The sequence below is a fragment of the Hirundo rustica genome, chromosome 6, assembly GCF_015227805.2.
Source record: "Hirundo rustica isolate bHirRus1 chromosome 6, bHirRus1.pri.v3, whole genome shotgun sequence".
Lineage (NCBI taxonomy): Eukaryota > Metazoa > Chordata > Aves > Passeriformes > Hirundinidae > Hirundo > Hirundo rustica.
The window spans coordinates 28,278,260-28,696,077 of record NC_053455.1 but is presented as its reverse complement, the minus strand read 5'-3'; the positions used below and the strand labels follow the sequence as shown (position 1 = coordinate 28,696,077).

Below are 417,818 nucleotides of genomic sequence, written 5' to 3'. Positions count from 1 at the left end.
CAAGCTCCAACTGCTACCCAGAAGGACCAGGTAGATTGCATTTGCTAATCTACCTGTAATGTCATGGTTGCATGAAATAGCTTCTTTGTCCATGAAAACAAAATACAGAAAACCCTGCTCAAGAGAACCCATCTGTACTGATGGGGGAGAAATAATGCTTCCAACAGGTTAATCTGGAAAGCTTTTAACAACATAGACTCAAAAATCTGTTCTAGGATTAATTCTTTCCCATTCTTAAACTCAGCAATTTCTTGATATTTGTCATCCATACCGTCTTCTTTTGTTAAGGTAAACCTGGAAAAAGAGAACTTTCTCTTCTTCAAGGCATTAATCCCAATTAACATTGTGCTGTACATGCATACATTATATTTTTTGTGAGATATTTGCATATTTTACTCTATCTGTGATACTGAAAGGACTACTTGCTAACAACTGATTACTCTGTATTCACATTTTAGTAGGCAGCAGTGGCTGGTTTTTGAAGTGCAGGTGAGTTAATTCAGTACACCTAAATGGTGTTAGGGCACAAATGAAGTACATTTTCATACAGGGGTGTTCAGGCAAAGCTGATTGCTAAAGTGGCATACCTTATGCCATGATTACATATTCTTATGCTTCTAGGAGAGGGGTGATTTGATTGTGATTCTCTATGTTATTTGTATTTGCTAAATTCCTGCAGCAGGAGTGCTTATGCAAACTGACTGTAACACTAGAGGCAGCTAGTCACTGTTATAGGCCAGATTTTATCTGTAGAACTTTTTTTAAATATTGGTGATAAATGCTTAAGAAGAGAATTTGTATGATTTTTCAAGTCATTGGACAAAATTTCAGGTGTGTTTTGGTTTGCCTTCCAGTACAGATGCCAGATATAAGAACATTGTACCTCTGCTACTTCTGAACTGTGCAAAGTAGAGTGGCTCTAATACATAAGCCTGAAATACAAAATAGTGCCTATGACAATAGTTTTTCCCTATCTAAATGCAAAATGGTGATTTTTCTTTTTGGCAGGAAGATAAAATGGTTTTTGCTTGTTTCAGAGTTGACACCAGATTACATTTTGCTCCAGCTCTTCCTCATCTCTCTTTTCCCTTGGCTATATAGTTATGAAAAAGGAAATGATACTGAAAGCTTCCTAAACTATGCAGGAGCGTTTGTCTGGAATGAAGTGAGCCCCTGCCTCCTGTAATTTAATGGCAAATCTGACTTCCATTTCATGTAAAACAATACAAAGAGTTTTGTTCTCTGTATTTCAAATACTGTAGTATCAATTCCGTAAGGCTTACAAAAATCAGATTAAGATGCAGCCTGCATATAACCTATATGTCAGAAACAGGCATTACTCATTTCTCTGTATTTCTCCACTTTAACCATGTGACAAAAAAAGAGACTACCCTGCTAGTGCAGTAAAACACAATGTCTCTGAAGAGAAGATGCATTTGACAAGCCGGGGATGAGCAGCAAGTGGAACAATGCTGTATGAGTTCTGAGAAGGACACTCGTGAATGCCTCAGTCCTAAACCATTCCTAGAATACACAAGTATCTCAAACTCCTCCTGTGATGCCTTGCACAGCTCAGACTTTAAAAAAACAACAAAAACCTAGAAAACACCCCCCAACATCATAACTATTAGAAAAGGGAAGTACTTAAAAAAACCAGCTACTTCTGAGGTTTGTTTAATCCAAGAACCAAGACACTTGTGTAAAGATAGCTCCAGGTGGTAGTAACCATAATGTTACTCATAATGCTACTTTTTTACCCCACTCTCATGCCTTTTATTTTTCACAAGGTGACATTAAACAAAGGATGATACAGACAAAAGTCTTAGTCAAAATAAATGTTTCTTTTTTCAAGAGAATAAGAGGATAAAGAAAAGAGAAGAAACTTATTAGCCAACTGCAACAGAGTTAACTGGAGACTGGTAATTAGTGTTTAATGCCACCTATAGCAAAACGTTTCCCACTGGGAACAACATGGGAGGCAAGTCCAGCTTCGCTCAGTCGAAGTTACAGGCTGGAGCAGAACAGACATCAGCACCCAACAATACAGTCATTTTACATATATTCAAGTTTTTACACATCTGCAAAGCAGAAGTAGTAGCAGCCATTTGGATGTTCTTTCTTAATGGTTCTCAGGGGGCGCCTAGGAAACTCGGAAGGACCTGGTTCTTGTGACATGGAGCTGGAGCTGCAGCTGCTGCTTCTGCTGCTGCTTCCAGCCACCTGTGCTCTAGCTCTGTCCTTAGCAGGGGAGAGCTGGGGGGATCCTGGGCTCAGGTACCCAGCTGTGGTCTGAGTGGATGCAGCAGCATGGGTGGTTGGGCCAGTGTTGTTTTTCACATAGACGTTCTTGATAGCAACAAGCGTGTGTGCCATGATGCTGATGCTGTTACTCAGATCTTGCATGCCTTGCTGCAGCAGCCGAAGATTGTGGTTTACACTGTCAAAGCCAGACTGGATCACCTGTATTTGGGTCTGCTGAATCTGCAGGAGGTCCTCTTCAGTCATTTCATTTTGGTCTGCCTGGGACCTGCCTTTTGTTTTGGCTTTTACTTTCCCAGAGGAACCACCACCTGATGTCCCCAGAAAAGGCAGTTGTTCTCGACTAGGTGGAACCACTACCATGTCCTCAGAGCTTTCTTCTGGCTCTACTACCTTCACTACTATTTCTTCTTTGAGGTTCATCTGCTCAAGACTGGATTGATGAGATGGGCCAGGACTGCCATTAAACCCTAAAAGAGGTGTGGGAAGAAAAGCAAAGTAAAGCCCATGAGAAACTTCATCATCTCAGTGGTGACATTTTCTCATCCACTAAGCACTAATATTAGTCCTTGAAACAAGACTCTCAAATTCACACTATGTTATCTTTGATGGTTTTAGAATACAAATTACCTTGATAGGTGGTAAGAAAACCATAAATACACATTCACCAGCTAACCATGTATCTGCATACTACACCTCCCTTACCACCACAGAAGCCAAGCTTTAGGATTCCCAGAGACAAAGTTCACCGCGAGTTCATTTCATGCTCTATCGTGCACGCAGTAAACAGTAAGAGCATTGCTGCAACACCGTGATTGCAAGAATCCCTTGGTATTCCAGGGTGCTAGGACAATATCTCCGGCACGTACGAAGTTATGTGCTCGCAGCACTTTGTACTGGCCGGACCCGCCTGCTGCCATGGCCTTTTGTATTTGCAAAAATAATTACTGCAATAGTGAAAATCGGTGGCCGGGTCTAAAGCCTCGTGGATGGGCAGCATCTGCTACGAGACGCGTTTTTTACTCTTGGGCGCTGTTCTCAGGCGCTTCTATGACCTAGAGCACGAAGCCTCACGGTTCTGCGTGCGTGCACATACGTTTCGCCTTTCCGAGGATGCGAACCGGAGCCTTCCTGCGGGGCCGGTCCCCGCGGCGGCCCCTGCGCGCACGCAGCGGACGGGCAGCGCCGCTGCCCCGCAGACCGGGGCTCCCGCGGCTGCGGCGGGGGACGCCGGGCGGAGGCTCCCGCACTCACCCATGTCCCCCACGACGGCGCCGGGCAGCTCCAGCGTGTCGATGCCGCCCACGATGGGCACGGCCTCGGCGGGCAGCAGGGAGCCGTAGGCGCGGCGCTGGCGGCGGGCGGGCGGCGCGGCGGCGGGCGGCAGCTCCTCGGGGGGCAGGAGGAGGCCGAGGGCGGGGGGCGCCGGCGGCCCGCAGCCCTGCGAGAGGCGGCACAGCTTGCTGCGGTCGCGGCGCTTCAAGTCCCGCCAGCGCTTCTTCAGGTCCTCCACGTCGCGGGGGCAGGCGGCCACCGGGTTCACCTTGTGCCGGATCAGCTCCCACACCTTCCGCTTCTGGCCCGCGGAGGCGCGGCCGGGTCCCGCCGCGAACAGCAGCTGCTCGTGCTTCAGCACCTGCTCGATCAGCACCTCCGTCTCCGCCTCGTTGAAATTCGCCTTGCGCCGTTTTGGCGAGTCCTCGGCCATCCTCCGGCGCGGGTGTCGGCGGGCGGGCAGGGAGGAGCCGCGGGCAGGGACGGGGTCGGGGGGGGAACGCCGCTGCCCTTCCCTGCGCCCCGGCCGGCGGGCGCCGCCGCCGCTAGGCCGGGCCCCGAGCCCTGCTGGGGAAGGAAATACCGCGCATGAGAGGAAAAGACGCGCACGGACCGGCGCAGGCGCCCCGTGCCCCGCGTGTTGACATGGGGAGGGGGCGCGGCCCCCGCCCGCCTCCCCGGCGGGAATCCCCGCTCGGCGCCGCCCCCGCGGGAAGGGGGGACACGGCGGGCCCGCCCCCGGCGCGGGTTGTGCGCGTGCTCGGCGGGAGCGGGGCCGGGAATGGCGGCGGTTTTGGAGCTGCTGCTGCGGGAGGAGGTGCCGGTCGGCGCCGTGGTGCGGTGGCTCCGGCACGGCCCCGGCCAGCGCCCGCCTGAGGTAACGCGCGCCGGGTTGTCCGCACGCAGCGCCCCGGCTCCGGCGGGGCCGGGCCCGCAGCCGCGCCGCTTCCCCAGCGCCCTCCGCCGCCGCGGGCCGGGGCCGTGCGGGAAAGTTTGTCCGGCCCGCGCCGCTGTGAGGGGCGAAACGCGCGTGGCTCAGCCCGGGGCCCCGTCGGGTGCCGTTCGCGGCCGCGGCCGAGCTTCCATCGAGCGGCCGCCGGCACCGCCCCCGGCGCGGGCGGGCTCCGGGCGCGGCGGCGGGAAGGCGAGGCCGCCGGAGGGGAGCCGCGCCGGGAGCCGCCCGGCGGGCGTGCGAAACGCGCTGGAATGCGCGCGGCTGAGCCCGCCGGAGCTCAGCGCCGCCGGCGCCGGGCGGTCTCTGGCGGGCCGCGGCGCCGGGCGGGAGCGGGAGGGCCCCGAGGGCGCGGGAAGCGCCGGGAGGAGCGCCGGGAGCCCGGGCTGCCGTGTGCCAACGCAGAGCCCAGCGAGGCGAGGGGCGGGCAGCGCAGCACAGCACTGCACTGGTGTCCTGAGGGAACGCGGTGACACCAGGGGTGACGCTTCCCGCGTCTTTGTAGGGGAAGATAGCGGTGCGGGAAGCACGGGGCTGTCAGCGCCCGGGGCTTTGGTGGCGGCTCTGTGCAGGCACCAGCGCGCCTCCTGGCTGGATGCTCGTCCCTCCTGGACCTTTAAGAGGATCTTTGCGGGCTGAGAGAGGGTGTTTGTTAGCTGAGTTTTGTAACGAACGATTTGGGTTCCTGTGGAAATAAAAACATTAGTAACTGTAGATAGATTAGGAGTGCTTAGATTTCACATAGAGAATAACACAGAGGAACAACTGATATTTAAAGCATCCTCTACCTGAGCCCCCTGCATAGTGTTACCTAGTATTAAAATCAAAACTCGCTGGTGTCACCCACATGTCGGGTATTGCCATCATCCTAAACGTGTGGGAAGAATGGACCAGCACTTTTATGTTGTGTGGTATTTCTTCGGCTGTGACTTGTAGAAGCTGACCTGTGGACGTTATGAAGTTTGAGATCCTGGCAGCTCAGCTGGCACTGTGTGAGTGAGGGGTGTGGAGGTAAAATGGTTTGCCCTTGCAAGGGAATTTCTTGTTGCCTTTTGCCTGTTGGGAGCAGCGCAGTTGCTTCAGCACGAGAAAGCAAGCGGGAGGTTTGCAGCTGGCGGCTCCTGACAGGTTGTGGTTACCCAGTTGTATAGGAAACAAACATCAGTTAACTCGGACAGAGAAAGATGAGTGAGAACAGGCTGGGCTCTGAAAAGCTACTCAAACCTTATGCATCGCACAGACTGTAATCATCTTTGTGCCCCATGCTAATTCCAGGGGAAGGAAATGCTAGGCTATATCTTGCTCTAGCTCTCGTGGCAGTTTTGGCCTGGAGATGGTCTTCTGACACCTCATGGGGGTTGTATTCTGACCTGTGCTTTTTTGCTGATGGTTGCTGCTTGGCTTGTTATGCGGGCTGTGTCAGAATCTCACACTTCTCCAAGGAGCTGAATTGGTCTCACTCTTTCAAATATGAATTTTAGTATAGGTGTTGAGGATTGTGTGAGTCCAGTTACTGGCATGCTTCTGCTGCTTTCTTTCATGCAGAAACCACCTTCAGACAGAGTGTTTGCTTTCTTGACTTTTCAGCTAGTAGGGTTGTGAATATAACTTTACCCGAGTATGTATGCAATGCTTTCATTATTAGTAAGGAAAAAGTTGCTGCCTTTGAGAACTTCTTCTGTTGTTGCAAATGTTGCTGAATCCCATTGGGAGGAAACAGAAACCTGGCGCAGTGTGAGGAACAGAAGAAATTTACCCAGGGTACAAAGCTTCAAACTGTACACATAACATGAAGTAGTTTTGTCCTTGTAAGATCACCACTGCCTGTTTCGATTTCAAATGTGTTGAGTCAGTGGTGGGTTTTTGTTTGAGTTTCTCAAGTATAAACTTCATGTACCTTAAAGTTGCACTGTCTCTGTTTAGACCTCTGTGAGGTCTTGAGCAAAACTGATTGAAATGGAAGAGCAGCTTTGGTCTTGTATTTGGCGCTGCGGGACTCCAAGTGCTTCAATGGTTGTTGTTATAGCACCCCTCTATGGGAGCAGGTGGCATTCACAGAAAAACAGGGCACAGATTTTGGATTTTTCTATTAGAACGGGATGCTTTCAGTATTGATGTTTTCAAAATGTTGAACTTAGGGGCATCGGTTGCTTCAAGTCCTCCCTGGCCATAGCTTCAGTTCTACTGATGTTTCCATGGAACAGTTCCACTATTTTCCAGTTAGAGACCTAAGTGAATGACTCCATATGAAAACTTGTGCCAAAATGGCTTGTGTGCAGGCTGATTTTCAGGTCCGTGACCAGCACTAGGGTTGCTTGAATTTCAGTGACCTACTTTGACAAGTCATGTTGGGTTTTGTTGTGTATTGAAATCCCATAGTTACTCCTTAAATATGTCTGGGTACTTGGATAGAAAGAATCAGGTAGCATCTTTATATTAATTTTTTTGTCTACTTCTCTCGTAGGAGAACCACATCCATGACAAGCTGGTATCTCTTAGCTTGCTTCAGAAAGATTTTGTGCCTTTTCTGCTAAATTTTTTAAGAGAGCAGACCAGCCAGATCCTGACTAATGGACCCCCTACTCCTGCTAAAACTCCCAATTCCAAGGCCCATGGGAGCCAAAGGACGGGATCAGAAAGGAGGGCAGGCCACGCAACCAGCAGCCGAGTGCAGCTCTTTTCTCAAAGGACTTCAGTCGCCGCCTGCACCACAGACACCAGCTTTTCTCCCGCTGCGGCGTCCAGCGGTTCCTCTTCCTTTTCTGGGTCGAACCTGTCTAGCCCGTGTGGCGATTTCCCCAGCGTGGTCTCCAGCAGCAGCCCGAGCTTTGGGCACAGCCCTGTGCTCCACCACGGAGAGAAGCGCTCCTCTCAGAAGGCCAGCCTGGGGAGCTTCCTCACGGCCACGCCCGAAGCGCTGCCCGTGAGACGGGGCCGGAGGAAAGGCGGCGGCTCGCTCGGAGCCTCCGGCCGGCAGGTAGCTCGCGATCTGGGGCGTTCCCTTGCTGAAGAGGAGGATGGAAAGAGTGACAGCGGATCGTGGAGCGCAGGGAGAAGGAAGCGGAGTGAAGTGCCTCTTGTTTCTGCCGCATCCCCGCCCAGCCAGCTAAACCTTAACAACTTGGAGGAGTTTCCGCCCATGGGTGCTGCTTCTGGCTGGACAAAGTAAGAGCGAGTCTGCATCGCTGTCTCACTGGGTTTGTGTTGCATGTTGCAGCTCCTTGACCAGCTGTTGTGCGTGTCCAGATGCAGAAGAGGCTGTAATGCACAACACCTGGCTTCTGGGCAACGTGGTCAGAACCGCTTTGTTCTGGTCACCATGTCGGGAGGGGGATGTTGCCCTGACAGGGAATCGGGTTTCCCCTCCGTGGATTCACCCAAGATACCTTTTTAGCCTCTCGCTTGTGATGCTGCCTGCAGCTTGCCAGTGCTCAGCCCGAAGCTGAGCACCTTTGTCCTTGCATGTTCTAACAAGTCAGCGTTATCTTGGCTCTTCACGTTTCTCATTTAGCAGAATAGCAGTTGGTAAAGAAGAGCTGTCCTGGAAGGATCTTCAGCTTCACTGGTGCTAGCAAAAGAGCTTTTGGATTGACCTTCTGTGGCTTCTGGTAGCAGCCTCTAGAGTGCGGCTTTGTTTGTGCTGTGTAATTGTGGACAAAATAGCAGGCTGTGTTCTTCTTGGTCTCAGCAAGCCCTGGTCTCCTTGGTGACTTTGGCTAAGCTTCTGGGCAGCTCTTTGTGCTGTGGTCCTCAGTCCTTCAATCTTTCTTTTACTCCTTAAAATCCTCATTACCAAACAGAAAGCCTTTCTGTCAGCCTGTTTGCTTGGTATGTCAGTCATTGGTCTCTGAAGTAATTTCTCTCCTAGTTGGACATGGAAAATTCCAGCTGAAAATTATTAGATGTGTGAGTTTCTACAGCAAATCCAAATGCTGGGTCTAGATGATGCTTTGGCCAAGGGAGATAAGGTGTGTTTCCAGCACAGACAGCAAGTCTCTTTTCCTCAATTGAATTAATGCTCTAGTAGGAAAAAGAAGGAGGAAAGAGGTCACAAGTCTTTGGAAATCAATGTTACAGTGACTTTGAGAACACCTTAGCAGTTAATATGTAGCAACCAGCATTTCCTTCATGTTTTGTTTCTGTATCCATTTCCATTTTTTAGTGTTTTTTGCTGCTTTACTGAACCTGTTCCTGAGGGATTAATCCAAGTATTTTATACGAGGAGGATGGGTTTCCTTGAACTTAAAGGGCCTAATGTAACTTGGAAACCTGGACTCTCATTGATAGAACAGTGGCAACTTGATTGATTTTGGTTTTGTTTTTTTTTTCACCTGGTCATGAATTCATCAGCAGTTTCTTACTAAAATGTGGCATGTCCTGTCCTTTCAAATTAGTAACATTTGGATGGGTTGTGTGACACTGTGCTATCTGTTAGATGGCTTGATATTTGATAATTAATTTTGCTGCAGGTTCAGCAGGCTGTTTTTAGCAGGCCATATAGCTCCATGATTTTTTTTTTTCAGTAGAATAAAATTGATAACTGTAGGTACAGTTTAGAAATTCAATATCCCAACTCGATATCCATTTTTGTTTTAATATTAGGTTCCTCTTGAAGAGTTGAATGCACACCTGTCTTGAGACCTAATTTTTTTGTTGTTGTTTAGCTTGATTTTAGTGGAATTGCTTCTCTTTTTTTCAGCAAAAGCAAACCATCGAGGCGAATCAACCCAACTCCTGTGAGTGCTGAGCGGCCCCTCTCAAAACCAAAGACCTGTTTCACTTCCACACCTGTCAGCCGGTCTCCAGCTGCTCACTGGGCAGCTGGCTCAAGCCTTGAGGCCTTTACTGCTGTCCAGGAAGGAAACCTCTCATCTGTGATAAGCACCAGCCTTCAAGAGGAGAGGGAGATGCTGAAGAAAGAACGGTACAGTCTGAGCAGGGGGTTGGTTCTTAATCACCTTGAGTCCCGGTTCCAGCCAGGACGGGGTTAATTTTTGCAGTGGCCAGGAGGGGGCGTGGCCAGGACAAAGTGAAAATGACAGAAGAATATCCAAAACAGATACTGGTGACCTAAAACTATAATTTGCCTAAAGCCAAGCGTGTCTGTGGTATCAGACTAGGATATTGAGCACCTAGCACACCCTTGTCATTTTAGAGGTGTGCTGACTCTGGAACAATGACCCTCACTTCAAGAGTGTAGTCAGTCCTCGCTGCTTTTATGAGATTTCCTCTTCATGGACTTGTATGTGTGGCTGTCTCCTGTGCATCTTTCCTTAGATTGCACAGGTGAAGCCATTGGGTGTAATTAGGCTGTGTTTGAAGATTGCACCAAGACGCATTGGTTTGGAGAAAATGAGGTAGTGATGCAAATGTGTGGAAATGTTAATGGTTTTGCAATATAGGTAGACTAACAGAAGTTTACAGTCAGGGAAAATGGGACATGGGAGCTTGAGATTCTGTTTCAAAGATTACTACTGCAGTTATCTATTTTCTAAATCTGTCTCTGCCGTTCGGTTAGTGTGTGACTTTCACTGCTTATAAAATGGTATCACTGTTCATCTGTGAAGATTGATACTTAGGAAAAACCAAAGTGCAGTAGTTTGCACTATTGTTTATTGCTTATAATTGCTGACAGAACTGTTCTTTGTAGGTTTTGTTCTTGGAGAAACTCCTCAGGACACATAGGTGTAATTCTTTTCCTGCTAAGTTTTGCAGTTCATTTCAATGGGACCAGAACTGGCTGAAACATATCCAGTAGAGTCTAATGAGTTACTGCTTGTACTGAACCTGCAGCAGAACTGCTCAGGGTTCAAACCTGCCACTCTGCACTGAAGTCTAGCACCTATTCCAGTCTGAGTTTTGCTTGAAATGTCCCAATAATGTGTATCAGCTGAAGTTAGTGAAATAGCAGTATGTGGCGGGCTGGATCTTGCCCATGAAGGGATATTCTCATCTGACCTATCACACGTGAAAGGTGGGAGTTGCTGCTGTTCAGTAGTGGTGGTGAAGTACAGAAGTAAGGCAGCCTTCAGCCAGCTGGGTCCCTTTGAGCAAGCGCAAAAGGTGAATTTCATCCTGAGGTAGGTGACAACACTGAGGCAGAAGTGAAGCAGAGTCTAACTGCATTGTTGGAGCCATACCTTGGGTAAGGTCACAAAGTACTTAAGAGTGGGCTCATCCCTTGGGTGGGATCACAAAGTACTTAATGAATAATTTTCTTCAGTTCTATCTGTTAGTTAATGAATAATTTTCTTCAGTTGGTTGATTATATTCATTATTATATTTAAGGAAGCTCTTGGTAATTTTTCTACTTCTGTTTTGGGACCAATTGTTCTTCATCACAACAGTTCCACTAGAAACAGGCCAGTAGAAAAGGTGAAAAAGTTTCTGACTTCCCCAGAGCCCTTAAAGTGACTTAAAGGTTTCACTTTTGAGATGGTGTGTTAAGATGTAGTGTGATGTTACAAGTGTAAATGTTCCACTGGAGTCTTTGACAATCATTTGATATTGCTGTTACTGCCTTGTGTCCTTTTTCTCATGTGTCTTACGTATGCCCTTCTGGTGTTGTATTTTGGATGATCTCTCTGGGTATAGTTTTGTATAATGTCTGTGTATTTAACTGGGTGATCACTGTTGATTTAGAATCCAGCAGTCAAAGTAGTTTGTTGCTTTTGTTGTTGACCCTGCCAGAATGGGATTTCATTAGCCATTACATTGCCTTTCCACTTAGTGGTATTGGGTCTTCTCAGAGTGTCATTACCTTACATCTATATCCAAAAGTATGGATGTGAGCTTTACTTTCATAGGCTTTTTAAAATTTTGAGCTGTCAGAAATTGTATGTGCAAAGAAGATTTTTAGGACCTGGTCTCTAACAGATTCCCCATCCTTAACAAATACCAGTTCAGATGAGGGAAGCAATAACAGAGGGTAGTCGGTTAATTTGGTTGAAGTGCTACACTATTTTAACAAGGTTGGAATTTGAATGAGATTCTTTAGAGTCTTTTGGTTTCTATCCCCAAGATCTATTTTCCGTAGGAGAAAGATGACTTAAATTACTGTCATGCTGAAAGCTGCTTTAGACAGAGTGAACGACATGGTTTAGTTATTGCAGGATTTCCTTCACGGTACACTGGAAGAGAAAGACCTCTCCTGGCTGCATGGCTGCTGTAGATCATCCTCAGTCACATGGTTATGTCGCTGCTCTTGAATTTCAGATGCAAATTGCTGCACCAAGCGTCTTCTCCTGCAGGGATATCTTTCGATCCTGGTACTCCAACTAAGCCTAGCTACACGCGCAGCGCCAGCCTTCCTGCTGAAAGCCATCTGGTGACCTGTGCAAATCCTGCTAAGGTTTCCTGCAAGAAACAGCTGGAGTGTCTGGCACAGCTCTATTCATCGTGTATAGCAGGTGAGGACTCAGAAGATGTGAGGCTGACCTCTCTTTGAGCTTTGAACTTGCATGGGTGTTGTGATAGGGAGATGGATGGGAAGTGAAAGCTGTGGGGTAGTTACAGTGTACAGACAAATGACATCTGGAAAAATAAACTAAACCAACACAATTATTAAAATAAATGAATACTTGGTGAAAGTTTACGAAAGGACCTGAGCCTGATGCAGTACTCTGAGCTGCAGCAGACTGAAGTTGTATGTCCCACCTGCAACTAGGCTAATCCCTAACACATCTTTCCCATGCTGAGCTACACTTTGACTGTGTTATGGGGAGAGAGTTCTTTGCTGGCTGCCACAGAACGGAAATTTATCTTTTTACCGTCGTGTATTAAAAGTATTGATTAATCCACTTTAACATCTCAATTACTCTCTCCCAGAAAACCTGGTACCAAATATTTTTCTGGAACTGTTTTTTGTTCTGCAACTGTTGACATCTAAAGGCACTTCTACTGCAGAAGATGGGGATAGTGACCCTGAAATCAGTGAAAGAAATAGAGGTAAGCAGTAGTAAATGAAGGGAAAGAATGTTGCTTCCATAGAATTAGAAGGTGATGTAGAGTAGCTTGGACAGTTATTCTTAAATTACATAAAAATGCCTTATTACCACTGTGGGACTCATCTGAGATGCTGACAAAAGTCATGCATGTGTGGGAAGTGCTTCCACAGTATGATAGAGTGGGGCTGTTAGATACGTTTGAATCTAGTTTTCTGCTATCATGTGAGATTTGCTGTAGCTACTTCCTAACACTGACTTTAGAGAAAAGGACAGATGTGCTCGAGTTGCTTCTCCATTGATCCTGCAACTCGAATGTGCTGTTGACCTGCTGTGTGTTTATTGAGCTTCAGGTTTGAATCTGAGTGCACAGGATCCAGCCATATTGTTCCATTTGGTTTTTGGCAAACTCAGCCTTAAGTTTGATGCTATTAGTACTTTGATATGGATATTACAACTGAAAGAGTGGCTTTAGGATGAGACCCACCACACCTTCCTCCACCCCACATGCCTCAATTTGATTGACCTTTGGTTTGCTGTTCACTGATTCTTAGGGCTGAGATTAGGAACATGTTCTCTGGGAACACCATTTTGTGATTGTTTGTAGTTGGTTTACTTTTCTTGTCCTGTATCTGCTTACTGTTGTTCTGAGCACTGAGAAAGAATCTTTTCTTTCCCATACAGCATTAAACAATTCAATTGCTTTTAGTACAGGAAGGATAGGGAATGGGAACTTCTGAAAATTGAATAGGGGTCTGGAAGATTATTTTTGGATATGTCAGTTCCTACTTTCCTTAAAAGCTAATTGTTGGTCCTTTAGTTTATAAATGGTAAAAGGTTCTGTTGTCTCATGTTTCTTTTTTTCCCCTTAGATGTATCAGGAAGACAGCATTTTGAAAGTGTGCACAACTGTGTTTATTTTGCTGTTCGAGTCTTGGATTATCAATACGAGTGAGCTGAATTCTTTTTTCATCTGCTTGTGTCTGCCCTTGTGTGTGGGATTAAGCAAGTGTGAGGGTTGGGTTTTAGAACTGCACCAGTTACAGGCCCTGAGTTGTTAATTTTTCTTCAAAACATACAACTTGACATGGGTATGGATGTCTGTTGGTTTCCTTGCCCTGATCTGTCCACTGAGCTTTGTTGTAATTGTGCAAGAACGAGAAAGTCGTGAGATGAGGATGATATAACAAATACAGATAGCGGTAGGATTTCCTGCTGGGCACATGTGGTTTAGCGCTCTTTACTTGGCAGCATCATAAAACGTAAGCATAAGCGTTTCTTTAGAACTGGTCATGTGTTGTTTATGTCTGTCTGTCTGTCTCTCTGAGTTTTATCCCCATTATCTTGGCAGAATTATTTCGCATTTAGAAAAGGGGATGCTGAAGCTTTTGGCTGAAAACGAACGGATTGCGTCGTTTTCTCCCACCTTGCACAAGAGGCTCAGACAGGCTTATGAGAGCAGCACAGCCAAGGTAAAAGCTGGCAGACCCCAAATGACATTGCTTCAAGCCTTTGTGTTGTTCTTTTATTTGCAATGGCTTTGATGTTAAATCTCATTCCTTCTACTTCATCTTCTTGTATTGTCTTTAGAAACTGTCTTTAGTAGCTTTTGGCTACTTTTTTTCCTTGTCAGTGGGTGAGTGAGCTGCTGGGTCCATTGATTGTCAGCTGTGTATCTGCTGTGAATGCTGGCTAGCCTTGCCTTAATGCTCCAGGCCCTGACCTCAGCCAGAGACCTTGATAGGGTCAAGTTTTGCTTTTGAAATTCTCACCTAATAAACATGGATCCCAGGAGAATGATTAGTTAGGTGCAATATCAGAAGGTAGTTTCCAGGATGTGTATTTCTTTCATAGATATGGACTCCTTTTAGGCAAACAACATTTCACAGGAGGCAATCCAGACAGGGAAAATGGTTCCCTGTGATCAACTGGGTTGGGGAACCAATTTGGTTGGTAGAAATGTATTTTGTATCTCATTTCATCCATCTTTTAAAAGTGGAAATTACTCTTGGCAAAGAAAGGACAGTGTAGTGAGGCTGGGACCTGTCAGTAGCTGAGCTTTAAAGTTGTAAATAAAGGTTTTGTTACTTGAAGAACAGGCTTTTTAATTGGAGAAAGAGTAAGGTAACAGAAGTTGCCAGCCAGGATCCTGAATTTTCTCAAGCCCTGTATTGAAGGTATACCCCAACTGTTTGTGGGTCTTTCCACACTGTATCAATACTGGTTGCAATCTGCTTAGCAGAGATTTAAGGAGACCAACTGCTTTTTCTCCTAATGTTGAGTGACTCTGCCTCTGTCCCCTAATGTAGATTGTAAAACTGTTGGTAGTAGTTAGCAATTGGGAAGCAGGGTGTCTGAACAACTTGGCTAGTGATACTTGTTTCCTCATCATGCCTTTTCCCTGCTTTTTTCTGGGTCTCAGATTGTTTAGAGACTTCCATTAGCTTACTGGCTGCCTTTGTATTTTTAACAGGTGTCTCTCCTGCTGCCATGCTCTGTACAGTCTGTTTCTTTTCAGCCAGAAACTGATAATCGCTCTAACTTTCCCAGTGACAGAGCATTTCACATATTTAAGAAACAAAGGTAAGTTTCTTCTACTTTTCCTGGGGTATAACTTTTGCATGATTGTGAAAAAAGGATATTAAGAATGTCTCATGTATGCTACATGCTGTGGAAAAAAATCTTGCAATTTTTTTCTCTAATTAAACAAAAAAAGGTCTTTGTCCATATTGACTGCAGGAGCTAAATGTTTAATGTCTTTAGAGAAGAGCAGCATAATTCTTCAGGAGTTATTGAGACTTCTGATAATGCCAGTACAGTGTGTCACCCTACTGGATTGCTTCTGCATATAAATCTGGTATGCTTTTATTCTTCCTGCCACCTCCCTCCATGCTTGCAGCAACAGGGTGAGGGAGCAGAATGATGAGTTGTCTTGGTCCTTCTCTTTTTCTCATAGGTATTACTTCATGTGGCTTATTCTTTCCTGCCTCTCAGTCTTCACTATGTCTGTCTGGTAATGGCTGTTTTGGTCATTCCATCATAGATTGGGCATAACAAGCTTAAGCACTTGCTGTCAAAGACATGGAAAATGGAAACTCACTGAAGTGCTGCTAACATTTATGAGTTTTTCAAAGGTATCTGAATGCTTAGAGGCTGGAGTTATTTAGTCAGAGGTAGATTCTTGCTGGGGAGCTTTGGAGCTATTAATATTCAATTGTTGCTTCAAATTTTGAAGAGTTCATTCCCTTAAATGTCTTGATTCACAGGGACATATTTTATGAGCTTCTGCGTGAATGGGAGGATAACCATGAGAAAACTGGCTGGGACTTTGACAGAGTTCTGGGCAACAAGATCAGGTAGGAGTCTCATGCAACTTCAGCCAGCTCTTTAATGTAGCTGAATTGCTGGTGAATCAGACTGCTCTTGGCATCCTTAGTGCCGTGTTCTGCTGGTCTTCTGCACTAATCTGCTGTGTGCTGCTTGGAAGAAGCTGCCCGCGTACACTTGTTTCTGAATTTAAAAGCAGCAGCTGTTATCTTAAAGAAACAAGCTGTAAGTGGCCAGGGCCTAATTTGATCAGTCTTGATGTTGCTCTTTCCCTTTCACATAGTCACAGAAAGAGCTACTCTCAAAACTGGTGTATTGTTGTCTGAACGCTGTTATTGTATACACTTGAGTGTGCATGTCATGTTTCCCACGTCTGACTCCTCTTAAGGGAGGAGAAGTGCGTTACGTGTTCAGAAGCTGTTCACTCTTCTCACTGTTTCAGAGGGTCTAGTGCATTGGCTCTGAAAACAAGACAACTGTGTCTCTTTCTGTGGAAAGCAGACTGTTTTATCCATTTATTGCTTTATCAAAGTGCAGTATACATAAAGAAACTATGAGAGCATTGAAAGCAGTTGCCTTGTGGGTTTCTGTGTTAGTCTCAACCATCAGCCTACTCAAGTGACATGTATGTAGGTGGCTTTTCACCACAAGAGCAAAACAAGGCTGAGGCTTAAAATGAGAAATTTTGGGGCATCAGAAGTAGCACTGTTGCTATTTTCTTACTCCCATATGTGTGAACTCTCAGCTTACTGTTCTGGGCAGGGAAGAGTGGCAGTGGAATGAGTTTATTCTTTTTTCTAAATAACAGCATTATTTAAGGAAAGGAAGAGATTCTTTTTATCTTTAGAGCTGTGTTTACTCTGCAGGTGCTCAGGGAGAATTTTTGTTTCCATGTCAGCAGCAGGTGGGGCTCAGTGCTTAGGAAACCGGGTTATAAAGATACTGCTTTTTTTTTCAATGGCCTTTGGAGATTGCTTTCTTAAAAGTAGGGCTTTATGCTTTTTGGTATAGTTTGAGGTTAGAACACTGTTTTTTGTACCACAAAGTTCCAGTCAGAATTTTATAATGTTTTCCTTCACAGGGCCATGATGGCTCACCTATCTGCAACCTGCAACCACAGCCATTTTGCCAGGCTCTTTCAAAAGCAGCTTATCCAGGTAAATGACTTGGGTTGTTTAATGACTGTATGCATCAAAGCTGATTTGATCCTTCCTTGGCCTGAGAAAACAAGCCATGGTCTTGTAAGCTTTTTTGAGATTTTCCTGTTGAAACTTTTTTTGGGGAGAGACAAGTTTTCAGGATGGGAATTTCTTTCCTTCTTCAGAAATAATCAGTGATAAATTACCAATGAAGTCTCTTTAAATCAGGAACAAGGCACAGTGAGAACATCATGAGCTGTAAGCATTCATTCTTCATGGCTATTTACTTCAGCCTTCTCATTTTAGTATAGTTATAGTTCCTGGAAATTTTAGGGATGTATTTTGACATTTGTCAAGTGCAGAGGTTCCCAGGTACATTTGTTAGCAGCATGAGTACAAAAAAATCTCTGGTTCTTCTGTGTAACACTCAACAGGCTGGTTTTGGTACAATATTGCTGTTGTAATTTAGAGGGGGGGTTTTGGCCAATTTCAAGCATCATCTGACTTCATTGTAAGTAAAGAAATGAAGGAGAAGATTCACTGTATTATCTGTAGATGCCTGGCCTATTGGTGGGCTCCTTTTGGAGAGCAAAGCAGTCCCAAAACCTCACTCTGAGTCTTGGCCCACACGCATTGCCAGGAAGTTGCAAGCTGTTGGAATGTTGTAAATTCCTCTAGTGTCGAGTCTGAGTTTGCATCAGTGTCCTGTCTGACTGTTTGGGTGTGTTCATGGAAATTGTGGGAAAAAGGTAAGATTAATGTAGTTGCATCAGTAGTATTTAATTAGTCCTCCTTTGTTTATTTTCTTCCTTTGTATCTGTGCCTTCTAAGGAAGGCTGCAGGATTTCACAAGGGTGGCCAAAGATCCAAACTGGTAACTGGGTGTCTTCAATGGGGCCAGTGTGTCTGTCTGGAAAGTGATTTGCAGAATCTTGTGTGCATTATGATACTCTTGTAGAAATGAACCCAGACTGAGCACCTGTATCAAGGCCTGTTTAAAGTCAGAGAAGTGTAGCAAGATGTTCCCTCCCTTGGAGAGGTGAGGAAGCTCCATTTGGAATAAAAGAGCCTTGCTCACTTGATCAACATTTCTAAATGTTGCTTTTTATTTTGATCTCTCTCATTAAAATTGTCATGACTTAGATGTAGGAATATGCAGTCAACTTTGCCTGTTGCTCAGAATTTGCTAGGTTATGTTTGGAGTGCTGTGTCCAGTCTTGGGCCCACCAGCAGAAGGAGAGAAAGATACAGACTTACCAGAGCAAGTCCAGCTCAGGGCCATGTAAATGATTAATGCTTGAGAAGCTGAGAGCTGTGAGAATTCGGCTTGGAGAAGAGAAGGCTCCAGGTTCTTAGCACTGTTATAAATACCTGCTGGGAGGGAATGAAGCAGAGGGAGTGAGATTTTTCTCAGTGGTGTTCACTGGCAGGTCAGGAGACTGACCCTGACTGCACAAGAAGGTTGAATTAGATGATCTAAGAGGCCCCTTCTGAACAGTTCTGCACTTCAGTAATTGTTTGAGTCTTGAGTTTTACCTGTGTGTTTGAGGCAGACATTAATTTTTAAATTTTATTTAACTCTCTGGAAGTTCCAGGAAAACCTGCTCTGGGAATGTGTAGTGCAGCATCGTGAGCCTTGGAGACTGAACTAAGCTACTGAGTGAGTGGAGAGAGACACTGAACTACTGAGTGGTTCATGAAGAGCAGGAGAGTCATAGGTATTCTCTCCACACATCCACATGTAGCCTGCTAGATAGGCCCTAGTTAGATGTGTAGGATTGCAATGCCATCTCTTAAGACCTCTAGGCTGTTTATGGCCAAGGTGGGTAGCATGTTTTGGCGCGGGGAAGAGTTGTTCTGTGTAGGGCACCAGGAGAGGTCATGCTTGGATTACTCCAAAAACAGTCTTGTGAGGAAGGGATAATATGCTGGGTGAGAGATGAAGTGAAGTGATGCCTTGTTACAAATATTCCACCTTGCTACTCTTTCTGTCTCCTAAAGATGTGCAAAGGTCCTGTCGGTGGTGGTGCAAGCTGGGGAGACACTCCGGACCAGGATGTCCTTAATATGCTGGGTTCTGATAATCTGAGCCGTCTGAAGAGGCTGCAGGAAAGATTTGTTGTTCCTCAGAGCATCAGAGGACCTTGTCCACCCCCTTCATTCCCAGGGTGCCAACAATTCTTCAGGGACTTCATCCTCAGTGCTGGAAGGTGAGTGGCCTGTGCTTGCTTGGTGCCTGCTGTTCCCTCTGTGAAATGCGTGGGCAGTGGAAGCACCAGCATATTTCTCTTGCAGCAGAGAGTTATCCAGAAAGAGTGGTACCAGTTTATGTGGTAATGATTTCTCTTCTATAAACCCACAATATTTTCTTGGAGCTGTCAGTATTTCCTAGTGCCAAGGCATGCAGTGCTACCTAGCAAGGACACTGGACTGGACAAATGCTTCTTGTGTGATAGTGCTTGAAGCCAAGGTGTACAGGATGAAGCCACGTTAATGGTTTTGTTTATTGAGTTTTTCACAATTCACAGCACGGGGGAATTGTTATCTCTGGGAGATTTTAATCTTGAATTCAGTTATTTTATAGATTCCTCCTTTGGCAGATCACTTTTATTGTCCTTATGCTGAGACTTGTTACATAGCATCTCTGAAAAAGTACAAAAGAAGAGTGGAAATGAAGGTGGTCAGCCAGTCCTAAGTCTTCTCTCTTGCTTTCTTGTCTGTCAGTCTGTTATGTTGTATGTCTGCTGGCGCTTGTTACAACTCGCAAGACAAGCTTAAAATTTTGCAGTGTGTTAGTTGAGGTTTTACTGCTGTTTTCAGCCCAGTCTGACTCATCATCATCTTTTGCTGAAGTTACCAGTTCAACCAGCACCTGATGGATAGTCTGTGCCTGAAGATACTTGAACTGAATGGCCTTACTCTGGTGGAGCACGAGCACAGTGATGGGGAAGCAGATATGGAGGAGCAGGTAGGCTTGCTTTGTGCAAACACAGCTGTCAGGAGTTTCTCTGAGCTTTTCCAGTAGTCAAACAATTAACTGGCTTGATTGTGAGTTGCTTGGAGCTTCCACCGCTGTACTTACCGGACAAAAGCTTCTTCATTTGGTTTTGTCATAACTCTGCAATTTGCTTATTTGTCTGAGCCCCTTGCCACTTACTTGCATACTTCAGGGTGCTCCATGGAGCTGCCATGAGTGCACAGTAGTTGTGAAACTGAAAGCCTCCTTTTTAGGTTGTTACAACCTGTGTTGGATCAATGAAATAACCAAGTCCAGTTGTGGCACCCCGTTGCAATAAGTTCCTTGTTATTTTTCTATATAGAAAGATTTTAATTACATTGAATTTGTAGCTATCCCTGTTCATAGCTGTACAGTTGTTTCTTCTCTCAAGTCGGCATATCAGAGGTGTCACAGCTTATTGTCTGTTAGCCAAAAGCAGCCAAAGGTTCCTGGAGACTTGCAGAGGGTTAATGCTATAAGGGAGGCAGTGTGAGATCAGCTCCGCCTCTCATTCACTCCAAAGCTGTGAAGATATGATTGAGCTGTGCTTGTTTTAGAAAGCTCTTGAATAATTCCTCCCTGTGAAGAAGTGAAGCAATGGATACAGAAGCAGTTTAAAATACTTGATAATATGTATTTTGGAAACTTACCTTTATTAAAAGCAGCGATGAAGCTGTGTGGCCCTTTCACATGAAGGGAGTAGAAGTTTAGTGTAGGCATTTGCTTTTCCCAGTGTAGGGTGGCATTGCCTCAGCTTGCTTTTCTTCATTTCAGGATGAGAAGAAGCGTTTCACCGTGGCCCTGTTGAGTCTGCGACTCCTCGCCAAGTTCCTGGGGTTTCTTGTTTTCCTGCCCTATCGCACTGCGGAGCAGCCGACCAGAGACTTGCAGGATTCCGCACTGGCGCTAAGAAACCAAGTGAGAAACCGAGCACTGCCTTTTGCTTGACAGGCACTTTTTTCTAGCCCAAGGAGCATTGTTGGTAGTTGTGCACTTTCAAAGTGAGCCCAGAGTGGTTCTTGGGATGATGGGTCTGTGTCCCTGCTGCATATTCTGGGGATGGGAACGAAGGAAAAAAGAATCTGTGGGAGGGAGCAATGCAGCAACGGTAAGGTACTCAGTCTTCTGTTATTCCTGCTAATCTGGGTCTGTCATACCAAAACTTTCACCTAGCTAAGACAACTTGTATTCATAGCGTAAAATCCAGCTACCAGGACTGGTTGTGGTAGTTTTGCACCCATCTCCCAGCAGTGTGTCACTGAATGGAAGCATTAAACCTTGACTCCACTTTGTACATAGTCAAGATTTTAGCCTTGCTTTTGAGAGTCCCAGTGGGACCTTTGGTTGCAGTCATAGTTTGGTTTTTACCTCTGGTCATGTGCAAAGAAGTGTTTTCGTTAGCCAGGAATCACCAGTACAGAGGATGAAATCCTAGAAAGAAAAGTCAAGATATAGATAAAAGTTTTCCTCTAAGTATCAAAAAATAACTTCAAGCCACTGATTCAACTTCTCGTGTCCTTTAAGACCCTGCCTGTACTGGATATATTAAAGCTTCTGAGACAAGCTATTCGGGATCAACGTTCTATCCTCACTATTCCTTGGATTGTGGAGTACCTTTCCCTTGTGGATCATATTGCTCCTTTCCTTGATTATTACAGGAAAGTGTTTGGTCTCTTGCTGCAAGTATACAGGTAAGAGCCTGGGAAACTATATCTGTAAAGAACTTTTCAGTGATTTTTTTTTTTTTTTTTTTTTTTTTTTGTGTGTGGTGCAAGTCATGCATACTTTTTATCTTACATAAAGCTGCAAAAAGAACACTGCCTAAACTTGGGGATTAATACTTTAAACTTGGGGATTAATACTTGATTCAAATATCTGTTCTTTATTAAGTAAATAAAGTCTTTAAATCCCACTTGATCACTCTACAGCTGCAGCTTGAATTTTGAGCTTTAAAATTACGAGGCTTCCAATGCCTAAATAACTTTCTAGGGTTTTTTCCTACATACATGAGGAAAATTTGAAGCACATTCTAGAGAATGGCTTGTCTAGTGTAAACTTAAGACAGGATGTTATGGAGGTACATATGAAAAAGTAGAGCTTGCTCTCTCTTTAAACAGACACGCAAGGGATGTGTTCATGGTGATAGATAGTGTAATTAGTAAATGAATGGCTTGGAAATGTTTTCCTTAATGAAAATTGACCTGCTGAAAACTGACACTCTCTCTTACTGCTTCTGCTGCATGGCAGGTTAATGGTCCTTTCTGAAGACAAGGAGATGAGTTTCCTGAACAAGCTGCTGATCCTTGCAGTTCTGGGTTGGCTTTTTCAGGTAGAGTCTCCTGTGTGCATGTAACTCTTCTCTAAAGAAAAAACAGGGCACAAAACTCTACAAAATAGTATTGAAATGAATTAAAACAATTCAATACAGTAGTTTGTTTTTTGTTATCGTGCTTTTTCTTTTTTTACACTGGTGTGGTGTTTAAAGAATAACTGTATTTTAGTGGAGAATTATCTTCCTTCAGTGGAATTGGGTGAAGCAGCAATTTTTTTTCCAACGGGAATTCTATTTGCATCTGAAACATATTCTTTACTTACTAATCTGCAACCTTGTAAGAAATTGAGAGCTGATTCCTGTTAGAACTGGAAGCTCCTGTCACAAAGATGGTGTGCTAGCTGTCAGCCTTGAATTACAGAGGAATTTATTAGATAGAGAGACGGTGTATAATGAACTTTTAAAATTCTTTTGTGCCTCCAGTTGGAAGCAAGGTAATTACTTAGCAGGAACCTGTTGGAAATGTGGAAGATGCTGTATGGGGAGCATAAGGAAGGTGGATTTTGTTACTGTGATCAAAAGAAGTCTTTCATTTTATGGAAAGCTCTCCTCAGGGCAAGAGGATCCTTACTGCTGGGGACTCTCTTTTGTGGGTGGCAGGGTCTGTTATCAGAAATGGTGGAAGTTACTTTTCGGGTTGCAGCTGTTGGATTTTCTGTTTCAGATTCCATCAGTCCCTGAAGAGTTGTTTTTTACTACTGATGACAGGCAGGAGAGATTTATTCTGGATACTGTGACATCTGCTCAGGCTTTGGTGAGTTAATGCAGCAGCATGACCTCTGAATGGGTGAAGATGGACCTACCACTTCCTCAGGAGTTGTAAGATTTATCAGGAACTTGGCTTCAGGGCAGCTGCACTGAGCCTGTGGAGACCAGTGGATGTGATGCCCAGTTTGTCCAAGTGCCTCAATTGCAGTGCATCTGTGTTATGGGTTGTGAACTCTGTGTTACAGCTCTGGGTTTTCTGTCAGGCAGGAGCCATCTCACCTGCTGCAATAATTTGCAGAACAGGTGCCAAGTTATGCTGGAGGATCAGATGCTGTTTTCCTGCAAGGTGAGCTGATAGAACTGTAGCTCTTCCCAGAAATAAGCAAAAGTAATGGTGAACAGAAATAGAAAGATGGGACTGTAAGGGCAAGGCTGCTGTTTGTGAGGTCACCTGTTTTCCAGTGTCGTGATAAAGGGTGGCTGAACTGAAAATGGTACGAGCAAGCAGGAAAGGAGATGAGTGCATGGCATGTGTAATGTTTCAGATAATTCCTAGACATGCAAGGGGATAGATAATATTCCATGGAAAAGGGGTATGGATGCTAAGATACAGTCCCTTGGTGGATGGGATCTGAAATTGCTGATCCTCCCACAGCCCTGCCTGTGCTGTGTTGATGCTGAGGTGACATTTCACACCGTGTGGTGTTCCAGTGGGTCTGAATGAAGGCACTTGTGGAGGTGTAATGCACAGCATTTGTTTTCCTCCATGGAAAGGTTTCTCCCTTATGAGTAGAAGCTGGGGCAAGAGTCCTGGTTCACTTCTTTAACTCAGCTTTCAGTTGGGCTTTGATAGTGATCAGGGGCAAAGGCTGAGCTACACTAGTCAAATGAAGAGCAGCTCATTCTTTGTTACAGGGCTGGACTCAACACTTGGGCTGCAAAGTTCATAGTTTTACTTTGTATTTGGAATCCAGTTATTGTTTTCGTGGAAAGGTAGCCCTGAAACCTGCCTGTGAACGCATGTATGGGATTTCTGACTTGAAGGCTGTTTCTTTTGTGCTGTATCCTTTCAGCATTTCCTTCGTTTTCTCACCAGGACTTTGTACCCTTGGTGGATCAGCAGTTACTTTATACCTGCTGTCCCTATCTTAGTGAGTATTTTACTTACTTTTGCTATATAAATAAAATATATTAGTATGTCTTTACTTTTATTTAGTCAGTTGTTTATGTTTGTTGTTTGGTACTGTGGGTCCTTGAATTACCTTTCTTACTTGTCCTCATAGCTTAAGGTCTCAGTTGTGTATGCAAGAACCTTGATAAGAAGCTGTATTGCAGGAGCTTCTGGAGCTGTGGATAGTATCTGGTGAAGGTGGGGGAGGGAGGTTACACAGTCAGGATAGTTGACCCACAGAGCTTGAGTCCAGAGGGACAGGGAAAGCCACCCCTCACAAGCTGTAAGGAAGCATTATAACAACACAACTTTTCCATCCTAGGTATAGGAGGAGGTGTATGTACTATGAGGAATGTCCTGATCCTTGAGCATATTTCTGCTGCCAGGCAGAGGGGAAGAATCCTTTTGTGCCCTGGTGTTTTGTTAGGTTGTTGTTTGAGACAGCTTTTTCATGGGATCTGTCTACCAATGGTAGAATTCCTCTCTGTAGACAATAGAGTCCCAGATGGGAAGGTGATGCTCTTCTTCTTGGGACTTAGTAGGAAAAGTGTATGTTTAAAATAAACCAAAACCTTCTAGGGGTGAATAGGTTGTCCAGCTTTTCCCCCAGTATTGGCTCAAAACTCTTGGAATTTTGTGTAACTGCTTGCCTTGTTGTCCTTGTAGACTTTGTGGTTCTTGCTTGCCACACTAAAAAGGAATGCATAAGAATAACTGCTCTCTCATCCTTCTGAACAAGTCCCACGTGCTGGGGGGCTTTTCAGAAGCTTCCTCTTTTCAGAGCCTTGCTGTGCCCTGCCAGTCGTATGTGTGGGATGCTCCTCTGGTTTACTGAAGCTTCTGGTTTTGTAGAAGCTGAGAGAATCTGCTCTGGGAACAGGACTGGAAAAGTGAAAATCCCTTTCTTGAGTTCTGATATTGATTTTTTTTTTTCCTTGCTTATGAAGTTGATGATTGCTTTTGCATGTTTTCCTGTACAGGTGAGCTGCGTAAACTACTTGCCTCTTTTGTGGCTGGTAGTGGAGGGAAAAATGGTGGTTTTATAAGGAAAATCACTCCCACAGCTGCAGAGTCCTTGGCACCCAAGGCTTCTGTCACACAGCGGAAACTGCAGGTAATGGACTTAGGGAGTCGCAAGGGGAAAAGGGGCAGGAGAAATTTGCTTGTGAGAGTGTAGGGTTACACAGTGGCCTCTTAATGCCAGGGAAAGAGTGGACCTAGATGGCAGGGAAATCTTGTGTTTAACAGTCAGGCATCTTCACTCCCTGTTTTTCTGCTACAGTCACACGGCTGGGATATGGTGTGGGTGCTGAAGTCCAGATAACCTCAGTAAACATTCTTGCGGTCGGAACAACTAATCTTATTTATCTATTTCCCTCTTCCTTAACATTAAGCGTTGGTTTGTTTCTCATGCTTTGTTTTGGTTAGATTGTAGCCATGCTTTCCACTGTAAGAAGGACCTGCATAGGAGCCTACAGGATTACCAGCCTGTAATTAAAAGGGCTTGTTCTTCCCAAAACGAGCCCTGTTTGGTGACTCACTGCTCGTAGACACTGTCAGAACTCTCCCATTCCCTTTACAGGTCTTGTGTAGCTTCAGAAACCCTGAGAATGAGCTTTGGGTAAAATGCTTAGAATGAACCAGGGAGTAACATTGGGATGATGAATGCTACAGTAGCAGAAAGTTCTAGTCAATGTCTTTTGGTCCATCTGCAGGTGGTAGCTCTGTGCATTCCTGTGCTGGTGAGAGGAGCGTCTGGGTGGGGTGCTCTGATCAACTGTAGCGCTTTCTCTTGAGCAGGTAGATTTGGAACAGGCCTTCTTCCACAACCAGCCTCCTTCCCTACGGAGAACAGTGGAATTTGTGGCAGAGAGGGTGGGATCCAACTGTGTTAAGCACATCAAGTAAGTGCTGGTCACCTGTCCTGTGCCTTAAGAGGTAACTTTACGTTAGAATTAGGCAAAGAGTTGATCCTTTAATCTTGTGTGTATGAGGGAAAGAAGCTTCCCTGGGGATGTGCTGTGTAGCAGAACACCAAGGCTGTGTAGGATTGTGACCAGCAACATCTGCTGTTGTAGAGGGGAATTGTGAAGAGATGTAGAGAGGAGGGGGATACAACTTTTGGGACAATTTTTGTAGGAATGTTGTGCAGCGTTGAGGCTTTATAGCCTGTTCAGAACATTTTTGCTAATGACAGGAAAATTTCCTATCAGAAATGACCTCTGCAGGTCACTTGATCCAAACTCCTGCTTAAAGTAGGCCCAGCTTTCAGGTTAGATCAGGTTTATTGGCACCTTTTCCAGTTGGAAAAGTTTCCATCTCTTAAGGATGAGGAGTCAGCCTACCTCTCTACCATGTTCTAATGCTTAATTTTCCCAGGGTTTATGAAAAACGTTTCCTTATGTCCTGTCAGAGTATCCATTGTTCCAGCTTGTGCATATTCCTATCAATCTTTAGCAGTGTACTTCCTGGAAGTCTTGTTCTGTCTTCACTGTAAGTTTTCCCTCTCCCTTCAGCTTTTTCTCGTCTCCAGGCTAGGGGAAGCTGACCCCCCTTGTAGGTGTGTGCTCCAGTATCCCAGCTATTTTAATTATTTTTTCTTTTCTCCTGCAGTTACTCAAATTGTCAATGGCTTTCTTGTCCTGAGATCCCAAAGCTGGACACACTACTCCAGATGCAGCCTCACAGTGATGAGGGAAGCACTAACTTCCCTTGACTTGCTGGCTGCACTGTTGCTATTGTCAGCCCAGTATAAGGTTGGCTGTGTTTGGACACTCCTAACTCACCTACCTTGTGTTGTGAGAACCCCAGGTCCTTTCTGCAGAGCTGCTCTGTAGCCAGTAGACTCCAGCCTGTAGAGGTGCACAGTCAGCCCATTTGTTCCTCTTTTCACAGCCCTCCTGTGGCAGCCCTGCCCTCCAGCTCATGAGCTTGCTCAGAGTTTGCACTGTTCTGTTGTAATGCTTGCTGAAGCCATTAAATGTTATCAGCCCCTAAGGAATGGTGCTTGCAGTGGGTTGCTGCTGACATCTTTGAACTTCTGAGCTCTATCAGTTGAGCGTACAAGGGTATTGCTGCCAGAAAGAGACCTGTAACCAAGTAAGTTTTTAGTGAAACCTGAAGGCTTTTGAGTCTCGAGTCTTAGAACTGCTTTGGTGTCTTTATTGCTGTTTTCTTCCATACATACAGAACAAGGAGATGATACAGTTCTAAATGCAGCACAACTGATTTGTTTTTAGCAGAGTGACTTATTGCATTTGAGATGAGTATGTCCCTAAACTGGGGAGAAGAGCTGGGTACAGTTAGTGTGCACTGTTTCTTGTATTGATTTCAGTCTGCCTGATTGTTCTTGGTTTTGTTGCAGGGCAACACTGGTAGCAGAGCTAGTTCAAAGGGCTGAAGCCATGTTGCAAGATAAAGTGAAGGAGGAGGATGTTAATCATGACAAACTGCTTGAGGAGGTGTGCACTCATCTATATGAGGAAGGGGCCCAGGCACTCATCAAAGGCAGAGAGTAAGGAGGAAAAGTTACTTAAACTTGTGCCTTCCCATCTCTTCTTACCGCAGAATCTATAAGCCTAATTTAGCTTGGCCTGCCATGCTCAGGTTCTGGTAATTATAAACCATGCCCTCTGCTCTTCTTATGGTGAGTGTCTGCTGTGCCTCCAGCCAGTTAATGCTGTGTTTGTAAGAAGGAATAAAGGTGCTGTGTGTCCCTCTGCATCCAGCTCCAAACAGACATCCACTGCAGCTATTGTATTTCCACTCTTTGGGAAATTGATATTGCAGCTTAGTTGCTTGTAATTGCCCTTTCCTTGTCTTTGTCTTTTAGTCTGATTTATTGCATTGCTACATAATGAACCTCTGAGTCCAAGAACTTAGACTAATCCTGTGACACACTTTCTTCCTTTTCTTGCAGATTCTGCAAAAAAAAAGGTCCTGAGGCAGTGAGGGTGTTGTTGCCAGAAGAGACATCTGCAGCAGTATGTATTTTCCCTAAAACTTACCAAAGGCCTTGACTTTAGGTCTGGATCATTACCATTTTTCCATTGCTGCTTCACTTATCCCTTAATAGCTCAGGTCAAATGAATCTATTGATGCTCTCATGGGAGGACTGAGAGATAGCTAAGGAGAGTCACTTCTACTGGGCTGCCTTGCATATTCTGGGTAAAGTGATACTCCAGCTCATAGCTGACTAATGAGGCTAGAATGTTATATTAGTTGCATTTATCTTGCAATGATAGTGCATTTGTTTTAGCATCAGCTTCCACAAGAGTTGATGAGGTTTGGAAAATCAAAATGGGTCAGTTGTATTGCTCAAACCAGCAGTTTCCATAGAGGTGGTGGTGCTCTGTTTAATTGTTGCATGCCAAAATTAAGCTTTTTTTCCTCTAGACTTCCGAATTTTCAGACTGCAGTGCTGTGGCTGATAGTAATCTCCTATCATTTGTTATCCTCCCTGTAAAGGTTTTAAGTAGTGCAGAAAACATTGCGGTGGAACTGGCTACCGAGAGAGCCTGTGGCTGGCTCTCTGCCAACATTGCAGGTGAGTCTTTTTGCCTTCAGCTGGGGCTTCTGACCTGTGCGTTGTACTCTTTTCTGAGATCAAGGGACAGACAGTGTTATAAAGTACTTGGTCCTATTTGTTTTTCTTTTAGTGGAAAGCATGCGGTTGCTCTGTCCCTCTTTGTTCAGGAATAACAGGAATGATTTCTCGCTCTAAGAACCTTCTTTGGGGATCTTTTGGGCTTGGCCCATGGTAGTGATTTTTAGTTATGGAGTCTTGTAGGATGGTGAGAGTAAATGCTGTGGAAGTGCTTCTGGAAATGTCCTCTGAAGTTGTCTTAGCACTTCCAGTGTATGCAGACAACTGCTCTCTCAAGCTACCTTATGGTTCACATGTACAAAGTGCTTCTGAAATCTCCTGTAAAACAAACACTTTTTGGACTGGGTGTATTGTTCTGCAGGCTGAAGGCAAATGTAGTCCTTTCATTCTGTAATACAGTTCTGGCAACTCTTCAGTCTCTGAAAACCCATTTTTTGAGGAGGTTGTGCCAAAAGCCTGCGGAGAAATGTCCGAGTGCCATTTGCAGCCACAGGAGTTTAGTGTGTTTTGGATGCTGATCAAAATGTATTTTGGTAGAAGATATATGGCTTTTATGGGCACCAGTGGTTGAACTGGTATGATCACACTGAATCAGCTTTCTACTTTGGCATTGCCTTCTGGCTTAGTGACTGTGTTTGTTAAACCCATGGAAGTAGTTTTATGGGAAGTGAGATGAGTTGCCAGTGGTACCTGCAGTGATGGGTGGCTGCCGTCTACAGCTGGGGGTTAGAACACCCTCTCCACATAAGCCTCACATTAAATACAGCGGGAGGTCAGAGAGAGGGGGTTGAAAATGTAAACTGTCTTTTTGTCTTATTCGCTGTGGCCCTTGGAATGAGAGGCTAAGAGTATTTGGAAATGATTCTTTGCTTCAGCGGAGACAAAAACTGAAGCGGACAGGATTTCTCTGTTCTCTGTAGCACTCATCAAAAGGGAAGTGAAGGCGACCTTCAACAGAATGCTGAAAGTCCCAGGATTTCCGTTGCCAGGCGAGGATGCTCTCGAGTTGAGGAGGGACTGTCCTCCAGGCTGTCAGCACTGTGCTCCATTTCCCTCCCAGATCATCAATGAGATTAAGGTACACACTGTTCACTTCCTGGCTTGCCTTTCTGTTTTTCACATTGGTGTTTTTGTGGTTTGTTTTTATTGTTTTGTGGGGTTTTGTTTGTTTGTTTGGGGTTTTTTTAAGAGAATGTTCTGGTTCTAAGGGGGTGGCTGCGGGGAGTGCTCTGGAAGCACGGTGGAAAGTTCTCAGTTTTTTTTCAGCCCCTGCTATCTCAAATAAAGGATTTCTGGTAGCATGGCAGAGTGGTCTTTTTGATATGAGTAGGACAGAAGCCACAGTGCAGACACCATGGTATTGTGTACAATTTTGCAATTATTTAACCTGTGTACCCCATAAGGAAAAGAATTCTGAACACCTCACTTTTTTACCGCTATGTAGTCTGTCTATGTTTTTTGCTGCTGCTTGTCTGCTTGACAGACAAGTAATGCTGGCTGTCACTGTCACTGCTTTCCCAGCAGTTGTGTGAAAATGAGTTCACATCCTTTAATGCTTTCTTGCTTGTGCTAAAATAAAAAAAGGAGGGTAAGTTGTGTTAGGAAACTTCTGCATTGGCACTGAAGCTTCCCTGACAATGTAAGAGGGCTCTGGATTTCTGTGGCACTTCTACCCTGAACTTGCTTGCTTGCGCTGTCAAATTTACCTAGAGCTTTCAGTGCTTGTATTTTTAAAGAAAATGAATTTGTTACCATCATTGAATCTTACTTCATAACCTTAGTGAGAACTGTGCTAGAAAATGAGATTTCGGTAAAGTTGTGAAAAATCAGCTTTAATCTGTCTTATGAAATGTGTATGCTGACTTAGGTACGGGTTTTTATGAGGACCCAAGAACAGTTTATGAACTGCTCTGTCACAGGTCCAAGGGTCTGTTTGTGGAAGAGCAGGATACTAATGTGTGTGTTACTGTTGTCTTTCTCATCAAGGATGTGCTCTGTGTTGCTGTGGGCCCACGGGAGGAGGGTGAAGTGGTTGACTGCGTGTGGCTGGAATGCTTGCTGGGAAGGTTGAGCCAGACACTTCGATGCAGAAAGGTAAAAGGTGTTAGAAAGCAACAAAACCCCCCTTTGAATCACTTTGGGCTGTCTTGATACCTGTAAACTTTTTAGTTTGCCTTGCCTCACAGTTGAGGGGTTTTTATTTGAGCTCAGACGTGGCAATGTTGCGCTGCATTTTTTCTGTACTGCGTAGATCTGCTTGTTACTTCAGTTTGCCTTTGTGAATCCCCTTTTCATGTATGACCTTTTTGTCTTTCAGCCTTTAGTGGTCTCCCCATTACAGCTCTGTGTTCCTTGCTGTAAATTGCCTGCTCTCCTCAGATATTTTTATTGCTTGTGAAGCCCTGTTTCATCCAGTCTGCTGTATGGAGAAAAAAAAAGTAACTTTTTTGTGTGTTTTCCAGTTCATGTGTCCCACATCGGAGCAGCAGCTGGCCAAGTGCACAGTTGAGTTGGCATCTTTGCTGGGTGAGTTATGATTTAAGGCTGAAATCTGTTATTAGAGTTCTCTTAGATCCTTGAGGTTGGAGATTTAAGTGTTTAGAGCTCGTGGATATTTCATTGTTTTTGGGGTCACTGATTCTGCAGATTTTTTTCTGTCAATTTGGCTGGGTGCTCTTATTCCCTCTTATATTCTGCAAAACAGAATTGTACAGTGACTAACCATCCCTCTGATGAACAGCACATCTCTGCTGTTTTTTATTTATTGACACCTTCAGTTAAATTTGGGATATGTTTTCCAGTATTTCTGCCTCTGAAATATTGTGGCTGAGTTTGGGCCTTCTACTAAAAGCAAGGGCCTTTTCCATTAAATTATGTTTTTATGGCTTTTTAATGAAAATAATGGAAGTAACTAATTTTCTGTGTTTTATGATTCCTGTGAACATTTCCAGTTTGTTTTTTTCTCTTGCTCTGATGTGTAAATGCAATTTTTCTCTGAGCAGGAACTTGTGATCTCAACACAGGTGTTTTCTTCATGGGCAGCCTTCTAATTTGGTGGGTTTAGAACCAGCTTTAGAAGTTTTATACATAATTTGTTTTTTCAGAAGGCAGTTCACATATGAATATTGTGAAATTTATTCTGAGGGCAGAAGTGTCAACCTGTCCTGTTCCTTTAGGCTGTACCAAGGAAGAACTGGTATCTTACTTCTGTTTATGTTCATCTGCAGTAATGAACAGTGCGGTGTTCACTTTACTTTCACTTGGGTAAAGTCGTGTAACTTTGCCTGTAGTCCAAACTATGGACAACTCTTCAGTCTGGCTATAGACTTAAATGTGAAACTGTGTTACTCTTCTCTCCTTTGCAGTAACGCCTCGGTTCTCTTTGACTAAATATTAGGCTGACTTTCAAGACTTGGGGCTATATTCCAACCAATTGGTGTTCTTTGTCCGAGGAATATAAATCTCTTCCTACGTCATACTGTCTGTCTAGTTTCAAAGCTCATAATTTTGCGTATTTCCAAACTCCAGTCCTCTTAGGTTCACTGGTTTGTACTCCCTAAGTGTGCTGCTGAACCGTGACTATAAAAGGAAATAACGCAGCTATAGGAGTTCATTTTTCATCCTTTTCTTAGTTTCAGATCGTGTTCCTCTGAGCCTTGGGATCAAATCCCCAGAGAAGAGCCCTGAGAGGCTGCGTGTAAAGAACAATCCCGCCTGTGGCCTCCTCAAACTGCTGTTCTCCATCTGGAAGGAGGACTTTGGGACGTCTGTGCCTGTGCAGCTGATCTTCAGCAAGAAGAACGTCGGGTATCTTGCAGAGGCTGAGCAGCGGGAGGTAAAGCTCGTTCCGACGCGCGGAGCAGGCTGGCGCTGGCGGGGAGTTCTGCCGGCCCGCAGCGCTCGCCGCTGAGGCCAGCGGGGTGTGGCCGCCCTGGCTGGCCTTGCTTCTGCAGGGCACTAAAGGGAGGCACGTGTGCAGCTCCTCAGGGCTTGGTGCCCGCCTGCGGGCTCGCGGGAAGGCGCGGTTTCGCTTAGGAGCCGATGGCAAAACGGCCCGTTTGGCCCGGGGTGTTGCAAGGACCGGAGACGTGTGACTGCCATCGGTTGCGTTCTTGCGTCTTTTATCAGCTTGCATTTCTGCATGCGTGTTGGTGTTACAAGCACCCCAAAGAAAGCCGGAAACCACCCTATTTTAGTTGCAGGCAAAACCCAGCTTATTTCCGAAATCAAAGAAATAATTTTTCACGCTGTTCTTGATCGGGCAGGAATTAAATTCTTGGCATGTTTATAAACTGAGAATTTTGAGACTTTATGGTAGGATACAATCAATGTATGAACTAAAAGGAATTCTGTTCATTCGTTTTAGATGTTGCTCTTGTTCTCATTATCACATGCAGGTAGATAATGTACTTGCTCCTTTTCTCCATGTTCTGATCCAAAAAGGAAAGTGTGAATTATATATGCATAAAGAAACAAGCACACAATCCATTTCCTTTTAAGTTGTTGATACTTCCTTCTCTTGTGCAGTGGGATTTGTTCCTCTTCTTGCTTCGTGGTCTTATAGAACATGAACTAATGAGAACTAGTGAAATCCAGAGTTGCCTGCATAGCCTTGAAGAGCTCCCTTGGCCCTCAGTAAGTAATTAGATATGCATGAACAATAAGTGAAATAAAAAGTAAAGCTATAGAAACAGACAATCCTTGCATTTGTTTCATATAGCTAAGGCTCATAACCTTCCCATCTGTTGTTCCTGCCTAATGCAAAGGAAGGACCGGTTTCCAACAAGCTTGTTTCTGTTGCTAGTGTTTGTCTGAAAGCTGTAACTTGTGTGAATCTAACACTGCCCGTGCAGTGGAAACATTTCCAGGAAAATTGTAAACCAGTTTAGAGACCAGCTGGCTCAGTCACCAGCTCTCAGTTCTAGCCTGAGTGTGCTTGCTGCCTTCCAGCTGAGAATGACGTGTTGGGAAGGGTCTCAACTGAACAGCTTTGCACTTAAATCCCTGTGCTTCCTACCACCAGAATCTGAGAGCAGTTGGGTTGTTCTAGAGAAGTCTCACTCTTCTGTCCGCAATCAAAATGTAGGAATCCACCCAAATGCCTTGCTTAAAATGGGTAGCATTCCAAGGCTGGTGAGCCTGGAATACCGTCCATTTGCTCCAACAGTATGTTGGAGCTGTTTTAAACCATTAAACTTTTGGCAGCCATCTTGTCTGAGAAGGGTGTGGGGATCAGAGGGGAGATGGAGCATGTCTGCAGGCATTCATCATTGCAGTCAATTCTGTAGGTCATTAGGTCACCTAGGTTTTTGCACTGGAAAACTATCAACATGTTCAACCATGTAAAGCTCTTTATGGACAAATGAAGTCAGTCTCTTTTGTTTGCATTCCTAAGGGTTCTCTGGTTTGTATCCATTTGTCACAGGATTTCGTAAAAGACCTGAAAAGGCTGTCCCGAGTATTTGTATCAGAACGTCAGGTGGAGGAGCCCAGGACTAACTCTTGTGAGCTGACCAGACAATCTCCAGCTACTGTGACCACACAAAGTTAGCAGAGGTGGACTCTGTGGACAAAAATTACTAATGAAGATGCAAATGGAATTTTCAGTGTTTCTGAAAGGATTGGGAGCTCGTTGCTGGGAGCATACTGAAGATAAGAGGTCACTTTGTGCAAAACCTGCACTGGGCTTCCTGTCATGGACATTTTGCCGTGGTGACTCTACTGAAGGATTTACTTCAGCAAATGGACCTCCAATTCAAAAGTCTTTTAAGCACCTTGATTGTATCTCAGAGCAGCTTTTCTTTGGACGCAGAGACACTTTTTGTATTTGTGCAGCGGTGACCAAACCCAGGAATCAACTCAAGTTACTTTGTGATCAGAGAGATGGTTTCTTGGTGGCTGTGGCTGAGAACTCAATGTGACTTCTCATGTTGTCTTTTAACAAAGCCTCTACAGTCAGGGGATGAAAGAGGTGAACCTACATGACACAGAGATGTGCCTATATTTATTTTTCATTGTAAGCTCAGTGTTGAAGGTTTGATTATAATTTTTTAAGACTGATTTTAAAAGTTAAATAAATCCACTAGACCATTGATGGCATTGTTCCTAAAGGATGTACATGCTTAAGTGTTTTTCCATCTCTTGTTGGAAACAGAACTTGTAATTTCCCAGGGTTTTTGATAGAAATAAGGGATAAAATATCTTTATATTTTTTACTGAAGACAGTATTTTTAAGACACTTTTATAGTTGTGAATATAAATGACATCTGGCTGCTATTCACAGGTTTTTTTATAATTTTTCTTGCCTTGAGTTTGGGTTTTATCAGTCAGGAAGTGCTGCAGCAGGAGAGCTAGAGCCTGGAAGAGCATACAAAGCAATGAAGATGCACTATGATGTTCCCTGGAGAGTTGGTTTTGAAAGGGGCCTGTTTCTTGAAGGACAAGTGGGCATTTTCTGTCCTTACAGACAGGTTGTCACCAAGAGTGTGACCTCCTGTTCATTTCCTTCTCCCCAAGTATTTCCTTGAACTGAGGTTTGGCACAGGGACTGCTGCTGAGTAGCAGAATATGTTTAGGTGCTCATCAGCTGTCTCATGGGCTTCCCTCCCCCTGCCTCAAAGCAGTGAGTACATTATTTCCTTTTGTCTGGGAGTGTAGGTTTTCCCAGAAAGCAAGTTCTGTGTTATTTAACAACAGCCTCTGAACAAGGTGAAGCCCAGGGCTGTTTAACTTGCTAATGAACTAACCTCTTCCCTGTATAAGGTGAGGAAAAGTAACATCTTGGAGTCAGTGGTTCAAGAAAAACTACAGACAGGACTCCTTAGGTAGAACTGTGGCTTCTGTTAAAATATGTGATAGAGAAAGAGAAATCATAGAGACAGATTAGTGTCTGAACTATATTGTGATTTTTCTTGTCTTGTTTACTAAGCACTGTAGTGAAAGATTTGGCAGGTTCCACCTTCATTCCTCTTTTTAGGGGCTTTCTGATATGAATGGAAGTCCCCAAAAGTAGGCATGCTGCAATACAAATACAAATGGAACACTTCAATACAGATTGAAGAGCAAGTACACCGTATCATGCCATACCTGCCCCTTGAGGCTGAGTGTTTGTTACGTGATGTTTTGCTGCAGATCTCATCTGAAATTGTTGTCATAATAAACATTATTAAATTTCTTGCCTTGTGTTCAAGCTGCCGGTGTTCAAGCTTGCCTTGTGTTCAACCTGTTGGTTACTAGGCTGAAGAACAAAATGGGTGCCTTGCCACAAAGTATGGGGCAGAGAAAGTGCAGTACAGACCTCTGCTCGAGCTTCTGCTGAAACAGAAATCTACTTTGTTTTGTTATGTAAGGGAGGGCAGGGTGGTGAAAGGGGAAGGAGCTGGAATCTGTAAGAGTTAAAAAAAAGGTGCTCCCGGTTCTGGCATGGATTTTATTTGGATATCGTGAAACTGCATGGATAGCAAGGCCACAACCACTTTCATGAACTCAGCATACTGGAATTATCCTCTAATAGAAGGTTTGGAAGTTTTTATTTAAAAGGTGAGCAAGGTGCAGGAGCAGTTTCCAGCAACCAGAGAACTCAGTTGTGCCCTATGGGAGGGCAAGAAACGCCTCTGCAGTGGGACTCAGCAGGTAAGAAACACCTCTGTGTCTGTTCTTATGATTTAATGCAGTGATGCTGGTTCTTAAAAGCCTTAGGATAAATGGCGTTACATTGACTTCCTTCTGAATATGCTGGTCTGGGGAGTTGTGTTACAGGACTTGGGAAGAAGCTCCATCTAAATGATTTTTTTTTTTAAATAACCAAACAAAACCGCCTTTGCTTGACAGAACCCAAATCTAAGCAGTGGCTGGCTTCTTTATTCTTGTGTCTAAAGTTGATATTCCGTGCCCATTCCTCATCCTCAGCAGGTTAAGTAGGAGACCTACATCTGTTATCACAAACTTGCCTTTGTGTTGTTTTTCTATCCTGCATAGTTCCATAGATGAGTACCTTAGCAGGAGCAAAATAAGCTGGGGCGCATTTTCTTGTGTAGAAAATACCATTTATTGTGGATATGAAACTAGCAACCTTGATTTAGGAGCAGAGATGCAACCCTAGGTGGTACAATACAATTGGTTTGATCATCTGCTGCTCAGCAGTAACTTACAGGAAGTTTGTTTTTGCCTGATGTAGATTACCCAATTTGATAGCTGCTGGGCCTTTATTTCTTCCTTCCAAACAAACCAATGCCATACATTAGCAAGTACCATAAAATGTTGTATTTGCAAAAGAAAACATTCATATAAATAGGCTTTTTAGTATCAATTGAAGATTGTATTAAAAAAAAGTTACATTAATTCAATTACTGATAAAAATAAAACTTAGCTTTGACAGCATATAAAAACACTTCAAACCAAGCATATATAAATAACTTAATTTGTAAACGTAGAAAAAAAATATTAAGTATATATAAAAATAAACATCTGATGCACTGTACAATAAGACACAATCCTTCATAGGCACTGGCATCGTTGATCAACAGGAATCCCCCGAGATGTTTTTCCTACAAAAACTGCTTTATCACTAGTGCCGTGTCCAAAATAAAAGGGGAAAAAAGCAAAGCACTGAGCAAATCTGTAGTGGGTTCTATGAAGACCTCCCCTACCTCCTCTGGAAAGCTAGGGAAGCAGCGCCGGGGGCAATGCCAACATCCCATGCTGCTGGTTCTGCTCATTTCCCCTGGGGCTTTACTTAACTGCCTTGTTTGCTCTTCCTATTGGGGATTCCACTGAAGGGAGGACGTTGACATGTTACAAATCTGGAAATCTGTCATTTTGCTCAGTTGCTGAAAACTCTGTGCCGGGTTACCCATTCTTCCTTGAGGGCTGTGTGCGATGTGCGATGCTCAAAGTGAACCATCCTGTGACTCAGGCTTTCAGCAAAAGGCTGCACCTCACCAAAAAAAGAACACTAATATACTGATGCTAAGATTGTAACCACTACTATCCAAAGATGAAACAAAGCAAATTTGTAAATGAAAGGCTTTGTTTTCCTCCCTGATCTGGTTTGAGGAGGAAGCCTTGGGCCGGTATGCGTGAGAAGTGCTATTTTCTTAAGTATCAATTTAAAGTATCTATTGTCTTTTCATTTAAAACTCACTATATTAGTAACAGAAGCTGAGAGCCACAATTGCACCTGTGCAAAGACAAGGCTCTCGAACTCAAAGGTGGGAAGTGCAGCTAACTTCACCGTGTGCTGGGAAAATGCACCTTGTACTGAAAGTAACTCTGTTACAATAGCAGGCACTGACTGCTAGGGTGGATGCTTGAGTACACATTTCTCGCTTGACAAATTCAAAGTGCAAGAGCCTCTTGAGCAATGTGGGCTTTTTGAGCTAATGAAAGCAGAACAGCTTTATTGCTTAGATATACCTAAAGTGATTCTGTACTATTGTGCTGAAGAATCTAATGAAGTTGTTTGGATATTTGAGGTGATTGTGGTTTTGTTTAAATTTAGGAATATGTGAACCAGCTATGGATTGTGTTGAACATGTAAAGCCTGACAGCAGGATTGTTGGACTAACTGCCACAGAAGTCCCATGAGGTAATTGAATGGTCTGTATTTGCTGCGGTGAGACAGCTGGTCACATTATGAACAAAGAAATGTAAGACTATGACCAGGCTGTATTTTCAGCTCCTAATGCATTTGGGTGAAAGTGTAGAAGGGCTGATGGAAAAAGTCATTATGGAAAAATGTTGGAGCTACTCTTACTTGCAGGATTTAAATTCTAGAAACAAGCTGATTACTGAGTACTAACCTATCCATGACAGTGTCACTGTGTAGAAGGGTTTGGTTTCTTTATTTCAAAGCACCTGATTCTGCAGAACAGTGAAACTGTGTCCTGAGGTATGGTGGTGTCCACTGATGCTGCATAGTGTAGTGGCAATCTGAAACACCTTACACTGGCTGCAAGCAGTCAGCAAGTACATGGAAAAAAAATCTATCCGGGGTGTAGGATGTCTAGTGACTCTTGTTCTAGTGACTATTGTGCTGCTTCAACTTCCCCCTCCAACGGGAAGGGAATAGGCAGCCAGCTAAGATAAGTGACTTACCTACACAGTCTGGAATTCTGCATTTGCTATTTGTCTCATCATTAGAAAGTGGCTTTGCAGCTCTGCTCAAGAGCTTGTAAAATGTCTCAAGCCATACAGGTAGTGCTTCCAGCCTAAACTTAAAGAAGGAAGTTGATCTCTCAAGCTGCTTGGAAACAGGAGTTAAGTAATACACTCTAAGATTCTGACTATTGTAAAGCAAAGTCTCTTCCTCTGCTCTTTATAGAGCAGCACACCTTTCTTCTCTTCCATGGAGGCTTTCCACTGCTGTTTCCAGGAGGAGAGGCTCCCCACTAAACTTGCTGCGTTTCTTTATAAGCAGTGCTGGCTAAAACAAATGATCCTTTTCTCTAACCGTACTTCCATAGAGTCCAGCAGTAGAGCCAGGCTCCTGAAGTGAGGCTGGGGGGTGGCTGCCTCAGGAGGCAGCATTTTCCACGACCCTTTCTGACACCTGTGCGTCCCTGTGAGCTGTCAGGGGCTCTTCAGTGTCCGGCGGTGCTGCAGCACTACGCAGTGAGCAGGTGAGCCAGCTGAGCAATCACCAGGGGCTGCCGCTTCGCCATGGAACTCAGGAGCCTGGCGGGGATGGCCGGGGCACCGAGGTCCACCTGCAGGGATTAGAGGAAAGGCTGCATGGTGGAGTTTGTACCTGCTTTAAACAGAGCACTTCTCCAGTCTGGAATAGCTCTGATGTAACGAGCCTGTGTCAGGCACAAAAGCAGTTAGCAGCCACATGCCATCATTACTGTGTGATTTGTATCTTTTTCTTCCCAATACTCCACAGACTTTCAAAACTTTGCCGTTTGATGTTGCTTCTAGCAGGTATGACCCACATTGCTTTTGAGTTTGAACTTGGATTAAAGTTTACTAGTTTGAGACACACAGTGCTACTGAAAATGTATGTGCATACACTAAAGGGGAATATAAAATGCATATAAAATTTTTAAATCATATACACATTTCACCTATGCATTGTAAAATGCATGTGCTAATTAATGATATTTTTAAAAATATATCTTTAAATTTTAAATAGATGAGTTTAAAGGACTGATGGCATTTACCTCAACATAAGCATTTAAATAAATTTTACACAGTAAGGCACGCTCTTCAGGACACTTTTAAAGACTTAGTACCCCTGTCTCAAAGACAGCCTACTTTTCAAAAGAGTTTAAAAACAGATTATAAGATTATAATTTTCTTATTGTTAACTGGAATCCTAATCTTGACTTCTCTTTTGTATCTATTAAATGTGAAGAATTAATGCCTTTGGTTAGAAAAATACACAAAGTGTTCTCAGGGATTTTGAAAATAGTATAACCCAAGGTGGACATCTTGTGTCCGCAGCAAAGCAAAAGTGCAAACAAGACTCCTCAAATTGGCTCACCACATGAGAACACAACATATACCAAAATTGCTAATAAACCTATACAGAAGTACTTGATATCCAAGGAAGCAGCCTTGAAGGCTATCAAATCTTGGGACCGTGAGCTTAAACACAATCCTAGTAAGAGGCTCTGCACTGAGAAGTGTGAAAGTGGTGACTTTGTGGTTGCTTCAGAAGGTTCATGGAGTGTAGCATAAGGATTGTATTTTTATTGCTTACCAGCTCTTAAGTGTTCAGCTGTGTAGCAGCTTTTTGCATTCACAGTTGGACATACAGCAAAATCCTTACCTGTGCCATGTAAATAACTCTGGTGATCTCCCTTCCATTCACTATGTCAGGTTCCAGTATCCAAGCACTTGGCAAAATCTCCCCTCTCACTGCTTCTTTACAAGGGTGAGGCATGGATGCATCATAGACAGACTGAACAGCCAGGACAGACAAGTTCTCCTGCACATGACAAAGTGTAAAGATGACAATTTGAAAAATTTTATGCATATAGCCATGTTTTCTTTGTTTGCCATGATGCATATTTCTCACATTACTTACTTAAAAGAGTAGTCATTTTTCATGTTATCTATTAAATATATTTTTGTCGAAATCCTGTGTGTTTGCAACCAGAATATACCGTGTGACACTTATGCCTGATGGGCCTTGGTTGGCAATTGTCATTCACGAGAGGGTTTTACACATAATTCACTTGTGTGATACTGGGAAGGCTTTCCTTTCTGCTACACTGCCACTTCTGCAGACATGAAGATTGACTTCTTTCTCTCCTTTATCCTTGAACCAGAATATCAGAGCAACTCCTCCTCTGCTACACACAGAATGTTCACTTTACCTCTTTGGCTTCTACAGTAATGCAGCAGAAATCACGGGGCTGCTTTAGGTAACAGCGGGAGGTATCAGTCACTAAATATACTGGGGAAAAAAAATAGGAAAAGGGAATTAGACTTTGACAACTTCAGCTTGTTGCAATTTTCCGTACCCCTTACATGCAGATATGTATTTTATTTTGACTTGCTGCCTGGGAGCAGAGCTCTAGTTCATATGCTGTCACATATCATTTAAAATGCTTTTTCAAGCCACTTCAGTTTTATCTTAACTTTCAAATCAGTGTCTCTAGCTGCACTTCTCAGCAAGACGTGTTTAATAATCAGCCTTGGAACAGTCTTGCAAAGCTGAAGCTCCCATATTAAATAATGAAATTGTTTATTTACACTTGAACAAATGGAACAAGATGCCTTTAACTTTCTTCCTGGCTCCCTACATCCAGCTGGTGATGGTGATTGTCACCTGCTATGTGTGAGGGTACTCACCCAGGTGAATGTGGCTGGTTACCTTCTTGTGTATTCGAGCTGTATTGATGGAGCTGTCGTAGAGATGCCTTTTGCCAGGATCTCTCACCAGTCCCCACACGTGGGGAAGAGATCTCTCTATCACTCCTGCTCCCAGAAATCCATGCCTTGTTGCGGAAGGGAAGACTTTGTAGTACACCTGCACCTCTTTTTCTGTACACTGATATCTGTGAGAGGCAAACAAAAGGTATTTGCCCACAAGAGGGCCAGGTACAGAGAAAGGCCTCCCCTTACACAGACCTGCCATAAACTTACTTCCACCCTGCTGCTGCTTGGCACGTGTAGAGGTTCCTCAGGTTGTGGGAGCATGCTGCCATTACCTTAGAAAACAATGACAAATGACACCAGCTTCACTCAAACATTCTAGCTAATGCCCCATGCTCTCTTCTTCACCCCATGGCTGCAGCCTGGCTCACTTTTACCCATCCTTCAAAACGGTTCGGTGTTTGTGTCTGTACCTGACAAACAGGTAACTGGGATGGAGAACAGGACTTGTCCCTCCCGTTTTTGCTACAACTTCCAGGAGGAATAAGTGAAAGTTTTGTTTTCACATACCTCAGTGGTAGCATTAGCCAAGATATGTTTGGATAAATCTTGGTATCCTTTTGTTGAAGAGGAATTCACAGAAATGGTTAATCCGTGAGTGAACCTACAGCTGGTGCCACTTGAAGGAAGAGGTGGCTGAATTCTGCTGGCTTCTGCAGCAAATAAAAAATCCGGATGAAATTAAAAAATTAAAATGTAACCCCACCACTGTTCTTAAATTGTAGGGACTTAAACTCTCCCCTGGAGCCCCCAATCCATCTGATCTTAAGGAAGGAGTGATGACTTCCCTTCCCTAGACATTCTGTTTGGTGGTAATTACACTGCAGTTGTATCTTGTGGTACTGAAGTTTCAATGGTTATTGCCACATGTAAGAAAATAAAATAAGGAAAAATGGACAGCTTAACTCTCCAGGATAAAAATAAGAAATTGCTTGTACAATTCTATACTCATTGCAGATTTGGGCCCCACACCCCTTGCTTCCTTCCTTCATTCAAAATATTATCCTCATATTATCTCAAAAAGCTGTACTTTGATGTTACCACATCAAAAGACCAACTTCAGAGGAAGCAAATCACCATTTAATTGTTACAACTTATTACAATATTTAATATTTAAATAAATTTTAAGCAAGCTCTGGCTACTGGTTGGTGGTATTTTTCTGAAGTCATGTAAAGGTAGGGACATCCTTGCAACACCCAGATTCAAATTAGATTTTGATTTGCATAAATGACAAATCTCATTAGCCTTTGGGATACAGCTCAAAAGAAGCAAATGTATGTTTTACTTACCAAACGTTGAATCCTTATGCAATTGCTCTGATGTATAAAGCTGACTATTTCTAACAGCTGAGCGACCTCGTGTATCTCTTGAAACCAAGGTATTTCCAGAAGAAACCTGATTTAAGAAAGTGCAGAAGTGGGAGCATTCATTTGAAGTGTGAAAAATAAACTGTGTTACATAGGCAGTGGAATATTAGTAGCAAATCTTACAAGGTTGGAAGCTTCTCTTTATCATGAGGTAACCCCTTTGCCTTTCCCCTAGTTATGAAATGATACTTTGACTTGGGAAATTTAGCAAGGCAAGTGTAAGGAACTAGCATGGATGCATAAAAGTGACTTCAGGAAAGTTCATTTTCACACATGGAAACTCTTTCACACATGGAATGCATCTATCAGTAAGAGAGGCACACAGAATATCAGGTGCTATCAGATTTATCACAAGAAAAGGCCTGTTGTTTCTAAAACATTTGACAGATCTCTGATAGTTACATAGGCAGTAGTGACTATCTGATTTTTTTATCTACGAATTGCAAAAAAAGAAAACCAACCAAAAAATAAGTGTCACTGTCCTTTGCAATTACATTACAAAATGCTCCCTCACCCCACGTCACCCATCTGTGTACTGGTAATGCAAACTTGTCCTGCTTCATAGCTGTGACAGAATTCAAATCATCTCAGAAACCACCCCTGTTCCTACATCGTGCCTCTGTGCTTGAAGCATCAGGAGACATCAGTCCCACACAGCAGTGGTTTCTCACCTGCCCTTCCTGGCTGCTGAAGTTACTTGCAGTGTATGTGGCAGTGTTACTGCTATTGTAACCAGATGTGGGGCCAGAGGAGAGGCTGAGGCTGGAGTCTGTACATAAAGTGCTTGTACTTGCAAGAGTCTTCAGTCGTGCTTCCTCCTGTAATAGGCGTCACAGTATTGCAAACAAAGAAAAAACCAAAACACCACAGCACTGAAAGATGAAAGAGGAATATAAGGGAATCCAGTTTCTTTCAAGGAGTGTTGACACAAACTTGCCATACAGAAAGCATTAAATAAACAGGTTTGTTTGAGAGCCTAGGATCACATAAACCATAGAGTGAATGACCCAGTCTGGGAAAATGCAGCTTTTGCTGCTTTCTTCACATACTAGAGTTCAGACTATCAAACGAATGTTTGTTAGGATGCTTTTAAGAGAAAGAAGTTTAAAAAAAAGATGTCTTTTCAGTCCCATTTGTTGCTCTTTGTCTACTTATCAAGCCACTGACTTAACTTGCTGGTAAAATACAGTTGTTAAAGACTGAAGATTTTACTTTACCAACGCAACTACTCAATGCTAGAGGACCAGATAAAAACTACATACAAAGAAAATCCTGAGAACTTCAATCTAATGCTCACCTTCTGTAACTGAGAAAATATTTGTTCCCGTATCCGCCTTTTTTCTTGCTCTGCTCTCTCCCTAAGTTTGTCCCTAGCTCTTGCAATTTCAGTTTTGGTTTCCTCTCGTGCCCTCTGATAGTCTCGGAGCAACAGTTCAATGTCTGAAGGGTGCTGAACACCTCTTCTTTTTGGTTCTTGAACTCTGTAAGGATGGACAAGTAAGGAGAAACACACATAATTACTTGAAATACAATGAGAAAATAATATTTCAATTTAGAACAGGAAAACCTGCCAGAAAAGCAATTAAAAGCCACCACATCATCCTCCAAAAAGCTTCTCTTTGCTCACTAAAGGCTAAGTAGACATAAGGCTTGGAAAATTACTCAGACTGCAAGTCCAGTTTACTACTGATATTACTACAGTGGTTTCTAAATCAGGTCTCCATATGGTATAGGGTTATGGCTTTGGCATATCACATACAAGATTGTTGTGTTGGGAAAATAACTGTCTCCTGACCACAAAGGAAGCAAAAGTCATTTCAGGAATATGGTGGGGAACAAGAAACTGAAATTCTAAATAATGAAGTGTTGCAGAGCTTTTCTGATATTTAAAATGGAACTGAACTCTGTAGCTTTTAAGTTAGTGAAGGAGTGTCCTGGTGCCAGCCAGGACAGGGATTATTTTGCTGGGAGGTGGCATGGCCAGGAACACAGAGGTTATTCTCTACCACCTCACATCATTGCCATTGGTGGGGGAACGGGGAGAAGGGGCTTCTTCCAGCCAAGATGTGGCAGAGAGAGCCATAAATATACAAATTATATTGTCTACTGTCAGGGGGCTTTCTGTTTGAATCATTTTCTTTCTTACACCTTTTATTATTCATGCTGTTACTGTTCTTTTTCTGATCTTATTGCTATTATTGCTTATTTCCAGCAAATTGTTTTTATCTCAACCCATGATCTTTACCTTTTGTACATCCAGTTAGAGGGGGAAGGGGAAGCAGCAGTGATTTTAGTGGGAGTACTAAACTGGGGAATCCCTTTCCTAAATCACAACAAGGAGTAAGAAGACAGATTGGTCTCCAATCAGTCCAGATTGAATAGCTGGCTGCCCCCATCCATCATACACATATAATAAATTAGGCACTCGTTATGGACTGAAAGAAAGCTAGACCCAAGATTTTAATGTACGTTTTCTAAAATCAGGCATGTGTTTTCCTGAAAGCATTTTCTATCCCAAAGGTTAATGCACTCACACTGAGAAGAATTCTGCCCACGAAGTCTCGGATGTCAGGGAGAACCATTAATGTGCACCCATTGTGAATGCTGTTAATGAACATCAGGCCTAAAGAGAGGTTTCTAATGCCCTACCTGGTGTTTTCCACCACATCTCTTCTCAGCTGTTGCAGGTATTCTCGGCGTCTGCTGGGGAGATCTAGATCCCTCTGACTTGCATCCAGAGTCTGGGACAGACTCAAATGCTTTTGGGGACTCAGGCTTCGGCTTCTTTGGTATCTTTGTAGCCTTTTTACTCTTTCCTTCCTCAGAGTTTCAATAGTTCTCATGTGTCTGTATGGAAAACGTGATTAGAGTGATGAAATGCACCCTCCAATGTTACATTTTCTGATTTTTTAAAGCACCTAAATATTAGGTATATTTGTAACATAAAATTTTTACAGGACTCTAACACCATCTTTGTCTACATGCTGAGAGATGATGTAGAAATTCTAAAATGCCACTGCTTTTCTGACAGCAGGAAATGTACAAGAGGGTTGTGATTACTGCTGGTAATGGCTGAGAGGCAAAATGAGGATGTAGCTGCTTCAAAATTTTTTGTTGCAACAGTTTCCCAAACTGAGATCTACAGTCTACAAGAATCAAGTATCTTGATTGTTTAAAATAAATATTTTGTGTATTTATGGGGGATTAAAATTTATTTTTGTTTATTCATACAGCAGCATTTATTCACAGAAGCATGAATGGGATATTTCCACAAATAGGATGCATCAATTATTTTACATTGCAATAAATCAATTAAATATATCCCCACATCACCAGGCGCACACAACTCTTGTGGCTGCCAGAAATTTTAAGAGTGGGGTGACACTAGATTTGAATTACACCAAATAACTTTTCCCTGTTTTTTTGGAGTAACCCCAAAGTTTTGTCATAAATGCATTGCTTAACAGTTTTTAATATAGCCCTGATTGTCTTCACATATACTTCACTCATTGTGACTAAACAATTAAGTGCTCATTACTAAATGCTATTTAAGCTACTTGAAGTGTATTACAAATACTTAAACCACCACTACAGTAAGTAATTTACCTTTCATAAAGTTGCTGCTTCACTGGAATTGCCCCTGGCTCATCTGCAGCTCCTCCCTGAAGGACCCTCAGCAGGGCGTCTGTTTCCCCAATGCCATAATTGAGCTTTGCTTCAGTCAGTTCCACTGTGAGGGGATGCTGATGCAGGTCCAGGTGAATGCCAGACATGATCTGGGCACGCTCTCTCTGAAGCCTCTTGATCTCTCTGCTCCTGCTGTCACAAGACTGGTAATTCCCTTCCATTTCTGTCGATCGTGTGCTTCTAGGCTTCTTTTCTGCCTGACTTTGTAAATCGGTCACGCTGCCACTCAAGCCCAGTAACAAAGGAGGAGGGCTGCTCTTAACACCACACCAGTTGCTAAATTTATTGTGTATGGGTAAGTCACGGAGACTGTAGCTCCGAGGCCTGTACGGCTTCGCAAAAGCAGTGTTCTTGCTGAGAGGAATTTCGGTGTCACATTCACTTCCAGCGACAGAATCCGTACTGTCGTCTTGGAAGGAGGTCTGCACATCGCTGGCATCAGAGAGCGGGGGAGGGCAGCTGTTCTCGTTCTTCCAGAAGAAATCGTGAAATTGTAGAGAAGATGCTTCTACCAGAGGGTCTGAGGACGTGCCAGCATTTGTCTTATTTGAACAAGTGACACTGATTTTTTGATTAAAAAATGAGCCAGCATTTGGAGAAGGGTAGTTATGAATCAAAGCAGTATCAGAATTCCCAGTGTGCTTTTCGTGCCCGATTCCACCTAAAGAACCTCTTCCAGCCCTTGTAACATACATACAATGAAGCGAATGTGCCACTGAGCCCTGGTCTCTGGCATCACCCGTTACAACTTCACTGTGGCCTGACACCTCCAAGGTACTGCTGGAGTGATACAGCCGTTCTGCACAAATGGTAGTCTGGGTGTCAACCCTGACTCGATGCTGTTGTTCCGAGTCTTTTGAACCATACTGTCCTAGAAGTTCTTTGGCTGCTTTCTTATCTGAGAAAGTTCCAGGTTTCTTTCTTATGCTCTTGTGTTCTCTAGAGGTGCTTGATTCACTGTCTGTTTCTGTCTGTGAAAAATTGTCCACATGGTGTTGCATGCTGTACTGTGGACCTGCCCTCAGCTTCCTCTGGGTGTGAAGGGGACTTGAAGCAACACTGGAAAATCCGAGAGGTTCCTTAACAGGGCAAACAGACTTGCCAAAAGCATTCTGGCTGCTGGGACTAGCGCTAAGAGTAAGAATAGGAGAAGAGGCCCTATCGACTAGCAGGGTATTTTTGTACCAAAATTTCCTTTCAGCTGGAGTCTCTGTTTCATTGACGCTTCTTTTATCCTGAGTGGAAGATGTTGGAGATTGAGAGGTGCTATTAGTAGGGCTGCTAACTACAGTGCATGAAGAACCGTCTTGCCCTGAACTTGGCAAAGATGATGCGAGAGGTGAAACTCTGGTACTAGCAAAAGCAACGTTCTGCTGTGCATTAAGTGATGCTTTTTGAAAATGTAAGACAGGGCTGGAAGTTTTGGGTAAATGAGGCAGATGCATAAAGGAGTCTTCCAAAATGCTGTCAAGACTGTCATGGAAGTCAGAATTGCCCAGACTTTTAATACCTGCTCCTTCTTGTGTTCTTTCTTCGAGAGACAGTGTTTCCTCTTTCCTTTTGGGAATCTCTCCTACTGTATCTGCACCAATTGCTTTCCAGTCAACATTTACTGCCTGAGCTGCCCTCAATTCTTTTTCCATTTTTGCTTCCACTTGTTTTTCTTCATGTTTGCTTTGAGGTTTTTCCAAAACCTCAGTCTGAGTGCCTACGTCTGCTGTAGTCTGAGTACAGCTATCTGACCTGATAGCCTTTACAGCACCTTCAGTTCCTTTTTGGTAGCTCTTGGCATTCTGCTCATTGTCTATAATACTCTGTTGGGAGAGGTTTCCCAGCAGCTCAGAAGTGTTCTGAAGAAGCTGTGACAGATGCATGGACAGGTTCTGCATGCTTGTCCAAGAAGAAGGTTGATGAAATAAATCTCTGTTTGTTTCCTCCTTTTTTGCAGAAACATCTGTGTAGCTTCTCTGATGCCTTCTCTGCCTTTTATACCTTCCTGCAGTTGCTGTTTGTGTTCCTTGCTCGCATGTAATCCCTGGTGGTTTTTTGGAAGGTTTTTCAGACTCTGAAGGATATAATAGTACAATTTCATCAACCTGCATTGAAGAGTTACCAGGTTGCGCAGAAGGATTCTCAAGTTCAGCAGTGTTGTTTTCTGAGTTAGTTTCCAGTGTTTCACTGGATAAGTTGCTGTATTGTTTGGTACTGTCACTCGAGTATGCTGATTGAAAGTCTTGTCTGACACTGTCCCATTCTTGAAGACCTTCAATGCTGCTCAAAGTGCTTGACAAAACTTTTGCTGTAGCATATGAACTTAGATGAGAACGAAAAGGAGAATTTTGAGAGTTCAATCCATTGTCTACACTGGAACATCTCATAACTTTACGATTTTCCATATTCAAAGGAATTTGATTGCAAGAGACATCACTTGCACTTCCAAAAACATATTGTTTCCAGCCAATCTTGCAGGCTCCATCTTGTTGCCATGGGTGAATGTATGGGTTGATATCACTTGATCTAAAATGCATCGCTTCTTTATTATCTTGCAAAAATAAGTCAGTTTCTGGCTGGTATCCAGCTTCTTCTCCTTTCCCTTCACTACACTGAGCTACAGAACTGCTCTTTGAATGGACATTTGCTTCTGCAAACACAGAACCGCGAGCTGTGGGCAGTAAGGATGATGGAGATTGACTAGTACAGTTTTTCAAAGACTGGTTACTTTGGCTTCTTGCTGCAAAATTTTTTAAGTTTCTGGGGTCGCAGTTTCTGAACTTCTTCGTTTGTGCTCTTTTTTGCTGAAATCTGGGTTTAGATTTAACTTGTAGAAAGTTCTTCGAGTCTTGCTTTGAAAATCTTTCAATTCCATAAAGATCATCTTCAGTTGGTGACGGAGGCTCTACACTCATATTCAAATCTTGCAGTGATTTAGATGCAGAATATAACAAAGGATCTGCCTTAGATGAAGCTTCCAAAGTATATTCTGTATCAGAGAAAACAGCAATAGCTGGAGCTGATACTCTGTGACTTTGTAAATAAGGTCTCCGTTCACTTTGTTTGCAGCCCTTTGTACTCCGCGTGGTAGAATATGATCTTTTGCTCCTGGATAGCACCAAATTGGATTCTTGAGGAGTTAAATCACGGTTTTCTGGCAAAAACTTTATGGAGGTTGTTTCATTACTTTTTAAAGAAAAATTGAGTATTTCTGATTTCAGAGTATTATTCCTCATTATAGTGTCTTCCGTTGTTGAACAAGTGTCTGCCTCAGCATCAGCAGCAGGGCTATCAATGTTTGAACATATACTATTTTTGCAAAGCAAAACCTCTTTTCTACCATCTGTACTTGTTCTATCTGGCACCTGTTCTATCTGCTCACCTGCAGGCACATACCGACAGTTATCATGCAGATCTGCAGGGTTTCTTTCAAAACCCAAGACAGTGTGATATGGTTGCTTGGGATCAGGGCTTCTGTATGTGGGATATGCTGGGCTAAATGAATTGCAGGTGTATTCAGGATCCACTTGAACATCTCTTGTATACAGATTTTCCATCACTGCAACTTCTGAGCCTGTTAATTCATTTGGAGAATTTGAGGATACATTAGTTTGCTTTTCAGCAGGTTCTCTACTTAATGTTTTTCTCTGCTCCATCTTTACTGCAAAATGTTCAGCCTCAATATTTGAATGCAGTTCTTCCTTACTTCTGTTAAGTGTATTTCCCACTTGTCCCTCTTTAATAAGAATTGCCCTTCTAGTATCCCATAAAGGGAATGATGGAAGTAAAAGAGAATTATCATTTAGTATTTTCTCTATGTGTTTGTTGCAAGTTTCTTGTGGTGGAACTTTATCCCAATGATGCTGATCAATTTTTGTATCACCGTCAGGTTTTTTGCTAGTGCGTCCGTATGCAGGTTCCCCATCTACAGCAGAATTGTCATATGAAGTACAATCTGTGTCTGAGACTGGACAATGCCTGTTTTCTTTTGCAAGAGAAAGTAAAATACTTCCTGAAGCGCATACTGGCTCATCGAATACCACAGCTTTATCAGACTGAGTGTCTTGTATTTGCAAAACAGCAAACGGAGACTGTTTCAATATATTTGAATGTGAGGTATCATATGTGCTAATTTCACCATGGCCTGTATCTGCAGTTAAAGGATATTCTGAAAATGCTTTTAAGGCTGGGGAATTGACTCTTGCAAATGATTGGGGAAAATTTCCTTCTTTTACAGAGCACACATTTGCGGAATTGCAGGACACTTTCTCAGTCAAACAGCTGTCCTGAAGTGAGTCCTTAAGCTGACTAAATACTAGAGATTTTGAGTCCCCAGGTAAAGAAGATGTGTTAAAAGCACTGAAGTTCTTGGAGCTTTGAAATGTTGTCTCAGGTGGAGTGTCTTCTGCAGAGTGTGATGGAAGAGGCATTGATTCATTAAGGGCAGTCTGTCCTTGGCTCTGGAAAGTGAGCAGACACGATTCTGGTACAGTCACACCATCAGTGTTATTGCAGTGTTCTGAGAATTCGTGAATTTTATCTTCTTTTATGTCACCACAATTCTGGAAATAGCTTTGTACAATTTTCTCCTTTAGCTCTGTTCCCACAACTTTTTCAGGGAGTTTATTACTCTGATCATATGTGGCCTCTGCAACTACAGAATTATTTTCCTTTCCATCTCCTTTTTGAGAAACAGCAGAAAAAGTTACAGATACACTCAAATCAGTTGATTCACTTTCAAAGTATTTTGTTTCTTCAGAGAGAATGGTATCGTTTTTACCTTTGTCTCCATTGCTGACCATTAAGCTATCTGCAGGTGATGCTTGACAATTCAGAAGACCAGGAGAACATTCAGAAGTGCCCAAGTTCCTATTATAATTTAGAAAGTCTTTACTATGATGTGGATTTTCCTTTGGAGACCTGTTCAGGCCTTCTGAAAGGGCTGAAGCCCTCTCAGAAACAGTGCTGCCTGACTGGTCTGCACAGCACTCTTCAGAAGCCTCATGCTCCTGGTTTTCTGTGGGCTCATGCTGATACCCAGCTACACTAGGAAACTCAGCGTTTTCACATTTACTGTTTGCCGTCGGATAGCTTGCACTTAAAAATGCCTTCTCATCATGCAGTGATGAACCCCCCAAGTGAGGTACTTTCTGAGTTGTATTAATATTCTGAAATATTTTTTGGGTAGAGCCTTCTAGTAAAGAGTGAGTTTTTTCCACTTCTATATCTTCCATCACTTCTTTCTCTGAGGAAGACAGGAGGTTTGAAGTATCCAACAGTGGTGAATCTGGCACAATGGTATCCTTTACCTCTTGAGCTGTATCTTCCATGGAATTAAGACAGTCTTTTAATAATTTATTAACCATTAAATCCATACTGTGTTCTTCATAAGCATTATTATTATCTGGTATTATATCTTCAGAAGAATCAGATTTTTCCAAGAAAAATGAGCTTCCTTTTGCCCTTTGCTGAAGTACAACAGTTCCAGACTCAACACCACCTGCACTGTAGGGAGTGAAAGAGCTGTTCTCATTGGCAGGTTGAGCAGGTATGGCATAATCAGGTCCATTTTTCAATACAAAGGATTCTTCCTCCTGCCTCTGCTGCATGGTCCTGGTTTGCAGAAGAGCTACACTCTTACCTTGTGTTTTACCTGGAAGATCTTCTTCTTCTGCTGTTTTATTTGGTGTAGCAGATGTACCGACGCTGATCTCGCTCTCCATTAATGTTTCGTAGTAAGGCAGAACAGCTCCAGTTCCAAGACTGCTGTTAGACGGTTTGGTACATCCTTTCAGTGCAGTGGGAACGTCTTGAACAAGACGGGAACCATCACTTCCCCCAAGATATAAAGGCTTATTTACAGACTGGCATGGGGAGTCTCGAAGTTCTTGGTTTTTTTCTGTACGCTTCAATGATGGTGGTGGATTTTGCTGCTTGCTAATGTCTTCATTATTTCCAGAAAAACTGGTAGACACCCACTGGCTTTCTCTTAATATTTCATTTAATCTGCTGTCATCACGTGTCATTTGGTAGCTGCCTTTGTTTTCAGGGAAGAGTTCATCCAGGTTTTGTAAAAAGATCAGTTCTACCTCCTCTGTGTTTTCTACAAATATCTGCTTTTGTTTGTCTGCTTTGGCCATTTCTACTAGCTTCATCAATTGCACTTTCTCTTCCTCAGCTCTGAAGCCTAATTGATCCAATTCACAAATATCAGAACTTTTTCTAACTATACCCACATTCACATTTTCTGAAGTGCCATGCTCAGGAGATTGGACAGGGCAACTCATATATGTATGTCTGTTGAGACTTGTAAATTTTTGTTCAGTTCCGTATTGGTCAATACCAGCATTATCATCAACTGAATATTCACATGCATCAACTACATTTCCTAATTCTGTATCAGAGTCCACTGAACCACCATCCTCACTCATTTCAGTGGGGTCATGGTATCTTGAATCATCTTCTAACAATGTATTTAGTTCTACTTTGGAAGCCATCAGGTACCTTTCAGGGATCTTAAACTGATCTAAAATTTCTTCTTTGTCACCTCTGTCACAATACATTTGATGCAGAGCTGGCGACTGTTCATTAAAGTAAACATTTTCATCTGTGCATACATCTTCTTGCCTCGTAAGTACCAGCTCCTCAGTGTTTGTCATGGTATTTTGTTCTTCACTCCCAGTCACTTCACATTTGTTAACCTTGTCTTCCTGGGGGAAACAGTTTGGTACACAATGCTCAGTTAAATTGTCAGAACTTATTTGTCCTTCATTTTCAAGTTTTGCTGAAATATTTCCTTGCCTCCTTGGGATTAGTTCAGTTTCAGCTACATTCTCTGTTCTGTTCATCTGTAAAAGCCCTTCGCAAGTATCAAGGAATGCCAAGGTATTCTGAGTAGTATCTGTTGTGTGGGAACACACAGATGAAGGAATGGCTTTGGGAACAACAGAAAGCTCTGGTGAATAAATACCTATTTCTATTTTCTCATTTTTTTCTTTTTGGCAAAAGCTGTTTGTTTCGAGTTGGCTGCCCAAATGCACAAGTGCTTTTGATTCCTGAGTATGTTCCGCCCCTGTGCTGGTTTCCTGCAGTTCATCTTTGTCCACCTCTTCATGTGTCAGGCACAGATTCGTATTAAACTCACAGTGAACTTCACAAGCTGCGGTGTCAGTAGGCTTCTTTGGATTCTGAGTTAGACTGATGTCTTTAAAATCCTTTCCACTCCTATCCTCAGTTACACTTTGTACTAGGGCTACTGGTCTGTCAGGTAAACTTTCAGAGTGTCTGGATTGAATTTCCAAGGCACTTTTTTCTAAGTTGCTTGCAATATTGATTGATTTTTTTATTTCTTCATCCCTGGATGTCCCTCTATTTCGATAAGGAGCCATGGTTTCTTCTGTATCCATTTCTACGTTTATGGAAAATTTGGATTCTTTATTTCTATATGAACTCTCTTCTTGAGAAATGGCAGTAAGAAAGATGTTCTCTGGGCAATCACTTTCAAAAAATGCTTCTTTCCCTTCTCTAGATTCACATAAAAATTTGTTCTGTGTTTCTGTTTCCAAGAGAACAGAAGCATCAAGTTCGGCAGAAATGTCAGTTGCCTTGTGAGTGGTGTTTTTCTGCCCTGTTGATTTTGAGGAGCGTGTTGGGCAAAGGCAGCCAGAACATACATCAGGACAACTTTCTGTGACACTGACTTCCACAGTAAGATTAGATGTAGCATCACAATCCCCTTTCACTCTTGTGGCATGCTCCAATAGTTTATCATAATTTTCAGTCTCAGATGCACTTTGAAAAAGATTAGCTTTTGTTGAAACTTCGTAAAATAGGCTTGAATTAGATTCTGGGAGTAAATCATTTGTATTCTCACAAACAGCAGAAGGAAAGGACTTGGTGTTTTTACCATTTACGTTCAGTAGGAAAACATTTACTTCATTTACTACTAGGTTTTTGTATTTGGATGGAAATTCTTTCTGAACTATAGCCTGAGAATTCAATACCTTGTGTTCTTTGCTTTCACTGCTTTCTTCTCTTATGTTATCAGTACATAATGTAGAATTTTCTGAAATTTGCTGGGATAAGCAATTTGCCTGATTGTCTGCCATAGAACATTCAGGGGAATAATCCTTTGAATCAGGTTTGTGTTTGAATTCATAATGATTTAGTGAAGACAAGTCTTCATCCTTTGATACATATTCTTCATGATCTCTGGATGAAGGCACCTCTGGCACAATGTCTGCCAAGCTATCTGTGCTTATTTCCATACAGATTCTCTCTTTTTGAGACATCTCTATTGGTGTTGCAGACTGGTCATAGCTTGCACTGGCAGCAACAACTAAAGGGTGACATTGATATGTTGTCTTCTGTGAGGAAAAATCTGTCTCTGCTGTTACTTCTGCAGGTATTTGCTCATGACCTGTTTCTTGCATTGTTTCCAGATTACTCTCCCCGGACCTGGGGAGTTTGTCTGCATCAGCTGATTCTTCTCCTTGTCCAGCCAGCATCTGAAGCTTGTAACTGCTCACTAGAGAGCAGTTCTTGTTTGTTAAGTCACTAAGAAAGAAACCTTCATCACAACATGTTGGTATTTTTTGTACTGGAAAAAGCTGCCCACAGTTTCCAAATGGGATGTGTTTTACTGTAGATGTCTGTGTTGCGGTCGTATTATCAGCAAGTCCCATAGAACACTCAGCAGCAGGTGCACTGACAGATGCATTTCTACTGCCTGAATCTGTCACACTTGATTTTGCAGTCACGTTATTGTAGTCATTGTCAAGCCCATCTTTTGAGAAAGTTTGGAATAAATCATCTTCTAAATCTCCATCTGCACAGCCATTCATCTGCTCCAAAATTTGCACAGGCAACACAGAGATAAAAGGTGTTTTTTTCAGAGTGTGATCTTTTGGCAATGCTGGATGAGCTGTGGGGAGAGAGTTCTCCTCTTTCTTAGATACCAGTGACAAGCAGTCTGCAGTGGAGGTGCTTTCCAAACAGCTGAATGTTTCTGCACATTCAGCAGCAGACCTGTAAGCAGACAATTCACCCAGTTGTTCTTGCTCAGGATGGTGTGACCTTGAATGTTCATAATAATCATGCTCTGCTGAAATAGGAACAAAAGAGGAACTTGGTCCTACTGAGCTAACAAATGAGGACATTACATTTTGAGATTCCAAGGAAGAATTTTCATTAGAGTCTGCCCATCCCTTAAAAATCTTATTTAATGATCCGCTCTCAGAAGCCCTGCTTACAGTTGTTGTTTCAGGTAAAGGTACTTCCCATATGTCAGAGGAGAAAACTGAGCTGATTTGGTTTACGTGATGTGGACTGTGAGTAATGCTGTGAATCTGTTGAGAGCCGGAAACAAAAGAAACCTCAGCAGCTGACTGCTTTAGATCATCTTTCTTTAGCCAAAGTTCTGGTTTGCTCAAAGAGCACAGATGAGCATCTTGAAATTCCAAGTTTTCATGGGAAGAAGATGCTGTTATTCCAGGGCTGCTGATGTCAACCTTTGAGTCACAGGAAGACCAGGCATCATTAGTAAGCAAAGGATTTCCACTTGTATAATACCGTCTTCTTTCAAGAGACATTTCTTGTTCTATGAAGGGGACTTCTGTTCCCTTCAGCAACTGCTTGCAAGCATTACTGGAAGCAGTCTGTGGCTTGGTGTTCAAATAAAAGGAACTGCTCAGCTTCAGATCATAACTTGTCCCTTCTGTATCTCTGTCGCAGGTCTTGGATTCAGAGTCTTCCTCAATCTGTATAGTTGGTAATTTAGGAGTTTGTAACTTCCAGAAAATCTCTGCTGGCACTTCATCAGATGAGTCAGATTTGGATTCTTCTACCAGATCTTCTGCTGGCATCTCTTCTCCATCAGCTAAGCTATCCAGAGAAAAGCTTCTTTCAGCCTTTCCCAGTCTCCTATGAGACGCATATGATGTCACCAAAGATGAAATATGGCTCTCAGTTCTGCTTTTGTAAAGCTTAGCTGGCTCATGATGGGCCTTTAACTTGTGAAATTGGCTTGTATTTTGCTTTTTGGCTTTATTTTCCTTTTCTATCAGAGAGTCTTGTGACATTTGACTGTCATCGCTCTCAGAATCTTCTGGGTTGGCAAGACATTTACTTCTGTCAAAATCGTCCAGTTTCAGTTTCTCTGGGAAAGCTTTAGCATAAGCACAGGAGAGCGAATCTACAGAATAGGAACTGTCAGTATCAGAAATCTCATTTTCGTCATTCTCTTGCCAGTTCTCCAGCACATCTGTGGCTGTCTTGGACATTCCAGCATTTAGCATCTCAGCACTGTGCCACTTTCTCCCAACATAAGACAGTGGTGTCTGTGAGTTCATCTTAGTGAGATTTCCTACTGACGTCGCTGCCATCAGAAGTTCCTTCTGTCCCACCGATGATTTCTCATGACTTGGCAAAGCTGAGTTTGCCTCTCTCCTCCAGTCCTTGACTGTTTGGTTTAGATGCGCTGATGGTGGGTTATCATACACTGTTGTCTTCATTTGTTTAGGAAAGTTTTCTGGAGTAGACCTGTGGCCTTTTCCATTGATATCCACTCTAATATTTTTGTTGGATACCTGAGCTTTATTTTGTGCTACATTGCTACCGGCAGGCTGACTTAAATCTCCTAGCACCTTTGTTTTTGTCATTCTTCTCCCTGTAATAAAGGTTTTAGGTTCATCTTCCTCCTTAAAAAGATCAGGAGAGAAACATTTAGAGGTCTGGTTTTGAGATCCAGCTTGCCCTGGGCTGTTGTCCAACTTTTCAATTTTTTTATAATCTTTATTGATATAAGCCATGGTAGCTGAATCATCAGAATCTTTCTCTGCTCCTTTTTTATTTTCAATTGGAGGTGGTTTTTGTTTTTCAGTTAGCTGCCTCTGGACTGAAAGGGAGACCCCCTTTTCATCACTAAGGTCATCACTCCCAGAAACGTCTTCACCACTTCTGTGAAGGTACTCTACAGGTGACAACCTCCCTGTGGTACTACCCTTACAGTATTGATCAATATTTGGTGAGGTAGATAACGTTGAGACAGACTCCCTCTTCGAAAAACAGCTGTGGAAATAAAGAAGAAATAAAGTCCAATCCTTGCTTGAATAATGCAGTTAACATTTCCACCAGAGTAAAACACCTTGCAAATAAGAATAACAATTTATCAAGCAACAACCTTAACGCCTCTCCAAATCCAATTCTAGCGGGGAATAAAGAAGTAAAATTCTGTGACTAATTAGAAAATTCCCTTGCTATCTGGGGAGATGTTCTGCACACAAAGAAATACCTCAGTGTTATGAGGTATAGATTCATATTGAATCTCTGTAGGCTCAAGTGGCTGTAAATGTTAATTAAAAATAAAAGTTCTAAGTCACAGAAATCCACTTAGCAGAGTTTAGCTACTTCCTGCTGTGGGAATAGCTAAGGAGCAGGCTGTGATAGATGCTGTAGCATCCCAACGTTTTAGCATTGCATAGAGATGTTTATATTCTGAAGAAGAGTTTGAGGATAATCAAGATAAAATTGTGCAGAAATTAGTATTTACCAACAGTCTGAACGAGGCAACAACAAAAGTTAAGCCACTTCTGAAAAGCCTTCTCAAAGAGGTAAAAAGTGCAGAAAGACTTGAGAGAGAAATGTAAAAAAGTGAGAAAGACTGTGTCAAATAGAAAAGTTGGGAATGTCCTGTACAAACCCAAAGGAAAAAGACAAACAGCTCTAGCTTGATGTACAATACAGTGGGTTCACTGATACTGCAGATTTGGGGATTTTTTTCTATACATTTGAAAGGCATTCAGGATTATAGGTGGCCACCAAAAATACCTTGAATTTACATTACTTTTGAAAGTGCAGAGGATTTGGCAGATGTTAACTTACCTGGGTACCTGGGGCAGGTACGGGTTGCAGAACAAATGTAAGGAACTCAAACCAAACGATTTCTGTCTCTTTTGCAAGTGGTGATCCAAAGAGGACCGCGCAGCAATATTATCGCTTAGGACTTGGGGTTGTTTGACACACTCTTCACTGAGCCAGCAGCCAGCTTCCAGCTGCTCTAGGTTTTGCTTGGCTTCCAGTAACTTCTGCTTCTTGACTATCCTTTCCAGCCGGAACTTGACCTTTTTCCGTCTTATGTTTCTTTCGGCCTTTTTTAAGGAGTATCTTTGCAAGAGCTCCAGCTGCACCAGTCTCTTCTTGTTCTGCTGTAGCAGGGAAAGGCAGGTTTCCAGCCCAGTGGTACTCTGTGCCTCAGCCTCTGCACACAGGGTAGGCTCTGTTTGCACTGCAAACTCCCTCTGCTCTTGCTGAAGAGCAGCCAGACGTTTATTCTCCTTTATGAGCCACTGCTGGTCTGTAAACAAAACAGTGATGGAAAGAAAGTAAAAATCATAGGAAAAACATTATTTGTTACTATCCTGTCTCTTAATTTAATCAGCCTTTAGAGGTCGTTTGAGAACAGAATTTCTATGCATGTAGAGTAAGGACTCGATAAACTATTTAAAGAAAAATGTACTGTTGCTCTACTTCATTGATAACTAAAAGCCTCTTAATTGGATTAAGGACTCAGGTAGCAACTGCAGAATATAAGCAGGGGCTTGGCCAATAAAGCTAAGGAGACTGGTGGATGAGACCGTTTTTGTAAGAAAAAAGTAGAATGGATGTCAATTTCTCAAAGATTATACTCAAATATCACCTCAATTTTGTTAAAATACAGTGGAAGCATGAAAAGATCTGAGTTCAATTCTGTGAACTTTTCAGACACAGGGTACGTATTCACAGTAGAGAAGCATTAGCTTTTTTCTGTGAAATATGCTACTACTTCCACTTTAATTATTCTGAAGTCACATGTTAAACTTTGTGTGTTAAAGATTTTATGAGCACTGGGAGCAGAGTTAACAAGGGAACAAGAGGATGAAGTTGCACAAATGTTTGTAAACCAAACGTCTTTGTGCCTTTTATTCCTATCCTTTCCTCTTTAACTTGTCTAAATGGAAAAAAAAAAAACAAAAACCCCACACCTGCAAAGTATTTTTTCTCGCTTACCTTGGCGTGCTGGAAATGGGAAATAAGGGAGCCCAGAGTCATACTAATGGACTTTGTTTAGCACAGGAAATGGCAAATTTTGCGCTCACTGTTGGTGGCAAGTTCAGCAAGCCTGGAGGCTGGACCTCCCTGTGCCCCACTGTGGATGGGCCTCATTTGCAGGGCAACTGACAGCCACCAGTGATGTGGATGGGAATGCAGCTTCCAAGTGAGTTACAGACAAGGCTACAAGGATGTCATCATATGAGTACCTGCCAGAGCCTTCTGATAGCCTTTCTAAATGCATCAGATGAAAACTTTCCAAGCAAAACAATTCCCGTGTGGCACCTGGCTGAGGTAGAGCAGCAACCACAAATTTGCTATTTCTGGTAACTATGGCTGCCCCAAAGAGCACTTGCCAAAACAGCCTGATGGGAACCCACGTATCTCCGCATGTAGTCATAAAATTACAGAACCATGAAATGGCTTAGGTTGTAAAAGGTCCAATAGCTTGGATCTTAAAGATCAACTAGGTAAATGTGCATGAAATAAAACAGAGACTGTCGAGACAAAGATTCAGGTGAAGCCAGCACAACCTTCAGCTATTATGACAATTCAAAAAACACAAGCTCATACCACCTAGTATAGTCAATGTCTATTTTTCACAGAATTACCACTCTGCTTCACAAAAGAATTAGTTTCTCTGCTTCTGTTAATGACCCCTGCAGTTCATAAATGCCAAATATGTTCATACACACTCTGCTTACACAGTTAGTCTTCCCTAAATACTCAGGACCTGGTCTTTGCAGTGAGGATGCAGTAGAGAACAGAACCAGGCTGATTTGTTTTAAACCCTGGATGCAAGACTACTTTTATTCCATGCAAGGGATGGATGTGCTTAGAGGTTTTTCAGAGCACACCAGCTTCAATCTAGTTATGATGAACAGTAACAAAAGAAGGGAGTATCGAGATCACCATGATTAGGTTGCATCTGATGGCTTGAACATTTTCTCTTAATGAAGCGCATTTCTTATGCTGCTATAAAAATATACATATTCAGTTCTCAAAGCAAACAAACAAACAAAAAAATCCATTGCTGAACAAGCAATGTAAAAATCTCAGGCCAGGTTCCTTTACAAGTGGAGCATTTCTCAAAAAATGAAACTTTCCCAAAGCACTTTTGTCTTACTAGCAGCATTTTTTTTTTTCTTCTGGATGAGCTTACTTTCAATGTGCAGTCCTTTACTAAATAAGTGATGTTTCATTGCTTATTCAGGGATGCAGAAATTAAGAGGTATTTAAGTCTGATGTGATGAATGAGGGCTACCTACAGCTCTGCACAGCTGAGCTGCCAGAGAGGAATCTGGGGCTCTGGAAGTTTCCCTAATGCAAGAAATCATTAGTGCAGAGAAATTGTAGGTATCGCTTGATGAACATTGATCTTGTTAAACCATACTTCATTAGTGATCCCCACCACAATGAGTCTCCTGTCCTGCTTATCTTGGCAGCTCTGCATAGCGCACATGCAGAGGGAGGAATTCCAGCCCTATGGTTACTCCATGGATAAAAGGAAAGCATTTTTTTGTCATTATGTTGGTTAATTTTTCTTAATAACATTTTTAGTTTTCACATACAAAGCTTTTTCTCTCAACTTTGTTTCCAGACGTGTTCTCTTTAGCAAGCAGAATATTTGGCAGATCAGTTTCCCTGCAAGAGAGCTGCAAGCTTAAGATGCTAATTAATCTCTGCTCGCAAACTTGCCTCTGTCAGGAGCTGAGCCACAGAGGGCACAGAAAAGGTGAAGAACGTTGGTGGTTTTCCAAGTAAAGAATTGTTTTTGGCTGGCAAAAACTACCTCCCTGGCTAAGCTTTGTGTGAACACAGTGAAAACAGCAGAACTAGAGGGAAAGAGAAAACAAGTCTACAAAGCCACAAAATAAAGATGTTTTGGGGAAACTCTCCTACTTTTTTATGCTATCTATGTATTCTTCTGCTACATCCCATCAAAACAATTTCCTTTTAATCTCTTCATTGTGGCTGGCATAATTAGAAGATAGCTGACTACGTAAGTTTTGGTCCGAGGCACTGCCAATCTTCCAGGATCAAACAGCAGATTGTGCCAGGCGGGAATGACACCTTGTATAGGCTCCCTTTGCTTATCAAGAATCCTAGATCAAATCATTCCCTAGAAGACAAACTAGAGAACACCAGGAGCATCGCTGTAGGGAGGCAGGATTGGGATCAGCCCAGAGAGGAGAGGCTCAGAGCCACAAGGGAGTAGCTGGTGCTGTCCCTCCCAGCAATGACCTGCAGTGCTAATTAAACAGTGCTGCTGGAGCACTGCGAAGGAGGCCCTTTAGCTCTCTTAATCAAAGCTCAGTAACTGTTCTCAAGGGAAAGGCAATTGTAGGAGAAATCCAGTAATTAGCCATAATAAAAGTTCCACTCATTAAAAAAAAAGCATCACTAGGACAAAAAACGCTGAGAGGATGAAAGTATGCAGTAATGGAAGGGAACTGAAGCAGGGGAAGAGGCAGGTACCCACTTTCTTGGATTTGCTGGTTGATGAGTGCTTGGTCATTTTCTAGTTCCCGCTCTGCTTTTATCTGTCCTCTCAGAATCTGCTGCTTTAAGTCCTCAACATAGAGCTGCTGTCGTTGAATTTGTTTTCTGTGGAAAGCTTCCTGGTCTCTCAGTTTCTGCTTGTACTCTTCATGCACAGCATCTATTTCTCTGCTGTTAGAAATGTTGACAGTAAATTTAAACCAGAAACAAATATTATTTGTAATAAAACAAGTCATCCTAAAGAAAGATAGACATCGTTCAAGATGTTGCTTTGTTCAATAAGGGTGCATCATGACAAAAACTCGTAGCTGAGTATATGCAACTCTCTAAGTGTCATAAATGCCAGAAAACATGAAAGCTCTAGCAGTGACACAGGTAATTCCATTGTCAGAAGGATAATAGCAAAAAGAATTTTAAAAAATATTGTCACTTTTCATTTTGCTGTAGTCTTCCATAAATGAAACTGGGGAGGGGGTTGTTTCTAAGTTATAAAATTTTATAACCATTATGTAAGATACTTGTCATCTAAGTACTTCAAAGTGCTTTATAGAAATGACCAACATTCTTCGCTTTCAGACCAAAAACTCCAACCCAGAAATGTTTACAGGCATTGCCAGGATTACACTGACAGTCTCTGGCAGTGCCAAGGAAAGACCTTGATCACCCAAATCTCTGTTGGATGCAAGAACTATATTGGGTTACTGCTTCTATATTTGGAGCAGAATTGGGATCAAAAAAGTGACTAGCCTGTGAAAATCTGCTTTACAATCTCCTCCAAGATGTCAGGATGCTGGCTGTGTGCCAAAATTTTACACACAAAGAACAACAATCAAAATAGTATCTATTCTTACCATAATGCGTTATAAAATAACCTTAGCCCTCTGAAAGGAATATGTATTCTACCTCTCCACGTGCTATCATCAAGAAATTTTTAACATTAAAGTTAGATTATATCTAAAGGTGATATATGATCTTTGCCTGCTAAACACTACATTATTATATATAACCTCAGAAAATTAAACCTTTGAGTCTTGAAAAACTGTTTTAGTTATATTTTACTAAGACAGTAAATAATGTATTTATTATACTTCTAAAGCAATCAAAGACACTGAAACTCCAAAGAGTCCCTGAAAGCCAAAAAACCTCCAAAAATATAATTTCAAAAGGAATCTTTAGAAATGTCATGCAGTTTGTAAAATCACTACCAACACAAGGTCATCTGGATGAAAAGAGTGTTTGACCTTTGCTGCACAGAAATATTTTATTATCTTGATTTAGAACTGTAAGCATGTGTTCAAAGCAACCATTTCTACAGCAAAAAACTTGATTTTGTGTGATAGTTTAGCAGACAGAACAGATGAAATAATTAAGCAGCCAAAATCTCCTGGAGTACACACATTTCACTTCATAAGAAGTAGTAAGAAAGCCTCAGTACATAAAAGCGTTAAGATTTCCAATAATTTACAATATTACTATGAATCTTGGTCACATGATAAAACCAGAATTCTGTTCCGTTTTAATGTTCATGTAAATGTAATGCTGAGAATAATTGAAAGAGAATATCTTCTGTTCAGTTGTCTGTCATGGTGCAAACACAGTACAAACTTTCCTGCTGCCATCTGCTATGTGGTTTGTGTCTATCTGTCACCCACACAAACAAATTACAAGACTACGCAGGCCCAAGATCTATTTGTCCTTGGCTCAACTACAAAGATGCCAGTACCCTGTGATTTGTAATTTTTTTCCCTCTTAGATAAACTTTAATTGATCCCCAAGGAAATAGAAGTGGGATGCCTCATTTCTCATTCAGCTGAAGCAGGTTTGAATTGACACTTCACTGCAGCACTGAAACGCTCCTATGGCAATTACAAATCTCCAATTGTTCAGGTATTTGTAACACCACCAACCACGGGGGAACAAACTGAGAGCTTACAGAGAGACTGGTTCACTGAGGAAGAACCACTTTGCAAACATAGTATTAAATCTGAAGTATCTCATTTAGAAAAAGCTCCTATGGTTTCAATGGGAACTCTCAGGCAGGCTTGCCCTAAATGCAGCTTTGAGGATGTCCTCCATATTTTCTAATGGAGCAGCCATACAATCTCCAGGTTAAAGTACTGATTTGGGACAAAAAACTTCTGATTTTGGAGCAGTTACATGACCTCTGTGCTTTCCTATTCTTGGCCTGCAAGGTCTTCAGGACAAGGAGTGCCTCTGGATGCCTACGCAACAATCCTAACAGCCTCTCTGCAGAGCCTGGTGACCAGATAGTCTTTGACCTGTTCTACTAACAGGCATACAAAAGCTCTGACTCTTATGATGGTGTTAAAGTTGAAAAATATGAATCTAAACTTGTCACTGGTCTCACATGACCTTGGGCAAGTTGCTTAGTCTGAGACATGCGAAAGAAGCAAAGTAGATTAATCAAAGAGAAGTGAAGGGGATCCATTAGCATTATCAAACATCAGAAAGACAAATATCAGAAGATCTGATTTCTATTAATTTATCATTATTAGCATCATTCTGCACGAGACTGAGGAAACTGAGTAAATAACTGCCAGCAGGCTGAAAAGAAGCATGATCCTAAAACAGCAGAGAAAGAATTCTTGTTCTGCAACTGTTTACTGAAACTAGACAAAATTCCTCTGATAAAATGTCTCTCATTCTTCCTAACCATGACTTTGAGCTTTTAGCCAATCTTCCCATAAAATTGACTTATCAGAGTTCAAACTGTTGACAAACCGAAACCCAGAACACTTAAGTAAATGAAACAACTCAGCGTTGCATTTCGATCCAAAGACCTAACGATGCTCGCAGGGGTGGTTAGGTAACATCTGTTTACAGCTGTGGGAAGGTCACAAGGTTTTCCTATACTTTCCAACCTTGCTGAAACCACCCCCCATTATAAAAGGGTGAGAGAATAAGCAATACAAGCAATGCACGTGGCTGTTTGCTCTCAGCAGCACTAGCATATTCCCTCACGTGTGTTCTAATGGCTTTTTGCTGAACTAACACAAAACTGTGAGATCCTTTCCAAGAGCTGTGTGTGTTTGCACACAGAGCTGAACACGAGGCAGGCCAAACTGATGGTATTAATCACAGCTCCATATTATGACTACACCCCAGAAAGGCACAGTACAGAGGAACAGCCATACTCCACTTCAAACCTTGGAAAAACTAGCAGAGCACAGCAATCACTGCAGTATTCTTTCTGCTTTTGTTCAGGTGATGTAGCTAGTTGGTACAATTCTCCCTCTGCAACGTTAAAGTCTCTGTAATAAAATACTGGTTTTCCAGGTATATGTACAAATTACAGTTCTGCGGTTATTTCAGTATCTCTGCTTCATTTCCTAATTTTTAGTAGTACAAAGCAAAAATCAGGCAGAGCAGTAAAGCCAGATCTGAATATAGAGACTGAACATTAAACACCTTTTTACGAAGCTGCTTCTTACAGACAGTTTTCTGAAGTGGAACAAGAAGATAATGAACATCCATGCAGAGCCACTTACATAATACACGAATGCAAGAGGATGGTTTCCCTCTGGCTGTGTAATACTGATGGTGAGAGCAGAATGACTGGCTAGTTTGGGATACAGATCTGTCTCTCAAAGAAGCTGCTGAAACCAAGAATATGAAGTCAAAATGCTCCCTCTCTGCCTTTGAAGATGCCATGTCATGTCAGCACACTTGTTTGTGGAAATAACATGATAAACTAAACTAAAAAATGACACGACAATGGCCCAGAAAGAAAATAACAGATTCACACACACTTCATAGCTGAATCACCTAAAAAGCAATTCAGAGAACAATCAGTTTGTGTAATATATGTTTGAATGACTAAACTTGAAACAAGTATCAATCCAATTAACATAGGAATTTAGCCAAATTTTGTAATAAGTAGGAGAGATCACTAATTTTTTTGTCTAAAACATCTTAAATCAGATGTACTGTTAAATTTAGACATGAAACACTGGAATTCTATGAGATACAGCAAGAAAGCACAGCGTGCTGTTGCTCACATTCCTGCTTTTCCACACAAGCAATCTCCACTCAGTACAATTCTAGCAGGAAATAAAATAACCTCAGCACAAGCATAAGAGAAACAGCTTCATTTCTGTAGGTATCAAGACACACATGAAGCCTTGGTTTCACAGGACCAGCATTCTCTAGCATACAGCATATACAAAAAAGCAATTCTGCAGAGAATTTCATAAAAGCATGCAGATTTCTGGGCGTACCAAATGCAGCAAGAAGTGTCAACAGTTACCCCCTCCTCCAAGTAAACCATTAAAAACTGCAAGTAAAACGACAACAAAAAGACACCAACCTTAAACTAAAGAGAATCACAAATTACTGAAGGGAACCACAAATTCATATTATACCGATTCTGCCGGATTGCTTTTCCACCCCATTTTTCTCTCCAAAGTTTGCACGTTGCACGCTAAATGAACCATCTGTAAATCCACATTTTTTCCAGCCGGTTTTGTTGTCAGCTCTCTGGGATCCTATTGTGCAATTCTCCTCCCCTCTTCCCCAAACACTTCTGCTGCTGATGCAGAGGCTGGCGGCTGCTACAGCATAATGCAGCTTCCAGTAACTATGGCAGCAGTAGCTCTGTGGTGAGGCTGAATACCTGCTGCAACAAAATCCTAAGGCTCAAACAGAGAAACTACAGAGAAAAATAATTACTCTTGGTAAGAGCTGAAATTTGCCAGCTTTCTCAAAGAAAACATCAGTCACGCTAGCATCTCCATCTTTTTGACTGCCCAGTGTTCAAGTCCTGTTTGCCTTTTACAAATTATTTTTCCCGAGGGAAAAAGAGTAAAAAATACAGCAGAAAAAAAGATGCTGGCAAGGCATTTTGCAGCCTTGCAAGCCCCACACTGAGAGCAGTCACAAGTTAGAGTTACAAGCCTGTCCACTAATGCACATCTACACAACTCCCCCCACCTTCTCCAGCTCTATCCTCCCCCTCTTCCCTTGTCCAATCCGGGGCCCTTCCCGCAGGGGCTCAGAGCAGCAGCAGGCACCAGGATCTGCATCTGCTTCTGCCTAGCACAGGGGCCCAAAGCTCTCCCTCCTCTTCCCCAAAGCAAAGGGAAGAGCAAGGAAGGAGATATGAAGACCTTGTACCGTCACCTCCTTCAGCCTCCTCAAGGAATGCTGCTCACAGAATTCAAAGCAAAACTTGGGGAGTGGTGTGCAGGAGGTGGGAGCCAGAAATCAGTCAAAATGGCCATCAGAGCCAGAAACCTTTAGAAATAAGGGATCTTTGGAAATATACACACATAGTAATCCCCTTCACAGAAGTCACCATCAAGTGGAGTATCATTTAGATTTCTGATTAACTGGTCTGCTTACAGAAGAAGCATGCCGTTCTGTTTCATGTGTGGTTTTTTAGCCTTTCTAAGCAAAACCTCTTTTTCTTTGCCAAAGCCCCTAAAATAACAGTAAGGCAATGACACCCCTTAAAGTACATCTCTAAAACAGCCCTCTTTTTGGCCAAGTGTCACAGGCACAAGACAGTCACATTCTCCAATAAAGGTCAATGCTGCCTCTTTAAACTCCAGTTCAGATAACACAGTGGCAGTTATATACAGAATTAGTTACCCTGCTAATCCACTATACACAATTCTGCTGTAAATTGTAGAGCTGCTGTAACTGACACTTTCCTCTGTGAAACAGAATATTTGAGGTATCTTTTAAGAGATGCAGAAGTTTTCTATAACATTTCTGGGGGTTTTTTGTGGGTTTTTTTTTTGTTTGTTTGTTTTTTTTAAATTTTGAATGACAATTTTGAAATTCTCAAATGAAGGCTGTTAGTGAGAACTCAGAATATTTTACAGATATTAGCTGGACAAGCTAACTATGCCACATTACAATAATAAATATGTTGGTTATACTGTATCAAATCCTCATCCCCCCCCACCCCAAGTTTAACAATGTTGGTATTTTCAAGGAAAGGGAGTTTAAAAACATTCCGAGCAGCTAAATAATTCAGTGTACTGCTATACCACTGAACTCTAACGGAAAAAACTCCTGTGGGGTTTTTATTTTAAACCAGCAAGACAATAAAATTAGGGTTTTTATTTATATGCAGTACGGTATTAAGGCAATGGCAGGAGAAACATCTTTTTTATCTACTTGTTTGTGGAGATGCTGTAATTTGATGAGTGATGCCATTCACAGGCCTTCTGTGTGTTTGCTGGCTGACAGCAAACATCAGAAATCTGCAGAGCTCTGATGAGTAGGGTGTTTGAGCAAGCAGCCAAGAGTACAATGGCTCACAATGCCTAAGGTTTTAATATTTGTGTGCAGTGGTAGAAAATAGTTTTTCCTCTGATTTCTCAAAAAATTTTAATGTACAATTAAAGGTTGAACTGGCAATTTAACCCATAAAAGGCAGATGAGAAAAATGTCATCATACTGACAGCACGGGAGATAAGACTCATATCATTAATAATCATTACTGTAATACATACATTGACATGATCCGAAATAAAAAATCCAGAAGAAAGCAAACTGCCATTAGCTCCTGATGAAAAAGGTACTTAAACCCGTGGAAACTCAACAAATTCTGAATTATTTCTGTTTGCAGCTGCTGTGCTTCTTTGCATGAATGAACCACATTCTATGCCAGGAATTTTTTTTTTTTTTTTTTTACTTTTCCCTGAAGCGATTTTATTCTCACCAGAAGAGAACCAAATTTATCCAAGCAATTTTCAAAATACTAATGAGTATTCCCAGTACCTACTATTGGCACAAAATCTAATACATTTAGGGCTCTTATGTGCCGGAAATTGGTGGCAACTTCAGAGTAAGCCCCACTCCAGTTATGGCTTTTAAATGCATGCTACACATGCAACAAAGATGAAAACCATTTGCACAAGATCTCACATGAAGAAAGAACATGGTTGCAGAGCTTTGCCTGTAACTCAGCTTCATGTACAGATTCGTGTTCCAATATGATCGAGTAGTTTGAATTAAAGCTTAAAGTGTTAGCTTCCATTTCTTCTGGAGGAAATCAGTGCAGCACAGGAAAAAGGCAAAGCTAAAGGTGTCAAAATTTCAGCATGATTTACACACATTGATATTCTTACCTTGGTTCAAGAGAACATTTATTTTCTTCACAGTTTCTACATTTTTGACTGCAGAAATAAAAATAGGAAATCATAAATATTTGGGAAAAATAGGCAAGAAAACTTCACTGAATCCTACTGCACACAATGTTATTGTTAATTTTCAGCAGAGGAAGATGCAGATTTCTAGCAGCTGGGAGAGCACCAAGAACTTTCAAGTGAGAGGGGGACAGAGAACAAGACACACCCAGAGCTTTTCCTGTTCTTATATTTTCCTCTACGCATCTCTTTCTCACAGGGACAAGACCCTGCATTAGGGTGGACTTTCTAGTGACGATCAAATAAGCACTCCTTGTAGTCTACTTAGTCCTGTTATTATGGTTTGCAAAGTATCTCACACACACCTTTTAGTACTTGACATTGACTCTTCTTCATGAGGGACCACATATATAATTTTATTCTTATAATAAATACAGATCTCAGGCTAGATGTCTCAACCATACCCTCCTTCATGAGCAAAACTACTTGTCTCTACAGAAATACAGGCTCACAGGTCACTGCAAAGCAAGGCTGAGTGGATCAATTCAGTTTACCCATGCCAAATAACTATTCAAAAGGATAAAAGGATCACTGGATTATTTAAGGTGAAAACCAGCTATTATTAGACATAGTTTACAGATCATTCTTGTAAGAGACAGACTGATAAAACCCAAGCAAATGCCGTAACATTTTTCATTTTTACTGAAGTAACCATCTGAAATCCTCTAGGTAAGCATGAGGGTAACTTTAAGCAATGTAATATGCTTGTAGTATCGTGTCCAAGTGATTAAAAAATTACTCAACACAAACAAATCTATCTGAACATGGTCTGGAAAAAAAATCAATCAGAAATATTCTGCAGTTTTGTCAGGCTAAAAAGGGGAAAACTAAGTGCAAATTTGTGGTAAACTGTTCATAATGCTTCTGGATTTCTTCAGGTTTTTCTAGGTTCATCAAAAAACTTGTGACAAGAGCTCTACAACTAATATTTTTGGCAACAAACATAAACAAAATGTACACACCTTGGTGTGTACATTTGAAGCATTAGACAAACCCTCATTTTTAAAATTATTTGTAATTTTTTCTCAGAAAGAATAGCAATGATGTGTAAAATGTTCCTCAGTAAAGAAACAAAATGAAGTAATGTTTTGTACAGGCAGGTATCACTGCAGCAAATGAAAAACAAATGTAGAGATTAGATACCTGAAAGAGAACATATAAAAGCATACAATCCAAGGTGGAAAGCAAGCCACTTGATTAGAAACTTGAAGCATATTTAAACAGAGATAACATTTTATGCTCATAAAAATGGTATTAAATACTTCCTCTAGAAAGAGATAAAAGATTTCTAGTGTGTTCCCGCACCAAAAACACTCTAGCAAGAAGCAGAACCATCAGCAGATACGAACAAGAAGATGGCTCTTTCTAGACTTTAACAGGTTAATTGGGTGCGTCAGGCTGAGAGGAAGTAAAAAAAGAAAAGAACCCCATTACATTTACTTCTGTAATATTCTATTTTCAATGCTATGAACTGAAACACAGAACATAATTCATTTTCCGGATACATGTCAATCACTGTGCTCATCACACCAATCCTTCCCATTTCATAAAATCTCTGCTATAAAAGCATACGCTAAAAACTGAGTATGAGCAGATCTTCAACGCCGGAAAGCAGTACGTGCCTTATTTACTGCTCAGTTAAAAAACAAACAACCAAGGAATTACACTGGCTTTCTGAGATGAAGAGATCAATGAGGACTGAAACTAAAGGGAATTTATGAGCAAACCTGATTTCCACAACAAATCAGCAGTGGAAGTCAATCGGTAATAATTACCTTGGCTAAATCATATCCTGAAAAGGCCATTCTGTACATTGAAGCAATAATATTGTCAAAATTATAGATTAGCTGTAAAGCAGATGTCCAAGTGAACTAAATTAAGGCTGACAGTCTCATCTGAGGCATTTTCTTAACTGAGCATATATAAATGATTTTGCAGGATTGTTGCTTGTATATCTTAATGCTCTGTATTAGTTGGCTGGCCGATGTATTTTCTCTGATATTTTTATTTGACTACTTAAAAATGTGATGGGGCTTACTCTGTATACAGTTTTCTTTTGTCTGAACCAAGTCCCTTATTTCAGACATCATCCCACAAGAGAAATTGTTTGTTCAGTTATTTTTTTTCTTAGTTTTACACTTACTTGTAGAGAGAAGAAAGGATGTAGCGTGGAGAATTGATGCAACTTCCATCCAAATTGAGCCAATCCAAAGCTCCACAACTCAGAGCAGGTGGGGTTTCATTAATCTACAAAAAGCACACAACATGGGACAGGAATTAAAAAAAAACACAGCAACCCAGGAACTTCCAAGGTATCATTGATACTGTCACTGTTAACTATTGTGTGCAAGGCTGCATAATACCTCTCATGTGAGTATAATCTCACACTTCTGCTTAGTCTTTGATAATTAGCAAAATTGCTAAGTGTTTGTTACTGAGTACATCTCTTTTTGCAGCTCTCTTTGAATGTACTGCGTGTTTCATTAATCAAGAAATTAAGAACGAAAACAAACAGAAGTTAAGCCCCTTATCTCAAAGTGAGTACAAAAGAACGGAAGAGTGGAAAGTATAAAATGTTAATAAATGAAAATCCATTTTAAAAGGTAGTCCCTTGCCAATATCAGTTGATAATATGGTTAACTCCTAAATGAGAAAAAATATTTTTTAAGTTAGGTTTTTAGTTATATCTGTTAGTCATTTTAAGAATTACCTAATTTCCTAAACATTATTGAACTAGCTAAGAAAATAATATCTTACAGTAATTAGTTCCTTAACCTACCAAGAAATATTTTATCTATTTCTGATGTACGTAACAATTAAGTGCTTTCAGAGTCAACAATACTTAAGTACTTAATTCCATAAATTTTCCATTTCTTCTAGTATGCTTCATTCAAGAGAGTAAAATGACAAAGGAAGATAACTCAGAAACTTATCGAATGTGGAAAGATTCTTGACTGGTCTTTTCACTGCAGCATTCTGCCTTTTTTGTTTCAATCCTAGTGTAGTCATGACTAGAAATAGGAAACACTAAATTATTCAAGGGATCTGCATCATCTTTCACTAAGCACATCTGAAGGAAGTGCTAGTGTCCTCCCACAAACGGTTTAGTGTCATTACAGACCATTAGATGGAGGAAATGAAGCAAGTGATTACAATGATGAGATGAAATATTATCTTTATCAGGCTGACTTTTAAGAAGAAAAAAATAGGAAAAAAAGAAAAAATAGGAGAGAAAAACAGTTTTAGAACTTACTGATCTTCTTAGCCTTAAGATAGCAGCTTCTGCTGGGTGATTGAATCTAAACTTATGAGATTTGCCAAGGACAATAAGGGCCCCTGTGAAGACATAATTTACAGAGACATAATTTATCAAACTACTATAGAATAGTCAGAAAAAAATCTAAACAGCTTTATGTAAATCACAGAACAGAGAACTATTTTTAAAATTTGCCACTATGGAATGGCAGTTACCTATCTGTAATGACAGCATCCAAGCAAACTAATCTTGGAGATCTCTGCAGACTAGACATAATTGTAAATTCCCTATTCATATTAAAGGCCTGCATGACTTCACACCACAACCAACCCACTGTTTTTAACCCTACATTTTTAAGAATCTAGATCACTGCAAGTTCCCAGAAGCTGGACTGTTACTTTAAAGGACCAAAAATATGGAAGCCAAATCCATTTAATCTGAATTCATTCATCATAGCCTATGACTTAGTGGCTACCAGCTTCCACTGAAATACACTGTGAAAAAGCTGAAGGTTCTTTCAACCATAATTGCCAAAAAACCCTTCCAGTGGCCAGCTGGTTTGGAGCCAGTCTCCACTACTTTCCACAACAGTGTCTTTGACTACACATCTTCCCTTTTCAGAAACCTAAAGATTGTTGCCTAAATGAGGCAGAATACTGCCACCAATGTTTTTATATTACTTCCATGGAGTTCTTCATTTATTTGTCCCAGCTCTAGCTGTGGATCAAACTTTGTGGAGCTGGCAGCTTCCATAAAGTCTAGATCTAAACGGCAGTGATAAGGCGACCATAATGCAGCATTCATTCATTCATTCACAGAAAGAACAAACCTGACCTTGCGACAGGCGACAGGATCCAGACACTTCACATCCATTCACAGAGCAGCGCGCGCCCGGGACCGGCCGCAGTGTCACAATCCCGCAGTGGTTGTCTATCAAACAGTGATTCCTTTCAATCCACTGTCCCTGCAAAACTACAGCGTAGAGATTTATCTCACCTGGTGAAGGCGGTGGGTTTGCCCTCAGAATGGAGTAACACAAACTGTTTGACATGATGCATACTTCATACCCCAGAGAACCATGTCACGTGCAAAACAAGGAGATTAAATACTGCCAGTAAATACTTAATCACAGGAAAAAATTACTATTGAAAATATTGAAAATTACCACTGAAAGTAGTGAGAATGTTTCTTTATTTCTGGTACTGGAAAACTACGTATCATTTTCTGATTTGTAAGCTGATGTACGTATTCTTCAATTATGCTGAATTTTCTCAAAGAATAATGGCACTTATTGTTTATAATTCACTATTCTACTGGCAGAAAATAATCAAACACAACCAGGCTTAGCAGAACTTAACCAAAGCTGAGATTCCACAAATTTTCCAATTTCAGTGTAAAGTTTCAATTCTCTATCATAGTATCTAGCTCCTGAGATGGACTGCTAAAATTAAAAGCAGAAACTAAATTAAATAAGACATATTTTGAATAATTTGGACTTTATATCTAAAATATTCTGAACCAGTAGAGTTGGAAAGCATTTTCAATATCTTGTGATTACTTGTGCTACTAGTTCAGGATAGAACATCTGAGAATTTGGATGTAAGAGGATGATATTTTTAATCTCTAGTGTAGCATTCTACAAGTGAGAATAAAGTTCTGTAGAGATCTCAATTAGGTCAAGTCCACTGACTTTTTGGCCTCTTAAACAAAAAATAATTATATATTTTAGCAAACATTAATAATGAATCACTCTACTTACCTTATTGAAGCAGACAAATAGAAACACTACCTAGCTATTACACATGACAAATGTAAACCCTTTTTCTTGACCTAAGCAGATGACATAATAAGTTGTAATATCATTCTCTTACCTATGTCTTGATCTTGGTCTGAGTCACTTCTTCCAATTTTGGTTGTTCCTTCCTAAAACAAGAAAAGAATTAATTTAAAACTTGGTTAAGGAAAAGAGATTATATTTACTACTTTAAAAAGCCTTGGTGCATCATTTTAGGAAAACACTCAAATTGACTTTGAATGACCTAATTGTTTGAGGTAAACGCTGTCTACTCGTAATATTTCAGCCCACTGTCCACCTTAGCATTGCAATTACTCTTCATCCTGCATCTATGTCAGCTTCTACGACTCCAGTAGAAAAAGAAACCCTCAATGGATGATGTTTGGACTGTGCTCATTATTTTCAATACTAATGTGCATCCTGATGCTTTGAAATTTTACAGTGAGACTTGGTGTTTTCAGAATTGAGATAATTATTTTAGTAAATATCCATGTAGAAAGAAAGAAGCTGCAAAATGATTATTCAGTTAACCAGGCTTTTCACATTTAAAAGTAACAGAATTACTAATTCTGTAAGGGCACTTTGTCATAAATGATGAACTCTTCAATCGAACTACTAAAGAAGAACTTGTTTCTGAAACTTAAATGACATTTATGAAAAGTCTTCCTGGTGCTCATGGGACATGGGCAAGTTCCCAAACCTGAAGATTCAGTAACTTCAAAGAAAAGAACAACCTAGGAACAAAAAGTCTCCAAAACAAGAAGACCCAAACATATTATAGGTCAGCGATGGAAGTGAGACAGTAGTTTTATGGTTGCCTTCAAATACCAATAAAAAAGAGTCATTTACACAATACCATATGAAAAAAAAACCTGCCAAAAAAAGGCCAATTAATTTACCATCTGTCTATTATTTTCCATTACCAATTCTATGCTTTTTCTTAGGAAAACAAAGCAAGATAATTTCCCAGTTCTAAAGAGACACTGTAATTGGTTATGATAAAGTGACTGGTAAATACATTCTAAAATTACTTTAGTGGCAAACCTTCCAGTTATATTAAAATTAATTACGGGCAGTAAACAATGTGATTTTGCATTTAAATTAGAACAAATGCAATACGCTCTCTGTTCCAAGCATATTGTAAAGCCTAGATTTAAAGATCAATCAAGAAGTAGTAACTGGAAGCCTGAAGACTGGGGAAACAGAAGCTATGCACTATTTCAAGGTGCCCCAGTTCTGGGTAACTCTGGGTAAATCACAGTGGGTTTGTGCACCGGACAGAAAGGAAAGGTTATCGCAATGCTCCTCACGGAGCTCAGCTGTCTGAACCAACTAACAGATCCCTCAGGCATGAGCCCTGCTGAGACTGCTGGGGAGGCTGAAGGCTGGATTGTGCCTCTGCTTTGAAGCAAGTTACATCTCAGTTTAACATTCAGCAGACTCAACTGCAAAATATTCACCTGGGTTGGCCACAACTTCTAGAAAATTTACTGTCCATATGGCCTTTGGCTCGTGTCACTCAACCAAGTGAATTAGCAACATGTACTTTATACAGAGAGAAGCAAACCAACTCCTAGAAGTTTTCTTTATCAATTATCTTCTTCACTATCAATTATCCTCTTCTTTTGCAATGAAATAATTATTGTAATGCCAAATGAAACTTTTTCCAAGCTGCTGAAATAACTCTCTGGTAATACAATTTAATTCAGAAAAGTGTATTGGCAGTATTAGCTCAGGAAATTCAACAGCATTCCAGTCAGTGGAGTGATTCTGGGTAAGTTTAAATTCAACTAAAAATTGCAAGTGAGACCAAGGGTACAAATATGATACAAGCAAACCAACTCATCTTGAGAAAAGAAAACAAAAATAACCATATCCCAGGACCATGCTGATTTCATTTTTTAAATGCTATTATTGAGCTAATAATTGTAATATTTATACTCTTTCCAAATTTAATATCGAGTTTTCCACCTGAAAAAGGGAAAGATGTTACAGATAAAAGGACCGCACAACCTGACCTGAGCATGCCACAGGTCATCTCCACATCCCTTGAAGTGTTTTTACATTGTTACCTCTTCTGGCCCTGTCCCCTCACTAGGGGTAGAATTCCTAAGGTATATTACAGAACCATAAAGAATAAGATTGCTTTGCCCCTTCACTTCCGGAAGTACTCCAACTTCCATTTATGAAATGCACTTTTTACTGAAACAATTAAAAAATTGCAGATTTTTAAGCTATGCAAAAAAGGTCAGCTAAATCACAAGAAAACATACATCTTTTATTAATGAAAGCCAGAAAATTAGGCAGAGGCACAGCATTGATTAGTGCAATTAATACTATGAAATATCAGGGGAGTAAAAGAGTAACATAATACTTATTTTGCATGATCTGAAAACTGCTGCTGTGACCTCTCTAGAAGTACAATGTAAAGAGCTGTTATATGGTGAAGCCCTAATTTGTAAGGAACCACTCATGCTTTACCTTCTTGCTGTTCAGATGAAGGTAACAGACACCAGAGACTAAAAGATGTAAAGCACAAAGAAAAGAAAAGGCAGCATCTAGAAGCAAAGACAGAAGGGGCAAAGATGTTAGCGCGACAGAATCATTAATGACTTCAGAAGGTGACCCCTCAAACCAGGTTATGCCATTAAAATGAATATATTTAAATTAGGTGTTGTCAAAATCAGTTTGGGAAAGTATTTCCTCTTTCCCCAATGGCACATAACAGAAAAACATTTAAGTAGTAGCAGTTGCTTTCAATAAATATTTAATGTAGGGTTGAGTAGATGAAGTTGCATGTTGATCAGCACCTAGTCATAAATACTCGGTCCCTAAAAAATTGGTACAATTTCCTTGGTACCTGGTCCCATTTCTTTGTGTTGGCACGAGAAAAAGTAGTTAAGTTTCTCTTTCAACATGATAGAAGAACAGAAAGATTTCTGTTTTAACTATTTGTTGTCATTTTTAAGAGGAATAAAAAATCCTTTGTCCTTAAACTGGCAATTACCACAAAATCTAGATAAAGATTTTTTTATTAATAGACAGATACATGATTTTCAACCATATTTAACATAAGTTTTGGCAATGAGTGCACCTCTGTAGAAGTGCCCATCCAACATTCCTTTCACATTAAGCAGCATCAATATTTCAGTAATTTCCATTCATTTAAAAAACATTAAAAATGTTGAAGTCTGGCCTAGTACTTGCCATATCAAAAACCAGAAAACTCCTAAAACTATCTGACCCAGCCATGCACATCATATGTCATAACGTGCAGTAATATACATACAACACTGTAAAAGTTTCTTAGTGAAAACCTATAAAAGTTTCGTAGTGAAAACCTTGCCTGAAATTAGCAGCTGTACAACAAAACAGCATCTATGAGGATTTCTACAGGATTTCTACATGATCTTCAAAAATAGCCACTCAAGCAGTGTCACAAGTAATTAACCATCATGCTACATCTCTCATAGGGTTAAAAGCAATGTATTGAAGTAATTGTCAAAGTCAGCTTTTGTTTCTTAAGCCTTACTTTTATCTATACATATAGAAATATTCCAGTCTAAAGTATACAAATGCATAATAAAATTTGGTCTCTGAAATACTTTAAGCACCATCCTTTATGTTTCCACATATTCAAACACATAACTGCCCTCATGCTTTGTGGGCTAATTTAAATATTTTGCTTTGCTTGTAATACAGTATCAAATACTTTGCACACACATTCGTAAGAGGTCAAATTATATTCATATATGAATTCTTCTCCTTCTCAGTTTCCAATTATTTTCTGCTTTTACCCCCCATTATGTCTTGTGATCTGCAGCCTTCATGTTTTGACAGCTGTGGTTGTAATGTCAACCTAACCACCCTTCATTTCCAAAGAAAACCAATATTCCAAATATTTTCAAATTAAAGGGTAAAATAAGACAAGTGACCATATCTCACCCTGAGATGGTACAGCACCACTCCCGTGCTGAGGATATCATCATCCATGGCCATTAGATGAGGTAAATTAGAATCTATTGTTACTCCAGCTTTTTCCTTGTTGATGTCCACGCTGTATTCTTCCATGATGGCTTTCCTGTCTGTCCACTTACTTGTCCAGTCTTTGGTCAATTGCTCAATCTTAAAGAAGAGGAGAGAGAACTGTTTCACTTACTAAGTGGGATATTTTTTCTTTTTGATCATGCTAACAAATTATTTTGCCTGTCTTTGGGCGAAACTTAAAGTCTGCAAAACCTTTCCTGGTCAGCAGTGATCAAACCTTCTCAGTAATTTTGGTAATTGTACAGAAATTTCATTTGAATAAATTGGAGTTTATGTTAGAAGGGAGATTGTGTATAATGAATTGCTGTGATATATTGAGAGAGCTTTCAAACAAGAGGAAGATTGTGCAGGCTTAGTGATGCACAATGGACTGTGTCCCATTAAGGACACGAGACTTTTGTCACAAACCGGTAGAGTACACTCAATATGAATTAAGGACGGCAGTTTCCTTCATCTGCAGAGCAAAAAGGAAAGGATTCAGACAAAAGAGTTCTCACTGCTGTTTCACAACTACAGCAATGCTATCCCCCTGGCCTAGTGGAGCAGGAGATGGCTATAGCATCAAGTAAATCATACACACCTTCATTTCATTCTGAAGCACCAGCTCAGTCAGATTGCCATCCCTGTCATCACTCCAAGAGGGACTGGAATTTCTCTGCACAAACGACAGCCACCAAGATCTACATGTTAGTTTTCTTATTCACAACTGGCAGGCATGTTCTTTCACTCTCCAGCATTTCAAGGCAATGAAGTCAAGAGAAAGAAAGACAAAATACACATGCTGCCTTCTGGCATCTGGCCTACGTCTCTCTAGATATGGCATGCAATTTTTGGCATAAAGAGCTGGTGAAAAAGCAATAACTGAGAGATAGTGCTGTGTAAATAAATCCTGAAGTGTAGTTTCTGTCTCTCTCACTGAAACATTCTCTCCATGGCTTGGAAAACCAAGACAGCATTATTATTCCAACAGACAAACCACCAGGAATGTCAACTGTACTGTGAGGGCTCACAGATATTCACAACTCTTTTGTGGGGAGAGAGCATGCAGGAAGTGTGAATCAGTTAATCTCTTGAAGTTTCCATACCCTTAAAAGTAAAATATTTCTATCTCATGGTATTGCTGGGCAGTTAAACCAAATAACTCTATGAAAGGCAAGGAAATCCATTTGAATCATTACATGACTACTTATATTTCAGGTTCATCAATACAGTGACAGAAAGAGGAGAAGTGACAGAAAAGCAGGTAACCTTATAATAACTATGAAACTACGCAGAGAACAGTGTCATTTGTCTCCAGTTACAATAAACATGGAAAGACAAACAGATGAAATGAAAGTAAGCTACCTAAAATAACAAAAAAGCTCCAGCAGGGAAGGGTTGCTACATACCAGTTCAAAGCTCATCAACATAGTTTTCAACCTATCAATTTCTTCTCTCAGTTCTCTGATCAGTTTCACATTTGCATCCTGAAACATTGAGACACAGACTGTTGGAAAAATCAGTCTTAAAAAAACCCTAGGTAAAGAAATCAATGTGGAGATATTCCAACAGCCAGGAAGAGAGGAGAATAGGCAAACTGACAGCAGTACTCCTTGCTTCACTCTGCCAGGCCCCTGAGATGTACTGCCTAGGGACTGGTGGTTCTCATCTTTGATAGATTCTCTTCTACTACAAACTTTTTTCCTTCTCTCTTCTGAACAGAGACCTGCCATAGCATTTGTTCCCATCGTGACGAGATGGGTACATCACTACTTCTAAGGATTTACCTTCAAAATAGTTACCCTACATCAGAAAGATGCTGTTGCTTAACGCCAGTATATAAAATCTGATTAGAGGGGACAAAGTCTCAATGTCATCCAGGATGGTATTAAAAGCCCTTACAGCTGATACATAAAGAATTTCCTGTCTGCTTGGTGTGCAGGCATTTATCTCACTTTCAGAGTAAGCATTTCTGCACTGGCAGTTTCTGGAAAACAGCTTTTACAGACATTTCAGACAAACTCGAGTCAAGAATCACCTTTCTCTGGGCTGCCAGGTCAATTTGCAGTGAGGGGAAGAAGACTCAAGGCCTGGGGTCAAGGGTCTAGCATGGGCTGGGGAAGAGAGAGATGGGTACAGAAGTTGGGAGGCTGAGAGGCTGTGTGTGACAAGTGGCTTACCCAAGAGTGTTCATGTGACTTTAGCCTGCCACAGAGCTGAGAACTGCTGCTGGCAAAACCAAGCACACAATTGCTCCTACTACTGATGTCTGAAAACTACTTATAGCCCCTGGTAATAAAAATGCAAATTAAATTTGGGAAACCTAGGATTAGAAGGGTTTCCTTCCGCCCAAATTTAACAGAGTATTGTTAGGAAAGCAAATAATGAAGCACAACTCTAAGATTCTATCCTTTCATTTACAAAATAAAATCTTGAAACACTCAAGCCAAATCACAAAAGAATACTACTAAAACTGTAAAGTCAATGGATTAAATATTAGGAAATGGCTGGAATCAAGACTTTTAAAAAAACCAAATTCACTGTATATTCCTTAAAAGGATGCACTGTGATTCAGTCCTTAACTTATATGATCACGTGTAAGGGGAGCCTTCATGCAGAATTCCAGGTCAAGAATGCTCAGTTACAGAGCAGAAATTCTGGAGTTTTATGTTTCTAGCATATTTTAGTGTAGATCTGGATCAGTATGTGCTGCTTGAATTTTGCTGAAAAGACAGAATGATGCACTTCCCCATGAATTATTTTCAATACTGGTTCTTCTGACTATAGTATCTGTTTTTACACTATGTCTTTGATTGAGAGAGTTTACGTTTTTCACATTTGATAAATGTGGACTGAGTGTAAGGGTGGAAAATGAGAAAAAAAGCACACACTAAAAATTTGTCTTAAGCATCTGAACATCTTGCATTGAACAAGAATGGGACAGCAGGGGCAGCAATAGAAATCAGGCCTTCAGTGCAGCACCTGACTCTCTCCTTAATACTCTGCCATCTTTTAACTTGTGCAGCCTGTGAAGGGCCTATGCATAATCAAACAAACAAATCTGTCATAAAGTCAGAGCTCATTCCGAGAACAGGCAATGAATGAAGATCGGGTTCTGTGGCCAGAATTATTCCCATATATTTAAAGGCTTCATTATTTTGTTTACTGAGAAGAAAACAAATTGTGACTGCATAGGCTACCTTAGGCAGAACTCAAGGCCTCTCACCTCATTTACTCTGGGCTTGTTAATAATATTTTTTGCATTTGCAGCATATCTCAAGGTACTCATGGTCTCGTTGTAGCTGGAGCTGGCAGGTGAGATAGCTACAGAGAGGAAAAAAAAGACACAATTTTAAAAAGCATCCAATTTAACCCATCATTTTTTCGAAGAGGTTTGTTTGGTTTTGGTTTTTTGTTTTTGGTTTTTTTTTTTAGTCTTGCTTCTTTAAAAGATAAAACAAAAAATAACCCTAGGGTTATTTCATTAAAGTCACAGAGAATGTATTCTCCAGATTGTATTTATAACTGAATGAATCACCTAAAATCAAAGCTATGACCTTGGTAAGACTCTTAAACATAATTTCATGCACAATCAGCATGCATTTTCATTTCCTTGAGTGTTCTATGAAGTATTTATGAAAACCTTTACAAGGACAGATTCTAAGTGTTATATCTGTTTTCTCACTGCAGTAGAGGTGTACATTAAAGGCACAGTGTAGTGCAAAACATGAAACAATTACCAGAAGCCAAACTCACTGGCAATCATAATGGTTTTGGAGTTGCCGCCCAGACTGTCCTTCAGCAGCCAGGTGAGGACGGAGTCACGGTAGGGGATGTAAGCCGGCCGCCTGGTCCCGCTGCTGCTGCCCGAGGGAGGGCTGTCCACACGGCTGCTCTCCCCTTCGCTTGTGATGGTGTTAATGCTCTGGCAGCTGCTGAACAGCTGAGAGTTTTGTGCTGGGGGAGAAATACCACAGAGCTCAGGAAAGGGGTTATTTCTTTTCTGTCATGGATACTTGATTTTCTTAGATGTCATCACAGTTTATGAAGACACAACACAGCTGCTCTGTTGAGCTTTTTTGATGTAGATGCAAATAAATAAATACACTCAACACACAGTCAGTGAGTCATATGCTTTTATCACCACCCCTCAATATAAAGAACTAATGTGCTTACCTAAAGTGGATATGACGATTCCAAGTGTAACTAATGACTTGTTAATATTGGCACCTTCAGTAATTCTATCTTTACAGTAACTGGGATCAGCTCTTTCACTGTAGCAAGCAAGCATGAAAAAGGCAATGCAAAATAAACAAAAAATGCCTAATTATTAACATACAGTCAAGATGAAAACTTTATGTATTTTCAAGCAATGCAAGAAAACAGAAATTATGAGCTTTGCTATTAAAAACCCCATATATTTCAAATATTTTATATTGTCCTCTATTTCGGAAAGTCCAAACAACCATGAGCAAAGGCTGTTGGTGCAAGATACTGTTGAAGACCCACCAAAACATCAACTCAAGTTTGAACTGGGCAACCCAATCATAGTGGTTCTGATTTTTAAAAAAACAACATACATTTCACAACTCCACAAGGGTAGACTGGCTCAGTACAAAAGACTCTATGCTCCCTCAATGCCACATGACCATACGTGCATGGTAATTTACGTTCTCGAGAAAACAGATGTCTTTTTCTATAACTGCTCTATAATTCTTCAGCACAACTCCCATCTTTCTGTTTCCTGTCAAATCCACCACAACCACATGTTCCTCACCGAAATGCACAGCAAAGATCAGAGACTTAGGAACTTTTGAAGTATGAACAACATAAACAGTGAGATATAACTATTTTCTCCTATCCATGCTAGGCAGCCATGGGGAACACATTCCCTTTTCCCCACCCCTCTTTTCAAGCTCAGATTTAGTAATTCCAGCAAAAGCTACCGGAAAAGCCACTTAATAATACAGAGCTGAATGGAATTACCTTAAACGCATGCAACAAGCACAGTACTGGTTCTGAGGACCCTGGAATTCCCTTCCCCAGTGAAAACCAATACCCAGCACAGAAGAACTATTGACAAAGACATATTATCTTAATATTCCCTGTAACATTACAAGAAAGTCAGGCTTACCGTTAGTTCAATGAAATTTTAAAATATTAAACTTCATCTTTTAAGACAGTGCTGCCAGCATCTTCAGAGAAAATTACCTCTTTGCCCATCAGTATATTATTACCTGCCTGCTAGGTCCACTAAGTTGATCTTGCTTACAATTTCAGAGGGAAGATTGTTCTCCAATATAGCCTGAAGAAAAAAACATCAATAAGGAATATTATTCTCCTTAATTAATTAATGAAAATAAAATTGATGTACTCTTTTGTTTGAAGTTGAGTTGTACAAATGACTGTCTCACTGCCTTTGTTTGTGACCTTGACCCTCTGATTATGCTCAAACCACTAACTCAACAGCTTTCTCACCCCACAGAGAAACTACCTTTTTATGCCAATTTCCTCTCAAAAAACCCTTTACTGCCTAGAGACTGTGAAAAGCTTTCTTGTAGACCTTACAGAGTTATTTTCCGCTAATGTATTCCAAAGGTCTTTTGTGAAACTAAGGAAAAATATCGCAAAATGTTCTGTGATTGCAGGATGTTAGAAGCGTGAGACAGAAAAGGTCTATTGGATCACTGAACGACTTCCCTGCCAGGGAAGGATGTAATTCCTCCAGAAAAAGGCTGCATTGTCTCAGGGAGAGTACTGGATGCCAAATGCTAAAGAGATGAGCACATCTAAAAAGCTGGACAGATAGAAAATTTTGGTGTAAACTAATGCTGTACTTCAATTAAGAATCCTAAACTAATGTGATAAAACATAACCTCAAACATATTCACAGGTAATTTTCACAGCCTCTGAGAGGGATTATTGCATTTCAAAGGGCTGATTAGAACTGAAAACATTTCTTTTAAAAGTGAGGTTTTGGCATCACTTCTGACTATAAGCTTGCACAAAGGAACAGAATGCTTCAATAAACACTCAACACATCTGCAGTGTGATCCAAAGGAAATCAGTAACAGTTTCCACCGTTACTACAAACAGCACAAAATAGTGCCAAGTAAACAATGCACAAACCAGTGAACAATGCTTTTGAAAGTGCAGAGGAAGTTGGGTTATTTTTAGCTAACCTGAGTGTAGTGGATGGTGAAGATAGCATGGGATCTGCTGCTGGCATTGTGAATATGCGTAGCTGCTGTGATTCTAGAAAGAAGAACGAACCATTCAATTACAAAGGGTTACTTCCCTGTACTCACAGAAATCATAATCAACAAATACAGCAGATAAATGAAAAATGTGAAACTTGGAGAATATGGCAGGCTGCATTCTTGGATCTGATCCCTGAGTGTTTGGCAGAGAACATGGAAGGGTGAAAACTGAGGATCAATTAGAGGTGTTTTTTCCTATCAGCAGCACTCTGAGGAGATATCTTAAAGCAGCCATAAAAGCAGAGGTATAAGGGGTGGCATAAGCATGGAACACAGCAGAGAAGTACAGCCAGCAACAGCATCAAACAGCTCATCCCCACTAAGAGAGTACAAGCCCAGCACATCTTCTCCATTTGTCCCCATTTTTATCCCCTGGCATTTCCAAAGGGTTCAAAATCCTTCATACACCACTTCTGGGGTTCCTTTACCCTGATACAGCTCTTTTACACTGCTAGGGGAGTCTGGTGGGACTAACCAGTCCATGCATGTGAGTGCTAAATGAAGGCTGGAATTCCCTGTGTGGAGCTTGCTTGACTCTGCCATGGACAGAGCGGTCAAATGTCTCTCATGCTGACCCAGTGCACTCTGGCAAGCAGGAACTGCTCACGGAAGGAGGAGCAGCAGCACTCTCCCATTGCCTCAGTAATGCAGATTTCTGGAAATTCTACTTTCTTTATTGTTGTTTTAATTAGAAAAACCCAAAGAAAGCAGGATTTTGTCCAGAGCAAAAGCAAGGACACACATTTTTCTCCTTTGAGCTTGGCTCGAGTATCAGCTATATGTGCAGCCTTCATCATCAGTTTTACCAAGCCTGCTCTCAACAACAGCAGGTGATTTTAGTAGTGCAGAAAAGGACTGCGGTACCATGCTTTTGTTACAAACCCAGCTGTCAGAGCACTGCAGAGACCAGTTGCACTAGAGAGCAGAGAACTGCAGCTGTGTGCACGCTGCTGAGCGCCCAGGGCATGAGGGCAAAGCCAGCACTCTCCTCCCTGTTCTCTGCTTCCTAGACCTCCTCCACTCACAGACATGTGAGTGGCCACTGCCAAAAGCTACAGGCAGCTGAGCAGATCGTGATTACGAGTAAGCCAAAGTTGAGGTAGCAGGAGAACACCAACTAGTCTCCAGAAGCTGGAGGAGGAAGACAAACAACTAGGTAAAGGGCAGAAGACAGAAAACAGCCCTACAGTGGGCAGAGAACTTAAGGGCACAGCACCAAAGTTTATAAAATAAATGAGAAAAAGATAGTGCTCCAAGACTTGGAGGAGGAAGTGTCAGTACTCCTCCCCTCCAACAATACATAAGGTAGTTACAGAGCAAGTTCACATCTCAATTACTCACAACCCATGTAACCCATGCATTCACCCAGAATTTTGTTCTACTGACATAGTCTCTTTTTACCATAAAGCTGCATCTATTAATTGTTACATGCAGAAACAACAAAGCTTAATCCTGATGTATATTCTATGGGGGGTTTTTTGATAATGCAGCTCACTTCTTATTTACTTGCCAGAATCACTGTTATTCTAAAACCTTGACTACTCTTATGATGAGACTTCATATCAATCTTGGAACTGTGATTAGGATTTGGAGGACCCTTTCAAATATAACTCTTTTCCATTACTGTAATGGCACCTGTAAAGAAAGATATTCAAGGCTTCTTGTCAAAAAGTGTCTTAACTAACGAGAGCCAAAGTCATTGGCTTCACCAGTGTTCCAAATCCCACAGTTCACTGACAGCAAACACACAATTTGGACTAGGAAGTTATAGAAATAAGACCAAGTAATTGTAAACCAAATACTTTAAGAAAATAAAAACTATACATTATATTTTCAGCAGTTTAAAATCGCTGAATTATATGACGAAGTGAGTTGAAAGCTGTCCAGTCTAAAGAATCATGAGCAAGTGAAGGGGAAAAACAGATGTCTGTTTATAGTAAAATGTTTTCTTGGCTTGCATTTTTTATCACAGACAGATGGAGGAATTTCGTGGGTAAGCCAGCATAAGATCAGTTTTGAGGAAATAACTTAATGAGTGCTTGTAGCTCTTGGTCTGGACAATATGATGATAGGTAACATCTCATGTGTGTGTCATGTGCAGGATCACTAACTCTGACATCCTGTCATCACAAAGCACTGGCAACCAAGTCAGTAAAATAACCATCAATGAAATCAGCACACAGTGAACAAAGAGTTAAGTACAGATGGAGCTGGCTTGTTATGGAAAATACCTTTTAGCTATTCCTTCTTCCAGAAGTTTAACAACTTGCTTGTAGTCCGTAACTAAATGTTGAGTCAAACCTGCCAAAGATTCAAGAAGAATTAAATATTTAGCTTTCTCAGGAGGTTTCATTCAGTTTCTCCAACAATTTACCCAACATCAGGAGAATAAGGATGTTCTGCTGAGATGACAGTCTATTATACATGCAGTCTCTCAACTAGAGTAAATTTTATTAAAAAACACAATTATTGCATCTTTTAAAAAAATAAAGCAAAAAAATCTAGTTCATCCTTTGGATGTGATGACATTAATATAAAAAACTTCTCATACCTTCAAAGATCAGACCTTTTTTATCTGCACAACATTGGTACTTAAAAAAAAGTATAACGCTAAATCCATAATAAATTTCCAGCTATGTCACTGCTTCTACTTGGGTACGGATCCTATAAAAAAGATTTTGACTATTGCCTCTGCATGATGGCTCTGCTCAATGCAACTAAATTAACTAGGAACCAACCCCTGTGAATATTTATCACTTAGTTAAATAGGCTTTAGCCTGCACTTGGGAATCTTCAAGCACTTTTCTCCTCTGAGGGCTTCTTGAAGGATCTCCCCAAATAATGATATGAATCATCCGGCCTTTTCTTGTCTTCTCCTTGCAGTTTGTTTTTGGTTGGTTTTTACTTGTTTGTTCTCTACATTTGGTTCTATTTTTAAGGAGGGGAAAAGCCCCTAAAGAAATGAGAGCCTGCTGTGCTGGAGGGGTGGTCATGAGCAAGAGCGCCCCAGTGGAGGGCGGTGTGCGGCTGTGCTGAGGCACTGCCCGCTCCCGGCAAAATGCACATTCCAGCACACGCACAAAATCATCCTCAACAGGCTTGTATTCCCCATAAAGCCAGCTTAATATGCCTTGTCGCCGAGGATGATTTATCATTTGTGCTGCAGTGACCCCTTAAAAAACACCTGAGTTGGGAAGCAAGTCTTTGTTATACCACAGCTAGCAAAACGCGCCTGTGCAGAATGTTTTATCTCACAGCTGCAATCCAGGGCAACTTCCTCTCTCTCCGCAGGTTTAGGTTTGGATTGTTGTACTACAGACCACAAAAGGGTGGGTGAAGGAAGGGAAAGTAATGAAAAAAAAATTGATTTATTTGGATCAAATAATTTGTCTACCCCCAGCATGTAAGTCAAGATTGATATGAAATTCAACAAGACTGAAATAGGTAGTTCTGATATTGTTAGAGTCTATCCTTTCATTATAGCAGCTTGCTTAACTCTAAATGAAAGCAAAACCTAAGACAAAGAAAGGATTTTACTTCAGACCTTTAGTAACTGATACATATAAAGAAAAAAAAGGTTTTTGGATCACACATACTTTAAAAAAACCCTAACTGCAGTGTGTGTGTGTGTGAACACTTGCACACACACAAAGTATAGGATGATTTTCAAATAAAAGTATTTCTTCTGCTCTCTAGAGTCTCTTTACAACACATTAATTCCAGACGTCATCACATTTTCCATTTGAGAAAGAGGCCCATTATTTTTCCAGCCACACTGGGATCTTCAAAGCTCAGAATATGGAAACTATCATACATTGTTTTCCCAGACCCCTTTTCAGGGTCTTATTTAACTGAATAAAAATACCATTATAAAAAGGAAGCATGGAAGAAATTCTTACCTGCCTACATTTCCCTAAGCACTGGAATTGTGAATCTAGCAGAGAATTTAAAACAGTTAGCTTTTTAATAAGGTAATTAAATATTTTAAATGTTGCTTGAAAAGAAATGATGAGGTGTTCTATTGGCTGCCAGAAAAAGAAAGGTTATTTTCAAATCCCATAGAAAGATCAAAACCACTTGCTCCTCTAGAAATCTGCCTTGGACTAAGAAAGGATCTCCCCTAGAAATCTGTCTCAGAGTAATAAAATAGATTGCATCATTTCCTGATTTAAGAGAGGCTGATTCCTTAACAGTGCAACCATCTGTGAGGGAGAAGTTTGAAACTATTCCAATCCAAAGCACTGAAACACTTTCAGCATTTTAAAGGCTACAATCTCTCAGCCTTTACTGAAGAAAGGATGGGTTGGAAAACATTTAAAATACTTAGTGTTCAGAGCTGGGACTTTCTGACTGGACCTGCAAATGGAAAATGCATTGCCCAGAGCATCTCAGCATCCTCAAAGGGATTACGTTTTCTGATTTTCCCCTCTCTCTAATCTTCATCCACAGCTAACTGTACTCCAGATGTCATTGACATAAAACACACAACTAAAACTAATGTACACTGAGAAGCTCCCGATAAGAGTCAGCAAACCTGAAAATTGCTGACTGCTTGCAAGAAATATGATGCAAATGCAGATGCCAGTCCTTAACTTGCTTGATCTATGGAAAACAAAGGAAAATTTCTGAGCTTTGCTGAAGTTCACCAATTTCCTTTCTCCCACACAATAAATTGCCTGGAAGTGAAACACAAAGCAAGCTCTCCTAATAAACTTGCTGATAATTTTGATCTCAGCTGTCAAGCTATTGGAAATATTATTCTTGCACTCTGATCCCGCACGGAGAGACTACACATAAAATTGCCAAAGATTACTTCATACTTCATAGAAAACCCTCATTACAGAGCTCAGCAGTTTTTGATTGCAGCAATACATTAGTGCAGTTGAGAAGGGCTTCTTGTGCCAGTGTTGAACCTCTTCACAAGAGGCTTTCTTGAATTTGATCTTATTAAAATCAAGCTGCCTATACTTCAAACTTGCATTCAAGTCACTGCTGCTTATTTTTGATGTGAGCTAATGAATGCAGTTCCATCACACTTTGTCAGACCCTTTTCTCAATAGCCAGTAGGGCTGTCTCAAGTAAAGCAAACTGTCACAGTTCTCAATTGCATACTGCATAGGCAAATTTATTAATATATATTTGTATACACGTCTAAAAAAAAAAAAAAAGAACTCTTATCTCTTGCCCTAAACCACTGACTCATCACCCTGAAATTACTTCACTTCATGTGGTCTCACAACAGCACCTAATTGCACCCCGTGGTGTCTTCAGCAGAGAAAATATTTAATTTCTCATGCATGTGATCAGTTATTTTAAAAAAACATGAATCATGCTTACCATTGAAAATTAAGTTTTTCTTACAGGCGTTAACACAATTCTATTTTGAGGCTGTCATGACATACAGAAGGAATGAATAATCTAAAATAAATTATTCAAACTGAATGTACAAACATGGCCAAAAGTGGCAAACATTATTTAGGGTAATCTTTTGCCATTATGTTTTCCTTTTCGTTTACAAAATCTAATCAACTGGGAAATTTATTGGCATATTTCAGAACTCTAGCATAAAATTTCTCTAGTCAAAAATTTTAGCTCCAAGAAAGTGAAAAAATCCTTATTCAGAATGGCTTAAAAAAACCCCAAAAAACAAAAAATCCGCAATAGAAGCAAACAAACAACCCTCCCCCCCAGCAAACCTCACAACAACAACAACACCAACACAAGGCGCAAGAGAATTGAAAAAGAAGTGGCAGAATTGGCCTGGAAGGTTCTTGATGAAGACAAAACAGTGACAAAAGGCAAGCCAGCCCATTGGCAGAAGCTATAACTTTATTTTCTTTTAAAACAGGGAAACACCGTTATATGCAGCCAAGGAACCACTGGAGATATAAGGCCTGAGAAAAGAAATTGACAAGGAAGGAAGCAAGCTGTTTCAAGACCCTTTCTTGTGCGGTGAATGCGCAGCTGCTAAATGAAAACAGTTAGTGACTGAACTCCACCAACAATGAAGTTTTCCAATAACAAGCAGGTAGAAAGAGAATCTTGGAAAGCTCTCAATAAAAGCCCAATCTGTGAATCTATGAAAAAGCCAAAGCCTATGAATCTGCTTTTCAAAGAATTATGTTTGCCATACTAATGAGAGCATCAATTCATCTGTTATTTTCCAAGTCTCCTGATGCGCTAGGAAAGCATATCTGAAACGACCACAATGTCTGATAGGTCCTTGTGTACAGAACCATGAAAAGTTCGACACTTTGCAAGTGCAGATTTCAAACTTTGAGAGGAGGAATTGGTAACAGCTGTGGGCTGTTAGATGCATGACCAATAGGTTGTTAGATATATGACCAATGTACTATGACCAATACAGCAGGTGTCCAAGGAGTCAGAGCTGGGCTCCATTCCATCAGGCTCCATCCAATCGCACAGTCATGTCACTCTGTCTGTTCTCACATCTTCCTTTAATCTCTGGAGGAAGGGTAACTATGTTATGTGTAATGCCATAATAAAAAAAAAAAAAACTGGGAGAAAAGTCAAGCAGGGAGAGCAAGAGAATGATTCAGACAAGGAGTCTGTTTAGAAGCCAGGACAAATCACTATTTGCTCTGATGTGACAGGATTCATAAAATTCTATGTGACGTGCATTTTGTGTACTAAGTGCATACCCCCTAGGTATTACTACTCACTTGGTGGCCAGCCAAGCAGTTGCAGAGTCAGTGGTACCAGAGGCTGCTCTGGAATTCTGTCCACTGGATGTAAGGCAAGAAGAAAAGGAAATGTATGCATTTACTTTGTAAACAAACCCCCAGTTTGGAAAACACTCTTCTTTCTGATCTCCACCATAAATCTACTTTGTATGAGTTTACACTGGTGCACTGATTTTGAGATGTGATTTTTGTCAGCTGTTGGTCAGGTACATGGCAATGTAGCTGGCAAACTTTACACCAGCAGCCAATCAATTTATGAAATACCAAAGGCCAAACTGCAGCTTAAAGCTGTATCAAAACTGAAAATAAACTGGAAGTAAAACAAAAATGAGAGAGAAGGCAAGAACTAAAGTAAGAAAGACAGCTGAAAAAGCTGACAACTGAAAATGAAGCTTATTAGGTTTTCACTTGGGTGAGATTTTAATTGCTTCTCAGAGTCTGCCCTGCAACATCAAACAGTTGAATTTATTTACCTTTTGGTTTTTTTAAATGTATATTCTGCTGCCAAGGTATGAAACAGGTATGAAGGAGGCTTAGACCGGCCTGGAGAACCCATTTAGAGCAAATGTTGGTAGATTTCTTGATTCAGTTAATATTTCTTTAAAATAAAAAAAGAAAAATAATATGGCTCCCATATGACCTGTGGCTGGAAAGGCAGACAGTGCAGGATACCCAGGCAGCAGGATAACAGAGGCAGAGCTTTCAGTGTACTACAGGTGGTCATACAACAAGAAAAACGTTTGAGAAAAGAATAGCAGAGGCAACTGAAGAGCAGAGGCAATCACAGTCACACGCAGAGGTACATACACCCCTGACACGCATTTATTTGCAGTTCTGATGCTAAATGTGAACCCCACTCTCACCTTGTACATAAGGCCCTGTTTCAGGGTGCTCTCGAACTCGAAGCGTGTAAGGTTTCTTTCGGTCTGACTGCTTTAACAAGTCTCGGACACGCTCATTATAGATTTCAAGAAAACTGAAAAGAAATTAAAAAAAAAAGGGAAGTTAAATTCGCTCACCAAAACAAAACAAAACAACAAAAATCAAACCCAAAAGGAGTAATGGTATATTTAGTCAAACTGACTCTTACATAGATTTTTTGCACTAGTTGGCTCAAATCCCCAGATTTCCAAACACAATGCTTTATTAGGGCCAAGGGATCAACGAATAAGGCCAGAATGTAGGATTATGGCTCAATTTAGGAGTTAAACAAAGCAAGTAAATTTTCACTGCATTCTTATTTCAGCTGTTTATATAAAAGTGATCAGACAAGAATCCGAAGACCTATACTTAGATGGAAAACTAAGTCCAATGCTTTCTCATCGTTCCTCTGTGCTTTTCCCCTACTATTTTCTAAGAAAACAGAAACAAAATAAACTAGTCTTTACTTTGTTCAGTGACAGGAGTATGTTGTTAAAAGCTTTCATATTGTTGTCCAAAACAGTGACACACTTACCTGACCTTTACCCTGCACGATGCCATCTGATCTGAGTAATCATTCTTCCTTGAAAAGAGGCCCTTCACAAATGAGAAGTTTATGTAAATTTAAAATACATTAAGAAAATCTAACCGCTTAACAAAAGCAAGTGAAGAAAAAAAAAAATACCTCACATATACGAGGTGTCAGCCCAATGGATGCCTTCAAATAATAAACAGGAAAAAAAAATTAAATAATATATTTTCTGACACTCATGCAAAACCTATTTTTAAGCAAAAGCCAAGTTATAAGAAAAGGACAATCATAGTGCAGTAATGATTGTATGGTGCATTACAACACAAACATAACATTTTTGGGTTTTCTTTATTCTACTTTTATTTCTTCATGCTGTGGCATCACAGAGGAACCCTGAAACAGTTTTATATTCTAGATCTATAAATTTTGTCTCTCAGAGAGAACAGGATATGGGGCTGCTAACGATCCCCAGACTAGGTGATTTAAATTTTACCTAAACAGTCTACACAGCACTGAAGGGGTTTTGTGTGATGAACTCTCCTTATGATTGCTCACACTTCAGTGACCGCAGTGCCAACACACCCTGGGAAAGACACCAGGGCTAGGTGGATTCTGCTTGCTGAATAGCATGGAAGGCTTTTTAGCAGAAGGCACACTTGAAACCATGTTAGAAGGAGAAAATCCAGTTCATCAAACAGGCCACCATGGACAAAAGTTCTGTTTATATCAAACACTGGAACACTGTTTCACAGTGAACAATGTTCTTAAAGATCAGCTCAAAGCAGTATTGCATTGGAGAAAGAAGTGACTTTTTTAAGCAAGAAATCTCTTACAAACACAACACCCAGAATTTTCCTTGAAAATAATTTCAAGTGGTGGCCATTCTGAATTGCTAAGATACTTTCAAAATAGGATAACACAAATATCCTACTTCGCCACCTATTAACCCAAATTTTAACAATTTTCAGGCTTTTTATAGAATAAAACTTGATTTCATATAAAATTAATAGAGAATCTGTTAATAATGTAACTAAATCCTTGTTGATGCCTATTGAAAAATAAAATTTTAAAAATACAAAGTCTTGTCAAAAGAACAAACTATGTTAGAATAGGCCTCTTATCTTTGGGGTTTAAACATATTTTGCCCTTACTTCACTGTAAAAATTAAATCCCATGGGTGTAGAAAATACTGGTCCACTTATGCAAACTACTTTTTTTTTCTCTTTTTTAGCAATATGTTTCAGCAATAGCTAAGAATCTTCATGGATAAAAATCGAATTGCCTTCTGTTGCAGCAAAATACAGGAAATCATCAACTGACTCCATCAATCTGATTAGCAAGATTAAAATGCATTTTAGGTGATGCCTGGTAGACAATCTTAAAATGTAACAACTTCCGTAAATTCCATTCAAATGCATGTCAAAACTGGAAGTAAAGCATTACTTTCCACAGACCAATATTCCAAGTATAATCAAGCCTGTTACAAAACTCTTACTGTGAATTATATCCAGTTTTATTTGTGACAGTAACTTAATCTCATCATAGGTCAGATTGCCAAAATATCACATAGGAGTGGATATTTTGTATTGTCTTGAGGTACAGTTTCTAAGATCCAGAACTATTACAGGGTACTGATTTTTTTTTTTTTTTTTTTTTTTTTTTTTTTTTTTTTTGTCTTCCAACTCTGTGGTAAGATTCCAATGTAGTAAGAAGATTATCTAATAATAAATATTCAAACTACACTATACTTTCTAATATTTTTACCTGATATGCTGTTTTTTATAGTAAATGTAAAGGTTCACATTTTATACATTTAAAAACCAAATAAAACATGTATAAGCATTCTGCTCAACAAGCACCACAACCACTGTTTAAAAATAAAGCGATGTTTCTGCTAGACATCCCGCCCTCAAGCCTAAGTTTAAAATGAATAGCGTAACTCACAGGTGTTCCCATCATTGTGTAAGTTTTTCCTGAACCTGTCTGTCCGTATGCGAAGAGGCAGATGTTGTATCCTCTAAATGCACCAGACAACACAGAAGTGCCAAGGTCCTGGAACACCTGAAAACACCAAGAGAAATAAAACAGTCCATGAACAATACGTCTCCCTGCAAACACTCTTCATCACCTGCAGATCTCGCTCTTTTAATAACTCCATGGGAACGAGGATCTTCACACATTTTTCTTTCTATTTGATCAGAGTCGATGTTGAGTGCTCCGCATTCATTTGTTAGATCTTCCTTTAGATACTGGTATAACCAAAGCAGAGGGCTGACAAGGAGCAGTAGTGTTTAAGCGCTTCCCTGCCTGCTATCTCTTATATTCAGACTATGTGAATTCTTGAGGATCTTTCCTACCCCGAGTGTTTACAGTTCTCATCATAAATGTGAGAGAAAGTCATGATCAAGGCTCTGTGATGCAACTACATAAACTCGGCATAAATATCAGAAGCAAAGTCTAATCTGCACACAGGTTTCACCCAAGCAGTATTTCTATCTAACCCATCTGGTCAGTAAGTGACACCACCAGAGGCTACACGCTTCATCTTCACACCAAACAGACAGTGGCGTGTCTTTTTCTGCTCATTGTATTACAGAGACAGGACCTGTTACCACCAAATCCTTGTCAGCCCCTCAGGACTTCCAAAGCTTGCACTGGTTGTACTGAGGCTGCTAAAGCTGCCAACACTGCCAAACTACCCATACAGCAAGATCTAACCAGTTATTCCTTCTACTTTTCCTGCTCTTTTTTTTTTTTTTTTTTTTTTGTCGGTCCACAGGTGACCCACATTGTGATCACATTCTTGGGACATCAAAGCCTTGCCATAGACCAGCTGGAAGGAGACCTAGTAAGGTTTTCCAGGAAGTGAATTGTGAATCAAAAGGTTCCAGCTGGCAGGCTGCCAACCCCTCTGCACACTTTGGCCTTGCAAAAGAGATGTTACAAGCATTAATGGTTTCGCTGCTCACATGGAAAGCTGGTTAGTAAGTACATATAGAGAGATGCATGGGATTTCAGTGTTTCAGTGCTGTGAAATCTCATCCACTGCCGAGTCATTTGCTTCTCCAGCAAACAGATAAATGTATTAAAACTGATACAAAAATCAATAGAAAAAGAAATCATAGATCACCACTTTACCTAAAGTGCCCAAGAAAGCAGATTGAAAATCCTCTCCCCAGACTTTAGTTTTCAGATCGTATTTCAACTCAGCCATGACAAGATGCTAATTTCCAGCAGAAGAATCAATAACATTCCTATTTGGCAAAATTTCACTATCCCTATTTGTATTTGTAAGGGTATGTGGCATGTCAGAGCATCTGCTTCACTAGGATCATCAGCTCAAGAAACTTTCCCATTCAAAGCATACGGAGAAAGCCATGAACAAAGCACAGGGATACAAATGTAATAGACAAGGTATAAAAAAATACAGAGACCAACTCTCCAGTCACTACTGGAGGCCATTAAGAAACTGAAGCAGAGCTTTGGAGAGGGCCAACCTGGACTTGACAGCCAATAATCTAGAGGGGAAAAAAAGAAACAGGAGGATTTGGGATATTTGAGTGGGGTCTGCAGGGCTGTGTAAAACTCACCAAGGAATGTTTAGGGTGAGGAGCATTAAGGTAAGGAATATTAATTTGGAGCAGTCCAAGCTGTTGGTCAACGGATTCAGGACAGGGCTGCTTCTGAGCACATCCACATTTGCTTGTGAGCAGGAGATTGGGCTTTCAGGCAAGGAGAAGCCCTGCAGAGAGGGTAAAAGGGCTCAGGGTCCAGAGAAAGTTATTCTCATGTGAATTGTCCACTGAACACTGAACTTTCCCTCAGCAGAAGCACCACTAGGATCTCTTCCCTACCCGGTTAGCACGTAAAACTTGCAGGACATCTCTAAGAAAGGACACTTAAGTTCAAAGGAGAAAGTTCCTCCTGTGTGAGCACCTCCATGAAATCGGTATCTGGGAATGTGAATATAAGGGGCAGGAGGAAAAATCTGATCTAAATTCAAGATGGCAAGAAGTAGTTCTGAAGATTGATGGAGGACTGGAACCAAGCAGTATAAAGGACTATGAAATTACAGGATTAATTATCTTGAAGTAAGGGAAGCCAGGCAATACTGTGCCTATTTCAGAGTATCAACATTGAATAAATTCCTGAATTTTGCATGGCTCATTGTACTAAAAGCAGCTGGAGGACTCCACATCGATTTAGAAACCCATACCTCACAGGGGAGAACCTCTTACAAGAGGGATAAATGCAGCCTAGAGAAGTTTCTTCATTCTGTGATAATTTCCTCTTTAAGTGCTCTATTCCGTTCTGAAAGTTCACAATGGATCTTTGAGAGTTAGTAATTGTGCTAAGTATAATAAAATGAAATCTTCACAGGTGTCAAGTTTCAGGATAGCAACACTAATCAGTGTTATCTGGACACTGAAGCTGGTATTCTAGCACAACAGCATTTTACTTCTTGCTCCGTTTTAACAAAAGTTAAAACTTTTGTACAATGTTGTGCAATTCATTTACCATTTACTCTGCTCTGAAAGAAGAGCCTCTAACCCCAGTCTCTGTTAAAGCTGTTACATTTACTCTGTATTAAATACACATAGTTACTAAGACATTTTAATTCAAATATGTTTCAAATCAGACATTTTTAAATTAGGCCTTGAGAGAAGACATATAACAGAAGCAAAACTGGATAATCTGGAAACAGTGACATAACCCTAGGATGGTGATGCATCAGAATTTTGAAAAATTATTTACTGAATTTCTATTAAAAACTGATTTGTGCTGTTTTGGTTATTTCTGGTAAATTTCTCTCCTTTTGTGACAATAAATTACAATTAATTTAATTGAATATAACCTCTATTCAGTCAGAAAAGCCTCTTTGTTTTGGTGTACTACAGAAAAAAATGGAGAAATCAAGCACAGCAATCAATTTATTACTTGTTTAAAAAGGAAGGAGAGTAATTGAAATCAAAGCTTTTTCTAATATCAGAGGCATTAGTCCAAACACCCATCAGCAATAATAGTTGCAGATTATACAAAAAGTCCTCTAAAGCATCTTTCTGGGCATATGTACTAGCATATTTCATGATACAATAGATTGAATCACAGATTTTGCTGATCACGAGGTGGGGGTGGCAGGGAAAAGAAGATCCTTCTGGGATTCTTCCAAGTCTCACATTTGAAATGAAACTTCAGGAAGATGAGGTTTTTCAAGGCACACGAGTTGGATATGGTTTCCTGCAGAGAACACACCATTTGACTGAGACAGCTCTGTTTTCCCTGCATGGCTGCTCTGCATGACTGGCACTGTTCACTTTGTCCCATGCAAGAATGAGCCCTTCAACAAAGCCCTAACTGGCTTTGCCATGTGCTTTCCCTGCACTTGCCCTGCTGTATGTGGTCCACACCCCATGGTGATCTGTGAAGTATTCTACAATTTATCATCTGTCAACGGTCTTAACAGTGGAAAAAACCCATGCCTTTCTGAAAAAGTTATGAGGAGGTATTAAGACAACTGTCAAATTATCACCACTGAGATAATCCTATTTAAAACTGAAGGCTAGAAAGACTGATTATTTTTTTCTTTTGAAAAACAAATGTATTAGAGGTTAAATGAATGTGCCACTCTGCAAACAACCTCTGAAACTCTTTTGGAAATCAAAAATTATGAAGTATAAACTAAAGTCAGCATGGTACACAGAGTAAATCCACAGCAAAAATTTGCAGCTAGTATCAGGTCACCCTTGACAAGAAAATCAGGATTTATTACTCAATTCAAAACAAAATATAATTTGGTAGAACAAACTGAGATACGGTTTTGGGTTGCTTCTTCAAGAATGCTTGAGAAATTTAACCTTTCCTTACAGTCCATTTTTAAAAAGGGTATATGAAGAATATCAATTGGAAATGCACCTTGTCTTACCAAAAACATAAAAAAAATGGAGTAGTCTAGGAGATTTCAAAGAGGGATACACCTATCCTAAGAAACAGTCATGACCAAGTGACAGAAGACATCTCTTCTCCCCATTGCATGAACCTTTGTAAAGCGAGTTTCACAATACTAAAGTAGTAAAACTCTTCCTTTTTAGAAATTGGAAACATATTTTGAAATTTGATTTGTGAGTAATAAGCATAAAAAATCTTTTTCACTACCAGAAGATTTTTAAGAGGTGATCTGTTCTGATTCTTTCCCATTTGGATAGCAGAACCAGAAATCTTCTCTCAGCTCTCCTTTACAAGCTTAAAAGTCAAAATTTATAGTGCGTTTTTTACATCTTTCTTAAATTTTCAAGACACTGAACAATACCTTATTTATTAGCCTGAGATTATATCACATTTTATCACATTAGACCTGCATGTCTGTGTATAAGTATGCATCAGCAGTCAGATGAACTATATTTTATTTTTCTGGAATAGATTTTGTTCTACTGCTAAGAAGTAAAATAAGGCACGGAGCATATCTAGTTACTCATCAAAAGTGAAAGAATTTTCAGATTTCTTTTATTAACAGTAATGATTTACGACTTTAGTTTACACTGAAATTTTTGCCCAGATATTAAAAGAGTGAAGCCCTTTGTTTTCAAATTCTTCTTTTTAAAAAGGCCTATTTATTTTTGAAAATCAAGTTTTAGCATATTCTGTTTTTCCCAACTGCCTGTGCATATTATAAAGACTTTTTTTTCTTTTATGCTCTTTGACTCCTTAGTTATTATCAAACCAACAGCCTGTGGCTAATCCCTTGAATCCATAACCTCTCTGTTAGTGACACACACTAAGACAGACACAAGTGTGCTGAATGTCAGTTTTTCATATATTCCTCCAAAAGGCTGGACATAATTAAACTGTTCTCTAATTATTCAAAATAATGCTACTGAGTTTGTGACACAGTTAGTATCAGTACCTTTGACTTTTCTTTGAATTCCTATGCATTGAATAGATACACACCTAGCGCAGCTGATGACAACAAATACATATTTTTCACTGTAAGTGGAAGGGGCTCTCTTCATTCTCTGATAGTGTCCCTCAGATTAATAAATGCTTTAATTTTGAAGATAATGAAGTCATTCTATCAGAGATGAAGGTTTGGCAATATAAACTTCCCAAGCGTAAAACTTTTCCTTTCTTAATCCAATCTGGATTGCAAGAGGAAAAGAAAAAAGCAATTGTTTTAAATGACAGTAAATTGACTGTTATGCTTCAGGGTTTAATAATTTGGGAAACTGAATGTTTTTCCCAGTCACTCAAGCCAAGTCTCAGAGTCATGTGAAAAAAATATCCCATACACTTCCAAGTACAGCATGTAATGCCAAGTCTGCAAATGTAAAGGATCAATATTGATAAATAACCATTTTCTGGTACTTGAGGCTTTTTTTCCCGTAAGTAATTTCTGGAAAATAAAACTTGCATTTTGCTTTGAGAACAATGAACAAGCAAGGACTAACTTTGACTGAACCACAGGAAAAGGGAGGGGAAAGCAGAAGGAGGAAGCTACAACTTTTAGGAGTAACAAATTAATAAAATAGTTTATCAACTCTTATTTTGACAGCACCTATTTTCTTATTTGCCAATGTCTGAAATGGTCAATGTATAATAATAACATTAAGACACTAAATCAAACTTGGAAACCTCAGAAATTTCAATAGTTTATTTGGTAAAGGCAAAAAAAAAAAAAAAAAAAGGGAAATAAAAAAAGGAATTTTGAATAAATAAAATTGCTACTTATTACAAGCATAGTCCACAAGCATTAACACTGACCACTCACCAAAAGAAATCCAGTTTTACTGCAAAATATTAGGCTAAAGTTAGAATACTAAGATAAATTCCCACAGTTAATAAACAGGACCAAAATCAAATGATAATTATCTTCTTGCACAGGACAATTTAAAAATAGCCTTTAGAATACCCAAGTTAAATGAAAGTGGAAAAGGCTCAACTGAAGCAAGACACACAGCCAAAAGCTACTTTTGACCACAGAACCAAAAATGACTTCATAAATGTTGAAAAAACTCAACTGCCTGATTTCCATCAAGGATTTGCCATGCAAACAAGATACGGGAAAACTTCCTCAGCAGTAGATAGAAAGCTTCAGAGTATCAAGACAACTGCAGCAGACGCAGCTACAACATGAATTAAGTATTAAAGAGTTGCTATTATTTACTATACAAACAAAATTACACTCAGCCAATAGGTCAGGGCAGTTTGAGCAACTTGATGAAGTAATCTGTGGCAAACAGATACTCCTGCAGTATCTGTCTGCCACAGTCTCCACTATGAACTACAGATATGCTGCAGCTCATATTTGGTGTGTTTTCCTTCCAGAGTCTTGGCCACCTCAAGCTGTTGCTGTTTGGGTTACAATTAAATCGTGTTTAATTAAATTAAACACATTTACATCTCGAATGTAGCATCCAAGACTCAGCTTTAAGGTGAAAAAAAAAATTCATTAAATAGAATTATACAGAACTTAGCAATTACTGCCAATGTAATGAAAACTTTCATCCCACAGTCTTTACAAATCCCTCAAAACGAATATAAATAAAGAGGCAGAAAGATAATGCGAGGAAGGAATATGTAAAAACAAATCTAGGAGGCTGTTCCAATAATGCAGGGCTTTTTTTGCACATGTTTTGTCTTAACAAATATTAAACAAATGTCAGCCGAAGGGCTTTCTGTGCATGGCCAGAGAAAGCACAAGCAAAGGGAAGCACATTATGCTGATCACTTGCACAGAACCCTCCGCTGTGACATTTGGATTACTTCAGCAACATTACTTCTTGGTTTGAATGGGATAAAGCGGAAGGGGGGAAGGCATCGGTTGGCTAGTCTGGGAAGGTTTTCTCTCTCTTAACAAGAGGCCACAGCTTCACAACCAGGATTATTTCTTTTCCTTCTCTCTATCCTGCCTTTTCAGTTTCTTTTTCCCAGTCCCACCGGAAGCAGGGCTGTGAAAGGGACGGCTTCTCTCCAGCTCAAGAAGCTTGGCCCCTGGCAGAGGCATTTGCAGCAGAACTTAAGAGACGGTTCTGTTCTTGGCTCTGCCAACAGACTTCCTGTGTGTCCTTAAATCCCTTTGTGCTTTAATTCTCCCTGTGAGAGATGACAACAATGATTTCTTTGTTCATCTTATCAGGTGTAATTTTTTTCCAGTGGAAAAGATGTCTGCTCTGTGTGGTAATGTACATACACTAAGCAGCATGAAAATTCAAGCTTGATTAAGGTATTTAGGAGAAACTGTAAAATAAAAATACTGGAGGAAATGACAGATCTATTGCTCTTGTGGGGGGAACATGAGAGAGCCTAATCAGAATCCAATATTCTGAGTGGTAGCTTTACATTCCTGCCACTTTAATGCTGAATTATACAATCATGAAAATACACCTTAGTCACTCATTAAAAAAAAATCTCACATTTTGAAATAGGAAAAAAAATCTGTGCTTGGCACATCAGTTTATCTAATTTATAAGTGTTGTGATAGAACCTGAACTTTTAAAAGTTCTAAACTGCTTCATCACCAGGGGCACAACTCTCTACTTTTTTCTTTTTTTAAAAAATTGCTGCTATTCTGCTGTAAACATCAACTTGTGTATTTTCCTCTACCTGCACAAAAGCACATACCTCTTGTCTCTTTTCCTTTTGAACAGGGATTCCTATTGTGTTATCACTGATTTATAGATGAGAAATTTTAATGTAATAGCCATATAATCCAAACTCTACAGCATTTGACACTACATCAATATTGATTTAGCTCAGTCCAGCTGTATTTGTCATAACAAAGCTTTCTGCACTGAAAATACACATGACAATTTTTGGCTTTATTAATGAATACTTTAAGATTCACACATAACATTTTGTGGTTCTGGGGTCTTTAAAACTAGATAAAAACTAGTAAGCGTCCTTAGGGAAAGGAAGAAGATTGGAAGCAAATGTCTAGCAGCACACAACTTGCAACACTGTCTACAAATCATTTAATGAGCAGATGAGAGACTAAGTGGTTTCATTTCTCCATCCCAGGAACCTGGGACTACAGGTCTGAGTGCTGGGTTGGACGTCAGAGGTACAGATTTTATTTTTGTGCTGTGAATCTCCAACAGCAGAACTATAACATTGTGACTTAGACCAGCGCCAGCAATACCCCACGAAGGAAAATTTTTGCCTGAGTTAATTCTGGACCAGACCATTCAACAATGGAACCATGGGGGAAGCTAAAATCTTCAGCTTTTCAAAAGCTCTAGCAAAGGCTAATGTCACAGCTGGAAGAAGCAACACAATATTCTCTACAGTCACACTGTTTTACTCCACGGCCAGATGTTTTAGACATCTCATTCCCCTGTCCCAGATATTACTTCATACCAAAAAAATAATATAGGTTTGTCACTCTAAATGTTGTGATACCATCGTTATCTGTGCCTGAATGACCACTGAAAAGAAAAAAAGAATAAAAAAAAGGCAGAGAAGTTTTACTGATGTCATCTTAAAATGAGCAAAATAATTACTGGGAGAGTTAAGTGGGGTTTTTTATAATGAATTATATCTCTCTTGCAATGAAGAGAACAAGGAATAAATAATGGATTATAATGAAGTTATAAATATCCTGAATTTTCTCCCACTGCTGCTAGCTCTTGGCTAAGATCCCAGGTCATTAGCGGATGTCTGCGATTCCATGTGAAAGGAAAGTAAAGAAAAACAACATAAAATCACTTTTTTTTTTTGGTACAAGATAGCAGAGATAAATACCAATTCTCATCTGTGTCTCTGAAAATAACTGCCCCTTAGTTTTATGAGAAGACTGACGATGGAGATGGAAAAAAGATTGTTCCTTGACTTTATTAACAAGAGGTAGAAGGAAGAAGTAGTGATTTGAATTTTTCAGTAATTCAGTGAGGGCAAACAACTGTTTGCAATATTCAGACACCAGCACAATGACACTATCAAGGCAGAATTCTGATTTTTTTCCCCTTCAGCTGGAAATGGATATTCTCTTTTCATATGTCATCTAGCTCAATTTGATATTTTTGCAATTAGATCACCAGCTTTTAAAATTACAACACTGGAAAACAATTCTTAAGCCTATAAAATATACTTTCCTAGCAATCAGCTTGTTTTGTCACCTTCATACAAGAGACCAAAAGAAAGAAAAAATTAAACAAAAGAGATGACAAGACATTGAAAATAGTTGTTTATATCAGTAATTCTTTTAAAATGCTAGCAGAAATTCTACAAGGCATATTCTGCTTTTAAAACTATCACCAATGACTGCATTTCAATGATACTCAAACCAAATCTACTCCACATCATGCTTCTAGAAGTAAATTTTCTGCATTTGGCATTATTTAATCTGGGGGGAACTTTGCAAATGCTCATGGAACTCACTAGTGCTTGGTCTTAACTGTGCCTCAGATTTCAGTTTTTTACAATCGCAATGATGAGACTCATTGAAACCAACCTGTAAGCTGATTGTACACAATATAGACATATATTCTGTTTATAACTTGGGATGTTAAACAAGTCGTAGCAGTATGTTTTGTTAATAAAGCAATGTTTGTAATCTATAAAAAACTATATTTATGCTGTTACTGCACAAACCAGAAGCATCGGCACTTTACTGCAACAGTTTCTTGTTTAAAAGATATGATGCCCCCGTAACTGGGGAAATGAGAAGGTTTAAAGGACACATTATAAAATACACAGCAGCTGTATTCTGCTTCTGTTTCACAGGAAGAAAATACTCCTAGCTTCAGGCAACAGACTTAAGACTATATCTGTTTTAAGCATCAAAGATATTTTTATTTCTGTGGCTTGCTAACTTAAAATAAAGACATAAAAGTGCATGCCTTCTGACAGGGACAGTTTTTAGAATATCTGCAGGGCTTATGGGTACACCATACCTTGGGTAGAAAACTGGCAGGAGAGCCATGCCCAGGGAGCGGCAATCGATGGAGCGACATCCATCTGGCAGCCGGTCACCAGCAGCGTTCTCCAGCACCCGGGACTGGGGCCAGTCCTGCTTAGCATCTTCAGTGACCTGGCCGAGGGGACTGAGTGCACCCTCAGCCAGGTCACAGATGATGACAGGCTGTGTGGGAGCGTTGATCTGCTGGAGGGCAGGAAGGCTCTGCAGAGGGATCTGCACAGGCTGGATAACGGGCCAAGGCCAATCGTACGAGGTTCAGCAAAGTGAAGTGCCAGGTCACATACAATCAATCCATGCAGTGTTACAAGCCTGGGAAGAGTGGCTGGAAAGCTGCCCAGCAGAAAAGGACCTGGGGGTGCTGGCTGACACACACACTGGACCATGTTCAGCCATTGTCAGTCAGCAGGACCAAAAGATTTGTGGATGGGACAGCTGGGAACACGGCCTAGTGATAAATGAGGTGGTGCTACGTTGACTGTTGGACTTAACGATTTTAGAGGTCTTTTCCAACCCTAACAATTCTGTAGAACAGCTTGGACCTTTAAAGGCCATCTACTCCACCCATTCTGCAATAAGCAGGGAACGGTGACACTTCCACTGAGTAAACGCCTTTACAGCAGTGGGGCTGATTTTATGCCTGTCTCTTGAAACACCTACCTGACTGGTCTGAACAAAAAGTGCAGCTGATGTCCACAAAAAGGACGTGAAAGAAAAATCTACACACTTTTATGAATTCAGATATGTCTTCAATGTACATTGAGAAGATCAAGAATCACCAAAAGCAAAAATCCTTAAAAGCAAGTCTCTTGATTGTGATTCAGCTCTTCAAAAATTCTTGCAACATTTAAGATGTATGTTTGGTTTGTTTTAGTGCAAAAAAAGAGAATGTTTTCTATGGTATGTCCCACAACTTTAAAAAGAAATAAAAAATGGTTTGCAACTGTACAAAATCCTCGGGGGAAAAAAAAGTCCTTTCTAAATTTGTATGGTTTTTTAGCAGTTTCCAGGAGAATCCAAACAGCGGGAGGTAATTTAAGGTGACCAATGAGTTCATAGAGAGAGGTTTTGGCATCCTATTCTTAACAATATATTAAGAATGAAGTTTGACAGGGCTAGTGGTTCAGTAAATTGTTATTTCTGCTCTTTTGCAAGGTCACTGAGACTGTTCACTTCCAATTTACAAGAACTGCACATTAACAGCCAAAGCTGCCATGAACAGCCCCAGCTCACCTAACCAGAAATGTTACATTAAAAAAAGGTGTAGAGCATCAGTTTCTTTTATTTCAGCTCTCCTAGGGGAAGAAATTTCTCAGGCTGGACAGAAGTACTGTTTTATACTGTCCTTCTCTTCCCTGCTCACTTCATACCACACCAGCCTCAAAACCAGCCAAGGCATGCTATGAGGATGGCAAACTATGAGTATAGTTCATACTACACTTTGTTTAACTATCACAAAACAAAAAGCAAGATGGTTCACATCACCTGTAAAACTTCTAAAACGTGCTTGTAAAATATAGAAGAACTCAACTATCCCAATACTCCTAAAGAGCAAAAGATAACAGCATATCTTTTCAAAAAAATAATTAATTAATTAATGCAGATCTTCCAAAAATCAGTAAAAAAACCCCAAATCCAGGCATCAGAATCTGGGAATCTCCATGTCCCAATTAAGGTCACATACTTGTGGGTCATTACAAGGCTAGCAATAACCAAATCATTGGTATTACCAAAATGAACAAAGACCCTTTGGCAAGCTGTCAAAAAAAAAAAAAAAAAAAAATCAAATCATAATATTACGGCAAGGCACTGCCTGTGAAGAAAATACTGGAGTTTCCTTCTCAGACATGATGTTTTCTGGGGAGGGAAAAAAAATCTACTAAAATATTCAGAGGAACATATTTGATTGTCTAAGAACACCAGAAGTTTTTCCCCCTAACTAATAAAATATATGAAAGGTTGTGATACGGAAAAATGAGACAGAATGGAGAGATTTCATCAGCATTGAAAGCTCTTGAAGATGCATTAAATTTTATTCCTTTACAAATTAAGATTTTATGCTACACAGCACACTAAAATGGGCAAGAAATGAACAAGCAATGAGCTGAGGCAGATAGCTGGGTGTTCAGAAAACATATTTACAAAGGACTGAAATGCAGGACATTAATGCATTTGCAGGATTTAAGTAACTAGCCACCCTTCTACACAGTCTTTTCAGCTTTTTGGTACAATGGCCTATAATTAGGTACAAATTTTGTCACTTATGGTTGCAGCTTAATTGTCAGTTCTATCCCAGCGTAAGTTTATTGTATTGAGCATATGCTAAATCAATAAATTTTAAATACGTATCTCAACTATTTTAATGCAAGTGTCTTATTACAATAAACTGATTCAGAAAAAGACAGATTCACATAAAACCTCAGGATGTTTTTAAATATGCCAACCTATTAATCTATATTTCTACTTGTACTACTTTCTCTTTTAGGTAGAGAACAGTCTCATCATTGATTCAGCTAAAAATCCATTTACTAGAGAATATTGTTTCTGTTTCAAAAGACTATTGATGAAGTTAAAAGGTGATTTCCAAACAGCTGTGCTGTTTAAGATGACCATCCACCTCCCTGGGAATTCAGTGCAGACTTCTTTCTTTTCAGTGTAATGACTTCAGCAGAAGCATTGGGTATTTCTCACATTAAAAAAAAAAAAAAAAAAGAAAAAAAAAAGAAAAAAAAAAAGAAGAAGAGAAAAAAGAGAAGTTCTTCTGTTCTTGATACTCACTATGAAGCATAGCTATGGAAAAAAGATGCCAAGCTGCATGCAACAAGCTTCAGCTCCCATAATTAACTGTCCACCCCTAACTCACAACCCACAACTCTTGGCCAGCTCCCGTCAGCAGCAATTTAAACATGCCCAGCCCAAATGGCAGAGAACTGCCCATGTTCAGACTATCAAGCACTCCCAGCCTCCAAGGCAGGGTGGCCACATGAAAACTGCCAGTCAGGAATGGTTCTGGTCCCTGCCAGTTCCTGGGCTCTGCCTACAAACCATTACAAGAAGTACCAGCTATCCCAGGCCAAACAGCACCAGGAACCACTCTAACAGTCCAGCACTACGGATGGCCAAGCTGCAGAGCTCATGGAATATTCCCTGGCCTCAAGTAGAGCCTGTACAGATACAGCTACAGTTTGCTATGAGGGGGAAAAAACCAAAATCAACTCTTTAATGATAAAATGAGGGGCAAAAGATGAACTTCCAATCAAGATGAACTTCTAATCTCTTTTGCTTCGTCTTTCAACATGCCAATGAAATTCTGTTGCAGAAAGCCTCTTGCATTCATAATAAATGGAATAGAAAAAGATTACATTCCATAGATTGTAATAAGCAACAAATGTATGCAAATGACATGCAGTAGGAAGTGAGACAATAAAAGCATTGTGGTGTACTGTGCAGAGTGAAAAGCACAGAAATTATGTAAAGGAGGACACGAATAGCTGAAAGCAAGTTTCTGCAATCCTCCAAAATCTTTATGTTTTCTGACTAAACGTATCTTCAAGACATTGACAGGTCTTTTGAGTTTCTGCTGAATCTGAGTTTAAGCTAAAAATATAAAAGTTACCTGAGCCCAGGGGCTCAGTTATCTTATTCTCCACTCATAAAAATCAATACAGTTGCTAATTTTCTGAATATGAATTGAAAATTCAGTTTCAATTTCTTGGTTAAGAGCTATAAAAATAACTAAGAGATATAGGAGTGTTAGCTGACGACAAACAAAAAATGAAAAAGAAAGAGTAACAGCCACAAGTTGTGGACTAGAACATTTCATAATCATTACAGAAATGAGATTATTTTTGGCTTTAAAATGATAACTAGCTCCACCAAACCCTTTCACTTGATTGGAATTTGAATATGCAGGAATGAAAAAAAAAAAAAAAAAAAAAAGCCATCGCTGTTTCAGTGATAAACTCCTATCAACCCTTTCTCTGGATCTTTAACATGATTCAATCTTTTCTCCTACTTCAAAACAGCTGTAAAAAATGCTTTCCCTTATAATAATAATAATAATAATAATAATAATAATAATAATAATAATAAATCATAAAAAAGACAAAAGCAAGTAGGTTTCAGATCTTGCTTAGGTAATGAAAAGGTCAGTAAATCAAAAGAGTCATACATTTCCAAGCAGAATTTATGTTCTGTTAGGATACAGGTTAAAACATGCCACAATAAGAAATATAATGGTCACTCATGAACTATGCTGGCCATTATTTTCAGTCATTAAGAAACAGGATGCAACCAAGAGCACCAAAATAAGAGAGACTGGGAAAAAAATAGCCTGAGAGAACTTAACTAAAGCAGCATGACGACTCCATGCATGTCATGCATGGTGTAGGGTAACCTTAGTTATCTACCATCACCAACAGCATTGCTTCTGTACAGGGAGGTCCTGGAGATGGTGTGTGACAGTCAGGTACAGCTCCAAAGCCCAAGACAAGCAAGCCCCAGCATGTGCACCAATGCCGATAGCTAAAGGAGCACTTTCCTGTTCCACAGGTGGAACTCCTAGAGGGCACCTCTCCTGCCCCAAAAGGACAGGGAGACACCATCAACTTTCAGACACATTATGTAAGCAAGCTTTTGGATCATTCTTTCAAGGACTCAGGTTACTCACTGGTCATATGGCAAAGTGATTTTTGTGGTCTTTACTGTCCTGGTCATAGACTGTCCCAATAGGACTTGCTTCAAAAGACTGAAGCATTGCTCAGTGGTTTTTGACTTTCAAAATCCATCAGGAAATATCATTTTTTCACAGTGAGGATTATAACATGTAAATTTACCCATAAAGCTTTTAACATTGATGCTCCAGCCAAAAAAAAAAAAAAAGTTTCTTTATTCCTAAATCTACAAGCAGTTACTCAAATTCACTTTCTGTTGTCATAAAGACACTCAAAAAAACCCAATACAAGATTAGACATGTCTCCCTTTGTTCCGTTCCTATCCAAAGAAATTAGTTTTTTTCATGGATGATGCGTTATTGAAGCCCAGTTTAAAAGTATGGTGAGAGGTCTTTTGCTAAAATGAAGATCTAGATAAAAGCTGCAGAACATTTACGGATTCGGAAAATTCGAGCTACCAAAACAAAAAGTGTAAAGCAGCCTTGCATCAGTCATTTGGGCTCTCCCATTTAGTCATACTCTAAATGAAACAAAATCCAGAGATGCAGACAGTTCATATTTCAAAATGACTTGTGTAACTGGCAAATATAAACTTCCCTGAAAGCGTGCCTACTTTACATTGAATAAACAATTTGCTACCATTTTCTCTCTCCAGTCCTCCAATGCTAACTAGAGAAAGTTTCCTTTACCCACCTTTATCTATGAGATCCTAATATGGATCCTCACACTTCATTAGATTAATTTTTCAGACCCGGCGTTTTATTTGTAGGTCTGTCACATGGGGTGGGATGAGGTGCATACTCTTTAGAGAGACTTGACTCTTCGCAAGAATACCTGCCAACAATACCATAAAAGCACAAGCTATTGATGATACAATCCATGTACACACTCTTAAGCATATATGTGTGTGCAGGAAAGGGATGGCTGAAAATGGGAAACACTTACAATAACAGCAGAACAGAAGCTGAGATCTATTTTAACATTATTAGATGTCATTTGAAAGCAACCAATCCTTACAGGCATACATTATAAATCCCCAGTCAATTGAGGAAAGTATTTGTTGCCATTCAGCATCTCAGGAATAAGACCTGTCCAGCAGGGACTGATTCAAATGGTCCACTCCAAAACGTATTAATCAACTATTTCACGTGACAGTGATGTAAATTGGGAAGACAGCCCTCAAAATACATTTGTGAATCTAAAATACAGAACATCATCTCCACTCCTGCAGATGAGAATGTCCTAAGATTGTAACACTGAAGTTATAAAGAGTGAGAACTTATCCATACTGGTGTGTAAATCTGAGGGTAAGGAAACCTAAACTGACACTCAGAATTTTGATTTTGATGTGCTGAGGCTGTTTGTAAGCATTTCTAGACCTAATTAATTTTATTCACCTTCACTCTGTCTTACGCAACATAAAGGAACTGCCAACAGAAACTACTTTGTCAGAAAAGCCACAACTGAATGGAGATGTTAATTTTGCTTTTCACATACAAGGTCTCAAGGGCAGGCTTTTTTGTTGATTAAAACAAAGCTGAATAGGGAGTCAACACGCAGGTGCTCAGATACAGCCAAAATGATGATTCATTCAGTTTGTGTTCAAGGCCACACACACATATCTCCCTGAGGCATATCATCTTAGTTAACAGAGAAATATAAAAGTCAGCTACTATTGAAGATAAATAAAGTGAGCACAAATTTACAAAGAATGGAAGGGTTGCTTTTTGCTATAATATAAAAGAACAACTGATGATCATACCAGACACTTTAATAAACAGTGAAACTGGACACATGCATATTGTTTAGGTTTATCAGACTTCAGCTACTTGCGCATGCAAGTCCAATCTCATGCCTCCAACATGTCAGAAACATGGCTCATTTACAGAGATAAACAAACGGGCTGCGTGGAACTGGATCACAGCTGTTGCAATAGGCATCTCTCACTATTTAATGCTAGCACAGTCCTGCCCAACAAAATCTTTCATAAGAAAGCTGCCCGCTAAAAGAAAATAAAACCTCACACCCAGAGAATAAAATCTCCAAACCTGACCTAGTCTCCCAGCAAAAGGCTATCAACATCCTTCTATCGAGCGACTATAGAACTCACAGACCTACATGATCTTGGAGAGTTAGCTGAAATTCAGACTAGCTTTTCAGTAATTTCAGCTCCCAAGAGACGGGTCTAACCAAAGTTATTCACATAGCATTAATAAGATCAGAGCAAAACCACTCCAAGTCAAAGACTAATCTTGGATCAACCTGCAGCCTCGGAAGTACCATGAATATGACTTTCCCTTCCCTGAACAGCCATGCTGTAGAAATTCTTACAGATGAGCAAGGCAACCCATTTGCAAAATAGAAAGAATATGGAACAGTCCCTTTGATTAGATTAAAAGAAGGGGGGGAAAAGCCACTATTTTATGAACATGGAGGAAAAACTGTGTGATTATACAGAGGAATTTAAACTGCGAATGTCCGTCTGCAAGTAAGAAGGAACAATCAACATCCATACAGCTTACCTGTAGAAAAGACTTTTTTCCTAAAAAATCTGTACCTCACATCTTAACCACAGTTAATTTAAAAAGAAAAAACAAAATCATTCATCCAAATAAGCATATTTTGCAGAAGTTTGCAGATCATTATACAAGTTCTTGGTTTTGCTAAGACATGCAAGAACCACAAGGTTTGCAGAAGTAACTCAGGCCGCGAATGTGCAGGTTCACTGCAAACATGCACGACACCCGAAAACCCAAAGAACTTGATTATTTTTTTCTTTTAAGTTGCTGAAGGCACTTACAGATCCTTTCAATATTATTAGTGAGTTATACTGAGTGTCTGTTTAAAGAATGTGCTCTGTGTGTCTAGTAGACAATGGTCAGTGCCTAGCAGGGAAACAATCAGGGAGCATGAGCAGACTGAACAGACAGAAAATGTCTCATTTCATTGTTTGTGAAACAGTTTGCTGCTTTCCCTCAGCTTAATCCATTCTTGTGTACTCCTGTTTAGGCTTCACATTTGAAATGTATCTGCATTAGGCCATAGTTGCCTGTGAATGTATACAACTGTACAAATATTTCTATCAATTAATTCAGTGCCTGAATAAATTGAAAATCAACTTGATTATTTCTGTCTACCAACCAAGCCTGCTTTGAAGTTTGCAATTATTCACAACAGTTCCCAGAGAAGTTTTCAGCAAAGAAGTCAGAAAGAATGACTTTATTTGATCACAAACTGAACACAGCAGCTGTGCTGCTGGCAGAAGATCTATAACATGCACTCATGGTGGCTTCCCTGCCTCCATCATAATCCGCTATATACTGATCCAATTATTGCACAAAAAGCCTTTTTTCTTATAGCACACCCTCCTTTTCACTTCTGTCTCTAGACTGGAATAAAAAAATATGTTGTGGATGGAATGCCTACTGCTTTTCAAATATTTCGTGCGAAAATGCCATTTACACCCACAGCTGCTGCTGCCTTCTCTTGCTCCCTTCTCTTACAAGACAAGGAGGGGGAGAGGACACAGAGGGAAAAAAATGGAAGAATTTTTCAAGATATTTAAATTAGAAGTTCATTCTGTTATATTTTTTTATTATTAGGTTCATATGAAAGATAATGGATTTGATTTTATCACAATAATTTACAAGACAATTTAATACTTGAATCTTGCAAGGAATGCACAGGGTCACGGAAGTCACAAACTCAGCTTAGAGAGGAACGGGCTCTCAGGTAAAGTTCTTTAGCACATGACTCTGTTTGCACTTTAAAAAAAAAAGGAAGGAATACAGTGACTTAGTTTGATGAAGAGTTGGAAAGTATGCTGCAATATTTTCCTTCCAAACAATACCATTGTGTAACTTTTCTAAGCTTTTGCAGTTAACATGTAAAACAAATAAACAAATCCCGTGGCGGGGCGGGGGGGGGGCGGGGGGAAGAAAAGTAAAAAACCTTATGCCATATTGGAAACCTTGGATCCTAAACATCTGTTTCTTTAGTCACTTTTCAGTTATGCTCTAACAAGCATAACTGAAAAAAAAGCCTGTCTTCCCCTTTCCCCAACGACTTTTCTTAGCTAGAAATAGTATAAAATCCAACTATGCTGCAAAGCCAGAGGTGATGGAAAGCACTTAGGATACTTTTTAAACAAACAGGAAATGAAAAAAACTCTTTACAGAGCTCATATGTATTCCATCACATGAGACATCAGTAACCCCCATTTCTGCCTTCAGAGTAAAGAATAATTTTTCAAATGAATATATTTATAAACAAAGACAGAAAAAATTAGGTAACATGTTTGAAGACAAAGGAGCTCCTCCTAGCTACACGTATGGAACGGACAGACCGGCAAAGAGATTCTCTGTTACTTGCTATATAAAGTTTAGAAATAAACGATCTTCAATTAAACATGTCTTGCTTTTGAACAATCTTGTAAAACTCTCAGTGGTTCAAATGCACAGTGGAAGTGCACCAAAAAAAGGATGACTGTTATTCTTTCACTTACACTAGTAAGCCAGTGCTGAAGAGTAGGAAGGTGCAGGGGGAGAAGATCAAGAAAGTACAAGGAGTTACTTGATTTACAAGATTTGTTTTTATACTCTTACTGCTTTTTACTGTAAAAACATCCTGATTTATTAAGATAGTACTCTTCACATGTGACACATCACAGTGCAACCTCCATGTACAAGGAAATCCATAACAAAATCTTAAAAACAGTATTTTTTTTTTCTTTGATAGGCATTACATTTTTGAAGAGATACTTCTCTTAAAAAAAGACATGTATTCTTTGCAGGGAAAATATGCAGCAGTAGGTAATCATTCAGCTATTTAACCTCTGTGCACTCTTATGTTTCTTAGATTTACCTCAAAGGCAGTTATCTTTTTGTTTGGCCATAGCCTTTTTGGCCAAGGTCTTTTATGTATATAGCTTAGAAGGGCCATTGAGAGTCACAGTATAACTGAAAATGATAATATTCAGAGAGACACTAAAAGAATATTCACACCGGCATAACCCAAATCTATTGTGTCAAACCAGAATAACACAGTCAAGCCCAGAAGTATAAAATTCTTTGACCAATATGAATAGGATTTCTTTAATTCTTTAGGAAGACTGAGGAAAAAATGCTAAAGTCTAAATTACAATTTCCCCTATAAACTCTATCATCTCCATTAAAATACTGCACTGAGGTAAAAAAAAAATCTAAGCTGCAGAAAGCATTTCAAGAAAACCCAGTTGGAGTTATGGATCCCACAGCAATCAGTGCTGCTTGGGAATTTAAACACTTTTCTGGATTTCATTATATCTACCCTTCAAAGCCCATTAGTCTTGGAACGTACTGCTGTTGTCCAAAGGAACATTTTGGTGCACATCGGCTCTGTGTGGCAGCTCTGTGTGCAAAAAGCTGCTGGCACATCCTGTGGGTCAGTCTGCCCACCGTCGGTACTGAGCGTGCACAATTCCCGGATGGGAGGCATGGCTGGAGGGAAGCTGAGGACTGAAGCTGTAGCAACCAACTAGAAGAATACTCAATGCTCTCATGTGTTCCTGTGTTTCTTCTGCAAAATACCCTTATGATTTTGCTTAACTGTGCTTGCTGAAACATTTTTTTTTCAAGCTGAAATACATTTTTTCATCAGTAGGATTTAAATAAGTAGTTATGTAAGCTTTGCAACATTTTTAAACATTCTCCTCTGTTTAGTGGAGCTAAAACAGATTTGGGGAAACATTGCTCTATGCCAGACAGAAATTTGAGTAAGTTTAAATTTAGATGTTTGTTTCTGAGACAACTATAAATGTCTCACAGTCCTTCTATATTATCACATTCAACCAGCAGAAAGAATCAGCAAGCCTGAGTCTACCTGTAAGAATAAAAATTATAACCCTAAATAACATTAGATAACATTACCACACAGCATTTTTACTGCAAAGTGAAAATATGTCATGAATCTCTAGGAGAGGATAACACCATAATTATATAATGGCCAAAGAGTGATGGATTTCCAACACTGTCTTTGGAAAACAATCCTGAACTACACATGGGTTCCTGAAGACATCTGGGGAGGATGGCAGTGGGAAGGAAGCAATAATCACACAAAATGCCCCCCTTTACTAAAGAGGATTTTGTACTAAGTCAAAATCGCTTCCCAAAAAACCTCTTAGCACAAGAATACAGGGAGACACAACAGAATTAATACATTGTTTGCAAGCGGTAAAGGCCAGGTGCAAACAATCAGCATTTTCCCTCTGGGAGATGGACTAATTCTGCATCAACCTGTGATGGAGGAAATCTACACTTTGTCTCAAAAATGGCAGGAAAAGGAACATCACCTCAAGTATTACACTTTTTTGTGGATCTGGGGTTTTTTTGGTTGTTGTTGATTTTGTTTGTTTGTTTTGTTGGGAGGGTTTTGTTTGATTTGTTTTCTCTTTTGCATTTGTTATTTCTGAGGGTGGAGGGCTGTTTTTTTAAGACTATAACTGCATCTTGACAGTGATGTTTTGGAAAACTATTCACTCTTTTACAGCCATGGAAAATGCATGTAACAAATTGCAGAGCTGAGATCAGAAAACAATGCACGACCTTTTTCAATTAAATGCCTATGATATTTTGGAATTTCATTTAGTTCTCACTTCATACTTTGCACATCAAATGTTCTGTCCCTGTCCTTAATCCATATTTATTTGTTAACTGTTCTTTCTCCGGTCCAACACAATTTTTTGATCTTTCTTTCTCTCTGGCCTGTAACCCTTGTGCCTGGTTAATCTCTCCCTATTTAGAAGGATTTCGCAGATCTGTTTCCTTTCCTCTTCCTTTTGTGGCTGATAGGTCTGGTTGATATAGCCAATAAGAATTCCCTTATGGTGTTTCTTGATTTCTCTACTCTGCTGATATGTCAAGAAATCCACTTAGGGGAAAAAAAAAAGTCTTTAAAACAAGAAGGTAGAATTGCTCATCTGTGAAAGAAGATGAAAACCTCAGCTCAGTATCAACACAAAGTATTCAACTTCCCAGTGAGAGAACGAAAGCAACAGGCCCAATGATCTCCAAAGTGGCTACCTAAAAACCACAGGTCACATTGAAAAATTCAGCTTATTTGGAAAATGAAATAATGCTTGTATAGCTGACCCATTTCAAAAATCTTATCTTTTGTGAAGAATTTATTCAACTTCTAAAGGAAATCTAAGAATTCAGACCACTTATAGACTTCTAAATGAAGATTATAAATTACTGGATGATCATTAGAAAGGCTGTATAACTTCCTATTTCACCACAGTTAGGAGAGAAAGAAAGCAGAACTCTGGCTCATAGCTAGTTCCTCAAATGTTACAAGTGGAAGAATAATCATAAATAAGAGTAGGCTATCCATGGGTTCCTGAAACCATCTTCCAAAACCAACTACTATCCAAAAGGTTACATCTGGTAAGAAGCTTCTTTCCTAGACACAAGCCATGATGGGATCTTCCTCCAGTAGTCAAAATCAGCTTTGTTTTTAATTTACCAAACTTTCCTCTTTTCAGATACAGAAGGTGGCTTACATAATTCCTGTAATGCCAATCAAGAAATCTTATATACATGTATCTATACCTATATATGTATCTCATGGTACAAGAATTACTTTAAATTCAGCCCTATAAAATATGTATACAATAACACTTCTTAAACATAATTTATATTTTTAACTTCTTGGTCCAGCTTTTTGAAGGGAAAAGCACTTCTGGTTTCAGTGTTATTAAAAAATAAAACTAAAGGCATTTAGTCTGTCACATGAACATTATGGATTTTACTACATTGGTCCAGTTCCTCCTCAGTTTACTGTGTTCCAAAGTCTGCTTCTCCCAAATTAAAGTGAAAAAATACTTTCCCTACTTTTTAAAAAAATTAAAATACTAACATGAATGCTTTGGGATAAACATACAAGATGAGCAACATGTAGTCCCCTTTTGGAAAATACAAATAAAGTGCAAGAGAAAGAACAGTCTTTATAAACAGAACAATAAATTCAAACTCATCTTCCTAACATTTTCAAGTACTTACACACATGTGGCTTAAGCCTCTTATTAGTGCCTGTGAAGTATTTGAATATAGGGAATAAAGTATATTGTGTGTACACGTCCCTGAAATGCAAGAGACAGGAACCTGAAGTGTACAGTGTTAAGATCTGGAAGAAACTGTAAGAAGTATTCAGACTGAAATCCTACTTAAACACTAGGATACGCAGCTCCTCCAGTATTGTTACACTGCCACAGAGTCCTTAAACAAAGAAGCTGTTAGGACTCTATTTTTATGCAACCATCTACAGGGGGGGAAAAAACATTAGACAGTTTACTAAAAGACAGCATTCTACAAAAAATAATTTCAAGACAGACACTTTTATCTACTTTTCATCCTCAACCCATACACCAGTCACATATGATAAGAGTTGGCAGGACATCTTCAAGGGAAAAGTACTCCAAGGTCAGCTCATGAAAGCGAGCTTTTACAGGATGACAGTGGTACTGAAACTCCTTTGGCTGCTGATAACATCGTTGTTGTCAGCTCAGCACTGAAGCAATGATTCCAAACATGGCATTAGTACAATAAATTCGTTCATGCAGTGTAAGAGGGCAGAAAAATGCCCAAAAGCATGGTAAGATTGCCGTATTCCAGCAGTCTCTTCTCAAGGACATCTGAAGTACATTTTCCCGGTTCTACAATCACAAAGACAGGCAAAAAGTCCAAGAAACTCCCTCATGACTCCAGGCCTTTCAAAACACCAGTCCATCCTTTCAGTTTGCTTATCTCACGTAAGACAGCTAAAGCTCAGTAACCCAGCAGCTACACAGAGCATCCCTGGATGTACTTTCAGTCAGCATCAGGCACAAGTAAAGAAACTACTGCCCATTTCTCAATTTTCTATGGCCCAGGAGTTCATGTTTTCCCCTCACTGTTTTTATCAGATAAAACCATATTTTGTGATAGCACAAAGTTCTCCACAGCATCTGAAATATCTTCTCAACCCCAGCTAGGAAATTGCACTGTTTATATTGCATTTTACATTCTTTTTCAGTCACACTTGTATTTAATAACAACAAGAACAAAAATTTACTTTTGTAGCCAATATTTGTATTTTCCATTTGGCAGTTCTTATAATTTCTCTCACAGAGCAGAGCTAAAACTGACTTGGCAGGCTGGATTTATCAGCATTTCATCTGCTAAACCATTCCAGCTAGAAAGCCAACTATATTGTCAACAGATTTAAGAAACAAGCTTCTGCTTGTATTATGTGACAAACTCACAAGGAACACAGAATCAAAACAAACAAGAAAATATAAGTGGGGCTGGGGGGAACCCAAACACATTAACATTTGAAGATGTGTTCTTTGCAATCCCTAAAATAGAAGTTTATCTAGTGCCAAGTACTTCAGAAAGACAATTTTCTTTTTTAAACATTAAATACACTTCTCAAGTTCACAAAGCATCTTCCACACTTTCTACCAGGAAGGAAGTAAAGCACAGTCAAGAATTTCACCTACAGCTATGGTAATTGCCAAACGTGACAGTTTTTCAAATATTGACTCCCAGAAGTAAAAACAATCCTGTGCTCATCACTACCAAAAGTATAAATTTTACAGGACTAACTCAGTCTTAAATGATAATTTCTGTGCAAAACAACACAATTATACAGGTCAAAATTTCAGGAACAGTGGTACTGGCAACAGACAGAAATGAAATTTGTATAATTCTGAAGACAGTACAACAGTAAAACCTGATTTTAATGGAAAAATATGTATATTATGTATATAATTAAATATTTGGATAGCTTTGCTGTGCACTGTATTTATTTGTAGATTTAATAATTCCTTGTTTATTAACAGAGTTGTAATTACAACCTATTTTAATACCAAATCCTTCATTCTTTTTTTTTTAATCAATCAACCAAAGCTTGGATCTGAAGACAGGAGTGGTCTCCATTAGTTACAAGAAATTTCTGATGCTTTTTCAAGGAAAATATCTCCAAAAAATATAGTACAAGTAAAATTTTTTACCATTAAAGATGTGATTACTTCACTGTTGATCCTCTCAGAAGAATCACCTCAACACTCTTACTTTCCTTCAGAGCTTTCTTCCTCTAGATCCTGATAACTGCCCCTGAAAATATTCTCATTTCTAAGCTAAAGTCCTCAGATCATCACCATTAATGATCCCAAGCACATTTAACATATCTAAGGCAAGTGTGCCTTGGTTGACAAACAAGGGTATTGCATCCCTACTGCACCTACTTCGGACAAAAGCACTGAGTACTGTGGTATTTCAAACAAAATAAGAAGATGGGGCCAGAATAGAAGAGGAGATCTCATGTATTCTACATCTCAATATCTTCCTCAAGATGGGGTTATGAAGGACAAAATGGGATGGGAGCATGGACAGGAAGCATCACTCACCATTTCCTGAGATGCATACTTGGGATCTTCAGGATCGACTGACCAGTAGCAGTAGTCAAAGCTGAAGGCCACAGTTTTTTCCCTCGAGTCCCAACTGCTATCAAGCCTACTGTCGACCTGAAAATAAAAGGAAAAAGACAGAAATACCAAGTCACTCTGAAGCTGACCCCTCAAAAAAGCATTTTCCAAGATAATGGGGAGTCTATCTATGATATGTCTTCTGGAAAAGAAATGGCAAAGAGTTAAACCTCTTTAGTCAATTTTCTTTGGTGCTTCGAGTGAGGTGGAGGCATCTATGACAAACCTGCTAGAGCATTTTTACTGAAGGGTTCATTTACTACAGCTCAAGTTCTCCAAGACACATACAATAGGCATAATTCAGCTAATCTTCAAAAATTCTATGCATTGTCAGGAAAAGCTTTATAAACCTTTTGATATTTTTCTGAAATTCTTCTATTTCACAGAGAACCATGTCACAGAAACGAGGCCCCATGTGATAAGAAGTAAACAATTTTCCCACTGCATAGTTGAACATGTGGGTCTCTTCCCCAATTTCCCCTTTGCTTTGTCGTTGTTGCAAGCTAATGCTTCTGTCACTGGGGCTGCACAATCCAAATTTAATCTTTGTGGGCTACTAGCAATGACAGTGAAGCCTTTCTAGCACAACAGTCAACAATTTTTGAAATTAAAAGAGTTGTATAAGTCTTTCCATATAATCTTGCCCAAGTGATCGGTAATAAAACAGATAAGTTTATGAACGCTCAAAGGAGGAGAGAATGAGTCAAAACATGACACAAAATTAACACCATATACATGTAATTTTGATCTAATTGGTAGCTTTGTTATAACCTCAACATCCACAAGAACTTCAGCTGAAAAAAAAGCATGCAGGCTCCAGAGCTCTCAAGGAAGATGACGGCTACACTCAATTTATTCTTACAGTTCTTGGTCTTTTACCAAGGCCTGAAGCATACCTTTACAAAATTTGCTCTATTTCATGCAAATCAGTTGCACTCTGAGGGGGAATATGAAAGGAAGAGAGATACAGGGGTAGAAATTATCCAGATGTCAGTAACAGTAAGATATGCAAAAATCCTAAACAATTTACCAACAGCTATGAATGATGGCATGCAATAAGATGGCAAAAACTTTGATAAATATAACATACAGACAAGACAACTACCTTTGTGACGTCCCTTCTCAATTCCCCCCCAAACCAAAACAAGGTCTGTGCCAGTTTAAACTTCTCCTTCAATATTTCTATTAGAATGATCCAACAGCCAATCAAATAGAGAAAATTATCGGGATTATCAGGATTCTTATACGGGAAAGAGGAGACAACAAAAAGCATACCTTTATATTTCTGACTTTCGCCACTTTGTCATCAACCTCTACAATCACTCGTCCTCCTTCTGCTCGCTCTCTGGAAACAGAACACATTTAAAAATCCATTTAAAATATAAAGAAACAGAAAGATGCATGACAAATTTCTAAACTTCAGAAATTTATGTTTATTTTAGCAAACTGGAAATCATAGCTATAAAACAGATACTTCAGACATCAGATATACACAGATAAAACAGTGACATGAAATAGCATTTGTAGATCTGCATTCAGGTATCTCAGTAACAAGGGGCTAAAACACCCCAAGACTGTGGAGATTAAAGAGCTTTGAAGTGTTTTTCCTAAATACATAGTTAGGATTTTATTTCTATTTAAGACTTATTGCTTTAAATTACTTTTACAAGGAAATAAGAGTGGAGCACTGGTAGACTGGCTGTGCTTTGTGGGGTAGGGATTCACGTCACAGACTTTTGAGCCACAAGAGTTGTCAGGTTGCACTGTCTGATTTTTCCCACTTAATCCAAAGTGTTTGTTGTAGTCCTCAAAAAGTTACTCTATATGGAAAAAAAGGGCCAAACAAACAATAAAACCAAGAATCTGTCCTGAACTGTAAAATGGACAGGATTGTTTCTAAAGTGCAAAGAACCATACTGTCTAAATCTGTCATTGGAAGCAGCTATGACTGGCTGCTACAGACAACTTCCACATCCAAGGTGAGTCATGCTAGAAAATAATGAAAAAAGGACGTGGACAAAGCAACAACAACCAACCAACCAAACAAACAAAACCCAAAAACAAAAAAAGAAAAAAACTCATAAAACAACAACAACAAAAAACCCACAATGCCCCAAAAAAAACCTCTCAAACCACACACCAAAAATACCTCTCAAACCAAATTCATCTTGTTTCTGGGCTGACAGCAAGATAGCTGCCTGAAGATAAGGATGCTCTTACTTCTCCCTCTCAATAATTACCATGGATTTTTAAATACATAGTAGGATAGAACATAGGAACAAGAGGTCAGTAGCCTATTTTTCCAACTTTGGTACCAAGAAGCTAAGAAAAAGACAAAGAAGCTTCATATTTCCTCTATATTTTGCTTTGTGGTCTGATACTGACAAATCTTGTAAGATGGAACTTTCTGATAAAGGTTTGATGAAGTCTTATAGTTTTGTAAAGCTGTAGGAACTTGGTATAGAAATAAAAACAATTTTGTCCTTAGTGCAGTTTTGTCAAATTTTATTAAAATTAAGGTGAAGACACACTGTCATTTGGGGTTAGATGTATATGTATCTCCTGATAATCAGCTGGATCAGTTATCATGAGGTCAGTTAAAAACTAGGTCAGATAAACAAGAGTTAGAAAATTCAAACTCAGCTGACAGCTGCTCATTCCTGGCCCTGGACCTTTAACAGATGCCTTTATATGTGTGCAGAAATATTTAGACCCCCACTAACCACAATCTGCCTTCACTGAGGGCTCCAGCTTCCAGGTGGCCCAAAGCACTTCATCCCCTGCCTTTGGGTCTCTCCAGTTCTTAATTTTATCCCATGCTTTCTGTTCCAAAACAAGATTCAAAACAATGCCTTAGGACACTTAAGACTTCCATGAAGACCATCACCGTAGCATTTGAGCTTCTCAACCATAAAGAGATTTTAAACACATTTCTAAGCATAGCTGTTACTATTTTGCAGATAGAAATAATGCTTTACCCTAGAGGCTCTTGCTTCACACTACTGATTTTTGAGGTACCCCCCTTGAGACAGACTGAACTTGGTATTTTCTGTAGTACATACTTACACGTGACTCTTCATATAGAAAATATACGGACAGCTCCCAGAGATTTTAGTTAAGCTGTGAGTGTTCAGCTGTTCAACACATCAGACACCTGAGCCCCAAGTCAGATCCCAAGAGAAAGGGAAACATTATGCACAGCTGGGTACCAAACGCTGTATTACATACAGCTGAGTACAGAACTGCTCCTTAAAGAACAAATAAACAAGGAACAGTGCCTAAGGATACAGGCTGTGAGTACCTAAGCTAGAAATGCACAACTGATGCATTTAACCTGGGCATGTGTAACTTTATAAATGTTTTGACAAGCAAACGCTGTCCAATATAAGTTACTTACAGGACTTTGATATCCATGTACAAATCTCTGGCAGGTGAGCTAATGGACAAAGCTGACAATTACCCTGTACAGCAGATCGGATTTGAGAGGCAATGGGACATTTTGACAGAATTTCGCAGTATTTTAAGAACAGCAGAAGACAGAGAAAACCAGAGGGATTGTTTAGGAGAGAGCTCGCTTTGGTTACACATATTCCTTCCTTCACTGCCTAAGAATGATCTTGGCCCTATCCTGCTTCCCAATTCCATGAGCATCCTTAATTTTTATTCCTTAATGCTCCAGTCTTACCAGTCTAAATAGTTCACCGAGTTCCTGTCCTTCTCCTCCTAAGCACACATATCATTCTCTACAGGTATCTGCGGTGTGTTCTCACTGGCAGCACGTTCATCTTGCACAGGGCCGTCTTCAACTGCTCTGCAGGTCTTGTGTCCCTTCTCCTACTGCATTGTAGCTAGTCATAGGCTGATCTCTTTGCTCCAAAGATACATAATCCTGCTCTCCTCGTCAGTTCTTCCAGTGTCTAGCCCAAGTTTACTTGTACACTCCACAAGTGTTTCTTTGTGGACACGTGCTGAGGTCAGCAAACAAATTACTGGGAATAAATCAGAGAAAAGACCTGTCCCACTCCTGGGCTTCAGTTGTGACTTGGACAACACTGAGTTCAACTTATTAAAGCAGTGCTCAAATAATGAGTTAGGGTTTTCGGGTGGGTGGGTTTTTTTTTGTTTTGTTTTGGTTTTTTTTTTACTTAAGGGAATGATGCAAGCATGATTTGGTCAATGCTAGAGAATTCAAGCTGAGAGAAAGCAGATCCCTTAAAATTTTTACCAGCTATGCTATTACATAAGTCTTCTTTGAGCATGTTAAAGAGTCTTAATGATTTAGAACTTGGGCAGAAATGGGTAGATTGAGATGGGAATCACATCAGATTTTAAATTTTAAAATAAATTGGGGAATTCAAATAAAAGGTCCCCCTAAGTAGCTTTTATATGTTTTAAAACATAATTTCCCCATAACCTTATCTCCTGCAGCAGCTGAACTGCTCGAGGTGAAGCTTCAAAATAATTCTAAGCAACCTAGTCTGAAACAGGCATTTATGAATAAAACATTTGTGTTCAAATAGGTGAAATCTGGAAAAACTTTTAATTGTTTTAAATGCCAGGGTATTCTAACTGCAAAATAAGGCAACCTGACCAACAAACAGTGGTCTCAACACAAGCCGTAATAATTACATGAAACTCACTGCCTTCAGTCCACATGCATTACACACGACCCTATGAAAAAGTGACTTTACTCTGTGGGTTCTTATAGACTGATGCTCTCAGAGGCTACAGTCATTACTGAAGATTAAAGATATAGAAGAAATTCCAAACATAAAATCTTTGAGATACAAAGAATTTATGGATATAAATATATATATACACTTGTATTTGCATATCTACTTATATTAAGATAAACATAAACCCAGAAAAATATAAACAACACAAAATGAAATTGCTACCTTTCACCAGAGGGTATAAAGGATTCCACACAACGCAGCCATAAAGCTTAATGCAGCAATCAAATACTTCTGTTTGAGTCTCACAAAACAAGAAAGCCACCAGAAAACAGGGACAGAACTGAAATCTCCCCTAGCTCTGGGTGCATATTCACAGCACCCAGACTTTTATCTTCACTCCCGACTGTTGCTGAAGGATGAAATTTCTCTTTGCTGCTCCAACCTCCTACATGTGTTTCTACTTTCTAGCAATCACACACCCATACAATGACTCAGATCAGATCAGATCAGGAAAAAAAAAAAACCACACCAAAATAAATAATCAAGGTGTCACGGGACTCTCAAGCCCTTCCAGAGCACCAAGCCCAGCGGTCACACAACCTGCTGAGCCAAAGCAAGAGAAAGGGCAGGACCACACGGTGGTGGGAATGGAGACCCTTCCCTTCTGCTGCAGCTTACAGCCAGAGACCAGGGAGCATTAACAAAGCAACCTGCAGCTGCCAGCTCTACACACATTCATATCGTGCTTCATTTATGTACAAAACAGAGAATCTGGGGATAGAAAGCAGAGTTTCCTATCTAAAGCCCAGGAGGGAAAGCAGACTCACAGCTGTTCTAAATATTTTGACCTTAACTCCAAATTGCAAACACTACAAAAGCTCAGCAAAACCTGCATTTTTCAGTACAGTTTCACACACAAGTGCAACAGTTTGCATTTGAATGATAAAGCAACCCATCCTTCTTAGGAATAGGTGCTCTGCTCCACAGGTATGAAACTGTATTTTCTGTACCACTAAAATCAACTTCAAACTACGCTTCTCTAGTAACACATTTGACTTCTGCTGCTCAGAAGTCACCATGGCCCTAAGACTCAGTTTCCCTATCCTCTCTTTGCCACTTCTTGAAAAATGCAAGCTGTGTTTGGGAATTGCCTCTCCTAAATTATTTTCCATGAAAACAAGTTACCTGTACAAAGATAAAGCTGTAGAAACACCACTCAGCGGCGCTTGGCCCAGGGAAGACCTGCATCTTCTCAATCACAGAAAGCTTTAGAGAAATGCAGACCCAGCAATAGAACAGTGACATAAGTACAGAATGGAGCGGCAGGGCTGTAATGGGGAGCTACAAGGGAGACCTGGCAGAAACAAAGCTGCTGCAGCAGTCCAGAAAATACAGGCAGCCCAAAGGGGATCTCATACCATTTCCTGTTGCAATGAAAATTTTTGCAGCCAAGATGTAAAGCGAATGCAATCCCCCAGGGACAAAGACACTGCAAGAATAAGCCAGTGGGAAAGAATCATGGGAAGATCAAGACCCCAGAGAGGGATACTTCCACAGCCTGCTGAATCTCAGTGAGATGAGTTCAGACACAGAGCTGCAAAGAGGTATGCAGAGCTGGAGGAAGCAGTGGGTGGAAAGAAAGGGGGAAGTTGTTTTTTTCATATGTTCTAAAATTTTCCCACTTCTCCTCCACCCTCTCAAATAATAGTCAAGCACTTGGAGAACAAAGGAAGCTGACTTCTTAAAACTTGCCTGTTTGTTTTAGGACCATGTACATGTGATAAAGCGAAAGCACTGTAGTCATTAGCAGTACACGTCATGCAACGAAACAGCCTCTAGCATGGCCAGCAAAGTACTCACCAAAGTAATCAAATGTACCAAAGCCAATATGTACAACTCAAGTACAAGAAAAAATTTAAATGATTTTTTAAAAAAGCTTCAAAAATAACGCTGCAGTGTAATCATTGCAAGTACTTCATGCTTTCCTGCCAGTTCCCACAACTCAAGCTAACTCCAAACTCAATCTCAACCTGTACTGAAACACAGTCCCTCCAAAGTAGTGTGTCAAGAATATCAATCCCTCCCCTCCTGCAGAGGCTCTTACAGAAGAAAGAGTGGCCTTCTGTGGCAGGATGTACACCAGGAGTTACTGCCTGGTGTCTGCTGGACTGTCACTTCCCAGGACGTGAGCCAATACCTCTGGCAGCCTATGAGTAAGGCAGACATTTACCACTTGTACCTGGGGACACTTTGTGCCATCTAATGGTACACCTATGCAATCGCCATGCCAGCAGCTTATATATAATCCTGAAGAAAATCTAGCCCAAGTATTCCTTGTTCATGAAGTGATGTGTCTCTCTCTTCCCTGGAGTCCCTTTCTGTTTTAGCCTCGGCTAGCTTGAGAGAGAAACCATGCCAGAAGGAATTTTCCCTTCAGGGCCTTAAAGATCCCAGAGGCTGCTGGAACCTTTTCCTTTAGAGAGAGCAGGTGTCTGTCGATAGCAAAAGGAAAGAGTCTGCACTTGGTCCGGGGGGGATCACAGCTTTATTCTGGGGTCCTGCCCCTGCAGAGTCTGGAGCTCAGTCCGGTCCCCATCCTGGTCCTGGAGCAAAAGCGAGAGAGATTTTTCCAAATGGTCCCAGGGCTTTTACCCAGGGGGAAGGGGCTAGAGGCAGGGACAAGCCACTACCCAATCAGAGACAAGGTGGGAGTGGAACAGAGTTGGGTTACATTCCAGTGTGGGAGAATGGACGGGGAAAAGGAGCAGGGACAAACCTTGTGATACATTTTCCAAGGGAACAGGGTGGTACAGAAGAAACCATTACAAAACACAGTATAAAAATGAAATACAATATAAATCTAAATAATGCACAACAACAATGAAGTCTAAAGATTTTATGGGGAAAACTTCAGTTAGCCAGAATTATCTTTTCTTTCCATTAACAGTATGTTGTACGGTGTCTCTGACTCTTGTTTATTGGCAGCCTTGACAGAAGTATCTTTGAGAAGCTGCCATCTTTGCATTTCTTGAGTGACCAACCTCGGCCATGGAAACAAAGAAACAAACTATGCAGGGCTTATTCTCACCTTTGCTAGTCTTCAGAGGACACTGTTGGGAGACCAAGGGTGCAATGAGCAGAGCACTAGGAGTCCATGCTGCTCCATCAAAAATTGTAGAGAATGTCAAAGCTTTCAGCTGTTACAGCTTCTGAACTCTACTGACAAGTTAAGGTACCTCCAACCACAAGTTTCCCAAACACTGCATCCCTCCACAACACCAGCACAATACGTATCTTTATACCTGCTGCTGTGACCTGTCAAAGTCAAGGTGCTAATAGTATGAACATCCTCACTTTGGCCAATGCAGGACTTTTTTAATATGTAAAAATCAAGTAAATATATCTAAGATTAATTTTCAGTGTTTCTCATTATTCTCATTACCCAATACCATTTTGGATATTTCTCTTTAAAGTCAAAACTTTAGTTTCACTGTGTCTTGCAAAATGGAGTGCACAGCCGGTCAGCAATCCTCCGACCAAATTCAGAACAGATGTTTATAAATAATTCTAAGCTCTCTATTGAAGCCAAGTACACAGAGTTCATCAAGACAGCACGCTGCTACATGAGACATGCTGCTCAAGTAATTTTTTGTGGCTATTCCCAGATGCATGGAGCTTTCATTGGATCCCATAATGCCTAACAAATCTGAAAGTCAAAATTCCCCAGTCCTAGTGACTACTATTATTCCTGTGTAGTTTCCCCCATTCTCTTTTGCAAATACTATAGAGCAATAAAAATATGAACATTTGGTGCAGATATAAACATGAGGCATCTTCCTTGATACATCCAAGTCAGAAATACTCCTGGATGATAACAGCAGTGCTTTGAATCGTGGAATAATGATGTTTTCTTTTCATGCAGAGACATGGAAGGGAGGAGAGGAGAGGAAAAAGTATTTTTCATCTGTTATACCACCAGCATTTAAAGAAGCATGAAATAAGGAGGATTTAAAACAAAGCTACAGTCCAGTCAGTTTCATCCACCCTTGATTTCACAGCTGTTTACCGAGCAATGACATAGTATAATTTAGACTTTTGCATCAAAGGAATCCTGTACAAATGCTGTGTTTTCCATGCAAACCAGAATGTGGATACAAAAATCAGTTTCCATCCTTTGAGACCAGCTCTTATGTGACTGGCCCATATAGGGATCAAACCCCATATAGGGTGTTATCAGCACTGTGCTCTAACCAGCTGAGCTCATCCCAGGGTCATGCAGAGTTCTGCTCTTTTAAGAAGCTAGAAAGTCTGCCCTTTACCAAACTTAGAAAACTTGGTTCCTGTAACTTCAAGAAAAATACATCTGGGAAAAACTGCTGATGCAGTACCCTTTATAAAGTAACATATGTGCCCTATGGAAACCACCTGCTAATGCTAAGTACAGATGCCAAGAGAAAAGAGCAGCCACCTCAATGATAACTTACATGAAACTTTAAATAACAGTCTAAGTAAAAGAAAATAACTAATTTGACAGAGGGGGGGAGAGATGTCAATATAACCTCAATAGGAGTCACAAATATTAAAATACATTTTTTGGAGAGAAACTTTATAAAACCAAAATTAAAATCTCAACTTTTAAAAATCCTAGGTCTGGTGTGGAAAAGAAGCTTGAAATTATGATTAATGCTTAAACAATGCAGTTTGCACAGATTTTCAAACAGCAAAAGACTCTTGGAGGCCTGAGGCAGCTCTTTCCCACCATCAGGTACCAATCTCAAAACCTATGGTTTTTGAACAGAGTTCAACTATCACTACTTGAAGAAAGAACAGTTCTGTAACAGGGACACAGAGGAACAACACTCACTCAGCTACCACAGGAGATAAAAGTAGATGAAAATCTGCCATTTCTCTGTGTGTGAGAGGAAACAGCAGCAAAGTCACAAGGAATATATATATATGAAAATATACAAGAAGGAGAACAACAACAAGCTCTAATCTACTATTGCTTTAATTTTATTTTGAAAAATCATTTAACATATGTTATGCATAAGATTCAAGGAATGTATTCTGCAAAATTCACTACAAGTTATCACTCTTGTCAGCAGTAGACCACATTCTGTATGTTTTAAGTTCCTGTGGTTACACATGAACATGTAGAATAGCTGACAGCATGGTCTGTAAAACAGCAATAAGTCTTCCTTGAAAAATAATCCTTTCTTTGTTTACTGTAATGTGATTACAAAGAACAAAGGAGATAGAGCACCGCAGTGCCTAGTTAGCAAAGTAAAAACCAATAGTGATTTACTTTGCATAATTTCTAAAATGATCTGAGAGTAATTTTATTTTTCCACATAGCTTTCCTTTTAAATAGAAATAGATTTTAAATACTCACATCATGATGCACCCAGCAATTGAGCTCCTTTCTCAGCTATTCAGTGAAGCTATGCTGAGCACACTGCTCAGGTCAGCCTCCCACACCAAGACATTTTCTGGAAACTTTGAGTGAGAAACCTTCCCTAAAATTCTCTCCCAGGCATGGCCTTGCTCACCTGAGTTCTTAGGACCTCAAACTTAACTCCTCCTTCCCATCCCATCCTCTAGCCTCATTAATTGCTGCATTCCAGGAAGGCAGTTAGAGGAATATGTCATGCAGAACAGTAATAACGAGGAAAACAACTGCTGCAGCTCGGACTGTGATAGTAAACACCTGCACAGCTGGAAGTGTGGTTCAGCTTTGCCACCTGGGACTACCCAGACATTTTTTTGATGCTCTCATTTGCCAGAGTGTGAAGGACAAAGTCAAGAAGTCCTGAGGTGACTCGGGAATACCTAGCTAGCCAGGAGGCTTCAGGTTACAGCTCAGAAACAAAGCAAAGCAGAAAAAAAAGGAAAGGGCAGCTTTTGGATCAATTAATCTGTTTAACAACTCTTTCAGGTGACATGCCTGTGAGGGTCTTAAGAGGATGGGAAAGTTCATTTGTGAGTTAGTAAAGACACCAGGAAAGACTCTCTCAAATAAGAGCTCTCTCCTTTTCCAGGCCAGAGAAGCTGCTGAAAAGTGGAGATGATATTTTCAACAGCAGAATATATCTTATGTTTTGCTCAGTCCTGCACAAGTAACTCCCAAACTTCAGGGTACTATCCCTGAAGCAAAGCACATTAAGGTTTCAAAAAGCCTCACAAGGCAACTAGGATGCCCAGTGTCAAGTTTTTAACTAGTAACATAAGTTTACAAGTGAACCAAATTTGCTGTAAATTATTTTACCCAGGTCTCAATCCACAATTCATGAAGGAATGCAATGTCTTCTAGTCACTGGTGCATGCTAAGAAAAGAATCCTATAGAAATGCACAAGACTCTTCTCACAGAAGGGTATAGAGCACTGTTTTTTAAATATTCTTCTTTCCTATCTCTGACCTTTGTAGCAGCTCTCAAACTACTCTGTGATGATGGACTGAATCCTGTGTACGCACAAGTGAGCTGAGACCAGCTGGACGGAGGGCACAAGACAGTGGATCAGGGAGGGAAAGGCACGAGGCAGCTGTGCTCTGTCATGGTCCCAACACGATGCCGCCCTGACCACGAGAGTCACTCCCCTCCCAGAGGGGCCCCATGCACAAACAGCCCTCCCTCCCTCTCATATAACACAGGGCTGAGATTCTCAATAAGAGCAATCAGAAGGCCCAAGTAGGTACTAGAATCGTGAAGGGTTATCACAGCAAAGGGACAAACATGTTAAAATCTAGCAGCACATAAAAACTAACGTTTGTTTCTGCTGGCCTACTCAACACCTACATAAAAAAGTAAAGGGACAGGTCCAACACTGAAGGGGTTTCTGTAGCATATAAGCACCCAACACAGTGTTGAGAAAGCTACCCAGGCACAAGGAGAGCCCTAGACTCAGTACTGAAATACTTGAACACTTTCTCAGCCAGTCACACCGTTTCCAAGTCTAGAGGGTAAGGTCTCCTTCATAGCACCACACTGCAGACTGCGGTGTTGGCATCCTTCACAGAGCAATCAAAAAAGAAAGAGGAACAACATTCCTAGTTCACATAGTTACGTGCTAGCATTCAAAGTGTTTCCATCAACAACTTCTGACTAACAGCCAAAAATAACATTACACTTCCCTTACAAAAGTCTGACATCCAATAGACCAAGCATTAAGATGTCCGGAAATAAACCATAAAGGGATTCCATCAGTTCCCAGCTCCTATTTAATACCCGATTATTACCTATGGCTATAGACAATTTAATGCACCCATTCAGGATTCCATATTTCATTCTAAGGGGGAAACAATTTACAGAGAACAAGTTTCCATGTAACTACAGAGTGACAGATCTTTTTTTAGTATGTAGAATAGTAAATGCGCAATAAAGTCTTTAAAATGTTACTCTGGGGAAAATATTTTACTGAATTTACACCCAATACTATATTTCGGTGATAAAAAAAATAATTTAGTCTGTTAGAGAATGATGGATAGCATTATGAATAACACTGGCTACAGGCTGTTTAAACTTTAGGCAATGGAAAAATTTCTACATTTTGCATAACCATGCTTGCTTTACATCTGTCATGGATTATTTGGCCATAGGAGCTCTCTGTCAAAGAATGTGCTGTGATGGGCACCATACAGATGCAGAACAAAAAGAGCACTCTTTGCCTTATGCTAAATAACAAAAACTTTTATAGCTCCTGCATTAACATTTTTTAACTTTTGAATTTTCAGTAAATGTTCAGATGCAAAACCAATGTTCACCTGCAATTGTAAATTAAATGAAGAGCAGCAATGATGAAGTTTGCACGATAGTCTAGAAACAACCAACTGAGTTCTAGCCTTTGCCTGCAGCTTTCCAATTTCTGGTACTCTTAAAAGCCAGGTTGGAACTGAGAGTGTATGAATGACAGTACTTCAGTCTAGTTGAACTGAAATTTTTACTGCAGGAAGTCTCCCTTCTTAAAACACCTAAGAGATCATAGAAGCTGCAGCAATATGGGTAACCTGTTGGGGCAGTTGCAGAGTGTGCGTACAGAGTTAGCAAGAGGTTTGTGTGAGGACAGTATGAAAAGATGGAAGAGAGCAAACCTTTAAGGCCACTGAGAGTTTTTTCAATGTCTATGAAGGTTACTCAAAGCTTTCATACGTTTGGTATTTGCCATTACATTTGAACAATTTTGTTCAAGGCTAGAATGCAAGTTCTCATGTCAGATCCTTCACAGAGGATATACAACCACTTCCTCTTCCCATTTATAAAATATAAAAATCCATCTTAAAATGCTTTTGCTGACCTTGGCTCCTTCCTGATAGTAGAAGGAGCAACTGGCCTATTGCCTTTGGGGTCAAACACCATGAGACTGGTCTCTGTCTCCCTTCCCATACCATCTGTTACACCATCAGGAGTTGAGTAGATGGAATTGCTTAACAGTTTCTCCCTGCATCACCCCCTGAGCTTCCACTCTCATCTTCATACAAACATTCCAGTTTCGGCCTCAGATTAATTCCTCCCATGCACAAGAAGCTGCCCACCTCTCAGATCCTACCTTCCTCTCCAAGCTACATTCCTCACCAAACAGCTGGCCCACCCCAACTACATCAAATGTTTTCCTGTTTATCACACCTTATCTGACAGTTACAGGTGCTGTTTATTGCTATAATGGCATATTCACTATTACGCACTATTTAAAGCAACGCATCCAGGAAAAACCTTAAGACAGATGTGGTGCAACACTCTTCACCAAGCAGGATCTAGTGAGAGGGAAGATAGCGATAAAAATCAAGCAATATATCCACCACTAAGGCAGCACCACGCAGGAAAAGGTTAAACTTAGCTTACTTCAGTGATGCAACTCTTCTTAAAACAGGCCAGTATCTATTAAATTCTGTTCCATTCACAGCTGTACAACAAACCAAACCTATACAGCCCAAACATGATTTTAAACAAAATTATGGACAGAGTATTTTTAAAATCAGTTAACTTTGACTTAAAGGCAAAATGTATTGAAAACCTGTAAATTAGTTTGCACGTTTCACTTTTCTATTAATGCTAGCAGGCTTGTTTGGGGTGGGATTTTTAATTTTATTCAAAACACTCTGGTGTCTTCTTCTGAAAATAAAATAAAATAAAATAAAATAAAATAAAAAATCCATGGCCAAATAAGAACAAAAGAGTCCAAAATATGCTAGCGTACTGCTGGCTAAATGACTAGGCTAGTTTTCTGGCTGGGCAACACTTCAAGAGTCATTTTCTCTACTGCATGAAAGAGTTATTTATCACAAAAGTCCGTGCAGTCAGAAGACAACATGAGGGACTCGTGCCAAAAAGAAAGGCAGCATCAAATCAAAGAGTGGCCCTCAGAGCTTGCACCACTTTTGAAACCATTCCTGTTTGGAGTGTTACAGCATTTCTCTAACAGGAGGAGTAAATTACCAGCCACTGACATTTGGGCTGCACGCTTTTTCTTTTCCGCTCCCAGTTTCCAAAGTCCGCAAAGTTTTAAGCAGATATTATATACGAATAACACCAGAGCATTGTGCTGCCCCATCGCCTGTGGGAGTTGGCTTCAAGCTGTAGCATGTAGTTTTTGGGATTTCCATTGGAGCCAAGCAAGCCGGGGAGGGAGCGGAGCTGAGCGACAATAGGAATATCCGGCTCTGCCTCCCGCTGGAAAAAACAGCAACGGGAGGGGAAGGGAAGACTGCTGGACACTGTACGACAATTACCCTGTTTCGGGGAGCTCAGGAAGAGGGAAGTCAGCCTAACAGCTCCACTGGGTGACTTTTCTAAGCAAACTTCCCAAACTCTTTAGGGAGGCGGCGGGAGGCTGCCGCTGCTCCCGCCGTACCGCGGAGCTCCCCAGCGCCTGCCGTCCCTCCCTCAGCCGCGGCGAAGCCGCTTCAGGGCGGCGATCCCGCCCCGGCTGACAGCACCGGCGGCACCCCATCACCCCCGCCACCAGAACCTCCCGTGCCCCGCCGCACCTTTTGCTCAGAGGCCGGACCCGCACGGCAACCTTGACGTTGGCCATGGCTCGGCTCACGCCCCGCAGCTGCGGCCGCCCGCGCCCCGGCCCCGCATCCCGCCCCCGGCCCGGCCCGGCACGGGGAGGAGCGCAGCCGCCCGGCCCGGCCCGGCCCGGCCCGCAGGGAGGGCAGGGCAGGAGAGAGCCCGGCCCAGGCAGCCCCCGCGGGGGGAATGCACGGAAACTCCCCCGGGCGGGCGGAGAGCGGGCGTTCCGGGGAAAGCCTGCCCAGAGCGGCCGTGCGCAGCCTCTCCAGCACCCGAACCGCGCTTTTCCGCTGGGAAAGATCTGCCCGGGAGAGCGGCACCCCCAGGGAGAGAGACAGGGACATCGCGCTCCCCCACAAACTCTCTTCTGCGGCAGCAAACCAGCGCGGGTTTTACCCAAGAGCTCAATGCCGCCAGCCAGATTAAGGGTGCTGCCCTAAAAGCGCTCTCTAGGAACGAGCACTGTAAGCCCTCCACATTAATTTGACAGGAATCCAGGGAGGGCAAGTATCCCTTTCTTACTAGTGCTAAAGGCAAGGTCTCAGGCGTTCTAGATTCCTTTGGAAACATCCAATCTTGTTGGTTACAGGAAGATGCAAGAGCAAGTAGCACTGGCATAAAGAAGATGCCAGGCTCAACAGGCAAGTCCTGTTTGATTTTGACAATTCCATTTGTCAATGCAAATTTTTATCTCATTTTGCATTTCAAAATAGGATAAACTGAGCTACATCTGAATATCATATATGAGTTTTAGAATCCTATGTTATTTTTATATTTAAACAATTTCTGTTTACATTGATTTTAACTGCTTCTTTATACTTTAAGTGTAGTTCTTTTCATGAATCATTTTGCCTTAAACTCCAGAAATGTTATATCTAAATGAAAAAGGTACCACATTTCAGAAGTTTTCCCAAGTGAAGAATGGGATGGATCCTTGGGACCCAATACTCCATTCACCACAGAGACGCTAAAATGAATATCTACAAGCTGTGGATCACTGCCTACTTCAATAGATTTATCCCTTTAAATCACACTAAAGAATTAATTGACACATTACTGGTAAATGGCAATTCGCTAAACTCTACCAACTCCACAGTCAACTCTTCAAAAGTAGATACAGTAAAAGAAGAAAATATGCTCAACTTTTTGGGATATGGCAAAACCATGTTTTTCAAAGAATTACAATGAACAGACTAGACTGTTTTCATTTTGCTCTAAAATGATTAAATTACAACAGCTTAAATGTGCCTGATCTAAGTCATCGCTGTAAGACATTGAGAGTGAGAGGCTAAGCTTAGAACAGATGTAGAGGACGTTGATTCACAAAAATCACAGAATCAATTAGGTTGGAAAAGACTCAGATCATCGAGTCTAACCTACGATCACCTATTGTTCTGTTTTCTCCCATGTCACAGAATGTGTAAAGCTTTTTCATTGAAAATGTCAGGTTCTCTGCAGTTGTGTGGATGACCTTCATCTCCACATCTGAACCAACAATGACATGGGACTTTGGACTCAAATCCTGTTATGAGGTATAGCAAGTGTTGACACAAAGACCCCATTAATGCCTGTGGGACTTGAACACCGGTTTATACTCTTAGATTCTAACTAGTGACATTCTGCTTAAACCTAATTCAAATTGTTTCTATCCTCTTAACTTCTCTCAGCAGCAGCAGAGGAACATCAGCTATAGCTTACACAGTATACTAGAGAATTGGTAAATTAGACATCTTGTCACCACACTCTGCAGAATTGTTATGAAGATTAAAACGGGGTTCTCTGAGAAGTTAAAATATAAAATAGACCAAATACAAGTAAGTCATAATAAAGTGTGCTCAACAAAGAGCCAAAGATTTCTTCCTTAACTCTGCTTCCAGTTCATATGCAATGATCAGACAAACTTGTGAACTTTGTGGTACTGAGCCACCCAGTGGTTACTTTGAAAAAGCAAAATGCTCTCGTTTCAGCAACAGAAATCAACAAGTGGATGCTCATGTAACAAACGATACAACGGTAGAAAGGAATACATCTGCACTACTTCGGTCTGCTCTGCATCCTGAATACAAAACTGGGTGCGCTCCAAAGACAACCAATCATCCTGGCTTACGGATGTCCTGCCAGTGACATTGTACCAACCTGTCTCTTCATGAGGGTTACAAACTGTCAATGCTTTTGATAAACTGTCAATCTTACTCAGGGAACAAGAGTTTTATTCCAAGTGGGACACCAAAATCAGGGCAAGCAACAGAAAAAGAGAATCTGAAGAATGTATTTATCACTATCATTTAAGCATGGTTTGCAAACCAGTAGACCTGCCGTATATCATCAAGTCCATTTCCTGCTTTCCCACAAAACTACATCAGTCACAATAAACTGTAATTTAAAACTAATCTAATTTCTTGGTTGGAACTTCTACAGAAGCATAAGCTTGGACCTAAGACTTTGCTCTGTAGTTTTAATTATAGGATTTTATAACAAAATTAAAAGCAAGAAACTGAGCTTTTGAAATCTAGTGCTTTTATTAAAGTTTTACAGCGACATACAAAATACAGGGTTTTATCAAGATGCTTGCAAAATTGAATAAAGATACTATAGCAAGTGCAAAAAAAATATCAAAACAATTTTCCGTTGAAGATACAGGCTCCAAGGGACTCCTATCCAACTATTTCAAAAAGGAACTCCTTAACAGGCTTCTCAGTACCCTGTCTTCCTGAACTACTGATCGTCCTTTTTTTTAATAAATAGTTGGAGAACTGTTACTTAATAACAGAAATATAACTACCCACGAAGTCTCTGCTGGATTAAAAGACACCTCTGTTGCAGTTTTCACAGAAGACCCTAAGAATGTAGTTCTTTGAGTAGTCATCCTGTTTAAGGAAAATGATTTGTTAGGTTAAAGATAAGCCAAAGTCCAAGTCAGCAGTATTGCATACATTGTTAGAATACATTTCCTTTTGCAGTTCTTCCCATTTCAGTATTTGCTCTGTCAGCTCCTCCAATTCTATCATGAGCACCTCTGTTTTTGACAAAACGGTGTCCTGAAACAGAAAAGGGTTGGATTTAATCTCTATACGTCCTGTCAGTCTATCAGGACATAAAAGTAACTTAAACAACAAAACAGCATTGCACTCTTCATGCTGGAGAAGACAGCAGGTTCAGTTCTTTCACTACTCACCATATTGCTCATCATCTGCGGTACCTGAGGGATGCTTCTCACAGACTGCACATGGCTTTCAAGCTTCTCAATGAAAGTCACAGCCTCAGTCAACAACTCTACTATACACCTGTAACCAAAACCGAGCTCAAAAGTTGTGCTAAACAACAAGAATTTAATACTTATAAGTTCTTTTTCCATTGCCCTGCTTTTCTTAGTCCCCTTTTCCAGCTTTATGCAAGTGCCTAACCATGTAATTAATTTTTCTGCAATTACACTTCTTGTATGACTCTTAGCAATAAAACAGGGCAGGAATTATGGAAGTGAATACCCACTCCTTCAGTACCTGGGATAGATTTTTAGACTGTAAGAAGAAGGACCATACTTCTAAAACATGCACTATGCATGTCTGGGAATCATTCCAGCTTAGTTCTACGCAAGCAGCAGTGGAAGGAAGACACCCAGTGCTAAAGTAACAGCTCCTGCCCCGGAGAAGCATAACAAATCCAGCATGCAGCACATTTGTTTAAAACAATACATCCCAATTTGTTCTGTAGACTTCTAAAGACAAGACTAATAACCTAAGTAAATATTCATAAAATATGTATCACCACCTTTCCATCAATTTATCAATGAGTAAACGACCATCTTTTAGCCAAGGTTCTGCTACCACTTTTTATGTCTATTTTTTATCGGTGGGAAGATTATTGAAAACATATTATTTTTACTGTTTGTAAGTTCAAATTAATTGGGACTCGTTCAAACAAGAAATATTATTTTCTGTGTGCCTACTTGTGAAAAGTAGCCTCAATAGGCAGGCTTTCTTGACATCTGTGCTTGATCAACCTCTTGCTGAGATCCCTCTTCTCTTTCAGTACGGCTTCCAGGTGCCTGTTCATATCTTGCAAAATCTCACACTTTTTCCCTATAAAATAAACTTGCAAAGTTTAACCTATTGTCCTGCTAAAACAAGAGTAAAACTTCTCCTGAAGACAAAGAGGAAAATATTTTTCAAGGACAGTGGACAGCTTACATTCAAGAGACATAATCAGAATGGCTTTTGTTGGAGCATATATGATTTAGTATCCGCATGCACTCAAAGTCACAATACCTTCTTTTTAGAGATAGATAGAATTGTTTTACATTATCCATAGTTTTAAGTAAATTCTTTTTGAGATGAAGTCAACCATACCATAGCACTGGAGTATCACAACAGATTTTACTAGTCTAGCACAACAGTAGCAAGCTGGGATGTTTTTAAGCACACATAAAATCATAGTGGATAAAGTGTGCAATAATAAAGAAATCAGTGTACATGCTCCCCAAGTGCTAAATTAAAAATGTAATAAGTTTAGGGGGATATAAATGCAACAGAAATACACTGAGTTTCTGGAAAAGAAGCAGAGTAGCCATATGCAGGCCAAGAGCTACTGATTATCTAAGAACTGATGATCAAGTGACCCTGGGGAGCTCACCACACGTCCCACCCACACTGTTTTGGAGAATGAGTTACACACAGATCTTCCATGAGACAGTAGAGAGAGTGCAAGTTCAAATAGTATGGAAACATGCTTTAGGTGTTAACAGAACAACTACCACCTCTAAGAAGTTATTCAGAGATGACTGCTGCAATAACTTCTAGAATGTCATGTACTCAGATGAAACATTAATCTGCTGCTAATTTAAGACTCTTGGTTTTTCTACAGTACAACTGCACTTACCTAAGTAAAAATTATGAGTAATGTCTGCTGTCTCATTCTCCAACTGCATCATTTCAGTTTTCAGTTTTATCTACAACAATAACAACATCAAATGAAACTGTATTTTTAACATACATATCCAGACATTGTTGACTCTCTTGGGGTGGAGGAGGAAGTAGAAAGGGAGAAAGTGGCAGCATAGGGAGAGCATGTGTGTGAAAGAGAGTGAGCATTAGCACAAGAACATGTTACCCTGCTCTCTGGAGATCTTCTACTACTAGGTGGGGCTTTTTTGGTCAATAAGAAAAAGACTGTTAAAAAAAACCCCAACAACCTAAATAATTTGGAGATTTGTGCTAGAAAAGACAGATCCTGCAATTCATTCCTAAACCACAGAACTTTGAATGGAATGGCTTGGGTTGAAAGGGCCTTTAAAAATCACCTAGTTCCAAGCCCCTGCCAATGGGCAGGGATATCAACCACTAGTTCCTCTAAGCTGGCCCTGAACACTTTCAGGGATGGAGCATCCACAACTTCTCTAGGCAACCTGTTCCAGTGTCTCACCACCTTCACAGTAAAGAATTTTTTCCTAATATCTACTCTCTTCTAGTTTAAAGCCATTCCCCCTTGTCTGTTTGTGGGAAAAGTCTCTCTCCCTCTTTTCTTAAGCCCCCTTTAAATACTGGACGGCTGCTGAACAATCCCTGCTCTCTCTCAGTCTGTTTTTGTAGGAGAGGTGATCCACCCCCTTCCTGGAGGAGGTGTTCCAGGATCATATTAATGGCCCTCCTCTGGAACTGCTCCAACAGGTTCACTTCCTTCCTGTCCTGAGGATCCCAGACCTGGACACAGCACTCCAGGTGGGGTCTCACAAGGCAGAAGAGGAGAACCCCCTCCCTGGCCCTGTTGGCCCCACTGCTTTGGATGCAGCCCAGGATTTGGTTGGTTTTCTGGGCTGTGACTGCACATTGCCAGGTCATGTCCAACTTTTCATCCACAACAGACCCCAAGTCCTCCTCCACAGTGCTGCTCCCAATGAGTTCATCTCCCAGTCATGTCTGGCATTGCCCTGATTCAGCTGCAGCACCTCACATTTGGTCTTGTTGAGCCTCATGAGGTTCTTGTGAGCCTATTTCTCGAACTTGCCCAGTCCCTCTGGATAACATCCCATCCTTCTGCTGTGTCCAGTGCACTTCTCCTGCCAATTCCTTAATCACTGAATAGCCTACCCTTCAAACTCAAGTCTCCTACTCGCATCTCTTACAAAGCAGTTTCATAGTCTATGCAGCGTCTAAACCAACATCATAAAATAAAAGGCAACAGCCAATTAAGGCAGTAGCAATGTCTGAGGTTACCGCCTGCTAACCAACAAAATAGCCTGTGAAGAGACACATTTTTGTGTACTGAAGTCAACTACAAATTCTTCTTTATTGTTCAGTTTCTTAAAAAAACTTCAGGTAACGCTTCAGTCAAAGGTGCAGCCTGCTGAATCCTTCTACTTATACCTTCAACTTTTATTTCATAGTTTTGTTTTCTCTATGACAACTCAGTCCGCTGGGGAAAAACGTGCAAACTGTTAAAGAGCTGAACTGTTAACAAACCCCTCAAAACATGAAACAACATGGCATGTGGCAATCTGATATTTCATCGGGGCCTTGTATTACCTCCAGGTGTCAAAGTGTTGAGTGTACACTGACAATAGTAAAGGCTGTACCTCATTGATTTCAGCTTCCATGTTTATCATTTCTTCCATCTCTGAGAATTTCGCAAAGCATGGCGTTCTTCTGCAAGTTAAATCCAAGGTCGCCTTTGAAATTAAGACAACGGGAAAGATGCAATCAGCAGCAAGAAGGTACCGAGCACACGCTCCATAATGGCTTTTGCTAGTTTACAGTCGTTGCTCCGCAATACAGCCCGATTCACGGGAACGGGCCTAAGTCACGCTGCTGCGCGGCGCCGTCCCCGCTGCCCGCGGGCGGTACCTGGCTCACGGCGCCCGCCGCCACGCACCGCTCCAGCAGCGCGGCCGCCGCCGAGCGCTCCCCGGGCTGCGAGGGCCAGGGCGCGCTGCCGCCCTGCTCCTCGTCGCTCTCCACGCTGAGCCACGAGCCGCCCTCCAGCTCCAGCTCCAGCTCCAGCTCGGAATGGCGATCGATCTCGGGCTTGCCCGCCCGGCGGGGCCTGGGGCTGGGGCTGGGCCTGGCGGCCGCGGCGGGCGGACGCTCCCGGAGAGCCCGGGAGCGCCTGGGCGCCGCCATGGCGGGCGTGGCAGGAACGGCGCTGACACGCGTCCGGTTCCGGGCGGGGGCTGCCGGAGCGGCGGTTCAGGAAGGGCGGAGCGCGGGGTTCGGGCCGGGCTCCGCCGCCGCGGAGCGTCTGCCAGCGGCGCCCGGACAGGTTGGTTGGGCCTGGCCGGGCACGGCGGTGCGGGGGTCGGGGCCGGAGCGGCCGGGCGGGTTAGGGAGGGTAGAACGCGTCCTGCCGGGGGTCAGCGCTGGCCTCGCCCCTTGCCGGGGGCCGCGGCGGCACGGGAGCGCATCTCCTGTCGGGCTCCCCGTCGGGCTGTTTACGTGCTGTTTACGTGCTCTCCCAGGCTTCATTCCCCACCGCCCGGCTGCGAAGCCGGCACTAATCTCGGGCCTGTGACCCGTGCGCCCTGGGATTAAACCCCGCTGGGGTTACGGGGGTGGGTGTCGTGTGTCTGCTGATAGGCGCGGCAGAGGAGTCAGTTCTCCAAATAGAGTAAAGGTCTCAAAAAAAGCAAATAAAACGATAGCAGCGTCGGCAGGCCAGCGCTGGTAGATGCCGCAGAAATCACAGCCCGTTTCCGTGGAGAGTCTCCTTACGCTGAGGGGCCCCGAAAGAGGTGAACTATAGAAAATGTGCAGCTTTCCCACTAAGTTTTAATTGTGCTTGTTGCATAGTTTCAGTAATCAAACTGCTGTAAGGAAGAGACCATAATCTAAGTAAGTAAACCTTTAGACTTCTAGGCTTTAGTTATGAGGGAGATGAAAACACAGCAGTGAAATGGTTCAGTGTTTCAGAATGCTTCTAGTGTAGGGGACAGTGCACATAAAATGACTTTTTACATTTGCTTTATCACAGAGACTTTGGGTTGCAGTCCTCTAGCACAGAGTAAAACTGGCTGACACCATCACTCGGACTCTGTGTGCTTGACAAGGAACTGTTAGGATGGGAAATAGTGCACTAAAAGCCCACCTGGAGACAGCACAGAAAACTGGTGTGTTTCAGCTAACAGGAAAGGGACTTACTGAGGTAAGGTACTGGGAGGGGAAACATGCTTTGTGTGTATGACTGACACTTTCGGAGAGAAATTCCCTCTTGTTATAGTAATGCATACATGTATTTCTTATAAGTAGTCATGCATTTTTTTTTTTCCATTTTTGCTTGCCTTGTCTTCTGATTGAGGATTTATCTGTCAGGGCACTTGTATGCTTATAAGCCTATGCTTTACAGTGCATATATGTTCAAGATATGTTCAAGAAATATTAGTTATCATGTTGTGCTTTTAGAAAACGGCTGTAAACTTGAGGGGGATAATATAAATGTTGTAACTGCATTGTAACTTAGAAACATACTTCACAATTTGTCACATTTAGGTGCTTATGCTGTATTTAATTGTAGACATATATACAAGCTGTTCATTGGGCTGGCAGCAAGCCAACTCCTAAAACTTTATTATATTGGAAATTATTTTAACTTAGGCTCAACTGCAGAAAAACACAGAATGTCCTGGAACCATGTGTTAAGGAACAATTCACAGCATAGCCAAAAATAACTCTATATTGCAGTAATTTTCCAAGCCTTTTCTAACATACCTTCTTCCACTGTCCTGCCTTCTCTCCTCACTTTTTCTCAGTCAAGCCAAAGGAGGATCAAAACCACTGACTTATTCACCAGGACTCGTTGATGGTGATTGTCAGGTTTTTCTTTTATTCACCTGAGTGCCGAGACTCAGTACTCGTTACCAAACTGGTACAGGATGTCAGTAAGAATAAGGAAAATGGTATGCATAATTATTTAAAAAGGGAAGCAGGAGAAAAATTTTCACACCATACTCTGCTAAAATACAGAGTTATTAGCTGGCTGTATTTTAAGTGATAGGCACGTTTAAGGGAAGCAGATAAGAGGATGAAAATGTAATGTTCTTAATTTTACTTATTTGGATGAAAAACTACTCCTTCCAAATGTTAGTGTTTTCTTTATACCACCTTTCCCCTCCCCAGAAGAAAAAATATTTTTAAAAATAATGTGTTAAACAAATCTGCTAATCACACTGTGGTGATTGGACTTTTTGATACATATGACAGTATGTAACAGTGAGACAATTAAAATTTTAACTGTACAACTTGAACATTCAAATTTGTGTCAACTCCTTAAATGCTGTATCTTTTTTCCCCCCAATAGTTTCCTGAAGATCTGCAGAAGCTAACAAGCAACTTAAGGACAATAGACTTGTCGAACAACAAAATAGAGCTCTTGCCACCTCTCATTGGAAAATTTTCCTTTTTGAAGAGCCTTGCCCTAAACAACAACAAACTGAGTATGCCTGCTAATTAATATCTCCACTGATTTTTAAAATAATAACTCATTTTCTCTATCAGAAACTAAATTTAATTATTTAACTCTCACAAGATGTAAATGGGGAGTTTAAACAATTAAACTGAAATCTCTGGAATTCACGTACAGGATAAAAACCTCTAAATCATAAATTCTGCAAAACTAGTTGCCACTTAGTGCATTAGCAATTTTACAATGACACATGAGTACTTAAACCCATAGAGGTTTTGTGCTGTGACTAGACCTGACATGAGGGTTTAACAGTGCCAGATGGTTTACTACTTGCTTAGAGAACGGGTAATAAAGATTACATGTTGCTGGCCATTCAGCTGTTGTTATTGTTTCTGTTAAACAAACATCCATCATTATGGAAAAATCACAATGAAGAAATTCGGGGTTTTATGCATTAAGTATGTATTATCTGCCTTTTTGAAAGAACAAAGGTAATTTACAAACCTCGCTGACTCTATAGTGCAGCTCAGGAGTGTTAGAGGTTGTACATGTGTAGGTGGAAAGAGGGATGAATGGATACCAGCAGACCTTACCTGCTGATGTTTGTATGCTGGTATGACACAGTATGGATTATCTCCTAACTTACTTCTATAAGATGAGTAATACCTTTAAAGGGCAAAGGTGAAGCTGTGAATTTTCAAGTGTCATAGAACACGCTCACAAAATGTTAGTAAGGACTCTAACTGGCAGGCTAAAATCTTCTGAGCAGTGATTTCAGATCATGATTTGAAGGTCTGCCTTGTCTGCAGATTCTTTTTAATACGTTTATGGATGATGGTTAAAAAGCACATGTTGTCTGTGGGCTTAAGTTTCTGTGCAGGGATCTGTGCCTTCACTGGAAATTGGGGAGGAATTCAGTGAGAAGTTACTTAATATAGCACAGTTCTCCTTGCAGAAGCTTATTTCAATTAAATGGGTATGAATGTTTACTGCTCTTTAAGTCAGACATTTTTCTGTCATTTTTCTTTAGCTGCTTTACCTGAGGAACTGTGTAAACTGAAAAAACTGGAAACACTACACTTGAATGGGAATCACTTGAGGCAGCTACCGGCTGCATTTGGACAGCTTGCAGCTCTCAAAACCCTGAGCCTTTCTGGAAACCAGCTTCGGACTGTGCCCACACAACTCTCTGGTCTTCGCCATTTGGATGTGGTAGATCTTTCAAAAAACCAGATCCAAAATGTCCCCGACACTGTGGGAGAACTGCAGGCTATCGAACTCAATTTGAATCAGAATCAGGTCTGGTAACTGAGATGTTGTGGGGTCACGGTTTATCTTGGTCTTACTACAGCCATGGAACATAAGATGCCACCATCAAAACGTTATAGCTAAAAAACATCTCCTGGACACAACACAAATGAGGAATCATAACTAGAATTTGTGTACCAATGCATCCAACTGCTTGATTTAATTAACTAAAAAATACTGAATTTAGTCATGCAGAAAATTACTTGAACAGTTCTTGAGTAGGAATGTGATAAACAGATGTGTAGGTTGCTTGTCATGCTGGAATAAAAAAAGTTATTTTGATTTTTATCACTTGTTACTTATGCATTGTTTTTAAATACTTACTATTAATGTAGTTTATATTTACAATATGGTAATTGTTCTTTGTAAGTCCAAAACAGATCACTTAATAATCATTGATCACTACCATTTTAATCCCATTTCTCTTTTCATTTCCACAAGATTTCTCAGATCTCAGCGCAGATCTCCCACTGTCCACGCCTCAAAGTCTTGCGTTTGGAAGAAAACTGTCTAGAACTCAGCATGCTGCCTCCAAGTATCCTCAGTGATTCCCAGATCTCACTGCTTGCAGTAGAAGGCAACCTCTTTGAAATCAAGAAACTCAGAGAACTGGAAGGTTATGATAAGGTTTGTGTTTTGTTTTGTATTTTTTTCTTTTTTTAAAAATAAACTCCTGGTGAAGTCCTTACTCAGAATACTAAGCATTTATGCTGGTGAATCAGAGCACCAGCCCATTGGTGTCATTGCTACTGGATTCATAACTAACCTCTGAAAACCACTCCAGGAGTTCTTCAAAGATAACTTCCTTGTAGGATTCAGGGTCAGTGTTTTTTCATCAGCATCTTTTGAAGGGTAGCTAATAATGACAAGCGTGTCTTCATTTTAGTGTGACAAAAAATAAGGGATGCTTTGAATTATACAACGTTCTCTAAGTATTTATTATTAGTTCATCCTTAACACTGGAGATTTGACCATTAATCTGGATTGCAGCGAACACCAGAAATGTTTTGCGGGTGTCTTTGTTTGAAATTAAAGCTCTAACAGTTATGCCTGGGATATAAAAATAAGCTTTAGATACAGAATGTTTTTCAGTCTGAGAGCAGAAGCTCAGCTGCTTTTAGTAGTAATGAATCCTCTATTAATTTCTGAAATAATCTTAGATTTCTTTTGTTTTCTTTGTAGTACATGGAACGATTTACAGCTACAAAGAAGAAGTTTGCATGATCGCTATTCTGACCCTGTATTTTACCAGTAAGAAGACTTGACTAGAAGCATCTGCTTCACTGACTTGAGCCAGGACTGATGAAGGAAATGATCAGAGCACTCCTCTTCTAGTAGTCTGAAAGAGCCTATTAAGACCACATTGAATAAACTTGAACTAGAGAATATAGGTATTGAACTGATGAACCTGCCCAGGGGCCAGTTTTGATTTTTGTGCCACAATAGCTTTTAACACAGTAGATGTTCTCCTTTGTCAGGGCTTGTTCTTTCACAGAGAAAGGGAACAAGCATTTCAAAGTTGCCAGTTCCCTTTTGTCAGGAAGCTGGCTGTTGATTTGTAAGAGGATTGTTTCTTCTGGAAACATTTTTCCATGATAGCACATGGAAGTTCTACCACCAAAGCACTGTATGTCTTGCAGTAAGCACTTGTTCTGCAGAGAAGAACTTTTTCAAATGGGGTTTTAGTTTATAACCTGTGTTTTTTCTTTTTTTTTAATGAAGCACAAATAGTTGTGGTTAAGTTAAACGTTTTATTAACAGCTTCCAGTAAACAAATTGTGGTTTGAGCATTGTTCATTTGTATTTTACTTTACAGGCTTTCTTTTCCCATAAGCAAGATTTGCACTACAGTCCACTTTTCCTTGAGCTGTATCTAATAAAAATTAGGTTCATCTTCAATGTATTCAGTAAAAATGTATATTGCTAGAAAATATAATATCCTTGCACTGACTCCTTGTGTACAGAGCAATGCTGAAGGTTTGAGTTGTCAGCCCACTGCTGCTGCCTTATTACCAAATGCACCTAGCAAGAGCTAAAACTGTATGCAATTATGTAACTTATACTGAAAAGGAAAATGTACTTGTATATTTTAGTAAATTATTTTCAAAATATCAGTTCAAGTTTATTTGGTGTAACTGTTGTCATTTTATGAAGTAGTACTACGATGTCACAGAAAGCCCTCACTTAGCTACTGGAGCCTGTCAGTTGTTGGTAACAGCTACGCTTCAACATTGCACCCATCTTTACGATTAGCAATAAGTGGTTCCTTTGTAAGATGCTCAGAGAGGCATTTATTTCCTTGACTCTGTTGCCATCTTATTTCAGTTCTTACATAGCAATACCTAGAAGAAGAGTGTTTTAGGGGACATCAGCTCCTTATTCAAAGGATGGATGCAATCATTCATCATTTAACAGGGAAGCAGTTGTATTTAAGAATCCCCATTCCAGCTATTATTAAATAAAAAACCTACTAGCTTCTTGACAGAAGTAGCTGACTGCTGACCATGTTTATGAGACTACTTTGTTTTGCAAGGCCTAACCAAGGAAGTGCCTTAAGAACACTTACGACTTACCATGATGCAAGGTACAGTCAGAAATCTATTCAGCTTAAAACAAATAGATTCCACAGATTAGGACATGCAAATTGAGTAGTGAATAAAGCCTTCACACTTGTTCTAAATTTTACCTCCTTCTACTTGATACCTAAATCCCATGTGAAGTACTAGTTTTTTGGCTTTTTTTTTTTCCTAGAGCTTTGCTGTGCATGAGACATGGACAGAACAAATTAGCAGTTAGCAGATTCCCCCTTTGCAATCACCAAAGGCGTCGTCTATCATCAATATGTATGAACTTGGCAATACTATGCTGTGGTGGCATTTTGGTTTTACAATTTTTTAACTGAAAGTATCTGTGCTCAGAGATGCTGCTTCTCTCATTAACGTGTTCTATTCAACAATGTGTAAGAAGAGAACGGAAGCATTGAAAATTATGAAGCTAGCATTGCTATTAAAAAAAAATCTTACTATTGTGGGAAGTACTTAAGTAAGTCGGCATTTCTTCTTTGTGATCACTAGTTCATTTAGAAACCTTTCAATTGCTCATTGTTAGGCCCCTTTGCTGCCTTGGAGTTATGACAGCTATCAATGCTTTTGCAAAGCAAAATGGAGAAAGTATCACATAAAACACTGAATGGAACCGAGTTAGTCCTAATTAACTAAACTTGCTCCAGAACAGAGGAAGACTTATTTCTGTTACAAAGAAAAAATAACTGGCTGATGCCCTTGCTTGCTTTAACTCACAGCAATTAACTGTGACTAAGTCACACTGTAGAATGCTGTTCTAGAGCTTTCAGCACTCTATGTAACCTATTAGTAGTTTTATATTGGGACTTCCTGTTTTCCCTTCTCATCACCCCCACCCTGCAACAAGTGAAGCTATAAATCAATTTTATTTCTGTGCACAATCGCACTTGCAGCTTTTTAATTTTGGAATTACTGAGGTAGAACATTAGCCTAGGTAACAATATAAACAATTAGTGTATTTTGTTTCAGACCTACATCACTTGCTCTCCAATTTTCCATTGCAGTAAGACACACACTTCGTCCATCTATTCCACCAGCATTTAGACACTGCATTGCTTTAAGCACAGCAAAGGTGAATTAGCAGCTGCAGGTCATTGTGTGGTGTGAACAGTGGAGTTGTTTCACCATATTGCCTTCACAGAGGTGAGCTCTGCAAGTAGTTGTATAAGCAGCACAGGCTGCAGTTGATAGTACAGTTACTGCTGTGCTAAAAAAGCTGTCTTTCATCAAGGAGTAGACTAGCTTGAATTTTCCAATTATTGTCCTTTAAATGTACCCATGGGAGATGTGCTGCCTCCTCCTAATTGTTACTTAAGCAGGCTGTCCCTAGTTTCTTTTCCTAGTTACTGGTAGATATTAGATAGTATATTAGAAGTACTTCTTCCAAGCTCTTTCCAGATATGCTAGTCTCTCTTGCAGCTCAGAACTGTTGTAAGTCAATAGAAGTCTCTCCCCCACTACCTCCTCCCCCTTAAGAGTGTTCTGGGAATCCAAGGCTCTGGAATGAAAGAAAATATAATTTAAATTGCCTCACAGAAGAAATTGCATTGGCAGTAGGTAGTAGAAATCACATTTCATCTACTGGACTAGTTACTTGCTAGGCATTCATTACCAATACTTAACTAGAAAGTTTCAAGTTATTTTACTTGGTTCCTTTATCATCCTGAAGTATATTCCCACATACATCATGATTTTTCAAAGAAGAGATGGACACAGTTCACTGTCTGAATTTAAGAGATGTTGCTTACACAGGGATCAAAACTAGAAAAGACCACAATATTCCTCTCATCCCAACCACACCCATTCTTTTCTTAGCACTGGGATTTCTGTGAAATAAAAATAGATGAGGAACTTCCTAGCTGAGTAGAAGCAACTAGTTCTGCCAAGTTTTTCAAGGACAGGAAACTAAACAAAGACATTTCTAAGAGAAAATAGTTTTAAAACACATTCAGTTATAAAAGTATGTATTTTTTTGTGCACAATATATAGTTTAACAATCAAAAGCAGAAACTGTAAACCTTCATTCTTCATAGCATTCAGACATACAAAGATGTGATGTACAAGTATCAATTTCATACCAGAGATATGAAAATTAAGCATCTATTCTATAGACAACAGTAAGACATCCAAGAAGCAGTTTTTGACTAACATAAAGGCACAAACTCCCTCGCAGATTTGGCTCTTGCTGCATCAGAAAATAGTATTGATACTCTGACAGAACTCAAGAGCGTCAGAAATTATTTCCTTTTGTGGTATTCACTGCAATATTACAATTTTGTCATACCAATCACAGCATTTTATCAGCCAGTGTGCTCATTTATTGTTAGAGCTCAGGCAAGTCAAGAACAAGGACTTACAATGGCAAGGGAGAAAAACATTCCGATGTGTGCAATGTCCAAATGCTACAGAGCAGGCTTGCACTGTGTAAGCAGAATAAGGTAACCACTTCAGTCTTCTGTTCCAGGAGACAATCATAATTAAATAACATATACTTTGCTTTCACAACTAGCAGCAAATATTCCTTAAAGTAATCTGAAGTTTTTAAGAAGGAAGAAAGGGAATATAAAGTCCCTATGCAGGTGGCTGCTCAAAGTTTACTATGCAATGTTTTTAAAAATACTTCTTTGCTACTTGCATTTTTAAGCACATCATCTTCATTTACTGCTTGGGTAGCTAGTGAACTTTTGAAATTCATTAGCATTCCAACAATTACCGGAAGCTAGAGAGGAGCCAACCCATGCTACTCAAGTATCTAGTCCCCTAAAAATGACTTTACCTTACTCACATAAGGCAAACTGCCACTGGCCTATTTTTACATGCAGCTACCCCATCCTTTGGTCAGTTGTTTGGGTTTTTTTTGTTTGGTTGGGTTTTTGTTTGGTGGGTTGTTGTGGGCTTTTGTGCGTGTGGATTTTGGTTCTTCTTTCTTTATATATCAAGCTGTCCTGGGAGCCAACTGAAAATATACTGGTTAACAGACTGTATTTCTGCTAAAAAGAAAACAGAACACTTAACAAGCACTGTCTTGCATTTTGGAGGATTAGTATAATCTCTGACTCTGGAATTCAGTATTAGTGGCTACAGGGTAGTTGTGGACTGTCCTTCAAAAAAGCACCCCATAATGCTATTAGTTTTAATTATTTGTCCAATCAATTTGAAGATTCCTGCCATCCAACACTGAGTAATCACAGGTTGGTCCAAAGCGTAATTTTCAACTTTAAAACAGGCATAATATATTGCTGTGTGGAGTTTAAATAATCTAAGTCACTTGCAATTTAATTACTATGAAGATTCCAAGAAAATCTTTTTATATTACAGTAAAACCAGACTATTTTACTTCACAGGAAAGTGCTTTACCTCACCTGGTCAGAAACTCCTCTATTCTGCAACAGAATAAGAACATTTTATTTGCAAGAGACTTGGATACATAGTATTTCCAACTGCCAGTCCCCAAGTCTGCAATAATAAACCAGTCAGCAATCTATTTAGAACTAGTTTATTTAGAACTAGAATACAGTTCATAAATAGCTACTGCTTCCTCCAGACTTGTGACAAAGAAGTTTCACAATAAGCCTCTCTGGTTTTGGTAGGTTTAAGAAGCACCCCCAAAGTCACTGCTGAGAGCAACCTCTGCACCAGATCTCAATTATTATTTTGCACTGGAGAAAGGCATAAGCTGAACTCCAGTGAAAACTGGCTGAAAGATAATCAGATATGCAAGCAAACTCCATGCTTTTCTACTCAGTTTCCTCCAGTTCAGATGCATCATTCAAACACTTAACTTTTAGATGAGGGGTGTAAAATTTTCCATCAAATAAATACCTTGGGGAGATAGTTTTATCTTCTTCTACTTGTGTGCATGGGGTTTGGATCAGATATTTACAGACACACAACAAATATTACCAGAACAATGCAGCATGATTAGTCATGGCCTCCAAACCGATGTCAATTTACAGTAAGGAAATGGAAACCTGCATATCCCTCTGGTTACCATTACCTTAAAGATTGTGTGGTTAGGAAGTGTTTTAAAGCCCTCAACCCACAAGTTGTAAGTAACGGGCCTCTTCAATTCTGTGATCCACAAACTCAACTCCAAACCAATCGTGTGGTTTGGATTGTAAAACTATGGTTAGACACTAGAGATACAAATGAGACACTGTTTACCTAGTCCCTATTTTAGTGAAGACACTCAACTTATGAGGTATTTCAAACAGTGCAAAGTGCCCTCTCCAACTTTCCACAACTGTGAATTCAGATTACCCTGCTTGTTCAACTTCAATAAAGGATTGAATTTTCGGTGCAGGAAAATAACATTTTTAAAAAATTAAAAAAAGAAACTGGGAAGAGGAATAAAACATGCAAGAAGATTCTCAAAGCCCTAACACTTTTAGCCCTGAGCAGTTTAAAGAAAGTGAAGGCAGATGAGTAGAAGGAAGTTGGCTGCTTTCTTGGAGTCAAGGCCATGTTTACATGAAGCAATAAAAGAAAACTAATCCCTACAGAAGGGGTACTGCTTCATTTTTCCCAGCCCCTCTTATTTCAGAATACAAGTTTCACAGATCCATGAATATGGTGGTTTGCAGCTGGAGAGGCTGTCACCGAACAATGACAGCAGGCTTTAATTTTCAATTAGTTTCTTGGCTCTGATGTTTGCTTGCTCAATGCGTTCCCTGTTTGTATCAGCCTGAAAGAGAGAAATTCATAGGTCATTTGCAGACTTGATGCAAAACAATTTAAAAATTCAAACTGACGTGAACTTCTGAATAGCAAGGTGTCATCATCATGGTAGAGAGAAGGAAAGCAACTTCTTTATGCTGGAAGTAATGTTTTTTCCCCCTAGACAGCATATGCTGTCAATTTTGGCAGAAACAACCAGGAGAAGAAGGTTTTACTCCTTCGCTGACTTTCAAAACACAGCAGCTTGCCTCAGCTGGTCAGGAAGCATGTTAACAAAACAAGGGAATAAAAATTCTCTCCCAGTGTTTAGACATCTTAAGGACCTCTAGTTCAGACCTTGCTGCTCTGAATTGGAAGTAATAGTCAAAACTGGGCCTATGGGCATGAAGACGGACTTATTTTGCTTAGTGCAAATCCATAGTTTTCGTTCACATCCCCTCCAATCTCCTATTGCTGTAACAATATGATATTTGTAAGAACAAGCTTTAGATTTTATTATGGTTTAATTTACTATAATAAAGTATCAAAGTCATGTCAGTATCTAGGTTAAACAAGTGTCAAAATAGTTTTACTGAAAGGTATGATAAGGAGGTTATAAGTAATTCCCCAATTATGCAGTGTGCTCTGGGGAACGTGCAGGAAGCTAAATAAGCACAAAATCAGCCTCTGCCCTCACCGTGAGTGGAACGCCTAAAAAGTTCAACCTGTGCCAAATATTAGCCATTTCACACCCTTGTCTTGCAATGGGCTGGGCAGAGCACACTTGCAGTTCAAGTTCTTCCCTCCTGTTCCCTCCTTCCTGCCTTTCAGGTCAAGGGGAGGGGAGGGACAAAAACCTGCTATAGAAAAGGGAGACTAATCTGTTAACAACGCTTCAGAAACACTAATCTAGTTACTAGATCATCTTCTAAGAAAAATCCAGTAATGCAAGTTTCATTATGGGTTTATTCAGACTAGGAGTCCTGCATAATACTATCAAAGAAGTCTATTTCCCAGGTGAGTCAGAATTTTTAAAAAAAAGAAGCATTGATTCTACTCTGAAGTTAAGCTTAATACTGCCCTTTGTTTCTTTACATGATACTGTTGTTTGGAGATTTACAGACAACTTTTGGTTTGTTTTCCATACTGTTCACTAGATTTAAGAAGTTGTCAGCATAAAAGGATTAATTTAAATATCCTGAGACAAGTTGCCAGTCTCAAAGCCAGGAATTGCACTTTCACTTTTATTCTGGTCTGCAAAGCAATTCTAACTTGTATACACCATATTTTAATAATTAGTAAGACTTGATCAGCAAGACTTATTCAAATCACTAAACCAAAAGAACATCAGGCCAAAACAAATGTTTGACTCTACTAGAAACACTACAACCACTAATTCCCACTTGCAGTTTATTTCACCAGGCAGTTTTCAGTCTGCTTTATAAGAATTTCATACCTCATTTTAAACTCAAAGAAATTTTCTACTGTACTTTAAGCTGACTTTTTTAGCATGGTAATCAGTTGTGCAGTTTCAGGGAACAGTTAAGGTATCCTCCATAAAATCATGTTGATTTGCCCTATCAATACCACAAGCCCTTAATTACTAGACCAAATTGAGATGTGGACACAGGTGCAACTAGCATTTTTGTCAAACTAGAGGAATTCCATTCCTCTTGCTTTTAACCCTACTGCACATTTCAGTGAGATTTTTAAATTCCCAATTTGTCTTAAGACTGTAACTTCACAGTAATCAGAGTGTTCACTTCTACTTTTTGAAATCTTTAATATACACTATTCATTAAAGGTTTTGCTTCCTTTCTCAACCAGGAAGCCTATAAAATAAATTCTACTCCTTTCAGAATATGGGCATTTCTAAAATAGACTTAGTATTCTCATAAAGCTGCCCTTTGAAAGAAACCTTCCCAGGACATATTATATATGCTTGATCTGTTTGGAGAAGCTAACACTTAAGTAATAAAATTATATAATTAAAAGGAAGTTAATATGATTAACTTCATGTGCAGACCATTTCCCTGTGCACCTACAAACTCCATTATGCCAAAGTCCCCCCAGCTCCAATATTAATTCGTCCACAAGAATTAAGGCAATGAATTACTTGTTTTACTTTACATTCATTAGTGACTTTTTAGGAATTCCAGCAGAGCTGTGTTATTGTTAAAAATACCTATTCCCCACCAGAAGAAAAAAAACCCATTTCCTTTGAGCAAGAATCCCCCAGGCATACCTCCAGTAAATGTTTGTACTTTTGATCCCATGAAGTTTATTAGTTTTCAGAGTAAGTAGTAATCTGTGCTATATATTCACGTTTCCTGACAATCAAGCATTTGAATTTTAAATCTATATACCCTATATATATATATCAATATATCTCTTGTTCAATTCACTGCAACCTAGAGGATGGCATAACCTTACCACGTATTTGGTGCAATACAGTGAGCATATTCCCAAAAACCTCTCAGCCCCTGAATTGAAAGCAGGGAACACCTTTGACACTCACCTTTACATTTATCCGATCTATTTGCTTATTCTGGGCATCGATCTCATTGCCCATATCCAAAGCCATGTTTTTCAAATTCCCAAGAATGTTTCCAACTTGAGCAAGATTTTCATCCATTTCCTCTTCTCTGGCATCATTGGTTATCCTGTTCAAATAATTAAGACAACGCTTCAAGAATCAAGAACTTGCTTTTATCTAGCCCAGATTTACTCTTTGTAGAACTTGTTTGCTGCACTATGCATTAAAACCAAGGTGTGTTTTTCCCCTTTTAAAACTGTACTTCAAGTAAGCATTCACCAAAAAGAGTGCTAAGCTAACTGCTACTTCAAAAATAGCCTTAAAAATTAAAATAGTTACCAAAAGTTTAAAATATGAGTTTCTCTCAAGTATACTTTATGACAGTAATAGGCCTTGATATTTTTAACAGTCCCCTCAATAACTTAAGAGTTCTCACAGGCAGAAACAGACTGACAATACCACCACAATGTAAAAAAAATAAAAAAAATAAAAAAAAGTGTAAGGTGAGCACTACAACATTGAAGGTGTAGGCACCATCTCCTCTCCAAGTAGTACCAATTCCTCCAAACAATAGTAAAAAACTTTCTATTTAGTAACTTGACTTAAAATGCATCTGAAAGAAGCTGACAACTAGTAGCAGGATTTGTGCATTTGAGATCACGGAATATGAAGAAGCAAACCTTGTAATATATCCACTACTTGGTCCTCCAGAAGTCTGAGGCTGCTGCCGGTTGATACTTCTTGGTTGCATGGATATCACATGATCTGCTGAGTTCTCTGTTCCATCTCCCCAGGTTGTTCTGTACGCTTTGCTGGCCTCGAAGTTCTTTGTCCTACTCCATAAAAATAAAAAAAATCTGAACCACTCGATCAGAAATATGGCTTCCTGACTGAAATTCAGTATTCATCTAGAATTTTCAGAAATATTTGTCTTGTGCCCAAAAGAGATTAAATTTTGTACAGATAAAGCTTTGTCTATATAATACAAGTTCTCGTATCTTGATTGTACAAACACAACTGAACTACTCTAAGGGCAGTGATTACTTCGGTCTTAAGCTTTAATACAAGAACAGTAATCTACTTAAAGCAATACTTTACCAGAAGCTTATGACAGTCACAGGAAAAGCTTACTCTGTCATAAAATAGAGTTGCACTTATAAAAAGAATTAATCTAGAGTCAAGATCAGTTACCTTTCAGGAAAAAATGAGGATGAATGCAGAAACTCCCTCAAACAAATACCCACCCCTACTATGCAAGAAAACCATTAATTGCTACTGTTTTTTTAGGAAACATTAAAAAAAAATACTTGGCAACAGAAAAAGTTAGTGTTTCTCACATTAACTTTGATTATGAACTAACAGTAATCGTGTTTAAGTAGCTATTTCATTCTGCAATTCAATTGCACTAACTCCATTAAATAAACCAACTTACCATTACACTTTTTCCACGTAATTCATAGGAGAAAAAAAAAAAAAAAAAAAAGTAAAGAAAGCACACTGACACAAAGCAATCTCAAGAATCACAAGGCCACAAAAGCAAGATGGGAAGAAAACCTAACAAAATGATCTTATCTAAATTGGGGTCTGCTCTCATGAATCCTAAAGAACTTATTTTGAGAATATTCTCATGTTCACCTTGTTTTGTGGCATTTTCAGGTTTAAGCTAGACAATCCAGACACTGCCATTTTTCTGCTTCTTTACCTGCGGAGGGAAATCTGTAGTGTCTCTCACTACATCTAACTTTGCAATCACAGGTAGCCAATTTCTAGAGATTTCAGTAACCTGGGCATTATACATTTGAAGAGTTGTGAAATTAACTGTAATGAACAGGCATTCCCCCTCATTCTACTGGCATTCACACATTCATTATGGGAAATTATGGTTCATAGGTCAGATCCTATAAGAAGTAATCTAGAATGACTATATCAAGGGGAAAAAAATAGTATAAATTTTTCAGTTCATAATGGAAATGTTGCACCCAACAAAACCCTGAAGAAACCTAAATTAGTCAGTTCTACCTCTTTGTACATACACAGACCTAAAGATCTCTAAAGTTTACTGCAACTCAGTTGGGTGTTATATTTTAATCTCATTTATACTGAAGCCATAACTGGAAGCGATCTTTGTATGATTTGTTTCTGGAGAAGCAAAGTCTTAGGTGCCAGAGGCAACTGTGAGCAATTTATTAACAAAAAACAAGTGACCTGAAGACTAGCTGCACCTGTGAAGTAGACAACCAGAAAAAGATTTTTTGTTCAAAGTAAGCACAGTTAAGAAGACTTCTCACTGCCTGTTTTTAAGAGCTGTTTTTCAAATTACTATACATTCACATTTCTCAAGTTTTGTTTCTGCAAAACTAAGGCAATTTATACAACCTGTCAAACCAGCAATGGCTCAACCAGTTGTTCACCACTTCCACAGCTACTAATACCCTCTGTAGTAATGGATATTTTCTATTCACATCAGAATTACAAAACATCACAGTCAAAAGGAGAACCGCATGCAGACAGACATCATGCACGTGCAAGCACAAATGCAATAGAGACATCACTTCAGACAGCTGGTTTAATGTTCAGCTGCATTACTAACACTGACCTTGTCCTAAAATCCACTTTCACCAGTTTAAGTGAATACAGCTTCTTATCCTAGTCTTCATTTTTAGAAAGCAAGCATCAGTGTTAGGAGAGAATGGAGAAGAAAGCATAGTAAAGATCAACAAAAAGGTAAATTGTTATTAGTACATAGACTGTATAACAGAACTGCCAGTATTTTGTGTTTTCACAAAGCTTTTACAAATAATCTAAGCCTAGGAGAAATTAAAAAAAAAAACAAAAAAAACCCAAAAAAACCCCCAGTAATTCAGCAAGTGTTCTGATTTAGCTTATTCAGCTTTATGCTCTTATGAAAAATATGAAAAGTTGTGGAGGTTACTGGTTGACAAATAAATCTGACATTGACAAAAGTGTTGGTGTACCAGCAGATATATGAAAGACACGCACTCTTTCTTCTTTGCTGCCCTCTTCTCACCCATTTTTTTCTGCACATTACTGTCCAGTTTGGTACACAACTATTTCTGTTCTCATTATCTGTGTACTTGGAGCACCACAAGAGTTCACAAATTCTGAGCTTGCTCAGTGTCAATAAGCTGCTTAGCTTCAGTGTAATAAGACTATCAGCTACAGAAAACAAAGAGAGAGTGTGTCAAAAATGCTCAAAGTCCACCAGCTTGAGCCAACTAATATAAAGCAGTAAGCACACTTATCCAGAGATCAGGACTTCTGCTTTTTCAAGGGGCTAAAGCACTAAGACTTCCAGCCTTATAAGTCACACTCACACCTATCCTAAATGACCTTTAAAGTATTATTCTGTTGGTTAGGTAGACTCAGCCACTCCAAGGAATTTTTATCAAAACATCTGCTGCTTCTCTGTTGAATTATAATTGATTTTGCTCATGCTAAAGAGCAAAAACACACACTATTCACTTTAGTCACCATAGTCAATTTATGTCTCCTTCACTTGGAAGGGTTATGATCACATCCAATTAATACAAACAATTTGGTACTTTACTGGTTAAAGATAAAGCTAGGACATCATCAAAAATAATTCTGACATTGTTCAGGCTGTTTACTTGATTAGAAGTACAAATCAAGTGCCATTCAAAAGACTAGATTCCTCAACTGACTTAGATATGGCAGCCATAATGCTGATGTTATAAAGGTACTGTGAAGCAGGTCTGCAAGAATTCATGTAGTCATCAGTGAAAAAATTTAAAGCTTTAACACCAGTGTCTGCTCTGTTCTCCTACTCTCACCCTCCCTAAAGCATGAATATTTTTCAAATGCTTAGAGAACCAATATTCATTTCCTTTTCCAAAATATAAGTTGTCTTGCTCTTAAATTACAAAAGTACTGTTGTGAAAAATTATTTTTGGAATCAAATTTCTAACAGACATGCACTTACATACAGCTATTTGCAGTTTAATTTGGCCTCATCTGCATGGACATTGATAGCCTTCTACTAAATAGAAGCCTTAAAGAGATTAGGACACAACTGTACAGGATGTTATATAGCAGCTATATTTATAGTAAAAGGGGCACAACGTATGGTTAGAAACAAGTAAGCTTCAGTTACTCACATACAATTTTAAAAGGATGCAGCTCTACAAGCCAAAACAACCAACTTCGGTAGAGATTCACCATTTTTTAATTAGCTCTTTTATTAGTTAATATCTCCTGGTACAGTAGATATTGGGAATATTCTAGAACTCCAGGCTCAAGTACCAATATAACTGACCTGTTACAAGGACAGACACAGAGCCCACAACATTTGTTGAGCTCTGTCAGTGTCTTCTCAGCTTCTCTCATGTCCTTATTTATCTGGTCCATGCCTTCTTCTATACGATTTAGTTGTTCTAGAAGAGAAACGAGTAACCTGAATAAAAATGGACTGATAGCAGGAACAAGCTTCAGTTCTATCTTTATACCAGGACTAATGACTTTTCCTTCCAGCCTTCTAGGATTTATTCTTTTTTTTAATTAAAATATATATATATATATTCAGTGAGAGGTTTTGGTTACTACTTTGCAAATATCTTTCCTATCCTTAGAGCAGCACTTTTGTTGCTACTTTTAGAATAAATGCAGCTAGTTACATTCATGCCATGGTGGAAAGAAGCAGCTTCTGTAGCAGAGCTGTATTACCTTGTAAGTATCATTACCTCTCAACTGCTTTAAAACCTCTTTTAAATACTGCAAATACACAGGAATACCCAACTAGGAAATCTCATTTTCACCTAAACAGTCTTTAATAATAAGCCTTTAGTTTCAGGAACAACTCTTATGATAATTCTTTTTTTACACTGATTACATTCTAAGATTGGTTTTTAGTGCTAGGGAAGAGCTTACCTCCTTGCTCATCCAGCATGTTAATAGTTTTGATGCCAACATCCTGGGACTGCAGAAAGAAATTTAATTGCAGATATAAAAAGAGATTGCAGTGCAAAATCAGAAGGTTTAGATAGTAAATTTGATAATCCAACCAAGTCCATAATAAAGCACTGTACTTGAAATAACTTCTGTAGTAAAGCTAATTAGAAGTCTTAAATTATAAGCTATGTTAGGCTAATAAGCACCTTACCCATTACACTATCTCAATTATTGGGGTTTTTATGGCATTTCTGTGAGGTTTTTCATACACTACAAGAAGATGATAACATTTATTGCAATACTCAATAACTGCGTGATAATGTCCAGCTGGAAAAGTAAACCTAACTACGCTTCATTTTGAGACATAGCGTTTGATTCATTCATCACTAATCCTTCAAAAGGGCATACAAGACCTTTAGTCCTGGGAGCCAGAATGAAAGAAAGCAAAATAAAGCCTGCAAAACCATTCCTAAGGATTCAGCGGTGGGGAATATACTACAGCAGAGCTCTTTGCTGGCTCAGAGTCTTGGATCTAGCATGCAGTTTGCACCCAGGCTTTACTGTAAACTGGCAGCATAGAATGAATCACCAAACCATGATACCAAGAGAAATTGTGTTGGCTTATTACATGTACTGACAATCTGTATGTGAGAAGTATTCATCAAGCTATGGTGATTCAAATGCCCCACTGATAACAGTAGCATCTTCAGCAAGCCAGAACTGTGCAGAGCAGTAGATTCCTCATCCAACTTCACCAAAATACAAGTTTGTTTCAAGTAATGTAAAAAGGTGTTAAGAATTTCATTATCAGTTAAAACTGATGAACAGATTGTAAGAACATATATGTAGAATTACTTGTTTGGAACCTAGAGGAGTTGTACGCTACTACCCCACCCAACTGAGCCCTACTGTCCTCATAGTGAAATATTTGCACTGTTCACAGACAAAATGAGCTAAAAGACAGATGAAAGATGTTAGGAAAAACAAATTATGCAGCAGACAAAGCCATAACTGACCATCAGAAGACTTTTTACAACTAATCTGTAGCATTTGAAGATCAGATCCTTTTGCTTAAAACAGGTAAAAAGGATATTGATTCTTCTGTAATCTGATATGATGTGAAAATCATTGTTATTCTAATGCTACAACTGAATTAAAGCAGCAACTTCTAATGATGAAGTGTGTGTCTTGAGAAAGAAAAAAACTGTTTAAAATGACACTTAACATGCTGCTTTTTATACTTAATAAAGCCAGAGAATTCAAAAGCTTTTTCTTACCTCAATGGCCAAGCCAAGAATCCTCCTTGTGCTTTCCAAAGACTAGAAAGGTAATTTTAAAATGAGTGCATTAATTACTTACATACACATCAGTGTCTGAAAGTCCTCTCTGCCAGTTCATTGTAGTAAAGCAATAGTATACAAAAGGTTCACCACCTTGTCTATATTTAATACATGCTACAAGATGCTCATAGTGGCAGCATATTAGTTGTTCTTAGTTTTTAGTCCTTGCTATCATTTTTCTTACCCCATTGGAAAGTCATTATAATAAGATGACACATTCAAATGAATTTTAGTTAAATAAGAAAGTCATGAAGTATCAATACGATTAACAATGCTGTAGGTAACCAAATTCCATCATATCAGTAATCACCACTGGGTGATTAGTACTCAGTTCGGTGACTAAAATTCAGCAGTTAAAACTACTTATTTTTAGGAGAAGTCTTCACTCCAGTATTCACCAACTAAAGTGAAAATTTAAAACATTCAGCTATAGCCTTGCAGAATTATTATCCTGGTCTGTCTTTATTTTTAAAAGATATTCTAATCTTGTCAGACAAGAACTGCAATCTCAGATGTCTTCCTATAATATTTACCTCATCAGTGACCTGGTTGGCCCTCAGCTGAATTTCTTCGGGTGATAGCTCATCCATGACGGGAAAATACTACTTGTAAGTAGTCACGTTAAAGAGAACCTTCTCCCTGTAATAACAGATACAAAGCAAACATCAGACCTATCCTTTCATCAGTATTTTGAGTTGAAGCTAGAAGATAGTGCAAAGCATGAGAGCCAATATATTCCATTCTGCATAGTAAAACATCTCATTAGGACTAGAAGACACTGAAATAATTATTCAGCTGATATGACCCAACTGAGGAGCTCAAGGAAATATAGGAACAATCAGTATATGAAGCAGTTTTCCTTCCAAAATTTGGCTTCCTAAACATTTTTGAAAAGAATCTATTGTTAAATAAGTAAAAACCAGGAAGTAAGGTCTTAAAATAACAAGCTTCTCCATGCTGGAAAGACACATTGGTTTGCCCAGTAATCTAGAAATAAATTTTTTAAGATGTTTAAGTTATTAGTATAAAATTTAAGTGTTCTTTCCATTTCCATTGCAGAATTTTAATAGTCAGAAAAAGGGGAAATATTTTCACAGATGAAACACCACCTAAAATTATCCCAAGTAACATTCTAGAAATGGGTGTTGTTACTGTATGGCGAATTCCTCAAATGCAAAAGGATCCACAAAAGTTTTAACTGGTATGTCTGCAACTGTAGCAAAGATTTTCTAATCTACCTTTCTCGTAATAAACACGGGGTCATAACTGAAGTCCCAACATGTCATGATTTGCCTTTTGCTATAAACAGAAGATAGATATTTTGCCTAAAATACAAGATGAATAAGCAATCCCATCAATAAGTGTATTCCTATCAGAGACGGGTTTTTCAGAGCTAAGAATCTCCTTTTTTCTTGGAGGAATGGTAATAAAGCCAGCACTCCTAGCAATGGGAAATCAGAGCTCACAGGCTATACAAGAATTTAATGAGATAGCACATAAGCTGAGAAATAAGATATTCCCCCCCCCTTAATTTTAAACTAATCCTTGATCTTTCACATGAGTAGCTTGCAATTAAGTTTGCATTGCCCATGGATATAATTCCAAACATCCTGGTTGACTTGATCCATTTTCCCCTACCAGATCAGTATTTTAGAATATATAACATAAGTAATTGCTCCTAGGAGGGTAAATTTATGTAGATTTGCCCAGCTGTTACCCCTCAGCTCTTCACAGGAAGTGTGCATAACTGATGGTGAAATGAAATCAAGATGCCTAAATCCCTTACAGCTGAAATACTTCAAGATTTAAAGAACATTTGAGCAGGTTTGGTCTTCAGCATCTAGTATAGCCTGAGACTATGATTCTAGGATATTTTTCTAAAGTAGATGTCAATGAAAGTTAGTTTTTGCTATAATTAAAACAAAAAATAAAAAAGATCAAGATATTCTCACACAAGGCCTCTAAATAACTCTGTTTTCAGTAGTCCAATTTCAGTGTATAATCAGTGAATTATCTTTTCATTCACAGGCTCTGGGAACGCCCTTCAAGCTGATTTCCACAGCTAAGGACCAGTAAACCTGGGACAGGGAGGAAAGTACCTATTTTCACTGAATTAGATTAAGCAACCTCTCTGGACAACCTGTTCCAGTGCTTAGTCACCTGCACAGTAAAGAAGCTTTTCCTCATATTCAGGTGGAATTTCCCATGTGTCAGTTTCTGCCCTTTGTCTCTTGTCCTCTGGCTTGACACGACTGCGCAGAGCCTGGCTCCATCCTCTGACACCCTCCCTTCAGGTACTGACAGACACTGATGAGGTCCCCTCTCAGTTGTCTCTTCTCAAGGCCCAGCTTCCTCAGCCTTTCTTCATAAGAGAAGCTCCAGCTGACCATTCATCTTCCTTGCCCTCCACTGGACCGGGTCCAGAATCTCCATGTCTCTGTTGTGCTGAGGAGCACAGAGCTGCACACAGCACTCCGGATATGCCCTCACCAGGGCTGAGCAGAGAGGCAGGATCACCTCCCTGGACCTGCTGGCAATGCTCTTCCTGATGATCCCCAGGATCCCACTGGCTTTCTTGCCCACAGGGGCACTGCTGGCTCAGGGACAGCTTGTTGTCCACCTGAGCCCCCAGGTCCCTCCTGGCAGAGCTGTTCTCCAGCAGGTCAGCCCCCAGCTTGTGCTGGTGCCTGGGGTTGTTCTTCCCCAGGTGCAGGACCCTGCATTTGCCTCTGTTGGATTTCAGACTGTTCTTCCCTGCCCATCTCTCCAGCCTCTCGAGGTCCTTCTGCAGGGCTGCACAGCCCTCTGGGGTATCAGCCACTCCTCCCAGCTTTGTGTCATCAGCAAACCAGTTCCAACAGCTGACAGACAGGCTCTGTGTTCCCCTAGCTGGCTCGTATCTTCCTGAATAACTCCACTGACAGGAAGCAAGAAGTTCTGTAGAAATGCACAGCATTCCACTCACTTTCACCCTGAATCAATAGTATTTGGTCTTGAAACTGATCAAAAATTGACCTAACAATGAAGAAATCCAGCTTCAAGATGTGGAATAAAACCCCTTCCAACACAGCAGATACAGAGGGGAAAAAAGTTACTTCCAGGATTCTTCAGAGGTGAGGTATGCATGTGCTTATCTTCTGATGCTCATATTTGGACACCTGTAGTGCTTTGACTTGTGAGGTGAAACCATAATCTAAAGTGATGGCTCACATAATTGCTAGGATAAATGACCTGTGTGTGAGTAAGCTAAGTAAAACCATTCAGAACACTCAGTTAAGAGAAACATTCTGACAACTTTTTATCATAGATAAAGGGTTCAGCTATTTGTTAAACTTTTCTGATAATTTCTTGAGGTCATATGGCACTGAAAAGTGACAGAGCCTTTCTTTCTTTCTCTAGACTTCCTGACAAGCTTACCCACATTCAGTTTTCAGACACCGCCATTAGAGTATGTAAAACAAGACATACTAAGATTTCCTTATTAAGACAAGCATAAGAAAGCATGTTCTTTGAATTAGTTTGATCATAATGTCTGTTTAAAGTTGAATATCCAAGCCAAATGCATTAGACTCAAAAACCCCACAATTTTATTCCCATTAGTTTTGCAGCATTGCTTTTGTAAGCACAGACACAACCTTCATGGTAGCTCTGCAAAGCCAATTAGTGCTATAAGGCAGAATAGAAACACATTCCCTAGGCAATAAAGACTTCTCACCACAAAGAAGTTTAAAACATCAAAAAGGCACACAACACTACTTTAAAACAAATAAAACATTTCCAAAATAGGCTATTTCTGAAGATGTAAATACACACTCAACAGTTGCAGGCCTAATTGGAATAGCTGACCACAGCCAGTGCCTTTCATGCAAGATACCTCAAAAGAAATTTTAACAGTCAAGACGAGGCTATTTGTATTGAAATACCTGAGCTGTTCCAACAGAACACAGTATACTTACATAAAGAAAGGATACTTGTTTCCCCATCTTTCTGCCTAGGAATCATAAAGCATCCTTTGAGGCATTCAGCTCTTATGCTAACGGTATACAACAAAATTATTTTATACATGAGGCATGAAAATTACTCAATAAAGACAAAATATACTGAGAGAAAAAAACTTGATATGGCTATGATAATATTTGCTAAGGCAAGCATTTAGTTTAATATTGATGCTCAATGTCTATTTTCTTTGCTTCCCCTCTCCTACCTTTATAAAATCCTAGCCACAAAATAACCAAAGTAAAAAAAGACAACTGCCTACAAAGATAATTCATAATTATAACAATATTCTACTATTTTTGCTTAATTTTATTTCTAGAGTGGAAAGTTTTAAACAAGAATCTCATGTGCCTACATACAAAGCAGTACTCCTTTAAGGAAGGATGTGATGCCAGCTTTGTTTACTTTTTGTTATCAGCTTTCTGCAGTATTTGCTCAGTTAAACACATTTCAGTACAACCTCCCTTCTGCCCCTTTCATACGAAGGTGATACCTGCAGAGCATGCAAAACTAAACTTGCTACAAAAATGTATTTTCTTGAAGTAACTGGGCTCATTAAACTTTCCTACTAGGAAACAGACTACAACACATTCATTACCTTAACTATCACTGCCTTATAAAAAGGAAGATTCATTGAGAAACCAGAGCAGTAAGGAAATAAATGCATGGCCAGCAAATTTTACAAACCTGATTTTTACTGCCATGCTTTATTTGGGAGATTGTGAGGGACAGAAAGTGTTCTTTGAAATTCCAACCTAAAGCTTTAGATCTCTTCACAAGACTACTCATGTTGGGCTAAGCCATCCTGTAAGTTCACCACTATAATACATATCATAACTCAGACATTGCTGCCCAATACAGTTGAGGGTGGATTAGGCTTAAGTTACTTCTATCACCTGAACAAGAGGAAACAAACTTATGTCTGCACAGCCTTTTTCCTTAGCACTTACTATTCATTTAGTCATGGCTCCAAAAATCCTGGAAACTTTTCAATTCACTCCCCTATGTGAGGTTGTTCAGTTGGAGAAGACTGAGAGAAAAGACTACTGCAAAATAACAAGGGATACAACAATCACTTTTGGGCTGATTTTATCATTGTCTATTAAAAACACCACTGGCTTAGAGACCTTAATTTTGCTAATCAACACTCACAGAACAACTGAAGCATTTTAGTGGGTTCTTTGTCCAATTTGAAAAAGCTGGAAAGTGACACAGACTGATGTGAGCTATGACCAGGTCTCTATTAGGAGGAGGGTGATCCTGTGAGAGCACATTGCAAATTTTTGCTTGGGAAAAGCACTGCTCACGTTGCCACATTTGAGGTGGATCAGTCCCAAGCACTGACTTCTGTCCCAACCCCTGCTGCTGAACTGAGAGCCAACATCTGCCAAGGCAGAACTTTCATAGTGTGAGAGAAGCAAATTCAATGCAGGGAACACTCTGGTGCATGTACACATCCCCAAGTTTAAAAATCCGCCTGAGATGAGAAAGCTACGGAAGTATCACCTCATCCAACAGCAGTTCACTGGCGGGGTTCCCTGACAATAGGGACATTAAAAAGTTTGGGGGGAGGCAATAAACATTTGAATGGAAAGACCCTTGAGATTGAAGCACTGCTGTAAGCAGCCAGCAATAACATAATCATCTCTGCCCCCCACCTTCCCAGAGCACACTGTAAAAAATTAACGTGAAATCTATTTTTTGTTGTCTCTCTCATTGGCCTAAAATATTCCACTGAACCACTAAGGGTTTTTCTTGCAAGTGTTTTCCTTTTCATTGAGAAGTACTTGCCAAGTGGAAGCCAGCTATTTATACCAACACACTTAGTTTCCAACGTAAACAAGTTTCAAAAGCCATCATTACAACAGTGACTTTGAACAGCATTTTCAAGTTTTTTTTTTAATACCAATAATCTTCAGAGATTTATAAGACAGTTCCATGGTAATGAAAGCTATAGTAGGCAAGTTACATGATTTAAATATGCTTTTCTACAGCATTTAGCTGAGAAGCAATTCCAATGCTTATTGCCTCTAGGAAAAAAGAAAACTTAACTCCTTGCTTGATGGCAGTCACAGCACATTAAAGCTGTGCTGTCCAAAGTACCCACAACCCTTACTGATCTTTATGACTTTAAATTAACTGCCACAAGGCCTGATAAAGTGCTTGCTCATATCCAATTACACTGTCCACATCTGGACAGGGAGAGGCTGACAAAAACAATGTTTTCTAAAACCAGAGAGGTCTATTTGCACCAGATCAATATTGTTCTGATTGCTGGCACTTTCACAAATCCACCTTGAATAAGAATTTTGTCCTGCATCTCTGGCTGACAAGCAGAAGTTTTGTACCTCTGACAGGTTGAATGCCTTTCAGAAATTTGTCATTTATCTATTACATTTGCTACATATCATAAACTAGTTCCCTAGTCACCATCTGAAGGTCCTCCATTTGCACCTACCCCTTTTGCTGTCAAGTTACACTTTTAATCAGTATCACAAATTTCTCTTCCTCCTTCACTGATAATTTGTAAACTGGGGGGAAGAATGAAGTAGCTTATACAGTGCATCTACAAGCATAATTGAGAAATACAGACTATGCCTTCTAACCACAAAGATAGGAACTAGCTGGTGATACAACTTGGCTGCTACAGCAACTGACTGAAAGCCAGTATCTCATGAGCTGTATTTTTACCTGTCAGTGAATTGGTACAGCCTCAGGTGATTGCAGATGCTCTCAGTTCCTTCTCTTGTAAAGGAAGCTGTTGCCTTCCCCAAAAGATGGAAGCATTCATGAAACAATATTTGTAGAGATGTGAATGTTAAGTGTGAGTTTCATATGCATGCTTGCAAAGGTCAGAGTTAGACAGTTTATTAGACAATTTGATGATGGAGGTTTTTTGGTTGTCTCAAATTCTTCACAGCACTAATACAGAAATGTGTTTTTTAAAAAATTCTTCCTTAACACAAACAGCTATCCTATTTGCTAGTTAGCTGAAATTCAGCCCAGCTAATGCAGGGTGGCACAAGGTAGCAGCACCAGAATGTACTCCTCCAGATGATTATGTCTACAAGATAAATGAATAAAGCATCTGTGGCCCTGGAGGAAGAGGCCAGGGCCCATGACCAAGACACTACTCTGCATGCTTCCTGCTTTCTCTTATCAGCTTCCTAAACACACTGCACAGAGGCGATAGCACAAAGAATAGGCGTAACCAATGCCACCTCTCCTGTGCAGTGTGTTCAGTTCTACACTCAACACAACAAGTCATTTTTGTCCCTGAAAAAGCCTCATGAAACCTCCTCTAAATCAGATACTGACCGATACAAACTCACAGTCAAACTTTGATCCACTTACTGACAGTAACAGATTCCATTTCTCCTAAAGACACAGACTGTGCTGTATAATAACCTGCTTCAAAAACTGCAGAGCAGAAGAGGCCAGGCATATAGACTGGCTACTAGACTGCCAGTAAGCAATCAAGTGCTCTATTCGATCAATCAAGCAAGCAGTTGCTATCACAAGAGGCTTTTCCTTTGTCCCTAAACACTGTCCTACATAGCTGTCCCCTCTACAGCACAGCATCACGTTTGGTTATGAAGGGGAAGTAAAGCAACACCCTTAGTGCTAAATACAGAGCAGCTAGTGCCCTTTTTAAGGGAACAACAGCAACAAAAAAAAAGTTAGGCAAATAGAGAGGTTGCATAAAGAAATTTCCGAAGTTCCTTCAGGTCGTTTACTTAAGAGTACCAAGTCATGGGTTGACTTCCCATCGAGTGAAACAGAAAGAGAAAAAGGGAAAAAAGACCGAAAAATAAAGCTGAACTCGCCAGCAGCTTCTCAGAAGGACGAAGGGTATCGAGACGTACAAATGAAAGAAGCACAAAAAGGACTTCGATGCTTATTGTTTACTACATTAACACTACTGCATCTTACAGATCAGACTAAAGGCAGCAGGACACTATATGAGTTTAAGAAGAAGCAACAAGAGGCGGGTCTTCTCCTGGACCCCTACTAACACCGCAATTCACGGGCTCTCGCCAAGCAAATAAAAACCACCCGAACATGGCATTGCCGCTCCCGGCAGGGGCGAGCCCACGAGGCCTCCTCGCACAAGGGGCGGGCGCAGCCCACACCTGAGGCGGGGGCTCGGAGGATCCGGGCCCGGAGCCGCATTATCCTGCGCAGCCGAAACAGGACGGCAACCGCTGGGCCAGCGCGGCCGGACCGCGCCGGGCCCGCCTCGCCCCACAGAGGCCCCCGGCAGCCGCAGCCCGCCCCGCACAGGGCGCGACGCGGCGGCGCGGAGGAGGACACGGACCGGATCTGACAGCCTGCCGCCCTACCCGAGGCGCAGCACGGTGGCAAAGCCCAACCCGTCGCACACTTACCGCCACCGCCGCTCCCTCGCGCCAGGCCGGGCCCCCGCTTTAAGCTCCCATGTCCCGCCCGTCCCCGCTGCCGAGCGCCGGCCCGCTAGCGTCACCGCCGCCCCCGGAAGCGCGGCCGGCCCCGCCCCGCTCATCCGCCGCTCCCAATGCGGCGGCGGCAAGGAGCCGCCCCCGGAGCCTTCACACGGCAGAGGGCGGGAACGCCGGCCTGCGTACACTCAGCATGGCGCCCCGCGAGGGCTGCTGAGCCTGCCTCCCTCCCTATTCGGGCAGACGGCGCCTAAGTGTCCGGTGGCCGCGCCGACCGGAGTTGCGGCAGCAAACAACGCGGTACAGAAGTGGCCCTATTTGTATCAGTCGGGTTTTTCTCGAGTAACTACTCTACTAGGACGATGCCTGTCAGCCCCCTTCTGTCACCAGCAGAGAGAAGGAGGGCAGAAAGGCAGAGCTGCTGTCCGCAATCACCGACCTCATCCTTTGTAGCTGACCCGCGCAGTCTTTCCTGAGGTATATTCCTTCTCGGGTGTAGGTTAGTTCTTCCCTGAGGCTGCTGTCAGATCCCGTACGTGCTGTAGGGCTGTAAGCACAGCCGGTCGCTTTCACAGCATCAGGGCCTGCATCAGCTTACGTGGCTCCTAAAGTCACTCTTCGACTGAAACTGCGGCGATCTCAGAGCTGGGTCTTGGTTTCCTTCCTCTCTCTCAGCATCTCGGGATGCTCCAAGCCCCAGTGGACTTTGGTCTCGTGAAAGGTCCCAGTGGAGTAAGGCTTATTGCACACTGCACAGCCCGCGCCCTACTCCTCCTGCCTTAAAAATCGCCCCTGGAGCAGATTTCCCGGGCGCAGCGGCCTTGGCCGGTCCGGCCCAGCGTGATGTCCATAGCGTCTCGCTGCTGAGGTACCCGCCGTCTGCAGAGTCTGATTTGTACACCAGTAACACGTGACACTATGCGTGTTTAAAGCGCTGCCTTTACACACAACCACACTAACGTTTACTATCATTATCTATTGGTAAATGCCCCCAGCTGGACAGTGCCCGTGCCCTCGCCATGAAGTTTGCTCTCCTGTCCGCTGTCCCCCGCTCTCCCACCGCCGCCGGGACTGCATTTCCCGGCAGCCCCCGCGGGCACGCAGGCGTGCCTCCCAGCGTGCAGCGCGGCCGCCTTCCGCCGGCCCATTGGTGGGCTGCGCTGTGCCACCCCGCCAAACCGCGCGCAGTCTTGCGGGCCGGGCCCGGTGTGGGCGCCGTGCGGGCGGCCGGTCCCGGGGCGGTGGTGGCCGGGGCTTCTCGGTCCCACAGGGTGATGGGCTGCCGGGCCACTGCCCTGGAGAGGGGTGCGATCCGTGAGTACCGGGGCTATACGGAGCAGAGGGTTTGGGGAGCGCTGCGGTGGCCGGGGGCGATGGAGTTTGCTCCGGCTCTGGCGGAGTGGGCGGCCTATGGAGGGCAGCAGGGCGAGCCCGGCCTAGAGGGGCTGCGGCAGCGGACATCTCGCCTTGGGGCGGACATGCGCTGCGCTTTGCCTTGAGAGCATCCCCTGTTGTGGTAGTGGTCCCTGGACTTTGGTGCCCTGCTGTATAACAGCTTCGTTAGAGCGGAGGACTCTCTGTCCCAGGTGTGTAGCTGTCCTGCTGCCTCTTCAATACTTGCCAGAAGTGTTTCCGGGGATGAAGTGTGACTGAGTACTGTTGCTTAGTTGCCTTCCTCATAAACATCTACAAATGTGTAGTGAAAGCATGTATGAGTTAAGTGATAAATATCGGGAAACTTAAAAGGAATGGGACTGACAGCGTGAAACAAGTCATAATAGCATGATGAAGTATGAGATGTTTGAAAGCAATCATTCATCATTGCACACAGGGTAGTTCAAATCCAAACTTATATTGATAACTGTGTGGGGATGCATATGAACGTCAATTTATAAAAGTTTATGAAACTTTGGATACAAGTGGCTTTGATGATTAAAGGTTGTACTTCAGTATACTTCATTGATGGAGATTTGGTAACAGTCTTCTCAAGCAAGTAAAAACTTTCCTTTTCATCTTCCCTTCTACACCTGATGAGGTGCAACTTTAAAGAACATACAGGTTCTGAGATGGTGTGACCTGAGAGAGAAGAGGATTGAGACTTCATGGACTTTGTTTTCAACATGAGTTTCTGGGCTTGCATTTTCTATATCTCTGCTGTTTATTGCTCTTCTTCAGTTATTTGTTTCTTCTTTCAATTAAGCCTCAATTACTGCATTAAACTAATTGACTGTTTTGCTGCACTGACAGATCTTGGCCTAAAATCCCAAACACTTAAGCCTTCCAAAAATTTGATTAATAGCTTTGCTGAAGTTTAGGAGTTTATTCCCATTAGCATTGCAGTATCTGGGATTACTATTGCGGGCTCTAAGGACCGATGTAAGGTGTCTGTAACTTTTTACCTTGGAAAATAAATTTCTGTCCTGAAGTCCTTCCTGTTAAAAGCAACTGAATTATGGGGGGGGGGTTTTGTTTGTTTGTTTTTTGTTTTTTTTAAGTCCTTGCTTGACTTAAGCTGAACTGGCAGTACATGCAGCTGCACTTGCACTACTTTGTATGTTCCACTAATGACTGATTTTTGTATGTAAAGTTAGCTAATAGGTGCTATACTCTATCATTTTAAGTTTGGAACAAGACATTGTTTTTACCCAGATTATGTTTGTTTGTTACCTAAGTCAGTTTGGTCACTGTGACCAATCTTCAGGTAACATCTATCCCCTATGTTCAAAAATGTCACATGTTTGAAGACATGTCAGCTAAGGACATCTTAATTCCTGAAGGGCTGTGAGTCTAGTACAGAGTAACAGCAGTCACTGTCCTCTAAATGCGTACCTAAATTGTGTGCAGAGATACTGCAACCTGTAGTATCTAGGTAAAATGAAAGTATTTTTCTATCAGTTTTCTTTCTACCTTATCTTGTAAAGAAAAATATCATAAGATATCCAGAATAAAATTTAAATTTGTTCAGAATCAAATTAAAATTGTTAAAGTTCTTTTTTACCTCTGGTAATCCTCTTCTGTGAACTCTGCCACCAGATGGTGCCGTAAGATTTGAGGTGTTATCTGACTCGAGCTGATTCTAGCACAGTAAGAGGATACTTTACCTTACAAGTAACATCTTTGTTTTTATAAAACTGGTTTTATATTTGTAATGTAAGGTTTTGGGGTTTCTTTCATCAAGTCCTAGACTATTTTACATTTTGATCCTATCATGGTAGAGCTGCTGGTGTTCAGCCCTGGGATGAACTGCACTACAGAGATATGATAATTTAGGCAGAGCCCTTTATTTCTATAATCTGGTCATTAATGACTACTATTTTAATGTGTGAGATCCTTAACTTGAATTTTCTTGGCATGAAAGCTCCTTGTACTGAAGAGTGACTTCAGTATCTTGGTCTGAGTGCTTCAAATCACTCTCCAGTGATTCTGGATACTCTGTAATGACACTAAATAGAAGAAGCCAAATTACTACTGAATGCTCTCGCTGCTTATTCTGGTGTCTATACAGATCTTCCTTAGGGAGTCTGAGTTATTTTAACAAGGCCAGGTACCTGCTTCTGTGGAACTACAATAGATGGGGTGTATAGACTAATCTGTTTTGATGTGGCTTTTGAGTCACCGTTCTTAATATCAGTGAAAGAGATGTCATGTGCATACCTGTGAAGGATATTATGAGCTTAAATAGCCTAGGAAGGGGAAAAAAATTATACAACTAAATGTTACAGAAGTAAGTGTAAAATTAAGTGTTGGGTATTTCTGTCGTTCTTATAAGGATCTGTAAAGTGACTTTATAGAGTGACTCAAGGTTACCAGAATAAGCTGATGAGAATTCATTTGAAAGTCACAGAAATATTTAAATTATTAGACTTAAATATTTAAACCTAATATTTAATTAGGCTGTTTTCCCCACATCTTGTGGATCACTGTGTTGCTTCTTAGTAAGACTTTGTCTCAGTCATTATCAATTATGTTTGAGGCTGTAACAGTAGCGGGGAATACGCAGACAACTCTCTTCTCCTAAGGGTGCTAATAGAGGTCTTAGCTGGAGAACTGTGTCTGGTTTTGAACAATTTTTTAAAATGCTTTGTACGGTTTGGAAAGGGGAATAACTATTTTAATAAGCCTAGGAAATGTGATGTTTGAAGAAGACGATGTGATGTTTCTTCATCTGAAGAAAACAAAACTTGCATATGCCATAAGCCAGATGGGGAGTGTGGGAGAAAATGGAAGCTTTCCAGGTATGGGATTTTAGGTGTTAGAGATGACAGCATACAGCAATAATGCTGAACAGCTCTCCATTCCAATTTGGATAGAATGTATTCCTGAATTCTGGCATGTGAAATGGTCTCATGAAAAGACAGCAATAAAGCATTTAGTTTCACTGGAGAGAAATTATCATCTTGATTTACAGCAATGAAAACTTATTTTGTATATTAGGAAATTATTAGTATTGATTATGTATAGAAGTTGGAAAGACGTGATTTTGTTGTGGCTTAAAGTGTATATGTTCTTCTGGTCTGTGGCCCTGTTCTTAGATTTACATGAAAAAAAAAATAGAAGTTGGTGAAAACTCTGTGTTCCTGCCAGGTGTTCTGCACTGGTCTGTTTAAGCTGTTTCTCTGTGGTGTCCTTATCTCCAGCAGACTTTTCCTGTATATTGTAAAAATTCCAGCCATATTCATGGGATAGCATTCAAACAGTTTCTGCTAGATGTTTTCTAGGTTAGTGAAGTAAATTTTATTGCTTTTAACAGGATTTTAAAGAACTTTGATCTGTGAAATAACTTGTCTTTCCTGGCTCGATGTCAAAACAGTTGAGCACTTGTCTGCCCAGTTAAAACATTTGCTGTGCAGTGGTGCTACTTCAGTGCTTAGGGGTCTAGACTTAGTTTGTCACATGTCATGCAATAAAATTAAATCTTGGAAAGCAGGGAGAATTTTACCTTAAAAGCTTTACTTCTGGTACAAGTATTTTAACTTCTGGAGTGTAATATAGTTTTCTCCTTTGCCCCGTAAAAATAAGAAACCAACTACAAAGTAGTTTGTGCAGTGCCTGACAATGTGCTGGAGGAGAATCATGCTGTTAGTTCATGACTTAACTTTAGTAACTCCTTAAGATTTTGTTTGTTGCCTGGGTTAGGTTGCCCAGATCAAGGTCTCAGAAGGAAAGTTAGTGCCAGAAGGAGGGTTAAGGTAATTAGTAGAAGTTATGGTGGTGGGGATGCATGGTGAATTCAGATGCTTCAAGGGTAATGAATCTTGTAAGGGAGATAGTCTGTGAATGCTGATGCTTTATTCCATGTAAATTCTGCTGAAGGTGATGAAATTGGAGCACAGGGCTCTGTTATTACTATTACTATCCTACAGTTCAGCTGAGTATGTGTGCAATTGGTTGCTACAGGAGAGAAGTCACTAAGGCGCTAAGGAGCAAGGAGCTGATCATGTGCTGAGCATGTTGCTGCGGAACATTCTACATGCTGAATTTGTAGCCTCCTGTTCTTCTCAAGTGTTGAGTTTCCACTGCTCTCTGTAGGGACATGCAGCATTTGCAGGCCTTTAGACAGGCCAACACTGCTGATCTCTTTGAAGCCTCCTGAGGATTTCTAGGCAGCTGGAATGCCAGGCTGCACACCCCACTCCATGGCACTTGTGGCTTTATATAGTCAGAGTGTTCAGCCACTAATCTGTAGCAGATTTAATCTTGACATACATTTTTAATGTATGTTATCCGGTAAGGTTGAATAACTGTGGACAAATGGATGTTGTAGCAGGAAGTAGTCTAATGCCTAATTTTCTTTGTAGACTATTTTTAGTTGTGAAGAAGGTTCTCAAAAATCTCTGCAGCAGTCTTGCTTAGTTTAATTAAAACTGTATGGTGTTTCCAAGCTCTGTACAGGTGCAGGCTATGGGAAAGTGGCGTTTACATTGCATAGTTGTAAAATGCATCCCTTCCCTTTAAAACAAACAAATAAATCACCCATAGAACAGTTACATTCTCTCAAAATACAAAGTTGTTGTAATATCTCATTTGTTTCAAAGACTTTACATTTTGCTCTTAACACGTGGTGTTCTTTTTATATGGTGTTGGGGTTTTTTGGCAAAATCTTATCTTTGCTTACAGTTTGCTAATTTTTAAGAGTAGCTCAGCTTCCTTCTCAAGTCCCTTAAAAACTAATTTTCTATGTTATTCAGAAAGTTAATGATTTCAAAAGCACAAGGTGTTAAAGCTGATAAAACTTGAAGATTGTTAAAGTATGTGGAGGGTTTTTTTAAGAATTCAAATGTGCCTGCATTTATCTAGAGAGAGCTGTTTCTGAAGTTTCTTCATGAAGAATGGATGAATTTGAGATTGAACAGACCAGTATGTGATGAGATGAGATGCAGTGACTACATGGCTCAAAAGCTCTGTTTCTTGTTGACTTTGCATAGTGACTGAGAAAATACCTTTGATTTATTACGTTATTCAAACCACTTAATGGAAGTTCTTTTACAGTAAAATTGAAGTACTTAATTAAAGTGAACCATGGGATTTATAGGTTTAGCAGCACTAGGGAGAAAGTTAAGAATGATGGGAAGTGGTTTATATCTATGTAAGACAGTAAGTCAAGAGGTGATCTGGAAATAGAATGTGTGTCTATGTTCTCCCAGTCCCTGTAACATCTACCAAATCTCTTTATTTCTGAGTCCCTGCCTCTGAGGGCTTCTCTCTGTAGAGTTGAAAGTTTCCCTTTTCATAGTGACATCCAATAGCATTTGAATTCTATTAGTATTTTTAGTACTCTGTCATTAAGTAATGCCCAGCTGATTGGGCAGTTTGCCGAAAACTCTTCCTGTAATCGTTTATAGTTACTATATGTTTTAATTAGCCAAAACAGGTGTAATGTTAGCTCTGCTGGTGGAAGCTTTTTAATGTTCTATGCTAACTGGCCTGCTTTTCCTGATTTAAGTCCCACACTGCTTGCAGCCCAGTGCAGAACGAATTCTGTAAATACTTGGGTCATTTTGAATGAGATCTTGAGCACACGTAGGGTGTTGCTCTGCTAAACTACAGAGTAATGCCAGCAAAGAATGTTGGGGGAATACAGAATATTTTAATAGAAAAGGAAATGTCTGAAGTTGGTGCAAGGATTAGCAGCCTCGCTTTCCATGAGTACTTCCGTATTAATTGCATTAAACCAGCTTTACTGTGTTGGATAGGCATCCTGAACTTTTGTCACTTGTGTATGATCATTAATAATTCCTTTAGATCTGTTGCAGCTGCACAGGTCTGTGTATAATCAGTATATTGATGATGTGCTGCTATATTCACCTAATAACTCACTGGAGAGTCAGGAGTCTGCAATATCTCATTTTCTGTCTCTATTCATATTAGCTTAAACTTTCCTTAACTGCTGTCTCAGTTGAAATATGTTTAAAAACAAGTTATGATCTTTGGAAATGCTTTCAAAATAATTTGTTCCAAAAGATAGTATTTCTGTATCCTGACCTTCCATGAGGGGAGGTGCTTTTGCATGGACATCACTGATACCGTCTGAATTTATATGCAGGCTGGTATGAAGTTTTGAATAATCTTATACCTTTGTTGGCAGTTATGTGTCAAAATAAACAGCTGCTACTAGTGATTCAAATATATCAGGTGCCCCTCTGATGAACCTAAAAAATGCATATTTAAACACTATCCGGTATCAGGGAGATGAAGAATGGTTAGGGAACAGGAGATGACTGAATCTCCTGTTGTGTTTTAAGTGTATTTGTTTTAGTATAATGATCTGGATTTTTTGGAGGGAGAAAACTCTTTCTCTGTTGTCTAATGGTGAAAGTGCTATTGCATCTCTCGGTTTCTTTCCCTCTAACCCGGATAGATGCTGGTACCGTATGTGTAAATGGACATGCAAATGTGTAGGGAAAGAGTTACTTGTCAAAGAACTATGTTTTGGACTTAAAGGGTTGTGGTTTTAATTGCTGATTTTTGTCTACAGTTGGACAGAACAACTGAATATCAGAGCTGCTTTAACTAGGTAATCTGGATTTGGTAAAAATCCTGTTATTGCCCTTTGTTCATGGCTTGTAGTTGCCAGATTAGGAGATTTTGATGCCCCTGATGAAGAATTAACCAATTATTATAATTAATTATAATAATAAATAATTACAAATAATAATTATTATATATAATTAATTATTTTTAAGTATTAAATAATTAATGATGTTGATTAATAACTTTGTAGGGTCAGTTGTGGAGAAGAGTTCTTGAAGAAGGCTCTTGCAGGTTAAGTTTGACGCAATTAGGTAAGTTAGCTCTGAAGTTGCCTAATACAGGATAGCAAAACTTGAAAGGATTTGTATTTTTCTGTGCAGATACAAAAATGCCAAGTATTAAAAAAATACATTTGTTTCCAATTTAGGATGAGGAACTGCCTCTGCCAAGTCAATAAAAATGACAATAATGCTCAATCATTCTGCATTTTAGTGTATTTTAAGAGAAAGAACAGTGCAAAGATTATACCCTGTTATTTAAACAGACGTATCTATTTTTGCATTTTAACCTAGACTAATTTCATTGCACTCCTTACGAGTTAAACATTATGATAAAATACATAAATAGATCAATAAAACTTGAAGACTAATGGTCTTTGATATCATGAATGGCCTCTGTTTCATTTTCCTAGGGCCTTAAATATATACCTTGAGTGGCCATGTGTACTGCAATAAAGATCTGAGTTTGCCGTGCTTGGTTTTCCCAATTCCTTATCTCTCTGTCATCATCCTAGTAGAAAAGTGTTCTGTTAATCTGATTTGAGTAGCTTAGAGGATTCCTACAGATCTCTGGCTGTTGAATGAGTACCATGTCTTTGATGACAAGGAACAAAATGAAACAAAATGAAAGAAAGGGAAAGCTACATGTTATTATAGATGTTTTAGGTGACTGTTCAAAACTACCTTCTTTTTTTGAAGAATATTGACTATACATGAGAGGCATGTATTTTCTTAAGCTAACAATATTAACAATAGTTTTCATGAATAGTAACTTTGCTTTATTTGTTAAAATAGATTAATGAAACAAGTAATCCTGGATGTTGGTTGTTTTAAATTTGTTTTTATTTGCAGGTATGGGATAAGATATTTCCAGAGTAATAAGCATGGTCCAGCAGCGAAAATGTGCTTTATGTCACATTGTGTACAACTCAAAAAAGGTAAACAATTAATGCTTGACATGTATCAGTAGATATCAATATGAAATGTGAATGAGAAATGCTTCCATTTTAAAATTGTGCAAAGTGCAGTTTCCTTTTACCATGTATATATTGCCCTAAGTCTATCTCAAATCAAAGAATATATTTGCATGTGCTTTGGAGTATCTTTCTTGAAGTGAGCTGTGCAGTATGCTTGATTCTGAATGTTAAAAATAATGAGGTCTTTGAGGTTTTTTTATATTATTTTATAAAGATACTCAAGTGAAAAGCACTCACTTATTTGGCTGTAAATTGTGATATAGAAAGATTACTGTAGTACCTGATGTTTCAGATTCCTTTTGGGAGGTCTGTGTTTCCGTATGGAAGAACGAAATGGAATTGTGTAGCACAACATGTGTTTTCATTAATGTGTCAGTTTGGTGTCCATCTTCTGTGTGCTGTGTATTTATGCAGTGTTTCTTAATGGACCTTCATGTACCGTTTAGCCACATGGCATATGGAGATGTGGCAAATACCAGTGGTTTAATTTACACAACTCTTCAAGGTTGAAGATATTCCTTTCCCTTTGCAGATAGGATTTCAAGGGCTAAGGTGATTAGTGTCTGGTCTTTGAAGATTTCCAAACACTTTGGGTCAAACACCAAAAGAAAGTTAAATCATCTGGACTGCTTCCTTTTGCTGAATGATGAATGTTCTTTCTCTTCCAGCAGCTCCCTTTCAAAAGTAAATAATTATAACAGTACTGCAGTTCATGTATCAGGGTTGCTGTCACCAACAGACTGACATGTACATCTCAGTTTCTGAAGTGTCTAGCCAAGTAAAATAGTATGTGATGGTGAATTTACAGCTGTCTTATAATACAAATGCAGAGAAACTGGTCAGGTTGCACAGGGAACCCGTTTAAAGTACAGTGATTCTGAAGAGTGGTATTAATGAGACTTTTAATTAAAATTATTCTCAACAGTCATTTGTCAAAAGTCAGTCTAATAAACTTTGCTATATGCATGGTTATTTGACTTTCTCCTGGAATTCTGCTTCCATTATGTGAGTTTTAATGACTCACATGTATTCTTAGGAAAGGTAACATAACTTCCTGCAGGTGTGCCTCTTGTGCTTTCATAGTCACAGAAACAGGAATGGCAACTGCTACAGCCCTGCAGGAGTATAAGGAGTACATCCTTGTGCCAGGCAGGAGAATTCTCAAAAATGAACTTTTCAGACATGATACAGCATTTTGTTTTGACCAATTTTATTTTTTTTCCTGTGTGTTGAAGGAGATGGAAGAACACATGAGAAGCATGCTTCACCACAGAGAACTGGAAAACCTGAAGGGAAGGTATGAGAACAATCTTGCACCCTTCTTCCCTGTGCCATTTTGTATGTCACTTTCTGGAAGAACTCCTGACCTATTTCCCATACAAGCTGAATTGCATGGGGTTTTTTTATGTTTCCCTTTAGTAGAGTGCTTTGTCATACAGCTGGTAATGAACGTGTTCTCATGGTGTCAGAAACTCGGGAGGCAAACAATGATGTGGAAGAAAGGTCACCTGCTTTGCTTTGACTGCAGTGAAATAAAATTGTTTCATTCTTGGCAGTTTCATGCTTGATTTTTTTTTTTCCCCAAGCACTAGGTTTCTGTCTTTGTCAGAATTAGGAACAGTAGTTTCTTTCTTTTTTGTTTGTTGTTTAAGTTTTCAATGATGTAAAAACAGTTGTTGGTCTTTTAAAGCACTCTGAGAATGAGATCTGCTTGACTGATTGTCATTTGCCACCATGGTCCAGTTGCTTGATTAAGAGACCTAACCATGCTGGATGGTGCTTTCTTTAAGGTTTCCTTGTTTTATTTAAAACCTTTGGAAAGCAGAAAGGGATAGTTAAGGGATATTCAAATATCATCCTAATAATAGGAAAATAGGTTACAACCAGAGTACACTTAAAAGTGATTTCACTTAAAAGTGTATGGATTTTGAGGTAACCACAGAGATCAGATGCTGTCAAATAGTTGACTGTTTGATTTACAAATTAATTTTTAATCATCTTGTGTTGCCACATTCTGTGAGTTTTGTGAGATGTTTACAGGTCTGTAGCCGAGTTCTCATGTTTGTACCATAAACAATTGTTTTTCACATTCCTTTCTGATGAGAGTCAACTGACTTCTAGCCTGGACAGTGGGATGGAGAGGTGGTAACGTTGTTCTCCAATCCTGGTCATTGTTCGGAATCTATATAAGCGAGATCTTGGTAAATAATAAGGGTTTTTCTTCAGCCTTCTTCTTTGAGTCAAAAGATTGTGTGAGTATTCATTTCCTCTTCGTGTCCTCTAGCAACAGTTTTGCAGCACAAACATTAACAAATGACAAATCTGTTTTAAACACCCTTTAAAGAACTAAAAATAATCCTCTTTCCACTCTTTGAGGTGTGGGGGATTAATTTTGTTGCGACATCTGTCATATACTGAGGGAAAAAAGCCAGAATGCTCTCTGCACTAGAAACCAGCTTTTTGGCTTCTGGTCATCTAACTTGTGGAGCACTTCTGTTCTGGACTATCTTCTTCTGACAATGACTCTGAAATTTCTTTTGACATCTTATTTCTGGCCTTCTACATTTTATTTTGTTTTTAGTTTAGTAATAGCTCTATGAAGTAACACTAATTTCTAGAAGTTATATATTGTGTCTGCAGTGGCTTGCAAATGATTGGACGATGTTTAGTTTTCCATTTCCATAGGACTGATGTTAAATTTCTTTCATCATCATTATATTTTTTATTACTAATGTAACTATCTGTCTTCGTTACTCTTTCAGAAGAATGCATGGAAGATGCTTGTTCTCAAAATAATGAACCTAATTTTTCACTGCAACAGCAGCCCTGTTCTCTGTCTTGTGCCCCTTCTTCTTCCTCTCATTTAAATTTAATTAGAAGCTTTTTAGGAGTCTTCTACAGCCGTGTACTTCAAGAAGAAAGTGTGAAGCACAAGCAACAGCCTCATGATTGTGGCCAAAACCAGAGGATAACACCTTTAAAGTGTATAGAGTATCAACATCTTACTAACTTGAAATTTAATATCCAGTTAGAAGTCACTTTTCAGACTTCCTGTATGGAAGAGGTAAAGGAAATGTACACACGGATTCATACTTCTTTTTTTCCTTTTGAAGTTAGCTTAGCAATCTCAAGGGCTAGAATAATTTTCTGGAAACATTTTAAGACTCTTCTCCTTTTCTTGAAGTCGTACTCCGTGTGATGTATAAGGAGAATTGGGTGCCAGGTAGAAAGCCATAGGATATTTGGATTTTGTTTGTTTTTAGTTGATAGTGAAATAGTGGTGTTGTTCCAAGGGACATTGAATCTACAGTCTGAAGTACATATACAGTAAATAAAGCTCTAGGAGAATATTTTTTCATGTTTACCTCAAACTTCTTTTGGCTGCCTTGTTTAGCAACTGAGATTGTGTGGTAGGAGAATGTGTAGACATGATCAGTGTGTGTCGTGGACTGTCCTAGTTCTGGATGGCATTAGCAGATGTAGGAGAAGTGTAGAACTGAAGGAAATCTAAATTCCATTAAGTGTGGCTATCTGATCTCCTAGCCAGTTTATCTTCAATTAAAGCAGTTGTTCATAAAGAAAAAAAAAAAGTTGTCTTTTTCTTTAGGCTCTTACAGATTAACAGCAGGTCAGAGAAGTCTTGTCTTTTCAGGCTGTCACACACCATAGCTTTGTAATTAGTAACTTGCAAGTTAGAATTGATAGGAAAATATTCTTTGTCTTCACTCCAGCTATTAACTCACTGGCTTTGTCCAAAGTAAATAAAACTTTGCATTTATTTAGTTAGTCTGTAAAAGTTTTATGAAAGAATTGAAACATGGGTATTATGAAGGATGTGGATTGTTTTTTAAGACCTAATTACTGCCACATTAGAACCACTGGGGTGTGTTTCTCATTGCGAGTTCTTACGAGTGGAAGGTTGTGTAAGAAGAACATCTTTTTCAGTGAGAAGCCAACTTTCTATTTGCAGTTTGCCTTGCGTGATGATCTAAGTTAAAAATAAGTCTTATTAGTTATGCACAGCTGTGCCATTTATGAGTGTGAAGAGGATTCTTCCAATGACATTAGTAAAATATACTGGTTTGGTTACCTTTTTGGCATTAATAAGATAGCCCAAAGTACAATATATAGGATATGGCCTCTCAATATTTATTAGCGAGTGTGAAGTACACTTAGTTCTGGAAGGTCATGCTAAGTTTGGAAGTTAGTGACATCATAAACAAAGTGTATCTTAATGTTTAATCTGAAATTAATTAGGCTGCAACATACAGAATAATTTTTTAAAAATCTGATTTTTAATACTTAGACTGTTTAAAATAAAGCCATCTCTAGGTGTGTCTAAATGACTGCATTGATTAAATATCTCAACTATGTTAGTAGGGAGAACCAGGATAAAGAAAACATAGCTGATGACACTTGATTGACCATTCTGATAAGGATGTTGCCTTAATACCTTGAGTGAATGTACATATTTTGCTCCTTCTCTCATTTTATTTTGAACTGTTCACTAAAAAAGCAAAGATTCATGTTTGTCTTTTTCCTTTATGGATCCCATTTTCTTGACATGAGTTGTGAACTGTGTGTTGTAGCGTAATGCTTCTGTTCTAAGACCTTGGTATCAAGTGCTCCTTGGGGACATACAGATCTGCTTTAATGAATTAACTGGCAGAATTGAAAGAAGCATTGTGGAGGCAGTCAGTGAATCCTGTCTTGGTTCTGCTGAGTTTTTTGCAGTGGAGTATGCTCTGATTAATTTTTTTCCATTTTTTTTTTTTTTTTAATCTGATGATCATATTTTCCTTGTTTAGGAAGTTAACAATATACTTCTTTAACACTGGAGTATTGGAAGGATTTGTCTGTAGAATTAAATGTTGTGGGTTTAGAAATCTGAATTTCTTAAAAAAAAAGTTCAAGTCTTGTAACCTTAATCCAGTAACATAAGTAAAGCCATTTGTCTGATACAGCTGTCAACTTTCTCCAGCTGAAATTATTTCTGTTTTTTAAGATAAGTCCTCTAAAGTAGAAAGCAGACCTCATGCACACTTGAACCAAATAAAGTACAGTGAACTGAAGATACCCTCCCATCACTCACTGTGCTGTGGAGTCTTTGGATTCCAGGCAGCAGTCTCAGCTGTCCCAGTTTAGGTTATGTTGTATCAGGATTGGCTGTATCCATGCACTGCCTCCTCCCTTTTCTAAATTTCACTGGGGGAAGGCTCAAGGCAAGGATTAAATGTAGAAGCTGTCACCAGGCTTCCCCAGTGCAGCTGGCAGCATGGATGGGTTTCAGAGCTCCTGCCAGCTCTGGAAGCCTTTCATTCTGCCTTCTCGCTCACTATGTTTCCTCTGAATAGATTTTGAGTACAACAATTCAAGAAGAATTCTTCCTCCCAGTTAACACAGCTTTATTACCAAGTCTTTTACCTCTTGATTGTTGGAAAAAAATCTTGTGAAAACTGACCATCAAAAAACTAAATCTTGAAAGAAAAGGCCAGAGAATTCAAATAACTTAAATATACTGAGCAAAATCTAGTTGCCTTGAACTTAAGCACATTCAGAGGAAACAAAGTAAGACCAGAGCTACCTGCCATGCCAGTTGGCAGAGCCGAAAGTCCACCCTCTGCCTCTCTTCCTAGGGATAGCAGCCATGAATGCCGGGTGTGCAGGGTGACGCTGGTGGGTTTGTCAGCATATGCCAAGCACATCTCCAGTCAGCTGCACAAAGACAACGTTAATGCCCATGACAGAAAAGAGGAAGAGGAAGAAGAGGCAGAAGAAGAACACCTTGACAAAGAACTTATTCAACTAATTAAGCAAAAGAAGGAACGGAACCGGTGAGTTTTCATTTCTCCGCTTAGGCCATAGAATTACTTTTAACACAATGAGGATGCACTCCTGAGGCTTAAGTGCTCACAAAATGTTAAATACCTGTAGGCAGTGTACTTGGGAGGACAATCCAAGAGACATGTGGATATCGTAGTTTCAGCATGTAAATGTGATTCTGCTGAATGTTCTTGTCCTGTTCCTCTACTGCTAGTAAAGGAAATACAATAATTCTCCATTATGGGTAAAAAGAGTCTTGTGTTTCGAGAACCCTAATGTTTTTAATTTAGTATTTGATAATGTTTTTAATTTAGTATTTGATAATCTTTTTAACTGAAGGCTTAATAAATGGACAGTAGTGTTAATATTGTTTATGGTGGAGATTGTCTGTAGGAACCTGACCTTTAGGAAAGTGCTGCTGAACATGTTTTTATAAAATGAACTGGATTATTCTGTAAATGTCACATTGAAATCCCCTAATCCTTGAATGAAATTTCATACCTGTTTTACCTTGCTGCTTACCATTAGCTGAACATAGTTCTAGTGGCTCACTATGAAATAGAAGGCTGCAGAAAGTAATAAGTATTGTCTTTTATTTTGCATGAAAATCTACACGTGTGCGATGTTCCTGTTGGGAAAATATTATTTGAATAGATTTATGGCATGGTGATGGTACTAAAGGGGCATATAATTTTTAAAAGATGCTCTTGCTTTCTGTGGCTAAAAATTTGAATTAGAGTTTCCAGATGTTGATCTGTGGAGTTTAGTATGTTTTGACATCACTGTTGTACTAGTGCGTAATGTTTTCATACTGGCTAATGTAGGGACCGAAAATATCACTTTTCCTTTTTGTTTTATGGAAAAGGAGTAGGGCTGTCAGTGCAGTGTTGTTCTAAGGCAGCTAAAACTGTAGAAAATCTCTGTCTGCTGGGTGCTGGTTTGGAGAGAGGAAAAACCAGAAAGTGTACAAGGATTAAGTTACTAACTCAGCAAAATTGTTTCCATTAGATCATAATCTAGTTGAATCAGCTCTTAGAACTTACTGTATCACTTAGACATGGTTTTCTTTGAATTCTTGTCTTAGAGCTCAGATTATTTTGCACAGTAGACTGTTTTCCATTAGAGAGTAGTAATTAGTGAATCTTTTAGCAGAACTGGAATGTATCAAAAACACAAAGGGTGATATAATATGAATTTTCAGTTTACTCAAATCAATTGTTTTTGAGTAGTAGTATGAAGGTTTACTGTCTTGTTCAGGGATCTAGAATGATGTATTCCTGTGATCAGTTTCTGGCAAAAACTTTTAATGAAAACTCCTCATTTTGTACGTTAAATATTTAGAATGTTTAGACTGCTGTTCCTGGGAATAGCTGTAGCTGATAAGGGAGCATTTATCTTTAAATGTACATGTGATAGTTTGCCACGTGTTTGTGATAAGTTGCCAAGCACTAGTGCTATTCAAAGGGCAGTCGATAGTGCTGCTGGGAGGCCCATACAGACTCAACATTGCATGCTGTGGACTGTTCCAGTCTCTTGATTCAAAGAAGACAAATTACTTTTGTATCTGAGGTACATCTTCTGTGGATGTTTCACACCTGTGTTTGAACTTAACCTTTATAAACAGAGCCATCATGTCAGTTGTTCCCTCCAGTAAGGGTAATAATGGGTTTTTCAGCCTAACTTTCCTCTGTTTTGTATCAGTTCACTCTAGTTACACCATCTGACACCAGCAGAATAGTCTTCAGAAAAAATAATTATCTCACTACTGAGTTTTCTATCTACCAAGATAGTTCAAATTACAAAGATTATATAACATAAAGAAGCTTTTTTTTTTCTAATTTCTTGTAAGTCCAATAGTAGGTAGAAAGGAATATGATCTTTCAAGTTAGAGACAAGTAGTTGAGAATTAGTCTGTTGAACTGTCCCTGCACAAAATCAGTTGTTCTTGTAAGAGAAATTTTGAAATTATCATGTTTAAGTAAAGGTACAACATTAGTTTTGAAAGTCAAACATTACTGAAGCTTGAACAGCAAAGCTGCTAAAAAAGTATCTGTGTCTTTTTATAATAAATAACTTTTAAAAATATTTTCTTCTCAGTGCGAATAAAATTCCTGAAGCTTGCGGACTATTGTATTTTAGTAGAATAGCCTCAGAATTTTGGCTTTTCTCAATTCTTTTGTAGGCAAACTGAACCAAGTTGTGCAAATCAAGAATTAGAATGTGATGATAAGAGATCACAGAGAAGGCGAGAAGAAAAAGCTGCTTACAAAGAAAGAGAAGCTTATGATCAGTCGTCATGGCATCATCATAGTGCATCACAAAGGGACTGGAAGTGGGAGAAGGATGATTATGTTAGTCCTAGACAAGGCAAATTTTCACACTCTCAGAGGAACCTTAATATAAACAGACATTCGTGTGGTTCAAGGGGGCGCTCTGGGTGGCACCAGAATGTTTCAGGAACCCCTTCAAATCGTCATAACTATGGGAATTCTGGAAATGCTTGGCATCTAAGTGGGCGGGGGGGAGGAACATCAAATTGGCGTCATGGTGCCAGGGAAAGAAGTTCTACTTGGCACTCAGAAGAAGCAGGTCATTTTTCTAGCTGGAATTCCAAGAGTTATGGAGGAAACTGGAAACCAGGTCCTCATGGTGCAAATGGCTGGAATTTTGGAAGCTCAGGAGATTCATATCCATCAGAGCCAAGTATATACAGTAAGGAAAGGTACGCGTGGCAGTGGGCAGAGAAAGGCGATGTTCTGCCATACAGAAATCGAAGAAATAGGGGTAACCGTCTGGATTTTACTAGTGATGAGCTCGCTGCGGAGGGGGCATTGGATTTTAGTTCATCAAAACAACCAGAAAACAAAACTTCAAAAGCCAGTGGAAAAAGTGCCAGTCCTTCCAGAGATAAAACATATCGCTGGACTCCCTACCCATCCCAGAAAACTGCAGAGCAGCAACCACGGTCTGAAGACAATGTTTCGAAAACTTCGGATAAAATGGATTCTGTATTTACGCCTCTTGCTGATTCATCAATGAAAGGAAAAACTTGTGAAGCCAATGTTAGCCTTTCAAAACTTAAAAAGCATGTAGCAATCTCCCCTTCTAATGGAACCTCAGATCACCTTGATTCTTGCGAGGTTATGAAAGACTCTTCCAGCGGTGAAAAGCCTCACAATGATGATAGCAAAAGTAATAGGATGCCATCGCTAAAATCTCCTCTTCTGAATATCACAGATATGAAGTTATCCTTGACAAAGCAAGACACAAACAGTCTCTTAAAAAATGTTAGGCTTCTGTTATCCTCAACTAGTGGTGAAGAGCAGATTCATTTGAATGCAGTGAACTTGGAAACAAACAGTTTCTCTTCTTATTCATCAAAGATGTGTGGTGCTTGTATTGGTAACTTACAAGACAACAAAGATGTGCTTGGCAGCAATCTTGGAGAGCCTATTAATAAGCTAAGTGAAGCGGAACAAAATCCCAAAGGTGTTCAGTCCAACCATTCCTTGCAAAATGCTTCCTTAAGCTCTTGCAAAGATATGAGTGACCAGAATAGGGAAAAAACTGGGAAAGTATTGCCAAAGAAGGAGTTCAGACTAGATTCATTAGAAGATGTGAATGATGATGATTTAATGGGAAGTGAGAAGTCAGAAGGAAGAGTTGAAAAGTTGGATTCTTCTGTTAGTTCTTGTTTACCCTGTGACACCCCTGAAGGTAAAACTACCACCTCTGAAAAGGAAGATGATGAAAAACCATCTACTTCAAGTGTTGCTTCTGCTGAGCTAAAAAATTTTACATTTCGGATGGAACCCACAGTTTCTTCATCAAACAATCAGGACCGTTTGCATGTGGATTTGAAAACGTCACGGAATGGGGAAGGAAATGAAGAGTGTGTCAAGTCACATGATCAATTTGAAATGGAAGGTTTTGAAAATCCTTCAGATAATGAGCTTCAAAAAGGAGGAAGCCAGTCAGTAGGACTCCTTCCAGATTTAAGCAAACTTGGCCTGCCTGCTTCTCTGCAAAGAGACCTGACACGGCATATCAGTCTGAAGAGCAAAGTCGGGACGCATCTCCCAGAGCCCAATCTCAATAACGCACGTCGCATTCGGAATGTGAGTTGCCTTCGGAGAAGTGAGACAGAGAAGGAGTCGGGGCTTAAACCTACCCTCAGGCAGATTCTTAGTGCTTCCCGACGAAATGTTAACTGGGATCAGGTCATCCAGCAGGTAACCAAGAAGAAACAGGAACTTGGCAAAGGTTTACCAAGGTTGGTAGCTTTCAGATGTAGCCATGCCTCTCAGGGCATGCTGAAGTGGGGAGAGTTGTTTTATTCCATATTTGAAATTAACTCCAAAATCCTAAAACTAAGAGTACGTAATGTTGCTTGCTAGGCCATGATCTTCTGCAGAGTTTTTGAAAATTACGTAAATTTTTTTCCAAATAATGCAGAGTTTTTATTGGTTGATGCTATGAATGAATGTCTGTCCATAGAGAAGTAAAAGTAATCTGCTCAGAAAAGATTCTGATCAGTTCTTGGTGGTTGCTTTAATATTTGCATGTTTTCAAGTTCTAGTAATGGAAGAATGTAAAAATGCAATCGGGATGGGAACAATGCTGTGACAGTTGCCTATTTCCACATTTATTTAGGACTACAAGAAGTGCTTGCAGTGCTGCAAGCAGTGTAAATGCTCACCCTTCATTTTTTAGTCTTTTATCTGATACACAGTTGCTTTTTATTTAAGGAAGTAATGATGTAATACTGCATTTTTGAAGCTTTCTTTAAACCTGAAGTATTTGATGTGTCTTGAACACGTCACATTTGATTATGCCAACCTTGCTTGTGAATAATTTATAGTAACATGATTTCTGACTTGGAAATCATGCTGTCAGCCAGTTCTTAGCCACTAAGTCTGGTTATGTGATACCCTGATGTTCCATTCCTAGATGATGTAGGAAACGCAGAGTACCAATGTAATGGTATTAAACCTACTGCTTAAAGCAATAATGTACATTTGGGGAAAGGGGGAGGCTTCTATATGTAGCAGGCTTGTAACTTGTTTATTTATTTTTCTTTTTATCTTGTTAAAGGTTTGGCATAGAAATGGTGCCTCTTGTTCAAAATGAGCAAGAGGGTCTAGAACTCAGTGAAGAATCTGATCTGTCTACTCTAGAAGGATTCCAGTGGGAAGGGATTTCCTTAGCAGTGTCTGGCTCAGCCAGAAAACGTAGCTTTTCTGAAAGCAGTGTCATAGCAGACAGAAATCCTTCTGCTTATAGCTTTTTCAGTGAACAAGCCAAAATTAAAGAAAGTGGGCAAAGGCAAGTAATGGCAACCAGCCACTCAGATCATATAACATCTGGATATGATGTAAGCACTGACATTGAGGCTGGTCAGAAAGAGGAGACACCATCTCTTGCTTCATCACCTTTTACGTCTGAAAGAACTGAGGCTAGCGGAAGAAGTCAGAGCCTCCAGGCCACCTCTGGCATCACAGGCCTCACAGAAGAAGACCAGGAGAGCCCAGAGAAGAGAACACATCTTCTTGAAAAACAAAATGTATTAGAGATCTCAGAAGAAAATCGTCCAGCTTCAAACAATACTTCACTTCTTGCAGTGTCTAATAACATAGATGCAGCTACAGACAGTAGCTGCACATCTGGTACTGAACAGAATGACAGCCAAGGAATTGGAAAGAAGCGAAGAGCAACTGGAGTAAGTGTGCAATTCTTTCCAGCTTTGCAAAGCTGACAAGGTTCTTTCCCTGTCAATGGTCATTCTGCTTTGGAATGATCTGTGCAAGGAGGACTTTCCCCATCTGATAGTCTTGTACATTGATAACAACAAATTAATTTCCTGTTTGACTTAATTTTCTTTACATTTCTGCTTTCATAGTGCAGGACTTTTGATTTTTTGTAATTAGTAGGGATGACAAATGCTCTTTATTTGATTTGGTGCCTGGCATACTATGTTGGTAAACAAGAGCTGTTAAAATATTTCTGTGGAAGTACGAGGTTTTGTGGCATGAATCTTGGTGTTTCACAACACAGTTTAAATGAAAGCTAGCCTGTAGTACAAATTTGTTTTCCTTAGATGTTTCTGGTTTTATGGTTAAGCAAGAAAATAAAAACATTTTAAAAAAATTATATACCTAAAATTATATCTTTAAATCTGAATTTGTTTCACAGTCCAGCCTTAGACTTATCCAAAGGTTAAAAAAGACCTTGTTGATCAATTTCACAAAATTGGTTTGTAGAAAGCAATAATTTTAATTCCTCACTGCTTAATCCTTTACATCTTCAACTACAACTGTAGAGCAGAAACTGATTCAAGTGCAGGCTTAAACATCTGAGCAAGAAGAGGACTGTTGGCTTATTTAATATTTCTTTCTAGTTGAGCTGAAAACATGGCTCTGTTGTCCTCTCTCTTTTAAGAGCAGAGCAAATGATAAGTTACACAAGAATGTGCAGGCAAATTGTGGATTCTTCTCTGTGACTACAACTAATGATTGAAAAGATGATGGATGTTCGACTTCTTGATTTAGGCAAAATTATTCTTGTTATTTTTTAATAGATATTTTTATTTGCAGGAGGGATCTTCTCCTGAAATCCCTAGTCTAGAAAGAAAGAATAAAAGAAGAAAAATCAAAGGTAAAAAAGGTGAGCAAATATCATACATGTGTGCATGAGGTGTAGAGGCTATAAACACCTAGTAGTATTTTAACTTGGCTGAAGTAGTAGATCCTTAATGTTACTGTACTGCTTCTTGGGCTTTTACTGAAGTTTATAGTGTAGACTGCTCACAAATCTGCAACACATTCTTCTCTGGAGACCTTTATCTTAATTTGTCATCAGTTATTTCTAAGAGAAGGGTATGTGCATCCTTTCTGCCTGCAGTTCATATTCCTGATTGTACAGATGGGACCTTTGCTTTCCTGCATGCAGGGTAGTGAGGTTTGTTGCCTCTTTGGATGGAAGTTCTTAAGGTAGAAGTCCCCAGTTAACTTCCTTCTAATTCACCATGCAGCTTTGCCTTTCTAATTCTGGGTGGTCTCACCAGAAAAATTGTACTCTGCTTAATTTGGTATTCCGTTTTTCACATCGCTGGCAATATTTTTTACTTTTTTAATGTCCTTAGTGGAAATGAGTGTGGAATACCTCTCTCCTTCTTGCTCCTGACCAAAGAAAACTCTTATTCTGGTGTTAGATAGATCTTTCTCAAACATGCCTAAAACTTCCTCATCATTATGTCTCAAAATGAACCATCCACCCATTGTGTTTTAGGCAGAATATTTTCTTTGGTAATTAAACCATTGTTAGGAGTTTGGGTTCCAGAAGATGGCTTTCAAATGTACCATTTATCTTTTTTTTTTCATTGTTTATTTATAGTCGGTCGTTTGTAATGTAGAGCAGTAGTATGACTCTTCAATGGGAATGAATATTTCACTACTTGAAAAGGTGGGGGTTTTTATCAGCCTCTGTCTTCAATGACCAGTGTGTTACAGACTAATAACACATTCTACTTAGTAAAATATCTTTCCCATTAATTTGTTTTAACGTGATTGTTATTGTAGTAAATTAGCCAAAGGAAATTATAACCTGAGTTAAGAAGTGCCCAAATGGAAATTTGTTTGGACAATCTCTGTAATCCCTCCAGAAGTCTCTAGGAGGGATAGGAGGATCTTTTACTGAGCATAGTGGTCAGAGACTTTTTCTCAAGAGATTGCAAACACCAGTCTCATGGCCCAAAATTATCTTGAGTGGTAAACTGTTTTTTTAATTACTGGGTTCTTTTTCTCTGAAACAACATTTTCATTGGCTTTTGCATTCACCGAATAATTTAAATCTTGTTTAGCTTAAATTTGCCTTTGCCTTTTTGATTACATTGATGGCTGGTGTGTGTTTGTACTTCTTGTATACATGTACTTCAAGAAAAGATCCTTGTGGAAGAGAATTACTTCATTTTTTTAAACTAAATCAGTGCTGGCAAAGCTGGGATGGAATTAATTACTAGAGTCAAGGCTGAGATTCCTTAAAGAGAAATACTTGACTTTGCTCTTCATCCATGTAGACATGGTTAGTCCTGTCCATAAATACTCCTTTTCAGCTTGTGTAATTATTGGTGCTTGAATACTTGACCTAATTTATGTAATGTTTCCATTCTGAGGTGGCATTATTTATTGTGATATCACAAGTAATGTATCTTAAGGTATTGTTCAGTACAATTAGACTAGATTGTGTTTCTTTTTCAGAACGTTCCCAGGTAGACCAGCTGTTGGCTATTTCTCTGAGGGAAGAAGAGTTAAGCAAGTCCCTGCAGGGTGTGGACAGCAGCCTCTTGCAGGCGAGGGCTGCCCTGCAGGCTGCCTATGTTGAGGTTCAACGGTTCCTTGTGTTAAAGCAACAGGTAACAGTGGGCTTTGGAAACTGTCTGAACTGGAAGCTAGCAGTGTGAAGAACTGCCTGTTAAATCAGTGGGACTGATATAAGCCAAAACTGTTTTGCAGATAACTATGGAAATGAGTGCACTGAGAAGTCAGAGAATCCAGATCTTGCAGGGCCTACAAGGTACATGATACCATACAGCTGCAACAGTAGAATGCTTACTCTCATACTCTTTGAACTCAGAATCTTTTAAAAACTGCGTTTAACTTGAATCTGCTCATTTAAGCTACAGTAAAATTGTAGACTTGACTTTATTGTCAAGTGTGAACTGTCAGTTTTGATAGTTTCCCCTAGTGTCTTTTTATCAGATTTTTCTCTTCCTTGACTCTGTGTCCACAAGAAATGAGCTCCTGGCACCACTAAATTTCATTGTAAAATATAAATATTTTTGTTCTATTATTTGTTTGTTTGTTTAATATAGCTCTTCTTTTGCCATCAGAAACCTATGAACCTACTGAACTCTCAGAGCAACTTTCCTGCAATGCCCCAACTGAGAGAAGAAACAGCAAATCTCAGATGGCAGCTGACTCAATTCCTTCAGGCTCTTTCCTGCCTCTCTTGGATGCTTTGTCTTCCTCTGTACCTCCCCAAGGAGCTTCTGTTCCTGTAACCATGCCATCACCATTCCAGTCTTCTGGCAGTACACCTTCCAATACTCCTGACTCCTCAGTACAAGTTAAACGAGAGCCTGTGTCTCCAAAAGGCACAGAACTAAATGTGAATTCTGTACTCCAGAGCTCTCCATGTGCTCCACAAACAGAAGAGGTGGAACAGAATGACGGTATTTGTAGTTTTGCTTTATGAAAATAAGGAAATTATTTTTTTCCCAAAAAGAATGTAAGTCTGTCAGGCTCTCGTTAGCTTGAGTAGGACTTTGTAGTTTTGCTTTGAATATAGAACAAACATGAATTTGAAGGCTACATCCTCTTAGAATAATTTAGTTAACTAAAAAACCCCAAAACTGACACAACCCAACACACCTGAAAATCACCTCTATAATTTTTGTCTTCGATTCTGCATCATTTAATGAGCACTGGTAGCAAAAAGTCTGCCTAGGAAAAGATGTGCCTGAAAATATTTTTTTAAAAATTATGAAGAGCTACATCTAGATTATTCTGTGTTCTTCTTGGGCTCTGCTGGACAAGCACAAAGAGTATAATTCGCAATCTTAGAAGTAACAACCCATCTTCTACTAATTGGCTGATAGACACTGTTCACTCATGGGAGGGCTAGCAGTGAAGATAGGGGTTTACTTTTGTTTGGAGGAGAAACTGCTGAATTACTTGAACGACTAATGGGAGAGCTCCTGTCTCAACAAAGTGAGATCTTAATGACTACAGCTGAAATAGCTAACTCTTTATTTAGACAGTTTAAACCCCATAAACTTGTGTGCTGTAGTCTGTGATCAAAGGCTTAAATGCTATTGGTAGTTTCCTCTGCAACTTGTTACTCTGACTTAAGGTAAAAACTGAAGATTGAAAGCTTAATCATCCCTTCGTGTCCCAAGATCCTGTGAGGTCAAGCAGAGTGACTCTGACAGCTGTTTGTCTGCCATAACAATCTCCCTTACCCAAACCTTTAACTTAGATAATTTGAGAAAAACATGCGTAAGATTGATTTTTGTTGTAGGTAGGCAACAGAATTTTCCCCCTCCAACTGAAGTGCAAAATACTATTGGAAAAAGTCACGTTCTACCTTTGTAAGCATTTTTTTCTCAAGCACCAGATGAATGTTGGCTGAATTGAAGCTTAGACTTCTTTAATTACAAGAATTGGAATTTTTAAGCCTTTTTTTCAGTTTGCTTCAGATGTGGAATTGCGTATAAGTGGTGGGGTTTGTGCTATTTTTTAGTCATCGTTACATTTCTTGTATTCCATTCTGTAATGGTACATTAATGTAATATTGAGGGTATTTGCTTCATCTCTTTTTGGAGGATTTCACAAGGAATGTGAAGCTCTGGGGGTATTCAGAAAAGTAAACTCGAGGCAGGGGAAAAATCAGCCCTTTTGTTAGTTTGCATTGTTGAGACTCAACTTCTAGGAAGCCACTACCTTTCCTTTGCTTTCCTGTTTTTACTAGCATATGCCATACTGTTATGCTTAAACATCAGTGAATTTTTTATTTGTATCGGTGTAATTTTTATTCTCAGTTTTCTAACTCTAAGATTTAGTGATCACTAGCTGCAGTGGCATGAAGTGTCTTGCTTGCAGAATCTTGAGTCTTCACAACAGAGAAGTTGAAGAGGTTTTTTATTTTTTTTCTTATGAAGATGAACCTTCAGTGTATAGCTACATTTGTTGCTTAAATAATTACTTTGGAAAGCTCTTAATCACATTATTTTTCCTTTTCCTAAAAACTTAATTTTGTTGTATTAAAAGTAAGAATATTCTTTTTATGTTCATTTGTCAAATTACCATAGTTTTGGTATTGATGAACTTCTATATGTGCTACATTTAAAATGAGTTTCCCCTTCAGATAAATTTAGTAATTTGGGGGAAATAAGCTTTTGCCTTCAGGTAAATTCTGTAATTTGAGGAAGAATAATTCACTCTGGGGTGGGCTGTTTACTTTTTAGGGTTGAATGTTTAGCTTGTCAGCTTCCCATTGAGGTTAGCTCAGCCTTGCTTTGAGGGAGCTGATTGCGTTTGATTTCCCCTAAATGTCAGCAGTGTGTCCTGCCTGTGGAACTGAGTGATTGTTTTCTTACACTGCCATGGTGACTTCCTACTTCTTTTTCTAGTACACATAAGTGCTGAGAATTAATAACTTTGGGGTGTAGAAATTTCTGTTTAAGTGGCTGGTTGTTATTATTTTCCTGTTATAAAGTGACCAAGTTATTTCCTTTCCCCTTCCAGTGGGAAATTAATGGCACGTGATATTGGAGGTGTATTCAGAATTTAAGGGTTTGTGTGCCTTTTTACCAGCATAATTCAACACAGTAACTCATTCAAACTTAATCTAATTATTAATTTCTTCCATACAGAGGTTTTTCTATCAGGTTTTGCAGTTGTGCATGACAGTTACATGTCCAGGGAAAAACTTCTTTCTCTTGATCTACTTTAAATGCAACATATCCTATGCTGTCAGCAAGTTCTAGTTTTATCTTGGAATTCCCCATCTGAGGAAGGTGTGGGTGAGAAATGGTCTCATTTTAGCTGTTTTTAGTTGTATGCGTAATTCCAAAGCATCAGATTTTTCCTGTGATGTGCAATGTGCTTTTGGCCAAGCATTAGTGTAGGTTTAATTTACTGGCTTCTGAGAGGCTGGAAGAGGGAAGTGTTTCAAATACTGCCAACTTCCCATTTGTGTTGCGTGATCCCACCCCAGAAATGCAGTGAACTTGAAGCATCCTGTTCTGCACTCTAGTTATTGCAAGTGTAACTGGGGAATTTTAGGGTGTGGGAAACAGCTGTGAGATGCTACCCTTAGCCTTTCTCAGCTGAGAGGCTGGATCATTTTGTTCATATTAATTAATTGCATAGTCCACCACAGATGAGCTGACTACACCAAGCTGACTAAATAAAGCCTACCCTCATGGCTTACAGTGCTGCTATTCCAGGATAAAGGTTCAGTGCTGCAGAGTGGGTTGTGCATAACTGTCTACCTTGAATTAGGTCCAAGTAACTTGGTAGAAATAACTGTATATAATAGCTGTAATAATTCACATGGGTTAAGGACAAGATTTTCAAACTGTCACTGGACAGCTGAGTTGTAGTTGGCATGCATTGATTAATGTAATTTCTACAGCAATCATGACAGCTGGTAAGGAGGCACACAGAGAAGGCTGGTAGCGTCTTAAGTCAACAATGTAGGATTCACCAATGACTGTCAGAACTCTAAAAGCATATAGCCAGCCAGCAGCTTGAATGATGTGCCCCATTCCTTTATTTCTGTGTCCATGGATAAGCATTTTATTCCCCAATTATGTTTTTTTAACGGCTGAAATAGCAGCTCTACATGTGCATGTAGTTTTCAAAATCTAGGAGTATGTACTTTACATGCACACTTAAGTGTAAACAGAAAATACAGGGTACTTGGTATAAATAGTATGCTATACAGATTGAATGTAACACTAGGCTGTTTTCTTTAGAAGAGACCAACCAGAAAACTCCAGTGTATCCAGTTATCACTGCAACCATGTCCCTAGCAGAGCTGACAGCTTGTTTCCAGCACACTAATCAAGATGTCCACAAGCCTGATGCCAACAAGGGACAGTCTGGACTTCCTGAGAACTCTTCTCCTCATGCAGTGTCTGTTTTCAGCAAGAGAGAAGCAAATGATACAGTTGCTGAAAGGTTTTTACTAGATCAGTGTAACACTTCTCTTTCAAAGCATTCGGTCCTCCTAGAAATGCCAGTGGATAAAAACCCCAAATTGTCAGCTGAACCATCTGAGCAACATTTGACAATTGCTGCAGTCCCAGTAGAGAAAGGGAATAGAAGGAGGAGAAGGTTAAGGAAGAAAAAAACCCTGAGGGCAGCCCATGTACCAGACAACAGTGATACAGAGCAGGATATGATGGACTTCAAGCCTGTCCGGAAAGTCAAGGGTGGAAAGGTTCCTAAAGGAGAAAAAGTTACTACATCTACTCCCCCAAGAGAGGAGGGTGGAGTTACTGCTCAAGCAGCAAGAAACAAAGATGGGAATGACAGTGATGCTTCTCTGGAACTAGTGGAGGTTTCAGCACCTCAGTGTGAGGTGGTTGATGTTGGCTCATCAGAGTCAGGAGATGAGAAACCAGACAGTCCATCAAAGAGGGATTCATGCAACTCTGTGGATCAAGCAGCCCTAGAGGCATCTTGCTCTGGTTATGATGAAGTGAGCTCCACCAGTGAGATTGGCACAAATTATAGGAATGATGGGAAAAGAAGGTGAGATTATTGTAGACCTGAAAAGTGAAATTATTAATATTATATAGTATTCATAAGAGGCCTTTTTATTTATTTTTTTTTAAATTTTAATTTGTTTGTTTGTTTGTTTGTTTGTTTTTGGCTTTTCTGTTGGTTTTTTGTGGTTTGGGTTTTTTGTTTGTTTGTTTTTTTGTTTGTTTGTTTGTTTTTTCCCCCAGAAAGTCTTACATCAGTGATTTCAGAAGTGAAATAAAAGGGAAAATAAAAACTGACTTGGCTTTTTTGGTCAACAAGTGAATGTGTCTTGATACCTACTAATTTCTCTTAATACAAGAACAGGGCTGCCCAGTTTAGAGCTTACCTGTACCAGCATATTTTCTACAAATTGCAGAGTCTTGTGTTTTAGAGTATCACCACAGTATTTTGTCTGAAAATGAACATGCAAAGTCCAATCGCGCTGCTGTTTCTTTCTGTCTAACAGTGTGGCTGGGACACAGACTTCCATATCATCCCTAAGAGGATCAAAGAACTCCTCAGGTATGTCTTTTAAGCTTTCCTTACAATGTTTTGTATGTAGTATCTTGCAGGACTTGGAGTTAAGTCTTGATCAACCTGCTTCCATAGGGGAATTTTGCCCTGAAGATAAAAGCTTGCACTCAAAACTGAAGTGGGAAGTGACACATACTCACTTACATCATCTTACATTGAATGTTTTCTGTCTTGACTCCTCCATATCCCTCTGTCTTTCCCACATGAACACTCTTGCTCCACAATCTCTGTAGAGCTCTAGGACAAGCAATAATACAATCTCTTTTTAATTTTAAAGATAGTTCTGGACTTAGTCTTGTGAAGGTCTTCCTAGCACTTTATATTGCCCTCTGTCACATTCACAGTACTTCCAAAATCCATAATGGAATTTGACTTAAAGGTGCTGAGCCCAAGAAATAGTTCTGCTTGTTGGCAGTACAAACCACAGCAGTGTTTTCTTAACTGTGTTCTCATAGTCAAAAGTCTACATCTCTGTCCTGCAGAAGTGTCTTCGGAGCCAGGTGAGGATGAAGAACCTACTGAGGGAACCTTTGAGGGACACGCGGCTGCAGTGAATGCTATTCAGATTTTTGGGAATTTGTTGTATACCTGCTCAGCAGACAAAACAGTTTGTGCCTACAATCTCGTTGTAAGTAAGGTTGTGGGAGTGGTGTTGCATTAGTTGCAATCACAGGGTTGTCTTTTGTAATGGCTTACTGTGTAGTAAAGGAACCAGATGCTTTTTCAAGCCCCTAATTTATTTCAGACTATTCTTCAAACCTCTCTTCTCCACCTCCCGAACCCCTTCTCCCTATGAGAGGGACAAGGGCAGATAGATTGCCACACGTATCCTGGTTTGGGGTGGTTTTTTAAGCTGTCCTACCCTGTTCTGTTAGGTGCATATCCCAAAAAGTATTATGGGCCTTTATGCTGACAGACTCTATGCTTCCTTTTTAGAGCAGGAAGTGTGTGGCCATCTTTGAAGGACATGTTTCAAAAGTGAACTGCCTTCTGGTCACTCAGACAAATGGGAAGAATGCTGCACTCTACACTGGCTCAAGTGACCACACTATCAACTGTTACAATATCAAGGTACTCAAATCTGTGTTGATTTACATATGCTGCATTTTATGCAAGTGTTTCTGTACAAATATAAATTTAAAAAGCCTTTTGACCCCACGTGATCTAGACATGAATACCACTTCATACCTCTTTAGAGCAGAGTAGGGAAAAAAACAACCTCACAAACAAAAAACCAAACCATTAACTGTTTTACTACCCTGATCTTCTGACTAGCTTCTCAGTAGAGTTTTTGCCAGACCAGCGCGGCATAATCACAAATGTTGGGAACATCAAAGTGCAGGATAGCTGTTTGGTCATGAATCTTACTTGTCTTCCTGTATTTTTAACTTCATTGCTTATGGAAGGCACTGCTCTCTGCTCTATCTCTAGAGCAGCCATAGAGGGAACAGGTATCTCTTGTGCTGAGGGCATGTGAAAGAGCAGACTGAGGCTTCCTGAAGCTGGATATTCGAGGCTAAATGATAAAAAGACTTGCCCAACCTCTGAATTGAAGGACTAGAGATTAAGTATCTGCTTCAGGGAGCAAACTGCCAGAGATTTTAAACCCTGAAGTTCCCTGTGGGGACTTAATGGGGAATTCTCAACCATGTAACAGATTGTTTATACATATATATGCACACACACATAGTCAGTAGTCTAAATTTCTCTACACATTTAAGATGGTGACTAGAACAAAGAGTTTAGGGTTGCTGAACTACAGTCAAGCCTTAGAGATGGTCCTGATTAAAATGAGGATCAAACTGCCATGTGACATCAGACTCTCAGATGTTTTTCTCCAGTTCTGTTGGTTTAAAAAGTGAAAATCATTATTCATTTCAGGCTTTTTTCCTTGAATTGTTCTCAGTTAATGAAAATCTTTAAGTACTTCTTTCCATTGCTAGACCAAAGAGTGCATGGAACAGTTTAAATTGGAAGATCGAGTGCTCTGTTTACACAGCAGATGGCGGATCCTTTATGCAGGTCTTGCAAATGGCACTGTGGTTACTTTCAGCATAAAGGTTAGTTTGTTTAAATATTGGCACCCGAAAGCCTATTGTGATGCTGTTTCTTTCCTTTATATTTCTTTCCATTCTTTATCTACAGTAGTAAATGTATTTGTAATGAATGTGATTTGGTATAAATGGTCACTGTTGGCCCCTTTTGGTTGTTTGTCTATGCATGAAGCTGTCCTATCTACCTGTCTCTTTGTTTATCTTTCTTTTAGGTGCTGTATTGTTATGTTTTTTCTTAAGGTTCCTCCTGGTCTACATAACATAAGGAATTATTTCTTTGATTTGGAAACTGAATTGTTAAGATGCAATTCTTACCACTGCTATTTTGTGTGTTACTAAACTGAAATCAAATGCACAAGCACAGCAAACAAAGGAAATGGTCTAGTCAGTGTCAGCAAAATTTTAATTGTGAAACACCATTTCTTTCTTCCCCCACCAGAATAATAAACAGGTTGATACCTTTGAATGCCATGGCCCTAGAGCAGTGAGCTGTTTAGCCACCGCTCAGGAAGGAGCACGCAAGTTGTTGGTAGTGGGCTCCTATGACTGCACCATCAGTGTGCGAGACGCGCGGAACGGGCTGCTTCTCAGAACCCTGGAAGGTCACAGCAAGACTATTCTCTGCATGAAGGCAAGTGTCTCTGAAAGTACATTTTGGACAAAAAAGGCTTAAAATGATGAGCAAATTGTGATAGGAAATAGAGGATTTCTCTGTTTTAAATTATAAAAACTAAGCAATTCAGTAGGGAAACTGTCTCTGTTTGCCTGCCATATCTCATGTCCCCAGATGCCACATCTATGTCTATGTATTGAACACTTCAGGAATAGTGATTCCATCACTTTCTTGGGCATCCTGTTCCAATGCCTGATCATCCTTTCCGTGAAGAAATTTTTCCTAATACCGATTCTAAACTTCCCCTGGTGCAACTTGAGGCTCTTTTGTCTTGTCACTTGTTAAGGGTTAAGAGCATCATTTTTCTTATATGAGCAGCATATAAGTATGCAGCATGTCCAAAATTTCCAGGAAACATTGGGCTTTACTGTGCACATGCAGAGCAGCATTCTGCATTCACTTTGCTTGTTCCCTGATTTGCTGCTGAGCTGCTGGTGAGAATAATCCATAGGTAGGATGAGTTAGCCTGTTGGGCTGCAAGTTAACAGCTTCTTATGTCAGTTGTGAAATGTCAAAAATTGTTATACATCTTCTAGCTCTTATGTGAAGAACTCAATGCATGCTTTTTCCTTCATACTCTTGATTGATTTTAAGGCTCTCAAATTTAGGAAACATTACAGTACAACTTTAAACTGAACAGTGTCTTAATATTTTGCTTGCCTATTTCCATACCTGCTACAAAATATAAAACTTTTTTTTTGTTGTTAAGGTTGTGAATGATCTGGTATTCAGTGGCTCCAGCGATCAGTCTGTCCATGCCCACAACATTCATGTAAGTCTCATATAGAAAGATGGAATGACTTTTGCTACTAGGCACTGAATTCCTATGCTATAAAGTCAGTGTTTCCAGAATATTTGATTCACTGGTGGGAAAGATTGCTTCCAGAAAAGAAAATATGATTTTGTGAATGTGACTATGCACTCTAGGTAACTCTAGAGGCATGAAGAGGCTACATAAACCTGCTGACTCTTGTCACATGATGGGGAATGCCTTTTTATCTGGGCATCTTGCTTTTGCAAATAAAACTCTAAGCATGCTGATAATATGGAAAAGATTGAGAGAAAAGCGATGTGAGATATTCTGGTGGGGAAAAAGTTTCTTTATTACTGGAAGAACTTGAGTAATGCTGTATTACAAGCTAGATGGTTCAAAAGCATCATGAACGCTTTGTCTCTAGCTTACCATTCTCTCCCTCTTTTATACCATCTTCCTTTAGTCCTAGCAGAAGCATTCATGTAGCTGTGCAATAAGTCAGATTAAGAAACTTATCAGAGGGAAATTTTAGTTGACATTAAAAGAGTATATTGCAGTGTATTTAGCTGAATTTGCTAACTGATCCTTGTGGTTACATAAATACTGTGAATATTGATAGCATGGTACTAGTTTCAGGACGGGTGGGAATATGTAGCTAATGATGGAAACAGAATCAGCTAGGGTAGAAAAGAGCTGAGGTCATAGAGTCCAACCTGTGACCAACCACCATATCAGCTAGACCATGGCATTGTCAGTATCCAGTCTTTTCCTAAACACTTCCAGGGACAGTGACTCCAACACCTCCCAGGGCAGCCCCTTCCAAAATCTAATCACTCTTTCTGTGAAGAATTTCTTCCTGGTGTCCAGCCTCCCCTGGTGCAGCTTGAGGCCATTTCCTCTTGTCCTGTTGCTGGTTGTATGAGAGCAGAGGCTGTCTCCTCTCTGGCTATACATTCCTTTCAGGGAGTTGTAGAGAGTGATAAGGTCGCCCCTGAGCCTCCTCTTTTCCAGGTTAAACAACCCCAGCTCCTTGGGCTGCTTCTCATTACACTTGTGCTCCAGATCCTTCAGCAGCTTCTTTCCCTTCTTTGGACTCACTCCAGCATCTCAATGTCCTTCCTGATCTGAGGGGCCCAAAACTGCACGCAGCACTCAAGATGTGGCCTCACCAGTGCCAAGTACAGGGGAAGAATCACTTCCCTGGTCCTGCTGGCCACAGTATTCTGGTACAAGCCAGGATACCATTGGCTTTTTGGCCCCCTGGGCACACTAGTGTCTCATATTCAGAAGCAGAAGAAGAGAAGAAAGAAAACTTTACACAGACCCATACATTTCTATTGTACTGGAATGGCTCTGTGTTAGGATGGGCAAACAAAAGGATAAGTAGTATTTGATCATAATCTGTAAGTACCGTCACAGGGGATGAAAGTCTAATAAAGGGTGTGTCCATTTTTGAGTAGTGAGCATTGAAGCTACCTACCCTATATGGGTTAGGTAAAACCATTTTGTTCTTTTGTTTAGGAAAAAACAAACCAAACACCTATTTACCGTTGCTTTTTTCTTGCTGCAGACTGGGGAGCTGGTACGGATCTATAAGGGCCATAACCATGCAGTAACAGTTGTGAACATTCTTGGGAAAGTCATGGTGACAGCATGTCTGGATAAATTTGTTCGTGTTTATGAGCTACAGGTAAGAAAATAGATGGTTACTAATGACATTTATCTAATATGTGTTAATTATTAATTTTGAAGTCAAATAGAAGTCATCCTTGTACTTTTCTAGTCTCTAGCTCATCCCTCTTTTTCCTGTCACTCAGTGTATGTAGTTGTCTCACCAGTCAAAATCCGTGGGTTTTAAAGAATATGACCTAAAAAATTTCTTTAGAACCTGGGTTATTCCAAGACAGTGACAGCTCAGAAAAATGGGAAAATGTTAGCTTTGTCTGCTGAGGGAACGAGTGCTTAGTTGGACAAAAAGACTCCCAGAAGCAATGTAAGCAAAAGTGAACTTTCAAGGTGGCTATAAAGTTTGGAATCTACCATAGCAGTTTACTTGCTACCAAGGAAACTGCTCTTAGAAGTATTATACTTTACATGTCTGTGGAAAATGGCTCTTAAAAAATGTCTTGCTATTATATGTGTTTCTGTTTCTTTCCAGTCACACGACCGCTTGCAAGTCTATGGAGGCCATACAGACATGATCATGTGTATGACCATCCATAAGAGCATGGTAACTCCCTTCTTTTCACTCTTCTTAAAGCGAAGGTTGTAATTGCCACAGGTGCATACAAGACAGTTTAATTTCTTCAGATAAAGAAATCAGCCTGCTGTTTGGCTGCATTTCCAAGTTGTTCTCTTCCAAAAAATCAAGTGGCTGTAACAGCTTTATACTTATGTAATATTATTCAACCACTATTCAGCTTACTGTAGTCTTAAAACAATAGTTCTTTTTGCAGTTATGATTACAGTGAAGACACTAGAAATAGTAAAATACTTCTGCTTTTTCAAGTGTCAGTCCTGTTTGACTTTTACTCAAGGCAATCACGCAGATGCTGGAGAAAAACTTCACCCACAGCCAAACTTCCAGCAACCTTTGGCAGAACATAAAAAAAGACGTGCAATTGATTCGGGTATACAGGTTTCTTCATGCATCTGCTCTGTAGAATTTCAGGGGCTCTTCTGGATAAATATTTCTTAAAATAGTCTTTAGAAGCACTTATTTGTCTGCATGTCTAGGAATTTGTTTGCTAAGTTCCTTTGAGACTGTAAAATGAAAGGTATGGTAGTGATTTGTAATAACAGAAAAGTTAACTCCAAAGGAATAGATCACCTACTAATTGGAATACATTCTGCCCAAGCATCACATCTCACATGAGTCCAGCCTGAGTCCAGCCTGAACTGTGCCAGCAGTGGTCTGTTGAGGCCTTTCTCAAATCAAAGAATGGTTTGGAGGAGAAGTTTACTAAAGAGTGAAAGGATCTGCATCAGTCTTTCTGAAATTCTGATGTTCTTCCACGCCCTTCCTCTCCATCCTATACATATAACTCCAGGTTAAGTCCTGAAATACATTCAACTTGACATTTACACCTACGTATTTTTTAACTTTAGTAGATAGTACCATAATTTACTGTTACACACACAACACTAGCAACAATAAAGGTTATGGAAGCATTTCTTATTAATTTGTAGGTTTGTGTGAATTATGAAGGCAAATACTAAAATAATTTGTTCATGCCTATTTTTTAAATGTAGAAGCCTTGCATGCTGATATTTCATTGTTTTTACCTACACTGAAGTCTCCTTCAAAATTTACTTCTTTTTTTTTTTCTTTTATTCCCAGCTTGTTTATCCATAAATGTTTCTTTTACAGATCTACACCGGATGCTATGATGGCAGTGTCAGAGCTGTGAGGCTTAATCTGATGCAGAATTATCGATGCTGGGTAATTAGCAAATTGTTTTTAGCCTTTGTTATTGAATTTACAGGGGGTGGTCTCTAGTCACTTAGTCTTGGGTAGCTTGACCTTAGATTTTTCATAATTCATTATTTTTTTAAAATGTGTATGTACTTTTAAGGTATATATCACTGGTTTCATTTTTTGTTGTCTACCAGAAACTTTCTCTGAGTGGCATAGCAAAGCTGATATACCGTGCTAAATAAGTTTAATTAAATTCCAAATGACTTTGTTACAGGTAAGCTTAAATCTTAAAAAGGCTTCATTCCTCTCTTCATCCTGCCATTCCTGCTGATGGTCTAGGCTCTAAAGGCAGGAAAATTTCTGTAAAGCTGTAATTATAGGAATAGAAACCATGGAAAATGGAAATTGAATATGCTAAAAATCTTACAGGAGTTGGCAGGTGTGCTTGCAGTCTTGGAAGAATATTGTGAAATTGCGGGAAGAAAAGCATTAGCAAAAATTGTACTTCCCTGGCTTATTCCGGTGTGTTGTTTTTTCTCCCAGTGGCACGGATGTTCACTGATCTTTGGAGTTGTGGACCATCTGAAACAACACCTGCTAACTGACCACACCAATCCAAATTTTCAGACCCTGAAATGTCGTTGGAAGAACTGTGATGCTTTCTTTACTTCCAGGAAAGGTTCCAAGCAGGTATGCGGTTGAAATAGCATGGTTGTATTTGGTAATATAAAGTACTTTATATCACCACCACTGTGGGACTTGATCCTATTTCTTTTGACAAGGATTAAATTTTTCTAGCCTTGGCAGGCTTAACTGCACATGGTTACACTCATCCAAGGCTAACAGGCTTCAGTTCAGCCCATGGCAGATGAACAGTGTAGCTATGATATTTTAACATATGGTCAATTTAAAACAGTTTGATCCTAAAATATTACATGGAAATGGTAGAATTCTTAAAATATTAAAGAAAATTTACTCAAGATATTAGGAAGATTTTGAAGGAAAAAATGTCTTTATAAGATGCACAAACATCTGTCTTGAAAACAGGTTTTTATCCTTTTAATTTTTATCCATTGCTATCTCTTTCATTGTTGTTTATTTTTCACATGAGGTTGTTAGCAAAACTAAGCTTTAAATAAGTCGTGCATAAACTTCTGGATGAAAGTTAGCATGGAAGGTGGGGGAAAATGAAGAAGGCATAAGAGTTGGATTAAATGTTGTGGAGAGGATTGGGGGATGGGTGTAAGGAGGGCTGTTACCTATAGACTGATTGGTAAAATAAACATTTTGGTCCTTGGCAATATAAACTGCCTTCCTTTCCAAAATATGGGAAGGATGGAGGTTTCTTCAAGAATTAATGAACAGTAAAATCCTTAATTTCTCTTTAAGTGCTGACTTTGGATATGATGTGTTTATTTAATTTACTCTTCTAATCAAAAAGGAAACTGATTTTTATTTGCCTTTAATGATGTGGTATGTGAAACACTTTATGTGTATGATTTAATACCTTGACGATGATAATATTTATCTATTTAGAAGCTTTAAGCCAAACAAATGTGTATTATCTAGAATGTCACTTTCACTGAGGCTTGTAGAATCTTTTGCAAAGTTTTTTGTGGGGTTTTTTTTGTGATGATCGTAATGATTTTTTTAATTGACTTCTGTGGTTCTTTTCTAGGATGCTGTAGGACACATTGAAAGACATGCTGAGGATGACAGCAGGATTGACTCATGAAGCTTTTCACCTCCCACATTGGGAAGTAATTTTGTATGTCAGTTTTATTCCAAATAACATCAGTTTCTTACTCCAGTCTTTCCTTTCCCACTTGGAATGCAGAAACTGAGTGGGGCTGAAATGCATTGCTACGGAGACTGCAGGTTGTGTTGCACTCTGTAGAAATAAGGCTGGTAATTAAGACTTAGCCCAAGTTCTTGCAAATTTTTAATTCACTGGTGGACAAGAATATTCCTTCCTCTTGTCTGCCTTGTTTTTTTGTTGTCTTTTTTCAGGTGGTTTTATTTGTTTTTTTAAGAAGCATAGTCCTTGGGAAGTCCAAAGGAGTGTTAAAAACTTAGATTACAATAGGTACTGCTGTTTGCAAACTCAGCTTGAAGCCTGTTATGTGTCTAAGAAATGTCAGGTTTTATTGTATCCAATTTTTTAGCTGATTTTAATAAAATTCTGCAAACAGAATATCACAGATTCTAACAATGTAACTTGAATATCCAGTGTACATTTTTACTTTCTTCATAAAAACAAGAGTTATTTTATGGAGACTGGAATAAATTAATTTTTTATGTTAATTGTAACTTATTTTTTATTCCTTATGTAAAAATTGCTATAACTGGCACAATATATATACAGTGATAGATACCACACCTTTTGAGGTATTTTGTTTATTTTGAGGAAAGTGGTTATTTCTTGAGAGAGGTGCCAGTAGCAGCAAAGCAGCCAGAGCGGTGGCTCTACTCATGTGCTTTGCAATCTTAATCTTTTTCAGTGTAGGTCCAAGTGTATGGGGAAGAAGTAAGTGAAGTTTGATTTTCTTTTAGTTAAAGTTTAGAGTTGCGTAACCACCACTGCTGTCTTGATAAAACACTATAATTGGATTGCTGATCTCATGGAATCTTAGTGACTGAGCTTTGCAGTCCCATATCCTCATGGCGTAGCAAACCAAGAGAACTGCAAAGACACTGTGTGTCTGAGTGCATCCACAGTGTTTTGTTTCTCTTGTGAACTGGCTTAATTGGCTTGGGCTATGCAAAGTTCACAGAAACTCAGCTGGAAAGAATGGAGCAGGATTTTAAAGTCTAAAGTTCTCAAGCAGAAGCTGAGGATATGAAATGCATATCGCATGTAAAAGTCTTTTTTTTCCTAATGCACAGAAAGTACCACAGAGAGGCCAGTGCAGAAGGGAAGACTGTTCGAACTTGTCAGGGTTCCCCTGCAGGTCTCCCCTTGAGCAGGATCACATCACCTTGTGAACTTCAGTGGAATGCCCTTCTGGCACTTGCCATCCCCGTTCCCCTAATGACACTAACTTAGCAAAGAACCCTCTTAACACTGAGACGAATCTAGCAGGGAGTTTTGTGTTCACTTGTGCCTAACTTGCTGCTCAGGATAAAATGAGCAGAGATTTTCCTAAGCTGTAAGAGAAGGTGAAGACAGCTAACTGAGCTGCTTATACACGAATCCAGCTCTTTTCGATAAAACCTGAGTGGACTGTTTTTACTGGGTATCTTTTCCACAACCACTTTCAGACTTGTCAGCCATAAACCAAATAAGTTTTGTAGCCTCATTCTCTGACTGTGAAGAAGTCTTTTCAGGCCAAGAAAGTGAATGATTCAGGAAAGCCCATGGATGTTCCTCTGCAATCAAATCAAGGAACTTCAGGGCCTTCTCTGAAGCACACTGGTTTTGTATTATCTTAGCAGAGAAGCAGAATTGCTCTGACACTGATGAATATTTTTTGTGAGACAGGAGTAAACTATGAATGAGATGCAGTAGCATCCTACTGGGAATCTCTGAGGTTCCAGTGCTTTTGTGGAGATTGATTTTGTTTGTTTACTTTTTTTTTGAGCTGTTTGTGGATAGCGAAAAGCCCCAATATGTGGCTCAGACCACAGGCTGTTCTGGGAGTGTTCTTGTTTTGATTTTCGGGGGATGTGTGTTTGTGGTTTTGGTGTTGGGCTTTTATAATCTTTTCTTCTGTGGGCTGTGGATGAAGCAATTTAATAAAGCATCAAGTTTGGAGAAGTCTTTAAGCAGTGTAGCTGTTTTGTGCTGGGAGTTGTAATGCTCTAAATTCTGAGGGCATTTATTTAGTTTTTTTCATGACCTAAAAACAGAAGACTGCATAATACTTAAACCATTTCCAAAGGTTTTGATACTCAGGGTTTTTTCTGGGAGTTTGTTGAACCACGATAAGGGAGCATGTAAGTATGGCGTAAACAAGGTGGGAGTCCTGAGCTGTCCTTCATGGACTGCGCTGCAAGTGAAATTGTGGAGGTGCGTCCCAAGCCTGAGGCGATAGTAGCATTCTGAAAACTGTGTGTGAGAGTAGATTTTTGTTACTTCTCCCTTGTGATTCTTTACGTTCTTTCAGGTGTTTTCTGGAACTTATAAAGATCTTTGTCAGTAGATGTTGCAGCAAACACAGTTATTACACTTTATTTGCATTCCCATTTGTTTGCTGGGTTTATCTTTTCTAGTTGGTGGAAGCGATCTTTCTCTTTGTGTGGTCCATGATATTTCCTTAGCTGTCTTGAAAACAATCCCCCTGAAAAGTCTGGGCTGCTGAAGTCCAGCTTTAGCAGTGGTTCCTTTTGCTACTTTGTAGGTCATTTCAGATACATTGTAAGAATCCTGAAATGGGTAAGAGATGGAAAAACAGAAGAGCTGCATGAGTGAAAAGTTTTGCTTCATAAATCAGAATCAATTTTTAAAAATCTTTGGAGGTTCAGAGGAAAAAGGATCATCCTCATGTCATGAGGATCTATTAAAAAGATTTGCTATTAAGCTGTGTAACTATGGAAATCCCCCGACTTCTCTGGAGTTCTGTGGAGAGGTTTCCTATTTGTTCACCTGGAATTTGGTGCAGATTTCACAATTGTCCATTTACGTCTTTTGGAGACAATTGCAGAAGAGAGATGCCAAACTAATGTTTGTTTGTTGGTATTCATTAGTGAGATCCTCTCTGGTCTTGCAGCTTGGGGTTTTGACTCCTGATATACCTCTAGTTGAAGGATGTAGTAACTTTGGGAAGGTGGGCTGTTCGTGATATTTAACACAGTAATATTTGCATGAAAATCAGTACTGCACATCTAAAGCCAGTTTCAGGATTATTTATTTTTGGTATTGGTTTGTTTTTATGCAAGTAAAAAGTTGTGAGTGGAAGAGTGAGTAGAGTGAGGATTTATTTTGTGATTAGCTGTGAATTTTTTATTACTCAAATATTAAAAAAGAAGTTCTGGACTTGCCATATGGCTGACTACATCTGGCAGCCCTTTAGGGGCCTTTTGGGATTGGTCTATATTAGCTTCTCCTTTCTCCTTCAAATTTCAGAGAAAAATAACAGATCTCTGGCAGTGCAAAACACTCTGGCCTAACACTGCTGCTTCTCTGCATGGAAGGGGACAGAGGGGAAACTTCTGCATCTCTTGGTACAAAGATGCATTAAATATCCAGGCTTCTGCTTACCTTGTGTCACTTATGTGTGAATTACAGACTTTAAACATATTATCAGCACGTCAATTGGCTTCTGCAAAATAGCAGGAACTTGGCTGTGTGGTGTGTTTGAAGTAGTGCAGTTCTTAATGCACATTTTCAAACAGTACAGTCATGCTGGATCAAGGTAAATGATAACTGGAAACTTGCAGTAAATGGCAGGGGTAATGTTTTTGGTGGGAAAATACTTTTCCCTTAAGTTGTATTAAAACACAAGTACAGGTGGATCTTGCTTTTCAGGCTTGTATGGTACTATAATTGAAGCACTCTAAGTTGTCCAGAGTTGCAGAATATGGGAGGGAAGGGTAAGAAAATGGTTTCAGCTACTGTTTGTAAAATAATTAATCCTCAAAGAGCAAACTGTGTGGGTATATATTGTTATATGCGCCTGCCAGCTTCTCAGATTTAATTTTGCTGTAATGTTAAACAGTCTTTTCAAAGAATGGAAGTGGAATAAAACAACTTGATTGAATATTTAATGATTTAAACTGTGTAGAACGTGCACAGATGGATCATGGGTTTTTTTCTCTCACTTTGGTACAAAGCTGTGAGTGTTACCATGAAACTTTACATGGCAAAAGAAGACATTAAAAAAATAAAGTTCTTTATATTGTTATGGTTTGTCTGCCTCTCCTTTGTTTTAAATGGAACAATTCTTTCACATGATTTGGTAGAACTTGACTTTGTTCTGTTTTTTTTTCCTATTCCGTGGGTGCTGGATGAAATCAGCCAGGCCACTGGCAGGAATTTTACAGGTGTGCAGGAATCTCAGACGTAGTCATTTGGCAGAGAAATGAAACCATCCACCCAGCTGATGCCTCCAAGCTGATGTGCTGCCTCTCTTGCTTTATGGCCCATTGCAAGGGAAGTTCTCTGGAGCTCTAGAGCTTGTTGCTAGTTCACTCACCAGAACTGTAAGGACCGGTTTTGAGCTGCCAATTAAAAATCCTGATTTTGATCTTTTGACTGATAGATTGTGGTTTTTCTATGACCATCCTAACTAAGAGCGTCTCTACCATACTTGTATGAAAAATAATAACTCAGTGGATGTAAGGTATGGCTGGAAGCCAGGGCTTCAAGTGTTCCAGTCATCTTAAAAATTTTTGGGGTTAGAAAATCAGTTGACTTTGAAGGAGAATAACTTTTCTTTAGATAAATTGTAGGATTTTCTTCCTCTTTCAGAGTAAGTTACAGTGCAAGACAACATGAAGAACTTTATAGTCAAAAGGTTTTCTGCTTCTTAGGGATCTTTCAGTTAAATGTACACTCACTGGAATAACTTTGGGTGGGTGCTACAATTTGTTTTTAAAATTTTGCTTTACATTAGTGGATCGCTTTGCTACTTTTTGCTGCTAGAGAACTAAGTAAAGTGTTCTCCTGACAAAGTCTGGTCTTCTTTGCATGTTTTGTTTTTCCTTCCATTTTTTAATATTGTACTTGTGAAAACCTGTCATCCTTTAAGGTAGTAACAATGGAACCCCTCAAGTGCCTTTTTTTTTTTTTTTTTAATGTATTCAAGGAGTAAACTGGAAAATATTTGAGATACTAAGCTAATTTCACACTTGCTGTAAACTCCAAAAGCTGCTGTATATTCAGGAGGATGGTGGAGGAGTGCTCAATATTTCATCTTCATGTGTTCTTTCAGAATAAAACCAAAAAGCCTAGGCCAAAATCCAGTTGATTTTATTTTTGGTTCCATTAAACTAGCTGTACTTGCCCATTGGAATAAAATTCCCAAAGTGTTCATGCTGACATAGTATCTGATTCTGCTACAAGTCACTTCTTGCAATAAAGAAATGCATGGTAGTGTTGGGAAATAGGAGCCAGGGTGGGGGAAATATGTGTCTGTAGATATATAAATTTGTATGTATAAGAGGTTTTCTGCCTCAACTGGCAAATAAGTTTCTCAATGTTATGGGGAATGCAGTTACAATGAAAAAAACCTCATAATGTCCACATTTGTAATTAGGATGGGTACTAAAAGTGAGAGCAAATTGCTCAGTTCTGATACTTCTGCTGAGGCATTAGATCAAGCTGTACTCTGGTATTGCAGTCTTGTCGTGCCCTACTCTCCCATTTCTACACAGCAGAGATCCAACCTGCACAGCCAAATCTGTAACTGAGTCATTAGGTTGCATGCTATTAATGTAATTAGCACAATCTCATGTGAAGTATTCAGTAAACATTACAAAGAGATGAAAGAATAGTACCAAGAGCAGGACGAACAGTTAAATGACCAGCTACAAGGTGGCAGTAAACACCTCTGACTTTCACAGTTAGTTACAGTCCCAGTTTCACCTGAATTGAGGGAAGACCTTTCCAGTTGTGAGTAGAAGCAGAATAATTATGTATTCTACATGTCTTCACCATGCAGAGAAAGCTTAATTCAATCATCAATAAATTAATCCTTGTTGTCCAAAGGAAAAATGTCAGGATGCTATAAAAGTCGTTACAAAATATGCGCACTGTCCTGTCCAGTAGAGTGCGGTTGTCTCTTTTTCCAAGGGCTTCTTCCCACGTGCTGTTCACCTTGGGGAGTGAATGACATAATCAGGAAGTGCTCCTGTTTGCCCTTGGGATGAATGGTGCCAGCTCCTTAGAAGTCTTCAGTGTGTTCTTGATGAAGGTGGCCACTGGCTCTGGTGTTATGCGTACAGCGTGAGCTGCAGCCACTGAAAGAAGAGTTAAAGGATGGAAGAGTTGTTGGTGCCCTCCCATAAATTTTATGAAGACACCACCATCTCTAGCTGGAAGGCAGCTGCTTGCTGTCACTTAGCATGAAGTAGAGTGGCAGAGGGGAATTTTCTTGAGTCTCTTGCTCCTATTTCTCCTTCCCTTGCAAAAAGTGAAGGGTGTTTTTAAGTCTCCCCAATGGAGGACATGCTTTGAAGGGGAAACTTTCTTATTCTTAATAAGATTAAAAGGTAAAGAATTATTCTAAGCCCCATTATCATTTAATACCATATCACTGTGTTTGATCTAAATTGCCTCATGAAAAAAAATCTCAAATGTTTTTTGATGCACTTTAAAGATGATATCAAAAGGCTGCAGCCATGCCCTTCAGCACCAGCTGGAGTCTTACAGAGCAGCTGCTGCTGGCAGATAATGGATATTTTCTGTGTAAAATTGGTAGCAAAATTTTAGGAGGTTTTGGGATTTCTTACCAATTGGGTGACAATTGGTGACAATTTCAGATGAACTCTGTTCATAGAGTTCTCCCTTGAAAACATGTACAATGATTAATACAATTAAAATTTAGTATTGTGTCATTGTGTTAGACATACTCTCATAAAGCAGTTTACCTCTAGGACATTGAGCTTAATGATGCCATCTCCATCTTTGTCAAAGGCGTGGAATGCCCCTAAAGGAAGGAAACAAAAATCCGGGGAGTAGATTAGGTTACTGTGTGAGTAAAGATGATTCCCAGACAGGAAATCAAATGGTGCTCCCACTGTGAAATGCCAACTTGTGCAGGTCTTTACTTGTGGGGCCAGCAAGTGTTTCTGCTGTGTTTTTCATTAGCTCATTCAAGGAGAAACAGTGGTTTCTTTTGCGTTTGAATCTTAGATTCCCCAAGCACATTATCTTCAATTAATACCCTACATAGGGAGTAGTGCTTTGAACGAACTGCTGTGAGTATGATGGGGCTCTGAGCAATCAGTGCAAGGCGTCCCTGCCCTCAGCAGGGGGGGTGGAACCAGCTCATCCTTAAGGTCCTTTTCGACCCACGCCGTTCCATGGGTGCGTGGCTGTGTTTGGGGCAGGAGGGGAGGCAGCGCCGTGGAACCGGGGCGGCCACTCACGGAACATGGCGTCCAGGCGCACGAAGCAGCAGATGAAGCTGTCAAAGTCGATGTTCATGTCCTTGTCGGCGTAGCGCATGGTGATGATGTCGTAGAGCTGGTTGTTCAGCCGAAAGCCTGTAGGGAAGCAAAACCGGGGCACAGCTGGGCCTCGGGCGGGGAGAGCGCTGCTCCGTGAGGGGTTTGGCCACGGGCGCGCCCCTGGCCCAGCCGAGGCTCGGGCTGGAAGGCCCTGCTGCCAGTGCTAAACAAAATGAAATAAAGCTGAAAGGAGCTTCACTGTGTCCAGCTGCCTTCCTAAACCAGGAGCAATGTTTTGAAGTTATGTTTTGACAGGGCTCTTAGCACATAAATTACCTCAGGCTGTAAGTGTGAAGAGGAGAGCTGCAGCCCCAGAGGCCCGGATGGCTCAGCTGGGCCTGCTGAGAGCAAATCAGCTAAAACTGGGGGACAAGTGCAGGAGGAAGTTGCTATAGAAACACAGTTCAACACTGGTCAGGAAATGGACAAGGAGGCAACTCCTCGGTGTGGTGGGACCAAACTTTGGCACTGCATGCTGCAGGCTGTGCCTTGAGAGGGTCTGTCACAGTTTGGGTACAGCTGTTTGTTGGCTAAATGCAAGGTCATGCACAGCTTATATGCTGTATAAGACTCTGAAATGTTCTTAGTTGTAAACACAGGGAAGGAGGTATTTAAATATTTTCTCTTTTTACAGTGACAGCTTCTCTGGTGAGAACAGAAACCCGGAAAATAAAAATTACCCATATTTCTACCACAGCAGGAGTCCAGATTCAGGTGTACTTTTGTCTTTAGCAAAGGATTACAGAAATCAGTGAAGTTTTATAAAGTACAAGGTAGTCATTTGTTTGTTTTCCTTGATGTGCCAAAATACTACTGAAAACAAAGTGTCACTAAAATCATCCCATCTAGGTTTATAGTGAAACTACAGATTTTCTGATCAAAGAGGTCATCTTGCTCCCTTAGAGACCTAGTAAGGACATTTGTGGGGGGAGGCCTGCTCCCCACGGGGAGGAACACACTGGTGTGTCTGGGACAAGCAAGGAAAGTCCAAACTCTCTCTTTTCAGAATGAATTTCATTAACTGGAAGTCTTGCAAAAATACTTCTTTCTTCTTGTGCAGGTAGAAGAGATTGAACCCACAGTGGCTCAGTACTGAAGAAACATTGACATAAGAAATGTCTGCACAATTGCAAACTTGGACAATGGACCTGGACCTGCTCCATTCTGTTTCAGTGCCTTTACGCAGGTTGAAGGTTTTCCACTGTTCTTTGTTACTTAGACAAATGTATAGAATCCACAGCTCAAATGAAAATAAGTGTCTTCAGCACTCCCTGGTCTCCCTGAGTAGCAGGACCTGAGTAGAACATCCTTAAGACAGCAGAGCACCACTAGTTGCATTAAAGGGGGCTGAAGAGATCTAGTTGGTTGGCTAGACATATGAGGCCTGCCATTTGGATATCTGAGAAGCTCTGTCAGAGGAAAAAAAAAAAAAAAAAAAAAATATATATATATATATATATATATATAATTTCTCTACGATCTGTCCTTGAAAGGCAGCACTGTGTTCAGTGATGTCTCCCTGTGATTCACCAAAACAAAAGAAGGTTTTCAGCTGTTGGATGCTGCACTAGGGAAAGTACCTGCATCATTGACTGCGTTGCGCATCTCATAGCTGTTAATGGTTCCTGAATGATCTGTGTCGTAACGCTTGAAAATTTTCTGGAAAAAGAAGAACAAACCACAGAAAACAGTAAAAAAGCTTGTACTTCTCTTGATTGCACCCGCTGAGTGGATATGGGATGCGTGCCTCAGACACCTGGAGGGTTTGCCATGTGCCTTATATTGCCGCTGCTGGGCAGTCTGGGTTGTTAGCACAGTTCTTCTCAGTTGCAAAGTAAAATAATTTAGCTCCAGTCTCTGGGAAGCAAAGCAGCTCTCCTCTTGAGACTCTCCTTGTTTGACTTGAGTTTATGCTGGTAATCCTCCCTCTTAATTGCCCTAATTAAGCTATTATTGAGGCCTGATTCTAGTTCCCATCATTCTCCTCCTTCAATTTGTATGCCTCTTTGGTATTTGCACAGGGGAAGGTTCTACATGAGAGGTTCATGCTCTTTGCTTAGGCAAAGTAGGATGAAGAGAGACATTACTTTTCATTTTTGAAGTTAATTCATAATATATTTTTAGTCTCTCTGTTTTATGGAGTGTATGTGGGGAGTTCTGGTTTTCCTGTAGAACACTTGCACTGCAGAAGCTGTGAAGAAGAGCTGTGAAGATATCAGCAATACCTGCCAGCTTTTAATCTTGTCCCAGAGGTGTCGAAATTCATCAAAGTTTATCTTCCCTGAGCCATCTGTCTGTGATGCAAACATTCAGGTAAACAACTCACAATAGTTTTAGGATAAAATTAGTTAGGTCGTCAGCTACTGGTGAAGGGATGAATGTGAAACTGGGTTGGGGATCTCCTCAGCATTAAGAATTTACTCAGCTATGCAGTAAAATATTTGTAAACATTTTGGTTATTGTGCATAGCATAGTGCTTCAGGAGTGTGAAGTACTGCTTGTATTTGTGTAGAAAAACAAGCTTCTGGTACAGGACACAGCTTTGCCTCTGGAACTGTTCTAAAAGTGCATGAGTAGGATGTTTTAGTGGGCTCTCCTGAAATAACTCCAAATGTGAAGCTCACCCAGTGTTTTTAAGAAACCTGACTTTTACTCTGGAGTGAAGCTCTTTCTGCCTTGCTTAAAATGAACTGAGAAATAAGCAAAATGTTGACTAAAGCTCTTTTCAAAAATATGTTTAGGTTCCAACCATTATGGCTGTGAGTTGGAGTTACACTTTTGTTCTGGTTATGTTTGGATGCACTTACATTCTCTCAGAATTGTGTTATGTCAAACTGGAAAACTGAAGGTGGTTGTGGCAGAGGTAACCGTGTGTCATCTTATAGTGTGATTTACTGCACTTGTTCCAGACAGATTCTGCCTGCATTGCAAGCTAAGCACACAGTAGAATATGTGATACATTATAAACTCAAAGAGATAAATATACTGAGTTTATTGGCAAGAACTATAGTTATGTTGAATTTGTTTTAAATACAATAATCAAAATATCATGCTTTAGTACATAATGTGGATAGTCTCTGATACCTAAAGAAGAGTGTCATACTGACTGATTTACTCTGTAGCTTTCTTTTTGGGGATATTTTTCTCTGCCAATTATGCTAATGTTGAGATGACTGGAATTAAGATGTGCCAAACCAGGAGTGCTTTTTTATCTGACTACAGAGTACAGTTTGCTGTTTGGTTACTAAGTTGTGCATCTGTATGTGTGGTGATGAGAAACAGTGAAATCGAGTGGTTTCAAGCACTCCCTTTTCACTAGAAAAGGATACATCCATTAAAGCAATCATGCTGCGGCAGGATTCCAGTTCAAACCCTTCTGATCTTAGGTCCTTATCTGAAACAAATGATCCCAGGTGAATATAAATCATGCAAATCAGCAAGTGATTTTCCTCTCAGGTGTAACTCTAATCAAAGTAAAAGCCAAATTATTTTCTTCATCCAGTAAGAAATGAGTGGTAGAGAAATCTGAAAAGACTCTCAGTAATTTTATTGTCTGTGAATCAGATATTGCTTTACTATCCTTAACTTATTACATACAATAAACTCTGGAAAACTCTAAGCTAACTTCTAAGTTACTAAGCAAGTCCAGTGCCTGTAGGTTAAAGTTTGCTGAACAGGGAGAAAGGTCTGCCTGTCCACTAGAAATGTTTTTTACAGGACATTTGCAGACTGTGAGAATTGCGTTATTGTCATGTGGTAATTTCCATGAACGTATCTGCTCATTTCTAGATTATCAGTACTGACAATATGTAGAGATCATCTCTGTGAAAAGTTCAGCTCGTTAAAGTCTCAGATGCAATGTCCATGGAAAGGTAACTAGGAAATTTCTGAGTTTTGAAACATCAATAATTTTTAGAGTGCAACTCGGGGTGGGGAGTTATGCTCTGTCACAGATTTCTTTGTCCAGCATTAGTAAAAACATGCTCAAACTCACGTTTTTTTACGACATTATTGAGAACATTCCTAAGTTCCTCAGCATTGATCTCCATGTCCTGAAGGAAATGTGGTGAGAATATAATAGGTTACAATGTTCTGTATGAAACATAATTTTATGGATGGATACGCTAAAAGTCTGAAGTCTATGGTCACATTTCAATAAAGCATATACATATTTCAAAACAGAGGGCATTACACTTTAAGTAAACAGTAGTCCAACTCTTTCTTGAGGCTACGGTACAAGGTAAATTTGAAGTTACTATATAATGGTACTCATTAAACTACAACTAGAAGGATGATAATTTCAAGCAAAAACCCCAAATACCAAAATCAGAAAACTCTATCCCATTTGCAGCCACCTGATTTATGCAGTTCTTTGATCTGTTTTTATCTTTAACTTCCCTTGTTAAGCATATACCAGAGGGCATTGCATTTCTAACTTGTTTATACTTGCTGTGCAAAACAGCATCCTGTAGGAGTGACAGAAGAAAAGGGCTGACTTTAAACAAGACTCTCTCAGACATGGTGGGAATAGCTTATACATACATATGAGGATAACTGTATATTTAATGTGGTTTTTTTATTTGATTTTACTTATCTCAAAATTGCAGGGAGAATTTGATGGGAAGAAATGCAAAGGAAACTTCGATATTCAGTGTTTTGAATCCATGGATTAGTTGATTTAGGAGCTGTTGTGGCCAGGCTGCTTTGATGGCAGAGACAGGGATCAATTGCATACTCACATCTCCTGCAATCTGTCGGAAAATATTCCTGAACTGTTTTTGCTCTTCACTCTCCTCATGAGCTTTTGTTGAAGAACGCTGAAAAGAGACCAGCAGAGATACATCCTGAGTCCAGTGGAGAAGAGAAAGGGCCTGGATGGCTCACATGCCGTTGTGTGAGGGATCATCTTAGTAAATTTGGAGGCTTTTGGAGGAATGGGTTGTCCTCCCATTCCTTTCCTCATGTTTTTATTCATTCTGTTCCTTAAAACTGCCAAGTATTTAATTTTATCTGTTCATACCTTTGCTCTCTTTTCTATATGAAGGAGCCTAAATAATTACTTCCACTGGCAGTTATCTTCTAATTTTTTGTACCAAAATATTGCAAAGGAGAAGTTTGGAGCAGAAGAGGCATATCAGAGAATCAAAGAATGGTTTTGGTTGGAAGGAACCTTAAAGATTATCTCGTTCAAGCCCACCAGCCATGGGCAGGGACACAATATCTGCATCACAGCTTCCCTGTAGGCTATCAATGACCATGTGAGAACTCTTTATGATGTGGGGGGCCCTTGCTGAAGACAAGTAACATATAAGACAGAGGAAAATGAGGAACAAGCTTTATCAGACACATGGAAAGTGCAACTCTGAACTCTGAAGCTGATACTGAAAAGGGAAATGAAAGTTATACGTAACAAAGTTAATTTCTTGGCTTAGTTCCTGTTTTTCTTTGTCTAAATGCAGAGGAAAGTTTAGGTTGGTTCCCACTTTGCCATCTGCATGCTCTGGTTGTCATGCAGCAGAACAGCACTCTCCCTGTAAGCAGATGCTCCAGCCATGCCTCCAGATGCCACAAGCCTGGATGTGGGATCTGGCTGTTAGATATGTTGTCTCACCTACCTGCAGGCAGAAACCCTGAATTTGCTACTCTGGTTTCCTCCTCTCTGGTAGTGAGGGAAAAGAGGGGGAGTGCTGGAGCTCCTGGGTTTACCTGTCCTTTATCCTCTGGCCAACAGGGACTAGGATAGAGTTGTGTAGTTTGTACCAGGAGGGGCTGTGGTCACTGCCAGGAGCTTCTACAGCCCCTTGGGTGAAGTTTGTGCATGTCCCCTCTGTAAAGCAGTAGCGCCTCAAGGGGCTGAGCAAGAGTGAATTGAATGTGGGGAAGGAATCTCTCACAACTGGGATTCTTGTATAAGAGAGCAACCAGGAGATCCTGCAGGATTGTTGAATAACTGAAGGGACAGTCTGTCTGTGCTCATGCCCATTACATCCACATAAACCAGATGTGAGTCATGTTAAGATTTGATGAGAAGCTGTTTAGTGTCTCAGGACACCTTTTTGTCCAATTCCTGTGCCCTCCCCAGCCACTCTTTTGTGTCAGACTGAGCCTTATTCTCCCCTCTGCCACTTGCTACAGAAACCTTTTTCTCATCTGCTTGGGTTTTTTCACCATCTTTGCCAGCATTTTCATCTGCTGTCAGCTCCTTATTGCTGTTTGCTCTGTCAGAAACGAAGATGATAGGCTAGAAGAAGAAGAGAGTGAAAGAGAAATGGAAATTACATGAGGAATAGTGGAAAGAAAAGTATTTGGTCACATGCATTCCGTGGAAGGTGCATGCAACAACAACTCCTGCTCGTGAAAGCATGACAAGAGAAGCCATTTCATGGAATGAAAGAAAAGAAAGGATAACAAAAAACAAAAACAAAACAAACAACAAAAAATAGAAACATTTCTGCAGTACTGCTCTCATGCAAGGAAAAAAAACCCCAAAAAACAAAACACTCACCCAAAACCTGCAAAAGTCTCTTTGCAAAATAGTGCAATTTCTGGACTCTAGATTTCCTTGTCAGAAAGATATAATTGAACATGTTTGGTTTTTTGTTTTTGTTCGGAGTTCTTTGTGTGGTTTTGTTTTGGTGTTTTAGTTAGGTTTCTTGTTTGTTTTTGGGGAGTTTCCCCCATTTTTAAACAAAATAAGCCCCCCAGATTCTCATCACTTAAACTGATGAGCTTACCCCTCAATGAAGGACAGTAGCACTGAAAACAAACAAAATATGACTTGTACACAGAAAAGAAGTTATTTGTGTAGGAGCTTGTTAGTTATGTTCTTTCTCTGTATTGATTCTTCAAGCACTCAGCTGTAAGCAGCCTCGTTCCATTGTTCTGGTTTGGTGCATTTAAACAAGGAAAAACTGCTACATGATGTGAATGTATTAATCTAGGGTATTAATTACAATCAGCTTGTCTTGGGATTAAAATATCTGATTACATTTTTAAGGTCCAAAATATGTTGTGTCGAATCAAAAATAGAATCCTGGACTTTGGTGAACAGAAACTTCAGGAAAGGGGAGTGGCTGCTGCACTAGACAATGGAATGCAAGTGTGAGGGCACATGTCTGGAGAGAGGCTTTTCACTGGCAAGGAGTGTTGGGTTGCCTGTGAAAGGAGCAGAAAGGAAGAACAGTCTGAACAACCCAGAGGATTGAGCTGATAAATCTGAACGGTTTGTTACGCTTTCACCACCCCTTTGAGTGAGAGGGGTAAGGGGTATATGATGCTAATGCTATTTCATTAGAACCTAATGTAGGAAGCCAAATCTTTGCTGCATGCAAATGGCCTCATATCCAGTGCCCTTCAACCAACCTAACTAGGTCACTTTCCAGACACAGAGAAAATTATAATACCAAGAAACTCTTCCCCTGCTCATGCGCTGCACATGCTCCTTGCCTTTAGGGCACTTAGCACATTGCACAGGTACCTACCTTGCCCTTTTTCTTCTGTGTGAAGAGACAAAATTAAAAAGTGTTTGATCAGATTATGCAGAGCTGATGGCAAACTTTTATTTTTTTATTTTTCCCTTTCTCATATTTGTTTTTTCCAGTTCCTATACTCATACAAATATTCCTATATCTATACAGCTTTCAAATGACTAAAAAGGAGGGAACATGCACACACCAAGAAATGGGATACTGAAGGAAACACATTGCAGAAATCATAGCAAAACTGTGTTTCAACTCATCTGAGGCTTTTGCTTGAATAAAATCTCTTTAGCTCTCAGTATTCCTTTTCTTTTTCCCAACCTGCCAGTGCAGTGGAGATTGAACGTCTATGCCCATAGATCAATGGTATCTGAAGGGACAATTTAACTCCCTCATATCTGGACTTTTCACTATTTTTCACTATGACAGCAAACAAAAGGGAAACATTTCTGAGTAAGGTTTGATGGAACTCAATTCTGTGCAAAAGCATTTCTTCTGATTTTTTTTTTTTTTTTTTTTCCCAAGACTAATTGTACTGTTAGCTCTAGTGTTTTCCCACAAAACTCCAGGGCAAGGAGTTAAAACTTGTCATGGATGCTATTTTGAATCAGAGTGCTATTAGGATCTATTTTCAGAAAGCAGGTACTTCAAAATAAGGTAGTTTTTTTCTTTATTAGATGAGATACCAATTCCACAAAGAAAGTATCTCAGGTCACAGAGCTAGGCCTCCCTTGGTAAATGGATATTCTCCATTGATGGAGGCAAAGACAATGTTTAGCATCCAGTTTCTTTATGCCAGGACCACATTTCAAATCTGCAAAAGCATTTTGGTCTGAATCAAGTTCAGAAAGTAGTGTACATAAAGAAGTGTCAATGGAAGTATCTTGGTGAGAAAAAGATGAGAATTTGTGATAAACATGCTGTTATGGGGCTGCAAATGATTTTTTGCTGTAAGTTCCCCTAGGTATCGTGTCCCCCTTCTCTCAACCCCTATACACAAAAGGGGACCTGGACAGTACTTACCAATGGACGCTCTGCCTCAATCATGTTTTCAACCTCCCTAAGCAGAAAGCAGAAAATAAATAAATCAGGAAAGCGAGTGTTCCCAAAGTTGACTGTTTCTTTAGGCGGTTTTTAAGCAGCCACTTGGACTTTCCAAGCAGCCAGTGGTGTGGGCTGGCTTCCAGCATTACAGCTGCAGGCTCTAGGAGTGGCTTTTCCCCAGTTTGAGCTGAATACCCCAAGTACTATTTCCAGGATGGCTGCTGCCTGGCTTACTCCTGTAAAGAACCTTGATAACAGCGAAGTGGGAGTAAAACAGAAGTTCTTTGGCCTTAGTAAATGGCAAATGGTTTGTTTGCAAAGGATATCCTGCAAGCAGTAAGCTTCTCCAAAGACAATTCAAAGCAGGTTCTTGTTAGTCTATAAAGTAACCTTGGGGAAATGAGTTTGCAGCTCGGAGTTTCTAATGAGGTTGAGAAAATAAAAAGCAGGGTGTAGAAAACTGGTAACATGACTTTAGCAGAGTAGCAAAGTCACTCCATCTAGGTGGTCAGATAAACTTCTCTGCAACTTACTCTGAAAGACTTCTTTTCTCTGAGAAGACCCTGAGGATGAATTCTCCCTCTTGGTGAGGGTCGTATGTCGATGGGATGATGACGTACTCGCTGGGAGGTAACCGGAAGCGCTCAGAGATTTCTCGCATGTTTATGTAGGTCTTACTTCTAGCTTTGGAGGCATTGTAGAGGAAAAAATCCTTCTGCAAGTGGTGCTTAGTACCATGCATCTGCAGAACAAACGAGCCAATTTGTCTTCAAGGAAATTTTGCCCATTGCCCAGGTGGATTGCCATGCGGGCAGTGCACAGCTGGTACAGAAAGCACAGGAAGCAGCAGCTTGGTAAGCACAGAGCTGGGTGGTGGTAGGTGGTGGCAGCTACAGAGTCTGTCACCTTTAAGTTTCTACAGACTGAGTCTAGTTGGCTTCTGAGGGCTGCTCCAGGGCCCACCTGTAGATTGTGCTGCATAGGCACTTGTACCTGACTCTTTTGCTAGATGCTGGGCTTTGTGTAACCAAAGCTCAGCAGCTTTCCTTGGAGGGTGTGCGGCAAGGAGTGGTCTAAGCAAACTCCTACATGCAGAGTGGTAAAATGAAGGTGCTTTCAGTGGAAGCATGTCCTTGTCTAGGAAAACATGAGTTCTATATCTGCTAAACAAATGTGGCAAACATTGCATTAGTTCAAATATGAAAATTAAGCCAAGAATTGTGGGGTAAAAACAATTGCAAGGCTGCTTTTTGCAGAAATAACCATCTGTAAGGTAGTTGGCAAAGACAACCTTCACACTGTCATCCTCATGCTTTCCAGGTAACAGCTTTCAGGTGAGCTTGTTCGCAAAACTTGTGATGCCAATGATTCAGCTACTGTCAGACTCAGAAAAAATATACTCTGTGTACTTTTAATAAGATTTCTTAAATGTCTGAAAATACCATTAATATAGGTGATTAAAAATGCCAGAATGTATGCGATTTGTATTATTTTTAGGAGGAAATGCAAGTGGCTTAGGGTGGTTCTGCATGGAGTGCACAGGCTAAGCCCTCACAGGCACTGCTTCCTGGATCTCTGACCAACCGTGCAAGAGATGACCAGGCCATCACAGAAGAGAAAAGTAGCACTGAGGAAAAGGTCCAAGTGAGAATGGGGAGTGAGTGAGAAGGAACTAAAAATTATTCACAAAATGTTACTAATAAACACTCAAGGCAAAATGGTTAGCAGTTCTACTGCTGTAACATCCCTGAAAACAAACTTGACTGGACAGTCTCCTGCTGACTTACTGACAGGCACTACAGTAAGACTAGCTGTGGGTATACACCAAGATGTCAATCTGGCTCCGTTCTGCGCATACCTCTTTGGGCACCTTAGGGAGAAACAGAGAGAAGAAACAGTCAGAGCTGCAAGGGGAGTCTACATGTTTATAGGTCATACAGAAGAGCATTCACCTAGAGTTCTGGGGACACAGTAATTAAAATGCCTGTAGTCAGATAAGCACTTTCCCCTTTCCTTTCTAGGTTTCTTGGCATCTACGTGAAATCAGATAAAATCTGAACCAAATATGTTTGTGCAAGGGACTGAGTAAATTGACTTTTTCATCAAGTCAATAGCACAGACAGAGGTTAATTGTTGCATATGAGTCTTGGATGCGTTTGCTTTTTTACACTCTTCTGCCAATGAAATACCTAGTTTCAGAAAGGACAAAAGGGAGATTCAAGAATATGTGGGAAAGAATATGCTAAAATCTGGCATTAGGTCACTATAAAAGCCTAAGAAGTCTTACTTAATAGATGGGTAAACCCTGACTGCGGTACGAGCAATTAATTAGAAAGACTTCCTCTCTTCCAGATTTTCTGACTTCCTTGCAAAGCAAAAATTGCAAAAATTGATGTAATCAGTCTGAATGATTCAGCGACTCTCTTGGTAAATGCATGCTGACGGGATTTGCAACTACAGTGCAAAGAGCAAAATCTAGATCTGTTACCTCATAGATGGCAAAGCCAATGGTGTACAGGTTGGCTCCCAGCTTGCGCTCTTTCCTCCTGTTTTTCTGCATCAGTGCAACAAGGAAGCTGCAGATAACCTCTTCATCCTCAGGATCATCATCTTCCTCCAGGAGCTTCAAGCGATACTGGGGGTTGGTCCAAAATGTATCTGTGAAATCCCACCAGCAACCCAAAGAAAACACATAAAGCTTCAGTTTTCTAATGATGTTCATGATCAAAGAGAACTTTTAAGTTCTCTGCCTATGGCTCCTGAGGGAAAGGTTAAAATTGGGCTAAGACATATATGGGGTTTTTTACATATTATGGCTGTTACTTAGTTCTAACAACTGCAAAGCTATCAAGGATATGTAGAGAACTGTCATCTGATAAAATTCCAAAGTCCCCAAACCTATTTTTAAACCACAAAAGTGAATTTCCCAAGTGAAATCTAATTGTTAGGGTGAAACTTATCCTTTTTACTTGGGGCACTGTGAAGTATTTGAACAATGATTTATCTTTGCCAGGGTTGCCTTTCGGGCTTACGATGTTCTGTTACAGCATAGTGACAGAAGATTTCCAGCTACCAATCGCTTTCCTTGTCCACTGAGGAAGCAAGGCTTTTCCTATGGCTGAGCACTAACCAGGCTGTGGTGTGACTTAGCCTTTGGGATCTAACCTAATCCCCATCAAAGAGGCCATATCTCAAGACCCTTTGCTCACCTGGATAATTGCGGCAGCCTCCAGCTGAGCAGCCTCTCACCCAGCGTCCTTCGTTGACTGACACAGTCCAGGTCTGGAATTTATCCACTTCCAGAGTATCAGGTGTGAGGTTACAGATCTCGAGCTTTGTGAAGTGCCTCATGAAATCTTGAAAGGATATCCTAGAGGAATTGAGGGGAAATTGAACCCAAATGCATTTACATGGTTGGCAGTTGTCTGAAAGACCCTGGGGAGGTAGAGGACAGTGACCAACAGCGCTGTCAGTGCTGGGACAAGTTTGCAGTGGCAGTGCTGTGTTTTCCAAATGCTTTTGGTCTGCTGGTTGGTCAGTTACCACAGGTACAACTCCAAACTCAGGGAAACTGACCTGAGAGGATGGTATGTAGGATGGGTTATGGAGAGCTTGTGGAAGTGTAGCATTATTAGAAAAACTGTACAGATGGTACTGAATAATCCCTGTGAAAGAAGGAGATGATCACAGAGCAGGGCTTATTGGGAATATGAAGGGGGGCAGAGATCACTGCAATGGTTTTAGCAGGTTTGTAGTAGTGCGATGTCATTCATTTTTGCTATGATTGCTGTTTCCTAGAGAAGCACTGGTTTTAGACTACTGCTCTCACCAGAATTCCCCATCCTCCACGACCTTGTGCTGCAGGCGGATTTTCTCTGCTTCATTAACAGAGTCCCATTCCTCTGACCTTCAAAGGAGTAAACAAGTTAGCTTAGGATTTGCAATACAGTTTTCATTAGTTTCTACACGTTAGCCTCATAGAGTGAATCATCCTCCTACCTGCACATAATTTTTCCTTTGTAAGCCTTGCAACTATTTGTTCTCAATGCTATCCTTTTCTCTACATGCTGAAATAAAAGAAGAATTGACCTACTTCTTTCTGCCTTCCTCATAGAGTTCCTCTTGGCAGCTATCAAACATCTGCTGAACTGTGTTAATTTTACTTAGCTTGAAGAAAAAGGTGTTTTCAGATTATCATTGCTGGCATACCTATTGAAATTCTTTTAAGCAAAACACTGATATCTTGATTAATTCAGTTCTCTCATAACTTAAAAGATTTTTCTACTGTCACATCTTGTTTTGAAAATGGACAGTAAAATCACATTTAAAGCATCATTAGGCTGAGTTCTGTCTTAATTTCCATTTTTCAAAGCCTCTCAACATCTTACAAGGTACTCTTTTCATTTTTACAGCTTCAGCTAAGCAATCAATCAACTTCAAAATTACAACAAAGAAAATCAAGATACCTCATCACTGAATATTAGGGTTATGCAAAATCTGCATAAAGGCAAATAAAGCTGCAAATTCTTTTTCAAGTCATGTGAAGCTCTGTTTTACTCACTTGTCACTCCAGGCTCCATTCCATTCCACCTGGCCCCAGGGGTTTCTCAGTCTTACCAGACGTATTTTTTCCCCTTTAAATACTGTCTAATTAAAAAAGAAAAAAAAAAAAAATCAACAAGAATAGACTGAGAGTATGTTCAAAAGGAAATGTTCCACTTCAATGATGGTGCTTTTCTGGGTCATACCCCAGCCTGATCTTCTTGGGGTGATTGTGGGAAGGCTGTAAGACCAGGAGGTGGCTGCCTGTGGTCACCTTTGCCCAAGTGAGCATTTCCCCAGAGGGCCAAAACTTGGTTTCTTTGTCCACAAGATTTTTACTTATGTGAATATAATTTTGGTTCCTTGGCTCACAATTAGTTTCTCCTTTCATGCCTCCCACGGCTTTGCCGCCATGCATGTGGGACTCTGCGCACAGCTGGAGGGTGCACGTACCTCTTCCACGGCCGTCACGGAGTAGGCGTGACCTTTGACGAGCCCGCAGGACATCCGTGTCTCGTACTGCATCGGCACTATGGTCTGGTGGGCAGAGAGAAAACCCGTGGGACTCATGCAAAGCTCAGCTGCCTGCTTGAGCGCAGGCGCTGCCACCCAGGGCTTTTGGAGGAAGGGTGACCCCATCCACGCGACGGGATATTTTGCCTTGTTCTCCTCTTTGTGTTTGTCAAGGTGGTCGAGCTAAGCACCCATAGAATTAATGGTGATGGTTAGAAAGGAGTGAAGTATGAACTAAAGATGGGAAAAGTTAATAATATCAAGCGGAAAGGACATTTTCTGGTGTCTTTTCGCCTTTTTTGTAGGCTACTGTTTTTTGTGCTTGGAACATGGCAGGATATAGCATGCTTAATCAAATAATTAGCTTTTTGTATTAGAAGGACTCTTGGAGGCCTAGAAGGCCTTTTCTAGGATAGTATGTTCTTGTATAGCTCAGTAAAGTTATCACACATGAACTGGTTAAACATCAGAGCAAATCAACAACTAGAATACTTTCATCTTTCCACCTGGTTGTTATCTTATCACAATGACACTTAAACACCCTATTTAATACACTGTTCCTGCTAACTGACACTATTTTATTGCATCTAACTGTCAGGAAAGGCATAACTGTGTTGCTCAGGTGTAAATACATTTGCTGTCTGAGTCATCAGCTTTTATTGTGTCTGATGGATTTTTACTTGTTTGTCTGTGAGATCCACAATTGGGAGCAAGATGTCAGATGCACACAACCTGCTGTACTTGTACAAGAGATCTCCAGTGTCAGTGAGAGGGGCAGACCATGAGCAAAACTTCCCCTTCTTCTTTGTGTCTGTTGCTGAGAGATGCCTGCAAGGTCCTGTCAGTAACTCTGTCACATCTGATGGCATGAAAAAGGCAGGGCTGGATCCTGGGTACAATTAGTAAAGTCACATGGAAATGTTCTCAGCTTCCACAGGAAGCATCTCATCCAAATATTTCCTGGATGGTGCAATTGTTTTCCATTATTTCACTTCAGCATATATTTGGTTTCTTTTTCCTTGATTCTGTTTCCATACTATAACTTCACACCTACTTCCTTTTTTCTTCATTTCTTCTCATGTTGTTACCATCATTACTTCTCAGAACCCCTTTCTCTTCTTTTTGTTTAGGATCATTAACTTCTGGTGCCCTGAACAGCCTCTCAAAGTGCAGGTTTTGGAAGTGTTTCATCTGCCTCTTTCCATCAGAGTCCTGATCTTTTTCCTGGTGATGGTTCAGGAATACACAGTAACCAGCAGCACAACAGCTGCTGGGGCAACAAGTATAGAAAGAGTTTTGCAATAGTTTTTTAGTGGACAGTCACTGAGGAGGATATTCTCCCCCCAAAACATGGGTGGTTTGGGCAGCCACACTGGCAAAACAAGATAGTCATACTGGTCTTTCCCAAAGAATGACACCATTTCAGTCTTTTAGGGAGAACTAAATATGGATGTCAGAAGAGAAGAAATCAGGTATTTCAGCTGCAAATGCAGAAGAAAGTTTGCACAACCAAGAGTTTAGAGTGATGCAATTGTGGAGGATTTTTCTTTGGTGTTTTTTTTTGTTTTTTGGGGTTTTTTTTGGTTTTTTTTTTTTTTGCATTTTTCTCCCACCCTTCCCCACTCCCCTATAAAACAAGAGATGTAATTTTATTGTCTTGGAAATACAGTTCCCTAAAGGGCAAGGTATGACAGCTGCCTGACACAGAGAAGGCAGCCAAGTGTCCCTCTACAGATTTGAAAGCTTCTAAGTTGTCCAGTTGTCCATTTCTTTCTTAGAGGATTTTAACATTCCACTCTTTATTTTGCTAGATACTTAGGTGGATATGCTGGAGTTACTTTGTATTTCATCACACATATAAAACTCAACATGTTTTTCCTTTTCCTTGTTAGGAGTTTTTAATGAGGACTTTGTTGGCAGTAATCAAAAAAGAGTATCCCTAGAGCAGACTCTCCTCCATTGAAGAGTAGAGCACTCTGTCTCAAAATTAGTTCACAAAGAGATTTTTTGCCTGGACTGAGAACTATGCAGAGCTTTTTCTTTCTTTGACATTCCATGCACACTCAGGGTGTTACCCTGGTTTTTCTGAGTTTTTTATAGCCTTTTGAATTTTCATAAAATGGAGTCAGATCTTTAGTTACTGCACAATATTAAGAGCAGTTTTCTACCTTTTTCCCACATATGTAACATAAACAAATCCTTTGTTTTTCATTCTCTGTCCTTTGTTTGCATATTTCTAACTTGAAAACAATTGCAACTGACAACTGGTCTGGCCACTGAGGCTGAAGGGTGGAAACCCCAAAAAGCCAATCTTTGGCCAGAACCACAAATGTATAAAAAGTAAGAAATAAACAAAATAAACAAATAAAAAATAAACAAAAACTCTCTCCGCCTGGTCTCAGCCTTGAGTCGGAACGGAGGAACCTCTGCCCTGCGAAACCTCTCTCTCCGTGTGACTGCTTTGCGTGTCTCAGTGACACTCAGGGATCATGTTCTATTCTAGTATTTTAATTTTTTCATTCTCTCTGCTCTATTTGAGCAGGAGGCTTGATAAAAAACACTAATAAATTTTTTGTTCTGCAAATTATAAGCCTGTGTCACAAGCCAACAGCCCTTTAAAGCCTCAGTGAGACCCTCTAGTATCAGTCACTGTGTTAGAAAGCACTGAAGTCTTCTAACACACACGTCCATAAGAATATTTCATTAGTGTGAAATCAGAAAAGCATTTAAAAGCATAGGTGATGTGTTTCTCTAATTGTCTGTAGATAAAAGCATTCCAAAGTCAACTGCTAAGGAGACCTACCCAGGCTGGCCTCTCCTCCATGCCCTGGTAGTCTACGGTGGACTGAGTCATCTGTGCGTTTTCTTGATTCTTCACCATGCGAGCAATCAGTTCCCCAATGTTGCTCTGAGGAGCTGATCCATAGCAAAAGCCTAGGTCATCCTGGCACAGAGAAAGGGAGAAAAGTAGCATGGAGGTAGATGAGTGGTAAAAGATAAGCCTAGATAACTTCTCTTTTCCTTCATGTCCATACTTATCTACAGTGTCAATAGCACTGTTTTTTCTCCCACCTTTACTGAAATATGGTACTCCGTAGAGTATTAACTTTTTAACTTTTAAATTTACCACAATAAGTGAAGACAGTTTGAAGCCGTGTTGATAATAAAACGTTAATTTGTTACTTAACATCTTTGACATGAAGATTTGTGTCTTAACGGAGTTGCAGCATCCTCGTACTAGCCTCATTTCACTGGGTTAGGGTCTTGAGGGGGAAGGGGTACTGGTTTTGCTGATTACACCTGCTCTTTCCATGTTCTGCTTCTGTTTATTTCTCTTTTGGTACTCACTGTTTGCTAATGGCTAGTCTCTAGGGGGGATTACTCCATCTCCTAGAAATGGATGTTTTTTGTGTGGCCTGAACCAAGCAGTTCCAAAGGTGGTATATATTTGGTTATGAATGGAGAGGTCCCTGTCCTCTGTCATTTCTTATCTGCAAAGTTCATATGGACTCACATCAATGGAACTGGCCATGAGGGATCCTCTGTCAATGGCATGTTTCATGATTTTATAGATATCTTTAGGAGCATCCTTTATCTCATAGAACTCTGTGACTCCTCCGGTGAAGTCCTCCATGGCTTCGGTGGTGTTGCCTCCCTTCAAAGCTTCATATGACCCATGGAGTCTTGAAAAGGGAAAAGAAAAACATTCTTTTACACAGGTATAGATACCTACCTATATATTTATATCCATCTTGTGTGTGCATAACTACAGCTATGTAAACACACATACTAAAAACCCACAAACCATCTGCCTGGTAACTCACAAGTTAGAAGTTCTAAGACATGCCACCTGCACACACAGAAAAAAAAAAAACAAAAAACAAAAAACCAAAAAAGCTGAAAATCAAATATAGATTTCTGAATGAGTAGCAAAACTTCCTAGAAAATACACTTTAACCCATCCCCAGCTCCAAGGCATGGGAAAAGGTGTATTCAGGTCTATTCTCTGTGTGCTTCTAAACGCTGTATGTATGCAGTGCTCTAAGCACCAGCCCAGGCAGAGCTCAGCTGGGGAGTCCGGCGCAGCCCCGCAGCTTGCTTTACTTGGCATAGGCCTTTTCCAGGAGGGCACTCCAGAACTCGTTGCGCTGGGAGGACTTGGTGAAGACCAGCTGGTTGTTGTAGGTGGGTAAGCAGTCATCGATGACGACGTCCACCCAGTCTCCATAGCGCCAGAACTGCTCAAAGGCAAACAGAAAAAAAACAAAACTGGATTGACTTGGTGCAGGGAGAGGAAGCCTGGCTGAAAAGTCAGGCTGAGAGAGGAGAAATGTGGAAATTAACTGCTTCGTAATGTGGCCACAGCTGATGGCTACGGTGAGGGAGGCAGCTGTACTGAATTCCCCTGGGCAGAACCAAAGGAAAAGTGGAAAGCAGTCCATCCTTTCTGAATAAAAAGTTCTTCAATAACTTGTTTTGACAGACCAGCTATCTGTGGGCCTAAAAATAGCTGCTCTTGCAAATGCCCGTGTGTCCGTGCTGGCTGTAGTGCTCCATCTGAGCAATGAGGCAGGACAAGGCACCTGTTGTTACTCCTTACACCCAGGACACTGCAATCTGCAAATGCTTCCTTGGTGGGTTAATGCTCCCTAATTGCTTTTATTGGCTGGCCCTTCTGTGACCGCCCTGATGGAAGGGTTTGAGGCAAGGCAATTCAATCCTTTTTCCTCCCTGCTGTCACTCACACTTCCAAAGGATGGAGAAAGAGGGAAGAGCATGCCTAGAGCTGAGCCTTGGGTAAATACATATGCTTACCGCTAGACAGGGTGACTCACCTGGAAGTGAAAGATGCCAGCATAGTTCTGTATGAAGGACTGGTCATGAGGTATGACTCTACAGAGCAGTTTCTTATTCAGTGTCAGGCAAGCAATGGCAGCCAGAAACCAGCAGTTACCTGTAAATGAGCAGAAGCAGCAGACAAAATGAAAGGAGAGGGCAACTAGAATCAAAGGGAAAACCTGAGATACTGCAAAGTGACATGTTAATTCTCAGTAGAGCATGATTCTCCATGTGTTCTGCAGTACTTTAGCACTTTATCTATTTGGGCTCCAGAAATGCTCATGGGCATTTTTTATGGCTGGGTACACACAGGCTAAACAGATGATATTCCATACTATCTTCCATATTTTTAAAAAAGCCTAAAATCTGATGAGCACTGCATTAAGAATTCCCTGTGTCACAATTTTTTCACTAAAAGTTCTTGCCTAGATTGCTGCTAAGCAGATGTCAACAATTTGCTACCGGGTGAAGGAATCACTGAGTGGATTTCTGATATTACCTTGAAACAAAAGACAGTTAAGTAAGAGCTAAACCATGATGCAGACTTCAAAAAGTGCAGAGTTGAAGTAAGAATTTCATACCTAATTCTCCTTGGCAGATATCTGTTCTGTTGGCTCCACCAATAATAAACCGTGGATTCTCACAGATTTCCTGCAAAACAGAAACAGATGGATGAGCAGGAAAAATGTGCCTTATGATGCCCGTTTAGCACAGAAGTAAAGGCAATTTTGGAACATTTTCTTATCGGATAGCTTGTATCAAAACCTCCCCCACAGTTTTCATCTGCAGAGTTTCACTACAAAAATGTTTTGGAACCTGCAGGCTCCAGGCTTCAGTCAAAGTTTTCCCCATGCATCTTCAGGATTTAATATTGAGCCTGGGGTGCTCCCTCTGTGCTGTAATATGAAAACACATTGAAATGAGAAGAATTGGGGAAAATATTTTTTCTGCACACTAATGAAAAAACCAGAACATTGGAGGAGACTGGAGAGCAAGTAGATGAAAAAACCATTAGGGCACTAGACTAAATTATTTTAAAATTATCTTATGTCCAATTTACAGTAACTGATATGTTGGGGCATTAAAAGGTTTGAAGAATCCATTTCATTGGGAATGAACCCCAGGATTTATCCTTCTTAAAATTAAAGGATCAGATGTTTAATTACCAGAAATAATCAGTTGCTGCTTAAGAGATTTTATTCTTTTCCTCATGTTGCAGTATTTAATTGACAATGCTGCATCCAAAAATGTGTACAGATATCATCTGTCTCTGAGGACAGGAAGGTCTTCTTTTGTCCTGCACATTGCACAATGTATTGGGTTTGACGGTATTTATACTAGAATAGAATGGGTACAAGATGCTGTACAGGCATAAATAATTAAGACATTTCTCCAGGGAGGGAAAGTAAAATGCAGCAAGTGAAGTGGGACAATTGCAGGCTTACATAGCCCATTTCTATAATGGGCAAAGACTGTAGTGTAGAAGAAATTCAAGGAAAGTAGTGGCTATAACCTGTCCTACAAAGTAAAAATGTCCCTGCTTTATCCCATCTGTCATACTCCAATATGTGGTATGGAGAGGAATAAGAAGACACAACTTCTGGTTGCATCTCTTATGAGGGTAAGGAAAGAAAGGTATTGCAACCTGAGGAGCACTGTCCTGAGCAGCTGCAAACTGGGAAGAAGACAAAGTACAGTCCAAGACCTAATCTGTTGAAAGATGTCAGGACTAGAGTGGGAAGGAGACAGAACAATTGACAGTTGCTCATGTGGCAGCACATGGGGGCAGCTGATGCTACCTCTACAGTCTAAAGCTTTTTGCTCTCATCATCAGGGTAACCCTGGATGTTTCCAGACTCATGTTTCAGGTCTAGTAGTTTCACTTGGCTCAAACACACTTTTTTTTCTACTTCACAGTTATCAGAAGATTTGCTTTGATGTAAATATTTGGATTAGTCATATAGCCAGACAGAGACCAGCTTCCATCACCCTCCCTACCTCCAACCCCTGCAGGCACTTTATTTCCCTCGAGGGAAGGAATGTAGGGACTGTCCTGTTACTATGAGCCTTGGTCAGCTGTTGGGGTCCAGTTCTGTCAAAGCAGATGTTTGAGATGCCTTCATGCTTTTCTCAACTCACTTGCTTTGTTGAAAATATTCTTCCTCACATTGCTGTGGTGCTCTGCTGAAAACTAGTTTGAGATGCCAGGTTTTTGGTTTGTGTTTTTTTCCAATTCTGTTATTGTACTTGATCTTGTTTGATCTTGCTCCTTTTGTAACTATCTTTGAAATCCAGCATGCTGTGTTTTAGTTTAAAGTAGTCAGGTGCCACCTAGGTGTTTCCAAATATTAAATGTAGAGCGATGTGTTACTCAGAGCCATTTATTGCATCTTGGGGTCATTTGTTTTGTAGTATGCTTGGTAAAGGAATACAAAGGAGAGAATCATGCCACTGTCATATGGCCTGGTTTAGCTATGACAGAAATGCTTTTCTTGCATTTCTTTATGAGGGCCAGGTGTGTATAGCACACTGTGATATAATTTTAGTACTTTTTTGTACTTTCCTAGCTCATCTCCAGCTGCACTGGTTGTGCTGAGTATAGCTGAAGTTGCAGAGAAAGGTGTCAAGATCTTCCAAGGCTGAAGTACTCAGTCAGCAGAGCAAGATGACCTGGTGTCTAAGATGCAGGTGGCAGGTCTGTCCTTCCAGTCTTCCTGGCTGAGTGAGGGATTGCTCTTCATCTCCTAGGTCAAGTTATCGCAGAGAATCCCAACAGGCTGCACTTCACTGAGGCAATGATTCATCTTTTAAAATCTCCTCCTCTGATCTGAATGTCTCAGACTGACTTGGTACTATCCAAAGGACCTTTAAGTTGCACTGCGTAGTTTCAGTTCAAACTAAAATCTCATTACAAGGAGTCAGTTACAGCAAGGAAAACAAAGAATCCCAGGAAAAATCTAGTAGTGGTGCATGCTGCTTTCTGGGAAGAGAGTAGTTATGAGTCAGTTGGAAGAGAGCATTGGAAAATGCAAAGGCAGCATGCAACTAAAAATGGCATTTGACCTTTGTTATATTTTCATTAGCTTTTCTTTTGTATCAGGAAGAAATCTGCCAGTCTTCTTTCACTGCTGCAGCAAAAGGCATTCATTCCTTTAAAAACCGCTGTCAATAAACAATGGCGTTCTAAGTAAATTCCCTAAGCTGGTCCTTTCAACAGAGGAAGGATCTTTTTCAACCTAAGATAATTTGTAGCCTTATTGTCTCTTGTGGTCTAGACCACGCTTTTAAATGGCTGTGCTGCACACTTCAGGGCACAGCTCAATGTCAAGGTGGTTTTAGATCTTCTGAGCTGGATTATCTTAATCTGAAAGTTCTATCTTGGTGGCACTAAGAGCCCTCTTTGCTTTGTGGTATGACCTGACCAGACCCACATTTTGTTATTACTAAATTTGAACAGCTTCACATGTGTGCAGTAGATGATCTGACTGGCTAATTTTCATTCCAAGCAAAATCCAATAGTTTGTTGACTTGATTTTATTTGTATCCATTATGAAAAGAAAGCGCCTCCTGGTGATTTTCTGGCTATGGGGAGTGTGGTATTTCTTTATGAGACTACATGACCGCCAATGGCAAAAGGAAAGAGTCTGCTCTCTATCACCGGGAGGGATTTTACAGCTTTTATTCTCGAGTCCTGCCCTGCTTGGCTGGAGCTCTTCCCAGTGGCTCACCCGTGCCCGAGAGCTGAGGACCCCCCTGTGTAGGGGCTTTTTCCCCAGGGGGCAGGGAAAACACACCACCCAATCAGGGATAAAGTGGGAGGGGAACAGAGTTGGGTTACAGCTGAGTAAGGACAAACCACGTGATACCGATGACAAATCCGATGAAACACGATATAAACCCAATTAATGCATTCCAACAGGGGAGGATCACCATAGGGAAGTCATTGAATTTGGTGGTTATTGCTGTGACTTGGCTGTGAGCAAGGAGAAAAACAATGACGCGTTTGAAAGCACAGTGTTACCGTACAACCTTCTTATAAATACACAGGTGTCGTTAGATCCAAACAAGACTGCAGCAGGACCTCTCAATATTCTGTGTTATAACACAGACTTTTTCTTAGCTTTCAAAGATCAGTGGCCTCCTCCTTGTTCTCAGTTGTGAGAAGTTCCCACAGGCAGCATAGCTGTGAGAGGCACAGACAGTCAGTGAGCTGGATATAACCTGTTGCAGGTGTAGAGAGCTCTTTGGGCTCCTCTTACCTGCTGTGGGTGAGCGAATAATTTAATATTTTGCATTATCTTAGCGGGGTTTAATTTCCCCTCTATGTATCTAAACCATGGTCCCGCGTACTCTGAACAGAAACACTGGAGGGATGCATCCCGCAGTCTTTACTAGGGGAACTTTCAGGGCTCTCACTTGGCTTTTATCTGAATTGAGTATTAGGAGATCTTCTCTGTGCATTCATGTCGTGGCAGGGCAGTCACTAGCTGGGTAGAATTACAAAGGCCTTTCTGCTGCCCCCATGCCAGGGCTGCCAGCTGCCCTGCCCAACACCTGTCCTTCTGTGGGTAAGGGACAAGGCCAGTACTCATGCATTCGCAGCAGCAGGGGACAAGCATTTTGGGAGGTGGCAGAGGAGGACCTGATCTCTGGGTAGAGGGGCTTTGATACAAATTGATGAGGTGCCATGGCTAAGGTGACTCAAGAAGCCAGAGAGTCAGGGACAGGTTGTGTGTTTCCCAGCCCTCTGTTTTAAGTGGGATCATAGAGCACATTCATCATGTGTTTATTTGCTGTGTCTGGAGGTATGTGGCACATAAAATGCCACTGGGAAAGGATCTAGACTGGTCAGCATTAGGATACTCTCTCAGGACTTCTGAACTGTGAGGTTTTTTGGTTTTTTTTCTTTTAGAGTACATTATCAAGTTTTATTCAACTATTGACCTGGATTTCAAAGTGATTAAAATTATTATTTTATAAGCTAGTTTATTTCTTTGGGGGAAAAAAAAGCCATTGCAATTTAACAAGAACAGAGGTTATCCATATCTTTACAGACTATTACAAAACACAGCCTATGCAACTGAGTAGGTGTGGTGCTTCAATGATTGCTTTAACATCTTATTAGCCCAGTATTATTCCTTCATATTCATTTGACTTCACAGTCTTGGCTTGTGTCAAAAAAACCCACATAGCTTTGGGTTTGAAGTTTATGCTGTATTTTAAGTCTTACATGATCCCCAGCCTGTGGCTGCTATCTGAATAATAAGTCCAAACTTACATATTCATGAGCGACTTAAAGAAATGTCTTTGGAATTAGGACCCTGGTCTGAACCTTTCCAATAACAAAGACTTGATCTGTGCCTGCACAGTTATAAAAGACAAGTCTGGGGTCACGTTGTGCATTTATTTTGTTTTGATGTTTTCTAACATGACACTTGCAGACTGTCTGCTGTGGGGTGCGGGCACTCATCCGCTGTACTGCTGCACTGCTTCCCTCTGCAGAAAGAGGGGGAATCCCAACCCTTCACATGCCTGACTTGGGGCTGCATTTAAGTCATTCGCACATTTTCCAGAGGCAGATGCAGCTGTGGTGATGATGAAGGAATGACAGGGCAAAAGTGCACAGGGCACAGCAGATGGGGAACTCATATTGAACCCTCCACATTTCTCAAGTTGTTGCTGAGACAGAAGCATGTGGCCTTCCTCAATGTCTGTAACAGCCACCCACAAGAGCTAGTGGTCTTTTGCTATTCAGTTACACTCCTGTGTAACTGTGTAACAGTTTTCTTTATCACCACAGACTTTGCCACTGAAGCACAGATCTGGGTGCAGGGGAGGTATGGTGAATATAAAAGAAGTGGCCAAAAACTGCCAGAGAGAAGGAGCTGTGGAGGCTCCTCAGAGCAACACCCCCCTGTCAGAAAGGGGATGGCAGGGGCCAAGGCGCTGTCCCAGGGGCTGCCTTGCTGCAGGGGAGCAGCTGCCCAGCAGATTTGACAGGGAAAAAGTGTAACTCCTCCTGAAGTAGGAGGGAGAATCAACTGGGAACTGAGGTATTAGTCCTCTGCCAGTGAGAGATAGAGGAAAAAAAAAAAGATGAAAAAGGAGAGGAAGGCTGCCTGAGGAACACCCACAAAACAGGAAAATGAATGGGATACTAGCCAAGAGTGGGTCTTCATAGGGATTAGAATACCCACATTCTGGTAAGTGGGATAAGCAATGCAGGGAACAACTGACTAAAAGCATGTTTCAGACCATAATCTGTCCTTTTATTTTCACCCACGAGAAAAATGGCAGAATACCAAAATAAAGGTTTAAGTGAAACAAGGTAGTGTTAAATAAATTAAGCCTCAGCAAACCCAGTAACTTGTTGCAGAATAAGGAGAGTTTTTCTTTGGTAGTTTCAGATAAGAAAATCCCAGGCAAACCAAGCAAGAAGAAAATGAAATTCCCCAAATCTATTTCTAAATATTTCATTCCATCTCTTCTGTTGTTGTTTCATTCTGTTTTATTGTATTTTAGTCATTATATACACACTGCCTAAGCTTTCACAGCCCTAGCTAGTTGTCTCCCAAGAGAGCTCTAAGGAAATATATTTCCAGTTTACTCCACCTGCCTCTCCAACACACAATTTCCGCAAAAATGTAAGCTCAGGGCATATACTTCAATTTAGAGGAAAAAAGCAATCAGCAAACCTGTTACTTACACGTGGTCTTTTCCATTCAAATTTGACAGGGCTTTTCTGGCTGTAGAAAAGGGACGACTCATTTGGTGGGAAATCAGGATCTTCATAGAGAATGTTTTTCTCCAGGCACTTCTTGTGAAGCTCTTGATAGGTCTTCTCCTTTACGCTGATAATGGGCTGATTGCGACTTATAATGGCAGAATAAATGCCCCCTGTGCCCCCTCCTGCCCCCTCCGTAGTGCCAATAGTGGCGCTGGGGACCGACCCAGCAGCTCTTTGCTGAGCCACCGCTGCAGTTAGGGCGGTCGGCATGGCAATCAGGCTTACAGCAAATGCTGAAAGACAGCAGGATCTTGCAAAGTGGAAGGAAATTTCAGAAAAGAGGAAGCTGCTGTGCAAACCGTCTTTTCTGTCAGTTGAAAGCCTTCTAGTCAAATTCGCAAGGAAGAAAATTCCATGTGGTTTTGCATCCCCTTAAAGGACAGTATTTTGTCATCAGAAATTGGAATTTCCTTGATGTGGGAAAAGATGATCAGTTGCCTTACTCCAGTATCCGAGTTGTATCTACAGCGTGCGTGTGTGCTGTCCGGTGAGTGCAAGCGTCCAGAAGGGACAAGCTTTAACTGTGAAATCTAAAAATAACTACAGGCACAGAGAGAGGGAAAATGAGAGGGGGGCATTAGTGAGAAGGTGTCAGTCTTCTGTGCAGCTTGTGCCGAGGCCAGGCATGTTCCTGGGACGGCCTCTGTGTCTGGGCTGACTCCTGGTGCAAGCAGTTTTCCTTAAGTAGAGGGAACAGTGAAACTGGAAGCTAAACTCCTGCTGGCTTGGGAACCTTATGTACAAAGTACTGCCAGGCAATGGTCCTGACACTACTGAAAGAACTGTTGTAATTGACTTGTTTCTACCCTTTGGGGCAGAAAAGATACAAATTTTTAGTACTGGAGAAGATGATCAGAAGACACTTATAATGGTGAAAAAGGTGCTATTTGATGCTCCTGAGGTCACATCAATACCTGCCAGCTGGGTTTGGTTCCTCTGAAGAGCAGCTTGGCAACGCTAAGATTCATCTCGTAATAGCTACCCCCCATGAAAAGGCATCTTTCTGTGTAGGGACTGAAAAGTTTATAGAACCTAGTGTGGAAATTGGACCATTCTCTGTGTGTTAGGATATACCAAAGTTAAGGGAAACATCTGCCTCTACACATGTATTTTTTCACACAACAATGGGATAAGGGACAAATTCACAGCCTCCGTGAATGAAAATCTAAACACATATTGCTTTTCTCTGTTCTTTAAAAAGTGACAATATCTACACGTCAAGAAAAGCCTCGTAATACCTTGATTTTTCTTTACTGGGAAGTCTTCAATCACAGGCTGACACCAGTTTTATTTTTGCCTAATGATACTCATTTCTGGCTCACATATACACTGCTGACCTTCTGGCCTAGGGCTATGGCATTTCCCAAAGCGCTGATTGTTTGTTTGTTTGCTTTTTTTCTCAGCCATTTGCTCAGTTTACACATTTAAAATCAACAGTACAGTGGACAAACTCTACAGCTCATTAAAGAAAACTCCCCTGGAGAAACATTTAAAGAAGGTTATATATAGTTGGCAAGCTTGACTAACCTCTAGGAATATTTATCATCAGTCTTTTAGGCCATTTAGGTCTTTTGTTTTTATCATGAATGCAAGCTTTCTTGCACCAACAGGGCAATTGAAAAAGACATTCAAACATTTGTGAAAATAGGAATGCAATTGCTTTAGGGTGAGTTCTTCAAATGCAGAATTGGTGATTTCCTCATTGCACTTAGATGCAAGGATTGCAGGTCTCATACTTGACACTGCATTGCAGGACAGCTTGGCAGAGCCATGTGTCACTCTTTGCAGGATGCACAAATAACGAGATGCAAAGGGCCCTTCGCTGCACAGCTCTGCAAAGTGCTCATTTTGCAGCCTGTGTATATTTTTTCTTTCATATTCCCCCTTCCTGCCCAGTACACCAGTGCAACTCTCATATACAGAGCTCCATTTCTGGAAGAATTGTAAGGGTATGGCATTTGAGAAACTCTTTGTGGGCTGCTGGGGAGGATCATGTGAATGATTAGCAGTGGGTTTGGTTTTCTTTTATTGGAATGGTCAGCAAGTGCCAGGATATGACCTGCTGCTACTGCTAGAGCCTACAGGTCAGCCAGTGCCTGCATATGGAATGGCAGGTGGACATGAACTTCTCACTTCTATGCCAATGTTGCCCTTTAGGTATGTTCAGTAGTTACACCTGTTAAAAAGTTTCTCCTTTTCTTATTTCTTACTGGACAGATGGGTTTGTTATGTAGGGTTTTGGTCTTTTTTATAGGACTTGCTAAAAGACAAATGGTGTCTTTAAATAAACACCATTTTCCAAAGAGGAGAATGGATGTGCTAATACAAACAGCAAAAAAAATTCTCAGGAATTAAATCCTGTATGTTATGGAATTTACTGCAAGCAGAAGTACCCGAATAGCTGACCTGTTCAGACAGTAACAATGAACTAATCTTTAGTGAACTAATCTAAAATGTTAATATACCTATTTAATTTGTATGAAGTTTTCTCTCCGGTTGTTTTCACTAATTGAACTAAATTACTTCTTTTGTAAAGATATACTAAATTTTTATTTCTTCATTTATGGCATAATTATGTGGAAAAATACGTGAGTTACTACAGGCAGCAATGTAAATCATATTCTTTGAAATTTATCAGATCTAAAGACACAATTGCTAAGATTTTCAGCAACTAATTATTATTGAAATCCACAGATGTTAGGAACTTTATACCACTGAAACTTTGACCCATGGGTACTTACTATAGTGCAGATATCTTACCAAGGGCCAGAGAATAAAAGCAAGTCATTCACTTCAACCAGATACTCTTGGAAGAACACTCACTAGCAGAAAGAAGGTTGGAATGAAAAAGGCATATGACTTGCTTCATAATTACTTTATTTCACTTTCCAATTTGAGAAACAGCAGTTAAAATATTTTATTAAATTACCCAAGACAATGACTATATTGTGTCAGAAGCACTGTTATGCTTAAACACAGGAAGAAAACATCAATCAAAGCTTAGAAGTTGATAGAAAAATAGGGTCAATCTCTCTTTTCACAGATCATAAAAGATCTATTTGCTGCTGTTCTACCTGGATTAACACATTTGCATTAAGCACAACAGTATTTATGCTGCCAGTTCCTGGAGTGGAGGCTCACACTGTCTCCTGGAAGGTGCTGACAAAAAGCTCTGCACAATAAAAAAGAAGGAAGCTAGGGGTCTGGTGGGGAATAAACTAAATGAGTAGTCAAGAGCAGAGTACTCACAGTTTGCTCTCACACTTGCTATTCCCAGAAATCTGCCCTGCAGAGGACAAACAGCAGCAGGTGGGAATGACAGGGGGATTAGTAATGTTACGTTACCTTTAGCTGGCAAAAATGGTAGTCTCTTCTCTGTTCCCTGCAAGTTAATTTACTGCTCTTTTTAGAAAATATTTCCTTATCTTACCAAAAGAAATCAAATGAACTTGAAATCCTGAAAAACCAGAAACTGATAGCACGTTCAGGTTTGACTCAAAGTAGAACTGGTTTCAAAATAATATAGCTGACAAGTGTAGCAAATGGAAAGGGTAAACAAACCCTGTGGAGCAATGGCAGCCTGTGAAAAGAGATGCCTACTATGGAAAAGCCTGAGGGAACAGGCAGGATGTGGATGTGGAACTCAGGATGTCTCTGTTTTGCAAGCCAAGCAAGCATCAAAACATAGCAGTTCTGTTTGCAGATATGGTGGGAAAAGAAGGCAAGGTAATTAGGCCGAGTTGTATCAGAAAGGAGAAAAAGGCATAAAGCGGGATACCTGAATGCAGAATTAATCCCATTGAAATTAAAATTTGCTTCATAGATGCCTAGCTCAAATCTCAGCCAGATACCAAGAAGTGACATGACTATAACTTGTGTAAAGGAAGCCAAAACTTGTCAGGATTTGGAAGATGTGGAAAAGCATAGCTCCTTCACTGGACTGGCTTTAATCAATGATGTTCAATCAATGCCAATTCTTTCCTAACAGAAAACATTTTTTTTTTAAGTAGTTGCAGATGGAGGGGAGCAGTAACATGGCAAATGGTTTTTGTGTGGGTATAGCTGCTATCCTAAGCAGGTACTGCACCTACAGAGGACCTGTGCCTTTTTGAAATCCAAGTTTCAAAGCTGGCTGTTAGGGAGCCATCTGCACCATCACATTCCTGTCTTCTACTACTGCACAATTGGCTGGCACAAGCTACCCAACCCTCACCTCCAGTGCCTGAGCTGTTTGGAGAGCCTGCTCTTTACTTTCCTGTGCAGACAGCTAATTTTGCATTGTCATAAGGACTGGAAAGCAGTGTCTGTGATCACACTGGGTGACTCCTTCTGTGTTTGCATTCAGAAGGCAGCTGGCAGGCAGAACACTGGTGGTAACCTGCTGATGCTGCTTGTTGAACTGGCCCAGATCTCCTCAAGTGCTCCAGTCTCTGAAAAGTGGGATTTTCAAATACTTACATTAAGGTCTGTGCCAACAAGCCACAGTCTCACCCTATCAACTCAATTTTTTATTACAAGTGAAGGCAGAACTGAAGCTTAATGACTAAATGAAGCTAGCCTAATCCAAATAGTATTTAGCTTATTTCCCCAAAGATATAATCCTAGTGCTATTACTTTTGCTGAACAGAAAAGTTATCCAGTTATCCAAGTCCAAATTAGTGCTTTAAAAAAAATGGTAAGAAATGTCAGTGTGGGTGTGTTGATGGAAAATATGTTTGTTGCTTTAACTGGATTCAAGTGAACATCTGAACTCCTCCCAGTTTATTTCTCCTCAGCCTCTCAATGAAAGGTTTCTCTGAAGAAGTTGCATCTCCTTTCAGCTGATACAGATCTCCCAGTCAGCATCAACACTCAGGGCTAAGTTTTCCAGTGTCAGTGCAGAGGTCTTCGTATCATATGCAAAAGCCACTTCTTTTTTTTTCCCATCTGAACAGGACAAGAGAGTTTTCTATTAAATTTAAGAAAAATCCTTCTGAAACACAGTTACACATTACTACAGTTTTTAGTTCCGACTGTCTCTGTCACTGGTGGAAAGAATTGATTAAAAAACATATAGAATTCAAATCTTCCCAGCACACACATAAAAATGCAACAGAATAAGAAAGTAACTATTTCTTTTTTTCTGATTCTTCAAACTATGATACATCAAACTATGGAACTATTCAAGGATTTTTCTGAAAAAAATAACCCTGGTTTCTGCACAGGTGTTCCTCCAAGCACCCTTGACAGGTGGAGGCAGAAAGTCCATTTCTCCATGACTCTCCAAGTGAAGGGACATGCTTGGAAAGCAACAAGAAATCATAACCCCTTTCTGTAGATGCTACTGCCTATCCATATGGGATACCTTGCAATTTCTAGACATCCCCATATAGTCAGGAACTCCAGAGCTTTTGGATGAGCATGGAAACAGAAGCGTAAATCTGGGTTTGTCTGCAATTTTCCTGCTCTAGACTAGGCAGGCTGACAGGCTGAGCAAATGGGCTTTCATTTGAAGTGCCTTCTCTGCTCATGCTCTGTGTAGGACAATGTTTTCTGAATGTGTTCACTCCAAACCATTTTTACTGACATATTTATCATCTTTCAAAGTCAGCATTCTTCAGTTCTGCATGTAGTATTAGTGGTGAATAGCTGCCGATTCCTTTCACTAAATTCTGTCCTTGATATAAAAAAGTAGCAAAGAAAACTAAACAAAGAGGTTTCCTATTCCTTGCAGACCTGTCAGTTTGACACCTCTAGTGAATGGCAGCAGAGCAACAGAACTTCAAAAACTTGTAGTAGAATAGAAGTCAATTCATTACCCTTGGAACTGGTTGTCACAAAAGTGGGTTGCTTTCCAAATCCCAGAATTATCACACGTTCAACTACACATGTAGTGTGGTACTGTCCGCTTTCATCTACGCAGCTGAAAAAAGAAAATTATTTCATATACATCAATTTCTTTCCATCAGTATCAGTGTATTATTACTTCAGTCTCATCCTGAAAGCTCACTATACAGGTTCCCTTTCCTCTATTTATCTTTCTCTTAAAAAGAAGTAGAACTTTCTCCCACTGACAGCTGATTTTTTCACTGCATATCAGATTTCACAGTCAAAAGAAAAACAGTTTGGAAAGCTATTTTATGGCAAAAAAAGCATGGCTTTGAGAATCAGAAAAGTTCTGCGTTTTCAGAAAACAGTAGTTAAAACTCCTAAATATAAATGTAAAGCTAATTTTAACTTTTTTTTTCAAGTAAGATATTTCAGTCTGAGACAAAATTATGTTTAATTTTGTAACTAATTTAATTTTTATTAAAAAGCTGTAAAAAAATCAAACCAAAATGTAAGTTTTTAAAAAGAACAGAATGTTATATCACTCATCTCAAAATGACTTTTTTTCCAACTTCTAGATTTGCTAGCAATTTAGCAATGTTTTTCTTTCCCATCCTCTGTGTTAAATTTTGTAGCTTTAGGACCAACTCCTGCATACTTTTGAAGCTTGAAGGACTAAAAAGTGCCTGTAGAATCACCATTTATGCACTACACAGCCTTCTGTGCAACATACCTCAATAGTAAGTGTTCTAGTGACATATTTGGCATCTCTTTCCTTACAAGCAGCTAAGGATCTCTTTGGCTTTTAGGTTTTGCCACTGAACCTTTGCAGGTGGCATCCCCTTATGTCACTTTCCAAGTGCTTTTCTTCATGCTAATATATGTGGTGATTACTCTGGGAGACTGCAATGGTGTGGTTTTGGTTCCCAGAGAGAAGCACTGAGCATCTCAGGTTGGAAGGGACACGTAAGAATCAAGCCCAACTCCCTGCTCCTTGCAGGACTACCTAAAACTAAACCACATGACTCAGATCATTATCCAGATGTGCTTTGAACTAAGAAAGGCTTGATGCCTTGACCACTTCCTTAGGGAACATGTTCCAGTGACTGACCACCTTCTCAGCAAAGATTGTTAGAAAACAAATCTTAGAAAATACAAATACTTCAGGTGTTGTCTACTTTCAAATTTCCCAGTTTATCTTTTTTGTCTCTCTGATAGGTTTTGCTCTTTCTAATGACTTTCTTTATATTTGTGTCAATCTGCAGAATCTCGAGTTTGACTAAACTGAAACAATATGAGACAGCTCAGCATTTGATGTGTTACTGCCTTCAGACTTACGTAGAACACTGATTACCTCTGCAGCTTTATGACAGATTCTGCACACTCTTGGACTTCACTAAGCAATAGATGAGACTAATAGTGCTACATTTGTAAGGCCTTATGAACTAGAACAGGCATTTCCAGTGACAATGTGGTGGTGGCTTTTGTCCCTAATTGCTGTTACCTGGAAGAGAGAACATTCTTGTGGAAAGTGAATTTCCGATACAGGAACTGTTTCTTGTGGAGATATTGAAATGAATGCCCATCATCAATGTAGAGCTCACCTATGGCACAGGCCTGTGAAACACACCAGAGAGAGCACAAATTAACAGCAGCTTCTAGTGTTGAATAATGAAACAGTCTCACTATATGTTAGCTTCATACTGAAGGTGTGTGTTTATTTTTCTTTAGCGATTTGTATCCCTGGAAGGCTCAGGCAATCCAGCTCTGAGTGTGCTGGACAGCCTGGTTTTGTAAATTGGTGCAGGTGCCACATGTCACCTCTTTATTAGCAAGGACAGTTTTAGGAAGTTCCCTCTCTGTGCCCAAGGGAAGTCTGCGGCCTGCTCCTCCCCTGCTCCTTCCTCCAAGAGACTAGACAAGGGCTAAAAAAGGTCAGAAAAATGTTCTCTTCCGCTGTGCTCAGATAATCACGCTCAGAGGGGACAGTAGGGGAGAGGTTTGAGTCCCCCCAAACAGCACAAGTGGAGAAGAGCCACTGAGCAGTCAAATCTAGATGCCATTGTGCTGATTGAACAGGTAGCAAGGACCTACAAAGATCAGCTGGAGTAGAAGGCATCTTTGTAAAAATGGAACGCTGTCTCAGAGTACCTCTGCGTCTAAGGCCACGTGGAGTTGATAAGAAGTATCTGTCATCCATTCAGTGGATTTTCCAGCTGTGGTCTTCAGTGGTATCACAGTGCCCCCCCGCTGGAATACAGGAATCTGCAAAAACACAAAGCCAGGGCAGGAACGTTCCCAGTCTGATAACGTAATTTTAACAAGGATCAGAGGTAACAGAAGTTTGCTCAAAACTTAGAAATGTACTTTTACCACAAATATATAAAGAAAATTATTCATCTAACAATGGGAATAGTAGCAACCTTCTGTATGTATATAAGCAAAATAATTTTCCTTGGAAAAATAACCCTTGCCTCATCCCACTTCACCACCAGCACAGAGTAGCGTTCAATCTAACAATAAAGGAGACAGGAATTTTATAAAAAAGCTATTTTAGATTAAATTTCTACAAGGAAATTGAACTGTCACTTTTGCTGATTCTGAATATCGGCAAAACAAAAGCTTGGGGTTTTTTTTCAGCTCCATAAAAATAGCATTTTAAAGCAGAAACATACGTTCTCCAGTGTTACTGGGATCTTCACTGTGCCTGCATCTTCCATTCGCTTAAATTTTCTGAAATCATACCAAATCTAGAAAAAATGAAAAAAGAATGAGTATGACACATGTCAAGATCTGTTACCTCTGCTGATGCAGTTACTCTCCTGCTTAACCTGTCACTATTCCAAACAGTCTATTTGATGTGCAAGAAAAAGCATTTATTTTATTAAAATAAATGGCCTTCTGAACAAAAAGAATAAATCGTCATGTCTGAAGCACAAAAATAATTGGACCTTTTCTACAGTTATATGTAATATGTGCACAGTGTCTTGTATGTCTTAAAGCATCTGGAAGTGAAAAACAATGGAACACTTTTTAAATTTTATTTTTTTAAACCTAACCTATTTAAATTGAAATGAAAATTAACAACAATGCTGCGAATAACAGGTGACAGGAGAGCTGCATCTGAATCTCCCATGTACCACACCCGCTGGCAGATTTAACTGCTTTAAGTGTGCCAAGCATTCAATTGCCACAGAGATCTTGATAAAAGTATTTTCTTTAACTTTTCTGGAGAGCCTAGTCTGTTTTTCTCCTTAAAACTGAGATGAATTCTAAGTGTTCTCAGGTGCATTAGTGGAGTCACAGGGCTCTGCATGGTCTCATACACTCCTTTTTGCTGCTTACTGTCTAGAGTCTCATGCTTTTCCTTAGCAAGTATTTTCCCCAAATCATTTCCCTTCCTCTACAGCTCCTGTAGCCAGATGCTCTTTGTAGGAGTGGACCACTGTGCCATCCTGAGGATAAATACCTTTACTTCAGAGAGAAACTGCTCTCTGTATATGTCAGTGTTTGCTACACATGTCCCAGGCTACCAAGGCTTATCTTGTTAAAATTTTCCTTCCTCACAGTTTCCCTCTGATTTCCTTTTGACCTTTCTTCAAAGCTCCCATTTCCCCCAGATAAAATGAGAAGTTTAACCCAAAGAGAAATACATGAAAAAAGGAAATTGACAATGTAGGGAAGCTGTTTCATGGTGATTTATGAGACACAGCAAGTTTTGAAGGAAGTGCAGCAGCTCTTGGAGAAGCAAGAAAGCAAATTTACTGTGAGCCAAGCAAGCAAGGCATCAAGATGGAAGGAAGGGTTCACAGTGGCACAGCATGGCCAGCCAAGACTTGTCACAGCAGCAGTGCTCAGCAGTTAGATGGGGAGCTGGAAGGTTTTGGCACAGAATACCTCTTTGGGCTGAACAGTCGAGCAATTAATATACATCCTTACCTCCTCTGATCCTGGAAACAGAACTGTCACTGTCTTGGCCTCTTTCTCTGTGACTGGATGCACCAGCAAAGCATTTCCTGGAGAAAAACAAACACAGCTATGGGCCTCAAGGCTGCATCTCCCCAGAGCAGAACCTGTGTGCTCTGTGCTTCGCAACCTCCCACAGCCATTTCAGGAGCTTGCTTTGGCATGTCAGTCATATGCTTAGGTTCACTTTCTGCTGAAGAAAAAGGCCTGTGTTGGGGGCTGATGGCTGACTTCAGCAGCCAGCCATACCACAGTAAAAAGCAATCACGTTTGGGCGGTAGTTGTTTACTACTGCCATTTTTGAAGCAGTCTGTGATTTTAGCTGCTCCACCGAACTTGATGTTTCAGGTCAAAACAAATCATGTTTTTTCAAAGTGACTAGTGAGATACAACTGAGCTTTTGCATCTTGTATGTCCTCTATTTTCAAAGTGCTGTTAAAACTAGGTGCCTTAAAGTAGTCTCAAGTTCTATATTCAATTACATATTTTTTTAGTCTTAGGCAGTGTTTTTACATTTTCTTTTTGTCATGTAACACCTCAAAAATATTGAACTTGAATTCTAGAGAATAAGACATCTGCTTACCCAGCATGTACTCATTTTCCACATCAAAAGTTTCCATTTTCTCTGGAAACTCTATCCAGAGAGATCTGTAGAAAAGAAAGATAATGGAATTCTGTTACATTTTTCCTCTCCAATCAACCTGTTCAAGTCCTCCCGCCATTTTCAGGCTCCATTTCCTCCCTCTCTTTACAAGGCAGAGTTATGAAGAACTGAAGATAGGGCAAAGTCTTCTTTTGTGTCAGTGACTCGAAGTCCCCAGTACAACACAGGTTAAGATATTCCAGTATAGTTATCTTTACATCTGTGGCCTTGTTCTCTCCTGCCTTCTTCCTTACAACCTTGCACTCAATCTGTCTTCCTTCTATCAAGAATGAGCCCTTGTGTCCCAGTCTACCAGCAATGCTGGCCCCTGATAAGCTAGATTCTCCAGCACAGTCCTTCCTGTTCTCAACAGCTCCCTCCTGCTTTTGTAGCAAGTCTCCTCCTGGCCACACCTGAAAAACCTGCACCAGAAGTTCATTTTGAGTCTTTCTCAAAAAAGGGTAGTGTAATAACCATCTGGTTATAGAACAGGAGTTGTATATTTAAAGTTTGAGAGATTATGACAACAATAGCTTTTAAGAGATAGGCTCCGGGTTTTCTTACACAAAAGCCTGGCTCACCTGCTCACTCACAGGCATCCACTTGTTCACTGCAGCCCTGCTGCTCATGCGCTTGCTAATGAGACACTTTCCATTCTCTTTGTCTCAGTGAGAAAAATACACTTCCTCTCTAATTCTGTACCTGCTGCAGCAAACTTAACACAATGGAAGTGTGATTTAACACGGTAGGCAGATCACATGTCAAAAAAAAGCTTCATTTCAAGAAAGACAGAAACCCATTGTCTGTCAGTGCATGAAACAGGTGCATTTACACTTACACATGTGCAGACAGACACTCATACTATGTCTGTAATGCAAATCATCTTCAAAACTCAAACCACTCAACCCTTGTCAAAAAGAGTTCAGAGTCCATTAAGCACTGTTTTATGGACTGGCTGGACTACTATGTGATGGTCTTTATCATCAAGAAAAGTTTTAAGTCCAGACTACTTTAAGAAGTTTAAAGTCTGCAATGTGTTTATTGAATTAGTGTGTTTCGGGTCTCACTTGGGAAAAAACCTCAAGACATAATTTTCCTCTGAGAGCCCTAACAAAGCTTGCAGAATGCATGGAAAGAGAATTCAGTATTAGAACTTTTGTGGCTTTTTCTCCCTTTTAATAGTCAAATAAGTAACTAGAAAATTAAGAGGTGGTAATTTAACTTCCCTTCTCCAAGTAAGCTCCTGCGGATACCCTCTAGGCCTCCTGACTCGTGCTCTTACCTCATGACCGGTTCAGCCGCCGTGTGTGCCCGATAGAACAGAGTGTATAAGTAGGGCAGGAGGACGTAGCGCTCTCTAATGGCTCTCCTGATGATCTGGGTGCTCTTCTCCCCAAAGAGCCACGGTTCGCGCCGTTTGCTCTCCATGTTAGAGTGACCTCTGAAGAAGGGCTGGTAGGCTCCCGCCTGATACCAGCGAACAAGTAACTCTGGTTCTGGATCTCCAATAAACCCTCCCACATCAGCTAGATAGCGCGCAGACAAATAAAAACACACAGTTTTGGAGACTGCTCTGGAAAATGTGAAGCTCTCCTCTAACAAACATTCCAAGTGTGTAAATCCATGCATTTCACAGTTTGTTCACTGTTCTGCTGTTGGCCAGGTACGCTTGTCCAAATAAGAGTAAAATAACTGGTGCAACAAGTTATGCTTTGAAAAAAAATCTCAAGAGAGGTATTGAAGGTTAAGTGAGTGACTTTCCCAGGGACAGAGGACTGTCATAGCGATGCTGTAATCAAAACACCACCTGAGGACTGCTGCTCCAGATGGGACACAAACACTGCACAAAAGTTAGTGGAGACACGATGGTGAGAGCCAGGTTTCAGGCTTCTGAAACCAGACTAATGTGTGACACCACCTGGAAATGCACAGGGCTGTTGAGCTTTCCACCGTCTATCCTGAAGTCTGCCTTGGAAATACAAGCTTGGTGGCACCATTTATGCAGTGAGAAACACATTACCTCCACAGAATGAAATCCCTGCCATGTTGATGGTAAGAAGCATTGGAATGGATATTTTCAAGTAACTCCACTCCGCCGTGTTGTCTCCAGTCCACACCGCCCCTGGAAATACCCAGTTTCAGCATTATGCAGGGAAATTGAATGTATATCTCAGTTTATGCTTGCAGTTAAGGAAAGAAGACAAGAACAATCATGAACTACTTTGGATTTCCTGTACATTCCACCTTTTTTTTTTCTTCTTTATACTCACATGCTCTTGAAATAGGCAATAAAAGCAGGTATTGGTTGGACACATGGTTGCTGCTCTACCTTTGACTCACACACACCTTGCCAGCCTTTCCTGATTTTTTTAATCACTTGCACTCTTATGAGCTTACCACTTTAGTATTTCTAAGACAATTTCTGTCCTTTTTAGACTACTGTCCATCAAACTTAATAGAACAAAGCAGCAAGGAAGGCATCCCGCTAATCCTTACTTACCATACTTCTGTGATCCAGCAAAGAAAGATCGTGTGAGGACAAATGGTCTCTCTTTTCCTGAAGAACGTCTGATAAGTCCTTCTGCAGTTGCCATTTGCTGAAAATCATGAATAGAAATGTCAGGAAGACAAACTCTTTAATTAGGGTACTTTCTACACTGTTTTATTCTTACTAGACTATACGTGAACAAAAGGATTCAATAGTCACAGCCAATGTGATTTACATTATTACGGTAGCAAGGCACAGATGATGTCCCATTTTCTTGTGACCAATCACAGTTTATCTCAAATATTGCAATATCCAGCAGAGTTTCAGGCCTTGATGAAGGTTATAGAATACAAGTCAAGTACCACATCACACATACTCCATGAGAGTAACTGCTGTTTGTGTCTCCAGATACTCTACCTGGTAGAATCCGTAGAGGTTGTGTACTTCCCGATGCTCCCAGTTGTTGTAGTGCACAGCATCTTTCTGCATTGTTAGTTCTGCCCCCTTGAAGACTGAAGGCTCATTCATATCATTCCATACAAAGAGGATATTAGTGGATGCCTGTGACACAGGGTTGCGATTAGATCATGACAGAGCCAATCCTGCGACCTTGAGTATTTATCTGAAGTGGGTGTCAGGCTACTCTGGGATACGAGTAGAAACAGCAGCACAAAAGCAAGACTTGGTAATTATACTTCTCAGGTGACTTGAAAGCCCCCAGTCATTCATCTCATCCCTCTCAGAGGCCCTTCTAGTCAGGGTAGCAGCCTGCAAGCCCACTTGATTTTTTTCAATTCTTACAAAACTCAGTAGGCACTTGCTATTCCTGCTTTCTGATGAGGGAAAAGAGGCAGGGAAAAGACAAGTATGAAACAGCCATGAGGAAAAATTAGAGAAGGCCAGAGGTGAAAGCTGGAGAGGAAAAGCAGCATAGGAAATATCTACTATGCCTGTCTACTAGGGAAGTGATTTCAACAACTCTTCTGCAAACCAAAACTTTGGAGCAGGGTGAGGGTGAGGGGAGCTGGAGGTGTGCAGCAATGGTCACCCAGACACTTTCAGCACTAGGCAGGAAGGTCAGGATGAAGTGACTGAGCTGTGAGAGTGCATTCCCATGTCACTCCTTGTGTCCTATCATGGTAGTAAAAGCTGGAATAGCACCAGCTGGTTTAGATTATGGGTTCTTAAAATGCCTGCAGTTTGTCCCTTCTGCTGCAACTAAGTGCGCGTGTTCACTGGTGGTATGTGGGCTCCTATTGTCATAGTGTAGATAAGTCCATGGAGAAAATCCTTCTGTGGTACTTCAGCTTATCAAGATATTTTCCTCTGCATTACAATAATAGAGCTACAAAGGCCAACAACTTGCTTAGACAGTATCTTGTCTCTTCTCCCTTTTCAGGCTTTCTGGGATATGTAGGTCAGAGCAAATAAATACAAACCTTGTATGTTTTGAAGGCAAATTGATCTGCATACCATTTTCGCACTTCAGGATTGGTGAAATCCAGGTAACAAGAGGAACCTGTGGATGTGGGAGATCCCATGATTTGAAGAACATTGTCTTTGCACCATACAATGGCCTAAAGCTACAATGGTTTTCATAGGCAGCAATAATGTAGTTGCTATTTTTTCTAAAATTAAAGGAGCAAATTCCAGGCTGACTTGGAATTCAATACACCCCTTGCCACGCTGAGAAGGTCAACACACTTAGATTCAGAAGGTCTGAAGCTCAGCATCATTTAAAGATGACTGCTAGCAGTCTGGAATATGTTCACAGTGGAACAAGTAGTCAGGGGAAGACAACATTGCCGATACTCTGAGCTGCTCAAACAGAAAAGTGTCACTGAGAAGCTGAATAACTACATCCTGCCATGCTACTATTAGTTGTAATATGTCCTTGATTTTTCCCATAATCATTCCTTTGCCAGGATTGTGGGCTTCCTGTCTGTGAAGAAGGGAGACAACCTCCTTTGGTTCCCTGCAATGAGATTGTCTCGTTAAACATAAGATAACTTATGTTACACATAAGTGTAAACATAAGAAATCACTGTATTACTATTGAATCAAAGTCTTCAGGATCAGGGTTCACTAAATTTCATCCAGCCTACATAAGCTGCGCTCATTGCAACAGACCAGACTGCATTTCTGTGTCCAAGACAAGTTGGGAGGATGAATGGTGTCCTAGATGACACCTCTTCTCATCAATAAATCCAGCTTTTTTAGTTCTAGGCACTGGGATTATCTGCAGATCCAACAGGTACGGCTGAGGCAATCAGGACATGATTATACCAACCCCCCATTGTTATAAATTATATTAATTTTTAATTATTTTTGTAATTATTAATATTTACAACAAATGCAAGGAATATAAGAATTTAATTCTGCTTTCATGGATCTCAATTAAACTATTCTGCAAAATTTTTAAAATAAACAGCTTAAAATATAGAGTGTTTTTTTACCTGGCCAAGAGATGCCCTCAAAATCTTGCCCATTTCTGTCTTTCACAAAGTATCCCTTTTCTTTTGCTTGTGCATACAGGGTATATGAAGGATCAACCTTAATATGAGGATCTATGATGACAACAAGCTGCCAGGGTTAAGAAAATAAAGCACATCATTGACATCAGCTGTGTTTAATAAAACAGTAAGAGTTCACTTTTGATAAAAGGCAGAGAATGACTTCATCTCAGGTAAAGAGGAGAGCTGTGCCCCTAGTTTTAAAAAGCAGATACCAGGTTTTTTATATCCTATGTTAGACATATGTACAGGACCTGAATTTAAAAGCAGTGCATGAACTCACCCCTCTGAAATAAATGACAAAAGCCATTGTTAAAGATAAAAGTAAGTACCCCAACCCCTAAAAACACAATGTTTAATTTACTGCTGTATTCTGTGAATGGGAATGTATCTGACTTCCGTGTTCATGTACCTGCTTAAAATCATATACCTTAAGACATTTAAATTCATTTTAGTTTGTGTAGCATGCAACAGGTATTGTATTTTGCAGTTACACTCTGCTGCTTTGCATCAGAGCTGAGAAAGTACTATAGCTCAAACTGAGACATTATAAAACTTGAATTTCAACAATCCCCTGTTCATTGACTTTTGGCAAAGGTCAAGCATTAAGCAATTCTACAACTCAGTAATTCCAAGGAAAATATTTTAGCTGTAAAAACAGAAATACGGAAACACAAAGAAAAGCTGAAGCAACCATAGAAATCATCAATGGTGAAAGCTTATGTTAAGAAGAAAAATTTTCTGCTGTGTTCATCAATGACAGCACCAAGCTGCTTCTGAAAAATGGAGTTTCACATGGGTCAAATTTAGCTGGATTGTCAGGATACAGAACAAACTACTAAATAATAAAATGGTATGAGGAACTGAATTAAACAAAATAGCTTGCATGCTGGAAGCATCACCAGATGGCAACACAGTCTAATTTATTCTTTTGTGGTTCACTTGTTTCCAGTATCCGAAGTACCCTGCTTAAAGCTAGATTGGGTAAATTCACACCACAGAGATATCTTTTCTTTCTTCCTGCAATATTATTTACCTTGCGTTTTTTCTTCCTGAGATGTTCTTGCATCTTTCTGGGGTTCTGGAATTTCTGTTTGTCCCAAGTAAAATACCTCTTGCCGTCTGTGTGCTCTATATCCAGCCATATGGCATCATAAGGAATGTCATGGGCATCAAAGCCAGCATCCACTGCCTTGACATCTTGCTCATCTTCATAATTCCACCTGCACTGATGGTAGCCCAGAGAAAAAAGTGGGGGCAAGGCTTGAGTGCCTAGAAAGAGTAGATGAATGAAGATAAAACTGTCAGTTAATTCAGTCTTCCCACATTATAATGTGGCCTGTCTTGATAGTGACTGGCAGTTCTAGCCCCCTGTGTTTCACCTTTTCATCTAAGTGAAGTTTCAGATAGCCGTAATTATGCTGGCTTCTCAATTACAGCCAAGTTTGACCAGCTGTGAACGCTAAGGAAAACAAGGACAGAGGCCTGTATTCACAAAGCATGAGCCTTTAATCTACACACTGCAGTTTGGGAACAACTGGCTTCCAGCACACAATGGGCTAGGTAAATAAATACTGACCCACTCTTGGGTACAGCATGTTCCTCAGAGAATCTCCTGGATAAGTGAGCCATTCTGACTCCAATTATGTGAGCTAGTACCTGTCAGTTGTGCAAACTGCTTGAAGATATCAAATGCAGTGGGTCCCATCAGCAGGAAAACATCAATTATCCCACTTTCTGACATCCAGCGTACGTCAGTTAGAGGCACTGCTCTCTGCTTAGCAGTCTCTGCAGCAGAACTGGATGGAGTGTGCTTAGAAGGAAAACAAGGTAAACCTGAATCTCTATCAAACTTTTATTCCATGAAGGAGCAAATAGGGTACACACTGAATGTTTCTTATATATCCTTCACAAATCCTTTACCTTGCACACCACTTATACAAAGCAGAGTAACAGGTAATGAGAAAAAATGGGTAATGATGGGCAAACTAATTAAAGCATTTCCATAATTAAAGACCATGAATTTTCTGTAGGATCTCTAAGTAATATCCAAGACAAATAAATAAATAAATAAATAATAACAACAACAATAATAATAATTAACCACATAATGCAGTGCTGGAAAAAAGATTTGCTTTTTTGTCATTGTTTCAATTTTAACAGAATTCATATGTTCATGTTTCAAGACTGAGTTCCTTTCCTGAACATTTTATATTTCTTTGGGGTCAATTACATTCCACAGAAGAATGAGCCTGCTAAGCAGAAATCTGTGGCAATTCCAAGAATTTAAACACTTATAAAAATTTCTCAAATCCAAGTGACTGTCAAGATTTTTGTTCACCATTTTTTATGCCTTCTACATCCGTGTAGATTTTTTCTATGTATTTTCCCTTTGCCTCCTCCTGTAGACCTGTGAAGATACAAGATCTATAACTTGGCTCTTGAAAGGAGTCATCTCTTTGTTCTTTTAGTTTATTACAACAAATTTAGCAATAGGAAGGACAGGAGGAAGAGACTGACAATTTTTCATTAGTGAGCAAAAGAGAAATCTCCATTAGTGCTGTATTCCTGTTGGCCCTGTCCTGAAGTGTTTTCTTTTGTTATTTAATTCTGAGGAAAGTGAACAACTCTCACCTCAGCTACTGCCTTTGTGCTAATATCCACCAGTGTTTCTGAAGAGTTCAGCCAGAAGATCCCTGAAGTTCTCTTGGGCTTGTGTGCTAAGAGAAGGGGTACTGAACCATAAATGCCTATTTTGTCATGTATCTTGTGGCCGAAAATATCCAAATTATAAAGCCGGTAGGCATCACCATCACTAGGACAAACAAACAGATGTGTTTGTTACATGTAAGCATCTTGCACTGGGCTAGTTTTAACTCTATTGCCATCCTGCTAAACCTGGTGAATACTCAGTGAGTGCTGTGTTCTGGTCTTTTGTTTAGCATCCAAAGCTGAAATATGGACTGCCTACATTACTGCTTCTTTGCTTTGGTCCTCACTATCTGAAGGAAACAAGATTTTTCCTGCCAGTGAGGCTACTGTGCATTTGCTTTAAATCCTAAAATATTATTTCTGAACTCTCCCGTCTTCCCACAGAACTGCTCTTTTATGAGTTCTGCTAAAACAGGACCAATCCTGCAAGTCAGAAAAAAACTGCATGGAAAATTGGGAGAGAACAGAAAGGATCATTCATGAAGTTGCACACTAGGGAAAGCAGAACGCCTTATCCACATGAATAGGGGCTACAAATCAATTTGCTGCACCATTAAGCTACTGTATGATATACATATTATTAATACAATGTTACAGCTCTCTCATACAAAAAGAAAAAAAAAAAGGGAAGAAGACACTGCATTCACTAACAATCTGACACCTTGACACCTTTACCTGGTGTTTTTGAGACAAAGTGTTTCTGTGTGTTGTGGTATTCCATAAATATGTTCATATCCATGTAAAGAGAAGTCCATGCCTACAGAAGTAGGACCTGTGGAAATAATATTAAATTATAAGAATGCAGAGTTCTTAGGATTATATGAAAAGAATAAAGCAGAGCCACCTAACTGGATAAACCAAAGGAAAATAGGTTTTAATGTTTCAATAATTAACCCTTTCATGCTTCCTTTCAACTTCACTTCCATTATTACTTCTGCTCTATAGAGGTATTGTTTGAAAGAAATTGTATTGTATTGTATTTCTTCTGATTTTGAACTTCTTAACAAGACAAAATGAATCACTTTAACAGAAAAAAAATCAAAATCCATGTAATCATGGGTCACCTCTTTAATTGGTAGTGAAACTGCTTAAAATTAACTCCTGTTTTAATGCCAGTACCTACAAGCCAAACTTTGCAGAACAGTGGACTTCAGAATCTGAATTGTCTGTTTCCCACTGCCACACTACTGAATCCAGAGCAACTTTTGGCAGGAGACCAGAGAACCTGCAGACTGACGAGCAGCAGCTTCAAGATCAGAATCTGACCATATAGAATTTATTCCTCTGACATGGAAAACAGAAAAACATGATGAAATAGCATGAACAACAAGGGCAATGGCTTCCTGCCCTCTATATCTTGACCATGAGCTGAGGAAATTTCTGTCACCAAAAGAAATTCCTTTCAAACTTCCCTCTTTCTACTGCAGCTGCTGGGTAGTGCTGGTTGCTATAAAAATCTGCTTGATAACGATAATGGACAAAGCTAACCAACTTAATTAATATAGAATACAACAGGATAGACAGCAGATCATCATATATTTTGGTAATTTGTAATTTAAATTGTATTTCAGCTAACTGCTCTCATGTCTATAAGCTTAAGATGGCCTTTTTAGTCCACACTTCGAAAAAATTTCTTTGTGACAATTTTAATGCTTAGATATCATGATTTCTGATATGTCATGGGAATAAACTATAGGTAAAGTCAATGTTATGTAATAATACTAAGAAAAAGGAAAGGAAATAATGTATTATATACAATATATACATATAAAGTCAGACAATGCAGATAGTGTTAATGCTGTGTCAGAAATGGCATACAATGACTTGATGAAATGAGTCACATTTAATGTGTTCCCTCTTAAACAGAGATCCAATGAATATTTGCAGTTTTTGTCAAATTGTTACCCATCACTGATTTCTAATTAAAACAAAATTAAGGCAACTGAATAGCAGGAGCGAGCGGGACATTGATGAACATTAAGCAGCTAAAGAGAAGGCAGACAGAAATTTGATGGGTATATTCAAAACAGTAAAGCTGTTTTCAGAACTAGGCTGAGACTTACCATGAGCTTTGATGTCTAAGAAACTGCCAAATTTCTCTTGCCAGAGACCTAGATCCTCTTGTTTTTCCTGTACAAATAGAAACAGCTAAGCCTAGCAAATGAAACTGCTCACAACATGAATGTCTGAGAAAAAAAATGTTTATTCACACAGGATTTACACTGCCTTTTGTGGGTTTTTTTTGTGCCACATATGGCTAATATAAATAAATCAGACACACAAATCAGATTCAGCTCCAGGAATTTACACTGAAGACCTGACGTGCACATGTTGTACACAAGCAGTCTGCTACAGCCTAAAATAATATCTGAAGTCTTGGATAGAATCACAGAATGACAGAATAGCGCAGTTTGGAAGGGACCTCAAAAGATCACCTGGTCCACCCTTTAATGGTAAAGGGAGCCTTGATGATATTATCTAGCTGCCTGACCAAACAAATCTTGAAAACTTCCCATGATAGGGACTATGCCACACCCCTGGGAAGGTTGTTCCAGTGAGTGGTTATTCTCACTGTGAAAAATGTGTTTCTCCTTGATGTTGAATAGATTTATGAAATATATGGGTGGAACCAAATGGAAAAAAACCATATAAACAGAAACCAACCCACTCCCCCAAACAGTGAGGTTCAGACAACAGAAAAAGCTCTTCAGACATTCTGGAGTGTCTGTAACTGATACTTTTAACCTCTTTGTGTCCTGCAGTTCTTGGTTGTAGAATTTACACCTAGTTTTCTTTTCTACATTCATCCCACTATAAGTAGACATGGCCTCTTGCAGCTGTGTGACTTCCCTGGCAGAAATCAGAGCTCAAACATGAGTACGCTGAAAGCAGCACAGCTCCTGCCATTTATAACAGGATAGCGGAGCAAGCAGCCATCTGCTCTGCAGGAGGCTAAAATTGTATCACAGACACAGCTCAGCCTCCTGGGAAAACTGCTATGTGCCTCTGTGCACTGCCAGGGCCTGCTCTATTTTAAGATAGACTATTAGGCCTGAATGTATGTGGAGACATATTTTCTGACTGTTATAAAAAAAGATCTTGTTCTTTTGAAACTCTCTTTGCAATGAACAAGGAATTTGAAAATGACAAATATCACCACAAAACTCCCTTTTACACATCTACTTCAGATCAAATAAGAGAACAAAACATAAATAAATTAGTAATTGAAGGCTGTAGGAAAAAGAAGTTTTTGTGCTAAATCTATGTGACTGATGCCTTCTATAGACATGGTAAAACACATAAACTTTCTTTCAACTATGAATTTGTAAAATATCTCACTACGTTATATCAGGTCCTTTTTGAAAGTGGTTAGACTGCATTTGTGAACATACTATAGGGCAAAATGAACATGTAATTTAATTTTCTTTTACAAAATATTCCTGCTGGAATTGCAGTGAGCATGGGTTACCTTAGAGCAATCACTTGCTGCCTCCTCATTTTGTGCTGTAGGTTTTCTAGTGAAAACAAATACATAGAGATAATCAGTTTATTGTTAACATAACCGAGGATTTCAAACAGAAACTTAAAATAGCATCATGCATTGCTTTATCCATCACGTAAGGCTTTTGGTGCAAACTTGCAAGTCCTTTTAATATTCAATGCCTTAAAATAACCTTCACTCAACACTTGAGTTAGGTTGACTTCTTGGCTTTTCATGTATATTTCTATTGCATCAGCATTTTACCTGCCTAGAAGATCCTCACTTCTTTATCATTCTGCTAAGGGTTCTCTGTTAATTTCAATGTTTGAAACGATGCTCCACAAGAGAGATGCTCGCTATGCCCTATACCGAGGTTTGTAATCCTTCCAGCACTCTGTAGTGTGATTAACCTATGAAATCTTGCAGCTAGATAGCACATTGCTAATTGAACTAAAGTTGACTTCTAGTGAGTTATACCTACTTAAATAGTGCATTTAGTGAGAAAAAAAAAGAAACTAATAACCTCACCATACTACCATCACTCATTCCCAAGAAAGACACCAGGGGTACCAGGTTACTTCTGTGTTTTGCAGCATTGGCCATTAAATAAGGTTAGCATTTCGCATATGGCTGCTGCAAGGGGTTAAAGCAGTCTGCAGCTAATTGATCTAGAATTTGTTTGTTAAAAACTTCCCCTTGTATTTACTGTACTTCTGAAGTTAAAGAGAAGTATTATTTCAGTGTGTAAGAGCTTTCAGAAACTCTAATTGCATAGAATTGTTTATCTTCAGCTACGATACAACCAGTATATACAATGATGTGATAGATAGATGCTGTACCTGCCACTGGAAGGTGGTTGCAGGTGCTCAAAATACAACAAACCATTGGAATTCATGCTCATAACAGTCTCACCCTTGGACTGCAGTTCAACTTGGAAAGGGTTTGCTGTGACTTGAAGTTTGTAGTCTTCATTAGCACTTGACAGCACCAAAACACCCGCCTCTTGGTGGGATATGAAGAGTCTGGCAAATGAAAAGCAACAACAGCTTTATATGTATCAGCAACACATGAAATCCACTGTACGTAAGTAACAATTGATACAAAAGACAGGCTAAGAATATCGGCATACATTGCACAAATCTCAAGGCTAATGTTGAGCCAAAGAAGGCCAGAAATACATGCTGTGCTCAGGGTTCACTGTACAATGCAAAAAGTGGCTACAGAACTGCCACGAAAACTATCCAGAGCTTGCATTCCTTTTACATTAACAGGTAATGCCTTAGGTAAAAACTTGTACTGTCACAAATTGGCTATTTTCTGATTGGGTCAAACGGGCTTAGGTTTCTTACGTGTATGATAAAAATTGCTCTTAAGTATTTAACATGATTTTTTGAAAGTAAATTAACCACATGCATTTTTGTTTTCTCTTCCGGGTAAGAACTTTATATTGCAGAGAGACAACTGCACTGTAATATAAAGGAGGAAGCTGTCTAAGATATTAAGATGCTAAATCATCATCACTTAAATTACCCATCACTTACCTCTGGGTGGTAGGTTCCTTTATAAGAACATCAGGAACTTTGTATCTTGCTCTGAGAGGAGATGCCTCATCGATTTTAAGCCTGAAAATATTGCCTTCTATTTCATAAATTTCTACTTGCAGAAGAACCTGTGAGCAAACAAAAAGATAAACTTGTAAGGGTAAAAATAACTTATTTTTAACACAGCACCACCAGACACTTACTATCTGGAAAAAACCAAAACATGTCTGCTTTCTGATTTAATGTTTATTAGCACTCTCGAGAGTAAAATCATCACCCATATGAATTTACACCAGCTAACTCTACTTCCGTCCTTTGAAGAAGCAATGCCTTTTAAGTGAACTCTTTATCTTCAAGCATCTGATATCTAGCATTACAGACAAAATCTTATTATTTTGAAATAGTGGAGAAAACTCAGAATTAAAAATATTTTTCAGACAAAAAGTGTTATATTCAAAACTCTCTTTTTTCGTAAAGCAATTAGTTTTTTTTTAAGTTAAATGCTGATTAATAAGGACATATTTAGGCTGACAGTTTGCATTATCTCTCAAATTTCTATCACTGAAGCATCTCAAAACCTGCAAATATCAGTCTGGTTGACAATATTCACTGCTCCTTCTGTAAGCACCCTCTTATGCTATGTGGTATCTCACCTTATTCTCCTCATGAATGATTTGGAATTTGACATTCTCATCACTTAATGTTACCGAATCCAACAACACTCGATATAAGGATTTTCCAGGATGCAGAAGTTTCTGACGCCTGTCAAGACAGGAAATTGTTTTTGGTTCCCGCAGTTCTTGTAGCTTATATCATACAGAGGGGCATAATACTGTTAGAAATGCTTACCTATTAATTTTGTATTGAATTTTTTCAAATACAATTATTAGCACTTCAAGTCAAGAGGAAAAAGAAGGAATATAGTTCTGAGCACACCAAAATGCTTACGCATTCGATGTTAGAGGGGTTCAGGGGTTCCCCCATCACTGCTCCCTATGGTTTTTTATAACAGTAATAGTCTTAATTCAAGTGTCCAGTTCTTAGCTGTACAGTTACATTATCGTTCTTTCATTTATCCCTGAAATTTCAGTTGAATAATCCCTTTTTCATTATCTGTCACATATCCCTGTAACTCCCCAATGAACACCTTCTGCATTCTGGGGTGATGAAACAGTGTGTGTTTGTAATTTGTAACGTCCAAATACACACCAAAGAAATTGTTTCTCAATAAGTCTGATGACTACAGAGTTTTGGCTACAGCTTTTGGCCCTGATAACGTTTTAAAGTCAGAGATCCTTAAATAAAGGCTCTTTCAACTGTTTGTAGAATTCTCCATGCCAAGCCCACGTTTTATGAACTATTTGAAGATAAGTGTCTTGGAGGCTATCTTAAAGACAAACTTCTTAATTCATAAACAAAATATGTCCGTGACTAGCTGGTATAACAATGTGCAGCCATTTCTTTCAGTCAGCACAGGAAAGAACACAATGGAGGGAAGAAAAAGTCCAGAGCACAGTTAGAAATTGGATGAGAAATATGACAGCATAAGGTTAGCTTTAAGGGACTAGTGAGCTAGAATTTAGATTTGACACATTTCTGGCCAATGTACTTGCTCAACAGGACTGTAATCACACACACTATTGTCACAGACTAATGATTTCTATTGAGTGTTCTGCTGCTTTGAACTGCAGATAGTCAAGAAATATCCACATCAAGAGAACAACCTGCATCTGAGTGCACTGATAATTAAAATATTGCTGGGACTTTGTCAGATGAGAGGACTGATCCTTTTGAACTTTAACAGAAGACATTCTGGGGGTAAGACTACACGTTTTAAAGTCTGCTGATTATTGCTTGCTGATAGATAAGTAGAATGTTCACCTTTGAAAGAAAAATGCTGAAAGTAGCAGACTTGCTGTGATTAGAAGTCAATGTGTAACTACTTCTTATATATTTTACTATTAGTAGTTTTAAAATAACCAATTCTCCATACCTGTAAAAAGCAATCTGATTGCATTTCTTAAAGTTGCTTTTGTCCACAGCCTCATCTTGGATACTAGAAAGAGCAGATAAAGAAAGTGTTTAAATGTGTCCATCAAACACCTGCTGAATGATAAGATGATGGGGGTCCTTTTCAAGAATGGTCACGATTAAAGACAGCGCAGAAAACTCCGCAGAAAACATAAAATGTGAAGGACCTTGAACTACTGTGTTTAGATATGGGAAGAGTTTCTTACACATTTAGTTTCATGCTGAACCATTTCCTTTTAAACTCTGAAATTTTGAGAAATGATTGCATCTATGACTAACAGAGCTGAATTTCAGCATAGCTGAATTCTTACGGGTTTGCATTTTGAAGCCAGACCTCGTTCTGCAGTCGTTACAGTTCATTATTATTTTCCAGTAATATGAAGGGAGAAATGGGGAGGATTGGCAGAAAGTAAGAAATCCTGCACCCTTTTCTTCAACCTTCAGTGGGACCTACAGAGGACGGAGGCTTCTGATGGTCCTGCTGACAGCTCTGTTATCTTTAGGCTCTAAGTAACTTTTAGATTTATTAGATAACAGTTTTTTATTTGCCTGAAATAAAATGGGCTGCCAGTAGTGTCTATCATCAAAATATTTCCCAGATCATGCTGGGTTTAGACACAGATGTAAGGGAATAAGGTATTATTTCTGGAAGATAAGGCACTGACGCTTATGGAATACTTATTAATTACATACATGCAACACAGGAAATGCGGACGGCACCCACTGAGGCTCAGTCACAATTACAAGTCCTGGATTATTACCAGAGATCTCACAGTGACCGTATATTTAGATCACTTAGCCCTTCCCATTTTTGCTTGAAGGCACGTACGTCCTTTCGGGTTTTGCTCCAAGTTCGTGCGCCTCTGCCGGCGCACCGAACACGGAGAAGCCCGAACTGCCCCTGGAGCTGTGGATCCGCTCGCTGCCCCGCTCCGCCGCGGGAAGGCCGTGCCCGGGCAGGGCGGCGCGGACAGCAGGGGCACGGCCGCGCCCGCCCGCCCCAGCCCTGACCCGCTGGATGGGGCCGGGAACCGGCGGAGCCACCCCGGCAACAGCGGGAGCGAGGAGACGGCCGGGCGAGGACCGTCCCCCAGGCTGCGTTACCTGACTCCCCCCGGCGTCCCCGCCTCCATGGCGGAGCTGCCCCGAGCGACCCCCGCGGAGAGAAGGGGCGGCGACCCGCCGCGCCAGCCGGGGAACGCCGCGGGCCTCAAGCGCGACCGGGCCGGCGAGTGACAGCCGGGGGCGGCGACAGCCCGGGCCGAGCCGGCGAGCGGCTCCGCCCAGCGCCGCTCTCGCCGGCCCACGACCGCCGCGTCCCTCCGTGGGGGGCGGAAGGGGCGCGGCCAGCGCGGCGGCGGCGGCCTCCTTACGGCGGGATGGCGTCCGCCCCGCGTTCCGGGGAGCGCCGGCGGTCCGGAGCCGTCCTGCTGCGGCTGCTGGCGGTGCTGCTGCTGGCGGGCACGGCGGGCGCCGGGCAGCGCTCCAAATGGCGGCTGCCGGTGCTCCTGGTGAGTGCGGGGAGCGGGGCCGGGCCCGCAGCCGCCGGGCCGGCCGGTGTGGCGACGGTCGGAGCGAACGCGTGCGGGCGGGAGGCCGCGGCTGCTCCGCGCCTCCGCCTCGGGCCGGACGGCTGCGGTCGGGGGCGTCCCTGCCCCGGCCGCGCTTCTGTGGAGCCTGACCCGGAGCTGGTGCGGGCTCGGGGCCGTGGCTGCCTGCTGCCCTGCTGCTGGGCTTGAGCCCTCTCTGGCGGGTCGGCGGTGGCGGCCGGGGAGAGGAGGCTTTGCGGGAAATAGTCCGATGGGCGGCGGAGGGAGAGCCCCCCCTGCTCGTGAGGCCCGTGGGAAGGGAGGGAAGGAGGGAGGGTCCTCTCCGGCTGGTGCCCGGCCTCGGTGGGCCCTGTGCGGGGGAGGCCGCCCTGCGCCCCCCTTGCGGCCGGGCTGGCGGCCCGCACCGTCGGGCTGAGAGGTGTAGGCCTTAGGAAGGGTGAAGGGATTTCGGCACTTCTGATAAACCCTGCGTGCTTGAATTCGCGTGAAGGAAAGCTGCTCAGATTCAGTCGGACTTTATCAGGCGGTGAGAGCTTTTGAGCTTTCAGGAACAAAACTGGAGGATCGCGATGAGCACTCCTGTTGGTTCTTAGAACAGAATGTAATTTTTTGTTGGATGGTCTAGACCATCTCATCAGCAAGAAAACGGTAATCATTTCAACAAATGTCAATGTGAAGTTGATTCCGCTTGCAGATCAAAAAGCCCCAAGCCTCTTAAACCATCTCTAAGGGTATGTTGAAGAGTGGTGAAGCCTGACTGGAAAGTCCAGTAAGTCTGGCTCCAGATTTGACATTTGCTTTCATTACCATATTGACTTAGAACTCAGAATGGAAGATTATGTTTACTTAAGCTCGGTGGCATTAAGCCTAATGCCAAAAGATTTTTGCATTTTATACAGTTTTTTTCCTATTAGTAGCTCTGTAGACTATTACTGTATACTTATATTATTTCTTAGCTAACTTCAGTACTTCTCCTACTCTGTTAGGTTAGACAAATACATTCCTGGAATCCTGCCATAATCTCGCTTCTTCAGTGGACTAAGGACATTTCACTTTCCCGTGTATTTAGACAAAAACAATGTGGGGCTAGAAGCAGGGGAGAGGCTTCAGCAGGGGTCGCACCAAGAGGGGAATTACTTCATTAACTGTACTTCTAATTGGGGATTCTTGTCAGTGATGCTAATTTGCTGATCTTAAACTGTCTAAGCCCTACATCATGTGTGCACTCCACCATAAGTGCACCTGGAGGACTATCAATGGTAGCTGCTTTTTATAATTTCTAACTTGTTTGGCTTGTGATTTTAGGGCTGATAAAGCATCAAGCCCACTGATATCTCTTCCTTTTTTGTGCCTTTGCAGGGTAAGAAGTTTAGCTTTGGGAAGATTCTCTTCAGCAACACCACCATTTTCCTGAGATGTAAGTGGTTACAAGGGATTAACCTGTTCTCTCTGCTTTTTGACCCCCGCATATTTTTAACATTTGGAGCTCAAAACTGTGAAGTGTTTGACTGCACTGGCTGCAGTGACAGCTAATCTAGCACTGCACGAAAGCCACAGCTCTGATATGGTTGAGTCTGTTAGCAGCCTTGCAGCTTCCCAGTTGTGATCTGTTTAGGCTGTAGCAGAAATGAATGGCTCTAATTATGCTGTCTATGGAGAGGGCAAGATGGGCAATGGGAGCACCACTTAGTTTCAGACAGTGGGTAGTCATGTGTGGGGTGTGCTGCACTCTGCTGTGAGGTGTGCTTTTCCATCTAAGATTTGTTAAATTCGCTTAACTGGGAGATCTGGTGCCAGCTGGACAGGAGCTGTTTGTATACTGATGGAATTACAGAAGGCAATGTTTTTTGAAGCCTCGTTTCTTTTTAGCTGAGTGCTTCTGGGTGTGGTAAGGGAATGTTGCACACTGCAGCAGTGCTCTCCTGAGACATGTTTTCTCCTCCTGATCCCAGTGTATGAGTGTGATCATTGACTTTGTTCTGTCAAGCAATCATGTTGGCAGCCTTCCCATTTCTTCTGTGTGTTGCTCTTTGCTGATCTGACCGGGTCTATGGGTTATGTAGATTACTGCTCCAAGGAAAGTCTCTGTGAAATACCCTCTTACCTGAGGACAGCATCTAGATGGCAATAAGATGTTATAGAAGTGACTAGCTGACTTAAAAAAGTATGAAATCTTCTCCATGCACTTTGAAGCTTTAGGTGGTTGTTTGCACCAGTTTTTACCATAAGGGTAAGCTGTTTAGTCTCCATCTGGTGTCTGTACTTACCTTGTTTTTTTCTGGTTTGATTTCCAATACATGCCCTTCTTGGGCCAGTGTTTCAAGGAAAGTTTGTTGAAGTGCCTCTCTTGATCCCACATGAATTTGAAAGAGGAGGGTAGTATTTGTGTGGTTATCCGTGAAGTTCCATCACTTCAATGTTAGGGCTTTCCCCCTTGACAAGTGTAGCTGAGACACTGGGCTTCACATCTTGCAGTGAGACTATTGCAAGTGTATAGCAGCAGGATCAAAATTAGAAATCTGCTGCTTGGGAAAAGGAGGGGGGGTTGAAGGGGCATTTTGGTGCTTTGGTAGGTTTTAGGCTTTCTTGTCTAAAGTTTAATAGAAGTAGTGTACTCATAGTGACATGTCATCTAAGAGCGAGGTCTCTGAAGTGGAGTGTGTGGTAAACCTATTTGTGCTGGAATAACTGAGAGAAGGAACTAAGGCATAAAAAAAAATTATTTGTTGTAAGGCAGGTCAGTAAGAATTCGACCCCCTGGCTCCTGATGTGGAATTGAATTACACTGTACTGTCAACCTTTAAGCAGACATTAAGCCTTAAAAATTCTTCCATGAACACACCTGTTTTACATACCAGTGTGATTAAAAGATTTACATGAATTTGGAAAATGAATCACTGAAAGAGGAAGGAGCAAAGGCTGGGAACTTACTCATTTTCTCAGCCTAGATGAAACCTTAACTGCACCTGATACTGGGAAGCTTCAACTTTTACATGTTTTTTTCTTTTCTGCCGCTGTCTGTTTGGAAACTGTTCTCCATTTGTTTCCTGTCTGTTGCCTCTTCCATCTGCTGTGTGATGTTTGTGTGGACAATATGACCCTTCTTGTTCATGGTTTTCCTGACACTTGTATCTCCTTATCTCCTTTTTTTTCCCTCTTCTTTTTTTTTTTTTTTTTTTTTAATGATCTGTATGGCATATTGGTGTCTGATGCTTTCTGCTTCTGACTGGGAAGGTTGCTGCTGGCATGTAGTGTCAATAATGAATTTATTTTTATCTGCCTCTCTGAAGTGCTTTTCTAGAAGGCATTTAGTTTCTTGTATAGGATAGAATAGAAATCTGATAGATTCCTGATAGAAATCCTGCTCTCTGTAGATGAGTACAAAGACTGCATTCAAGTTGAATATTACTGGCTTTTGTTGGAAGGCTAAGGAACTTAGATTTTCATATTGCTGAATTCAGTAGATGCCATGGATACTTTTTCTGACTTTTGGAGTACTTCCTTTTCAGGGTTTCTGTAATTTTGATGTTTGCAGATATTGTGGAATTTTGTAGTGACCTATTTTACCTTTATGGGTGCTACTGCTGAATATGTAGTTGCCTATTTATTTCACAGAGGAAAAGGTATTTAAAAGGTATTTTTCAATCTTATTTTTTGCTAGCACTTTTTTTGAGATAGTCCTCATTTGGTCAGTTTTATCAGAAGAGCTTGTGTCATCAAAGAATTTGCCATCTGCCCATGTCGCTGCAGTGCTTGTGCTGCCTTTTATTTTCTTTGTTGTGCCCTCTGCAACATCTAGGGCAATGTGGAACACGTGTGCTTTGTTTTCGTGCTTACTGGAAGGTGTCATAGGGAAACTCCTTTTTCTCAGGGATTTTGCTTAAATTTTTGGTGTTAGAAACTCAGTTGTTGAGTTTTAGCTGTACATTGACATGTTTTAGTACTCACAAGGTGTAAAGTGGGATTAATCAATTAATGCTCCACGGCAGAATTTTCCTTCTACCTGCAGTGGTCAGTCAATATGGAAACATTCCTTAAAAGTGTATATGTAAGAAAGATGTGGATGCATCCTCTCATATGAATGTTGCCTGTAAATTTGTGGGAACTTAGCCACTGCAAGTATTCTGCTAACTCATGAGAGTTTTGCCATTTGTTGACTGGGGAAACACAGATGTAATCATCTAAATGGCTCTTCCAAGACTCTGAATAGTCTCATTTTATTTAAGGGTCAAGCTTGCCTTCTTAATGTCAAATTCTCTTTGTTGGGCTTTAGTTTAAGAATGAGATTTGAAACACAAAAACCCACAAACCCTTCCTGACTAGGGGGAAAGTCTTGTGTTTCACTTTTCATGCATATTGTTACTAAAGTAAATTGAAGGGGAAAGTTGTCTTACTGCTATTTCAGGTAGCATTGCAGCTCTGACAGCATGGGCTGGTGCATAGATACCTTGTTTGACTTTTAGGAGGGTAGATGTTGACTGGCACAGTCTTAGCTTCATTTCCATGGCGATGCCATTGGTATATTTAAATTATATGTGGAAAGTGCTTACTATTATCCAGTTCATGGCTTTCTCTGCCTGTTACATGTGCCCCTGTCTCTGAAAGGGAGGTCCTTTTTGTGTATTGGAGGCACTGCTGTTCTCGTTTGGTATTTGCAGTTGCTGAAATATCCTTGATTGTCTTCAGAACAAAAAGTTTCCAAATGATCTTCAGCTCTTTAACAGAATCGTATAATGTTATAATGGAATTCTGTTCACATGCTTCTTTCTTTCACTGAACAGTAATGAATTACCCGAGGAAAATATTTTTCATTGTTTTGCTTTCCGTTTCATGTTTAAAATTTAATTATGTTGGTTTTGCACAAATGGGAAGAAAAACCTGGAAACCTTGAAGGCAGATGGTGTCTTACATACCTCATATTTGATTTGTTTGTTTGTTTTAGTTGAAGGAGATGAAAAAGCTTGTGAACCATCCCAGAGTTTCAATGTTACTTGGTACTTAAGATACTCTGACTGCTACAATGAAGTCTTCAACTTTGGGGTAAGAATTCCATGGAAAAACATAGGTTCTGGTTTTTAGGGCTAAGCAGATCTTGGAAGGAGGACATTAGCGATGTCTCCCTTGCATCCACATTGCAATTTGGGCTTGAAAGACACATTCTTCAATTGGAAGATAACAAATTTCTGGAATAGAATTGAAACGATTGACAGTTTGCTGCAGTTGCTGACTTTTTTGGGTCCAGTGGAAGTGTTTGTCAGAATTGTTTTAAACCCAAAACTTAAGTGAATACATTGACTCTAAAATAAGTAAGTTTATGGTAGTTGAAAATATTTGCAGGAATACTTAATGACAGTTGAATATTTACACGTTAAATCTGTATCCTGTTCTTTATGGATGCACATTGCAAGCATTAACAATTTGTACAAAATGTATACTGTTTCTGTTAGATGTGGTAGAACATAATTGTGCTTTCTATGGTTAATATTTTTTCATGTTTATTTAAATTATTAATTATGGCAGTTGTAAATACTAATCTAACACAGGACTGAGTCTTCACTCTTGAAAATAATGCAGCGTTTGTTTCTGTAGACCGAAGTTTACATTTTCTGCTGCATCTCCACTTTTTAATTCTTACTCGAAACTTGTATACCATCAATTTTAATAGTCTTATGTGGTTTTGATGCCTTTATTGTAGTAAATTTGATTCAAGAGTGTGTGCAGAGTGAAACTGTGGAGCTTCCAGGTCTTGCAGCTGTCTGCTGAGATAAACCATTTGAAATACTTGATGCTAACCTAAGTTCTCCTCTGTTTGGCAGGATGAACAAGCAGAAAACTATTTTGGGACTACAGCTGAAGAGCATCCGGGTTGGTCAGGATACTATGCCACTTCTTCTCTCCTCTTTCCAAACTGCTCTGCGCTCTTCAGGCCTCAGGTATGGGTGGAAACCTCAGAGTTTGCTCTGCTGTCTTATACAATATATAGAGAAGGTGGTAATTCCTGTTAGATCAGTTAGCATCCTATCGAAGTATCACTGTAGGTTTGAGAGGTACTTCCATCTGTTTTTGACAACCAAGCTATGATGATGATTTCTTAATTTTCCTTCACTTCTGGGTTGCTATTCAACATTTTGCTCATGGTAGTGAAAAAACCACAATCACTGTAAAAGTGATGCAAAGTTCAATGATTCTTTTAGTTTATGGTTTTGAATTCTGAATTTGTTTCATTTACAGGAGGCTACTGCTAGTAGAAGTGGCAGCAAAGATCCCACTAAATTTGAATCACGAAGGGACTGGTATTTATTACTCAAATGATGTTCATTTAGAATAGTGGAAATGAATGTTGAAAAATTAGTTACTTAAGCCCTGGTAGCAGGTTAAAAATGAAAAATAGTAGTGCTAGAACATGTTTGAAACAATTCAAGCGAAAGCAAGAAGACAATGCAAAATTAGCATAGGGACATAATGTGCAGACATCAGCTATGTATCAGCAGGCTGATGACAGTACCAGTATAATTTGCTGTTGTTCCTTAATGGTGTACTTAAGAATTGAAGGCACATTATATAGTGTTGCATCTGTGTTCAGCCATTCCTCATTTAGACAAAAGATTATGGATAGAAAATACTGGGAAATGTCTTGTAACTGTTGAACCTAGTGTAGTGGGTAGTGTTGTTGTTTTGGGTATTTTCGGTTGTTTAGGTTTTTTTATTGAGAAAAAATATAATACCTAAATATGACTTTAATAATCTGCTTGCATGCCTCTAATTCTTTTGATGAGTGAAGATGGCTTGAAAGGTTTTTTTAAAAAAAGCAGAAACTCTATGATGCATGCTTTTTATGTTTAATAATGTGACAAATGTCAGTTCTACTTCTACTTGGTTTTGTAGAAGAGATCTTGTGGGTTTAGCTGTGTAACATGAGCTTTGGCATCCTGGCTAAATGTGCTTGTGAAAGTCTTTAAGGTTTTAAAAGTCTTTAAGTAAATTCCTCCTCATCCAATTCCTCTGAAAAGTCTGCTGAATTTTTAACAATATATTCTTCTCAGATAATAATTTCTGAAATTTCACAGGAATTTCTTCTCTAGATCATTTAGCTTTTTTCTTGTGGAATAGCAGTTTCACTAGATTTTGAGTCACCATTCTTTGGGAGAGTTAGCAAAATCTGGATCTCTACCAGGCACCCACTTATCTAGGGACTTACTTTTGTATAGATTAAGGCAGAAATGTCAAAATATTCTATCTGTTCATGTAGTCTTTATCTAGTAATGGGGATACCCAACTGATTCATGTTTCAAAAACAAAATTAACTTCGCTGCTATCATGTCTGGTTTCTTAAAATAGATACATGTTACTTGAGGGGAGGAAAAGTAGCTCTCAAATTACAAAACATTAAGTATTCAAGACTCCCTGCATAAATGGACAATTGTTTTATTTAGAAAAAATGAAAGCTTTCTAATACAGCTGTTCAAAGAATAACGAAGTTTACTGGAAGCTGCTCTGGTAATGTGATGTTACTGTGTGAAATGCCTATAGAGTGTCCATAAACGCTTTACCTTTCTTATATCTTGCAGATCTTCTATAAAGAATTTGTTCATCCAGAGCCTCTCTCACCTGAGAAACAAGAGGTAATTTTCATTTCCTTCTAATGACTGGGTGTAGTCATGGAAGAAGTAGTTTTGGCATATTGATTTATCCATTTTTCTGTGTTTTTTTTTTTTTTTTTTTTTTCTCCCTAAGGGCTTAAAAGATAAGAAGGAGAGTGCAGGAAACCACACGATGGTGACAGATAAAACTGTATGTATACTGAATTTAAGTATGGCTTGTAATTCAGCAGTCTTATTTTGTTTTGGTTTGCTCTTTTAAATTTATATTTCTTTGTCTAAGAAATTGTTCGTAGCTTATTCTATGGTTTTTTGACACCTGGAATTTTTAGCTTGAAACTAGATTAATGCTGGGTAGAACAACAGAAAACAGAGTAGTAAACAGAGTAACTGCTTCTTCTGTATGTGAAATACAAAACTGATACCATTCAAACCAATGGTATAAATTAAAAAATAAATTTCTTTTTCTGTTGTAATTTAAAACAGGAATTGAAATTATCTTCTTTAAATTATGACTAATTCTTACGGAATACATTTGATTTTGTCTTTAGTCAGTTTTTTGAAACACTGGACTTAAAAAGTTGACTGATTACTTTTGATTTTCAAGTCCCTTAGTATTTCTATTATATGTAACATTCAAGACTTAACCAGGAACAATTTTCCAAATAATTTTTGAATTGAATGTCCTGGATGCCAAGAAAGACAATGTATTTTACTCCTTGTGTACTTCAAGGGCCGTTGATTTTAAAGCTAAAACATAAGTAGATGTGTGCCATTGCAGAGTAAGGAATCAATGCAGCAAGAAAAGGTGGTATTTTAAAGGCAAAATTTGTGTATATAAATATCCACTTTCTTTCAAGTTTACTGTGTTTCTAATTTTTATATTTAGTTAATATTAGCATAAACTTTCTTTTTATATATAATATTCTATTTGCTTTGGGTCTGTACTTAAGAGGTTTCTTAAAAGAAATGCACGCTCTTAATACTGAATGTCTCTTGGAGAGGCCATTATTAAAAAAACCCTTTGTCTCAGCTCTGCAGCAGTCGTGGGAGTGGTATACATGTAGATGGTCTTAGTTTTAAAGCTCTTAGTAAATACTGTGGTTTCTGAGAGGTGTAAAGCTTCTTCAGTTGTGGAATTTAGTTTTGTATGCTGGAACTCAGAGAGGTTGCTGATTTCTTTTATGGTGCAAATATTTATCTGGACAAGGTTCCTCTGTTAGTTCACTGGCAGGATTTGAGCTTTGCAGGTATGAGAGCTGTTGCAGGGACCGTAGTAATAATGTCCACAGGAAATGGCTACTATGGGAATCTTTTACCTCTCAGCTACTTCTATATGATGCTGTAAAATTCACCCTTCACTAGGGAGTTGAGTTATGTAGCTCTGCAGTTCCTGCAGATTCAGCAGGAATCTCTGTGGAGGTCCTAGTGCTTCTGTAGTGAAAAGGAGTGTGATGCTTTCTTGAATTCTTTGTAGCTTTTGCAGTACCTTTGAGTACTTTTGCAGTAAGCCAGTGTTAAATTTGCAAAAAAAAGTCCTGATCACCTCCCAGGTCTTTAAGGATTCTTCTGGAATTAAACAACTGAAGTTTAAGTGTTATGTCTAATAAGTGCATTTAAAATTTATATATCAGATACTTATTAACAAGTTTTAGGTCTTGGGAGAGACAAAATTTATATTTACTTGGAAGATACCACCCATATATGGCTAGTCTACTTCTGTCTTTTTCTTCTCGACTGTGCACTGTTTATGTGGAGATGTTTTATTTTCAGGCAATGAATGCTGTTATCAAAACTTGGCGAGATGGGCCATATATATTTATTGTGCAAATTGGACATACAACTGCAAAGGATTCTACTGCCAGACTTAAAAGAACTGAGAGAACAACAGCTTCCTCACATCAGAGCAAGCCCTTTACAAGTAAGATAGCTCTTCATACAGTAAACTGAAAATACAGCACCATTTTTATGTATTCCCGTCTAAGTAGTCTAAGGTACTCTTCACACAGGTAGAATATTACTACAGCTCATTTAAGAAAAAGGTGATTGCTTCTGTCTTGAAGATCCTAAGACTGTTCTGTTAGTTTACTGATAGAAATCAAGAAGAGTCAATCCCAAGCATTACAATTTTTAGGCATGCTGTTTTCTTTCAGAAATATGCAGACCAATACAATGATCTATACTAAGTCAAAACATAGAGTGCAAAGATCACAATTATCACCTTGATATTATATTTAACAGTGGATTGATAACCTATTCAGACTTTAGAGAAGTTTAAAAATCCCCTTAAAAAGTGAACTTACATGTGTTTCTGAATTTTTCCTGTTATACGTGAATCTCCAGCAAAAATTATTTTTAAGTACTGCCACGAGTTACTTGGTAATGGGGTGTGTAATTTTAACTGTGTGCTTTTGGCTGAGTTTTTATTAAAATGCAAGTTAGATTTAAAGGCCATGTGAAGATGTGGAATTTCTTTACACTTAAGTGAAAGTCAATGAAGTCCTGGCTTCCTCCTTTTGGTTCTTACTCAATTTGCTTATTGCATTGTCTTTTGACAGTGACAGTAGAACTAAAGGGGCCGTATGAGTATCTTTCACTTGCAGACTACCCTCTGATGATTGTAAGTTTTTCCAGCTTTTCTTTGATCTATAAAATTGTCAGTTGAATTGAATGTCAATTAAGTACTCTGCTATCATGCTTCAGGAAGCACAGAGCCAGTGTCTCAGGAGAAAAGGTTACTTAGCTGAGAGTGGTTTTTTGGTTTGATGGGCTGTTTTGTTTGGTTGGGGGTTTTTTGTACTGAGTACAGGGTAGGGAGAACAGACAGAGATTTCAGTTCCTTGCATATGCTGCCAATGTTGTTCTTCTCTGGATTGTTTGAGTTAATGGTTGTTAATTTGTAGTTCCTGAAGTTACCAGTATTATTAGCACTGAACTGAGAAGTTTTACTGGTGCTGTTATTCTCCTTAGCTCATATCTTAGAAAACCTGCTACTCTATGCTTTTGTTTGCAGCTACCCTTTCGTTTGTCACTGCTTCCTTTGTTGCTTCACAGCTTAATCTTGCTTTCTCCACCAGCTGTCTTGCACCCCCTGAGGAGGTCTTTAATACTGCCTTGCAGTGAAAGCATAATTGAGTGACAAAGAGCTAATCCCCTTTTTATTCAATGGAGCTATTGACTTGGTTTTTAGTTTCTTCTGTTGAGAATGCTAAACAATAAAGGAACTTAGAATGTTTATGTAGTGAAGACAGACTTTAGCTGGGGATCAATAACGAGTAAGGTCTCTAGCCTGACTGTATTGGCAAGAGCAGCCTGTCAATAGTGGAGCCTGGCAGCATTTCTGAAACACACATTTTATTTCCTGTAGAAGCAAAAAGCCTCCAGCAGCTCTATTGAAATGTAATTCACCAGTGTGAATATCCCATGTGACAGCACCAGAAAAGAATCTGTATCTCTAAATGTTTTCTCAATGGGGCATCTGCATGTGAACTCTCTCACCTAAGTTCTTAGCATTTGAACTTCGTGGATTGCTCAGGTGTGAAAATGTGTAAGGATCAGTAAGCTACTCTCCAAAGGAAGGTGTTTTCAGTTTGTGAAAGTTTTGATGGATTGTGCAGCTGATTTCAGTGTTTGCTTGGTTTAAAAAAAAAACAACCAAATCTTCCTTCTGAAAGAGGAGACTGCTTGATTATTAAGCACTGTTATTAAAGTCCTGTGTTTTGTCTAGCTACTTCGTGCTGTTGACTTAATGTCTTACTCCCTGCTAATTCCTTTTCTTAATCCTAGTGTCCTTTTGAAAATTTTAACTTGCTTTGGTATGATTAGAAAATTTGGCATTGGATAACATTGTCAAGTTTATTGTTTGCTGTATGAGACATACCATGAAAAGTTCTTCTGAAGCAAGTAACACTGAACCAAGCAAAAATCTCAAAATGTTAATATTTAAATGAATATCTGGATTGCTTTCTCAGCTGCAGGATTTTTGCTGGCCTAAAACTTGGTCAAAAACTGAGTTTGCTGGAAATTAACTTTTGAGAAAAGTTGTCAAAAGTTATTTGAAGATAGGGCATATAAGCATTAGTTGCTTGTCTCTGTTTAGAATGGTGTCTCAAGGTGGCCTGTGAGTTTATTTGCAGAGTACTGTAAATGTATGATGAAGTTATTAATAGAACAATACATGAGAATGACTAGAGTTTCTGGTACTTGATGATTGGCATCTAGTAGCATGTATCTTTTTGGAATCTAGAAGCATGTATCTTCCTTAGAAAAAAAAGCCTGTGAATAAATTGTCAGACTATTCTTCAAGGGAGAATGGCACAGAAATTCAGTTACTCTCGTTTCCTTTGTTGAGAGATCAGACCCTCACTGTTAAAGAGTCCAGAGAAGATAAGTGAAAAAATGCTTGTCTATTGAAAAACTTCCAAAGTTGCTATCCTAGGGGAGAAAATAGACTTGTCTTACAGCTGTGGAATGGAAACAAGGAAATTATTTTTCTGGGTCTAGCGTTCCTATTTCTTTCTTCTTTTTGTGTAATAGTTTTTCATGGTGATGTGTATTGTGTACGTATTCTTCGGGGTTCTGTGGCTTGCGTGGTCAGCGTGTTACTGGCGGGATCTCCTGAGGATCCAGTTCTGGATTGGAGCTGTTATCTTCCTGGGAATGCTGGAGAAAGCGGTTTTCTATGCCGAGTTCCAGAACATCCGCTACACGGGCGAATCTGGTAGGTGGCAGTTGCATTGTGTGGGGTGATTGAGGGGACGCAGCACTAATGGCTTATGCTGAATTGAGGTGGCAGATACATCTTAATCCTCAAGCAATCATATAGTTTCAAAACAAAAAACAGGGAACCAGAGTTCTTGTAGTTTTATATGTTGTAAACATCATGCTCTGTGTTCTTCTAAAGCTAAAATGCTGTTGCTTTCTCTGACTCTTGAAAGTAGTGTCTTAGGTATATAGAATGCCACATTCTGTGCTGCAGTCAGTGCTGGTTTTAAGTTTAAAATAGGACTTGCTCAGTGTACTTCTAATTAATTTCTCACAATTGGTATTGGCCTTGGAAAGGTACTTTGAAACTCCTTGTTCAGCATGACAGCGTTGTAGATAACTCTTAGTATTCAACACATAGCCTCATAATCCAGCTTAAGAGATTCCCTTTACATAGAACTCTTTCACTCTAGTTTTGAGGCTGGATGCATACAAATGAAACTCTGCAGGTAAAATGTCATTATGACTTTGCTAATTGGCCTTACCCATGGTGCAGGAGGTTTTGTTGTTTGACTTGTTTGGAAAAGTATCTAAGCTGGATGGAAAATTTTTCTGTAGCTTATTTTTCATGCCAAGTGACCTATCTTTTTGGAAAGCTAACTCCAGATGTAGATAATGAAAAGATTATGCAATTTGATAGCCTACTTCCTTTGTATGCTCTCATACGCTAATTGCATGCAGTAGTTAATAAAACAGATATTATATTTTAATGACCTAACTTCCTCCTCTTTGCTTTTGGTAGTTCAAGGAGCAGTAATACTGGCTGAACTTCTTTCTGCTGTGAAGCGCTCGTTAGCTCGAACTCTGGTCATCATAGTCAGCCTGGGATATGGGATAGTCAAGTGAGTAATTCTGTTATGCGTTTCTTGTATTTTATTTAAAGGGTTTTCACTATTGGTTTTTAAGAGTTTAGGGTAGTATTTATCTCCCTGAATTTTGCTTGTTAAAAGATAAGTGCTTCAGTTAAGTGCTCTGAAGATCTAGGCTTCTTTACTAGTAGACAGTTCCATACTGTGATTACTCTTCTTTCCATCTACTTCAGCGTGCTGCTGCAGGGTGGGTTTCTGAGTCGTTGCTGAAATGCTCCACTCACTGGAATGGGAGCTTTATGGGCCTGCCTTCTGGGTGAGGGGCAGCTTTCAGAAATGGAGTAGGTCAAGAATGACTGATAGGGGAGGGGATCTCCTTCAGTAAGATTGTGGCTCATTTGTCTGTCCACAGCTGTGTTTAAAAACACATGCTAGGTGGTAGTGGGAATTTTGGCAAGTGTGGGTTTGCTGGGGAAACTGGTGAAGAAGTGGGATGAGACTTAGTGAAATGGTCATGAAAAGCTAAGCAGGTTAACTAAGAAACAGGACTGTTGCCAGCCTCTTCCTTAGTCACATCATAAGTCAGAATGAATAGTAAGTTTCAAGCACCAAAATAATATTTCTATATCTAGATGTGGTTTGTTACAAGGACCTTTTTTTCATAGGCTTCATACCTTATATTTAGATTCAAATTGACATGATTTCACTTTTTGTTCCCCACTTAGTCTGAGTTTCACTTTGTTTCCTACAGGCCTCGCCTTGGAGTGACTCTTCACAAAGTAGTTATGGCTGGAGCCCTTTATCTGTTATTTTCTGGCATGGAAGGTGTTCTGAGAGTCACAGGGGTCAGTAATAACTGCTTGAATTTTCTCATATGCCACAGTACATTGGCTGTATGTGCTTGTGTGAACAGCTGCTTTCCCTTCCCCTCCCCAACAACAACCAACCCAAATTCCCACTACTCCAGTTTTGGAGGCTGTGCCTGGGGAAGTGTGTGTGAGTGGTGCTCCTACTGGATTTGTTACGTGCACCTTGGGATGTGGATTTCTGTTACTCTGTTTTTGGGATGAAGTATTTAACCTGTCATATATTTGATACTTTTCCAGTTTTTCTATGACACTGTGGCTCTGATAGCAAACTTGGCCCTGTCCATGATTGATGCCTGTATTATTTTGTGGATATCCTTTTAAAAACTGCAGAATGCTACGACTTTATTCATAGCTTCTTATTTCCGTCTTACACTTAAAAGGAATAAAAGGTGTTTTACTTGTTTTTGTTAGGACTTTGGTAAGTTTATGACGTACATGCAAAGGCAAATTTTGCCTTTTTAGTCAAACTCATAGTTGCCAGTGGAGCTTTCAGTTCATCCATGGATAGTGTAAAAGATTTAATTACTACTTCTCTAACAAGCTAGTTGCTAGTTTTCTGTAATGGAAGGGGACAGAGCAATTCATCACAGCAACTGCCTCAGCAGAGACTCATTTTAACAGTACTAGATTGACTTAATTTGGAAAACTGCTGCTTGCCTTGCTGGTGGGGAACTGAGAACTGACAGTGTGGTATTGTTAGTTCCTCTCTGTGCATTGGACTAAACTCTTGGTTCAAGCTCTCTGTTTCTGTAGCAGAACTTCAAAGTGTTGTGGTGGCTTGTTTGTGGTCTCTCATAAAACAGCCTTACCCTCCTCCCTTCTCTGCCTTGTTTTCTTTTCAGTTTGTTCTTATTGGCTCTCTCTTTGTCTCCAGGCCCAGAATGATCTTGCCTCCTTGGCTTTTATTCCCCTGGCTTTCCTAGATACTGCCCTGTGCTGGTGGATATCCTTCACTGTTTTACTTGATGGGGTGTGTTTTCTTTTGAATTTGGTTCCTTTTTTTTGAGTCTTTTTTTGGCTGAACTTTCATTAAAAATAAGATCCAAGTATGTATTTTTTTTTTTCTTCTAGTAAAGGTTATAGAAATTCTGTATCTGAGTGTTCAGTTAAGCCTCTGCTGCCTACTGCTTACCTAGGTTTTGTTGAACTGGATGTGTTTGTGTAAAGCTGCTCCAGAATATAGTCTGTCTGTTACCAGAATCTCATTGTTGAGTATGAAAGTAATTTGTTCTAGTGTAGCGTGTCATGGCACCAGGGCAGTAGCCTGTGAAGAAATGACTCAGTTTATGTTTTTGGGAGAAGGTGTAAAAGTCTTTCTGTGAAATTTGAATAGTCTTGAAATAAGTGACAAAATGAGGCAGTGTTTATTTTTTGGTGTCTTGGCATATTCATTCCAAGCAACAATAATCTTGTGTGACTTTGGCAACTGACATCAAATGCTGAACTTCTCTATAGCAAAATACCTGTAAAGTGTTCTTAACAAAAGTCAATCACAAAAGCTCTGTTTAAAATGTGAATAGCCAGCTGTAACAACCACATTTCTCCCCTATCATGGTGTCTCTCCTAACCACTTGTTTTGTCACTGTGGAAATAAAATAAAAGAAAAGGTGAAGGCACCCATATACATTAAATAGATTTTAACTAATTTCTAGTTCAGACTTTACTTTCCATTTATCAGAAGCACATCTGACTCTTTCCTGAGGGAACGGGTCATAATCCAAAGTAGTTGTTTGGATACCATCTTTGTGTGACAAGAGTTATAGATGTAGATGACTAAATAACATGAAAAGGATAGATTTTGCTCTCTGGTACCTTTGTCGTAGCATGAATCTTTTCTGCTACTGAGAATTGTCTAATTTTTTGGAGGGCTAAGTGTGTGATGGAGAGAGCTGTTGAACATAAGGTCTGTGTCCTGTGTGACCAGCTTTTCCCTTTAGAGCCTTTTCCTTGACTTTCCGTACATATTCATCAGCTTAACTCAAACAATGAAGCTGCTAAAACTTCGAAGAAATGTTGTAAAACTGTCTTTGTATCGGCACTTCACCAACACACTCATCTTGGCAGTAGCAGGTAAGCAAAAAATTATTCCAGTTAAATAAAACCACTTTTCATTTGAAAATTGGGCTTGATTTGGTCACTGGAGCAAGTTTTTAAGTTTGGTGACCTTTGTGTAAGTACAGTCAAAATTCTTGGTACTTCTAACACTTGACCCATTTCTAACAGTGGGTATTTGCCACGTGTTATGTCGATACGTCAGAGACAGTGGATTATTAGTCCTGATGTTAACAAGATCAGTAGTTCTGTGCAGTTCCTCTAAAGGAGCACTTTAGTTCCACTTTAAGCTGCCAGGGGCAAAAGTTTATTATTATCTTATGCTGTTCGATCTACAGAGATACTTTTTTGCCAAAATCACAGTATGAGTTGTATACTGTGGGATTTTTAAGTTGTCTGAAGATCAGAGTGATTCTTGGAAAAACGGTAGTTTTGTGACATAATGCCCTGTCTGTTGTGGGAGAATACAGATTGAGTTCCTTTGTCCGTTTATAGTAGTGATGAACTGAACTTCAAAAATCAATCTCTTGGTGCTTCCAGCTACTCTGCTATCAATACAATGAGCAGAAAACTTCTAAAGACTGTGCTTTTTAATTTAAACAAGCAAAAAAGTACTTTCCTTTTGAACAACAGCTCTGATGGAATTCCTTTCAGCACCTGTTTTTGAATCCTCTTAAAATACATTAGTGGAGGGAAGTCTCTTCTAAAATTGGTAAGAGCATGGAAAATCTGAATCTTAAGGCATTCAAGCAGATCAGATTGTTCAGTTACTTCAGGGTCAGCCTTACTTGTCAAGTGATAATGAAACCATGGTTCAAAGGCTAGATAAAAGTGATGTAAGAATAATAAATAGGAATTAGGAGTTGGCTAAATACTTCTTATTTGATCTACGTCTTGTGTCTGTGAAGAAACATGAGTAAAATATACTGGTCTATGCCTAAATTTCTGTCTAAGGGCAGTGCAATAGAGCCATCTTTTGTTTTCCAAAACTATGAAATTGGATTTCAGGATTTGAGTATTCAGGTCTTTGATCTTTGTATGGGAAACACAGTCCTGTTAGTGAGGTATTTGAATTGGCATCTTACGTAGTAATAAGCAGCTTGTTTGTTTGAATATTGCAGCATCTATTGTATTCATCATCTGGACAACCATGAAGTTCAGGCTGGTGGACTGTCAGTCGGTGAGTTTATATTAAATGCTTTCTTACAGTTGCTCCCTCTTGGTAACTTTATATTTGGCAGTGCCACAAAACACCACATGCTAAAATTCTCACTGTTGTGGGTAATGAGCCTCTTTGACAAATGCCTATAGTTCAGCCTTGTAAAGAGAGGATGACATGAAATTTCTTGCTTCATAACATCTTTCATTCGTGCTGCTGGTTTTCTTGACAGGACTGGCAAGAGCTATGGGTGGATGATGCCATCTGGCGTTTATTGTTTTCAATGATCCTTTTTGTCATCATGATTCTGTGGAGACCATCTGCTAACAACCAAAGGTTCAGCTTTTCTTTCCTCTTCCTAAAAAGAGTGGGTTTTAGGAACGTGTGTTTATTCAGAAAGTACTGGTGGATGATTTTTAGTTGCTGTACACTGATCGATTAAGTGGTGCGTGTGGGGAAAAGTGAACCTAGAGAAATTACATACATAAAATCCAGTCTGTTCCTGGTGCTCAGCTTACTTAAAAAGAAATGACCTAAACTTTAACTACATAGTTTAGCATCAGTCTTAAAAACAATGAACTACACAGAATAATCAAGCCATGTCCATGTTGGGGGTAATGGATCTCTTGGGAGACAAGATACAGAATTCTAACATAGCTTTCATTCTTTCACTCTTGTAGGTTTGCTTTCTCACCACTGTCAGAGGAGGAGGATGATGATGAGCAGAAAGAACCAATGTTAAAGGAAAGTTTTGGTAAGAGGAAAAGATTTTTTCCACTCAATTTCAGTGTTGAAGACAGTTCTGTGGAGGAAGGTGTCTTGCTCTGGTAAAATTTTTATTACTGCAGGAAAAGCAGAGTCAATTGCCATTGATACACAGAGTTCTGGAGGAAACACTGGCTTTATGTTTAGTATTTACATTGCCTGTTTAATTCTGGGGTTTTCCATTGACACTGAAAACACTGCTACTGCTGTGGTTGCTTTCATGTCCAGTGGACTTTGTTTGATTAAATATTTCATGTCTTCGGTTTTAATCCTCTTGTGATGACAAGGATCTCTTGGATATTGTTGGTAGGCTGTAGTTTAGTGTGCAGTTCTCTTTTAAAATCCCATTTAGGAATTTTCATTTACTATCTGCTCTCTGAACTCTGAAATCTTCTTCTTTTCTACATTAAGGCTTAGAATAGGAATGTCCAGTGTAAACATAGGAGTGAATATGTTTATTCATGAAATTGTCTACTGTAACACCTGTCTTTATAAGTTGTGTAAAAGGTAGGCCTACATGCTGTCTGTCCACCAGTCAGTTATGCTGGGATATATCAGTGCTATTTGGCTTGATTAGGAGCTGAGGAGAAGTGTGTAATCAATTAGGTGCCTTTGACAAACCAGCCCTATCTGGCTGTCTGCCAGGCTGGGAGATTCACGTTGCTTCTCAGCTTTTAAGGCAACCAAAGGCTGGTGAGCAGTCAGTAGGTAAAATAAACTTTGGGAGCTGCTGGTGTCTCAGAATGGTTGAGGCTGGAAGGGACCTCTGGAGGTCACCCTGTCCAAGCCCCCTGCTCAAGCAGGGTCACCCAGAGCACATTGCCTGGACCGTGTCCAGATGGCTTTTGAGTATCTTCTAGGATAGAGATTTCACAGCTAATCTGGGACCTGCGTCTGAGTTCTATGCTGCGGATGTCTGGCTTAAATAAAAGGACTAGAAATTTATATTTCTTAGGTAAAACTTCAAAATTCATTAAAAACTACTTATTCCACCTGTCAGTAAAAGATACTGCAAGCCTTTCAAAGGGGAAGCAGTCTAAATCATTAGCTTGTCTAACTCTGTCTCTCTGACTGATGAAACATCCTGAATGAATACTCAACACTTTGACTTACCGTCTATGAACAGTTATAATTCAATTACCCCAATCTTTTTTCTTCTTTTGGCTTCAGAGGGAATGAAAATGAGAAGTACAAAGCAAGAACCAAATGGGAATGTAAAAGTAAACAAAGTTGTGAGTATGACCTCTGTACATCAAAGAATACAGATTGATCTCTTCTTTGTATACTGCCATTAGGAGCACACAAATAGGCCAACTTTTGAACCAATAAATGGGAGCTTTTTGGTTTGCTTCAGAGCGTGAGTCAAAGCATCATAAGTTAGCACAGTACTGTAAATTTAGTGGTAGCTTAAGAATTCAGTCTGTTCTTTAAGGATGTTTTCGCAATTCAGTGTAGATAGAACTGTGTAATACAGTGTTCTGATAGTGATCAATACATTATTTTAACAAGTTTGTCAGTCTGAGAGGGAGGCTGAGCCATATTTTAAATAAATTGCCCTCTGGTTTTGAGATTTGTGATTCATTACTTGAATGGGGTGATGATGTATATTTTTATGTACCTACCTAAATACTTTGGGGGAACATGCATTTTTTTCCATGTGGCTTATAAGCAAGATGTATTCCCATTCATCTAGGAGGCCTAAAATATGTCTTGGAATCTTTTCATAGAATTCATGCATAAATTTAAAAGTGGAAAGGACTTGTAGGAAGGAATTCATTATAATGGTAGTCATATTTTTGTCAGCATTGTTTTTCTCAAGGGTTGGTTGCAGCTGTATACTATTTACCTGAGGATAGATAAGATGAAAATCAAGTGGTGGGTTTTTAATTTCTTTTTTTTCCCTTGAAATGTGTTTTTTCTAATCCAGAAATCAAATTGAATGATTTTTTTGTTTGTTTTTTATTTTTAAACTGACATTATAAGTATATAGGTTTTTGTCAAGTAGATTGAGAAGAAAAAGGCTTGCACATGACAGCATTGTGGGAAAACTGACTTTTGATTTCTGTTTAATTTTTGTACTTGTAGCAAGAGGATGACCTGAAGTGGGTAGAGGAGAATGTTCCTTCATCAGTGACAGATGTGTGAGTATTTTTATAGTCACAATAAAGGCAGGTTCCTTTCCCACAGGAATACATTAAAATGCCTTATCACTTGTATGTTGCACTTCCATGCCAGGCTGGGTTCAGCCTGGCACTGGCCTCTGACCTTTGTATGCAGTCTGCTGGGGTTACACACAGGCTGACATGGGGAACAGTCTCTTGGAGTGTGAAACCATAGCCTGGTCTGCAATTTACTCAAGTTAAAACAATATACATGAATCCAGAAAACAAAGGATAAACTGCTTTCTAGTGTTCTGGAAAGACCTTAGAGTATCTTGTTGAATGTAAACCATGGAAAAATGTAGCCCTGTTTTCAGCTTTGTCTGGAACATCTGACATAATTTTTGTGCTTATATAGTATATAAGGTGATATATAGGTAATATAGTCAGCTATGTACACTGTCTATATCTCTTCTGCTTTCAATAACTTTTACATGCTAGATGTGTCAGTGCCTGTGTCTGCATTTTTCATAACAAAACCTAAGTTCATACATAAATATGTTCACAAATTCGAACAGGTAATTTTGGCAGAGGATCTGGATTGAAGTACAAAACTTTGCTTGAACTTAGGAAAGACAAGAAATTAGGTAAAGTTTTAAGAGGAAAAAAGTGCATTTTCTCAATTGAATTTGGTTTTCCCAGTTCTAATACTTATTTTTTGAAGACTGATAGAATTTCTTAAGAAATATAGGACTAGACAGATATAAACTAGGAAAGGGCACTTTCAGGTAATGTGCTGCAGGTTTTCTGTTTCTGAGAGTGAGATCAGGGTTATGAAGAGCCAAGTTCCCAATAGCTGGGAGATCTGTTGTAGCTGGAACGACTGAAGTACCAGTGGAACTTGTTTGACTTCTGGAACATGTTTTTACAACATGGTCCCATATTGTAAATGTCTTCAGTGCAGTTCAGCAGTGTTCCTGTATGAGTGAAGCAGCTTATTTCATGGCAACTTGGAAATTGTTCAGTTGGTAATGAGAAGCATAATAAAAAAGGATTTTAGAAGTGTGAAAGTCATTGAGGATACTCCTTGGGCTATTCCTTTTTTGCATGTCTCTCTCTAATTTCTGTTAAATTGGAAGGTCTGTCTTCATTGTTTCTTTTCTGTGCCCTAAAAAGCAGTGTAAGGTTGAAAATGGTTGTCAGTATGCTCTTAATATGTGCTCTAATTATTTTAACTTCCTTTTCCCCCCACTGCAGCGCTCTTCCAGCTCTTCTGGATTCAGATGAGGTCAGTAAAGAAATCTTCACTTCAAATTAGTCTTCTGACATGCCAGGGGAGTCATGAGTCAGCTGATAAGATCCTGGCTTATTAGAACTGCTTGTGTCAGTGCAACAGTAAAATACTGCAAGAGGGGAAGGATAGTGGGAACAACCATGATACAACTTCTTAGAAATACAAACGTATTCTAAAATAAGTTGTGTATCTGCTGTCAAAGTGCACTTAAAATGCATATGAGTGTTGTTTATTGTGAATGAGCATGTTCTGAATAATGTAAATCTGCTGGGGAAAATGACAAGACTGGGTATTTTATTTTGCAGGAGAGAATGATTACCCACTTCGAAAGGTCCAAAATGGAATGAAGGAATGACTTTTTGCTCTTGGAAGTGGAGACACCTCTTTTAAAGTTGCTTGGTGGAGCAAGTACATCCTGCTGATTTGTCTCTTGATCTCAGCCTTGAAAGTTTGATGCTTTAATGTCATGGAGGTTGTCTTGCTGTGGAAGACGTTCATAAGGACATTATAAATGTTTCAGAAATTTGAATTTAAAGTTGCTGCAAGTTTGGATTTTTAAGCAATTGACATGTGTACTATTCCAGCACCTTCTGTAACTTTTCAAATATTTAATCTGTGAAACTAAAATTCCTAATGTCTGCTTGAGGAGTTTATATTTCAATGTTAAAATTGACACTTAAGAGGTGAACTGCCTGTACCTTTTTGGGGGGAGGGTGGGGACAGATAGAAATAAGCACTGAAGAAACAACAGACCCATTTTCTGGTAGATAACAACTGCTGTTGTATGTCATGTCCAATATGCATGAGAGTTTTAGAGAGAAGCTCCTGTTGACGAAGAAAATTAAGATGCCAGAAAGGAAATATTTGGAAAAGTTACAGTGATATGAGTTTTTAACAAAATCAAGTGCAATTTTATTCATAACACTGTGTATGAAAGATTTTCTATTTTAAATGCCATTGACCTGTAGGTAACAGCTGCCTAGAGCTAACACTCGCTGTTGTGGCACATCTCATTGCCGGCAATGTGGTGAATGCCTGGAAAAATGATTTGCCCCTACCTTTCATGTGCTGCATGATTTAATTTAAAAAAAACACCCCAACAAATAAAGCAACAAAAGCAGACATCACCAGAACCACTCCTGCAGTGCTCCACAAGTGCTTGACTCCACGTTAAGCAGATATTAACTGGATGTCTCAGCAGAACTCTTCTCCCTTTACATGTAACATCTCCCACCAAGAAGTTTGCACTCCTCTGCGAAAAGATGGCATTGCTTTCTGGGGATGTGAGCACTGCCTGCCTTACTTGAAAGAGGATTTATGGGGACTCCACAACGCTGGGATAGTGCTGTTCCCCAGTGTCTGTTTAGAATTGCTTCCCATGTAAGTGATTTGATGCTGGGCTTTCCTGTCCCAACTGGTCCCTGTGGCCAAGAGGTACTCTGAGATCACTGTGTTGCAGTCGAAGTTGCAGGTTTCTATTCTATATAATTGCATTTTATTTCTCCTTTTGAAATGAAAAAGAGCTTTTGGACAACGTTCTGGTTTTTTGCTTGGCTGCAACAGCCGAAGTTGCAATAACTTCCTAATGGAAACCTGTCGTGGACTGTATGACAAAAGCTCTAATTTGGGTTGGTAACCTTTAAAAATGATGATTAGGAGGCCAGCAGCAGCTGGATATCTAGGAAGCAGATGTGGCTGCTGCTGGAACAGCGTAGAGAGTCAGCTTTTCTCGTTCTTCTCATTGCTATGTCAGCAGAAGTGGACATGTGCCTGTACTTCATTCATTCCACTGTAAGGTCTGGTAGCTTAGCTGTAGCTCCTCTTTATCAGCAATTCATGCTGAAACATGGCACTTTACAGTAGCTGAGGCACAAGGACATAGCATCATCTTCTGCTAGCTGTGTTGTGGGGAGGGCAGATGGGCAGAGAAAAAAAGCTGTGGCTATAGCACCTCAAGGTTTCTGCAAGAGTGGCTCGAGCTCTTCTGCCATCCCCTTCAGGCCACAGATAGAACCTTTAATTAGAAAGTAATTCTAATTTGCTATGCTTAATTGATATAGATGAAAAAAATATTACCTCCGTGTCCTTTTGGGGAGAGGAAATTTTGTGAAATAAAGCTACACAAAGCTTGCTATTTAATTTTTTGTTTTGTTTTCATTTTTTAAAGAAATCCTATTGTTTTGGGTTGTTCGGGTTTTTTGAAACAAATAGGTAAAAATGTTCTTTACTGGAAGCACAAAAGTTTGTATGTAATATTTAATAAACGCTAGGCAAAGAGTAGAAAGGCTCACATTGTGTCCTTCCAGTTTCCTACTCCCTCTTCTCTAGCATGATGAGTTTACTACCTTCACAAAGCTGCCTGATTTTAGCTCTTTAGTCCATGGTATATATAATGTAGTTATTCCCAACAGTTCTTTTTAAGATTTAAAATGACAAGACTTCATTTTCAAAACTAATGGAGATAGGGCAAATAATACATTCCTGGAAAAAAGTAAAAGAACCAACTAGTTTCCATAATTAATATGTATTAATTATTTAATATTTTAAAAGCTAAAATAAACATAGTAGCAGCATGGTGCTTTCAGCCTCTGACTACAGGGGTCTTAGGTAATCCTTGTGGCTTTCTACCCTTCCATTCTTGTACTCACTTCCAGCAGTATTGAAAGCTGTTGTGAATTCCACAGGGAGCTTGTTGACCCCTTAGTTGGCAATTTTTGTATTTTTTTATTGTTTAGCAGAGTTTCTGTGTTGTTGGAAAGTAGCATCTGCTTCCTAGCCTACAGCAGTTGTGTGCTGGGACTTGTCTGCAGTCTTTGGGAGAAGCTGTGAGAGTCCAGCTCCCACGGAACTGTGCAGGCTATGACATTGTCATTGCAGGAGAGATGGCAGTGGATGCAAAGCGTGTGTTTGCAGGTTGCAGCGAGGTGGCCTCTCCCTCAGTAGCATGTTTAATCAGGTATGTTGGTTGTACTGAGGGATCTTTGCCTCTTCTGAAAGCTGATCTTGCTCCTAAAGACAATATTGGCTCCATGACTTGGAAAAATACAGGAAAGCTTCAGCAAGCTAGCTTGCTCTAAATACTTGAAACCAGAAATCCTGCAGGTTGTTACCTTTAATTATGTAGTCAGGGAAGACAATTCAAATTTATACCCCTTCCTTCAAAAACTAACCATGCAAACAGTTCTGAAGACTTGGTGAGCTAGAGGGAGAAAAATCTACTCTTAGATCTGGGATCTGCAAGAGTTCTTCAATAAGCTGTTTGTAATTCTGTTCTACTTGCAGAAAAAATGTCTGACGGTAGTATTTTAGAGTTGTGCCTGATAAGTTCTGTATGGATTTGTTTTTTTGTGAGAAGTAGCTGTTGGAATTGTAGCATATATGTGCATACTGTACAGAAAACTGGAAACACAGTGAAGAAGATGATGTTGGCCAGCTTTTTGTTAGGGTGACAAGATGTCCCTGTTAGGAGCTCCAAAGGAGGGACTGAGGAAGAGATCACATGCCCTGGTAAAGAAATGCAAGAGGCTTGATAGGCACAGAGTGAGTCAGGATCATAAGATCTAGGGAAGGTTATTCTGCAGATGTAGGGGTGTGTGTCTTTGTGGGCTTTATTTATCCTCATGTTCACCTCATTTATGTTGTATGCTATGTCTTAAAGTCTGAAGAGGGTAATGCTTCACAAATAATTTGCTCTCTGGACTACAGCCGTGTGAAGGAAGTCATTATTACCCAATGTTATTGAAACATTTCCTGTCGCTAAATCGGCTCCACGTCCCTTTTCCTTTTGCAGGGATCTTTGGTTAAAAAGACCAGCTCTATGCCTGAGGCATAAAGCCTTTGGCAGTTTGCAGTTTTGCTATCTGTGAAGGGGGATCTGATTTAACACAATGCTGTGCTTCAGCACAGAATGTTCATTCCTGAGCAGGAAAGAAGTTGGAAGCAAAAGAATGCCGTGTTTGTTTTCCCGTTCCTGTGCTTTGATCTTCCAGCACAGAGCATCCACAGTCCCTGTTTCCTAAAAGTGTTCTCTGTTGGTAAAGATGCTTGGAGAATTTTGAGCCATGTGCTTTTTGAGTTTGGTTTCGTTAGTTTAGTTTTTACATCACAGATTGTGAATGTTCCACCTCTTCATGACAAATATAAATGCAACTGTGGCCGGTTCTGGAAGGGGCAAAATAACAAGTAAAGATTTCCTTCTGGAGACCGAACTTCACTGGCCAAGTTCGTAGGATGAGTTCATTAAAGTAAAACTTCTAACTTCAAAAAACAGACATGTGCTTGCAAGATATACCACGCTGTTCTCATCTGGTTGCCGCAGGTTATGTCGGTCGCTGCCTCTGTATCCCGGGTGACTTTTCTACTTTCTCTGGTTTATGGTAGCCAATGGCACCCGGACACCTCCCGTAGTGACGTTTTGGGAAGATCAGTGTTTCCCACAGCCTGTCCCCTTTTCGGGCTGTATGAAGATGCACACGGGTTATGTCAGGTGCCGTGCCGACCCGCGTTTCCCGTTCATGCCCGAGCCCCCGAGGCGGGCAGTTAGAGGCCGGCGCGTTTGTGGGGCTGGGACAGGACACCGTTCCTGGTGGAACGCCCGCGGGCAGTGCCAGCACCCTTGCGGAGTCTGCGGAGCGGTGTGGGGACGAGCGGGGCTGGCCGAGCGCGGCGGGCGGGGACAAGCGGAGACAAGCGGGGCTGGCCGAGCGCGGCGGGCGGGGACAAGCGGAGACAAGCGGGGCTGGCCGAGCGCGGCGGGCGGGGACAAGCGGGGCGGGGCGGGGCGCGGGCGGAGCCACGGTGCGGAAGCGGCGCCGGGCGGGCGCGGACGCTGCCGGAAGGGGCGGGAGCCGTGGGCGCGGGGCCGTTCCCGTCGGGGCCGTTCCCCCCGGGGCCGTTCCCCCGCCCCGCCGGTGCCGCCTCTGTCTGGGCCGGGCCCTGCGGCAGCCGGGGCCGGAGGAGCCGCCGCCATGCACGACGCCTTCGAGCACGTGCCGATCCTGGAGAAGCTGCCGCTGCAGATCGACTGCCTGGCGGCCTGGGGTGAGCCGGAGGGGCCGCGCCGCAGCCCGACCCGCTCCGCTCTCCCGTCCCGGGCGGCGTTCGTGCGCCTGCCGCGCCCCGTCCTGCCCTGCCCTACCCTGCCCTGCCCCGCCCTGCGGCGGGCCGGGGGTGGCAGCGCCGCCCGGCCCCGGCCGGCGGCACCCTGAGCGGCCGCGGCCCTGCCGCCCCCCCGGGCCGGGCCGGGGCGCGGGAGCCTCTCCCCGGGGCCCCGCGGGGCCCAGCTCCGCTCCCAGGGGCGCCGGCCGTCGCGGCCCCCCTGCCCTGCCCTGCCCTGCCCTGCCCTGCCCTGCCCTGGCTGTGGGGGAGGCTGCCAGGACTCCCGGGGCTGTAACCCTGGGCTGCCTGCTTTCTTGCTAAAAAAACATTCCCTATGCTTTGACTTAAACTTAATTTGGAGGGCCGGTGGTATGTTGAAATCTTAGATTTCGAATATGTTTGAACGTGTTAGTGATACATAATTGTGGGGTATATTTTTGGGCATACTTGAGAGTCAAATTTTGGTCAGGTGACTGCATCAGCTGTCCTAATGATTAGGCTTGATAAGGCTTTGTGCAGGTGCCATCAGATGTACTACTATCATGCAAAATGGGCAATTTAAAAAACTCTGCTCACTGTGGAATTGTGACCCAGATTAATTGTTTTAAGACATTATTTTAAGAATTACATCCTGAATGATAATGTTCCTGTTATACATGGATTGTTTATGATGGAGTTGCGTACTGGAGGGGATGCGAAGATAGTTCGTTTCTTCATTGCAGCTTTTATGTTTTTCTCTCTTTGAAAGCGTTTATTTTGCTGAGCTAGGAAGAAAAGCCTAAACGTACAGACTTAAAGCAGTATGGGTTTGTAAAAAAAGATGTGTAACTGTCTCTACAGTGTTTCTACTGAGTAGTAGAAGAAAGGTCTTGCAGAAAATAAGATTTTATTAAAATGCAAATTTTTTAAGTGGTGAGGAATTGCTAAATGTAGAAGGAAATATTCATCTATGCTGCTTTTCTATATGATGCTCAGTGAGGAAGAAATTCAGTCCTATTTAACAAGCTTGTAAATAGTCTATGCTTTTTGCATGGTGTAAGTGCTGTAAAGAGGAAGAGTCTGAAACTGCGCCACAGTGCTTGAATATAAAGGCCCTCTTTTATAAATCCTGAATCATTCTTGGTTGTCCAACCAATCCAAATGTCACCTAAGCAAATGCCACTGTCCTCCAAACATAGCTGACTATTTCAGAGAGACATTTTAAAAACCTGACCTAAAAAAAAAACAACAATCAAACCCATGTAGATTTTTTTTTTTTTCTGACAGTACTTCCCATTATGTAGCACTGTTCCTCTCTGAGAGATAATAATGACTGAAGAATAGTTTATTGCTCTTTTGGTTGCACACAAAATAACAACGGTTTGCTTCTTCACTTTTGTATGAACTACTGGAATGTGGTGGCCAAGCTGTCTGTCCTGTTTTACTGCCTGATCTTGGGCTATCCTCTCCTGAGAGCTAAAGCTACTTCTGTGCACTTCCTCTGGAGAGATGATAGGAGGCCTGTGTAGAAACTACAGAAAGTCCTTTTTGGTGTTTGAAGCAAGTTTCCAAGGGCTCTGATAAATCTAACATAGCCCCATAATAGGCACTGTGAAGAAAATTACCTCTGCCCCAGCCAAAACTGGCACAGCTGTGAAGGGCAGTATTTGTTGTACTAATTAGGCTCTTTTTCTCCTGCCTTTGTAGAGGAATGGCTCCTTGTTGGTACCAAACAAGGGCATCTTCTGCTTTACAGGATCAAGAAAGATGTAGGTAAGTTGATTTTAAGAATGCCACAAAACAATTTGATATTTTTACTCCCTGCACTTTTAGAGGCTGTAGTCATTTTAACACAAGTGTGATTTAATTGCTGATTTTTTCCTGTATAGAATTTCATGTATGTAAAATATGTTTTATTTCAGGTTTCTCTGTGTTTAAATTTATAGTAAGTGACTGAAATTTCTATTAATATGGTACAAATATATGTAAAAACAGTGCAGTGTGTGAATTGCCAGAGTTTTGATGTATGTCATCTTTTAATGATGGACTGGATTAGTGAGAGAGCAAATACATTCAGTGGGTCCATGAGCATCATGGATAGGGAGGAAGGATTTGGTTTTGTCAGGTATTTGCTCTTTCCATGCCTCTTTGACAGTCTGAAGTGCTGATAGTCTGTTCTGGGAATGCCACAAATAGAACTATTCTGGTTTTGGTTTAGTTAAAATTGATTTTCACTCAAGAGGTTTGTATTTCACGTTACTTGCTATTATGTAGAAACTGATGTTATTGAAAGCAGTAATATTTTGTAGCATGGCACAGGAAAGCAAACACCAAATGTAAGTTTCCAAGTTCATCACCTCTTGGAAAGATATTAACTTATAGCTAATTGGATTCTAGAGACTGAATTCAGCTTGATTTTTCTGAAACTTGTAGGTTATCTGTCCAACTGGAACATGCTAGTCTTGAGTTGCTAGTGTCTTATCTCACATGGTAAATTTCTCCCCCTTTTTTGCATCAATGCCAGGAGAGGTTATGTCATCAGAAAGTGTCTGTAAGTCTTTCTCCCTAAAACTCCTTTTATACCTTTGTGGTGTAGTGTTTTTTCCTTGTCTATTTTGCAACGATGTGCATCCAAGAAATTTACGTTGCTGATACTTGACTAGTGGGGTTAAAATCTTTATGAGTATCTTTGTATCTCTGGGTTTCAAATTACTTAAATATAATGCTTGTAATGTAAAACTCGGGCAAGGCAGAAATGTAACTGTTGTTGAGGCCCTCAGCTGGGTACAAGAAGTATAATTTGCATTTTGATCTGACTATTTAGAAGACCCTCTGATGCATTTAGTTGGTGGCAAAAGTTAGCACAGATGTGTTCAAGTGTCATTCTTCCAGTGTTGTGTCCAAGTTTGCTTTCATAATTATTTGTAATTAGCGCAAGATATACACAGTCATGAGCAACTTCAGTTTACACACCCTCTTCAATCTTTCTGATAGGTTGCAATAGGTTTGAAGTGACACTAGAGAAATCCAACAAGAACTTCTCAAAGAAGATTCAACAGGTAGGAAATACCACCTTCTTGATGTGGGGACAGTTTTCAGCCAATAAATGAAATATCAAATGTATCTGCAATCTCTGCTGAGCTTAGCAAAAAAAAAAAAAAATAAAAAAAAAATCCCAAAGCTATAGTTTTTCTTGGAGGTGTAATGGCCAGATGTTTTTGCCCACTCCACCCATAACAGGAATAAGCTTGGTTTGATTGCTGAAGCAGAAACCAAAGAATTGGAACTTGCAGGTTTATTTTTGGCTTTTGTTAGCAATAGGTCTTCAGTTGTTCTGACTGAGAATATTTGTAAAAATAATGGTGATACCTCAACAGACTGTAATGTATTATTTAACTCCCACATGAGATCCTATAGGAATGTGAATATAGTTCCACTTGAAGTGTAGAAGTGAAGTAGCTGCCAGTTTTCCTGCCTTTTTTTTTTTTTTTTGAGAATTTGTGCTCAATGATTATATTGATTCCAGCAAAAACACCTTAAAGAATATGGATCCTCTTTCAGGATGCAACACTCTATGTATGCTTTAGAAGTATTTTTGTACAGGTGGCATACCAATGTACAGCTTTTTCTACCAGCTTAGGTTGCAAATGCTATGTGTCAGCTTATGAAAAGTGAGTGTAACTGAAAAGAGTTGCAATAGCTGAAGGTGTGCATGGAAAACTGCCTTGCTGTTCTCATTATTTTGAGAATTTCTTAGACTATCTATAATCAAGCCTTGTTCAGAGTTTTAGTGCAGGAATGGAGTCACTAACAGCATTCTCCCTTTCAGATCCACGTTGTTTCTCAGTTTAAAATTTTGGTCAGTCTATTGGGTAAGTGAAGAAAAGTGCTGTAAGATTTAATGAGCTCTTCTCGATGTGTGAATGTGGCACTCTTTCCACACACCTGCACAGTAGTCTGGTTGTTGAGAAGTCATTGTGTAGAACTCAGCTTTGCATTTTGCAGAGGAAGCGTTAAGCAGCTTTGCCAGCTTGGAGAACAAAGCGTTAATGCTGATTTGTTATTAGGAATGAAGAAGTACAGGCATGCACTAAAGTGTCAGTGTAAAATACAGTTTGTATTGGCATCTCTGTGTGCACGTATATGCATGCATGTGTGTGCACTGTATGATAGGAGCTAAAACTTCTGACCAAATCTGCTTGTTGTATCAAACTCACTGGTGGTGTCTTACCAAACTCATTTTGTATTCAGATGTGACCTTCTACTGTCGTGTGGAAGTTTGAAGTTTGCTTGGCTCTGGCTTTCTTTTACTTACGATCTTCTAACGTCTTTTTTTGCTTATGTTACTCCTCCCTTCTTTATGGTCTCCAAGTCCCGGCTCTTCCAGCTCCAGCATGTGTAGATTTCTGTTGCTTGCGTCCTCGTGTGTACAAGAACTTGATCATAGAACCCTGCATTTTGAGCTGTTCAATTTCCACTAAATTCAGGAGCCACTTCAAATTGGTCTTTGTTAATGCAGTCTTCCATCTTGAACTTGCTCTGTTCTGGCCTGCTTGCTGTCCCTTCCACTCTGCCTTCTCCTGCTTGGTTAGCACATGTTCTCAGTACCTTCCTATAGTTTTTACCAGTGCTGGTGTTAGTCTTCTTTTCTGCATTTATTGTATTTGTATATGCTTGGCATTTTTCAATTTTTGGGAAAACACTTCTTTTCCTTTTTTGCAGCTCTTAGTTTTACAAGTTCTTTTTATATAAACATAAAATACAGTAACTTGTTTGAATTAGCAACGACTCTGCATGGCTTAAATACTAATTGGAATTTTGTTTAAAACAGAAAATAACATTTACGTCCATGACCTGCTGACATTTCAACAGATCACCACGATTTCAAAGGCAAAAGGTGCATCTCTCTTCACTTGTGATCTCCAGGTAAGGAGGGGAATACAGCTGCACAGATGTCCTCACTGTTTGTAATAAGGATTCCTTTTTCATGTTGCTGTGTAGAATAGGTTTGTTATTTTGTGTTAGATGAAAATTTCTTGGGTACTAGTGCTTTTTTAAATTAGCACCTACTGCATTTGCTTAAGGCAGCAGTTTTAAATTATTTTTCTTACTCTGCTTCACAAAGTTATTTTCCTGTACCTCTTGTGATTATAGCTTTTGATACAGAACTTCTGATACAAGACTTCAAAGCATTTTTGTCCTGTACTAACTATGACTCTTTCAATAGGTCCCCTTAGTATAAAAGCCATATCCTTTCCTTGGATTGCCAGTGTACTAGTTCATTGTGGTTTCCTTCTGCAAGCAATTCTGTCTCTGGGTTTTTTTACATTTTTATTTCTCTTTATTGGCCCAAGGAGTCCTAGAGCAGTTGTGGTAGATTCAAGCCCTAAAACGGTTCTCTAAAGTGTAGCAGTTCTCTGTTCCTATGATCGGTTCATTAAGTGACTCATTTCTATTCAAGTGAGTTTCTCAGCCTGCCCATGTTGTTCAGACACCTTTTTCATAATCAGAAGAGATGGTTTAGTTCTCTTCATAATTTTTTATCTTTTTGCTCCATGGGACCTTAATGTTAAATATTTTCTAGGAAGTACGTGGGGTTTTCTAGACATGAAAACTACTGTCTATCAAAGCACCTTTACGTCTGGTCATTGCAAAGTGGTTTCTGTTTGTGTGTCCAGGTGCTTAGCTGTCCTAGTATTTCTTGTCAAGAAACCTTTCCAATAGGTTAGAATATTAGATGGTTTTATCTTAGTGTTATTCCATTTCCTCACCTCTCCTATACTGCATAGAGTTCCAGCTGTTTATCTTAGTTTCAGGGTTGGACTGATAGCTCTCTACTTATCTTCTGTCTGTGTGTGCGTATGCCTTTGGTGCTCTTTTTTTTTTCTTGGATTTCCTTGATGTCACCATCCCTGTCAAAGTTCATTTTTAGGTGTCCTGCCACCTTCCCTGCCTCCTTCCTCCCCCTCCCATGCTTCCTTTTTTAGGGAATGCCTTTTGGCATGGATGAACAAAGCCACTCTTCAGTGGACAGCTTTGCTTTTAGCAGAGCTTCTTTTGGCCCTGTCTTGCCTTACTTGCCTCTCATTGAGTGCCTGTGAGTGAGACCTGTCTGTTTTCCCAGCAATCAGACACAGGGGAAGAGGTGCTGAGGATGTGTGTGGCAGTGCGTAAGAAGCTGCAGCTTTATTTCTGGAAGGACAGAGAGTTCCATGAGCTACAGGTGAGTTGTGTTCTTTCTGTAGCCAGGATGTCTCAGCAAGGAGGGTAATTGCTCTTCACTGCTTGCCATGTTACTCAGAGGCACTGCTGACCTTCAAAACATTGATGGTTGGTTGTGCAGAGATTTAACAATGAAACAGCAAACAGAAGTGGAAATACGTGTTTGAAATCACAGTTAATGGCATTAATACAGTTTCATAAGTTAAAATTTAAGTAAGGGCTGCATCCTATATTTTAATGTTCTGGTTGTAGTACACTTTTAAGTACTTGACATTTAAGTCAGTGAAATGTAACACCTTATGCATGCCTTACAAAAACGTGATGGAGGTGGGTGCACTTCTGCTCAAAGTTTTTCAAGCATGTCTTTAAGTCAGAAGATAGCTACTGACAAGTGCAGAGAGCTGCAGTCGTGAATACTAGAAGGAGAAAAAAATAACTAATTGAATATAATATATATATGTGTGTGTGTGTATATATGTATACATATATATGTGTGTATATATATATATATAAAATAACTAATTGAAATGGGTGGAGGCTTTTTTAGCTACCATGCTCTACTAAAAATTTTTTTACTAGAAGTTATCAGCTAACTCAGAGCACACCTCTTTCCTGTGCATGAGTCTAGCTTTTTGCTGAATACTGCCATTCCTAGAGCAGTAGATACTGGGCACAGGTGGTGGGGAATAAGGTGTCTACAAGAGAGCAGCCTGGTACACTCTGTGTTGCCAGATTTCGCTTTTGTTTTTCATTGTTAACAACCAGTTTAACCCATTTTCCTCAGGGGGACTTCAGTGTACCCGATGTACCCAAGTCTATGGCCTGGTGTGAGAACTCCATCTGTGTGGGCTTCAAGAGGGACTATTACCTGATAAGGGTAAGATGGGGCTGTGTAATAGTGTTTTAAGAAGATTTGGGTATCAGTAGACTCTGTGGAGGCTGCTCCTGTGCTCAGGAACTCAGCTAACAGCATCTGGTACTCCTGCTATTTGTGGTTTTGGAAAGGGCAGTCTAGGCCTGTCCTTTTAAACTGGTATTTTGTCAGGAAATGATCTTCTGTTTGTTGCTATTGAGACCAGTGTTTGCAGCTCTTGCAGAAGATAGGGATTGGAAAAGATATATTTGTTTTGGCAACAGTCTGTGAAGCTCAGTTTGCATTTAATTTAATATATTAAGTAATAAGATTAGCTCTGAAAGGACAAAGAGACCAAAAATAACTCATCTGGCATACAATGAAGCTTAACCATTCTTTCATTTTTCTTTCTCTAGCTGAACTGTAATTGTTTGAAGGCCTCTGAACTTACTGTTAATTTAATATTACAGCTTCCACTTAGACTTCATTTATGGCTATAATTCTGCCTTTACAATCGGCTTCTGCAGGTATTATAGGAAAATAATAATATAGGAAGATGAGGTGCACGGCACATGTACATACCTGGGTGGCAACACTGATCTGCAGTAAAAGGAAAACCACACATAATTTTTACAGTCACTTGGAACTGGTGCTGCTCACAGAAGAAGGGGTGCCTTTCTGCAGTGCTCTCCTACATGTTGATTAGTGATAGGAGTAGTTGTGCAGCTGCTCAAGCAACCGGGGTGGAGACCAACTATCCCAAATGTTTACTGTGGGTTGGCTCTGGTGCTTGATTAACCCGTCCTTGAAGTGCTTCATTTCACTAAATAGGCAGGAAAACGACACATGCTTTTATGGGGTTGTTTTCTGCTGTTGATTTATAAAATGCTTGACCTGTAATGCAAGGTAAGCAGCAGGAATGTGTGGCTGGAATTGAAGAAGGATTCTCTGTTTTGATTATTATATCAGATCATGAAGCAGCAATTTTTTGTGTGAGTTCAGTTCCCACTATAGCACTATAGTGCCACTATAGTGGCCAAATTAATGAGTGGTTAGGGCAGGGGAAAATGACTAGGCAGGTTTCTAGGCTTTTAGTCAGGTTTTTTGTTAATGTGGCAGTGCTCAATCATGCCAAAATAAAACAGTGTTAAAAGTTTTGGCCTAAATGAAGTGCTTGGACAGTTCACCTGATTTTGCTGCTGTGCTGTTACATATTTTATAAACTGGTGTGAATGATGTGCTCAGCTACTATCATCATCTCAGACATAAAAGTAATAACTTTTTTATTTCAGAATGATGTATAAGCAGGATAAATAATGATATGCAGAAACTTTTATTGATTCTCTTTAAATTTCCACTTGTCCTCTTAGTGATTAGCCCGGGCTGCAAAATTCCTCTACGGGTTTTTGCTTTAGTCTTATGAAGCTTTGAAGAAAAGATTATTTTGCAAAACACCTTTTTTTAAAATGTTTTTTATTATCCTAGGTGGATGGAAAAGGATCCATCAAAGAACTGTTTCCCACAGGGAAGCAGCTGGAACCATTGGTAGCTCCCGTAGCAGATGGAAAAGTTGCAGTTGGCCAAGATGATCTAACAGTTGTGCTTAATGAAGAAGGGGTCTGTACTCAGAAATGTGCCTTGAATTGGACAGATATTCCTATAGCCATGGGTGAGAAGTAGCAGTTTGTTTTTGGTTTTGTTTAAATTTACTTCTTTACTTCCGTGAATGCGATAAAATCATTATATTTGCAGTATTTTGAAACCAGCTGGATTTGGAGTGTGACAGTTTCTACAGAATTCTAAGATGTACTCTGGGGAAGGTTTCATGTGTTTTTTTCTGCTTCTTAGCCTTCTTGTCTGTGGGCCTCTCTCCTCACAAAATAGGTGTATTCTGTATCTTTTATAGAGGGACAAGGTCTGAAATGGAAGGTAGTGTGTTAAAGCACTGTAATTCTGGGGACCTAGGTGCCTCAGAACTTCCTTGTGGTGAAGGACTACTACTCTCAAAAGGCATGGTAGTAGCCTGTTAGCAAATCAATGTCAGTGTCAGGCACCAGATTTTGTTTTGAATATGAAAAAGGTGCACATTTCAAGGGGGTGAAAAATTGAAGAGGAGCCTTAAGTCACAGCTTTTTTTAAGGAATGCTTGAGAACAATCCACTTAAATTTTTCACTTGTTTCATGACTAGAACACCAGCCTCCCTACATCATTGCTGTTCTGCCAAGGTATGTGGAGATCCGCACTTTTGAACCCCGGCTGCTGGTGCAGAGCATCGAGCTGCAGAGGCCGCGCTTCATCACCTCTGGAGGGTACTGACACAACACATTTTCACTTTTGTCAGGCTGGCTGGCTGTATGTAGCACTCTGAAAAACTGAGAGAACAGCAGCCTTTCTAGCTCTCACCTTAAGATGTAGTGTTGAAGCAATCTGTTGGGTTTTTTATGGAGATTGGTGGAGGCCATACCTTGAGGAGGAAAGGATAGAATTGAGGGTCTTCAAGAATTTGTGACACGGGAGATACAGTCTCCTTCTGCTTTGCAATAGTGCTCCAGTTGCTCTTGGACTGATCCATGTTTGTATTATTGGATTGGATTTCTTTTAAGATAGGATATTGCTTCTTTCTGAGCACTGAAATGTAACTGACGTTTTTTGTCTTGTTTACAGCACAAACATTATATATGTAGCAAGTAATCACTTTGTTTGGAGGCTCATTCCAGTGTCCATAGCTACGCAGATCCAGCAGCTTCTCCAGGACAAACAGTTTGAGTTGGCTTTGCAGTTGGCAGTAAGTACTCAAAAACTTGAATTTGCAGTGGATGCAGCTGGACAGAAGTATACGAAAGAATGTTTTCCATCTCCTAACTGTAGTGAGTCCACTAACCAGTCAGTCAGTGTAACCTCCCAACTGTCCACAAACTGGTAAACTTTAGGCTTGTTTAACTGAAGTTTTAGTTTTGTGCTGTCTTTATTCCATATTGATCTATCGTGGTGTAGATTTTGAGAAATCATCTTGTATATGAAAGATTATCTTTCTTAGCTGTTTAATTGGTTACCTTCTTTTAGATTCTGAAGTCAGTAGGACTTCAAAGTCTTCAGACTGCTTCTAAACAGTGTAGTTTGGAGTTGTGAGTTTTGTCACATGACCATTTTTTGGGTAATAGTACTCCTGAAACAATAATTGGTTAGAGATACTGATGCAGTATCTTTAATTATGTGACTGTGTAACTGGAAACTCCCCTTAATTAATTGCATTTTGAATGCTGACATGAAAAAAGAATTTGAAAGGCAAATGGGTGAAGAGACATTTGCCGTGACAGAGCAGGTATACAGATAACCAGAGGTAGCTTCAGATCTTCAAGGTAATCTCAGTGACACAATAAGCAGAGACAGGCACCATCAGTGTTCACTTTGAGAGATTCTCTTTTCTTTTCCTACTCTCTCCACATGATAATGATCCTGTTAATTCTCTAGGGTGTTTCTCTCTCATATACGAAGCCCGAGAGTTTTTAATGTTTGTTAATTTGTATGTATGCAGGAAATGAAAGATGATTCAGATAGTGAGAAGCGACAACAAATTCACCACATAAAGAACCTCTTTGCCTTCAACCTTTTCTGCCAGAAGCGTTTTGATGAATCCATGCAAGTTTTTGCCAAGCTTGGTACAGGTAAATGCTTGGGTTGGCGTTGAATCACTTAAGTTAGGAGGAATGAAATCAAGCTCACTGGCTATTTTATGGGGTTTTTTTTGTTTGTTTTCTGGTTTGTTTTAGTTTAAAACAGTGCTACCTTGTGCAGATCAGTCCCCTATGAACAGCAAATAGCCTGGTCAGCTGTTTAGTAATTTTTCTGGTGGAGCTGGGGAATAATTACTTAATAACTTAATTAACTGCACAATTAAGTGCAATTAAATAATTAACTGCAATTAGTAAATTGAGTTAAATCATGAGTTTGCCCTTTTTACAGAATACATTTGTATTCTAGGGTATTTTAAAGCATGCACAGCATTTGCGCAGACCCTTTGAAATTGAATGTTTTAGCAGCTGCTAAAAGCCTACTTGTAACTTGGAATAAAAAAATAAGGAACATCTTCAGATTTGAAAAATCATTGGACTCAGATAAGGATCCTTAACCCTTGGTTTAGCCAAGATGCCGACAGCAGGAAACCTTTCTGTGCTTTTGGAAGTCACGGTAGTCTCTGATGCTGTTCCTCTGAGTTGTACTAGGGCTGTTGGAAGAAGATTGAAGACTGGACTGTACTGTAGTGCTTAAAACTGAGATTCTTTTTATTGGTGACAGAATTCTCATGTGCATTTAAGCCTAGGACTTATTTTCATGACACTTACATGATTTTTACTTTGGAAAATTACAGTGGAAGACAAGGACTGAGAACTCCAAGTATTTTGAGCTTAAATTATAGGATAGTAATTTTGAATTTGCTTAAACTCTCTGAAAACGGGTGTGCATTAGTTACAGATGGTACTATTTAGTTCTTGTTTCAAAAGCAAGGTAAATTCTCTTAAAACATTGCTTGTTCCTAGAAATCCTGTCTTTACTGCCAGAGTGGTTAATGCTAGGATTCTGCAAGAAGAGCAGTAAGATTGTAATAATGGCTTATCCTCCAGGTGTGCCAAGTGCACAGGTTGGAGGTTCCTGTGCTTGGACTTTGAAACACGTTTTACTCTTGCTTCTTTTGCATTGTTACAGCTTCTTTTCTGAAATGAGCATATTTTGTTTAGGCTCTAGAACCTTGTGGATGTACAAATAGACCACAGACTGCTCTGTTAGAAAGATAAGCTTGCTCTAAGTTAGCAAAAGTAATACGAATGGTTACTAATACCAGTTATTTTTTGCATAGATCCCACTCATGTGATGGGTCTGTATCCTGACCTCCTGCCCACAGATTACAGGAAACAGCTGCAGTACCCCAACCCCCTGCCAGGGCTCTCTGGGGCAGAGCTGGAGAAGGCACATTTAGCTCTGATAGACTACCTAACTCAAGTGAGTGCTCCTCTACCTGCGTTTAGAGCAGGGTTATTCAGTTCTAGCATGCTTTGTTGGTAAACTTCGATGTGCAGGAAGCAGTACGCCTAGTCCAGCTCTGTCATGCTAGCCTCAATGGGCTCTCTTCACGGCTGGAAAATATGGCAGCCGCTCCTGAGTGAGCAGGGGAAGTGGAACACGTGAGATACCCCATGGATACGTGGGAAACATCATGTGGGACTGGACAAAATTTCCTTATGGATTGGATCTCAATATGAATCCAGTATTTTATTTCTAGTATCCTTTGGAAGAGAACTTGAGCACTTGATTCTTTTGTTTTTGTTCAATGATTATTATTAAGGGCTCTCTGTCCAGGACAGAGGTTGAGGGCATGCAGTAAAAGGTGGAATGGAAAATAATGGGCATTGTAAGTTTCTGCCCTCTTTATTTTGTCGTAGCTGGAACCTGAATTGTTTGGTTGCCATCCTTACTAGAGTAGAAGGAAGGTTGTGCCTGAAGGAGGATAGGTTTTATGCTTAGCAGTGCAAAATCTAAATGGTTTTCCAAATGTTTTAAATGTTTCCTGACTTCTCTAAAATGTCTGTTCAGGTTAACAAAATTTCCTTCTGATGATTTTCTCAAGACTCTGGACATTTTGCAAAACCATAAATATTCAAAACAAATGTATACAGCTGAATATGGTTGTAAAGTTTGTGTTGAATAGTTAATGACAATAAAATTCTTTAGGAAATGACTGAAACAAGTTATTGAATTGGCGTAGTTGGTGGGTTATATATGCTGAGGTGAGGTGTAGAAATCCATGGCCTTTTCCTTTTAAAATTTCATTTGATGTCCTGCAGAAAAGGAGTCAGCTAGTGAAGAAGCTAAATGATTCTGATCATCAGTCCAGTACCTCACCCCTCATGGAAGGAACACCCACGATCAAATCCAAAAAGAAGCTGCTACAAATCATTGATACCACCCTGCTAAAGTGTTACCTACATGTGAGTCTGACCCGGAGGCTTTGCCATGCGAGCTCTGTTGGAATTTTTAAGATGGAGGATAAAGGAGCTGCTTCTGAAATTCTCACACAACTTTGATCTAAAAATAATTTGTAAAATCTGAGCATTAACTAGTTTCCTCACTGGTCAGGATGCAGTTTGAGGAAGTGAGGCAGATGTGTCTGTTCCTGGTTGCTACCTCTGTCAAAAGAAAGTGACTGTGGTTGTGTATTTTCAAGGTTTAACGAATTGCCTTACACTGTTAAACACAGTAAAGTGTGATCTTGGCTGTTACGATGTTTTTCAAAGCCTGACCTCTGTTGTTGAAAGGGAGTAGCTTTGATGTGTTCTTTCTGTCCTCAAAATTGTTGAAATTAACATGGACCTAACATCTGTCATTTCTTATTTTTCTTATGCTGTGAGGCTTCCTTCCTCCCCTGTCCCCACTCCCAACTTGTGTTTTGTACTGTACACTTAGGAGGTGCACTTCCAGTGAAGTTTAAGTGCTCCCTTTTTGCTTGCAGACAAATGTAGCACTGGTGGCACCACTGCTACGTCTGGAGAACAATCACTGCCACATTGAGGAGAGTGAGCATGTACTGAAGAAGGCACACAAATACAGTGAGCTGATCATACTGTATGAGAAAAAAGGTCTGCATGAGAAAGGTAAGTATAAGGTTGGGAGAGAAGAAGGAGTAGAAACATGTATTCTTTGTATTGTGTTTTGTTTTCAGTGAGCAGGCAGTATTCTGAAGAGGCTGTTTAATCGCTATTTTGTGATTAAATCTGTTACAAATTGGTCTCAAAACTTTGTTTTGTTGTCACTAGCACTAGGAAAAATGCACTTTTTTTTGGTTCGTGTTGGAACTAGCAGTTATATAGGAATTGACTTCTTTTGTTTTGAAAGCATTACAGGTACTGGTGGATCAGTCAAAGAAAGCCAACTCACCTTTGAAGGGTCATGAGAGGACAGTGCAATATCTGCAGCATTTGGGTGAGTGTGAAAAAGAGCAGTATTTCTGTGAGGTTTCTATTCTTGTTTGGCTTAGTGGTTGTTCCGCTGTTTGGCAGCTTTCTGGAGGCTATCAAGCTGACACAGGGCACCCTTGTTACCTTGTTTGGTTTCTTGCATAATGCAGCCTTCAGGTATTAGCTCAAGGGATTCAAGTTTTCTTGAAACTTAAATATCTTATTTGAAACCATTCCCTATTTCTGATTAAAATCTCCACTGGGAGAAAATGGGCCATAGTAACTTGAATTTTCTTCCAGTGATGATTTATCATTCTGAGTGAAGTAGAAAATCTTCTTTAGTCAGCTCTTTTCTATCAATTTCTGGGCAGTTAATGAAATATTCTTAGGTAATTCTCAAGTAATTACAAATTCCTGCAGGCTTGTAGCTATGGTCTTTTAAGTCATCAGCTGTGTATTACTGATGGGTATTTGATACTTGCCTCATGTCAATAGAGTAAGCACTTGTTTATTGCATCAAAGCAAATAGTGATTATGTGATTGGCTATCAACCATATGCTTTATCAGTGCACAGGAGAATTGTATATTTACTGGGGTGGTAGATAATTTTCTGTGTTGCATTATTCTTTTATCTTTTAAAATAGTGTTATGCAGAACCTTTTCCTATTATAGCTCATGTTTAAATTAGGGATTTGTTGCTGAGGAAGTTCAGAAATTCCCTGCCTGTGGCCTGTGTGAATCCCCATGCAGATAAATGTTACGTGCTGAGGGAGCCACTTGTTCTGTTTTGTGGTGCAGTGTGGTGTTCACCTTTTAGTATACTGATTAATAAGCTTTGGTGGTTATTTAATGAGCTCCTCCTCTCCTCCTGACATTATCACCCTTTTGAGTAGGTTTTAACTTCATGTTTGATATGCTTGGGATTTCAGCAAAGGCAGCTTGATCAGTGTTTTGGCAGGGAGCTGTTCTAATTAATGTCACACTTCTTTATAAGGAGTTAGATTCTCTGTTTTACATGAGAACTCACTTCCGTGACTTGTCCTTTTTTTAAAAAATTTTCTCTGTGAGGCTAGCATGCCCTGTAAATTCAGAAAGTTAATAGAGTTCACAAAAACTCAGACCCACAAGTTTACTGCCATTTGCCAAGTCATACTTTTGCTACTGAAACTTTGAGATTGGCTTTTCTGAGAACTATTTCAATTGTTTCACTCCACAGTGCTCATAATCTGATTTTTTTAAATTTTATTTTTAAAATTCTGCTAATATGAAGATGCTGCTTGTTTTAAATATTGTGGGATGGAGAAAAGCAAACAATGCCTTTTTATAGAGTTGCTTTAAGTTTCTGTTCCTTGTATAATTGTGTTATGTTGTTCGGGCAGTGAACGCCTCAATGGCTCTGAGCAGGAGGGTGAGGGGAAAGTCACATTTTCCTAACATATTTTATTGGTATTGTGAACCAAATTGTCCAAACTCTAGTGTTCTTTTTTTAAAGGGGAAAGTCCTACATTTTTCTAAAAGCTGAGAAGCAGTTACCTGTCATGTGGTTTCTATGCCAGTTATCATTCAGTACTATGATGCTTTAGTATTTGTTATAAAGTATTTGACCATTTGCTGTAGAAGTCATTAGATTGACAGGAAGGAAATGGACTGAAGGAATTGAAAAGTTCACTTTTCTCTACCCCCTTAAAAACAAGTTGAAAAGGAAGACTTTTGGAATGTGATTAAGGCAACCAATCTTGCTTTTGGGCTGAATTCCTTACATTTGTTGACAGTATTTGAGTTAATTTTTGTTTCTGTTTGAAATCATGTTTGTGAAGTAGTGAAATTGTGGCTTTGGAATGAGTGATTTGCTTGACTTGAGCAACAACTGGATTCTTCGTGTAAATTAAACTTCACTGGCTCTGAAACATCTGCTTGTGTTGCTAATAGATAGGTATTTAGGATTTTAACATTGAGTACTGCTGCTTTTTGTATTCCAGGCACAGAAAACTTACACTTGGTATTTTCCTACTCTGTCTGGGTGCTAAGAGATTTTCCTGAAGATGGACTGAAGGTAGGTGGGATTGAAAGAGGTGCCTTGTTGACTTTATTAGTGCAGTGTAGGGAATTGGGATAACTCAATGTAAGAAGCTGATTAATGCTAAATCCAGTTAAGCACATAATTTGTATTTTCTGTATTCAGTACTGTGCTAATGTTAGCAGTAGATAAAGCAGGTCAGTCTTTCACTTTTTCTTATGCTTTTCCATTTTTGGACCTGATATTATAAAAAATTGTTAGGAGCCTTTGATAAAACATTTCACGTTATTGATGCCACACTTTTGCACAAGAGCCTAACTGGGTATTTAAATCTCGAATGTTGATTTGCATGTAAAATTGACTCCCTGTATTTGGGAGGTTTTGAGCTGTGTAAGAGAAGAATGTTCACTAGGGCAGATGTGGGGCTGTTTGTGAATCTTTTCAGATGTGAAATAACTTCCTAGTGCCTCAATAAGCTGCTCAGATTTTTTTTTTTATACTTCTTGTGCTTACTCTTTGGACACATGATGATATGCTGGGCTTCAGGACCTCAGAGAAAAAATATTCTGTGGCACTTGAAAAAAAGAAAATCACCAGTCTGAATAAAATTTTATTTAACAGATATTTACAGAAGACCTTCCTGAAGTGGAAGCTTTGCCACGAGACAAAGTGCTCGGTTTCTTGATAGAAAACTTTAAAAGCTTGACTATTCCTTACCTGGTAAGAACTCAATCTCTACTAGTGCATTTACCTTCAGTGCAAAATGTTACATGTAGGATGTAGGCTTAGGAGTTGGAGCCTGATGCTGTCTCACAGGGTCCTAGCTGTGCTGTAAGTTGTGCAAAGAAAACAAAATACATGAAATCTTGAAGTCAAGTTTGGTAAAGGCAAGCATGGAGTTGTTGCTTATAACGAATTACTTCCCAGAGGAAGTGTCTATAGCCTTAACATGTATTTGCAGGAACACATCATTCATGTCTGGGAAGAAACCGGTGCGGACTTTCACAACTGTCTGATCCAGCTGTACTGTGAGAAGGTGCAGGGCTTAATGAAAGAATATCTCAGTTCTTTCCCTGCAGGTCTGTTTAACCTTTTCTGGTGGGAGGGCCAGGGGTATTCATATTCCATATTGTTGTAAGCCTTCCCTATTGACATCCAGCATAAGATAACCTGTGTGATGGAGGGAACTGGAAAACAGAAGTTGTGGGTTTGAAGAGTAATCTAGTTTATTCCCTCTCAAGAGATCTTAAGGGATCAAGCAACACTTTGTTCATAATTAAGTGGAGTGGCAGCTGCTGCTCCCTGGCTTCTGCATGTTAAGGGTAGGGAAGGGTTTTGAATAACCTGAGTATTGCTTTAACCAGCCACTTGATGTGTTTTTAGGAATTGAAGTTCTTTTGGTAGGCATGTGAGCATCCCAACCCATGTAACAGTTCTATCACCATTTAGTTCCTCTTCATAATTATTTATTTATCTTCTGTGTGTACTAGTGTGGTGAAATAGTTGCAGTAATTTAGCTTTTGTTGTTTCCTTTCATATAGATAGAGCTCCGGTGCCTGCTGGGGAGGAAGGAGGAGACTTGGGGGATTACCGGAAAAAGCTGCTGCTTTTTCTGGAGAAGTCTAGTTGGTATGAACCTAGTCGACTTATTAGTGACTTCCCCTTTGATGGTGAGTTCTGTTTCCATAGGTTAATTAAACCCTAGCTTATTGGATTGTACAGCAAAACTTCCTCACTTAGCATAGAACCATGGTAACTAGAAATACAGAAGATGACTCTATCTCTAGTTGCAGGCTACTGGTGTGTATACCAAGTCTGCTTCTGCTGGCACAGTTGGGTTTATCAGTTTCTGTAGGATTCCTGTAACTGTTGCCCTAAGACCTTGTGGCATCTCCCAGCTGTTTAGCCTCACTTTTTGATGAGCCTGAATTACTCAATAAATCTGAAGGTTGTTGTTTCTTAAGGTTACTTGTGAATTCATGGAAGGTTTCTGAGATTAGTGTGAAATGTAGACTTACAGTGTCAGTGTAACTTAAGCTGTAGCCGGAGCACAGATTAATAATTGTTTCTCTTAGTCTGGTCACTAATTTTGTAATTTCTCTGTGTAGCTATTGATTTAATCCTTTATGCTATTACTAGGTCTCCTAGAGGAACGTGCTCTGCTCTTGGGTCGTATGGGGAAGCATGAGCAAGCTCTGTTTATTTATGTTCATATTTTGAAGGACACCAACATGGCTGAAAAGTAAGGATTGTTTTGTTTTTTTGCATTTTTGCAAGATTTCTTTTGCTGACTGCTGTGTGAATAGGATGTGTAATGAAATGTAGAGCATGAACACTGTAAGTCTTTAGAATCTTCTGGGTTTTCAGATTTTATTGTCCTTAAAGCTGTTCTGGGTGTCTGTTTATTACAGCTGCTGCTGCTGCCTGCTTGAGGTTTGCCTTTTCATGCTCTTCTGTCATTGTACTTTAGAGCAATATAACCATTATTGAGTTACTACTTTCCACCTGTCCTTAGTTTGATCATGTGTGTTGTTTTGCTTCCTTTCTGTTTGGAGAGATGTTCACTAGCCCATGTTAAAAAGAATCCTCTTTAGTAAAGATACAGCATTTTTCTATGTGTTTGTGCCAGGGAACCTCCTGAGTGCATCAGAAGTACTGAGGTAAAAATAGAATTACTCAACATTGTCAGGTATATCTGAACACTGGGGCCTGCAGTTTTCGGCAGATGCTTGTTAGAGGGCGTTCAGGGCCAGTATGCAGTGCACACTAATGAACAGCTTCTTTTTGTGATTCAGATACACTAATTAGATGTATCTACACATAGGTTTTTATGCTGTGATGTGTTGATTGGAGATATCTTTTCTCCCCCTTTTTCTTACACAGCTAAATTAAATTTGGCTTCTGCATTAAAGCTTTTAAAGGTGATAGGAAGTGGGAGAATTGCACAAAACTTTGCTTCTCTCAGTACTGTGATGCAGAATAAATGGTGTAATCCTACCATGCAGATTGATGAATTGATCTCAATCAGTTGTACAGTCACCTAACTTGGTTGACTTCAGTAGTCAGAGCAGTTAAATGTTAATTTCTGTGAACTGATTCTTTGGGTCCTATAACTGTTTCTGTATTTGACTTGATTCTTCTCTGTTGGTTCTTCTAGCTACTGCCATAAACATTATGACAGAAACAAAGATGGCAACAAAGATGTAAGTAGCTTCTTGTTAGTAGGGAAGTAAAAGGCAATTCATACCTTGTTCTAGACTTGAAACTTCTTGTTCTGTGTAGACTTCTTGGGTTTGTGTTGTGTACAGGAACCCACGTATAATCTCTTGGAATTTAGGAATCACTAGATGATAGTGTTCTGGGGTTTTATTTGATTGGGTTTTTTTGTTTGTTTCTTTGTGAATTTTACTGTATCATTGGATTTGAGCCTATAAGAGCTGTTTAAATGAGCAGTTCAGAATTTTGGATGGCATGGGTACAGCTTAGTACCATTGCTGGATTTTACCAGCACTGTCAGTTGTGGATACATGCAGCACTTTTAGAGCTTCCCTTTTGTGTGCTACAGGTGTATCTGTCCCTGCTCCGCATGTATCTCTCCCCACCCAGTGTTCATTGCCTGGGACCAATCAAGATGGAGGTGCTGGAGCCTCAAGCCAATCTGCAGGCTGCTCTGCAGGTTTTGGAACTGCACCACAGCAAACTGGATACCACTAAGGTAAGTCAGACCTGTAAGTACTCAGTTTGTGCTGTTGGCAGGAGATGACAGAAGGTACTGGAGTAGGCAAGTGAATGGATTGTGTCAATCTAAGTGTGTCAATTTTTGTCTCTATTCCTTTTTAACTTTTTTGGTCTCTCTTTTGGTCTCTATTCCTTTTTAACTTTTTCTAACTTTGTTCCAGGCAATAAACCTACTCCCAGCAAATACACAGATTAGTGAGATTCGCATCTTCTTAGAGAAAGTACTTGAAGAAAATGCTCAGAAGAAAAGATTTAATCAAGTGCTCAAGAACCTTCTTCATGCAGAATTTCTGAGGGTAAGCGTCCTCCACCTGTTATTTATTGGAATAATGTTTTAAATACATTCGGTATTGAAATTTACTGTTTCTTATAGGGGATGGGTGTCCTCTAGATGGTGCTGTAATGCACCTGAAATTAAATGGGAACCATGTAGCTTGAACATCTTTTTTGCAGGAGATGGTGTGTACATTCATTTTAGTTTGGATGAGGTGTTTGTCTTTGCTCACTGTGCTGTGGTGTGCACTGCAGAATCATCTCAGCTTGGACTGGATTTCTTTCAAATGAAACAAAGGAAGCAGTTCAATTGTTCACCTTAACATCCCTTTAGTGGTTGAATGCCTTAAGCTGTGGACCAAGGTGAAAGTAAAACCCTGCAATTCACATAGTGTGGGTTTTGGGTGTTGAGTACCACTTGCTCTGCTCCACAGACCTGCTTCTTCTGTGCTGCACAACTTGGTAATGTAGACACAGCCACTGACAGTTAAATGTTGTGCTGGTTTGCAGTTTGATCAGACCAAGGCATGGCATTGCTTTGTGAGCAGCTTGGGTTTTTTATCGTTCTTTAGGTCCAGGAGGAGCGGATCTTGCATCAGCAAGTGAAGTGCATTATTACAGAGGAGAAGGTGTGCACTGTTTGTAAAAAGAAAATAGGTAACAGGTGAGAGAAATGGGTAAACTGAATCAAATACTAATCTGATAGACTTAATTTAAGAATGTTGGAAAACCGAATGTATATATAGCCAGGGAAAACAGCAGTGTCAGGGAGCCATTTGAAGAGTGTTTGAATTACAAATTGCATTCATTAGCTGAATGGTTAGGAATACTTTAAAGCTTTGGTCAGTGAATTTGCTGCAAGAGTTTAATCTTCCTTTCAACAAAGGAGTATAAAACCCCATCAGAAATGCCCAAGATTTCTTACTTCACAACTCGAGAAGGAATAAAATCGGTCCTTGTACTGAATTTTGAAAAATTTAAGAACACTGCCTAAGAGCCTGCTTCTTAACTAGAACTGAAGAGGATGATATAAAGAATTTTAAGCTAAGATACATGTATAATTTTCTATATCTGATGGCTTTATGGCTCCCTGGCTGATTTTTGTTTTGTTGCCTATATGTTTAATAGTAGAACTAATTTGCTTGATGATTTGGATGCCAGTGACCCTGAGATGAGTTCAGTTGGTTAGAGCATGGTGCTGATAACACCAGGCTTGTGGGTTCAATCAGTGTACTGGCCATTTACTTAAGAGTTGGACTCTTATCCTTGTGACCCTTCCAACTCAGAATATTCTGTGAATCTGTGAACTTTTCTTCTGCCATTCCTAGTAGCTAATTTTGTGTTAATACAGAATGCAAATTTTATTTGCACTTGGTTTGTTTTGTCTTTCAACTGGATGGAAATGCAACATGACTTAGTCATTATTTTCTTCTTGATGTGAGCCCTTCTGAGATATCAGTAGCATTAACAATGATAGGGAAAGGTTCTTTTCCCAAAACATTTTAATAAACATCAGTCTAAATATTGCTGTGCATATGAAAATTTTTGCTCTTAACATGCAGCATGTAGCATCAGAATATGCAATATTGTTTTGGTTGTCTAGAATTCTTCAAGTGCTGTTAAGTTCAGCAAGATTTTGAAGGGCAATCATGTCCCAGTCTTTAACTTTTTACCAGTGACTTCTGTGTGCCTACAGCAATAAAAATAGATTTTAAAAACCTCCAAAGAAACATCTTACAAAATCCATAGAATTCTTTTGTCTGTTTCCTCTTTAATATGTTCAGGCTATAGTTTGAAAAAGTGTCACTGTCATGTGTCTCTGATTCTGCCCAGCTTGGATGCTCTTGTTGGAATATGGAAAACCCTTTGTCTTGACAGCTGATGTTTGTGTTTTGTTCTCTTTACAGTGCATTTGCTCGATACCCTAATGCAATAGTCGTGCATTATTTCTGCTCCAAAGAAGTCAACACACTGGACACCTGACCTTGTCACGGTCAATAATCCCAACATTCATATGAAATTCAGTACTGATGACTAAAGAAGTTGATGTGTCTGAGATTTTTGCGGCTTGTTGCTAGGTTCTCTTACACTGGGTAGAAGTCATTTGTGTCTGTGGACTGACTGTACCTACCCAGCAATATTGATTTACTAGAAAATGCCTCTAACCATGTTGTTAGAGTGCTGGCAACTACACTGGACCTCTCAGTCCTCAGATGAAGAATAGAAACTGATTTTTGTAGTGAGTTTTGTAATACACTCCAGCCTTGCAAATGAGCAGTTAGACAACTGTTGGACGTTCACCACAAATCAAGTTTTACAATAAAACGTACTTTCTTAGGGTGGCAATGTTGTGATTTGGCCTTGTATGTTAAGTATTTATTCAAAAAAAGTAAATTCCTGGAAAATCTTTGCAGCCATATCAGCGTTGCATGTTTGTCATAGAGGAGCCTTCTGTGTCTGTTTCTAGACATAGGAAATGTAACTTCTATCTCAGCGACAGAGATGGTTTAAGTGCTGGCCATTGGACTCTATTGATATTCAGTGTTTTTGCCTGACCTTCTGGTAAGTAGTTTCACAGAGGGTAGTCAGACAAATGGTAGATACCACTAAGAAGCTTTTTTTCCCCCTTTTTGTTTTAGTTTGAGAGCTATAAATTGAATTGACTTGTGTGTTGTTTTCACTGACTACGTTCACTCTTTGTGTGAGTGGAAGCTTGGAGACTATTTGAAAAAGTTCACATCTGCACTCAGAGGAAAAAGCAAAGAACACCCTGTAAAGCAATTTCTGGAAGAAGTGAACTCTAGTTACTGCTTGAGCGTCTGGACTATGCTTGAGACTTTTGTGCATAAATTCTTTAGTCTCTGGTTCACGTTCCAACATTGAAGTAAAATCCAGACTGTTTCAACATATGTGTATTTTAAATGCTCTAGAACTGCATTCTACTCAGGCTAGTACTGTTCTTAAATTACTCTTGGGCCAGAAGTCTTAACACAAGAACTAAATTGTACCGTACTTGCTCTAGACTGTAATATTTTTTTCTAACTTATTTTTTCAGAAACATTAATCTGTAGCAGATTGGTATGAGGGACAAAATGTTTATTGCAGAATCTGTGGAGTGGTAATGAAAAAGCAGCAGTAGAAAATAACCCAAGAGTGGCTGTTGGGCTCCCAAAATCCAGGTCTATCAATACTCACAAATAAGTCATTAAGTAGTATGGAGCATGACACGTAACTAGCGGATATCACATCTTAAAGAACAAGCTGATGAATAAATCTTGCCTGCCTAAAGTGTAGTTGCACCTCAGTTAACATCATGGGTTTACTTAAACCATGTGATTGTTTCTTAGGAACAGATCTGATATAAGTCCTAATTCACTTTCATTTGCCAGTGTTAATAGTTTCCCTTGCTAACTGTTTTTTCCTTGTTCATAATGTGTTTGTATTTATTGTTAATGCATTCTTTTGGATTTCTTAGTCCAGCGTTTTGCTTGGATGTCTTGGGCAGTATTGCTAATGAAGTCTTTCTGCAGAGGCTGGATAGAGGGAATCTGTGGTGTTAATGTTTTTAAACCTGTATTTCTTCTGTTTGAAGAAGAGAGCCTAAAAATACTTACACTAGATTTGCACATTCTGTATAGATCTTTATGTACTAGTTCAGGTACGGAGGGAAGATGGTTTGGGAGAGTTGTGTTTACAGGACATAGAGAATGAAGAGAGGGTATTTAAAAAGACCCTGCATTCTTTGTATACAAATATAACAATGCTACTCTGATTTTTACTTCTCTTCTGTTTAGTACTGGTAGTATGGTTTTTATTTACCTTCATTATCTGTTACCAGGATCTTCATTGTGCTCTTACTTAAAAGACTAAAGTTGTGCCTCTGTCTCCGCTGCATACCTTTTACAGAGATGTGGTTTGTGCTGTACTTTATTTTTTTTGTTGGTTCATATAATGTGCTTCGGGTTTACTAACCATACAGCAGGTTTATCTAAAGCAATAGGTTGTAATAAATATCGTGAACCAGTGTGTGTTTCAGTCATTGTGCAGTTAAGCTTCTCTCAGCTGATGTAGGTTTTATTTTTTATTTGTATATTATACGTCATTTTCTCCTGAAAGCCAGACCCAGTGCAGTATAGCAGTATCCCTCTTGCTTTAGTACGTGTAAATCAAGTGTGGCCATGTCATCCATTCTCAGTGTAGTTTTTAAATCTACAAGTTTATACATACTTGTGAATGTTCTCAAAATCCTACTAAAACAACTTTTTTATTATCTCCTTGAATAATGTTTTTGCAAGTCTTGCACCATTATACCATTAAATATGTACTTACTAGAGAACACTAAAATTACTGACAAATTTCTTGAGTGGTGATCCGCTGTTTTGTGCTGGGGAGGGATGTTGAGCTCTGTGTGACCAAATCAGGAAATGTTTAGATTCACAGGTTTGCACTTGCTTGGGCTGTAGGTCATACAGTAGTCTGGTGTTGGAGGTAGAATATAGATCCTCAGTTTTCCCATTCTACAGCCATGGGAAGCCTCAGCACAGAGGAAGTCTTTTGTCTCCATGTTCACAGAATCACAGAAGGGTCAGGTTGGGAGGACCCACAGTGGGTCATTCAGTGCAAACTCCCTGCTCAAGCAGGGGTGTCTCCAGCAGGTCAGCCCCCAGCCTGTGCTGGTGCCTGGGGTTGTTCTTCCCCAGGTGCAGGACCCTGCATTTGCCCCTGTTGGATTTCAGACTGTTCTTCCCTGCCCATCTCTCCAGCCTCTCAGGTATTTCTGCAGGGCTGCACAGCCCTCTGGGGTATCAGCCACTCCTCCCAGCTTTGTGTCATCAGTGAACTTGCTGAGGAGACATCTGCTCCTTCACCCGAGTCACTGATGAATAAATTGAACAACTAAGAATATTGGTGCTTGTGGAGAAAACTAAAAAAATCCCCAACACAAACCAAATCCTATCCTTGATTGCATCCTTATAAATTTTCATCTCTTCTAGTCATATATTGCATCTCAGCTCTCCTCTTAGTGCTGCTAATGGGACCAAAAGGGGTCTCTTGTGATATCTATACACCTTTTAAATAATATATAATATAGTTGGTGATGATATAATTCAATCCTTTCTGACAAAAAAAAAAAGAAAAAAGAAAAAAACCAAAAAAACCCAAAGCTGCAATGTAGATATACATCTACCTTCACCTCTGTGGGCATGTTAACCGAAGCAGAAGTAAAATTACCAGGTAGGAAGCTTTCTTTGCCTCATCTTTTGATGCCATTGTGCTTGCTTGTTTTCTTAGTCTGCTGGGAAATAACAAAACCAAGTAGTTTCTTTTTGGATATTGAGTTTGCTGACTATTGTCTGTAAATGGCTAAAACTGCATGCAGACACTGATAATGGGTGATCTGTTGTTGACTGAAGCCATTCTTAAGCGTATGATCTAAAAAGCTTTCAGTTTTTCTTGAGAGATTGAAGAGAAATTCTGTAAATGTGAGATCGCTGTGCTGAGTGAGATTTCAGTGGAAGAGGAGAGAGCATCAGAAGGCAGGTAAGCAAAATTTATGTGCAGCTGGGCACTCAAGACAAAATAGATGCACTGCCTATAATAAACTAGAATAAGTGTGACTCCTCCATGCTACCGTACTGTGAGGGCACCTCAATTGTCCTGTAATTTATAGTCATACTGTAGATTTTTAAAAACCCCCACACTTACGGTTCTACAATCTTTTTGAAGATAAATAAAACCTAATGTGATAGTCATAGAAGGATTTTGGTTGAAAGGAACCCTAACAATATTACAGATTCAAACCCCCTGTCATTGAACACTTCTAGGGATGAGGCATCCACAACTGCTCTTGGCAACCTGTTCCAGTGCCTCACCATCTAAGTAAAGAGTTTTTTCCTAGCATCTAATCTAAGTCTACCCTCTTTAAAACTGTTCCCCTGTGTCCTGTCACTATCTGGTAGTGCAAAATTCACCCTCCCACTTTAAAAGCCCACTTTAAATACTGGAAGGCTGCTATGAGGCCTCCCTGGAGCCTTCTCTTTTCCAGTCCGAAAAGCCTCAGCTCTCTCAGCCTTTCTTCATAGGAGTGGTGCTGCAGTCCTTCGATGTCAGTGCACTGGTGAGTAGACAACCAAAGAAATAGCTTTTTCAGCCCAGTGTCTGCTGTACCATTTAGTAGGACACGAGGGCTTTACAGCAGTTGCTGGCTGTTTCACAATGGCATTATATTTGCCTTTTGCCTGTGTGTTGACTCTTCATTCTGTAAATTCACCACCTAGTGCTGAGCTGTTTGTGTTTGAAATGTCAGTGCTTATGCTTTTATTAATTTTCTTAAATTCTAGTCTGGTGACTGATGCTAATGACAGGAAATGATTAATGAATGGGACCTTGCTGAGAATGTGTCACATTCTCATGTTTGCACGGAGCTAATGGCATGCTGCATTACTGGCTTTTATACTTTTTTTGTCACTTTAATTGTTTTAACACTGAAGTATGGTACTTGGTCTGCAATTCCAGTTTATAAATTTCAGCTCTTTGATAAAAAAGCTCATCAGAAACTGTCAGCAGCTGCCAATAGGCTAATCGCTTTTAGTAAACAATTTTCTTTACTAATTAATTATTTTTTAAGGCGTGACAGACCCTTAAAAAAAAATCTGCCCTGTCTCTTGTAGTTTTTTGAGAACCTTTGGTGGAAGAATTACGACTGTACTACACGGAAGTGAGCGTAGTTTTGTGCCTGGTGAAAAGGCACTTTGCGGAGGCTCGACACAACCCCCGGTGTCCTGGAGTGCTAAGTGGTCACTGCTGATCAGTGTAAAAAGGAGTGAAGTGGGCTTCACAGGCGGTCCGAGATTCCTTTATTAACTCGAATACAGAGCAGAGGGGAAGACGGGGAACAAAGGCTGGACCATGGGTTTTAAGGGATAGAATCAGGGTGGAGTTTGCGAGTCAAGGGGCCCATAGGGAGAAGACCAAAGAGGGACGCAAGGGGAAGTTTACAAAACAGAAACCCCATGGGAAAGCTAATGTGATGAGATTTATATGAGCAGACCAATGGAACCTCGAGGAACAGGGGATTTCCCAAGGGGCAGTCCAGGCAGGGGCTTGCACCAGAAGGATTGACAGAGAACATTCTGGAATAGCGGTAGGTATCGGAGAAGACAGACAACCCAGGCGAAACCATCACCACCACCCCCGTGGTGGGGGGGAAGGAATAAACTATAGGGTAAAACACAAAATTACACACAGCAACAAATGAGGGAAAAAGGGAGACTTTTGCAGGCTGCTCAGAGGGGAGATGTGGTGGGGAATTGATATTCCCTGAGGCATTTTATGGCAGACCAAACTGTGGTGTCTCTGCTCTGCCTACCCTGAAACTGCTCTCAACAGTTATAGTCAGTGACACATTTTGCTTTACTTCAGGCTTGTAAGGTGGGGAATTTTTGTATTTTAAGAAAACCTGGTAAGCTGTGCTGAAGCTCCGAATGGGATTTTAAATGGCCATAGTTGTACATCAGGTTGCTGGAATTCTCAAAGAAAATATGGATTGGGGATTTAGAATGTCGCGGACAGTTTCTCCTGCCCGGGGCTTCCCTGTTTGGTGCTGCTTTGCTGCCCTTATCTTGTAGCAACATCGGAGAAACCTGCCAGTGAGGTTTTGAGCTGGCCTGTTCGGCGAGTGTGGGCCACACCTCCGCTGCTCCGGGCCGGAGCGCAGCCCAGCCCTGCGCCGAGCTTCGCACGGGCCCGTGGCACGCAGCGCTCGGCAGCCGCGCGTCCGGGGACGCTCCTCGGTCTCCCTGTCAGAATTTCTGCAGAGACAGCGGGACGTTTTCCCCATGTTCCATGAGGTGCTGCGGGGCCCGTTTCCACCCAGAGTGCTGCCTTTTCTGGCAGCGGTGCTTTTCCAAAGGAAGGAGAGGAAAGACACTGGGTTCTATCACCGGCGGGTAAGACGAATGGTGGTGCTGTCTCTGAGGTGGCGTTCCTTAGCTGATGTGCTCGGGAGCGACTTCCTGTTGCTGCACGTGTGGAGAACCAGTCCTGCAGTTCCGCAGGGATTAAAAAGTGTATTGTTATCCAAACTTGCCTCTTAATGGCCATGTTAATGGAGATTTCAGGCTTTTATTAAATTTAGGGTCTGCTGGGGAAATCCAGAGCAGGTCTGTATTTCATTAGGTTATGGGGAGCAGAATTGAGCTGGTGCTAAGTACTTTTTCGGGGGGGAGAATCTAGAATACTGCCCTTTCCATCAGTAGAGACAAAACTTATGCTTGTGTTTCTTGCAAAATAACCTTGACTACAGTTATCCTCTGTTTTGCTTTCTATCTTACCCTTCAGGGATTAATGATCTCAAGTAGACAAAGACTAATGATGGCTTCAGCTCCCGTTCCAAAATGCAGTGCAACCACAATAGATAAAGTGGTTTTTATGTGTTTGTCCTTTACCTGGAGTGAAATAATTTCATTGTATAAGATGGTCAGGCTAATGACCTCAGTTTTGAATTAAGCTAAATGATTTTGAAGGAGCTTTTGGCTGGAGTTTTGGTCTATAGGCTGATCACCCTTGTCATATGCTATCACACCAACACCTCAATATACAACTTAAAATTGAGGTGACCATTAATGGTCACAAGACATCTTGCTGCTTGTATAGCTTTCTGCACTTCTGCTTGCTGTGTGATAAAAATAAACTTGTTGACTTTTAATATTTTTGTTTAGTACTTAGGAGATCAGGTTAGAAGAGGCTCATGTTAGCCTTCATTAACCTGTAAACCACTGAATATATTTTTTCCCTCAGGTGCTCGCTATCTAAATTAAAAAAAAAAAATTACCATTACTTAACAAAATTTTGGTGGCTGTAGGGAGAGATTTCTACATTGACTAATTGATAACGATTGAGCAAGGGGTGGGGCAGCAGATCACCCTTTTGGCTTTGTAGGTAAATTTAACATGATCAGACCGCTTTAATTTTACAGTGTTTGCCTTTAGATTCTAAAGGCAAACAACAGTAAACTGAGAGTGCACCCTGTGTTTCACTGCTGTCGTGTCACTGAGCTGCTGGCACTGCTCGTGTCCTGGCTAACTGTAAATCCTGCCTGCCAAGGCCCTGGCTCTTAGGGCTGGGGCTGTAAGCCTCCTTTCACACCTGCAGGTGTATACTCCTGAGGGAGAAGGGACTGTGCAAGGGGTGCCCAGGAAAGCCAGGGGTTTGCTTTGGGGTTTAAAAGCAAACTTGTGATGCTTAGGCCACAAGGAAGGGAATGATGTGCAGCGGTGTTTCTTTGGGAGCAGGAACAAGGTGGGGAGAATCTGCTCCATTGGTAAAGCGAACATTTCTTTGAGCTAGTTAATTTTCCCAATAGCTGTGAACACAAAACATGGCTTAGAAGTCGTGTTTCCTTTGGATATGATATTGTTTTTGTAATGAATCTGGCAGGCCTATGCTGAGCCCTCCACATGCGCTGAGACCTGTGGAGTGGATCCCTGCACTTGGATCCCACTGTATAAATGCTGGTATCCTGGACTATATGAAAGACTAGTGGGTCCTGTAGCTGGGATGACTTGTTTTAGTCACTTCCTGCTGCATCAGTATCTTCAGTTTAGATGAAAGGTACAGCCAGTTGTTTGCAAAGCTAAGTATGTGAAAATTCAGCCTTGTACCCTCATTTTAGGATTTAGGATTTAAAGGGGGCTTTTCTTTCTTTGCTTCAGATGCGCTCCTGAGCTCTGGAAAAGCAGGGATTCTGAAAAATTATTAAAATGCAAAGCAGAAGTTAGCTGCTTGTGTCAGTCACGTCCATTGGTATGCTGTCATGTATAGTGGTACAGGCAGAGCTGTCATCAGTATTTTTTGTCCATTTCCCATAGGAATTTCTTGCCCACCTTTTCCCTGATTATTCCGATAGGGCATATCTGATACTCCCATGCCTCATTACTCTGCAAGCTCACGTGGCAGCGTGCTATGACCTTGCTGTGCCTTTGCTAAAAGATAAGTACAAAAGGCATATGAGGAGGTTCTGGAATGACTGATTGCACAGGCTTGGGAGCACAGTGAAATTTCTGTTGAGTTATGTGCCCTTAAATTATGGTCTAGGTGTGAAAAATATATCCTCGGCTGTGTAATGACTGGCTGCAAATTAAAGGTGTTGGACACCTTTGGAAAGAACTTTCTTTTGAGCACGTTAAGTACATTTTTCACAGATGGTGTGCAATAAAAGAAACGTAGGCTATCCTTCATGGGCCTCTGTGCTTGCTCCAGTAGTGTCTGAGTTCCAGGCAACCGCCGTGCTATGTGAGTGAAGATTGATTTCACAGCTATGGGCGTGTGATCACGTCGCTTCATGTCTCAACAGACAGAAGAGTTGGAGCAACTTTAGGAAGTTGGTGAGAATAGCATACACAATCTTGAATTTCTCTCTGTAATCTATTCCCCAACTTGATGAAGTAGAAAGGTGGTCAGCCTTTGCCTGAGAAACTAGTGTCAGGGATTGAAAAAAGAAAGGTGATTAGGAAAGGTTTAAAGAGGAAAGAAGCTACCATCTGAAGGGTGGAAGTCACGGTGAAATTCGCTGTGAAGGCACGTCTTGTTCACAGAAACAAAGGAATGAATAGCTTCAACAGGACGTTTCTGCAAATAAGTGTTTTTAAGATTAGTAACAGTATAACTGGAGCTTATTTGCACAGATTTAGTTTAATACCTGCATGTGAGAAATCTTAGATGACTCATGTAGTTTTTGCTCTTTGCTTGTTGGTCAGGATGGATCGTGATTGCTTAATTCAAAAACGTCCAGTATATTGTGTATGCCTTGGTTTTATTGTGTTGTTCAAACGCTGTTTTGCAAAAGCAGGCATGTATCTCCAAGAGATGAAAAATAAGGAAAACTCACCAAGCATGTGACTGCTTAACAAACATAGTGTAATTCCATTTATCAGATAAGGAGCATTCAAGAAGAGTTTAACAATTCAGGATTCACTGGTTTCTGTGAGATGCCACTCAGTGATATGTAGGCTTTGCATTTTTATATAATATTTCAAGAATCATAGAATTAAAAAATGGTTTGGGTTGGAAGGGACCTTAAAGGTGATCTTGTTCCAACCCCCCAGTCATGGGCAGGGTCGCCTTCCACTAGACCAGGTTTCTTAAATCTCCTGCCTGGCCTTGAATGCTTCCAGGAATGGGGCATTCACGGCTTCTCTGGGCAACCTCTTCCAGTGTCTCATTTGTCAATCTGCAGTATTTAATTGTAAGTGAATACTCAGCATATCTAAAATGAAACTCTGGCCTCAAGCCAACCATGTTGAAAATTGTGAATGATAAGTAATGACCATTTGTGAAAAGCATTTTGAAAATGTGATTTAAGAATGGGAAAATTCTTAGCTGGCCAGGATTGTGTCCTAACTGATGAAAATGAGGCAGAATCTGGTTCTGTTCCTGAGCCTTTTACAATTACTTCTGTGAAGTCTCTGTACTAAATCACCTCAAGCTGTTCTTTCTTGTCCCCTGCCCTCCCCCCAGTTCTCCTTCATGATATTCTAGGATCTAGTCACACTTTTTTTTTTTCCACTTCACATCCTGGCATTTAGACACTAATATTAGTTTCCAAAAATAGTCTCCCAGAAGCTTTCAAGAGTAAGGATTACATTTTTATCTGTGCTTGTAAAGTGACATGCATGTTTAGAATGCTGATACCGGTTAATAGTCCAGAATAAAAATTAATTTAAGTTTTGTCTTTTCTAACTCAAACTGTCATGAAGTGTTTTGACAAGCATTTTGGGTTTTTTCTCATTGTAAACAGCGTGTGCCTTTTATGTCTTTAGACCCTGCTCTTAAGACTCTTGCCATGTCTGCTTTTTCTCAAGCATTCGTGTGCCCTTGGCCGGTACTCTTAAACTAGCTGTTGTGAGTGTAAATGTTTGAGCAGCTTTAGCATCTGTTTCTCTCTCAGCAAGAATGTACTAACAAAGCAATTAAAAACTGACCTATAATTAGAGGAATCCCTAAATAGGGGACTTATTTTAAGTCCATGAGGAGTTAGCCTAAGACGTCACTCATTGCATTGCCAAAAGGGAATTGAGTTTCCTTCTAGGTTCCTTTAGTCGTCCTTCAGGACGCTGAAATTGCTGCGTGTGTTCCCAAACTGATTCATTAATAGCTTATTTTGGGCTGGCTGGTTCTGATCCATTTCTCCAATACTAGTGGTTACAGAACAGGCATTGCAATTGAGCTACATGCTGGGCTTGTTTCTCTCTTTCCAGTGGGAAAAGCACCCTTACTACAACCTAACAGTCAAAGTCCTCCGAGCCAGAAACATCAAGGGTACAGATGTGTGTAAGTATTTACTCTCAAGGCATTCTGAAAACATGTTGGTTCCTTGGTGCATACCTCTAGCACAGAGAGCATTGTTAAGGGAGCCTCTTGCCTACGCATATTGCATTGCCTTTATGTCTCAACAAAAGCTGCTCATGTAAAGCATTATATATATATAAATGTTAAGTATATTATATATATTTCAAAAGCTTTATGTGAGGCCAGTCTGCAGATTAAGCAGCTGCAGCTGTTCTTACTTAGCAGAATAAGATCAAGTTACGTCCTGGTGATGTTTTACTTCCCTGCTCCTTTACCTGTTCAACTGTGGCCCATTCTATATTCCTTTCTCTGGATTCAGCCTTCTGGTTATAGCAAGTTTCACCCTTGCTCCTGCTGAACAGTCTTCCTGAACCTGGAAGCAGAAATCTTTAATTTTAGCATTCAAATGTTTATTTTCTCAGTTGTAATATTGCTTTATTTCATGTAGCTGATGTTTTTTTGCCATTGCATACTTTAAAGCAAGTAGGTGGTTGACTGATTCCAAGATAAACTGCTTTTTATCTGTTCCTGGTTTTAATAGCATGGTATATATTCCCTTCCATTTACACAGCTTTGTAAAGGTCTCAGGGCTGTTTGAGATATTTGGATCTTTAAAATTAATTTATGTTAAATCACTTTAGATTAGATCAAGTAAGGTAGTCTGCCTTAAGTTTATATCTGGCATCCAGCATCGAGCTACTTGGAATACCAAATAGCTGTTTAGGGAACAGAAAAGCCTCCTGAGAAGCTGAGGGCTAGCATCACATTGTGAGGAGTTCTTTTCTATGGCCTGTCTATTCAGCTGGAGTGAAGAATGGTCCCCGTATTTGCATTGTTGAAGGGGCCCTAAATGGAAGACAAAAGGACTCTGAGAGAATAATTTATTTTCAGGGAATGGAAACAGCCCAGCTCCTGGCCAGACTAAACCAAGGGTGTGGCAGTGGTGGATGTTGTCTCCTTGGGCTTCAATAGGCTTAGGCTCTTTTAGTGGTGCTCAGTGATAGGACAAGAGGCAATAGGCTTGGCATCAGCAGTAATCTTTTTAAAAGTTGATCTTCCTCATTTTTAAACAGTAACCTTTTTTATAAAGGGCTTTATGATTTTGGTGAACCAGAAAAAGGAAATATAGGTGCCTAATACTCATTTTGCTTCTGTTTAAAGACATTTATTTCATTAAAGGCTTTTGCTTTAGAAGCCCAGCCTTAAATTTGCACTTTTCTATGATGCAATGAGATCTAGAAAATGAGTAGCTCATGGGAAAGAGTATGTTTGAATAAAGTTTTTCTGATGCCTCTCTCTCACTCACTGCTGTAGTGTCCAAGGCAGACTGCTATGTGGAACTAAATCTGCCCACTGCATCTCCCAGTGTCTCTCGAACTCAGGTTGTTGACAACTCTGAGAACCCAGAATGGAATGAAACTTTCCAGTATCGAATCCATGGTGCTGTCAAGGTAAGGACACTGTGTGGAGCTAGATTGGACTACGTGTATTTTTGTACTGGCTTGCTTTTGATGCTTCATTCAAATCTAAAGGTACTTTATTACCCTCAAAACTAGTGTTGCTTGTAAGGTGTCAGTTGTCTTCAGTGGTACGAAAAGCTGTACTGTGCGTGTCCAGTAATACAAAGTGCTGTGGTCAACGCCTCTCTCATGTAAATTGCAGCTAGAATTTTCCATGAACATCCTTGTGATGCATCTCAGGAAAGGGAAGTTGCAGCACTACCTGGTAGAGTTCAAGGAAATTCCTTGATTAAGCAAGTTTCTATTTGATGTTTGCTTCTTCTTTCACAGGATATAAGTTTCTACTCAGTGCCCTATAGTTGATTCAGTCAGGTTTTACCATGGGTTCTGATGATTGAGAAAACTAAATTCAAACTCTTGGATAGAGACTGTACATCTGCTATCTGTGTAGGACCTAATACAGTATTTAATAAAGCTTTCAGATTGTCAGCATTCATTCTCAAAATAGGCACTAATGGTAGGGGGAAGGAAACTACTTTAAAAGATCAGTTTTAGTGGAGCACTATTGCTTTGAGTAACATCCCAGGCAGGAATGAGGTGCCTATTAAAAAGAAACAATCCCCCTCACTGGAGTACCTTTCCACAATGGTTGGTGACCAATGTGGAATGGTAATTCACTTGACTGGTAAGAAAATTTAAAGCTAAACTTTAAAGTGTGGGATCTTTTTCTTTCCCTCCAGCCTCATGACAACTCAGCCTGGTTACTGCTGGAGACTGCCAGCAAAATCCTGAGTTCAGTCGTGTCTCCTTGAGAACTAGTTGCTATTATTTGGGTGCTGTATGTCCTCACTGTATCTATTTCAGTTTCTCTTGAATTTACCATCTTGAGACAGTGATTGGTCCCTATAACATCCTGGACTAAATCATCATGAAAGAGTGGAAATGGTTATTGCTTCCTTGGGCAAATCTGTGCCTGGAGCTGGTGGAGAGTACTGTCGCATGAGTTTAGCTGGGGCCTCCCTTTAGTCAGGAAGCTGAGAAAATACTTTAGCTGGGTGGTGTCACCTAGGAGAATATTTTGCTTAACTGTGCTGTACGCCCTGCTGGAAATACTGAATTTTTCTTAGGATTGGGGAAGGATATTGATTAATGCAGGAAGTGTCCTGTTGTATACGGCTACGCAGGTTTGTCGGTGTTTCTGCCCCTTCATCTTCAGCCGTTTGTTTGTGTTTGGTGTTAGAACATTCTGGAGTTGACCCTCTATGATAAGGATGTCCTTGTCAGCGATGAGCTCACCTCTGTTGTCTTCGACGTGGGGGGCATGACGCCGGGCCAGCCCCTGCTGCACACCTTCGGGCTGAACTCCGAGGTGAGTGCCGGGCTCAGCCGGGCGTGGCTGCAGCTCCTCACGGCGCCCATCTGGCAGTACTGCTGGTTGGTTTATCTCTCTGAAGCCAGAAGGGGAAAATCAATCAACTGGTGATGACAGCGCGTTTGCTTTTACTCTCAACTGAGATGTGTCCAAGTTCTCTAGTAGCTTTGTGTGTTTTCCACAGTCTTTGGGGTGTTCCAAATGAAAATGAATGAATGAAATGAAATGAAATTTGCGATTACCGCTGTCTTTCAGGGATGTTAAAACATCTTTAAACAGAATTAGTTTTTCGTGAGACTTAGAGGAACGTAAATTGGTTTTAAAATGAAAGGCATTTGCAATCAGTAATCTTTGTGGGGACTGTCTTGTTTAGTTTGTCATCATCACTTTGCAAAAAACAAGTTTATTGCTGCAAAGGTTACCGCTATATAGAATAAGTCAAAAGCCTAAGAGAAGCTTATTTTCTCTGGATTATATTCAGTACGTTTAATCTCTGCTTCATGTGGATGATACTGGTGATCAGCTGCTCTCAAGCCTTGTTTACTTGTTAATGGACTTACACGACAGCCTGTTTTACGTGGGTAAAAGCCACATCACCAGACTGATCTATTTTGTAATGCCACAAACACATTGCTACAATAGGTCTGGATTAAAGGTGAGCTAATGATGTGTTTTCTTGAGAAATTTGTCTTCAGTACTGTTGGTGTCAGAAGCAGACTAATTGGTGTGCAGTTCACAGGGAGGTGTTGGGCAGTGTCACAGGCACTCCAAACCATTTATGATCATGGAAGGAGGCTTGGTAATTCCAGTGTTCCCACTAGCTCTATCCATTTGCTGAATGCTTAAGTCATCTTGATCTATAGTTGAGAGACTTGAAATTTCAACTTCAGCAAAGAAAATTACCCAAATCAGCTTCTACTTTGTTACTCTAAAAGCTGTGTTAGTTCTGGTACCAAATATTTACTGTATGTTGTGGGAGGAGAAAAGACTGGCTGGAACAAAGTCTGTAGAGAGCAAAGACAGCAAAGAGGTAAGAGTGCAAGCTGCTGAAATAAGAAATGGCAAGAAGCCCAAAGCCACATGTAGAAGCTGTTGCAGAGATGATGTTGCAGTGGTTTTTGAGCCATAGGAGTTTTTTTCCTCTCCTTAACAAAGTAATGGATCTGAGAGACAACTCTCACTTCTGTGCCCTTGTGTCTTCAAATGTAAATATGTCTGGTCTTATAGGACATGTCCAGGAGAAGAGGAATATTTAAGGCTGAAGGCTACATTTAACAATTTCAAAAATTAACTGGAGCTTTTATAAAAGGAATAAACCTAGTTGTTTTAACAGGAAGTTAATCTAGCTATGTAACAGGAGAAAAACTTAATCTCTTGGAAAGATGTCTCTTAATTATATATTCAGGATCAAGGGTCACCAATATCCAACTTTTATTTTCAAAGGCCAACGAAGAGCTGGATGTAGAGTTTTTCTTGGAGAAGTGGTGAGTCTTACCTGAAGAGCTGAATGAATTTTTGCTCTGCACATATCTTGTCACTTGCTTTTTTTGTGTGAGGATAGTCTTGCTCATAAAAAGGATAATACTTTATAGTTCTCTGTGGTGATAGAGTTGATTCACTAATGGCTGACCAAAATTATCCTTTGTACTCCAGTCACCAAAATTTTTGGGGTACCAAAGAAGAAAAAATTTGCTGGACTTCATGAGAAGTAACTGAGCACTTTATGGATTAGTTATTTAGGAGTGGAAAGTTTTCAGCTGACCTTGCAAAATACACAAATGTGTACTTTATCTATCTGATAGTCTAAGTTCAGCTTTTCTCTAGGTTATCAAAATAACTGAGATGGGGAGATCTTAATAGCACATGCTTATATTTGCAGACAATTTTTTTTCGTCAATTTTTCCAAGACCCCATTATTTTTGTGAAGGGAAACATACTTGGTGTTTCCCTGGATTTCCCCCTCTCAGGACCTTTTCACCCCACTGCTTATTCAGCCAATTAGTTTGTAAAGCAGGATGAAGCAAAATTAAGACCAGTCATCACTTACAGTAAGCCTCTTGCTTTGACAGCTCAGATGCCCCTACAGAAGTATTGACCAATGGAGTCCTTGTGGTGAGTACATGGAAGCCAGAATCACATGTGTGTTGTGATTTACGCCTGAAAAGAAGATTTTAGTAGCAAGAGGAGAAGGAATGTTGAGTATTACAGTCCTACTTCCTAAGAGCTCTTATTCTCTCCAAGATCTGCCTCTCTTTTTCAATTTGTTGATTTAAAAATCTTCCTCAATTTTTAAACTTGATGCCAACTTACAGAAAGCTTCAGGTTTTTTGTTTGTTTGGTTGGTTGGGTTTTTTTTTGGTTGTTGTTGTTGTTTAGGTTTTCATTTTTTTGTATGTTTGTTTTCTTCGCTGTAAGGTTGCTATAAAAATTGTAAAAAATGTCTTTAGCAGGCAAGTGAGTCTTGAAGTTTGTACTGTGTTTTCTAGACTAGATGCTGTCCAGGAAGAGTCCCTCTTCTTGTTCTAACACATATTATTTCTAAGCTTTTATCAATGCCATTACTAAGTAGGCGATCTCTCCCTATTCTTTTGGGTTAATCAAGCTAAGAAAATCAGTGTGTTATACATGAAAAATAAGTGTTACTGCCTCTTTTCTCCCTTGAAAGAAAAGGGACTGGAGTCATGTTTTTTTTTTTTTTGAGGAGAGGATAGTGGTTGAAATGAAGCGTTTTAACTTTTTTTTTCCCCCGATGAAAAATTGGTGGCATTTAATAGCACAGTGCTGAAAACTATTTCATAGGAAGGAACCTTTTGTGTTCCAGTTTCCTTTAGCAAGTCAGTCTTAATTCAAGCAGTAGACTTAATTTCTTATCTTTTAGGGCAATTGTGTCCAAATCAATCTCTCATCTACTGTCCTAGAGGGTAAGCTGATGGCTGAATGGTTTGAGAAACAAATTTCATGAGGACATAGACAAACTGGGACAGAAATTTATGAGGTGCTTGGCTCTTGCTTGGCTCTTAAAACCTAAGGTTCTGAGTAGGTACTCATACGTACATTCAAAAAAGGTTAAAAAAATCCAGAAAAACACAGGTGCTGATAACTTGTAACTGTGAAGTACTGGTTTTAAAAAAACCCCAGTTCTTGGAACAGAAAGGGTGTTTTTTTTGTTTTTTTTTGAAATAAGAGCTAATAATCCTGTCGTACTGAAACAAAACTTGGTCTTTGTTTGAAATAACAAAACAATGCCTAATTTTTTTTTCTGACAATTCGTAACTGTAAACCTACAACTAATATAGTAGGTGAATTAAACTTCAGCAAAGAAGTGAACTAAAAATTTTAGGACCAGAGCTGGTTTCTTTTTTTCACAGGTTCATCCTTGCTTGTGTCTGCAAGGCACTGTCAACAAAGAGGAAAACACAAAAGAGAAACAGCAAGGTAGGGCTGCCTGGAGAGTTCTGGTCAGGGCTTCTCTTCAACATGTTTGTTCCTTGAGAGAGAGGGAAGACTTGATTCTCTATCTATACAGTGCATTTTAATTTATTGACTACAAAATAGACTTTTAAAGTAAACTTTGATTTTATTTTCAACTGGTTGCCACACAGTAGAGCTTTTGCTTGTGTTTTCATGGTCTCAGCTACACTTAATAAGTACTTGATTTTCAACAAATGGCCCCTGTGTCTAAACAACTTTTTCTAATGCACAGGGTGCTGTGAGGTTAAGGTGTCTGTCCCAGGGGCATATCAAAAGCAGTTGTCTATTCCTTGGCCACCAGACAATGAGAAGGATTATGGAACCTCGTTTGTCTTTCATGTGGATAAAGAAATGTGTCCAGAACTGCAAGTGGAGTTGGAGCAAACAATATCTGTCCTACAGGTAAGCATCCAAGCTGATTCCACGAAGCTTAGAGAGAGATAATTTTTCTCTACTGTTTTTTTACACGCTACCATTTTTTTGTTGTTGCTTTAAAAATGTCAGACTGCATTGGATCTTTGAGATTGTGTAAAGAGGTGAAATTACCTTAAGAGTATACAGTTTATAGGAACTCTTTTCTATTAGAAACTTGTAGATCAGTTGCAGAGGTTGATTTAGTTTTGTCTTTTATTTGGAAGTTTCTCTAGGTACCCATGTAGTGACTGAATATTCCTTCTCCAAGAATGAGAGCAAAGAAACTTATTATTCTATGATGTTTTTTATCCCCACAAGCAGTTGTGTGGCATGATTGCAAATGGTGGCCTTGACTGCTCCAGAGGCAGCTGTGGAGAAGAGGACACAAAGAAGCTTTTGGAAAAGCAGTTTGGCCAGGGGGTTTGTTAGGCAGCAAACATGAGCTGAAGAGAGGGACCTGGACTTGAATGGTCAAAAACTCAGAGCCAGGCAAACAGAAAAGGTCAGCTATGGAGATTGTCCCAGGTGGTAAAGCTCAGCCAAACAACTCTGGTAGCTAGCAGAACGTGCTCTTTCAACAAGTGCCGTAGACCGCACAAGTCTTCTGTCTGACCTTTTCTCTCTTACCAGATGGAGGAGGGTGCCAGGAACATTGTAGTGTTGCTTGCACCATACCTTAATGCATGTTATTTGCCCCTGTTAGGAGGATGAGGACAGTGAGCTTAGAGGGACACTGGACTCAGGACAGCGGTTATTGGTCAGAAGACACCTGAGAAGTCTGTGGGTAGTTCCTGGTCTGACTTTAGTTCTTGGTATGAGAAGGGTGACAGCCTCTTTTTCTCTAAGGTGCAGTCTCCTCCGGAGGTCTGAGCCCTGTCCTTGGTGTGTGGGCTCCAGCCCACCCAGAGGCTCTGTAGGTCTGTGTGACCCTCTAGTATGAGGGATTTTTAATATGCCTCTTTACATTTAGGAATCTGCTCTTAATACAGCTCTGTATTAAGAGATCTTGCCATTTGCTACGTGGCAGAAAACTCAAATATTTCCTGGCAAGCTTTAATTTGCTCTGCTTTTTAAGTTTTTTTTTTTAAATTACATACTGCCACATGTCCCTAAGGTGATCATCTTATTTCTTATTTTGTGGTATTTTTTATGTATGTCTAATGCTGCTGCCTTTTTTGGTATCTTTTCCAAATCTTGCTTGGAAGATGGAATGGAAGTTTGTGCATTTTCTGACAAATGCCAGAACACAACCAATTGTAGGGCAAGCTTTATACTTGAAGATTTTTTAGTTGAAAAAAAACCCAATACAAAAACCCCCTAAAACTAAACCAAACAACAACAGCAAAGAAACTGTTTGGGTGAAAGAAATAACCCTGCAAAGACCTGGCAAGCAGAAAGCAGGATGTCCTTGAAAAACCTTGGACTTTTGGTAAATATTCAGCTATAGTGATATTAAGAATTGCTTGCTGTTTAAGCATATGAAAGTCATATTTTTTTAAACTTTTTTTCTGTGAATCTCAAGTAAGATTGTTTTTTATTAGGATGGCGTGAACCCTGATATTGAAAAGCATACTACAGTTCTGGGATTGGGGACTGTACCAGTTAATTCCCTTCCTATTGGAGAAAAAGTTGATAGAATCATTTCTTTGGGAGAGGTAATGTCAATATTTTGCTCTTGCTTTAATGTGCATGAAATAACCTTTTCCTCCATTGCCTCTAGGTGTTTGGAAAGTTAGGCAACATGTTATTCTCAGGAGTGCTGTTTTCTTGGATGTCTAGAATGAAGTAATGAGATTACTCAGTGCAATTCTTCCAAATATGCTTTCCTAGTTGCGTCTTGGAAAATGAAGTATAAAGTTCATCACTTAGCGAGGAAAAAACTCTTTTCAAGGTGTGAAAGAATTATATCAGAGGAGGGAAAAAGCAAGACATTTGTAGAAGAAATAATTTCTTTCACATTGCTCTCTGAGTATGTTTTTGCTTTGTGCAGAAACTGATAAAAATGTCTGAAATAGATGCAAGGAAGGGTGTTCCAGAGATGTTGTTTTGTGGGTGAGGAGCTGTTCTGCATAGTAAACGGTGACTCTGTCGATGTAATAACTTCCATTTTGTAGTTCCACCTGTGTAATTGCTATCCATTTCAACATATGCTCTCTGTTTCCACAGGGTAAAAGTTTGGATATGAGTTTGAAAGCAGAAGAGAGGTGAGTGGGAACCCCAAAGTCCTTTAAAAATCAGGAAAAGGCCTTTATTCTCATAGTAAAATAACTGAATGACTGTCCTTGCTGTTTTGGGGAGGTCTGTTCGCTTTAATGATCTCATGGGATAGGTTAAAGAAAAATATATTTGATCATATTCTGAAGGCTGTGACTCTACTTTGCAGATACTATCTGTTGGACTGGTGTCAATCCTGCTGGCATCTGTACAAATTTTGTGTTCCTCATACTTAAATGTAAAATAGCTATTGGTGTAAATAATAAGTAGTTTTGTCAGGCACAGGTACTTCCACGAATATGTGCAGTGATGTACTGAAGGGAAAGGGCATTTCTGTGTGTAAGGAGCTTGAACTATGAAATAGATGAAGGGTGCAAGAAAGGAGTAAAAAGGAAAAAAAAATAACAAAACCAAGAAGTTGGCTTGTAAGTTGATAGGGTCATTTAGTATCGAGTCATCAACTGGAGATCCTGCTCCTGTTTTACAAACTCATAACAAGTTAATTGGTATTCAGTTGCTTCCTTCTGCCTCTTAAGTTCAGAACCTTCTGTTTTAAAATCCCTCTGCCCCTCATTTCATGTTCATGTTGATACAGTGATGTCAGTTGCTCCTAATACAATCTTCTTCACCTACTAAGAATCTTTTCTTCCTTCGTGAAATTCCTGAATCTTAATCTGAGCACTGTTGAACAGAAGCTTCGAATTTAAACATTAAAGGAAAAATAACAATATGGAGAATTTAATTTGTAATTCCAAAGGGTTGTACAAAATAGCTGGTGTATACACTGAAATTTCACCTGATCCAGTTCAGGTCTGCACGTAGATTCCATGTTCACAAAAATTGCTTTTCCACATGGATTACAAGTCCTTCAAAATTTTAAGGTTTTTTTTCCTTAACTTCTATTTCAGCACTTGGGATCTTGATATCCGTCTGGGTTTTGATCTCTGTAAAAAGGAGAGAGAGTTTTTGGACAGAAGGAAGAAAGTAGTTTCTGAGGCACTGAGGAACACTCTTCACTTAAAAGAATCCCCTCCAAAAGATGAGGTATTGAGCACAGTCCTGTGGTGAGATTGGTCAAATCCTTTAGGCTTGGTTGATAATTAGGCAGTGTGTGTTTTGGAAAACAAAATGTTGAAATTTCAGATTGCATGTTCTTTATTGGAACTCCTGTATCTTGGGCTTTGGGCTTGGAATTATGATGGAAATTTTGTTTCAGAATGTTTAAAATGAAAGTCACACCACAGGAATACATTCTTAATTGCTTATTTGAGGAAACCTACATCTACATATCCTGGTACCCTGCTCAGTAGTATTTGGCTGCTGTTACAAGAATAATTGCCTCTTATATGTGCATTGTATGAAAGTAAATGTATGATAATACACATAACAACTTTAGTAAGTGACTCTCCCTAAGATGACCATGCTATGCTTTATAGCAAGCAACATATTTCAATCACAAAATAAAGAAAGAAGTTCAGCTTGAAATCAAACCCAAAATTACTTGTAATGTAGATAGAAATAGAGGTTTATATCTCTGGTTTTTTATTCAAATGAGACTGAAATGGGATTAGTGCTGTAATTCATTGGTAATCAAAAGCCTGTGGTTGTGACTCCTGACTTTGCTGTGTGCAGGTTCCAGTCGTAGCGGTGCTGGGCTCTGGAGGAGGGATGAGAGCACTGACATCGTTCTATGGCAGCCTTGCTGGGCTGCAGCAGCTGGGCCTTCTGGATGCTGCAATGTACCTCTGTGGGATTTCTGGGTCTACTTGGTAAGCTACGTGCAGCTTTGATTCAGAAACTTAAGAGGTGAAATGGTAGTGTTGATGCAGTATAAGGCCAAAATTATATGTGTGCCATGTGTAGGCAGACAGCAAATCAAGTATTTTACCAGTTTTCACCTATGAGTTCTGTTGGGGATCCTGAACAGTCTTAAGAGATCCAGGATCATGTCCTACCCGTAACAGCTACTGGCTAAAATTATGAATCTGCTGCTTGTGCAAGTCTGACAGTTGAGTATTAGAATGTATTGTATGAGTGGAACTGCTGTGTAGTAGCTCAGAGCACTGATTTAAAAACCTTCCTCATTCCCCTACTCTTGCCAAGAAGATGACTGAGGTGGTGCAAGTCACTGGAAACATGCAGGCCACTACGTCATCACCTTCCAGAATGGCATAGAGGCTGAAGAGAGGCGTAGCACTGTCTTGCCCTTTGGTGGACTGGAGCATTGTGCTGAAATATTAGACATGGCTAGAATGCTTCAGTTGCAGTTCTTGGAGTTTCTGGTGAAGTCATCCCTTGTTTTTGTGAAATGATTTTGTAGAGGAGTTGTGCAACCTGACAGCGTAATCCTTCCTTCCAAGCTTTGTGTGTTAAGTTCACTCCTCTGTACCTAGTTTTCCTGCCCCTTTTGATTCAGAGACACTTCCAAACAAATGTAGGCATCAGTTTGTAGAGATAGTCGATGGTCCAAATTAGCTTCTCCTTTAATCAGACCTGTCTTCTGGTGAAGGCCATGGCTTCTACTGCTGCATGCTGCGCCCTTGCCATCAGCTAGCATATCATGGTTGTTTTGTTCTGGAGTTAACAGATGTTAAAGAACTGGTTCCTGGGTGTTAGCAGAGGATACTGGGAACGTCTTTGGAAGGCAGGTTAGCAATGAGGATGAAGATGTCCTATAGGTGTCAGGGTTTCCAGCACAATTTAGAGTTCAGAGATGTTTTATTTACGGATTCTTCACTCTTCTTTTAGCTAGACTTCTCAACTGCTGCAGCACTAATTAAAACTAGCTAAAATTATTGTTTACATGAGGGTCTTTATTACTGATGACATTAATAAATGCATTTTCAGGTGTTTATCAACACTGTATCAAGACCCTGACTGGTCACAGAAAGACCTTCAAGATGCAATCAGAAGAGCTCAGGCTACTGTGTCCAGCAGCAAAGCAGGGGCATTTTCCCCAGAACGACTTAAATACTATTTCCAGGAGCTGAATGCTATGGAGATCACTGGACGGAAGGTTTCCTTTACAGATTTGTGGGGCCTGATTGTGGAATATTTCCTACAACAGAAGGTAAAAGAATTCATGTTTGGATGTGTACTGCTCTTTGTCTTTCAAGTGGTAACTCTACCGACCCGTGTGTTTAGAGTCAAGAAACCAATTACTCTCTAGCTTTGTATAGGTGGTGCTGTGGAATAAGCATAGTATCTTCTTCAGTAAAGAATTTTTAATTCATATGGATCAGTGTTACAGAAGAATGCAGTGTTTATTTGAAATGACTGTTACTGAAAGAATAGCTTTTGTACTGGACAGGTTAAGCCTGACAGAACGATGTTGGTTTTGCAGAATGGAGTTACTGTGCAGTATTTTGTGTGTAATTGAGATTGAAAATCAGAGGGCTAGTTAATTTATTAATAACATTAGACATTCTAAATATACAGCTGCAGAAATATTTTGGACAAATCTAACCATATACCTGGACAGTGAAGAGGAAAGGGCCTTTGAATTAGTACTGTTGTTAATCAGAAATGCTAAGCAACAGCTACCAATTATCAAACTATGGGTACAGAATTTACCTGACTTAAGTGGGCTCCTCCTTCCTTACTTGTGACCAGGAAGATCCATCAAAGCTGTCTGATCAGCAAGAAGCAGTGAAATGGGCCCAGAACCCTTATCCTATCTATGCAGCTGTCAATGTGAGACCCAATATGAGCAGTGATGACTTTGCAGGTATGAACATGGAAATATATTTTTGTTTGCTAAAGTCCATAAATTTATTTCATCTGTCAAATTCCTTGGGTAGTGAGCAGCTGGTAGCAGGAAATACAGCTCACACAGCAGCTGGTAGTGCAAGAAGCAATAGGAAACTGATTGACAAAGTACTATCATCCTGTAGCAAATGTCTTTGTTGTGGCTAAAACCGAGAAATGAGATTCAGAACTGTTGGCCACTCCATGCGTTTTGCTAGAAACTGCCTGAAATTTTCAGGAGCTGAGAAGATTCCTGTAATACATGTGTGTCTGTCTGAATCACAGAATTAGAGTCCCTGGTGATTAGGAAAACACTTTCTTCTATAGTCTCAGATAAAAAATTCGTGTAGGATTCATATAAAATGGATTTGACATAATTTTACATGTAATATGCATCATCAAAATTGTATGTTTTAGTGGCCTGAGTTCTTAGCGTAAAAATACGAGGACCAGTCTTTGATTGCATCTTTAAATATGATGCAACGAGTGGGGATAGGTGAGTGAGACAGGAACACAAATGCTTGTGTCCATCTGTGTACACTCGGGGACTTGTTTGTGTTATTCTGGAGGAATGTGTGTGTATGGCAGTGAATTCAGTTTGATCTAACCTGCCAGAGTTCAAGAAGCATTTGGATAGTACTTGCAGATGCATGCTGTGTTTTGTTGGACTGATCTGTGCAGGCCCAGGAATTGGACAGGATGACCCTTCTTTTTCGACTCTTTGTGGAAATCTTTCAAGCCTGAGGGGGCACTTTGATAAGCAGACAGTGAAGTCTGGTGTGGTGGGGGTCATTCGAGTTTTCAAGCCAGTACTGTAATAGTTTCTGGGAGATGGTTTGTGGTGCAAAGAAAAGCTGAGAAAAATAATGTAGCTTCCATTTTGGATGGAAAAGGGAGCCATCAAAAAGGTTTAAAGCAAAAGTAAAATAGTCAGGTTATTTCCATAGTAACAAAGTCAAGATGAATGGAATGAAAGCCTTCACAAGGCTTCTTGTTAATCACATGTACATAGAAGCTAGAGAAGAGGGGCAGAGAAATCCGTGGTGATTGTGAAAAGTGGGGGGAGAGTCCCTTCTGTCTCCCTTGTGGGAACAGATATCAGATAAATATTTTCACTCGTGTTTACTCTGAGATGAGTAAATATCCTGTTGGCTTGTTCTTAGAATGGTGTGAGTTCACTCCCTATGAAGTTGGATTTCGCAAATACGGAGCTTTTGTTCGAACGGAGAATTTTGACAGCGAGTTCTTCATGGGGCGACTTGTCCAGAAACATCCAGAGCCCAGGATTTGTTTTCTGCAAGGTGTGATCTTATGATAATTATTGAATTGTCATATAAGGAGATGGAAATGAACTTTGCTGCTTTGGGGACTTAAAAAAGTCCATGCCTTTTTTGCCTTACAAAGGAGCTTGAAGAAGTGAAATATGTCAAATCTTTCTCCAGAGCTTTAGGTTCATAGTTGGTTCATAGTGTTACAGTCTGATGTCCTGAGTCTGCAAGATGACTGTATTACAGCTGTCTGTCAAAAATGTTTACTGTCAGTCTTCCTGTTCTCTTACTGTCTTCTCCATGCCTTTCTCCTGGAAATTTTTCTGCGTTATAATATAATATCATAATTTGTCACATGATTAACCCCAAGATTTTAACTCAAACTTTTAGAATAGTAGGGATCAAGTGAGAGCCCTCTCCCATGAAAAATGTCAGGTGAATTATAGGCCTTTTGGTTACACTGTGAAAAACCTTGTGAGTGTTAAATTCTTCCACGTTTCTCCTGCAGGAATGTGGGGCAGTGCCTTTGCTGCAAGCTTGGATGATATCTGCCTGAAGGTGGTTGGTATAGGACTGGGCTTTCTAGATTCTTTCAAAGACGTTATCAAAGTTGTAGGTAAGAGCATACATACAAATAATTGGATTTCTCAAAAGATCACTGATTTTGTAGTGATCACAAATAATATGATGCAAAAATGTGCTGCATGTAGTTTTCAAGATTAGCACAAGGGGTGGATTGGGACAGATCTCTTTTATTCTGTGTTACTCCCTTTGATCACTCTTACAGTGGAGAGAGAAATTGCTTCTTTACTATACTTCCTTTTCTTTTAAAAAGAATTTGTATCTGACTTTGAATATAAATTTGGGTTTGTCCTGGGAGCTGTCTTAAACACATATTAAAGTGCAGGCATCATAATCCTGAGAAGAGGAAGAATAGAAGCTGGATTGCTAAGTAGGAGATGGAAAAAGAGTTTCAGTTTCCTCCATGGTCTGCTTTTTTGTAGTATTTGATAAGCTGGTTGTATGCTTATTGATCTCCATTTGTTCATTATAGTGAAAAGTAAGTGTTTTAGAGGCTGGGACTTGTTCTTGTGCATAGTTATGGCCTTATAGTAAGTAATAGAAGAAGAGATTTTTTTTTTCCTCTGCCTTTCCAGCCTTGGTTTTCCCCGGCACACCTCACCCTTTTTGTTTTGTGTAGTTGAAAATGCTACTAAGTGTGGTTGACTGATGTCTTATGTGACAGAAGTGGCTGTCACTTGGTAACAAAGGTTTTTTTGTGTGTGTTTGAAATGAATATGGGCAATGCTTTTCCCGTTAAACAGGGCTAGTAAACCACTCAGTTGTGTAATAATGCATCTCATTTAAATTTCATTACAATACCCTTATTAGAGGACAAATTCGGCCTTTTCCTACAATATTTAACCAGGACAACTGGTTAAATATTGTAGAAAAAGGCCTGATTGAAATGTTGGAACTGGCATTTTGTGTGTGTTCTGCATCCTTGTGTGACCTCTGCAGATGACTGCCGAAGATGCCATTTCCGAGACCCAGCACGACTGAAGACTCGCTTGGTTATACCTGGGGGCCCCTTCTTACAAACTTTTCAGGATTTCTTCAAGTCCCGAGTCACATGTGGGGAAACCTTCAACTTCATGAAGGGATTGTATCTTCACAAAGATTATGTTAACATCAAGAAATTTGTGACTTGGAGAGGTAAAGTAATTTATGTGTATCTGACTATCACAAAATATGAACACACTATATAATATCCCAATGTCACGGAACATAAGCGAGCTTGACTTTGTTCTATTGAAGCCAGGGAATATATCCCTTCTTGCGCTGTAGGAAAAATTTTGATCCGCTGTGTTTATTGTGTCATATAAGGCAAGCTCATCATCAGACTTTATAGGTCTGTCTCAGATGAAGGTGCATGTTGGAATGTCTTTTTTCTTCCTGTAACACTAATATGAGCTTTGTTTATTTCTTCTGCCAAGACATGTGTAACGAATCAATATAGTTACTTGTGTTACTTGGAGTGTCTTACAGGTACTCACCTGGATGCATTTCCCAACCAGCTGACCCCCATGGAAGAGAGCTTGTATTTAGTGGATGGTGGCTTTTCCATCAACTCTCCCTTTCCTTTGGTACTTCAGCCAGAGAGGGATGTGGATGTTATCTTGTCATTCAATTTTTCCTGGGAAGCTCCATTTGAGGTGAGAGATGTAGGTGAGCATTGTTACATGAACATAAAAGCACAGAATCATACTTAGCAGCAGCAGATCAGCTAAGCTGAATACAAACACTAATGCACAGATAAATGAAAATAAATCCTTACATCTTACATGGAATCACAGAATGGTTTGGGTTGGAATGGACATTAAAGATCATCTCATTTCAACCCTCCTGCCATGAGCAGGGACACCTTCCACTAGAGCAGTTTGCTTAAAGCCTTATCCACCCTGGCCTTGAACACTTCAAGGGATGGGGAGTCCACAGCTTCTCTGGGCAACCTGTGCCAGTGTCTCACCACCCTCACAGTGAAGAATTTCTTCCTAATATCTGATCTAAACCTACCCTCCTTCAGCTTAAGGCCATTTCCACCTAGTCCTATCACTACATGCCCTTGTGAAAAGTCACTCTCCAGCTCCTGGAAGCCTCCTTTGGTACCGGAAGGCATTGTAAGGTCTCCCCAGTGCCTTCTCTTCTCCAGGCTGAACAGCCCCACCTCTCTCAGCCTGTCTTCCTATGAAAACAGATTTCAAACTTTTTTTTTTGGTTATGCTTTTTCCTGTGAAGGTCATGGGAAAGTAGGAAGTTGACAACTCTAAGAAGATTCAAAAAATTTCAGAAGCCTGAACAAACTTTTAAGTAAAATAAGACTATTTGTTTGGCCTGTGAGATCATTATTACTTAGATATGTGCTTCTGAAGAAAGAGTGGCAGTTGGTGAATTTCTTCATGCAAACAAGTTATTTTCATACAAGTGCATACAAGTGTTCATTATTAAGTGCAGAAAAGTCAAGGTGAATAGATTCAGAGTAAGAAAGTATAAAAAATTTCAGCTGCAATCTGTTGATGTTTGTTGCAGTTCTACTCTTCATTCTTCTCTATTACCAGCCAGAGAAATTGTTTCTGCTGATATGAAGCTGAATTTCTGTCACTTCTTTTTTTTTTTTTTTAAATGAAAGTCTCTTTCCCTTTGAGGATTGTAGTTAGATGATCTTGGAAGTGTTTCTGGTGTTCTATTGCAATTAATTTTTTTTCTTTGATGACAGGTTTTAGAGCTGACTCAGAAATACTGTGAGGAGCGGGAAATTCCTTTTCCAAAAATCAAATTCAGTGAGGAAGATGAAAAGAAGCCAAAAGAGTGTTACGTGTTTGTGGATGACAACAATCCAAAGGCTCCAATTGTACTCCATTTCCCACTGGTGAATGACACCTTCAAGAAATACAAAGCTCCAGGCAAGCAAGCTGTATCTTAAAGCACTCTTCTAACAATTCTTTGGGTGTGCTGATGGGGAAAATTCAATGAGGTCAATGTTCCTCTTTTCATTCTTTTTACTATTACTCTGTAATTGTTAAATTGTTCTTTACATTTAAGATAGAATCAGTTTCCACTAGTTTTTTGAAGGGTAAGATGAGAGAAGAGTCTCACAACCCCCTCCCCCACAACTGTGTTTATAGTAAACTACTTGAATGTTCATCTTTTAAGACTGCTATTTAAATTTAAGGGGCAAGGTATTCCTGGGGACAGTTTCTTTAGGCAGTAACTGGTATTATCTTGTTCATCCTCCCCTTGATTAGGTGGTCTGTAGGTTTGTCTTTCATTTTAGTGTAGGGCAGCACTTCCAGGGAGAACTTGGCTTTATATTCCTCATTTTGAGCATAATAATCAGAGATGAACTTAACAATTTATAACAATGAAAATGTATTTTAATATTGTATTTTGGAGCCTAGTGTAAATAGAAAGGATAATAATACTTTGCCCCTTCAGCTTCCAAATATTTTGGAAGCAGCTGATATCTCTGAGGAGGAGCTTTGGGGAAAAAAAATTGAGTTTCAACAGAATTAGCTCTGATATCCTCCTAGCAGAATTCAGCTAAAATAATTCTATCACAGCAGAGGGTTTTGTGATTTTTTTTTTTTTTATTTTTATTTTATTTTTCTTTCTTGCTGCAGGAGTTGAACGTGAGTCAGAAGAAGAGAAATCCTTTGGTGACTTTATCATTGAGTCAAAAGATTCCCCTTACCGTACACTCAACTTCACCTTTGAGCCATATGATTTCAGCAGGTTAGTGGAAGTGAATCGCTACAATGTTCTGAACAACAAGGACACTCTCCTCAAAACCCTAAACTTGGCTCTGCGAAGGAGGAAGTTGAAGAAAGTCATCAATAAGTCAAGTACATGAGCAGTTTCCAAAGCTGAGGATACAGAGAGGCTGCAGTGTACAAAAGCCGTGAAGTTCAAGACAGAATACTGAAAGTGAATGGCTGGAAATTGTCTTCTTGGGGTGGGAGTAGCACACCTGACACTGAAAAGTCATTCCAGGTTACGTGCTCTGGTGGGCACTCAAGGGATGTACAGCAGAACGTGGCTGTTGCTTCCTCGTGTGGGGAAGGATGAGGAGTTACCTAGCTTGGTTTATCAAATCACAGTGGCTGATTCCAGGTGATTCGGGAGGGCTGTCCAAACTATTCAAGCATCTGGAGAATAATCTTCCAGACTACTGAATGATGATGCATCTATTTTTATCAAAGGTGTGTTGATGTTTGAGAAAACAGATTCCTGCTCTACTTTTATATCTTGGGTTTGAACCTCCCTTCACGAACCTTTACAATTTACATCATCTTAAAAAGAAGTCCACAGATTAAAGCTACACACTGAGAGAGAAGATGTCTCCTTTTGCTTTCAACTTGCTAGTGGCTGATGCCCGTATACTTTCAAGACTAAACAGTCATTACCTGCTTCCCATTTTGCCATTCATGGTTTCCTACCCTTCTCAAGGATTTTAATGGCATTTAGTCTTCCAGAAATAATATACAGAGTATCTTATTTTGGTAAATTTTTCTTTTTTAAGGAAATAAATGGTTTTTATATTTAACAGTAAAAACACATTGTGTGATTTTGTTACTGCTTCCAATAGTTTGATCATCATGAGATGATGAAACTATGATGAAAGTGCCATAAGTCTCATCTTTCTGTGTAGGAGTAAGTAAGGCTCCTCGGAAGGGTTTGAATTAGGTAATTTTTCTTTACATTTCAGCTTGAGTCCACTCAGACGTTGCTTGAAATATTTTTTGTCTCTCTGTATTCTAGAGACATCAGTAGACAAGGTAGGCACAGCTTATGAATGCGAATGAATAAAAGAATGCCAGATGCTGCTCTGCTGTGGGATGGAATTCACCTCACTTTGCATAAAGCCCAGAGAAAAGTACAAAATTGTGCAGCTGGAAAATACGAAATGCAGGACAGTGCCAAACGAGGACTGTTACTTTTATGGCTTTTACATTGAGCTGAATGTACTGGTTCTGTATTTAAAACTTGATTACAGGAGGTTTGTCTTAGGAAATTATCTAAGGGCTTATAGATGGGTGTGATTCTTAATATGGTTTTTTAATATCTTTCTCTTTTAATAAATACTAGTTTTGCTCACATGCTAGTAACAGTTATTCTTAAGTACATTTGTCAGGGACAACGACGTTGATAGCTTGCAGGTGAAAACCAGGGGCTGAGCTAAGAAAGAAAACCTTATATTTACTGTTTATTACAGACCACCTATCAAGGAGAGGATGAGCAAGACAATACCAGTTACTGCCTAAAGAATCTTAAAGGTGTGGCAAGCCCATTTCAACTGAGAAATTGGAAGTGACCATGTTTTCTAGGTCAAGAACTGTGGGTTTTGCTGTCTTAGTAAGAGTTGGAAGTTGTGCTGGTGAATTCAACTGTCTCATGCTGGAATCACAATCACCTTGCTTTAATTGTCCCTACAGCAGAATAATTTTAAAGAGAGTTGGTAAAAATTTCTTGGTTTTAAGTTGGACTAAGTGAATTAACCAGGTACATCAGCTTCTGATCTGTCAAAAAAAAAAAAGATTACCCTGAGAAAAGAGCACACTGCCTGCATCTGCAAGACCATCTACTCACATCAACAGGTATTACAGGTAAAGTAGTCTTGCTTTTGTGGAGTTGCTAGAGTGCCACAGACAAGGATGATTTTACATTCACAATAATGCGGGTATCATGTTTTCTGCAGATGATGACCGTGTTCTGTTTAGCTGGTAAGCTCTAGCTGAATCTTCTTTTCAGCTAAGTGCTTAGCAACTAAGATTTTTAAGATCACTTGTTGTTGATGCTGTTGTATAAGGAAACAATTCTTATCTTTTTAAAGGAAAATACTTGGGAATATTTTTATAATAATTCCTGTTGTGGATTTTTGAATCCTGAGTTAGTGAAGGAACAACATAAAATAACTAATGTGATATCATACTCTAATAAGAAAACAATTACTTCCTATGAAAATATCTGCTTTTTTTTGTCTGCCCTTGGAGTTTCAAAGGCAAAGATCTGCTGTGTGGCAGCAGATCTTCTGAGAGCATCTCCAGTCACTTCTCTAACACAGGTCTTACTGTATCTGCAGTGATTCTTAGAGGGATGAAACTTAAAATGCAAGTGCCATGGTGCTGTGAAGGTAAAAGGTGTGCTTCTTTGTCAGGTTGCTCAGGGCAGCAGCTGATAAACAGGAAATCCAGGGCAAAGGAGGGAGCAGAATCTTGTGATGAGGTAGCAGAGAGGGTGAACCACTGGTGGCCTGCTGCTGAGTGTGTTTAAGCCAGTGTTGTGGAGCAGAAGTCTTAGTAAAGGTCTCAGTGTCCTCGAAAAAGTGCTGCGTGGGAAAAGGAAGGAGCACAGAACGAAAGGTGGTGGTGTTTTCTTAAGGGTGCTGTACCTTGGAATAAAATGGTTGAAATTTTTCCATTTCTTCCATATCTCCAATTTTGATCATAGCCAAGCAATGTTGTTATGCTGAACTTCACTTTTTTATAGTTCAGTGCAAAATCTTTGAGAGTCTACCAACTCCAGTAGATGAAAAATTTGTCTGGAGCCACACCTAAAAAATCTTAAACTGGGACAGAAGTATTGCTAACTCTTGCTTTTGATGTGGCAAATATTACACCAGGTTAGACTTTTAATCACACGTTTGTGTTCAGTTGCCGGTTGAGGTACTTTTAACACCTCAAAAGGAAGAAAAACAAATACAGGAAGCAGTGTTTAATCAGAACTTGATAAGACTTGGATTTAAAAAAGGTAATGAGATCTAGAGTTGTTGGAGGTTGAAGCATTTCCAGTGGAAAAAGTGAATATGCTGTTGAAAAAAGTTCTGATAGGGTTTTATGTAGAAGTTTTAGGTTGGCATGTCACCCATATTTGAGGAAAATTAACTCACAGCAGATGCATGGATGGAGTATGTATGGGAAAGGGAAAACCTGCCATTTGAGAGGACACTGGATGACTGTAGGTTAGTTTGTCACAGCAACCATTGAGAGTGGACCTGCCTGTTCTACATGGAAGCAACCTAGAGAAGGGAGATAAAACTAGAAGGCCAATGGTGGTGTGAGAACAAATATATTAAGGAATAAACAGGCTGAACGTAAGAAGAATGTTTCAGAGTGTTTTGAAATCTTTGAAAACCTTGAGAATGGTTAGGCTGACTTACATATAAAGTAGAAGCTGATGAACTGATAGAACAAATTATTTATACAAAGGTATGCCAGTGTTTTAAGAAGTGTTCTCTTGTTTCACATCTTTGTGATCAGGGCTCAGCAACTGGGTAGGAAGGAAAATGCTGTTATCTCCCTAGGCTCCACATAACCAACAGGAGTCTGTATTCTTTCCTCCTTAGAATAAAACCTACTGCAGGAGCTGGAGTACAGTCTGTGCACTGACACACATACCTGGGTGCTTTTTCATACCTGTCACATTTTTCAAATCCTTTTAAGGGAGTATTGCCCTCTTACATGACGCTGCAATGACTTTCCTTCGACTCCTCAACAAGGCATCACCTGCTGCATTTATAATCTTCAAATATCTTGAGATGACCTTGAGCTAGAGTAGACTGCTGCAGTTAGCAGGCCTGCTGTAAAATGGTATTTGGTATGACCTTATATTTCCTCCAAATGTATCTGACAGAGGGACTTCTCAATTTCAGGGCAAAATAGGTCAGTTAGAATTGGGGTTAGTAGTAAGGGAGACATATGGGAACATACTCTGTTACAAACAATAAGCTTTGTAAATGATCATCATTACTATATAATTATATGCAATATAAATTATATAGATAAAACATGAATTATTAATTATTTGTCATGTACCACATCTTTCCTTCTGTGGTTTTTTGGGTTTCTAATCATACTGATGGTTTTTGACTTGCATTTTTATCTTCGGTTCCTGTGAAGCTCAACAGCGCATCCAGGAGGTGGATTTTTTGGTGTGCTTGTTTCTTCTTGTTTTCTGAACTGGTAATTGCGTTGCTGACCATCACAGTTAAGTCAGGCAAGAGTTGTATAATGTCACACAAACCAGAATTTCTGTTGAGAATTCCGCAGAGACTATGATTCATTCCTTAATGTGCTTTCAACCCAAGGGTGTTGATGTAAATATCAGGCTGAGTTTACCTTAGGGGTAAACACAAAGAGCTGTAAAGCTTGCCTAGCTATGTGTGGTTAAAAAATGCTTAGAAAATTGTGGACAAAAATTCAAATTATTTTTCTCTTGAAAAAAAAAAATCCCGCAATATCATAAAGGTAAATAAATTTTACATGAGACCTTCAGCTATAAAACAAACAAATCATTACAGAACCCTAATGGGGGAAAAATATCTTTATAAAAGTCTAATTATGGTTACTGTCCCTGCCCAATTTGACCATCACTAGCATTTCCTTCTGCTTTGTAACAAATAGAAATTTAAGAAGGTTTTGCAGTACTTTTGTGAGGTTAACTAGGCTCTGTACCTTTGCAGTAAATTCTTTTCCATCTCAGCTGCTGAAGGTTTTTACTGGAAAGCAGCTGTACACCTCTAAATCTAAACAGTAGTGTAACCACTGCACAACAGTAGCAGTGCCATGCCCTAGTCAGAAGACTCATTGCAGGCAAATCCGTGATTTAAATGTAGGGTGTGGGGATATTTTTCCTTCAGCATTCCACCATAGCGCCAGTCACCCATGTGGTAGGGCAATGGAAGCTCCCTGCTGTTAAGATTATTTCCCAACTCACGTGTTTTTTTTTTTTTTTTTTTTTGATGTTTTTGGTTTTTGTTTTTTTTTTTGTTTGTTGTTTTTTTTTTGTTTTGGTTTTTGTTGTTTTTTTTTTTTTTTTAACGGGTGTGAGGGTGTGTTTGTGTTGTTTGGGTGGTGGTTTGTTTTGATTTGTTTTTTGTGTGTGTATTTGGCTTTTTCCTGTTAGAAAATTGTGGCAGTCGAGAAGCAGAGCTGGAACTGAGAAGTTTGACAGGGATCAGAGTGGATGGGACTGTATTTTTCAAGTGCTTTGCTTGCAGAAGTTAGCCTCCGTTTTGTAATAAGGCGTGCTGGAAAATGCCATCTGGGCAGCTGCATTCATTAGTCCATTGTGAAACATGGCAAGTTTAAGCAAGTTTTATCTGCAAATTTAACTTGGGGCTTTACTGTGGAACCATTACTGGAATCTGCATAAGGATTACACCAGAGGTTAATTTATAGTGTGTCAACAGAGTTAAAGAGATATGTCAGGAAGAAATGAGGGTGAAAAAAAGTCAGAAAAACATGAATTCTGGTTCAACCAAGTCATTCTGTGATTTTATGATACTTGGGGTTACATTTGGAGGTCGTCGTAGAGTTCACAGTATGCATCAGGAAATTGAAGTCAGCTCCATTGAATTTGCAGCTCTTTCGAGTTTTCTCTATTTTTGCTGTTTTCTATGAGTCTCATGGGGTATTTGTAATTTGGTCAGATATTGAGGGCAAAATCCCTTACCTCTCTTAACTGTCAGAGAATCAGAAAAATGGCTGCTCATTGTATGTAAAAATGTAACTGTTGTAGAAGTACAATTGTGTCAGTATTCCAAGAAGCCTTATTTTGTGAACTCTGTTTTCTTTAGGAACAGTTAGGATTATTTTGAAAAAAACAAATTTCCAAGGAACTGTAATTTTTTCATGTCTTTTTTTTTTTTTTTTTTTTTTTTTTTAGGCATCAAGGAGATCTGGTTCCCTCTGCATGTGTATCCTACTCTAATATTTTTTAACCTGTGGCTGTCCCAACAGAATTTGACTTGTTTATCAAAGAAATATGCTTAGAAGTCTGTAAAAACAGATAGCTGCATAGACAAGTGAGGTTTTTATTAGTGCCCCTCTCACTGATAGTGGCATCTATCTGAGGAGATCACCATGGTCTTTGCATCATTCTGAAATACTGATAAGTGCACTGGTTATCATTTTTTTTTCAGCCCAATGAAGTTGCTTCATTAATTATTTAAGTAGTTCAGTAGCATCTCTGAGGCCCATGGAAATCCTTGTTTCTGTGTGCTCCTTCTCTTCCTACAGTCATCCCTCAGGGGGCAGTGGCACTCTGTCATGGAGAGTTCTGCACCTGGGTACCTGCACCTGATCTTCACCCTCCACCTCACCCTGGAGACTCTGCTTTGTTTGGAGATCTGACACGCCTTCTTGTCCAGGGCATCTCATCCAGATGCACCTCTCTACAAACACAGTCTGTAGTCTTGTTCAGTTCTGTAAAGCTGAAGTATCTGGGGATCAAAGAGGTTTGCACCTCCCAAGAATTACTTAAGAGAAAAGTGAAATTAATGAGATGTACACTGTGACTTCATTAAGCAAACACTGGTTGATTTGGGGCTGAAGTGTGGTAATCCTTTAGCAAATAAGGAAGGAAAATACACTTCTGTAATTGGATGAGCTCATTCGTTTAATGCATCAATATAAATTACATCAAAAAGGTAAAAGGTCATTATCTGTGATGATCCCATAGGAAGTTATGAATATTTTAAACACTTGTTGAGTGGAATCATAGGAAAAACTCTGATATTTTGGAAATTCTCTCTTGGTTTTTTGTAAGGTGGAATTGTAGAACTACTGAAGTTTACCTGAATATCTGAACTTTAAGTCCCACTTCTGTGGCACCTATTCCACTGAGGTAGAATTTAAATTGGTCAAAACCTCTTTTTTACTCTAAGGAGTTATTCTAGGGTGGGGTAAAGGGATGGTGATGGAGCCAGATGTTCATGTCTCCCTGTATCTAGAGGACTGAGATCTCTCAATTTCCTTGCACAAAGAAGACAGAACAAACCAACCTTCTAATACTTGTTGGTGAGTGTCTGCTTTCCTGGCTGGCAACTGGACTTGCTCCCTGACCAAGTGATGACACTGGAAGACAACTCTGCCTTACAGATGCTATATATTTCATCAACCACCATCACACACTACTCCTGAAGGAGATAAGCATGAGAATCATCTTGTTTTTTTGATGACTCCTTGAGCACAGCTTGAGGTTATTGTTTTTAAAATATCTTTCCACTAAACATTCATTTTATAAAGCACTGCTTATAACAGTCACAAGCAGAGGTGCTGTCAAGACTGACACCAGTTATGCAACCATCTGAAGGTTTGCTAACAGGAATGTTTCCTTCTCCCTTTTGTAGGAGCAGAGCACAGTTCTGAAGGTATGGACAGAAGGAGTGGTCCTTTTCACTGACAGCTGCTCTTTGTCTAAAGAAATGGATATGCTGCCCTGTAAGGATTGACAATCTGCTTCTTATGAGTACAATACCCAGAATAACAGACCAGGTGCTCCAGGCAATTTCGTATGGCTTTTGAATGGAAGGAATATGCCAATAACTGAAATCAGTACTGTAAAACATGAATCTTCCTGAGTGAGGAATTTTCTTCATTCTGACCTAAAGCAGAAGGTCTAAATGTTCCACGTCCTAATTCCCTCTGTTTGAGACCATGACCAGCCATGTTGACGTTGAAGTTTCAGGCCTAACCGAGTGCTGCTATGTGATTCAGTCTTGCTTGCAAGCTGTCTAAAGACCATGTAGAATCGTGGAAAAACTGAGGCTGGAAAAGACCTTTAATATCATGTAGTCCAACTGTTAGCATAATTACTCCACCACTAAACCATGTCCTTAAGGGTCACATCTACATGTCTTAAATACCTCAGCCTGTTCCAGTGCTCGACAACCCTTTCAGTGATTTTTTTCCCTAATATCTAGTCTAAACTTGCTCTGGAGCAACTTGAGGCTGTTTCCTCTTGGAAAGTTCTTGGAAGAAGGGTCCAATGCCACCTGGCTACAACCTCCTCTTGGGCTGTTGTAGAGAGTGATAAGGTTTCCCCTGAGCCTCCCTTTCTCCAGGCTAAACAACCCCAGCTCCCTCAGCTGCTCTTCATCTGACCTGTGCTCCACACTCTTCACTACCTCTGTTGCCCCTCTCTGGACCTGCTCTAGAAACTTAATGTCTTTTTTGTAGTGAAAGAGGCCCAAACATCAAGGTTTGGCAGCACCAGAACCAAGTACAAGGAGACAGTCCTTGTCCTTGCCCTGGTCCTGCTTGCCACACTGTTTCTGATACGGGCCAGGAAGCCTTTGGCCTTCTTTGGCCACCCGGGCAGGCTGCCAATCATGCATATATAAGAGTCCAGATAAAGTGTGTGAATAGTTAGAACATTGTTAATGGGAATTTTTACCCACTCCATGGACATACTAGCTACCTTTCTTTGCTGCACTATGTACAAGTGCTTTCGAAAAAATTGGGCCAAGGAATAATGCTTCTAATTGTAGGTAAATATCTGTCAGAGTGGTGTAGGATGAAAACCATAGTCACTGGAGAGAGCTTTCAAAGAGCAGTTCACCCCTTGGGTGCTACCAGAGAATCTTTTAGCCTGTTTCTTTTCACTAACTAGGGATGGTGACTCAGCTGCAATTACAAACTCATACACTATGCTTACCTCTACGTTCCTGTATCTTTGTAGGAAAAGCCCACAGCTGTAATTAAAAAAGAGTAGTAACAGAGAGTGCCAGTAAAGAAAAAAGCCCTGGAGATGTCTTGAGGTCTTTTCTTGTTTTGTTTTAGGAGCATGATAAATTGCATTGCCTGGGGGCTGTTAACCCATGCACACAATCACATGTGTGACTGGTGGTGTACATCCAACTTTAGAGCATCTCTCTAATACGGGACCACCTTGTCTCCTGTGTGTCAGTGATAAAGAGGTGATATCTTCTGGTCTGAGCTAAAGATGAAAGTGTATTCTGGGTGCTGTGACTAGAATCCTTCAATGGTGATTGGGGTCACCCCAGTAGCATCGTTAGAGGGGAAGGTGCTCTTGAGTAATTCAGTGCTTGGGAGTTGTCTCCCGAAGAGTAACACAAAGCAGCTTTTTCATTTGCTGTTGTTGTCACTTGTGTCAACTGACCTCAGATTGTATTGATGTACTTACAGAAAAAACTGAGAAAATTGATGCAGTTGCTTTGTAAATAAGGCCCTAAATTTGCAATGTGAATGTGAATATTTTTTTATACTCATATTGAATACTGTATTAGAACAAAGCTTTGACAGGATATGTACAATTGTACGACTTCTGTGCAGCAGACTATATAAAGTCAAGCAAGTTTAAAAATCAGTTAGTCAAGTTTATTTGTTATCGTCTCACATAAAAGCTGTTTCCTGTGGAACCTTCTGTATTATCAAAGCAGGAAATGCAGCTTAATGCTCCTGTTCTTCATTTTAACCAAATGCTTGATAATGAAAAGTGCAGGAAGATTTAATTTTTTAAGGATTTCATTTGCTGTCACTTCTGGTTTTGTAAGAATCTAGTTCAAAAAGGATTATTATTCAATTTTGGGATGGCTTATTTGGGTCATGTAAATGAAGTCTGATATCTAGACATGGTGCCCAACAGATTTGTTTTAAAAGGTTATGAAGAACACAGCACAAGTATTTTTAGAAATGAGGTTGGACCCTGTGGCTGCATTGGTGTATCAGAGCTCAGACTAAGAGGTCTCTGTCTCTTTATCATGGCACCTTTCTCTCAGAAGCTATTGGTCTTGGGAGGCTTGTGAGCCAGACTCTGAAGGCTGTTTCCCCCTTTGCTTCATATAAGATATTAAGTATCTGTGGAAACGCTGTGAGAAGTTGGAGAAATGATTATCAATCTCCATTTTCTGTGAGAGAAGAGTTGTTGGAATGCATTTCCACACCCGAGCAGGAGTTTCTATATAAGGGAAAGAGTTTCAGCTTACCTTGGAACATGTAGGGAAGTTAAACTAGAATTTTCCATAGCCTTCTCATTGTAATTGGCCCAGTGCCAGCACAGGAGCACTGACTGGGCTTTGGAAGTGTACCTCAAAGCCTGTTGCCGAGTTCATTGGACATCGAGTAAAAAAGGGACTGCACAAAGGAGCTCAGTTGCTTTTTTGGGCTGCTTTACCAGTGTCAGAGTGTTCTCTGCACTGTGTTTGACTTACATTTCTTTTAGTCTACGATGTTTGTTATTTTTGTCATTATTAAAACCTTTTGTTTTACAAAGCACGTCCAGAGAAGTTGTCTTCCTATTATTAAGCCACTCTGGGAAGTTGCAGGCCAACCCTCAGACTTGATAAATCTTCATGTAGCTTATTCCATTCTGGCCACGTGCAAGATTTTATCAGACTGTGATTCTGAGACTGTGACAAAACTGGTCTGGGATCTTGGTGGCAAGCAGGCATCTCCAGCTCTTGCAGCTGCCTCTCAAGAGGCTGCAAAGCCTGTGCTGGTTCTCCTGCAAGCTCTCTGCCACCTCAGGCACCCTGCTGCAAGCTGTGTGGCCCGGTCCAAGGGCCTGTGTGACTCCAGACCTCACGTCACCACAGCCAGTGCTGCTGGTGGTGTGATGGTATTGGTGAAATACCACCTTGTCTTCTGGCCTGTGGCTTCCTGGCTGTGACTCACCTGCACTGAGGTTTGTGATGCACAGTGTCAAGTTATCAAGTCATTTACTAGTATTGCTGGGCTACATCTGCTTTTGGGTGGGAGAGTTGTTTAGTTGGGTTCTTTATGTGCAGAGTAAGCAGGGGCAGTGCAATGACATAGCAGCTTCAGCAATTAATATTGCTAAATTTGCTTTATGAAATCCACAAAAGGCCCAAATGTGGACATTCTGGAAGGGGTGCAAGTTAAGTTAAGGGGGGCATGGAATGTTATCCAAGTGGATGGCTAACTTTTGTCCCTCAAGAGTGAAGAGATTCCACTGTCATAAAACTGAGATGCAAAATGACTTCAGAGCCTAAGTTAAGTGATGGAATGGCCATTGGGTTCAGGCTCTTGTAACCCTGTGAGCTGAATCTCATTTCAATTTAGAGCATTACTGAAAAAATGTTATTATATAAACAAAGTGAAATTGTTCTCTGTTATAATACCTGTTCCACAATAAAACAACCCAACAAAAAAAACTTCAGCTAGGAAGTCATCAGACTTCTTTTGGATAAGTGGCAATACAGCCTAAAGAAGAAATATTCATGCACTGAATGCTTGAATCTATTGAAAGGCAAGACTAATGATAACAATTTGAAACTTTATCTAAGGTAGGTCTCATCTGAGGTAGCTCTTTATAGGACAGTTTGAATACTCAAATACTTTCATTAGAAATGGTTGAAAAATCAGAATTTTATTTTTTCCTAAGAAGTCCTGCTGCTTTTAAAGAGGGTTTTCATTCTGATTTAGAAATTTGAGAATTCTATAAAATAAAGAGTTAAAAAAACCCAAACAACTTACTTCAACTGCAGTTTCTTACTATGAGTAACACCTGTTTTTAGTGATTTTAATAATATTTAATGCAATAGCTGGCTTCTGTGCTATTTTTGTATTTTTTGTACTAGTACTAGGTCCTTTCATTTTTATGTGTTGAGTGCTGTTACAGCAAAACAATGAGAAATTATAATAAAACTAAAAAGAGATCAGACTTGACCATTTTAGCAGGGATGTTTAAAGACTGTCGGAAAAATGGTGTGTAGTTATTTATGTTAAAGTTTATGAGGTTCTAACATACTTAATTGAAAGCAGCACTTCAGCTAAAATGCTTCAATGGCAAAAGCTCCTGCTGGCTCTACTGACCCCTTAACATCCTCTGTGCAACTAAATAAGAGAGAAGCAAAGGTACAAGGTGCTTTCTTTAACTATTTGCTGGTGCCTGTGAGATCCAGCCTCCACTTCATGACTGCAGTTTGTAGTGAACTTGGTTAAAACCCTTGCTGTTGTGCATCTGACTGGAGAAGCTGGTGGGGGTTGGAACTGCCCCAGAAGATCCCTCTGTATGTAGTTATTCAGACCTTACTGTGGTGGATAATGACTAGACTCTGGGATTAGCCTGTGATAAAATGCTTGACCCATCTCCTTTTTTTCCCTAAATCACCGTGGTGTTAAAAAAAAAAAGAAAAAAAAAAAGAAAAATAAAAGGCAAGGCTTCGTGTGGCACAGAACAAGTGCATCACTTGTGCTTTTGAAATCAGTGGGAGGTGGAGCCATGAGTCAATCTATACAACCCTTCTTCCTGGCCACAGCTGATTGGAAAATACCCACTGTCCAGGAGCACCTAGCAGCTGGGAGACACACAGACTGGAGCCTTATAGTGGTGCCTTTTATGAAACAAAGATACTGATGGGATCATCAGCCTATTCACCTTTGGTAAGAGAAAATCAGTGGTGGGGCAAGAGAATCTGTTTGGATGTCTTGGTTGAGATTCATCAAAAGCAAATGCATGGGGAATTTTGATCCTTAAATGTCAAATATGTCTACAGTAGGCAGATTTATTAGTAAAAGCAGCAGGTAGACGGTCCTGGTGAGATGCATGCATTCCATCATGAAGAGGAGAAATGGGAGAAGTGCTAGGGTCCCTGCCATAGGGGATCTGAGCAGAAACTGAAAATTACTGGCTGCTGGGTTTCATCACTGACCCCTCTTTTGGCTCTTTGTCCCCAGGATCGGTTCATCCGAGCAAACCCGCACAGGAAGGTTGGAATCAGGAGGAGGAATCACGAGAGGCAATACAGTGCTGAAAATGAGGTACTGTATAGAAAGCAGCTTCTGGATTTCAGGAAGAGAGCTGCGGGGCATAAAGGATGGCCGTGGAACCTGCAGTCTTCTGTCAGCCTTTCCAGTTTCTCCCCAGGCTTAACTGTTTTTGTGAGAGGTGACATTTATTAACAGTTAGTTAAGGGAATATTTACTTCTTCTGTGAGTGTGCTGTCTAGAGTGCTAACCATTCAGTGTGACTTAGGGGCTGGGAAGATGATGAACTTGTGGTTTAAATGGAAGGCAAGGAACTGGGAGAGCTGGATTTTAGTCTTGGTTTACTGTGGTAGGATGGTATGTGGTAGGATGGTAGTCATACCTCATAACACCCAAGGCTTAGTCCTTAAATTGTTTTTCCTTTACGGAGGCAGATCAGCAAATAAAATGGCTGACTCCCATGTCTGACACTTTTCTGAGCACTGATTTTTATGAAGACGACTTGGTTTTGGAAAGTACTGAATATGGTACCTACTAGATATGTTACAAATTATTCTGGTTTATGACTGATGGTTGGTTGCAAAGATATTTAAAACTTGAAAAATTAAAGTATGATCTGTTTTGCTGCCCCTGAGTTTTCTCATTTGGTTCCCTAGCTGTATTCAGTACGAAAGTATGAAGCTAACTCTTGATTAGATCTGGGAGAGCAGTGAATTCACTAACTGCTATCACTATGGAATAATAATTGGGTTTGTGTCAGTATAGTTGCTTAGTACTTAAGCCATCTCATGAACAAGTTTTCTCCAAACTCATGGATATGTGTGGTAGTAAATTTGAGGATTAAAAATTAATCCTTTGTATTTGGGATGAAATGTTGAGCTTTCAGCAATTTGGATCTTGTACTTCTTTCATTCTCAGTCTCCAGAAACACTGCTTCCAAAAACTAATCTGAGGTTAATGGTGGGCTTCTTTCAGACCTTCTGGTTTTGTTCGAACAACATTTTCTGAGAGAAAAGTGTTGGGGCGAGAATCTTTCCAGTAGGCCGTAAATACATTTTGCACCATCTTGGTGCTTTATTGCTTTACAGATGTTTAGTCTGCTTCTGTCAAGACATGGTGTATCAAAATAGGAGGTACATGAAGAGGTCCTAAGCAGGCAGTTTCTCAGAAGTTGTGATTCTTTGGAGATTTAAGTGCTGCTTGTAATTTAATTAATGGAGTTACTACTTCTGCATGTAGTATTTTACTCTTGATGTTCTTCAACTCTGCCTTGTTTTTTTCCTGCAATTAAGTGTAGGGTTGTGTGTAGGGGTGATAGAGAGTGGAGGGAGAACAGAAAAAATGGAGAGCTGTGGAGCCTTCAAGCTATCTCCCTGTAGAGCCCTACACTAGGGTGTAGTTGTCAATAAGCCTGATGGCTTCTTCTAGGTAGATCAGTCAGGTCAGCCTAGGTTTGTCCTGATTAAGCCAAGACATTCTGAATCATCAGTTTGAGCTTTTGTGCCCTTTTTTTTTTGGTGTGTATGTGCATTTATATACAATTACAGCTTTTCTTGCTTATTGGTGTTCAATTATGCAATCTAACACACTGCCAATTTTACTTTGTGTTCTCAGCTTTCCATTTTCTTACATTGTTTAAAGTGTTAGTAATTCCTGCTTTCTTCAGTTCTGGTTCTTTTAAAATACCCTGGTTTATATACAAGTATTAGTTCTGCTTGCTGTGTTAATGAGGTTTCATTTTGATTAATGTAGACCCTAACCATGAATGACAGGTTATCTTTACTCAATTTCAAATCACAGGACAGCATTTCCTCTCAGAAAATGTCTCAGAATCGTTACAATTAAATTCACTGCATTATAATGACAGAATGGCCTTTGTGGTGTCATAGGATAAGCTATGTTATTTATATCTGAGTTAATTGCTAATAGTTAAGATATCTTTCTCACTGTTCTGCAGTCAGAAGTGCCTCAGTTGCGCTGGCTTTCTGTAAAAATTATAGGCATGAGAAATCTCCGCAAAGCAGATCTGTGTAAGTATCACTGATGGCATGTTTAGAGCTTAGCAAGAAAACTACTGTCACCTGCTTTTAATGCTCTTCTACACCTGTTGCTTGGATTACAGTAATATTTCGGGGGGGTGGGGGGTGGGTGAAGAAGTTGTATTTATTTTCATTTTCATTTAAATTCAAAATAATTTAGAAAACACTTAAAACCAGAAAGGAAATAGACTAAAAAATTCTGTGCTGGAGAAGAAGTTGTCCTTCCCTTTATCAGCTGCTCTGTGGTATTTCCCTTTCTCCTAACTCCTCAGTGCCCCTTTTTCCAGGTTGCCCAATTCCCTTTTGAAAGGAACATCTTTGTGAAAGATACTGGAAAAATCAGTAGTTGCTTTGGATTTTGCTGTATTTGTGTCTTCACGATTCTGTTGGTGTGGATGACTTGTGCATTACAAATAGATTAAAATCCCCCAAACTAAAATTTCTGTTTAATTTAAAAAGTTCCATTTCAATAAGTGAAGATGTATATGAGGTGTTTTTTTTTAAACTGTAAAATATTGGAAAATAGGAATTAAAAACTCACAAGAGCCAGAGTACTTAGTTCAGTACTGTTGAAATAAAATACTTTGGCTCTTGTTATCATATAGAATTCGTGGTTTAAAACTGACTTTGGTTGAAACTGATATAAATCTAAATAGAAAAGTTAAATAACTTTAAACCCAGAGTATTTTCCTTTGTGTCTAGTGAAATATCTAGGACCTCAGAGGTTAATCTTTTCTTTCCCTGACTGGGAAAATCAAATAATAACAAAGTACTGCTGTACTAATTATGCTCTTTGTTGTTAACACAGGGAGCCAAACTGATTGCTATGTCAAGCTGCGGCTGCCAACAGCTTCATGTCGGGAAGCCCAGACAAGAACTGTACACAACTGCAGAAACCCTGTCTGGAATGAAACTTTCCACTTTGTGATACAGAGTGAAGTAAAGGTGGGATCTGTGACAGTGAGTAGGTGCTTTCCAAAGGGGGCATCCTCACCTGCTGTGGGCAGACTCTTTTTGAGAGGCTTGAGGCTCACATGGACCTTGAGGTCAGTTAACTTGAGTGACAGAAGTGGTTTAAGCTCAGAAGGCTGTGGAATATCTGAAATAACGTTGAATGCTTCTTCATGCCCCAGAACAGTTGCAAAACCTGTTAAGGTGTTTATAGAGCTAGCAGAAATATGTGAGCAGTCAGAGTGAAAATGATACAAAGCCCAAACTGGATCAATTTCTTGTCGTTTACTAGTGCTGCATCTTCTCGTGCTTCTAAGGGTAACCTGAGCCCTGAGGAACTGCCAGGGGAATTGCTATAATTCTAATCCTGTTAAGAATTTGGTAGTGTGCTTTAACTTCCATTTTAAAGGGCTAAAAATCTCACTTTTATTATTACTTTTTGATGAAATGCCAACATTTCTCAAGGTAGTAATTTTGAATCCACAAACGAGCTGAGGAATAGTGTGTGTAACTTCTCCTCTCTCTGGTGCATGTTACCATCATATATGTTACTTATGTTTCCTCTTCTTTTGGAGCACTTTTTCGTTGCCAAATCTGATGATTTACCTTTTCTAGGGTCCCTGACTCTGCCGTCTGAGCCACATGGGCTGTGAGCTGAGCTCCATGCTGTCAAAGGAGCCTGTCCATGTGGGCATGGGGCTGAATGCTGGCTCTTGCTGGACCTTCCTTTTGGGCTCAGTAGTCCCAGAATGTGTCATTTACATCCTTCAGTAATCCCAGAATGTGTCATTTACATCCTTCTCTGCCTCTCTCCTCAGAACATCCTGGAGCTGACAGTCTGTGACAAGGATACCTTTACACCAGATGACCATCTGATGACTGTTCGCTTTGATGTGGCTAAAATCCAACCTGGAGAAAAAGTTCACCTGAATTTTGAGTTGAATGCAGAGGTGAGTGGCTAGAGAAAATAATACTCTTGATTAGAATTTTGTCTCAAGTTACCACCTCTATTGAACATTAGATTGGTTCTCACACACAAAGGCTTTGTACAAAAGGGTGTTACTAAGAAAAGTTGAAATGCTTGGGTTTTAGGAGAGGGGTCACAAACATCCCCTGTTGTGACTGGAATAAGATGCAAAATACTTTTTGTATTCCTTTTTTTTTTTTTTTTTTTAAATTTTCAGAATTTTTTTTTAAAAATCAGCAAGAAAAAGAGTCAAAAACGAAGAAAGCTGATGGTTAGGGGGTCTTACTGCTGTTGTAGGAGATTGACAGAGCAGGGGTGGGAACAAACCTGTCCCCCTTTCCAGGCAGCTGCTCTTACCCTTTGGCCAGTAGCTCACTAGGGCTATCTCCTCTCAGCTTCACTGGGGATTTTGGCCAGTTCTTTCAGATAATGTGCTTGCTAAATGAAGCAATTCATTCTTGTGATAATCTCTTAGGGTTTTTTGCCTCCTCTATTTAACAGCTTTATGAAAAAGTCTCAGCAAGTCTGCTTATGCTCCTTTGTTACAGGGTTACAAATTTATTTTAGAGGGGCTGAGCCAGCACAGAAGGGGCAGGCCTTGATGAATGAGAGTATCATCAGTATTTTATTTTTTCTTCTAAGTGAGTGTATGACCTAAGAGTTTTATTTGCTGCACGTGTCTCAAAAATATTGTGTTTTGTTGTACTAAAGAGGAGATAAAGAGTATCTTATGAAACACTGAGTGGATGAAACTGCTGAGAGGAGAGGTGGAGATATCACACTCATCTTCAAAGAGAGCAGAATATGTACTCAGATTGTTTTCTGCACAACGTAACACCTTCTCTGTTTGGAGGGTGTAGTAACAACTTCAGGGCTTTTTCACACTTCTGCCAAGGGCTTCAGTTTACGGTTCCCAGGAACTGGCATGCTCCATTAATTTCTAAACCACTGTGTCAGTCAGGCTCTTTGGAAAACACTCTTGCCTGTTTTTCATATTACTGTTGCTTTGGAGAGTGTTTATTAACTACTCTTGTAGAAGACCAATCCTTACTGAGGACTGCTTACTAAACCTATTTCAGCTGGCTAGAGCCTTCCTCAGAAAAAGCCTGGTGTGACTGAGATAATGCCAAGTGTGATTCAAGCCCTGAGTTTGCTCTGAGGCATGTGCAGAGCTGTCTTAGCCCATTAGCAAGGTGGAAGTGGTGGAGGTCAGATCAGGTGAGCTGTCTCAGGAGCATCCTGGTCAAGCTGCCCTTCTTCAGTCTGTGATGAATCCAGCACCCGTGAGGCATCACAGATAATGGTTTGTACATGGATTTTTGGAAGGCTTGGGGTTATTTTATTTTTTTGAAAGTGACTTAGTAATGTGACAGGTTGGGCAATCTTAATAACAGGCTGTAGTGCCACCTCTGCCCATAAGGATTTCTTTCATCTGCCAAGGTATCTCAGAAGGAGGGCTGAGGAGGTCAGATGGGTGATGTCAGAGCAGCAGGGTTGCTGTGCTGTGCTTCTTGCTCTCTGTGGCCTAACAAGTATTTCTGTTGCTATGCTCTGGGTTTTTCACTCACAAATATGTCAGTGGAACTTAATAAAAATATAATTTGTTTGAGTGTAAAGCAGCATAGGAAGGATGGGAACATAAGGCAACCGCAATTAGGCAGATGGTATGATCCAGGTTCTTCTGAACCTTGTTTCTGCTGCTCTTTGGACAAAGTTCTAAGAGACCATCAGTTAGTTTGGATAGTACAGTCTGGGCATATTTGATACAGTCTGTCTTGCATCTGTGTAAGGTGACTGCTTTCTAAAATCTGTGCCTCAGCCTTCTATTACAGACTTGCAACCACTATAATGCTCATGAAATAGAGACTTTGGGAGAAATTAGCCAGCAGAACCACCTGCTTCTGAGTTACATGGCAGAGGTGCACCTGTCAGAGAAGCCATCAGAGATGTCTCTTTACTAACGTGAACGAGTAAATACAAAATTGCTCTTCACTTTTACTGTAAAGATGATTTTCCCATGGCAGCTGCATTATCAGATTTGGCATATTTTTCAGTCATTTCACAACGTTAAAGTATGATGTGCAGCTGGACAGAGGTGATATTTGTCAGTAAATATTAGTTATTCTGAATATGAATTAAGAAGTGTTACCATTAGAAGGAGATTTCTATCGCTGTTAACTAGTGTTTTTCCTCCCTGTGGGTGATCCAGACGGTCTCTCTGATATACCTTTTTTTAGTGTGGTATTTCCAGGATTGGCTGTATCCCATAGAGCAGCAAGGGGCTGAAGTAATACACTTACCTGATCTCTTTTATATTGTTGGTGTGCTACTCTGTTGCTGTTTCATTCTTATACTTTTCCTTGATTTGTCTCTCCTGAGCTCTTTCCCTGATTCCCCTTCACAGCTTCAGTCTTCTGTCTTCTTCCCTTCACCCTGGCAGTTTTCATTTTCCAAGCTGGTCCCTTCTCCCACCCTTTTAAAATGTTTAATGACTTTGCTCTGCAAATTCTTTTGTTTTAACCAAGGCATACCCCCTATTGATTCACTCTGCTAGGTCCATTAATTCTTAAATATATTCCCCGACATCATTCACCTGCTATTCTTCCCTTCCTCAGCATTAATTGACCCACATCTTATCCTACTAATAAATTAATATCAGGGTCCTTGCTCCGTATTCTACGATACTTAATATTTTCTATTTCTTGATGGGACAGTTTTTCTTTCTCTTGATGGGTGTGTAAACAGCAGAGCAGTGAAGAGGTGAAATCAAAGTGTGGCCACAGAAAACTGTATATATTCATATTATGATGTAGAGGGTGTGGGAATAGAGAGAGAGTTATAAATAAATTGTCTGAGTTGTATCAGAGGAAAATATTATTTTCATTCATAAATTAAAAAAAATCTCCTGTTTTCAGAATCAGGAAGAACTAGAAGTGGAATTTCTACTGGAAAACATGTAAGTAAAACCTAAATGTGGAGTTTGTCATCAGAAAACTGCATTTTAGAGAGAGGGGTAATGCAGCATTGGGGAAGTGGCTCCATGAACCTGTGTTTAGATATCCCATTTCTGCATCTTCCCCATTGTTGCTTTTCTTTCCTGAATTTGAGAGACAGTCTCACTTGCTATTAATATAGCTGAGAATGGGGGTTTATTTTGTGATTCAGCCTAAGGAGAGATGATACTCATCAGGAGAGTAGGAAGAAGGAGCATCCTTGGGAAACTATGGGATGTGATCTGGCAAAGGCTACAAGACAGAGGGGAAAGATAGAAGTGCCGGTGGTACTTGCCAGCTAGAAAAACTGAGCTCAGAGAACTATTTGCTTTTGAATGTTTATTGCTTAAATACCCACTTTTAAATAAACCTTTTTGGTTTTGCTTTTCAGACCAGGTGTATCTGAGAAGATCATTACTAATGGTGTACTAGTGGTAATTTTTTTTTTTTTTTTTTTTTGGTATGCCAATCTTGTGGTAGGGCAGAACTGAAGGATGTGGTTGGAAGATAGGGAGAAAAATTTCTTGTGTTAACTGTTGGGGACTGAATGGTATTTAAAAGTAATGACAGATCCCCAGTTATTTTGGCTCCCTTAACCACAGTACTGCTTGCAAGATCTATACAAGATACCCAGTTTCTACAAATCCTTCACATCCACAGACCATCATGGCCAAGCATTGCGTTTCTACAGGACCCCTAGAACTTCAGTGAGAATCCTGAACTGTTCCTGTTACCAGTGGTTTTATTGCTTCTCTCTTCCAGTCTCGTGAAGTTTCCTGTTTGGAAGTACATGTGAATGAAACAAAAATGAAGAGTTCTTACAAAAGTGAGGTTGCTGATTTAAATTGTTGCTGCTTTTTGTGCTATAGGAAATGTAGCTGAATCTAGATAAATATTTGGTCTGTTTTAGTCTCTGTTTGCATCAGGGCTGCTTAGGTATTCCCTGAATTTCCTACCTGCTAATAGTGAGAATCCTCAGAAGAAGGTGTGACTGTGTGACTTAAGGGAAACTGAGGAGCTGGCTGGGAGACTTGGAAACATCACTGCAGTGTGATGGAACTGAAATACCTTTACCTCTGTTTTCTGGTGAAAACAAAGTAAAAGAAGGGAGACACAACTCTCAGGGGGAGAAAGAGTTCAGTGAAAGCTCAGGGGATGTGAATGCTGCTAGAGGCATCCACAAGTGTAGCACATACTCTCTGTCACTTGGCAAGGTGTCACAAGTGGTTTAGGTCACTTAAAGAATCACTGGCAAAGGTATCAGCAAATGTAGGTTTAATATAAGTTTGTAAAAGTGTGACAAAGTTTGATGGCAAGGTTCACTCTATTACTACATGCATGCAGCATGCAAAGAAAAATCAGAATAGAATCAATCTAGAATAATTTATGTGGAGACCAGGGATGCCAGAGTATGAAGAGGGAAAAGGAAAGAGTGCCAGGAGTGAAGGTCCTCACAAAGTTGTGAGCTTCAGAGTGGACCCTCTTGCCAAACTTAGCCTCAGACTTGATAATTTTTCTAAAGGATTCAGCAGTACTTCATCATTCTGTGATTTAGCATTTACAAAGCAATTCAATGGGATTTACTATAGGCAGAAAAATAAGTAACTTAATTATGAATTTAGGATAGCAACATTCAGCCTTACACCTGCTATGGGGTATTCAAATCAATTCCCACACGCTTTCACACAAAGGTACAAAGGTGCCTGCTCAAAATTCCCCTCAAGGTCGGTGAAATACTCACAACAGATGGCTTTGCATTTCTCAGTGGATGAAGGGCTGGGCCTCAAGGAGTCAGGGATGTCAGCCCCGACTCTGCCATCAGCTTTTGGGATCAGTTCTCTGAGTGTTGCAGACTTGAGAGCTGGTCAGTTCCGAGCTCCTGCAGTCCAGGGGAATTCAAAGGGTCAGTGCTGCACACTGGTCACAGGGGAAGGAAAACATTGTGGTCCAAATTAACCTTGGTTAAGCCTGCAGCACTAAGGCTGAAATGTCTGTTGGGGCACTTTTATTTGCTGATTTCAGGTCTAGGCACAGTTAACATCTCCCTGTGTTTTCCTTCTTGTTCTTAGGGAGAGATTTCACATTCACAATGAAAGGATCCTATGAAGAAACCCAGAATATTTCCATAGGTCCTCACTCCAGACCAGGAAGCAGTGAAACCACCAGGTTCCACTACATCAAGCACAGTCAACCCAGACTGCTCATGACTCTGCCAAAGGAGCGTTTTTTCTGTTGTGTATGTTTTGCTTATGGGTGGTGGTAACACCTAACCTAAATTTTGGGAGAAGAATCATGAGTTAAACCTTACCTGGTATTCCTAGGTGTCTAGGGTTTATAAATAATATTCTCCTTATAACATTTTCCCCCTCTTTAAATCAGCCTGGCTCAAGTAGGAGGGAAATGGATGTAAGTAGTCCCCTGGCTGTGCCTCTCCATTCTCTGGACTTGGGAAAGAAAGTGACAGTGATGAGAGTGAGTATCCTTTGACAGTATTTGGAATTCTTTCAACAAGGTAAACTCCATATATGTGCTATCTGGTCACAGATTGATTTTGATACTAAAAATGCATTAGCGAGTTACTTGTATGCTTAGCTCTGCATACATTTAGAAATATAACTGAATTGTGTGGGAAATAGGATCTTCAGACTTTATGGCTGCTTTAAAAGTAGTTTAAAAACAGGATGAGGATTGTGTGCTCAAGGCTTGAGAAGAGACCAAAAGTTTATCATTAGACTATATATGTGAATAATTGCTAATACTGTAAAACCTGCTTTTACAAAATTTCAATTCTACTTAAAATTTATGGTGCTTTCATTCTTGATTTTCAGGGGGAATCTTATGAGGTGTCTGTGAATGAGGAAAATAGGTAAATCTTTTACTGCTTTTGAATGATTTTTTTAGGCCATCTCCTCTCCTTTCATGTTATTGTTGTTAGATGAAAGGAAGCTACATCTTAAAGTAACCAATTTCAAAACAGGAAATATAGATGACTAAAATATGGGAATGATAAATAAAATGCTTTAAAGATTTAAAAACTTTTAAATTGGTTGGTAAGTATTTAGAATAGGATAGACATTAGGTAGTTATGGGTATAAACCATCACAATATTTTTCCTCATGTTGATGCTTTGTAATTTTGATACCTAAACATCCCTCTGTCTCGTAACCTTTATCTATGGGTTAGATAGATGCATATTTATGTGTACCAGGTTTATAACGTGTCTAACACCTTTATGCGTTTCCAAGACCTCTACAGGTCATTTTTAAATGAAACACGTGGACAGTAATTTATTGACTCGCTTGCTGAGATTTTCTGAAGGGCAACATTACCCCCTGTTGATGAGTTAGCTCCATTGCAAGCCTTAGTTGCAGATGAATGATAAATCAGAGGGTTTTACTGAATAATATTCAGAGAAGAAACTGAGAGGGTTTTTTTGGTTGGTTTTGTTTGTTTGTTTGTTCGTTTTTCCCTCCTGAAAAAAAGCTCTGGAACTGGAACCCTGTGAAAATATAGGCTACAGAATTGATCATGTACATGATACTTATGTTAATGTACAGAAGGGATAAATTTAAGAGACATCTTCTGACTCAGAGCACAAATTCTTTGTAAAGATAAGCGTAACTCGGTATCAGGGTTCTTTTAACTAAAATGTGTTAAGTTTAAATAACTACTTAGGCCCCCTTTGTGCTTCAGGAAACATATGCATAGCAAGAGAATGTGAAGGGGTGTCCAAATGCCAGAGTTGAATGTGAAACAGCTTGAATTAACTTTGTTTCCTTGTTTTAAATAAGCAGAATATTTCATTTATTTAACTCCCTTATGATAGCAAGAAATTGTTCAAGACATAATTCTGGTCTAAAATGGCCACAGGAAGGCACAAATGTAGGACATAGGATATCCATAGGCCTGCTTTCATTTGCATAGGGGGACTGTCATATACATGGAGTGTAATTTCTCTAAACTGGTTTATTTTTGTTGGTTTTGCTGGATGTCTCCAACTGAAATGGCTACAGGTAATCCCCTGTACTGTTCTTATGTTCTAGTTGCAAGGATTTAGATTTGCGGCTGGGGTTTGATCTGTGCGCAGAGGAGCAGGATTTCATCTGTAAAAGGAAGAAGGTGGTTGCAGCTGCTCTGAAAAATCTTCTTCATCTAGATGGAGACCTGCAGGAGGATGAGGTATGTGGGGCAGCATCCTGGGAACCTGAAGTAAAACGACCCAGTTTGAGAGAAGTGGATGAGATCTACTTGCATGATTATCCATATAGCTCTTCCACATGTTCTAGACTAAATAGTATAGGCCAGATTGTCACTTGCACCTAAGACCATATCCAAGTTTTTGGCACAGAGGATGAAAGAGGAACTGTCAGGAGGCCAGTTATGGCCCCTTTATTCTCTGCCAACCTCTGTCCTCGTTCAGGGGTACCCAAAGGCTGTATTTGCTGACATGCTGGTGTGTATAACCAAGCCTGGTGAAATTTGATTGCTTAGACTGAGACCATTTCTCCTCTTTGGCACCTCTTCTCTGCTGCCACAAGGTTCACAGGGAAGGCTGCAACTCTCCCACAGCACACTTGTACAGTAGCATCTGTCTTGAGTATTGTTTGGTGTTACCTCTTGCTTGCTCCTCTCCTGGGGATCCCTGAACTCAGAGGTAGCTGCTCTGTTACTGGAGGACAGTAATCTGTTACGGGGCTGTGGTGCTTGGAGCAGGGGTCTGGAACAATGTGCCTGTGGGGTATTTCCTCCACTGCTCTGTTCAGCTCCCAGCACACACAGCCCTTTATGATGTGTGCAGTACAGCATTTTTCAACCAAGTTAAAGTGCCCATCAACTTAAATAACAGACAGAATAGGACTTGTTATTATTAAATGAGAATAAAAGGGGGTTTGAGACAAATTAATTAAAAAAACCCCACAAAACAACCCACAAGTAGATGGTAAAATACAGCGAAGACAAGATTAAAGGTAATGGCATCATATGTTCCTAAAACTGAGTATTTGTTGTACCAATTTTTACTATACAGAAAAGGGAGGATGGATAACAGAATTGATGCATCTCTGAAGAAAGTAAAACCGAATTACAGATAGCGCTGGTATCAGGGAAGGTATAGGCAATCTGGGTTGGAAGGAGGGTGTTAAAATGAATCTGTAAAGCTGGGCACTATCTGCCTGGAGAACAGCAGATCTTGTTCACACAAGAACACGCAGAGGAATAAAAAATTATGCAGGCAGGTTTTGTGCAGCTCTTCTGACCTTAGTTATATTCAGAGCTTTAAAAAGTATTATGGGGGAAAGAGCTGAGGAAAAATTAAGTACATTGAGAAAATCTGAAAATATATTTTCCCATAGAAGGACTGTACTTACAGCTCCTGGCTTTCCAAAGTATCACTGATCAGGAAAATGCTTTCAGCATACACTAAATTCCACCAAAGTTTACACTGTCCAAACACACACCTAGGCACTGCCCGAAGAGGGTGAATTAATCAAGACCTACCCGAATCAGGTGCTGCTGTTTGTTTTTTTCTGCATGGCCATCCCTCCTGTATTTCATCTGGTGATGAGTGACTCTGTGCCCTTCTCTTTGTGTTGACAGGTGCCAGTGGTGGCAGTCGTGACGGCAGCAGGGGGAGTGCGGTCCATGACAGCTATGTTTGGCAGTCTTCTGGCCCTCCAGGAGCTGGGTGTTTTGGACTGTGTGTCATACATCAGTGGTTTATCTGCCACCACATGGTAAGGAGAGCTGGGCTTGTACTTGCTGTTTGTGTTAGCAAAGTGACGACCTGGTGAACAATTTTGCCTTATTGGTGAATTTACTCAGCTTGATGCTGGCACCAGGCTTCCTTTTGGACTCATTCATGAGACCACTCAGTGCTGCCCTCCTAAAAGAAACAAATCTAATGAGAATTACAGTATTTTTGTAACTACACTGCAGTGTTTACAGAAACAAAAAGAAAAGAGCGTGAGCTGGGAGGGTTTGCCTGTAACTTGTTACCTTGTTGCATGCAACACTTCAAAAGTCCTTTTGTAATATTTGTCTAGCTCAACTCTTACACATCTCCAGAAAGCAGACTTTAAAAGAACAGTTCCGAGAAATGCAGAGTGTCATTCGTGCGCTCAGTGGTGACTGCCTTGCACACACTAGGAGGGGTTGAGGGGTTTGAAACATTTTGCCTCTGAAGGGCTGCTCTAAAAGTATGTGAGACAGAATTAGAGCAAGTGGGGTGGGGGTGAGAGGGGATGACTGGAATCTGCTTGGGCTCTGGGAGCTGGCAGCCAGGAGTCTGAGGTGACCCACCTGCTGCATGCCCAAGGAGGGGGCTCTCACACTTGCCAGGGCAATAGTCACTGCTAAACTCCAGCTTAACATTTCACACAGGGTCTGACCCACCTGAGGGAACTGGCCTCAGACAGAAGATGTGGCTTGGACAATCAAAGGGTAATTCTAGCAAAAGCTTGAGTTAAGTTATCAGTGTTGCTTTATTACTCCTTTGATTCTGAAAAACAAACAAGCTAGGATGATTTTAAATGGATTTGTGCAGAAAAAAAAAAGAAAAAGAAAAAATAATTTTACAGTGTAAATACTACCTCAGCTTTGAAATGCTCTTCCAAGTAAAAGTTGGAGGGCAAGAACCTCATGTAGCCTGAAACAAAACACGTATGTGTGTTACAAGCCCAATGAATTGCCATGTGCCCTGTGATGAACCACAGTACCTTTCTTTTATCCAGGACCATGTCAAAGTTATATGAAGATGAAAATTGGTCACAAAAGGATCTCAGTGGGCCAATTGATGGTATCAGGAAACACGTGATCAAGAGCAAGCTGCACTGTTTCTCTCTGGAGCGTATGAAATACTATGAAAATAAGCTTTGTGAGAGAAAGCAAGAGGGGCACAAGGTGTCCTTTACAGATTTATGGGGACTCTTCATTGATTGTATGCTACATCATCAGGTATTTTATATTCTCTCTCTCCCTCTTATTTCAGAGGATTTCTAACTTCCCACCTAACCTTCCATCTAAGGTTGTGGATGCAGTTAGAGAAAAGGCTGTCAAAACACTCAAAGGACTTACTCTTTGGCTTTTTGGAATAAATGTAACAAAATAACTCTAAAATGTAAACATCTCGAGGAGACATCTGAGCATGTAAAAGTTCAAGATGTTAATGAAACTGATCTTCCATCTTTAATTTTGGGTCAGGTGATCTTTCAAGTAACACACAGAGGAGAGGAAACTCTAACAGAGCTAAGTTCAGGCATAGCAATGTATACTCATAAGCTGTAGTGAAGGAACTGGGTCCAGGTTGACTAAATATCTTTCTTTCCTTAAAGCAGGTCATATCCCAGTGACTGTACAGACATGTTTCTTACCTTTTTTTCCCTGTCTCCCTTGCCAAAACTCCCATCAGCACAATGCCTTGGTGAAAGCTCATGGCAGATAACGCAGGAACTCACTTGTGTGGCCAAAAGTCTAAAGTACACAGAACAAAACCTGCTGAGGTTTAACAGATACTTGAACATGGATAGTTCATGCTTAGATACTGCAGTAAGTCCATGCATCATGTTGATCTTTTTACAATGACTTTTGCTCTTTGTAAACAGGAAAGTACTCACAGACTCTCAGATCAGCAGCTAGCAGTAAATCGGGGGCAGAATCCACTCCCCATATACCTGTCCCTCAATGTCAAAGATGACTTTAGCACTTTGGATTTTAAAGGTATGGTTTATCATATTACCCTCATATAACTCTGAAAAGCTTCCTTTTAAGGCTGACGGAATTCCAAAACTTTTTACTGTAAGTCCAAGCCAATAAATCTTTTAAATAATTCCTTTACCCCTGTCCTCATATCTGGTTTCTGATTTGGATGAAGAACATGCATCCTAATACTGTGGAAAGGAGATACCTGTGCTGTAGTCACTGCTTGGTGGTGGGATGGAGGTGCCTTTTGCTGGCAGCCTTGAGGCCACTACTGCTGCTCTTTTCTCTCTCGCCCACACCTACCCCCACAACCCCTTTGGCTGCTGGCTCTTCTGCTGAGGCGGCACTAGTCCAAGAGAGCTGTGAAGAGTGGGGAGAAGGGCAAGGAGGGGAGGAGAAAGGAGAAGGTGGAGAGGGGTGAGAACAGGAGTCAGCTCCCAGCAGCCGGAGAGGGATGTGAGGAGGGGCAGTGCTCTGTGCCCTGATCAGTGATCCTGATCACTATTCCCATAGTGCTTCCAGCCCAAACTAAGCAAGAAGTCCTGCAACTGAACCTGGTCATCTGCTCCTAGGCACAGTTGCAGTCCCACTGCACCCAGCCAAGGTTTCTGTGTGGAGAGGGCATTTGGTCAGAGTTTTTTATCCCCAAGGCAGTGATTATAGTCTTAAGAATGAATGATAGCTGGTGTCATTGCTGACTCAGGAACACAAAATGCCACATTGTGTGCAGGGCCTTAGCAATCAGTGGCTTTCAGCCTCAGGTCTTGCTTCTTAGTGCAGAGATGGACCTGAATACCAAGCTGAATTGATTTTGGCAGAGGAGATGAATTTAGCTTTTGCATTCATGTATGTTGAAAGACACCTGTTTGTTTCAAAACATGGTGGCTTGTACTGTCTGTTACCACCATGGTAAAGCTGTAGGCCTTTTTCTTCCATCTTCTGATTCTCTAAGCTCATTTTTACGTGTGTTCAGGTGGCTGCAATAAACCCAGTTTGTTGCCTTATTTGCAGAGTGGGTGGAGTTCACACCTTACGAGGTGGGTCTCCTGAAATATGGAGCCTTTGTTCGTTCAGAGGATTTTGGCAGTGAGTTCTTCATGGGTCACCGGATGAAGAAGATCCCAGAATCCCACATCTGCTTCTTGGAAGGTAATTTACTGTCTCCAGAAAACATCATCTTAAGAGCTGGCTACATAGAGGTGATCTGCAAGTTGCAGTATTAGTACACCAGAGAATGTATCTGATATAATTTCCAATCTCAAATGAACCGGCCAAAAGTGATGAAAGAGGAAACTAAGTTTTGAGACAAATGTGACTAATTTGCTGAATGTCTTGCCGAATGACCTAAACAGAACACACGCATGCACACACACAAACTGATCATCTGAAGTATTTAAACTCACAGCCTGACTTTGTATTACAGACTGCCAAGTTTTGAAAACGGCCTGGTCGTAAGCGAGACATTGTGTGAAGTGGTGTGGCATTTGATATTTATAGAAAAATAATATTTTGTAACTAAAACAGAGTGGATTTAGGTATGTTACCATAGCTGTGCTCTAAAAATTCAAACTAATATTAAATATGGTGCCTTTTTTTTTTTTTTTTTTTTTAACTTTCAAGGTGCATGGAGCAATATATTTTCCCAGAGTTTTATGGATGCTGTCTACCTCTCAGGTCATTCAGAACATTTCTGGCACAGATGGACTCGAGACACTGTGCATGACATTGGTTAGTTCTTTAGATTACTTTTCTCTTGCATCTGCATTTTCTTCACACCTCTCTGAAATATGAAATATGACATTTGGTAAAGGGTTTGTTTTTTGTGTCCTATTTCTGGCTTATGGAACACCAAACACTTGAGAATGAAGGAAAAGCCGGAGACCAACTGTTGTGCTGCAAAACAGGAAAAAACATTGTGCTGCTCACTGTGCAACATCCCTGGGGAGTTTTGTTAGTCATGAGAGGGTTACCAGAGCCCTTTGGGGAGGGAGAGGCCAGACAGGGAAAAACTAGGTGATGGAGTGACACGGAAACCTGCTGTCCAGAACACTCTGCACGTCCACGTGTGCACTCAGTCACAGATGGGGCTGCGAGCCACAGCAGTTTGATTGTTATTATCATCAGAGAAACACCCTGACCTAATGCAGACACAAACCCTCTTGTTCTTCCTACAGAGAACCATCCTGCTCTGCCCAAGAAGCCTCATGAACAGACAACCAACTTATCCATTCCCAAAGGTTACCTATCCAAAACTCTTCGAGAAATGATGACTGGGCGGCCAGTGGTTTCAACTTACCATAATTTCCTCAAGGGTTTGCAGCTACATAACAGATATTTGGAGAATGAGAACTTTTGCATGTGGAAAGGTAATTGGAAGGTTTTTTTAGTTATATCTTTGAAGGAGATTTGAGTGCTGATACTTGCCGAGAAAAAAAAATGATAAATTTTATCATAAAGCCAAATTTTGATTGATATTATTTTATTAACGTGTTTGTGGAATGGGTTTTGCCAAGCCCTAGATCATTTACTCCTGGTCTTTTTCCTGTCTTGGAGAAGGCACAGCAGGGTACTTGAATTCTCATCTTCCTAGGAGAAGCCATCAAAGAGTGACTCAAAGCTTCTAAGGAAGTTAAATAGCCACAAATTTACACATGTTGAAAAAGAAGGGTAATTTATCACTTTGCTTGAAGCTGAACTGCTCCCTCTGACTGATCTCAGAGTTGAGCTGTAGGTACTAAAATTGTATCAAAGACAAATACTTAAGCATGGGCTTTGTGTCAGCGAGGAATACACATCAGCTGTCTTTTCTTTCTTCTCTTTTATGCTAATTTGGAAAAAAGGGGACTTGACCCTGCAGTTACTAATAGTAAAAGTTTGGGCCTTTCAGACACAGTGCTGGATTCTTCTCCCAACCAGCTGAATGAAATGAGTGACTACCTCAAGCTGATAGATACAGCTTTCTTCATCAACACCAGCTGCCCACCCATTCTGAGGCCAGAGAGAAAAGTGGATGTCATTCTCCATTTAAATTACAGTGGAGGTTCACAGACCCTGGTGATGTTTTGAAGCAGTGATTCTTTATCTGTATTACTCCAGCAGCTGAAATACCACCACACCTTTCTCTCTCTTTCTCTCTCTTTTTTTTTTTTCCCTCCGCCAGAAAAATGGTCTGTTTTTAATTAAATTAAGTGATCATATCAATGGTACTATTCACAATTGTGCCTATAATGTCACTGTCTTTATCAGGGCTGTTTTCAGTGTCTTTGACATACGAACACAGACATACAGAAGATGTCCTATTCTATGTATCTGTCATCCTGATAACAAGTTCCTCAATAGTTAAATAACTTCTATAATGTAATTAATATACAATAAGTGATTTTGAATTTTTTGGAATGAAATGTTTTGCAGTTACATTTGATTCAGTGTTAGCAAGAGTTTTAGTCAGGGTTTTTTTTCTGCATTTGAAGAAACCTTGAGGGGCTTATATGATTGAAATTAATGTAATTTATTTGTAAGAGGACATGAAGACATAGACAGATGCACTAAATGCAAATATTTAAGAATGTGTGATCTGAAGAGCCACATGTAATCAAAGTTTCCTTATCCAAATCCTCTACTGTGCTCACTAAATCACAAAAATTACCCAAATGTCATATAAATTTCAGTAAATAGTAACCCTGCTTTAAAATATATAGTGTTAGCAAATCAACCAAATTTCTGTTACCCAGGATATATTAAAATTAAGATGGTATGTTTGTTCCAGTACAAAGTTAGCATTATTTATAAACATATGAATCAATCTCAGAGTGTCTACTGCAGCAAAATATTATGGGGTTTGGTGGTCTTACTTCAAGCTCTCTTTGTGGTGCATCTCTCCTCTCTGTTGAACCAGCCACTGGACCTATTCTCAGAGTACTGTTTGGAGCATGGGATCCCATTCCCCCGCACAGAGCTGAGCCAGGAAGACCGGGAACACCTGAAGGAATGCTATGTGTTTGAGGAGAGCTTAGAGGCACCAATCTTGGCCTATTTTCCACTGGTGTGTGATACCTTCCAAAAATACAAGGCACCGAGTAAGTTGACAGCAGTAATAATTTTTTGAGATTGTCTCATCCAGCTGATCCATTGAATTTGCTCCTCTTCCATAACAAGACACTGGCAAGCTTCTGAGTTGGCTAAGTTATTATATTCTCACTCCAGGTGTGATGCATGCAGTATTGGCCAGCTAATCAGGGGTTGGAATGAAGATGTTTAAAAATAAAAGCATGAGTAGCTGTACCTTGAGGGAAACCCGCTCTAGTACTTGAAACAGGTCATGTAACTTCGATAATAAAGAAGAGGACACAGCTACTAAGTTACATCCACTGGTAGCTAATGCTCTCACCTGTAGTGGTGCGAGAATACTCACCTGACAGTCTCATGAAGAGCTATGATACAGTGTTTACTTAGTTAACAAAGCTAAAATTCTCCTATTATTGTTTTTCCATGAAAAAAAATTGATAATAGAAAGTGCTGAAAACATGAAGCAGAGCCCCTGCTAGGGCAACAAGCTGCTTTGATACCTATAATTTTTGAAAAGTTGCCAGATTGTTTCCTTTCATTCAGCAGTAGAAGAAATGTTTGTTTCACTAGAAGAAAAAAACATACTTGGCAAATTCAGTTTACAAATACTTTCATGTGCATCAACTCCAATTTTTTTATTGTTAATTTGCTATGATCCAAGAAACTTTCCTCAAAAAAAGATCAGAAATCCATGAACCACCTTATTAAAAAAGACCTCGTGCTGTTCATTAACTTATCAGTTCTGCTGCATGTGCTTAAAATCTCAGCCACATGAAAGGGAGGATTCCCAATCCAGGAGCCCTCTGGTGTAATTTTTTACCAGCTGGTAGAGAAGGAGCTGTCATCTCAGAACGAAACTGAAAAGTTAAACATACAAAATTCCAAGTCTTAAAAAAAAAAAAATATTCTGATATAAAACCTTAATTTAGAGAGGAAAGCATTTTGCATGGAAATGCTTTTATACTGATCTGGACCATAGCCAAGCAGCGAACTAGTGGATTTTTTTAGTGCAGCTGACATAGTTATTAAACAGCAATTAAATCTTGAATCATTTTCAGGAGACAGTTCATCTTTTTGTATCTGTATTTGTTACTGTGTGTTTTGCATTGCTTGGTAGCAGTTTTGCACCTCAGTAACTTTGCTGTGCTTTGTTCTGATTTCAGATGTGGAGCGCAGTCCCGCAGAGATGGAGCAGGGAAGAGTGGACGTGTCCAACTGTGCTGCTCCCTATGGCACTGGCCTGCTTACATACACTGAAGAGAATTTCAACAAGCTGCTTAACCTGTGCAGCTACAACATCCTGAATAATAAACACTTAATTCTCCAGGCTTTGCGAACTGCAGTGGAACGAAAGAAGCGATTTAAAAACTGTTCATCGCCTAATTCAAGTAAACATTCTTAAGGTGTATTTTAAAAAACCTCATCAGGAGGAAGTACACAAATGTTTTGGTACTGGACTAATAAATATTCACCTTCTGCAAGCTCACAGATGTTTGTGATGGCAAAAGAATTGTGACAATTTCTGCAACAGTGAGATGGTTGGTGTGTAGCTGCTGCTACAGTTTTATTCACACTGCCATGCAAGCAACAGACAGGGTAGTGTTCATGAGATTCTCAAACTTGTCGTAGAAAAATGGTGTCTAAAGAAAATATATTTAACTGGTCATTCTTAGATCTTATTTTCTTATTATTGTATGCAAAAATATATATGCAGAGCAGTAGTTACTGTTCAAATACTAAGTAGCTATGCATAATCTTATTAAAAATAAGAATTTTATAGTTGAAGTCATTGAAGTATGGGGCTTTTATTAAGTTCTATGGACTCAGCTAGCGAGTTATTCTGAGAAAACGTTATTCTTGCTTTTGATGCCAAGGAATCAAATATTGAATGAACAATCAGTTTTGTTAATAACCTTTGAGGAAAGATGAAAGAAAAGCTGTCACTACAACTGTGGAAGATGAAAAATGAAAAACTCTGCTTTCAAGAGTGCAGATGACTGGAATGATAATTTAGGAGATAACATTATTTGTTGTTACCCCTCAAACAGTCCTTTTCTGTGCATCAGTTCATTTAACAGGAGATAACACCAGCAGCATCTGCCAAGCTTTGCTGCTGAATCAAACCAGTAAGTCTGCCTTCATGAGAGGAAACTGCTGGCAGTAACCTTCGCATCTCCTTTTCATGGATCTAAAGTGGTCAAGTCCAACAACTTTTCCTTTTCCTCAGTTACTGATACGTCTTTGTTTCACTAGCCCTCTTATGCAGAAAGCCAGTTTTTCACCTCCTTTCCTTGTCCTTGGTTAGGATAATTTGATGGTATGTGTGACCAATAAGTCTGCAATAGTTTTCTGTGAGTAAAGAAGAAAAGGAAGATGTCACTGATAGCTCAGTAACGCTCATGAGTTTATTTTTAAACAATAATGAAATGGGGGGTTAAAAATGTGATTCTTTTCTTTTGCAAAGCATATCTTAGAGTATTTTAAAGATTTTCAAGTTTCATTATTAGAGCTCCAGGAAGAATGAATATAAGCAGTTCAGTGTGTGCCTGGTGCATTCCACCCACTGGTTTTTGGTGGTTGCAACACTTGGCGCTGGGCCTTCAGCTGTACTCACCCAAGGTGTGGTGATGATGTGTGCTTTTGGCAGCTGATCTGGAAAATTAGGATGGCTTAGAATGAGTTGAGGAAGTTTTCAGAAGCCTGGGCCTATTTAGCACTGAAAAATCTTAGGTTGCCCAAATGGTCTAGCTTAGCAGCTCAGTCAGACAGATGCTGCTGTTTGTGTTAGGATCTGGCTCCAAGCATATAACACTGCTTGAGACTAATATTTTAGCTGGGGGAGCCAAGCTTTATGGTCCTGAATTGATGGCTTGTGAGTTTTCTCCAAAATGGTCTAATTTTGTTTCTCATTTGGGGAAGGAAAGGCTTCTTCTGTTAAAGACCATTGATGATGTTCACATTACAGTGATGCTTCAGAATCTTGCCTGTGATGTGATGGTGTAAGACAGAATAAAAGAACAGGAGAAGAGATGTTTGAGTGGCTTGCCAACTAACAATCAAAAATAACAAAGGAGACACATTCATTATTAGTGGTGGCACTTTTTAAGGATAGAGCTGAAGCTCAGGCTCCCCGATGTATCAGCAGGATTTTCCAAAGTGATTCAGCATTGATGGAATTGTTCTGTTTTAAGACCCAGGTAGCTTAGCAGCAATTACTGTTTTGTTTTTGAAAACACCTGTTTGTGACCTGTCACACAAGCTCTGCTGAATGTAATTTCATGATCCTGGAAACAATTAGCTGTGAATCTTTGCAGGCTCTATTAGGGCTCAAACATCTCTCAGGCTGACTGCAGATGAAGTTACCCCCTTCCCCTTAATTAGCTGGTAATATGAGGTGACTTCCTGATATTCTGAGAATTGGTTCAGACTGAAATTGGCTCTAGATTTCCCTATAAAGGTTCTGGGCTATGTGTGTTGCCTAATTATTGAGTAATTAGCTGACACAGGCTGGTGCTGGTATTCCTCACACCTGTGGTCTGTTGGAGTTAGGGCAGCGAAATAGCTGCTTGAAGAGTGCCTGAAGTGTTGAATGAACCTGGAAAGGTCAGGAAACCTCTAAGTGCTCCTGCTAAGGTAAAGAGAGGTGCTGTTGGATACTCAGATCTACAGAGCACAGGGAGGGGCAGAGATAAAGGTTTTGAGCTACTGCTTTTTGAGATGAGGATTGCATTTAAAATTCTGTTGCAACAGATCTGAAGGCAGGGTTACATATATTAACTGATGGGCCAACACTTCAGTGATGATTTTTGAAAGGTAAAGCAGCCCAATTACTTCATGTGAGTGAGTAGGAGGAGTGAGATCTTATCTCTCCAAAACATATCAAGGGCATGTGGAGTTGTTTTAGTGCAGTTTCTCAATAGTCTTTTGAAAGCAGAAGCCCTCCTTTGTATATGTCATAATCAGGATAGTGTCTTAAGCAAAAATGTAATCCTTCACCCCTCCACCTAGTGTGATCTCCCTCTCCAGTGACTGAAAGAATATTGTAGAGTTTTGAAGAATACGTGTTTTGAAGGTGTGGTACACAAACGCATGAAAATAAAATGCCAACATATTAATCATAATGTGAATGTTCTATATATATATGGGGGGGTATTTTTGTTTGTATTTTTTATACCAAAGGGTTCCTTAAAATTAGTGTCAGGCCAAAAAATTACCAAGCCAAAGTTAAATTTTTCAGAGTCTGAAATCCAACACCTTGGGATAGGAAAGTGACACCTGTCATCCATGTGCACACCTTGTCTGTGGAGATTATTGAGTTCAAGTCCTTTGTGTAACTCCAGTTTAACTTGAGCTGCTTGCTCTTGTTTGTCTGGCAGGATGAGATCTTTGTAGATTTTGTAGCTTGTGGAAACATCATTGTAAAAGAAGGAAAACAAAGTGAAAGGCAATACCGAGGGAAAATCCCCAGCTACAGATCTGACACAACATTCGTTAAAAGGCTTGATTTGTTAATACTGAGTAATTATTTTCTAATGTGACGTCTTGCTATCATTTTTTAACACCTCTAGGATGTGCTTTGAATATTTACCCCTCTTGTTATGTTCAGGCTGTGTAAATGATGACCGCTCCCATTGTCATCCCAAGGGTGGTACAAGGATATTCTCTTGCAATAAGATGAAGTCCCCCAGTAGTCATACATTTCTCTAGTCCTGGATTATCAGAAGGTGACAAAGTGGTACATAAGGTAATTGTGGGGTATTAAAAGCAGCTGTTAATTCCTCCCTGCAACCTATTGCAGTTACATATACAATTATCTGAATGTCATGCTGGAGAAACTGGTGTTTGCAGCAGGCCAGTTTACATCAGAATGATATATTTCCTTCACCTTGCCTTAATTAATACACAGATGCAAAATCATGTGCATGGAAATGTGCACTTGAAAGTGCATGAAAAGCAGAGGAAAATTACATCTTCCTTTTTACTCCCCTTGTTACTGTTCAGAGCTCTAAGGAGCCTTTTGAGTGTTCTCTTGTTAGTCACACAGTTTCTCTAATCTTCAAAAATCCAAGTAAGAGTAAAAGTAGTATGTATATGACGATCTCAGACAATTTAAAATTATTACTGTGGAAATGTGATTGCTAAAAAGAGGCAATATATGGCCCTTTAGACTTTGGGTAACTTCAGACATGAATTTGCTTAATGCGTGCTTTATGCTTGTCTTTGAAATTGTCCTTAAGTTGTGGAAGAACTAATGAAAAATGCAAAAACCCTAACTTGATACATGACCTTGGAAGTTGTAATCTTTTTGAAATTGTAATCCTAGGGAGACATTGCTACTTCTAAAAGTCCGGTGGGACAAACTGCAAATTCATTATTTTTTGTTCTACGCAGATGGTGTAGTAGACAGAAGTGAGTAAGCCATCAATTTTTCTCAGTGCTGACAAGTGTCACAGGTGTTGTGAGTATTCAGTGCTTAGTTCTGTCATGTATTCACTGCATGAATGAGAAACTGTTGGGATCTTTATTCTTGGGTGCCACAAAGAGGCCAGGTCTTTAAAGGATAGTGTATTCCAAAGCCTTCTTGTGTGATATGGACAGGTAGGGGTTAAGGGAGACAATGCCACCTAAAACTTGATGGTGGTCATGAGCAGGAGAGGGAGAATTATTTAGGAACATGTTTTGGGTCTGCCAATGATGGCACCAGTTTGAGATGAGGAAAACAGTGTGAACATCAGGAAACCATTCAGTGGGTAAGATGCACTGACTCTGGAATAATTTTATAGATTGTGAAGTGCTGTCTCATGTATGGATCTTGAAAACAGCGTGGGTAAGAGAATGTAGTGTCAGAGAGTCTTGTATTGGTTGTGAAACAGGTGGGATGGTGTAAATGTGTATAGATGTATGTACCTGCTGGGACAACTTGGGGAAGGTGAGCTGGATAACCTACCCTCCTTCCTTTGATAAAGGATGTTTTGCAGATGTTTTTAATGAAAACAGATACCTACTTTAAATTTTAACGCTGGAATATTTCCTGGGAACGTTCTTTCAGAAGTTGGAAAGAACTAGTTTTGCAAGAGTGCAAATAAGTGATTCTTAGCTGTGACTGCTCCACCTGAATTTGTTCCTAAGGATTTAACACACATATAAAGTAATAAAGACAGAAGTTACAGGAGATATTTTGTCTTTGGGGTAGAGATGCACGTGTTCATTGGAAGTATCTTTTGGTTGTTCCTTTAAGGAGCATTTCAGGTGCTGTAGATTCACATTTGTGAGCCATTTTCCTTTGATTCTGAGAGAATGGTGTAAAGTGTGCCTATGGAGAAAGCGGCTAGTCATTAAATACTTCAGATGGAAACCACCAGAGACTACCACTGCATATTTTGAATAAGATCTTCTGAAGAGGCATCACACGTGTTTATCACACAGACATCATCATAGAAGGAAGCAACTTGTATATAAAAAGGGGATTTTACTCTAGCAACATTCCTTGAACAACACCTCCACTCTTCCTCTGTGCAGAATTATTTTGATAGCAGCCTCCCTGGCACAGGGGGGTGCACTTAGGTGGCACCCACCGCAGTTTACAAGGTTGCTTTCTTTGCCTGCATCAAGTGAATTAAATACCAATACAAGTAAGATTGATTTAATATAATCACTTCAGTTTCATGATGCAAGACTGAGTACTTGCTGCCTTCTATTATCAGGCAGAGGGGCCAGAAAGGGTCTGGCAGAGCCAGAGACGGCTCTTGCATGCTCCAAAATCTACCAGCCTGCACATGTATGCTAGTTTAGGGCTACTCTAATGCACTTTACAAGGTAGTGGATCACTATACACTGTGGTGAAGAGCAGTCAGGGAGGGTTATGAGCCCTGAAGTTTCTCACAGTGTGTCTGCTGGGCTCACTGTGAGAGCCAGCACACACAATCCCTTTAAAGTAAGCTCTGAGGATGGGTGAACTGCTGTGCTCCCCAGGCCCACGCAGGAGAGCACAACCCTCTCTCTTGCCTCACCCTTCCACTCCCAAGTTTCACCTGCTGCTAATAGCTCCTCCCTTCCCTCTTGTTTGATTTAATATCAAACTGCAAGGTTTCTGAACATGGATTTAACTTTTTTCTCTATATACAATAAATATCCAGGAAAAGAATACTCAGCATGTGTTGAGGTTGCTAAATGTAGCACAGAGATGCCCAAAGTAGCTTCAGGGGAGCATGTGTGCTGCAGTCACTCAGATGTGGCATTACAATTGAGTCACCTTGCTGAACTGCAGGGCTATGGGAAAACTGCTACAGGTATTTGAGTGTATTTGAGTGTGTGGCTTGGAAAGAAGCTGCTGACATCTCTCTCTACTGCCCTGCAGCATGATGGTGGCAGTGTAGAGATACTTGTAGAGCTGTGATTTTTTTAATCAGAAGCACTTTGCTTGGGGCTTAGAGCTATTGCATAAATGCAAAACTTTTCATTATCAGTAATATTTTAAGAGAGCAATACCTGAGCATAAAGGGGCTTCAGCATCCTCCCCAAACATCACAGTGGGTAGAAAAGGAATCACTCTTCATTCTGCTGACTCAGTTGAGGTGCTCTAATAGGCTGCAGGAAGCAGGGAGGTGACTGCCTAATGACTGGAAATAATCAGGGGGTGGGGCAGAAGAGTCTCGTCATAAAATCCTTATTCCTCCACCCCTAACCTGCATGAGGAGTTCCTGCCGGCTGTAGGACTCGGTAACCTTTAACATTGGACTTACATGCAATTGGGGCTGCAATGGGATCAAATTTAAGTACAAGTGAGGTAAGCAAAAGAAGGCGATAGCAAGCGTAAAGTGGGTAAAATTGTCTGGTGTTCCAGTGGAGTTGGTCACAGAGGAGAATGAGTGGTTTGTGTTGTATGGGCAATCCAGGGAAACGGAGTTTGCTGTTCCTCAGATCCTCTTGCAAGGATGGCTTTCCTAGTCTAGGCTCTTGCAGAACTTCATGGCATGCCTGCATTTTCAAGATACGTTTTAGGGGTAATAGCATTTCTTATTGTGCTTCCCCCCAGACAAAAAAGGAAATAAAAAGCTGGCAAAGAGTTGTGATGGTGGTCAGTAAAGCACCTAATGATGTCAATAAGGAGCATAGCTCTAAATGTGTCCTTGAATGTGGGACGTTTTGACATGTCAGCCTAAGGTAAGCACTTAACATGTAGTTTAGTTTTCTTAACTTTGCCTTGTGTTGTTTTTCCTAGACTTTTACGAGCACCTCAGCACCAGCGGTGAGAACGGTAGGTAGCAATTAGCTGGCCCTTCATTAAATGCTGTCCAGTGCTGACTGTAGATCACCAGAAAAAATTTTAGGAATTCAATGGCTCGGGGGAAAACTGTGTTGTAAAGTTTTCTGAGTTTTAAAAAGCTGTGCTGCAACTTCAGCTCTGTAGATGGAATATTGCCGTGGCTTTCCATTAGCTCTGAATAGCCTGGCCACTATTGGTGACTGATGCTTATGATGTCGGTGTTGCGTTTTATCTGCGCTGGTTTGTACTTCAGCTGTATTAATTTTTTAATTACTCCCTTCTTTTGTGTTTTGATTGCTTTGGATGAAATATTCCCATTTTTTTATAGTTTATTCCTTTATAAGAAGAACTTGTATGTGGGTCCTCCAGTTGCTCCTAGTATTCCTGGTAGCCTTTCTTTGCAGTGTAATGATCTGTCCTAGAGCTTACAATTCTCTGTGCAGCACAGCGTTTACAGGTAAAACTGTGGAATAAATGTGGCATGTCCAGTCTCTTGACAGTCTTGATTTTATCAGCCCAGTAGAAGTGGGAGCAGTGCCCAAACTTCTCTGAAGGTGAAACAAGACCAAAAAGTGTTTTGTGAAGGCTGAATTGAGGGTGAATTCTTTGCACAGGCAGATTAAAAATGGCTGGGCAATTAGCAGACACTTATGTTGAGGTATTAGCATAAAGGAAAATGTATGAGATAAGCTTCTATGAGAGCCAGTGAAGGGAACAAGGCAGCAGAATGAGGCTGTCTTCTGACACTTGCAGGGGGTTTGGGGCTGCCAGGATCAGTTGCTACTCTTTGGGAATCCGTCTGCAAGAAAGGCTTATGCCCCTTATTCAGTGATGTGGGGGTTTCCCAGCTTTGTATCCACTTAGGGAAATCAGAGTGATTTCAGAGGATCTTTTAAATGGTGGTAAATTCTGTTTGCCTTGTGAAAGTTTGCTGTTATTTGTAGTGTATGCTGCCTGTTTGTGCCTGGGAGTCACTTATTTTCTCCGTTCGAAGTGAGATGCTGTAGTGAAGACTTTGTAGAATTTCTTCAAAAATTAGTTTCTAAAATGATGTTTAGGTCTCTGTGTATAGTCTTGCAGCCCTAAGAGATATGCTAGAAGCATAAGAATTCTTATTTTGAGTTCTAACCTGTGTTTAGAGAATCAGTCTGGGTTTTGTGTTTTTTTTTTAATCTGTAGTGCTTTTTACATTTTTAGTAGGTGCCTAGGTGTGAGACCTAAACAACTGCATGGCTTTAGACCATGACTTTTATCTGTAAGGTACTTAGGGTGGCAGAACTGACCTGAATACAGTGGCTACCATTTAGAGCAGGACCCAGAACCCCTTCTTTCTGCCCTGAATCTCCAAGGTTCACAGAAGTAACATTCAGGAAGGGCTTGAACTTTTTTTCCGTTTCTTTTTCCTTTTCTTCCATGTTATGATAAGTACATAAGCCTAGTATACCTGAGTTGCTTTTTGTTGCTCAGTGGCTCAGTTAAGGAAATGAGTTTTCATTGTTGGAGTGAGTTTTCATTGTCAGAGGGCAACTGATAGGATGTGTGGGATTTCAATTTGAGTGTCTGTGTGAATTAAAAAGAGTATGTAAAATAACTGATAAGAAAAATTTGGTAGTGCCCTCATCCTGACAGTTAAGAATAACACTTTTTAGATCACATAAGTACTGATAAAGGCTGGTGTGATCTTGAGGAAGAAAACCATGTTGAACTGTGGGAATACTTGACCTGGTTTCTCTTAGAAAATTTGGATTCATTCTAACACACATACAGCTGTGGAGCTGCAAACAGGAAGAGGTAAAGAAAAAACACACATGAAAATTGCAGTCTGAAGCCACAGAAGTTATGCATAGCTCTTGGAAAGAAGCAGCCATTGAGTCAGTGCTGCTCCATTTGTTTTTTTATTCTGAAACAAACTTGGGGACTTCTATTGACTTGTTGAGACCCGGCTATGGGGTATTTTAAAATGAGTGAAATAAATACAAAATAGCAGTATAAGGAAAAGTGTTTCTTATGCATTTGACTTTGCCTGAGGTGGTGGACAGTGTACTGTAATGAAATCCTGCCTGCCTTTGGGGCTTCAAAATTCTTTGAAGTTAAAAGGTGCCACATACCTGACCCAGGTCAGAAACAAGGTAGTGATCTGTGTTTTAAAGCCCTGCTGCTTTTTCCTACAGGGTAAGTGATTTCTTTGTTGTTTTTCAGTTTTTAAAGTAGTGATGAGATTTCGATTTCATTTTGATGAGAAAGTTAAGGGAAGAGTGCTCTCCCCCAAATCCATATGCGCTTTGATAACTGCCTCTTCTCTTGATGTAACTTGGGAATATTGTGAGTTTCACTCTTGTCTCCTCAAGAAAAAAAAAATCTGTGAAAGTCTTTTAAGCTTGGAACGTTGCTAAAAGAGCAGTTTTATAGACCAGTTATATAATTAATTTGTAAGGATGTGCACTCACATATGTGAACACTCCTATTGACTTCCCCTGGACTAGATTTGTGAGGATTGCACAAGTGTGCCACAGGACTTAATTGAATTTTTATCTGACGTAGGACAGTATGACCAAGTCTGCATTTGCAACCTCATATATTTAAGTAATTTCAAAAGTGATCATTAAAATGCCTGGCTTGTGTTTCCGGTTTATGAGGTAAGATTCATGTCTCAGATGAAATAAATATAGAAGCTGAAAGTTGAAGTGTGTGTAATAACTGGCCTGGGAGGCTTCTGGCCTCAGAACTTGCCCAGCCCGTGATATGGACAAGGATGTTGAAGTCCTTGCCAATTGCTAGGAGATTATCCAGTTTAGGACAAGTTTTTCTGTGGGACTTTGTGTAAGTCACTGACAGCTAGACTTGATAAAGCATTCAGGCACCTAAAAGTTAGGAGTTATAAGGCTGGACTTCCAAGACTTTAGTATGGGAATGGATTCCACAATCCACAGTGAAGCACTGAGGCTTGATTCTGTAAGTTTGGAGAGTAAGATACAACAGAAGGGAATTGTAAGAGCTGAGCAGGGAATTGCATGGATGGTACATCCAGGTAACACAGGTAGCTGGGAACAACTTTTATAGTTCCTATCTTCATGTGACACTTGGCTGCAGGGAGATATCACTGTCCACTTGAGATTCACAAGGTAAGGGTCTCGATGCTTGTTTTCCAAGAGCTGAGCCAAGGTTATTCCTTTAAAATTGTGTTAAGCCAAATAATTAATCGAGTTACCGTGGAATGGGGAACTTCTGCCATTCTTCTATAACCAATGGATGCAAGCCCCCATCTTTCTGGATAAGAGAGATGCTCCACATCTTCTGAAATAATACTTCTGAGGTCAAAAACACTTACAATTTATTGGATGGGGAAAGCAGGGACGAAACATAAATGTAAAAAATGTGTCAATAGACTTGTCAGTGACAGACAAGCCTTGGCTGCTGGCCCCTGTGTCTAGGAGGGCTTCTCTCTTTCACCCATTTCTATTTAATTCGTATAGAAAAGTAGTTGTAGCTCTTCAGCTGTATAGTCTGGGACTGATATTTTTTGGCTGCTTTTGATTGAAGACTGTAAGAGGTTTTATTTTGTGTTTGTTTGGTTGTTTTTTTCTCCCAAAGAACCTTTTTATTTTGAGGTGCCTCTATCCAAGTTATCCTTTGTGGACGTGTTTGGAACAATGAAACAGATAGAGGTGTGATATAGTCTTTGCCACAACTGAAATGTCCCACACCTGACAATTCCAGGGCTTGCAAACTGTTCTCCATAAAACTGTGTGAGAGACTGGACAAGTCAGATAACGTAGAACAAATGTGCCCATATCAGTGATTGCTCTGACCCTCCTGCTGCTGTCTCACTGCCCCTCAGCTCTGCATCTCCAGGCCCCTTGTCAACTCAAAGGGAGGTAAAAGACAATACCCTAGGGGTTACTCAGGTTATTTCTTGGAGGCGGTTCATGTTCTCTGCTGCCTTTTCAGAGGTGCTGAGGTTTCCATTGGGGAGGACAAGGACCTGCTTTGTTTCACTGGCTTATTGTCCAATGTCAAGTCATGGTCCCAGTGGCTTGATGCTGTGGCAAAGCATTGTGAAGCACTTCAGGATAAGTCCTGTGATACTGTTGAAAAGACATATGATTTGACAAAATGTATAGCCTTTGTGAAGGAAATAATAGTAAGTTACATTTTATTAGTTAACATCAGTGTATAATTTTTGTTTTTCCTGCTTTATGATTAATACAGGTACTTCTGATGCCTGCATTAAACAATAAAGCCCATATGTTTGTCTTAGGACATTGTATTAACTTTGTGAGGTTATAGTATATCTATGAAAATAAGAGAGGACTTTTGGGTAGAGGTAGAATCACAGAATATTCTGAGTTTCAAGGGACCCACAAGGACCACTGAGTCCAACTCCTGGACCTGCACAGCACCATCCCCAAGATTCCCATCATGTGTCTGAGAGCATTGTCCAAGTGCTTCTTGAACCCTGTCAGGCTTGGTGCCGTGACCCCTTCCCTGGGAGACCGTTCCAGTGCCCAGCCACCCTCTGAAGGAAGGATCTTTCCCTAATATGCAATCTAAACCTCCCCTGAGCCAACTTCATTTCCTTCCCCTGGGTTCTGTCACTGGTCACCACAGAGAAGAGATCAGTGCCTCCCGCTCCTTATCCCCTCATGAGGAAGTTGCAGACTGCAATGAGGTTTCCCCTCAGTCTCTTCCAGGCTGAACAGACTAAGTGACCTTAGCCACTCCTCATATGGCTTCCCCTCAAGATCCTTCACCATCTTTTTTGCCCTCCTTTGGATACTCTCTAATAGTTTCATGTCTTTCTTATATTGTGGCTAAATATGCCGCAATATGTGCATAAAACCACAACTGCCCCCAGCACTGGAGGTGAGGCTGCCCCAGCGCAGAGCAGAGCAGAGGGGACAATCCCCTCCCTCGCCCAGCTGGCCGTGCTGTGCCTGATGCACCCCAGGACAGGGCTGGCCCTCTCAGCTGACAGGGCACTGCTGCCTCATATCCAACTTGCCACGGACCAGGATCCCCATGTCCCTTTCCATGGCACTGCTTTCCAGCATCTTGTTTCCCAGTCTGTATTATCATCTTGTTCTTACCAACTGGTAGAAAGATCAGATAAATTTTTGGACACAATAAAACCTGTTTCTGTTCTAAAGCAGAATCAGTAAGTGGAAAGTTAAATATCAGTTTGAGAGAGTGTTGAGAGAAATGCTATCTGTACATATATTGGTTTTAAAATGAAAGATGATATATATGAAAGAGGAGATATTAGTATGTGAGAGAGAGTAAGAAGTTAAGCAGTTATCTCAAAGGTGAAATGGGGAAAGGGTTAATTTATAGCCTGAGGAATATGAAGATTCATTAGTATGAGCCATGGAGGTTATGAGTTATTGTATTCTTAATATCTCTGACCTCAAGGTTTCTGAAATCTAGTGGAGTTGTGAGTTAATTCCCATCATCATGGGATGATTTTTGTAGCTTTCTGCTGGGGATCAGAGCTGAAGATCAGAGGTCCACGAGTATTCAGGAGAAGTATCTCATCGCTGTCAGCTGCATTTCTATTTTTGGCTATGTGGAGAAGTTTGTGCTGGTGTGGGAGCTTGTGCTGGTGCTTGGTAGACACCTCTACTTCCACACCTCCTGTGACAGTGTTTGGTGTCCCAGAGACAATCTGTTCCACTGCAGGCAGTGGTGTGTAAGAGGTGAGGACACCCACACGTGTGCTCTAGGGGTATTTATTGTGATAATAAGGGAGCAACGATTGGAAGACGTGATCTTTATCAAATCAAACTCTTGCCACCTATTGTTAACTTAAGTGATTTTGAAATATATTGCTTCTATTTCAGGCCTGAAGAGAGTTCTGTGCCAAAAATTTGTACAGATTTTTTGATTGCTCCACTTGATTTGATGAAGTGTATTGACTCAACCTTGAAAACCTTGTTCTATCTACGTTCTTAGAACTTCAGGGCTATGGTAGTCTTTGACTACAGACTAGAATAATAATGTAATCTTTTTTTTTTTCCTTTTTTCCTTTTCTGACCTTTTGTGCAGGCACCAGTATCTCCTTTCAACTTGCTCACTGTGAAAATACTGAGAGTAAGGAACGCCCGGAAGGCAGACTTCCGTGAGTACTTCTACTGTTGTTGGATGGTTCTTATAGCTTTTCAAACAAAATAGTTGGACACTGTTATTATTTTCAAATTGTGTAGGAATAAAAGCATGTATTGCTTAATTTTGCAATAATTATTTTTATTTTAATACTGAAGCATTGCTTTCACCTTTTAAATTTAAAGGGACTGACTCAAGCAAGGTGATGCCTTTTATGTCTTTTTTTCGTATCTTACTGTATGAGATATTTCCTACCCTTCTGACATAAGAATTAGCTGCTGATCTGAGGTCTGCTCTGTAAACAATGCAAATCTGTATTTTTAAATAAGAAACCTGAATATTTCTTACAGAATTTCTGGATGGAAGAGACAAGAGAACTGGCAATGCAGATGTAAAATCAGCAGTAGCAGGAAAGCCTATGAAAATAACAGATTTACAAGCAAAAACATTCTATTACTTCTGCAGAATTTTTATGTATGCAGGAAGTGATGATAAAATCCAGTGTGTCTTGGTTTAAAAGTCCCATTTAAAAGTCAGGGAAAAAAAGAAATTAACAGAGACATAATCTGAGCACTTGATGGGAGTTTAAGTGAGGGGAAGTGAAAAAAGATATCTAGAATAGAGACTTCAAAAGAAAAAGTGAAATAAAGTCAAAGAGAATAAGAAAATTCAAGTCTAAATACCACATGAATAAATCTAAAAAATATAAAACAAACAGAAAAAGTCCACGCTGTATTCCCCAAAATCTTGCTGAACATGGCTCAAAATCAATTTTCATTTGGTATGCGCAGAATTTCATGCAGCCCATCATAGTTTATAAGAAAATTTTAGTTAACGTAATCTATATTTTGAGATTTTTAACTTGTGTGATGGGTCAGGAGTAGAGGGAAGACTTACCAGAGGCTGGATTTGGTGGTTTCTGTCAGGAGGGATGTGGTTAGATCACATGGAAGTTGTGCTTAACAAAAGTATTTTTGAATTACTGATTTCTATCAGGGAAGAAATCTCTGCTGCACTTATGTGTGGTATTCTGCACATAAGTGCAGAATAATTAAGAAGAATTAAGCATCTTCCACAATGTAATACTACTGTATTGCATTACATGTATTACTGCTTATTTCTCTTTTTCCTTTGGTTTATTCGACAAAGTGAGAACACATTATAAGGTGTAAGGTTAGGGGTTTCTTAAAGTTCTTATGTTTTTATGTACAGAAGCACACATTCCATGAGCTTATAGTTATATAGTTAAAGGCTATTTCAGGCAGTGTTTACTTTTTCTGAGGCATCAATAAGGCAAATATTCCAGCTAGTTTTCCTTGAAACCTTGGTATTTTCAGCTATGGGAAAATGTCCTTTTTCTACCTGTTTCTAATGGTAAAATCATGATGCTTGTTACAATTCCAAGTTAGCGTTTATTTCCTTCACTTAGCTTTCCAATTTTATTGGCTAGTCTTGGTGTTTCCTATGACTTTTTATTTATCTTCCATATGTTTTGTCCTTATTGAAGGGTTTGTGCTTTATTTATTGAACATTTCTTCTTGTTCATTGACTCTCATGTTCCTATTTACTTGACTAGTGAAAAAAATGCTTTAATAGTATTCCTCCCTACCGATGTTTCAGAACAAGATTATTTTAATAGATTTGAGTAGAGGCCTGAAAATCTAGACTATGTTTTGGACCCTGACATTAACTGCATTATGGGATCTTGGGCAAAGCATGGAATCATAGAATGATTTGGGTGGGAAGGGGCCTTAAAATGACTCCCCTGCCATGAGCAGGGACACCTTCTACTAGATCAGGTTGACTAAAGCCCTGTCTGGGGTAGGGGATGGTCTTGAACAGTTCCAAGAAATTCAAGTTTTCTCAGTGCACTTATTGCGTAATCCTTATATTGCTACTGTGAAGAAATCAGAGTGTCTCATCCTCTTTGAAAATGGAAACTAGCATTTAATCATCATTAACCATTTGCATTTTCATCTGCTTACATTTGTGCCTCTGCTGAACATCTGATCAGTCACAGTCTTCTTATCAGGTGTGACTTAAGTCTCTTTCTGGAAATGCTTTCCTTCCCACAGTCATAATCCACATTTTGCTGATTGTGATAGCATGGTTAACTACAAAATAAAGGCACAGCTTGGCTTGCAGGAAAACCTAAATCTGTGATTGTTACAGAAAGATAAAGAGGAAATACATGAAGTAATTGTTCTTAATATGATGTAATAACACTGTTACACGTTTTGAGAATGATGCAGGGATTGACTATGAGCTGAATTATTTGGCCTCCTCTGACTCACAAGGTTGTTGTAAGAACCAGGTGACTGGTTGAGCATTGCTAATGTGAAACAGGGAGATTGCATTACAGGTGTGAGAGAAAGGCCATCAGTGCCTGTATCATGCTTCTGTGAAGTCTCACTCCCTGGAGTTCTCCTTCCAAACTTGAGGAGTCAGAATATAGGAGAAGCTGATGTCTTCATTAGCACTCATGGCTTCCTGCCCCAAACATGAGTGGCAGCAGCATATCTCCAGTCTGCAGGTAGAGCAGTAGGAAGGAATTGAACATACAGTAATTTAATTAGGGTGATGAGACAGATTTTGGTTTTTTGAAAGAACTGCTGAGAAGCACACAGCTTCTAAAAACTTTGTCTAATAGATGAATGAATAAGGAATAGGCACATTCTAAATTGTGATAAAGAAATAAAATTTTTCAGCTTTGATGGGAGAACACCTTTCATTGAAAAAAATCTGTTCTTCCATTAAGCCAGCACTTTAATAAAGGCTTCCAATAAGCTGAGGTACCAAATCTGGGGAAGCAATTATAGGAAACAAGCCTTTCTATAGCCCAAATTGAAGGTTGTGAGGTATGTTGCCTGTCCCAGCCATTTAGATAATCATGAAGATAAAGCTAAATGCAACATGTACTGGATGTGGAGGACAGTGCAATTTCAAATACAAAGTAACATTAAAAAAAGAAGTATGTCTGACTAGGAGTGAAAAGGTGGAAACAGGCAAATGTGTGAGGATGTCTGTTTTCCTGTTAGTGCTTCATTGTATTATCTACTTCTAATCCTGTATACTTTAGGAAGAAAGCCCCAGCTGTGCTATCTTTGTCTTACTAGGGTTAAATGGGTGCTGTGCAGTAATTCTTTCTCTGGGTACATTTTAACTGTGCTCATCTTCTCCCTGTCCAGTCACCCTTTCAGATTGCTATGTGACACTGTGGCTGCCTACTGCCTCAGCAGAGAAGGTTCGAACCAGGACCATCAGGAACAGCAAAAACCCCGTTTGGAATGAAGCTTTCTGCTACAAGATTGACCGCCGTGTCAAGGTAACTGCCACCAATCCTTTTCACCATCTGATGTCTGCAGATAGTCATTAGATTACACAGAACTACAGTAAACAAATACATGTGTAGCCAGTTCCAAACGTGGAAGATGTCAAATATTCCTCAGGAAAAAAACCCCTGTTGCTTACATCCTTCTTATTGTTGTTCTATTCCACTTATTTGTTACTTAAGCATTTACTAGACTGCAATAAGAAGGAATTGAATGTCCTTCAGAATACAGCCTTTCTATCCTATTCCCAATCTTGACATATACAGGCAAAACCCAAGAAAAAGATAAAAATAATAGTAAAATCACTCCGTTCTAGATATTGTGAAAATCCTTTCAACCATCTTTATGTACCTGTGACTATTTTATACACTTAGAACCAGAGGCCGTAAAATAAATGTAGAAACATTTAATGCAGTTATTTATCACAAATTCATGAGTGTTCTGCATGACCTGTTTGTCTTGTCTGCCTGGGGAAATGAAACAAGCTTGCTTCTTTTTTGTATGAAGGGTTATTGCCAACATGACGTCTGATAAACCCAACTCTCTTTCCTTTTTTTTTCTCCCTTTCTCCTTTTTCCTCCTTCCCATAAAACTGGAGGAGCAAGGAAAGAAAACCTAGCCTTGAGATTTTCATGCCTCATGGATCTCTTAGATACAGTAGTAACTCCATCACATTCTTTACCTCTTTGTGCAGAACGTGCTGGAGCTGAAGGTCTGCGATGAAGACACGGTCACCAGGGATGATGAACTCTGCACAGTTCTCTTTGACATAGACAAACTCACTGTAGGACGTACTGTGCGCGTGAAGTTTCAGCTGAATCCACAGGTGAGCAGTGGCATAGGTTAGAACAAAAGTAAATTCTCTCCTTCCGTCTCAGGAAATCCTTTTACAGTGTTTCATTAGAGGAAACATCTGTTTAAACTGTATTTTGCTGCTTTTCTGAGGAACACTTCAGTGAGTGCTTTTTGCTAGCTTTTGTTTAGAACAAATATCTATGCTAAAAATATAGTATGGAACCAGCTACAACTAGTTATCTTTATTTATGAATTTAACTAGTTATATTCATTCTGAATATTTATGGGATGTTTGTTGGCTCTTGGTGTAAATTCTGAAATTTCGGCTCCTTTTAACTGTGATGGTATTAAAGAGACTAATTCTTTTATGTGTTGGGAATTAAAATCTGAACAAATGGCCGTTTTAGCAGAATAGCGGTTCTTAAGCATGCAGATATGCTTATAAAGCATTTAGATGTAAAAAAGTAATTTTAGCAACTGCTTTTTCAATATCTAAGAATTTAATATCTTCAGTCAAAACTATGGTTTTCTTATATTCTGGGAATTATCCTAGGTTCTATTATTAGTTCTAAATGCAAATTTAAAAATTATATGTAACTGGTGTGATGAAAGCTGTGAAGAAATATAAGTAATCAGTCTTTCTTTCTTTTTTATCTCCTCTCTTCAGGCACGTGAGGAGCTGGAGGTGGAGTTCACATTGCAGAACACGTGAGTACAGTCCTAAATTCTTAATAAAGTGTTATATTCAGTATAAAAATAGTTTGAAAAGCTGATTGATATGTGATGATGCCTCTTAAACCTGCAGTCTCTAAAAGCAGTAGCTAGATGTTTTCATTCAATTCTAGTAAAATGAAATTTTAGAATACATACTTTTAGATTTCAAATATATGAAATATGATTTTTTTTCCCTGTTTGAATTCTGCATCTTGGGCAGAAACTTCTTCATGTTCTCTTTTTTCTCATTGAGTCAATGAGATACACAAGAAAGTATGAGTAGAATGACAATATTCAGGAAGTTTTGACCCTTGGGAGGAGTGCCAAGTCTAAATGCCCTAATTACCCCCTTCTTGAGGAATCTGGTTTTTCAAATCCACAAGATGATAAAATGCACTTCTGTAGGTTGATCTGTTCAATTCATCTGGCTACGTGTGGGGAGCTGTGGTGGAGAAAGGAACCAAATATTCTGCCAAAAAGGAACCAAATACAAAGTGAGGTCCAAAGACCAGTGTGTGAGTCTGAGGACTGAGGCACCAGGAAAGCTGGAGGAGCAGCAGTAGCTTCATTTGGTAGGCTTGAAAGCTGTTGGTCGAGTTTTACTGTTTAGAGGATATACTTAGAGGTACTGCTCTTAGATGGTGCTGCTGGAAGGTTCTCGAGGCATTTGGGGCACTTCAGGCGTAGCCTCCCGAAGTGGGTGGACACGTTGAGTTCCTGACAACAGGGAAAGAAGAACTCGCTGGTGAAAGGACAGTAGCTCAGTGTTAAGAATAGAGAAGGAAAGATCTCAGTGTTGACGCACAAAAAAGCTATCAGAGCTGCAAGAGTCTCAAAATCTCTTTTTACAACTCATGGAGACTCATCCAGCTGGATTGTTTGTTGTTTACTGTGCACCAGAACTGGCAAAAGGCCCAGAGGCATCAAGACAAACGGTGCCCGTCACATCTCAGGAGTGTCACAACATTGGTAATGGCAATGGGGAAGCTCCAGCAGGCATCACAAATATTCTGTCTAGGGTCCTCTTTCCTCTGCAAGTTACAGGATGACTTATGGAGTTGGTACAGAGAATCTTACTCTTGATAATCATGCCTTTAATAGAGGAGGCCCAAGTAGGTTGCCTGGCTTGGATGTGTGCACAGGTGGATTTGTGTATGGGAACAGAGGCTGGAACTTGGCTTGGAGCGTGTGTGCCATCAGTTCTGTGCCAAACTCTTCTGTCTGACCTTGCAGCTGGTTGCCTTTTCCTGGGGTTGTATTCAATAAAGTCATAAATAGGACAATTTTTGCAAGTGATGTCTGAGTAGGAATTCTACTGGTTGGAAGATGATGGTACCAATAAAAAGGATCCTTTGCAGTCTCAAGGGAGAGGTTTTAAAAAGCATGACAGTCATATACTCAGTTGCTTCAGCAAGAAGGCATCTGATCTACTATTTTTCATTCATTGTGTGGTTCCTGAGTGACCAATGTAATAGTTGTGGCCTGAAGAACTCCGCATGCAAAGGCAAGAAGGTGTTGCACTATAAGTGAGGGAATGTCCCTGTGAGCTCACAGCAGGAGTGGGAGAATGGGCTTCCTGTCGGAAGGCTATCCCTCATTCACGTTTCCTGCATTTGTGTGGTGGACAATGCTGTTCTGCCATTCAGCTGAGTCTGGAATAAAGGTCTAAGCACATTTGGATTGATTAAATATTGTGGTCTTGGTAGGATATTGAGAGGGTGTTTTTTTCCTTCACTTTGGAATGTGTGATGTCAGGAGTAATTAATGAAAGGATTTGTCACTAAAATTGTAGACAATGGATTGCATAGATAAAGTAGAGAACCCTGGAAAGGTCTGAACAACTGAAGTGAAGTGGTTGAGATGGATAACCAGAAAGGTATGGACTCAAACCAACCTCTTCTGTGTTGAACAAGCTCAGCAGGTTTTGGCAAGATTTTTTGTCAGCGCTGGATGGGAGAAGTGTCGACAGAGATTAGAGATAATTTTCAGAGGAAGAGAGCCCTCTGATAACAAGGAGTCCAGCTAAGCATATGGGACAGTTTCTAGAAATCCTATGTTGTGATGGGAACAATGAGAACATACTTTTGGGGGGTAATATGGCAGATTATTTATGAAATTAATAATTATTCTCACCAGCAATTTTTTCTGACACTCTTTATCCACAGTTTTTAATTTCTTCGCTATCATCATTCTAGATTTTACTAATTGTAAGACTTATTACATTAGGGTGTTCTTTCTTTCCAGCATTTCAGATGAATAATACCACACACAAAGTGTAACCCCAGGCCAAGAATGTTTCCTGGGTTGCACCTATGATAGTGGCTTTGCCACTCCTATTTTTGTTTGCCTATAACCTCACTGCACAGGTTGCGTTTTGTGTCAGTTTTACAAAAAAGAACGTTATAAATATTACCTCATGTTACATTGGAGGGTTGTATGAAATTTGGTCCTGCATCCATTCCTGTTATACGTTATTTAAAATGGAAGAAAAGCTTCATTTCGCTAGTGGGTTTCCACAACAGCAAGATGAATACCGTCCCTAGTTTTGCCTCGCCCTTACGCCACTGCTGCAGTTCCAGCAAATGCTCACCTCTCTGCTGCAGAGGGGCAGGGAATGAGGGCCAGATGTTTGGTCCTAACGACACAGAGAGGAAGGCATGCTCCTTCCTCCAAGGGCCTTTTCACCTGCAAGCCAAGGGATTGCAAATGCCTGCCCAATGTTTTCTGGGCCCATAACACGAGCCCAGCTGGCGTGAGAGCTGCTGCACTTGGGCAGCAGCGACAGAAAAGGTAAGGCCGTTGTACACAGGTTGCTGGTTCATGTGCTTCACTGCTTTGTGAGTTGTTTTCTGGTGATTATCAGCGGTAACCTGGGCTTTCTCCCGTGTCTCCACTGGCAGGGTCCAGCATCAGAACGAGCCCATCCGTGTCGCTACAGGGACGGGGTCCCGCTGGACCAGGTGGCTGCGCTCGCTCAACATCCCCCTCCCCTCCGACTTCTTCTGAAGCTCACACCCAACGCTGAGGGGCCCAAAGAGGCTTCTGGTGAACTGCAAGGTGATTTGTGTTTCCAAGGAAAGGTCTAAGAGCCCCAGGGTATTTTCTGTACCTGCTGATCTTCTTTTTGGCCTCTTTTGTCTTTCAGATGTCTCAAGCTGAGGAAGTATATCTCTAACACTCTTAGAAGAATGAAGGACTACTCTTACACAACCTTTCATCTCCGCACCCTCTCTTTTTTTTTTTCCAAATGTGAAAGTCTATGTTTAAAGCAAAGCCCAATTAACACAAATAAATGTAAATAGGTGTACAAAAAGCTGTATAAAAGTTAAATATTAATTATTGAAATATGGCAAAAGCAGTATTTTTAGAAAATAAAAGTATTTTTTTTTCTTTCTGTAGTTCTACTGTGTTATTTTTCCTCCTCATGTGAAGGGGGAGCCAGCAGATCATGCCATCCATTTGGCTTGGGCAGCGCTGAGAAACCCTCAGGCTGAGTCTCCATCAATTGGGGGCCAAATGTCCTGCTTATATTGTATTATGTATTTATGTGGAGGAGCACTGAAGGCAAAAGTTTTAAATTTAGAAAGAACCTTTGAGGTGAATACAGCTTTCAGTATTATGAAATAGTACCATCCCCCATGCTTCTCTTGGGTTGTCAGAAAGCTCAGAAAAGTAGCCTACATTATTATGGAAGCTGCTAAAGGAAGGGAAAGCTGGATCTGATGTGAAAGAATACAATTTTTTTAGATAGGTATAAAAAAAATCCAGATTCTCTGGTGAAATGGAGCACAGTAGCCTGTTCTAAATGAGAACTGCAATATAAGAATCTGTGTGACTGTAAGTTCCTATTCAAAGTTGCTCATTTCATTATAGGTCAGGCATAATCCAAAAAGGAGAAGGGAGAAGTTTGATATATACCAGGTGTTGGGAAATGGTCCCTGGGTACATAGAGTCCACTGCTCCCTTAGGCATTCCTTCAACAGACTTTCGAGGAGGAATGATTCCCAGAGTCTCTGTTTTTGTCTTTCCCTGCTACAGGCCATAATATGCTCCCAAGTCTTCTAGTGAAACTGAGGTCTGCTATAAAAAAAGCCCACAATTCACAAACTGTGATGGAGAAGAGAATAGGAGCATTACTCTGTGTGATGAGATCTAACATCAAGTTGGTTGTCAGAGAAATTACCAGCTAATTCCAACTAGTGGAAGTTATTCAGTGTTCCAAGGTAGGCAAAATATTCGAAGGTACCTGCCAACCTGAGCTCTTCTGCACCCAGCTCAGCTATGTTTCTAGCCACAGCTCATTTCCTTAGGCTCAGAGAAAGATGAGTGCCCTTGCTCTTTTTAAAACAAAGATATGGACCGCCAGGTTAAAAAAAAGATAAAGCATCTGTCTTATGCTGTGACTAGCAGAAGCCTTGAAATTTGGGATATAAAAGTTAAAAGAGCAGCGTGGGGAGTAGCGAACAAGTGAGAGCAGCTGGGCTTCCTTACGGTGGTGGCAGCAGAGGTGACAACCCAATAGAGACATCTCAGACTTTGGTCCTTCCTGACTGAGGTGTCCTGGTTCTTCCCAGGAGCCTTTACAACAATGCAGTTCTCCCACCCTGTTTGAAGGTCATGCCTTGGACCTTCTGACTTTCAGTTTATACTTTGCTGATACCAGCAACTCAAATAATACTACACTTTACTGGCTGTTTGCCTCCCTGAAGAGATATCTTTACCTGTCTTTGCACTTTCATTTCACCAGGCTATGCAGTCTGAGGTTTTCTAATATCTACCATGCTGTTTCTTGCTTTCCTTAATTTTTTAATGAAGTATTTGAGGATGGTGACACTGTATGTCATGTAATGTTACAACTATTTGACTACAAAATAGTAATTAAGTACAAAACTTTGTGTCTGAAACAAAACTGTGCTTACACCCATTTACCTGTATGCAGATGGAAACACTGAGTATATTTTTACCAATTCCTGACCAATGTGCTTTGAACGTTTTAGAAATGCATTAAAATATATATATATAAAAATATATATATATAGCAAAATGTTTAAGTTTATAACTGGCTTTTTTTTGACCAGAGGTCAAAAAAGAGGCTTGCTTGAGTTTTGCTGTTGATATTTTCTTATAGTGGAAAGTTTTTCCTGAGTGTTCTGCAGTGTATTAGCCGGTTCATAATTTTCTCTTAAAGGAAAACATTGACTTGGAAAATGAGCTTTAAACTGTTTGAGCTTGGCAATTTTGAGTGAATACTATCATGTGTGTTTATACTGAAATCTAATTGCGGTAAATTTTCATTTTAGGTAGATAAAAAAACTGTCATTCATTTAATTTTAAAGGAATTGTATTGTTTGGTTTCAGCTGAGATAAAATACATGTGTAATCCCTGGTTTGCAAAGTCTGACTAAACAGCTCATACTCTCTGCAGTAGGCTGGGGAGTCAGTGCTCAATCCTTATAAAGTTACATATGTATGTATTCCCTTTGGAGTAATCTGAGTTCTTGAGACATTATATGAATTTACATCTGTAATTAATGAAATGGTAAATTATAAGATAGCCTTAATGAGACACTGCCTGATTTTTCTGATGGAAAAATATTTTAGAGTATAGAAATTGTCAGCTGCAGTATATGAATTCACCCTGTCTCTAGATGTGTATAGTGATCTATTACAATCTCATGTGTGATTTGCAGATAGCTTCATAGAAGTAAGTACAATTTCTCCTGCCATTAGAATAATTTTTTTATAAGTTGTGGAAAACTAGGCAGCTATATTAGTTTTTGAAGTACAAAAACCTAGGTTAAACTGTGTAATGCTCAAAAGAATCAAAATGGATTTAACAGCTGTCGCTGTTCTCAAAATCAGTATGTCTCATACCAGTATTCATTCCATGGTTTACTAAAGCAAATGTATATGACCACAGGAGTAGAAATCCAGATTCATATTCTATCATGAGTAGGTGGAAAAAATTGCTACTCAGCTCATCATCTTATCCTAAGTTTTAAAGTATTTTTGAGTGAGAATGTTAAAATTAGAAATGTCAAAGGTTGTGTAACAATGAATGTTAACCATAGACTTGAATATTTGTCTGAGTTTTCCCACTCATAATATTATCTTCCTTTTTTTTTTTTTTTTTTTCCCAGTCTGGACTATCCTGATGGCATTATTACAAATGGAGTACTAGTGGTAAAATATATATTTATTTTGATCTTTCTTGTGTCTGAATAACAAGTGTTCCCGTTTCTAACACGGGAAACATTGAGCTGTGTCTGAAACCCAGTACTGCCACCTACTTTCTTCTATAAATTAAAGGCTCAGAGCTATTGGGAGTTAATGAAAAAAGTGTTACAATGCTCATAAAAATAGTCCCATATGTTAATACGCTCATTATTTTGAATAGGGCTGATCTTTGCTTAACTGTCTCTCTGAGTGCAAGCAGCTCATGAGTTGTTCCTCTTTATTTCAGTTTTGGAAAGAAATACCATATCACTATTGTCCTCGTGTTATCTGAAGACATAGTAATAGATAATAATTGCCTTGCTCATTGATCAGCCAGAGGGGTTGGTTGGGAACGGTATGAATCACTTGCAATGACATTTACACTTCTCTCATCATCATTCATCCTCTCTTGCTGCAGGCACGTGATGTTTCCTGTTTGGAGGTTAGAGTGGATACAGGGAAGCTGAAGCAGCAATCCACAAGTGAGGTTATTGCTTCATTAGCCTATTGTTCTTGTGTTGCGGTTCAGTCATGATAACAGATGTTGAAAAGAATTAATAATCCATTGCACACATTGCTCTGTGTCACATAATACTTAGTTTTGCCATGCCCCACCTTGCAGAAAGATTGTATCTGTCAAAATTCAAGTTCTTCAAGTATTTAGTTATGAGGCAAATCTTGGACTAATGCAAAAATAGAGCCGCGTATACTCGAGTGAGAAACTTGGAAAATTTAGGTTAGTTCTCTTTGTTTACTGTTTGTTCAAAACAATTTTTTTCTAACTAAGTGGGATCTTTTAAAATTGTCTTATAACTACTGTGTAGAAATCTTATCCCATGTGTTTGATTAGGGCTTGAATATGTACGAAGTTTGTGCAAATTTAGGGTTCTGAAGGAGATTTTTTTGTGGTTCCTTAATAAAAATGGTAAACCTAAGTTTAAATGTGAAGTTGTATCAAATAGCAGGAAAGCCTTCTGCTACCATAAAATCACCAAAACAGCACTTTGTCCATAAAATATAGCTCTAAAAAATACAGCAGGATTCTTCACTAGTTTTTAAGTTCATTTAAATGAACAGTAGCTTGCCTAACGCAGCTCCTGGGGCAAATCTCAAAAACTCATTACTGTTCTGAGTTAATTTGTTAATGGAAAATTGACTTATATGAATAAAATGGTAACAACGACTGAGTTGCATTATAGGAAGTTTCAGACTGCGATGTAACATGGGGAGGAAAGGTTACTGCCCCAAAATTTTGTGTCTAGGCTCTGATCTTGCAGGAGAAGAGCACATGATTGCTCTGTAAACATAAAGGCTTTTCTGTACAGAAAACACAGTTTTCAGGTTGTATCAGTTTTGGTGACATGAGCACATGCCAAGCGGTCTGATTGAGTTTGGGGATTATAGAACTATTTTACTGTTAGTCTTAATATTATAAAAGTTGTACTGTGAACCAGAACAGACTGACATCAAATAAACTACTTTTATGCAACATGAATAGTCCAAACTGCCTTTAAACTGACACTCCTTTAAATCCAAATCTTGGTTTAATTTATTCATGGAGAGCATCTAACAAATAGCAAGCTATAGTATTTTAAAAATCTGTGAATTCTGTACATTGATTATTTATATAGATTCAGCAAGATATTTTAGATCAGTTTTCAGTCTGTTTTGGCCACCTGAGTCTACTTAGTTATTGTGGTGTAAGAAAAATTCAACAAAAAGTGTGTAGAATAGAGGCAGGTTGGGGTTTTTTATTAGTTATGTGTGTTTGCTTGTAATAGTTAAAATTGTGCTTGTTCCTTGCTCTCTGTTTAGACCCAGAGCTTACATTTACAGTGAAAGGATCACATGAAGGAAGCCAGAAGATTTTGCTGGACTCTGGCCCCAGCCTTCATATAATCATATTTCACTGCATCATAAATGACCAGACAAGACTGGATATCATATTACCAGAAGAGGTAAGTTCTCCTTCTGTCTGTTATTATTAACCCAAATGAAATTAAAACAAGAAATTAATAGAACCAGTTAACTGAACTAACCTTCTTAGTGGAGAAGTTCTAGAGATGTGAACCTTTCATGTGTTCACATTCAACTACTTTTTACATTTTTTCAGCTGGTTGATGGAAATGAAATGGAGAAATCTGGGGTCCTGTCTTTCCCCCTGAATTCACTCCCTTTGCAAAAGGAAATAATACTAGAAGAGGTGAGTGCTGTGAACCTTTTGAGATATGTATTTTAAAATACACTTAATATTTTCGTGCTTGAAATGAAGTTACCAAGTAAACAAAATCACTGTATAAAATTGTACAGCTATTCATTAGAAAGGTTAGAAAAATTAAAGGTTGCCATATTCACTTTTAAGGAAGAACACATTGACAATTTTAATAATACAAAAGTCTTTCCAAACCTGCATCCCACAGTCAGAATTAAGTGGTTTCAAGGAGCAAAAAATGACGGTCAAATGCACATCCATTCAAAACCACTTTTTCAATTTTTTTATTTTATTTTGGGGTAATATTGGCGAAGAACTGAAAAAAGGCTGATACAGATTATGAGCCTAATTCAGATTTTAGTATGTCTAAATATTGATATTGGAGGTGCTATTGTGTGTATTTTTTTTTTTTAATTATTTTAATAAGGTAATTTTTCTCATTCTTCTTGCCCCTTCTAAGTGTGCAGACTGGGAAGCGGTGTAAGCATGCAAGCTTGTGGCACACTACCTGCCCCAAACACACAGGCTTACTGGAGAAGAGAAAAATTGATTCTGTGGCAGGGAGTGAGGCTTTGATTAATTGTATAAAAGTAATGTCCTTAGCCATATGATTTATTGTTTGAGAACCACCTCTCTTAGTCTGAGCATTGCCCGAGCTTGCAGCAAAGAAACATTTTAAAATTTGGTAGTAATTAGCTTTACCTTTCTCATTTTCCAGGATAATTCATTTCAATTGTGCTTGACAGCAAGAAAATGGTAAGATAGCCCCTTTTTGTCCTGTCATCCAGGACTACTGTAAGTTGTGTAGGCTTTTTCTGTGATAGGTGTAGAGATGAACACATACTGCGTGAGTACTTTGTGTTGTGCTCGCATGGTGCCTGAGGTAAGTGCAAGTGTGCTGCAGTTACAGAATTGTGCAGTTCATATGGGTCTGTGTGCCTTCATTGAGAGTGAATTAGTCTGCTTTGTGCCTGTTGTTCTCACACATGATTATAACTGTTCTGTTCACATGTTTTTTCACTTCCCATTTAAGCCAGTAGTCAGATCTGCACAATGACTGAAATAAACGCTATCAATCTTTAACTTTGCAAAATCACCAAAGCAAACATAGGGTAGCCTGGCTTCTGGCTGTTCTGCTTCACTGAGCAGCATGGGAGCTGAGACCAAACCAGCTGCACCTCTGCCAACTCACTCGGACACAATTGCACCAGTGATAGGTAAAATTGAAGACAACAACATTTTATGGTACAGCTGAAAACTTCCTATGGTTTAGAGCACCCCCACTGTTGAGTGATATACAGAAGGAAAGCGAGGTGGATTTTCACAGCACAGGAGAACTTTGTGTAAATGGACAGCTACCTGTACAACCTCAGCCCATAACAAAACATATTGACTGTAAATTTAACAGAAACATACATAGAAAGAAAGCAAGAGAAATGTTAATCTACTGCTAAAATAGTTGTTTTTGTAAGGTAAATCATTTGACCTTCTTCTGTTTTCAAAATTACACTGTGTGATAAATCAAATTTTCTGGAGAACAGAGGTTAGTAGCTTTAATCCTTGAAACGTTCATATTTGTGAAATATTGGTGAAAATTATTTTAAGGACAGAGTTTGCAGCCACCAGAGGGTGATGTGACCCAAAAGATTTGGTCAATATTTAGTGTACTAAGTAATAAGCATATTTGTGTTGCAGAAGGCACATAACATTAGCTGCCATTTGATTGGGTTTGCACATTTTTTTCTGAATTTTCTTTTGCTTGTGCTTCACATTTCTCAAGGGACAAAATTCCATGTGCCTGCACGTGTGAAAAAGGGAAGTGACAGATATTCTTGTGCATTTGCAGGATGTAGCTTATCTATGAATATGTTCAGGACACAGGTGAAAGGCTGGATTTCCCATGACAGAGGTTGAGCAGGGGGTGATGCTTGCTCTGCAGTTCAAGCTTCATCACATAACTCATTTAGGACCCTCACTTTAAAGGCTGTTAGTAGATTGTTAAAACCTAAGAACAAGTGATGATGTCATCTCTTGAATTTTCCAGGATATCATAGTGATATACAGGAATGGATCCAGAAAAAAATACTTCTGAAATTACTCCTTTTCCTTATTTGTGTGTCTTGCCTTTTTGTCCATGTTGACAAAAGATCTAAAGAACCTTGGAAACCCTTCTCCATCCTCACTGCTGTTTCTTGCTGGCAGTAGAAATGTTTTTCTTATTTCCCTCGTCTATATGCAGACTTGGAAATAACTTGTTTTACAGATGATTTACTTTTTTGTTACCTGTCTTACAGCTCTTGAAATCAGCTATAAATTATGTGTGCATTGATTTGTCCCGTTTTCTGCTCCAGCTCAGGGGACCTGGACGTGCGCTTGGGGTTTAGCCTGTGCATGGAAGAGCAGGACTTCCTGCGGAAAAGGAAGAAATACGTTGCTGCTGCTCTGAAAAAGATTCTTAATTTGGAGGAGGATCTGAAAGAGCATGAGGCAAGCCAATACAGTCCCTGGTAGTAACTTCTCTCGGGGGATCAGGGCCTGTCTCACAAATTCAAACAAGAAATAAAATCCCAGGCTAATTAGTCCTGCTGGTGTGGGCCACGCCTGGTCACAGAGGGCAAGGCAAGAGCGAGGAAGCAGCAGCCTGTAATTGCAGCAGTTAATGTAGCAGGGATGGGGGAGGCAGGATAATGACTTTATAGACCCAAAAACTTCCCAACGGCTCCTCAAACAGTTTATTCCTCTTTATTCTGGGTACTGCTCATGGGTCTCAGGAGGAAAATTTATAGTGGGCTGACATAGAACATCTGGGGGATGCTGTCTGTGAAACTGAAGGCCTTAAGACAGAGATAAGGTGGTGGCCATGGCACATGTGTAAAGAGTTTTGAGAGGAAGAAACAAAAATTTTCATGCAGACATCCGAATAAAAATTCTTGAAGTGGTTTCTGCAGCAAAGTAGGTGTATTACTGGGAAAAATGAGGGATAGAATAAACCATCAGTTTGGCAAAGAAGAGTGGATCCTACAGCATCACTGAGTTGTAGATGAAATAGCTGATTGTAAGTTTAGTTGTATCACTCTGGACCCTGTTCCTGCCTCTGTAATTGAGTCAGAAGTTTTGCAACTGGTGATGCCTAACTGGGTTGCTGACAATCAGAAAGTACAAACATACCAACAGCATGAACGCTTTTTAGCGGACAGTTCAAAAAAGAGGGCTGTGAAAAATACGATTCAAAAATATTAGTTTGGATTTCAGAGCAGAAAACAATACAGGAAACAAAGCTTTCAAAAAAGCTGGAAAAAACATTTTTAACCCTTTTTACACATCTGTCTGAGAATTTCCTCACACATAGAAAACTTTTCTGGAAAGGTCTAATTACTCTGGCTCTCCTATTCATGTGTTTAACTTCAGAAATATGGGAAAATATCCCCTCTACCTTATTAACTTATTTACGTTTGAACTGAAAAAAAATCACTAGATTTCTAACTTATAATAAAATAGGTTAGAAAATGTAAATATAAGAATATGATTTTTGGAGTTTATTCTGGCTTTAGTTAAGATTATGACATTTTCCTCATTATTATTTTATAAAATTTCCTAGATTTAACATCTTGAAGAGTTTAGGGTAGGAAGAACATAATTTGGGAGGGGTTTTTGTGCCTTTTTTTTTTTTTCATAGAGCAGGAGAATTATTTTCTTCATGCTCTACTCATTGACTTTAGAACACAGATTCCTTTATGAAATTAGAAGCTACCACTTGAAGGGTATAAGTAGACATTTTCCACGGGGTGTGTAAGCATCCACACTCTGGATGCTAACGGAAGCAAAGGGTGTACTAGATCAGGAAAAGATAAGGAGAAGAATAGTCTGCCTCTTCAATTACACTTGGATCACAAAGGGGGAAACCCTATCAATTAATGTGCTTCAGGACATAAAGTAATTAATGGCCTGGGGCCAGGAAGGCTTTGGCTATTGTGTGGTCTGGCTGATTACAGGGTTCTGTGCGTTCCTCCATGACCCTGGTCATTGTTAGAGGCAGAATCACAGATCCCTAATCTGCTCCGGTGTGGTAAATCCTGTATTTTCTACGACAGCTTCTAATAATACACTTTGAGAAAAATTCCAGGGTGATGAGATTCATTTCCAGTTGTATGTTAAGTAAACAGCTTCCCACCCCATCTGAGTGGGTAAGACATAAGCCTTCCTCCTCGCAGCTGTCAGGTGGTGGCAAGCAAGCCTTCTGCAACAATCACATCCTTTTCCCGGGATGCCAGGTAGCATCCCTGCTTGTATCAATGTCTGCAACCTGTTATCTGATTTCCGCAGTGAGGGCTGTTTGTGTCTAATACCTGCACGGCTTTTGCTCCTTCTGCCTTGCTGTGTTGAACAGGTGCCAGTGGTGGCCATTACGACAACTGGGGGAGGAACGAGATCGCTCACGGCGATGTATGGCAGCCTGCTGGGCCTCCAGAAACTCAACCTGCTAGACTGCATTTCCTACATCGGGGGTTTATCGGGTACCACATGGTGAGAATGACCCAAACAAGGTTTATGTGTTCTCTGCTCAACACTGTTGACTCTGTACAGCACCTTTAACTTATATGGCACTTAGCAAAGCAAAAGCATTTCCTTTCTCCCCACAATCTACTCTCTGTCCACCTGGAGCAAAGAAACAAAACATACTGACTAAGAGATCAGTCGCCACACTCATCAACTGCTTTTGTCACCACACTGACTCAGTCTGTGCCTGATATCTTAATCTAAATGCTGTATTCCCTTTTCATATTTTATCAATTATACCTTAGACTAAATGTAATGAATTTGTCTTTAGACTGGAAATTGAAGAAAGATGGAAAGAAGAATTTATGCCTGCCATTTTCTGGTTATTCTCACTTCCATTTTGGATTTACAGTGCATCTCCCTCTGGTAAAAGATGTATTTGGGGCTAGAGGAACTAATATTGTCACAGAAATTCCAACAAATGATACTGAGTTACTGACCTTGGAAGGACTGCAGATATGGTGGCTTGTTGTGAAGTGCTTTCTTCTCCCAGTGGGCATAGAGCAGATGATGTCGTATTTAAAATAACTGAAGTATTTAATCAAGTAGGTTCTAGGTACCCCCACTCCTCTACACCTGTTTGGAAGTGGAGAATTTTTTTCACTGAGTTGTGTGTCACTTTATGTAAGTCCAAACTTCAATGGTAGGTTTCTCTTTTAACTTCTCTGAATGTACGTGGAGATCTGAATGTACCTGTCTGTGTTACAGTTTCTAGGAGACAAGTAAGAACGGTCGTACAAGGACATGCCCAAAACCATTCGGTTTTCTTGTTGGCACAAGCAATTAGCAGATATATGGGAACAAATGCAGGACTAGAGCAGAGTAGTAGTGGCTGCTCCCTAGAATACTCCCCACATTCCAAGAAAGGGGTTTGATGAGTACTTGTTGAACCTTTGAATTTAATAGCCTTGGGTCTTGATTTCTTTTCTCCCTTGAATTTCAAGATAATTTTTGAGCCCATTTTACCACATCCAAACCAAGAAAGGTTTTGTTTGCTCCTGAAATGAGTGTGTTTACTTTTAAATTGTGAACCCTGTAAGAATTAAGAACAGACAAACTGATTTCACAAATATTTTGTGATAGAAAACTACAGCCTTACACCTCTCTCATTATTTTCTACTAACACTTCTTCAGGACCATGGGAAACTTATATGAAGATGCTAATTGGTCACAAAAATATCTGGAAGATGCAATCAAGGAAGCTCGCAAGCAAGTAACCAAATCCAAGATCTGCTGCTTCTCTTTGGATTGTCTGAAGTACTATTATAATGACCTGATGGAGAGGGCTAAAGAAGGACATAACACGTCTTTCATAGACCTTTGGGGTCTTGTCATTGAATCTATGCTACACGATAAGGTATTACTCCTTTTTTCCACATACCTGCTGAGCTTCTATAGCTACAGTAAAGAAAATAAATCCTGGGATGCCATTCAGTACTACTATGCAAATAATTAATTTAGCGGTTGATTAAATATTATATATTCAGTTCTATTATTAAAACACTGTGCTAGATTTAAAGAGAGGTTGATCTTGAACTGAAGGAGACACATCATACCAGTCTAAGCTGTTCTTTCTACTTAAAGAAAGAAGTACTCTGAGAAAAAGCATTTTGAATTGTAAATGAATCATTCTGGACATAAAATATTCTGACAAGAAGAGGCACTTAAAAGTTTGAAATAATTTACTTCTCTAACATAACTGAAGATACACATTTATAACGCGACCTAGGTATAGACTGCATATGGAGATGGTTCACACAGTGAGAAAGACCATTTTCTAAATATGATATCAAGTTTTAAGAAATTTTGTTGATTTAAAAAAAGTGTATCTTAAGCAGTTTCCTTCTGGTTTAAGTTTTTACAGTGGAGTTTTAAACTGTCATGTTCAATAGAATATATTCTTGAATAGGCATATATTTGCAAAATACCTTAAAATATGATAAATGCTTTGCTAAGACCCAGACAAGGAAAGAACTTTCTTTCACTTAGCAACATGATTTTTCCTGGAATTGTTTTTTTTTTTTTTTTCCTGCTGAATCTACAATCAACTTTTCTGCATATCTCAGAATATGAGAACCTATATAGGGTGTAGCTGCTTCTTAGGGGATACTTGACAAGTTTGGAATATCCCATGGCAGTTATTTTGGAATGATCCAGTTTCCTGGGAATGGAAAGGAGAACTTGGATAAGGCTGATAATTCATATTATATTATTTGAAGTGCAATAATGAATGTGAATGTGAATGAAGTGAATAATGAATGACTTCAAAAATGAAGCGAGTTTTTCACTTCATTCCATTAACCCTTTTTAATCAAAACCAGAAAGATGAGCATAGACTCTCGGACCAGCGGCAGGCAGTGGATAATGGCCAGAACCCACTGCCCATCTATGTGGCCATCAACCTCAAGTCCAACTATAGTGCCCAGGCATTCAGAGGTAATGGTTATGATTTAGATTTCTTAACAAATTTATAATTTAAGTGGTCTGAAGATGATATGGATATAATCAGCTTTATTAATACTATAGTCTTTTCATTCTAATTGCAAATAAAACCTCCAATAAGTAATTAAATTTTCAGATAATAGTGACCAAAATTAACTAACTAACTAACTAACTAACTAACTAAATCCAAATATGTTTAGAATTTGAGTTCTTTATTTTGCTAAAAGTGGAAACATAGTTATGACACAGAGGATGTCAAAGTCACAGTTTGTCCTGTCACAAAAACCTTGTAATGAAACAAATTCATATAATGGTTCTACATGGTCTCATTTTGAACAATTAAAGAAAAAACTTTGAATTTTTGGGTCCAATGTCAGGAAAATCACTATTTCCTCTACTATTAATTTTCACAGTATTTGTTTAACACGAGCAGCTAAGTACCTGACACCAGGTGAATGCTAAGCTGCCTGTCACTAGAGCCCTAAAGGAAACAAGTTATACATGAGCAACACATACTTTGGAGTAAGAATAACTCTATTAAGGGAATGCCTGTGGATTCATTCAGACCAGGGCTTTTTTGCTGGAGGTTTCTGTGTCACAGCCTGGGACTGCCCTGCCACGGTGTGGAAGGACTCGTGGCATCAGTACTGCTGGCAATACAGATACAGCCATGGATGGTGAATGGCATGCTATGAGATAGCCGGTGTCTTTCTCATTTTTTGCTTCCTGGAACTCTTCTGTTTGCTATTATCTAACACGCTAATGCTTTTTCATGGCCTGGCTGCTGTTGCCACAGAGTGGCTGGAGTTCACTCCCTATGAAGTTGGCTTGCTGAAATACGGAGCGTCAATTCGCGCAGAACACTTTGGAAGTCAATTCTTTATGGGAAGGATGGTAAAGAAGCTCTCAGAGACTCGGATCTGCTACATGCAAGGTGACCATTGCCTTGGGGAAAGGTGGTCTGCTGGAGAGACAGCTGGTATGGGCGAGCACATGGTCTGTGGTGGACAGGACTGGGAAGGCACTGGCAGACAGGTTGAGCAGGTGTGAGTTTACATTAGCAAGGACGTACTTACAAAGTATGCCCACAAAGGTATCCATACAGACAGAAAGGAAGTATTCAATGGGAAGAACTGAAGGTATGTATCAATTAAGATTCTTCCGAGGCCACTCCATCAATCAGCTTCTATTCCTCTTTCACGTTACAGGTATGTGGAGTAGTATATTTTCCATTGATGTGATGTATGTCTGGAATTTGGCTGCTGATTCAGAAGATTTCTGGTGCAGATGGACCAGAGACAGAGTAAAAGATATTGGTGAGATTTTAAATTTTTTTGTACCACTGGTATATATTGCTTGTGTTCTGTGAAGGTGTCTGAGGCATAAAGAAATGCTGTCAAAGTCAGAGAGTAAAAGATGATGAAAGAAAAGCAGAGATGTGAACTAAGAATTTTTTTCTGCCTGATTTAAAACTAAATTTCACTCATTTGGAAGAGCTTTGTAAAAGCTGTACCTTTTTCTGAAGGTCATACACACAGACAACCAGTCTCCATCAGAGATTAAAGTCATGTTGTATAAAAAACACATCTTAAGATTGTTAAATGAGGATATGCTCCTCCTTGGCCAGTAATAACATGGGTAGAGAAAATGGCTCTTGCAGAGGGCTGTTTTCTTCACTGAACTGCCCATGGAGAAAGCTTGCTCTTGCTGTTAATTGCACAGGGAACCTGTAGTCACTGGTCTCCTAACTTAGTTGGTGTTGCTGCTGGGTGACACTGGCATGCATTGTGAAGGTGTCCTATTGATAGGTCTCCTGTATATTTTAGGACTGCTCTCTCCTCTCCACCACATGCTACAGTAGAGGTGGGCATCATTTGAGGAAGCTTAGAGTGGAAGGTGGTGCTTACTGCCTGGCTGCCTGCAGGTAGCTTGGTCACTTAATTCACTGTCTAATGCTGAATTTTATTTAGTGGCATAGACCTTAAGGGCTTTATAACTATGTTTGATTTACCTTTGGAGTGGGGGATGATGATACCTGTCCTTATTAATTTTTTTTTAAATTATGTATTTTTAAAAATATGGATTATTTCAGAAAATTATCCAAAACTTAAAATTTCTTCTTTCCATCTTGCAGCAGAAGAACCCTTTCTGTCTGTGAATCCCTATGAAGTAGACACGTGTCTATTCACTCCCTCCAGTGTCCTCTCCTCTACTCTGCGAGACGTCTTAACAGGACGTCCAACCATTGCACAATATCCCAATTTTATCAGAGGCTTCCAGCTGCATAACAAGTACCTGGAGAGTGAAGGATTTTCTACCTGGAAAGGCACAGTAAACCAGCGTGTTTTTCAGTAATATTCTAGGAAGGTTTAGGTTGCAGAATTCACTTAGGATTTTCAACAAAGAGGAAGAGACGGGACTGACTTCTGAAATGCCACTTCTCCCTTTACAAATGGAAAGCTGGATTTGAATAGCATTTCAGTTTTGGTGGGGAGTGTTGAAGGGTGAAATTGTATCTGGTTGTCTGGGGATTGTGTTCTTGTGGATAAAGTGAGCTCAGCCTAAGGCAGCAGGAGAGATCTCCCCTCTAGGGCTGAAGCAGCCTGCAGTGCCCAGCAAGGGGGAAGGAAATGGCAGTAGCATGTCACTCCCCTAAATAAGTACAGATAGAGTGAGGGCAAAATTCTCAGTTCTTTATTCTTTGCCTTCCTTCAGAGGAGAAATCAATCTTGTGTTTTATTTGTTGTAATGAGAAATAATTATGTTTCAGACACAGTGATAGACTCCTTCCCAAATAAGCTGATGGAAACAGCAGACAATGAGCTCTCCCTGGTTGATACTGGCTTTTTCATTAATACCAGCTACCCACCACTTTTGAGATCAAAGAGGGAGGTTGACGTCATCCTGCATTTGAACTACAGTGGAGGGTCCCAAACACTGGTAAGAAAACCATGGTATCAGATCTTTTTCCTTCATGGTCTTTCGTCAGGTAAACCACCTAACTTTTCAGTGCTGGAATGAGAATTAGATTATTATTATCTAATTTATTATTTAGATCGTTAGATAATTTATTTCTCAGTAACTAAGAAGGATATTAGAAGATGATGATGGATACAGGCATTTTAAAAACATTGAAGTCTTCACTGCAGTGGATCCAAGAGTTTTGAAAAACTGATGGACTATACTCTGGATTATATTATAAACTGATGGAGTGCTCTAAAACTGATAATTGATTTTGGTTATCCTTGTACCAAACAAATTACAAAGGCAATGGAAAGTCCTGACAATGTTTTAACAGACTAAATGAGAAAACCTGTGTCTTGGCCTTTATATCTCATACCAGTCTTAGGGAAACTAAGTGGCTAATGCCAGATGGATTAATAATTAAAAATAATATAATTAGTGTTGCATACATAATGATAATAATATAAAAATGAACATGGGTTTATAGTAAATATAGGTGGTAAAGTTTTTTATGAGGTCATAAGATATGTTGATTAGTGTATTTGTTGGTAGGGAGTCATTATCAAGCAACACCAATTATGCAGAGGACAGAAAGATTGGGAAAGAGGTAGATAATGAAGAAGTCAAGACAATGATGCGGAGTAATCTGGACTGATGTGCTCCCTCTCCATTCTTTCAGTTTCTTTGCCTTCCCCTTCTGAAGGAGGGAATTCTTTCAATGGAATTATAAAATTAGACCTGTGGCTTTTGGATTAATTTTCAAGTTCAGAGAAATTGACTGTTTCCTTGTTTTGCCTAAAGCAATGTGGAAAATAAGATAAACTTCAATATCTGGTGTGGTTATGATTGTTTCCATCTGAAATTTAATATCTTGCCAGAGGAAGATTCAAACCTTAGAATATTCCTGTTAGCTGCTGGAGTTTAAAATATACAAGTCTCTGGATCAGTTTTGATTGTTTGTAATAATTATATATATGTATTTCATTCATCTAGCCTCTGGATCAGATTGCAAAGTACTTCTCAGAGCAAGAAATTCCATTTCCCAAAATTGAGATAAGTGAGGAAGACAGGGAAAACTTAAAGGAGTGCTATGTGTTTGAAGAATCTGACAGTCCACAAGCTCCAACAGTGCTTTTTTTTCCCCTAGTAAATGACACCTTCAAGAAATATAAAGCTCCTGGTGAGTCATCTATGATAGCAATTTTAATAAAAATTTTCCTTGTGAATTCTTTCCATTTCATATCTAATGTCTCACTGTCATCTCTGACCTTTCCAACGCCAGCATGAGTCTCATCACTGACAAAAATAACTGGTCTGTGTCAGTACATCTGAATTATGTGAACTCCAGAATCTTTCTTTAAAGCACTTGAGATGAATATAGACACTTATTTCACAGAAACTACTAGAGATAGTATGAAGGCAAAAAATTCCAGCATATGTACACCAGGAGGGGTAGGTTCTTAATGCAAGATGTTTTACTCCACAGACATGAACTCAGCATGCACTGCTGCTTGCAAACAAAGACGAGGAAAAACCTTCTGCTGGTTTTGGTGTGAAGCCCATTTGTTCAAGTTTATTTTCACATATTTAAAAGTAATCTTCCAGACTGAAGCCCGAGTAGACAAAGATCTTTGGTTTTAATTGAATTATGTCCTTCCTTTGTCTGAGTGCAACAATTTCTTCTGAGCTTTCAGTGAGGTGGCTATTATTTTATCTGGTTCTAGAGTATCTGGTTTCCTTTTCGCTTGTGCTTTTCTAGTTTGGTTAAAAAGGACTATGTTGTCCTAGCAGCGGTCTAGCATTGCTGCTGCTAATGTTGTTCTAACTTCAACCTGTTTGAGTGATGTAAATGTCAAATGATGTAAAATCATGTTTGGTCAGAGGCTTGATCCAGGTGCTGAAGAATACATTGCTACTAGCACAGTACTTTCACTTGCCTCTAGCAAATGATATCTTTCCTTCCAAGTGTCCTGTTTTTACCTTTAATTATGTAAATACTGATAGGAGCTACTCACTACAATAAAACCTTATTGGTGCTTCTCCCTGTGGTTTGTCTCTTTAGGCATGGAAAGGAGTCCTGAAGAGATGGCTGAAGGCAAAGTTGATGTCTCCAGCATCCTCTCCCCATTTACAACAAGAGAGGTGTGTTTCAGTGAAGAGAATTTTGACAAACTGGTGAAACTGACTGATTACAATGTCCTGAACAATGAGAAGTTGATTATTCAGGCCTTGCGCTTGGCTGTGGCACGGAGGAAGCAGCGGAATTATTAGCGACACACTATCTTCAGTCTTTCATGTGGTGTTTCTTGGGTTGTCTGTGGTTTGGTGAGGTCAAGATGTTTGATTCTTTTCAGTGATACTTGCAGTGGAAATTATATCATCCTAAGGACATTCTGGACTCCACCCTATTTACATGGCTCTTCAGACAAACAGATTAGAATTTGCCAGCGGTTTGATCCAAAACAAACTTCAAAGCAGCAAATTTGTTTTTGGTTTTTTTTACTGAGTTACTTCACTAATTGTTATAAATATTCAATATAAATTATTATAATGTTGTGGAAGATAATATTGAATTATGCGGCACATTAAAGTTTGTATCAAAATAGTATTTATATGGTGTGTTTTCTGTGTGGCAGAACAACAATCCCTTCAACTGCAATTTCTTTGGTAAATAACTAGTCCATTTTGCTGGTCTTGCTTATTTAGTTATTGGAGGTTGTAATCTGATTTGATTGTCTGTCCACTATGAGATTTTTATTTAACTGTCTTCACGAGTCTTTGAAAATAAGTTTTTGAAGTTAGTATTAGTGTTAAAATTTATACTGTTTTCACCATCAATAAAAAAATTACCCCTGAATTAGATAATTTTTTTTTTCAGGAGATCAAACATGTCTTCTCTGAGCTGCTGTTCCCAGAACCACTTATATTCAGGCTAAGTAGTAGACATGTTGCCCAACTTCACTTTTCCCTTGGAGTTTCTGCTGACTGTCCTGTCTCACTCATCTTTACCTGCCTTTACTGCTCCTGAAGGATGACCTTGTGATTTCTGGCACTGCTTCGTTAGATGGGGAAGTAGCTTCTAGCTGTTTGCACAGAATTGGGCAATGCAAGATACCCTTTTGGGATCCCTTCCAGACATACCTTTCACACCTGTTTAACAGTTATAAAATGGTCTTTGCAGGGATTGTTCTGAGATATTGGTTTCTCATTATCAAAAATCCTAGAGGTCTTCTGGGGGACAGTGGCTGCCAAAGACTCCTCCCCCAACTCTCCAGCTGGCAGACCACAAGCTCAGTCTTTCACAACATCAGCCTTGTACTGTGGAGCTGTGATTAATGACAAGATTAGTCACAGGAGCTACGAAAATGTTCTGGATTACCTTCCTTTTGTTAATAAAAGACGCCCACTGTTGCGAGGAAATTCGGACAGTCACCAGGGCAGAGCTAGTGTTGAGATCAGGATAGTCTTGACTATCATCAGAAATTATTTGGTATGGAATGAAGTTCTAGGTAATGGATGTTAGAAAAGGATTCTTTGGTTTTTTCCTAAAAAAAATAACCAGCTGATGGGGCCTCTAACAGCAGTTTGGGTGGAGGAAGAGAAGGAGTGGGCAAGGTTTTTCACTTTTGAGCACGTTCATTGTGTTCATATACCTGAAACTCTGGAAAGTGCATGGTGAAACCCTGTTTTTAGGTACAATATTGTATGTTTAAATCTAGATTATTGTTCCTCCATGTGTGAGGCAGATGCAATTGTAGTTCTGCTTCAATACACTAGAATAGCTAGTTCATGGGATGCTTCTGGGTCCTTTTTAGAGATATCTGAGGGTTTACTGTCATGGTTCCCTAGACCTTTTTTCTGGATGAAACAGAGCAGGATGGAGGATGCTTCAGTCTGTTTTACAGGGGAAACTTGCTCAACAACAGGATGGGAAAAAGCCAGGTAGGTGAAATATGCAGCCTGAGACTGATTAATGCTGCTTTTCTCTGTGTCCTGCTGGCTAGCATGAAACCTGCTTTTCCCTCTCTGAGAGTTCCTACTACTTGCAAGCTCTTCAGTTTACCCACTGTTTCAATAGTGTCTTTTTGAAACAGAATACCAACAGTGATTGTTTCATATATGTATATATATATTTTTAATGTCAACATGTTCAAGATGACTGATAAAAAATGCAGGCTCGTAACTGAGCTGTTGCCATCTCACTAGGAATATTTTCCCTTTGGGTTACCTTCCTTTGACTACTGCTTCTTGTGATCTGTTAGCCACCCATCCTTAATGTGTCTCCAAGTTTCTCTGGGTGACATTTTTTGGCTCTAGTTTTTTAGGTTAGAATGTCTTAAAGTGCCAAATATTTTATGAAATTAAAATTACATCATGTCATTGAAGTTACCTCATTCAATGGGTTCTCAATTCATTGCAAAATGCGATGTGATTATTTTGAAATTAATTGATCTGTTAATTTTTATAATAGCAAGAATGATTTAAAAAAGACAAAACCAAAATCCAAATTCCCATTTTTTTTTACTTCTTGTGTACTAATCTTCTGTACTCCCTCAATGAGGCAGGGACCACCTCACATGCTGTGTAGTGTCCTGTGCAGCGAAGTCTTATAAATGTGAAGACATAAAGAGTATGTGAGAACGTGAGGAGTAATTAACATTAACAACATTAATTTCATCCTCCCGAATATATCCTCTTAGAGGTCACTCACTGAAGCATTTTAATTCAGATGCACAAAGTAACAAAATTTCTGAGAAAGTGATAGAGATTTTAAAGCTTTTTCTTTACCAGGGAAACTCTCACAGGTTCAACAGGTGAATAGGGAATTGTTTAATGGAATATTTGTCGCTGCAATATCTGCTTGGCTGAAAGACAATTTACTGCCTGAATAGAGCAAAATGGAAGGTGAGATGGGGATGACAAAAAAAAAAGGAACACGGATTCCCTAAAAAAATGAAAGCTGTAAAAAGGCTTTTGTGTGCAGATCGGTCTGT

The 417,818-nt window shown here is 40.0% G+C and overlaps 14 protein-coding genes and 1 long non-coding RNA gene across 36 annotated transcripts; 9 read left to right on the top strand and 6 right to left on the bottom strand.

The window, feature by feature from the left end:
- Positions 1-525: 525 nt before the first annotated feature.
- LOC120753913 (uncharacterized) lies at positions 526-4,174 on the bottom strand. Its single transcript, XM_040066763.2, has 2 exons — positions 3,514-4,174; positions 526-2,729 (listed from the first exon to the last, which is right to left on the bottom strand). Exons 1-2 carry the CDS (start codon positions 3,965-3,967, stop codon positions 2,071-2,073), a joined length of 1,113 nt encoding a protein of 370 aa, XP_039922697.1. The 5' UTR covers positions 3,968-4,174; the 3' UTR covers positions 526-2,070.
- Positions 4,175-4,306: 132 nt separating this feature from the next.
- CDAN1 (codanin 1) lies at positions 4,307-35,835 on the top strand. Its single transcript, XM_040067836.2, has 28 exons — positions 4,307-4,411; positions 6,951-7,651; positions 9,186-9,410; positions 11,702-11,895; positions 12,314-12,433; positions 13,302-13,380; positions 13,781-13,901; positions 14,903-15,012; positions 15,696-15,785; positions 16,838-16,913; positions 18,897-19,105; positions 19,749-19,863; positions 20,668-20,811; positions 21,418-21,584; positions 22,141-22,222; positions 22,890-22,979; positions 24,030-24,084; positions 25,085-25,218; positions 25,905-26,008; positions 27,469-27,618; positions 28,024-28,087; positions 28,572-28,650; positions 29,631-29,788; positions 30,697-30,804; positions 31,173-31,236; positions 32,343-32,545; positions 33,238-33,345; positions 34,136-35,835. The coding sequence occupies exons 1-28, from the start codon at positions 4,316-4,318 to the stop codon at positions 34,259-34,261; spliced, it is 3,972 nt and encodes a 1,323-aa protein (XP_039923770.1). The 5' UTR covers positions 4,307-4,315; the 3' UTR covers positions 34,262-35,835.
- A 904-nt stretch (positions 35,836-36,739) lies between these two features.
- STARD9 (StAR related lipid transfer domain containing 9) lies at positions 36,740-134,724 on the bottom strand. Of its 7 annotated transcripts, none has more exons than XM_040066790.2 (34): positions 134,636-134,724; positions 121,256-121,325; positions 119,903-120,019; positions 94,843-94,959; positions 93,052-93,084; positions 92,902-92,963; positions 92,309-92,421; positions 86,973-87,042; positions 84,664-84,736; positions 83,719-83,786; positions 82,658-82,755; positions 82,238-82,438; positions 81,708-81,805; positions 79,891-79,968; positions 79,083-79,157; positions 78,401-78,580; positions 74,532-74,583; positions 73,495-73,632; positions 72,658-72,740; positions 71,548-71,651; positions 69,327-69,374; positions 62,207-62,397; positions 58,519-58,990; positions 46,567-57,705; positions 45,610-45,807; positions 44,258-44,441; positions 43,632-43,778; positions 42,883-42,988; positions 42,103-42,245; positions 41,803-41,867; positions 41,509-41,714; positions 41,031-41,110; positions 40,481-40,639; positions 36,740-39,416 (listed from the first exon to the last, which is right to left on the bottom strand). In XM_040066790.2, exons 1-34 carry the CDS (start codon positions 134,680-134,682, stop codon positions 39,315-39,317), a joined length of 15,117 nt encoding a protein of 5,038 aa, XP_039922724.1. In that variant the 5' UTR covers positions 134,683-134,724; the 3' UTR covers positions 36,740-39,314. The 7 variants fall into 7 exon arrangements, 5 of the variants coding, with proteins under 5 accessions (XP_039922724.1, XP_039922726.1, XP_039922728.1 ...); XM_040066792.2 differs by lacking the exon at positions 134,636-134,724 and adding an exon at positions 130,049-130,185; XM_040066794.2 differs by lacking the exon at positions 134,636-134,724 and adding an exon at positions 124,879-125,022.
- A 2,439-nt stretch (positions 134,725-137,163) lies between these two features.
- On the bottom strand, positions 137,164-141,775 carry HAUS2 (HAUS augmin like complex subunit 2). Its single transcript, XM_040068726.2, has 6 exons — positions 141,500-141,775; positions 141,232-141,324; positions 139,539-139,608; positions 138,610-138,742; positions 137,839-137,947; positions 137,164-137,701 (listed from the first exon to the last, which is right to left on the bottom strand). The coding sequence occupies exons 1-6, from the start codon at positions 141,773-141,775 to the stop codon at positions 137,552-137,554; spliced, it is 831 nt and encodes a 276-aa protein (XP_039924660.1). The 3' UTR covers positions 137,164-137,551.
- Positions 141,776-141,823: 48 nt separating this feature from the next.
- Positions 141,824-147,478, top strand: LRRC57 (leucine rich repeat containing 57). 4 transcript variants are annotated; one of them, XM_040066620.1, is made up of 6 exons: positions 141,824-141,914; positions 142,623-142,793; positions 143,946-144,081; positions 145,081-145,349; positions 145,800-145,985; positions 146,541-147,478. In XM_040066620.1, exons 2-6 carry the CDS (start codon positions 142,710-142,712, stop codon positions 146,580-146,582), a joined length of 717 nt encoding a protein of 238 aa, XP_039922554.1. In that variant the 5' UTR covers positions 141,824-141,914; positions 142,623-142,709; the 3' UTR covers positions 146,583-147,478. The 4 variants fall into 4 exon arrangements, with proteins under 4 accessions (XP_039922554.1, XP_039922556.1, XP_039922557.1 ...); XM_040066622.2 differs by lacking the exon at positions 141,824-141,914 and adding an exon at positions 142,142-142,383; XM_040066623.2 differs by lacking the exon at positions 141,824-141,914 and adding an exon at positions 142,462-142,483.
- On the bottom strand, positions 147,090-170,912 carry SNAP23 (synaptosome associated protein 23). 2 transcript variants are annotated; one of them, XM_040066627.1, is made up of 8 exons: positions 170,252-170,912; positions 161,932-162,037; positions 161,336-161,377; positions 160,038-160,086; positions 159,427-159,544; positions 155,813-155,965; positions 155,115-155,259; positions 147,090-152,624 (listed from the first exon to the last, which is right to left on the bottom strand). In XM_040066627.1, exons 2-8 carry the CDS (start codon positions 161,986-161,988, stop codon positions 152,559-152,561), a joined length of 630 nt encoding a protein of 209 aa, XP_039922561.1. In that variant the 5' UTR covers positions 161,989-162,037; positions 170,252-170,912; the 3' UTR covers positions 147,090-152,558. The 2 variants fall into 2 exon arrangements, with proteins under 2 accessions (XP_039922561.1, XP_039922560.1); XM_040066626.1 differs by lacking the exon at positions 170,252-170,912 and adding an exon at positions 169,783-169,883.
- An 89-nt stretch (positions 170,913-171,001) lies between these two features.
- On the top strand, positions 171,002-211,450 carry ZNF106 (zinc finger protein 106). Of its 5 annotated transcripts, none has more exons than XM_058420955.1 (23): positions 171,002-171,126; positions 178,034-178,094; positions 178,914-178,999; positions 180,274-180,335; positions 184,675-184,872; positions 187,044-189,134; positions 189,956-190,580; positions 191,455-191,524; positions 193,117-193,271; positions 193,372-193,432; positions 193,749-194,090; positions 197,403-198,180; positions 198,641-198,696; positions 199,191-199,336; positions 199,645-199,779; positions 200,652-200,768; positions 201,202-201,393; positions 202,145-202,207; positions 203,760-203,879; positions 204,348-204,419; positions 205,560-205,631; positions 206,151-206,297; positions 207,286-211,450. In XM_058420955.1, exons 3-23 carry the CDS (start codon positions 178,946-178,948, stop codon positions 207,340-207,342), a joined length of 5,613 nt encoding a protein of 1,870 aa, XP_058276938.1. In that variant the 5' UTR covers positions 171,002-171,126; positions 178,034-178,094; positions 178,914-178,945; the 3' UTR covers positions 207,343-211,450. The 5 variants fall into 5 exon arrangements, with proteins under 5 accessions (XP_058276938.1, XP_058276937.1, XP_039922850.1 ...); XM_058420954.1 differs by having other exon boundaries at positions 193,731-194,090; XM_040066916.2 differs by having other exon boundaries at positions 193,731-194,090; positions 197,400-198,180.
- On the bottom strand, positions 211,425-240,485 carry CAPN3 (calpain 3). 2 transcript variants are annotated; one of them, XM_040066920.2, is made up of 24 exons: positions 239,841-240,474; positions 233,716-233,785; positions 233,131-233,249; positions 232,400-232,533; positions 231,810-231,978; positions 231,099-231,239; positions 228,236-228,319; positions 227,802-227,887; positions 227,070-227,147; positions 226,450-226,610; positions 225,729-225,898; positions 225,099-225,110; positions 223,774-223,982; positions 223,220-223,256; positions 222,200-222,214; positions 220,858-220,959; positions 219,458-219,535; positions 218,713-218,770; positions 218,048-218,112; positions 216,944-217,012; positions 216,299-216,377; positions 214,638-214,754; positions 214,137-214,195; positions 211,425-213,506 (listed from the first exon to the last, which is right to left on the bottom strand). In XM_040066920.2, exons 1-24 carry the CDS (start codon positions 240,129-240,131, stop codon positions 213,480-213,482), a joined length of 2,430 nt encoding a protein of 809 aa, XP_039922854.1. In that variant the 5' UTR covers positions 240,132-240,474; the 3' UTR covers positions 211,425-213,479. The 2 variants fall into 2 exon arrangements, with proteins under 2 accessions (XP_039922854.1, XP_039922855.1); XM_040066921.2 differs by lacking the exons at positions 211,425-213,506; positions 214,137-214,195; positions 214,638-214,754 and adding an exon at positions 214,941-216,127 and having other exon boundaries at positions 239,841-240,485.
- Positions 216,697-223,283, top strand: LOC120753966 (uncharacterized). Its single transcript, XR_005701300.2, has 3 exons — positions 216,697-217,031; positions 218,508-218,590; positions 219,326-223,283. It is a non-coding gene; the product is annotated as an uncharacterized LOC120753966 (long non-coding RNA).
- A 2,302-nt stretch (positions 240,486-242,787) lies between the features above and the next one.
- On the bottom strand, positions 242,788-266,341 carry GANC (glucosidase alpha, neutral C). The gene is made up of 24 exons (XM_040067234.1): positions 266,209-266,341; positions 265,067-265,129; positions 263,727-263,835; positions 263,074-263,201; positions 262,372-262,554; positions 261,521-261,566; positions 260,115-260,181; positions 258,727-258,823; positions 257,974-258,154; positions 256,999-257,152; positions 256,376-256,611; positions 255,283-255,409; positions 254,266-254,345; positions 253,244-253,387; positions 252,839-252,935; positions 252,359-252,460; positions 251,621-251,864; positions 250,279-250,343; positions 249,669-249,745; positions 248,405-248,479; positions 247,881-247,994; positions 247,234-247,346; positions 245,720-245,823; positions 242,788-244,847 (listed from the first exon to the last, which is right to left on the bottom strand). The coding sequence occupies exons 1-24, from the start codon at positions 266,235-266,237 to the stop codon at positions 244,738-244,740; spliced, it is 2,745 nt and encodes a 914-aa protein (XP_039923168.1). The 5' UTR covers positions 266,238-266,341; the 3' UTR covers positions 242,788-244,737.
- A 142-nt stretch (positions 266,342-266,483) lies between these two features.
- On the top strand, positions 266,484-290,202 carry TMEM87A (transmembrane protein 87A). 2 transcript variants are annotated; one of them, XM_058421024.1, is made up of 20 exons: positions 266,484-266,615; positions 268,014-268,071; positions 271,597-271,694; positions 272,471-272,587; positions 274,223-274,276; positions 274,389-274,445; positions 276,026-276,173; positions 276,811-276,872; positions 278,789-278,972; positions 279,759-279,858; positions 280,577-280,670; positions 281,569-281,641; positions 282,660-282,764; positions 283,868-283,926; positions 284,138-284,241; positions 284,586-284,659; positions 285,841-285,902; positions 286,756-286,811; positions 288,027-288,057; positions 288,369-290,202. In XM_058421024.1, exons 1-20 carry the CDS (start codon positions 266,484-266,486, stop codon positions 288,408-288,410), a joined length of 1,710 nt encoding a protein of 569 aa, XP_058277007.1. In that variant the 3' UTR covers positions 288,411-290,202. The 2 variants fall into 2 exon arrangements, with proteins under 2 accessions (XP_058277007.1, XP_058277006.1); XM_058421023.1 differs by lacking the exon at positions 281,569-281,641 and adding an exon at positions 280,932-281,007.
- Positions 290,203-292,952: 2,750 nt separating this feature from the next.
- Positions 292,953-317,217, top strand: VPS39 (VPS39 subunit of HOPS complex). Of its 2 annotated transcripts, XM_040067442.2 has the most exons (26): positions 292,953-293,103; positions 294,847-294,912; positions 295,664-295,690; positions 296,134-296,198; positions 296,969-297,011; positions 297,971-298,065; positions 299,264-299,362; positions 300,146-300,238; positions 301,700-301,883; positions 302,404-302,524; positions 302,880-303,000; positions 303,751-303,880; positions 305,071-305,213; positions 306,056-306,199; positions 306,721-306,862; positions 307,104-307,190; positions 309,145-309,218; positions 309,804-309,902; positions 310,144-310,261; positions 310,724-310,852; positions 311,322-311,424; positions 312,340-312,385; positions 312,748-312,897; positions 313,082-313,216; positions 313,766-313,857; positions 315,101-317,217. In XM_040067442.2, exons 1-26 carry the CDS (start codon positions 293,031-293,033, stop codon positions 315,174-315,176), a joined length of 2,655 nt encoding a protein of 884 aa, XP_039923376.1. In that variant the 5' UTR covers positions 292,953-293,030; the 3' UTR covers positions 315,177-317,217. The 2 variants fall into 2 exon arrangements, with proteins under 2 accessions (XP_039923376.1, XP_039923377.1); XM_040067443.2 differs by lacking the exon at positions 295,664-295,690 and having other exon boundaries at positions 292,954-293,103.
- A 3,750-nt stretch (positions 317,218-320,967) lies between these two features.
- Positions 320,968-344,647, top strand: PLA2G4F (phospholipase A2 group IVF). Of its 5 annotated transcripts, XM_040068200.1 has the most exons (20): positions 320,968-321,142; positions 325,451-325,523; positions 326,856-326,992; positions 328,242-328,370; positions 329,817-329,857; positions 330,443-330,485; positions 331,742-331,808; positions 332,077-332,246; positions 333,800-333,913; positions 334,425-334,462; positions 335,381-335,516; positions 336,105-336,241; positions 337,320-337,542; positions 338,085-338,199; positions 339,383-339,520; positions 339,996-340,103; positions 341,009-341,203; positions 341,537-341,703; positions 342,765-342,951; positions 343,669-344,647. In XM_040068200.1, the coding sequence occupies exons 1-20, from the start codon at positions 321,032-321,034 to the stop codon at positions 343,896-343,898; spliced, it is 2,559 nt and encodes an 852-aa protein (XP_039924134.1). In that variant the 5' UTR covers positions 320,968-321,031; the 3' UTR covers positions 343,899-344,647. The 5 variants fall into 5 exon arrangements, with proteins under 5 accessions (XP_039924134.1, XP_039924140.1, XP_039924135.1 ...); XM_040068206.2 differs by lacking the exon at positions 343,669-344,647 and having other exon boundaries at positions 341,566-341,703; positions 342,765-342,903; XM_040068201.1 differs by lacking the exons at positions 329,817-329,857; positions 330,443-330,485.
- An 11,519-nt stretch (positions 344,648-356,166) lies between these two features.
- Positions 356,167-379,345, top strand: LOC120754598 (cytosolic phospholipase A2 epsilon-like). Its single transcript, XM_040068377.2, has 21 exons — positions 356,167-356,193; positions 356,488-356,571; positions 358,475-358,547; positions 359,365-359,501; positions 360,326-360,457; positions 363,390-363,430; positions 363,859-363,901; positions 364,230-364,293; positions 365,537-365,703; positions 365,847-365,939; positions 366,296-366,333; positions 367,511-367,646; positions 369,063-369,199; positions 370,196-370,418; positions 371,066-371,180; positions 372,174-372,311; positions 372,783-372,890; positions 373,337-373,528; positions 374,050-374,216; positions 375,058-375,238; positions 376,391-379,345. The coding sequence occupies exons 1-21, from the start codon at positions 356,167-356,169 to the stop codon at positions 376,627-376,629; spliced, it is 2,535 nt and encodes an 844-aa protein (XP_039924311.1). The 3' UTR covers positions 376,630-379,345.
- Positions 379,346-382,923: 3,578 nt separating this feature from the next.
- LOC120754599 (cytosolic phospholipase A2 epsilon-like) lies at positions 382,924-415,307 on the top strand. Its single transcript, XM_058421152.1, has 20 exons — positions 382,924-383,013; positions 389,536-389,608; positions 392,781-392,917; positions 393,619-393,750; positions 394,387-394,427; positions 400,574-400,616; positions 401,068-401,131; positions 402,465-402,607; positions 402,763-402,852; positions 403,580-403,617; positions 405,213-405,348; positions 407,249-407,385; positions 408,553-408,775; positions 409,740-409,854; positions 410,657-410,794; positions 411,069-411,176; positions 411,995-412,186; positions 412,631-412,800; positions 413,818-414,004; positions 414,887-415,307. Exons 1-20 carry the CDS (start codon positions 382,987-382,989, stop codon positions 415,093-415,095), a joined length of 2,403 nt encoding a protein of 800 aa, XP_058277135.1. The 5' UTR covers positions 382,924-382,986; the 3' UTR covers positions 415,096-415,307.
- Positions 415,308-417,818: the final 2,511 nt, after the last annotated feature.

What these genes read in the sequence shown, in the direction of transcription:
- TMEM87A (XM_058421023.1), top strand. Translation starts at nt 266,484, where the DNA reads ATGGCGTCCGCCCCGCGTTCCGGGGAGCGCCGGCGGTCCGGAGCCGTC. An exon ending in CTGGGATATGGGATAGTCAA is followed by an intron (nt 279,859 to 280,576) that starts GTGAGTAATTCT and finishes TGTTTCCTACAG; the next exon opens with GCCTCGCCTTGGAGTGACTC. An exon ending in CCTTCATCAGTGACAGATGT is followed by an intron (nt 286,812 to 288,026) that starts GTGAGTATTTTT and finishes CCCCCACTGCAG; the next exon opens with CGCTCTTCCAGCTCTTCTGG.
- SNAP23 (XM_040066627.1), bottom strand. Translation starts at nt 161,988, where the DNA reads ATGGATGAGCTATCACCCGAAGAAATTCAGCTGAGGGCCAACCAGGTC. An exon ending in TGTGTCTGTCCTTGTAACAG is followed by an intron (nt 155,966 to 159,426) that starts GTCAGTTATATT and finishes TTTATGGAGTAG; the next exon opens with GACAAAGAACTTCGAGGCCA. An exon ending in AGTAGTGGATATATTACAAG is followed by an intron (nt 155,260 to 155,812) that starts GTTTGCTTCTTC and finishes TTATTTGAACAG; the next exon opens with GATAACCAATGATGCCAGAG.
- GANC (XM_040067234.1), bottom strand. Translation starts at nt 266,237, where the DNA reads ATGGAGGCGGGGACGCCGGGGGGAGTCAG. An exon ending in GCGGCTGAACCGGTCATGAG is followed by an intron (nt 250,344 to 251,620) that starts GTAAGAGCACGA and finishes TCTTTTCTACAG; the next exon opens with ATCTCTCTGGATAGAGTTTC. An exon ending in ACGTGGCCTTAGACGCAGAG is followed by an intron (nt 247,347 to 247,880) that starts GTACTCTGAGAC and finishes TGTGTTTCACAG; the next exon opens with GCCTGTGCCATAGGTGAGCT.
- HAUS2 (XM_040068726.2), bottom strand. Translation starts at nt 141,775, where the DNA reads ATGGCGGCGCCCAGGCGCTCCCGGGCTCTCCGGGAGCGTCCGCCCGCC. An exon ending in TGGAAGCTGAAATCAATGAG is followed by an intron (nt 139,609 to 141,231) that starts GTACAGCCTTTA and finishes TTATTGTTGTAG; the next exon opens with ATAAAACTGAAAACTGAAAT. An exon ending in ATTGAGGCTACTTTTCACAA is followed by an intron (nt 137,948 to 138,609) that starts GTAGGCACACAG and finishes TTTTGGTTACAG; the next exon opens with GTGTATAGTAGAGTTGTTGA.
- LOC120754599 (XM_058421152.1), top strand. Translation starts at nt 382,987, where the DNA reads ATGGGATCAAATTTAAGTACAAGTGAG. An exon ending in AGTTTCAGCTGAATCCACAG is followed by an intron (nt 393,751 to 394,386) that starts GTGAGCAGTGGC and finishes TCCTCTCTTCAG; the next exon opens with GCACGTGAGGAGCTGGAGGT. An exon ending in AGGATTTTCTACCTGGAAAG is followed by an intron (nt 412,187 to 412,630) that starts GCACAGTAAACC and finishes ATTATGTTTCAG; the next exon opens with ACACAGTGATAGACTCCTTC.
- VPS39 (XM_040067442.2), top strand. Translation starts at nt 293,031, where the DNA reads ATGCACGACGCCTTCGAGCACGTGCCGATCCTGGAGAAGCTGCCGCTG. An exon ending in TTCCTGAAGATGGACTGAAG is followed by an intron (nt 309,219 to 309,803) that starts GTAGGTGGGATT and finishes TTTATTTAACAG; the next exon opens with ATATTTACAGAAGACCTTCC. An exon ending in GCTTGACTATTCCTTACCTG is followed by an intron (nt 309,903 to 310,143) that starts GTAAGAACTCAA and finishes ATGTATTTGCAG; the next exon opens with GAACACATCATTCATGTCTG.
- STARD9 (XM_040066790.2), bottom strand. Translation starts at nt 134,682, where the DNA reads ATGGCCAACGTCAAGGTTGCCGTGCGGGTCCGGCCTCTGAGCAAAAG. An exon ending in TCGTGCAGGGTAAAGGTCAG is followed by an intron (nt 92,422 to 92,901) that starts GTAAGTGTGTCA and finishes ATTTCTTTTCAG; the next exon opens with TTTTCTTGAAATCTATAATG. An exon ending in AACCAGCCACATTCACCTGG is followed by an intron (nt 41,111 to 41,508) that starts GTGAGTACCCTC and finishes TTTTTTCCCCAG; the next exon opens with TATATTTAGTGACTGATACC.
- LOC120753913 (XM_040066763.2), bottom strand. Translation starts at nt 3,967, where the DNA reads ATGGCCGAGGACTCGCCAAAACGGCGCAAGGCGAATTTCAACGAGGCG. An exon ending in CGCCGTCGTGGGGGACATGG is followed by an intron (nt 2,730 to 3,513) that starts GTGAGTGCGGGA and finishes CACCTCTTTTAG; the next exon opens with GGTTTAATGGCAGTCCTGGC.
- PLA2G4F (XM_040068200.1), top strand. Translation starts at nt 321,032, where the DNA reads ATGTTCCATGAGGTGCTGCGGGGCCCGTTTCCACCCAGAGTGCTGCCT. An exon ending in GAGCAGTGATGACTTTGCAG is followed by an intron (nt 338,200 to 339,382) that starts GTATGAACATGG and finishes GCTTGTTCTTAG; the next exon opens with AATGGTGTGAGTTCACTCCC. An exon ending in GAAATTTGTGACTTGGAGAG is followed by an intron (nt 341,204 to 341,536) that starts GTAAAGTAATTT and finishes AGTGTCTTACAG; the next exon opens with GTACTCACCTGGATGCATTT.
- ZNF106 (XM_040066916.2), top strand. Translation starts at nt 178,946, where the DNA reads ATGGTCCAGCAGCGAAAATGTGCTTTATGTCACATTGTGTACAACTCA. An exon ending in TTTGTGCCTACAATCTCGTT is followed by an intron (nt 199,337 to 199,644) that starts GTAAGTAAGGTT and finishes CTTCCTTTTTAG; the next exon opens with AGCAGGAAGTGTGTGGCCAT. An exon ending in TGCAGAATTATCGATGCTGG is followed by an intron (nt 205,632 to 206,150) that starts GTAATTAGCAAA and finishes TTTTTCTCCCAG; the next exon opens with TGGCACGGATGTTCACTGAT.
- CAPN3 (XM_040066920.2), bottom strand. Translation starts at nt 240,131, where the DNA reads ATGCCGACCGCCCTAACTGCAGCGGTGGCTCAGCAAAGAGCTGCTGGG. An exon ending in AATGGAGCCTGGAGTGACAA is followed by an intron (nt 227,148 to 227,801) that starts GTGAGTAAAACA and finishes ACTCCTTTGAAG; the next exon opens with GTCAGAGGAATGGGACTCTG. An exon ending in TCCGACAGATTGCAGGAGAT is followed by an intron (nt 218,771 to 219,457) that starts GTGAGTATGCAA and finishes CATTTCCTTCAG; the next exon opens with GACATGGAGATCAATGCTGA.
- CDAN1 (XM_040067836.2), top strand. Translation starts at nt 4,316, where the DNA reads ATGGCGGCGGTTTTGGAGCTGCTGCTGCGGGAGGAGGTGCCGGTCGGC. An exon ending in AAGCAGATATGGAGGAGCAG is followed by an intron (nt 19,864 to 20,667) that starts GTAGGCTTGCTT and finishes TCTTCATTTCAG; the next exon opens with GATGAGAAGAAGCGTTTCAC. An exon ending in TTCTGGGTTGGCTTTTTCAG is followed by an intron (nt 22,223 to 22,889) that starts GTAGAGTCTCCT and finishes TTTCTGTTTCAG; the next exon opens with ATTCCATCAGTCCCTGAAGA.
- LOC120754598 (XM_040068377.2), top strand. Translation starts at nt 356,167, where the DNA reads ATGGGATCATCAGCCTATTCACCTTTG. An exon ending in AATACAGTGCTGAAAATGAG is followed by an intron (nt 356,572 to 358,474) that starts GTACTGTATAGA and finishes ACTGTTCTGCAG; the next exon opens with TCAGAAGTGCCTCAGTTGCG. An exon ending in GAATTTCTACTGGAAAACAT is followed by an intron (nt 363,431 to 363,858) that starts GTAAGTAAAACC and finishes TTTGCTTTTCAG; the next exon opens with ACCAGGTGTATCTGAGAAGA.
- LRRC57 (XM_040066620.1), top strand. Translation starts at nt 142,710, where the DNA reads ATGGGAAATAGTGCACTAAAAGCCCACCTGGAGACAGCACAGAAAACT. An exon ending in CAGGAAAGGGACTTACTGAG is followed by an intron (nt 142,794 to 143,945) that starts GTAAGGTACTGG and finishes TCCCCCCAATAG; the next exon opens with TTTCCTGAAGATCTGCAGAA. An exon ending in AACTGGAAGGTTATGATAAG is followed by an intron (nt 145,986 to 146,540) that starts GTTTGTGTTTTG and finishes TTTTCTTTGTAG; the next exon opens with TACATGGAACGATTTACAGC.